The following is a 488,489-nucleotide window of genomic DNA, read 5'->3' as shown; positions in this document are numbered from 1 at the left end:
AAAATGAAAACACATCAAAGACTATAGGATGTAGCTCACTCACTACATGGGAAGTTTATAGAACTGAGTTGTATTAGAAAAGGATAAAGGTTTAAAATTAATGACAAGCTTCCACCTTAAAGTAGAAAAAGTTAGAAAAGCAAGGAGGACATACTAGACAGACATGAAAGAGAAAACACAAAGTTAATGAAACCAAAGCTGGATAAGATTATTGATAAATTGTCTATTAAGAAATTACCAACATCAATACTGAGTGGCAGCATCACTAGAGATTCTGCAGATGTTAAAAACAGATAAGCAGTGGGAACTCTCCTTCACTGCTGCTGGGAATGCAAAAGGGTAGCCACTTGGGAAAACAGTTTGGCAGTTTCTTGCAGAGCTAAACGCATCATACGATCAAAAGCCTGCACACAAGATGTTTACAGCAGTTTCATTTGTAATCGCCAAAATCTGGAAGCAACTATGATGTCCTTCTGTAGGCGAACGGGTAAACCACTCCATCTAGACAATGGAGTATTTAGCGCTAAGAAGAAATAAGCCATCCAATCACAAAAAAACTGGAGAAATCTTTAATGTACGTTACTTAGTGAAAGAAGCCACCTGCAAAGCCTACATACTGTATGATTCCACCTCCAGGACATTGTCGAAAAGGGAGAACCACGGAGACAGTAATACATCGCTCGTTGCCAGGGGCAGGATGCGGGGAGAAAGATACGGGCAGGGCACAGGACTCTTCAGGCAGGGCAGCTACTGCTGTGGAGGAGCCTTTCACGCAGGTGGACACATGTCACACAGCAGTCAGAACCCACAAAGTAAAAGCAAGCGTGAAGTGTCACGTCAGCTATGCACGTGGGTGAGAATGATGTGTCGGGGTGGGTGCATCAGTTGCAGCACAGGCACCCAAAGGAGTTTATCAGGACCACAAGACAAAACGTCAGCACAGAAATGAATTGTGGGAACTCCCTGGGGGTCTGGTGGTTGGGACTCTCGCTGCCAAGGGCCCAAGTTCAACTCCCAGTCAGAGAACTACGTCCACAAGCTGCGCAGCCAAGAAACACAAACATGTGAAAACAGTGCATTGTGCCTTGATACAGCTCCCCAGGTGGCTCAGGTGGTGAAGAATCCGCCCGCAGTGCAGGAGGTGAAGGCAGACCTGGGTTCGATCCCTCTGCTGGGAAGATCCCCTGGAGGAGGAAATGGCAACCCACCCCAGTACTCGTCCCTGGAGAATCCCACGGACAGAGGAGCCTGGCGGACTACAGTCCATGGGGTCGAAGAGAGACTCAACTGAAGCAACTGAGCACATTATAGCAACAGACAGTTCAAAATAAAAATTGGGATTGTAACTAATTTACAATAGCATCAAAAATATGAAAATAAGATTTGTACAGTGAGAAATACAAAACATTGCTAAGAGAAATTAAAGAAAACCTAAATGAATGGACATGAGTTTGAGCGAACTCCAGAGATAGTGAGGCATCTTTATAAAAATGGTGCTAGAGTAGTTTTCTGTCCTACAGATAAAGATGAACCCTGACCCCTATCTTACACACAAAACTTATTTCAACGTGGTCACAGATCTAAATAAAACTATGAAGCTTTTAGAGAAAAATGACAAATACCTCTTCATACAGGAGAGGCAAAGATTTCTTTACTCATTTCAAAGCAGTCATCAAAGATCAATGAATGACTTTATTAAAATTAAAATCTTCTGATGAAGACAGCATTGAGGAAGAAGTCTATACACCACAGACTTGGACCCGGATTGTATGAAGTGCTTAAAACTCAATTAATTTAAGGGATGTCCTTGGTGGGTCAGTGCTTGAGACGCCTCTGCCTGCCAATGCAGGGGACACAGGTTCAAGCCCTGGGCCGGGAGGATCCCACGCACCCCGGAGCAGCTGAGCGTGTGCAGCAGTTATGAGACCGAGCTCCGCAACTGGAGAGGTGACCACGGTGGGAAGCCCGCCCACTGTGAGTGGACAGTGGCAACCAGAGAGCAGCCGACACACAGCCACACAGACCCAGTGCTGCTAAAGATAAAAATTTAAACCGATTTTCAAAATGGACAGAATACTCAGACTCTTAAGGAACGATGCATAAAATGGTTCCGCGTATGAAAAAGGTTAAATGTCACAGACGGTTATCAGGGAAATACAGAATACAGGTTAAAACCAGTCAGATACCATTAAAATGGTTAAAACAAACAAAGACTGATGTGACGGGTTCTGAGGAAACAGAGAAGGTACCGTGGTGCAGCTTTGGGGTTCCGCCCAGCAGACCCCCACATCCGTTCAGAGCAGGCAATGGCCATGACGTACCTAGGTGACAAGGTCAACTCCGGACAAGCCAACAGCTGAGAGGCCTGTGTGTTACCCACACATGGGACAGGAAACAGGAGGAAGCCTCTGGGTAGATCCCTAATCGGGAACAGGGATCGACTGGAAGCATAGTGTGCTCTTGTAGTGGGAGAGCGAGCTGGGGGGCATACGGACTGGAATTTGCAGAACGGAATGTGGGGCAGGAAGGAGCCACCGAGAAAGAGGGTCCAGAAACGTGCAGACGAGTCTCTGAGTCTGGCTCTGTCCATCTGTCCACGGCGAAGTGTGACCCCCCGAGAATGAGCCCAGGAACACATTCCAAGGAGAGACTCACTGTGGGGAGCTGTGACCTCAACAGGCCGAGGCAGGCCCCTCACCCCACACCCAGGGCACCCGTGTGCCCCTCAGGTCAGATTCCTTCTCAGGACGCTTCCAGAACGAGCTTCAAAATGAACCGACGTGCATCAGTAAACTGCCACCAGAATAAACAAAGTTTTTAAAATAGCGCAACATAACCCAACACAGCATTAACGCATGAATTCTGAAACCCAATGAGGATTTCTAGACCTGGAAAGACACAGTCACCAGAGGGGCCCAGAGAAAGCAGCCAGGTTCACGCAGGTCAGAGGCGCTGGCGGCCGGAACCACCCTGCTTGCCGGCCGGGCGGCGACGCCAGGTCTCCCTCCTTGCCTGCTGGGTGGTGAGAGGCGGGGTGGGATCCGAGGAGAAATGGCTGCCCAAGAAGGGCCTCCCAGCCCCGCCGGACGCCGGCTCGTCCAGGCCCGTCCCGACGGACAGCTTCGCAGACGCGGGCGGCTTCCAACGAGCAGCAAACGCCGACCAGTCAGATGACAGATGCCTGGAGACCTGCTGTAACAGCGCGCGGTGCAGAAGCTGTTTTCGGCTGTTCATGAAGCACAAGCTGGTGTATAAATTGAGTGGGATTCTAGGCAGTTTAATTCTTAGCAACTCCTTTGAGTTAAATCTGAAATACACGCAATAGGAGAAATAAAGTCTCTACACACAGCAAGTCTGGAAGAGCTGCTTCCAAAAATAAATCAGAGGACTGAATTTAACAATAAAAACAGACTTTAAACAAGGGAATGAAACACCAGGAAGATTTTTCACTTTGGCCTTGAAAACATCCTAAAAAGAAACCAGTTACCCTTCTTTACCCAACCACAGAAAGAGTCTGTTTGGCCTGAGTTATGAACTTACATCTAAAAAGAGAGAGAAGCAAGTTGACTACATCCACAGGCCACTCACTCAGAAAGGGCAGACCAGCCTGTTGGTTTAGTTCAAACGCTCATCGGTTTCTGAGTTGAGACCGGAACGCTAACAGAGACTCAGGCAGCTTAAATAGATGTAAAATATTTTATTTGTAAATGGTGATCTTCTAAATCTGTGTCCACAAATTCCAAAACCCATAACACTCTGTATACTTCAAAAAATTCAATTTTTGCCAACATTAGATACTATTATACAGAACAGAAAACAAAACAAAAACCCGGAGGACAAATACTGGTGGGATGTCAGGATATTGTACAAGAGAAGAAAAATATTCAAGAAACAAATTTCATACAGCTATTTATCAAGAGAAAAATATATACAATTGATTTATTCTGTAAGATAAAAATACATCATGCCATATACATTACAAGTTCAGAACTGCGTCACTGGATATACCAACAGCTTACAGTCCACTTGAATTGTGCACACAAAAACTTCATTTTACACTCAGCCTGTGAAGTGTCAGTACCAGAATTTTAAGTACAAAATAAAAAGCTAACCTGGTTCAAAATGTTGATTAAGTTTCTACAAGCAAACACAAAACTGTGTGTGTGTGTGTTTTAATTAAAGAAATGTAAACAAACAGTTCATACGAACACATCTTAAAATTACATCTTCCGAAACCCTACTGCCGGGGTCTTGCAGTTGCAAGCAGTCACATCTCTCCTTTTTTTTTTTTTTTTTTTTAAATTTTTGTGTTAAATAAGCTAGAGAGTTAAATTTGAGTTCCTGCTACATGATCCTAGTATGCTTACATGATTTTTGTTTTGTGTGTGGCTTGAAACAAAGTTCTAATCAAAACTACTTTTGCTGAAGAAAAATTCAGCTTCCATTTGGGGTTGTTTTTAAGCAGTTATTCACAGTTATCACAAATTGTAAAAGCACAAAAAACCTGACTGAAGAAGTAGGGATGCAACAATATAATGTGAAAAAATTAGTTTAAGTTACCAAAACAGCTATAAAAGTTGTAGTCATAGCATACACTCCGTTCTATCAGAAGTAAGGTGTATAAAACAAGTACTAATAGATTGTAGTTTCCAAAAAGCCCCAAACACTCTAGGTGGAAATTTTGGTTATTACATAATTATAATGGCATATTTAATAACAAAATTATATTGTAACATCCCTATGAACATTTTATAAGCACCCGAGCTGCTGCAGAGCCTGGTAGCATTTGGTCAATAACTATTTTTATACTGTATTTTTTTCTCAAAATATTTACATGTTTGTACAAAGTAACAGGGTTTGTTAGTTTTGCAGGTAACAGCAGCAGCTTGGCTTTCTTCTAACTTTTATTTAAAAATAGCTTCATTCACTTATTCAATAATAAATACAAAAAGTTTCTCTTATTTTACAGAAATCAAAAACTACATAAACTGACTCATGGAATCAAGTATTTAAATGTATTTAGTGCAAGTTATTGTCCCTTAGCTCTATTCCTAAGGAAGTCATCTCAGTACATTCCTTGTTCAGTGGTGTCTACTTTAGTTTTAAAAAACTCCTAAGTCAGAGGGCCTGCCCCTTCCTCAGATAAGGCCGTGGCCAGCACTTTGGACATCTCCCTCTCGCTGGTGATCTCAGTCTTACATTCATAGGAAGGCCCCGCCCTGGGGCAGGGCAGCCGTCGGCTCTTTGCCCCAGTAAAAGTTTCTCCTTAGTGAGACTAAAGAAACAAGAGGAAACAAAACCCGCCCACAAAGAAAGAAAGAAAGAAAGAAAGGAAACAAAAAAGTGCTGGACCATTCTGCAAATCTTCGACCTCGGCAGCTCGGGTCAGGGGGCCTCGGTCGGCTTCCTCCTGGTGCTCCTAACTTAACTCAAGGACCGAGGAAATCAGGACTCCCAGGAGCTAGGTTTCAAAAAAGTCATAAAACAAACAAAAACCTCTCTTCTGTCTGCGAAATTCCAACGGTGCGTGGACTCGCTGCTCCCAGGGACGAGCCGCCCTCCGAGGCTCGGGGTCGCGTCAGTTCATCCACTTGCGGCAATTCACGGCTCCGCAGTGACAGGGGATCTTGTGCTGGTCGTCCTCAAAGTCAAACTTATAATCATAGCACAGCTGCCCGCAAAGACACACAGTGAGAGGCCGCTCCCGTCCTCAGCGGCCCGGGCCTCCCCTGCTTCCCGCCCGACGGCAGCGCGGTCACCGGGGACTTCCCCCGGCCTGCGTGTCCCCGCGTGAGAAGCCCTGTGGTCAGAGCGGCTGCACGCCTGCGGGACGGCCTCCCCCGGACCCCGAGCCGAGGACGGACAGGCCGCGGCCGGCACCCCACACGAAGCAGCCCTCCCGCCCCTTGGGGCGCCCCGCGGTCCTGGGGGGCTCCCCCTCCTCGTGGCACTCCCATCACCTACAGCTCTTCCCTGAGGACTCAGGGCGGCTCCCTTGCACAATGAAGCAGAGGCTTGGGGGGCGTCAAGGGGGCCCCCGACAACTTCAGCAGGGTGGGGAGCACGGCCAGGAGTGGGGGGCCTCCGCTGTCCCCAGGCCACGCCGCCCGCCTGGGGGCACCAGGCTCGGGGCCTCAAATGGGTCTTTTCACATCCAGTTAGTGAGAGATGCAAGACGAGCCTTGGGTCAGCTCGATTTAAAAAAGCACGTTCTAGTAAGATGACCGCAAAGTACAAGCGTCGTTTCAGGGAAGGGCTGGAGGCTCCAACCGAGTTTAGACCCTCGGGTTCCTCACCCCCGTAAAGAGGGGAGGCCCCCACAGAACCTGCCCTGCCGGGCAGCCGCTTCCCAGGGCCCCCGATTCAGCCCCGACACGTGCTCATCACGTCTGTGACCAAGTCGGGGAACATCAAGGCGATGACGGAGGCTGATGGCAATCCTCACGGGTGACACGCGGGGCGGAGGGAAGGGACGACTAAGGGAGGAGCCAGGCTCCAGAAACCTGCTCGCAGAGAACCTGGGAGCGGGTACTGGTCCGGAGGGCGTACGAGCACCGGGGTCACCCCGGGGCCACAGAGGCGCCAGTGCCGTGACCTGAGCGCCGTCAGCTCCGCGCAAGCGCCATTTATCAAGGGAGGGCCCCGCGCCAGCGCGCGAGGGTGGGGAGCGTGGGCGGGCGCCTCGGGCGGGCAGGGGCGGAGCTTACCTCTTCTCCTTTCTGGATTCTCCGGCTGGAGCTGATGATGATCTTGTGGCCGCGCTCGAAGGTCACCACCTCCGCCACGCAGTTGGGCGCACACGAGTGGTTGATGTACCTGTGGGCAGCAGTCCAGAAATGGCTCACCGTCCAACAGCCGGGCGGGCCCTTCTCACCTGCCCACTCATAGCACGCGCACCCACGGACACAGACAGCGGCGCGGCTGCAGGACCCAGCGCCCCGGCCGGCCAGGGAGCCCGGCCCCGGCAGTGAAGGTCCTAACCCCGGACCGCCAGAGAACTCCCAAACGCACGGGAAGAACGTTAAGTAAAAACTCCTGCCGTGACTGAAGGGCCCCCCACCCTGGCCCCCGCCTCACCTGGCAGGCCCTCCCGTGAGCGTGGCATCGATCACGTGGTCACTGTCCATGCGGAACATGTACACGCCTCGGTTCTGAAAAAGAAACCGACGCCCGTTCGCGTCGCCTGTTAAGCCAGGCTCACTGATCCCGTGACAGCCTCGCAGACGGTAACGCCGACAGAAAACACGGGGAAAACACACGACTATCCAGGTGTGGTTTCTAGGGTCACAGCCAGCCCTGGCCCTAGGCGCCCCAGGCGCAGGAGGGCGCGGGCTCACCTGCGACTCGTAGAGCTTCTCCTTCCTGTTGGCGACCTCGTTCCGAATGATGGTCCCGATGTACTCGATGACCATGGTGTGCTTCTCGATGTCCCGGGCAGCGTACAGGCCCAGCCCCTGCGGAAACGCGCACGCACGCCTCAGAGCCACTGGCTTCCGTGGACAACAGGCCTGCGTGCTCCTTCAGGCAAAGGTCCTGCCCTCAGTCACAGCAGACTCCCCGGAAGACCCCACCTGAACTCACGTGACTTTGTACTGACCTCGCTCTCATCTGGACCCTTAATACTGGACTTGATCTTTAATTTTTCCACCTAAAAGTCATGGTATCACTCCCTTGTTTGTCTTTTTTTACACTAAACCCTGAGGGCATTTTTACAAAGTGTTTCTATCTGGCCATCTTTTCTGGTGGGCTTCCCTGGTGGCTCAGCTGGTAAAGAATCCTCCTGCAATGTGGGAGACCTGGGTTTGATCCCTGGCTTGGGAAGATCCGCTGGAGAAAGGAAAGGCTGCTCACTCCAGTATTCTGGCCTGGGGAATTCCATGGACTGTATATGCATAGTCCATGCGGTCGCAGAGTCGGACACGACTGACTGACTTTCACACATCTTCTCCTGCACGTGATATCACACCCAGATCCCACCAACTAAACAGGCTAATGGCTTCTGCTATTTATTTTATCCCACCATGATTTCTGAAAGGACATGAAAAAATTATGAAGCAGGACCAGGGCTAACTAAGGGCCTATTACAATGTGAGTTTCTGCATTCTCAACTAAACTGACCAGAAGATCCCCACCACCCGACACAGTCCTTGTCAAGTATCATCTGGGAATAGATGGTAGGTGTGGGGGCTGTTGTTGGGAGACTCTGGGGTGAGAGTTAACTTCTGAAAAGACATACTCATGCGGTTTGTGTGTTCAATTCCAGATGTGACTTCGATGTGACAAAGCAGGATATATAAAAAGAATCTGCATGGAGATGAGTACAGCTCAGTGAAAGAGACCAGAAGTCACTGGAAATGAACCGAGAATCCAAACAGCCAGGCACACGCGAACACTTTGTGAAGTAGCTTGGTGGTATTGAAATTCAGTTTAATATGGATGGGTTATATAATATTAAATGGTGTCCCCACAACTGGTTATTCAACAGAAGAAAAAAAAATTGTCTTAAACCACAAAAAATAAAATCACTGAAAGAAAAAGAATCTAAGAAACCACATATGCAATCTACAGTCTTAACCAAGAATAGAAGCTATAGAAAATTGTATCTGTTTGACTGTATAAAAATTAATATGCCTATAGTAAAAAACATTCCACGCTTACTGAGGTATTTTCCTCTAAAACACATCTTTTGCCAAATAGTAGAAGTTTTTATAAATTGAAAAATGGACAAAGGATGTGGATATGCAACGCAGTTCAGCAAGAAACACAAACGGAAAACCCGAAAGGCTGCAGCCAAGGCGACAGCATCAGTCTGTGCTTAACAGGCGGCAAGAGTATAAAAGGTCCTAACACTTCAAGTGGGAAACAAGAAAAAGGCTCACACTCTGCTGGAGAAGAGCACACAGTTACAGCCTGTGTAGAAAACAGGCGATGTCTACGAAAATGAAAAGTACATGTATTTCTATGCAGAAATCTCATTTGGGAGCACACACTCCACAGAAGTTACATGGGTATCTGTACAAGTCCTGACGGCAATGCTGTTTCGGGAAAGAACTGCAAACAAAAGAAACGCTCGGCAGTAGTGCAATGGTTTAACCAATCACAGCTCATCCGTTTCACAGAAAGCGACAGAGCCACTGAAGAATGAATTGGAGCTAGAGGTGCCTGAATACTAGCGAGAAAAGGAAGACACAGGAATGTGTAGGTAACATGACCCTGCCTTCCCACACACACAGACATGTATGTGCTGCCAAAACAGCAGACGGGGAAAAACAGGGTCTTTACAGGCTGTTAGCACGAGGACCCGGGACGTGGACGGAAGGGAGGCGACAGAGGAAGGAAGGAAAAGGCGAGCAGACACCAAGGGCCCTCAAAAGAGATGACGGACTGAACACGGGCGGTTAAAAAGCCTTCACACGACCGGGAATGAAACCAACACCGAGAAGCAGGAAGGCAGGCATGAACAAGCCATTTGGAAACATCTTAAGCGGAGAAGCCACTGAGCAGAGGACACTGGCGTGGCCGGGGGCGGAAGTTGAGCACTGATGGCCCTAGGAGCCGACACACGCTCCTTCAGAGACGCGAGAGAGTACGCGTCTGCAACACGTAAAGCGGCAGAGGAAAAGACAAAGAGAAGAAGGTGCAGATGCCACGCAAAAGCATCTCAGAGTAAGGCGAGGAACCCCGAAACAAGGCCATGCAGAGGGCAGAGCTGAGACGGAGTCTTCTCCGGCGGCACGAGGACCATCACGGGCCCACCTGGGGGGCCAGGCTCGGTAAGGCCAGGGACCACAAACCTGCAACCCGGGCAAACTGCTGGGGGGCTGGGGCCACACCATGAGACCCCGATCTCAGGGACCCAGTATTTGTGTACAGACAAACAGAGGCAGGACTTTGCAGAAGAATCAGCACAGAAACATTTCTTAGACTCATGGCCACACTGCTTTAGGCTGAAAGGATTCACCACTGGGGAAAGCAACGGGCCCACTTTGCTAAAACACTGAAATAGTGAGTCAGGAGAAGATCCTAAAAATTTCCACATGAAGAACATGGATGAACAGCATGTGAAGGCCACCTTCTACCTGAGGGACCAGCGTGGCTTGTGACTGGGACCGCACAGGAGGGGTGGGCAGGCCTGCACGGTGCCCACAGGTGAGGCGGGTGGTCAGAACAGGGCAGCAGAGCCGGGGTGGATCGGAGCAAACCTCAGAGAGGAAAAGGCAACAGGCCCTGACGATGCTGTGGGTGTGTACACTGAGGCCAACGCACAGAACGAGGACTGGTGACCTCACTCAGCAACACAAGGAGCCTGGGGGAGAGCCTGGGTCCCAGGACCCACCTCGGCGAGCGTGACATGGGTCCTGAGACCCGCCTCATTGAGTGTGACCTGGGTCCTTGGACCCGCCTTGGCAAGTGTGACATGGCCTTGGCGAGTGTGACCTGGGTCCCGGGACTCACCTCAGGACCTGCCTCGGCCAGCGTGACCTGGGTCCGGGAATCCACCTCAGCAAGTATGACGTGGATCCTGAGACCTGCCTCAGGAAGTGTGACCTGGGTAAACCTGAATGCCTGTTAGCCTAGAGACTAATTTTTTATCTGTTTACTAATGATTTACCTGTTCCACAACCTACCCATCAGAAAACACAAGATGATTTCATGAAAAGAAGGCTTCCAAAATTGGGCACCTTTTGAAAACATTTTCATTTGTATTTTTCACAAGTGCCTTTAGCCCAAGTGAGCTTGCCACGTCTCCCGTGCATCCCGTCGGGTCTCAGCACAATATGAAGACGTGTTCAGAGGCCAGCTCCCATTTGGGGAAGAACAGCGTCTGCGTCCCGAGACTGCAGATGGAGCGGCCAGCGCCCGGGCCTCAAACGCCACTTCCCTACAGGGCGTCTCTCCCCGCAGGCTGCAGCCTTCTGTCTCACACGCCGGACGCCCACCTTCTCCCGGAGAGAGCCCTGCCTGCCTCTCGCTGTCCCGGACACCCAGCCCCTGCTCACCTGAATCCGGGACCGGGCCAGGTACACGTTGGACTTCCACTCGGTCTTCATCTTCCGGTACTGCGACGACTTGGAGTGGACAAACTGCTTGCTGTAGGGCGCGCTCAGCTCCCCGGTGACGGTGCTCTGGAAGGACTTGGAGGTGCTGGTGCTGTTCAGGGTGTGAGGCCTGCGGACGGCGGACGCCGACAGGGAGAACACAAGGGAGACTGAAGACGCCTCTGAGTGGGCCCGGGCGGGTCAAGCTGGCGCTGACAGGCACACACACGGGAGCCGCCTAGGGGGCCGCGCGGCGAGTCTGCGGTGAGCCGCAGACACAGCCAGGGACAGCGGGGTGTGTAAGCAGCAGACGAATCAAGCACAGAAACCAGGAGGAGGCCTAGAAACCCCGGGCTGTACTATGTGAAGTCAAAACAAAATACCTTAACACAAACCTCTTGACATGGGCACTCATTTTAGGTTCGGACCGGGCACAACCTGTGGGGTTGACGGCCAGCGGAAGCTCCATGAGGGGGTTCCGGCCATACCGGAAGGTGTAGTTTTCACATGCCTCAACCCCAGGGAGCTGGAGAGAAGCAGAGACAGACAGGTAACTCATGTGATCGAGACTGCAGGCAAGACAGACCCGCCAGAGCACGCCCCAAACTCAACTCTGTGACGACAACGTGTCGACGTTTTCAGAACGCCGGCAACACGGGGCTCTCTGCGGACAGAAGCCGCTGCCCTCAGAGCCTGACTGCGTGGCGAGCTCACTGCGGTCGGGTCCTTGGAGTTGGGGTGACCCGAGGGCAGCTCGCAAGATCGCCTGCGTTACAGGCCTTCTCTACAGCCTATCTCCTGTGGACCCTGTCCGTGAGAGGCGTGACAGAGGCACAGCACTCGGGTAGGGTGCGACCGAAGCACATGCTGGCTTCTGGGGGGCCTCTCTCCTCCACAGTAAGCCCATCAGCAACTTTCTTGAAAACAATGCCTTACAAACTGCACAGCTTTCCACACGCACTGCGTGTAAAAGTATCGCATGTGTCTGACATGCAGGCGTCAGGGAACTCAGGGCTCAGGAAATTCAGCCACGTGCTAGTGACCAACCTGGGCCTTGGCAGGAGAGTGGATGTGAATGCTGGGCACCAACCTGCCGCCCCGCAGGAGCGGGGGCCTCACCCCACTGCATGGCTGACACCCGGCCCCGGAGACCCTGAGCCCTGTGACCTGCCTCAGCATGTCAACACGGACACAGGAGACTCACGAAGGCCTGTTTCCTCTCAGGCAGGAGCTCATCACCCGCCAAGCCACTCCCTGGAAGTGTGGGGACAGTGACCACCCTGCCCGGTGTTAGGGGATGTGTGTGGCGGGACAGGAGGGCGGCCCCGCACTCACTGACTCGGCGATCCGTGCCACTGCAGAGACAGTCAGGCCGAACAGGTCCTCCCCTTTCAGATAGGCTGGGAAAAGCTGCAGCATTTCAGATTTTTTCCTTACACAGGCCACGGGCTCCAAAATTTTATCCCAAACACCTACATATGGACAAAAAGACATTTTCTAATACCAAACTTGCTCTTAGGTAAAGAGGAAAAAGGAAGCCATATAAAAACAAAAGCAAAATGAAGACCCACCGCTCACAAAGACTTACCGGATCCAAGTAAAGCCCATGGGCAGGTTATCACCTGCTTATCGGATGGCAGTAGTTTTTTATTAAAGACTTTTTATAAAGTTTTGGGGGAAAGAATATGCTACGGTCAGAGAATTAAACAAAGCTGGAAAGTAAAGTCTAACATAACTGAAATTCATGCTGGCCACGCAGCGTATCAGATTTTCAAAGGATTAATCCACTTAAGTAACACCTGCAGATAGATCCTTTCCTCTCAGTTAAATCAGAATCTGAAATTGATATTTCATTGGAATTATCTTTAGAGCATTTTCTTTTTTTCAAAAAAAAAACCTACTAAACTTAATTAAAAAAAGCAGTTCTGCACCACCTTCTACATCAATAAAAACAACAATCTAGGCATAGCTAACCTAGAGGCCAAAACTAAGCGTCTCATTTCTGGCTCTAAATTTAGTATCTGATGCTCGTAAGATAAGACAATCTGTACAATATGCTTTATTTTTTCCCACCTTCTAGGTGATGTTAAGAGGGTCCCTAAGGTGACAGGCAACCTTTACCTAGAAGCCATCCTATCTGTTTTATAAACTGTTGGAATTTATACGTATGTCCTGACGTAGAGGAGTCTAGCAAGCATCTGGAAACAGTGTGGCAAAGACAAGGGGGGCACACGAGGCAGCCAGGACCCGCGTGTCAGTGGAGAGCCACCCTGCTGCTAGGAGACAACCATGAGGAGACCCGGGGACAGCGAGGCGAACCCTCCACTGGCCTCAGGCTGCAGGGACGCGCCTGACCTTTGGGCGAGGAGTCGCTCAGGACGAGGTCCTCGTGGCCCTGCTCCACGACCCTGATGAGGAACACGGGGCGGCCGTCCTGCTCCTCGATGGAGCAGAGGTAGCGGCAGCGGCGGTTGGCGTAGCGCGTGCTCCAGTACAGCCGGCTGGCCTCGTAGCCCACGGGGAAGAGCGCCGTGGGCGAGTGGAAGGCCGGCATCTGCTGCGGGAGCAGCTGGCCGATGGCGTGGAAGACGAGGCTGCCCACGCGGAAGGTGTGCTCGCGCTCGCCGCGCTGCACGATGCTGGCGATCTGCCGCACCTCGTCGCGCTGCACGTACACCCTCCTGAAGACGGCGAAGTAGCTCAGCTCCTGCTCGTGGAGGCCCTTTGGTTTGTGCATGGGACAAAGCATAGTTTTATCTTTAAAAAACATGCATTGTGCTTTAATGGCGCAAGTGAAGTGATAAATGTTGGTGCAGCGGAACCGGTGACAGCCGCCAGTGGCCCCCGTCTTGTGGCAGAAGACACACTTCATCTGCAGGCCCCTCCGCAGGGCCAGCTCCACGTTGATCAGGGCGCCAGCCTGGGTCTCGTAGACCTCCGTGGACCACAGTGCACAGTTCAGGTGGACCCACAGGTCCAGGTCGAGGTTGAGCAGCCTCGCCGGCCCGTCCGTCAGCCCGTCGCCCTCTTCGTGGCAGAAGCAGCACTTGCGGTAGTCTTTGGGCACAGGGTCGGGTTTCAGGGAGGTGCCCAGCTTCTTCAGAAACTCATCTATCTCCTCCTCGCAGGGGGGCTTGAAGGCCCCCTTGGGGACCACGATGTGGATGCTCCACTTCTTCCACTTCATCCCTCTCCACTTCTTAGGGATCGGCCTACAGTCTTCAAACCCACCGTGGACAGTTCTCAGCCGAGGCTTTAACTTGACTGTGACCTTAAGCTCATCAGGCTTTGCCTCCACTTTGGCTGCTTCAAAAGCAGGAGGGAAAGAGATGGGAGGGGATGCCGGGGGCGAGGCTCTCTCCTGGAGCTGTGGGAGGCAGTGCACGTCTAGCGTGGAGATGTTGTTACTGTACTGATGCGACGCTTTGGAAGGCAGCTCTTTTACAGGTGACTGCGGCAACGAAGGAACGGATTCCTGTGCAATCAAGAAACACACTCAAAAGAGTCATCCCAAAGCTCCAAAAGCAATTCTGCCTAAAACAAGAAACCAGGCAGTAGTTCTACCAGCGTGTGTGGGTCTGTAGGCGAGTGGTGAGGAAGCGTGCACAGCAGATGTCGACGCGGGGCGTCCACCACACCGCGTGCACCTGTCAGGTACTGACCGGGGTGGGGGGAGGGTTTCTCTACAAAGACTTAACTCTGGAGAACGTTCTGCGCTTAAACTTTCATGGATCCTCCTGTTTCAAATCATCATAAAGCCGGAAAACTCAGTGTTGCCACAGGAGTGAATGTAATTTACACAATGAAAAAGTGTTCTTTGTGAAACCAAATGAGAACTTAAATCTTCTATAAGCTTGTCCCACCCTCTGAAATTCCTGTTTGTTAATCCTAGGCTTAATAAATGGGCATATATGTGAAAGATGGGGAAGATATCCCTATCAATAAGTCGTATTAACTTTTTCTCAGAGGCTGCCTGGCTCCCACTGAAGGGGCTGAGCTGAGACAAAAGCCCGGTTAGTTTCTGTTTAGATATAAAGTATCCTAAATGAATCAACAGCAAACCCGCAAGTTCTCCCCATCCAGCCACATTCTGAAAAAAGACAAGCCCCACCAAAAATCCAGCAGCAGGCAGCGCTGTACACTGACATAAGCAACTATCTGGTGAAAAAAACAACTTCTCTCTTCGAGGCTCGTATATTTTGCAGTCTAAATTTATTTGGCACTTAGCTTGAATTTTATTACACCGGGCACTACTGCTTGTTAAAAAGTTAGATTCGGACTGAGACAGTCTGCATCTCACCTTGCTTTCTGAGTTTTTTGCTTGTGCAGTTGATGAATAGAGAATAAAGCAGTTGTTACTACAGAAGACAATGTCCCTCTCCACTCTGCTGGGGCCGTCTCGGGAACCCTGAAAAGCAAAGAGAAGGGTGTGGCAGCTCAACAAGTCAAAACTCAACAGAGAGGGGATCCACACGGAGCAGTGTCTGCTGCTGTTCTTAAATGTAGCAAAAAAGTAACTACAAGCCAATATTTAGCATAGAATAATTTAGCCACAGAGAAAACACATTAACAAACTCTCCATATTTCACTCTATTTAAAAGTAAGTGCCTCTGCTAGGATCCTACAGAACAGGCTGTTGCAGCTGCAAGCACATCAGACATGTGCCAACGCCACTTCCAGAAGGAGGCACCCACGGGCCCATCAACGGGCTCCTCTGGACACGGGAGAGGGGCAGCGCCCAGGACACAGCAGGTCAGGGAGGGAACACCCGAGTACCTTGCTCACGAAGGCCAGATCTCTGACCGACTTCCTCACGCCGCTGCCCAGAATGACCACCTTGCAGTGACAGCACCACTGGGGCCTGAGCGCCGCGCTCTCTGAGATGCCGAGACCGGCATCCTTGTATCCAGAGAGACCTGGGAACAGAGCGCTCGTGTCAGTGACAAGCACCGAGCAGCAGCCGGCTGCACAGCGGCACTGTGCCCATCTGCCGGGCACGGCGCGCAGCACGCTGCTCCCGTTGTTCCCTGGGAGCCATCTCCTAGGCAGTGGTTGCGGGGCATCTGTTCTGTGCAGGACACTGGGGGACAAGGAAAGGAAGCTCTCCTCACATGGCTGGACACGGGGCTGGGAGAAGCGCAGAAGGAACCTGGGACACGTGTGTCATCTCCGGTCTACGTGTGAACCCCGGACACGTGTCATCTCCAGTCTACATGTGAACCCCGGACACATGCGTGTCATCTCCAGTCTACGTGTGAAGTGAGTCGGGAGGGAGAGTGCTTCTGCTTGAAGGTGACGATGACACGAAATGTCTCACGGAAGGTGAAGAGGCTCACGCACCAGAGTCTCATGTGAGTGCAACAGGAAAGTCAGAGAGACAGAGAGATCCCGGGGCCAAGATAAAAACTAGGTCAGGACCCGGATTAGAAGGCCCGAGGTCCCCGCAGAGCACAACACTCGTGTGGCGTGGAGGTTCACGGGGAGAAGCAGGGTGGACCGGAGTGACTGAGTGGCCAGAGCTGAGGACTCAGCCTCTCCCAGTGAGGCCCGAGCGCGGCTAGGCTCAGGCAGCAGGTGAGCATGAACGAGACGCAGGAGCCCGGTGAGTGAAGAGACGAGGGACACAAGGCAAGGCCAGGGAGGGGGGCCTCGCACGGCTGAGGCAAGGGCCACCCCTCTTGGCAGCGGGAATAGTGCCTGCGGCAGAGAAGGGCCTGGAGACGGCGTGGAAGAGAAGGGAAAGGACACAGGTGGGACAGCCTATCTGCCCCCTGGACGCAGGTGAAGTGGGCAGGGGGGTGAACAGGTCTGGGGGTGCACAGTCAGTGCCCCGCTGATGCAGGCTCTAATGCATCCCCAGGCACCGCAGGTCAGGTCACCACAGAAGACAGAACACACGGGGGTTAATCCACCAAGGACCGGGGCCGGCGTGTGACCTGTTAATCGCTGAGACCGAAGTGAGACTGTAGAGGAGGCGCGTGACTTTGGCGTCAAAAGCGTTTCGAGTTAGTGACACGTAAACCAGCTCACCGTTGCCTGCCGGAGGGAGCGGCGTGCTAGGCTGCTTCAGGTGCAAAGAGCTGGCTAGCCTGGGAGGGCGCGCAGATCCTGGTGGAGGCCCACGAAGAAATACACGCTGTCGATACTCCAAACCTGGGTTTACTCTGTGGCTACTGACCAAACCCACGGATGGAACATCTGGAGCATTACTAACCTCGTAGCTGTTAGGAATCCGAACATGGAGGAGGTCGGAAAATGCAGCCACAACACTGCTAATGTTCTAGAACAAAGGCAAACGCTGCGTTACAGCCCAGAGGAACAGAGGACACCGGGGAACACGCACGCCGGGACAAGCGCACGCACTGCAAGCAACCCGGCCATTCTTACTAGACCCGAGAGTCTCAGAGTCCAAACAAGGCTCTCATAAACAGAGGCCCTCGCACAGGGGCTCCGACCAACGCTAAGTGTCCATCAGAGCGCTAGACTGTTTTAGACGTTTAGCACGAGCAATGAGCTAATAATAAGCCTTGCCATGGTTTCTGCAGCTGGTCAGAAGCTTCCTTCAAGTGGACTCTTGCAGCTCTGGCGGAAGTCTGCCCTAATCTACGAGAACAAGCCACTATGTTCTGTGGACAACCGAAACACCCCGTCAGCGACTACGAGCCTGGCTGCCAACAACACGCCTTCAAGAATTAACAGAGTCCTCAGCAATGTACTAATGTCTGATACGGGAACTGGAACACGTTCACAGCTGATGATAAAGTTCCTCACTGCTTAACTGTCTGTGCGAAAACAGTCATCAAAAGGTTGCTCTCTAAAGAGTGCTCCGCGTACACACATACACACTCTAAGGAGTGCTCCACATACACGCATACACTAAGGAGTGCTCCGCGTACACGCATACACTAAGGAGTGCTCCGCGTACACACAGAGACACTCTCTAAGGACTGCTCCGCGTACATACACACACACACTCTAAGGAGTGCTCCACGTACACGCACACATTCTAAGGAGTGCTCTGCGTACACGCATACCCTAAGGACTACTCTGCATACACACACACACATTCTAAGGAGTGCTCCGCATACCCACATACACACTCTCTAAGGAGTGCTCCACGTACACACATATACTCTCTAAGGAGTGCTCTGTATACAGACATACACACTCTAAGGAGTGCTCCGCACACACACACACACACTCTAAGGAGTGCTCCGCGTATACACATACACTCTCTAAGGAGTGCTCTGTCTATACATTCTCTAGTAAAACAACGTGAGCTCTGACTCCACTCCGCCCTTTCTGTCTCGGCTTCGGCTGAGATTGGTTTGTTGCGCTCGGAGCAGCAGGCGTGTGAAGGGAGGCTCGGCTGGCCCTCGCCTGGTGCTCTTCTACAGTGTCAAGCAGCCAGTGCACCCTTACCTCAGCAGCTGTAGGGTGCAGGGTGATCGCCACAGATATCAGACCCGACCTGGGACCATTTGGGGACGAGCCAAAAGGTGACGTGAAAAATAAAGTGCCTGGCTCAGTTTTGATATCATTCCTTCTGGATTCCAAGCCTTAAAAAAACAGCAAGGACAAGCTGTGTGTTACGCCTTTTCTAGATTCAAGCAGTAGCCAACCCTGCCCCATGCCGGGTGCCCCTACCTCTGCCGGCGTTGCTGGGAAGGATGGGGATGATGGGGGACGGCACAGGCTCCGGGGGCTCCTCTTTGACTAGCGACAGGTCTGGGTACCTGCTCACTTCCATCCCGACCACGCTCTCAGGGGAGGACGAGGGGACAAAGCTGTCGGGGCTGTCCCGCTCTGTCCCGTGCTCCTGCATCCTGAGGGGGGGGAAACACGTGTGACATATGGGCACATCCACCGCGGGGGCTTCCCGCAGTGGCCCCGCCTGTCACGCCTGTGACCTCACTGTGAGTGCACAGTGATGGCAACACAAGAAGCCACAGATTCAGTTCAGGCCAAATAGGAAATCCCTTGGAAAAAATAAGAAATGTGTTGAACTATAAAGTAACTGAAATGTACATGTCTTCTGACTAAAGCTTCAGCATCCAAGTTTAAAGACCTGCCAGAGGAGGAAGATGTTCCATCTGTAACTCAGCACAGAAAGAAGGCTCCCAGCCCTGCAGGGTCCCAGACCAGCGAGACCAGTGACATGTGTGCAGGCAGAGGGGCAAGTGCGTCCCCCACGTGGCCAGTCTCGGGGCAGACAGCTCCCCCATGGCTGCAGCTGACTTAGGGGAAGGGTGAGAATCTGAAGGCCTTGGGCTTCAGAGGCCTGTATTTTTCTTAATGAATAAAGTTAAGGTGAAAAAAACAGAAGAGGCTAGACCAGAAGCTAAAGGTTACCAAGGCAACTGGGGCTGGAAGGCAAGTGTGTCCTGGGCTAAACGTGGCAGGGAAGCCCGAGAGCCTGGGGTCTTGCCTGTCCCCGAGCAGACACCTTTGTGCTGAAGGATGTGGGGAGAAGCAGCGTTTCAGACGGGAGAGGGTCCCTCAACAACCCAGGGTGGGCACTAAATACGCATACCTAGGAAGCCGCCCACCACACGGGTCCTGACTCACAACTTGCACAAACCCAGCAGTGAAGTGCAGGAGGAAGAGACCTGGATCCTAACTCTGGACAAGGCCTCCCAGTCGGCCCACAGCTTTCTCATTAATAAAGCAAAGGAACTTCACCTTGGACAATGACCTTTGAAATATTGTTCATGGAATACTGTGCATGGCCCACTGCTTTCTTGTCTATTTGATTATTTGCTGAATTTCCTGTATCAGGAGATTTCTAAAAATGCACAAATTCTATTTAATCGTAAGAATGTTTTATAACGGTTAAATTCTGAGGAAGATTACTCACCAAATTTTACCTTTTAAGTGTTTTTACATGCCTTTCCTATAGACATTATGCTATGCTGCTGCTGCTGCTGCTGCTGCTAAGTTGCTTCAGTTGTGTCCGACTCCGTGCGACCCCATAGACGGCAGCCTACCAGGCTCCCCCGTCCCTGGGATTCTCCAGGCAAGAACACTGGAGTGGGTTGCCATTTCCTTCTCCACATTATGCTATATACAAACACAAATAACGTTTTTTAATAAATGAAGTAACTAAAAAGTATTTGAGAACAAGGAACGCCTACCTTAATTCCTCCTGATTGTTATGAGGCGGAGTTGGGAGCGAGGCGGGGACGTCCACAGTCTTAGGGCCTTGAGCAATCGCTCTGGCCAGCAAGTCGTCTTGTGGTCTGAAGGGCAGCTGAAACCCTTTAGATCCTAGGTTTTTGGTAACTGGAAAAGTAAAAACACAAACCCCCAAGTACGTTCAGCCGAACTGATGGGCGGGAAGAACCCACAACCTGACTGCCATCTCGCCGCGTACAGCAGCACGCATGGGCTTGGCCTCCTACCTTCGTGGCTCACCAACACGCCAGCTTTTCCAGCAAGCTCTTCAGTTGTTGCAAAACCATTTGCCATCTTCTGACAAGCCATAGGAGGTGGTGTAGGAGGAAGAGAGGCAGGGGGTGTTGGAGGATTACTTAAATTATTCTGCTGCAGGAGACCAAAAAATTTTAAAATTATATGCTACAGAGCAAATATGCCACGACCTTGCTAAAACTTAGTTCTGTGAATTTTTAGCACAGGGAAGCAAGGCTACAGAAATGTAATCAGATGCATCTTCATTCCTAAAGTGCACACCAAGAAGAAAAAGAGACGTGCAGGCCAGGAGGCTCTTGAGTGGAGCAGATACCCACAATCCTCTGGACACACTACCCACAGGCTCGCTTTCCCCAGCTTGCGTACTCAGCTTTGAAATTAAGAAGCAAATTGACACTGTGCCTCATTCAGTTCTATATGACTCACTTCAAGTTTCACTGTTAAAGCCAGTGAAGGATAGCTTTAAATTCAACCAATAAATAGTAATTAAGACATGCCCCAGTTCTATCAAAAATTTGAGAATTTAAGATCCCGTTCCAATAACTGCATCTCGTATCTTAGGTATTAGCATCTGGATTGTCCAGAAATCTCAAAAAGAAGCAAAAGGAGTAGCAATAATACTAAACGGATTTAGCCATTAGAAACGTAGTTCTCTCCAAACGGTTCTCCCTGCTTGTCACCACTTTGTCATTGACAAGTCTCTCGGGAACTGTTGGGATCTACCAACACCATCATGCTGACCAAGTGCAAGGCACAGGCTAACGTGTTGCAAAGACCTAGGAGCTCACGAAGACGATGAGGCTGTGTGGAGAACAGCCCACATCAGAAGAGAAGGCGTTTACAAGAGTCAGGAGAGGTTCTAACTGGAGAGGAAAGCGGACCACGATAATACACAGAGCACCACAAGAGAAGGACTTTAACGCTGAAGAAGAGACGCCCCAGGGACACTGATGATGCTCTCAAGTACTTTTGCAAAAAAAAAAAAAAAAAAGATTGCTTTACACAAGTTGGATGTGAAGTCAAGAATATTTAATGAGCCTATCATAAAACTTTGTTTAAAAAAAAAAAAACCATACCAAAGGATAGACATGGTTTAGTTTGGTATTATTTTAATAGCCTAAGGATTAATGCATAGTCGCAATCTGTACCTAAATTATTAGACTTAACATATTTTTCGGGGCTTTTCACTGTATTTTTTAGGGTAAATTCCTAACTACATTTTTTTTTTATTCTATTTACTATGAATTTGGATTCATCTTAAGAATTAACAAAGATTTCTAAGACACTAAGTATTTTCCCCTATCACAGAAACACATAATGGATGTTTTTCCACAGTGCGTATTCTGACCTATACAAAAATTTCAGAAGTTTATACTGGAAAACACTTTACTTGGTAAAGTTTTAACCTCTGAGTTGAACTCAAGTTTAAATGGAACCTGGAAGATTAGATGTAAACTAGATGGAAAAACGAGACCAGCTCTACCAATTAGGCTATGGTATCCAAAAGAGGAGGCAAGGCAACAGCTGGGCAGAGAAACATACCTTGTAGATCAACTGAGAATAGTAATCCGAAACCCCTTCAAGGGCGGCACTGCCAAAAGCTCCTAGAAGCCGATTCCCACTATTAAGCGGGCCACTGCCGTAAGGAAGAAAGTGGGCAAAGTTCACTCCAGTGACCGGTTCCATTAGAGGGAGCAGAGAGAGCTGCTATTGAAAAACACATTTGAGAGTGATGTACACGGCAAACACAGCAAGCGTTTCTCCATTTTCCTAAGACCCACGGCAACTCAGCCAAATAAGGCTTGAGAAAAATAAGACTTACAAATTTCAAGTGTCAAAATGCTGGAATAAGTGAGAGAGACTACAGGATCTTTTTGAGATATACTTTAAAATGAGCCTTATCCTCATCTGTCTTAAAGAGATGCTGCCAGGCATCTAGCAAGAAAACACCTTCCTTCTCGCGGCTGAGCAAGACTCGGGGCGGACCTGAGGCTCGGTGCCCCCAGCGGCCCCCTCAGCAGCTGTCTCCCACCTCCTGCGACAGCCACGAAGGTGTAAGGATGGACTTTACTACGGGAGAGACCAACGCCTGCATTTCTCTGCGTCCAGAGTCACAAGGAATGAGGACAGAATTTTCCTGGGTACTGAGGCTGCTCCCTTAGAGTGTAAGTAAATCTCGACAATCCAGCTATTTTAAAGTAATTTTGGGGTGCCAATAGAGGAGGTGCAATTTGCTTGCAAACAGGAAATCTATTAGGCTCCTTGTTGAGATATCTCTTACCCCTCTACTTTTTGGAAATGATGGCAACCAAGAGAGTTACATAGGGCTGAAAAAGCATCTGACGTCTCACTTCCTTGAAATTTACAGGGGCTCTCCAGGAGACTCACCTGTTTGAGGTGGGTAAAGGTGTCGCTGGTGGAGTACAGAGCTTGTCTCTCCTCGTCCTCCTTCTTCCTCTTCTTTGACCGAGGCGCTGCTTTCTCCCCAGTCCTCTGAGTCCTTTTGCTTCGCTGTTTCTTGGTTTCACTTCCTCCATCTGTTTTTGGCAACTGGTTGTTGCCACATCCAAAACCACCTTGCACTTGAGCCCCCAAAGTTTGCTAGTGTAATTGGAAAGGTTAAGAAAGCAGTGAACCATCCACGTGCTTGATTTTCAATTCCTGCTAACCCAGCTCCATCCTAAGACACACACTCCCCAGGTGGGTACCCCAAGCTAAGGAGGGAAGATGGGGGCCTCAAAAGGCCAGCCTCATGAGAACAGCATTCCCCCCTTTCAGACACGACTCTCAGGTACGGAAACCAGGAACAGCTGCAAAGCTTGGCGACAGAGCAGAGCTCGTCCCCTTTCAGAGACGCGCAACCCCTGGCCTGTCCGCCTGCCCTGGAGCCGCTGACAGTCCAGAGCCCCCTCTTCTCTGGGCTTGGGAAAGGGTGCTCTGGGGCTGGGGGAACAGGCGCCCCACGCGAAGGCTGTGCCGGTCTCTGCACAGTGGTCACGGCGCCTTATCCGGGCTCGCCTTAGGAAGGGGTGAAGTACAGGTGTGTGGAAGCCACTGCCAGGCCCAGAAAAGCATACTGCCTCTCAGTCGCGAGGCCCAGCCAGCCTCAGAGAGTGAAGCAGACAGACAATGTGTTTCGTTCCAGTGAGTCCACAGCCACACATATGACCGATTACCAACCGCTACACACTTCGAGCCACTGAAAGGAGACCTACACAGTAACAAATAAGCCTTTCCTTTACTTTCATCTTCACGGCTAAGAACAAACTAGGCATTAAAGAAGTTTTTAAGGGCAGTGCTATCAATACCTTAAAGATATAGGACTCTTTTTAGGAGTCTTTATTTCTAAACTTGACACTCAATACTTGGCTATAGGCAAGTACAGTTCCTAGACTTACTTTAATGTGCTCTGCACTGAATCTTCGGGGGTTTACAGATTATAGTCTAAATAACATCATGCATAGATGGCAACATTTTTCTGCACAAGGCCAAAAGGTGAGTATCTTATCACTGACTCAACAGGCATGAGTTTGAGCAAACCTGGGGAGACGGTGAAGGACAAGGAAGCCTGATGCGTTGCAGGCTATGGGGTCTCAAAGAGTGGACACAATTGAGTGACTGGACAACAAATACCTTCTGCTTTGCAGGCCATACACCGTCTGTCGCAAACACTCCACTCTCTGCCCCGACACCACAAAATCAACTACGGCAACCCATAAACTGATGAGTTTGGCTCTGGGCTAATGAAACACTTTCAATTCATGGACACCAACCTTGAGGATCATAATTTTCACAGGTTGTGCAACGTCACTTGCATATTTTATTCAACCGTTAAAAACGCAAAAACAAGTCTTAGCTCATACAAACGAGGCTATGGCAGCAGGCACACGGCGCCCGCCCCAGGGCTGACCCGAGGTTCTCCAGGGGAGGTCCCCAGAGAGGCAGACAGTAGCCCCCAGGACGGGTGCCCATTCTCTGGTCCCACCCCAGACCTGCCGGATGTGAACCCGGGCGGGGGGCCGGCCAGTGGTTTGCCAGGCCCTCCAGGTGACTCTGGCACGTTCACGTTCCAAGGGCCCTGGCCTACAGCTATGCCTCTCGTGTCCGCGTGAATGTGAATCACCTGGGATCTTGTTAAAAACACATTCTGATTGGTACGTCGGTGCTGGGCGTACAAGATTCCACTTTCTAAACAGCTCCTAGGTGAGACTGAGCCCCAAGGACAGCATGGGGATGAGTACGGAGCAAGGCCCAAGCAATTCTCTGTTGTTCTCCAGTCATTAAGTCCTGTCTGACTCTTTTGCGACTCTATGGGCCGCAGTCTGCCAGCTCCTTTGTCCATGGGATTTCCCAGATAAGAATACTGGAGTGGGTTGCCATTCCCTTCTCCAGGGGATCTTCCCAACCCAGGGATTGAATTGGGTCTTCTGCATTGCAGGCAGGTTCTTTACCACTGAGCCACCAGGGAAGCCCCAAGCACTTCTTACTGGCTTATAAGAGAATCATCAACCAACTGCTTGTTAGATGTGCAGGGTCAGGCCCTGTAAGTGCCTAAGAGAATTCTCCCGTCCTCACAATGACCCTAGAAACCAGCTATTACTATACTTCAAAGAAGACTTTTAATTACAGAAGAACACAAAAGATGAAAAATTATCCAAAAGTTTGCCTGAGATACAAACAGTTCACATTTTAATGTTTCTGATCTTTCATCTATGCTTACATATATTATGATAAAAACACAATGAACCATACTCAGTATTCTTTTATTCTGGTGGCTGTCTTTTAAACTTGATATGCGGTTTGTCCCCTGTGACATTAAACATTCACACATAGCACAAACTTTAATGGCTGCAAACAATCTGTGTAACATTCAGATACACATATATGGAAACATCAGGTGAGTAACTAGAATACTGGATTTAGGCTGCTTTCTCTCATTCTTATCTATCAGTAAAGACAAAGCCATCCAGCAGCTTGTGTGTGGTCACATCTTTGCGCCTACTAGAATGTCCCACTCCTCCTGCCTGGCCACCAGACGGTCACAGGTGTGCACTGCCTTCCATAATACCTCAGGCACAGGGTGGACCCTAATTCTTTTCATCCTTGTGCAACCCACTGACAGGGAGCATTACTGGTCCTGTTTTACAGGGGAGGAATCCGAGGCACAGAAAGCCTGGCCTGCCCAGGCTGCACCGTGGAGAGAGAGGAAACACAGACTTAACACAAACTGAGCGGGTGATCGCTCCACGTCAGCAAAGGCTTCGCCCCAGCACCACAGGTAACGGCCACTTCTGTGAGGGAAGACAGTCTCGGCACAGAGGGAGACGGGGCTGTCCAACTATGGCCACAACAGTTTCGCCTTGAGCGTGACTAGAAAGTAAATGGATTTCACCGTCTGTAAAACGGGAGTAATAACTGAGCCTGTGTTATCTCAGGGCAAGTGCTCAGTGCAGTGTAACCCCTGGAATGTGGTTAAGAAGGCATCACTCTGGTAACCTAGGACCCTGCTCCCTGCTGCCTCCAAAACGGACAAACACGCGACACAGTCCAGACGTTTATACACATATATACACGAGCTGACCTCGCCCTTGTTCCACTGCAACACCCAGCAGCAGCATTTTTTACGTATAATTGCTAGTGGTGTTAAGACAAACTTCAATTCACCGAGTGCCGACTCTGTGGCGAGCACTGTGTCAGGCACGGAGGACAGAAGGGGGCTCGGGTGCAGTCTACCCCTTTCAGGAGTCACCTGCATTCAGAGGCACTAGAGACGCTGCACGTGAGCACGCGGGCACTCACTCGCTGGCTGGGCTGAGACAGCATCTGGGGAAGATGATTCTAGAACTGAGTTTTGAAAGACAAAGACATTGGCCAGATGCGAATTCTCTAAGACCCTCAGGGGCTGCAAGGCGCCCAGGATTCCCAGGGCCAGAGGAGGCAACAGACTGAGTGGCAACAAAACTGCCTCTGGGCTGATGACAAATACGCCTGAAAACCTCACCACCACCAAAATCCACAAAATTCATGTCTGAGTCTCTGCAATCAGCACTCAGTCTCTACTGAATCAGACAAAGAAGGAAAACAAAGAGAAAGCCGATACTTGCAAAACGAAAGGCTCCATGAACAACTGCACACGTGGACAATTAAATTCACCAGTCCATTCCACTCAGTTAAAAAAAAGAAAATCTAATTTGAGAAGTTCTGTAGGGAATTTATGAATACAACAGCAATGGCACTGCAGCTTTTGAAAGGTAAGACAACTAGATAAACCCCTACCACCGAAAAAACTTGCTGTGGGAAATATCTCAGGGAAATTCACTGGAATGCAGGAGATGGCATCTTACAGAGGAATATTTACAAGGGAATTCTGCACACAAATGAAGAAGCAAATCCAGTGTTCTGTAACTAAAAAACGGAAAAATACTGACACGTGGAAAACCACAAAGGTAAAATGACGTCTACACGTTAAGCCCGTGTGTGTAACGTGACGTGTTAACACTGTGAAACAGAATGGATCCCCGTACGCACTACAGGGGCACGTGAGCTACTTTGTTATCGCGAAGAGGTTAAGGGAAACTGCACGCATTCTGCAGTTAGGACACACAGACACTTACTTCTCTGCTTGAGTGAGACCCACTCAGCATGGTGATGATCAGCTGATGGGACCCGTTAGGTATGAAATGCTCTACCCTACACATCCCTGATTTTTGAAAAACATAATAAATTATTCTTGATAATAATTTATGGGTATAAATCAAAACACGAGGTCCATGTTGTGAATTTTCCTCCATAATAAAAAGGTTATAAAAGGTTGGCACTAATCTGTTGTAACCATAAGGTGAAACAGGAGAGGACAAAGGACACTGTGGTTTTCTTGGGCCATACTTACCACCTCAGCTGGGTTCTGCCTCTCGACCAGTTTGCCGTCCTTCGTAGAATCGTCTTCTGAACAAAAACTACCTTCGGGTTTCTGATTTAAAAGGGAAGATGTCTTTTTATTTTTCAGCAGGTGCTTCAGAAGCTCATTGCCCGAGTCCCCTTTGGTAGCAGGAGCCCCGGTGGCTCGGGGAGGGCTGTGCGCAGGGCAGGTGGTGGCGGCTGTGGCCTGCTCCTCAGCCTGGTCCTCGGGGAGCTGCTCGGCTTTGGGTGCTCCTAGGCCCGGGCCCTGCTCCGGCTCGGGGGTCTCCAGTTTTGCCTCTTGGGCAGCGGCAGGGGTCTCCACGGAGAGCTTCTCTGCCTCTGACTCCGCATAGGTCTGCTGATCTGGGGTTCCCTGTGTGAAGTCCCTGCCAGGTGGCTGGACCTCTGGCTCGGCGCACAGCAGACCTGTTTCCCCGCTGGGCAGGGACGGGCCCGTGGGCTCTGGCGCCTCAGGTCCTGCCAGCTGTGGGGGCTCACTGGGCACGGGCACGGCGGGCATAGAGGTAGTTTCTGGGACGTTTGGGGTCAGCGGGGCAGTGATGTCCGAGTGGGGGGTGGACGGCGCCTTGGCCGACTCCACATCCTCGTCCTTCTTCTTCTTCCGGGTCCTCTTCTTTTTCCCTTTCTCTTCCGGGATTATGTCAGAATACAGCTGGATGAGCGACTGTGCCGAGCCGGGGTAGCTCTGCCCCTGGGTGACGGCCGGGTCCTGGCCGCCAGGGAGACCGCTGCTGGCCGTGGGGAGAGCAGGTGCGAACGGCGGCCTCGCGGGGGACGGCTGGAAGCCAGGCCCAGGAAGACCACCATGGACCTGCTTCACGGGGTGGAAACTTGGGCTTCCTCCTGCAATAGAGGGCGATTCGGGAACAAAGGAGGGTGGTCCTGTCTGCCTCCGTTCGTTGGTCTGCAGGAAACCTGGGGTTGGGGGTGAGCTGAGAGACGCCTGCTGCATACTCTGGGGCTGCACCGCCTGCCCCATCTGGTGCTGCGGAGACGGTGGGAGGGGCCGCGGGGGCGGCACGAAGTCGCGGGGAAGGTCTGCGCCGTAGAACGGGAGCTGGGGCGCGGGTGGCCGGCTGCTCAGCTCGGAGCCCATCAGGCCGCGCTGCTCCAGCTCCAGCCGCTGCTGCAAAGCTCTCTGTCTGTCGACTTCCTGCATGAGTTGGATCCGCTGTCTCTCCTGCTGTTCCCGGAGACGTTCCTTACGTTCTCGTTCTTGAAAACTTTCACTAAATGGGTTATTGTCATCGAATTCCACCCGAGGTGGCGGTCCACTCTGGGGATTTGCATTTGACACGGCCCCTGGGGCTGGTGTGCAAGTTTTTATTGGTAACTGTGCAACTGGAGGCTGAATCCTAGGAGGGTTGAGAGGGAGGTGAGGAGGAGCACTGGGAGGTTGCCACCCAGGTAAGCTGGGCATTCTGGCTGGGCTGCTGTGGCCAGGCATGACTGCAGGGTGCTGCAGCTGCGGGGGCACCATTGGGAAGCTGGGCTGGCTCATGGCAGGCGGGGGGGCACCCGGAACCAGGGGCGGCTGGGGCTGGACACCAGGCAGAACGGCGGGCGGGGGGGCCATTGCACATTGCTGCTGCTGCTGCTGCTGCTGCTGCTTAATCCGGTAATCTTCAATCAACTCGGCATGCTCTTTCTGTTGTTTACGAATCTGGAATCAGAGAAGTCAGTCCTTCTCATTATATATGTACTTACTACAGGCTTCACACAACACTGGCTGATGGTAAGGGTGTAGGTGACACAGAAGGCACTTAGACCTTGTAGAGGCAAAATTATTTCGCTTATTAGGCAACGGCAAACATCACCCCCTCCAAAAACTCTTACACTAAAAACTGCCAATCTTTTCGATAATAAGATGTTTCTAAATATGAAATACCAAAAACAAATTTGAAAAACATTTTTTGATAATAATGTTAAGAAAATCTTACTCTGAAAGTCATAAGCTTTTTAAAGTATTTAAAAAAAGACAATAAGGGATTCCCCAGAAGTCCAGCGGTTAGGACTCCACACGCTTCACTGCTGTGGCCCGAGTTCAAACCGTCACTGGGGAACTGAAGTCCCACAAACTATGTGCCGTGGACAAAAAAAAAACACAAAAAAAAGGTTATACAGGAATCAGCTAATCGTGATGCCTTAGAGGTTAGACTAACTATGAGATTTAACTCAAAATTTAACCATTTAAATGTTAAGATTTCATTTAAGTATACAAAATTGTACAGCATGTTAAAAAAAAAAAAGATGAATTAGTAGCACACGTACCACACCCTCCCATCCATGTTAAAAAGACTAGATTGTTAAAACTCCTTGAAAGTAAATGGGTATCATTTCTGAAATATGGAGACGCTCTGGGGTGGTATTTTGAACACTTCCTACTAGGCTCCTAACACCATGGCTGACTTGTGTCAGAGAGCTAGCTCATCCCAGACCTGTGGTGGCCCCGGGGGGCAGACGCTCGGGACCCCCTTGGTAAAGATGTAAGCCAGGTCCTGAGAACACACCGCCTCACGCAGGGAGCTAGGAGACAGGGCCGGGAGACAGGGCCGCGAGACGTGCGTGTTCTGCACAATGGCTGCATTTCCGCATACTGGACTCCTGCACTGACCCAAATGCTGACAGCTTTTCAACTTATTATCAACAGGTTCCCAGGCCGACCAGCATATTCTCTGCACACATCGTTTGGGCCTGTTTCCCAGTGGCTGGAACTCCTACCTGTTCTCCTCTCTCTGACTGGCTTCCTACTAGAACTGAGAAAGTCACCACTGGACTTTGGTGAAGGAGAATGAACACACAACAAGCACCCAGAACACGATCTGCATACAGAAGGTGCTGAGCCAGGCCTCTCCTAGGACATTTTACAAGTCTCTTAAGAACACGTCGTTAAAGAGATGACACTGGATTGCCACCAAAAGATGATGTGTCCCATTTTCCAAGTATAGCATTAATTTCTAAATAGGATTTGATCCACGTATATGCAAAAAACTAGGCCCTCATTATAAAAAATTTATAGAAATACACCAGAAGGCAGTAACAAAGCTAAAAATAATTTATAAAAGAATCCTTAAAAGCATATTTACTTGCAGTAAAAAATGGCCCCAGAAACTAAACTGAAAGAGAAATGAAACCCCACTCTGGAAGAGTCCTAGTTTTAAACAAGGACTGTAATCGCCAGAGAGGGGGCAGAGGAGATGGCGAGATGGCATCACTGACTCAACGGACGTGAATTTGAGCAAACTCTGGGAGACAGTCAGGGACAGGAGAGCCTGGCATGCTACAGAACATAGCGTTTCAATGAGTTAGTGACAGATCAACAACATAGCTTGCAGATAAAATGCCTCATCAGCTATCGCATCTATCTCCACAATGACTCAGCAGATTCTTTACCTGTTGTTGTTCAGTTGCTAAGTGATGTCCGACTCTTTGGGACCCTATGAACTGTAGCACAGCAGGCTTCCCTGTCCTTCGCTCTCTCCTGGAGCCTGCTCAAACTCATGTTGGTTGAGTCAATGATGCCATCCAACCATCCTGTCAGCCCCTTTCCTCCTGCCCTCCATCTTTCCTGTGTAAAGTGGTGATGATACCCCCTTGTTCAGAAGGTTAGGTAAGACAGGGCATGTGACTAAGTTCCCTATGCAGAAAGCTCTTCTGTGATGTCTACCAAGTCAATCAAACTGCTCTTTTCTACTATTAACTTGGAGAATAAAATTTATGTTGACAATCAAAAACAAGATGGACCTTTCTTATGTGTAATTCTATGCATTTCAAAACAGGTGGAGACCAGTGTGGCTGTCACCACAGCCAAGAGACAGGCCACTGCCCCTCTGTGGTCAAATCCTCCTCCCCCAGCTCTAGGCCCTGGCAAGCTCTAAACTACTGTCCAACTATGTAAGTCTGTCATTTCAACAATTTTCCATAAATGGAATCAATATATAACTTATTGGGATTAGCTTCTCTTACTCAGCACAATGCTCTTGCTGTATCTACCCCAGCTGTGGTGTATTTCAGCAGTTCCATTCTTTTTGATTGCTGAATAAGTATTTCATCATTCAAATGTACCACGCTTTGTCCAAACATTCACCATCAAAGGATGGTGGGGGGGGGAGCGGCGGCGGGCAGTGTGGGGGTGTCCCAGTTTTTGGTGACTGTGTTAGAGATACTATCCGTATGTGTACGCACAGGTTTTGGGTGAACCTAAGTTTTTAATTCAAGTAAATACCAAGAGGTCCCTTAATGCATTTTAAACACTATTACTCTTTTATTTTAAATAAAAAGCTCAAGTTTTATCTCTGTAAGTGTAACTGCTATTTCAGTATGAACATTTTGAGAACCATCAGGTCTATAATGGAAGGTAACAACCACCTGGTCTTGTATTTCAGGAATGAGTTCTTTACAGTCAATGTATATTAAGATCAAAATACTGAGAGGGAACACTAATAAAAACATAGTATAAAAAAACCACCACCAGAATGATTCAAATGCTCCATCTGAAATTCCACTGGAGACTAGGGAACCAAAGACAGGGCAAGGCAAAGGTCAACTCCAAGTACTGACAGAAAACCGAGGCTCTCCCCAAGTGCTATCTCCAGGAAAGCTGAAGAGTGCAAGGTGACCCCTCAGTGCAGGGAGAGCACCTCAATTCCTCCCGCTCTATCAGCTCCAGCAGGGTTTCCTACGTCAGGGCCGGGACGCGGCAGCTTGTCAGAAGCGCCTGCGGCAGTGCGTGCTGTGTGACCATGACTCTGGGGCAAGGACTGGGGCAGTCACGCCCCCACGAAGAGGTCTGAGAGCTGTCATTTCTGACAGCGCACTTCTGCGTGCCACTCACCACCAACCAAATCCATTCATGATTAATCGCGAGCAGGCTCTGTGTTACCTGCTCCAGCTGCTTCTGGACCATGCTCTGCTGCTCGGTGACGTGCTTGAGCTGCTCGGCGTCCTCCTCTGGGAACTCTCGCCCAGCCTTCTTAGCGGTACGCTGCTTAGCTGAAAGGGCCTTCTTGGATTTCCTGTGCGCGCCAATTTGTTCTTCCAGATATTTCTGCTGCATCTGAAGCAGCTGTTGGGTCTCCTGAAGCCATTCTTCGTACTGTTTACGTTGTGAATCATCTGAGGAAAAGATTAAAATTCACCTGTGTTAATTTTCTAAAGAGTCCAACACAAGATACACAAATCCATTTTGTAAGGAAACAGTTTCACCATGACCTTGTCATAGGTATTGTGAAAACATAATACTAAATATTAGACCATAATGCAATGATAGAGTAGAAGATTTTAGAAAAATATTTAAGAAAACTAAAGAATGCATATTCTTAGGACACAGGCTAACCTCATACCTATAAATACTATAAACCCAATCTCTGAGAAGCAGAAGACTTATCTGATAGGATACTTTTTATCTACTAAATTATCAAATTCTCTAACCCGAAAGCCACTATTAACTAAAATAAAACTACATTTGTATTTGATTAACTCAACATTACAGATTTTGAAGACACGAAGTAAGATGCAGCCTACCAAGGTGCAGAGCATGGATCAGGTATCATTTCCCATGCTAACTGTCCAAAGTTTATAAGGTTTCCCCTATTTCTAAATAGTGAAAACATGTCCTGAACTAACAGGGAAAGAACCTAGAATGTTTTAGAAAGGACCAATATGAAGTCTGTTTTATAAAGGAAATCTGTAAGTTAAAAAAACTGATGATTTTTAAGAATTTTGTCATTTATATTCCTATAAATAAGCCATTAACCAAGTAAAATCTTTTCTACTTGTATGACTGTCATTAATATCTCCCCAAACAGTTGTATCTCTTCCTCTTGTAGCAATATTCCTACTTTATTCTTTGAGGGCACTTTACTTCACTGATGCCAAGTTAAGGAAAAAAAAAGTCATCTTATGTTGTGAAATTCAGAATATACCATTTTGACTCACTTTAAGACAAAGAAATGAATAAATACAATTCCAAGAAGGACATTAGCTGAAAAATTACATCAATGATAACAGAATATCGTCATACAATAAGAATCCACCCAAAGTCAATGGGCACAATAAAGCCAGAAAAAGCCAGTTGGTTATAGTAGTTCACTTGTTTTTAAGGCAAATATGTATTCAAATTATAATCATTAATGAAAGGGGAATTTCAAAAGGTTGGACTTTGGGTTTGTTCTTAAACCCAGAAGTTCCATCTGTGTATGAACTTGAATCTCATCTACTAAATTTGCAGGGCATTGTTCTAGAACAGGCTTTTTCACAAGATTTCAGAAGTTCTGCTTCTGGTAGAATGAGACCTACCGCAAGGAAAGCCTTTCTGGTTTCTGGAACCAGGAGAGCAGAGGTGAGCAAAATGAAAAATAACGGTGAAAAAAAAGTTAGCTAGACAGTCTGGAGAGTTCAGAAAGGTTCAGTTTGGGGAGAACTTTAAACGCTATCCTGAAGCACCGTGGGACCCCTGAAGGTAACTAGGAGGTTGTGGTAGCATCCTGCATCCCTGACTTCTTCACACCATGCTGCTAAGCCCGGCTCCTCTTTAAGCACACGCCCTTTGCTGTTCCCATTTAGTGTCCTTGTCACTGACAGACAGTCATTAGAAAAGAAGTGGTTTTACGCCACAGATTGTGAAGTGCCCAGTCTATATACAAAAAGAGCAGCAGCACCGAAGAGAACGGGGAGATGATTTTTCTGTATTAAAATACTCATCTCTAACCATAAGTATTCATGCACAGAAAAAGGAAAAGCAATGAAATACATGCCTTGAGGAAGAGGACCCTAATAGGGCAGCAGTGATGTTTAATAAAAGATTGAGGGCACTCTGACTTCAAATAACACACCTACACTAACTCCAAGATTTTAGAAGAACACAAATATAGTGCAAACCAGCAATCCCCAGAGAACACGTAACTGATTAGATTTATACTTACTGACAAAGCCTGGACCAAAATTTGGAGGATTAGGCCTAGAAATCTGATGTGTTATACTGCCATCCTAAAATAAGTAAAATTTACAAATAGGTTTATTCCACATTTCAGTTAAAGGGGGACAAAAACTTAAAAAAAGGAAAAAGAAGTGGAAGGGAAAAAACTTTAATTTCTTATGACATCTTTGAAGCTTTTGTTTCGATTAAAAGTAGAATGAATTTTGTGGTGACAACCTACTTTTTGAAAATTTTAAACTACCTCTGAACTGTTCTATTTGCTGGGTCTCAGTTGAAAAACAATTATTTTTGAACTAAGAGGTTATTCATCAAAAATATGATAGTAGGGCAAATCAAATAGTACTTAGCTGAAGATTCACATAAAACCCTACTTTGTGATCAAATCTACCTGGTTTCTTCAGCAACTAAGACATAGAAACATGGGTTCCAGATTTACTAAATTCCACTTCACAAAGTTATTTATAAACAAGAACAGGTATCTCTAACAGGCACAAGTAATAAAACAAATATACACTAATTTAAATATTACTCTTATTTTCTAATTGAATGTCTTATTTTTTCCAGGGAGAATGAATAAATAGTTATCATCTTACAATTCCCTGGTAACAATCTGATAAATAAAATTAACTTTGAAAAAGCATTTACTGAGTTCTCACAAATTCTGTTAGACATGAGCTGTAGACAAAGTAAAGACGACAAATAATATCAGCACCCAGAATGCACTAAATGTAAACCATAAAATTCTGCAAAGCAGGTGGTGTAACATCGACAGATCAGAAAATGGAGACTAAAAAGTTTGCCCCAAAATCCCAATAAACTCATAGTGGAAATCGGATTAAACTCAGCTATGAAGCCTATGTTTTTTCAACAATGTCAGATGGCTCTTTTTTATTGAAAATATAATTATCAGCATAATAAATCTAAAGCAGGGCAAAAACAAAGTGCCCAAAAGACATGTAGAAAGTAGGTGGCTTTCTCTTCTTTTTTTTCCTAGGCAGAACTTGGTGAAAAGAAAAACTGAAAACACAATATAACGTGTAGTTCTAACTTGCCTGGACATCACTTGACACTAAATATTTACACTTAAAGCTGATTACTGTGAATGTTAAGTACTTCAAAATTAAATTATTCCAAGGAATAAATTGCACCACGTGATTGTATCTAAATAAAATGACTATAATCATTATTTTCTGGAATTTGTAGCAGTTTTACATTTAAATGTAATGAGTGAATTCTAAAATGCTGGACGTGAAAACGTCTCCGTGGAGTTAAAGGTAAATGAAACCAAACCCTAAGACCCTAAGTACCTGGCTTCCCTCCAAGTGACCTTCTACCCTTAAACAAACAGATCCTTTTCAGAAACTGCCAATGTTTTAACCTTAACTTGTCTCGCCCCTAAAAAAACAGTGAAGTATCTTATTTCTGCCGAGCCGGTAGCACACTGTGGCAGCGTTCTAGGACTCCCACTGTTTCCTGGAAGTGGCCTCACTGTGAAGCCTAGTGAGACACACAGGGAAAGGCACTAGGGTTCGAGAGTGACTGGCGACGGGCGGCAATACCTGAGCAGCTGCCTGTGGCAGGAGGGTCTGGCCGTCCCCACTCTGCGCCCCGGCCACTGACTGGCCCACGAAGGGGAACCTGTAGAAAGAATAACTGAGCATCAAAGAAATATTTGCAACTAACATCATCTTTACGTCCTGAACCGTTTTCTTCCAAGGAAGGAGGACTAATGGCAACGTGTCTCTTGTCAAAAGCACTGACTTGGGCCCTGTATTTTTGTGCCCCAACCTACTACACGACGGAGAAGGCGACGGCACCCACTCCAGTCCTCTTGCCTGGAAAGTCCCATGGACGGAGGAGCCTGGTGGGCTGCAGTCCACAGGGTCGCTAAGAGTCGGACACGACTGAGCGACTTCCCTTTCACTTTTCACTTTCAGGCACTGGAGAAGGAAACGGCAACCCACTCCAGTGTTCTTGCCTGGAGAGTCCCAGGGACGGGGGAGCCTGGTGGGCTGCCACCTGTGGGGTCGCACAGAGTCCGACATGACTGGAGCGACTTAGAAGCAGCAGCAGCTACTACACAACTGTGTGGCGTGCGAATCCTTCCTACTCATTTTACCTGTGATGAAAGGAAGACCCAGAGAGACCAACATCCCCACAGTGACTAGTGTGGCTGCAGCGCCTGAGGCTGCTCCAGACAGCCCGCTCGGTTACGTGCCTCAGTAGACATTAAAACTAGTTCAAATCTTTTCGAAAATAATGAAGGCATAGTTTTCTTAGAATTTACATAATCAAACTGTTTATTCTGATCTTTATTTAAAACAAAAGATGCATCTTAATTAAGAACCTTCATATATCCTTATGTCTAAAGGTTAGAGCAAATCAAAAACTGGTCATTGACTAAGAAAAAGTCTACATGGTTAAAAATATCTGGCAAAATGTTACTCTAGTTAAAAACTTCAGAAACATTACCGCTCTGAATGAAAACACTGCATCTAGAGTTACCAAATGCTTCAACGTATATCTTCCAAATTATTTATCGAACATTATAATTAATGTCTAAGTAGATAACTATGTCTAACATTATAATTAACGTCTACTCACAATTTGGAACATAAGCTTTTTAATTTTTTTACTCAGCTTTTTGATTCATCTGTTGCCCCCAGGCCCCACTATAGCCTGGTGTGGAATGGGCTCTCAATCCACAGAGCACTCACTGTCCATCACCCTCAACTTATGCCACCACATGAAGGAGGGATCATCATCTCTGCCTCCTCAAAGACCTCAGCAGAAGCACTAACAACTTGCCGGCTGACTAACACATCAGTGTGTCTAAGTAGAGACTTATGCTGAAGGAGCAGGGGTTCCAAATCTCAGGTCTGTATTTTAAAGTGCAGAATTAAATTTACAATTTCCTTCTATTTTGACTACAGGCAGCAAACTACAGTATTATCAGCAGTACTGTGATTTTTCAAAAACAGAACTTGTTATTTTCATGGCAAAAGTTGTTGCACAAACCCAATTGGTCATTTAGGTTCATCACATCATTCTTTTGAAGTTATGGTAGTTATTAGACCTATTGCCAAACTTATTCATGTATTAGAGAAGCACATATACTGTAACTTTTACATTTAAATAACTATTTCAAATATAAATGATCTCCTCTTTAATATTTTGGTTTGGCATTAAAATATTCTGAGGAGTTCAAAGGCTTTACTGGAATGTCAAAAAGTCCACGACATAAAAAAGTTAAGAATCCTCATGAAGGAGAAACAGTGTTCACAGACGCTGTGCATGCAAGTCATTACAGTCTCTTCTCTGATCTCAACAATGCTTCTCAACCATTTCTAAAGTATCCAACAAAGCACCTTTGAAGAACTGTGTTTAAATTCACGTAGACTCACATTCAATTCCACGATCACCCACACTCAACAAGCAATTAGGCTAAACTGAGGCTCTATGCCTACTCTATGGACAGAGGTTCTCAAACAGCAATATACAAAAGAACCACCCATGGTGCCCACTAAAACCACAAGCACCGTCTCCAGATACTCTGGTTCAGTGTGTCTGCAGTTGAGTAAAGGAATCTTAGAGGAATTTTTTAAAAAGCTACCACATAATTCTGATGATGGTCCATGATCAGAACTTAAGAAACCCTTAGGGGGTGTAAATAATTTCAGAAATTAAGAGAGTCGAATAACTCATAATCTTCTCTGATGTGTAATTTTCGCATTTTTTCCTATTAATAGTGAAAAGGCTTATGAAGTTTCAAAGTGCTAACTCTCATACGTCCTCTGATGGAACAAAAAACCTTCAGACTAACACACCATCTTCTATTCTCAGCACAGAGCAGTTTAATGTCTGTTTCCCTGCTCACCCTTGCCTACTCTGGATGAAGCATCTCTGTCCCAAGCAGTTTTTGGTCAGCGTTACCTACTCCAAAGTACCTAAACAAGCGTGCACTTAAATACGTTGAATTTCCTGCTTAGTCAAGTCAATCTTGCAAACCATTCTATGATGCTTTATTATGTTTACCCTGAAATGAATGAAAATTCAATCTTTACATTTGTACAGCATTTTGCTTTTGATTATATTCCGCTGACATCACAACCAATTGAAATAATTCCCATTCATCCCTAGAATACAAGCTTTGTGTCACTACATGCTCCTTCCAGCAGCTAGCAGTGACTGCGTGTGCTTCTGATGCACAGTGAGCACGAGAAGCGTCAGCACCTACCTGTTCATGACCATCGGCGGCATGCCCATGTTGTTTTGTGCCATCACTTTATTTATGCCCTTAAGGGCCACCATTTTGGCTTTCATTATAGGGTCTGTAATTGCATCAAAATCTAAAGAACAAACATATTTTAAAGTTACTTATTTCACAGTACTTGGTTCAAGTGACACTAAGAGGTAACGTAACTCACAAACATCACACAACTTAGACTCTTATTCCTTGTTATTTAACAATCACTGTTACAGGTCTCTATTCTAGGTAAAGAATTATGAGAACCTCATCCTGAATTTACTTCCATCTAAGTGATCAACACATTTAATACCTTAGTCCTGTAAGAATCTAAACAAGGTATTTGTCAAACACTGGCATAAGGGAAATGACAGCAGTAACCTCAAGTGATGAATTCCATTCATCTGAACTTTCACAAGGCTCAGCAGAATGTTCCACCATGATGAGAAGCTGCACTTATTACAAATACTAAGGAATTTTTGCTAAATTGGTTATTACTCAAGAGAAAAATGGATCAAGTTCTGATAATAAGGACAGGCTAAGGGAAAAGACCTCTTCGCATATAGAAATGGGCTAAAATGATGGAACTGGCAATGAATGTACGACAGAAGGTCAATTTTATTGTTTAGAAAAAGAAGCATTAAAAGAAAAAAAAAAAAAAGAAAGGATTCCTTGGAATGTGTCCCTGATTGCTAGTTCTTTGTCTTAGAGACACTCAAGCATTCTTAGTGCATTGCTTTTTTTTTTTTGGGGGGGGGGGGAGGCACGTTCCCCCAAATTAGTAAGCTACTGAAATAAGTTAGAGAGCTTTATATGACTAAAAAAACTGCCAAGCATTCATTGTACAAATGAGAAGTTTTCTCCTAGCATAATTTCTTTAAATTCACCTTTCAATGACTCTGAAAATACCTGGCAATAATGAGAATATATAGAAGGAATGAACCAAAAGAGATTTATTTCTATTAAGTCATCCCATAAAAAATAGAATTGAGAATGTCTGAAACTCCAAGAGTTTAATTTCTTGATTTACTGGGGAGGAATCTTAAAACTCTTAGTCAGTTTCATCTCAAAGCTGAAGAAGGAACAGAAATACAACCCTCAGTACTCTAGGCCACATGTAATTTTAATACAGAAAAAAGCTTGTAAGCATACCACATTCCACCCAAAGCCCACGGTAGTAATTTCTGAAACTCGGAGAAACTCCTACCGATATTAGGGAAGAACGGCTCAGACCGCTGACGGATCATGGCTTGCATCTGTCTCTGCTGCTGCTGTTCTTGTCTCTCTTGATCCAAAAGATCCTGCAGAAGTAGAGGCTGCTCCTCCAGAAGGAGGGGCCTCTCTCTGCTCTGCTGGGCTAGCGTCTGAGGAATCATTAGCTGCTGGGCCCCAGACATGCCACTGGTCCCAGGCTGACTTGTCGAGGGCACAGGCTGACCGGCAGGTTTGCCTGTCCCGAAACTGTGGTTTACTGGCGGCTGACCCTGAATGAAGCCTGGATTTACCTGCACACCCTGAGGGAAAGCATGGTTTAGTCGAGGGACTACTGCCACGTTAGAACTCATGGTATTATCCAAAACATGACCAGGCGGTGTCATCAGAGGGGGAGGCAAACTTGACACGTGGCCAGACGGGGAGGCCGGCAGAGTTGGTGCTGGAGATGCCAACGGCCTCACGTCTGCAGAATCAGGTTTTTCATTAGCAAGTAAACTTGAGAGAACTGGAGTTGGCCCAGGTGTGCCGCGCGGGGCGACGGCATCCTCAGCAGGCGGCTGAGTGGCCCCACGAGCCACACGCGGGCTGGGGCCGGTCGTTTCTCGCGTAGCCCTTTTCTCCAGCAGGTCTGCATCACAGGGCTGCGCAGGAGCCTTGTCCCCGTCGCTTCCGTCCAGAGGAGCAAAGGCCGGTGGGCAGGGAGGATCAACGCTATCTTTACCGTCCTCACTTTTCTCACTTTCACATGTGGCTTCCCCTTTAGAATTTGGAGACAGTACCTCCGTTTTGATCTCGCTGCTGACAGTGGATTTTTTCCAAGGAGAAGGCTTATCAGAAGGAGCCACACTTTCGTTGTCTTGCTCCTTTTTTTCAGGTTCAACAGATACACACTGATTATCTAACTTATCATCAATTGGGACATTGAGGTCCAGTTCCTCGTTGAACATGCTCTTCTTGTCTCCCAGGTCAAGTTCCGGGTCTGTATAGGCGATGATATCGAACTCCCCCGACCGTAGGAGGTCGTCCAGGTTGGGGTCGTTCGCTTCCAAATTCCCCAGAGTGTCCAACTCGTCCCCCTTGCCATCTTCTGTATCCAGGTTTAAATTTTCAAGATCTTCGTCATCTAAGTCTTTGACTTCAACCCCTTCGAGGTCTTTAACATCGAGTTCTTTGACAGATGGGTCATCAGAATCAAGTTTTTCTTCGAGACCATCAGAAGACTGGGTGGTCATCTGTAAATTTTCAGATGTCGTTTCAGCTGGCACAGAGGCTGACAAAGGGGCCTCTGAGAACTCAGCACCCAAGGGATGACTCAGAGACCTCATGACCATCGCAGACGAATGGACAGCACGGCTCTGCTCTTGCTGAGATGGCGGCACTTGTTCCAAATTTGGGTGCACAGGCAGCTGATGAGGGAGACCCTGGGAAGGTCGTCTCATGGGGTCTGGGTGTCTGGGGCCTGGGAAGTCCGGCCGGGGAATGAAGCTTCCGTGGCGGGGATGGGAGGGTGCCTCAATGACGTTGCCAGGAACAGCAGGGAAGGGCAGCCGGGGCCTCCCATCTGGGGCCCGGTGCCTCAGCTCAATGAAGGCCTGGCCCAGTATGTTATGCTGCTGAACCGGCAGGCTCTGTGCTGGGAAATGTGCAGGAAGTCCACCGGGATTACTCATTGGTGAGTTATTTAAAGGCCTGGGCATATCTACAGATAGAGACCTTCTGAGCTGTGGAGGAACTCCAGATCCTTGCATTTGCTGAGGAGGTACAAGGAAGCGTTCCTGACCTGACAAGGTGCCATGACCACCTCCTGGAAATCCAAACCTAAAAGAAGAAATATATAACACAGATAGTTAACATAAAGTACTGAATTCAGAGTCAGGTTTATAAAAAGGAAAAGTTTTAGATTAAATACAGATAGGGCTCCCCTGGTGGCTCAGATGGTAAAGAACCTGCCTGCAAAGTGGGAGACCCGGGTTTGATCCCTGGGTTGGAAGATCCTCTGGAGAAGGAAATGGCAACCCATTTCCTTCAGTACTTCTGCCAGGAAAATCCCATGGAGAGAGGAGCCTGGTGGGTTGCAGTCCACGAGGTCACAAAGAGTCAGACACGACTGAGTAAGCACACAAAATGTTGCCAAATGTAATAATGACTTAGTAAAAACAAAATTATCACCATTAGAAAGTATTATAAAGAATCTATATGAACATAAATTTTTGCCACATACTCTACAGTAAATACCATACCTGAGCTCTGATGACATCTGACAGAGATCATAAACGAAGACAAAGGAAAACAAACAAGCAGATGGAATCGGTTGTTTACAAATCAGCATATACTACTGGAGTTGCAAAGAAGGCTATGATGTGGAGGAAGCTGATTTAGGGGGACACTTGAGTAGGAGGTCTAATGAATTTTACCAGAGACTTACAGGTCTCTGCACTTAAGAAAACAAAGGTGATGACTGGACAGATTAACCTATTTGCTCAAAGAATGAGAATCAGGGGTAGTAAGACAAGAATGATAGGCATCATCTGTAAAGACTCAGTAAATGAATGAATTACAGAAAAACTTTTATTTGTATTGTACCTCATTCCTAGAAAGAAAGATAGGCAAGTTACAAACAAATATGGATTTTCCAGGCGGTGCTAGTGGCAAAGAACATGCCTGTCAATGCAGAAGCCTTAACAAGAGACACTGGTTCCAACCCTGAGTTGGGAAGATCCCCTGGAGGAGGGCATGGCAACCCACTCCAGTATTCTTACCTGGAGAATCCTCATGGACAGAGGAGCCTGGTGGGCTACAGTCCATGGGGTCATGGGGACTGAAGCGACTTAACACGTACAAATAAATATAAACAGAGTAACAGGCATAAAGTGAGGAGAAAGAAAAAAGAAAAATAAGGGGAAGACTTTAACATGAAGCATTAGACTAAAAAATATACCTGATAAGATGAAAAGCATATGTTAAAGAAATGCCTCCTTATTACAACTCAGGCCCACATTTGGCTCTGACCGTTCTACTAGTCATTTCAAAAGAGAAAACCACTAATTTTACAACCCTATTTCATCATGAGAAGCTCCTACAGGAAAACATCCTTTCGATTTGGAAATGTTCACAAATATTTACTGTTGCTGCTGCTAAGTCACTTCAGTCGTGTCCGACTCTGTGTGACCCCATAGATGGCAGCCCACCAGGCTCCCCCGTCTCTGGGATTCTCCAGGCAAGAACACTGGAGTGGGTTGCCATTTCCTTCTCCAATGCATGAAAGTGAAAAGTGAAAGTGAAGTTGCTCAGTCGTGTCCCACTCCCAGTGACCCCATGGACTGCAGCCTACCAGGCTCCTCTGTCCGTGGATTTTCCAGGCCAGAGTACTGGAGTGGGGTGCCATTGCAGTGTAAATTAAAATTAAAAATCTAAGAAGAAAATAATTCACATCACATATTTGACTGAATATGGCAGTAACATATTAGAGGTTTGATTAGTATGATAAACAATATCATTGTGGCTGTAACGTAATGCTAGCACAGTCAATATTTAATAACAAAGGGAATGTTTTTAGTCTGTAGAGTACTTAGAGATTTAGAAAAAAATCTATGACCTCTCATTAGTGGAAAATAACATTGATTTTATCTCAAAGGAATCAAGAAGTAAAACTGAGCAACGAGGTCGTAAGAGTCACATCAAAGAATATACGAATGTACGAAACACCAGATCACGCTGCTGTACACCTGAAGCTAACGCAGTGCTGCAAGTTAACCACACTTCAATTAAAAAAGGGTAAAAAGAAGTCGTTTCAGTTGGGCATCTCCTTCTGTTGGCAGTTTACTCTGGCGTGAAATGAAAAGCCTTACCTGAATCCATGCGGCCTCATCCCCATACCGCTGACATCAGGTGGATAGACTCCACGGGCCTCCTTCGGGAAAACGGTGTATCGAGGTCCCAGAGGAGGGACCATGGGAGACCTGATGCTCCCAGGGTAGGGGGGTGGGGGCCGGGCAAACACCTGGCCGACGCTCTCTGGCTGCCAGTGTGGCGGGGGCCCCGAGTGGGTCACTGCTCCTGGGTCCTGGGTCCCCTTCTCCTGCCGACCGGCCATCTTCTTCTGCTGCTGCTGCTGGAGGATGATCTCACGGAGCTTCTGTCGCTGGACGGAAGGAAACACAGGGTGACTGGGACTTCTACTGACCCGTGCCTTTTTCAGCCTCAATGATTCTAATACTCCACTATGGTACTGTTTGAATCTTAATATTTCAAAGTATGATAAAACACGAGTTACACAAATAGTCAATCGGTTGTAAAAAAAATAAACATGATTTGGGTCCTTTTCCTTGCCATATAACCACCACAGAACTGAAGCTTTCATAGTTAAGAATGCCACTACAAACTCATGAAGGCTGAAATTAGATAAAACAGTAAGTCCAATTCACTGGTGTTGATTCTACCAATTTCACTTTTCTTCTCTGCCAGTATGACAAATTATACTGAAAAGATCTGCTTTAACATCTATATATAAGTTACTCGATAAAACAGCTTTCTCAAATAATACATTTAAGACAACTAAGAAGATTCAAGCTGTTTACCTGTCTCAATTTCTCTGTATCAGCCTGGGACATGTTAACAGTGCTCTGCGTGTCGGTGACCCCTGAGGTGGGTACGGGTCCGGGAAGCTGGGAGACGCTGGAGAACTGCTGGCCTTGCGGAGTCATGGGCGCGTTGGAAGGTGCCCCAAAGCTCCCCTCAGACCCAGGCCGTGGCTGATCAGCAACATCACGGGCAACCTGACTTGTTCCAAAAGCGTCAGGCTGTGGTCTCGGAGTCATGGGAGGCTGATCGTAGGGGTCACGGGGAGCAGATGGGGACACGCGGCTAAAAGCATCGGAAAGACCAGGACCAGGTGGCCTGGGAGTCTGGGAACAAGCATCAGGTGGCCTCACCAGAGGGCCAGGTAAGGCTGCTCCTCGATTATGTGCTTGCAGGAAAGGATCCTGGTTTGGCATGAGGGCCGGTCTTGTCAAGGACCTAGTAAAACCCTCTGAAATCCTTGGCCGTGGTGCTGCTGGTGTTTGCGAGTAAGGAACAGACATTCCAGGTCTTGGGGTTCCAGGAGGATGAGCATATGGGTCAGAATGCCTCTGACTGGCTGCAGATGGAGCAAACAAGTCTGCTTGTGCAGACGGCCGTGCGGTTGGCGGCTGCTGACTATACGGATCCATCGTGGTGGGCCGGGGAGTTCCAGGAGGTTGAGAATAAGGGTCTGGGTTGGAGCGAGATGTTCCTGGGGGCTGGGAATAGGAATCTACAACAGGTCGTGGAGTTCCTGGAGGCTGGGAATATGGGTCCTGAGATGTTGGCCTTGATATGAGTCCAGGCTGGGAAAAAGCCCTCGAGGGATGGGAGAAAGACTCATTCATTGCCGGATGTGGGGTGAGGGGAGGCTGGCTATAGGGATCACTGGACTGGTTATGAGAAAAGCTGTCTACAGGTCGTGGTGTCAACGTGGGCCTTTCATAAGGGTCGATGGACAATCGCCTTGGTGCCTGGGACACTGGCCCGTAAGGGTCCTGGGAGGGAGGAGCGGGCTGCATCGGAGCTTTAAAAGGGCCGGGACCACCGTCCAGAGGAGCAGGTGTCAACAAGGGCCGAGCATACGGGTCAGGGATCCGCTGTCTCTGAAATGCATCTGCCCGAGGAGATGGTTTGGGGAAGTGGTCACTGGTGCCAGGGGTGAGAGGGCCTTGTGAGGTCTGCTCAGAAAGGGCAGGAGACCGGGGCAAGCTGAGGGGCTTGGGAAATGGCTCTGTCAGCACAGGCCGAGGGGTGTCTGGAGGCTTTATGTAGGGGTCACTGCTCGCCACAGTGGTGGCGCACGCCTCTCGGACCGGCGATGGCCGGTTGGCTGCGGCCTCGCCCATCTGAGGCGGCCTGGAGCCCGACGGCAGTGGCCCACAGCTCTCCGCCAGTGCAGCGTTTCTTCTGGGAAAGCTGTGGCCCCCGGGAGGTGGTCGTGGGGTACCCACCATTTTCGCGTAAGGGTCCATTGGAGACGGTGGTCGGGAGTTGCATGATCCAGGGGCAAACACCTGTGGGGACGGGGGCTGAGAAGGCTGAGCCTGAGACAGACTCTCCTGCACCGACAGGCGTGAGGGCGCGGGGGGAGGCGGGGGAGCCTGCGGCTTCACAAACACATCATCTGAGGGGGTGGCGGTGGGGGTGCTGGGCAGCGGCTTTGGAAACAGGTCCTTGTGGAATGACTGGGCAGGAGACAGACTTCCATTCCCGGCCTGCGGGGTCAGAGGGCTCTGGATCCCACTACTGGGCGTGTCTGAGCCGGACTGGCCCATCGCAGGCTGAGAGCCCAGCTGCTGCTGCTGCTGCTGCTGCTGCTGCTGCTGCTGCTCGCTCTTCACCTGCTCCAGCTTCTGCGTGGCTTCGATCTTAGCCTGCTGCTTGCTTTTCTGACGCATTTGCTGTTGAAACAAGAAAACAAGCCTATGTTTAAGCAATAATAAAGCTCCCTGTGGGGTGAGGTGGGGGCAACAGAAAATGTGTCTGTTCTCATCAGTTTCCAGATTGTTCCGTATTAAATTATAAATTCCTAAAGAGGTGAGACAGTTATTCACCAGAGCATACATAATGTCCACAGAAGTATATTGTTTGTAATATTTACTATAACTTCCCAAAGTCAACATAAATGTATTTTACTGAAAAAAGGAAAGCCTATTTTTAATCAGATTTTTATATTCTAGAAAGAACTGTATCTGAAATGATGACATAAATAGCTCTTTTCTCAAAAACCAAAAAAACCAATTTAAAAAGTTAATTCTTAAAAATAAACCCAAAAGACACACACCTGTCTGAACTTCCATTCCTGTTCATGTTCCGATTCTCTTTGCTTTAGTGGATCTTTAAAAAGATCCGAATCGATGCGAGAGCTGGGATCAATGCTGTCTTGCTGTTGCTGCCTTTTCATGGAATCATTTGACATCTGTACTTTATTAATGCGTAAAGCAGCTCTGTTATCTCTGGCTTTTTGCTTTGAAAAAAAGGAGAAGATGATTATCTCCCAGTATATGTTAAAATTAGAAAAACTATGACAAACTTTATCATACCAAAGCAAGAAAATGTCAGGTTAAATAGTTGAAATATTATCCTTGAGAACTTACAGCCTTTTACATATCAGAAGCTACCCCAACTCCCCCTTTTATAAAGCATGTTTCCATTCTAATTCTGGTAACAAACTCCTCAAAAATACAAAGATTAACACGCCTCTCCATTTACAGAAAAGAATACCAAATCAATTCTCCAAATCCAGAATCAGGAATTTGAAGCTTAACTTTCAAAAATAAATAAAAAACCCACCACTGAGAAACATTAAAAATACCCTGCCATTACCTCTGCCAGTCAAGGGAAAACAAAACAAAGAATCAACACATCCCCCCAAAACAGCAATGGTTTGCTTTCTCCAAGCAGTCAGCATCACTGGCAATACGTCTGCTGAAGCCCAGAGCACAAAGTAGCTGCGTGTTTTTCACAACAATAATGCAGATTTAAAATGCTTTAAAATGAAAGCAAAGATTTGGATCCAGTTGACAATCTTAACTTGGCGCTTTGGGAGAAAATAATTCACCATCTGAATGATGAATCTTATAAAACACCCTGATAACTCCTGCAAAGTCCATATTTCAAAAACTCCTTCAAAGTGTCCAGATATGTCTCTTTTAAGATACACAAAGATTCTCTACTAAACTTGATATAAAAAGGGCTTACTGTGGAAATAACTAAGGCACATTAATGCAGTTGCAAAATTTAGTACTTTTTTGAAGAGATAAAACAATTTAAAAATGAAATGAATTAACCATGCTCTCAGAATAAGTGACCAATCTTCAACATGCTGGTTCTGTTCACCAGCTTCTGAAAATGTCACCCTCTATATTAAGACATCATGAGTGAGGAAATCACTATAAAACAAAGCTGGTTATTAGTTGTACAAGTATTCAAAAACATAGGTTTCTTCTGCAATGGAAAATTTTTTTTATTAAACTAAGACAATGAGAGTAAGGTTCAGGTATTGTGTTTAAGGATATAACACACAGCAGCTTTGTAAATACCACGTATGGTGCTCTCTCCTGTGAGCTTGCTTTTCTCCACAACTTGGCAATTTGCTTCACTCTAGTCGTCCAGTCTGCAACAAAAGCACACAGCATACACACTTACAGAGCCACAATAACGACGTGTCTTATAAAACAGTTGGTAAACGACAAATGGTTAAATCTGTCTTGTCCATATTTTCTTAAGTGAATACTCCTATATTTAGTTCTCTGTACACTACTGAGTTCCTGGTACACAATAAGCCAAACATAACTCTGAATGCAATGCTGCCTCACTAACAATCTCACCTGCAGAGCCGAAGTTTTTACATCAAAGTTAAGCAGCCAAGATAAAGTTAAGCCAAATGTAATAAATTCCCTCAACTACGTAAGACGCTACCAGAACAAAGCTCAAAGTTTGGAAAACATCTATACGTGAGACCAGTCTATCACGCTGACCCAGAGAAAGTAACCAGTACTAAAAATAAGCATCAGTACTGCTCACACACAGACGGACAAAGCAGTGATTTCAACCTGTGTCGGGACAGGACCGAAACTGAAGTTTGTGTGCGATCAACAGTCAGCAGCACATGTACAAACGGTCCTGTCCATATTTAGAGAGAGAGCTTCAACAAACCCAGTGACAAAGGCAATCACCTGAGAGGCCAACAGGTGTAACATGATATTTCCTGAGTTCTAGAATCGCATGGTACATCTATTAAAGAAAATTATCTTTAAAAAAGAAAACCTATACCATCAATCTAAGGACAATTTACACTGACGTTTTAAGTGACTTAACAGAACTTTCTAAGCAGCAAAAAGAAGTGTGATTAAAAAAAAATAACTTGAAGAATGTGTATGTTGCCTTAACATTAAACCATTGATTTATCAGCATTAAACCACTGATTTCTGTTAGATTCAGTAGCATTTATTTCTATACACGATGAATAAAGTACTACAAGGCGTCCAAACCAAAAAAGCACATAAAAGACAGGGATCGTCCGTAAGAACATTCACTTCTAGGTGCCCTTCCAGTAATTTAAAAGTGCCGTTATGTTGACAGCTGGGAAACTATTTCAAGACAAAGCTTAAACGTCCTTTTCAAATCCTGATTTGTCTTGCAACATTAACTCAAGATAATAAATCAGCATTTGCTTACAAATATTCTGTCAGTGACATTTCGTTAATCCAAATGTTTCATCCTCCAGTTAATAAGAATGTTCAAAAAATGGTAATACCCCACCATCTGCTTTTTTCAAACAGGTTGGACAGTTGGGGGGAAATAATAAGTTAGTTTCCATGTGAATAATACTTAGAACTGGGTCTAATTTAGCCTACCTTAATACTTCTGAATAGGTAGTAAGTTTCTGTTCTAGGAATTTTTTTTTTACAACTATGCATGTAACACAGTACCAACTTCCACGTATTTAAGAAGACTGCTCAGAGCCAGAACCATTTCATTAACTGAAATTAACTCTGAGGAAACAGCAAATGGGTACAGGGCTTAGCACGAAGAAAATGCAAGATGCCTCTAGGTACCTAGGGAATCTTCACGTTGCACAGAGTCACGCTAGGTCAGAACTGATGATGATACTGGGCCCTCTCGTGTAGGGAAGCAAAAACCCAGAGCCTCTCAGCACACGTGTGGGAAAGCCAGTCGAACGGAAAGCAGTGACACACCCATGGCTTACCCGGGTACTCTCCCTTCAGGTTGGGGAAATTGATGTTCGTGTAGAGGACTGGAGCTACTGTTGCCATCCCACCCAGGGCCTCCTCTTTCTCCCACTTGAGAGTGCTCCTCTGGGCGTTTGACATCGTGTCATTCTCTCCCTCCACAGGGGGAGCCGATGATGTCCATGAGTTGGGAGGATCACCAGCCATTGGATTAAACGCTGGATTTTTATCCCTGCCAAATGATAAACAACTTTACTTCATAAACACAGAATAGCTTTCTAAGTACTATGGTCAAGTACACTTTCATTAAACCCATACCTACAATGTTTGATGGGTTTTAGCAAAGATCACCATGATTTTAAGACACTAACACTGGTCACAGTAAGTCAGACTGATAAACATCTATATAACAGAAATGATTCATGTTTCCATATAAAGTCAAGGCTTTTAAATACCTGGCATCAGCATAGGGGGATTGCGCTACAGCAGAGAAAGTTCCCAGTCCACTTCCGGGAGGTAAAGAATTGTGTGGGAGGTGAGGACTGGGTCCAATGAGGCCGTTCATGAGTGGCATCCGTGAAAAGACATCTTCAAAGAAGAAAGCATATTACTCAAAAATAATTTAAAAGTAACAAATATTTCTAAATAAAAATCTGTAATAGTACTCAAAAACAGAATTTTCCCCCAATATTATACTGTAAAATATTGCTTAAAGAGTGACTTTTGGCTATAAAATTCTGAAATATTTCTCTGTATTTCTCTATAATTCTGTTTACTTCATCATGGTATGACGGGAGTAGCATGTGTTTTGGAGTCTGATGCCCTAGGCTTGAATCTTCATTCTGCTACTTGTAAGAAGCAGAATCAATCACCACTTTAATAAAACGAAGGTATTCTGTAATGTATGTAACCGGCATACTGTATGTGCAGTTTTTAACACAGTGCCTCCCATGCAGTAAGTATGCAGCACATATGAGCTCTAAGAAAAAAAATCAATCTCAAGAAATGATAGCTAGGTTTTATCAAATCTTCTTCTTCACTCAAAATTTATGAACAGATATTCATATACAAATAAAAACCCCACCTATTATTCTTAAATTGGCACTTTTTCTCTAAAATAGTTGGGAACACGCAGTATTGCACCTACCATTATAAACTAGATGATCACTGTTAAAAATATGGAATTTGCACTACTTGGAGTTGCAGGCACCAAGTCCGCTTAACTCACATTCCATCACCTTCACGTCTTTCCCTCAGAGACATGAGGTAAACCATAATGAGACCACCCTGTGTTTCCCCAAACTCTGCACAAACACAGAACTCCAACCCTTATTGTGATCGTCTGTTCTCCTAAACTATTTGGTAGTCAGTCAACTGTCCTTAGCCAAGCAATTTTCCAGCCAAAAAAAAAAAAGGGCACACACAAAAAACACCTTTTTTGGGTGTATCTTCAAAAATCCCTTCCATAAGTTTACACTGGTAATCATTTCATGATGTAAGGTAAACTGTTATGCTATATACTTGAAACTATAGAGAGCTGTATGCCAATTATCTCTCAATAAAACTGGAAGAGGGGGAAAAAAAACCCCTCCAACTTAGAGACACACTTTCAAGTAATAAATACATGGCCTCTACTGATAATTTTAACACTCAGAACAACACTGGAGATCCACACCTGTATCACCAGTTAGTTGTGCAAATAAAAATCAGTCATGAGGTTCGCTACTACTTGGCACCCCTGGCACAATGACAGAGCACTCCTAACCTGATCATTTGCCAAATGGTTAGAAAGAAAAATAACCAGAAGTGCCTTGCCCACAACACGCTCTGCACCACAGAATGTCCGGTCAGCTAAACCAGATCCTCCATTACATCTCAAGTTCCTGTCTGAGGACGCTGGGGCTGAATGTCCACAGATTTTCAGGCTCTGTCTCAAGGGCACTGGTCCTGGAAATAACCCGACATCAGGTTAGGGCCCCTCCTGCAGAACGGCAGGGCTGGGCCCACTGGTTCGCGACTCCACAACAGCCAAGTGTCTGAGGACACCTAAATCCACTCCAAGGATTAGATTAAGGAGCAAGATTTCTGCATTCATTCCAAGTAGAATGCTACCTCTATTTTCATCTTAAGAGAAAAGGAGGTTCCACTAAGCAATGTATTTCACTGAAAAGTATCAAGTGTCTTTCATGTAATTAGGCTAAACCAGAGCTCCCTTCCTGGCCCTGAGAATGTGAGCAGTCCTGTGGCACTCTACCAGCACTGACGACTGTGCCCGCAACACAACCGTACTGGAAGGTTATGTAACAACAGCAGCTATTACCTATTTAGCTTGGCCCTGTACTAAAAGGCTTTACACGCGTTAATTAACTCGCTGGTCCTCACACCAACTCCGTGGAATGGGTTATCATGTGTAGCTCCATTTATGCAAAAAAGAAAAAAGACCCAGAGAAATTAAACAGCCTGTTGTTGCTGTACGCATAAATAAATGCAAAGCATTTTTCCTTTATTATGATTTTAATTAGGACGTGGTCTCCACCCGCTACCCCACACCTCTCAAGTTTACCATTACCTGGTCATACTAGTATCTTTTTCAAAGCGTGGATAAGAACTGATTGAAAAATTACTTCATGTAACCTCCACTTAAAGTGATTTCAAGTACTCTCTCAGTCTTCCTGAAATTTCCCTTCTTCGCTTTCTGACCTGTGTAACTGCCAGCACACCACGCTCTGCCCTCTCCGCTCCTACCAGGCTGCTCCGCTAAGGATCACAACAGCCTTGTCTGACCCAATGAAACAGCACACCACCTTTTACTCTACTTGGCCTTACAGACTGTGTCACGAGCATCACCGCTAAGACCCTACCTCGCACTCAGGGTCTCCACCTGTTTTCACTTTCATCCAACCCTCAAAAGAGGGAAAGAAAAGGAGCATGCAATTGTATATAAATATGAACCAGCTGTGAAGCATATGATTTATTACATTCACTTAAAAAGAGTTCAAGATTCTACATTCTACTGAAGTATATCCTTTTAAGAAATCTCACCCTTCTGATCACTACACAGACAAGTCCTAAGCCTTTATCTACAGCTCCGAACAACGCAAATGCCTGTAAGTCAGAACAATGTATATGCTCATTTCTAACAGAGTAAAAACGGCCTAAAACTAAGCTCATTACATCTCCACCTCTCTCCTCTACAACACACACACACTCTGTCTCTCTTCTTCGCTCCATGTTTCAAGTTTATGGCATGACTGATTATCTTCTGGGCCAGCCTGACAGATATACAGTGCAGTCCAGTCTCTTTCCTCTCACCTCACATCGTACACCCAATTGGTAGCACAATCCTACTTATGCTAACATTGCTGTCTATCAAATCCAATTCCTCCTTTCAGTTACTACTGCAGATATATTCACATGGAACCCAATTTTTCATTCAGTCCCAACTGAAATAAACTCATTAATATACAACTCTTCCCATCCCAAATCCACTTCCAATATTAACACCAGAGCTACTTTGCCAAAACATGTGACTCATCAGATCATTTCACTGATGTGAGGTCTCCAAAGGCTGGAGGAAAAAAGGCCAACTGCCAACGCCTAGCTGTCCAGACAAAATCTAGTCCCAATGTCGTACTTTCTAATTTGGCCTCCTTAAACACTGTCCCTTTTACCTCTCCTCCTTTGCTCTGGGAGCAGCAGAGCTGCCATTCCTAAATAGGCACATGTCTCCCTGCATGTGATCTGACGCTATTTTATCCTTATTATTCTTTCAAACACAAATACTGAAATCTCAGAGACTCTTATAGCTCTGCTTGAATTATGCTCACTGTAATGGACATGAGTTTGAGCAAACTCTAGGAGATAGTGAAGGACAAGGAAGTCCGGCATGCTACAAGGAAGGAAGTCTGGATTGCAAGGAAGTCTGGGTTGCAAAGAGACACGAATTGAGTGACTGAACCACATCAACAATAATAGAAATTAGTTGTCTACCTAAAAGTCTACAATACTACAATTATAAACTCTGGTGGCTAGTCAGCCTTAGTCATCTCTGAGTTACACGTAAGCACCTAGCCAAAACCCACCTCCGCTCCAAGTAAACATCAACCTTCCTAATCCTCAGTATCTTATTAAACATGAGACTGCACATTGAAATGATTTAAACAATGATCATAAAACCTTTTTATAAAGGAATACATCTTTAACTGATTTGATTTTTTACATACTTCTAGTTTCAAAAAACTTGGAGACAGTTGCTTTTACTTTTATGTGCTGTGCAGAGAAACATGGAAGGGCTCTTAGTCATGAGGCAAGCGCACGGGGACAATTATGTCAACAAGTGCTTATGGATCTGTTTCATCCAAATGTAAATCACATTTGATCTAGCAAACATCATGGTAAACTGATGTTTAGGACTAAACTGGTAGAAACTAAAACATTTCAATTATGTGCATTATAGAAATGTTCGTGTACACACAAAATTGGTGGCCAAGGTAACACTAAATCATCTGCACTTCTTAGCACTTACACAGTGTATGAGCTCATAGAAGCATCATCATAGATCACTCAGTTCAGAGTCACAAGGCAGCGACAACAGGAGAGAGAGAGGACCCAATACTATCAAGAACACGGTCTGAAGCAGTATCTCCTTACCTATGCCCACAAAATTCTGATCCTAGCCTATCAGATTTCAGCTCTTCAGAAAGAGGGAGAAAGGAAAGCCTGAAATTTGTTCTGCAGCTAGTTACAAACAGGTAGAAGAAAGTGTGTTAAACAAAACAGGCAATTTCCACAGAAGTAGGCATTTCGGCCGACAGTGGTAGAAAGGGCACCGATTTACTCTGCGGAATTTACTGAGGCCATGTTCTGTGGCAGGTATACAGCGAGGGCAGCTGTGACTCTAGCCTTCAAGGAGCTCACCGTCTACAGGGAGACCCGTAATGCCCCAAAGGGGCGTTTATATTTGCACCACATGCTATGAATGGAAAGCCCGGGGGGAGTGTGGGAGTGGAGACTTCCTGGCCACAGAGGGAGTGACTGAGGCTCAGACCACATGGATGAGTCCAAGGCAGCCGGTGAGGGCCGAGCAGTTCTCGGAACATTTCTGCGGGAACGACTGAGGAAAGGTGACGCGGGACCAAGGACTGGGGGCAGGGAAGGAGGCGGGCACCGTTAACAGGGGCACTGCCAGTGAAGTGGGCAAAAGAATTCTGACCACAGAATGTGCCGCCGCGTTCCAGGGAAAGGCAGGGAGGCGGGGGTGTGACTGAGAGGAACTCAGAGGCTGGTCCTACCCCGTCACTGCAAAAGAGGACCCTCTCTTGTCATGTCTGCGTGCGTGGTGGCCGAGGGGCAACGCGAGGGGGCACACGCGGCAGGGCCGTACTTACGACACTTGTCTAGAGGCGACGTACCCTGGCCGTGCACGGGCAGCAGCTGGGGCGCAGGGGGCGGTGGCGGCTGCGGTATGGGGGGCGGCGGCGCAGCCGCAGGACTGAGCACCGCGGTAAACAAGTCCTCCACGTCCTTGCCCCCAAGCTCTAGGAGACACAAGGACAATGGCAGCACGGTTAAGAGACTACGAGAGCCAGAGTGCAGGGAGTGCTATTTCCATCAACAAGAGAATCAGAACACAAATACCTGGAATTTTATACAACTTGCTGAGAATTGCTCCTAGGATAAAAGAGATGGAAATATTAAAAACTGCCTTGTCAATATCTGGATGCAATATAGTATTTGTCACAGAACGATCAGAATAGAAGTTAAGTGGCATGCACACATCTTTGAAGATCCTATTACATTTCTGCGCGTCTTTAGAAAGCTCAGATGGAGAGCAAATGCTTTACCGTCTGTGACCATCTTGTCAAGTTCAGGGCTGAGGATGCCATCGAGCTGCTCTTCACTTAGAGGCCGTGAACTATGACCCACACTTGGTTGAGGCAGAGACGAAGGGTCATCAGCACCCGAACCAACGTCTATTCCAGCTAGAGGATCAAGGTATGTATATTAGAAAGTGGATTCTGAACACTCACACAAAATGCGTTAACACAATTTACCTGCATTAACACACAACAACAGGATTAAAACAAAGCAATGGAAAGCCTGTAATTCTGAATTAATCTAGATTTTTAAACCAATTCAGGGGGTCAATAAGTAAAAATTAGGCACAATGCATTTGTAAACTTAGGTTCTGCTTAAAAAGTTATGGTTTAATCAAGGGAAGTACATTTCCTCAGAAACAAGAGAACACTTCTAGTTCTAAATTGCTAATTTCTACACACAAAAAAGCACCATATTATTAAGTTAGGGGTCTCTAAGAAGAGTCAATATATAATGTTCAATATACTTTTAACTCAAACTTAGAAAACTGTGGTTTCAAATGCAACTGGGTCAACTATCATATGCAGGTTGTAAAACAATCCAGTTTCACGCTAACTAATGGAAAGCTCAAAACTCTTAATGCTTAGTAAAAATCATCCTCTGGTGAACAATTCCAACTACAGATCTTATTTCTGAAATATTCTGTAGTCAAAAACAAGATACAGATTATGTTCTTAACATGCTGTATCTTACAAAAATTGGTTTTTAAGCAAGAGTAACATTTAAAAGTGGTTTATTGTCTATTTTATCACACTTCCTCAATATTACTATCAACAAGTGAAAATTCATCTCTTATTTGAGCTTATCCTAGGAACTATCAATATAATGTTTGCGTAATAGTACAGATTACTTTCTAACAAGAATAAAACCATTCATTAAAAAAAAAGAAAAAGAAAGAACACTACAGAGAAAGTCACCCAGAGCACAGTACAGGTGTACCATGCTTTAGTGCACACACAGAGAGAACAAAGCTGGATTAGTGACAAAGGAGCACTGTAACAAGTACACATGCACCCACAGGCTGTTTCGGCTGAAATCACTACTAAAAAAATAAGACAAACTACTTCTAGTCAGCCACCACCCACCGCTGTTTCTTACCAAATGCACAAGGTGAGCTCTCAACCTGGAAAGTGCATAAATCAAGACCTACAAGACCCAAACCAAATACAATGGATGATTACCACAGGAGCGGGAAGCGGGGGTCGGCTCACACAAAAGAAGAAAAGAGGTACATAAGGCAAAAAGTCTTAGCTCTGATGCAATTTAAAAAGACAACAAATTACGAATGTGCTATTTCCCCTCTTAAAGCAGGAAAGTCAAGGCAGATCAAATAAAATGATGAGTTTGACGATGCCAAAGAAAGAAAAAACTTTTTCCATTTCAATGACTACGCCTGTTTCACACACACACACACACACCTCTCAACTCACATCATAAAATAGACACTGGGCAAATGTACCTGAATGATCAACTGATTTAGCAAGGTCATCTGAAATTATTCCAAGAATGTCATCATCTGTGTTTAAGACTTCAGAAATGTCAGCTAAGGGGTCATCAGCAGCACCTAAGTATAGTAAGTATATTTTCAAAGTGTCACCATTTTCCTAGACATTAAATTCTAAAACTCATTCATTCAACCATTTACCAAATATTGAGAATATAGTAGATACTGAGGTAAGTGCCAGAATCATAAAAAGATTATTATTTCTAAAGTAAGGAATTTTTCATAGAAAAGGCACGCCAACATTTGAATAAGAAAACATTAAAAATTAAGACTTTTGTTTTTGTGACTACTGTATATTAACAATGAAATAAATCTTAAAATAAAAACCCACAGGCAGTAAAAGTGAAATAGAATGCTGTAACAAAGCAAAAAAAAAAAATAAAAAAGAAAGAAAACCATTTAGAAAAAGGCACCTCTAAAAATGACATCTAGAAAACACAATAGAAGGTAAATATTAAAGACAAACCTACTGCTTAAAGTTCCTTGTAAAGTATAAAGCAAATACCATCGAGTAAAATGCCTACTTCCAGCTTTACTCTTAACACTCATTAATTCACTCATTTACTCAAGAAGGAACCTGAGCATCCACAGAATTATGTCTATGCAGCAAGCTAACAGGCACTGGTCCAGCCACTAGGAGAGAGAAGGGACGAACACACAGTGCAGACGCGCCAGAGCTTCCTCTTTCAGAGGCAGCGGAGAGTGAACAAAATGAAACCAGTGTAAGTGCTATAAAAATAAACAATGAGGGGAAAAGGATTAACAACAACATGGCAGGGGCCACCAATCCTCCACGTACTCAAAAGCCCACATCTGACCTACACTCGCCCCTCTAGCCTCATTTCCACATCTGCAGATTCAGCCCGCCAGAGACCCCAGGACTGCTGTACATATGAGAAAAAACCCCGCATCTAAGTGGACCCTCGCAGTTCAAACCCCTGTTGTTCCAGGGGCATCTGTAAAACGGGAATCTGCTGCAAGGTTGCTAGAAGAGGGTGTGACTGATGTCTTTTTTTTTTTTTTTGACTGATGTCTTAAAGGGAACACACTGGCTGCCAGGTGCAGAATGGACCAGGGTGGAGGAGGGTAAGGCGTGTTGGGAGACGAGCTGGACCGGGGAGCAGGAGCGGCCATGGTCCCGGTGAGAGGCGGTGCCCGCCTGCACACAGCGGACGGAGGCTGAGGTAGGCAGCCGCTGGTGTGGGATGGCATCTGAAGGCAGAGACAAACTTGTGGGTGTGTGAGATGTGGAACGTGAGACAATCAAGAGCCAGGGAGAGCGACAGGGTTTCTAGCCTAATCAAGTAGGAGAATATTTAGGCTACCTTTAGTGACTTTATTAGTCACTTAAGGAATATCAGAATTTTTGAATCCGTTTTTGACTGTTTTTACTTAAGAAAAAAAAAGAAAATGACATAAAATACTCCAGACTCTAGACCAAGTATTTCTATAAAACATAGTCTTGTCCCTTTAAACATATCAGACAGAATGCACACGTACATAAAAATACAATTTTTCAAACTGAAATCCAAAGTATATTTTGTATGCCCAAATATTTGTAAAGTTTTTAAGAAATAAAATTATTTCAATACTATATTCTCTAGACAACAGTATCCTTGAAAGAAAAAACAAAAAAATGGGGTAACTGTTTCAGGGTAACATTTATTTGATTTTAAATCAGTGGAGGGTTTCCCCTCGCAGTCCAGCAGTTGAGACCCCACACTTCCACTGCAGGGGTCGTGGGCTCAATCCCCAGTCAGGGAACTAAGATCCCACAAGTCACAAAGCATAAATAAAACACAAACAAAGACACTTAAACCAATGGAATTCTATTAAACAAGTAACAGTCAGTGTTTTTTAAAAGACTGTGTTTTAAAAGTTCTCCTCTACCCGATGATATTTCATATCTTATTAACAAATTATTAAAACTGACATAATGGAAAATATTGAATAACTTTTTTTGAAAAAGAAAGCTATTAGTTTTCAATTCCCCATCATAAAGGCAAAAGAGTGGTTCAACTGTACAGATTTTGACATGTGTGTTATTCTAGTCCTCTATATTTTGGCTTAGTCACTAAACCATTCTCTCTTCATCAATTTTTTGGGGAAAATGACTTCAAATAAAGGAAACCGGAATGAAAAATGGTATATATCAATGTCTTTCCTGTCACAGTATCTCCTGCCCAACCCCAGTTCGCTTTCTTGTAAAAACTCAATGGCAATTTACTTCTATGAAAGCCTTTAAACGGCTAGGCAGATTTTTACAAGGCATCCTTCAAATAGTAAGACATCCTTTGAAACACCTGCAAGTCTTTCACTATACATTATTTTAACAACATACTGACACGGGTGAGAGCAGGAAAATACTCAAAACAATTGAACTAAAGTAACAGTAAAATGACCTGTTAACATTAAACAAAGAGTATGGCCTTTAGTCTCATGCTGAACGTGTGCTTTCAAATAACAGGGGGCAAGACTGCTTCTAATTATTTCAAGAAGTTAAAAGATTAATAGTAACCTGTATTTCAATCCAGGATGATGCCAAGTTAATGAAAATGTAATTCAACATTATCCAAAGTCATCTTTCAGGGGATGCTGCTTTAAGATTATTTTCAAAATTGAGTTTATAAAATTAAATGAGTGACAACTGCAATTCAACGACAAAAAGGGAGCCTGTCAGAAGAATATTTAATTTGTTGCTCATTGTTTAGTCACTGTATCGTGTCTGACCCTTTGCGACCCCATGGACTGCACAATTGAAAGTAAAACAAAAACACAGAAGTGGAAGAAAAACTTTGTGACACCAAGCCAGCTAAACTCTGGAGAGCCCTGCTGATGTTAATATTACTTTATACACATTAAGTTCTTGTATTTTTCTCTGATTCTGAGCAGTCCCTGTATCCCCTGTGTCTAGAGTCTCAATAGAGGACAGGTTTGCAAGGGACATCTGGCAATATCCGGAGACGTTTTTTATTATCACAACATTGTGAGGCTAGAGATGCTGCTGAATATCCCACAATGCTCCAGATGGCCTCCCTCCACCAACAAAGGTCGATGGCCTAAACTGTCAGCAGTGAGAAACTACCTAAGCCAATAGGTTGCTGCTGCTGCTGCTGCCAAGTCGCTTCAGTCATGTCCGACTCTGTGCGACCCCACAGACGGCAGCCCACCAAACTCCTCTGTCCCTGGGATTCTCCAGGCAAGAATACTGGAGTGGGTAGCCATTTCCTTCTCCCAAGGCAATATATTCCACGGTATATTAACACAATGGGTCAGACAGCTTCCAACTACAGTATTTATTCTTTTTTTCTTCTTTGGAATTTCTTGGGGCTATATAATTAATTTTGAAAAACATCTTAAGTTGAAGATTATTGTAACTCACCAATCATGGCCTCATTATACTCCCATATGTCGCCCTCAGTCAACAATAAACCAAGCATTTTCCTTTACAACTTGCAAGAGTTGATTTCATTGTAGTAACAAAGATGAATTTATTTGCTAAATCATACAGACCTGGTCGACTTAAAAAATAGTTGCATTTACTGAATGCAAGTTTTATTTCAATAAAAGTAAGTTTTATAAGCATTTCAAAGGTCTGACTAAAAGGAAGATGAATGTAATGTGATAAAAAACAATCTTGTCGTTTCCACTACATACCGTGAGCTCCAGGTTTTGCTGGCATTGAGGATGAACTCAGTAGCGGGTCTAAGGAAGGATCCAAGAAAGCGGTGTTCGTGTTTGTTTTATAAGATAGCTGGGTTGTGTCTTCTGATAGATTATCCAAACTTAGTTTGTTTTGTCTTGTTGTATCTAGAAGATCTTTTCCAAAGAAAGCTTCCTAGACAAAGAGAAGCACACGTGGAAACGACTGACTCAGATATAAAATTCTAAAATGAGAATACAGATAACTGTCATTTTGATTAGAAGGCAGAAATAACAGAAAAGCTTAGTATTTAACAATTTAAGAATTGAATATAGGAATATGTAAACAATAGAGATAGCCTGTCAATTATTTTATGTAAATCCCCTTTTTAAAAATAAGTTTTGTGTTTTTTAAAATAGAATCAAGTAAAATTAACCAAATAAAACTACCCAATTCTGTCAAATGTTTCTAGCAACCGCAGTAATTTCATAATCCCAAGTTAGACTACAGTGAAACTTAAAAATGGATAAATTTATAATACTATGTATGGCACCTTAATTCATATTATAAGAAAAACTAAAACTTCATGAATATTACTAACATTTGTAGATGATCTATAGAGGCTAGCTCAAGGGTTTGATCTACAACTTTAATATTTGTATACTTCACAGATTTAGCAATCTCCTACTGATGCATATAACCACATTATAAAGACTTCACACACTATAAATCTCAAAGAAGGTTTTTACAGTCATTTTAAACAAACTATGTGTACAAAATTTACCACCATTAAAAGCCTTGGCGTTTTATTCAGTTACTCACGCTGACTTTACTCCATTTCAATATACTTTATTGTAGAGACCACTGTTTCAAGCCTGGCCTCCTTGCAACTCCAGGATCTCTCCCCAACTTCTCCAGCATCAATAAGGAGAACAACAGGAAGCGCTGGGGACCCCCTTCACCTACTTCTATTCCAAAACTCTATTTTCTATAATGTGGTCTGTCTGGAAAGGGGAGGGCAATTTTGCAGTAACTACCCACATTTAATCTTGCCAAAGATACATAAACAAAAGAGGTTCACTGCATCATTTTGTTATATCCCTCCAAAATGAAAACAGCCTCAATGTCTGTCAGAAAGCATATGACTAAATTATAAACATCCATACTGTAAAATACATAAATTTTTAAAAAGGATGTAGGACTATGCTGTCAAAAATAAAGCTCTAAAATACAGTACAGTTTTAAAAGAAAGCAATTTGAATGATATGTCCAGCAAAACATAAAATACAAACCAAGACTATTAAGATTGTGCAAAAATAAATTATTTAAAAAGTTCTCAAAGGAGAAATGCCAAGCAGTTAACTTGTGAAAAGGGACAGGGGAGGATGGTCTGTGAAATCTGAAAACCCACAAAGATAGCACTGGGCAGGAGATGACTGGCTTCTTACACCAGCAACGCTGGTATCACTAAGAAAAATGCTGAATAGTAGAAAGCATCTTGGAACTTTATAGATTATTTACTTAATGCCTTCAGTATGAATCTGAGAGATCTGAGAACACCATTAGCAAAAAATGTTTCTTTGTATGGCTCATGATGAATTTAGTGGTATTTATCAACCATCTGGTATTAACTAAAGACCACAAAACTATTTCTACTGGGTAGATTACACAATTATTTATACCTTATCTTGACACTGCTGTAATTAATAAAGAAAAACTAGAAAAAAACTGTTTATCAATTCCTTGTGGATTTTCATCACTAGTCACTATATTTCCCACTCCAAAAAGCTGTGAAAAAAATTACAATTGCTATCACAAGATGTCCAAGTAACAGTACCATTCATTACAAGTTTCCTTCATATCAAAAATGTGTAAATTACTGATGAACACTAGGGGAATTACACCTGTTCACCAGAAGACAGAATCTAGATTAAGATTACGACTATAGCAGTAATCAGGAAATCCAATCCACTATTTTTAAAGGCTCTTTTGTGAAAGTATGGAATGATCAGTTTTCATACTTCTAGAATGAATGGGTGCAAGCGTGCCAAGTTACGTCAGTCACGTCTGACTCTTTGTAACCCTATGGACTGTAGCCCACCAGGCTCCTCTGTCCATGGGATTCTCCAGGCAAGAATACTGAAGTGGGTTGCCATGCCCTCCTCCGGGGGATCTTCCTGACCCAGGGATCAAACCCAAGTTTCTTTTGTCTCCTGCATTGGTAAGTGGGTTCTTTACCACTATTACCACCTGGGAAGCCCCTAAAAGTGATAAATGTTATTAAAGCTGTAATTCTGGCTGCCAAAAAACCATCTTCATTCAGTGAACATAATCACTATAACCAGTGCTGGCAAAAGGAGTCCACCAGAAGTGGATCTGCAGAGCACAATGGTGTGCCTGGTTTGCAAGAATGAGCCTTTCCCAGCCAAATATGTCTTCTGAAATTTAGAAGTGAAAAACTGGGATTAAAAAAGAACTCTGTGAAAAGTATCGAAGCACAAAAAAGATGAACGTAATTTTTAAGTGCCCCTAAGGAGGTAAAAATAGCATTTGGGATGACAAAAACAATAAAACTATTTTTCAAAACTCAAGACATCACTTCATGTTTCTTTATTAACAAATACATAATATAAAGCAAAATATTACTTGTAAATAGACAGGGAAAATTTCTTCCAGCTTATTTTTCCTTTTTCGGTATCTCTTCTTTATTTTTTCAGTGTTTTCATTAACAGAAATAGATTCATCAACTAAGGTATCTGGTAACTGCTCACTCCAGCCTGAAACAACAATCACACTTATAAATATGTGGTATTTAAAATTTTCAGATAAACCCACCAAAATAACTAATAATAAATGATAACTAACTTACCAACATACACACAGACAAGTTTTGTCTTTATTCTTTCAGTTTTATTGAGATATAACTGACATACAGCTGTCTAAATATATACATAATGACTTGACAAAAATTTTTCACAAAAAGATCTGTTAATTTTAAATATCATAAAAATTCATTTCATGTCTACTTAGTACCAGCATGCTTCCTATTGTGTCTTAATGAGTATTTTCTTACAAAGCAGAAATTTGTTTTTATGTAAATGGTGACATCTTGTTAAACGTAAAAAAAAAAAAAAAAAAAAACATACTCAATGCTAATGAGTATAGAGAAATGGCTACTCACAAACAACTAAAAGGAATTTAGCAGGTCCAACCTCTAGGTAGAGTTTATTGGAACTATCCCGCAAAAGTCTTTTAAAAAATGTGTATCCCTCAATCCAGCAATTCTAGGTTTGGGGATTTATTGCAAACTAGGTATCTGTAGTACATACATACTGTGATAATGTATGACTATCTGTGAATCTGCTCATAAAAACGTTATGAATGCTCAAATTTAAAATAAAAGAAATGCAAAAATCTGAAATGTTGGCCTAATAAACAAGAATACCACTTACAGCAGGTGAGCAAGGAATCAAATGATACTCTCAGATACTTTAAGCAAAAGACACATACATGCCTTCTGAAAATCAATGTGGGCACTTGTGTTGCCAGACTACATAGGTTGAATAAAAAGTACTAAATATAGTGGAGAAACACATTTTAAACAAATTTTTTTTTAATCTACCAGTGATCTAACCAGAAAATATACAGTTCTCTAAGACCAAAAATTAAGGTCAAACAGGAACCACAAAAATAAGCAAAGAATGAAATAAAGCTCTCTGAAATGCTGCTAAAACCTAGTGACCTTGAACTCCAGTCTTCAGAGCGCTATGAGGAATGGGGTACAGAAGACAAAGCCTGCAGCCTCTTCCCAAGGTGGCGAGACCAACCAAGGGTGCCTGCTACAAAGGAGGGACCCAGGGCTCCACGCCCAGGGCTGGGTGAGCACGGAGCACACCCTCCCCTACCCCAGTCCTCCTCTCATCACTCACCACCACCCCCACCCCAACGGCAAAGAAAACTGCCACTGAATAGTATGGTGCTGAAGAGAAAGGCAAAACAAATGAACATCTTCCCTAAGAGTTCATAAACTCAATACAGCCCTGATGTGTAAAAAACCGGCATTTATGTAACACAGGTGGACCAAAAACCTTTAAGCTAAATACTTAGCTTAAAGGAGTCCTGGAGTAGTAGTACCTCATGTTCCTGGCAGCGACAACTGCAAATGTTTTCTGAAGGAACCAACCTTTAATTCAGTTCTCAAAAACTTCAGAGACTGCTCTACAGAATATGAGCTCACAGTTAAAAAAAGTTTGTTGTTGTTTATATATATGTATGTGTATCTCACACAACAAACACCATCAAATGAGGCAGCAGGCAGCAGGGCACAGGAGAGACAGTGTAGAATGTGACGCGCGAAGGTTTGAAAATACTTGACTCTAGATCAAGTGCAACTAGAAGAAGTAAGTTGTACGAAGAAACTACAGTGTTAAAATATCTAAAAAGTAGTCAGGAAAAGGAAAATATGCACAATCGATTAAAAACTCAACGGATGACGAAGAAAAACACTAAATGATGAAACTAAAGTTACTTAGAAGACAATAGAGACAAACATGGAAAATACAAAAAATAGTTTCACAGAATGTATCACACTTAATTGGGGCATTATTATAGTCACATTAAGTAATATCAGAAACTTCTTTAAAACCATTACAGTGCTTCCTCTTAAAAATGTACAGCAATTAAAAAAAAATTAATTCACAGGCCAAAAGCCTACCACAATGTAATGGAAAAAACTTTATTCAAAAAACATAATAAAAACATATCATTTTTCTTTACATTCTATATACAATATTTAAAATACAGAAAACGTACAGATCAAGACCATATGGATCACAAAGTCTTCATTAGAACCAATTCTTAAGCTATGGCTTTAGCAATGACTTAACTTTCTTTGAAACTCTAAGAAAAGATGACACAATACAGCATACAATTTTGTTATAAATTATTGGGGTACCCTGTCACTTTCAGATACATGGTCTACAAAGTTTCCGATTTTACATTTTATACCAAGTACCTAAGGCAGGCAAAGAATGGCCTACTGTGAGATGACCAGAAAGTGCCAGATGTGTTTCTGTGATCAAGTCCCTAAACTGCTTATATTTAACAGAGGGAAAAAATACAACAGAAACACTTGTTAAAAATCTCAAAGCAACATAATCTACTGGGTTTAAATAATTTTCTTATCAAACCTACTACACTGCAGATATGAACTGCACAGGCACCTTACAGATCGCTGAGCAGCAGTAAGGTGGTGGCCGTGGCATTACTTCCAATAGTTGTTTTCAATGGGAACATCAAGACAAGACAGTAAAATCAATCAAAATCAGGACCATACCATCATCTCTGCTGGGTAACTGCTCGGAAATGGAGCCTGAGGAATCCTTTCTGATTACAGATCTTTTGGTTTTTCCTTGCCCAGTTCGACTTCTTTGTCGTACCATAAATCCACCAATACCTATCCAAAACAGAAATTGGGGAATCCTGTAAATAACTAACTTCTCCCTGTATTTCCTCCAGAAGCAGGATGAAAATGTTTAGTCTCACAAGTGAGGAATATCTCAAATTCAAATGGGCTAATTTAAATCAATAATCTCATTTTAATGCAAAATAAAAGAGTTTGGAAATAAGACGTCAAAGTTATTGTTATCTTATTACTAACCAAACAGGAATAAAGAATTCATTGAAATACAGAAGACTGCATGTACTTCTTCTAAACAATGTCACAGTAAACATTATAGTGTATTATGCTTGTTTCCTTAATGTCAGTAACTCACAGACCATTCAAATTATTTGTACGTTAGTTGAGGGAGAGCAGACACAAGATACAAATTAAACTAGGTGATCCCAAAGAAAGCCAGCACGGCTTCTGGGGAAGTGTGTCCAGGTGCCCCTAGTAAAGTCAAGACATGAGACGCATGCAGCTCCAGTGAGGGCACGGAACCTGGAACCGAATGGTGCCATTCTGGTTACTGGCAGACTTTGGGCAAGTTATTTACCTTTCCACTGCCTCAGTTCCCTCACTGGTAAAACGGGGATAATGTACAGCATCTCCTACACGCAGGTTATAAGCACTAAGTAAGCGAACACACATAAAGTGCTGAGACTAGTGCCTAACATACAGCAGCACTGACAGCTTTTATCACTGACAATATACTTTGTGACCTAATGGGCCCCTCACACGGGTCCCTGACATGGATGACTTACTTCCATGTAAGGCAGATAAGGAAAAAAACAAACAAAAAAAACCCCTGAACATTTAACTCTTAAGTTCCTGGAAGGAATTCAGACATGTCTAAAAAAAGTAAGTGCCTTATAAGCCTCATAATGACAAAGAAATGAAATTATTTTCATACAATGATTGAATGAAACTCATCTAGGCATTAATTACAGATGTGGCCCATCTGGAAGGAAAATCTAGTGGAAAACAAACACAAAGTTTTTCCTTACACATCAAAAGGTATTTAGATCATTCTTATCAATACAACAGAAGCAATCAGAAGAATAAAGACTGGACTGATTCAATATACCTCACAGCAGAGTGGGTGGGATCGAGGTTCCAGAGGGAGGGGATAAATGTGTACTTACAGCTGATTCAGACTGTTGTACAGCAGACACTAACATAACCTTGTAAAGCAATTATACTCCAATTTAAAAATACACTTAAAAAATTTTTGCTTAAAAAATCCAAAAATTTTCATAAGCAAACTGCCTAAAAAGAGCCTAGAAATTCTGTATTATGAATATGTCAATACTTTTTTTTCCATTAAGGCAAAAAAAGTTTGACAAATAAGACAGCTTTTCTCTCCCCTCCCCTGAGGCAGAGAGGAAATAAGAGTTCTTAACAGTCACATTATTAACCAAACTATAAATTCTAGGAAACATAAGAACTCTGTCATATCATCTTCATATTGTACACTTTACTGGTTGGTACTCCTGCACAAAAAATGCAGTAAATTTAAAAAACAAAAATATTAGAAAGTGAATGCTAAATCATGAAAGAATTGACAGAGGTACACATCAAGGGAAAACATATGTTTTATTGTGAGTCAGTCACATACCCACACTAAGACATTTATCACCTACAAAGTTTATTTCAACTGTTTAGTTCTGTCAATTATACATACAAGTTTTAGAGTTGTTAAGGAGTTATATTTCATCCTGATCATTTCATTATAATTGAAGCCCTATTATATTTTTCTTAAATTAAGTAAGTTTTGATTGTAACTGAAATGCCCAGCTAAGGCGCTCTACCTGGTCGGTACGGTTTCCGTTTTCTCTTTTTCACGCCCTCCGTTCCTTCGGCCCCCTTAGCTTCATCATCCACAGCTTCTCGTTCAGGACTAGATTCTGATTTTCCATCACAGTCCATGAGTTCTCCTTCTGGAAAAAAGTAAATGTACAGACAGAACTGACAAACTGCCGAATGTATAGCTCCTATGTAAGAGGAAAGACAAAGCAAAGTGGCTGCTGAGCCACTCTAATCGTGCATCCCACCTGACAGGGAGAGTACAGAAAGAGACGGAAAAGGCCCCCGACGGCTGGAGAAGTCTTGCTACTCAGTGCACCCTTCTCAGGAAACGCAACACGAGGCTCAAGGAAGGGAAACAGAGAGGATGCTTGGAAGGACAATTATAAATCAATCTGCACTTAACCTATCACTCCTTGCTATTAATTATGTCTTCAGGTCCAGGACCCGAAGGCTGTCTCTCTAGCCTAGAACTCTCCTGAGTTGCAACTAATCTGTAATTAGATATTACCCAGTTACTGGAAACTCTACATACAAAATTGAACTACTAATTTGAAATGAACTTCCTCCCTTCCTCGGGATTTGCCTGTCATTAAAGAGCAAAGAAATGTACCCTGCAGAAGCCAGACTCCTGGGAGACAGTCTTGACAATGCCTCATTTCTTTTTTCATGCCATCAAGGCTCCTCAGTATCTCTCAAAGGCGTTTTACTTTTCTCGACTGTCATCTCAGTCCAATCTCAACTTACTGCCATTCCCTCCCCTCCTATCCCTCTCCTTGCCTCCAAGCTTACCTTCCTCCCTAATCGGTTCTTTAAACTGCAGCCTAAATGATCTTTCTATAAATACCTATCAATTTTCTGCTTAAGAACCCCTTAATGTCTTCCCAGTAGCCTGAGAATGAGATTCAAACTGTAAGGCCCAGGTGATGTGTCCTGTGAGTGCCACAGCCTCACTGCCCCCCCACCAACTCACACTCAGTTCCCTGTGCTCATCAAGCCCTCCCCTCTGCCTGCCCCTATCCCCCATCTCGGAGAATTTATCTCCTGGAGAATCCCCACAGTTACATGTTCCTGTACATTAACATTATGCGTCATTTGAATTGGTTCTCTTAATGTCCATTTCCTTGCTAGACTATATTCTTCTTAAAAACAGCTATCAAGATTCTTATTAACAGCTGCATCCTTAGCATGGTATGTAACAGGTGTTCAATAATTTTCTCACGGAATGATGTAATCAATGCAATTAATGCATAAGAGAACACTTTTAAAACCATGGTAATCAAAGCTTTTCAAATTATGCTTTATGCTGTGCTGCAGGGGGGAAAAGTTATCAAATACATTTAAGAATAAATTGTTAACACTGTTCTTCAATATTGAAAGTATTATGCATAACATTTCTATAATACCATTAGCACTGTGCTTTTTTTTTTCAGTAGTATTAATATTAGGTCAATGTTCGAGGTCAATTCTATAATTATTCTGATAATTGCTTTCAATAGCTAAAATTAAACCATGAAAATTTATTTACTGAAACTTAGCAAACACCAAAGAAAACAAAACAGTGTAATTACTTACCTTAAAATAAACCCACTGAAATATATATGAGAAGGAATTTAGGGTTAGATGGTAGACTAAAAATCTAACTTCACTCTCCCAAAACCCTACACAGAGCAAAGCAACTTATTTTAAAAAAACAAACTTACAGAGAGAGAGAAAACAGGAAAGAAGAAAAGCCATAACTTTGGAAGGAGAAAGCCGAAAGATGAAAGACAACTGAGTTAATCGCAAATTCTCATTTAAACGTGGAAGGAACTAAAAAAAAAATCCAGCTTATATCACAATCTTCAAAAGAGTGAGGAACTGGCAGAAGCAGGCACCTTTGGAAATGGGTAGCAGGAAGCTAAAACACAGAACTTCATTAACTACAGGAGCCGCAATCCCTATGACCGTCCCAACCCCACACGCTGGGAGGCCGCCAAGCGCACCCACAGGGTTTGGGACTCCTGGGACTCAAACTGCACACTGGGGCGATGTTCTAAAACAGGATTAAGTGACTCCAGGCAGGTTAAATGCTGGCACTCTCATCTGGGGGTCTTTCCCCACTAAACTCCCAGAAGGTCAGAAGCTAAGCCTCTACGCCCCAAGAGGAGACAGGAGGTCCTCCTGGGAAACTGAACCAGCCCCAGGGAAAGGCCTAAAGGCGCTGGCACTGGGGGATTCTCCCAGCAGGAAGCTGAGGGCACACAAGCTCCGTCAACACAACACCCACAGCCTGAGGCTTTCCATCAAGGCCTTAACCCCTCATTGTTTTCAAAAAACTATTTGTTTATCCAATCACCACTTTTAGCCTTCACTTTTAATCACACACGGACAACCAAGACTTACTAATGAAAGACAGAGACCTGAGACCACAAAAAGCAACTGGGAATTGAAAGACTATGTGGGAAAAAGAAAATATATATAAAAAACTTTAACGTAAGATAAAACACAGGAGAAGCAAGAACAGGATGCTATGCAAAGGAGCATTCAAAGGAAGAAAGCTCTTGGAAATTAATGCATGGTATTTAAGAACAAAAGAAAAATGAAAATCAGTAAGGGATAGAAAGCTAAAATAAGAAAATTTACTTTAGACTAAAATGCAAAGACCTGAGCTGGAAAGGAAGAGAGAAAAGACAGGGAGCTTGGGCTGAGTAGGTGAGGCACCAAGGGGAGGAGCATCAGGGGTTTCCAGAGTGTTTCCTAACGCTGAGGGGCGCGGGATGAGGGGCCACTCAGTGCCCAAGCAAAGAAAGGGAAACTTAAGAGAATGAAACAGACGCACCTTCATGAAATTTCAGAACACCGCGGACAAGCAATGTCCTAAGTTCCAAACAGAATCCAGAGACAACACGGACCATACCACGTTCCCTAAACAGTAGAAACTAAAAGATGCTGGATCAATGACTTCAAAATGCTGAAGGAAAACTGAATTCCAACCTGGAAACGGTCAGGAGGGTGGGTACATTTTCAGAAATACATAACCTCTCAAATTTGCCTTCCATGCACTCTCTAGAAACTCTGAAGTTTCTCAAGAAGACATGTCCACCAAACGAGAAAGAGAAATATACGAAACCTCAAGACCCTCAGAGTAGACTGGAAAAAAGAAAGGGAAAAAAAAAACCCAAAGAAACCAAAAAAACCCTAGAGGCCTCTCAAAATGGGAACTGAGTTACTTACAGCCATACAAAGGAATATGAAATGAAAAATGGTATAAAGGCAAAGAAAAGAACATTAAGACCAAAAAAATGCATACCCCGAGAGCTTGGACATGAATTAAAACACGGCCACAAGGACACACAAAATGGCCGTTGCTGGAGAAGTGAACCGGCCAGACACGGAAAAGAGGAACACTCTTATTCTTGTTTTCAAAACGTGAATATACTACTTGTCCAAAAAACAAAATTTAAAGAGTCGAGGGAATGAGCATTAACAAATCGCAAACGTACCCACCCAGCTGCTTTCTCTCGTCTGCTCTGGCCCCTCTGAACCTACCCTGACCCTCCCTGCCAGAGACTGAGTGCTTCCCGACGCCCCCACCATGTTGTGAGGGGGCTCCCCCGGGGCAGCAACCGAGAGGGAAGCATTGTGATCCCACTCTTGAGACACAGACTCTGTAGACTGGGGGCGGGGGGTGGTTTGTATTAACAGGGTACTCCGATTTCAGTAGGTGAATTACAAAGAAGCCCGCTTTTACTGGACAAGGAGTTTGTTTCTGATATGCTAAGGTGATTGTTTATGACTTATTTCCCTCAAGAAACACTCATCAGTAGAGTTAAAAATTAACCGCACAAAGATGGGTATTGCTGCCATATTTCAGAAGCATTACAAGTCCATGTGGACTTTGTTTTACGTGTATGATATGATGCACGGTATTACTTCTAAGGGGATGTCTCTGCTGGCAGCCTCAATTCGGAAACTGTGCAAGTGCAGAAATATCCACCATTTCTCACAGCACTGTTTCCCAGAACAGTAGTCATTGGGAAAGCCGTACAGTCTTTTTATTGATGCTTTGTTTTTAAGAGGCTTTATAATCTCATACTTTGGGAATTAATGTGTACTATCAAGAAACCTCTCAAATTTTGTGAAATGCATCAGATTTAAGTTAGGACTATGAAATCACTTTTCAGGAATTTTCTAACGGCCTCAGAAGTGACAGTTTTTCACCATACTCTGGGTGACGGACATCGGGTCAATTCATCCCAGAAACACAGACTACTTCTTTACAAGCCCCACCCACTTAAAACTTCAAAATGCACTTCTGTTCCACAGTACATGGAAAGGGACATCCTGGGCGCAGGTCTTGAGGGGGGATCTTACACAGAAACATCAGAACGCTTTTCTCCCAACCACACAGACCCAAAACCACACTACTGCGTAAGAAGTATCAGGATAAACTAGGGGCACACACAGACCCACTGTAAGCCACGAGAATCTCTCATCTGACAACTGTAACAGCCTCCTGCCTGAACCACTTGCCACAGCTCTTGTGCTTCAAACTGTTTACACTGCAGCAGAGTGCTCTTTTAAAAATCTAAATAAGCTCATGCCTCCCTTCTCACCAGAAGCCTCCGACAACTCCCCTCCCATTTACAGTGAATCCTCAGGCAACGCTCTGCGGTCCTAGGGGAACTCCCGAGTCGCCCCCCTCTCTTTACACCTCTGCTCTCATCGCTGCCCTGTGCCCTTCTGCTCACCCTGCTGGACACACAGCACACATGCTGGCGCGCCCCACCCAGGGTCTATGCACTGGCATTCACGCCGCCTCTTCTCTCAGGTAAGAGCAGGTCAGGTCATCTGAGCCCTCACCCCACTGTCTGCATTCCCAATTCCTCTCAACAGCACTTGCCAAACACATTTTTATCAACTTATGCTGTCATATATTTTTAATGATCCTTTTTTTCTAATATTAAAATGAAAGTTTCATGAGCAGAGAAGTTTATCTGCTTTGTTCACTGACAGAACTTCCAACATCTGGTGAACAGCAGGCATTCACTAAGTACTGGTAAATGATGAGATGTGATGCAACGAAAGTAATTCTTTATTTTTGAATCACCTGAAAAGAAACAACCACTCTCTACAGATAAACAAGCCAATGGTGAGCTTCTTCAGAGATAAGCAGAAACCTCATATTGAATTTAATGGGCTTCCCTGATGGTTCAGCTGGTAAAGAATCTGCCTGCAACGTGGGAGTCCTGGGTTCGATCCTTGGGTTGGGAAGATCCCCTGGAGAAGGGAAAGGCTACCCACTCCAGTATTCTGACCTGGAGAATTCCACGGACTATACAGTCATCGGGTTGCAAAGAGTCGGACACGAGCAACTTTCACTCAAAGTTACTTTTTCATCACAAGAATTCAGCTAAAAAAAAAATATGTATTTTAACCAAGAAAATGTTTACAAACAGATGTTTTATGATAACCATTGTGAATGTAAGCTTACACTTGAAAAAATGGTGGTTTTTCATTTCTAGAATACATGGATGGGTTCTACTTCAACTTAGCCATGGCATCTAAGCTCACAGCCATCTGAGGAGGCTTTCACTGCCATCTAGCAAATCCTGTATTTTCAGATTTGTGATCTTCAAACATACAATGCTCCTGGAAATTCCTCTAAGTTGATTCTACAAGGATACATGAAAGGAAGAGAACCCAAAAAGGCAAGATGCAAGATGACCACTCTCTTAAGACAGGGTCACACCAAGGGTTATCCTCTAAGTCAGCAGAATTTTGTGCTCTTTAGTGGATAAGTCCTGTCTGACTCTCTGCAAACCCACAAACTGTATCCCACCAGGCTCCTCTGTCCATGCGATCTCCCAGGCAAGAACACTGGAGTGAGTAGCCATTTCCTCCCCCAGGGAATCTTTTGGACGGAGGGATCGAACCTCTATCTCCTGTACTAGCAAACAGATTCTTTACCACCGAGCTACCTGGGAAGCCCCCAGAAGGATCTACCCTTGGGTAAATCACATCCCTTAAAAGCTCTTTTAGTTTTCTGCAAATGTATTCCATGGAAAATATGTTAAGTATTACCTCGACTATCGTCCATTTCGCCGTCCCTGGAATGCTCTGACTGGATGTCTGGAGGGGTCTGAAGGACAGCCACACTATTCTGATTTATGATCTTCAACTTCAACTTTGGTTTTGACCGTTTTCTTCTTGGAACGGTAACCGTGAGGCTCTGTAACTGAGTCATCCCTGATTCCGTCAAACACACACCATCCTGGGTGTAGGTCTTGGGTGGATCTAAAATTACAATATCCCAAGGAAACAAATTGAAATTCTCCTCTTAATTTTGACTGTTAAGTTGATTACTTTCCAATAAGGCCCATGTCAAGGTAACGTGACTTCTATAAACAAATTACCTATGAAACGCACAATTAGAAGTATTCAATTAAAAGTAATAGTTGGCCAAACTTCTTTGAATTATAGACAGACATCTTGTAAATTTTTTTTTAAAAAATGGTCTTCCTGGCATTTCTATCTTCATGTATCAATATAGGAACTTAAAAAGCAAGCACTGAAGCTAAAAAGCAGTGCTTCAGCCACTCAAGTATGAGTTTTTTCCTAGAGTAGCCTTTCAGTGTAAAAGGTGAGGATGAATTTACACAAGAGAAATAAGAATACTCCAGAAGCCCATTTGGAAATCAAAGTATCAGTATAATCACCTACAAGGAGAGGTAGTAAATAACCAGAAATCCTGCAAAATTTGAAGTGTACAAAGTTGCTGCTCATTAGAACAATTTCTGTGCTATCCAAATGTTTTTGTATCAAATGAAATCAAACAGAACTATGCAAAAGAATGACAGTTTAAGAATCCTGTTAATCACTATTCTAGGCTGACCTATTACAGAAGAAGAACAAGTTCTGAAGAGATCTCTGTTTGCTAACTAAGTTTCATTGTTTAACTAACACAATACATCAATGAAATCAAAGCAAGTATGTAGTTAGCAGTTACTTCAAAAGTGGTTATTTTCACTGCCAATTTGCTGAGATTTGTAGGAATACTGTCACACTAAAGCTGGAAAAGACAGGCATTTTGTATATTATTAGAGAAATGATTATCAACATTAGGGACTTTACGCTGAGAGTGATTAAGGCAGGAGTCGTGTAACAAGTCAATTACATAAAAATCAAGTGTTTCTTTGCAGTCAAGGAAAGCATTTCAGATTTTACCTAGTTCTTTCACTTTTGTGACAATTTGTGCTACAAGTGAAGATTCACAGCAGTCTGAGGAAGGCACTGAAATTAAAAAAAAAAACTCATAATTTTTTCAAAAAATTTAAAATGTATTTAAAGATTTACATATGGCTAAAGTTTCTACTGCTGCACCCATTTTAGTGAAATAAATGCTTGAATACTAAGCAGACTTAAAAGCTGTCTTGAAAACAACAAAACAACAAGGAGAAACAGTGGAGGAAATACTACGTAGAAGAAAAACGATAAAGAATTGATGCTAAAAAAAAAAGGATTGATGTACTGGATTTCTACATATGCTTAGTAATTACAAAATTATGAGTCTTGAAAGCTACGCTTACATCTTAGAGCTAAAATATATTCTTAATTTACTTCCTTTATGTAAGTAGATTGTTTTAATATATTAACTTGAGGTAATAAGAGTTAATTTAAAACAAAAAGTAACTTATTTTTCATAAAACGCTTTCCAAATAACAGCTTCACAAAAAGAGAAAAAGGAGCAGCGTTGAGCCCACTCGCTGGTTCAGGACAACAAGCACAGGCGAGCTGTACGGGACAGCGGACTCACCACTCAGATCACCTCTTACCATTTGATGTAGGCATATAGGGTCTGCACAGGCTACAATCGAAACCAATGTCTGCTACATTCTCCACTTCCTCTTCAGTACTGAAGTTCTGACAAACTGCATGCATCCACCTAGAAAGACCACATTCGTAGTTTTGAAAAAAGAATACACTAAGGATGGTTTCTTTTTAAAAACTGCAACATTAGCTAACAGCCTACAATCATGAAGCCCCTAAGTCTCACATGCTCCTTCCATCCAGCCCCCATTTCTCTCCCTCCTAACCACCCCTGCTGGCCCACAAAATCCATCAGAGCTGAAAAGAAAAAAGGAATGGGAACAAGTACCAGGAAATAAGCGGAAGCACTTCATTTGAGGAGGATCGGACAATCACTTTGTAATCTATCACAGACAGCCAGGACATTGGCTCAAAGTGAAAATGTCAGTCAGTCACATCTGACTCTCTCCGACCCCACGGACTGTAGCCTGCCAGGCTCCTCTCTGTCCATGGAATTCTCCGGGCAAGCGTAGTGGAGTGGGTGGCCATGCCCTTCTCCAGGGGATCTTCCCACCCCAAGGACTGAACCTGGGTCTCCTGCATTGCAGGCAGATTCTTTACTGTTTGCGCCACAAAGGAAGCTGGTGAGGGCAGGCAGAAAGGAATGGACAAGACTGTGCGTGGTGGAGCATACACAGGCTCCAGACGACATGTCTCCTGTGAGGTGGATAGAGCTCAAGGAAGTGAATGGTCAGTGGGAAACGAAAGCTGTCATTCTGCCTTACAACAAAGAACTGGTAGGCAGAGTCCTGAGAATCCTACGCCACTGACGAGATGCTATGCTGACCAACGCTATGTGAGCACTGCTAACACAGCACAGTAACAGGCCCCCGAAATCAGCCCTCAGGAAACGCCAAGTGAAACATGCTAAGCCTGGAATTGAGAATATAAAAAAGAAAACAAGTTTCTAGCCAACTAAAAAAATCTGGAAAGGAAAGATCTTAACTTCATAAATTTTAGATAGAAGAAAATTTCTTTTCCAATTTTCTTTTGCTATATTTAAGGGAGAGAAGCTTGCAAAAACAAGAGGGGAGAGAGGAGAGCACAGCACCTGTCACACTGTCTGCACTGCAGAATCAGGTCCTCCTCTCTGTAGTTCCGGCAGCAGACGGGGCAGGAGGACAGGCTCGCACAGGGGGCGCACTGGGTGTAGTTGTTCTGCCACTCGCATCTCGGACCTGCGGACGTGGCTCCACAGTGCCTGCACCACACACACCTGGAAGCCGACACGCACAGGTCTCAGCCCTGCTTACCCGAGTCACGGCGTGGCTGAAACTCACAGAGCTACACACGGACACAATAGGGGAGGTACTCAATGCAAATGGGAAATACTTGCTGATTAGTGATACCTGTCATCATTAACACACACCACACAATTAAGCAGGTGTGGCTAATCTGTGAAAACTACAATGATGTGGCTCAGTTCTGAACCTAAACGTCTGAGGAGGAAACCAAAGTCCCAGGGTACCATTTGCACTTCCAGCCTCCTTTGGGAACGGTTTGCAGGGGAGGGTCGAGGCAGTAGGTGTGGTAACTTATGTCACAGTCGTCGCACAGCAGGAGCCGCCCTGGGTCCGTCGCCTTCCCACAGGCCTCACACACGGTGCACTCAAGGCACCGCCAGCCCTTGCTCAGAACCACTTTAGTGATCTGCAAAAGAAACCACCAAGCTGTGTGATTCATACATTGATCCGCGCCTCACACAAACAGGATCAAGTACACCCTACAAACTGACACGGTGCTCCCGTGCCCAGGAGCAGGAGAGGGGCAAGCGCTAACGCTCACTGTGGCCCAAGCCCGGGTGGCCACATGCCTGTACTTTTAAGAGCCTGCCTAGTGGACACAGTAACTGACATTTTCGCGCCTCAGTTTATGTAACTATCGTGTGCTCTGGATTTTATGGATTTTAAAGAAATCAAGTAAATTATCCCCAAACTGTTTCTTTTATTATTATGTGTTTGGCGGCGACAGGATCTTTATTGCGGCACGTGAGCCTTCAGCTGCGTGTGAAACTGAAGCTTCCTGACCAGGCCGCCCGCACTGGGAGTGAGGAGTTTTAGCCACTGGACCACCAGGGAGCCCCCCCGTGATTTTTAATATAGGACTTGAAAACGTATGGATACGGTTTCAACCTACGACATTTCATGAATTCATGATTCTTAAAGTTGTGTACATCACGTAAGGACTTGTATATTAAAATCAACATTAAAAATGCAAAACTCTTAAGGTGTAACATGAATTCCCAAGGTGCCTTCATGGTTTTGGAGGATTTTAGGCTATGAACCTAGGACTTTTAAAGTTCACATTCACTCCTCTATTCTCCTTTCCTTCAAGGGTCTAACTTAGTAGAAAAGTTTGAGAACCTCAATTCCTCAAAGCAGCCACATTACGTAATATTAAGAATCTGGAACCAACTAAAAACATCTAATAAGATTAGAGACTATGTATAAAAAGGACAACAAAGAATCTGTAATAACAGTACAGCAAGTGATCAAGACAGAGAATAAAAGTTCAGACCATGAGGAAGCTACATGGGAGGAAAAGAAAAGTGAAATAAATGATCAACTATCAAAACAGCACAGATTTTCTAACTTCAGATCCTAAAATAGACTAATAGTTTTCAATTCTACAGGAAAATACTTTTCAATCCTTAACCTAGCTAAACCAGCAATTAAACTGAAAAGCCTTTTTAGACATACAAAGACTCAAACTTCAGCTCCTGAGTACTCTCTCTAATGAACTTAGCGATATGAGGCATGAAGTGAGGGCATATACCAAGAAAAAGGAAGCATGGGATCCTGAAGGCAATGAACCCGACGTCAGCCCAGAGATATTAAGGATGAGAACTGAGCAATAGACCCAGAAAGTTCCAGCTCAGAACAGAGAGTAACAGAGTATAGAAGGGGTGGGCCTTTCCCAGAAAAATAGGTACTCGCTGAAATAATGTGCTATCATATTTCTACAGTAGGTAAAAAAACAAACAACAAAAACTAATGGAAAATCATCAATCATTATTTTCTTCTTGCTATAAAAAACTCCACGAAAAACAAACTAAACTCATACTATACTATTTAGGTCTCCAGTGAACATTTATGGAGTCATAACCAACGTGAAATTAAAAGACATTTGCTACTGGGAAGGAAAGCTATGACAAACCTGGACAGCATATTAAAAAGCAAAGACATCACATTGCTGACAAAGGTGCGTATAATTAAAGGCATGGTTTTTCCAGTAGTCAGGTACGGATGTGAGAGTTGGACAATAAAGAAGGCCGAGCACCAAAGAATTGATGCTTTCAAACTGTGGTGCTGGAGGAAGATTCTTGAGAGTCCCTTCAACAGCAAAAAGATAAAAAACCAGTCAATCCTAAAGAAAATCAACCCTGAATATTCACTGGAAGCACTGAAGCTGAAGCTCCAATATTTCAGCCACCTGGTGCAAAGAGCTGACTCACTGGAAAAGACCCTGATGCTGGGAAAAATTGAAGGCAAAAGGAGAAGGGGACAGCAGAGGATGAGACGGTTAGATAGCATCACTCAAACTCAATGGACATGAGTTTGAGCAAACTCTGGGAGATAATGAAGGACTGGGAAGCCTGGTGAGCTGCAGTTCATGAGGTCACAAAGAGCTGGACACAACATAGTGACTGAACAACAAAGAGTTCTTAACGTTTGAGACGAGCCACCCCAGAGTGAAGGCTCTGTGGACTCAACTTAAAGCTTAAAAAGAAGTTTCAAAAGGTTCAAACAACTGCCTAAACAACAACAAAAACTCAACCCCTTTTTTAAAGGAACCAAATCCAGACTTTCAACAATATGCTAACTCAATGCACCATGTCCTTGTGCAATCGAAAATTACTAGATGTTGAAAAAGGCTGGAAAACATATCCTAATTAGGAGAAAAAAGGGTTAATATAATGTGATGTGTATGACAGAAGCAGCAGACAATTATAAACTTTTCAAGGACTTGTGAGGCTGTGAAGTGGAGGGTGGAAGTTGGAAAGTAGGTTGGTGAACCAAAACACGTGCTCCAAATTTGATGAAAACTATCAACCCACTGATCCAGGTAAAAGAAAATGTCCTTTTGCATATGAATGAGGGTTTGGTGACAGTGGAAAGTGAGCAGGGTGAAATAATGAGTTTTTACTACATATTCTAGTAGTCAACTTTTATGATCAATAGAATGAATCAACTTCATGCCTTACCAAAAAATAGTATAAAGTATCTTTTAATATTAAATGTATACATTTGTTCTTATACTTTTTCAAGGCAATGCAGGACAATTACCACAAATTACCTCAAGGAGTTTCTTAAGGTAACACTTTAAAGGCAATATTTCAAGTATATACTTAAATATTGTCACATATGTATAATAATCCTAACAAACAATAATTGATTAATTATAAGAACTGGAGTTAGCACAATACTACTCAGTTCAAATCGTAACATTTATATTTAAGTGTATTTACCTTAATACTGACACAGTATGGATGGTAACACTGACCACACTGAGAACAGGCAAGTAATCTTCCCTCTGCTCCTTGGCCAAAACTGCCACAAACTACACACATATCCTGAAATCAAGAAACAGTAACATATTTTAAATCCAAGACCAAACCAAGAATATGCTAACATGCTAATTTTACAATCTGTATAAATCACCTTCTTCATTGATATAGCTCTAGAGCTAAATAATCAGTTGGCCAAAAAATTTGTTAGGGTTTTCCCGTAAGACGCTGTGGAAAAACCTAACAAACCTTTTGGCCGATCCAATATCAGATGACACCAATGTCAGTGCGAATGAGATGAATTAGAAATGGATGAGGAGGAATGCAAAAGTGGAGAACAAATAATTTAGTTCAAACCTGATGCAAAGTGAACTTGTCACTACTAGAAAACAGCACAACGGTGTTGTGCATGGAGTTCTCCTCTTCATCCTTATTTGATGAAGCGTCTGCAGCAGACACCTGTAAGAAGCACAACACACACAATGTGAAGTCACACTTCTCACGTGGCTGCAAAGTTTAAGAAGATTCATATTTAAAATACAACTTTTTTGCCAGAGATGACACTAACAATTCTAAATTAGACTATTACTGCCAAGATAATATAAACACATAAAGTATGGCATTTTTTACTCACTTGTTTCTTTATAGAGCTACAAGTCTCACAGATCAGGAAGTAATGAGAAAACAAACCTGTCTTTAGGAAGACTTGATTAACCAAAAATTCTAATCAAGAAACAAAGAGTGAATTATTTATGTGTACACATACACAAACACACACACATATGTATGTATCATTCTATTTCAGTGACTCTTAAAGCCTGAAATAGGTGCACTCCAAACTGAGATGTATAAAGATATAAATACAAAATACACATCAGATTTTAAAGACTTAGTAACAAACAAAAAATGTAGATATAGCTCATAAATAATTTTGTGCATTTTATAAATTACATGTTGATATGATGCTATTTTGGACATAATGAATCAAAAAGTATATATTAAAATTAATTTTTTAATTAATTAATTAATATTTTAATATATACTTTTTGATTCATTATGTCCAAAATAGCATTTCATTGTTCCTTTTTTTTGATGTAGCTACTAGAAAGGTTTTTTTGTTTTAGTAGGTAGAGGGTGGGTTTTGGCCAAGCTGCGTGGCTTGCTAGATCTTATTTCCCCCACAAGGGACTGAACCCAGGCCCTTGGCAGTGAGTCCGGGTGGAATCCTAACCATTGGACCTCCAGGAAATTCCCTACAAAGTTCTAAATTGCATATATAGGTCACACGGGGCTTCCCTGGTGGCTCAGATGGTAAAGAATCTGCCTGCAATGCAAGAGAACCGGGTTCAATTCCTGGGTCAAGAAGATTCCCTGGAAAAGGGAATGGTTACCCATTCCAGTATTCTTGACTGCAGAATCCCATGAACAAAGGAGCCTGGTGGGCTACAGTCCTGGGGGGTACAAAGAGTTGGACATGACTGAGCGACTAATATCTTAATACGTTATGGGTCGCATATTTCTTTTTGGACAGTAACGCTTCAGAATATAATCATTTTGAGTAACTTATCAAAATTTCAGTATTAGCCAAAGGATGATCAACCACAGTCATTAAGTTATGTACTTAGTTAAATTTGACCAAATCAACTAAGTACACACTGACTTGTTAATAATTATTTCCAGCGTGCTTATCATGAAAAAAGCTCTGAACTGGATGTTAAAAACAGAGGATAAGAAAACCAATGCCAAAATTATACACCCTCTTTGCTTTAAAAGCTTACAATCTAATGTGGAAGAATTGAGCTGAAACACAAAGTAAAAATAGAATTATTGTTCTTAACAAATACTGACAAAAGAGTAACTAAATAGAAGGAATATGTTACAGTAATACATTTTTTCAATATACGTGAGTTTAAATGCAGTTTTAATGGACATTTCTACTGTTTCACAATGTCAACAATAAAAACTATTTACAGTCACAAAGGCCTAAAGATAACAAGGGCAAAGTATAAACAACCCAATCAGTCAGCACGAGGGAATGACTAAAACTACAGAATATCCAAACTTATGAAGAATTATGCAGTATTTAAAAAAATATCAAGGTAGAAATCTGTATGGATTTCCATACAGGAAATCATCACACTACACTGTGGAGTTGAAAAATAAGCTGCAGAAAACTATGCGAGCTGCAGCACCATGGCATCAAACACAGCAAAACGACTGTGTGTCTGCCCAAGGACACACATCCTAGGCTGAAGCATAAGGAGTTGCTGGTTCTGCCGGTCAAAGGCAGTTCAACGCTGGCAGTCTCATATGAATCAGCCTAAAACGTAAATTCTCCAAGCAGGTCAAAGTGAGAGAACTAGGACTCAGGAGGTAGCAGCAGTAGAAACACTCTGATCTATCTGCAGTGTTTAAAATTTTTAAATTAAGGGAAGTGTGAAAGTGAAGTCGCTCAGTCGTGTCCGACTCTTCACGACCCCATGGACTGCAGCCTACCAGGCTCCTCCATCCATGGGATTCTCCAGGCAAGAGCACTGGACTGGGGTGCCATGTTTGTAACTCACTTATTAACAAACAAGCTACATGATCATCTCTACAAATGCAAAAAAAAAAAAAAAAAAAAAAAACCAAAAAACTGACAGAATCTATTTTCTGACATCTACTCCTGATTTTAAAAATATCACAGCAAACTATGAATAGAAAACAATCTCCTCAAACTGATTTGGGATGTCTATTAAAACTAAACACCATACTTAATTATGAAAAACTATCTGCTATCTCCTCAGGGTCAAAAACAAGATTACCTAAGCTCATCACTTCTATTCCAACTGTGGTGAAAGATATCGCAAATTCAATAAAAAACAGACACAAAAGGACTCTAGATTAAAAAGACAAAGTTTATCTTTGTCTTTGCAGACAACATGATCATTTATGTAGAAAATCCAATGGATTCTACAAATAAGCAATTAGAATAAGGAGTTTCATATGGTTATAGTATACACAACCTTACTGTGTACACAATCAATACACAAAAACAAGCAGTATTTCTAAATACTAGCAACTGACAAAAACAATCTGAAATTAAGACAAAACTACCATTAACAACAGCATAAAAATATGGTCTGCTAAGTCACTTCAGTCGTGTCCGACTCTGTGCGACCCTATAGACGGCAGCCCACCGGGCTCCCTCGTCCCTGGGATTCTCTAGGCAAGAACACTGGAGTGGGTTGCCATTTCCTTCTCCAATGCATGAAAGTGAAAAGGGAAAGTGAAGTCACTCAGTCATGTCTGACCCTCAGCGACCCCATGGACTGCAGCCTACCAGGCTCCTCCGTCCATCGGATTTTCTAGGCAAGAGTACTGGAGTGGGGTGCCATTGCTTTCTCCGTAGGTAGAGATAAATCCGATTAACAGTGTCTGTTCAACCTGTCTGTTAAACTACACATCACTGAAAGAAACTAAAGAAGTGGAAATACTGGCGTTCGTGGATTCAAAAACTCAATATGGTTAAAATGTCAATTTTTCCCAAGTCAATCTATATTTTGAACACAAACCCAGTCAAAATTTTAGCAGGTTTATTTTATAGGTACTGACAAGCTAACACTAAAATTAATATAGCAGTACAAAGGATTTAGAATAGCCAAAACAACTTTGAAAAGTAGAAAATCCAAAGACAAATAGTGTCCGATTTCAAGAGTAGTTGTAAAGTAGAAGTAATCAAAGCGGTGTAGTACCGGCCTAAACAGAGCAATGGTATAGTGAGATTAGAAAAACAGATCCACAAATAAAATGATTTTTAAGAATGATGAAAGGCAATTCAGAGAAACAGTGCTCAAACAACTGGCTATTCACAGCATGTAAACAAAATGAACTTTCATCCTGATTCATGCTATAGTTAAAAAACTCAAATTGGATCATAGATCTAAGTGCAATACCTTTCTAAAAGAAAGCAGAGCTTCTTTGTGATCCTGGATTACGTAAATATTTCTCAGCACCAGAAAACACAACCCAAAGGGGGAAAATATCAGTAAGTTGGATATTTATTGATATATAAATATATCAATAAAGTCAAAATTAAAATCATCTACTCTTATCAAAATTAAATCAACTCTATCAAAATTAAATCATCTGCTCTTCAAAAGACTCAGTTAAGAACATGCAAAGACAAACATCAAAATGCAAAAAAAAATCTGCAAATCATATATATGATAAAGAGCTTGTGTCCAGAATAAAGAAATCTCAACTCAGTAAATTAAAAAAAAAAAAAAAAACTACTCAATTTATTTTTAATATATTAAAGATGTGAAGAGTGACCTTATGAAAGAAGATATAAATATAGCAAATTAGCACCTAAAAAGCTGATGAACATCAGGAGTCACTGCTGCTGCTGCTGCTAAGTCGCTTCAGTCGTGTCCGACTCTGTGCGACCCCACAGATGGCAGCCCACCAGGCTCCCCCGTCCCTGGGATTCTCCAGGCAAGAACACTGGAGTGGGTTGCCATTTCCTTCTCCAATGCATGAAAGTGGAAGTGAAAGTGAAGTCGCTCAGTCGTGTCCAACTCTTAGCAACCCCATGGACTGCAGGCCACCAGGCTCCTGCGTCCATGGGATTTTCCAGGCAAGAGTACTGGGACTGGGTTGCCATTGCCTTCTCCACAGGAGTCACTAGAGAAGCACAAAGAAGACACTATTAACATGCCTGTTACACTGGCTAAAATTAAGATGACTGGCCACACCAAATGTGTGTGAGTAGGTGGAAGAAATGGAGCCTTGTACAGTCTTACAAATTTAAAATGTCACACCCAACGTGACAACCAGCCTTTCCTTGAAAAGCTAAGCCTATACCTACCATATATCCAGCATTCCATCTCTAAGTAATTATCCATGAGAAAAAGTGCAGATATGAACTGAGATATAAAAGTTTCAGTTCAGTTCAGTCGCTCAGTCGTGTCCAACTCTTTGCGACTCCATGAATCGCAGCACGCCAGGCCTCCCTGTCCATCACCAACTCTCGGAGTTCACTCAGACTCAAGTCCATCGAGTCGGTGATGCCATCCAGCCATCTCATCCTCTGTCGTCCCCTTCTCGTCCTGCCCCCAATCCCTCCCAGCATCAGAGTCTTTTCCAATGAGTCAACTCTTCGCGTGAGGTGGCCAAAGTACTGGAGTTTCAGCTTTAGCATCATTCCTTCCAAAGAAATCCTAGGGCTGATCTCCTTCAGAATGGACTGGTTGGATCTCCTCGCAGTCCAAGGGACTCTCAAGAGTCTTCTCCAACACCACAGTTCAAAAGCATCAATTCTTTGGCGCTCAGCCTTCTTCACAGTCCAACTCTCGCATCCATACATGACCACAGGAAAAACCATAGCCTTGACTAGACGGACCTTTGTTGGCAAAGTAATGTCTCTGCTTTTGAATATGCTATCTAGGTTGGTCATAACTTTCTTCCAAGGAGTAAGCGTCTTTTAATTTCATGGCTGCAGTCACCATCTGCAGTGATTTTGGAGACCAAAAAATAAAGTCTGACACTGTTTCCCCATCTATTTCCCATGAAGTGATGGGACCGGATGCCGTGATCTTCGTTTTCTGAATGTTGAGCTTTAAGCCAACTTTTTCACTCTCCTCTCTCACTTTCATCAAGAGGCTTTTGAGTTCCTCTTCACTTTCTGCCATAAGGGTGGAGTCATCTGCATATCTGAGGTTATTGATATTTCTCCCGGCAATCTTGATTCCAGCTTGTGCTTCTTCCAGCCCAGCATTTCTCATGATGTACTCTGCATAGAAGTTAAATAAGCAGGGTGACAATATACAGCCTTGACGTACTCCTTTTCCTATTTGGAACCAGTCTGTTGTTCCATGTCCAGTTCTAACTGTTGCTTCCTGACCTGCATACAGATTTCTCAAGAGGCAGGTCAGGAGGTCTGGTATTCCCATCTCTTTCAGAATTTTCCACAGTTTATTGTGATCCACACAGTCAAAGGCTTAGGCATAGTCAATAAAGCAGAAATAGATGTTTTACTGGAACTCTCTTGCTTTTTCCATGATCCAGCGGATGTTGGCAATTTGATCTCTGGTTCCTCTGCCTTTTCTAAAACCAGCTTGAACATCTGGAAGTTCACAGTTCACATATTGCTGAAGCCTGGCTTGGAGAATTTTGAGCATTACTTTACTAGCGTGTGAGATGAGTGCAATTGTGCGGTAGTTTGAGCATTCTTTGGCATTCCCTTTCTTTGGGATTGGAATGAAAACTGACCTTTTCCAAAGTTTAGAGCATATTTATTTCTAAGAGACAAAAAAACGGACATGAACTCAATGTTCTTAAGTAGGTAAGCAGACAATACACACTGCGGCACACCACACTATGTAATGCTCTTCAGCAGCAAAACGGAGCGCACTGTTAGCAGACAAGAGCGTGAATGAGTATCTAAGTAAGGACGCTGAGTGAAATATGTCATATCAAAAAGAGAATATTCAGTACGATTTCACTTATGAACTCCAGAAAATGCAAACACGATGGAAATCAGATCAGGCACTACCCAGGGGTGAGGCCAGAAGGAAGACAGGGATCTTCCGGGCAGCACAAAGGAATTCTGGGGTTGAGGATGTTCTTAATTGAAGCGTGGGTTTCACGGGTGCAACCATATGTCAAAACCTACACAACTATACACTTCAAATATCTGTACCTTATATCAATTTTATCTCAGTAAGTCTACCAATTTGGGGAGGGGTGGGGGGGGGGAAGGGAGGGAGGAAGACAGGGAAGGAGGAATTTGCTTTTTTCAAAAAGGACCAGCATCCAGGTTTCTTTACTTCTTTAGTAGGAAAACTGAATGATTCTACCTGTCTCCTGAACTTAAAATGACAATTGGAATCTAAAAAACAGGGTATCAGTAAAATAGTAAAGTCACTGCATGAAATGTTTGCCATTATTTGCCAAACATGGTTTTTTCAACACATTTAAGTAAAGCCTCATAATGTGCCAGTGAGCAAATATTTACCAACCTGAAATTCAAATTAAAAGACAATCAAAACCTTCAACATTTTTAGAGTCCACACTAACCTACAACATTCCTAATGTCTTCTGTAAACAACATTACAACACTGAGAACAACTACAATCAAAAACTTAAAACGCCCGCATAATTAAATTCTTCATATAAACTCAAGAATATGACAGGAATTTTTTGTTTTTAATAGAAGAGCAAATATATTGCATACTGGATTTTGGGAAGGGTTGGCACAGAAAGGTCAAAGAGGATGGGAGGAAAAGAAAAAAGGCATGAGAAGTGTTGATTCTATGTAAGGCAGGAAATAGAAAAGAAACTTCGTCAGAGGTTTAAAAAGAAAGCTGGCTCAGTGGTAGAGTCCTCCTGCCAATGCAGGAGACACGGGTTCGATCCCTCATGCTGTGGAGCAACCCAGCCCGCTTGCCACAACCACTGAGCCTGTGCTCCAGAGTCCATGCTCCGCAGTGAGAGAGGGGACCACAACGAGAGCTCCTGCACCACAGCTAGAGGGCAGCCCCTACTCGCCAGCCTCACCTACAGAAAAGCCCGCGGAGCAACAAAGACCCAGCACAGTCAGAAGTAAGTAATCACGCAAATTGAGATAATTTCAGCCTATTTATGTGACTCTCAGCATCTAAAGTTCCGTTCAGCCGCTCAGTCGTGTCCGACTCTTTGCAACCCCATGGACTGCAGCACACCAGGCTTCCCAGTCCATCACCAACTCCCGGAGCATGCTCAAATCATGCCCATTGAGTGACGTGGTAAGAGTGAGATTATCATCAGCAGCTGACACATTAAGGACTACAGCAAAGGTAAAGGGAGCAGGCCTTACCCCTGGTAACACGACTGCCCCGATTCCACTTTTCAATTTTGATCTGCCTCGGCCGCCTCGTCCAGACAGTCCTGCACCACGAGGTCTCCGCTTTCCTGGAAATCCGGACCCCCGGCCCTACACAACAGATATGGAAAAGTCAGCATTTTACAAAAGCTCAGAAGAATTTTAAATCCAAATGTGAGATAAACCATCATATGAAATGTTACACAAATACACTTGCTTCTTTTATTCTCATCGAATGACAGCTATTAAGTGACCAGGCTTATCATTTGCAACTTCCGCTATGTGTTCTACAACCTAAACATCTGCAAACTTAAAAATCAAACATGGGTCTGCCACTGTGAATGCCCTGCATCAGTAAACACCTGTCACTGTATTTCCATTTGCTAACCTTACATTCAAGGTGGCTAGAACAGACACACCTCTATCCAAGTGCTTTCACGTGTAACTAACTTTATCACATACAGAGCAAGTGTAGGGAAGGACTCTCTCTAGCTGGCTTCTTACAAGTATACTAAAGTTAAGATACGCTGAGTACTTACTACCTACTGCTCGAGCACTTGTTCCTCTCAACAATCTCATATGGTCACTACTATCTTATTATCCCCATGTTAGAGATAACTTAAGAGATAAGTACACTGAGGAATATGGGCTTTCGGGCGATGCTAGTGATAAAAAATCTGCCTGCCAATGCAGGAGACTCAAGAGACCTGGGTTTGATTACTGGGTTGGGAAGATCCCCTGGAGGAGGGCATGACAACCCACTCCAGTATTCTTGCCTGGAAAATCTCATTGACAAAGGAGCCTGGTGGGCTACAGTCCAGCCAAAGAGTCAAACACGACTGAAGCAACTGAGCACACACGCACAGAGGAATAAAATGGTTAAGTAACTTGCCCAAAGTCATACAGCTGGCAAGTCTGGCTCCAGTGTCTACATTTTTAACCAATACTCTGTACTGACACAATGCATGAAAAATAATTTAAGTATACAATAGTAATTTTTTGTCATTAAAATTGTCAATTTCCTTTAATCATTCAAAAGCTGATGTAAAAGGCTTGCTTTAAATCACTGAGATAATAAATACTTAAAATAGAAATAATTTATCTGAATTTTTACCTAATACAAGAAAGAAATCTTTGGAAAAACATGTTGAATCTCCTGATATTTTAACAAATAAGTACTAAGGTTATTTGTTTTTATGATTTTCTTATTCTCAGATTTATTACTACCTGAAAAAAACCTGACATCTACACACCTAATTACATATATTTAAGATTACTAAAATGCTTGGGAAAATCCTGATTTTTTTTTCCCCTCACAAGTGAAATAATATGCCACATCTTCAATGGATCTCACTTTTCATAGTTTGAAATACTGAGCTCATTACCTCCTTGGCAGAACGGTTTCCAAGTACATAAATTATGGCTATACTGTGAGCATAAGGAAGACACACGTGAACAAAGGGGAAGGGGGTCTTCTTCCCTTCAGTTTAGTAAGTTACAGCCAGCTTCTAGTTTTCCATCTGTCTCTCTTTATCCTCTTAAGCTCCTCTCCTTCAAATATCAAGCTTCTCGGAACAAGGGACAGGGTAGGGTTGGACTGGATAGTTTTTGTTTTTTAATCGGTATAAAAGACTTTTTACAAGTCAGTGATTGAATCAAGACTATAGTAATCCCTCAACTCATTTTTCCTCAGCATCCAATGACACAGGTAAGAAAAAGTAAAAAATGAGTGGTATACGTTTCAAAATGGTCAAGCAAGACTTCCAAGCTCTTAAAAAAGATATTTACGTTTTCAATACCTTGCATTGGTATCTGAGTTGAAAACTAGTTCTTCCAAAAGTGATAGAAAATAAGAGAGCAGAATCTAGAACCCCTTTGAAATCCTTATTCTAAATTAAAGACCATTATTCCATAATTAAGTAAAGAAGATGAAATACTGTCTTCTCTAGTCAGTAATGTTTTAACTTTTCAGATGATTAACATTTTTTCAAATTAATTTTTCACCCTTCAAAATGCATCAGATTGCTTAACTTACAGTCAAGGACTAGCAGAATTATCCACCAAAGATATGAAAAAGTTTCTATAATTTTTATTAACAGACAATGAAATCTGCCGCAATTCTGCTATTTCTTCTCCAATTGTATATAAAACATTAATGCAGTTTTACTTTTGTTCTTTTCTGAGCAACAAAATTTTATATCATGAATGAGTCCTTAATTACTTTATAGCCTACGGGACAAGGATTTCCCCCAACAGAAAATATACTGTTAATTACAATATAGAAGGAAACATTAAAAAGGTATTAGAAATTTACACTTAAAATCAGTCAAGTAAAATGGCAATTTAATTTCTTTCTAGTCCAGGTTTTTAAAGGCAAGCATGTTGCTTCTTCATATTAAAAATTTTAGATGTAAAAAGTGGCTCTGGAAACCAGAAAAGAAAAGTTTAATTCTTAACTTCTATTCGGACAAAACCAACCAGAAAGAAATGACATATGAATGTAAATGCAGTTTTATTTACCACTTTGATGCTCCAAATGGCACTGCCAGGAAGCTGCCTGGGTTTAAAAATTTCCCGACCTTCTGAAATGTCTGGGGACCAGGAAGGTGGGCTCACTGTATTATGGGTACTCCAAGCCCCCTAGGATATGGCAGGTGAGAAAATAGATGTATAAAACTCCGCAACGTAAAAGTCAAAGCCAGCAACTAAGGAATTTTAGAACAGCAAAAACAAATGCAGACGTATGGAAACTTAGGACAAATTGCTTCAAGGAAGTAAGGAAAGTAAGCTTATCACTTAACAGTGACTTCATGTTTAAATGTTTGCAGCTACAATTTACATTAAATGTTACATTCCGGTTGAAACATCAGTACAATAAAGCATATTAATTTAAGGTTTATGCGACATCAACATTGACTTCTGAACAGCAATTATAGCATGAAGATATAAATAAATGTCAATCAAACTTTAAATATTAAAACTATAAGAAACCATTTGGGCATTACTCTTTTCTAATGACTATCACTCTACCAGAAAGGGGAAATGAGTAAACTTAAAGAATGTTAGGTATACTTCTTGCTATAAACCACCGAAACAGTAGGCCAAAAGATGCAATCAGAAACATGAGCCATCAACAGACACATTCACTGTAAAATCTGGAAAGTCAGTTTGTAACCGTAAGATGTAAACACCATTATAATCCTGCCATTTAATTACTGTTCCTTCAGTGCCCACTAGTTGTGGACTTTGGTTTTTATTTTTTTTTAGGGGATTATTACACTTAAAGTACATCCAAGGAACTAATTTGAAAAGCAGAAAATTGTTAAAAGCAAATTGTCCTAAATTTGCAAATTAAAATGCCTGAAGTATCTGATTATTTATACGAGAAATAGTACTTATCAAAATAGTTAAAACTAACACATTTTGCTTCCAAATAATCACATTCAGAAATAACCTGAACTAATCTGATGAGGAAGCAGCAAAAAGAAAAACGTTTACTCCACAAAGGTAACATTTTAAAAGAAAAACACAAAACAAATGTCAAATAATAAAGAATCTATTTTGAATTAGATAATTCAACAATGCACACTACGGTCTTACCACATTAAATGATTAAAAGTAAAGACAAAAAACGTGGTACTTACCAGGTTTCTAGACTCCTAACAAACTGACAAGCAGTTGCCTATTAAACCACATTAAAGTACCGTCAGGGGATTTAAATAATCAACCAGAAGTAAGAACTTGACTGCCCTTAGGGGAGGAGACTGGTAATGAAGTAACAGTACTTTGAGAAGGACAACACAGGGAGCCTGGCTTCGCTTTAATTACCTCCCTTCGGCTCAGCTAACAGCTACACTGCCTTCAGGGACAAGTCGCTATCCCGCTAACGGATCATCCTGCATCTCAGGCCACACCTGGCCTCTTTCCTGCTGCATCCAGGGTCTTCTGTAACCTCTGTGCTGCCGAAAGCGATTTCTCCTATAATTTTACTCCAACTCTCAACAAGTAGGTGTAGTTCTACCAGGCCCCTTTGCTCCCCTCACTGACCCACCTCGGCCTCCAAGGCACGTTCCTCCTTCCACTTGACTCAGAAGCCTGGACCACTCTCCTCTCTCTGGTTTCGTTCTCAATGGTATTTATCTATAACGAGGGCTGAAAACACCATCTTGGATGCTGCTGTTCCCCAAATTCTCATTTCTGTTTCTAGCATGTTCTGAAAATTAAAGTGTCAGCCACTTAGTCACGTCTGACTCTTTGAGACCCCATGGACTGTAGCCGGCCAGGCTCCTCTGTCCATGGAATTCTCCAGACAAGAATACTGGAGTGGGTTGCCATTTCCTCCTCCAGGGGATCTTCTGGACCCAGGGATTGTACCCAGGGCTCCTGCACTGCAGGCGGACTCTTGACCATGTGAGCCGCCAGGGCAGTCATGTTCTGAAAGCTCCAAGTTATTACAATTTTCTGCTTCCCTCTCAGCATCTCTGTCTGGTGACCCTAAACCTCTCCAGTTCACCACGTCTAACCTCTCTCCCTTCACAAGTCCCATCTCCCCACCCTTACACATGGATCCCAGTTGAGTCAGAAAATGGGTAGTCATTAGACCTGTTCTCTTCCCTCAGCGCTCTTCTCCGCTGCTTCAGGCCTCCCCCACCACTCCTCTGAGCCGAACCATCGGGACCTTCAGCCATTTGATCTCCAGCCTGTCCTGACCGTCCTGCTTCTCTGCGCCCCCATGGCCAGCACCGCATCCCAGCTCGCCTGGGTCTGCGCGTCCTCCTCAAGCCTTTCTCCACAATCAGATGGACTCCCAAAAGCTGTAAACCCGACCCAGCAAGACACTCCAACCCTTTCCTACACCTTCTGATAACGCCCGGGACACTGAAAATCAAACCTTTCCCACTGCCTCTCTTCATTTCATCTGGGCCGCCGATCTGCCCGAGCTCCCCTGGCTGCATGCATGGGCTCCTCCCGGGCGGGGACCTCCTGCCTCACAGCGACCCCCACCGCCCAATGGCTGGCGTCTTCCGGCTCTTCGGATACGGCCTCACCTCGTCCTCCTCGGAGAGGCCTTTCCCTAGCACTCCAATGAACCATGGTCTCCCTCACCACACCTGAAGCATCCTCATAATGAACACAACACGGGGTCTTGAATTATTTAGAGGTAGAGTTGGAGCGAGACACATCTAGAGTGAGTTCTCTCAATATATCCACTCAATATTCTTCTCTGAGGAGATCTGGCTAGTGTTGCACATTTTAAATTCCTTTTGGTAGATCATTTACTGCTATTACATCAGTTCTTAAAATATACCATAAAAGGTCATATTCTAAAATAATATTTATTCATCATAATTTAAAAGTTAGTTTGATGCTATAGCTGTATCTCATCTCATAAAGCATTCATACCACATCACATGGATGAAGGAAATGAAGGGCTTTACAGATGAAGACTGCTTACATGCCATTTTCAACTGCTATGAAAAACTTATACAAAAAGCATGGGTAATTACATTACAAACTTTAACAAGTATGTTATCAAAAAGCATTGGAAAGTAGAGCCCATACTCATAGATATTTTGACAAAGAAGAAATTACCTAATATATACCTGAGACCTTAAAACTAGAAACTGCCTGAATTATCAACTTCAGTTATAAATTATCCTTCAGATCTCAGTTGTGATCAAAATGCGTTTACACAGACCACTCAGAAAAGGTCAGCTTCCCCATCTACTGCAATGTGGTTTATCCCATTTTTACAACTGATTTTACCTGTATTTATCTATATAACCATAAGCTTGATGGCAGACACACTATTTTTGCTCACTGCTAAGTAGGCATTCTGTTCAGCACCTATTGAACATCTACTTTCTACATAGCCTTTTTGCACACATATATTCAAAACCCATCAGTAAACACCGTACTACAATACGAAACACTAACTCCATCAGTGGTAGCCAAGAATCTTAGATTTCTTCACCTATTAAAACTTACCAACATATCCCACACACTGTGACTCTTAACCTATCTACAAACTGAACTAGAAACAGGAGGGTTGAAAAAAGGTCAGGAGAATTCAAATTACAAAGAGAGCTAAATATGAATACAACGAACTTGATCTCAAATGCCACAGAAAGTTTAAAAATACTACTCTGCACAGACTGAATTAGGTTCCAACAATAATTACTGTTTGATGTTGGTATTCACCTTTCTGCTTTGAGGCCAATCTCTCAGGTAAATTTCTCAACTTAGTGAATTACACAGCTGTTCCTGTTTCAAGGAAGAGGCAAGTGGGAACAAAAAGGACTGGGGGAGGGTAGGCTACTATGAGCAACTTTCTATTAGAAATCAATCCTGCTGCTGGCTGTGAAGTGTGGTCAGCCTCACGGCTGGAGTCCACAGCCCTCGTGGACTCGATCAGCTCCAAGTGTGGTCAGAGAATGTTCGCGGAGATCCACACCTGAGTCAACCTCAAGTGCACCCTCTCCCAACATACGATGCAAACCAAGATTGCTGTTAACAGGTGAGCCTGATTTAGAGAAAGGGAGGGCAACCAGTAAGAGAAACTGAAGACGTAAGTGCTCATAATTTGTCTTTTTGGTACACACATTCACTCATGTACATTACAGCCATTACAGAAACAATTCCTTTTTATCACTTACAGAATTCTTTTAACATAAGTCATAGACAAAACTGAGTTCAACATCAAATAGAAAAAGCTTAGTCCTGAGAGTGATTTGATAAGATATACACTAACCCACTCCAGTGTTCTTGCCTGGAGAATCCCAGGGACGGGGGAGCCTGGTGGGCTGCCAGCTATGGAGTCGCACAGAGTCGGACACGACTGAAGCGACTTAGCAGCATCCTACATAAAGTAGAGAAATAGCTGTTGCCATTTTAGCCTTCAGTAATTTAAGAAAGCAAACTTGGCTGGCGCTAGCTGTCATTTTGGTAATGGCTTAAAAAATGTGCCAGGCACAAGCACACTGACAGGGATGCGTACTTCTAATCTGTACGTCTTGTAGCTTGACACCCCAAAGGGCGAGACACTTTGGGGGATGAAAACTAGTCTCTAAGTGGTTTAGAGCAGTGCTTCTTGGACTTAAGGCTACACGGGGTTCTTCTTAAAATTAACATTTCCACTCAAGCAAAGGTGAGGCCTGAAATTCAGAGTAACAAACTCAGAGGTGATACTGATATTGCTGGTCTGCAGGTCACACTTTAAGCAGCAGGGGTCTGGTCATTTCTCCTAGAAAACATGCCTAAGCCTGAGTAGAGCTGCTCCTCCTGCTGTCTGCTTTCCCACAGCACCTGTGGTCTCCTCTACCGGATCTCACACACACACACAGAATAATTAAATAGCAGTTTAGTTCTAAAATGTGTGCAGCCATTAGGCAGCTTTGAACTTGAAAACCTACTACCCTTTTGCATTTCCTGTGGCCAGTGTTTGACTCGGTCAGGCCTGCAGTTATTTTCGCTGGCACATTTCTTTAGAAATAGTTATGAGTCAATGTGTTGGGTTTCAGGACCACCTCTGCAGAACTACATTTAACACATAAATATCACATCTTTCTCAAGTCTCCATTTTCACATAATACCTGCATTATTCTGCAAATCCAGAAAACAGGGCAGACATGGTTTGCTATGTGTCAGGTGCTTTATATATATTATCATTAAATTCTAATAAGCAACTGATGTAGTTTTATGGATGAAGAAATCAAGAAAGTTCACAACCTAACTTGCTTGGTGTCCATGTACAGGAATCTAAGAATAAGGCTTTGAAGCCAAACAACTGTACTATGGAAATGTTTATGTGAATTTATAATAATCAATCTTTCCTAGTATCAATTAATTATACTACAAATATATATAAATGATACTAAATAGGGTTCTTAAAAGTCATTTTTATACAATGTGTAGTATTTAGAAGATATGTGAAAACAATCACTGCTGGCATCTACTCTACGTATTTTATTCCTCATGAAGAATGAAGAATATCTATCTACTTACTAATGAAACTTTTTAAATAGGTTCTAAGACAAAGTATCAGCATGAAGGTTTACCTCATAATCAAGAACAGACAATTATAACTACTAGGGTAATTTCTTTTAATGAATTACCATTATATATATCAGTGGTATTTTAAATTTTAGTTAAAAGTTGGATATGAAATAATTTATCAAGAATTGAATCTTTATTTGGATGATATGATTTACCGACCTGTCTTTTAATAGCAGAACCACCCCCGCCCCCTGAATGCCAACAGTGCTTCTTACTAAAAGGTCTACGTTTAAAAAGAAACCAGAAATTTAAGAAAGAGAAGAAAGGAAAGAAGGGAGGGAGGGCAGAGGGGAGGGGAGGAGAAAGGAGAGAGAGGGGAGGGATTGCTTACTTGTAATTAATTGTTAACAGAACTACAATCCTCTACAACTCACCACTGGAGGCCTGGTTTGCTCTCAAAGGAATACATTATGAAACTGATATATTAATTTGAAACACTTCATTTAAAATGCTACTGAAATACAGCAGTATATTATAAAATTCTAAGGTTCCTAATAAACTACTTAAATTGATGAACATAAGAAATTCAGTTCACAACATAAAGGCCAAGTGGTTATGATCTAATGAAGTACTATTTTTGAAAACCTCCTCTGCTGAAGAAATTTCACCTTCTCTAGAGACTCTCTCAGTAGATGTCAGTCTTCGAACCCGTGTAAATCCCTAAGCCTCCACTTATATGTCAGCAACAAAAAACATGGTGGAAAGGTAAAATGAAGAAAAAATTCTTATAAAGTTATCGAAGTACATTTAAAAGTACTTAAGTTTTCTTTAAACATTTAATATTTCAATCAAATGCGTCTAAAAACATATTTCACAGGAGATTTAATAGAAACTTTCAGTATTACCATGAAAGCAATTAGTATATGAGCACCTGAAGTAGATCACAGTCATGTGTTTTAAATATTTTCTCATAAAGTAATACAAAAAGAGAACCTTGTTCCACATCAGAACAGTGTATCAACAAGCCTTGAATCATCAAGTGAAGCCCGTTTCCTATACAACTAAAGCACGGCCGACAAGCTGCTTGAGATCAGCAGCAACTCGCGAGGCGGTGATGACAGTGGCAGCTAAATAGAAAGGAGAATACGACCAGAACTGAAACAGAACACAGCAGAACCAGTAACAAACATGGAGACATGGCTCATATAAATTGGGATGAACCAAGAGGAAAAAAATATATGTACCTGCTCTCTCACACACATGCCCATACCATTCTGGAACATAAGTCAACAGAAAAATAATCATAATGTTTTCTCAGTTGGAGCAGAAGACTCTAAGGAGAGTTATCAGTAAAACTTAATAGGAATATTTATGATGTAAAATCCTTGAAGGATGTAAATTTCTGAACCAAAATTAGAGATTCAAATTTTCATTGCGAAAGTCTTTTCAGAGCCAAAACTACACAATTAGTATATGCTATTCAAAAAAGGAAAGGAAAATAAAATAAAAACTAAGGAGGAAGAGAACTAGTTTGAAAAGAAAAACCCCGCTTGGTAGGAGAGAAAGTAAGTACCAAGCAGAATACTCAGAGAAAGGCATGTATAGAGTGCGCATTTACTGTGTGTCTCTGCCATAGAGAAATATGTAAATTCCATGTGGCAACTCCTTTGCCTCTGGTATAAACTGCTGCCTTTTGAAAATAAAATATATATGAATTTTAAATAGAAGAGACTAATTTTTACATTAAAGAAAATTTGATTTAACCTTTCTACTTTTCTTTAGCATTACGAAATTAGATGACCAGATATTATTATTCCTATAAAAAGTTAAATTTTAAATCACTAAAAGTAATCTAAATCATGAGACTTAAAACTCCAAACTACTACTGTGACTAAACACTTTGCACTGTTTAGTATCTTGCTATTTTCTAAAAATACTTCAGAAAGTAGGAAATTTTGTAGAACACGTAATTCTTAGCTACAGCATCTTCACTTTGGCTTGCAGTTTCACTCAAATCCCACTGAAAAATATCTGAAATGTACCCATAAAGGATAGAGCCCACAAAACTTTACAGAATAATCGTGGAACTCTCTTCACTTCCTGAACATCAACAGTATAATCCTAAATTTTTTGTGTATGAAACCATTGAAATTTTTCACAAAAAGTCAACAATAGGAAAACCAAACTGAGAAATCCTCCTGCATGAAAAACTCCCTTAGTAAATTTTGATGTTCAAGCAGTCAAAATATGTATAATGAACAGTACCAATAAACAAATACATCTGAGGGGAAAAATAAATGTTACACCATACCCAAAACTTGACTTTTTTAAAGCTCTATTGTTCCTACAGCATAGAACTAAAAAAATTTTTTAGTGGTTTCTAATAGGTTGCATTTAAATTCCGATAAGATCACTTCAAGCTCAATAAATTAGTCTTCATTAATAGTATTTTTTTTTAAGTGGCCAAAGCACATACGTCAACATTACGTCTCAGTTCCACCTAAAGACAGAAAAAAACTGCCCTCGAAACCAAAGCTACACATACACCATTCTACTTTATAGAACTGCGCCAGCATCTTTCGTGTCAGAATCATTAAAATCACCATACCTGTCTGGACCGAGGTCTCCCAGGAGAAAACTTCCTTTTGGTAATAGCTGGTTTGCCCATGCCAATTTTGGGGGTGACTGAGATGTACGTGGTTGGCAGGATGTTTGCAACAGAGGCGTTGGGAGTGGAAGGGTAACTGTGCAGCATGTCATGGGAAGGCAAGTCGGAAGAAAGTGCTGGAGAGGAAGACACGTGAGCCTTGCTTGTGTCCACTGCTGAGGAAGACGATGACTCAGTCTCAGACGATAGTTTTACAGATCTGCCCTCTTGGCATAAGCCATCTTTCACTTGACTCTCAACTGCAGGAGCCGCTCCCAAGTCCATAAATGCAGAAGGCTCAGGGTTTTCTCTCTGTTCCCTTTCTACAGCCAAGTGTTCTGTAGAACATAAAGAAGTGCTTTCCCCATCTGGGGACACTAAGGTTTCCAATGGGATAATGACAGACTCAATGGTGACTTCGGGAGGCCGAGACTCTTCCGGCGACACCACCACATTCGGCTCCTCCACCGACTTCACTTCCTCCTGCAGCACAACCAGCTGGGGAGGAAGGACGTCAGCGCGCTCAGTCACTTCCATGCTGTTCTCACTTGGACCTTCACAAGTATGCGTCACTTTTGGACACATCTCCACTGCTTCACCGTCAACTTCACGAGAAATCTGATTTTCTGATTCAGGATTCATTTTATCTTGGGATGATTCTACAAAATTTGGAATATCTATTATGTTAATGCACATATGAATTTTAAAATTCCTAACTATGAGTAGGTATAAAACATCAATGCCTTAAATGTCTGTAGCTCTATGGTTTAAAAGTAACAGGCTTGGATGGAAAAAAAGATGGGGTAGGGAGGGCTTCCATATTACTTTTGGTTAAAATCACGCCTTAAATCAGAAGGTATTCATCAAGAAAGGCAATTATTAAGTTTAATAAGTGTCAATACACACCAGGGTTTATGGATTAGAATAAGTCACAGATCAGACCAGAAAACCTACAAAAACACTGCCTTAATAGGATCCCCAGAGTTTAAGGTAATTTCTGGTAGGAATATTAAAACAGAATTAATTTCTAATATAACCATTATACATATATAATGTTTTAGTTTGAGCACTTACAAACAAAAGGATTTAAAATTTTGTAGGTAAAATTACCCTCATTTTATAGCTAGGAAAATGAGGCTCAGTGATATTACACAATATATCCAAGTTTGAAGAGAAAAGATTAGTCTAAAAAAGGATTTTGCAATAAGCAGACACAAGATCTAACAAAGCTTCTGTAGACCAAAATGAGTAATGACCACAGACAGAAAAGACTTATTTTGCTTAGCTATACTCGCTAACACAATCAACATTTTTTTGGGCTGCGGGGGGCAGGTATAATTCTTGTTCTTCCTCATCATCTATATTAACCCAATATACTTAAGAGTAAGGTCAGAGGTTCAACTGACATGAGCCCTAAGTGGCTCTATTAAGAGCGAGCACTGACGATAAACAGCACTTCTTTCAAAAGCCATCAAGGTTAATTTCTAAGGCACGTTAATAAGGCTACTAATTTCCTTATTTACCATTTACCATGTGACTGAAATTTTTAATGTTTGAAATTTTAGTGATGAAACCTCACTTCTCATTCCTGCTTTATTAAAAGGCTATAGCTGAAAAGAAAACAGCAAATAACGGATCTGATCATACTAAAATTTTTAAACACAAAAGTGCTTCAAAAATATTTAAAAAGTGATAAATTTTAAAACAGAAAATACACATAAATTAAGTAAACATTTATAGGTTTAAAACCAAAAGTCCCACCATCTGAATCTTAGTGCTATCTGGAATGCCTAAGTTACGTGCTACCAGGAGACCAAGTACCTCAAGTCTCACCAGTAAAGGGAGACACATGGAACATGAGCATGTTCTTTCTTCTTTGAGCTAGGCAGGAAGGATTAAGAGCGTAAACATGCTCTATTTCTGCTTTAGAAATTCACTACCAACTGTTTACAAGAAAAGGATCACTGAACCACAGATTTAACTACTATAATGTGAATACTCCAATAGTAATCGATTCTCTGGTACTGAACAATTCTCTAATTTGAAAAAATGAACTGAGGAGACAATGACTTAATCTGCAGTGACCATAAATGTGTAACGATATAAATCAGCTCGAACAACGTGAACGTGCTGCTCACCGGACACAAGAAGCCCACGCACGTCACAGCTTCCTGGAGGATCACTCCTCTGCTGCTCTCTGGGCCGGACGTGACCTGCTGTGAACAACACACTTGTGGGATCTCCAGAAAGGAGTCAAAATTTCTGTACTTCTCTAACGCTGCTTTCTCAACAATATTTTCAGTAAGATATTTATCCTACTGACAAATACTAATTTCAAATTTAAGCACAAAACATCTTGTTACTACTATTCATTTCAAGTAGGATATGAAGATGAAACAAGGAATCTGGTTTGCATAAGATTATTATAGTTTTGTCTTATTTTTCTTCACTTTCCATTTTTATGAAGTATAATTTTCAATGAGAATTTTTAAATATAAATTTAACCTCAAAAAAATCTCAAGAACTTTTTATGTATAAACTCAACCTATATAACATACAGTATCACATACAACCCCAAGGACTTTGAGGGGAGACCAAGATGAAATTTAGTAAGTGGTTTTTCCCCAACCTGGTCTCTCATTAATTCCAGATCCTCAGGTACAATAATAGCTATTACCAATACTGCAAAAACCATAAATGAAATATCCTTGAAATAACTAAAATAATCCTCAAGAGGACTGCTTAGACGATCTGAAACAATCTTTCATTATCTCAGCATGCAACATTTCACAATCAGCAACAGCTCTAGTTAGTAATAACTAAAGAAATTGCTTCTTAAAGAGAATCACTTGATCCCTAAACAAGGCATATATTTAAGTCTGCTGCTGCTGCTGCTGCTAAGTCACTTCAGTCGTGTTCGACTCTGTGTGATCCCATAGACGGCAGCCCACCAGGCTCCCCCATCCCTGGGATTCTCCAGGCAAGAACACTGGAGTGGCTTGCCATTTCCTTCTCCAATGCATGAAAGTGAAAAGTGAAAGTGAAGTCGCTCAGTCGTGTCCGACTCTTCACGACCCCATGGACTGCAGCCTCCCACACTCCTCCGTCCATTGGATGTCTAGGTTACAGCTAACTATAACATATACATGCCCTTTCCCTGATTAACTGTAATAAATTATAAAGATTTAATGAAGTTTATTTTACTTAAAAAGGCACCCCTCTAAATAATTTAATACATGAGGATGTCTTGGCAAAATTTTCTTTAGGTTACAAAAATTTCAGTATATGTTCACATATTCACTCTATACACACATTTTCTTCAGCGAACAGACTATATCCATCACCAAAAACATCCTTACCATCTGGAACAATTCCAGGTGCGGGCTCCTGACCAGCAACATCTTTATTAATTGCTTGCTCCAGAAATATCATGTGGTCTTCAGGGCCTTCAACTTCCATTTCATTGTTATAATCTTAACAAAAAATTATTCATCCTTTACCTTAGAATGAGCTTTTCTGTTTTTGCTAAGTCAACAATCATTCCCTTGTTCTAATGGGAGTAAATTATCACTAAAAATACCATAAATTCTTCAGATTTTTCTACTTTGGACCAAACACATAATCTTATTTTTTCTAATATGGAAAATATAATGAATTAAAAAGGTTAACTCGCATTTTACTATTTTAAAAGGACATCACACAACTGTATACTGATGGAAAACTAGAAAGAAAATGTTAGTAACCAAGATATGTCTACCTAAACCCCTTGCAGATAATGAATTAGAACTATAGACGCTGCCACTCATGATGATGAAAATGAAAACCAATCTGATTAGCAGGTCTGTTCCCTTTACAATCTAAGAATCTTGTTATTACATTTATAATCAATGGTATGCTAATAAAACCACATGAAATTTGTTTGGAGTAAAATACAACTAGAGTATGAAGTGCAAATTAGGTCATACAGCAAAACAATAAGGAACTTCCACTTAATGGCCCAAAAAACAGGAGAGTACACTAGTCTTGGAATTAAAATATAAGGTGAATAGTTGTGAAAAAAAAAAAAGCTAGATTAGATGTTAGCCATGAGATTCAGAGATGACCAAGAACACTTGTATGGACACTGGAGTCCCTCACTGTTCCTGAAGCGGCCCACTGGTGGCTGCCTGGCACGTCATCACAAAGAACAATCGTCCCACAGGTACCTGCAGGAAGCTCAGCCATCTCCACCTCTTCACCTGGCTGCAAGGGGCCCATCTCAGCCGCCAAGTGTTTGCAATATGTACAGATGTACTCTTCTCGGAGCTGAAGGTCAGGTTCATGATCTGCTGGTTTGTCACATTCTAAGTGAACCCATCTGTGATGATAAATATATTTAAATAAAATGCTCTAATTTAAAGTTTAATTAATATCTAAGGAAAAGAGATAATGACTGAAAAACTAGATACAGAAAGGGCTAAGGTGACAGAAGAGAGTTAGAGGAGTCAGCAATTGAAGGTTCTAGAAAAGGAGCTGTCATTTTTGGATGTCACCAAAAGTGTTGACTTTAAAAAAAAAAAAACACACATTTTCAAACTATTTTCTCTTTCTTTTTTCCCTCCCAATGCTTGCTTCTGGTCTTATTTTTTTGCCCACTTACATCATCATGTCTTTCAGACTCATAAAAAACATGTTTAATTCCATCTATAACAGCAATCAGTACTAAAAGGATTACTGGAATGACAAAAGCTTGGATTTCAAAATATACGGCAAAGCAGATGACTACGTGAACAGAAGCACACACAAATACTTCAGTACAGTAACTATCTTCTTACCTTTTGCACATATTACAATGAAGCATGTCTTTCTGCAATTCTGGATGGTAGCACTTCCCACAGAAAGGACACAAGTTCTCCTGCTGTTGGTAACAACTGTCACACACCAGGCAATTGTGGTGCCACTGAGAACTAGAGCGTGTGCCACACTCTACACAGATTCTGCAATTCTAAACACCAGGAAAAATGAAAACAGAAACAGTTTGTTCTGCATGTGAACTGCAGTTCTGGTGTACATCTTTTTAAAAAAACCAATGACACATTTGTAGATCATATATTAAACTTTAATTTTTATGACACTAAATTTAGGGTGTATGTTTTTGAAAAAGCTGCTTGTTTTGAATATCTGATATCATTCAATTTACACTAAAACCTCCTGGAAAGTGTAAGTAGGGGATAGAGACATCCAAGAAAACATAAATGGGGGAGGAAGAAAACCAAAAACATGGCAATCCAAACTTCAAAAAAAGAAACACGATCCAGAATCAGGAAGCAGCTTGTGTTGAGTAAGTTTTGCTAAACTCCCTACTGTGAAAGCAAAATGGCCCTGCTAGGGCATTCCGTTTGTTTATGTGTAGCTCAGAAACTAAAACGAAGAATACGTGCTAAGGAAACAACGATGATCCACTCCAAATGATTAGGTGTCTGAAATTATGAAAATAATCACTCAACACGAAAATCCAATATGACTGCTTGTATTTTCAGAACAGAGAGTGGCACCATCCTTAGCAAAGAACTACTGATGGCCGGCCTGGCAGAGGCCTGGGACACCTCCTCTGGGCCCGTGAGCAAGGTGGCCTTAACACCCAGGGCACAAGGCTCATAAACTGTGGGATGCTCATTACTCAACCCCAACTTTGCAATCTAAATCACCACTAAAAAGGAACTTTCTTTTTGAGCTGCCATTTTGATATAAAAGAGATGTTCACTAAAAAAGAGAAATGAGCATGAACCACAGATCTGCTAAAGTCTGTATACAGATTATAAAGTGGATGTGCTCATACATATTGATGCCAAAACCCTAAAATGTTAGAAAACAAACTCCAATAGCAAATTAAGAAAATAATAAAACCATGCCAAATGGAGTTTATTAAAAAAAAAAAAAATGCAAGGATGGTTAAATTTTAGAAAAAAACATGATAATAAAATTTAACATATTATTAGGTCTGAGAAGATAAACTATTTCACTAGATGTTGAAAAGGCCTTTGCAAAAAAATTAAAATCCACCCCTAATTAAAAAAAAAACTTTGCAGACAATAAAAAAGCGTGGGTATTTCCTTAATGTGAGATACACACAAATTTCAACTCAAAAGCCAGCATTTTGTTTCTAACTGGGGAATCCTAGAGACATTCCCACTAAGGGCAGAAAGGAAGCAAGGATGCCTACTATCTCCACTGTTTAACATGGTTCTGAATCAATGTAAACACCGAAACAAATGAAAACAGAGGCAAGAAAAGGAAGAGAAGAACTAACAGTACTTGTAGATGACAGCACACTCGGAAATCCTAGAGAATCTATTTTAAATGTAATAAAAGAATTTAAATAGCAAGATATAAAATTAGCAATAAAATTCAATAGAATTTACATGCACAAACAATAACTAGTTAAAAGACATAATGAATGGGAGAGTCCAATTTATACCATCAACAAAATAGAGAAAATGTTTAAGAAGAAACTTAAGAGAACTCTCAGATGGTTCAAACTGGATTCAGAAAAGGCAGAGGAACCAGCGATTAAATTGCCAACGTCTGTTTGATCACTGAAAAAGCTGGAGAATTCCAGGAAAACATTCACTTTATTGACTACGCTAAAGCCTTTGACTGTGTGGATCACAACAAACTGTGGAAAATTCTTCAAGAGATGAGAATACCAGACCACCTTACCTGCTTCCTGAGAAACCTGCATATGGGTCAAGAAGCAACAGTTAGAACTGGTCATAGAACAACAGACTGGTTCCAAATTGGGAAAGGAGTACGTCGAGGCTGTATATTGTCACCCTGCTTATTTAACTTATATGCAGAGTACATCAGGCTGGATGAAGCACAAGCTGGAATCAAGCCGGGAGAAGTATCAATAACCTCAGATATGCAGATGATACCACCCTCCTGACAGAAAGCTTTCTGTCTTGATGAAGGAGAAAGAGGAGTGAAAAAGCTGGCTTAAAATTCAACATTCAAAAAGGAAGATGGTGGCATCTGGTTGCATTACTTCATGGCAAATAGATGGGGAAACAATGGAAACAGTGAGAGACTTTATTTTCTTGGGCTCCAAGATCACTGCAGATGGTGACTGCAGCCATGAAATTAAAAGACGCTTGCTCCTTGGAAGAAAAGTTATGACCAACCTAGACAGCATATTAAAATGCAGAGACATTACTTTGCCAACAAAGGTCTGTCTAGTCAAGGCTATGGTTTTTCCAGTAGTCATGTATGGATGTGAGAGTAGGACCTAAATCCTAAAGGAAATAAATTCTGAATATTCACTGGAAGGACTGATGCTGAAGCTCCAATACTCTGGCTACCTGATGCGAAGAGAGAACTCACTGGAAAGGACCCTGATGCTGGGAAAGACTGAGGGCAGGAGGAGAAGGGGATGACAGAGGATGAGATGGTTGGCCGGCATCACCGACTCAATGGCCATGAGTTTGAGCAAGTTAGAGGAGATGGTGACGGACAGGGAAGCGTGGCGTGATGCAGTCCATGGGGTCACAAAGAGTAAGAGACGACTGAGCAACTGAACAACAACAAAGAAATGTCTAAAACCTATACAAGGAAAATTAGAAAGCATTCCTAAAAGACTTTAAACCAGGATTGAACAAATATAAAGACATAAGACATACCGTGTTCTTAGGATGTCCTAACATCAAGATGTCACTATCAACATTACATTTAAAGTAACCCTGATAAAAATTTCAGTAAGATTTTTCATGGAGCCTAGAGTTCACATGCTTCCCAGGTGGCTCAGGGGTAAAGAATCTGCCTGCCAAAGCAGGAGATGTGGGTTCCATCCTTGGGTCTGGAAGATCCTCCGGAGGAGGAAATGGCAACCCACTCCCAGTATTCTTGCCCAGAAAAATCCCATGGACAGAGAAGCCTGGCAGGATACTACGAAAACTGGATTAGAGTCATACATAAAAAAATAATGCAGAAACTAGAAAAACATATGAACTCTCATATAACCTCAGTATAGGCAAAGGCTTTCTAATTTTAACTAAAAACTTCAGAAGCAACAGAAGACTGATAAATCTGACTACATAAAAATAAACTTTTACATGGCAAAAAAAAAAAAACAACAAAAAAACACCCCACAGGCAAAGTCAAAAGGCAAATAAACTGGAAGAAAATACTTGCATCATATAACACAGATAAGGGCCTTATATCCTGATCATATAAGGAACTCTTAATTGGGGTGGGGTAGGGGTCAAAATCTTCAAGAGTAACACACAAAACACAAGAAAAGACTACTCATAAAAAGGGGTGAAAATGACCCTTAAGCATAAAAAAACATGGCCAACTTCACTAGAGAGAAATGAAAATTAAACTACATTGAGGGAACATTTTTCACTCATAAGACAGGCAAAAAATCAAAAGCCAAATAGGACACCCTATTGGCAAGAATGTAGAAAAGTTCTCTCATGCGTGAGTGGCGGCAGCAGGAACTGACGCAAGTCCCGTGAAAGGGAATTTGACAATACCAAACAAAATTACATGTGCATTTATCCCCCCACCCCAGCCAACAAACCCACTTCTAGGAATTTATTCTAGAGATTTGCTCCCATATGCACAAAGTTACTGACTACAGAATCATTCTAATGTAAAATACTACGAACGACCTAAATACTGAAGCATAGGTCACAGGTTGGAAAACTGTTTCAAATATAAGGGAAAAAAAAGGAATGAGGAAGATTTCTATAAACTGAAATGAATTCCAGATAATAAGTAAAAAAAGTAACATGCCAAAGAGCACATATAACAATATGCTACCCTCAGTGTAGAAAAGGGAAACATGTTTGCTTATCGTTAAAAAAATACACACAGGAAGGATAAACCAAAAGTTTTTGAAACAATGTTAATATCCTATGTACTTTTAAAAACTAAATAAGCCAAGAATGAGAAATTAAAAACACTTCAGGAATAACAGGCAAAGCACAAGGATTCTCACTATGCGAGATACAAGAATGGATACGTAAGCATGAGGGGAGGCAAAGAACTCGGCGGGAGGGGTCAGAGTTGGGGTACTGGTTTAAATTCATCATTTATAAATAATGTCCATATGTGAGTACACACATACTTACGTGTGTACTTGTACACATGCACATGTGTAAGTGTGTGTGCAGGCATGTAGTTCCTGCCTCACTTGATGAGAGGACAAAGAAGCAAACACCCACAGAGCAGTGAGCAAAGCCAGGAGCCCATGTCCACTAAATGAACACAGCCTATTTACAGAAAGGAGGACTACCGAGTCCAGGGCAGGGAAGGTATAAGATGACTTTGGAATATCTTGCTATGCCCAAATACAATGAAGTGCTCAAATAAATGGGAGGACATCAAACAAAAACACAGGAGCCAGCTTGAAAAGACCACCAAAGGCAAAGATGGAACAATCTGAGCACAAAACAAATCAGGTACAGTAATAAATTATTGACAAGAACAAGAATCCATGAGTCAGTACTGACAAAATATAAATCATTTTAACATGTGAAAGAAGGGCGGATTCTGGATTACAACAGAATGCAGAGGTTGACAGGTAAACGTTTACTTAGAAAAGCATATTTTACAAAAACCAGGTTAAAACACTGCATCAGGCATTGGTTCCTATCATCTTGGAGAAAATTTTGAGGAGCAATAAGATATTTGCAAGGTCAAGTGTCTCCTCACATAACACTTTTTTAGATACAAGAGGGAAAAACAAGTGGAGAAACCTGGGCAGATGCTCACAACTCACATCGCCTGTGAGGGAGAAGGAAGCTCCAGGTGCATCCAGGGGAGGGCCTGCCAAGGGCACAGACTTGCTCAATCTTCTGGCCAAGAATGAGGAACCATATAATCGTGAGGATGTGTCAGACAAAGACAAAAGGAGCAAAGTTCCATTTGTGATTAAAACAAACAAACAAATAATCCAGGTATGTGAGGAAAAACTCTTACTATTCAACACTGTCAATATCAAACAGACAAAGGAGGGTTTAAGAAACTTTGCAGATTAAAGGAGTCTAAAGAAGCACTACAACTAAATGGAACACCTGACCCTAGACTAGATCCTGGAACCTACAGGGAAGAGGCACATGCTGTAAGGACATTAAATTGAGTGACAAGTTGAAATACGAAGGGTAGACTAGATGGATATAAATGTGCAGAGTGATAATAGTGCAATGATTATGTAAGAATATCCTCATTATTAAGAAATACACATTTACATACTTAAGGGTAAAGGGAACATGGTGTAACTCACCCTTCAAATGGTTCAGGGGAAAAAAAAAATAATACACAGGGTGGAGTGGGCAGGGAGGAGGTAGAAAGGAGAAAGGGCATGATGACCTTACTGAAATCCCAACAACTAAAGAATCCAGGTAAACAGCATATGGGCATTATTTTTATTTTTCTTGCTTTTAAAGTTTGAAATTACTCCCAAATAAAGCCTTTTAAAATGCATCATATACCAGCACACTGGCGTTCTCAAGAGAGAAACAGAGAAAAGAAAGCTGTGGGACAATGACTGGTATACAAGATCCTGAAAGGAGCATCTCTACCTCAGTTCAAACAGCCACACTAGACTGACACCTCCAGGAAAGCACACCTAGCTGCCCCTGTACCTCCAGCCTCCACCACAGTGTCTGAATTTGACTCAAACTATAAACTATAAACATATAAAAGACTATAAACATATGAAAGAATTCAACAGTGGAAGAAGAGTATCACTCTTCAAACTGCTCAGAGGGTAAGTACTCGTATGAAAAACTCCAGGATAACTGAGCACTTATGTCAAGCAATATGCTGAGCACGTTACAATCATTTCACTAAATCCAACACCCCTGTGAGGGAAGGACTTTAGCTACAAAATGAAACTTGGCTTACAGAAGTCAAATAAATTGCCAAAGATCTTGTATTTACTAAGTGAAAAACCTGAGATTTGACTCCACTGCCTAATCTTTTTAATCACTTTATAATACCTCCATAGAACAGAAGAAAACACACTGCACTATCTACTCATATTCTCAGCAGTATTATAAATTCTGCCACGTGAAAAATAGCAGCAATTACTGAAAACAAATCAGTAAGAGGGCAGCACAAAAGGAAGCCAGAGAACAACCTCCAGAAATAAACTCCGAATTCTGGACACATTTTCCAAGATAATGAAAACCACAACAAAGAAAATAATGATTTAAAACAGGAAACAAAATTACCTAGATGCTACTAAAGATTATTAAAGAGAAAGTAAAGAAGGTAAATGTGTTTTAAAAAAAGAAAGAAGGTGAATTTAATCAACACTTCTCTAGATCTCTCCATTGGACCTAAAAGGAGAATGACAAGGGTCAACACGGAAAGAAAAAGTTTCCAGAGTAAAAAGAAAAAAGTTGTAATGCAAAACTCTGCCAGACGAAATTCGTGTCATAGGTGGAAGGCAATAGTCTCTTTCAGGTTTGTAAGAGTCCAGAAAATTTAAGATTTTTTAAAAACAGAGGTGCATAACCATGTCTCCAAAAGACTAGTAATGAGATGACATTGTAAACTACAGAGAAGATTTTTTCCCCCTGCCAAGAAAAAGTGACATGGTCTACAGTCTGGGTTAATTTAAGACAGCAGGCAGAGAGAAAACTTCTGATTTCTTCCTTTTCAATGGGAAACATGAGCAGAAAATTTTAAAGTTTCATTTATAACTTAATATTCATAAAATACAATTCTGAATTGCAATCATTGCATGGAATAAAAAGAACTGAAAAACAGAAAGCTAAAAGAACAGACTTGTCTTAAATCAGCCAAGCATTTCAATTACATCCATTAATCTAAGTGCTTGACTATTAAACCCTTCAAAAGGTACAGTTAAAAGACACAGAAGGATCCAATATAACGATGTGAAAAGATCATATTCAGCTTGTAAACTAAAACCCCGCACGGCCATATTGTCAAGCAAAGCAAAATATCTGGTTCCCTCCTCCCAAAAAGGGGGCATACACAGAATACAGAGTAGTTTTACACTGATAAAAAGCAGATCATCATTAGCCTGACATACCTGCTTAATAACCAGCACAAAATAGTTTTTTAAAGGAAAAAAAAAAAAGAGCAAAATGCAAGGAGAAATTGGTAGTGGTCAATCTAAGTACATCTGAATATGCTGTTGAATCAAACGGCCAAAAAACGGGGAAAGAGCTTCATTTAATTAATAAACACAAATACTACAAGTTTAAAACGTCACCATTGGAAGGCATCCAAATATACGTCATAAAGCTACACTAGCGAAACTATCTGATTTAACACAATTAAAGCAGAATCTAATATGTTTAAGTACAACCTAAAAAAATCAATGTGCCTGAAGTTACCAGTACAAAAAATTTGAGTGCAGCCAAAGCTATAATCAAAGTTAAATTTATAGTCTAAAATATCTCTTCCTTAGGAAAGCGAAGGAAGCGATCACGAATTCAACTTCCTATTTCAGAAAAGTAAAAAGAAGAGCGGTGGTGGAGATTAAGGGTAAACATACAAACGCATCCGACGCAGATTTCTTTTTTCAACCCGGAACCGAACCAAACCAAACCATGGGACAACCCGCGGAAGCGCCCCATCCCGCAGCCAGGAAGCCACTGCTCCGAGGTTGCAGGAGCCCGAGCCGCCTCCGCCCCGGGGTCGCCCTCCCAGGTGACCACACCTGAGAGCCGTTACCCGCGGGCTAGGCCCCGCCCTGCTACGCCCCACGCCCTAGGACCAGGTGCGCGCCGGCAGGTCCAGGTGCCGGCCCTCCCACGGGGTGGAGCGGGGCGCGGGGAGCGGCCTCCGGCACCTCCTCCTACCGCCCCACCCAGGCCCCACCCCCAGGAACCTACCAGCAGGATCGCCGCCCTTTCCAAGACTCTCCGAGGAAGGACCACCAACACCTACCGCACCACCGGCCAGCACCGCGTCCCCGCAGGCAGCTTCGGGAAGCAGCCCCAGGCTGGAGCCACCTCGGGGCCTGAAAGCCCCGCGCGGGGACGCCTCCTACAGGCAAACCGCGAGGCCTCGGCTTCCAACGACCTCCTCTATCTCCGCCCCGCCCCCTCAAGGCCCCGCCCGCCCCGCCCCTGAAGGCCACGCCCCTCCAGCCGGAAGGATGCGGACACCAGCAGGAACCCGAGCGCAAAATCAAGGGCAGAGGTGATAGAAGCGCGTTTCTGTGGCCTTAGGACTAGAGTGCGAGGGCGCAGGGAGACCGCAGGTGTATTCTTTGCGGTCTACATGTTTCCTGAGACCCTGACATTTTTCATGGAAATGCTAACTCTAAAAAATACAGGGAATTCCCTGGCGGTCAAGTGGTTGGGGTTCAATCCCTGGTCGGGAACGAAGGTCCCGCAAGATAATCAATTTTCTAAAAAAGTTAATATAAAATGTAACTGCTCTAATATAAAAGTTAATATAAATGTATACATTTAATATAAAATGTAACTGTAAATGTAACTGCTCAGACGTAAAGAATTCGCCTACAGTGCGAGAGATCCGGGTTCGATCCCTGGGTCGGGAAGATCTCCTGGAGAAGGGAATAGCTACCCACTCCAGTATTCTTGCCTGGGGAAACCCATGGACAGAGGAGCCTAGCGGACTGTACAGTGCATGGAGGTCACAAAGGCTCAGACACGACTGAGCGACTAACACTTGCACTTTCAACTGCACTTAGCATTTGTATATTTGTTGTTAATGTTAGTCCCAAGTGCTCTCTAAGACGTGTGAAAGATGCAAGATTTTGCACAGTTAAGAATGAGGCTGTGGACCGCACAGGGAATCTGCTCGGGCAGCAGTGAGCAGCACCCGCGGAGCCAGGGGATTCTTCACCATCGCCTGACAACAGGAACCGCAAACAGCACAGGGTAATTTATAAAGGGAAACGCCTGCGTTTTAGAAACAATTGAATTAATACCCCCGTTTACTACAGATTTCAACTGTGCCATTACAGTTCACTTCTGGACCAAAAAGGTTTCTTAAGTTTTTGAGTATCACTTTATTCATTACATCTGCCGTGCAAGGAATTGCTGGTTGGCACTTTTGAGGTCCAATTACTCTGAACACAGTAAACCCAGTCCTGGCTTTATCAAACTACTTTTATACAAATACTTATTATACAAAAGGCATTCTTTGTATGAACATTATGAAAGACAAAGAATGCCATTCTATTAAACCACATCTTGGCAATGTAGTTTAAAAAGCAAAATTATTTTAGATTAATATTTTCTAGGTTAAGCCAGTGTAATTACCATAGATCAAAGAACTTTATGCCTAGCTTCATGTCTACTCTGAAATTAAGACAATAATAATTAAAAAAAAAAAATTTCAGCCTGAGGGGGTATGTAGAGATGCCCAATGGATCTAGAAAGTCTTTAGTTCTCTAGGATCCAAATCCTAACATAGATGAAAATCAGATTAATATTCCTTAGAACTCCCCTTGTGGTCCAGTGGTTAAGCCTGTGCTCCCAATGTAGGTGGCATGGGTTCAATCCCTGGCGGGAGAACTAAGATCCCACAAGCCCAGCCCACAAGCCGCCCCCCTTCTTGCTCCGGGGAAAAAAAAACAACTACTCTGTTCCTCAAGTTAGTATGATAGCACAGGGAGCATAATATATTGGATAAAGCATTAAAATGTAATACAAGAAACATGGATTTTAGTCTCTCTTCTACCTCTGCAAATTAGTAACTCAGGCAATTCACTTAATTGCTAGTCCCTCACCAGTTCTAAATTTATTAGTTTACCCTACAGATTTCAAAGGAAGCAAATTAACTATTTTTATGACTGACTCATCCTAGAGAACATTCAAAAAGTCAAAGTAAATAATGTTTGTAAACATCTTCCTAACAGAAAATACAGTTTTATTCAGCTAGTTGGGAATTAAAGGTAAACCTGAGTTATTCTCATCTTCTACTTTCACTTTAAGAATGTGAATATTTTGGCTTCCATGAACAAATCTCAATTTGTTGTTATCTGCTGCTGCTGCTGCTGCGTCGCTTCAGTCGTGTCCGACTCTGTGCAACCCCATAGACGGCAGCCCACCAGGCTCCCCCATCCCTGGGATTCTCCAGGCAAGAACACTGGAGTGAGTTGCCATTTCCTTCTCCAATGCATGAAAGTAAAAAGTGAAAGTGAAGTCGCTCAGTCATGTCCGACTCTTCGAGACCCCATGGACTGCAGCCTCCCAGGTTCCTCCATCCATGGGATTTTCCAGGCAAGAGTACTGGTGTTGTTACCTAGTACTATACTAACTGCCCAGTGGGTAGAGCTCTCAGCTAGCCTATAGCATTTAGAGATTCAGACAACAGAGCCTCCATAAGTTCCTCAGGAAGCTTACAGAAACTCAGAATGCAACACCTCAAGGTCATAAAGATGCAAAGGCAACAGAAGAGATGGAGCTGGGGAGAATCACTGACTGAAAGACTACCTAGAAAAAACTTTAAATAGCTGAAAATACACCTTATTAAAAGCATCCAACCAAGCAGAAAGACTGGTATCATAAGTACTGAAAAAGAAGTGGGAAAATGTCTGCAGATCCTAACTCTCAAAACCTGAAAGAAACTTTACATCTAAAAACAACAGAGATCTAAATGAATAAGCACTTATTAAAACTACTATGGGGGAGGAACAATATACATATGCATATACAATGATTCCAAATATTTAATACAAGTTTATACATAAATACACACAAATATATATACATGTGAAATCACAATAAAATCATCTAAAAGTCAATCTAACCAAATATACTCTGCTTTATTTCTGGATTTTAAATTAACAGATTTTAAAAATATACCTATTTTAGTATCTGCATACAGGGATACTACCTACTTCAAAGAGTTTCGAAGATTAAAGGTGAATCATTCAGGAACAATTCCTTAGCCATGAAGTACCATATAGATATTTATGTTAGATGATAGGTTCATAAGCAGCACTTTTGAAAACAGCCTAAAACTGTAAAGAACCCAAATGTTCACCACTAGGTGACTCAATGAACAAATTCTGGTACTTCTGCTGCTGCTGCTGCTAAGTCGCTTCTACTATTCAGCAATTAAAAGGAATCACTGCTGGTATGTGCAACATTGGGGGTGAACTTCAAAATAATTATGTTGGGTTTTAAAAAATGCCCACCCCCCAAAAAAAGAAAATGGTATATATTATATGACACCACTTACATAAAATTCTAGAAAATGCAAACTAATCTATGGTGAGAGAAACCATACTGTCTGGAAAATCAGAGGGAGCAGTGCAGTGAACAGTGAGAACAGAGGAACTCCCAAGGGCACCTGGGAACTTTCAGGGGTTGTAAATTTGTTCGTTATCTTGAAGATGATGATGGTTTCATGAGTGTACATGTGTCTAATTAAATTACAGACTTTATATGTGTGCCGTTTGCTGTTTATCAATTATACATCAATTAAATTTTTTGTAAGTTGAATGAAATATACAGATTTGAATAGGTATCTGATTTGTCTGCTCTATATATTAAAAAAAAAACATACAGATGATATTTTTCTTAAAAAAATAAACAACTTACTTTGCATTTCCAGCCATTGGTTGGTACTGATTTCATAACTGGTTGAAGACAAAAAGTATGATACCCTTTGTCACACGTATCACACACTAGCATCTTGCTATCTTCTCCCGATTGTCTAAAAAATAAGATAGCATTAATGATGCCTTATCTTTAAACTTATGTTTGTGACATAAGTAATCATGAGAAGAATCTGTCCTGGGAACTGCCCAGTCCATAAATGCCCTCAGTGTCAGTTCTGCCTATGCCCAGATAATGACAGTGCAAACCCTCCAGAGGACGAGACAGACGTCTTCCAAAGGTCTCTAAAGGACTATCCTTACTGAACGCTCACCTATGGTGAACCTGCTTTGGTCATTTTAGGATTCCTGCAGAGAAGGAGGGGTTAAAGCAAGAAGAGTGATTTTGATCTTTATTTTTTAAACATCCCATACCCATCTTCTTTTGGGCAAGGAGTGGTAACCAATAGGTGATGCTGCATGGAAAGGAACAAATCCTGGCACGGTGAACTGGAAGAACAGTGTGATATAATACAGAGAGGATCAAATTTGGATCTGACCTACATTTGCGTTCAGACTTCTATTTTTCTAGCTGTGAGACTTCTGACTAACTCAGACTTGAGTCCTCTTGGCTTCAAGTACAAAATGTGAATGAAAATCAAAGATTACCACGAGAATTAAATATAATTCTGGCTGAAGAGCTAAGAACATCCATTAAATAATAAATGCTAAATAAACAGATACAAGAATAATAATATTGTCATAATTATTAGGAATTGTAATTAAAAACCTAAAATCTTCCCCTGAACACTTTTTTACCCTGAAGATTGGGCCCTTGTCCTGTCCATAGTCTGTGCCTTGATTCTTGATTGTTCATCCCTATCAGAAACTAAGAATTTAATTCAAGAGGAGGGGAAAAGAAAAACTAGGGAATGCAAGAAGAGCTGAGAGAGGAACCGCTGAATAAAACCTGGGGATAAACAGAAGTAAAAAGGAAGATCGGTTAGTTGGCCTTCAGTAATTTCTTATTTAATTTAACAAATTCTACATGTACAATTGCACATTGTATCTCTTCAGCTATGTGGAAAGATCCTAGAAGAATAGCACTCTTTTCCTCACCTCTTATTCCTTCTCAAGAAGCTAAGCATAGGCTAGGTATCAACTAAGTGTTTACTGATATTTTCACGCGGTCTTATTTATTCCACATAATTCTAAGATATTGATGCTTATTGTTGTCAAATTAAATTACAAATAAAACAGACTGAACGTGGCAATGGTGAGCATCATTTCTTATAAAAATTCTCCGCTTGTAAACAATTTGAAGACTGCTGTAGATGGAGGTAACATCCCCAAATTATCATGCTAATTAATTAGTAGCATGAAAAAAAAAAAAATCACAGAAAAGACTGGAGCAATGATCAAAGGACGGAATAAAACAAACAAGAAAAGATAACCCCACTGCAAACATTTACATCCATACAACATTTTGTTTCAGGATTACAGTGAAGGTAACTGCCTTTCAGATAGATGGAAATTTCTCTTAAAACAGTAGATTTAGTATCAGTTGTTCCTCCTGGAATAGAAACTGAAACTTATCACCGATTCTTTGGCTCACTCTAATAACTACTTTCCATAGTGAATGGTTTATTTTCCTATTAAATTTCACCCCCAGTGTCCCTCAGGAAGAAGGCGGGGGGGAAGCTGCTTTATTTTTCTAATGCTTACTTTTAATTGTTAAAATCATTCATTTAAAATTGTTGGCAAACTTAAACTGGCTTTTTAGGCAACCAGGAATTTAAACTGTTAAAATTATTTTTTGTTTAGACTTGTTTCAAAGTAATATAAGTTAATAAATATCTAGCAAGTTTTAAAGACATGATGAAGTCAGTGTGAACGAATACAGCTGCAGCATGAACAACCTTTACCATATTTACACAAACCTTTAGGACCTAATAATAGGGTCTGTCTTAAACTCAATACACACCTTTGAGTTGAAATTAAAACTTACTTGCAGTTCTGGCACACTTTGCACTCAGGACATTGCCAACCTGCCCGTTTTAATGGAGTAACCGCTATATCCAGGCACATTCCATGATAGTGCTGACCACAAGTAGTACAAAAGAACTGATCTAAGAGGTCTCCCGGGCTGTCGCACACTGCACAGTTTGCATCTTCCTTTGCTATAATTAACAGTAAAACAACGAAATTGTTGTATAAGAATTTAATATTTCTGACTTTACAGTTTAAAAAAATCACTCGAAGGGAATTTTCATGGTAAATCTTTCAGACACGTGAAATTATCCACATTGAACTGATATCCAATCAGAATAAGGTCTCAATAAAAACATTATACTATCTTTAATCTAATTTTAGTCACATTAAATTTAATCATATAGTTTTGCAATTATTTGTGCCTACATCTACCTGAGACCGTATGCAGTTCTTATTTTATTTTATATCCCTAATACCAATGATAATCCTGGGCACCTAGTTAATGTTCAATATATACTTGCCGAAAAGAATCAAAAAGGAAAATATGAACTGAGAGACGCGTTGCAGTGCAAAAACAAACATTTTTATCTGGATATTATACATAAGGTTTTGAAATTAACTAAAGAGACAAAATTAAGAAATGCTAATATCAAGTAGATTAAGATGCTTCTTAAGCATAAACAGACTAATTTTTATTCAAATCAAATAAGGGTTTTTAAATACTGGAAAATATATGAGGGAGAACATTAAAGATGGAAGCTACATATTCATACACAAATACAATACTTCATATACTAATTCTATATTGATGTATATTAACTACCAGTTGTAAAACAAAACATTAAAAATCCATATAATTATCAACATCATCTATCACTAAATGTGGATTAAAAGGAATGGCACTTTTTAACACTTCTTGTACCATCTAAAATAAATTGCCTTGCCCAGCACAAAATTAAACTCATGCATATTACAATATAATAAGGAAAAGAATGTATTCTAAAATCATACCAATTTGGTGATATATATGAGTATGCCTGTAACTGCATTTAGTATGCTCTCAACTAAACGGTCTGATCAACTGATTGAGGACTGTTTTAAATCATATATAGGATTTTCTTCTCTTTTGCTTTCTGAAGAGCTGGTCAGTCCTCTCTGGCTTCAAGTCCTTCCTATGTGCCTTCCTTTCCCCCAGTCTAGAAACGGTTAATGATCTGTTCCTTTTCCTTATACCTGATGTTAGTTGGCAGCTGGTCTTGTGCGCTGTAGAAGTCTTTGGCCATACAGACCTCTTATTTACAGAGTCCTTATAGAATGGTTAAAAAGACCAAAATCTGCGGTGTGAGGGCAGCGCACAGACAGGCCCTGGGCTGCCTCGAGATGTAAGCTGGGCCTGGTAGCTGCTCACCCGCCACTCATCGGAAGCTCCCGTAACTTCTCGGGCCTTACCTTTCTTGCCGTGTCGCAGCACTGACAGCCAGCATTGCACTCACACTGAAGTGTCCTACCTTGAGTTCTAGGATAGCTGCTTTCTCCTGATAACTCCTGAGGCTTCCCATGCCTCCATCTCAAGCCCTGTGCTCCTTCTGTAGCTCCACAAGGCCTCCAAATGCTGGAGGCTCTCAGGAGTCCATTCTCTTCCTCCTTTCCGAATCCCCCATAGTTTTTTTCTTTGTAATCACATCAACTTCTACACCATAAAAACATCGTAATTCTCAGAACTCTTATCACTAGCCCCAAACTTCTTTCTATCTAACCCTCAAATGTTATTTTCAAATCTTTCCAGACTTCAATAGCCACGTGTTCTAAAAACACCCAATCTCTACACCTCTAGCATAAAACTTATTTTTAAAACCGAAACCTCTCCCTTCTTTCTCGACCTGCTGGGTAAAGCAGCATTAGTGTCACTACTGACCCTAAACTTGTCCCTAACCCAACATACTCAAATGGACACCAGTTCTTATACCCCTCTTCCATCTATCTGTACAGCTCAGTCCATCACACTCTGTCTTGGTATTAATAACTGCAGTTACCTGCTGAATGGAATGTTTGCCTAGGGTTCTGACCTTCTCCCTAATCAGCCACACATCCAGAGCAATTTTCTGCGACTGTTATGCCCTGCCTAAATTTAAACTTTATCGGTGCCTCCTTTCTCACCTTAAAAAAAACCACAAGTTTCTTGAGGTTTTGAGGCAAAAAAAAAAGGAATGGGGGCCTTCTCTCCTTTTCCAACTAAATCTCAGAACACTCACTATTTCCTGGTTAGATCAAGCAGTTTGCTGTGCACAGAACACAACACAACAGACTGCTCAACCCTTGTGAGGTTGTACGCATCCTGTTTCTTCTGCCTGTAACCGTGTTCCTTTGCTGCACTGCAAGCCCGTTCCAAGGAGGCCTTTAAAACTCTTGCTCAGACATAAACCCTGACGATGTAACGTTACCACACCTAAATGCCCATTTGGTTGTTGACTATTTCTTTCCCTGTATGCTTAGAATAAATTATTATATAATCCAGTTAATTATATTTAAAAGAAAGCATTAAAAATGAAATTACACGTATTAATTCATTTTTATAGAAATGACAACAAAATAAATTATTTCTCTTAATACTAAAAGAGAGTGTCATATTTAACTCATTCAAGTACATTTAAAAACTAACCTTTGATTTTTCTTACCCTCAGAATGTACAGAAATTGTGGCAAATACTGGACTCTATCAGATACTCAGTTCATCCTGTGAAACTTCTAGAGTTTGCTACTCTGCAACTTCAACCTGCCTGGGAGCTACCAGTCACATGTAGCTAACTGGGTGATGGAAACGTGATTAGTCCAAACTGACATGTATTTTACATGTGTTTTACATAAAACACACTCTGAATTCCAAAGATTTAACAGGAAAAAATATTACTGTGAATAGCTCAAAATTTTATTGATTACAAGTTGACATATTAACATTTTGGATACACTGGATTAAATATGTATTGTTAAGATTAATTTCAGATAAAAAATAACTATTGGAAAAATTAAAATTACATATATTGCTCACATTATATTTCTATTGCACAGCCCTGTTTTATGTAGCAAAGCTCATTCTGTAACAAGATAATTCTGTGCATCACTGTGGCAGGATTACTTTTTATCCTATGACATTTCCCACCAATTCCTTGATGACAATAGTCATGTTGCTTGATTAGTATGCCTCATATAATAAATGGAGCCAAAAAAAAAATTTCCACGATTATATTCAGCATAAAAGAATCAGCATAAAAGATCTATTAAGCATTATATAAAAATAATAGAAAAAAGTTGGTTCCAACCACTTGTTCAACCTGTGAGAACATACAGAAATCTGTAGAAATATTAAAACGGCCTTTTGAAGGTCATGCATAAGAAAATATTACTGGGTAGTGTGTCACGTCAGACATAAGTATATGTACTTATACATACATGTATGTCTGAAAGTCACAGAAGCATTAAGTTTGAAGCAATAATCAAATGACTAAGTGAACATTTTCTTTAAGCAGCTGGCAAAGCAAAATAGACGGAGTAGACTACAGCTAAAGACAATTTAAGGAAGGGCAGGAGTAAAATCCAGGTCAATCTCTCTTCAAAGATGTTGATGCCCACTGGAAGGGCAAGGAAGGCAAAGAATATCCAAGTACGCACAAAAGTAGAATGGTCAAAAGTAGAAGGAGAAGTGCCAGCACAGGCACGGCATGAAGGAGCTAAATGACGTAGGGGGAGCAAGAGAGGAGGGGGAGCAACAGGACAAGCTTTAGACACGTCACTGAGAAGAAATGGAGGAAAGACAAAAAAAATGGAGCCTAAATTACACAGGGGCTTATCATGGGTCTCTAAACATGGTCAGATTGGAAGGGGAGACCACTGCTTAAGAGAGCCTAGATAGCACACAGGAAGAAAGAGCAACAGAAGTGAAAGTATCATCAGACAGTCGATTTAAAAACGACTAAACCAGCACAGCTTTCTTACTTCCATCGACGTTACAACTTCTATGATCTAGGTTTTCATCACTGGTAGGACACTGCAGGGTGATTTGCCTATCAGTATGGAATCTCCAGAAAGAAAAAGCAAACCATGGATGTTGTCCAGAGAGGGTGGCCCACACAGCAGGCAGGTAGGGAAGAAAGAAAGGTCACTGGGCTGACAGATTTAAGGGAACAGAAAAGCTGCAGGACTTGGTGTCAAGAGAGACACAGCTAATAACATATTAGCTAGGGAGTTAAAATGAAGTAGAAGAAGCTACAGCTGAGTAAACACACTGGGGGAGGCCAAGTGGCTTGAGGTGCATCGTTCCCAGGTTCAGACCCTGCAAAAGACTTCTCACGGCAGACAGGATACATCCAAACGCCTTCCCTTGTTCACAAGGCCTGCGTCCAGCTGCATGTGCTCTGCACCATGCACCTGGCAGACACGGAGCTCCAGCACAGTGACTCCTGCCTCCTCCACTATCAGCCAAGCTCATGCCACATGGCCTGCAGAGTAGCTGTTCGCTCTACCTGGAAAATTCTCTCCTCTGATCTTGCACGGCTGGCTCTCTGCCATTTAGGCTTCCCTGAGGGGCAGAATACTACCTGGGAAGAACATGTGGTGTGTCTCCTAAATGGATATTTAATGTAAAATTTTCAGGCTAGGCTAGTGGACACTGGCGTCAGCGTGAAAGTAAGGTGACAGTCCTGACCAGCATGTCTCCAGGACACAGCATCCAAAATTATTTTCTGATGAAAGGCTCAGTCCTGCTCACAGATGCTCTCTTTGCTGCGATTTTTTGAGGTCCATGTTTTTTTTTAGATTTCTCAACTTTCATAAAAAAGATATCATACTACTAACTCAGTTCACTACCACTGCACACGGCTCTGAGCTTAGCCAGCAGGACCAAGTATCACACTTGGTGCAAACCCATAACTGGAGCCTTAGATAAGAGCTGAAAGAACTACCTTTTAGTACAGTAATTCATATATGTATACATGTATATGGTACAAGGCTATATGATTTTCACTGATTGTCATTTAAGCATTAATAATAACACTGTCATGTAAGATATCCCCACCTCTAAAACACAGAAAGTGCTTCATGTGACGGACAACTAGGACAACTGAAAATACAAATGAAAGATTTTATAAGACTATTACCTCATCTGCATATTTCTGCAAAAGTCTATTGGCAATTCTTTACATCCGTGCATTAAAACAGAGAGTCAAAAAGCTGTGTCTTTAGGCTGCATTGTTTAAGATCCCCAAGGAATAGAATTTGCTCAGCTGGGCTTTGGTTCTACACCACTGACTTATATTGAGGGCTGTTACAAGAAACTGCCCTGTGGGATCTACTTAAGCTACTGTGAGACAAATTTCCACTGCCCTGTAGCATGTACACACGGTCTCAGTGAATTCTTATTACTACAAATCAGGCAACCGCTCACGCGCCCTTCTTCACGCTGACTGCTGGGGCGTTCTGCAGCCCGCGGGCGGGCTCAGGCGTAGGGAAGGCACTTCCTCTGGGAGTCGACCTCACCGTGACCTTCCCATCGGTCCTCTCCCTCTTCTTACCATTGGCCAAATTCTCTTCTTACCTTGAGTCTCTGTAAGTCTACTCTGGGACAGGGGAAGGCACCAACAATTTCAGTGTATCTTTTTAGCTTTATGTTGGCAGCAGGAACTTTGCATGGTAACTGACAGTAAATTATCTCACCTCAGTTCTTACATTTCATTATTTTACAAAACCTTTTATGATCCCTAACATATAAATGTATATAAATCATGTATGTTATGTGAACATAGTCTGCAAGAGAAAGTAGTACTGTCAATAAGTAACAGAATTTCTTGTGTTGGAACCATAGTCATAGAAAAGTTTGCATGTTGTTTAGTGAAGTCTAAATCACGATGATGTACAAAAGGCTAAATAAAAATTCTCAAACACACCCACAATTGTTTTATTCAATTGGAAAAGCATGTTGGTAACACTTTAACACCCAGAATATAATCAACTCTGATGACTGGCATCACAGTCTGTGCACTTAGTGAAGTAATTCACTTCCTGAGATCTTAAAATAAACAACACCCGTAATAGTAGCTGTGCATGAATGTTCTTTTTCTCCCAGATGAAACAGTGTATAATCCAAAACATGTTTAAAACTTTAAATTCCTTATTAGCTTAAATACAATCTGACATTTCAGTCTGCCTTCCCTATAATTTATGTCTTTACGGGATTAAGGGCAATATGATTATACATGTAGACACAAAATAACTAAAGATAAAATTAGGGTACTGAACAAAGAAAAAATAATAATCATGAAGACTGTGTCTGAGATTAGTTTAAGCCTGAGGTAGCTGTATTTATGTTTCACAAAGCTGGAAAAGATAGGGAAAAAGCCTTTATCGACATTCTAAGAAACAGGTAAAACCTAACAGATAACTAAGAGATGACATTAAAAAAAAAAAAAAGACTGAATTACAGAAATTTCACAAGCAGACTGGAAATTCAATTTACTAGGGGGAAGAAAGAACCCAAAACATGCATACTCATTGGAAATCCATATACTAAGAAACAAGTAAGATCTCTATTTAATGAAAGGTATAGGAAAAGAGCTATAATTTTCTGTATAACATAAATTTAAAACACTTAAACCTTTTCACCTAATTATAAAATACTGTTTGGAAAAGAAAGGGAAAAAAAGACAACTGAGGATAATAGATAACCATAACCAAGACAGATGAATCAAGAAGAAGCACTAACAGAATATCAGGACCATACATTTTCCAAGATTCTCCAAAGTGTTTTGGTGATCCTATCAACATATATCCTGAAATAACACCTGAGTGAACCATCTTCCAAATTTCCAACTAGGGAGTTTTTGTTTTTCTTTTTTAGTGTAAAAGACATTGAGTTAAAGACATTTTAATTTTTTAAATGACCTATTAATACTTTATAGTACATATTAAAATACCATATACTCAGCAAATCTATTTGCATACAGTAGTTAGATTCTTAAAATAAGAATAAAAAAAAACAAAACATGCAAACTATCTTTGAATTTTCAAGCAAATAACTTTTTGGATATACCATTGATGATACTGTTGATAACAGATTTCTCCCCCGGCTCCTCGCTCCCCCAAGGATCTCTTCTGAAGACCTCTTTCAGTATTATATGATACTACCTTTTACCACAAGCAGAGTAACACTTAGGGAACTTACAACATCTGTTATTTTAAGTAACTACATCGGTAAGTGTTTTTAGATGTATCTGTAGTAAACTTACATCTCTCAGGAGCTTGGTCAATGTGTTCTGGACAAAGAAGGAAGAAGTGACTGAGATCCTGAAAGGCGCCGGCTCCAGCAGCACAAGGATAATGGTACATCTGGGTGCATTTCTCTTCACAGCATTTGATAGTGGCTCCAAGGTGCTTACAAAATGCACATCGCTGGAGGGAGCAAAGCATAAAGAAACTTCCTTATAACACCTGGAAAAGCAACATTCAAATGTGGGGCAAGGAAGGTTCTAAGAAATCCCTGTACATTACTAGTGAAACACTTTGAAGCCTGCAAAATACTAAATAAAGAATCAGTGAAAACGGTAAAATCTAAGGTCTCCATTCAGTGCTTGGTTTAATATATGTTAATCCTTCCATCAAGTTTAGAAAGTTAGCATTTCACTTTTTTTTCTACTGACTCTGTCAAAAACATACAACTACCATTCTTTAAAAAATTAATAATATGGTTAAAAGGGCAGTTTTCTAGTTGAGGGTTGTTTTCAACAGGTGATTAAACCCCATCAATAAGCAGATAAAACAGAGAAAAACTAGTTACAAAATCTCTTACTGTTTTCACCCTGCCTAAAAATCAATATGGGGTTTCTCAGGTAGCACAGGCAGTGAAGAATCCCTGCCAATGTAGAAGACGTAAGAGTCACAGGCTCGACCCGTGGTTTGGGAAGATCCCCTTGAGAAAGAAATGGCAACCCACTGCAGTATTCTTGCCTGAAGAATTCCATGGACAGAGGAACCTGGCAGGATACAGTCCACAGGGTCGCAAGAGTCGGACACAACTGAGCGTGAGCACAGACAGCAATCAGTATGATGTAAATCAGTGCACAAGAATAAGCTAATGAGTGGCAACTACATTGTTAAAGGCACACAAACAAATCTGCACACTTCATTGCAGAAGTCAGTTTCATGTTTCCTTAAAAAGTTGGAGATGTGAAGAAAAATAAAGTCCTCTGACTTTCTGCTTTCCCCATTGCAATCTGCCTCTACTCTCTTGCAAGTGGTAAAATCAAAGAAATGTCTCAAACAAACAGCAGAGGAACTCTACGGCATGTGAAATGTGTTAAGAAGTCAGTATGATTATCCACTGAGCCAATGTACTTACTCAGCTTTCCTTAAGAATAATCAATGAACATCCTCATCCTCCCAAGCCCACTTTGGGCATCAGGAGTCTGCTGGGTGGCCTGCATCACACAGTATAAAATCTCCCTCTGCATGTAGGAGATGCTTACTTGCCATATGCTTCCGTTTCAGTATTTATGCTATTGCATGATAATTGCTTATTGGTCTTTTTTCACCTTGGTCCAAGATCCTTGAGTAGAGCAAGCAGATTGTACTATCTTTGTATTCTCAGCACCATGAATACTGCCTGATATAGAAAGGCACTAACAAACTGATGTTCATATTTATGTACACTAAATGAACTACATTTTTGGTAATAACAGAGCTGAAATAACTGAAGCCAAATGAAACAATATATGGTAAAACTGAGCCTCATGTAATATGGTAAAATTGCTAACATTACCATGGATATCTTCACATGCTTATATACTGATTCTATATTCTGCTAGTCAATTAGAGAATACAATAGGTTTCAAGTTATAAATAATTTCAATGTCTTGCACGTAAATCTACGTAAGATATCACATGCCATCAAGCTCTTGCTTTAACCATCAACCCACTACACTAAATGAATGTAAGAAAGCTAACTGCCTCTTGGCGTGTCTTCTACACATTTTGGCGGCAGGAACAAGCCAGCTGCAGCTTCTGAGTAACTTATGTGTGCACGCTCAGGGGCTCAGCCGTGTCCTGCTCTCTGAGACCCCATGGACGAGAGCCAACCAGGCTCTTCTTTAAATAGAATTTTCCAGGCGAGAAAACTAGAGTGGGTTGCCGTTTCCTACTCTAGGGGATCTTCTGGCCCAGGAACTGAACCCCATCTCCAGCATTGGCAGGAAGATTCTTTACCACTCAGTCACCTGGGAAGCCCAAAGAACTCAAACACGAGCTGTATTTGTGACATTTAACTTATACTTAATGTCCTGAAGTTCAGAGACTAACCACACATTTCAGCTGTCCTTTTGTACTCAAAGATATTACTGCACTTAAAAAAAACTGAAGGAATTAAGTATAATAATCAGCTTTTTCCAAACTAAATATATCTTTATGTCATACCCTCCAATGGTATCTAAACATGTTAGTTATATTAACAGAACCCAGAATTACAGACACATATGGTATCTGGGTAATCTGAGTATCCTTGAGTCATGCTGCAAACGCCAAGATAATGCTGATGGTGGAAAGTGGATGTATACATTCAGTCAACCACTGAAAATCTTTTATTAACTCATTAACATCACAAAATAAGTCTGCTAAACTGTTAAAATCTAGAATCTCCATTATTTTTATAGTACATGGCGAGTTGTACAGAAGCCTTGTGCTCTAAAAATAATTTTGTCAAATAAAACATAATAACTTGTATTTAACTGCATAAGGAAACAAAATAATTTAAATTGATTCTTTTCCCACTGTCTGTATCATTTTAGAAACGTTAAGGTGTTCTCTTAATCATATTTGCAATGGAAAATATTACATGACATTAGCTAAACTACTATGTGAAGATCTGGAATGTATCCAACATACTAATTTATAAATACATACAAAGATATCAGGGAATAAAGGAAGAGAAATAAAGTACTAGCTGCATTTAACTGAACGCCTCAAACCCATCTGTTGTAACAGCACAGCTAATGAAAGACATTTGGCATTGAAAGAAAATATATACTTTCTATATAGACTGTATCTTTTTGAATCAAATAAATGCATCTGTAAAATTGTAGAAAATGTCAAAGAATCTCCAAAAGGAACTTCTCTAAACATCAGCACCCTCATATACTACATGTCAGAAATCAAACAAATTATAAACTAACAAGTTATAAACAATTACAAAGTGAATTAACATCTAGTGAGAAGAAGGTAAAGTAAATAGCTCTTAAATGGCTTATCAACTAAACAATTTATTTTACTCAATATTTAAAATTCCTGAATAATTTTTTCTACTTTTTTAATCATTAAAAAAAGAGACAAGGAGACAGAGAGATAAAAAAAAAGTGTTATAATATCTTTTGACATTTGTCCAAGAACATATCCAAGAGAAAACTCTCGATGACAGTTCATATTACAAGAGTTCTCCCCTGTAAGAAAGATCTGAGGAACTCCCAAAACTTTAATTTCACTAAATAAAAATAAGGCTCTTCCCAAATAAATTTGCACTATCCAACAAAATACAATCAGCAAAATTTCAGAAATTAAAGATGAATTATGAAGCACTAACAAAAATTTTCAGGTATTTCAAAGCTCGTTCAATTAATTATCATGTGTTTATTCTATATCAACTGCGGTAATTGTCTACATGCTCTAAGAAGTATAAAATCCTACTAGTTTTTCACACATCAAACTGTTTTTCAGTTCAGTTCAGTTACTCAGTCGTGTTCGACTCTTTGCAACCCCACAGAGTGCAGCACACCAGGCCTCCCTGTTCACCACCAATTCCCAGAGCTTGCTCAAACTCATCTACATTGAGTCGATGATGCCATCTGACCATCTCATTCTGTGTCCCCTTCTCCTCCAGCCTTCGATCTTTCCCAGCATCAGGGTTTTTTCCCGTCAGTCAGTTCTTCCCTTCAAGTGGTCTAAGTACTGGAGTTTTAGCTTCAGCATCAGTCCTTCCAATGAATATTTAGGACTTATTTCCTTTAGAAAGAACTGATTGGATCTCCTTGCAGTCCAAGGGACTCTCAAGAGTCTTCTCCAACACCACAGTTCAAAAGCATCAATTCTTCAGCACTCAGCTATCCTTATAGTCCAACTCCACATCCATACATGACCACTGGAAAAACCATAGCTTTGACTAGATGGACCTTTGTTGCCAAAGTAATGTCTCTGCTTTTTTAATATGCTGTCTACGTTGGTCACAGCTTTTCTTCTAAGGAAGAAAACTGCTTACAACCTTTACCAAATTTTCTTCTTATTAGTCAACTAGGATTCTCCCAGAATGCAGTCAGTAATTAAAAATGAAGACAGAAAGTAAGAAAAAAATATAAAACAGACATGTGAAACTGATCAGAATGGTCCAATGTCTGTCTATTACAAAGCACCAGAAGAGAGAATGGAACAATTATGGTCAAAGTACTCTAGAAAATTTATGATAATATCTAACATCAGAGGTAACATTGATTAAACATACTTTCCATTTAATAGATGAGGAAGGTGAAAGACAAGAGCCAATTTTATTCTGTTCCACTGATATCTGTATCACTACAAAAAACACCTGCCTGAACAAAGACCAGCTTCTGATTAAGATGTCTTACACCTAGAAACACTGGCACAATTTTTAAGATAAAAGAGGAAATTTTAGTAGTCCCACCAAGAAGAAAACAAGGCATTTACAAAGGAAAGAGAATCAGGCATTGCTTTTCACTGGCAATATTAAACACATAAAAAAAAGCAGTATCTTTCAAAGTCTACAAAAAAATTATTTGAACCTAAAATTTTAATACCTGCGACATTACTGTAAAATTTAGATAATAAATGTAAATAGGATAAAGTCCATATTAAAAAAATAGCAACTTTTAAAAAGAGTAATTTTATGTATTTATTTTTGGCTGTACTGAGTCTTGGTCACCACTCGGGGTTTTCTCTAGCTGTGGAGAGCATGAGCTTCCACAGAAGAATGCTGCTATTCGTTGAGGGGCAGGGGCTTCTCCTCACAGTGGCTTCTCTGGTGGTGGGGCACGGGCTGTTCAGTCGCTGGGTTCCTGGGCTCTAGGACACAGGCTCAGTAGCTGTGGCGCACCAGCATAGCTGCTCCAAGGCATGTGCGATCTTTCTGGATCAGGGATCAAACCTGTGTCTCCTGAATTGGCAGGTGGATTCTTTACCACTGAGCCACCAGGGAAACCCCCAAAACAGCAACTTTCAAAATGTGCAAAAGATACTTTATATACACGAGTGCACACACTTATTGTAGATATAAATACACATAAAGCTTTTATTTATGTGTAGAAATATATATACACACAATGTGAATGAGGCACAGTAACACAAGATATTCAAAGATAATGAGCTAGGGGCAAACAGCAGACAATTGCTATCAAAACAAAAGCAGGTTTAGCAATTATTGATCATAAAAATAGGGTTCAAATCAAAAAGCAGTGAGCAGGGCAAAGATAAAGTTCACATTAAATGAGTCTAATGTTAGAATGAAAATCTCAACAGAAGAATAGTCATTAAAGTTCACATGCCCAATGAATTTCCTTAATAAAGCTAACTTCAACTTAAAAAAAAAGTTTTAATACTACAATAAAAATTCGTTTACAAAAAACAGTAAAGCTAAATAGAAATATATAAATAGACTGGATTTAACACAGCTCTCAGAAATCAAGATAATTTATTCAGTTCAGTTCAGTCACGCAGTAGTGTCCGACCCTTTGCGACCCCATGAATCACAGCATGCCAGGCCTCCTTGTCCATCATGATCTCCTGGAGTTCACTCAAACTCACGTCCATCGAGTCAGTGATGCCATCCAGCCATCTCATCCTCTGTCGTCCCCTTCTCCTCTTGCCCCCAATCCCTTCCAGCATCAGAGTCTTTTCCAATGAGTCAACTCTTCGCATGAGGTGGCCAAAGTACTGGAGTTTCAGCTTTAGCATCATTTCTTCCAAAGAACACCCAGGGCTGATCTCCTTCAGAATGGACTGGATGGATCTCCTTGCAGTCCAAGGGACTCTCAAGAGTCTTCTCCAACACCACAGTTCAAAAGCATCAATTCTTTGGCCCTCAGCTTTCTACACAGTCCAACTCTTGCATCCATACATGACCACAGGAAAAACCATAGCCTTGACTAGACAACCTTTGTTGGCAAAGTAATGTCTCTGCTTTTGAATATGCTATCTAGGTTGGTCATAACTTTTTTTCCAAGGAGTAAGCATCTTTTTAATTTCATGGCTGCAATCACCATCTGCAGTGATTTTGGAGCCCCCAAAAATAAAGTCTGACACTTGTTTCCACTGTTTCCCCATTTATTTTCCATGAAGTGATGGGACCAGATGCCATGATCTTAGTTTTCTGAACATTGAGCTTTAAGCCAACTTTTTCACTCTCCTCTTTCACTTTCATCAAGAGGCTTTTGAGTTCCTCTTCACTTTCTGCCATAAGGGTGGAGTCATCTGCATATCTGAGGTTATTGATATTTCTCCCGGCAATCTTGATTCCAGCTTTGTGTTTCATCCAGACCAGCATTTCTCATGATGGACTCTGCATATAAGTTAAATAAGCACAGTGACAATATACAGCCTTGATGTACTCCTTTTCCTATTTGTAATCACTCTGTTGTTCCATGTCCAGTTCTAACTGTTGCTTCCTGACCTGCATACAGGTTACTCAAGAGCCAGGTCAGGTGGTCTGGTATTCCCATCTCTTTCAGAATTTTCCACAGTTTATTGTGATCCACACAGTCAAAGGTTTTGGCATAGTCAATCAAGCAGAAATAGATGTTTTACTGGAACTCTCTTGCTTTTTCCATGATCCAGCGGATGTTGGCAATTTGTTCTCTGGTTCCTCTGCCTTTTCTAAAACCAGCTTGAACATCTGGAAGTTCACGGTTCACGTATTGCTGAAGCCTGGCTTGGAGAATTTTGAGCATTACTTTACTAGCGTGTGAGATGAGTGCAATTAACGATGGTCAAATCTAATTCCAATTTACACATAGATAGATCTCCAAATTCCAAAAATAGTAAATATACAATCTATTTAAATGTACACAGAATTCTTTTTAACTCACAATATCAAGGCTTCCCTGGTGACTCAACTGGTAAAGAATCCACCTGCAATGTGGATTTGAACTTGGGTTCGATCCCTGGGTTGGGAACATCATCTAGACAAGGGAAAGGCTACCCACTCCAGTATTCTTGCCTGGACAATCCCATGGACTTTACAGTCCATGGGGTCGCAAAGAGTCAGATACAACTGAGCGACTTTCACCTTCACCTTCATATATGGCTATAACAAAATCCAACCAATTCAAAAAATCAGGTATTTCCTAGGTCTTGTTTTTTAAAGCACTTATGTCCTAAACCTAACACATTAATAATTATAAATTCACAATATAAGGATAAACTCCTGAAATCTATTCATCCACTAGAAAAACTGAAAACTTTCTTCAATAGCAGCAGATGGCCTTTAAATCAAAAGAATATATATATTATTTTTGAAGTGATTAAATAAGAAACATGTCAAAATCCTTGAGATATGGCAAATTTAGCTCAGAAATAAAAAATACAGCTTGAAAAAGGCAAAACTCAGGGGACTTCCCTGGCAATCCGGTGGTTAGGACTCTGCCCTTCCACCACAGAAGCACATGCTCAGGGACATAAGATCCCACATGTCACACAGCGTGGGCAAATAGGGAAACCTCAAGACCAAACAAAAATAAGTAAAGCTAGACACCAGAACTAAGCCAGTAAGAATCAGCACGTAATACATAGGATGAGCCATCTAAGGAAGTCAACCCACCCTAATCCCATGTTCAGGAAGATGATAAATGACATTCACGGGCTTCCCAGGTGGCACTAGTGGTAAAGAACCCACCTCCTAATGCAGGAGACACAAGAGACGCGGGTTCGACCCCTGGGTCAGGAAGATCTCTTGGAGTAGGAAATGGCAACTCACTCCAGTATTCTGGCCTGGAAAACACCATGGACAGAGAAGCCTGGCGGGCTACAGTGCATAGGGTAGCACAGAGCCGGACACGACTGAAGCAACTTAGCATGCACGCACGCAGTCTAGTCACATGATTCTTTAAAAGCACAGATTTTTCTCCAACTGGTAGCAGAAAGGGAAGTCAAAGAAATTCAAAGCAAGTGAAGGATTTCAGCACCACAAGGATGTCTCTGAAGATGAAAGAAGCCACATAGAAAGACCAGAGAGTGCCCCGAGGAGCTGAAAGGAACCCCAGGTGAATGGCCAAGAAAGAAATGGGGACCTTGGTCCTAAGACTGCACAGAACTGAACTCTGACCCCATGAGCTAAGTGAGCTTAAAAGAGGATTCCTCCTAAACCTCTGGACAAACACCCAGCCTGATAGATCTCTTATTTTGAGCCCTGTGGGATCCTACACAAAAAGCACTGCTGAGCCGGCCCAAACTTCTCATCTACAAGTGGGTGCTGTTTTAGACCATTAAACTTACGGTCACTTTTATACAGCAACAGATAACAGTATTCCAAGGCCCTCCATGATTTAGTATCTGCCAAGCAAATATTTAAAAAAATTTTTTGTCATGATACTTAACATTACACAGTGTCTTCCTTACTCAATGCTATGAAGTAAACAGGGTTGTTGTTGTTCAATTGCTAAGTCATGTCTGACTCTTTGTGACCCCATGAACTGCAGCATGCCAGGCTTCCCTGTCCTCCACTATCTCCAGGAGTTTGCTCAGATTCATGACCATTGAGTCGCTGCTGCTATCCAATCATCTCATCCTCTGTTGCCCCCTTCTTCTCCTGTCCTCAATCTTTCCAGCATCAGGGCCTTTTCCAATGGGTTGGCTTTTCGCATCAGGCAGCTAAAATACTGGAGCTTCAGCTTCAGCATCAGTCCTTCCTATGAATAATCAGGGTTGATTTCCTTTAGGACTGACTGGTTTAATCTCCTTGCTGTCCAAGGGACTCTCAAGTCCTTTCCAGCAGCACCATTTGAAAGCATCAATTCTCCGATGCTCAGCCTTCTTTATGGTCCAGCCTCTCACATCCATACATGACTACTGGAAAAAACATAGCTTTGACTACATGGAAAGCAAGGATATCAAACCAGTCAGCCCTAAAGGAAATCAACCCCAAATATTCATTGGAAGGACTGATGCTATGGCGCCAATATTTTGGCCACCTAATGCGAACAGCTGACTCACAGGAAAAGACCCTGATGCTGGAAAAGATAAGAGGGCAGGAGGAGAAGTGGGCAACAGAGGATGAGATGGTTGGATGGCATTACTGACTCAATGGACATGAGTTTGCGCAAACTCCAGGAGACAAATGAACGACAGGGAAGCCTGGCGGCCTGCAGTTTATGGTGTCACAAAGAGTCAGACAAGTCGTGCTGACTGAACAATAACCTTTGTCAGCAAACTGATGTTCTGCTTTTTTAATACACTGTCTAGGTTTGTCATAGCTTTCCTCCCAAGGAGCAAGCGTCTTTTAATTTCATAGCTGCAGTCACCGTCCACAGTAAACAGGGTAAATGTTTTAAACTCCATCTTCAACATATAGAAGCAAACCTCAGAGGCTATCCTAAGGCAAGCATTCCTGAGCCCACAAATGTGCCCTCTCCCTACTGCGTCAAGACTACAGTGAATTTTCAGGTGGACAGAAGCACTCACAAATCAGAAGCCTTAAACCAAGAGTCCTCTAACATCTATAATCTTTAATCTATAGTTCCCTAACAGCTTTAACCAAAAATAAAAACATGAATAAATCTGACTCCATAAAACTTTTAAACTTTTATATGGTAAACACATACACATCTTAGAGAAAATAAAATGACAAAAAAAAAAAACCCTGAATTTTAATTACAAATTTCTAGTACCCTGAATATAAAAGATTATAAAAATGAAAGCAACTTCAAAACAATGACACTTTATACACACCAATAATTTAGAGAAGACAGAAAATTGGCCAATAAAACACATAACATACAGGATGAAGTGAACAACTATGCCAAGCATTTAACAAATATTACCTTATTTAACAACCACCATTTTAGGTAGGTACCATGACTTTTGATTTTTATAAATGAAGAGCAGTAGTCAAATTCCTTGCCCACGCTCACAATGCCATGAAGAGGAACTGAACTTGAGGAATTCACAAATAGTTAGATATGGGTAAGTAACGCAAATTCCACTAACCTAACCCCAGAACATAATAAATATACTTTGTCTCGTTTACATGATGACTCTCACTCATAAGAAAAAAAGAAGAAAAGAAGAAAATTTAAATTAGAATGCCATTAAATGTTAATCCTTGGGGCCTGGAATGTTCACAAAACACAAGTCATAACAATCCCAGACTGGAAAGCCCAACAAATGCCCAATAAGAAAAATGGAGATAAATTTTTTTTTTTTTTCACAACAGAATACTATACAACAATGACAATAAATGAATAATATTACAAACAATAATTCGAGTGAATCTCACAAGTATAATAGCATGTAAAAAAAAGACACCAGGCATGGTGCAGCCCATGGGGTCTCAAAGAGGGACATGACTGAGCAACTGAACAGCAACAACAAGGCTACGTTGCTTCAGTCGTGTCCGACTCTGTGCAGCCCCAGGGACTGAGCCCTCCAGGCTGCTCTGTCGATGGGATTCTTCAGGCAAGAATACTGGAGTGGGCTGACATGCCCTCCTCCAGGGGACCTTTCCGACCCAGGGATCGAATCCTCCTCTCTTACGTCTCCAGCACTGGTAGCAGGGTTCTTTACCACTAGTGCCGCCTGGAAGCGCCATTGTATCAGCACAAAAACAGGCAAGACTCATCTATGCTGTAGGCAGTGATAACAGAGCTCAGCTTGGAGGAGTTGCAAGCAGTGATCCGAAGGCAGCATGGAAACAAATTTCAGTGTTTCCACCTGTCTCACAGACAGAGCAGTGACAGCGCAGACTTCCATCACTCTCCACTGACAAGTAAGAGCCACTGGAGAAAATTACTTTCACAGAAGTGTGATCAGTAAAAACATTAATGCCATCAACTAAAATGCTTATAGCAACTGACTATGTATTAACATAGTACTTACCTAATCATAGCAAATAACTCAAAATGTCTTCTATACTAGTAGTAGGCTCAAAAGATGATGGCAAAAAGCAATGAAGATATTAAATCTCATTTCAGATTACTAGTTTTGAATGTGTAATACGAGTATAGTTATTTCAGAGTTCTTTTAAATTGATACACAAATAAACAACTTACCTTTTTCTTATACCTTTTTTAGGTAGAGGAGCTATTAATCAAAGTTAAAAGTTACAATTATAGGTTGGACAGGGGAATAAAAAAAATTTAAATGTTACAACAAGCTAATGGACTGAATTTAAACATATCAATATGAATTCATGTTTTTAAAAATATGTATCTTTTTGTATGTGTGTGTGGCTTATTTCTGACCAAGAGTCAAGATAATTCAAGACAATCATAGTCTTAGAATTTTGCTGGAACAACTAAATATCCACGTTGGAAACAAAAAACCTTAAACCTTAGCTTATATTCTCACTATCACACATGCAATTTAACTATAAAATGAATAAATAACCTTAAAGTTACTTTAGAATTGGAGAAGAAAATGGCAACCCACTCCAATGTTCTTGCCTGAAAAATCCCACGGACAGAGGAGCCTGGCAGGATACATTCCATGGGTTTGCAAGAGTCAAGACATATCTCAGGGACTAAACAATAACCACCACCTTGGAATATGCAGGAAAACTTGGACTATTTCTAATATAAGGCATAATGAGCATAATCGTAAGACAAAATGACAAATAACAAACCATCAAAATTAGACACTCAGCTCTTTCAAAAAATACTTAAAAAGGAAAACAAGTCACAGATTCAACAAAAATATCTGCAAAATACACTTCTAATGAATGTCTTCTACGGCAACAATATAAAGAACTCTTATAGCTCAAAAGTAAGAAGACAAATCAACTGGAAAATGGGGGAGTCTGGAGCAAAAGATCTGAACAGACACCTGACTGAAGATGTGTTCTATTTCCTTCACTTCAGTTCAGTCGCTCAGTCGTGTTCGACTCTTTGTGACCCCATGAACCACAGCATGCAAGGCCTTCCTGTCCATCGCCAACTCCCGGAGTTTACCCAAACCCACGTCCATCGAGTTGATGATGCCATCCAACCACCTCATCCTCTGTCGTCCCTTTCTCCTCCTGCCCTCAATCTTTCCCAGCATCAGGGTCTTTTCCAATGAGTCGGTTCTTCGCTTCAGGTGGCCAAAGTATTGGAGTTTCAGCCTCAGCATCAGTCCTTCCAATGAACACCCAGGACTGATCTCCTTTAGCATGAACTGGCTGGATTTCCTTGCAGTTCAAAGGACTCTCAAGAGTCTTCTCCAACACCACAGTTCAAAAGCATCAATTCTTCAGCGCTCAGCTTCCTTTATAGTACAACTCTCACATCCATACATGACTACTAGAAAAACCACAGCCTTGACTAGAAGGACCTTTGTTGGCAAAGTAATGTCTCTGCTTTTTAATATGCTGTCTAGGTTGGTCATCACTTTTCTTCCAAGGAGTAAGTGTCTTTTAATTAATCCTGGCTTGGAGAATTTTAAGCATTACTTTACCAGCATGTGAGATGAGTGCAATTGTGTGGTAGTTTGAGCACTCTTTGGCATTGCCTTTCTTTGGGATTGGAATGAAAACTGACCTTTTCCAGTCCTGTGGCCACTGCTGAATTTTCCAAATGTGCTGGCATATTGAGTGCAGCACTTTCACAGCATCATCTTTCAGGATTTGAAATAGCTCAACTGGAATTTCATCACCTCTACTAGCTTTGTTCATAGTGATGCTTCCTAAGGCCCACTTGACTTCACATTCCAGGATGTCTGGCTGTAGGTGAGTAATCACACCATCGTGATTATCTGGGTCGTGAAGATCTTTTTCGTACAGTTCTTCTGTGTATTCTTGCCACCTCTTCTTAATATCCAGAAGTGCAAAATCCTCAAGCCCACAATGAAGTATCACTATACACCAACCAACCAAAATGGCTGAAACTTAGAAATACCAACAATGCCCAGTGGTGGTAATAACGCAGAACATCGTGTTACATGTGTGTTCACAGCCACTGCATAAATATAAGAGCACCAAACAGGAAGAAATCTCTCAGCTAGTGAACGGATGAATCCCCAAACAGCTATGCTAAGTACAAAAGACAGAAAAGATTTCTGGATGATTCCATTTACAAATCAGTCTGGAGAAGGCAGAAAAAGTTAAAAAAAAAAAAAAAAAAAAAAACTTCAGGAAGAGAAACAGATCTAATTATGAGTGCCCAGGAGCTGGGGAAGTGGGAGGGGACTGGCGTGAAAGGGCCATGAGTGAGCTCTGTAGGGTAAAGGAAATAGTCTGTACCTTGACTATGATGGTGGTTACATACACTGTACTTTTTTCTTGAAATATGTTCAACGGTATGATTGGAAGGAGTAAGTTATATTGTATATAAAATATACTTTAATCAAAGAATGACTCACTCAGGGGGAAAAAAAAAAAGCAATTTATTTATTGGGTAAGGGCAAACAGGCCAGTATCAGAATAACTTTCTTGGAAGCAAAATTTGTAAAATCTCAGTAACATATAAAACCTATATACTTGAAGTCACTTGTGAACAACCAAGCCTGTAATGGCAGGACATTAGACTCCTGACAAGAAAGAACATCACAGGCTAAGATCCATATTTAAAGGGGTTTCAGCTAAGGCCATTTCCTAGTGTGCACGGAAGGGGCAGAGTGGTACCAGATCTCAAACTGACAACATCAGTCTTACTGGGGTGAGAAGACAGGAAGAGATCAACAATGACGGAAAGGATGGAACTTGAGAGGAAGGCTTGCAGGGTGGAAGCCACAGCAAAGCAAGCCCCCCAGACTCTCAAAACCACGGAGATCGCGTTCACAGAGAGAGACTGCGCAGTTCAGGGAGAGTCACAGCTGAGCTGTGAGCTGAAGGGACTAAGGGAGACTGCTGATGCGCTGGCTGCTGAGATGATGGAGTTTGGACTTTTAAGGCCAGCAATAATCAAAGTCTCCCAAAAAAGAAAAAAACAAAAATGATATGGACAAAAAAAAAGAGGAAAATGGGACCCGCAAAGAAAAAAAGTATGTATCCAATAGAAAATGACAAGATAAACAGAAGAGTTTAGAGCAGCTACTGGAAATATGTTCAACAACATACAGGAAAAAGCTGGTCATAATCAGCAGGAGAACAACAGAAGATATGAAAGTTACACGGTGAAACCCCACAGAGATTCCTACACATAGGAATTTAGATAAAAATTTCAGTGGGTGTGCTTAACAAAGAGAATGGAAATGACAGAAGAAATAGTCACTGACCTTGAAAACAAAGTGTTCGTCCCTTTGGAGGAAGAAACTGTAAAATTATTGAAAAATTAACACGGCCTCAGTAACCTACGTCAATACTCAACACGATCAAATGTATTGATACACATGTATTGAGAGCTGAAGAGGAGAGAGAAAATGGGACCAAAACAGAATACAAAGAGGCCAAACTTTTCACATAATTGGTGGGGAAAAAAACTTAGAATTTTCAGAAGCTCAACAAACCCCACGCAGTAAGAATACAGAGAAAATCACCCCCAGGCACAGCATGCTGACTGCTGAAACCAGAAAGCCCTGGAAGTACTCCGAGGTGCTCTGAGGCTGGATTTTCCTTGTGTTCTTCAACCAAACCAGCGTATTTTAACACGCTGAACACAGAAGCCCATAGGAGAATTCAGCTCTCTTCTGTTACTGTACACATTGGTGTTTCAAAACGAGAGCATAAAGGTATCCTGAGAGCAAAAAGTTTGGGAACGCTGTATCATAACGGTATATAAACAGCAACGAAACTGCTGGGTCATAAAATAGGGGTCTCTTCAACTTTACCAGATGATTACAATCTCCCAAATGACTGCTCCAATTTTCACTCTCACTAGCAGAGTTTGAGAGTACGGGCCAAACCAGACCAACACTCGCTGCTGCTAAGTCGCTTCAGTCGTGTCCGACTCTGTATGACCCCACAGACGGCAGCCCACCAGGCTCCCCCGTCCCTGGGATTCTCCAGGCAAGAACACAGGAGTGGGTTGCCATTTCCTTCTCCAGTGCCTGAAAGTGAAAAGTCAAAGGGAAGTCGCTCAATCGGGTCCGACTCCTAACGACCCCATGGACTGCAGCCCACCAGGCTCCTCCATCCATGGGATTTCCATGCGAGAGTACTGGAGTGGGATGCCATTGCCTTCTCCAACACTTGCTACATTCAGACTTAATTTCTGCTGATCTAATAGGTATGGAATACTATCTTAGTGCAGCTTCAATTTGCATTTCATGATTGCTAACGGGATTGTGCATCTTTTCAAAAACTTACTGGACATTTGGATTGTTGTTGTTTAGTCGCTAAGTCGTGTCCAACTCTCTTCGACCTCATGGACTATATAGCCCATCAAGCTCCTCTGTCCATGGGATTTCCCAGGCAAGAATACTGGAGTGAGTTGCCATTTCCTTCTCCAGGGGATCTTCCTGACCCAGGGATCGAACCTGCATCTTTTGCACTGGCAGGAACATTCTTTACAACTGAGCCACATGTCCCCTCCCTCTTGAACCTCCCTCCCACTCCCAAGCCCATCCCACACCTTCCATGCCACCCAGTTTTTTTCTTATTCTGAGCAATCAGCAAACCTTTCTCAAAAGGGCCAAACATTAAATATTTTATGCTTTGTAGGACAAAGGCAAAATTAAGAATATTAGACAAGTATTTCTCTACCAAGAGAGAAAATAAATTTCTACAAATTTTAAACAACTAGTAATTATTCAAAATATGATCATAATTGAATATAATTGAGGGGGTAATGTAAGCCTAATAATGAGAAGAATGGATCTGAAGAGAGGATAACACTTCATTTAATATCCCTGGTGGCTCAGAGGTTAAAGCGTCTGCCTCTAATGTGGGAGATCTGGGTTCGATCCCTGGGTTGGGAAGATCCCCTGGAGAAGGAAATGGCAACCCACTCCAGTATTCTTGCCTGGAGAATCCCATGGACGGAGAAGCCTGGTGGGCTACAGTCCACGGGGTCACAAAGAGTCGGACACGACTTCACTTTCACTTTCACTTTCCAAAGCTGTAACTAAATGGATTGTAAATATTCATCTGTTCATTCTGATACACAATGAAATTTATATATCCATCTTGAAAAAATCTTCCACACAGAAGTACGGCCACATACTGATACCAATCCATAAGCATATAATTTCCTTTGGGCATATTCATCTTTGCAAGGTACTTAAAATTTTTTATTAGTCTTGATGTTTGCTTTTAGCATGTAATTATATTTCAATTAAAGCACAGGTTGAGCTTCTCAATTACATAAGTAAATGGATTCTGAAATATGGACATTTCCTTTGTATTTGCCTCAAGACCCAAAAACTGCTATTGGAACTATAGTTTGAGCTTGGAAAATATTTCTGTATCAAACTTTTGTGTGTGAATGGAGATTCTGGTTTTCACTTTAAATTTTGATGGCATGAAAAGTGTATAGAGCAGCTTGACATTACCTGTGATTCACACACTGGCTGTTGTACAAATCAATTGATCACGGTGTAGGTCTCACATGGAAGCAGTGCTCTGCCTTGTAACCTTAGGCTGAGTTCACTATCAAGTATTACCAAGTCTGCAACAGAAGTTAACTTCTACATCCATTAAGTATTTGGAGGGCAATCTTCTTCAGAAAAATTTAATCACAACCCCCAAATTTTAAAAATTGCAATAAAACATTACCACTGCTCAGTCATCAAACTGCTACACTGTAAGGCAATTCAGTCCATTCAGCTTTGATTTCCAACAAAAACTCCTAGCATTGAGATGGTGACATCCCTAAGAGCAAATGAAACTCACTGCTTTCCTATGAGTTGGGATTAGCATGGTATGTGCTCAATCAGGTTAATATTGACATACACTGTATTTTTTTCAGCACAGCTATAGTGTCTCAGCATAATAATAAATACAATGCTTTGCCATCCAATTTGGTATCAACTGAATCCACTCCACTAATGCCTCAAAAGCACTATTACTGAGGTCCATTCTTCTCGTTTCCTCTTCTTTAACATGAAAGGCATGCAGTAGTAAAAGAGAGAAGATCCCAAGAGAACACATGTGGCAATCCAAATCTGATGAGTTACGACTGGGTCTCTGTGATGTGCAGCCTGCCCACAATAATGCAGGGCGTAAGTGGTCGCTCCGGCCAAGGCTTGACCATCACTGTAGAGCAACAGGAGTCACAGATCATGTGCACAATAAACAAGTCTGTGTTCCAATAAACCTTATTTATGGATACTGTAATTTGAATTTCATATCATTTTCATGTGTGATGAAATACACTCTTTTTATTTTTTTTTTTAACATTTTAAAATAAAACCTATCTGGGCTTCTGGACCATGTACACAGATGGTGGGCTGGATCTGACCATGAGGACATATACATAATATGCTGACCTCGAATGTAGACTTCAAGGGTCCCAAGTGAAAGTCTATTATGTTAATGGCCCCTAAACCCTAACTTTTTGTCTTCCCAGCTCTACAGATGGCCAGAAACTCTCTTGACATGATCCTCCCCTCTGGGCTCTCTCTCACTCCCTCCAGTCCTCACCTCACTTCTCTAATGCCTTTAAATCTTTCTTTGAAAACAGATTTTCTAGTTATTCACAGTGGTAGGACTGTTCTACTACAAGTTTCTCTGCTACAGGTAGAGATGAAAGTAAGACATGGCTGACCAGCTACCAAGACTTACTACCAAGCTTCTGTGACCGTAACAGTATGGTGGTAGTGTCACTGGGATAAAGAATATAAACTAAAATACAGAGCTTAGAAACAAGCCATACATTTACTGAACATTTGCTAGCTGACAGAAGTAATCTTTCAAATGAGGGGGAAAACAAAGAGGTTTCAATAAATGAGGTAGTAACAACCGGCTCTCCTTACGTGAGAAAATGAAGTTGGATGCTTATATCGCACAATATATAAAAAAACATCGCTAGGGCAAAACTATAGAAATGAACTTTTGAAATACATTTTTCAGGGATATATTAGAAATTATCCCAATTGTATATTATTATATTAACTCTATATTAATTCTAATTATATATTAGGAACTGTTTTTTATTAGGAAAAAAAACTTCATTATTCAAAATTCAAAACATTCTAAAAGGTACACAAGGAAGTCACTTTGTGTAGAGTCACGTGGGATAAATTCCCTAGAGGCAAAGAATTTTGCCCGTTTCCTGTGTAGCCTTCAAATATTCTATGCACACTGTAATTCATGATATTCTCCACCCACCCCCAGGTTTTACAAAGGGACTCTTTATTTATAACATCCAGGAATACTACCACTTACCTCAGTGTAAAGGTAATTATATCAAACTTAATTAAAACTAAAAAGAATGATTAAAAACAAAATATGATTTTTACTAAGAGAAACACTAAGGCCAAGAACATTTTCACTAAATGGGCCTTCCAAATTTAACTATGCGTAACCGAATAGGAACATCAAACTCTTAACAGCTCTGTAACAGAAATTCCTAGTTTCCTGTTAGCTTCCACCCAACTTAAATTCTAAATAAATGGTAAGAATCAAGTTGGCAGAGCGAATGAAAACAAACCCACTGATTTTTATACTTAGGTGTACCTAAAGCATTCTGTCGTCAAACTTTCCACTGTCCTGCTATAACAGATTCTGCACTTGGTACAGCATTCTGAGGCAAGAAACCATAACTGATCCTGAGTCCTCCTCACAGCCTTGCACTTTAGAATGAAGACAGCATGTTAACTTCTTATTGTGCAAAATGAAAAAACTAGGTGCTGCTAGGTCACTTCAGTCGTGTCCAACTCTGTGTGACCCCATAGACGGCAGCCCACCAGGCTCCCCCGTCCCTGGGATTCTCCAGGCAAGAACACTGGAGTGGGTTGCCATTTCCTTGCAGACAGGTAGAACTGCTTGGTGAGGGTGTCACTTGACATTAGCTAACAATGTCAGACACAGAAGAAGAAGTCAAGATTTCTGATCCTCCCCCATTCAATACAGCAAGTATGGTTTATTTAGAAAAACATGCTATACTTTTAGGAAACTTTATCATACCCAAAAAAAAAAAAAAAAAGAAAACACATGTGAAATCAATGGCCATATCCTGAAATCTATTCAGTCATTCTTAGCACCCTTCCCACAACTGGTAGGTACTCTACATGACAGCCATCTCTTCCTCCTCGGAACACGGCCAAAAGGGTTGATCGTCCTTCTATCCTCTTGCTGAACATTCTCCATCGGCAGCTTGATTTGCTCTCACAGCTAGCTAGGAACACAGTCTAAGATTCCAACCCTGACACAGTTCCAAAGACGTTTCATGGGATTTAAGGCTCATTACAGTCAAACTCCTAATTTTCCCATATACTCATACTTGAAACCATGGAGGTATTTTGCAACTCCTCCACTAATTCAAAACATAACTCATTCCACCTCTACGACAATTCTATCTTCATATTTCACATATAATACCTAAATTCAGAAACTCACACTTACTGGCCTTTAATCACTGCAGCAATCCTAAGTATATCTGTGTTCAAATAAACGTCTTCAAACTTAACTACAGACAGCTGAAACGTTCAGACCTGTTAAAGCGGCTCTTCTTATTACGAAACTTCATTAATTAAATTCCTCACGTGGAATGTGAAGTTAAGAACATTTTCCATTTCTCACTACTCCCCACCATACTTATTACCTAGTCATGCTCATGTGTGACATTCTTTCATAGTCCACATATCCCCAAATTTAAGATGATCCTTTGCCTATGACACTCCACACTCGACTATACTACAAATCTACAATAATCAAAACGGTCCTGGCACAAAAACAGACTGATCAATGGAAGAAAATAGACATAGTTATGGTCTATTAATCTAAGAAGAGGAAGCAAGAATACACAATGAAGAAAAGACAGTCTCTTCAGTAAGTGGTGCTGGGAAAACTGGACATGTAAAAGAAGGCTATTAGAACAACTTCCTCATACCATATGCAAAAATAAACTCAAAGTGAATTAGAGACTTAAATGCAAGATCTGAAGCAATAAAACTTCTAGAAGAGAAGACAAGCAAAACACTCTTTGACATCAATTACAGCAATATTTCTTCTGGATCTGTCTCCTGAGGCAAAAGAAATAAAAGCAAAAAATAAATAAATGGGACCTAATTATAACTTTTACACAGTAAAGGAAACTATCAACAAAATGAAAAGATAACCTACTAAATGGGAGAACATTTGCAAACAGTATGACAGATAAGGGGTCAAAATCCAAAACTTATAAAAAGCTCATACAAAATATCAAAAATAAAGACTTCAATTTAAAAAATGGGCAGAAGACTAGAACAAACACTTTTCCAAAGAAGACATACAGACGGCCAACAGGCACATAAAATGCTGAACATCAAACACCTGTAAAAATAGTTATTATTGAAAAATCTGCCAATAACAAATAGACGACCCTTTGTCGAGATTTCCTGTGTCAATCTATTGACGCTTAACCCATACTCCAAAACCATCTAAAGTATTTCCTACTTTGACAAACACCCATTCCACCTTCTTCCTTCGAAGGCTCTCAGTTTTGTTCAGAGATGGCCTCTTCCAAGCAGCAATGACCTTCAGAGAGGTAGGTACCATCCCCTGCCCCAGAAGAGAATCACAGTCTAACCAAATGGTGGTTGTCCCAACACTTGTATTAGTTACTGGTTTCAAACAATTGATGGGAACTAATTCTAATTCTAGCTAATGAGTTGTTAGGAGAAACCTGCTACAGTAGAGAAAAGCATATGGAAAGGATTTCCCTGAATTAAAAAAGAAAAGCTTTTTTTTTTTTTTTTCATTTTTTATTAAAAAAAAAAAAGTTATAATGAGGATATGACCCTAAGAGCTCCTGCTCACCATGTTTTGATTATGAGAGAAACTGAACCAAGGAAAAGACCAACACATTGTGTGTACACAATGTAAAGACAGTCAGAACCTGGTGTCATGAAGCCAGGGAGCCACTCATCACCCTAACTGCTCATTTCCTACAGCGAAAATCCATCACTCATCAAGGTAAAACTCAACAATGCCTGACATCCAAACGGAGACCACCAGGCACACGAAGAAGCAGGGAAACATGATCTATGCCGATAACAATCTTGAAAACTGACCCCAAACGGACAGAGATGTTAACATTACCAGACAAGGACATTAAAACAGCTCTTATAAGCATATTGAATATGTTCAAAAAGCTAAGTGGAGACATGGAAGGTATAAAAAGGTCCCAGTCAAACGTCATAAAATAAAAATACCTAGGATGAAATTACACTGGATATTATAACAGCATATTAGAAACTGCAGAGGAAAAGATTAGTGAACTCAACAACAGTAACAAGATTAGTGACGCAACAACAGTAACAAGAATGATTCAATCACAGAACAGGCAGAGGAGCTGAATAAACACCTTCCCAGAGAGACACACAGGTGGCCTACAGGCACATGAACAGATGCACAATGTCACTAATCATTTGGCAAATGCAAATCCAAACTGTAGTGAGCTATCACCTCGCTAAAATGGCTGTTATCAAAAAGGCAAGAAAAAACAAGTGTTGTCAACGATGTGACAAAAAGAGAACCCTCCTACACCGCTGGCAGGAATGTAAACTGGTGCAGTCACTATGAAAAACAGTACGGACATTCCGCAAAAAATTAAGACTAAAACAATGTATGATCCAGCTGTTCCACTTAGCAATATAAAAACATGAATTCAAAGAGATATATGCATCCATATGTTTATTGCATTATTTACAGTAGAAAGATACAGAATCAACCTAAGTGCCCGTAAGTGGATGCATGAATAAAGAAGATGTGGTGTATATACCTGCAACAGAACACTACTAAGCCACTTTTTAAAGATTTTTTTAATGTGACTATCTTTATAGTCTTTTACTGAATTTGTTACATTGTTTCTGCTTCATGGTTTGGTTTTTTGCCCCCTAGGCATATGGGGAGTTTAGCTCCCCAACTAGGGATCAAACTCACAATCTCTACATCAGAAAGTGAAGTCTTAACCACTGAACTACCAGGTAAGTCCCTAAGTCACTTAATAAAAAAAAGAAAAGAAAGAAATCGTGTCACTTGTGACAACAAGAAATAACTGCCAAAGACTTTCTAACCATAATGATAACTATAGATTCACAGATCCCCAAAACTGCGACAAACCCTAAGAAACACAAAGAAAATTACACTAAGGAATAACATTATCAAATTGTCCAAAATCAGTGATCAGATCAGATCAGATCAGTCGCTCAGTCCTGTCCAACTCTTTGCGACCCCATGAATCGCAGCCAGGCCTCCCTGTCCATCACCAACTCCCGGAGGTCACCCAAACTCATGTGCATTGAGTCAGTGATGCCATCCAACCATCTCATCCTCTGTTTCCCCTTCTTCTCCTGCCCCCAATCCCTCCCAGCATCAGAGTCTTTTTCCAATGAGTCGACTCTTCGCATGAGGTGGCCAAAGTATTAGAGTTTCAGCTTCAGCATCAGTCCTTCCAATGAACACACAAGACTGATTTCCTTTAGAATGGACTGGTTGGATCACCTTGCAGTCCAAGGGACTCTCAAGAGTCTTCTCCAACACCACAGTTCAAAAGCATCAATTCTTTGGCACTCAGCTTTCTCCACAGTCCAACTCTCACATCCATACATGACCACAGGAAAAACCATGGCCTTGACTAGACGGACCTTTGTTGGCAAAGTAATGTCTCTGCTTTATAATATGCTATCTAGGTTGGTCATAACTTTCCTTCCAAAGAGTAAGCATCTTTTAATTTCATGGCTGCAGTCACCATCTGCAGTGATCTTGGAGCCCAAAAAAATAAAGCATAGAACAAAAACAAGGATGACACCAGCCTATGCCATCCTGTGTCAGAAACAACATAAACAAGAAGAGTGAATCATCACATCTTTAAAGTACTGGGATGAAAAGTCACCTAGATTTCTGAACTTGGCAAACATGCATTTCAAAGGAAAACAGAAGCACTTTGGAAATAAAAATGCTGAAAGAATCTATCACCTTGCAGACCTGCCCTGCAAGAAATGTTAAAGGACTTCAGGCAGAAAGAAAATGATATGTGGGTCGACACCAAGGAATGAAGAGACTAGCATTGGTAAATAACTCAGATGGTAAGTAATCTGCCTGTAATGCAGGAGACATGGGTTTGATCCCTTGGTCGGGCTCTTCAGAAAGCAATGGTAACCCACTCCAGTATTCTTGCCTGGAGAATTCCATGGGCAGAGGAGCCTGGAGGGCTACAGCTCGTGGGGTCACAAAGAGTCAGACTGAGCGACTAACAACACAATACAATACAATATTGGTAAATACATAGGTAAGTATATTTTAAAATCTTTTTATCATTTAATTCTCTTTAAAAGATATGTTTACTCAAAAAAGAGCAGTATCTTAAGGAGTTTATAACATGTGAAAGTCAAATGTATGACAAAAGCACAAAGTACAGCAGAGAGAGTGGAAAGAAGTGAAAGCACAGTTTTATAATACACACAACTACATAATACCTAATTCAGGGTGGGCTGTGTAAGTGAAAGACGCATACTAGAAATCTTAAAGGAATCAATACAACAACAAGGCTTACAGACATACATTGAAGGGAGTGCACATTCAATTCCAGACCACCGAAGTAAAGCAAGTGACACAAACTCTGCTTCCCAGTGCACATAAAAGTTACATTTATACTGTACTCTGTTAAGTGTCCAACGGCATTCTGTCTAAAAAGAAAACAATGTACATATCTTAATTTAAAAGTGCTTTACTGCTAAAAGGTGCTAACCATCATCTCTGCTTTAAGCAAGTCATAATCTTTTTGCTGGTGGAGGGTCTTGTCTTGACGTTCAGTGGCTGGTATCTGATCAGGGTGGTGGTTGCCGAAGGTTGGGATGATTATGGAGATTTTTTAAAGATAATAATGAAGTTTGTAAAGTCAACTGACTCTTGCTTCAACCAACAATTTCTCTGCAGCATGCAACACTGTCTGACAGCATTTTACCCATAGTAGAACTTCTTTCAAAATTGGAGTCAATCCTCTCAAATTCTGCTGCTGCTTTGTCAGCTAAATTCATGGAATAGTCTAAATCTTCTGTTGTCATTCCAACAGTCTTCACAGCATCTTCGCCAGGAGTAGATTCACTCTCAAGAAACCACTCTCTTTGCTCATCCATCAGAAGCAACTTATCTGCTTGAGTCTTATCGCGAGACTGCAGCATCTCAGTCACATCTTCAGGCTCCACTTCCAATTCTGGTTCTCCTGCTGTATCCACCACATCTGCAGTTACTTCCTCTGCTGAGGTCCTATGGCCCTCAAAGTCATCCACGAGGGCTGGAATCAACTTCTTCCCAACTCCTGTTAAGTTGTCATGGCATCTACAATGGTAAGTCCTTTCCAGAAGGTCAAGTGACTCTGCCCAGATCCATCAGAAGACTCACTACCCATGGCAGGTATAGCGTTATGAAACTTATTTTCTCAAATAATAAGCCTTGAAAGAGAGAATTACTCATTGATCCGTGGGCTGCAGAATAGCTGTGTTCACCAGCATGAGAACATTAATCTCCTTATACATCTCCATCAGAGCTCCTGGGTGACCTGTTCATTGAACTGTCAATGAACAGTAGTGTTTTCAAAGAACACTTTCTTTCTCTGAACACTAGATATTAACAGTGGGCTTAAAATATTCAGTAAACCATATTGTAAACTGATGCGCTATCATCCATAAATATTGCTGCATTTATACAGTGTAGGCAGAGTAGATTTAGCATAATTCTAAAGGGATCTAGGATTTTTTTTTAATCGTAAATGAGCACTGGCTTCAAGTGAAAGCCATCTGTTGCACTACCCTAAACAACAGAGTCAGTCTGTCTTTCAAAGGTTTGAAGCCAGGTACTGACTTCTCCTCTCTAGCTATGAAAGTCCTTGATGGTGTCTTCTTCCAATAGAAGGCTGTTTTGTCTACACTGAAAATCTGCGGTTTACTGTAGCCAACTTCATTATAATTATCTCTCCTTAGATCTTTTGGAAGATCTACAGCTTCTGCATCAGCACTGGCCGCTTCATGTTGCACTTTTAAAGTTATCAAGATAGCCCCTTTCCTCAAACCTCAGGAACCAACCTCTGCAGCCTCTAGGTGTCTTTCTACAGCTTTTCCCGGCCTTTGTAGAGCGGAAGAGTTAGGGCCTTGCTCTGGATTAGGCTTTAACTTTAGGGAATTCTGTGGCTGAACTGCCCTTCTATCCAGGACACCAAACTTTCTCCATAACAACAGTAAGGCTGTGTTGCGTTTTTATCATCTGTGCCTTCACCGGAGTAGCACTTTTAATTTCCTGAAAGAACTTTTCCTCTGCATTCATAACGTGGCTAACTGTTTGGCACAAGAGGCCTAGCTTTCAGCCCATCTCAGCCTTCCGTGTCTTCCTCACTAAGCCTAATCTCTTCTAGCCTTTGATTTAAAGTGAGAGATGTTAAGACTCTTCCTTTCGCTTGAGCACTTAAGAGACCACTGTAGGGTTATTAACAGGCCTAATTTCAGTATTGTTGTGTCTGAGGGAATAGGGAAACCTGAAGAGAGGGAGAAAGACAGGCGAATGGCTAGTAGTGGGTCAGGGTAGAGAGAGGAGGGCAGAACTAGATTCCATGTGCCACAACTAAAGATCCCAAATGCTTCAACAAAGACCCAGCACAGCTGAAATACAAAATAAATATTTTTTTTTAATGCATGCAAAAGGAATGAACAGATAAACACAAATGGGGCAGAGAGAAAGACTTTATTAAATATGTATAGCCTCAATATTACAAATAAAAAGCAGAAGATTGTCAGGTTAGATTTTTTTTTGTTGTGCTACTGCAAGAAACATGCTCTAAATATTAAAATACGAATAGGGTAAAATAAAAGGATGGAATTACATATACCGTATTTACATTAGTCAAAAGAAAGCTGGGATGGGTATGTTAACATCAAAGTAGCTTTCAGAGTCAAATACAGGATTTTTCTGTTACAGTCACAGGTATCCTTATCAATAGCTTCCCTTTGATCAAAGTTTACGAAGTTCTTTTAATGTAACCACTAAATCTGTCACAGCCTCCCCAGGATGTGGAATAACTCATTGCTGTAAACTAACAAGCACCTACTATAATTCTACAGACAGAAACATGTTGAAACTGAGACACAATCCAACTTTATTTCAATGCAAAAAAAAAAAAAGGGTGGGGGGGGAGTGATGTTTAACACGCATGCCCAAGACTACCATTCCTAGAAAGGCCTGCCTGCCTAGATGGGAGGCTAGGTTTGGAGAGGGTTCCCACGGCTCCCGAGGTGATAAGGGCAATTTACTGTGCCTGGATTATCTGTGCAAACAACGTGGCCTTCCCTTCTGGTACGTGACAGGCAGGAGGGCCTACACGACCAGCCCCCAGTAAAGACCTTGAGCGTCTCAGGGCAGAAGCACCAGACACGTCACTGAATTTCCCTTGCTGGAGGACAAAGGTGCTGTGTGGGACCCCTCACGGGAGGGAGAGCACCGAGGAAGCCTGCACACAGATTTTTCCAGACCTCGTCAACATCTTTTCCCATTAAGATCTTTCTACCACATCAGGGCAGTAAGCCTCAGCCATAATTACAACTCTATGACAAGGCCCTTGAGTCTGAGTCAGTCTCCAGTGTAGATGTGGTCTTGAGAACCCCTCAACACAAACACAAAATTCAGGTATGCGAATGTTTCCTTCCTCTTAAAAAAGTGTAAGGTAAAATGAAGACTAAATAACTGATACTTTTTTATTTTACACTGCAAAGCACTAGGATTATATAAAAAACAATATTAGATAACATTATTCATAAAACAGGTACCTGGGACCATCTTACATATATAGAGACCATGTTTTCAATGATCTTATATAAACCTACTTTCAACTGGTTAGAGAAGTGTGTGGAGATTTTTATTGTCATTGTCATTAAGGCTTTTTAAACAAAAATTACATTTATATTACATTGTTTTCCTACATTGTAAATCTGTACTCCCACCTTATTACAGAAAAGCTATTTCTGTTCTCTTTTTCAGTCTACAAAAAGAGCCCAAAGTACTTTTTAAAAAACTTAAAACTCTTCTTGTAGAAATTAGTTGGTTTTTACACGGACAAGTGGTACAAAATCAGCAGAACACAATGGAATTGCAATATGTCCTTAGTCGTTCAGTTGTGTCTGACTCTTTGCGACCCCATGGACATAGCCTGCCAGGCTCCTCTGTCGTTGGAGAGTTTCCAGGCAAGAATATGGAGTGGGTTGCCATGCCCTCCTCCAGGGCATCTTCCCAACCCAGGGACTGAACCCAGGTCTCCCACACTGTAGGCAGATTCTTTACCGTCTGAGCCACCAGGGAAGCCCAATGATGAGGGTGAAGAAAACACGAGAAATTATCGATTCTAAGTGGAAAGCTGCTACAAGTAATGTTTTAATGTTTGTCAGTACCCCCAGGAATCCAAAGAGGAAATTAAAAGAGAAGAGTTTAGCATATTCTTCTATCTAGCAAAAGATAAAGGTTCCCGTGGAAACACTGAAGAACAATCTGAGGGAAATTCCAGAAAAACTGAACTGCTTGATACTGAATGCAATTTAACAACTGAGGGAAATAATGTATTAGTTTATAAAATGGGAACAATGTTGCTGACTGCAGGGGGGCTCGTCAGCCTCAGCACTACCGCGGCTGGGTTCCCTCTGTGCAGCGCGCGATGGCTGGCAGTGGCCACTAGGTGCCAGCAGCGCACTCCCCTCCCTGGACCGCTGCGCTCAGCACTGCCCTTCATCGACAGACTCCACTCAGGACCCACTCATCCCAGAGATGGCTCCTTGTGCTCCAGGTACTTTGTGAGGCACCAGAGATAAAATGACAAGCCAACACAGTATCCACGCTCTCGCAACGCCTACAGCCCTAGTGGGGGCACCAAAAGTAATTAAATGCTCTCACGGTAACAACATAAATTGACACATGTTGGTAAGTGACAGAAAGGAGAGATACATATGTTCCAACGACAAATAGGACACGTACTCAAACATTTCTTTCTTAAAAGATGTGAACAACCCAAAAGTTTAGAGCGTACAGACACCCCCATCTGAGCTTTGCATCTTGTTCTTTTCCATCATCATAGATTGAAAGGTCCAATTCTACTTGTTTATTTCAGCATCTGTCGAAGGCTTTTTAAAAAAGGATTCCCACAAAAATAGGGAGGTCTAAACAGAGGCACCTGTTTTCAACGACCATTTTTCAATCCCAGCCAAACTTCTCAAAAATTAGCCAGCAGAGTTTCACTTTCCAGAGTCAAAAAATATTAATTTTTAACAAATGGGTTTAAAACATACATCAACGCTTTAAAATATTTTACTCAGGAAATTCTGTGTCCAGGATTTTTTGGCAACAAATGTGAGAATATTTTGTTGTTTGAGTACAAACTTTCATTGTTTCTGGCAATAAACTAACAATAGACACAGTTCCAAACATCTGTTACCAAAATGCTCACCTGGTAACATGTTACCAAAATACCCCCAGCAAATATTTCTTTGAGAAGTCATTGCATTCTCATTGCTGAAACATCACCTTTATCTTGAAGAGGCAGATTAAATGTTTATTTTCTTTACAGAGGCAGGTACCGTAATTTATTCAGTCACATGCTGTCCTAATAATGGTCAACAAATTTGTAACACCTTTTTTTTTTTTGTAAAATAAAGCCTGTTCTGGGCTCAACAGCACTTTTACATACTTTGCCCCTAAGGAACCTTTTGAGATTTCAAAGTCATTGTCACACCTCCCCACCCTCATCACTTAAGCAGGACTATAAAGATGTCCTCTATTTTAGAAGGGTTCTTCTGACAAGTATAAATGTATAAATGCGAGTAAAATTCACCACAGTGGTGACCTCCTTTAACACTCTGGCACTTATTTTTTTCTCGTAACTATGAATGATTCCATGAATGATCTTTAGTGCTATTCATTTAGGCCACAAACATTTACTGAGGAATGACCAAAACAGAAAAAGACAGTTATCAGAATGGCACTATTATGTAGTGAGGAGAGACAGACAAGACTATTAAGTAAATGCACACTGTGTTAGAGGCCGCTAAGTACAGAGGAGAAAACAGTCCACCAGGGGTGTGACGGGAGGAGGCACCTGAATTTTCAACAGGGAGCCCCGCAAAGACCTCACAGATAAAGAAAACTTGAGTCAACACCTAGAGGGGACGAGGGAGGAAGCCATGCATGTGTCTGAGGAGAGCAGTCAGCAGAAAGGGAACAGGAACTGCAAAGGCCCAGAGCTGGACAGTTCTCAGTAAGACCGCGGAGGTCAGGGCGGCTGAAGGAAGCGAGGGAGGGGAAGGGTTACTGCGAGCAATGTCTCAGAAGTGCCCATGGGGATCGTGAAGATCAGGGAGGCCCAGCTGGTCAGTAGCAACTCGCTTTTTTTTTTATTCTTAATAAAATGGGAAGTAGCTGGAGAGTGTTAAGCAGAGAAGTGATGTAACTTGACCTTCGCTACTTATTTATCTATTTACCAGTGTGGATCACTCTATGGATGAAAACCCAAGACTATCGTTAATTTTTGTTATTGCTCAAGTTGGTCCAGCTCTTAGGAGCTCCTTGAGGTTGGCTCCTATGCTTTCAACAAGTCCCCGTCTCAGTCAGCACTTCCTTGCTTTCTGGCACCTGGTCGTTCCCTGCACCATGAGCCACTTCCAAGAGCCTTGGTCCTTTTTATTGGAGAACGCTGGTTACAAACCAAGATCTGGGCACTTGACAGGCTCATTGCTAGAAGTCATTCCTTCTGTGCTTTCAGAAGGGACAGAGCTAGGAGATACACACATGCATACTAACACCTGCATACACATATACCTAGATTTCAGTATCTGTCCACATAAATACTAAAAACCATGAGTTTATATTGATACCTCTGATAACTCCATTCTAACACCACAACAATCATTTTAGAATAGTACTCGCTAGATTACAGCATGTATGTGCAGTTTTTGTTTGATTTTGTCTTTAGCTTTATGGGTATCTAGTCAATACACTATTTTTCAGGGCTCAGTTTCTTCTCTACCCTTCACTGTGAATTTGGCTATTCCTTTTAAGGTTCCCCTAGAGCCCAGACAGCTGTAATTGCTTATTTACAGGGTAGGTGAAACACTCCTATGGTTCCAAAAGTCAGAGCTGTACAAAAAGATATATATAGCTTCTTCAACCATTCTATTCTGTGCGGTTATTTAGGTTGTTTACAGTACTTTGAAAATTAAACAGTGCTAGCAAGTATTAACCTTTAATGGCACAAGTTTCTGTATTAGTGAAGGCATATTTTCAGGACAGAATCTCAGAAAGGTCCAAAGATAAGTGCATATATAGTTTGTGAGGCACTACCAACCTTCTCGCCAAGATATGCACCCATTTGCATTCCTGTCAACAGGCATATGAGTGCCCATTTCCCTATGGCCTTATCAAAAATAAGCTGCTACAGTTCAACAACCCAACACCACAAAGTGCCTTTTCACTTTTCTTCACTGCCTTTCCTATAACGCTTCTGCTTCTCACTGTCCAAAAATATTCCAAAACTACTTTTAAGAAGCTCAGGGAAGAACCAGCTCCATGACCTATCACAATGATGACCTGGCCATCAAATATGCTCAGACTATGGAAATCATTACCGGGCATTATACTGTTCAAAATGTGGTAATAATGTAAGCCTTTAAACGTAAGGTCACACTTCCAAAACAAACACTCTAACTTGACTAAGTTTAGAGGTGAGAGTTACTCATCCATTTAAATTAGGTCAATTTGATCATCTGAGTAAAGTAAATGTTACAGTAACTGAATAATTACTTAAATCTAAATCCTTGTCTCAACTATGCCTTTGAAAGGTTTATCTGTATTAAATCTGTGTAATTTCTATGGCAAAAAATTCCACTTTTAATATTCCTTTGGAAGGCCTCTTTTCACTTCTCCCAAACATATTTGTCAAAAACCAAGGGGAATTTTTAAGCAGCAAAGCAGTTTTACTTCACAGGGTTTGTTGCTTTATAGATAGAAGGTAAATGCTACATTTATTTTTTGATTGAAAGTCACAGTGAAAGCTCTGAAAGATGGCAGACTGTGTATATGGTATCGCTTTGGGATAGTGCCAGAAAGACAAACCAAACTGCCAACTTGACTGAAAAGAAATTATTTTAATCAATTTTTAAAATAGCAAACAGAACTAGCTCACATTGTGGACTAAAGATGTGTCAAATCCTGTCTCTCCTAATTTAAATCTTCGTCAAAGAGTTTTGTCTTAAAAGTGTAAGATGCCTAAGTACAGTCAGTAATCTCTGTTTCTAAAAATTTTCTTATTTAAATGTAAATTATTTAAAGATTAGTGTTTATTGCACAACTTAACATACTATATAATCTAGTGGTCTGCACAAACTACTCTTGGATATCAATAATTTCCTATTTTAAGGGTTTTTACATTACAGTAATCATTTAATAAATTTTACAAGTGGATCTTTATGTTGACACAGCAAACGTTATAAAGTTGTGGTTTAAATATGTGTTTCTTGTACTTACTTCTGTGCTCCCTGAGACAACAGCTCTGTCCACGTTCACTAATAACGGTTCTTCCATCTGGCACACCCCCAGTGACCACTCCACACAACGGTGGTGAGCCCAACAAGTGCCTAACATGGTTAAAGTGAAAAGAAGCAAATAAGTAAACATTAAACATACTAACGCTGATAAGTAAAGACGTAAAACCCTTCCGTCGATTCTAACGTGTGAATATACAATGCATCCTATATTTGTGCTTCCACTAAAGCAGCCCTTCTCAAAATGCATCATCTGGGAACTTGTGATAAATGCAAATCTTAGATCACAACCAAGACCTACGAATCAAAACCTCCTGCCACGGTGCCCAGAAAGCTATGCTAGCAAACCCTCCAAGTGATTCTAGTGCACACTGTATTAATGACTGTTTCTTCAAGAAATTAGTTTCTAGTAATTCTATTTAAATATTACTATATTTTTATTTGATATATTTACATAACTATAAAGGAAATTTATTTCTTGCTTTATGACAAACTACATATACCCACTCTTCCACTGCATTCCACACCAATCATCGATAACAGCTCAGTCTTTAAATTCTTTATCACTTGAACAATTACATGCAATTCAACTGCAGAATGAAATTTACTCAAAGCCCCAACAGCACTGAGTCATAAATATGGGCTACTACACTGTATTACAGGACATTCACACGGCTAAGATCTATTATCCTTCACCCCTACTTTAGGAAAACCCAGACTGCTATGGTCCCAAGTTTTCACAGATTCCTTTATAATCTCTCTTTCTGCAATTGTCAGATTTCCATGGCAGTGCTGTCTACACAAGTGAAATGCAAATATTTATAAAAGCATCCACAGCCCAGTTATGGCCCTGTGCAGATGCTAAATAAGTTAAACATAATTAGACAATTTTTTTTTACCTAAGCAGGCATACTTAACGAAGATGTTTTTAACAACAGTGATAATTACTTCTAGATGAATGCTATTTACTATTAAGTTGATAATTGGCTCAAGTTAAAAAGCCTTGCAGAATCAAGAGGTAGCTATTATTGAAGACTGGCTCATACCTGTAGGATCAAATAAGGCTTGGACGTCAATGGCATCAGGAAGGCCAACCAGACTGAGCTCGTCCCACAGTTTACCAGGCTGGTCGTCTGAAGCAGTCTGCGTGCTCACACTGACACGAGTCGCGACACTCTGCTGAGGCCGTTCCCTGGAAAAGAGAACACAAAACAGACATGAAAGTGAGAAAAAGGAGAAAACGGTTTCGCTTCGTAACGACTTAAATATAAGGTATTGCCAAATCAATTTTAATTTATTTTGCATAAACTGCTTATAAAATAACTTCTAGGATATATGTCATTGTTCATAGCATTAATATTAATATAAAACTGGGTAGCTATATATCATGTAAGCAACAACTAAAAAAAAGTCTCCAAATCCATAAGGAAATGTTATAAATCTGTAATTTTTTAATTGATACTCTACTATTCTAGTCAGGAACTGTATGTTGTCATATAAAATGAATATTCCCTTTGGCCTTACTTAAATGCTTAAAAAACATAACATGAGCAAATCAGAAATCTCTAACATGCTTTATGGCAAGGGCTACCAACAACAGAGCCGGCAGTTAAGTTTACAGAAAGAAAGGTTATTTCCCAGGGGAAGGAAAACCCACTACGAAGTGTGACGAGGGAGGCAGGGGGAGGGGAACGTGTCAGCAATCTTGACAGCCGATCTATGCCGCGATGCTACATGTACCCTCCGCTAAGACTTCACCTCATAAACCGCAAGTCAAAAGCAAAACCAAAATAGCTACTGGTGACTTGGGAATAAGGGAAATAGTGTAACAACAGCTAAAAGTTCCTGATAAAAGTGAATGCTGAATAAGATACACCACAGATGGGAGGTTTCATACTTTGAAAGCCCTAGAACTTTAGATATTCATTGAGATTGGTAAGTAAACAATGACTGTTAATGTGTCTAACAGTAAACACGGGAAATCAGATGGTTGGCACTAAAACTTCAATTTTCTCCTGATATCAAAGTATTCAGCCTGATGATAATTTTGGATTAAGTCACTATTGAATATAGATTATAACTCACTGCACATCTGTCTGCTGGATATTTATCATGATTCCTATTAAGAGAAAATCAGCACAATGACCAGGGAACTAAACTTTTTTATACCTGGAATCATTGAAAGAGAAAAAGTATTAACATTTTTCAGTAAGTACATTTAAATATCAAACCATGTACAAAATAACCAGTATTTTTTATGTGCAGCATTAGAAATGCACAGACTCACTTTTTTTTTTAAAGTTCACCATGCTATGCTAATTCCAAATCTCATTTTTATGAATGCCCACGGTGAACCAAATGAGAACAAACCTTCCTATAAATATGATCGCGCCCTTCCTGAAAATACACCTTCATTACTAGTCACTGCCAATTTATCAGGAGGAAAAAAAAGAACAACAGTTTGTCTATAACGATGAACGTACTGTTTGAACATATTTTCTTTACACCAGAATTTGATGGGGGCACAGATATAAAAACCAATGGAATGACTAAACATTCTATTACTAAGCAGTTCCTAACCAGTAGGTTAGTCAAATTTGACCTTAAGTATTTACAGTCAGTGTGTATGCAGACAATGTGATGCCAACCCTAAGGGTGACAGGAGCCCAGCTTAGGAAAGAGCAGAAACACACATTACCCACCCCCCCAACAAAGTTTAAGTCTAAAACAAACCAAAAAGAGAGGAAATGATTCCTTGATTATATATTCTTATATTTAGTACACTATGAGGGAAAAACTATTTTAAAATGCTGCTTTTCAAATTAAAAAAATTAACTGGCTGTCTATCTGGATTACAACTCATTAGCAACATAAATATTATAAATATTTAAAATCATTACCAAGCTAAATGATTTCCAAATTTTGCAAACATGTTTTATTCCTAAGGTCCATTAACTGGCCTGTTATCATCACTTAATAACTTGTTAAACACTTAAGTGCATATAAAGACTTTCACTAAACCAAGGTTATTTTTTACATAATTATTTTTAGCTCATAAAAGTTTTCATTAAAAATTAACTAAGCTTATAAAATAAATAAATGAAACCCAATTGTACTTCCCAGAACAGTTCTTTATTAATTGCCATCATTCAAAGCAGAACATCAGTATATCAGATATAACCTGGTCCAGTCTATTAAATTTACTAATGACTGATGGACTTTGGAAGTTTCCTGGACTTCTGATACAGTTTATTAGAATGTGAGCACTCAGTTGATCACAAAAGGTAAAGCAAGCCACAGCCTTTAAAACATCAAAACTCTAAATACAATACTTCTGAACTTCCTTAAGCTGTTCCACCTTAAATTCTTTTAAAAGAGTTTTTCTTGTTATTGTTTCATTTCCTACTTCTGGTCTTCAAGGCTTTGGCAGCAGTCCAGAAGAAGGAGCCAATCAAATAAGTACAACACAACAATGCCTCAGTACTTAACTCTGGCCACCAGCCAGGCAGGCACTTGGGTGATTACATCATCACCCTCAAGGGCCAGAGCTGGTGAGCCTTCCAAGCTAAATTAATTTTTACACTTTCTCATCAACCACAGAAACTTCTACTCCCTCAACTACTAGAGCCAAGTCCACGTATGAAGATGGCCTTCAAAAAAAACTAAAACATATAAAAAAAAATTTAACTCCAAAAATAAACATATTAAGATAGGAGTTTTAGGGAACTAAAACATCCATGAATATAGACATACATGTATGATTATACAAACAGTAAATGTTTTTTAATTACATTTGATTTATAACTATATACATATATGTAAATTCTTTGATTTAAAAAAGATCTTTAACTTTAGAAAGGGTAGCTGTATTATAGTGTAAGTGTTTATAGGATGGTTCACCATTCTCTAAAGCGTAAACACAAATAAATAAATGACACTTAAAGGACAAGACTAGTAAAAACCACTTTGGTTTTGCTATTCTGTTATGTTATATTCTTACAAACTATTTAAAACATTTAGAAAAAGGAAAGAAAGATCTCATTAATTCTTAAAAATTGTCATTCCATTTATATGAATCCCCTCTAGGCTTATATTATGTTCTTTAAAGTTTTCTTCTTTTTTGTTAATATACAACTAAATGTTTTTTTAAATAAAGAAAATTTTGAGAAAATGAATGTTTGCTGGGTTAATGGTGAGTCATAAAGCATTGTATGGACGTTGGAAACACAAGAAATCATTTGGTAACAATCCCATTCATACAGTCTTAAACATTTCAATGAAAATAAACTATATATAGTCTTACTGCATTTGACCCATTTATATTCCAAATCGCTTACTTTCTCTGTCCTCTTTGTTTTCGTGGTGCCGAGTTTTGTGTTTTCTCACAAGTTCCGTTGCTGTTGTCATCAACATCTTTCTTGTTAGAAGGCTGATTTTTCCATGGCAAAATAAACCCAGGCGTTACTCTAAATTGTTTTAAGTCTCCTTGTCCTAAGGAACTTTTTTCACCACAGTAACAAAAAGCGCAGAGCTGTTCACTGGCAAAATGAAAAGGAAGAAAGACAGAGAAGTAGTTTTATTTAATGATTTCAAGTTCCAGACAACTGCAGAAATACTTGTGCTTTAAAATTAAATACTATCTTTAGTGCAAGCTAAGTGTTTAAATCTATAGTAATTATACATTTATAATTCTATTTTTCTACAGCATGATTTTTAGAAATAGTAAATATACCAAAATATTATATTTTGTACTTAGAAAAACAATTTTCCTTTAAATCTGACTCCAAAAAAAAAATCAAAGTATTAAAAAGGAATAAAGTAAAAGCTAAGGTTGGACAAGAGGGTATGGTTTAATGGCCACTCAATTATATCCCAGCTGTGTAAAGCAAGGGGTAACCAAATTTTATTTAACCAGATGGAACACACACACAGAGATACACAAATACAAATGTAAGCGGGCTAAGGAGCAGTTAGTGGTGGAGGGGAGGAAGGGGTGCACAGGGTCTGAGCGCAGTGGGAACTGGATGAACCTGGAGTGGAGAGGCCTTTCATTTGCTACACTGTAACCAAGGCAGGGATGGGACATCACACACTGATCAAAACTCAGGACTATGTAAGGCAAGAATGAACACTACTGCAGCTGTGAACTGTAATACTAAGATCAATACTGGCTTCTCAGTTGTAACAAAGATACCACACTAACGCAACATGCTGACAACAGGGGAAACGGAGGCACAGGAGGGTTGGGAATGGGGACTCTGCCATCCGCTTAATTTTTCTGTAAACCTGAAGTTGTTCTAAACAATAAAATCTATTATTTTTTTTTTTAAAGAGACCACTTTAAAAGCTAAAGGACAAAAAAAAACAATATATATTTATGGAAAATATACTTAGTAAGGGATCTTAGGAACAAAACAGGATGAAAAAGAACCACTCCTCTTGGATGTATTTTCTCTTCACAACATATGCATGGCTGCTGCCCTCAACTCTTTCTTCTCAAGTATTGAAGTTCCCACCATCACCTCTGTGGTCTCTACCCCAGTCTTGCATTAACAGGGGATAGGAATTATCTACAATCTTTTCAGATAATGTTTAACAGAAGTTAAATTCATAGTGGACCTCTCGACAAACTGCCTTTTTAAAAAAAAAACAAGTTACCTATTTTAAGTTTTTCCAATATTATCTATTTCCATTTTGTAATAAATGTGCTGCCTATTGATACATACACACACACACACACACACACACACACACAATTACATGTAGTCTATTTTCAGAAAAATAAAGTCCAATGTGGGAAAAGTGTTCTTCTTGCCTCAAGGATGCTATCCACCAATATCCTTAGCCAGTATTTTATTAATTTTTAAGTTTTCTTATTTATAATTTTCTTTAAGCTATTAAAATTTACGTTTTCTTCAGCATACCCTGTTTCTGGTTTGTTTCGTCCTCTAGAAACATTACCTATGAGGAGCAACAATCAGATGGACATCAACATCAACTGACTAGGAAATGGAGCAATACTTTTAAAGCATTAATACTAACAAAGAATAGTTTAACCTTCAATTTATATCCAAAACTATCGCTCAAATGTGACGGTATATTGAAATTATTCCCAAGTCTCTGTTCAGTTCAGTTCAGTCGCTTAGTCATGTCCAACTCTTTGCAACCCCATGAACCGCAGCACGCCAGGCCTCCCTGTCCATCACCAACTCCTGGAGTTCACCCAAACCCATGTCCATCGAGTTGGTGATGCCATCCAACCATCTCATCTCCGTCTATCTCATCCTCATTCTTCTCCTCCTGCCCTCAATCTTTCCCAGCATCAGGGTCTTTTCAAATGAGTCAGCTTTTCGCATCAGGTGGCCAAAGTAATTGGAGTTTTAGCTTCAACATCAGTCCTTCCAATGAACACCCAGGACTGATCTTCTTTAAAATTGACTGGTTGGATCTCCTTGCAGTCCAAGGGACCCTCTAGAGTCTTCTCCAACACCACAGTTCAAAAGCATCAATTCTTCAGCACTCAGCTTTCTTTATAGTACAACTCTCACATCCATACATGACCACTGGAAAAAGCACAGCCTTGACTAGACAGACCTTTGTTGGCAAAGTAATGTCTCTGCTTTTTAATATGCTGTCTAGGTTGGTAATAACTTTCCTTTCAAGGAGTAAGCGTCTTTTAATTTCATGAGTACAATCACTGACCTCAGAAATTTCACCACACAACAGACCCACAACAAAAATATTTTTAGAGAAATATTCAAATTATTAAAGAAATAGGAAATGTTACAAGAGATGCAGGATATAAAGATGGACAACCCAGAGTAATTTATTGCTAAGTTTAAAGGATGCGCAAGGGAAATTCCTGGCTTCTGCTCTGGAGGTGGAAAGTCACGGAGAGCTCTGGCCCCATGGTCACAACATACAAATTCACTTTTCTTGAACATTTCTGATTACAGGAGTCACAGAGCAGCCAATTCACCTTCAACTGAACGAAAGGTGCTTCCAAGAAGACAGGAGACACAAGCACTTGCTTAACCTGAGGAAGAGGCCCCCGACATCGTATAAGCAGGCTTATGAATTCAGTGACAATTTTATAAACTGCTCCAGGCCAAGAGGAGGCAGTATGAGACTACACAGCATCTGGGACTTGCAGACACATGGGGAATTATAGCCCAATCACCAGCTTCTCTCCGCACCCCTCCCCAGGGGCTCAGGGCCACCACTGGGGCCTGGGGAAGAGCCCTGGGAACACACCAGTCACGGGACAAGCCTGGGGGCAGAAGCGCAGCAACTTGGGGAGGAAGACACAGAGACCCAGCCAGATCTTCCTCCTCCACTTTCCCAGGGAGAACAAAAGCCAAGGACTGGCAGAGAGAGAGAGAAAAAGTTTCCACCTGCAAAGCTCAAGACCAGTTGTAGATGAAGGAATGGGGGGGGGGGGGGGGGCGGTGGCGCGGGCTGTGTGGAGCGGGCCTCCATCATGGAGGAGGGGCAAGGCTCCATCCTAGACCCAGGCCAGGCCAGGTCTCCAATAGGCCCCCCCGGACACAGAGACACAGTGTTCACCTGTGAGCAAAAGTGAATCAGAACAAGAAATGGCCTGCCAATCCAATCCACACCATGAGTTGGAATGCAAAATAGTACAGCTACACTGAAAAATACTTCAGCATTTTTAAAAAATTACTTCTCTCTTAGGTATTCAGCTAAATGTAATAAAAACGCTATGGTTCACACCAAAACCTGCAAGTGAATATTTATCCCAATTTTATTCCTAACTGTCCCAAAGTAGAAGCTACCCAAATATCCCTTAACCGGGAAATGATAAACTGCAGCAGGCACCATAAAACAGAAGCCACCTCAGCAATAAAAAGGAAAACAGCTACTGACATATGCAACCACACAGGTGACTCTCCGAAGCATAATGCCAAGTTAAAAGGCCAGAATCAAAAGGACACATGATTCACAATTCTGTTCACATGATGTTATTGCAAAGGCAAAACTACCGGGTCAGAAAATAGGTAAGTGACTGCCTCGGGCAGAAGATGGGGTCAGGGGTGACCGCAAATGAGCCTGGGAGAATTTTTCAGGATGACGGAACTGTTCTTTACCTTTGTGGTAGTGATTATATGACAGTATGCAACTGTCAAAACCCACTAAACGGATGAATTTTACTGTATATAAACTAAACCTGAGTTTTTAAAAATAAGCAAAAGGTTGGGGGCCCAACCAAGAAAACAGAAATAGGATGTATTTAAATCACTAGAAAATGAAATGCTAGATGATCAACGCAAAGAGATAAAGCATTTATACTGCTAAATCTAAGAAATCAATTAGGACTATAAATCTGAACTTCAAAATGAAATTCATAAAGAAACATGGTCAAAGCTATGGTTTTTCCAGTAGTTAGGTACAGATGTGAGAGCCGGAGCGTAGAGAAGGCTGAGCGCCAAAGAATTGATGCTTCTGAACTGTGGTGTTGGAGAAGACTCTTGAGAGTTCCTTGGACAGCAAGGAGATCCAACCAGTCCATCCTAAAGGAAATCAACCCTGAATATTCACTGGAAGAACTGATGCTGAAGCTGAAGCTCCAATACTTTGCCCACCTGATGCGAAGAGTTGACTCACTGGAATAGACCGTGATGCTGGGAAAGACTGAAGGCAAGAGGAGAAGGGGACAGCAAAGGATGAGATGGTTGGATGGCATCACCGACTCAATGGACTAGAGTTTGAGAAATCTCAGGGAGACGGTGAAGGTGAGGGAAGCCTGGCATGGTGCAATTCATGGGATCGCAAGGAGTCAGACATAATTTAGCGACTGGACAACAACAACAACAACAGGAGTCTTGGGAATTCCCTGGAGTGTAGTGGTTAGGACTCCGCACTTTCACTGCTGGGCTGGGGGTCTGATCCCTGGTCAGGGAACTAAGATCTTGCATGCCTCAGGGTGTGGCCAAGGGGGGGGGGAAAGAAATATGAGCCTTCAGGGATATCATCTTAAAAACAAAATATAATATGCAACCAATAGAAAAAAATTACCAATGCAATAAAAAGCAGAAAAAGAGGAGAAAAGTATTGGTTTCACAGAGCTCACATAAAAGGGGGACAATAATCAAATGAACTGCTGGGAAATAAAAAGTGTAACAAAGGGAAATAAAGCGGAAACACTGGATAAATGCAGTGCAGACTGTTTATTTTTTATCTTTCATTTTGAAAATTTTCAAACCTTCTCCAAGATGTAGAACATGGCAGGGATTTGAAATTTTTAGCATTATTAAAATATTTAATGTAAACAGAAGAGATGGCCATTAGAGACAGTTTGAGGGAAACTTGACTTATGTTTTAGAACGATCATTTCTGCAACTGCACTAAGAACAATCTGGACTGGGGAAAGCAAACAGAAGTGGCGAAACCATCTAAAAGGCAACTGCTCTCTCCTAAGGGTAACAGGGACTGGAACCAAGAATGGCAGGAAGTTAGGACGCTGAGTACTTGTCTGCGACATCTTCTAAAGTCGAGCTACAAAATTTAGGGTGTGAGGTATGAGAAAAGACAGACATCAAGGATTAACTCAAAAGGTTTTGGCCTAAACAACTGGATAAATATTGGTAATATTTATTGAAATGAAGAAATCCTGGGAAGAAGATTTGGGGTAGGCATAGGGTTAAGAATCAAGAGTGGTTCTGGACATGTTACGGGTGCAATATCTAGCATACTTCCAAATAGTGATGTCAGGCAGAGAGATGGACAGCGTTCATCTGAAGTCCAGAGTTCAGAGAAAGGGCGGCCCTGGAAATACAAAGGTGTGTTCATCAGCACACAGACAGGACCTAGCTATCAGACTGAATAGAAGTGAACACGTTGAGGACTTCAACCTGAGGACTCCACCGTTACAAAGTTGGGGGGGTCTCCACAGAAGCCAGCAAAGACAAAATGAGAAGGGAGATGTGCTGAGAACAAAAGACAGAAAATGTTTCAAGGAGATGGGAATAGTCAACCAATAGATGGTTTCAGTTTTATTCATGTGTTCCAAGAAAGATCTAAAAACTAAAAAGACTCCAAAGCTAAAATATACACAGAGGTTATAACATCCTATATTTCTTTTTAAAAAAAAATGAGAGAGGGTAAAGAACAAGAGTATAAGCTTACGTTTACAAGTAAATAAGAAAATCAGTCCTTATGCTTAGAGTTTAGACTTTTTTCCTCATCTAGGAGCTGCACACTGGAAACACCCTGCTCTGGTCTGAGGGGAGCAGAGTCACAGGCCAGACCATGGCTCTGTCCTATAGCCACGCAAGCCCCAGACACACTCCACCCAGGGACACACAGAGCTACCAGCTCTCAAATCCCACCCAGGTCTGCGACCTAAGCTTGCACTCTCTGCAATTCCTCTTGGTCAACTCACTGCCCTTCTTCCTATCACTAATCTCTGACCCAGCTGCATTCCTTCTCGAACCTGATTTTGGCTTCCACACCAACAGAGACCAGGGAGCTTGCGGATTCCTCAGACACAGAACGCTGAAGGGCTGGGACCGGCTGCTTGCTGCTGTCCACTTCTGCTTCAGCATCCTCTTCTGCTGATTGTTCTTTGATTTCTGCTTAACAGTAAAACAAGAGAATATCAAAGTCACTTTGCATTACATCACTCTTTGATGAATTTATCTATAATGCAGATAGCACAAAGGAAAAATAACAACAAATGACAATACATAACGAACACAGGAAAAACTTTTGTATTTGTTGTTCAGCTGCTAAGTTGTGTCCGACTCTTTGCGACCCCATGGACTGCAGCACGTCAGGCTACATATAATCAAAATAATGTAAAACAGCATAGCTTTCCAAATTGCCGCTGACTTAAGTTTCGATCTTAGTAAAATCTGTTAAGAGCTGTTAAGAATTTTCAGGATTACAGCAAGTCCTCCACAAAACAAACATACTTTAAGGTGACTCGTAAAAAAATTTCTTCATAATTTATGAATTGAAATTACCATTAATTTAAAACAATCATGACACAGTCTCTAATTGTCAGCCATTCTAGGAGCAAAATGACTAAAAATGACACACCTTAACTCCACTGCCTTTTTCAGTTATGCTCAAGACTCCCACCCCGAACACTACACATACCTTCTTAGGAGGCAATCTAACTCTGAGAGCATTTTCAAACACCATTACCCCTAATATCGTTCTTCTCTTTAAGTAAAATGATACATCCACACTGTCTCCCACACTGTACTGTTAGATGTCAACAGGCACAATTCCTCCACCAGCGCTCCTAATAAAATCCCATGCTCTTGGCGCCATCTTTCTTTCCTGACGTGAAATTTACCTGTTACAGCTTTCTGCACAACTATCCGCAAACCAAAAAAAAGAAAAACAGCGTACAGCAGTCTCAGCGCCCCGTCCCTCCTCCTCTGGAGGGGCTGCCCTGCACCACCTTCCCCCTCGATGGGCATTCCCACACAGCACCCGTCCCCCTGCCATGCAGAGTTCCCTCCACCTCCGCTGGCGGCAAGAGAGCAACCAACCCAGGATCCGCTCAACATTCTGGAAATGCAGGGGCATCAGGGATCACTACCAGCTTGGAGCCCTCTTCTCAAGCACCAGTTCCACCAACTACTAACCAGGCAGCTTGACGTAGAAGTCGCCTCTCTCAGCCTCCATGTGCTCCCCGAAACGTTAGAAAACCGCCTGTATCTCATGAGGCTGTTAACAAAGATAAAACGGTCTAATACCTGTCGCTTCAGCTGGTTTGAGGCCTCCAAATGTGAGTACAGCTCTCCATATGTCCTTTATATATTCATCTTTGAAGAGCGTAATTATTATCCAGGTTTCAACAATCTCCTGTCTTCCTGAATTTTAAATCAGTATCTCTAGCCCTAACTCCTCTCCTGAGCTCCAGACCTCACTTTTGCTGCATACAAGGCACATCCAGCAGCTTTAACATCCACTTAGATATCAAATTTGATTTCCTGCCTCTCAGATCACCACTTCACTAGGACTTCCCTATCAAAGTCTTCTAGATTCAAAATGAATTCTAGGGAGCTATTCCGACAAACACTTTCCCTGGTGCCTCAGACAGTAAAGCGTCTGTCTGCCTACAATGCAGGCGACCAGAGTTCAATCCCTGGGTTGGCAAGATCCCCTGGAGAAGGCAATGGCAACCCACTCCAAGACTCTTGCCTGGAAAATCCCATGGACAGAGGAGCCTGGTAGGCTACAGTCCACGGGGTCGAGAAGAATCAGACATGACTAAGCGACTTCACTTTCACTTTCATTCTGACAAATAATTTTGAGAACTAGCAATTTGTTTAGTTAGACTGTAAATCCTGTCAAATAATTAATGATGAAATGAGGCATCAGAGATGATTTTGACTTTCCTATTTAAAATAATGGTTCTTTTTCAAGTTGAAACAGAAAAGCTGACCATAAATTAAGTGCTTGTGGATCCTATTAATCATAGTGTCTGTCCTATCTACCCCAGCCACAAAACTGGTACAGAATCAAATATACAAATACAAAATACATTTGTATCAAAGAAGGATTATAAAAAGTTCTGCAGTTTTTAGTATATAAAAATGTTAAATTTCTGTATAACAAAGGACTCCATGAACAAAATTTTAAAATATATCACAGATGGAAAGAAAACACATGTGATTTGCATCCCCCAGAAGATATTCAAGTCCAGAATATGTAAAGAACTCCACAGATGAACAAGGCACATAACCCTGTAGAAAAAAATGGACAATGGACAAAAATCCACGCTCTCTGTTATTCAAGTCTTAGTAGAGCTGACTGTATTTTCAAGCCTTTCTTGCAGCTCAGCATGGCAAGCTCTCACCAATAGAATGTGACCAGAAGGGACCCTGCGATTTCTTCATCACCTTAAAGGGAGGGTGCTCTGGACCAAACTATGTTCCATCTTTCGTATGGACTGGACCATGGAGGTGTCAGCAACCTTTCTGCAATAATGCAGAAAAGAACACCACTCTGAGGAGGGCAGAGAAACTAGACGGAAGGAACCTGGGTCCACAAATAACCACAAGGAACAAAGACATCCCATCAGCCTGGACCTCTCCCTCTCAGAAATACTACGTGAAGGAAAAATGAATATCCAAGCCACTGCTGCATCTGGGCATCTCTGATACAGCAGTTTAACCCATGCTCTAATTAACACAGAATATGGCACCAGGTGTGGAGAAGTGCCGTAACAAAAACGGAAAATGGGTGGGCTGATAAGCAGGCAAGAAAACAGTAATAGTAGTGTTTGGAAATCAACTGACACCTTTGATGCTGTATCAAAACATCGGTAGTGCTGTGACCTGCAGTAACTTGAAAGGCAGACCAGCTGCCTCCAGAGCTCTAGGGAAAGCATCTGGAGAGACACAGAAATTATTCTGTGGTGCCTGCCCTCTAGCGCTTTTGCAACCAAAGACAGAAAGGAACATGGGACTGCTTGAGAGAGTCTCTCTGCCCACAGGGTCAGACACAGCTGAGCACACACACACCCAAAATACTACGCGTGCCAAGTCATTTCAGTCGTGTCTGACTCTTTGCGGACTACAGTCTGCCAGACTCCTCTGTCCGTCGGTTGTCATTACCTCTTCCAAGGGATCTTCCCAAACCAGGGATCAAACCTGAATCTCTTATGTCTCCTGAATTGGCAGGCGGGCTCTTTACCACTCACACCACCTGGGAAGCCCCCAGATACCACAAAATGACAAAATACTATAAAGTGACCATGTATAAAAGCACTTTATAAAGAAGCACTTCATTTCTACTCAGAGATGCCCAGAGCACATGTGTACCATTTCCATTACTAGGTAATAAGAAAGGGTAAGAGTCAGAGAAGAGATGAGAACTATAAACGAGAAATAAGAAGTCCTCAGAAGTTTACAGACAGTGGGTCAGGTGGACGAGCGTCATGGCACCACATCCTCTTGGAGCATGTTTCTGTTAAAAACCAGCTCCAGTCAGCCTCACTCCCAAATCAGGAGCCCTCCATAGGGTATGGCCTGCCTGCTCTCTCTTAATATTTCACTAGCTACCACTAGGGCCTCTAGTTAAAACTTTTCTTCTGGCAAATCGAGGCGCAATCTCAGGTATTTCCTTGTTTCTATCCCCCTGCAACAGAAAATACATAACACCATAAACAATTTGGGGGTTCTGTTTATTGCTTATTGTACCAAACACAGGAGGCAGCACCCCACTACACACACTGCAAAGCAGCTACTGTATCTGCGTTGCAAACCAGAGCCTAGCACAAAACCTAGATGTTCAGTAATTGTTTAATTAACTGATTAATTATATGTTGTATAATATAAAGTAAGCAAATAAACCTTATTATAAGGCAACACATAAATTAGAAAAAGCACAAGAAAACATAAACCAACTTGTAATGGGCTGCATGTGCTCAGTCTCCTCCAACTCTTTGTGACCTGTGGACAGCAGCCCACCAGGCTCCTCTCTGCCCATGGGATTCTCCCGCAAGAATACTGCAGTGGGCTGCCACTGCCCTCCCCAGGGGACCTTCCCGACCCAGGGATGGAGCCCATGTCTCTCATGTCTCCTGCACTGGCAGGTGGATTCTCTACCACTGTGCTACCTGGGAAGCCCTTTAATGGGCTATTATTTGGCAATTACATTAGTCAGCACCAACACCCATTTTCTACTAGTTACCCAAACCATATGCATGCTTCTATGCTTTCAGCAGCTATTAAGTAGAATAAAAATGTTTCTCTCTCCTAACTTCATCTCCAAAGAACTGACAATACTCTTCTTGCTTCCTTTATATATAATACTAAGACTACAGAAGAAAACATATCTAAGAAACTGCGTGATCATGTCCTTTCCTTCTTTTGAACAGTGGTGCTCAAAAGAAGTATGCATTCTGAGTTACATTTTTCAGTTGTGTTTGTAGCTTACTGAATTTAATGTATCCACTACATCCAAAATGTGCTATAAAGCTAAACAATTAGCACAATATCAGAAATAGCAAGTATTTTACTTATCATATCTTTAGTCACTAAACTACTTAAAATGTTGACACTGATTAATAATATACTGCTTTCACAGGGCATATAAAGACTCTAAAATGTAAGCTGACTATAAATATATACACAAAACTGTCAAACAGTGGTTCCCTAGAAGATAACACTTTTTACAGCTAACTTAATTCTCTTTATAACTTATCCACAGTTTCATAAATACAACCATACATTACTATTATACTTTTAATGTGATTTTTTGATGCAAGCACAAAAGAATTAAGAAAAAGACTCTAATACTTAAGGACTGTGCCCCTCACTGCAGCGAGCATCACAAGCGTGAGGATGCCGCTGGCGGTTCACTGCTGCCCCAGGTGTCACGGGGGCAGAACCGTGGGTCCAAACGACGGTCTGCACGTGCAGTGAACTGTACTACAGGACCAGAGAGGGCGGGAACCACCACTTTTAGAGTAAACATTAAACAAGCCTGTGCCTTGTCCCCGAGGGAGATGTGACCTCGTTCTTCAAGGCTGCTCACTGCAAACACAACCCTGGGAAAAGGCACAGACAGGAAGTGGTCCAGGCCTTCCGTTCTTGGGGACCCACGGAGGGGTATCCCCCAACCACAGCTACTATTACGTCTCCACTCTACACGTGAGGAAACAAGGATAAGAGGTGAAGGGGCTCTGCTCAAGGACACAATCAGCAGGGGAGTCTGGATTCAAACACAGGCAGTGTGGCTCCAGAACCTGAACGACTAATCACTACTTCACGGAATGTGAGCTGAAGTGAAGAAACTGAAGAAATCAAAATAACTGCAGAACTGAAAACAAGAGGATCACATGAGGGCCTTCCCTGGTGGTTCAGGGGTAAAGAATCCACCTGCCAATGCAGGGGTCACGGGTTCAATCCCTGGGCCAGAAGATCCCACAAGACGCGGAGCAACTAAGCCTGTCACAATGACGGAGCCTGGGCTCTAGGGCCCGTGCGCCCCAGCTACTGAGGCCCCCACGCTCTGGAGTCTGTGCTCTGCAACCAGAGGAACCACTGCAGCCAGGAGCCCACACGCCACAACGAGAGCAGCCCCGGCGCGCTGCAACCAGGGAAAAGCCCGGCAGCAACCAAGGCCCAGCACAACCATAAATGCACGAAGAATTTCTTTTAATATTCTTTTTAAAAAAAAGAAGATCACATGAAGCAAAAACCACTCTGAAGACAATGTTGGTAATATGCTGGATGGACTGGAGAAAAGACACAGAAGAATCTGAAACAGTGGAAATGCTGCAAGACTAGTCAAGGAAGAACAACACACACAACAAATACGAGTAACTGCTGCTACCTGACAAAGAAAATACACTGAATGAAAAGAATATTCAAAGCTGGCTTAACAATCTACATTCAAAAAACTAAGATCATGGCATCCAGTTCCATCACTTCATGGCAAACAGATGGGCAAAAAATGGAAACAGTGACAGACTATTTTCTTGGGCTCCAAAATCACTGCAGATGGTGACTACAGCCATGTAATTAAAAGACTCCTGCTCCTTGGAGGAAAAGCTATGACAAACCTAGACAGTGTATTAAAAAACAGAGACATCACTTTGGCAACAAATGTCTGTATAGGCAAAGCTATGGTTTTTCCAGTGGTCATGTATGGATGGGAGAGTTGGACCATAAAGAAGGCTGAGCACTGAAGAATTGATGCTTTTGAACTGTGGCGTTGGAGAAGACTCTTGAGAATCCCTTAGACAGCAAGGAAATCAAACCAGTCAATCCTAAAGAATCAATCCTGAATATTCATTGGAAGGACTGATGCTGAAGCTCCAATACTCTGGCTGCTGCTGCTGCTGCTGCTGCTGCTAAGTCACGTCAGTCATGGCCGACTCTGTGCAACCCCACAGATGGCAGCCCACCAGGCTCCCCCGTCCTTGGGATCCTCCAGGCAAGAACACTGGAGTGGGTTGCATTTCCTTCTCCAATGCATGAAAGTGAAAAGTGAAAGTGAAGTCGCTCAGTCGTGTCCGACTCCTAGCGACCCCATGGACTGCAGCGCACCAAGCTCCTCCGTCCATGGGATTTTCCAGGCAAGAGTACTGGAGTGGGGTGCCATTGCCTTCTCCGAATACTCTGGCTACCTGATGCAAAAACTGACTCGTTGGAAAAGACCCTGATGCTGGGAAAGACTGAAGGTAGGTGGAGAAGGTGGTGACAGAAGATGAGACGGTTGGATGGCATCACCAACTTGATGGACGTGAGTTTGAGTAAACTCCAGGAGATAATGAAGGCCAGGGAAGCTTGGTGTGCTACAGTCCATGAGATCACAAAGTGTCAAGATACAATTTAGCAAATGAACAACTTTTAATAACAATATCCTGGCTGAGAGAATCTAATAAACAGGTATCAAGTTTCATACACTATCTAAGGAAACAAAAGAGGTCAGCTATATATTCTATTCAAGTGCCCCCCAGATTTACATAAACTAGCACATGCTAGAATGCAGAGAAAACCCCAGAAAAACATCTACTTCACTAACAGCAGACTAGGTAATTTGAAACAAACTTCCAGTTGAACACAAATAAGAAAACTCAGTGAAATATTTTTTAAAGTGAAAAGAGTCCTAAAAGCATCACAAAGTTAACAAGATAGTAAGGAATTTTGAGACAAAACTGCAAGGACGGGGCAACGAGCAAGGTGAGCCTGGTGTTCGGGGCTGCCTTTCCCAAGGGGGTGTCAGCTGCTCAGGAAGAGGCGACTAAGAGCACTCGCTCTGACTTTCAAGACACATGGGATGGTTCTAGAAGCCTGCAACATCCTGGGAACTCAGGATGGCAGGAACCCCAGAGGGCTGGGCCTTAACAGGAAGAGTGAAACAGAAATCAATTTCTGCAAGGACTGCTGCACAACTCTGAGTCACGTGCCTGGAACAGAAAATAAAGCTGTAAAAGTGAACTGAGGTGGTCCTTAAAAACGAGTGCCCCTAGGTACCAGTAAAAAAGGAAATCAAAGAAAAACTGCCCTTGAGGGGAAAAAACAATCATCAATCTATTTCTACAAATAAACTGTCAAGTATATTATCCTGTACACAATCACAGATAATCAGTTACCTGAGGACACCACAGGATGACATGGGCAAGAATGAGCAGAAACAGCTGAAACAAACCCAAAGACTCCAGATATTAAAATAATCAAACAATTTTAAACTAACTGTATGTATTATGTTCAAAGTAATAGAATTCAAGCATTAAAATTTTCAGGAAGGAACTAAAAACTATTTAAAAAAAATGCCAACTTGAAAAAAAAATAATAAAGAACTTTTAAAACATAACACATGGGGACTTCCCTGGTGGTCCAGTGGTTAAGACTCCGGGCTCTCGATGCAGGGTGCCTGGGTTCAATACCTGGTCAAAGAACTAGATCCCACATGCCCCAACTTAAGCCTGGAGCAGCCAAAACAAACAAACAAACAAACACATGGACTTAATTGATACATTTAATAAGAGGTTAGATAGCTAAAAGGGGTAAGAAAACTGTAAGATCTGTCTAGAATAAAGGACACAGGGACACAAGTATAAAAAATCAAAAACAGAGGGTAAATGACTCCAAACACAGTAAATCAGTCTAATGAACCTTCAAGTAGAAGAAAGAAAGAATGGTACAAAAGCAGTATTTGAATATATAATAGCTGGAAATTTTTCAAAGCTGATGAATATGGCAAGAAACCTCAAATTCCAAAGCATAAAAAGAGTACCAAACCAATACAACAGTTAGAAGTGAAAAGTAATAAAACAAAGATAAAATTCACAGAAACACCTGGAAATGTTTTAAACTCTCTTAAACAGCATAGAAGCGAAAGAGGAGATGCACAGTTCAAGAGGGAGGGGACATATGTACACCTATGCCTGGTTCATGTTGATAACAGAAACTAACACAGCATTGTGAAGCAATTATCCTCCAATTAAAAATGTCAAAAAGTCAAGGACGAGACCAAAATTACAATCAAACACCATTTATAAAATAAGAATTATAATATTCAAACCCAGGGAAAGCACTAGAAATCATGTTAAAAGAAACACCAACCTTCAATACCTTTTCCCCCTTTTGGTTTAGTAATTACTAAAAAAAAAAAAAAGTAATAATAATAATCAAACATCTACATCATAAGTTGGAAACAACATCCGCAAAAGTTTCTTACAGTTAGTGTGTAACAAATAAGTTTAATACCAATCAAACATACAAAAATAAATTATATTTTCATATATCAGTACAATTTGAGGCCAGTTTGTGCTGGGGGTTTTTTTGGAGGGGGGGAATGGGAGGAGGGTGGATCCCAGGTGGTACAGTGGTAAAGAATCCACCTGCTAAGGCAGGAGACACAGGTTCTATCCCTGGGTCAGGAAGATCCACTGGGGGAGGAAATGGCAACCCACTCCAGTATTCTTGCCTGGAAAATCCCATGGACAGAGGAGCCTGGCGGGATACAGTCCATGGGGTCGCAAAGAGTGGGACACAACTTAGCAACCAAGAATGGCTTTTCTGTGTGTGTCATTTATAATAGCTCCCCTTCTGGGGCTTTTAGTGAGTTTTACCTCTAGATCTGCTAAACTCGTTCAAACATAAAGATTAATTAAGTATCATGTCTAGACTTTCAGGTATAACACAATATCCATTAAAAATGTCTCCACAAAGAATTATTGTACAGACAGTTCTGGCTACACAGAAACTCCAGAAAAACAGGCTTAGTGAAGTCTAACGATCAAGGCAGAATTTCTGGAAAGGAAGTTGGAGTGGGTACTCACAAAGAGTTGAGGTGATTCTTAGAAAAAGACTTGGATAATTGAGAGACTGGTCTATACTGAGAGAATGCCAAGATACAAGCACAACCCATTTTAATTATGTTCTTTCATCATGAAAAATGAGGTCCCCTAGGCAAGACTGACATTTACTATGAACTAAAAGTACTGGATAAAACTGTTAATGATATAGTCTTAAAGATATCATTTAATCATGTGTTAATCAAAATATGGAAGGATTCAAGCCAATGCTCACCAACTCTTCAGATTTTTGAGAATAGAATTGATGTTCCAAGGACAATTGGGGAAAAGTTCCCTCCAGTGGACTTTGAAAACTCTGCAGCCTAGAAAAACTAACAATCTAAGTCAAAATTCTAATAAAAAATATAAAGCTGGACAGAGAGAAGAACAGTTGTTACCAGTGGCTGGGGGTGGGGAAAATAGGGAGCTGTTGACCACTGGGTAGGAAGTTGCAGTTATATAGAATGAATACGTATGGAGATCTATGTACCAGCAGTGATGACTAAAGTTACTAGTACTGTAATATTGAATACTGAAAACTTGCTAAGACAGTAGATATCAGATTAAAAAAAAAAAGGGGGAGAAGCTATATTGATTTCAGATACAACAGATTTCACAGCAAGTTAACTTATCAAGAAAAAAAAGGAACATTATGTAACTATATGTATGTATGATACATCAATTCTCCAACAACACATAACAATTCTTAACACACAGGCACGTCACAACAGAGGTCAAAATACATGAGGCACAAACTGACAGAACTAGAAGGGCAGATCTATGAACCCACTATCATGCACAGGGACATTAATAGCCACCTATCAAAAGGGATCCAGCAACAGAGCATCTGTAAGACAGCTGAGCCCCACACACCACCATCAATCAACTGGAGGTAATGGACGACCTCATCCAACAGCAGCAGGATACATGTTCTTCCACAGCTCAGAGGGAAACTCTACCAACAGACCAAAGACATTTGTTTCTGTGCCTTGAAACAAATTTAAAATGATAGAAGTCATAGAATGCCTGCTCTCAGCACCAACAGAAGAAGGGAAATTGGCAGCATTGAATGTATACATAGCAAACAAAGAAGGATCTAAAAACCAATAAACTAAGCTTCCACTTTATGAAACTAGAAAAAGAATAGCAAGTTAAATACAAAACAAAGCAGAAGAAAACAATTAATACAAATTAGAGCAGAAACCAATGAAATTGATAATAGGAAATCAAAGTGGGGGGGGGAATCAGTGAAACCAAATGCTGCTTCTTTGCAAAGCTCAATAAAATTGATAAGTCTAGCTAGCTTAACTAAGAAGAGAAAAGATGAAATTACTAATATCAGAAATTAAAGACGGGCCACCACTAGGTCCCATGGGCATTAAAAGGATACTAAAGGAATACTATGAACAAACCTACGCCCACAAATCTGAAAACCTAAATGAAATGGGCCAGTTCCTTGAAAGACACAATTTGCCAACACTCTGGCGGCTCAGCTGGTAAAGAATCTACCTGCAATGTGGGGAGACCTCAGTTCAATCCCTGGGTTTGGAAGACCCCCTGGAGAAGGGAATGGCTACCCACTCCAGTATTCTGACCTGGAGAATTCCATGGACTGTATAGTCCAGGGAGTCACAAAGAGTCCGACATGACCGAGTGACTTTCAAAGCAAAGCAAAAGCATCACTGAAAGAAACAATCTGAAAGGGCCTACATCCGATAAAGAAACTGAATCAGTAATCAATAAACTTCTAAAATAGAAAGCACCAGGCACAAATGGGTTCACTGGTGAATTCCACAAAACACTTAAGGGAGATATTATAGCAATTCTCTACAATCTCTTCTGAAAGACAGCAGCAGATGGACTATTTCCCAACTCATTCTGTGAGGCCAGCACTACGGTAATACCAAAAACAGACATCAAAAAAAGGAAAAAAAAAAACAACCCCCAAATTGACAGATCAATAGCTCTCATGAACACAGATGCAAAAAGCCCTCAACAAAATTTTAATCAATTAAATCTAAAAATGTATATAAAGAATTATACACCACAACCAAGTGGGATTTATCCCAGGTACACAAGGCTGGTTCAACATGTGAAGATGGATGAATGTAATCCATTCCATCAATAGGCTAAAAAAGAAAAGTCACATGATCATATCAATAGATGCAGAAAAAGCATCTGACAAAAATCACAATAGCCATTCATGACTTTAAATATCAACGAAACAACTTTCAATAAACTATTAGTAAGAATACAGGGGAACTTTCTCAATTTGACAAAGAATTCCTAACAAAAAACCTACATCAACACCATGTTTTGTGGTAAGAGACTAAAGCTTTCCTACTATCATCAGGAACAACTCCTTCTGAACATCATCTTGACGTTCCAGCTACTGCAACAAGACTTGAGAAAGAAATGAAAGACATACTGATTTAGAAGGAAGAAATAAAAAAGTATCTTCTGTTCAAAGACATGATAACTGTCCATGTAGAAAATCTGGAAGAATCAACAAAATCTCCTTGTCTATATAGCAAGGTCTCTGGATACAAGGTTAATATACAAAAGTAAATGACTTTCCTATACACCAACAATGAACAAGTGAAACTGGAAATAAATTTAAAAATTCACATTAGCACTCCCCTCAAAAAATACTTCGGTATAAAGCCAACAAAATATGCACAAGATCTATTTAATACATGTCGAAAACTACAGAACGCTAATGAAGAAAAATCACAGCAGTAAGCAGTTATTCCATGTTAGTGAACTATAAAACTCAGCATTACCAAGATGTCAGTTCTCCCCAATTTGATCTATAAACTCAATGCAATCCTAATCAAAACGCATCAAGTTATTTTGTGGATATCAACAAATTGATCCTAATATGAGTACCCTCCCTGGTAGTCCAATGGTTAAGACCACCACAGAAGGAAATCCAGATGAGCTTGGGTTCAGCAATGACATTTTAGATACAACATCAAAAGCATTATGATTCGAGAAACAAATGACAGATAGACTTGATTAAAATTTAAAATTTCTGCTCTGCAGAAAACACTGCCAGCCAATAGATATATAAAGAAAAGCCACAGACTAGACAAAATATTAGCAAAAGACGTATCTTATGAAGGACTGTTACCCAAAATATATGAAGAACTCTTAATTCTCACCATTCAATCCAGCAATCATCTTCCTTGGTATTTACCCAAAGGAGTCGAAAACTTATGTCTACACAAAAACTCTGTACACAAATGTTTATAGCAGTTTTATTCAAAACTGTGAAAACCTGGAATCAACCAAGATGTACTTCAGAAGGTGAACAGATAAACTGTTGTACATACATACAAGAGAAAATTATTCAGCAATAAAAAGAACTGCGTTTTTAAGCCATGAAAAGAACTTAAATGTATACTACTATGTGAAACGAGCTAACCTGAAAAGGCTACATATTGTATGATTCCAGTTATATGACATTTTGTCTTCCTACGGAGACAGGAAGAAAAACAACGGTTGCCAGGGCGGAAAGGGGAGCAAAGGATGAACAGGCAAAGCACGGAGGACTTTTAGGACAGTGATGGTATCTGTTTGATACCTTACTGACAGACACATGTCAGCATATTATACATTTTCCCAAATCCACAGAGTGTGCAAACCCAAGAGTGAACGCTAACGTGAACCAGGGGCTGAAGGTGAAAGGGGGTGGCATTGCAGCATGGTCAATCGGAACGAATGTGCCAGTGCCGGAGGGGAGGTGAGAAATGGGCAGCTGCGGCGGGTGGGGGGGCAGGAAGCAAACAGGAAAATCCGTGCCTTCCACTACAACTCCATAACTGCTATAGTTATAGAACTACAGTGAACCTGAAACTGCTGTAAGAGTAAAGCCTATTTAAAATTATGCTAGAGACAAACTGAAACTATCAATGGGAACTGCAATTTACAAGCACATATAAACAGCCTCTAAGACTCCTGAGAGTCCCTTGGACTACAAAGAGATCCAACCAGTCCATTCTGAAGGAGATCAGCCCTGGGTGCTCTTTGGAAGGAATGATGCTAAAGTTGAAACTCCAGTACTTTGGCCACCTCATGGGAAGAGTTGACTCATTGGAAAAGGCTCTGATGCTGGGAGGGATTGGGGGCAGGAGGAGAAGGGGACGACAGAGGATGAGGTGGCTGAATGGCATCACCGACTGGATGGACGTGAGTCTGAGTGAACTCCAGGAGTTGGTGACGGACAGGGAGGCCTGGCGTGCTGCGATTCATGGGGTCACAAAGAGTCGGACACGACTGAGCGACTGAACTGAACTGATAGACAACCTCGCATCTCTGTAATGACTAATGGACAACATAACGAACTCTCAGCAGAAATAGGGACGCATCCTGGCAGCCTAGACTTTTCATCTCTTATACTATTCTCCAGCAAAAAGAACCACAAGTCCTGATGGAATAGTCGAATTCATATCCAGAAGCCCAGAGAATATTGAAGATGGGCGTGAAAAATACTCTTCCCAGCAAACAATAATTTTGAAACATTGAGATGACATTAAAAAGGACTCAAATGCCAGACAAAAATGGGTTCCCACTAGCCACACTAAGACAACGTAAGCAGTTAAAAAAAAAACTTTAATTATAATTAGCTAAATCATAATTAACCAATTATAATTAACTAAAACAAGTCTGCAAAGCCTTGATTATATAATGATTCTTTAAAAAAAAAAAAAAGTGGAATTTCTCTCAAGTAACTAGCACTTCATTCAAGTAGATTTTATTTATAAAGAAAAATGCACAGAGAACTGGCAACATCACCAGCTACAAAGAGGGAATGTTCTCACCATAAAAACTGTGAGGATTCTTGCTACCTTCCCAATGACCACTTGAAGACTCATTCCCACCACTTACCCCTCACACACACACATCCTAAAGAATAAACACTGTTAATAAACAATGTTCAGTTCAGTCGCTCAGTCATGTCTGACTCTTCGAGACCCCATGAATCGCAGCACGCCAGGCCTCCCTGTCCATCACCAACTCCCGGAGTTCACTCAGACTCACATCCATCGAGTCAGTGATGCCATCCAGCCATCTCATCCTCTGTCGTCCTCTTCTCCTCCTGCCCCCAATCCCTCCCAGCATCAGAGTCTTTTCCAATGAGTCAACTCTTCGCATGAGGTGGCCAAAGTACTGGAGTTTCAGCTTTAGCATCATTCCTTCCAAAGAAATCCCAGGGCTGATCTCCTTCAGAATGGACTGGTTGGATCTCCTTGACGTCCAAGGGACCCTCAAGAGTCTTCTCCAACACCACAGTTCAAAAGCATCAATTCTTTGGCGCTCAGCCTTCTTCACAGTCCAACTCTCACATCCATACATGACCACAGGAAAAACCATAGCCTTGACTAGACGGACCTTTGTTGGCAAAGTAATGTCTCTGCTTTTGAATATGCTATCTAGGTTGGTCATAACTTTCCTTCCAAGGAGTAAGCATCTTTTAATTTCATGGCTGCAGTCATGAAAAATCATCTGCAGTGATTTTGGAGCCCAAAAAAATAAAGTCTGACACTACAAATAATTTTTTTTTAAATGTATTAAGGTACACAGTTTACAGGTTAAGAGACCTTCCGATAAATCTTGGGCCTGGAAACGGAAATGTGCAGAGATGCTGAAGCCCTGCAGTCAACTGGAATGCGCTTTTAAATTGACTAGAGATTTATGGAACTGTTTCTTCTCTTTGCTTGCAGGTTGGTGATTTTAACAATTGTTCTTTATCCTTTTCTTTAGTATTCTTCTTGCTGTGTGTGTGCACTAAAGGAGATGGACAAAGGTCTCCCCAAGCACAGAGACAGAGCAAAGACTGAGACGTTTGACTTTATTTAACTTTCATACAGAAGGACAGGATAAGATATATATGTATGTGTATATATATCTATATCTATATACATCATCCTGCTCCTGTTAAATCCTTTCAGTAAATTTTATTTGCACTGAAATTACACAGAAGATAGTAAGAGAAGATGTTCTTGCCTGGAGAATCCCAGGGACGGGGGAGCCTGGTGGGCTGCCGTCTATGGGGTCGCGCAGAGTCGGACACGACTGAAGCGACTTAGCAGCAGCAGCAGGTAAGGAAAAAATCAAACGCCAAAATCTTACTTATGTGGTGATGTTCGAAGAACAGCAGTAGCTTAGGAAACACGCGAGAAAAGTACAAGCAGGCACTACTGCTTAGTGATGCCCACTGTGGGGGTGATGTGTCCGCGGCGCTGGGGACAAGCCCATGGAGGAGACAAACCCCTGACCTCAGGAAGCTCACAATCTAGGATACAAGGCACACGGCATGCAAGTATGTAACACAATGCCTTATCTGTAAACACCAGGAGGAAAGGTAAAGCGGGAGAAGAGGACGGAGCCCAACAAGGGCTGCTTTTTGACAGGCTGGGCAGGAAAGGCCTCCCTGACAAGGGAGCATCGAGCAGAGTTGGCTGAAGTCAGGCAGTAAGTCCCCTGAGGGTCTGGGGGAAAGGCGCTCTGAGCTAAGACGACAAAAAGTGCCTGAGAAAGGGCTGGAGCCTGGAGAGCAAGGGGAAGACAGGACAGGTTGCGAGGTCAGGGGAGCGTGAAGATCGCAAGTGGACTTAGGGTTTTAAGTGTCACTGGAGGCCTTGGAGAGCTGACAGAAGGAGTGTAAAAGACTCTTGGGTTTGTCTTTTTTTTTAAATTAATTAATTTATTTGAATGCACAGTCACATTTATTTATTTGTTTGGCTGATCTTAATTGTGGTATGTGGGATCTCGGTCCCTGACAAGGGACTGAACTCGGGCCCCCTGCATTGGAAGCTCAGAGTCTTAGCCACTGGACCACCGGGGAAGTCCTTCCTTGGGGTACTAGAAGCTCACTCTGCCACTACATGGAGAACAAAACTAGAATGGGTGACAGTGAGACCAGCTGGTAGCTTGGCAGCAATTCACACAAACAGTGGTGATCCGAGTCTGGAGTGACCACGGTGAGGAGAGGAGAGCTGTCTGAAATCAGGATGCAGTACTAAGGTACAGCCCGAAGCATTTTCCAACAGGCTCCACGTTTTTAGCCTGAACAGTACATGATGTCATTTACTGAGGCAGGAACACTGGAGGAGGAGAAGGTTTGGGAACAACCAATGGTTCCACAGAAGACATATTAAGCGAGGGATCCACTGGAGACATCTAAGAGATGTTAAGAACTAAGGTGAAGACACTGGTTGCGTTCAAAGTAAGAAAAGAGCTGGCAATATAACTCTTAAGAGTCACCAGCACACAGACAGTAGTTATAGCAACTAAACTGAATGAGACCACCTAATCTGTGAGAAGATGAGCAAAAAAGAAAGGAAGAGACCAGTGAGATAGGAAAGAACAAGAGAATGTGGTATCCTGAAAGTCAAATTAAAAAGAGAGAGACTTTCACTCCTGAAAATGTTAGAGGCATGAAGTGAGACTGAATACTTAAGGTGAACAAAGACTCAATGGTGGTTCTGGCAACATGAGATCAAAATAGTTTTAGTAGAGCGAGAGGAAGAAAGCTTGCCAGTAGCAGGTTCATAAGAAAATGGTCAAAAATAAGCAGCTACCATACAATCCTGAATATTCATTGGAAGGACCGAAGCTGAAACTCCAATACTTTCGCCACCTGATGGGAAGAGCTGATTCACTGGAAAAGATCCTGATGCTGGGAAAGATTGAAGGTGGGAGAAGGGGAGGACAGAGGATGAGATGGATGGATGACATCACCGACTCAATGGATATGAGTTTAAGTAAACTCTGGGAGTTGGTGATGGACAGGGAGGCCTGGTGTGCTGCAGTCCATGGGGTCACAAACAGTCGGAACCAACTAAGCAACCGAACTGAACTGTAAGTACAGACAATTCTTTCAAGAGCTTTTGCTGTGAAGATGAGCACAGAAGCAAAACAGTAACTGAAAACAATATCCGATCACGAGAAGGTACTTTTGTTTAAGAAGGGTGATACTGTACACTGCTATATTTAAAATAGATAACCAACAAGGACCTACTGTACAGCACAGGGAACTCTGCTCAACATTATCTAACAACCTAAATAGGAAAAGAATTTGAAAAAGAATAGATACATGTATGGGTATAACTGAATCACTGTGCTGTACACCTGAAACTAACCTAACATTTCTAATCACCTATACTCCAATGTAAAATAAAAAGTTAAAAAAAAAAAAAAGTGTAGCAAATGCTTAACACTAATGGAAATAATTCTCTGAGCAAGGGAGCTCAAGATGTTGGAAACCAAGGAAGACTGAAGGGGCAAGGGGGACAGAACGAGGGACACAGGCAGAGGAGCTGGCTGTAGAAACCCCAGAGACTCTTCATCCCATTTTAACAGGAGGGCTGGTAAAACAGAGGGGTAGAGATGAGAGCAGGAAAGAAGATCTGATGGTGGATAACTGTGGAATTTCTTTCCTGATTGCTTCTATTTTTTTTTTTCATTGAAATAAGTAAGATCATCAACTGAAAAATGGAAAATGAGGTGTCAAAAGTCTGAAAGAAGAGAAAGTAGGTAAAGGATGATCCCTGATAATGGGTGGGAGAACTCTAGGTATAAGTGGTATGAGTGGCAAGTCAACCATGACCCACTGGAGGCTGAGGTTTTCTCCAGTCACTCTGGCTGCTGCAATGCAGAGTCTCAGTTTCGTTATGAAACCAAAACAGTGGGAAGATGACAACGGAGTTCCAGGTGCATAAGAGAGAGACTACCACAGTGGATGACAGAATCTGAACGAGAAAAAGGCTGACAAACCCCATGGGTAAGATCCTTAAGTTGGACAAGTCACTATGGCTGAAGGGTTATCGTGATGTGGATATCGAGCTGGTAAAAGAAGAGTTAGACTTGAAACTGAGACTTTGGAAGTGAAACAGCCAATTGTCCTAGTAAGTGATACAATACTAAAGGCTAAAGTACGGCCATAAGAAAGAGAGGCTGGGACTTCGCAGGTGGTCCAGTGGTTGAGAAATCTGCCTTACAAGGCAGGGGACCCAGGTTCAATCCCTGGTCACGGTACTAAGATCCCATATGCCGCTGGACAGCTAAGCCTACGTGTCCCAACTACTGAGCCTGCACCCTCTGGAGCCCAAGCTCCACAGGGCGAAGAGAAGCCTCCAAGGGCCACGACAAAGGCCCAGCACAGCCTGATAAATAAATAAAGGAATGAGTGGCTCACGCGGGCTGGAGAGAGGGCTGCTGAGGAAAGGAAGGCGCCACTATTCTGGGTATTAAATAGATTGTGAGAATGGACGATGGGGGAAGGAGAGGAAAACGGACAGGGAGGCACTGAGTCTTCCGAGGATGACACAGACGGGGAGACGGCGCCACTGCGAGCCGGGACTGTGGGCAGTCCGTGCACTGGCTTAGAGGGACGTCTACTTAATGATAAATATCGCTCAAAAGTACAAATCACTTTTGACACGATAGTAACAGCACAAAGTACAGAAAAAAAATTAAAATTAAGGGGAAAAACTATGAAAAACCACCTATGGGGAACTGAAATAAATCCAAGTATAAAATATTAACGTGGCAATGAATGTGCACCAAAGGGGTAAAATGTAAGGAAAAGCATTCTGAACTCCCAGCTTCTCCCTGCTCTGTCTACTTAACTAGACCCTAAGGGAAAAGCAATGAGAACTGCTGGACTTCTGAAGGCTTTTCAAGAATTACAGGCATGTAACAGGAACATATGGGATAACCAAAAGTACTTCATAGAAAATAATATTTTAAAAGACGTAGCAATTTCTAATTTTCTCCTTTAAGCATCAAGGAGATGCCATTCAACTGCAGAGAAGAAGCCTATCCACTGTGTCTACAGTCTATCCAACAACTGCAAACACACTGAGAGGCCACCTCGCTTGGACAAACCTCTGAACACGGTATGAAACCTACTCCCTTTGACAGCTCGTTAAATCACTAACTCAGGGTGAATGCTGGAAACTACCTTGGCAACTTGCTCTACCTTCCTCTTGCAGATGCAAAAACACATGAGCTTCCTTAAGGCACCCAAAGTCAAGGAGACAAGGAAGTATTTGGTCTGGTTTAACCCAGCAGTTCACAGTATTATTAGCTAATGAAATGTACTTTCCCCTCACCTACATACTAACACAATAAACAAACACCAGATGGTTCATAAGGCAGAAATTTACCAGGAGTTATCATGCAAATGGCCTAGAATTATGTTTATTCCAGTTTTAATTTTGCTTTAATAAAATATTTCTATACAGAGTTTAAATGATTTCTACTAAGAGCTTTTTGGGGAAAAAAGAAAGAAAACTCGGTTTTTTTCACTTTGTCATTACTTTTCAAACTACTTCAGCACATGGACACTTTAGAACTCAGTGGACAGCCGAACGCTGCTTGTGCAAAGGACTGAGTAAATTTTAAACTTGCTAGTTAAGCTCTGGCACCTGTTTCCACAGTATTTTCCGTCTCTGCGCTCTCCAGTCCGTCCATGCTGTCCTCATCTTCTGCTGCGGTTTTTCCTCTGCTTCGAGGCCTGCAGACCAAGAATAAACACATAATTAAATGGTACATTTGAAGACTTAGAATTCTACTCAAAATGAAGCACAGTAAAAGGTCCTTAGAATAAAATGATTTAGGCGATCCTCCCTTCATTTCACCGTGTCAGCAGTAAATGCCACACTTCATGGCTGCCTTCCCCACAGACTCAGCTGCTCCTTACACCCAAACATGGGGGTAGGCCCACATTACTACGTCCGTGTCATCGTAACTCACTTCTTCACACACTCCTCAGGCGAGGCTTTTCCCCTCTTCCACCAGACCTTGAGATGACTCCTGTCTACAGCAGTGGTGTTTAACTGCCCAGGTGGCTCTTTTCAAAGTGCACACACCAGGTTATACCTCTAGATCTAAAGAAATCGGGGAGTGACATCTCTGATCTCTATTTCTAAAATTTTACTCCTTAAGGAGAAAGTGAGGCATACCCCTGCAAACCATGCCCCACCCCTCAAAACACCCTCCATTAAACATAATTTAATCACACTAGAAGTGTGATGGATTTTTAACTTATAAACACTTCAGTAAAGTCAAATAAATGTTAAGAATCATGGTAAAGTAATATTTTTTTAAACCAATACAATTTAAAAAAACTAAGGCCTTTAACGTCTTTGATGTCTCATAAATGAGTCAAAAAAAAAATTTAAACAAATAAAGAAAAAAACAAGACACTACACGTAAAAAAACTTAGCAACTGATAAATCAGTATTCAGATAATTTCAGAGCTTTAAATTATTTCATTACTTAAAAAGAAAAGGCACAAATGAACTGTTTATTTGAAAAATATCAAATGAGTCGAAAACAATTAAGAAATAGAGAAAATAATATGAAGAAAATAAAGCAAAAGGCTGTTTTAAACAACAGGAAACCCATTTAAATTTTACTTTTTAAAGGAAATAAATCCCTCAAAACTAATAAAGGAAAAGTATAAATCTTTTAAGTTAAAGTAATCAAAGTTCAAATATTTGATAAACAAACTACTACAAACTGTCTAAAGTCATCCTCACCCTCCCCAAAATTAAAAAAGAATACCTGAACCAAAACCCTAACATATCCAAAAACTGTGGATGAAAAAAAATCTAAATAAAATACCAATAATCAGAATATTAATATTAGAAATCTGCCAATATAACACACCAAGTCAAGCAGTCAAAACACCACCATTCATAAGAAGAGGGAAAAGAGGCAGAATAAAATGACAAAAATTTTGGGAAGGGGGTATTGAGGCTATGGCTGATTTTACTGTTCATGGGAAAAGGGAGAGAATAATTATCTTTAGAATTTATTAAGGCAACTTGTTATGTTGAACTTAAAACAGTTAAAGGGTAAAAAAGGAACAGAGGAACGAAGGTTTGATCAGTCCAACAGCAGGCAGACCAGGAGAAAAAAAACACCTGGTAAATAGAAAGTAAGAAATAAATATGAGTTTACACAGCAAAACTTAATGCTGCCATTATTTAACGATGAAAGTAATTCAGCAGTGTTAACTCAATAGAACTTCAAATTACATAAAACAAACACACAAAGAACAATAGAAAGAAACTGCTAGTTTCACAATCATCATGGGCTATTTTAACATCTCACTCTCAGAAACTGATAGATCAAACACTAAAAGCATTTTAAGCAAGTATTTAGACAATACATTTAACAAGCCACATTAGACAACTCGATCAACCCTACTTGTGTCTGGCTCTGTTAAAACACTGGATAAACAAAACAAAATCCCTGCCTTCTCCAAACTACACTCTAGTAGGAAGATATATTTTTTATTCTTGAAAACAAATAAAACACAAGAAAATACTAGGGGGAAAAAGGCAAAGAATGAAGGACTAGCTATCTGTTTAAATACATTTATAAAATCAGTCACTCAGTCGTGTCCGACTCTTTTACATTTAAAAAATAAACTTGGTGAAATGAAATTCATCTGAGTAAGGAGACACTTGAGTACAGATGTGAAGCAGAACAGGAACCAAATCAGGCAGATATCTGGTAAAAGAGCGCTGCGGTAGAAGAAACAGCAAATGCTAAATTCTTAAGAGAAGAGCTGGCAGGACAGCAAGGACACACTGCCCAAGCAGACTGACTGAGAGGAGCCGTGAGGAGACAGGCGGCCTAAGAATATTTTTTAAAGGCGGGGGTGGCGATTCATTTGTTTAGAAACTCGCAGACCAATATAATGACTGGATACAGGGAGACAGGAAACTCTTGAAATAATCCCAACATGACTACTGTAGTGGGAAAGAGAATAAGAAATTAATTCAAGCGAGATTATGGAAGTAAAATTTCCATTTAATCTTCCCTTCATGTTCTTTATACCTGTGTCCACTCATTGCTGAAAACACGGAAACACACATGGCTTTGCTAGGCTAACCTAATCTTCCAGGCCAATGCCCTGTTCTAAGTTTCTCTCGCCACTATCCTCGCCATCACTAGTCGTAAGTTTGGGGCACAACTGGCTTTACGTCAAACTTGTTTTATCTTGTTAGTATCTCAACGTATTGGTTGTCTGCATCAGGTGGTAGTTATTGTTTAGTGGCTAAGCCATGTCGGACTCTTTGTGACCCCATGGACTGTAGCCCACCAGGCTCCTCTGTCTGTGTGATTTCCCAGACAAGAATACTGGTGTGGGTTGCCATTTCCTATTCCAGGGGATGTTCCTGATCCAGGGATCAAACTCGCATCTCCTGTATTGGCAGGCAGATTCTTTACACCAGTCAGCCTCCAGGGAAGCCCCTGAATGGTGGTATTTACTCCTAAAAAATAAATTTTAATTTTTGCCTTGCTTTTCTTCCTGCTTCTATTTATTTCTTCCATTCTTGATTTTTGGCACCACTGAAAACATGCTTTTCACATTCATCAATCCATCAGAATACTACTGCTTCTGTCAACGGATCAATGGATCAACATTAGAAATTTGATTTTTCTGAATGCGAAACATAAAGCTCATATTGTCAAACCCACAGCAGTTGGCAATTTCCAAACTTAAACAGCAAAATAGATGCATAGATTTTCACAGCTCAATCACATGTTCTCGGCGTTGGTTTTAAATAGTCTAATTACAAATGATAACACTAAGATTATTTATTTTAATCTTTCTTTAGTTTTTCTCTCTTTTTCCTTTGTATCTCATAACGTTTTCATCTTAACTTTTCCTTGTTTCACTTTGCTGCAGAGAAATATGAAGTAAAATAATACAACTAACTCTATTTGAGAAAATTTTCCAAAATTCAATGTTTCTTGTTAATCTTATAAAATTAAAACTAATTAAAAAAAAAAACTAATTTGAATTCCTAAAACAACCTGGGGGCTCAGACAATAAAGCTTCCGTCTGCTGATGCGGGAGCCCCGGGTTCAATCCCCGGGTGGGGGAGATCCCCTCGAGGAGGCAATGGGGACTCCAGTACTCTTGCCTGGAGAATTCCATGGATGGAGGAGCATGGTGGGCTACAGTCCATGGGGTCACAAAGAGTCGGACACGACTGAGCGACTGAGCATTCACTCACTCACTCATAAACAGACGAAGCATAAGAAACAGTATTATCAGACACTGGACAACAGGCAGGGAGAGAGCTGTAATCCCTGAGAAAAAGGAAACCAAAAAGGTGAACCTCACCCTCAAAGAGGCTTTCTGCATGGGGTTAATTTACAAACTGCAGCACACAGAGGGAACTCAGGGCTGGCAACTGTGCTGAAATGAGCACAAAGAAATCAGAAGTTGTGGAGCAGAGTACACAATACGAGGGAGCAGAGAAAAAGCTCCAGAAATCTGCATAAGAGAGCCCTTGGGTTTTAGTCTGAATACCAAACTGTACCGTTGTGGTGTAAAACCTCACAAGGCCGAACAGGAAGTGCTTCCAAGGCAAGAACCAATAGAGGAAAGATGCAACATGGACAAGTCCCAGAGCTCACAACGAGCCAGCAATCAGTCATGCTCCCTCTGGCCAGAGTGCCAAGACCTCAGGGACTACACGTAACGGATTTGGAGCACACCTTTTGAAAGAGGGCTACATGAAGCCTAGAACAAACACTATTCTAAACCAGCCTTAAAAGAGCTGAAGAGTAACAACAGAATCAGAATGACCCACAATTAATTCAACTGGTGGCCAGAAAGGAAAAAAAAGGACATAACCAGAAGAAAAATCAAGGAATAGAAACAGAAAGCAGAGATGACAAACAGATAAGCATGGATAGTAAACCAGCTATTATCACTATGCCTCATGCTTACTGAATTTGGAAAACATGAAAAAAGAAGCAAAATGGAAGCTGATAAAGGCTAACATCAAAAGATGACATCATATGAAAACTTTACTTTGAAAGATTAACATCTGATTAGCAACTGCATAAGAAAGATGACTGACCTTCAAACACAGCAAAACAAAACCCTTCCCCAAATAAAGGACAAAGTGAAAAAAAGATAAACACAGCTACATGCAGTGCCCTCTGGGACAGTAACAACCAGTCTAATATGTGTGAAGCTTGACTAGGAGGAAAGGGAATGGAAAAAATATTTAGAGAAATAATAGCAACAAAATCTTACAAATTAGAAAAAAATAAAAACCCACAGGGATTTCTCTGGCGATCTGGTGGCTAAGACTCTGTGCTCCCAATGCAGGGAGCCCAGGTTTGATCCCTGGTCAAGGGAACTACATCCCACATGCTGCCAAGTAAAAACCTGCTTTACCGTCTGAGCCACCAGGGAAGTCAAGTAAAACCTAGCACAGCCAAATAAATAAATAAAAAGAAATAAACAAAACAAAACACAGACACAAGAAGCACAACAAAATTCCTCTCACACACACACACACACACACCCACCCACCCTTCAGTAAGGCACGTAACAGTCAATCTGCTGCAAACAGCAAGAAAAAGAAATTTGTAACAGCAACTCCCCTCAAAAGACCTCTGTTTATAGAGTAACAAAAATAATGACTGCAACCTTTTCATCTGTGCTTGGAAGAAAATTATAGGGGGGGAAAAACCCATAAATCCTTGAATAAAACATACAACAAAAAGCATCCTTCAAAAATAACAGTAGGACCTCCCTGGTGTATCAGTGCTTAAGAATCCACTTTGCGATGCAGGGTACACAGGCTTGATCCCTGGTCAGGGAACTAGGATCCCATATGCCAGTGGGGCAACGACGTCCATGCTCCACAACCAGAGAAGCTAGGCCAGCGCCACAGAAGAGACGCAACGACGCAACCAAGATCCTGTGTGTCACAACTAAGACCTGACGTAGCCAAATAAAGAAAACCAGCAAAAAATAAAACGAAAAATAAACAGACGCTAAACAAGTTAAAAGAACCTTCATTATATGTTCAGGAAATTCTTCAGACAAAAGGAAAATAATACTCAATAAATATCTAGACCAAAATTCCTGTATGCAAAAGAATAAAGAGTGATGTAAATGGTATGTGAGTACATTTATGAAAGACTTTTATACTTAAACCTCTTTAAAAATTAACTCACTGTTCAAAGCAAAAATAATAACTTATTGTGGGTTTCAAAATATGTAGAAAATTTAAATGTATAGAAAAAATAGTTCAACACATAGGAGGGTGAAAGTATGCTGATGTACGGGTTTTATATTGTATCTGAAGTGGTACTAACTGAGGCACCCTCTGAAGAGTTAACACTGTGCAATGTAAATCCTAAATCCTTTGTAAACACACACGGTCAGTTTATTAGTCCAACGGAAACAAAAACGGAATCCTAAAAATATATTCAATTAACCCAAAAAAGATAGGAAATGAAGAGAAGGAAACAAAGCAGAAAATGGGAGAGAAGGGACAAACACAAAACAAAGTGCGAATAGAGCTAATCCCTCCACATCAGTAATTATTTAAGGGTAAATGGTCTCAACCCAACAATTAAAAGGCAAAACTTGTCAGATTAAATGAAGACAGCAAGAATCTTCATTAAGGAGATACAGTCCTAAAAATGCATGTACTCCACAGCAAAGTTTCAAAACATGAAAGGAGAGATGTTTAAAGCCACAATTACACCTTGTTAGCACAACCCTCTGCTCAGTAACTGACACAGGCAGACACAAAGCTCAGTAAAGAGACTCAATTTAATACTACCAACCACATCCCTGGGCCGGGAAGATCCCCTGGAGAAGGAAATGGCAACCCACTCCAGTACTCTTGCCTGGAAAACGCCACCGACAGAGGAGCCTGGTGCAGGCTACTGTCCATGGGGTCGAAAAGAGTCGGACACGACTGAGCGACTTCACTTCACTTCACCAACCGCATGGACTGAACTGACAGTTAAAGAACACCCTTCCTAAGGACAGCAGACCACCTACTCCTTTCAGGTGACTGACCCCAAGATCAGACGGGTTCCAAATCGGGAAAGGAGTAGTCAAAGCTGTATACTGTCACCCTGCTTACTTAACTAATATGTAGAGTGCATCATGTGAAATGCCAGGCTGGATGAAGCACAAGCTGGAATCAAGACTGACGGGAGAAATAGCAACAACCACTAGTCCAGAAAGAAATGACCAGGAAAATCAGAAAACAGCTTGAGCCAAATGAAAAGGAAAACACAGCATTTCAAAATTTGTAACATTCAGGTAAGCAGTGAATGGGAAATTTACGATTTTAAATAGTAATATCAGGGGCAAGATAGGGGTAGGGAATTAAGAGGTATAAACTATTTTGTATAAAATAAGCTATAAGGATATATAGTACAACACAGGAAATATAATCAATATTTTATAATAATTATTTTATAAAATATTTTAAAGGTTTTATTACTCCATTTATAAACAGTAATATAACCTTTAATAACTGCAAATCACTGACAACCATTATGTCATACACCTGACACTTCTGAAATAGTGTACATAGATTATACCTCAATAAAAAACCAGTAAAAAAAAAAGTTATATAAAAAAACCTCTTAAGAGTAACATAGGTCTCCACTTAAAAGAAATTAAAAAATGAAAATCAAGACTGTAATAAGTAGAAGGGAAGAAATAATAAAGAGCAGAAATTGATGACATAAAACCACAACAGTTTGTTTTAAAACTGAAAACAAAAGATAGTTCTTTGAAAGAACAGATGACTAACCAACAAAAATGTTCAACAAAAATTTAAAACGCCTCACAAATTACCAATAAAAAATTTGAAAGCAGAGGGTCATCACTAGAGAGACTACACACGTTAAAAGGATGATATTCTATTACAAACAATTTTGTCACTAAAACAGCAACTCAGACGAAATGGAGCAAAATCCTTGGAAGGCACAAATTATCAAATATGACTTAAGAACAGAGAATCTGAGTAACCCAATCACATATTTTAAAGACTGAATTTGTAAGTAAAAACCTTCACAAAAAGAAAATCCAATCCCTGATGGCTTTACTGATGAATTCTATCAAACTTTTAAGAAATAATATTAATCCTACACTATCTTTTGTAAAATAACGAATAAGAAAAGAACACTTTCTAACTCATTCTATGAGGCTGGCATGCCACTGACAGTAAAAATCAAAGACATTACAGAAAACTAATATCCATTATAAACATAGGCCTGTCCCATAAGATAAAAAAAGAACACTCTTCCACCCATTTTTTGCAGATATTACAACTGTTATACATACCAAGTCAAAACAAGGGTAATGAAAGAAAATAAAATTACAGCCTATTTTTCACTTTAAAAACTCCAAACAAAAGATATCAAGGGGCTCCACCTCTAAATAAGTTGGAGAAATATATGCCAAACTTTTTTTCCACTGAATGTAAATAATTCATGAAACAACCATTTGAGTTGCCTTAAAAACTTGTAACAGCAGTTTGTTCAGGAACAGACACCAAAATTCATCAAAGTATCACTAAGTTTACTACTATTTTACCTCTCCCGAACCCTGGCCTGAACTAAAAGAAGTCTGAAACCCAGAACTCAGTGCTGAGGTGCAGAAAAAGAGAGAGCTTGCCTGAACTGACCACAACCTGCCTGTGGGTGGGCCTGATCCGAATTAGTTTAAGAACACCTTTGCGAGCTGAGCTAACAGGTCCCACAGGGTGACTCGGTACTGCACACACAGCACAAACAGAAACGGTCCCGCAAGAGATTCTGAAAACTAAACTGACCTTACTGCAGCCCACAAAAGGCTGGTTGTAACCTGCAGCTTGTACCTACCCAGGCTCAGTGCCTGTTAAATCAAAATTACCAACCTTCTCCATAAGATGTTTCTAAAATCCACAGTCTTATAATATCTAAGATGTTCAGGAAACAATTCAAAATTACTTGATACTCAAAGAACTACAATAAAATCAAATCACCCGAAAAAATACAACAAGAGGCTAATGAACACAAGAGGCTAATGGTAAAATGACAGAGGTTGGAATTATGAACACTTTCAGGCAGCTATTATAAAATGTTCGTATGAGCAATTCTGAACACTTAAAGCTTAAAATAGAAAGTATAAGCAAATAATGAAAAGACATAAAGAACAACCAAGAGGAAATTTTAGAAAGAAAAAATTACAAAACCAAAATAAAGGACTCAGTAGAAATAAAAAAAATCATTGATGGCCCTCAGTTCAATTCAGTTCAGTTCAGTCGCTCAGTCATGTCCAACTCTTTGCGACCCCATGAACTGCAGCACGCCAGGCCTCCCTGTCCATCACCAACTCCCGGAGTTCATCCAAACTCACGTGCATCAAGTCGGTGATGCCATCCAGCCATCTCATCCTCTGTCGTCCTCTTCTCCTCCTGCCCCCAATGCCTCCCAGCATCAGGGTCTTTTCCAATAAGTCAACTCTTCGCGTGAGGTGGCCAAAGTATTGGAGTTTCAGCTTTAGCATAAGTCCTTCCAAAGAACACCCAGGACTGATCTCTTTTAGAATGGACTGGTTGATCTCCTTGCAGTCTGAGGGCCTCTCAAGAGTCTTCTCCAACAAGAGCACAAAGGCTCAGAGGTAAAAGCGTCTGCCTGCAATGTGGGAGACCTGAGTTCGATCCCTGGGTTGGGAAGATCCCCTGGAGAAGGAAATGGCAACCCACTCCAGTATTCTTGCCTGGAGAATCCCATGGACCGAGGAGCCTGGCGGGCTTACAGTCCACGGGGTTGCAAAGAGTCGGACACGACTGAGTGACTTAACTTTCACTTTAACTTTCAAAACATATGTGGCCTAGACACTCCAATCAAAATACAGAGGTTATGTGAGAATCAATTTAAAAAAACTTGCCCCAACTACATGCTGTCTACTTGAAGCTGAAATCAAATGACGACACATTTAAGGAAACAGATCATACAACACTAACCGAAATTAAGCTGAAATGGATATGTTAGTACCATACAAAGCAGTATGTCATTTCAAATAAAATGACAAGGATAAAGAAGGGTATCACATGCAATGCTGATTCCCAACAACAAATAATTCCAAATGTGTATGTAAACCTAACAACAGAACTTCAAAATACATGAAGCAAAAACAAAAAAACCCTTACATTATTCTCACTGAATCCTCATAACTACCCTGCTGAAGTAGGCACTGCTGTCCCCGTTTTACAGATAAGCAAATTGAATCTGTCAGTCGTGTCCGACTCTGTGCGACCCCGTGGACCGCAGCCCACCAGGCTCCTCTGTCTATGGGATTCTTCAGGCAAGAATATTGGAGTGGGTTGCCATGTTCTCCTCCAGGGGATCTTCCTGACCCAGGGATTGAATCGGTGTCTCCTGCATCTCCTGCATTGGCAGGCAGATTCTTTACCACTAAGCCACCTACGAAGCCCCAAACTGAAATTAAGAAAGGTTAAATAGGTTACCCAAAGTCACTCAACTGGTCAGAGCTAAACTGTAGTGAGGTCAACATACTGGAAGAAGATCCACACACTCCCCCTGCTGAGGTCTATAAACTACTGGTTTGCCCTAAACTTCCATTAAAACAACAACAACAACAACAAAAAACCTGTTGAGGGTAGGGAAGCTTGCTACCTTGGGCCAGTGCCTGTATCTGCTACCAAATCCCACTGCTCAGCCATCAAAACGGGCAAAGGAAAAACGCTTCGAGGCCACCTCTCCTCAAGCATCTCAGATTTCACTCCACTGGACAGGACACTGACTGACACACTCAAAAAAACAAGAGGCTGAAAGCAGGAATTTAAACAGGAATTTGGGATTGGAATGAAAACTGACCGTTCCCAGTCCTGTGGGCAGTGCTGACTTTTCCGAGTTTTCTGGCATATTGAATGCAGCACTTTAACAGCATCCGCTTTTAGGATGTAACTGTAGATCAGATGTTAATATTAGTTTGCTTTAACTCAGTCAGTGTTTGTTTAGAAATAGTGAGATGTTCCCTCTTTATCTCAGATTTACACCCATGTTCACAGGAGTTTACACCCCCGAGGACCTCACTCCAAGAGGTGCTCAACTGAACAGCATCTGTTGATTCATCTCCCCTACCGGCCTCTCACCACCCAGCTCAGTGAAGGGCACTCAGTCGTGTCCGACTCTTTGCAAGCCCTTGGACTATACAGTCCATGGAATTTTCCAGGCCAGAATACTGGAGTGGGTAGGCTTTCCCTTCTCCAGGAATCTTCCTAACCCAGGAATCGAACCGGGATCTCCTGCACTGCAGGCGGATTCTCTACCAGCTGAACTATGAGGGAAAGCAGCTCAGAGGCAGTGGTAATACAGCGGTTACAAGCAGAGATTGCAGAGCCAGACTGCCTGGATCACAAGGCTAACTACCAGCTGCACAACCATGTGTGAGGGGCTTAAACTTGGTGCCTCACTTTCCTCATCAGTAAATTGGTATAAAAGAACCACCTCACAGGACTACCGTGAGGATTAAATGTAAAGCGCCTCCAATGCCAGTTCCCTGTGACCCTCTCCTATCCCGGGCCTTTATCACCTCCTTTCCCAGCTTGAACCCCATGATCAGGAGGCCTAATGCTCTGATCCTCAATACTTCCTCCCTTTATTTCATTCCCTTAAATTTGCCTGATAAAACCTCAATACTGATGAAAATGAACCTGGCATCTGCTCTGGCCCAGGAGCTCAAGCTGTGGGGAAAAGACACAGCCAAGTCACTGCCTTCAGTCTGCACTTCCAACCTCGCCCCTCCGGAAGCCCCTCACTGCCCAGCAATCACCGCTTGGCTCGGTTCACTCTCCCATTTCCTTAGATACTTATTTCATACTTTTTTGTCTTCAAACAATTGAAGACTCTCCATTCTACACCCTTGACAGAATTGGCTTGCTACTTCACTGGGGACATAGAGCTAGTCTGAGAGTTTCCTATCCTCCTCCGACCAAACCCTCAACTTCCCTGAAAGCTCCCCTGTAGACTCCTCGTTCCCTCCCGCTAAACACGCCATCCAGTCTCCCTGCTGACACCCTCCCTCTGCCTGTGCTCAGGATCACGTTCTCTTTCCTGTTCATGAGCTCTGCACCTGCCCGACTCCCTTCTTCTCCTGAATGACCAACCCTTCCCCAGAAAAAGGAGTCCGAGCAGCATACAAATGGACTGTAGTAACACAGTCTTCTTTAAAAAACAAAGGAAAAAAAAGAAACCCTCCCCAGACACCACATCCTCTCCCAGTCCTGAGAGCAGCACTCCTTGAGTGCTCAGGACCCAGGTCCGCCCTTCGGCTCCATCGGATGGATCGTCCTTCCCCTCACCCCATCGAAGGGCCTGGATCAGAGTCACCGAAGAACAGGCTGACAGACAGCTGGGTTCGCCTGGACTGTGCCTGTCATTCTCGAATAGCTGACTGGGCTCCTGTCACATTCAACAACGTCTTGGTTAGATCCCTGAGTTATCTAACTGCCAAGGACCTACGACATGCCAGTTCTCCACCCGTCAGACACCCGTGAGACCAGGGGCTGTTTTCTCCCCAGCTCCTTGGACACAACACTCTCCTGAGATTCCCCTACCACACCGGGCGTTTCTTCTCACTTCCTCTGCTGGCTCCTCTTGCGCTTTACCGACCCCGCAATGGTCGAGTGTCTGGGGCTCCGTCACTGAATCCTCTGCACAGGCTCGTGGCACAGTCTCTCTATAAACACTGGTAACTTCTGCATCCCTCCATTGCCTACCTCTCTGCTGCTGCTGCTAAGTCGCTTCAGTCGTGTCCAACTCTGTGCGACCCCACAGACGGCAGCCCACCAGGCTCCCCCGTCCCTGGGATTCTCCAAGCAAGAACACTGGAGTGGGCTGCCATTTCCTTCTCCAATGCATGAAAGTGAAAAGTGAAAGTGAAGTCGCTCAGTCGTGCCCGACTCTTAGCGACCCCGTGGACTGCTGCCCACCAGGCTCCTCCATCCATGGGATTTTCCAGGCAAGAGTACTGGAGTGGGGTGCCATTGCCTTCTCAATCACAATTCAGTATCTGCCTACTCAGCAGCATCTCTACGTTAACATGTCAAAAACACACATGTGACTCTGCACCCTACCCTTGGAAAGTTGCTTTTCCAACGCGCCCCGCCTCGTCAGCAATGGCATCCGGGGCTGAGGAACCTAGCCTCACGACTCAGGGCCTTGTCTCATTCCCACGCGTCGTGTCAGCAAATACCGGCAGCGCACCTTCAAGACACACACACGTCCCTCACCTCTCAAAAGTTCACTTTATGCCACTTTTATAAGAGGCCGACATTAGTATCTGTTTTCACCAACCAAAACAAATCCGAAGAGGATTTGCACTTCTCAAAGAAAGGGGGTGAGGAGAGGGTGACTGCTTCTTCACTTTCTGTCATCCCATCTGATGAAAGCTTTCATGAGAAAACTCTGTTTACTGAGGGCAGGAGAGATGGGTATTCCGAACATGCCAACTTCTCAGGAATTATGACCGCTAACAGCGTAGAGTCACCAGTGTTCTTTTTGTTACCATTACAACTGGGAATCACACAACTAACCTTTACTGAGCATTTAGTACGTGAGAGGCACTGCTCTGTCGCCATCTCTAGCTCAATGTCTCTTAAGATAGAACGCAATCACCACCAAGGCTGGAGCTTCAGTTACTGCCGCGCCCCCCACACCTATCAGCACCAGGCGTTTTACAGGCACTCCATGCGTGCTTTGCTGAATGAGGAACAATGGTTCCACAGCTCAGGAGGGAAACAGGAATTTAATAACTAGAACTGAGATAACTACCTAACCATTCTAAAGATACACAAGTTACAGTCCTGCTTCCCACTGAACAGAAAAATAAAATTTCACACAGAGTCAAACTTTAAAAGAAAAGCCATGTAACCTAATGCTGAATGTTATGTCATTAAGGTAAATAAAGAGAAAGAAGTTTTACCACCACAAGGGAATAGACAAAACTATCATCGCTGATAGACAACATCACCAACATCTACTTAGAAAACACAAGTTAAGCAACTAAAAAGCTAACAGTTTTCTGTAAGACTGGTCAGCATAGTAACATAATAAAAAATATCAATGACTTTCCTATACCTCATGCTGAACAAACAGCAGCAATAATCCACTTGAACATAATGAAAGGAGATATAGTAACAATCAAGTTACTAGGAATCACTTTAATGAGAAATACAATAAAACTTTACCTATGGACACAATGGAAGAACCAAGGAAATTGACAGATAAACCCAACAGGAAAAGAGACAACAAACACAAACAAGCAATTCTTAGACAAAACAAACTGACCTATAAAATATGATGAAGTGTTCAACCGCACCAAGCAATCAAGGAAATCAAACACTGAGGTGGAAAATGAAGAATGCTGACAATACCCAGTGACCGTGGGAGTGCAGCGGAGGCAAATGCTCACTCACAACAGCCGGCAGGGATGTACATAGTCCAGCACACCCTGGACGGCCATTCACCAACATCGACCGAAACAGAGAATATGCACACCACCTGGTCCGTCAGCTCCACCTGCAGAACCTACCTCACTGCATAAATTACACAGAGAACAGACATGTCCACTACAGCATAAGGAACTCCAAAGCTGATCAAGGGAATATTTAAATAAAGCAAACTATACCCACTCAATGATTTGCACTTTCTGATCACTACAAAGACTTCCCAGGAGGCTCAGTGGTGAAGAATCCACCTGCCAATCCAGGAGAAACAGCAGATGCAGGTTCAATCCCCGCGTCAGGAAGGTCTCCTGGAGGAGGAAATGGCAACCCATGCTAGTATTCTTGCCTGGAAAATCCCACAGACACAGAAGCCTGGTGGGCTACAGTCTATGGGGTCTCAGAGGACTGGACACGACTGAGCGCCTGAGCACAATCACAAACAACACAACAATAAAACAATGTATCTGGACTTCCTATTTGTACTAAAAGAGAAAGCTCTCTAAGATCTCTGAGACACAGTTCCACAAGGAAAAGATACATTACAGAATACATGAGTCCTTGAATTTTTTAAGTGCATACAAATGTGCATAAGTTTGCTCAAACTCATGTCCATTCAGTCAGTGATGCCATGCAACCATCTCATCCTGTTGTCCCCTTCTCATCTTGCCCTCACTTTTTCCCAGCATCAGGGTCTATTCTAAAGAGTCAGTTCTTCACACCAGGTGCCCAAAGTATCGGTGCTTCAGCTTCAGCATCAGCCCTTCCAATAAATATCCAGGTTTGATTTCCTTTAGGACTGACAGGCTTGATCTCTTTGAAGTCCAAGGGACTCTCAAGCATCTTCTCCAACACCACAGTTCAAAAGCATCAATTCTTCGGTGTTCAGTCTTCTTTATTGTTCAGCTCTCCCATCTGTACATATTGCTGGAAAAACCACAGCTTTGACTAGACAAACCTTTGTCAGCAAAGTGATGTCTCTGCGTTTTAACATGCTATCTAGGCCTGTCATAGCTTTTCCTCCAAGGCAAAACTGTCTTTTAATTTCATGGCCACAGTCACCGTCGTCATTGATTTGGGAGCCCAGGAAAATGAAATCTGACACTGTTTCCACTTTTTTCCCCATCTATTTGCCATGAAATGCAATGACCAGATGCCATGATCTCCATTTTTTGAATGTTGAGCTTTAATTCAATTTTATAGATAATCAAGAAAAAGAAAGAAATCTAAAACAGTATTAAAAGATACTTCTCATCTACTATATTGGAAAAATGTTTTAAATCCAATAATACCAAGAAGTGGCAAGAAACTATAGAAATAGAAACTTTCTATTTCACCCAGTAAAGTGACCTGTGTACATAGCTTAAAAGGCACTGGCATGGTTTTTACTCATGATTAAGAGTAAGAAATGTTATTTTAAATTATGACCAAGCATATACACAAAACACTACAAAGAAGTAAAACTGTCTTTCAAAGAGGACAATTTTTTTAGAAAAACAAAATAGATTTTTACACCACTCAAAGACACCAACCAATTAACTGCTAAAGTCTTAGTAAGAAGGAAAAGTAACCCAGAAGGAAAATCTGAGCTATAGAGGGAAAGGTAAGGAGAGAAAAAGAGGGAACATCTCACTATTTCTAAACAAACACTGACTGAGTTAAAGCAAACTAATATTAACGTCTGATCTACAGTTACATCCTAAAAGTGGATGCTGTTAAAGCGCTGCATGTAATATGCCAGAAAATTTGGAAAAGTCAGCACTGCCCACAGGACTGGGAAAGGTCAGTTTTCATTCCAATTCCAAAGAAGGACAATGCCAAACAATGTTCAAACTATTGTACAATTGAGCTCACTGCAAATGCTAGCAAGGTTATGTTCAAAATCCTTCAAGTTAGGCTTCAACAGTATGTAAACGGAGACCTTCCAGATGTACAAGCTGGATTGAGAAATATATTTTAGAAATGTAAGAAATGTATTTTAAGTTGTGACCAAACACATACACAAAACATTACACAGAAGTAAAACTATCTTTCAAAGATTCATGTTGAGGTTTGACAGAAAACAGCAAAATTCTGTAAAGCAATTATCCTTCAATAAAAAATAAATTTAAAACAAAGGACAATTTTTTAGAAAAACAAACAGATATTTATACCACCTAAAGACACCAACCAATTAATCTCTAAAGTTTCAGGAAGAAGAAAAATTGTCCCAGAAGGAAAATCTGAGATGTAAGAGGGAATGGTAAGGGAGAGAAAAGGCAAAGGAACCAGAGATCAAATTGCCAACATCCACTGGATCATAGAAACAAGCAAGGGAACTCCAAAAAAACCCTCTACTTCTGCTTCATTGACTACGCTAAAGCGGTTGACTGTGTGGATCACGACAAACTAGAAAACTCTTAAAGAGATGGGAATAGCAGACCACCTTACCTGCTTTCTGAGAAACCTGTATGAGAGTCAAGAAGCAATTGTTAACTGGACATGGAACAATGGATTGGTTCAAAACTGGGAAAGGACTGTGTCAAGGCTTCATCTTGAGCATGAAGCCGAAGCTCCAATCCTCTGGCCACCTGATGCGAAGAACTGACTCACTGGAAAACACCCTGATGCTAGGAAAGATCGAAGGCAGGAGGAGAAGGCGACGACAGAGGATGAGATGGTTGGATGGCATCACCAACTCAATGGACGTGAGTTTGAGCAAGCTCCAGGATTGGTGATGGACAGGGAGGCCTGGTGTGCTTCGGTCCATGGGGTAGCAAAGAGTCAGACACAACTGAGAGACTGAACTGATGTCATGGCTGTATATTGTCACCCTGCTTATTTAACTTATATGCAGAGTACATCATTCAAAATGCTGGGCTGGATGAAGTACAAGCTGGAATCAAGATTGCCAGGAGAAATATTAATAACCTCAGATATGCAGTTATCATGACCCCGTGGACTTGTGGCCTGCCAGTCTCCTCTGGCCGTGGGATTTCCCAGGCAAGAATACTGGAGTGGGTTGCCATTTCCTTCTCCAAAGCATATGGAGAGACACACACATGTGGTTTTTTAAAACTTTAAAAGAGAACTGAGAAAATATTAAAAACAAACTTCAGAATGATTACTCTGTAGGAGAACAAGGGGTGTGATCAGGGAGAGGCTTTTAGGGAACTTCAGAGAATACTGGGGAATATTCTTTTCCCCAATCTGTAAGATAGGTATAGAAATATTTGTTATTCTTTAAACTACATTAATTATAAATAAAATTACATGTAGAAGAATATGAAATTTCACAACTTAAAAAGCTAATTTGGAATCTCCCTCCACTCTGAATATTGTAGATTCCTCCAATCCTTAATTACAGACTTCTAAAATATCCTTGACTATAAATCTCTTCTTCCCTCAAGGCCTATTCAACTTAGTACCATTAATTATGTCCTACTTGACATCTCTTTTACACGTGTCATTCTTTATTATTAAACTGCAATTTGTTAATTAACTCGTTGTTTTTTTTCTTTCTTTTGACTTTTTGTTTTGTACCTAGACTGTACACTCTGTAAGGCAGACATGGTTCTTTGGGGCTTCCTGCCCTGTCCAGAACCTACCAGAACCTTTCTTTGTTCAAAGAAGATATCCAGATGTTTATTCATTTCTGTATCCAATTCTAGATTTACATCTGTATATACCCGGGTTACCTAGTCCTCAGTCTCAAGTTCCTTAACCAGTTAATGTGAAACAGTAATTATGAACCACACAAACCAATTAAGAAATTCAAGTTCCAGTATTTTCTTCACTCTGAAGTAAATATTTTCTTTGGTGTGTTAAGTAAGTCAGAAGTCCTGGGGGTTTTTCAGGGATTGCATCTTTAATTTTCTGTGCTCTTTCTCAACTTCGATGAAATAATACAAACTCTATTTCCTTTAAAAACCTACAAGATATCAAAAAAAAAATTAAATGCATAAAAGTTATTCAGTTTTCTCCCGCTTCAAAGAAATCTCCTGGGACTTCTCTGGCAGTCCAGTGGCTGAGACTTAGAAGGCACAGATTCAGTCTCTGGTCAGGTAACCAAGATCTGTATGCCATGCAGAAGACAGGTGGGAAGGAAAGAGAGGAAGAGAAGACAGAAAAAAGAACCTCTCCTGACTTCTTCCGGCCTTCAAGGCCCAGTTTCTGGACAGAACCCACACCGTGCCTACCTCCCATCCGCCCCTCTAACAGGACCCTCACACCACCCACCAAACTGCTCTCCAAGGCCATTTTTTGAGCAGTTTCTAAACTCCAACCGCATGTTCACATTAGTCACATACCAAAGTATTTACTGATCATTTGAAATCTTAAAACCTGTTTCAAAACGGAGGGGCAGGGAGCAGAGGGGAGAGGAACAACAGCCCAGAGGAAACACGACTGACTGACCACAAGGCAATGACAAACAACAGCAAGGCAATGGGAGCATGGGTTTGGCAGGAAAATATGTCTACTTATACATATGTTTAAAATTGTAAAGGTTTTAGAAACACTTGTTTACTACTTGATAATAACTATGACTAAAAGCATATCTAAAGTAGTATCATAAAATCTCAACATTTGCAGGATATGTTCAACTTGCTCCCCAATGAATGAATTCCTCCTACAACATCCCAGACAAGACATCCGGTCTCTACCTCAATCAACACAAAGCCTACGACAATACCGTGCAGACGGAGATGCAAGTCTGAACAGAGACATCCATCAGACTGAAGGGGTGTGCGCACGAGGAAGCAAAGCACCATGAGAGCAACTAGCCCACCTGAGAGACCAGAGGCCGCTTCATGATTAGCGAAGACCTCACGAAGAAGGGCGGGCAAGACTTCAGACAGGCAGTGGAAAGGGGAGAAAGCAGAGAGGGGAGGGGAGGAGTGCAGGCCGCAGGCACAGCTGGAGGGGGCGCAAGAAGAGAGCAAACAAAGGCTGACGGGCAAGATGGACCCAGGACATGGAGAGGGCTTGAGTGCCAAGCTGGGAAATCTGAGCAAACGGCAGCAGAGAGGCTCAGAGAGTTCTACAGCAAGTAAGGGTCAGAACCAACTATACCTAAGGGGGAAAAACCCCTAAGTTTAATAACCCAGATGAGAGGATGAGACCTGGAAGAGCTGCTCGTCGGACCCCCTGCTCTGTGGTAAAGCACCTCGAGTTCTGGAGTTTTAATTCAAAGCCAAAATATGATCATTCATTTCTTCAACAAATATTTGAGAGCCAGCTCTGTGCTGGACACTCACTGCTCAGGGCATGCCAATACTTCTGTCTAGTGATTCTGGTTCTCAACTAGGGGAAGGGACAGCTTTTGCCCCTCCCACGCCCAGGCCTGCTATCCATGTCTGAAGACTTGGAGGGGGTGGGCTCCGGGGTGCTAACACCCTTCAGGGCACACCAGCCCCCAGTGCACACACACCCCTCAGTGCACACACAGCCTCCAGTGCGCACACACCCCTCAGTGCACACACAGCCCCCAGTGCACACACACCCCTCAGTGCACACACACCCCTCAGCGCGCACACAGCCCCCAGCGCGCACACACCCCTCAGTGCACACACAGCCTCCAGTGCGCACACACCCCTGGGTGTACACACAGCCCCCAGTGCACACACACCCCAGTGTGCACATAGGCCCCAGTGTGCACACAGCCCTCAGTACACACACCCCTCAGTGAGCACACATTCCCTAGTGCACACACAACCCCCAGTGCAAACACACCCCTCAGTGCGCACACATCCCTCAATGCACACACATCCCTCAGTGCACACACACCCGTCAGTGCACACACACCCCTCAGTGTGCACACAGCCCTCAGTGCGCACACAGCCCTCAGTGCGCACACACCCCTCAGTGCGCACACAGCCCCCAGTGCACACACAGCCCTCAGTGCACACACAGCCTCCAGTGCGCACACACCCCTCGGTGCACACACAGCCTCCAGTGCGCACACACCCCTCAGTGCACACACACACCTCTCAGCGCGCGCACAATCCCCAGTGCGCACACACCCCTCAGTGCACACACACCCCTCAGTGCACATACACCCCTCAGTGCACACACAGCCCCCAGTGCACACAGCTCTCAGTGCGCACACAGCCCCCACAAGGATCCGGCCAAGCACGAGGAGCCTTGCCCTGGACGAGAGTACACTGCTCCCTCTTCCTATCAATGCTTGTTCCTTTCCTTTTCTGCAGTTACTATTCTACAACAGAGGCCTTAAAATATCTTAAATGCACAACACCATTTTAATAATTTAGCAAGTGAAACTAAACATACCATGAATCTCAATGTTGGGTTAAGCTGCACTTATTCCAGAATACCTTTTAGAAATAAAATAGTCTTCCTGACAACGATTCTCACAATTCAGGCTAAAAGCTCTGCTTAAAGTCTGATTCCCCCTTTCCTTCCATGTCCCTACGTCAGCAAATCACCACATTCTGCCACCTCTTTCCACTCGATGCCTCTCCTTGCAGTGGATCCCCTCCCATGCCCCGTGCCCTCCTCGGTGCCACCTCACGGGACGTCTTCTCTGGAGCTCTTGGCATTCTCGGTGCCTCCCACCATCCCTAGCTATCTGACTTAGTAACACTGCATTTCTCACCTGCTCAAAATGGTTTACAGCATACCAAATAAAAACCCAGTTCCCGAAGCTTGGCATTCAAGGACTGTTTCAGCTGGCCTGGATCCACCTTTCCAATTCGTATCCCCACTGCTCCCCTCAGGAATGGTCTTTTTCAGCAAAATGAGTTACTGAGGCACACAAACCACCTATCCAGATCAGAGAAACCAGAAGCCACGCGGGCCTCATTCAGTTAACAGGTAAGCTTTCAGCTAAGCGCAGCGATAAGAGAGCCATTTACTGGGGATCTTGGTCTACCCACAGCCCCCTTGGCTCATGGTCCTGATTCAAAACACCCCTGTTCAACTTTCCTCCGCTCTGAACTTATCTTACCCTTCAAATTTACCGTACTTTTTACTTGTGACCTTTTCTCTTTTAATATTTCTTTCTTTTTGTGCTGGGTCTCTGTTGCTACGCGAGGGCTCTAACTGCGGGGCGCTTGCTGCAGCAGACGGGGGCTCCTCTGGTCGCGGCGCACGGGCTTCTCGCTGCAGTGGCTTCTCCTGTTGCAGCACATGGGCTCTAGGCCTTAGCTTCCCCGCAGCACGTGGCATCTGCCTGGACCAGGGCTGGAACCAGTGCCCCCTGCACTGCAAGCCAGATTCGTAGCCACTAGACCACTAGGGAGACAAAATTTACCACCTTTGTAAACAATCCTCATAACACCTGATCTCTACCACCTGCCTCATCTCACCCCGGATCCGTGGTTCTCGGGCCATTTTCACTAGTTCTCTTTTACACGCAGCCAAGATTGGGATCGATTCATCTGGCAGCTGAATGGGGGACAGGCGGGGTATTTACTTACATTCCCAAACCAATCTTCAATGCTCTTTTGTTTCTTCCAGTTTTATCCATACATCATCGACATACAGCAATGTGTAAGTTTAAAGTGTACAGCATGATTTTAACTTACATACATCATGAAATGACTGCTTCAAGTTTAGTGAACATTCATCATTTTGTACAGGTAAAAAAAGGCAATTCTTTTTCTTGTGATGAGAACTCAGGATTTACTCTCTTAACAACTTTTATATGTAACAGTGATCATCTTCATCATGTTGAACATTACATTTCTAGTCTTATTATAAATGAGAAATTTGTACCCTTTGACTCCCTTCACCCAATTCCCCACTCCTATTCCCCACCTCCAATAAAAAATCTTCTACAAAAGTGTTTGAAGTATAATTGACCTACAACATTGTTACTTCCTGTTATACAACATGATTCAATGTTTCTGTACATTTCAAAATGATTACCACCAAAAGTCTACTTATGATCTGTCATCAAAGGTATTACATAATTATGGACTGTATTCCCCACACTATATATTTCATACCTGTGACTCATTTAGTTTAAAACTGGGAGTCTGCACCTCTTCATCTCACTCACCTATTTCTCTCCTCCCCTCAGGCAACCACCTGCTTATTCTGCTATGACTCTGTTTCAGTCTTGTTATGTTTGGTCCTTTGTTTTTTTTTAGATTCCACATGTAAGTGAAATCATATGCCATTTGTCTTTCTCTGACTTATTCATCATTAGCATAATACCCTCTGGGTCCATCCACGTGCTGCAAATGTCGAGATCCCATTCTTGTTCGTGGCTGAGTAACGTTCTATTGTGTGTATATGTACCACATCTTCTTCATCCATCACTGATGGGCATTTAGGGAGCTTCCGTATCTTCTGACTTCTGCAAGCAGTGCTGTTATGAACACAGATAGGGGTGCGTGTATCTTTGAAAGTTAGTGTTTCCATTTCCTTCAGACAAATATCCAGGAGTGGGACTCCTGGACTCTATGACAGTTCTACCTTTAATTTTCTGAGGAACCTCCATACTGTCTTCCACAGTGGCCGCACCAAACTGCATGCCCACCCACAGTGTCCGGTGCTCCCACTGCACCACATCCCCACCAACACTTCTTCTTTGTTGTCTGTTTGATAAGAGCCATTCTGGCAGGTGTGAGGAGACACTTCTGGTAGTTCTGATTTGCACTTCCATGACTATTCAGTGATAATGAGCATCTTTTCATCTACTGGCCATCTGTACGTCTTCTTTGGGAAAACGTCTATTCAGTTCCTCTGCCCATTTTTGACCTGGGTTGTTTGACATTGAGTTGTATGAGTTCTTCGTGTATTTTGTACACCGACTGCTTCCGATATGTCTTTTGCAAGCATCTTCTCCCATTCACTAGGTGGTCTTTCTGTTTCTTTGACGGTCTCCTTCACTGTGCAAAAGCTTTTTAGTTTGAGTAGTGTCATTTGCTTAGACTGCTTTTGCTTCCCTTGCCTGGAGAAGATATACACAAAAAATACTGCTAATAGAAATGTCAAAGAACATACTGCCTATGTTTTCTTCTAGAAGTTTTATGTTTTCAGGTCTTCAATCCATTCTGAGTTTTTATATTTATTGTGTGTGTGTGTGCGTGCACTTGAAAATGTTATGAGGAAGTAATCCAGTTTGATTCTTTTGCAAGCAGCTGTCCAGTTTTCCCCAACACCACTTACTGAAGAGGCTGTCTTGTCCTCATTGCATATCCCTGCCTCCTTGGTTGTTGTAGATAACTAACCACAGAAAGTGCGGTTTGCTTCTGGGCTCTATTTTGTTTCACTGATCTGTTTTTGTGCCAGGACCATACTGTTTCTGATTACTGCAGTTCTGTAACATGGTTTGAAATCAAGCAGCATGATACCTCCTGATTTTTTCTAATTTCTCCAGACGGTTCTATTTGGGGTCTTTTGTTTCCATAAAAATGTTAGATTTGTTCTAGTTCTTTGGAAAATGCCATTGGTATTTTGATAGGGATTGCAAAGATTCCCTTGGGTAGTATGGTCACTTTAATTTTAACTCTTTCAATCCATGAAAAACACTGTATATCTTTCCATTAACATTGTCTTCAATTTCTTTCAACAGTGTCTTATTGTTTTCGGAGTACAAATCTTTCACCTCCTTCAGTTCAGTTCAGTTCAGTCTCTCAGTCGTGTCCAACTCTTTGTGACCCCATGAATCCCAGTACGCCAGGCCTCCCTGTCCATCACCAACTCCATCACTCAAACTCACGTCCATCGAGTAGGTGATGCCATTCAGCCATCTCATCCTCTGTCGTCCCCTTCTCCTCCTGCCTGCAATCCCTCCCAGCATCAGAGTCTTTTCCAATGAGTCAACTCTTCGCATGAGGTGGCCAAAGTACTGGAGTTTCAGCTTTAGCATCATTCCTTCCAAAGAACACCCAGGGCTGATCTCCTTTAGAATGGACTGGTTGGATCTCCTTGCAGTCCAAGGGACTCTCAAGAGTCTTCTCCAACACCACAGTTCAAAAGCATCAATTCTTCGGCGCCCAGCCTTCTTCACAGTCCAACTCTCACATCCATACATGACCACAGGAAAAACCATAGCCTTGACTAGACGGACCTTTGTTGGCAAAGTAATGTCTCTGCTTTTGAATATGCTATCTAGGTTGGTCATAACTTTCCAAGGAGCAAGCGTCTTTTAATTTCATGGCTGCAATCATCATCTGCAGTGATTTTGGAGCCCAGAAAAATAAAGTCTGACACTGTTTCCACTGTTTCCCCATCTATTTCCCATGAAGTGATGGGACCAGATGCCATGATCTTCGTTTTCTGAATGTTGAGCTTTAAGCCAACTTTTTCACTCTCCTCTTTCACTTTCATCAAGAGGCTTTTTAGTTCCTCTTCACTTTCTGCCATAAGGGTGCTGTCATCTGCATATCTGAGCTTATTGATATTTCTCCCGGCAACCTCCTTAGTTAAAATTTATTCAAGGTATTTTATTCTCTTTGATTCAACCTTAAATGGAATTGTTTTAATTTTTCTTTCTGGTAGTTTGTTATAAAAGTGTACAGAAGAGCAGATTTCTGCACATTACTTCTGCACCCTGCAACACTACTGCATTTACTGACGAGTTAGCTGTTGGTGGTTTATTTTCTGTTTCCTAAACACGCACATGTATGTGTGCACAGAGATAGTTTGTGTGTAAAATACATGCATGCCTCTAAGTGTTTGTGCAGTTCAAGTAGAAAGGGGGTTTTATTTTCTTTTGCTGATAAATATTTTTAATTTAGGCATGTTAGTTTTCTCCTACACATTTTAAACTCAACTACTTAATAGTTGAATGGCAGCCCTACGAAACCTAAGAAACTTTGCTTTAATGTATGCATCCGAAAAAATTTTCTCCATAGGAGTGCTAAAACACCCCCCACCCCGCCCCCCTCAGTTCAAGGATCAACCTGTATCCTCAGCCACACTGGGCTTCTCCCTTTGAGATGGGATGGCAGCTCCAGGTCAGACTCCCAGCAAAGGCTCTCCAGATACAAGACTAAGGGGATGCAGCAGGGGCCTGGAAACCTCAGGAGGGGAGGGAGCAAACGACACAGGCTGGGGGGGCTGCTGGTGTGCTTAGGCACAGCGCACAGACGAGAAGGGGGTCACAAAGCCAGAAAGGCAGTCCACCGTGGGGAGGGCTCAGGCTGTCCACCCTCGGCCTCTCACTAGAGCGCAGCCCTGAGCAAGCCCCTTCCCTTCCCCAGCACGCCCCTTTCGTGCAGGTGGGGGGGCAGCAGGCTGCAGGGGTCACCGGCACCACAGTCCAGGCCCGATCGTCACCCCCAGTCACTGTCATCGCTCCTCTCCCAACTCGCACGCCCGGCGCTGGGCTGCCTGCACGGCAGCAGTGACTCCTTAAATACTACAACCACTTTCTTTTTTCCCAGACAGCCTCCTTTCTAGCCTTGCCCGGGGCCCAAGCCCTGAGAAGACCAACAGCCAGGACTGGAGGAGGAGGCCTGAGGCAGGGGTGTGTCGGTTTACTGGGGAAGAAGAACAGGGAGCAACACTGAGAGAGAACCCACCGAGTCTGTGTCAGCCGTTCAGAGAAGGGCACGCGCGCCGGTCTGCCGGCGTGACTGGTGCTGCCAGGGTGATCCCGGAAATTGCGTTTCTGTCGCTGCCTGCCTAAGAACCTTTCAGAGGCTCTCCACCACCTTCAGAGTGAAGTCACAACTCTTCCTTAACGGACTGAACATCCCCACCACCTCCACGGCCTCCTCTCCTGACCCTCCTACGTCCAGCAAGTTAGCTCCAACCACACGAGATCCCCACATTTAACAAACATGCCCGCTTCCCAAGCCTTTGCACACACGGCTCCTTTGCCTGGAGAGCAGTCACCTCCTCCAGAAGCAAACTGCTACTCCGCCTTCAAATGCAGCTCAAGAGCAAGCACAGAGCCTTCCCCAACCTGCCGGCTGAGCCCCCCAGCATGTGCCCCATACCACCTCGGTGGCATCGCACTGGCCCACCGCCAGACAGGGACTCGGGTGCAATCCTACCTCTGTCGGTTTTCAGATACTTTCCTGTGGTAACTTAAACGTAAGAAAATAAGAATAAGAAAAGCATATTTAGCACAACTGGGAAATGCTTGTGAACCAACTGAGTGCACCACCAACTGGTAAAGAAAGAGAATCAAACATTTATCCTGCCTTTCCTATATAAACTGTTACACTAGGCAACCAAGTAAGAGATATGGGGGACTTGTCCCTTTATTAAAAAAAAAAAAAAAGGCTAATAAAATGAAGGCATAACAGAATCAGAGCATCGCCACCTGACAACCTAATTCATAAATCCGATTCGGACACTGGTCCTCAATAGCCGCCAGTGTTACAGACAAGCATGTGCCTCCAGGTGAAAAGAACGCACCCCAAGCAGCAGCCACGGGAAATATTTTATTGACCCTGAATCTGATCAAGCCTCTAAGCTCCAGCTACTTACAGCTGACCACAAAGGTCGGAGCTGGGCAGGTCCACGTGCACACGGGTTTTACCAGTGAATAGGTCCTGCCCAAGTACACAATCTATAGCGGGACAAGTCTGTGGACGCAGGACCACAGATATGGAGGGCTCACTTTAAAGTTACGCAGATTTACAACTATGCAGGGGACAGGCGCCCTGACTCCAACACTGCTCGGGGGCTGAACTTGAACTTGCAAATACAGAGACTAGAAAGACATGTTAAACCTACAATCAGCAAAATCCAGACAAGTAGGATACTCCACGGGGCAAGTAAGTTGTTTCTTCAACACATACATTTCAGGGAAAAAAAGCAGGCAGCAACCTACAGAGTAAAAAAGAATCAATCACAATGTGAGGGCCTTATTCAGCTCCTGATTCAAACACACTGGTTTGTTTTTTGTTTTTTTTTTGTTAACTGAAAGTTGCTTAGTCGTGTCTGACTCTTTGCGACCCCATGGACTATACAAACCATGGAATTCTCCAGGCCAGAATACTGGAGTGGGTAGCCTTTCCCTTCTCCAGGGGATCTTCCCAACCCAGGGATCGAACCCAGGTCTCCCACATTGCAGGCAGATTCTTTATCTAACAAATTCAATTTTTTTAAAAAAAGAAAAAGGTGGAAAGAGAAAAGGAGTGACTACTGAATATCAAGACAAGTGGAGGGGAGGAAGAAGATCACGGATGGAAGTGGCAGCAACTTGAAAGAGATTATTTTGGCACAAAGAAGATCTGCGGAAGACGAGACACCAAGAGAAGGAAGATTCAGCCACGTGCGGGGGTTAAACGGAGCTGTGTGTGCACCAGACTTTCAGCAGAGCGTAAAAGCACACGCCCTGGAGTGAGCACTGCTAGAGTTCACATCCCAGCTCCATGCATGCCTCTGCCTGTGCCTTAGCTTCCTTGGCTGTTAAAAAAAAAAAAAAAAAAGGATAATAATAGTCTTTAGAGGACTTTTTAAAGAATGAAGTGAATGAATACGGTTATAATGTAGAGTTCTCCTACAATAGTGCTTCATGGCAGTTCTCAACAAATGCTAACTGTTCCCCTCTGCATCACCACCCTCCCCTAACAGACCCCCAAGAGGTAAAAAGACTTGCGTAACTACTTTTTCACCATCTTCCAGGCTGAGTACTTACCCCAAGGACTGGCTGACTATCACCAAATGCACTTAAACTCACTTCCCTATCCTCCTGGGCAAGCAGCTTCAGCTACACTTTCCCAGCCTCCCTGCCCTATGTCTGAGATCCTGACAATGACATGTGGGCAAATGTGCTAGAGACCCCTTCACTACTCCCAGGCCCAACGTCCAAACCTCCCACACAATCCTGCACGTCTCCCTCCCCCATCTGCCAGGTGGACATCAATGCCCAGGGCAATCTTGGAAATCCTGTGCAGAAGACATCAGAGATGAGATTAACTCAAGTCCCAGGAGAATAAACTACTATTTTCTTAAGCCCCTGAGATTTCAGGGTTTATCTGTTACGGCAACTGACATAACTTCAACTATCATAATACTTTTTACGGACCCATCACAACAATCATCACTCCTCATTTTACAGACGGGAAAACTGAAGCACGGAGAGGATCCTGGTCACACAACTAATTATTAAGTGGCACATCCAGGATTTGAACGAGCACTGGATTAACACAGAGCTCAGGCTCTTAAGCATCTTCTAAGATCATAAGAACAGTAAGCAGAACCAGGATTTCTAACTTACAATGAACACAATTAATACAGAATTTTTTTATGTATTTCTTTAAAAAATAAATCACTTTAATCTCTCAGAAGAATAACTACAGAATAGTGTTACCTTAAAGCAAAAAGACAGAAATCAGCTACCAGAAGTTTAAGGGGTTTTACAACAGACAAGGGACATTAGAAAAAGATATTTTTAAAAGATCACGTACATTAAAAAAACCACATTGCCTTACCCTTGCAAACAGCCATATACAGTACAAATTTACAATTTTAATCCAACCTTTTCTATTAGATTTTACCTGAGCCATCCCTGTTGACTGACAATTATACAACATGATTTAATAAGAGTAATGTTAAAAAAAACAGGATTAAGTAAATGGGAATTATTTCCATTCTTAATCACTGAATTGCACCTATATTAATAGTCAACATGTACCTATAAAACGATGTACAAGATATACTGTTAAGCAAAAGAAGCAAGTTTGCAGCATAATTCGATTTGTTTTCAACAAGTATATACCTGTCTTTTTAAATTTTTTTTCCCTACACACATCCATTTCTTACCCACAAATGAAAAACATCTGGAAAGAAACACAAGGAAGTTTTCAGTGATTATCCCTGGGGAGTAGACCTGAGCTTGTGATTTATACCTCTTCTTAAGAGTTTGAATTTATGATGAGCATGTGAACTTTTAGAATACAAAATACTAAAGACATATCTATGATTTACAGTAAAGTGATCAAACTCCCCAAATCCCACACTATCATTATATATAGAGTGAAGCATTTAGGTTGGAGAGAAAAAAAAATGTTGCCCTTTATAAAGAATATATCATGTGATCAATCTCACTCATATATGTGGATATATGTTTGCTTACACATCTCAGTAAATCTCTTTTAATACATTTAAATACACACACAGATACACAAATAGGCATATATTTTAATCAAGGGATTTTGATAAGTTAACCAAGAACATTCCTTTTTGTGAAATGTAGTTTCAATATGAAGAATACCGCAGACTACATCAGGAGAAACAATACAGGATCGGAATTTTAAAGGTTTCATTTTGGGTTCAAACTTCATAATGTTTTCAGGGACTATATTTTAGTTTTATGCTGTCTTCAAAAGTTTAAGACCCTTCAAAAGAAAAGAGAAATTCAAACATCGTTTCTCAAGGACCTCACTATGTCTCAAACACTATTCTAGATTCATTAACACAAGATTGTATCACATTCATCAGAAACAGCATTTGTCAAGAGCCCAGAGGTAGTTATCATTGCAATTAATGAGTATTAAGATAAGCGTTCCTTAACCGAGAATTTCATACAACTATATGACAGCAAAATAAGAAACAAATTTTTATTACACATGTTAATACAACCGGGGGTTGAAAGACTAGAATAAAGGTAATTCAAAACAATAAGAATTTATAATAAATTCTATTTAGCTTCAAAATGTTTTCTCAACCCATCTGCTTAAATATGAGAAATGTTCTGATATTCTGAAAAGAAAATGTCTAAATATAAAGCTATACTAAGAAAAAAAGATGATTCAGCAAAAAGTATAATTGACAATGTGGTCCTGACCCTGCTTCCGGTTCTAATAAGTGGGCGTTGAGCTGATGCGCAACCTTTAGCTGAGCTTCCCTACGTGAAACCCCTCCACTTGTGCAGCCTTCCTTGAGCTAGAGGAGTTTAGGCTTCCTATGTGGAATCGGAAAAGTCAATTAATTAGTTTGGACCTCGTAAAACTGCCAGTATGTGACCATCTTAATCCTTTTTAAAAAGGATAATTTCATATGGTTCAACCTAAACCCAGCTTCCTTGATGCCAGTAACTATAAGAGGAAAGAAGGAAAGTTTCACACACTTCCTTTCTACTTCCATTCTGCTTCCCCACTGCTCCAAAAACATGGTTAATCAAGGATTAGCAGCTTTAAAACTTTTAAGTTTGAATTACAAGTCCTGCTTTATGACAAATAGGACCATCTGCTTGGTTATTAGAATTGGGTGCAATCACTCAAAACCAAGTTTCACTGGAAAGAATTAACATGCTCTGATGTGAGTTTTAGTCAGAAAGAGGTAAACTCAGGAAATAAAGCTGTGAGACCAAGACTAAGCCAAAATAAAAGAAAATAGGGAGAGCTACCACATGTATTTATTAAATAAGTCTAATAAAGAGGTTCACATTTTTAAATGAGTGATTTCTACTTCTGTTATTAGATTTCAGTTAGAATTTACCCAGACTAGTAAATTTCTTTTCACCATCACCTGAAGAGTTGCATCTTCAGTTGCATCTATCAACCCAGACTAGTCAAGTTGCTTTTACTATTATATTTACTACTATATCTGGGATTAAAAGTTTGTTTTTTTCACAAACCAGTCTGGTCTTTGGAGGGTCAGAGGGGAATCCAACAGTAAGCATTTTACAACCATCTAGTTTAAAACATACAATGGCATTTCTCATCATTTTCTCATCAGAAAATATTCAGTTCAGTTCAGTCACTCAGCTGTGTACAACTATTTGCAATCCCATGAACTGCAGCATTCCAGGCTTCCCTGTCCATCACCAACTCTCAAAGCTTGCTCAAACTCATGTCCATCAAGTCAGTGATACCATCCAACCATCTCATCTTCTGTCATCTCCTTCTCCTCCTGCTTCAATCTTTCCCAGCATCAGGATCTTTTTCAATGAGCCAGTTCTTCCCATCAGGTGGCCAAAGTATTGGAGTTTCAGCTTCAGCATCAGTCCTTCCAATGAATATTGAAGACCAATCTCCTTTAGGATGGACTGGTTGGATCTTGCAGTCCAAGGGACTCTCAAGAGTCTTCTCCAACACCACAGTGCAAAAGCATCAATTCTTCGGCGCTCAGCTTTCAGTCCAACTTTCACATGCATACATTACTAGAAAAACCACAGCTTTGACTAGACGGAGCTTTGTTGACAAAGTAATGACTCTGCTTTTTAATATGCTGTCTAGGTTGGTCATAGGTTTTCTTCCAAGGAGCAAGACTTTTAATTTCATGGCTGCAGTGATCACCTGCAGTGATTTTGGAGCCCCAAAAAATAACGTCTCTCACTGTCTCCATTGTTTCCCCATCTATTTGCCATGAAGTGATGGGACTGGATGCCATAATCTTAGTTTTCTGAATGTTGAGTTTTAAGCCAGCTTTTTCACTTTCCTCTTTCATTTTCATCAAGAGGCCCTTTAGTTCCTCTTCACTTTCTGCCATAAGTGTGGTGTCATCTGCATACCTGAGGATATTGCTATTTCTCCCAGCAATCTTGATTCCAGCTTGTGCTTCATCCATTCCAGCATTTCATATGATGTACTCTGCGTATAAGTTGGAGAAGGCAATGGCACCCCACTCCAGTACTCCTGCCTGGAAAATCCCATGGACGGAGGAGCCTGGTAGGCTGCAGTCCATGGGGTCGCTAAGAGTCGGACACGACTGTGCGACTTCATTTTCACTTTTCACTTCCCATGCATTGGAGAAGGAAATGGCAAGCCACTCCAGTGTTCTTGCCTGGAGAATCACAGGGACAGGTGGGCTGCCGTCTCTGGGGTTGCACAGAGTCAGACACGACTGAAGCGACTTAGCAGCAGCAGCAGCATATAAGTTAAATAAGCAGGGTGACAATATACAGCCTTAGTGTACTCCTTTCCAGATTTGGAACCAGTCTGTTGTTCCATGTCCAGTTCTAACTATTGCTTCTTGATCTGCATACAGATTTCTCATGAGGCAGGTCAGGTGGTCTGGTATTCGCATCTCTTCAAGAATTTTCCACAGTGTGTTGTGACCCACACAAAGGCTTTGGCATAGTCAATAATACAGAAGTAGATGTTTTTCTGGAACTCTCTTGCTTTTTCGATGATCCAACGGATGTTGGCAATTTGATCTCTGGTTCCTCTGCCTTTTCTAAAACCAGCTTGAACATCAGGAAGTTCACGGTTCACGTATTGCTGAAGCCTGGCTTGGAGAATTTTGAGCATTCCTTTGCTAGCGTGTGAGATGAGTGCAATTGTGCGGTAGTTTGCGCATTCTTTGGCATTACCTTTCTTTGGGATTGGAATGAAAACTGATCTTTTCCAGTCCTGTGGCCACTGCTGAGTTTTCCAATTTTGCTGACATATTGAGTGCAGCACTTTCACAGCATCATCTTTTAGGATTTGCGATAGCTCAACTGGAATTCCATCACCTCTACTAGCTTTGTTCATAGTGATGCTTCCTAAGGCCCACTTGAATTTGCACTCCAGGATATCTGGCTCTAGGTGAGTGATCACACCATTGTGGTTATCTGGGTCATGAAGATCTTCTGTGTATTCTTGCCACCTCTTCTTAGTATCTTCTGTTTCTGTTAGATCCATACCATTTTTGTCCTTTATTGTGCCCCTTTTTGCATGAAATGTTCCCTTGGTATCTCTAATTTTCTTGAAGAGATCTTTAGTCTTTCCCATTCTATTGTTTTCCTCTATTTCTTTGCATTGATCACTGAGAAAGGCTTTATCTCTCCTTGCTATTCCTTGGAACTCTGCATTCAAATGGGTATATCTTTCCTTTTCTTCTCTGCCTTTAGCTTCTCTTCTTTTCTCAGCTATCTGTAAGGCCTCCTCAGACAACCATTTTGCTTTTTTGCATTTCTTTTTCTTTTCAGAAAATATTACCGTCAATGACCTCTCCTTGATAATAAAGGCACTGTTACACATAAAAAGGGTTTCCCTGGTGGCTCAGACAGTAAAGAATCTGCCCACAGTGCGGCAGACCCAGGTTCAATCCCTGAATTGGGAAGATCCCCTGGAGAAGGGAATGGCAACCCACTCCAGTATTCTTGCCTAAAATAATCCCATAGACAGAGTAGTCTGACAGGCTACAGTCCATGTGGTCGCAAATAGTCAGACAAGACAGAGCAACTAACATTTTCATTTTCACTACACTTAAAAATAACAAATTTGGGGAAGTTTGCATTTATCATTCAGATTTAGATTTACAGGATTTTATCTGAATTGGTTTACAATACTAAAAACATATAATCAGAGAGACTTAAGCCCTAAATAGGTTAAAACAATTCTAATGTCCTGCCTCAATAATTCCATTAGGAAAACCCTCTACACAACTTTAGTTGATGCATGAAATTTCACATTAGAAATTCATTTCTAAAACTACTGTATTTGGTTGAATGGTGTCTCCCCAGAATTCACGTCTGCCTGGAACCAAGGAATATGACCGTATTTGCAGATGTCATCAAGTTAAGACCAGGTCACACTGGAGTAAGATGCACCCTAAGCCTAGCAAGGCCAGTGTACGTGCAGGAGGGAAGTTCGGACACAGAGAGAGAGATAACAGGAGAAGACCTTGTGAAATCAAGGAGCCCCAGGGACTGCCAGCCGCTCCCAGAAACCAGAGGGAGGCCCGGCACCAGCACGAAGCAATCAGTTCCTGTCACTTTAAGCCACCCAGTCTCCTGCTGTGCTGCAAGGGTCTTAGGAAACTTCTAGAGCCACCTTCTCCCCCAGGAACATGCTCACTCATGTGCTAGATGGATTCCTCTCCCCAGCACCAGAAACGTATCTCAGTGCTGTGTGACAGACTCACTAATTCAACTTCGCCCACTTAAGTATCACTGGAAAGAAAAAAAAAGAAAAAAACAACTCGTTCCCAATACCAGAATACATCTTTTTCCTGAGACAAATGAGGATATTCCAACTCACAGTCAAGACATTATAAGATAACCACTTAGTAGAGGAGGAATAAATAAAGATAAAACATTCACAGTAGCACCATTTTAAGAACCAAATGAGCACAGTGCTGAGGTACCCACCCTTCCCTGAGCTGTGGGTGCCAAGTCAACCCTTCACTCCAAAACACCCTCCTGTTGTGCATCCGTAACCTCTGCCCACCTCCACCACTCCTGCCACTGTCTCCCCCACCATAAGTCTTATCTACTCCTAAATGTCCGTAATTCCTGAGCCCCGCTTCCCCCTCTTGGATACCATATACTTCACCTTCTTTGGAAAGCCCCATCAGTTACTTCATGCCTATTGTGTCTCGTCTCCAATTCCCCACAGACCCTCCTGCGATCTGGTTAACAAGCCCACTGCTGACTGGCTTCAGACGGACTGTCCAATCTGAATCTATCAGACACTCTCACAGTCGTCTTTGCCTTCCCCGCCCAGTGACTCCCCGAACCCCTGGCACTGGACAGCACACACCGTCCCCCCGAGGGCTCACTCGCCTGGCTTCTCTGGCCATGTCACGGCACTTCCTCCTGACCACCGGTGAAAATGCTAACGCGCCCTGGGATACAGTCCCAGCCACTGCTCTTCACTAGACAGGTTCTTCTGCCTCAGCTCACACCTTCACAGGGAGTCTCCGCTCCAGTCCACACCCCACTACCCATGCATCCAAATTCCCAGGGAGCATCTTCGCCTGAATGGGATAAAAGTACTTCCAATTCCACAGATCCAAAACTCAGTCATCATCTGGCTTCTTACCCAAGTTTGTTCCGTCCATCTAGAAACTTCAATCATTTCAGTATTCTTCCTTTCCTAAGGAAGTCCTATTAATCCCACCTGTGAAACCTCTTTCCAACCTGCCGGCTGCCTCTGTCATCCCCTGAACTGTCTTTTTTCAGGCAGTCATTGCCCTCTTCCCTGGGGGCTCAGCTGGTAAAGAATCCGCCTGCAATGTGGGAGACCCGCGTTCGATGCCTCGGTTGGGAAGATCCCCTGGAGAAGGGAATGGCTACCCACTCCAGTATTCTGGCCTGGAGAATCCCATGGACAGTCCACAGGATCGCAGAGTCGGCCATGACTGAGTGCCTTTCACTTCCACTTCCATTCCCCTCTCACCTGCCATCCCCCTCCGTTTATCCTTCATCCCAAGGCCAGATTTTCACTTTGAAAATGCAAATACAATGCCACTTTCCTCCTTTCATCCTTCAAGGGTTGCAAACAGCAAGCCTTACAGATACAGTTCTTGAAAAAAAAAAAAGAGAGCATAAAAGACCCTTCAGGATGCAACTGAAGCCACCAGTTCAGCCTCACCCACTGTTACTCCTCTCCAGGCTGTATTTTCACTGTATTTGACCTCTGACCATCCTCTTCAAAACTCTCTGCCTTTCCATGTGCTAGCCCCTCTGCCTGAAATACTCTTTGGACAGACCGTACAAGCTTCAATTACCTCCTCCAGAAAGCACTGTATAAGCCTCCGGAGACAACAAGCTCCTCCTCTCCTGTCCCGTAGTCAGGACTCAGAAGTCTGCAAACAGCTCCACGTGTCTCTCCACCCTGGCCCCTTCACCCAACTTCAGGGCTTCTGGGCGGGGATCTCATCTCATGATTGTGCATACTCCCCACGACTAAGAGAGGGCCCAGCGTAGTAATAGTGCTCAATAAAAACTGAATGGACAAATCGATTTCATAGATTCACACACACAGTTTTAGCACATCAAGGACTTAAGACAAATATGAAACTGGTCAATTTTACACTGAAGAGGCTGTAATACATTGGTATTTACATACACAAACTCACATATACAACACACATACACACAACAATATGCCATCAGGTCTGATTCCACATAAATTCACTTCCCCAACCTAGCACAACCCTACAGCAATTTTTCGTTCCTATGTATACTGCCCACATTGAGCTCACAGAAACTAATTACTCCTAGTCACTTAAATTCATATGCCCACAGATATGAAAAGGAACTTTTTCTGGAAATATAGAAATAAAAGCTATTAGTGGTTTTAAGGATAGGGCAGGTATGAGCTGAACTCTGTCCCCCTCAAGTCACACGTTGAGGCCCCACCTCCAGACGGCACAGCGTGACTGTATTGGGAGATACGGCCTTTAACAAGGTGACCGGGTTACAATCAGGTGTCAGGGCGGGCCCTCATCCAGCATGGTGGATGTCATTTCGGGAGAAGGAGCCAAGACACAGACCACACACGGGACGACCCGGTGAGGACGCAGTGAGAAGGCGGCCAGCCACAAGCCAAGGAGAGAGGCCGCAGGAGAAACTAAACCTGCAGATACCTTCATGTTGGGTGCTAAAAATAAGTTTCTGCTGTTTAAGCCACCAGTCTGTGGTGTTTTTGTTGTGACACCCAAGCTAATAGAGGGGACTTCTGGTTTATAGATTTAAATTTCCAACCATGTACATGGAACTTCTTTAAGCCAACAAGGATTGTGTGAACAGTGGGATTGTGGGCGTTTTTATTTTCTTTTTCACATTGGTCTGTATTTATCCCCCCTCTCCTAAAAAAGCTTCCCTGGTGGCTCAGACGGTAAAGTGTCTGCCTGCAATGCAGGAGACCTGGATTTGATCCCTGGGTCAGGAAGATCCCTTGGAGAATGAAATGGCAACCCACTCCAGGAATATCGTCTGAAGAATCATCCCATGGAAGGAGGAGCCTGGTAGGCTACAGTCCATGGGATCGCAGAGTTGGACACAACTGAGCAACTTCACTTTCCCAAAAAAAGCAATTACTAAATTAAATGACATAATCGAATATCCTGAACATCAGAATTTACCATACACTGACCACAAAAGCTACAGTTTATTTTACTGTTTATCATCTGAAACATAACAATATACAATGTTAAAATAAAGTTTGTTTGTTTGTTTTAATTTTTACCAGCTCAAAAAGGAACTGGTAGAGGTAGAAACTGGAGGAGCCCACTGTCGTTAAACACTGATGGAGACTAGAGAAACAACAGTTACAGCAGGGCACAGAACCTTCTTGCAGAGGCGTTAAATGTCATCACACAAGCTAGGTACCGTACAACAGACTCCATGAGTTAGGCATCTTAATACGTTATCATTTAATTTTCATAACTACCCAGGGCAGCTGAGATCAAGTCCCCCGTTTTTCAGATAAGGAGACTCAGGCTCAGAGAGCATAATTGGCCAAGATCACACAGTCAGGAAGTGGAAGTCTGGACTCCACTCCACATGCCTGGAAACGGCATGGTGCTTGATACTAAGAGCTCCCGAATACTTAACGGATATTTATTAAACATCTGCTGTATGCATTTTGCTAGATGGAGCTCTGACCCAAAAAACAGGCACTATTCCAAGGACTCAGAACTTCCTCTTTGATACAGTGCTGCATGTCTATTTTTTCCTATCTCATCAACTAGATTTTAGAGCTCCTCCAAATAGCTATAGTAGAAAAGGAAAAACAAAGAGCTTTGAGTCAAAGTCCTGGAAGAATTCTGACTTTTTTCTACTTCCATAAATTAACAAGTTGGATTCCTCATCAGTAAAAGGGTTGTGGATTAAGTAACATATAGAAATTGCTTGGAAGAGTGCCTGGCACACAGTGGATACTAAATAAATGTTAAGGAAACATGAATATTCATTTACAACCTTCACAGAGTTAAGCAGACCCAGAACTCAAATTTTTTATTTCATCAATACTCTGATTTCTCCAATGGCCTCTTTGGGATGCAAAGACTGCACTCATCACTCACTCTATCCCACTCATCTACACTACCTATTACTTAGCATTCAAAGCAGAAAAACAAACATTCTGAATATTCTTTATACGACAGCCTTTTACAGTAGTGGCCTCCAAAGCAGAGAGTGCACACGATACAGCCTTCCTAATTGTGGGCCTGAAAATTCTAGAACTTGAGATTAACAAGGAATGTGAAGTTCAGATCTCCTAAAAATTAGCAACCCGTGTTAAGATCACATGGAAAAAACCAAAGACACACTTTTTGACAAAATCAATAAAGACTGCGATAGTTATATACTGTTTATTTTGAAAAGAAAAAATAGAAAGGATATAGATGCTGAGACCACGGAATCAAATTCTTACTGATGGAGGCAGGATTCAAATGTGAGTTTGGACACAACTGCTTTAGAGCCACAGTGTATGATCAGTAGTGGTTAAACTGAATGTGGGAACTATGATACACAGTACACTGTATTTTTATTAACACAGAAAACTTCACAAATAGGCCAAGCAATTTCCCAGGTCTGTGCCCCCAATCCTTACGTTGTTCCTTCTGCCCAGGCATCCACCAGCACAAAACTCCCCCTACCCTTCTCAGCAAACAGCCATTCATCTAACCATGGAGTCTTTACAGATGTGCATGGTGACAGGTGGTTAGTGATCACCTTACAAATCTAAAGCTACAAGGCTGTAAGTCAAAGTATAACACAGGGCTAATACAAGGAGAAGATTACATTGCCTTATCTTGCTTTAAGATATAACTTCATTAAGAATGAAACAATCTTAATTATGACTATATGCACTTCCTAGAAAAACATTCCTTTAGGCAAATTTTGATCAGAATACACTGTACTTAACACACACTAAATTGATTTGCCTTGTAAATCTAAACTTAAACCTTCCTCCCCCAAAAAAATATTCTGCATAAAAAGGACATAAGTAAATGTGTATTTATTTTGAGCCCTAAAATCCTAACTTCCCAACTACTGCAATGGTGTGTTAACTCTATTTGAATTACGGGACATAAAATAATACCTTTTGCCAACAAAGGTCCAGACAGTCAAAGCTATGGTGTTTCCAGTAGTCAGGTACAGACGTGGGAGTTGGGACCATAAAGAAGGCCAAAGAATTGATGCTTTAGAACTGCGGTGCTGGAGAAGACTCTTGAGAGTCCCTTGGACTGCAAGGAGATCAAGCTAGTCAATCTTAAGGGAAATTTCCTAAAGAAAGCCAACCCTGAATATTCAGTGGAAGGACTGATGCTGAAGCGCCAATATTCTGGTCAGCAAAAGAGCCAACTCACTGGAAAAAGCCCTGATGCAGGGAAAGATTGAGGGCAGGAGAAGGGGGCCACAGAAGATGAAATGTTTGGATGGCATCACTGACTCAATGGACATGACTTTGAGCAAGCTCCAGGAGATGGTGAAGGACAGAGAAACCTGGAGTGCCACAGTCCACGGGGCTGCAAAGAGTTGAACACCCCTGAGGAACTGAACAGCACCACCACCACAAAGTAAACCAGTGACTCCTTCAGGAATCTCTTGTTTCTAATTCTAAGTACAGAACTTGGAACTTGGAAATTATTCTAATACCCTACCAAAAGTACGTTACAGTGAACGCTCTGGGAAAGGAAAACTAAATATGTTTCCACTTGCCCGCACTGAATTCTCTCTCTTGGCTCTGCTGTGATAAGTTATCATACAAAAACTGCAAATGCACCTCATCTATCTGTACCCCCCACCCTGTGTATCAACACAACTGCGCCTTGGACAGTCTCAGAGTACCAGATGAACTGTGGAAATGATCCAAACTCATACTCACAATTTCTTTTTCTAACAATGAAGTGTGTAGTTAAGAGGGGAAAAATAGAGCTTTTTATAATATACCTTCCACGATAGCTCACGCTACTTCACAGTGATCCTGCTTTCCCACTTACAACTCAGTTGGTCACTAGTAATCTACCCTTAGTCAAAGGCAAAAATGGAGGGCTATGGAGCTGTTCATGATTTGCCCTTAAGTCTCTTAAATGCAAGGTTCTCAGAAGTCCACATTCATGGCCTCATTGAAAGCTCAGAGTCTCAATAACTTGTCATATCAGAACGCAAACTGTACAACCTCAGGAAGCAGCAACTGCATGGTTTCTTACGGGAACGCCACCCCAGCCCCACACTGAAGGAGGCGTGCTATGAAGCAGTCTGGGCCACACCACTAGCAAGCAGTGAGTGAAGCTGAAGCTCAGAAACCCTGCTGTGTCTGAAGAGAAAGAACACACTGCCTCTCGAGCTGAAACTGAAGGATGAACAAGCAGTCGCACAATAAAACAAAAATCTCTTAGATAATCAGCCGGTTATCAGCCTTGATGATAAGAAGTGAGGGAGGGAAGGATAAGTCAGTAGACAGGGACCACTGGGGAGAGAAGCAGGAAGAAACTGCGAGAAGAAAATCTTACTGGAGGATGTGCCTTGGCTGAAGCTGCACCGCTCCGGGGCCAGGAGGCAGGGAGAACAGACAGATCTAAGGGGCACGGAGGAATCAGGGTGGTTCTGATTTTCCACTCCATGCCGCGGCTGCCTTTACAAGACCACAATGATAGTTCTATAAAAAAGGACTAGCCAGTGTTCAGGTTAAAATGACACTTGCACCTAGAGTAGGAAAAACAATAAATTATGCATCAGCCCCTGCATTCACCCGCCCCCACCTGTAACTTTCAAAGGATTCATTTATTTCAAAATCAGAAAACTGATCTCAGGGTTAAAAGTCTCATCAAAATATGTGGCTTGATAAAAAGGAACGAACTTGAGTAAGTTCTAGTGAGGTGTATGAACCTAGAGGCTGTTATACAAGGTCTATTATACAGAGTGAAGTCAGAAAGAGAGAAACAAATATTGTATATTAATGTGCAACATGGAACTGATAACAGTACTGATGAACCAATTTGCAGGTCAGGAAGAGAGACACAGACACACAAAACAGACCTGAGGACACAGTCGGGGAAGGAGAGAGGGGGATGAACTGAGAGAATAGCACTGAAACATGTACATTTCCATGCGTAAAACAGAGAGCTGGCGGGAGGCTGCTGGGTAACACAGGGGGCTCAGCCTGGCACTCTGTGACGGCCGAGAGGGGTGTGATGGGGTGGGGGGTGGGGGGAGGTTTAAGAGGGCGGGGACATGTGTATACCTGTGGCTGATTTATGCTGACGTATGGCAGAAACCAACACAACAATTGTAAAGCAATTATCCTCCAGCTAAAAACAGAACAGCTAACTCATTTAAAGGAGGTAACTGATGAAATCTATTGCAAACAATTGAAAATATAAATGAATGAAATAAAAAATATGGCTTAAAAATATTTACAATCTATTCATGGGGTCACAAAGAGTCAGACACAACTGAGCGACTAAACTGAACTGATTATTACAAGAACTTATTGTCTTAACATGCAAAGACTATTTACAAGTCATTTTCCAAGAAAATATTTTAAACGATGGCCAATCCAACAGAAAAGTGGACAGTGACATACCTAAGTCACTACCGTTATCCAGCCAACAGCCACCCCCTCCTTCTCCACCAACTTGTTCTTCCTGTCAGAAGCCGCCTCCTATCATAAAGCCTCAAAGGAGCAGATGCTGGCTATCCTGGCCTCACCTACACCTACACCAAGAGTACATGAACAATCACAGCCTACAGGATCCGAGGGGAAGTCCCCTGAGGGTGTCCAGGACAGGTTTTTGTCCCAAATAAAATAGACAAACATGAACAGATAGACCCCATCTTGGTGGCTGTGGTCAGTGGACTACGGGAAACGGGAACATACCTCTCTCCTGCTCGCACCTCACACTGACTCCTCAACAAACCCTTTCAGCTCAACCCTCGATACAGGTGCAGAATCACTTCTCTTGACTTCTTTTTCCAAAATACCTCTCACCTGGCTGCCTGCAGTATTCTCACAACCACCACGCCTGCTTCAGCCTTCATGACCTCCACCCCAGTCTTAACACAGCAGCCAGCAGGACCCTTTCCGAGTGCTCGTCAGAGGTCAGGCCTCTGCTCAGAAACCCCGAGTGTGCCTCATCCCAGCCAGAATAAAGGCCCGCAGCTCTCACCACGGTTTACTGGCCACGGCTCAGCTCCCTCGGGCTCCCCTTCCGGGCCTCTGAAGGCGCCAGCACACCAGTTTCCCGCCTCCCTGTACCTCGGCCCGGGCACCCTTACTACCTCTGAGACTCCAGTCAAATGTCACCGCCATGAGGCCTTCCCTCATCGCTTCATTACAACAACCCCACTCGGCCTTGCCCACCCCCGTCGCTGCTTTATTCTTCTCCGTAACACTCAACATCTTGTGACATACTTTAGAGCTTACCTCCCTGCCTCCCCACCTCCAAAATGAAAGCTTTCCTTTCTTTTTAATAATCTTTTGGCTATGCCACACAGCATGTGAGATCTTAATACTGTGACCAGGGACAGAACCTAGGTCCCCTGCGTTGGAAGCTTGGAGTCTTAACCACTGGTCCACCAGGGAAGTCCTCCCCCGTCTCCTTTTTGTTTAAATGTAAGCTTTCTGAGGGCAGTAACTGTGGTCAGTTTTGATCACTGCGATCATTTTCCATATACACAAATTACTGCCTGGTGAACTCTAAGTGTTCAATAATTATTTAAGTGAATTAATCCAGCAACTATCAACAACAGGCTGAAGGTTTTAAAAAACAGGAGAGGGGACTTCCCGAGTGGTTCAGCAGTTAGGACTCTGCACTTTCACTGCCTGGGGTTTAATCCTTGGTCAGGGAACTAAGACCCCACAAACTACGCGGTGCAGAAGAGGGCAGGCAGGAGAGGGGACAGCCTCTGGGTCCTTCACAGTCTCACTGAGCTACTGAATAACACCTGGACTCATGGAACATCTGGTTACATGAGGTGAAACCTGACTCATTTCAGCCATTTTAAAGTTTTGTTATTTGAAGCCAAAAGGCACCTAATACACGGCATAGGTAGCTAACTGGCCAAAAAGAAATGCTAATAACAAATATGGGCTTCCCTAGCGGCCCAGACAGTAAAGAATCTGCCTGCAATGCAGGAGACCTGGATTCAATCTCTGGGTAAGGAAGATTCCCCGGGAGCAGGAAATGGCTATCCACTCTAGTATTCCTTCCTGGAGAATCCCATGGACAGTGGAGCCTGGCGGGCTACAGTTCAAGGGGTCGCAGAGAGTCAGACAGGATTGAGCAACTAACACAGTGGCAAATATACTCAATCCTTAAACGTGCAAATTTGAATAACCATGAAATAATGCCACCCAGCAAAACATAAAAGTGTAATACATGGATATCCCAAGCCAACAAGACTCAGTAAACACAAGTGGTATTTAGTATTTTTTAATTTTACACATAAACATGTAATTCTTAAGACTGTGATATCGCACTGCCCATATTTTCCCCCCTGTTCTGAATGTGAGACAGGACTGTTCACGCCTGACCCGTGACGCAAGAACAGTTAACTCCAATGAAGTACTTTCTCTACCCCGTCTGAGCCACCAGGGAAGAAACAGTGATCTCTCTACCCCACCCGCGTGCTATCCACTTTTATATGCATTATTTATTACCCACTATAACCCTACAAAATATGTACTACTGCTCTCCCATTTTAAAGTTGATGAAACTGAAACAGAAAGAAGATCAATGATCAGCCTCAAATCAAGCAGCTACTAAGCTATAAGGCTAGAATCTGAACTCGGGCAGTCTGGCCCCCAGCAAGCAGAGCTTCTCCCAAGCCGGGCGTTCCGCTGCACATTCACTCTGCCCCTGCCTCTCGTCTGCCATTCACTTTGCATTTGGGCTCTGACGCCTACAGCCTGAAAAAGGAATTCAAGTGGCAGTGCACCCTTACCAGAAAGAAACACTTGGACAGAAGATGATAAAAATGAAAAGACAATCAAAGATTGGTAGAAGTCCTTTGTCTCAATTTTCTCCACTGAAAAAAATGGAGATATAATAAAATTTACCTTTAGATTACCGGGGATGATTCAATAGATTAATATAGCACATGCGACATACTTAGGGTAGGATACATTAAACAATCAACAGTTTTTATTTTCATCATTATCATAATTATGATGAAGGTCTTCATACATGTCACCAAGGTTAGAAGAACTGACCAACAACTGTATGACCAGTTGGAAGAAACAAAGGCCAGAGACGCGTTATGACCTCAGGGATACCAGAAAGAAAAAGTTGTGTGCCAATGATTTTCATTCTAGGAACACACTGCTTAAGTGACTTAGTGAAGGAAAATTCTATTAGAACTACCATCCCCATTTCCACAACTGCATGCTGTGTGCCCCCATCTGACCCCACCCTCACCCCCACCATGAGTTGCTGGCGAGGATGCAGCTGAAAAGACACTCTGGTGTGGGAGTCGAAATCAATACCTCATTCTTGGAGGGCAATTGGGTCAGCAGCTACCAAAATCTGAAACACAAGCATTCTTCAATAAGAGAACTCTACATCTAGAAATTTACCTTCTAAAATATGCCAACAAGTACTGATAAAACTATACAAAATACAAGGACGTTTGCTACAAAGATAACAATAAAACTGGCAATCAACTAAATGGCAATCAATGAGGGAATGGTTAAGTAAATCAGAGTGCTCCAATCCAGTTTTTTAAAAAAAGTTTCTCCACTAGGCTTTCTAAGCTAAATGACACTACTGTCCACCTCAGCTGCTGAAGACAAAAATCTAGACCACAGTTTTGCTACTTCTTCCCATATCCCTCTCATCAAATCCTTTAACAGACCTTATCATTGTAGCTTTCAAAACACATAAGCACATATGAAACCTAATCACCTTTCTCCTCTGTCAAAAGCCTACTCTAAGCCATACCTGCCGCGATTACTTCAATAGCTTTGTTGATTTCAGTTCAGTTCAGTTTGTTGATTTAAAGCCCTCCAATGCTTCCACACAAGAGAAGACTCTACACATGGACATCACCAGATAGTCAACACCAAAATCAAATTGATTATATTCTTTGCAGCCAAAGATGGAGAAGCTCTATACAGTCAACAAAAACAAGACCAGGAGCTGACTGTGGCGCAGATCATGAACTCCTTATTACCAAAGTCAGACTTATATTGAAGAAAGTAGAGAAAACCACTAGACCATTCAGCTATGACCTAAATCCCGACAACCTCACCACACGCATTACTGTCTCTCAGAACCATCAGGACACACTCTCGACACCATTACCACAATTTTATGTTCTTCGTGGTACTTCTCACTGCCTGAAATTAATTATAAGGAAAGGAAGTATTCGCCCAATGAGAGAGAGGGGCTTGGTCTCCCTTGCCTGCCACTGAATCCTAAGAATCGAGAACACTCCCTGGCATAAGCAAGCATTCCTTTCATATTGGCTGGATGAATATCGTGCAGTTTTTTAAAAGAATGATATTGATGTACAGATGCTAAAATGGAAAAATGTCCAAGATAAACTGTTAAGTGACAGAAGAAAATCACAGAGCATACACACAAAATGATCCCATCTGTGTGAAAGTGAGTGTAAGCACATTATGTAAAAATAGAAAACATGTACGCAGAGCAATAGTCAGAAAGGATACAAGACTGAGTTCACAATAATTCTCTCTGAAATATAGGGTTGAAGACAGGGGAAGAAAGTCTTATACTGTTTAATTAAGTACACTCTCCTAAGCTATCTGAATATTTTCAACAGCACGGATCATGCATGAATGCATGCTAAGTTGCTTCAGTCGTGTCCAAACCTTTGTGACTCTATGGGCTGCAGCCCACCAGGTTCCTCTGTCCATGGGATTCTCGGCAAAAATACTGGAGTGGGTTGCCATGCCCTCCTCCAGGGAATCTTCCCGACCCAGGGATCGAACCCACGTCTCCTGCATCTCTTTCACTGACAGGCAGATTCTATACCACGAGCGCCACCTGGGAAGCCCATATATACACACACGTGTGCATATGTGTGTGCTGAGGCACTCGCTCGTGCCCGACTTTCTGCGACCCCATGGACTGTAGTCCGCCAGGTTCCTCTGTCCATGGGATTCTCCAGTCAAGAATACTGGAGTGGTCTGCCATGCCCTCCTTTAAGGGAGCTTTCCCACCCAGGGATCAAACCCATGTCTCTTGTGTCTCCTGTATAGGCAGGTGGGTTCTTTACCACTAGCGCCACCTGAGAAGCATATTCATAACTCCTTTGTGTTATGCATATTCATAACTCCTATTCATCCACCTGCTATAAGAGGCCCAATACACAAAGTGGGTAATCTCTTTTCTCAACACCCAGAACACTTATACCCAATTATTCTACAACCTAACTAATTCTGAAACGCGGGATAAACACACATCTGAATGTTTATTAGCTTTTGGTTTAGTCCAGCTTAAAAGCTGAAGAATCATCTCTGGTTCAAACAGCAGATCAAACATACACATGCTGTCTTCCTTCAACATGAGCCATGCTGTGTGGGGCCACTCAAGACAGACCGCTTATGGTGGAGAGGTCTGACAAAACATGGTCCACTGGAGAAGGGAATGGCAAACCACTTTGGTATTCTTGCCTAGAGAACCCCATGAACAGTATGAAAAGGCAAAAAGATAGGACACTGAAAGATGAACTCCCCAGGTTGGTAGGTGCCCAATATGCTGCTGGAGATCAGTGGAGAAATAACTTCAGAAAGAATGAAGAGAAGGAGCCAAAGTAAAAACAACATCCAGCTGTGGATATGACTGGTGATAGAAGCAAGGTCTGATGCTGTAAAGAGCAATACTGCATAGGAACCTGGAATATTAGGTCCGTGAATCAAGGCAAATTGGAAGTGACCAAACAGGAGACGGCAAGAGTGAACGTCGACATATTAGGAATCAGCGAACTAAAATGGACTGGAATGGGTGAATTTAACTCAGATGACCATTATATCTACTACTGTGGGCAAGAATCCCTTAGAAGAAATGGAGTAGCCCTCATAGTCAACAAAAGAGTCTGAAATGCAGTACTTGATAGAACCTCAAAAACAACAGAAAGATCTCTGTTTGTTTCCAAGGCAAACCACTCAATATCACAGTAATCCAAGTCTATGCCCCAACCAGTAACGCTGAAGAAGCTGAAGTTGAATGGCTCTATGAAGACCTACGTGACCTTCTAGAACTAACACCCAAAAAAGACGTCCTTTTCATTATAGGGGACTGGAATGCAAAAGAAGGGAGTCAAGAAATACCTGGAATAACAGGCAAACTTGAGATTGGAATACGGAATGAAGCAGGGCAAAAGCTAGTAAGAGTTTTGCCAAGAGAACGCACTGGTCATAGCAAACATTCTCTTTCAGCAACACAAGAGAACACTCTACATATGGACATCACCAGATGGTCAATACCAAAATCAGATTGATTATATTCTTTGAAGAGAAGATGGAGAAGCTCTATACAGTCAGCAAAACAAGACCAGGAGCGGACTGTGGCTCAGATCATGAACTGCTGCTGCTGCTGCTAAGTTGCTTCAGTGGTGTCCAACCCTGTGCAACCCCAGAGACAGCAGCCCACCAGGCTCCACCATCCATGGGACTTTTCAGGCAAGAGTACTATAGTGGGTTGCCATTGCCTTCTCCAAGATCATTAATTCCTTATTGCCAAATTCAGACTTAAACTGAAGAAAGTAGGGGAAATTACTACACCATTCAGGTATGACCTAAATCAAATCCTTTATGATTATACAGTGAAAGTGAGAAATAGATTTCAGGGACTAGATCTGATAGACAGAGTGCCTGAAGAACTATGGACAGAGGTTCATGATATTGTATAGGAGGCAGTGATTAAGACCATCCCCATGAAAAAGAAATGCAAAAAGGCAAAATGGTTGTCTGAGGAGGCCTTACAAATAGCTGAAAAGGAAGAGAAACAAAAGGCAAAGGAGAAAAGGAAAGATATACCCACTTGAATGCAGAGTTCCAAAGAATAGCAAGGAGAGATAAGAAAGCCTTCCTCAGTGATCACTGCAAAGAAATAGAGAAAAACAACAGAATGGGAAAGACCAAAGATCTCTTCAAGACAATAAAGATACCAAGGAAACATTTCATGCAAAGATGAGCTTAGTAAAGGACAGAAATGGTATGGACCTAACAGAAGCAGAAGATTTTAAGAAGAGGTGGCAAGAATACACAGAAGAACTATACAAAAAAGATCTTCATGACCCAGATAACCACAATGGTGTGATCACTCACCTAGAGCCAGACATCCTGAAACACAAATTCAAGCGGGCCTTAGGAAGCATCATTATGAACAAGCTAGTGGAGGTGATGGAATTCCAGTTTAGCTATTTCAAATCCTGAAAGATGATGCTGTGAAAGTGCTGCACTCAAAACGCCAGCAAATTTGGAAAACTCAGCAGTGGCCACAGGACTGGAAAAGGTCAGTTTTCATTCCAATCCCAAAGAGAAGCAATGCCAAAAAATGTGCAAACTACTATACAATTGCACTTATCTCACACGCTAGCAAAGGAATGCTCAAAATTCTCCAAGCCAGGCTTCAGCAATACGTGAACCGTGAACTTCCAGATGTTCAAGCTGGTTTTAGAAAAGGCAGAGGAACCAGAGATCAAATTGCCAACATCCGTTGGATCATCAAAAAAGCAGGAAAGTTCCAGAAAAACATCTACTTCTGCTTTATTGACTATGCCAAAGGCTCTGACTGTGTGGATCACAACAAACTGTGGAAAATTCTTCAAGAGATGGGAACACCAGACCACTCGACCTGCCTCCTGAGAAATTTGTGTGCAGGCCAAAAAGCAATAGTTAGAACCAGACCTGAAACAACAGACTGGTTCCAAATCTGGAAAGGAGTACGTCAAGGCTGCATATTGTCACCCTGCTTATTTAACTTATATGCAGAATACATCATGTGAAATGCCAGGCTGGATGAAGCACAACCTGGAATCAAGACTGCTGGGAGAAATATCAATAACCTCAGATACTCAGATGACACCACCCTTATGGTAGAAAATAAAGAGCTAAAGAGTCTCTTGATGAAAGTGAAACCGAAGAGTGAAAAAGTTGGCTTAAAACTTAACATTCGGAAAACTAACATCATGGCAAATAATGGGGAAACAATGGAAACAGTGACAGATTATATTTTCGGGGGCTCCAAAATCACTGCAGATGGTGACTGCAGCTATGAAATGAAAAGACGCTTGCTCCTTGGAAGAAAAGTTATGACCAACCTAGAGAGCATATTACAAAGCAGAGACATTACTTGCTCACAAAGGTCCATCTAGTGAAAGCAATGATTTTTCCAGTAGTCATATATGGACGGGAGTTGGACTATAAAGAAAGCTGAGCACTGAAGAACTGATGCTTTTGAACTGTGGTGCTGGAGAAGACTCTTGAGAGTCTTCTCAAGACTTGCAAGTCCCTTGGACTGCAAGGAGATCCAACCAGTCCATCCTAAAGGAAATCAGTCCTGAATATTCATTGGAAGGACTGATGCTGAAGCTGAAACTCCAATATTTTGGCCACCTGATGCAAAGAACTGACTCATTTGATTAAGACCCTGATGCTGGAAAAGATTGAAGGCAGGAGAAGAAGGGGACAACAAAGAATGAGATGGTTGGATGGCATCACTGACTCAATGGACATGTGTTCTGAGTAAACTCTGGGAGTTGGTGATGGACAGGGAGGGCTGGTGTGCTGCAGTCCATGGGGTCACAAAGAGTCGGACCCAGCTGAGCAACTGAACTGAACTGAACTTCCTTTAATCAAAAATCACTGAAATGGTTTTAAAAATTTTTTAAGAAAAAGAATCATCATTTAACAAATAAAATTAAATGGAGAGATTTTTTTCTAAAGGAAAGAAATCATGGGCTGGGAAAGGAAACTGGTGAGACACTTTAGGGTAAAACAATGGACTCCTAAACGTTAGAATACAAAGGATATAAGCTTCAAGCTAACCATTAATTCCCACCAAGAACTCACTGTAAGCCTTTCTATGCTATGCTATGCTATGCTAAGTCGCTTCAGTCATGTCCGACTCTGTGCGACCCCATAGACGGCAGCCCACCAGGCTCGCCTGTCCCTGGGATTCTCCAGGCAAGAACACTGGAATAGGTTGCCATTTCCTTCTCCAGTGCATGAAAGTGAAAAGTCAAAGTGAAGTCGCTCAGTCGTGTCCGACTCTTAGCGACCCCACGGACTGCAGCCTTCCAGGCTCCTCCGTCCATGGAATTCTCCAGGCAAGAGTACTGGAGTGGGGTGCCATTGCCTTCTCCATTGTAAGCCTTTCTACTAGTTCTTAAATAATAACTGATAAGAATGAGCAGATGTCTGATTAAAAAGCCTACAACATAAATGAGACCAAGGTAAACAACAACAATTTCCCTAAAGCAAACAGATTAAGAGGGAGGATCAGCTTTAGTGAAAACTATTAATGTTTTCAAAGACATTAACAAAGATTATGAATCCATAAAAATGGTAGAAGAATGCTAGGCATGGGATAGGGGAATCTTGAAAAAAATATGAATGCCACACATTGTTTAATAAACACTGACTACAAGTTTCAAAAAATAAAATATGACTGCCAAAATAAAACTAAAAGAGCCTGAGAATAAAATAGAGAAAATGCCCAGAAGACTAAAACAAAAAGACAAAAGAATGGGGGCGGGAGGGACCATGAATCCCCAAAGCCCAGTAACCAACTAAATGAAATTATAAAGAGAATTAAAGCAGTAATAAGAGAATTTTCAAGAACTAAAAAACATGAGTCTTCAGTTTAATAGTAATGGAAAAGAACCACCTCTAAACATCTTTTGAGAAGTTTCTATTTAAAAAGCACTAAAAGAAAGCTCTAAAGAGCTTGCATGGAGAAAGAAAAACACATCATGCACAAAGGAACCAGAATCACATTGTATCAGACTTCTCCTCGACAACAACAGTGGATGCTAAAAGACACTGCAGCAACGTCTTCAAAGCTCTGAGAGAAAATAACTTTCAACTAAGTTTGGCTTGAGCAAAAATAACAACAGTCAACTGTAAGCGTTAATGGAGACTTTTCTAGATATGCCAGGAGTCAAAAATGTATTGTCCACACATTCTTTCTAGAGACTTCTGTGGGGGTGTACTGCATTGAGACAGGGAAGAAACTCAAACAATAAAGACCCAATAAGAGCAGAGTCAAACTGCAAAAGCAGTGAAACAAGCCCCCGCCCCTACCCCCGCCACCCGCACTAAAACCAACAAGTTAACAAGTCTAAATAACACCTGGTCCAGACTAAAGGACTAGAAGAAGCCTTCCCTCAGGAGTGAAGGTACTCAAAGTAAGAACAAACTCTGTGGAAAGAGGGTAACATGGAAGAATAGTAACAAATAATACAAGAAAAATGGCAATTACAGACAAACCAAGAGCCAGTATAGGAAATGTAACTGTGTTCTCCTTGTCTCTGCTATGAACAATATTTATACCACCACAATAATGTAGAAACTATTCATCAATTCCCTACTATTAAAACCAAGTCAGAGGCAAAGTATAAGGAAGAACAGAACAGAATACAAACGATCTCAACCTTGAGAATCCAAAGCAGAAATGACAGACATGATGGCATAAAGAAGAAAAGAAATGTGAAAAGAGATAGCAGTAACAGCTTCAGAAGCAACAGCCTGCTGGGAAATCAAGATAAACAATCCATATAAACATGAAGAAAAAAACTATTATATTACATATATTGCAAAGAGAACAGGGGAATTAAAAGTGATACACCTACTAGGTAACTAAACAAACAAACAAAAAGAACCAAATCCTCATTTATCAGAGCCGAAATCAATCCAAAATTGATAAATCATAAAATAAGATTATTATTTAGTCATAACAAAACCACACAAGGAAATAACTTCCAGTTCCTTTGGAGAATCGCACTACGGAGTTAGGAAGGGCTGCTGACTTCATTTAGATACCCGACTTCTGTCAGTGATGCACTTGTGTTACTTTCTAAAATTTTTCAATGGACTTAAGGGAAAAAAAAACACTGAATACTAATCTCTTCTTGAAAACACAATTCATAACACATCCTGCCTACATTTTTCCTTGTAATGTAACAAAACTTCCAAATATTTCTAAGTGCCATGTTAAGTATTTTTTTAAAACTTTACCACTATATTTAGAGGTATTTGTAGACAATCTAACAATTCAAGTTACAGGATGTATACATGTTATTATCATCAAAATTACTGGACTATCACTCCATATCGAAGTAAAATATAACTACAGGTTTAATTCTGCTGCACGTCAACCAAGCCGAAACATCCACATTTTCCCACAGTTTCTCAATTTTAATAATTATTTTACCATATATATGGAAGTGTATCTTTAACACTTCTTTTTCTAGATTGCTTTAGGTTCTACTGGTGTTAGCAGTATATACAACAGCATTTCAAATTCATCACGCCTAAATTTACTTCAGTTTTTATTCCATCTTTTCCTTTATCCTTTTCGGTAATAGTTTATTTCATTATTTATTTTTAATCTTTCAGGAAAGGGGAACATGCAAAAAGGAGCAAGTTATCATTTATTTCTATTCAAAACAGACAACTTAGTTAAAAAAAAAGGATGTTTATACAAAACTATAAAGTAACAGGTTGACAGCAGGAGCAAATACAGAGATAAGAACAAATTCAATTCCAACCCATGATGAAAGATTGGAGGTATCAAAAATGGCTACAGGAAAATGTTAAATAAGCCATTAATCTTCCCAGATCAAAAAAAGGGGGGGCTTTTGTTTTCTGGGGTTCTTGTTTTTTCTCTTTAACTGCTGTTAAAGAAGGAGAGGGCTTCTCTTTTGTAAGGAATGGCTGCATTACTTCAGTCTATGTAGTTCACCATTTGTTTAACAATACTCAAGAAACAGCTTTTTAAAAAATAAGTAAAACATCTAAAAACAGACTGAGATTAGCTTCTTCATAATACAAATTACACTGTGAAGGAGCTTCCACATGATGACGAGATTTTTCTGTAACAGCACAGTGTCATCAATATCAATTAAACAGCATAAATGAGAGCACTTGTTTGTAGGCAGAACAGTTCACATTCCACTTCAGCACCAAGAGCCAACTGCCTGTGATGAAACGAGATGAGCAGCTCATACATCATGTTTCAGCTAAGTCACAGGCACTCTCCCACTATCCATGAAATACAGCAGACAGCTAAGAAAGGTTAAAAATAATTTACCAAACTCCTCTCAAATCAAAACATAGGAAGCTACTGCATACTTTGACACTTGAGAGAAATTACATCTTTGTTGTCAATAAAATGAAGCAAAGAAAAAAATGATGCGGTGTTCTTTAGGCATCGGGTAGTTGAGAAGGGACTCTGCTGTATCAATCTTGTATTTATTTCATGTTTTGCATATAGGTCTAGACCTGTGCATAAAGAAATTACACAACTAGAATGTTCATGATTTTGTGATAAATGTAACATTTAACACTGGAAGCAGCAACTGTTTATTCTGAGACACACACTACCAAACAGTTAAAATTCAAACTAATTTTATTAAAATACACTGTTTCCAAACCAATGGGCCTTAGAGAAAATAAGACATGTATTTTTAGTATCATTTAACTTTACTTTTAGAAAAGTGACCAGGCAGGATTTTATGCCCTGGATTAAAAAAAAAAAAAAAATCTACTTATAAACTAAGCAGTGCAATAGCTTTAATATATAATAAAAAATTATTCCAGAAGAGAGAGTTTATCATACTTAACACATACAATATGTTGTAAAAAAAAAAAAAAGATGTAACTAATATCAGCTGAGGTTAAATATATTAAATATTATATATAAGTATTATTAAGTATTAAATATTTCAGAAAAAGTAGTCTAAATATGAGTCAACTGTAACATAATACAATTAACCCTATACTATCATAGCTTTAGTTAACAAAAAAGGAACATGTCATTTAAAATATTTAAATCTACAAACTGTTTTCTTCTCTCGGCTTGAAACAAGTTCTCTAAAACACAACAGCTACAAAACAGTTTGGGGTTTTTTCCCTCTCTTCTTCTTCTAATATAATTAAATTAGATTAGATAACCAGAAGAAATGTTCAGATGTTGGTGAAGGGACTAAAGATTTTACTTTTTTTTCTTTTTTAATTAAAACTGGTCACTAAATACACATAAAGAAATGTACTGAAGGTTCTCAAACCTGCTATGGAATACTTGAGTCCAAGTGTTTTTTCAGAGTTTTTAAATTATATAAACATTTCAAAATGTGTCAAATTCATATTTCCTAGTTTACAGAAGTATATGTAGTCTTACATACATACACAACTTACACAGAATTGGAATCTAAATGCTGATTTATTCTGTAATAGCTAGCTAAACTACTGAAAAAATTAAGTGAAAATTTTGGACAACCAAAGAAGGCTGTTAAAGATACTACTTTATTCCCATCACTCTCGGACCAAGCAAATTCCAAACCCAGAATATGAAACTTGTGAGATCTGTTCTTTCCTTATTAACCCAGATTTGATGCCACGATAAAACCACACATCTCAATAACTGTGCCATCACAGTTAATGCTTTAACACAGTTAAACCCATCATAGAGAACTGCAATGCTTCTGTTAGTTTTCCCTTTGTTTATTTTTTACAGGAACAATCCAAGCCAAGTCACCTTCCGGAACCAGACGCAAAAATACGACCTTCTGAAAAGAAACAGAACTTTTTTGCCCTTGGGGCATTCGAGGTTCTGAGTCTCTTTACTGTCATTTAAATTTCTGTACTCAAAACGTCATAGAAAACGGTTATCACCGCTCGAATCAGCCATATTACCCTCCCAGATCCAACACTGCTTGATGAGAACACTTTGCGCTCCACCATCCACCCTTTGGCAGCTCTATTCAGTACGGGAGGCTCCGTGGCTCCCGATCGAGCCCTGCCAACCCTACCCCGGGCAGCACCCGTCCACACACACACAGTAAATGAGCATTAACGTTCTTTCTTGCAACTTCTCCTACCGCTCTGAGGCTCTCCCGACACACACACACACACACACACACACACACCCCACAACACACACACACACACACACCCCACAACACACACACACACCCCACAACACACACACACACCCAACACACACACACACACCCAACACACACACACACACCCCCCACAACACACACACACACACCCAACACACACACACACACACACACACACACACACACTCGAGGATCCTACAAGAAAGGGGAGGGGTGGGGGTAGGTGGAGGAAAAGGCTCGACTAGAGAAAGTAGATCCGCGCGTAGCAGGCGCCTCAAAAAGGTGGGATGGATTTCTTGAAAGCCTAGATCGGGAACCTTGCTGGAGACAGCCAACAGAGAAAGTCCCTAACGTTAACTCTTTGCTAACCGTTCACAGGAACTTCCCCCTCTACCGCTTCATTGCCAACAAACCAACAAGTCCATTTTATTGTTTTATACTATTTAATCAAATTTTGTTCAAAGTTCAGCATATGAAACAAAGGGTAACAGACATATTTTGCATTTTAACAACGTTAAAACCTTATGTTAACCCTACAGGTACATCTCCAAATTCTTTCTATTCTATCTGGTCAACGCTGAAATATTAGCAACCTAAAACAGTTTTAGAAGTCTACCAAAAATGTGCATCATTTTTGGACTTCACTTGGGCATCACTCACCCAAACCAGAGCCATTTTTTCCCCCATTTAACAAAGAAGTTTTCATGAAACAAGTCTACTTAAAATGCTCCAACCATACTTTGACAATTTCTTCTTACAGTCCTTTTATTTATAGGTGTTCATTATGTTTTTAATATAAGATTTTTTAAAAAACCTTTTTCAAGCCTCAAAACAAGCATCTGTAATTTCAAACAATTACCCTCCTCCTCAAAAACAAACAATTTTACTTTTCCTCCTCAAACTTTCTAATCTTCTAGGAAACTGGCCAAATATTTTCTACTCCTGGCACTGAACAAATAAAAAGAAACATTATGTAACCTCAGCCTACGGCTGTTGTTTTAATAAACCAGCTTAAATTATGACTTAACGGAGGTCTTGGTTACTAAAGAATGCCTATTTTTAAATAAACAAATATTTTAAAGACTGTCAATATGTGGGTGGAGAGCAGGAAATAGGAATCAAGTTCTTAACTTTGTTTCCATAAAGGCCAGTCCAGGTCAAGAAAATTTTTTTTCCCCTGATCTGGTATCTTGTGAAATCTTACCAACTCAGAACACTGATTACAGATAGACCATCATCTTCCATGCAATATTCTCCAAATCTACAAAATTATAGTAAAATGCAGAATGATAAAATTAAAGGAGTTACCCAACCAAGAAAGCAGCCCTTCTATAAAAATACTGATCACATGACTGATGCTTGTGTATACACAGACTAGGTTTTTTGGTCAGAAGGAAACAACCAAAACAATAGAAGTCTATCCTTTCATTATCACCAAATTAAATAACATCATTCCAAAAGATTATCCGTAATGAACCTTGGATTTACTTGAAATGGTTTCTATTTTTATTCCACTGCTATGAAGGTTCAAATATGGATAAAATTCTACACATTTCATCTCAAGACTTTTATCCTAATTAAATTTACAAACATCTTTTAGAAAATGGGTATGAAGCACAAAGACTGGTCAGTGGTGAAAACTACTCAATAAGATTTAATAAAAATAATGTATTTGGGGAAATACTCTTTGTGACCCCATGGACTGTAGCCTACCTCGCTCCTCCTGTTCATGAGATTTTCCAGGCAAGAGTACTGGAGTGGGTTGCCATTCCCTTCTCCAGAGGATCTTCCTGACCCAGGGATCGAACCCAGGTCTCCCACATTGTAGGCAGACACTTTACCATCTGAGCCACCTGGGAAGTCCCAAATAATTCCTATTATCTATCAATTAACAGATTTCTTTCACTTAATCATTTTTAGTTTCATGGCCTTCCACCAAGGCACAAACTCTTAAGATGCCGCACAGAATCTTGTTGGTAGCAGTAGATTAACCAAGCACCACTACCTTTAATTAACTTACGGCTTCCCCTCACCCACTTTGTATTTCCCCTGGCTTCCCCACTACTTCCCCTAAAATCATAAATACCTACAAAACAAGCTATACGCACAGTGCATGTGGCTGCTCTATAGCAACTGCCAATACAAATATTGAGGGGAAAAAAGCAGTAAGACTCACAGAAAATAGGACTGTGTTGCAGTAAAGAGAACCACTCTGCATTTATGTAATATATTTAATCATTTTTCATTAAGACTGCAAAATAAGTTAACTTCTTCATAAAAGAGGAACTCATTACTAATCCTAGGTTATTAAAAAAAAAAAAAAAAGGAACACCACCATAATTAAAACTTAAAGTTCCTCCTCTCAAGTACTGTGCCCTACTAATGAGGTAGAGAATAAGACTGAACAGGAAGGACAATAAATCAAATGTTTAACTTTCCAAAAAGTCAAAAATCCTAAGGTGTTGTTATCCTAACCCACAAAATTTTTTAATTCACTCCTTCTACAATGACTTGAATAAAACCATAATGCATTAAAAGACATAAAACTAACTACACAAAAGATGATTTTCTATATAGTCAAAGGAGCCAAAACACTTAATGGAAATGTCTCAAAATATGTAATATAAAGAATTGAAATTAATAACATTAAAAACAGGAACTTCGTGCTTGTCCAGTGGTTAAGACTCTGTGCTCCCAAAGCATCTTGGAGTGTTTAGTCAAGTGGGTCTTAGGAAGCATCACTAAGAACAAAGCTAGTGGAGACGACAGAATTCCAACTGAACTACTGCAAATCCTAAAAGATGATGCTATGGAAGTGCTGCACTCAACAGGCCAGCAAATTTGGAAAACTCAGCAGTGACCTCAGGACTAGAAAAGGTCAGTTTTCATTCCAATTCCAAAGAGGGCAAGGCCACAGAATGAACAAACTACTGCACGATTGCATTCATTTCACACGCAAAGTTCTTCAAGCCCGGCTTCAATAGTACGTGAGCTGAGAATGTCCAGATGTTCAAGCTGGATTTAGAAAAGGCACAGGAGCCAGAGATCAAATTGCCAACATCCACTGTATCATAAAAAAAGCAAAAGAATTCTAGAAAAACACCTATTTCTACTTCATTGCTACGCTAAAGCCTTTGACTGTGTGGATCACAACAAACTGTGGAAAATTCTTTAAGAGATGGGAATACCAGACCACCTGATCTACCTCCTGAGAAATCTGTATGACGGTCAAAGAAGAAACAGTTAGAACTGGACATGGAACAACGGACTTGTTCCAAGTTGGAAAAGGAATACATCACGGCTGCATATTGTCACCCTGCTTATTTAACTTATATGCAGAGTACATCATGAGAAATGCTGGGCTGGACAAAGCACAAGCTGGAATCAAGATTGCAGGGAACAATATCAATAACCTCAGATATGCAGATGACACCACTCTTATGGCAGAAAGTGAAGAGGAACTAAAGAGCCTTTTAATGAAGGCAAAAGAGAAGAGTGAAAAAACTGGCTCAAAACTCAACATTCAAAAAACAAAGATCATGGCATCCGGTCCCATCACTTCATGGCAAGTAGATGGGGAAACAATGGAAACAGTGACAGACTTTATTTTCTTGGACTCCAAAATCACTGCAGATGGTGCCTGCAGCCATGAAATTAAAAGACATTGCTCCTTGAAAGAAAAGTTATGACGAACCTAGACAATGTATAAAAAGCAGAGACATTACTTTGCCAACAAAGGTCCATCTAGTCAAAGCTATGGTTTTTCCAGTAGTCACGTATGGATGTGAGAGTTGGACCATAAAGAAGGCTGAGCATCAAAGAACTGATGCTTTTGAACTGTGGTGTTGGAGAAGACTCTTAAGAGCCCCTTGGGCTGCAAGGAGATCCAACCAGTCCATCCTAAAGGAGATAAGTCCTGAATATTCATTGGAACGATTGATGCTGAAGCTGAAGCTCCAAAACTTTGGCCACCTGCTGAGAAGAACTGACCCATCAGAAAAGACCCTGATGCTGGGAAAGACTGAGGGCAAGAGAAGGGGGTGGCAGAGGGTAAGATGGTTGGATGGCATCACCAACTGAATGGACATGCGTTTGAGCAAGCTCCGGTAGATGGTGAAGGACAGGGAAGCCTGGCGTGTTGCAGTCCGCAGGGTCACAAAGAGTCAGACACGACTGAGAGACTGAACAACAGGTTCAACCCTGGTCAGAGAACTAGATTCCACATGCGGCAAACTAAGACCTTGCACGTGGCCAAAAAAAAAAAAAACAGTTGTAGAGGAAAATTAACTTTACAAAAATAAATAAAATAACATGTAAAACATTAAGAACACCCTCAACCAATAAACTATGGACAAAACATGATTGCACAATACACAAGAAATACAAGTAATAAAATTCAGAAATGCCCAGTAGTCCTACTAATCAAGTAAGCAAAAAACAGTACTTAATGTTTCTCAATTATTAAACGAAGAAATAAAAAGGTCTGTATAAAGGGTTCAGTATACCACACATGACAAAGATCAATGATACCTGTCCTAACACACATTGCTATCAACACTATAATTTAATTCATCCCTTTTGAGAAGCGTTTTAAAATAAGGAAGAGTTCACATTTAAGTAGAAACTTATTGAGTTAAAAGGCACTGTTCTAAATAGGCTTTCTGAACATGTACCATCATTACTGCTCGCAAAAATCCTATGACAGGGATTTGATCATCATGACCCTATTCACAGATGCATAAACAAACAGATTAAACAGCTTGTTGTTCAGTCACTAAGTTGTGTCTGACTCTTTGCAACCCCATGGACCGCAGCACACCAGGATCCCCTGTCTTCCACCATCTCCCAAAGTTTGCTCAAATTCATGTCCATTGAATCAGTGATGCCATCCAGCCATCTCATCCTCTGCCACCCCTTCTCCTCCTGCCCTCAATCTTTCCCAGCATCAGGGTCTTTTCCAATGAGTTGGCTCTTCACATCAGGTGGCCAGAGTACTGCAGCTTCAGTTTCAGCATCAGTCCTTCCAATGAATATTCAGGGTTAATTTCCTGGTTTTCCAGTTGATTGACTGGTTTTACTAAGTCCAGTATCTAGAAAGTGACAGAGCCAGAACTTGAGATCCAGCAGTTAAACATTAGAGCCCCCTCACCTTTAAATAGGTATGCTATGCTAAGTCGCTTCAGTCATGTCTGACTCCGTGCGACCCCATAGACAGCAGCCCACCAGGCTCCCCCATCCCTGGGATTCTCCAGGCAAGAACACTGGAGTGGGTTGCCATTTCCTTCTCCAATGCATGAAGGTGAAAAGTGAAAGTGAAGTCGCTCTGTCGTGCTGGACTCTTAGTGACCCCATAGACTGCAGCCCACCAGGCTCCTCTGTCCATGGAATTTTTCAGGCAAGAATACAGAAATGGGTTGCTAATTCCTACTCAAGGGGATCTTCCCAATCCAGGGATGAAACCCACATCTCCTGCATTGGAAGCAGATTCTTTACCATCTGAGCCACCAGGGAAGTCTACTCAATGGAAAATTAAGCACCTTTCAAAAAAAGGTTATAAAGATTGACAACATGAAAATTTTCTTTTACATGTTAAGGAGGAAAGTAAGCTACAAAATCCTATGTATACAGTGATTAATACAATGAAAACAAAATATGCATTTGAAAAAACTTGGAAAGAAAACATCAAAATTAGTGTCTATGTTAGAGTGGTACGAAAAGGAGTGAACTTTTCTTTTTCTCCATGTACTCCATACTTTCTCCCTATTCCACACTTAAAATTTAAATGACAAAATTTAAGAAATAACAGAGTTCTACAATTAGAAATTCATAATTTATATAATGACAGCAGAAGAAATTCAAGCTCAAACTAAAAAAGACAATGTTTCTACATGTTTTGGTAAGTAAGAAGATAACCTAGTTAAGACTTCAAAAAATTTTAGAAAAGAATTACATATATCATAATATAATCCCCATCATGCTAATTTTAAACTAAACAAATTCTATTTTAAGCAAAGCTCAAGTTAATTCCAACCTATCACACTATTACCACAATGCCCTTTATTCCAAAGAAAAGGCCTACTTTGACAGCCGCCTCTTAATAATACAGGTAGGTAAAAGTTACCACAGGGGTTTCCTTGACGGTCCAGTGATTACGAATCCACCCCACCACACAGGGGACACCCTGCAATGCACCCTAGAGTCTGTGCTCTGCAACAAGAGAAGCCACCTCAATGGGAAGACCTCCCATCCCAACCAGAGAGCAGCTCCCACTCACTGCGGCTGAAAAAGCTTGCACACAGCAATGAAGACCCAGCGCAGCCAATAAAAAATATTTTTTTAAATTAGTATGAACTCTGTATTAGGATTCAAAAATATCAGCATTAAGAACTATAATGAGATCTCATAAACACACATCCAACATGAAATTTTGGCAATAAAGACAGCCTAAAAACCCTTCTTTAAAACTTGAAATGGGGCTTTCCTGGCGGCTCAGTGGTCAAGAACCTGCCTGCCGATGCAGGAGGCCGGGTTCCATCCCTGGTCTGGGAAGATCACACATGCCTCAGAGCAGCTAAGCGCGGGAGCAGCAGCTACTGAGTCCACAGCTGTGACGACTGAAGCCTGAGTACCACTGAGCACTTAGACCCTGCACTGCACAGCTAGAGAAGACACTGCAATAAGCGCCTGTGCCCCTCAACCAGACAGCAGCCCTGCTCGCCACGACCAGAGACAAGCCCATCCGCAACAGAGACGCGGCACAGCCAGAAGGAAGCAGATTAAAAAGCAAACAAACAGACCGGGACATGACTGTTAAGTTCTTTATCCAGCATCAGTTTCCAATGGCAGCACTGTGTCAAGCATGGTATCAAGACTCTCAGGACACTTGTCACCAACACTGCACCACTGCAGAGCTTCCACAGCCCAGCCGCTTCTAGAGGGATTTCTCCCTGCCTCAAGAAGGATAAAATAAAAGATACAGTGGTTCAAAAAGAAGGGTTAACTGGAAGAGTAAAGAGCCACTCAGAGGCCAGTAAATGGGCTGTTTGATAAAGACAAAGAGAAATGAAGCCATTAACAGAAAGAGAATAATCTCTGATAAAAATCTGTTACTGAGGGATAAAGAGCTATAGCTTGGTTTACTGGTTTATTACCAACCTTCATCACTCTTTAAAAAACAACAAAAACATAAACATAAGACTACCCAAAACTCTGCACTGTTTACTGGGGATATAACTTTGAAAAACCAGAGGCTCCACCTTCAGCCAGCTCACAGCGGGATCCGTCACCTCCCTCCGCTGTGTCCTGGCTAACCTGCAGAACTCCGGAACCCCACAGCAGTTCTCCACCCCAGTATTAACGTAAGGCTTGTCATGAGCGCTTTCTTATTAGTTACATCTGAAGTACTGAAGCTTGTGGAAATCCACTTAAAATAAGTTGGGGCAGTTTAAGGCTATGCCTGTAATAACCTCACTTCCACTCACGTGTATTTCAACATGCTTCCCGGGGTACGATCAGGGTATACGCTCTGGAATGCACATTACCCACAGTCCCCTGAAATCTGAATACTTGTAAGAGAACCTTCCCTTGAATGTCAACATCAAGTGACTTCCCCTAAGAAAAAAGCACTAATGCTGTGTTTACTTCCTGAACTATTCCCTTCCAAAAATCATCTGTGAGGAAGAACCTCCATCTCAGACTCCCTGGTGGCTCACTGGCAAAGAATCTGCCTGCCAATGCAGGAGACTCAAGTTCGATCCCTGATCCAGGAGGATCCCACATGCCGCAGAACAACTCAGCCCCTGTGCTACAACTACTGAGCCCGTGCTCTGCAGAGGAGAGGCTCTTACTCTGGAGGCTATGAGCCCCAAAAAGGTTTCAAATAAGCTTCAGGGGGTCCTGAACTCTCCTCCTTAAATTCTATAAAACGTATATACCTACATTCATGAATGCATCCTTCTGTGGAAAGTAAAGATATACCCAAAGGAATCTGTAACCCAAAGTAAGATTGTTGTTGTTTGGTTGCTAAATTGTGTCCAACTCTTTGCCACCCCATGGACTGCAGCCCGCTAGGCTCCTCTATCCATTGGATTTCCCAGACAAGAACACTGGAATAGGCTGCCATTTCCTTCTCCAGCAGATTTTCCCAACCCAAGGACTGAACCCACATCTCCTGTGTCTCCTGCAATGGTAGGCAGGTTCTTTACCACTGATCTACCTGGGAAGTCCCCAAAACAAATTAAGAACCACCCAAGATTTAATTGCACCCACACTCTGATGAACTCAGATCAGTTAAGCTGTTTTCCTTTCTTAATCCTTGTTTAATCTCTACCTATTTAATGCTAATAAAATTTACCAACATTAAAAGTGATTGGTATATCAAACACCACACACATTAGTTTATTATTTAAATCCTTACAACCCAGTGAAGTTGGCATTATCCCCTTTAGCAGATGAAACAACTAAAGCACCAAGAAGTCATCTACCGAAAGTTACGCTGTAGCTCTGTTCAAAAACCGTACACCTCCTCAAAATGAAATATGGCTGTTTGCTTGTGTGCACACTTCCTACTTCTAGCTACTGGGTCTTTCTGTTTAAGCCCCACCTTAGTCAGCAAGAAAAATGATTTTGTTGTCAAAAGACATATCTCTGCTAGGCTGCCAGTTACACAGACAGATCACCCAAGTCAAGAAAGACCTTAAGTACCACAAGTGTTGGAAGAGGAACTTGAAAGACATTTTGGCCAGGATAAAAACTTGGTCTGGGATTTTTAAGGTAAGCATCTGATCAGTTAAAAGATACCTGTTAGAATGTAGAACATTCTGAAGAACCTACCAAAACACACTGAAACTAATTAAACGCAGCAAGACAACAAAATACACGACATACACACAGACGTAAATGATGCTTCAGGAGTTGAGCCCAATCTCTCCTACCGCAAAGCTCACCACTGCAGAGTCCTCCCTAAATAAAGTCAGCCTAGCTTTTAAAAAATGTATTCCTAGCAATAATCTGTAAATAAAATTCAAAAAATTCCTTTTATAACAGCCTTGAATTAAATACTTAGGAATAAATTTAAACAAACAAAAAAAGCACAAGATCTGCACACTGAAAATTATAGAATACCGCTGAAAGAAATTGCTGTTGTTTAGTCACCAAGTCATGTCCAATTCTTTTTGACCCCATGGACTGTAGCCCACCAGGCTCCTCTGTCCAAGGGATTTCCCAGGCAATAATCCTGGAGTGGGTTGCCATTTCCTTCTCCAGGGGATCTTCCCAACCCAGGGATCAAACCCAGGTCTTCCGCATTGCAGACCACAGAGTCACCTGGGAAGGCCTGAAAGAAATTAAAGATGACCAAAATGAAGGGACACGTGATTTCATGTACTGGGGAAGGAATAAATTCTCTCTAAACTAATCTACAGATTGATTATAATCCTTGTCAAAATCCCAACAGACTTTTTTTGGTCAAAATTGGCAAACTGACCCTAAAATTTACATGGAAATGCAGAGGACCTATAACAGGCAAAATAATTTTGGGAAAAGAAGAACACTGGGAGGAATTATAGTACCTGATTTTAAAACTTACAATAAATCTAGAGTAATGAAGATAGTATACCATTGGCATACGGCTATGGCTAAGTCACTTCAGTCGTGTCCAACTCTGCGACCCCATAGACGGCAGCCCACCAGGCTCCCCCATCCCTGGGATTCTCCAGGCAAGAACACTGGAGTGGGTTGCCATTTCCTTCTCCAATGAATGAAAGTGAAAAGTGAAAGTGAAGTCGCTCAGTCATGTCGGACTCTTATCGACCCCATGGACTGCAGCCTACCAGGCTCCTCCGCCCATGGGATATTCCAGGCAAGAGTACTGGAGTGGCATAACGATTAGCAAAAAGATCAAGGGAACAGAATAGAATCCAGGCTTCCCTGATGGTTCATGGTAAAGAATCTGCCTGCAGTACAGCAGAAATAAACCCATACATTTATAATCAAGTGATTTTCAACAAAGGTGCCATGACAACTCAATAAAGAAAGGATATTCTTTTCAACAAACTGTCTCAAAATAATTGTACTTTCACATGCAAAATAACTAACTTAGACCTTACCTCATACCATATATAACCACTGAAGCCTGCGTGCTCTGGAACCCAAGAGCCGCACTACGGGGCCTGAGTCACAAGTAGAGTCCGTGGCCTCAACACAAGGTACCACTTGCTGCAACAAAGACCCTGTATGCCACCAGTAAGACCCGACACAGCCAAATAAACAAACTTTTTAAAAATGAAAAGAACAAAAAAAAAAAAAATGAAAAGAACAATGCAGATGTCAAAGTTTTCTGATGGCACTTTAACTTTTAATACACACGTTGAAGATACTAGAATAGATGATTTTGAGGCTCTTTCTAGTTCTGAGGCTGGATAATCTGAAAATGGAAGCTAGGCAAGTACTATTTCTCAATGGAAAATAGTATGGAAGGTCAATTATACCTCAAAAACAAATAGACAAACTCAAAGAAAAAGAGATTACATTTGTGGTTATCAGTGGTGGGGGCTGGGGGAGGGGAACTGGAGGAAGGTAGTCCAAAGGTACTACCCTCCACTCAAAATACTTAAGTACTAAGGATGTAATGGGGCTTCCCTCGTGGCTCAGCGGTAAAGAATCCACCTGTCAATGCAGGAGATGCAGGTTTGATCCCTGAATCTGGAAGCTCCCCTGGAGGAGGAAACGACAATCCACTGCGGTATTGTTGCCAGGGAAAACCAAGGGACAGGGGGGTCAGGGGGGCTACAGTCTATGGGGCCACAAAGAGCTGCTGCACAGCGAACGGAAGTGAAAACATGATTAATACCACACTCCTGTATGTTGGATACAGAAGTACTGAAAAAAAATCCTACATGTTCTCATCGATGACGACGAAAAAATCTTCTGCCTTTTTTATCTGCATAAGATGAATGTTCACTCAACTTATTGCAGCAATCATTTCATGATGTACGTTAAGTCAAATTACTCTGCTATGCACACCTTAAAATTATACAAGGCTGTATGTCAATGATACCTTAGCCAAACTCGAAGAGAAAAAAAAACAGTATGGTAAATCACTTTGGGTTCTCATTTGGGTCCTTGTATAACAGCACAAATGGGGAATCTATACTTCTTCCATACCATCTTTCCCAACTGTGTTACTGGCAAGGCTAGTTTTCTAACAAAGACACAAGGCTTTTCTCCCGTAGCCACTGTCAATGGCACCCTGTTGCCTATGGTAAAAAGTCAAACTTCCCAATTTAGTTTCCCTTCCTCATTTACTCACAAAATGGGCTGCAGTTTCCTTTTCTTTCTTTGGTAAGCATTTTTTTCCAGCTTTCTTGGAGCTATAATTGACAAATAAAATTATAAGATATCATTGATGATTTGATATACATATCCACTGTGAAAGGATTCCTCCCATCCATTAGTTAACACATCCATTACCTCACATTATATATATGTTTGCGACAGACATTATTTCCCTTCTACTCTCTTGGCAAATTTCAATTATATAACACAGTGTTATCAATTATAGAAATCATGTTGTACACCTTAGAAACTTAGACTTTATTCACCTTATAGGTGAAAGTTGAACTGGAGTTTCTTAAACAGCAAAAACCAGAGGCAGACAAACCTGGATTTAAATCCTGACTCAGTGACTTATCAACTGTGTGATCTTCCTGCAATTTAGCTCATTCATTTGTAAAACTGGAACGAATGATTCCACTGATGTAACTTTTAAGTTCCAAAGGAGATAACTTCTCTGGTGACACCAGGAGCGCCTAACCCGGAGCAACCACTGAGTAACCGCTCCTCACCTGCCTGTTCTCTTCACTCAAGTTTGTTTCTGTTCTTCAAGAATCAACTCAGGATCCTCCGGTAATCCCTGCCATCCTGGCACTCTCGGCGCCAATTTCGAGACCCTCAGAAGGAGGACTCTCGCGGCTACTGATTCCTCCGTGGTGGAGCAGTCCTGTGCCGGGGGACGTGTCGGAGCCCTCGGCTCGGCGCCCCTCTTCTATCGGGCCTCTAGAGGCCGCAGTGGGCGAGAATGGGGGTGACGAGGTTAGAGGCCGGCTCTGGTCGGTGCCGACTCCTGAGGGCCAGTGTCTCGCGGTGACCCCTAAAAATGGTGCGCTATTCACTTGACCCAGAAAACCCCACAAAATCATGCAAATCAAGAGGTTCAAATCTTCGTGTTCATTTTAAGAACACTCGTGAAACTGCCCAGGCCATAAAGGGTATGCATATCCGAAAAGCCACCAAGTATCTGAAGGATGTCACTTTAAAGAAGCAATGTGTGCCATTCCGTCGTTACAACGGTGGAGTTGGTAGGTGTGCACAGGCTAAACAGTGGGGCTGGACGCAGGGTCGGTGGCCCAAAAAGAGTGCTGAATTTTTACTACACATGCTCAAAAATGCAGAGAGTAATGCTGAACTTAAGGGCTTAGATGTAGATTCTCTGGTCATTGAGCACATCCAAGTGAACAAAGCCCCCAAGATGCGGCGCAGGACTTACAGAGCTCATGGTCGGATCAACCCCTACATGAGCTCTCCATGCCACATTGAGATGATCCTTACTGAAAAAGAACAGATTGTTCCTAAACCAGAAGAGGAGGTTGCACAGAAGAAAAAGATATCCCAGAAGAAACTGAAGAAACAAAAACTTATGGCCCGGGAATAAATGCCGCAAAAAATAAATGCAAATAAAAGCAAAAAAAAAAAAAAAAAGAATCAACTCAGAAGATGTCTTTTTTCAGGCCCCTGCCTTAAAGTTCTTCCTTCTCGAAGCTTCGCAGCACTACACGCAATGTTCCACTGCAGCATCTGTCATCCTGCATTCCAGCTGGCAGAACGAAATGAGGGCAGGGACCCATCGTGTGTTGGTCCCTCCAGCGCACAGCAGGTGCTCAGTAACATCTTCCTTGGGTGAATAACAGAAACCACACAGACAAGGGAACCCTGGCTGAAAATAACATGCATGCTTTAAAAACTTACTTTGAGAGGAAAAGATTCTAATTCACCTATAACCTCACTAACGTTATACAGCGGTTTTACTACTTGATTCCTTCTCTTCTGTCATGTAGGCTTCCCTGGTGGCCCAAACGGCAAAGAATCCGTCTGCAATGCAGGAGACCTAGGTTCGATCCCTGGGTTGGGAAGATCTCCTGGAGAAGGGAATGGCAACCCACTCCAGTATTCTTGTCTGGGGAAATCTCATGGACAGAGGAGCCTGGCAGGCTTCGGTCCATGGGGTCACCAAGAGTCAGACACGACAGAGCAAGTAACACACCGTCATGCGGGTGGGAGAAAGGCAGAAAGCATGAAGTACAGTAAAGGAAAAAAGAATCAAGAGCCCAAGCCCCATGCTTCCTATTTTATTTCTATCTCTACAGAATGTTTTTTATATTTATAGTACTATTAAACACACCCCTCAATATGCTGTAATACAACAGTCCACTAGACGGTCAGATTCAATGATAGGTAACATAACATACTCCAAGGTCAAATCTGAATTTTGGGGGGAGTCCCTGGCAGTCCAGTAGGTAGGACTCCAAGCTTCCACTGCAAGATTCGACCCCTTTGGGGAACTAAGATCCTGCATGCCTCTCAGTGCAGTTAAAAAGAAAAGGAATTTCAGACTAAGTTAAATGTTACTGTGTGTGGTATTTACCAGGGCTCTTCACCAAGTATTTCCAGTTCCCTCTCCAGAAATATGACGGGATTTCATTTCCTTACCCCCTTGAAGTTAGATGCTACCATGTGACTTTCTGGGTCCAACACGTGCCCCTTCTGGAGAGTCTCTGAGTGTCAGCACACCCTGCTGCGTTCTTCTTCTGTCGTGGCAATTACGAAAGGCAGAGATCCTGTCTACCCACACCTGGCTGGAGATGCTGTAGAGGAAAGCTCCCAAGCCAGCCCATGATCAATGTGTGGCCTTGGCAAGAAATAAACCTCTGCTGCCTGAATACACTAAGAACTGGGGTTGTTCGTTACCCCAGCACACTCCAAATATTCTGCATTCGCATACAGAGAAAGTTAGTATTTCTCTCTATTCCAATCTATACTGTGACAACTGTATTTTTAAACACCATTTAAATTCCCCAATAATAAAAATCCATCTCTACCTCAAAACACCCTAGTGAAATGAGGAGCAGAAGGTAGACAGCAACCTCACTTAACTATCTCAGTTATAACCAACTCAAGATGGTTGTACAGCAGAAACCAATAAAAATTTCAAAGCAATTACCCTCCAATTAAAAATAAATTTTAATAAGTTTTTTAAAGTATCTCAGTAAAAGCTGGAAAACAATAATTTTTATCATTTGTATCTCAAGTATTTTTTTATTCTTCAGTCTCTGACTCCACAAAGTCATCTGCTTCCATCTTATACTGCTATGTAACAAACCACCATAAAGTCTAACAAATTAAAACAACAACCATTTTATTTATTTGTAATTTTGCAGTCTGGGCGGGGCTTAGCTGACTGGTTCCTCTGCTCATCTCAGGAGAGTCAGTTTTGAAGCTGGATTCAACAAGCAAGATGATGAGGGGCTGAACTCAGCTAGGAGACCGAGTTACAACTCTTCAAGTACGTAAGTCTTAACAGGAGAAAAACTCGGCCGTAACTAAGCAAATGCTTCGACCCTAGTAGAACAATTCACTGATGAGAGTTCTAAGGTAAAAAAAATATGGTTATTCTTTCATATGTTTCATATTGCTATTTCACATGCAACCGGGTACTTACTCCAAACACGTGTGCATGTCATTAGGATCCCCAAAGATGAGGAAATCAAACAAGATTTTTTTGCTAGGCTCCACTAGAACACTTAAGAACCAAACCACACAAACTTCACCAGTGACAATCAACTATATTGTTACTAATGTAAACAGGTTACATACACTGAGGTGTAAAGATTAAAAGTGATTCAGTCTAAAAAGACATAAGAAATCATTTTAAAACCACCTAGTAATTCATCTCATTTAGGGAGACATACTAATAAAACCATGGTCAGCAGAGATGTAAAATAAAAAGACCACTATGACAACATTCACAAGTTAGCGTAATAAAAAAGTTTTTCTAATGATTTTGTAATAACATTACTATGTATATATTTTTATATACACATAGCTTCTAGGAAGTTGTTCTGGTTGTTTTTCATGTGTTATTCATAATAAAAAACATTCTATAGAGATTTCTACCGATTAAGTTTCTGTACTTTCTCTTTATCAGGGAGAGCTGTGTAGGAGGGCACTCTTTATCGCCCGCCTCCCCCGACATAACCACTACCTTATTTTTGACGCCGTGGTGGTTTTGGAGTGAGTCTGGTACCTCATCACATGTCAGCCCATAATAATCAATGATGTCACAGTAACACCTGATGATCACTGATGACAGCAGCCGTTAACACTAATAGCAAATTCTTATAATACCACCTCAGGCTAGCATTTCCTGTGTGCCAGACACGGTCTGAATTCTACACATATATAAACTCACAATAATCCTAAACTAGATGTGGTAGGAAGATCACTTTGCAAATGAGGCAACAAAGGCACAGAAAAGTTACTTCCTAACGACAAATAGTTAACAAGTAGCAGAACCTGGATTTGAATTCAGGTGATCTTAGTTCTAGAATCAGTAATATCCCAAGAACGTACTTTTCTCATTTCTAAAAAGAGACTATGATTTTAAATTTATTGGCTTTTTAAATATTGCACAGATGTACATATGCAAGTATATGTATTAATATTCACTACATAGCCTTCCAAATCATTTTCTGTACAGGAAATACACACACAGTTGGTGTTTGTATTCTTTGTACAAAACAGAGTTTGTAATAAACTTACTGCTTTGCAACTCTTGAGAAAAGTTTTCCTCAAGTCAACAAATGTATCCCAGATATACTCCCATCTTGGTACCCACTCTCTGTCCTGACAAAAACTATACGATATATGATCCCGCAATCCCACTCTGGGACATATATCTGGAGGAAACTAACTTGGAAAGACACATGCACCCCAGTGTTCACAGCAGCACTGTTTACACTAAGCAAAGCATGGAAGCAACCTAAATATGCAATAAATGAGTGGATAACAAAGATGTGGCATATACACAGTGGACCACTACTCAGCCATAAAAAGCAACAAAATAAAGCCATCTGCAGTAACATGGACGGACATACAGATGATCATACCAAGTCAAGTAAGCCAGAGATATCGTGATAACACTTAAATGTGGAATCTAAAAAAAGTAATATAAATGAACTTTTTTAAAAAACAGAAATAGACTCACAGACATAGAAAACAAATTTATGGTTACCAAAGGGAACGGGGGGGTGACAAATGAGAGGTTTGGGATACAATATACATACTACTATGTACAAAATAAAAAACAATTACTGTTATGTAACATATACATAACAATGTATAAGTAAACAGCAAGGATCTAGAACTATACTCAGTATTTTAACAGCCTATAACAAAAGAATCTAAAAAAGCATACACACAGACACAACTAAAGCACTCTGCTGTACACCTGAAACTGCACCACGGTAAATTAACCATACTTCAATTTAAAAGAAAAACGGTTTAAAATCAGAACTGCGTGGCAGTCCACGGATGGGTGCTTTGTTCTTGCCGACTCTCGTCTACTAGCCTTCTACCTTCCTCTGCTGTCATGAGCATGTCTGCATGTGTATACTGGCCCATTTCTACTGTGAATATATTCTCATCTCATTCCTCACCTTTATAGGCTTTCTTGACCTTTTCCCCCCATCTCCTAAGGGTAAGGAAGCATTCTAAGCCTTTTACTATTTTCCACGCATTCTCCATAGTCTCAGTGACCTCAAGTAAATCACACTAGGGATTGATTCCCAGGTGGCTCAGTGGTAAAGAATCGCCTGCCAATGCAGGAGACGAGGGTCGATCCCTGGGTCGGGAAGATCCCCTGAAGGAGAAAATAGCTACCCACTCCAGTAGTCTTGCCTGGAAAACCCCATGGACAGAGGAGTTTGGCAGGCTACAGTCCATGGGTCACAAAGAGTCGGACACAAGTGAATACACACACATCCTAATCTAAACCTACTCCCAAATCCTCCGACACTCTAGACATTTCTGTCTTGTAGACATCTATGCCAGACATCATCAAGCATCAGAGTGGCTACATTCAACTGCAAGATGGGCGCAGAATACAGAATAATAGCCATTCTTGTCCTCAGGCAGACTGTAGACATCTACTTTTAAAACTTTCAATTTAAAAATAAAATAGTCCAGGCATATCGCAGAGGTGAAAAACTTGTCCACTGGTGGTCTACAGATTAAACCTAGCCCACAAGGTATAGCTACAAATAGCATTTTAGATCTTAATTGAAAATACTTAGAAGTCAAGAGATTTCGCATGAAGATCCAAGTTTTCAGCCTTTGTTGAAAAACCAGAGTATCTAGCAACATCTCACAGTCTCAGGTGGCAGCCATCAGCCAGAACTGTCTCTCAGCGTCTCCTAAGCAAGGTACAAAGACCCCTAGGACTCTTCAGACTGTTTTTACTCACCATTTTCTCCCCAACTTAAGGCCTCAAAAATGTCAGCTGTCATTCTGGAGCTTACAAACTGCATGCAACTCATTTAAATTACCTACTTGGTCCCTGTAAAGTTTATAATGCCTGGACTATAAAGCCCAAACTCGTTAGCCCTGCATTCAAGGACCATCACAGGTTGGCCCCAAACCCCACATTAAGCCTCTGTTCCAGTCACACCCCACCAAGAAAGCACCTTTTACACTTCCCTCAATAATTTTATTCACTCTGCTGCCCCGGAACACCCTCTCAACTTTCTTCTCACTCAATTTAGCTAAATGTTATTGACTCTTCAAGGTATAATTCATGCTCTGCTTCCTCCACATTTCTGGGGACCCTTTGGGCCACAGTAAACCTTCTTCCAGATTTGACTGTCCCTCCCAGCATACATTTGGCACTTACATGCTCTCTGAATAAGGTGTCACATGAAAGATTTTAAAAGTTACAGAAAAGCATTTCTCAGACTTAAACAGTTGCCACATTTGTGCATCATAGTTACTGCTATTACTAAATTAATAGCAGAAGCAAAGTCAAACAATTTTCCTGTCTTTTACATGATGCTTTTTCTAGAGAAAGTGCAAAAAGAGCTGTGTCATTCCTCCTTCTCTTAACCTGTGTTCTTAAGTCCTCTAAATTCTGCAAATGGGGAGACTGACACTGCCAATTACAAATTCAAGATTAATCTTTCTACTGAATATTCACACTAGCCACAAGTATACATTTATATGCAGGCCATCACCAAAGAGAAGAAAAAAAAAAAATTATCCCTATTTCACTCCACAACTTTTGAACTTACACTGCCAAGAAGTTCTGAAAATAAACACTGCAGCACAAACATGATACAGAAAATGTTAAAATAAAGGAGGAAGGGATTAATCTGCTTGTTGAAATTTAAAGACGGGCCAAAACTATTTTTTTTTTTTATAAAAGAGAGGGAGGGAGGATGGGAGGGACACACACAGAGTTTAGAAAGTTTATTCTGTATCAGCTAAAAATTGTGTTCAGTCCAAATGTCTCACAGATGAACTATGTCGAATGCTGTCAAGGGTTTCATGTACCCCCTCACCAGGTGAGAGCATCTGAAGTTCTCTATAACTAAAAACTGACTGTTTCCATTTTGGAAGGTCAGTGACGTTTCATTGAAGCCCCTCAGTCATAACCACAAATGCCTCAAGAATACAAGGTTGGACAATCACTCTCTGCCCAGAGGGAATCTGACTCTGGGCTGGGGAATAAATAATATGCAGTTTCACAAAAAGGTGAAGGAGAAGGAGAGGTTAGAGGAGTGTGTCTTGTCACCCTGCAAAGTGACCACAGATCTGGCATGGCAGAATTAACTGACAATAAGAAAATGTACTAAACCCCTATCTGTAAAATGAGAAAGCAAATTGTTTTAATACTTTTAAATTTACCTGGAAATCCATGTTGACCAAGTTTACATATTAATAATCATATTGTATCAAATATAATTTGTATTTTAGACTAAAAATGCATTCTGAAAGACGAGAGATTCCATGAAGACGACCAACAGCAGGGCGAGAGCAAGCTAATGAGCCCACCTCAGAGATGAGAGAGGCTGTCATTCCAGGATCAGCTCTTCAGGTAAATTAAAGCATCTCAGTGCCCATTAAGTGCTAGAGACCAGTAACTACTGAAAATTCCCACATATCTAAGTTCGTGAAAAGTAAGAAAAAGAGTAACTATCATAAAAGTTACAAATTTGCATCATCTCAAAAAGCACAGACAACAGTGGTACCCCTTAACTATAAACTGCTGTTTTATGAAACTGCATATGTTATAACGCAACGCAGTTTTCTGTTTGTTTTCGTTCTGCTGATTTCAAGTTCACAGCCACAGAAATGAGAACTCTGAGGGGCAGGGAAATGTGCTTACAAACACAGGGCAGCAACAGTCCCCGGCAGCGCCGCCATGTTTGCTGGTCCCTTGGAAGACATCGCTGGTTCTGCCTCCCTTTTTTCTACAATAATGCTCAAGGTGACTTTCTAATAACACTAACTGACCTCTGAAAAGAAACCTGGTTCAGGGTAAAAGAAGTTTATTCAGAAAAGGTCAAGGATAGAGCCTCAGAAATCCTATCCCCGCCACATGCTGCTTCTGTGCCATCCCCATACCCACCCCCACGCTGAACATCAACTTTACTGACTTGGTAAGAAACAGGGTGGAATGCTTCCTTGGCTTTCCAACAGAGTAATGCGAATATATATTCTCAGGAAGAAAAGAACCAACCGAAGCTTCAGGAAGAGTTTCCTTAACCTTAACAAAAATAACTCCATGCACTGGTAGTGCCTGCCCAACAGCAGGAGCTTCCGCACCAATGGGAAGACCTGCACCTCTGATAAGGACCAAGTGACAGACAGTCCTTACTGCGCAAAAGAACTTTTAGACATGTGCAAACCTGACCGTTCTACTTAGTATTTCCCTATTTTCATACCCACTTTTCAAACTCTGCCTCTAAGATTAATAGCTTCAGTTCAAATTTCTTGATTTTAGGTTGTAAACATATATGTATTTTTAATTTATTTAGCTGCATTGGGATTTAGTTGCAACGTGCAAACTCTTAGTTCTGGCATGTGGGATCTAGTTCCTTGGCCTGGGATCGAACCTGGGCCCCTGCCCTGGAAGCTTGGAGTCTTACCCACTGGACCACTAGGGTAGTCCTGTATACATAATTTTAAAATAACAATAGTTACTGTAAAATCAGTAACCGCATACGCTTTTCAAATGTGATTAAAACATAAAAATGATCTAACACTATGAAACAAGAAATACTTACCTAATTATTAAATATTTAAAAATTTAAACTCAAAACAATGTGTATTTATTAGTCCATAGCTAGCTTTTTCTTTTAAACCAAAACAAATACACCAACCTACTTTTAAAAAATACTGCCATAAGGCATCTTCTCTAGGGTAAAACAACCCACTTACTGATCATCTAAATATCACTGACAATTTAAACACGTTTATCTCCACTGCATTCCACAAACACACTAATTTTCATTTCTGAGGTAATTATTTGCAATTCCACATAATTTTAACATTTACAAACCTAATTTACATTTGTTACACATCGGTTTCACTTTCAGGGTCTGCACTACCCAGCTAACTACATGGTCTTTTCTGCATGTATCTTAGTACAGTATGGATTTACACAATTGAAAACCCCTCTCCTTGCCTCCCATTTCAGATACTAGCTTCTATTTACATATTTCCAAAACAACTGGAAAGTCTATTTCCTTCTTCAAAAGACACACCTAATTTTAAAGAATTCACTAAAAAGTTTGAAGCCATCCAAGTTACCACTAGACTTAATTACCTGTAAGGACTACAGTTCCAGCTTCCAAATCTAAAAAAGAAAACTCTCAAAATTTAGAATTGTTCTAAACATCTTCCAAAGTGTTGAGATTTTTATATTGATGTATTACTGTCATTCTATAGAAAAGTTTTAATCTCTCAGAGGGCTACCTTCTCCTTCATAATATAAGCGATAAAAATTAAAATAATAAAAGTGGCAATACCCTAAACCAACCTTTCTCCCGGTGCACTCAGGAGCTGCACTAATACAAATGAGCTCATTGCAATTTCAGGGGAAGTGTACACGTACACATACACACACACACTTGCATGCGTAGGTGAGAACAATACTGAGAGGTCTACTCTTTCTAGGGTAAAAATTTAAAAACAAGCCTAGAACATATAATAATCCAAAATTAATGTTCACAAAGAATGAAATAGTGAAAATGGGAAGTAATGAAGTTAAATCCCTACTGTGGCTTCCTATGTGTTGCTTTAAAGGATACCAAAAAAGTGGCAAAGAAGTTTAAAATTACTTAAACCTGCACCTTCCTTCTCCAGATTTGTTAATACAGGAATAACAATGGCATTTTGTATCAGACACTACAATGCGAGTGATACAGTAACCCCCAACTTTGTATCACAAAGGAGCAAATGCAATACTGTATACATCCTGTACTTGTTTCCCTCGCGATTTGTCACAGCTAGGTAAGAGCTGGCCATAAAATATGGAGGCAAATCGAAGGCCCTGAATCGCTTTCACAGTACAAGGACAGCGAAGCAAGAAGGAGCACATACCCAGTCCAGGGCTTCATGGGGCTCCCACAACCCTGTTCTCTGCCTGGGCTCACACTCCTATTTTTACTATGTATCACCAAACGTTAACAATGCTATTGCTAAATGAATGCACCCCATCCGAAGAAAAAAAAAAGCCAAACTAGAACAAAAACCCAGAGAATCCGTAAGTGAGCTGCTCTCCGCTGCGTCCGCTGCACCCTCGCACTAGCAGGAGACGACCATATAATGAAATGAGTAAGCACCCAATCCATTCCACAACTCCGAGGGCGGCCACGGACCTGCTCGGCACCCTCGAGAGCCATAAGCGCTCGGCGACTCCCCGGTACGAAATGGCTTTCTGGATTCCACCGGCAAAGTTGTCCGAGAACCATGCTGCAAAAAGGCATTTCTAACAACTGAAAACCGGCGCTGCCCAGCCCTGGGGTGCCGGCTCCGAAGCACCCAAGAGCCGCTCCGGCCCCGCTCACGGCTCGGAGGCGGCTCCTCGAGGCGAGTTCGGTCGCGGTTTCCATCCGTCCGGAGCTGCACCAACGTGCTCCCCACGCTCGGCCGGCGGTTGGGAGCGACATTTCCAAAAACTTGGCGCTCGCGGTCCCCGCGCGGCCACCACACGGAGTTTGAGCGGCTCGGGCCGGGCGGTGCGGGCCGGGCGGGGGAGGGGAGCGGCCGTGAGACTTCCCGACGCGCCGGTGAAGCCCCGGAGCCCGAGGCTGGCGGGGGTGGGGAGGCGAGGAAAGTTAAAGCTGCGGCCGGCTGACAAAAGCAGCCCGGCTCCGGCCGCTGCTCGCCGCCCGCCGGCAGGCCCGGGGGACCACCTGGCCCCGGCGTTTTGACAGCTCGGCGAGCGCCCGGGGGGTGCCGAACGCGAAGCCGGCCCCGCGACTCTCCAGCTGCGCCTCGGGCTGGGATAGCCAACGAGCCGGCGAGGCCCAGCGGCGGCTACGAGAAATTTCTCCAAACACAGAAGCCCCAGAAACCGCGGCGCCGGGGCCCAAACTAAAAAAAAAGTAAAGTGTGGCGGCGGCGCGGGCCGTCGGGGGCCCGGCCGCGGAGGGCGGTGCGGGGCGCCCGCGGGAGGCCGGGCGCCGGCGCGCGGGGCGCGGGGCGGGCGCGCGGGGCGGGCGGGCGCCCCCGGGGCCCGGAGCCGCGCGGCCGGCGGGGCCCCACCCCCACCCCCACCCCGCGGGGGCGGCCGGGGGCGCGCGGGGGCGGCGGGGCCCGGGGCGCGCCGGTGACAGCTCCGGGCCGGCCGCCGCCGCCGCCGCCGCCGCTGGCTCCCGGCCTGGCTCCCTCACACTCAACTTACTTCTTTCTGGCTCTCTGGAAAGGGGAAGCGCCATCTTTGCGAGGCCGGCCCCGAGGTCTTTTGTCTGCGGCTGCGGGGCTCGGGGCCGGGGCTCCGGGCTCCTCGGGGGGTGGTGGCGGCGGCTGCGGCTGCTCCGCGCTCTTGTCCTCCTCCGACGACATCCTAGTCACCAGGAAAGACACATGGATCCCGGTCCTCCTCCTGGGGGGCTCCTCCCGCCGCCGCCGCCGCCGCCGCCGCTGCTGCTCGGGTTCCTCCTCCCCGGCTCAGCCTCTCGCATTTCCCGCAGCCCCGGGAGCAGCAGCAGCAGCAGCAGCAGGTACCGGGAGAGGCGGCAACATGGAGCGAGCAGGACACGCACTCACACACATACGCGCGGGCGCGCGCACCTCGGCGCGCAGGGGCCGGGCGGGGGGCGGCGGGCGGGGCGGCGGGAGGGAGGGAGGGAGGGGCCGGGCCGGGCCGGGCCGGGCCGGGGAGCGCGGGCGGGGCCGGCGGGCGGGCGCCGGGCGTTGCGGGAGCGGGCGCGGGCGGCGCCGGGCGGGGCGGGGCTCCTGAGGGGTAGGGGCGGGGGCGGGGGGCGGCCGGCCCCGGGGGTCTCCGCCCGCGCCCCTCCCCCAGGCCGCCCGCGGCGGGGAGGAGAAAGGGGCCGCGGTTCTGGGAGCTGCGGCCCCGCGGGCGGGGGTCGCGCCCCCCGCCGGCTGCCCCTCCCCTGCGCGAGCCGCGTCGGGCGGGGCGGCGGCGGCGGCGAAGTTTTGACAGCTGCTCCAGTTGTTGTTGTGGGTTCCGGGCTGCGCGAGAGCGCCGGCCCCTCAGCGCCCGCGCCCGCCCTCCGGGGCTGGGAAGGAGGAAGTTTTGCGGGTGTGCGTGTACCACACACATACACGCACACACAGACACACACACACACTCGACCGGGGCCGTCGCGCGAGGGCCGCCGCCGGGTCTGCCCCGAGCGCCCCCGCACCTCAGCCCTCTCAAACTCGCCGCCGGTCTCGCCCACACACGGCCGCCGCGACGCCCCCGCCCCCTCCCCTTCCCCCACCCCGCCGCCCCCCGCGCGCCGCCGCCGCCGCTGCCACTCACGGGGGGGCTCGCTCCGCGCATGCGCCGCCCGCGGACGCGCCGCCGCCGCTGACCTCACCGCCCCTCCCCCGCCCCCGCTCCCTCCTCCTCTGACGCGGCGGCCCCGGCTGCGCCGCGGCTCCGGCTCCGGCCCCGGCCCCGGGAGAACGCCAAACTGCGGAGGAGGGAGTCCGGGATCGGGGTCCCGGGGAGCGCGCGGAGGCAGGGCGAGGACGGGGGCAGGGCCGCGTCCCCGCTCCGGAGGCGCTCGGCGCCCCCACCCCCCCACACAGCCGCGGACGGGAGGGCGGGTGGGTGCGAGATGGTCGCGCCCCGGCGCGCGGCCGGCCCGGGCTCCCCCTTCGGCGCCCCCGCCCCACCCCACCCCGCCCCACCCTCGGCGGGGCGCTAGGGGACCGGCCCGGAGGGACTGCGCCGGGCGCACGTTCAGCGTTCTTTCGTTTTTTTAATGCGCGTCTGTGGAGAGAAAGAAATGGAGTGCAACTTCGTTCTAATCCTATTCCAGGGGTACTTTCGTTATTGCCACGTCGTTTTCAAAATGATCCTGAAAGGGTTTATAGAGCTGTCAGACAAAAAGATGGCATTCTGAGGAATAAAAAGGCTGAAAGACATAATAAACCAGTAAAAAAAAAAAACAAAAACACACACACACACACCTACAACTCGATTTGAACGTTGGGTGAGATGCGATGCGGGGACAAAAATCGAAGGAGTTGTAAGCTGTCTCTTAAAATACGTGAAAAGGATGAAAGAAAAACGGGGCTGAGGGTCAGAAACCTGAAATGGACACTTACTCAGAAAGGAGAGTTACAGATGTGGGTGGGATCCTGGGCTGCTTATTCCAACAGGGATCAACCCTGGGACAATGTGTTCTTGTGAGCCTGCCTTCCCGTTCACTAGCGGAGTGGAAAGATCGTAGATTTGAATGGGGACAAAATACTAAGAACTAGCAACCAACCGTTTGCGAAAGCACAGGGACAAACTCTCATTTTCCAGGCACACGCTCTAGGCCGGACACCCAAGGCATTCTCAGGATTTTCATCAGTTTTCACAACACAGTTCTAGTGTAAGGTAAGAATAATACGCCGTTTTTCCTGCTTTGTCGTTTGCCTTCACTTCCTCCCCAGTAGCCAGAATATAAACTTTCAATTGTGTTTTCTTATTTAGGCAAATACAGTTTGATTTCCAGAGCCTGTTCTGACTAAAGCATAGTTTTTTGAAATGAGGATTACAGTAAGAATTTGAATTCCTTCAGGGTTTGGTTCGTGCTGGCTTTTCCACGTTTAATAAATTTACAATTTGAGACTGAGGAGATGCTGGCTTGGTAAATACAAACTTTAAGTGTCTGACTTTGTCTATTGAAATACAACATATACATAACTAATGATAAATGTAAGAAGTTATATATTTAATGCTTATTATTACTCACGCTTTTTCATTTTCTGTACATTGCAAACATACTTTCAAAAATTGGATTATCGATCCAAATGTTTATCTTCGTTAAGTACTGCATTGAGAAGAGTCATTTCCAACTGTGTGTTTCATATGCACAAAATTCTACATCAGGGCAACTTACTTCAGTATACTTGTCAGCTCTTTGGAGAAATTAAGGGTCAGAAATGTGCAAACTGCAAGTCACTCCTGCTGGAGACAGTTTTAAAAGGAAACACCTAGGGACTGGGAAGAGAAAAGTGGGCAGGATAAATGGAAGGGTAGAAATAGAGGCTGTGCTTCTAGAAAGACAGATGATGAAGGTAAACCCGATGTTAAATTTCCATTCTTTTGGCTGCTGTGAGCAGACAGGTGGCTGGGAGCTGTTTTAACAGGACTGATGGGAGGCTCATCAGCTTGAACTTATTGAGGGCAGAGCAGGCAAAACATAACCCGGGATGCAGAGGAAGTATTCAAGGAATACTTATTCGACATAAATAAAGGTCTTTCAAAGTTGTTTCTGTCTCTGTCATCCAAATTACACAGCTTTGAGACCACAATGGCAAAAATCCAGGAGGCAGGTAGCTAAGGTGGGTTCCTCAAAATTATAAAATCAGAAAGTCAGCAAGCACCTGGGAGGACCAAATGCAAAAAAAAGAATGTCTCTTTGTAATAAGTACACATGTTAAGTAGGCAGCTTGAAAACACGGTAGGCGTGCAACCATGTTAACAGCAATGAGCTCTACATAAGTACACGTTAAATAGGCACGTTGAAAACACGGTAGGCATGCAACCGTGTTAACAGCAAGGAGCTCTACGTAAGTACACGTTAAGTAGGCACCTTGAAAACAGGGTAGGTATGCAACCGTGTTAACAGCAAGGAACTCTACAGGGTTGGACTTGCACTTGTATTTCTTTGTATCAGTCTTCCAGAGCAGATGTAGTCTAATCACAAATATATAGTAGGTGTTCAAAATGTGGATGGGGAGTGAGGGTTGTTATCTTCAAAAAAGAAAAAGCAACATCTCATGAAACTCCTATAAGCAAAGGAGATTCTCAAAGAGTCTAACATACAAATGACCAAATAAAAATTCATGGTACAGTAGTAGACTTTCTTACTAATTGTAGGCCTATAAAATGTCATTGATATGTCTTTCTTTACAGAGCAGTCTTTATCTCTTTGTTTCAGTGAACATAAAAGTATTTATGAGGCTTTCCCATAAGTTCACTACTAAATGGTATCCCTCTCTTTTTGTATTCCCATAGTCTTAAATTCCTCAAGGTTTTAGGAACCAAACTTTTATGATTGTGTAAAAAGACCACTAAAATGTAAATTCTAGATCTTATAAAATTTCTGTTCATATTTTTACTATTAAAGTTGCACTTTTAAAAGTTGCAGTAATTGCTGTCTTTTTTGGTCCTTTATTTTTCAGTGGGGGGGAAAAATGTTTTTAAAAGAATTTCAGCCACTATGAGTTCATATTTAGTCCATAGTGCATTTTTAAATTTAAAAATTCATATTGTATTACATAAGTTATTTCAATAATGTACCTGTGTACATGTAACTGTGTGGTGGAAAAATTAAGGGAAGAAACTGAGAAGGAAATAAACAGAATAATCACCTTCAGAAATAACTTGTGTATCAGAGTTTGAGATGGTCTAGAGCTCATTTTGAAGGAAATGGCAACCCACTCCAGTGTTCTTGCCTGGAGAATCCCAGGGACGGGGGAGCCTGGTGGGCTGCCATCCATGGGGTCGCACAGAGTCGGACACGACTGAAGCGACTTAGCAGCAGCAGCAGCAGCAGAGCTCATTTTACAGAGATATGCATCTTGCCCTCTAGGGTTCTATACTTTAAACCTGGCACTACTGAACAAGACAACCACAAAAAGGGTGGCAGGCAACTGAAAAATAAACATGGGAAAACACATAAATAGATTAAATATTTACTGTGTACAAGACCATAGTTTTAAAAGAAACGCATCTGGGGATGTGGGGGAAGGGCAGGGATGGGAGAAGGCAGCAGACAGGCCCGTCCAGTGTACACACACACACACCTTCTTAGGTTCCTTGATGCAGACTACTGTTATTAGCTTGCTATGGCTACTGCAAAAAGCGGCCACAAATAGGCAGCTTAAAACAACAGAAATGTTTTCTCTCACAGTCCCAGTAGCTAGAAGTCCAAAACCAAGGTGTCGGCAGGGCTGGTTCTTCCTGGTGGGCTCTGGGAAGCATCAGTTCCACGTCCCTCTCAGTGTCGGGGGGACGTGGATGTGACGAGCAGTCCTTGGCTTCCCTCAGCTTGCGGATGCACTTCTCCTACCTGCCTCCATCATCACGTGGCATCTTCCCTGAGTGTCTGTGTCCTCCCGAGTGGTGCTCCCCTGTGTGTGTGTATTCTCTTCTTGTAAGGGATATTAGATTAATGGTCTACCCTCCACCAGTATGACCTCATCTCTATTAATAATTACATCCACAACAATCCTACTTCCAAATGAGGTCACATGCTGAGGTTTTGGGAGAGAATGTGAATGCTGGAGGGCAGGGGTGGGGTGGGAATATTCAACGCAGTATAACCACCAAACAGCCTATATTGATGCCTACCCATCTTAGCAGATCACGGTGTATATTGTTAGAAATTTGTATATGAGTCAACTGCATGCAAGCTCTTCTTGATGCACACAAAAGTTGTTTACATTATTTTACATGGAATCAACTTATCCAAATAAATAAAATCAAAGTGAATTTAACAACGATGGTGTCCACATAGTAACAGAGTTGAGATTCAGTAGTTCCGTGGTTGGTTTGATCTGTGTAGAAGTACATCAAAAAATTTCAGTTCAGAGCTTCCTTGGTGGCTCAGTGGTTAAGAATCCACCTGCCAACACAGGAGACACAGGTTCGATCCCTGGTCTGAAAAGATCACACATGCGGTAGAACAGCTAAGCCCATGCACCACAGCTACTGAGCTCTCGTGCTACAACTACTTAAGTCCACGTGCCCTAGAGCCTGTGCTCCGCAATGAGAGGCCACACCAAGGAGAAGCCCAGGCACTGCAAGAAAGAGTAGCCCTCGATCGCCCCAACTAGAGAAAAGCCCGTGAAGCAACAAAGACCCAGCACAACCAAAAATAAATATGGACATGGAACTTACAGCCCCGCATCAGCCTTCAAGTTGAATTCTAAATTCCTCAGCATGGCTCACTAGGCCCTCGAGAGTCCCTGCCACCCTCCAGCCAAAGTGCTGTTCTTCCTTTCATGCGCCACACCATGAACTCCAGTCTTCAGGACTATTTTTGGTGGGCTCCAAACCTCACCAGGCTGTCCCAGCCCCTCCCACCCCGCCAGCCCTTGGCCAATTCCCACTTCTTTTTTCCCCCCTTCAGCTTTCTGTTGTTGTTGTTTTAGTCTGACTCTTTTGCAACTCTTTTGCGGGACTGTAGCTTGCCCGCCAGGCTCCTCTGTCCCTGGGATTTCCTAGACAAGAATACTGGAGCGGGTTGCCATTTCCTCCTCCAGGGGATCTTCCTGACCCAGGGATCAAACCCACGTCTCCTGCATCAGCAGGCAGATTCTTTATCGCTGAGCCACCTGAACAGCCCTTCAGCTCTCTTTAGACTTCACCTCACCCTGACCACCATTCTCCCCATAATGAAGGTTGCAGTTCCCCTCGATGCTTCTACAATACCTGTGCTCTCCTCATCACAGCTCTCCTAGCTGGTAATGAATGGCCCCCTTAGCTGTCTGCTTCCCAGCCTAAGTCCACAGGAGACGACCCCTCATGTCTGCCTTATTCACCATCTACCCCTATGACTCAGCAGAGGCCCAAGAGAGTTGCTGAATAAGTAAAATAAATGGGAAAATGTTACTTTTAAGAAATACAGCTAAGATGATCCCTTCAGTTCAGTTCAGTTCAGTCGTTCAGTCGTGTCCAACTCTTTGCGACCCCATGAATCGCAGCACGCCAGGCTCCCTGTCCGTCACCACCTCCCAGAATTCACTCAAGCTCACGTCCATCGAGTCAGTGATGCCATCCAGCCATCTCATCCTCTGTCATCCCCTTTTCCTCCTGCCCCCAATCCCTCCCAGCATCAGTCTTTTCCAATGAGTCAACTCTCTTCATGAGGTGGCCAAAGTACTGGAGTTTCAGCTTTAGCATCATTCCTTCCAAAGAACACCCAGGACTGATCTCCTTCAGAATGGACTGGTTGGATCTCCTTGCAGTCCAAGGGACTCTCAAGAGTCTTCTCCAACACCACAGTTCAAAAGCATAAATTCTTCAGCGCTCAGCTTTCTTCACAGTCCAACTCTCACATCCATATGTGACCACTGGAAAAACCATAGCCTTGACTAGACGGACCTTTGTCGGCAAAGTAATGTCTCTGCTTTTTAGTTTGCTATCTAGGTTGGTCATAACTTTCCTTCCAAGGAGTAAGCATCTTTTAATTTCATGGCTGAAATCACCATCTACCGTGATTTTGGAGCCCCAAAAAATAAAGTCTGACACTGTTTCCACTGTTTCCCCATCTATTTCCCATGAAGTGATGAGACCGGATGCCATGATCTTCGTTTTCCGAATGTTGAGCTTTAAGCCAACTTTTTCACTCTCCTCTTTCACTTTCATCAAGAGGCTTTTTAGTTCCTCTTCACTTTCTGCCATAAGGGTGGTGTCATCTGCATATTTGAGGTTATTGATATTTCTCCAGGATGATCCCTTACAGGAGTATTTAACTTTAAAAAAGAAACTATTTATATCAAGGTATACAAGTATACACCGATACTTTGCTACATTTTGTTGGTCTTTACATTTTACTTCGCTATAAGGAAACAAGCAAGTCATCTTTGCCCCCTATAACCAGCATTCGATACGTAACACTCTTCTCAGCGCTACTGGCTTTCAGAAACGGGGCGTGGAGGATCACACCTTTTCTAATGGAGTCTCTTAAATCTAAAAAGGTAAAATAGTTGCCCACGGTCTTCTGAGAACATAGTATGTCCTAAGAAAGACTTCTCATCCAAGATAATATCAAGGGGAAAATTATTACAGTAAAGCATATACAATATGTATCATGTAACCCACTTATGTTGGAGAAGGCAATGGCACCCCACTCCAGTACTCTTGCCTGGAAAATCCCAAGGACGGAGGAGCCTGGTAGGCTGCCGTCTATGGGGTCGCACAGAGTTGGACACGACTGAGCGACTGAACTGAACTGAACCCACTTATGTAAAACTGTGTAAATCCACAACAATCAGTATATACATATGCGCATAATGTAATAATGTTCATCAAAATATAAACAAATACTGTCTCTGGGCTGGGATTCCAAATAAGGTTTACTTTCTTTGTTGTTTTTCCTTATAGTTGTGTGATGAATGGCTATTATTTTTACAAAAGGAATCAAGTTGCTTTTCAAAGAAAAATTTTTCTCCAAATTTATCTTTTTTAGCTTTAATTGTATTTAACGTTCATGTGACATCCTTTTCCTTTTCTTTATTACTATCCATTTGTCTGTGGAAATATTAAAACAACACTCACCAAACTATCACCAATCCTGCCTGGTAATAATCAGTTTCAGAGTTCTAGTTTTTAGAAGTTTTCCTTTTTCATTCGCCATTAATTGAAGTAAAAACAGTTTTTCCAAATGAAAAATGGCTTTTCTCTCTTTCCCTAATTTTTTTTTAATTATTTTATATCAGAGTATAGCTGATATTGCTATAGTTTCAGGCGGACAGCCAAGGGACTCAGCCAGACGTACCCATTCTCCTCCAAACTCCCCTCCCATCCAGGCTGCCACGTAACACTGAGCAGAGTTCCCTGTGCTGTACAGTAGGACCTTGCAGGTGATCCATTTTACAAGCAGTGTGTATACCAAACTCCTTAACGATCCCTCCCCTTCATCCTTCCCAGCTGGTAACCATGAATTCCTTCTTTACGTCTGTGACTCTGTTTCTGTTTTGTGAATAAGTTCATTTCTGTCATTTCTTTTTAGGTTCCCGGATGTCACAGGTCTTTCCCTAATCTTAACAGCTAGGTTCATCACCGCCAGCTAGCGCCCCAACACCTAAGGAAGCTGTACCCATGTGGCACCAGTCTCTTTGCCGCACCGGTCTCACATGCCTGCCATCTTTGTGTCCCCAGTACACTGAACTATGAGCTGGATGCTCGTAAATACTTGTTACACAGACTAAAAAAGAAGCAATCATTACTCCAGGAGGTGCCACTTGCAGAAAGGAAGGAGCAGGAGAAGGAAGAGAGGGAGGCCGGAAGAAGGGAGCTCAGATTCTAAGGGCAGAGGGGGAGGGTGGCAGGCCCAGTCTCGCTCGCTCTGCTTTCCCGCCTTCCCGTTCACTCTCACTCCTCTGCGACCATGTCTATTAGTCTGCAGGCTGTTGGCCTCTTGCCCTCCCTTGTCTTGACCTGCCTTTGCCAGGTCAGTCACTGTCACTGGGAAGACTTGTCCTATGCTGGGCAGGTTCTCACTCCTGCAGCTTGAAAGACAAACAGGCCAGCAGACACCTTAAGGAACCTGATGAGGATAAGGTAGCCGAAGAGGCCTGGGCACACAGGTAACTGAGGTGGTTAGGGTTACAGAGTACTGCACAAAAAGTAAACAAAACTATTTCCTTCTCAAAACAAACAAACAAACAAACAAACCCCCAACCAACCAAACAGGAGCCACAGCATCACCCAGAATCTGAAGAGAGTGGGTGTTTTCCTTTGGTTTTCTCTTCTCTGTCCTCATCTGTTGTCTTGAAAGTTTAAAAGAAACTCCGGGGCCGCGAGCACCGGTGTCCTTTCTCTGCTGGACAACAGGCCTGACGGCCGCCTGCCCCAGAGCCTCCCAACTCATGGTCCGTCCTTCTGTGACCTCATTCCCTGCCTGGTTCCGTGTGCCACTCTGTGACTTAATCGAGGTAAGATCTGTTTCAGCACACAAGCTCCAGAGGCCCCGCAGGCTCGTTCCTTTGCAGATAACTCGGGGGCGTGGGGGTGGTTTTAGGGCTGAGGTCTCAGCAGATCACCCTTGTGCCTACTTTTCCAGAGACTGCTTTTCCCTCTGACCCCTGGAGAGCCTTCAAAGATCGCCTCTCTGGGCGCCTCGCGGCTGTTCTAGCGCGTGTGTGCGGCCCGCTGGGCCCCCGCGCGCGCCATGGACCGCAGAGCTCCTCCAACTGCGCCGGAGCTGCCCGAGCGGCTGCCGGCTGAGGAGAAGCACCTGCTGAGCAGCCTGGCCGCGGCAGACACCTTGGCCCGAGTCCTGCGGCCCTGCTACGGGCCCCAGGGGCGGCAGAAGCTCCTGGTCACCGCCAAAGGAGACACTGTGCTCACGGGGCACGCCGCGGCCATCCTGCGGGCGCTGGAGCTGGAGCACCCGGCCGCCCGGCTGCTACGGGAGGCGGCGCAGGGCCAGGCGGAGCAGAGCGGCGACGGCGCGGCCTTCGTGGTCCTCCTGGCCCAGGCGCTGCTGGCACAGGCTGAGCGCCTGCTTCGGGCCGGCCTGCCGCGCGCCCAGCTCCGCGAGGCCTACGCGGCGGTGGCCGCAGAGACGCTGGCCCTGCTGCCGTCGCTGGCTGTCCGCGCGCTGGGGCCCCTGGAGAACCCGGTCTGGGCGCTGCGCTCGGTCATGAACACGCACGCGCTCTGGCGCACCGACCACCTGGCCGGGCTGGTGGCGCGTGCGTGCTGGGCCACGCGGGAGCTGGACGGCGGCTTCCGGCCGGAGCGCGTGGGCGTGTGCGCGCTGCCCGGCGCGCGGCAGGAGGACTCGTGCCTGCTGCCCGGCCTGGCCCTGCCGGGCAAGCCCTGCGGCCAGGTGACCATGGTGCTCAGTGGTGCCCGCGTGGCTCTCTTGGCCTGCGACTTCGGGCCCGCCCGCCCCCTTGCTCCGGCCACTGCCCGGCTCTCCAGTCCCGATGACCTGATCCGGTTCCGGAAAGGCAGCGAGAGTCTGATAGAAAAGCAGGTGGCCCAGCTGGCCGCTGCGGCTAACGTGGTCGTGGTCTCAGGGGACATCGACGAGAAGACCCTCACGCACGCGGACAAGTACGGCCTCATGGTGATCCAGGTCGCGTCCCGGCGGGAGATGGTTTATCTGAGTGAGGTGCTGCGCACCCCTCTGACGCCTTACCTCGTTCCTCCGCTGGAGCCAGGGAAGTGTCAGAGGGTGTACGGGCAGGAGCTGGGAGAAGCTTTGGCCGTGGTGTTTGAGTGGGAGAGTACAGGCACCCCTGCCCTCACCTTGGTCCTCAGGGGGGCCACCGCCCATGGGCTGCGGGGGGCCGAGCAGGCCGCCTACAGCGGCATTGACGCCTACTTCCAGCTGTGCCAGGACCCCAGACTGCTCCCCGGAGCTGGGGCCACAGAGATGGCCCTGGCGAAGATGCTCTCAGAGACAGGGACCAAACTGGAAGGGCCCAACGGCCCCACCTTCCTGGCGTTCGCCCAGGCCCTGCAGTCTCTTCCGGAAACCTTGGCAGAGAACGCGGGCTTAGCTGTCCCTCACGTGATGGCAGAAATGAACGGAGCTCACCAGGCTGGAAACTTCCTCATAGGAGTGGGGGTCGAGGGGATAATAAATGTGGCCCAGGAAGAAGTGTGGGACACCCTGATAGCCAAAGCCCAAGGACTTCGAGCCGTGGCTGACGTGGTTCAACAGCTCCTTACTGTTGATGACGTTGTCTTGGCCAAGAAAAGTCCCGCATGTCCGCAGGACCCGAATCCTGAACCCAAGAAGGGGAGTGCCCGTCCCCTGTGAGAAAAACGGAGCCCTTGGAACAAATAAGTGGTAACATCCTTAATAAAGTGGGGTCGCTAAGAAGGGCGTTGCCACCCCAAAAAATGATTGCTTGCCTTGTGTTGCCTCCAAGCTTGGTGCTATTTGAGTCCATTTCTTTAGATAAAAACAACATATAAAGAACCACAAGCAGAGTCCTTCTTCTTGATTTACTTCCTTTCAGATTCTTGGCTTTTTTCGTTTCCTGTTTCTCTCCATCAGGTTCTGTTCCTTCCCTCCAAGAAAAGCAAGATTCAATTCCATTAAAGATTTTTAAATTGAGTAACTGGGTTTGGGGAATGTGAAAAAAAAAAAAAAAAAGCAGGTATCTCTTCTCAACTATTTTGAGTATTCCTGCATGAATTCTAATATATGTGAATTTCTATCCAGATGTCACTTTAACAATCTGAGAACATCAGTTTCAGCTTAAAGGAGTGACCACTCATTTCTGTTGTGATTATTTGGGAAAAGGGAGAATATTAAGGCAAAAAAAATCAATGTAAAAGAAAAAAAATGAGGTGGGAGGCAACTATTTTTAAAAAGCATCCTTGGCATGTATAACAAAAGGTAAGAACACACTCTTTAGAACCACACACAGCTCTGGAGTAGGAGAGGAGCAGTGGGGAGCACCCTGCACCAGGGTGTCCTGGCCAGGCTGTGATTATGACAAGGTGCTGTGCTGTGCTGTGCTTCGTCGCTCAGTCACGTCCAACTCTTTGCATCCCCATGGACGCTAACCCTCCAGGCTCCTCTGTCCATGGGATTCTCCAGGCAAGATTACTGGAATGGGTTGTCATGCCCTCCTTCAGGGGATCTTCCCAACCCAGGGATTGAACCCAGGTCTCCCGCATTTCGAGGCGGATTCTTTACTGTCTGAGCCTCCAGGGAAGCCCATGACCAGGTATCCCTGGGCAATAAAGGGGGGTTTGAGTAGAGCCAGAGCATGTTACCCAAAGCCTTTCCCACTTAGCCATCTGAGTTTCTTTGCCTCTGGGAAAAGAGCAGCATGTCGGGGCAGAAGTGAGGCGATGGGAGGCTGCAGTCTATTGGAATCAAAACAAAAAGGCTTAAGCATTTGGAGAGAAAACCAAACTCAAGAAACAACTGTCTCACAGCAGGCAAAGATTCTTTGAAACCCGGAAGCGAAATCCTGAGACTGTTAGTGAACAAAGGATGGTGGATGAAAATGTACTAGAACTAGACTCACTGTTACAAACTTCAGATCTATACAACATCCTCCATGGGTGGGTCTGTCCTTGTTTGTCTTCATTATTAAATCTTAGCAAATATAAGTAAATGCTGTCATATTTCTTCCCTGCCCTCAGGTTCCATATTGTTCTCATAGAGTCTCAAATTCCATAATCATAGTGATGATGATAGTTAACTTTGTAAAGCAGTTCAAAAGCACTTTGTACTCATTTTATTTAATCATCAAAACAAACTTAGGAGAAAGAAGCTTGTTATCGCTCCGTTGCTGGAGACACAATTGAGCTCCAGAAAAATTAAGTGATTGGGTGAAGTTACACGGTAAATAGAAGTGGAAAGCCCATTCTCTTCTTCATTATGTTATTGCCCCATCAAATTCCTCTGTTGTGCTGTTTTCATAGACACAACCCCTATGATTATGAAGAAAGTATGCCTCAAAATGGCCTTTGGAAAATGTACAATTAGTGTTTTCTAAATTAGGCAGAAAGCCATATTCATTTTGCAAAATAAAATAAAGATGGCTCTTGCTCACAGAGAACGTTTTAGTTATAGATCCAAGACATACGTAAGTCAAATAATGTAACTTAGTATCTTTTAAATGCCCTAACTTTGATACACAAGTGATTTTTTTGATAATTTACTTGGGGAGAAATCATACTGTAACATTACCATCTCCTTTCCCCTAGACAGACAGACATACACACACAGACATACACACAATTATATATATATATATAAACAGACTCACAGACACAGAGACCAGACTTGTGGTTGCCAAGTGGGGTGGTGTGGTGGGTGGGAGAAGGATACATTGGGAGTTTGGGATTAGCAGATGCAAACTATTATATACAGAATGGATAAACAACAAGGCCCTACTGTATAGCACAGGAAACCATATTCAATATCCTGTGATAAACCATTCTGGAAAATAATATATATATGTATGTATAACAATCACTTTGCTGTACAGCAGAAATTAACACAATATTGTAAATCAACTACAATTTAAAAAAAATTGAAGACTGATCAAGAATAACCATGAAGGGACTAAATTTATCTGGAATTAACTAAATGAAATATTCTACCAACGGAGAAAGGGAGCAGGAAAAAGAAATTTTAAGATAATTTAATTATAGAAACTTTTTCAACACATTGAGTTCGGGGCTTGGAAATTCAAACTTTCTCCACATGGAAAGACCAAATGCGGCCTTCGGACACTAGCACTGACAGAGTTCACCTTTGGTTACTATGAAGCTAAGTAAGAGAGACTACAGTGGCCATCTGTCTGTATCAAAGGACAGATTTGAGATGCTGTTCTTATTCATCACACAGGTTAAAAACAAAATCATGGCTATCCCCATAAGTTTTCTTCTCACTGAACGAATGCATCAGAAAGGAGCGGTGGATTCTGGCTAGTGCCTCTCTGAACTTCACTGAATGCACAACAGAAAACGTTTTCATATCCAGACATTACACATTTTAAAAAACATCTTCACCCCTGTAGTTACCCCAGTATTGTCTCCTGTGCCCACTGACTCCAGAAACTAGCACTGCAGAGACCCCCACTGTGCTGCATGCCTGAGCTTGCTCTCCAGGGAAGCACCCCAAGCTCTGGCCCAGCATCCCCGCCCCTAACCCCCAGCAGCGAGATCTGCAAGCCAGTCCCCATCTTGCCTGTGTAGATGCCAAATACTACACGCTTCACATTTCATTCCTACATTCATTTTGATTGAAAACCTCCTTCTCCCTCAATTTTATTAATGCAGTTTGTTTACAGAAGGTGAAATAATCCATTGCAATATTGTCTCATATGAAAAACAGTTTACAAAAAGACCTGAATGTTTTTCCTACATTAGATTTTAACCTGAGAAAAATCTGCACATCCTATAATTTCTGAAACTTAAATAGAAAACATTTCGAAGTATACCCAGATGTTACTGAAATTTAGCCTTGCTTGAGATATAAGCAATGTATTAGTTTTAGCCATATGACAGAATGATTTGACATAGGCATGTATCGTGAAACAATCACCAACAATTAGCTAACACGTATCGCCACACATGGCTACAAGTTTTTGGGTTTTTAATGTGTTTATTTGGCTGCATCGGGTCTTAGTCGAGGCCCATGGGGACTTGCTGCACAGGTTTAGTCGCCCTGCAGTATGTGGGACCTTAATTCCCTGACCAGGGATTGAACCCAAGGCCCTTGCATTGTAAGGCACCCTCTTTTCTGTTGTTACATAAATTAACCCATTTATTACAGGCCAGAAGCATTATCAGATGGTGGCGCTCCCACCGGCCCTTCAGCCCCTCCAGTCTCTGACAGCGGCTCTCCAGTGACAGCAGAGGTGGAGCTGCAGGCCCAGGCGCCACCAGCTACTGTCCTCACGCAGGAACCACAGAGCCAAACGCCCCGGCACGTCTCCTCATTTTGGTTTTGCCACAGAAGGAGCAGGTGTAGTCCACGTGCTGGCTGATTTCAATTTTCCGCGCCATTTTCCTGAGGGAGGCACTGGGACGGGTCCGTATTTGCCCACGATTCTAACCTCCTCGGTGCGTTTCACCATGTCGCGGCAAACCAGGTCCCGGCAGAGAGCTGCGAGGCGCATTCTTAACCATTGGACCCCCAGGGAGGTCCCTGTCTCTCTGATAATAGACAGGTGGGAGGTGATAGCCCATTCTTATTTTCTCTTTACAATTTTTATTGGAGTATAGTTGATTTACAATGTTGTGTTAGCTTTAGGTGTACAGCAAAGTGTGTCAGTTATGTATATCCATGTATCCGTTTTAAGATTATTTTCCCATATAGGCCATTATAGAGTGTTGAGTAAGGTTCCCTATGCTATACAGTAGGTTCTTATCCGTTATCTGTTGTATATATGGTGGTGAGTGAGCAGTGAGTTATCTATTTTATATATAGTAGTGAGTGTATGTCAATCCCAGTCTCCCAATTCATCCCTCCCCTCCCCATTCTGATTCTGATTTACATTTCTCTGATGATTAGAGTTGTTGAACACCTTTTCATGTACTCAAATGTTGGCATTTGTATGTCTTCTTAGAAAAAAATGTTCAGATCTTCTGTCCATTTTACAATTACATTGTTTTTTGCTATTGAGTTGTGTGAGCTTTTCTTGAAATTTAAAGTCTGTATTCAGATGTTCAGCATCACACCACAGAGGTCCATCCATAGAGACTGAGGTGTTAATGTCACAGTTTGAAATGATGCTTTCCTATTTCTGTGCAAATGTTTATTTTGCCCTATACGATGGTAGGCACTAAGTAGTAGAGAATGAGAATACCATCAGTGATTTGCAATATAGAAATAGTAATATAATATTTATTCAGAGAAAATATTTTCATTTTACTCCATTTTTCTATTATGTTACAAATTCATTAGATATAATTGCTTTTCTCCTCCCACCAACATTTTATTTTCTGTGTTGTCTTTTCACTTGGTTTATTTCAAACCCTGAAGCAACCAGTTCTTCATTTCTTTTGCCCATGGTTTCTACTTCTCCATCAGTTTGATGGGCTCTCATTACAACAAGTAATTAATATTCTTTGCCTGGAGTTTTTTTTTTTTTTTTCCCCCTGGCAGTTTTAGAAACATGATACCCTACTTTCTCCCCAAGATCTGGATTTCCTTTTCATAAATTACATTTCTCCTCCTTTGGAAGTTCCCTGGTGGGTCAGTGGTTAGGACTCTGTACTTTCACTGTTAAAGGCCTGGGTACTATCCCTGGTCTGGAAACTAAGATCCCACAAGCCAAGTGGCCAAAAAAAAAAAATTTTTTTTTTTTTTTCCTTAAACTTCTGTCTTTCACTCTCTTCTGATCTCTTCCGCATTTTACTTTCATAAAGTTTTTCTTCTACTGAACTCTCTTATTTTGAACTTAACTAAATAATGGGTTTCTAGAAGTGCTGACAGCCCAAAATTTTCTTCATTCTTCATAGTAAACTGTGGAGAGTTCTAGAAGTAAATGTGGCTCTTTATATTTCAAGTAAGAGTGGGGGACATTTGGGTTCAGTATCGCAACTTGAACATTTATTCAGTACCAACTCAGTGTTAAGAACTACCCAGATACCAGGAATTAACTTGGCCAACAGGCTAGGAATCTCAATCAGGCAAACTTTTCCTTTAGAGATACTAGAAAGTAGACAGAAGATAACTAGAAAAGACATGAGTCACATGCATCTCTTGCTACAGCCACTGACTCATGACACTGGGTAGATGATCAGCCTATGGAGTGAGTGAATGAAGGAAGCTGTTTTTAAACCTCCTGGATGGTGTGGGACTGTGTAAACACCGAACTCCCATCTCCTGCTACAGGCAGAGGAACTGAACGCCTCCTCACCTTCCTTGGAATCCACCAGCACACTCCTCAAAGGGAACCTGGCTCCTCAGAGAGACTGGCACTCGGTCCAGTCTCAAAGCCATCTCAAAGCCGCCCTGCAAGCAGAGACTGCTGATCTACTTGACCAGCTCTGCCTCCCCTTCCCAGGGGCCAGATCTCTGCCCCCTCCAACTCTCTCCCCTTCCTTCCCATGTGAATATTTCCTCCTATCAGTCTCTTGCATGACAGTCCTGTCTTGGCATCAATTTAGCAGAGGACCTGATCTACAGAAATGTAAGATTACCTTGAAATCTAGATTTGTCCTCCTGAGTGAATGACCTTCCTCTTCTCAAAAGTCACTCCAGGAGAGATAACTTCAGTTTATAACCAACTACCTCACCAGCCCTCCCCACCCTAACAGCCACTCCCTACACCACTCCCTAAGGGAACAGCAGTCCACACCTCACACCTCCCCTACTTCACCTAAGCAGACACACCCCTTCCTCATTTGTAAGTATTAATATTCATCTCTTTGAGGCAAGTAAGTATATCTTTTGAATATTGAATATACTCTCCTTTTCTCTTCTTCAGTTCTCCTCTTACTAACGTGTTATTACTACATTAATAATAAGATGTCTTGCATAAGAACAGCATTCTTGTTTCTTTCCTGAGCCCTTTACTGGAGAAGGAAATGGCAACCCACTCCAGTCTTCTTGCCTGGATAACTCCATGGACAGAGGAGCCTGGTGGGGTACAGTCCATGGGGTCACAAAGAGTTGGACACGACTTGAGCACCCAACACTGAGGCCTTTATAGAAACATTATCTCATCTGATCCACATAGACACTGTGACATTAGCCAGAACCAATATGATCAGACCCACTTCACAGACAGAAACTGAGACCCAAACTAATCTTCAGGGTGGGGGCGGTGGGGGTCAGTTTCCAAGTCTTTCCAGTGAAGTCTTGAGCCCTGTGACATCTAAGTCCTCTTCCACTTGTAAAATGGTACGATTTCCATCATTTGTCTTTAGTCACAAAGCTAGTGGTTAGTGGTGGATTAGTGATCTGAGATGAAGGTGAATTTTCCCCCACACAGCCTGGTCTTTGCCGACAACAGCAGTGGCTAACCTTTACTAGCTGGCCCTGAGCTAATTACTTACAGGAGCACTGCAGAATACCTATCAACACCCCTGTTCAGCACCCCAGTATCTAAAAGTATGTAGATTTCAGTTCTACACTCACTGATCAGGAAGTGACCCCACCCTTGCTTTAAGGATATGCTCTGGTTGGCTGGTTAGTTTAACCTGAGCAAGGCTTTCCATTCTCCTGGTCAGTCACTGGTCTAAGGCCTGGGCCAGGCAGTCCAAGCAGAGTGAACTGGAGGATTCTGGCCTGGAATGCAGGAGGGGAAGTGCACTGTCTCCTAGAGAACCTAAATTAGGAACCAGCAGCCTCTGTGTGCCCTGAGGGGAAGCCGCAGGACTGTCCTTTGGGCTGACAGTTTCCAGGAGATGTCTGTATCTCTAAAACTATAAGCAAACAACAGAGGCAAAGAACGATGAAGTCACTGAGAACCAGGGAGTTACTAAACTTGGCCAGACTCACACTGCCTGTTTGGGGCAGTTAGGACTAGATTTCATCTTTCCAGCAACCTACCCAGGGTTCTCTGGGCCTAAGCAGGTAGAGGATGCAACCCTGTGCAGGGGTCCAGAGGGCTCACTGCTGAACGGAACCCCAGCAGTATGTCTGAGGGAGATAAAGGAAGGGGAAACTAGAAGGGGCGTCTTCCTATTTTGCTTTCCTGCCTAAGGCTGAACCCAGGACAGGGCCCCAGCTGTCCAGCAGAGCCTCATGGTAACACTGACTCCTTCCCTTCCCCCACTTGAGCCCTCAGCCAAGCAAAGCGCCTCTGAGACTGCCCTGGAGGAGGAAGGTACTGCCAGCCAAGTATCTGCCCACCTGGGGTAAGGGTGAGAGCGAGGCAGTGAGCACACGCTGTGACAGCTGGATAAGAGGGGGGCAAGTGGGTGGCCTCGGGGCCACAGGCCTTGTCTCTCACTCTCCTGGTCAAAGAACAGCCAGAAATAAAGCACACAAAGAAACACAGAATAGTTACCAACAGAAGAGCTATTTTCCAGTTCACTTACTTACATGTGTGTCTATACAACGCTGGTAGAACCAGATGAGAAGGACAGTTTGGTTAGTTCACTTGACCATAGCTAATGTTCCATTTGTATTTATTCATCAAGGATTTACAGAGTGCCTACTTTGTGCCCTGGAGATACAGCTCTGGAAAAACACCAAAATCGCACCTGTGTCCAGGGGGCTAGACAGGTAAGTAAACAAGATGATTTCAGACCGTGCTTATACTCTGAAGGAAATAACTGGGTGATATGGCAGTAACTGATCACGCTAGATACAGGGTCAGAAGTGCCTCCTGGGGTGACATGAGGAAACAGCAGCAAGTGCAAAGGCCCTGTGGCAGGAAGCCCTAGGTGGTCATTGTTCTTGGGGTGCAGTAACCAGAGGCAGGAGAGGCAGCCAGAATCGTCTAAGGCAGAACCTTGGAGGCCACTGTAGGAGCTTTGTAAAGACCCTCTGTGACACGTGCAACGGGCGTTAGACGCACCAGTCTAGATGGAATCTCTCCATGCACCGCTGGAGTCTGACCTGGGTTTAAGTTTTATATCAACCGCCCTCTTTCATAAGCTTGGGAAAGCTACTGGAGTGTCCTTATTTGAATAATCAAGGGTTCTCCTGCAGGAAAGCAAAAGACTTGTGTGGGGATTTGCTCCAACCCTCAGCTCTTTCAGACAATTCATCCTTACAGACAAAAGCAGACACTTAGGAAAACTGGCACAAATTAAACACACACACACCCCTTAAACTGTCAGATGACCGTATTGCATAAACAACCGATATTAACAGTAGATTCCTCAAGGAAAAATAACTGGTTATGTTGCTGCTAATCAAGTTTGTCATTCTGGTCTCACATGGTCCTTTAAGAACTCAATCTCGATCTCAGGGCTGGGTGGATTTGGGCGTTTCAGTTCATTTTCCGTTTCAAAGACGCAAAGCAATAACCATCTCAACGCTGATATTTCTCTGTTTATCCCTGCCTCTCCCCTGTATGTTGAGTTCAGGGGAAGGCAGGGTGGGAGGGCGGTGAAACCGGGGAGGGGACGAGGGAATGGAGGCGTGGGGCGGAGAAAGGGGGCGCGGTGAAGACCTGACGGACTGGACCCCGGGAGGAAACCTGGAGTGGGCAAGAGATTTCAGGAAAGAAAGGAAAAATGCGAAGTGACGCAAAGGAGGAAAGGGGCAGGAGGCGAGCGCGCGGGCAGCGCTGGACGCGGAGCCCCAGGGTAGGCGGGGCAGGAGGGTGGGGTGCTCCCGGCTCGGGCTCCCGGACGACGGAAGCGAGGCGGGGAGAAAGACAGAGTGGAGACGTTAGATATTGGGAGAGAAGAGGCGAGGGATAGGAGCGGAAAGGGGGTGGGAGGGACGCTGGCGACTGAAGACGCCCGCAGGAGCCGTGAGCTGAAGGGCCTTCCCCGGCTCGGCTCCCCGAAAGTGGGGGGGAGGGGGTGTGAGGCCGCCGCAGAGGGGGCGGGGCGGCGGGCCTGAGGCCAATGGAAGGGCGAACCGGAGCGGAACGGGGCGGGGCCGCCTGCGTGGAGCCAATGGGAGGGCGATTCGGCGTGGGGGCGGGCACCGGTACCGCTTGAGGACCAATGGGAAGGGAGTAGGGGCGGGGGCGGGGCCCTGGGCGAATGGGAATCCGAGCCCGGAACGAAGGCGGGGCGCTCGAGAGGTTGAGGGGCCGAGAGGACCAATGGGCGGCTGAGCCGCGGCGCGCCGGCGGCCGCCCGGCCAAGCGCCAGCGGTGGGGGGAGGAGGGGAGGGGAGGAGAGGGAGAGGGACCCGGAAGGCGGTGGGGGCTGGGAGCCGGGCTGACAACCTGTCAAATCCACTCGGGGACGAACTAGGTCACGCGCCTCCCCGAGCCAGGGCATCCTCACCCCGCCCCCCCGCCGCCCCGCGAGGCCCGGCGGGTGGCCCCGCGGGGCCCGGCCTGGCTGCTTCCTCTTCCGGCCGGCGGTGGGGGCGGGGCGGCCGGCCGGGACACCTGCCTCCCCGGCTCCACGGCCTCCCGCCGCTCCCAGGCGCCTGTCCGCATGGTCGCTCCCTGAGGATCCGGGCCCACCGCCGTGGCTCCTCAGTTGGAAACGTGTGTCTCCCGAGCGGGCGCGCCGAGTTGAGAACCGTGCCCCCGTCACGCCTCAGCCCCGCCGCCCTCACGGCCCCCGACCGAGGGGCCCGCCGACGCGTCCTGGCGGGGCCCGCGTTTGCGGAAGCCTGTCGGCCGCGCACTACTTGGCGCGGAAGGACCCGCGGGCGGCGGAGGGATCCCGCGCGCACCGCTTCCAGAGACGCCGCCGCCGCCGCCGCCGCCGCCGGGTCCGGCGGGCGGCTGCGGGGACCCCGCCCGGTCCCGACGGGGCGCGCGCGGAGCGGGCCCGGCGCGGCCGCCCTGAGCCTCGCGGCCTTTCGTCCCCGCTCACCGGTGTTCACCGGTGTCCATTGGGAGGGAAACCGGGTTCCCCTCGCTGTGCTGCGGGCAACACGAGCCGCGGGCTGACTGGGCGGCAGGCCGAGGACGGCGCTTTGTGTCCCGGCGGGCATAACAGGGAAGCGCTCACTGTCCCCTGTCCCGGCCCTGCTGGTCGGTCGGTCGTCCAGACGCTGCTCCCCGCGTCACCTGGACACGTAGTGCTTAGACTGTTGCCAGGCGAATGCAATGAAATAAAAGCCTCACGTAGAAGTCAGCACTGGTCCCGGTCGGGGATCATACACTGGCTCCAACATCATCACGTAGGATTTATGCCCCTGTGTGTCTCCTGCTTAGACCATAAGTCCACTTCTCTTCAATACGGATCCAGAAGAGAGCTATATACGTCTTTTTTAAGGTCTTCAAAATGGATGTTGATGCACAGTCTTAATTAAACAATACTTAGGCTCATATGTTGAGTCCCTTCATGATGTTCCTCGATGCCAGTTTTGCTGAGGAGTTTTGTACTGAATGGACAGAATGTCTTTGTTTAATTTTTACTACTTACTTGGCCATTCAAATTAGGTTAGTTTCTCCCCTAAACAAGGTGATGCATTCTTTGAACTGACGGTGACCAACTCCTCTACTCCTTTCCCAAACTATATGTGAGCTAAGGGTGAAATGTAGATTAAAAACGTTAAAATTTGAGCAGTAAATTAAAATTTTTGACACAGCAGTTATTTGAAGTGTTTCTTTGCAATATTACTGTGAAGTGGAACAAAGGGAAAAACATTTCCTTTCCATTCATATTTCTTTGAACAAATATTTGTTGAATATATACAGGCGTCGTGTGCTAACATTTGCATGTGTTTACAGGTAAAGCATCGTGCTCAAACATTCTTTTTATTACTTTACGAAGTGCATATTTCATCTATAAAATAATTTTTTTTCCTTTTAAAGTTCAGCCGTGAATTAAACACATATTAGGTAACACACTGGGAAAATAAAACAATATACTATGTCATCCATGTACAGAATTACACATGTACATTTTTACATGTATTATGGTCACCAAGAAAGAAAACTATGGACAAAGTAAAAAAAAAAAACCCTTAAAACTAAAATGTCCTTTTAGTTCAACATACATGAGCTTGATCATTAATTAGGCTGAAGAAATATGGTATTTATTATTCTATAAGATAATAAAGGGTTGGTCAAGACGTCCAACCTTTACAAAATTAAAATCTGGGAATTCCCTGGTCCAGGGACTTGGAGCTTTCACTGCAGGGCTTCAGGTTCCATCCCTGGTGGGGGAACTAGGATCCTGCAAGCTATGCATTACAGCTAAAATAATTACTGAGTGACTGAATGAAAAATAAGATAAAGTAAAAATCTAACAATAAAAAGACCTCTTAGATTTCATTATTGTCTGAGGCAACTTAGCACGTCACATTTTTACAGTTAATACTCTAAGAAGGGGCTTTCCACGTAGCGCAGTGGTAAAAAATCACCTGCCAAAGCAGGAGACGCAGGCAGCTAGGGTTCTAACCCTGGGTAGGGAAGCTCCCCTAGAGTAGGCAACCCACTCTAATATTTTTGCCAGGAAAAATTCCATGCACAGAGGAGCTTGGCAGGCTGTATAGTCCAATTGGGTCACAAAAAGTTGGACACAACTGAGTGACCACTCACTAAGAAGACAATAAAACAATGTGTTTTTCTTCAACAAATGAACCACAAGACAGTCTACTGAAAATTGCCACTGAAAATATGAGAATGAAATTTACATCCTTATACAAAACTGAGGCTTCCCTGGTGGCTCAACGGTAAAGAATCTGCCTGTAATGCAGGAGCCACAGGAGCCTCGGGTTTGATCCCTGGATCAGGAAGATCCCATGGAGGAGGAAATGGCAACCCACTCCAGTATTCTTGCCTGGGAAATCCCATGGACAGAGGAGCCTGGTGGGCAACAGTCCATGGAGTGGCAAAGAGTTAGACACGCCTGAGCGCCTTAGCACAGCACAGCACACACAGAACTTGCATGTTGCATTTAGCCACTGGAACTAAGTATCACGTTAATTAGTAAAATTAGAGATTTCTCAGTTTAAACAAGTACAGTATTAAAACAGTCATCTTGCTGCTTTGGGGTATACTTTCACTCCTATCATGGGCTTCCCTGACAGCTCAGTTGGTAAAGAATCTGCCTGCAATTTAGGAGACTCAGGTTTGAATACTGGGTTGGGAAGATCCACTGGAGGAGAGATAGGCTACTCGCTCCAATATTCTTGGGCTTCCCTTGTGGCTTGGCTGGTAAAGAATCCGCCTGCAATGTGAGAGACCTGGATTTGATTTCTGGGAAGCTCCCGGAGAAGGGAAAGGCTACCCACTCCATGGCCTGGAGAAGTCCATGGTCTGTATAGTCCACAGGGTCACAAAGAATCCGACAGGACTGAGTGACTTTCACTTTCTTTCACTCCTTTAACAAGGAGTTAAAAACAGCATTTCTTAAAATGAGTGTTTTAATAAGATGTGCCACATTTTTTAAAGTTCTAATTTCATAAGCAAGCTAACTCCTTCCATTTCTCTCCTCAAATATGAAAATTAGAAACATTCTGCCTTAATTATTTCTTCTGTTGTACCCCTTGCTAGCAAATCCTTTTGGAATAGATTGGGAAAATTAATTACCTTTATAAATGGAGTTACTGTTTTGCCTAAACACTGCATGTGTAATTCCCTCCTGTATGAAGGATTTTTATAATTCCCTACCCAAATGTCTTAGAACAGCTTTATTTGTCAGTTGGTAGTGCATTTCATGGGTTTCCCAGGTGGCTCAGTGGGTAAAGAATCCACCTGCAAATGCAGGAGATGGTGGTTTGATTCCTGGGTCAGGAAAATCCCCTGGAGGAGGGCATGGCACCCCACTCCAGTATTCTTGCCTGGAGAATTCCATGGCCAGAGGAGTCTGGTGGGCTACAGTCCAGGAGGTCACAAAGAGTTGGGCGTGATTGAGTGAATGAGCACTGAGTGCATTTCTGGGACCAGAAGGAAAGAGTAGGCAACCTCTTCTATTGGGGAGGAAGGTGCGTGGCTTTCCCACAGGGTAAAGACATCCTCTAGTCAGGTACAGATGTGAGGGCTGGACCAAAAAGAAGGCTGACTGAACAATTGATGCTTTTGAATTGCGGTGTTGGAGAAGACTCTTGAGAGTCCCTTGGACTACAAGGAGATCAAATTAGTCAATCCTAAAAGAAATCAACCCTGAATATGCATTGGAAGGACTGCTGCTGAAGCTGAAGCTCCAGTACTTTGGCCACCTTATGTGAAGACCTGACTCATTGGAAAAGACCCCGATGCTGGGAAAGGTTGAGGGCAGGAGAAGGGGACAGCAGAGGATGAGATGGTTGGATGGGCATCACCAATTAAATGGACATGCGTTTGAGCAAACTCCAGGAGATGGTGAAGGACAGGGGAGCCTGGTGTGCTGTGGTCCATGGGGTCAAAAAGAGTGGGACACGATTGAGCAACTGAAGAACAACAACGAAGACATCCTCAGGTCAGCTCAGCCTAGGCTTTGTGGTTGGGAATTCATCTCGGACCAGAAGAGTTAAAAGAGTCTATGAATCGGGAGCCAACACGCCTTGAGTTAAAGGTTGCAAACCTGTGGTCTGCAGAGGTGTTTTGCTTGCCTCTCAGGATATTTAGAGATTTTAAAATTAGTGTCCCAAGGTTTTTTTTTAAATGGGAGGCTTCAGATGAATATACAGAATTGTTTCTCTTGACAACTAGACTAATACGGCTTGTTTCTTGCCTGGTGACATGCGCTTTGGCTGACTAGCTGCTTCCCACTTCCGTCGGGGTAGCGTGCTATGGGCTTCCGGGGTGGTGCTGGTGGTAAAGAACCCACCTGCCAGTGCAGGAGGCGTATGAGACGCGCATTCAATCCCCGGGTTGCAAATATCCCATGGAGGAGGGCATGAAAACTCACTCCAGTATTCTTGCCTGGAGAATCCCATGGACAGAGGAGCCTGGCGGACTACGGTCCATGGGGTCGCAGAGTCGAAGGCGACTGAAGCAACTTAGCACACATACACGACATGCTATGCCCTTGGCTTCGTGCCATCAGTTTAGCTACCTGACCACTGGAGGAACGAGTGTTTGGAATACCTGCTCTAGGTATATAAAATTGTGAAAGTCTTCATCATAGGGAGAAGGTAAACTTTGGAAGAAGAGATGATCCTAGGTTTTTGCTCTGAGTAAACATAATGAGCTCAGAAATGAAAATTTGGTGGAATTATATATGGCAACTGGTTTCATCTCATGATGCCCTTTATCAGGCCCCTGGCACAGGGAGACGTTAGGTTATGTCAAGTTAAATTTTTAATTAAAAATGGAAATAATTGTGTGTGTGTGTATGCTGTACTTTCTGCTTGCAAAGTCACTGACTTGGTTCAAACGAATTTCACTGAATGTCTTGCCTGGTAGAATCCAGGAACAGTAGTCATTTATGAAAGTTTGTGCAAGAAGGGATCCCCCAAAGGCTACAGAATAATGATAATGACAACAATGCCTTGACATTACTGAGCAGTGACCATGTGCTGGGCATTGTTCTAAGTGTTTTATCTGAATTATCTATTTTTGGCCATGCCACGTGGCTTGTAGGATCTTAGTTCCCTGATCAGAGATTAAACCGGGCCCTCAGCAGTGGAAGCTCGGGGTCCTAACCACTGGACCACAGAGAATTCCTCGTCATTATACTTTAGTTTCCTATTTGCTGCCTCATCTTCCTTGTCCTCTTGAAGCTGCCTTGAACCCTCTAAGACCCAGACATGCGGTGAGTACTCTGGTTTCCTGTAGCTTCAGTTCAGTTCAGTCGCTCAGTCGTGTCCGACTCTGCGACCCCATGGACTGCAGCACGCCAAGCCTCCCTGTCCATCACCAGCTCCCAGAGCTTACTCAAACTCATGTCCCTCGAGTCGGTGATGCCATCCAGCCATCTCATCCTCTGTCTTCCCCTTCTCCTCCCGCCTTCAATCTCTCCCAGCATCAGGGTTTTTTCCCAATGAGTCAGTTCTTCGCATCAGGTGGTCAAAGTATTGGAGTTTCTTGCCCTCTCTTGGTGCTTTTCTTGTCATGGTCTGTGTGTCTTCCTGTCGACATCAGACCTCTCACCTCAGCAAGAGATATTCCTTTTCTAGGGCAGAGAAGAGGGAGAATCAGCCAAGACTGGGGCAACAGATGTAAAAGGAAGAGACAGAGAAATAAGATGGGTAGCACTAAGGACATATAAAGCCACTGCCTGCCCTTTCCAACCATAACAACACCATCATCGAAAGCAACAAGTCCAGTAATAACGGATGCACACCAGAAGAGGCCCCAAGTTTGTGTCCAGACGGATTACGTGTTTGACGATTGCTGGGAGTGTGAAGGAGACCACGTGAGCAGAGTTACATTCGGGTAGAGTCCAGATACACCACTGGGGGAAAGAGCCCATAGAATGCACACTTTCATATAATAGAACGTTTGTGAACATGTTAATAAGAGGGCTCAATGCCGTATCAGATGAAGAAACAGCTGAAAATAAAATTATCTACAAAAACATATTGAGGGAAAGTCCCTGGTGGTCCAGTGGTTAGGTCTCCGTGCTTTCACTGCCAAGGGCCTGGGTTCAATCCCTGGTTGGGGAACTAAGTTCCTGCAAGTCTCAAGGTGAGGCCAGGAAAAAACCAAACACCCACACACATTTTTAGGAGTCAAAATACTATTTCAGATTGTTAATTGATTAAGGTGTTCTATCAGGTTTTGCTGGTGGCTCAGCGGTAAAGGATCCACCTGCCAATGCAGGAGACATGGGTTCAACGCCTGATCCAGGAAGATTCCACCTGCCGAAGGACAACTAAGGCCGCTACAACTGAGCCTGTGCTCTGTTGAGCCCACGTGCTGTAACTTCTGAAGTCCCCCAGCCTCAGAGCCCATGCTCCAAGACAAGGGAAGCCACTGCAATGACAGGCCCATGCACTGCAGCTAGAGAGCAGCCCCTGCTCACTGCAACTAGAGAAAGCCTGAGTGGCAATGAAGACCCACACCACCAAATATGAATTAATAAAATTGTGTATACATATATAGAGATATGATTCTATCTACATATTTAAAAGGCTAGAAGATGGTGAAGGAAATGGCAACTAACTCCAGTATTCTTGCCTGGAAAAGTCCATGGACAGAGGAGCCTGGTGGGCTGCAGTCCGTGGGGTTACATGACTGAGCACACATGCATGAGGGTGGAGGGAGATGGGTTGGTAGCAATAAACTGGTAGAACTAAAATAAATAAATAAAAAGCTAGAAGAAAACTTGTCAAAATAGTAGTGGTCTGTGTGTGTTAGTGGCCCAGTCGTGTCCAACTCTGCGATCCCATGGACTGTAGCCTGCCAGGCACCTCTGTCCATGGGATTTTCCAGGCAAGGATACCGGAGTGGGTTGCCATTTCCTTCTCCAAGTAGTGGTCTGGATTTCCAAAAAATTTTCTAGTGATCATAAAGTACTTATATAAACAAAAGAAGATAAAATAACAACTAGGGGGAAAAGTTAAAAATCAAGCCGAGAAAAATGGACCTACTGAGTTTTAATTCCATAAAAGAAATGAAACATGTTATCCTGCTTTGACAGAGGTTACCATCTCCAGATTTCAGAAGTGTTCTCCAGGCATCTCAGGGGACCGGGCCAGAAAGGATGGATGGCCGAGCAGAATCTCCTCCCAGGTCTGGAGCAGAAACCTACAGTACACGTCCACTGATGTCTCACCTGTGACGCCAGCTCTGAGCAGAGAAGGACGGCATATGATGTGTCCCCCTACTGTAGCTCCTGGAGCCTATTAGCGCCCAGGTCCTTAAAGAAGGATTCGTATGTGATCCAGAGCATCTGAGAAGTTATTTCAGCTTGCTATGGTTACCATAATGAGGTACCACAAGTTGAGTGGCATAAACAGCAGATGTTTATTTTCTCAGAATTCTGTAGGCTAGAAGACTGGGATCAAGGCACTGCAGGCTTTGCTTCATCTGTGGTCTCTCTCATGGACTTGCGAGTGACAACCTTTTTGATGTGTCCACATATGCCTGTTCCTCTGTATCTGTCTGAATCTCTTCTTATAAGGACACTACTCAGATTGGATTCAGTTCAGTTCAGTCAGTCCTGTCCCACTCTGAGTGACCCCATGGACTGCAGCATGCCAGGCTTCCCTGTCCATCACCAACTCCCAGAGCTTACTCAAACTCATGTCCATCCAGTAGGTGATGCCATCCAACCATCTCCTCCTCTGTCAACCCCTTCTCCTCCACTTTCAATCTTTCCAAGCATCAGGGGCTTTTCCACTGAGTCAATTCTTCACATACAGTGGCCAAGGTATTGGAGTTTCAGCTTCAGCATCAGTCCTTCCAATGAATATTCAGGACTGATCTCCTTTAGGATTGACTGGTTGGATCTTCTTGCAGTCCAAGGGACTCTCAAGAATCTTCTCCAACACCACAGTTCAAAAGCATCAATTCTTCAGCATTCAGCTTTCTTTATAGTCCAACTCTCACATCCATACATGACTATTGGAAACACAAAAGCTTTGACTAGATGGACCTTTGTTGGCAAAGTAATGGCTCTGTTTTTTAATATGCTGTCTAGGTTGGTCATAGCTTTCCTTCCAAGGAGCAAGCGTCTTTTAATTTCATGGCTGCAGTCACCATCTGCAGTGATTTTGGAGCCCCAAAAAATAAAGTCAGCCACTGTTTCCCCATCTATTTGCCATGAAGTGATGGGATGCCACGATCTTAGTTTTCTGAATGTTGAGTTTTAAGCCAACTTTTCACTCTCGTATTTCACTTTCATCAAGACATTCTTTAGTTCTTCTTCACTTTCTGCCATAAGGGTGGTGTCATCTGCACATCTGAGGTTATTGACATTTCTCCTGGCAATCTTGATTCCAGCTTGTGCTTCATCCAGCCCAGCGTTTCTCATGATGTACTCTGCATAGAAGTTAAATAAGCAGGGTGACAATATACAGCCTTGACGGACTCCTTTCCCGATTTGGAACCAGTCTGTTGCTCCCTGACAGTTCTAACTGTTGCTTCTTGACCTGCACACAGATTTCTCAGGAGGCAGGTTGGATGGTCTGGTATTCCTATATCTTTAAGAATTTTCCACAGTTTGCTGTGATCCACACAGTCAAAGGCTTTGGCATAGTCAATAATACAGAAGTAGATGTTTTTCTGGAACTCTCTTGCTTTTTCGGTGATCCAATGGATGTTGGCAATTTGATCTCTGGTTCCTCTGCCTTTTCTAAATCCAGATTGAACATATGCAAGTTCATGGTTCACGTACTGTTGAAGTTTGACTTGGAGGATTTTGAGCATACTTTTGCTAGCGTGTGAGATGAGTGCAATTGTGCAGTAGTTTGAGCATTCTTTGGCATTGCCGTTCTCTGGGATTGGAATGAAAACATCTTTTCCAGTCCTGTGGCCATTGCTGAGTTTTCCGAATTTGCTGGCATACTGAGTGCAGCACTTTCACAGCATCATCTTTTAGGATTTGAAATAGCTCAACTGGAATTCTATCATCTCCACTAGCTTTGTTCATAGTGATGCTTCCTAAGGCCCACTTGACTTCATATTCCAGGATGTCTGGCTCTAGGTGAGTGATCACACCATCACGGTTATCTGGATCATGAAGACCTTTTTTGTACAGTTCTTCAGTGTATTCTTGCCACCTCTTCTTAGTATCTTCGGTTTCTGTTAGATCCATACCATTTTTGTCCTTTATTGTGCCCCCTTTTTGCATGAAATGTTCCCTTGGTATCTCTAATTTTTTTGAAGAGATCTCTAGTCTTTCCCATTCTATTGTTTTCCTCTATTTCTTTGCATTGATCAGTGAGGAAGGCTTTCTTATCTCTCCTTGCTATTCTTTGGAACTCTGCATTCAAGTGGGTATATCTTTTCTTTTCTCCTTTGCTTTCACTTCTCTTCTTTTCTCAGCTATTTGTAAGGCCTCCTCAGACAACCATTTTCCCTTTTTGCATGTCTTTGCCTTGGGGATGGTCTTGATCCCTGCCTCCTGTACAATGTCATGAACCTCCATTCATAGTTCTTCAGGCACTCTATCAGATCTAATCCCTTGAATCTATTTGTCACTTCCACTGTATAATCATAAGGGTTTTGAGTTAAGTCATAACTGAATGGTCTAGTGGTTTTCCCTGCTTTCTTCAATGTAAGTCCTAATTTGGCAATAAGGAATTCATGATCTGAGCCATGGTCCGCTCCTGGTCTTGTTTTTGCTGACTGTATAGAGCTTCTCCATTTTTGGCTGCAAAGAATATAATCAGTCTGGTTTCGGTATTGACCATCTGGTGATGTTCATGTGTAGAATCTTCTCTTGTGTTTTTGGAAGACAGTGTTTGCTATGACCAGTGCATTTTCTTAGAAAAACTTGGTTCTTGTTCTGATGGGGAGGGCCATATTCAGTAAATCTTTAATCCAGTTTTCTGTTGAAGGGCAGGGCTGTGTTCCCTCCCTGTTGTTTGACCTGAGGCCAAACTGTAGTGGAGGTAATTCTGAGCCACCAGGGAAGCCTCAGAGGTAGTGAAGATAATGGCAACCTCCTTCAGAAGGTCCCATGATGCACTGCCGCCCTCAGTGCCCCTGACCCTGCAGCAACCCACACCTCCAGCGGAGACTCCTGGACACTCACGCGCAAGTCTGGGTCAGTCTCTTGTGGGGTCACTGCTCCTTTCTCCTGGGTCCTGGTGCACAAGGTTCTCTTTGTGCCATCCAAGAGTCTGTTTCCCCAGTCCTGTGTAAGTTCTGGCAGCTCTATGGTGGGGTTAATGGTGACCTCCTACAAGAGGGCTTATGCCACACCCAGGTCTGCTGCACCCAGAGCCCTGCCCGTGCGGCAGGCCACTGCTGACCCATGTGAGATACAAACCCAACCCAGGTTGGATTAGGATCCATCTTAATGGGGCTTCCCTGGTGGCTCAGATGGTAAAGAATCTGCTTGCAATGCAGGAGACTCAGATTCCATCCCTGGGTTTGGAAGATACCTGGAGAAGGGAATACCCACTCCAGTATTCTTGCCTGGAGAATCTCATGAACAGTGGAGGCTGACAGGCTACAGTCCATGGAGTCGCAGAGTTGGACACGACTGAGTGACTGACACTAATGACTTCATTATCCCCTCAAAGACCTGTCTCCAAAACCAGTCACTTTCTGGGGCCCTGGAGGTTAGGGCTTGAACATGACTTTTGGGGTGATACAGTGCAGACTGTAGCAGAAGGTCAGGGTGGTTGGAGAAGTTGGCAATATTCACTGAGACACTTGGGCGGTTATCCTTGAATCGGAAGCATGGAAGTGAGGCTGTCTGGGTCCTAGACAGAAAAGTGGCGTGACTAGAGAGGAGCGCGGCCAAAAAGCGGAAGGAAGGAAATGCCTGCTCGGAGTACTTAGCTGTGTTTTCAGAAACTTTTGGCCAGTTGGCTCCATTTAAATTCTGTAGCATGGAAGAAAACCATCTTAAGGCCTAACCTCTAGATAGGGCTTGCCAACCTAGGGATTATTAGAACTGAGGAAGGTAAGACAACAGCAGATCTGTTGCATACCTGAAATGATCTTCTCCATACCTCCTTTAATGTAATGTATAGGAACTGCATCCTGCCTACTTGGGGATCTCCTAGAAAGTACATGTATACCACCCACCAGAAACTGTGCTCGAAGAACTCAGAGCAATGTGACAATGCCCTGTAGCACTCTGGGTCCTGGCACATTTCTTATGTTGTCTGTAATGAAAGATGAAGTGGAGTCTCAAGGAGGTGAAAGCAAAGACAAGGACAAGTAGAGCAACGATACACAGCAAGACAAACTCCAGCCTGACCTGGCCTTTCCTGCAGTCAAAGAATTTTGAATTTGAGCCCAAGAATTCTCCATTTTGTTCTGTAGTGGGCTCTGGTCCCTTTTGGAAAAGATAAGGGTACATATAATGAATAAATAATATCACCATATTTGGCCTCAGTAGAAAAAAAACCTGCATGTGCAAGCAACAATCTCTTCCTTGTTTCAATATTAAATTGCTTAGTTGGATTAAAGCAAAGCTTTAAAAATTAAAAAAAAGAAAAAAAACTGCCTGGCACCCATATCAGTTAGTATAAACTCAGAGGAAATCAGTCAGCTTAAGCAAATGGCATTGCGTCAACTCTGACTCTCTTGTCTACTGCGCTTCTTATTATGTAGGCCTCATAGGATTGATATGTTGCTGCAGCCCTGAGGCGCAGAAAGCTTAACTGATGCTTAAATGACTAAACTGCGCTCAGTGCCCAGTCGCTCGGTCGTGCCTGACTCTGCGACCCCGTGGACTGTAGCACCTCAGGCTCCTCTGTCCATGGGATTTCGCGGGCAAGAATACTGGAGTGGGTCTCCATTGCCTTCTCCTGGCAATCTTCCCGACTCGGGGATTGAACCTGGGTTTCTTGCATTGCAAGCAGATTCTCTACCACTGACCCAGCTGGCAAGCCCATGCATGGACTGACCTATATCTACTCTAATTCATAAGCTGAAGCCCTAGCCTCCAGTGTGATGCATCTTGAGACAGGGCCTTCAGGAGGTAACTAAGGAAAATGAGGTCATAGGGTAGAACCCTGATCCGACAGGATTAGTGTCCTTCTGAGAAGAGACACCTGAGAGCTCCCTCTCTTCCTGCCATGTGAGGACACAGCAAGGAGGCAGCCTTTGGAAAGCCAGGAGCTGGAAAGCCAGGAGCCAGAAAGCCAGAAACCAAGTCAGTGGGCACCTTGATTCTGGATTTCCCAGACTGTGCAGCTGTGAGAAAATGAATGTTGTTTAGGCCAGTCTACAGTATGGCAGTCAAGGCTGATAGAAATGGCTTAACACTCGCCCATCTCCCTCTGCAGCTTCTAAGTCTGCACCGTAATTATCTCTTCATCACCTTCTTTTCTGAAGAAATTACACCCAGTCCTCTCTGGGGAAAATAAGTCGCCTCTTATTCTTTGTCAGAGTACTTTTAACAAAGCGTTTAAACCAGGCTGTGTTTATAGTGTTTATTCCTTGACTTGTTGATGTTCACTGGCATCAGCATGGGGGACTCATGACACAGGGCACCCTGCCCCCCACCCCCAGCAAAGCAGAAGGCTGATCCCCTCGGGCAGCAAGGGAAAGGCTCTGTTTACTGCAGCTGTGCCCGTTTTGGTGAGTAAAAGGGTCAGAGGACTTTTTGAGTGTTCCAGTCACAATGCAGGACATTTACTGAGCGAGGTTAATAGCAAATATATCAAATATTTCAAAACTTAGGTTAGACAATTAATATAAGGATTCAGTAAACCAGAGCTCTCTTGAATTGGTTCTCTATTTCATTCAAAATAGGCTCTGACTGGGTAGGAAAGAGAATCTGCTCAAAGTTGGCTTATCAGTTAATTAATAGATGATGATGTTGAATAAGCAAGTATATGACAAGTGTTCATTGCTGAGATGCCAGGAATCTGTCCTCCAGTTCCGACTTGGCTATAACTAGCTGTGTGACCTTGGGCTAATCGCTCAGCACTTCCCACACCTGGGTTTCCTCTTTAAAAGGGTAAGGTTCCACCAGGACCTGCCCTACCAACTTCTCCGGGCTGAGGTAAGGGTGGGGATGCTAAAACAAGATCATAGTGTTTTTAAATCTTATAACAAATTTAATCCAGATGAATTAATTCTGTGTCAGTATGAGCCACCATGGAAATCTCAGCCCTGTTACCTGCGTCCCAGAGAACTGGGGCACACGTATGCCTTTGGACGACACATGGATGAAATCCTGACATCCTTTGGGGTGCTTTTCATGGCTGCACCCAGGTCAGCCCTTGGGAAAACCGATTTATTTAAGTGTGGGGGGCTTTTTTTTGCTTGTTTGTCTCTTTTTATCCATGACTGTCTTCACTCACAATTATTGCATAGACAGAGGTGGCTCTTACGACCCCGAGGTACCAAAAGTTGTTCCTTTGCCTCCTTGGAGGGTGAAGAGATGGCAAGTAGACCTCCTTCTCCATGGCTGACGATTCTACACCCCTCCAGAACCTGCCCCCCTCAGGAACTCCCCCACCAGAAAATCAATAAAGGTATTTGCTCCTGAAGAAATCCTTGTGTAAAAGTTTTGACAGCGTGGGCCTGAGGCCAACACCTCTGGCCACGCCCTCCAACACAGTAACAGGAGAATTACCAGAAGAGGAGGGGAGAGGCGCCTGGCAACCCAGATTGGTGCCGTGACTATACAGCTAACCAAAGACCTACAGGCCAGCGTTTTCCCAAACAGAAGTGAATCCTGGTCTCCGTGACCAAGCTCTGGGACTTGCTGGATTTCTACTTGCTGGCTCTCTGAGAGGTTAATTAGTTTCAGCTGAATTCCAGCCTACCCTGGCCAGTGTACCTGGCACTCTCTACAGTCAACTCCATACCTATAGTGAAGAGTTGTCTTCTTCCTCTTTTTTTTTTCCAAAGGATGGTGTAATGTTGGGGAAAGCCAACCCAGGATAGAGGCCAAAGTGGGTCAGGTTGGGAATTTAATTATCTAAGTGTGTTAACTCAGCACTTTCTACTTTCCCTAACATACAAATCCTCAAAAGGAGAAAGGAGAAAAAGAAAAAATGGAGGGAGAGAGTTCGTTCAAGTGTTAAACATTAAAACGGTCTGCTTTCTTGAGTCCCACTATACCAATATTCCTCAGGTTCTAGCACTAGCCCATCTTTGTCTCTCTCTGTCTCCCAGGACAATTTTGTAATTTACTTACTGTTTGCCAAATGCCCAACCTACTTTCAAACAATATCCAGGGCAGCTGTTTTCAATTAGCACCTCTACCCAGTGAATTCTTGAATCTACTGTCTAATTGAAACTTCTCAACCACTCCCAGTCTGCAGTCGCAACATTGCCTGGGCTCTCCTACCTCTAAATGCCACCACTCCTTTGACTCACTGAACCCAGAAGGGCTTTCTGTTTTCTCCCAAACCAATACATCCTGTGTCCGCAACTTCTGTTCGTGACCGGACTGACATTTCTGGTTACCTAGGTTCTCAGTAGGTGGCATACCAGATGGCATGGGGGCAGACCTTATTGAAAAAATGTATGAGGGACTTCCCTGGCAGTCCAGGGGTTAAGAATCTGCCTTCCAGTGTTGGAGACGTGGGTTTAATCCCTGGTCAGGGAACTAAGATCCCACATGTGGGTGCATGCATGTGTGCTCAGTCATGAACAGGCTTTTTACGCCCCCATGCATTGTAGCCTGCCAGGTTTCTCTGTCTTTGGGATTTCCCAGACAAGTATCTGGGAAATCCTCCTCCAGGGGATCTTCCCAACCCAGGGATCGAACCTGTGTCTCCTGCATTGGCAGGTGGATTCTTTAACCCTGAGCCACCTGGAAAGCCAGCCTCCAGGCAACTAAGCCCTGGAGCCGGATCACTGCAGCTAGAGAAAACCCAAGAGCCACAAGGAAAGATTCTATGTGCCATAACTAAGACCCTACGACAGTCAGAAACATAAACCAATCGTTTTAAGAAAATGCACAAGCCTCACCCAGGATCGGTTATATCGGAATCTCTAGAGGTGAGATCCAGCCATCGGCATTTTTCAAAGTTCCCCAGGTGGGACTTCCCTGGCAACTAAGTCCGGGAGCCATGACTACTGAACCTGTGTACCTAGAGCAACAAAAGAAGCCACCGCAGTGAGAAGCCCCAAAGCAGGGGGCCCAGGTTCGGTCTCTGACCAGGGAACTAGACCCTGCATGCCGCAACTGAGAGTTCGCATGCTGCAACTAAAAGATCCTGAGTGCCAGAACTAAGACCTGGCCCAGCCAAAGAAAGAAATCAAATAAACAGTTTTAAAAACATATGGAATTGAACAAACACTTTGTTGAGAGGCAGCGCTGTCCACAGTATGGATCTGGAAGTCAGAGGGACATGTCTCCCTCACTTTCGGACTCTGTGACTGTGGGGAAGTTGCTTAAACTTATTTACATTTATTTTTCTGATTAGAAAAATGGGGTAAATATATCTCTATATTCTTATGGACTGAATGTTCGTGTCCCCACCCCCCAGATTCATGTGTTGAAATCCTTACCTTAATGTGCTAGTGTTAGGAAGTGGGGCCCTTGGGAGGTGATTAGATCCTGAGGGTGGAACCCTGATGAATGGGATTACAAAAGGGACTTCCAGGGAGCTCTCTCACTCTCTCTCTGCCCTGTGAGGATACCACTACCTTTCATAACCTGGGAGAGGCCCTCCTAAGGACTGGACCATGCTGGCACCTGATCTCAGACTTCCAGCTTCCAGAACCAGCTAAGCTAATTAGTCTATGGTACTAATCAGTCTGGCATAGCATATTAAAAAGTAGAAACATCACTTGGCTGACAAGGTCCGTCTAGTCAAACCCATGGTTTTTCCAGTGGTCATGTCCAGATGTGAAAGTTGGACTATAAAGAAGCCAAAAAATTGATGCTTTGAAATTGTGGTGCTGGAGAAGACTCTTGAGAGCAAGCAAGGAGATTGAATCAATCAATCCTAAAGGAAATCGACCCTGAATATTCATTGGAAGGAGTGACGCTGATGCTGAAGCTGAATCTCCAATACTTTGGACACTTGATGTGAAGAGCAGACTCATTGGAAAAGACCTTGATTCTGGGAAAGATTGAAGGCAGGAGGAGAAGGGGGGGACAGAGGATAAGATGGTTAGATAGCATCACCAACTCAGTGGGCATGAATTTGAGCAAATTCTGGGTGACAGTGAAGGACAGAGGAGTCTGGCACGCTACAGTCCATGGGGTCACAAAGAGTCAGACACGACTTAGCTACTGAACATCAACAACAACTATGGTACTTTGTTAGAGCAGCCTGAACTGACCAAGACTTATATTACTTTCTCTCTTGTGAAAATTGAATAATATGCCCCATGTAAGATTCCTGGCACCACTAAATGTCAGCTATTGTTTTTATTGAGTTCAAAATTAATCTCATAAAATCTCATAAAACTCTCTAAGATTTCTCCATCGGCTCTAGCCTTTGTGCAATTCAGCCTTTATGCAGTGAAATAATACATATATATATTTTTGGCCATGTGGCTTGTGGGATCCTAGTTCCCCAACCAGGGATTGAATCCAAGCCCTCCGCGGTGAAATTTTCAAGTCCTAACCACTGGACTGCCAAGGAAGTCCCTATTAAGCAAATTGTTTTTAAATAAGCTGAGTTTCAGTTAATTTTTAAATTCAATTGGTCAAGTATTTGTGCCTTGGTGAAGTAGTTTCCTTATCTGCTGAAGAAATTGCCTTTTTGATCTTTATCCTGTCTAGTCTTATAATTTTATTACTTTTATTATTTGAGTCATGTATTTTTAAAATGTGAATCAGTTTATGTTTGAATTTTGTCTTATCTACCAATTTACATATTGGAGAAAAAATTTTGTACACATTTATTCATACTTTTAATTCTCAGTGAAATGATTAGATATAGTTTCTCCATTAAATACCAACAACTATATTTTAAATGATAAATTTAGCCCTTTATTTAATTTTATTATTTATTCATATTTTATCCTGTGCTGGAAATGGGGAAGAATTGACAAGTAGAGAATTTTTCAACCTCCAACTGAGGTATCATGAAAATGACTGAATTGTAAGCAGTTATTAATACAAAGCTCTCAAAGTGAATCTTTTCGTTTCCCACCATTGCCCCATTTTTATTTAGATGTACCCTCTGGAGCACAGCCGTTCTCAGTGTGTGGTCAGAGGATCCCTGGGGTCCTGGAGACCCTTTCAGGGGGTCTGTGAGGTCCTCTCTTTTCTAACTATGTTCTGTGTGAGGCCAGATTTTCTTCCTACAATTCAACCCCAAACATCATACTGCAGTAGATTGAATGCAGATATCAGGACCCAGCTGTCTTCTATTAAACCAGATACCAAAAAGATTTAGAAAACTGTAAAACAATGCCATCCTAACTCAAGGTTTTCTTGTTTCAGTAAATGTTATTTTTCATAAAATGTGTTATTTAAATTAACATGCCAGGGGTTTATTATTGTTCCTTTAAAATGAATTAATAAGCTAAGGAATTAAATATTTCTTGATTTTAATTTCCAATATTGGTAAATATAACTTACATAAACAAATCTCCTTGGGGACTCAGTAATTTTTAACCGGGCAAATTGTCCTGAAACCAAAAACTGGAAAACTTTCTGCTGAGAACTTTCTGCTCTGGCAGAAACATATATCATGTTGCAAATGGTTTTCATATTGGATGGAAAGAAGTCAAAATTTTAAATGAAGAGTTCTCCAGCTTTAAGCATGGTGTACAGTGGGGTATGTAGTATGTAGCTGGTCTAGGCCGATGGGTCTCCGACCTGCATGGGCATCACAGTTCCCTGGAGGGCGTGTTCTACTAGATTTCACAGTTCATTGGGTTTTGGTGCTTCTGAATCTGCGTTGTCACCCATTCCGGGGTGCCGCTGCTGCCGGTCTAGAGGCCACATTTCGAGAACCACCAGTCTAGGTTACTGCTTCTAGGACTTTTTTCTGAACTATTTTTCCAACTCCATTAAGTAAACTAATTTTTGTCTGAAACATTAGAAACAAAATATTGGCAGAAATTAGTAGGGGACTTAGCAAATGAACCACAACAAAGCCATTCATAGATCTTTGACAACAGGGGTTATACGTGGGTGATAAAGAGAAAGGGAGTTTGTGTCCATTGAAACAGCTGAAAGTGGTCCAGGTCCAGGGTGGTGACAGCAAAAGCAGATAAATCATCCTCACATCCAACACAAATTTCTTTTTGGGAGATGAGTGTTTTAGTAACGGGCTTCCCAGGTGGCTCAGTGGTAAGGAACCCAATTGCAACGCAGGAGATGCAGGTTTGATCCCTGGGTCAGGAAGATCGCCTGGAGAAAGGCATGGCAACCCACTCCAGTATTCTTGCCTGGGAAATCCCATGGACAGAGGCGTCTGGCGGGCTAGAGTTCATGGGGTTGCAAAAAGTAAGGACACGACTGAGCGACTGAGCATGCATGTAGATTTTGATAACATTCTTTTAATTTCAGTTTTAAAATAATGTTGCTTAGTTTTAAAAATACATAAATATATTGAACTGTGTTGAATAGTGGCTCCTTACCCCCCAATTTCATGTCCTTCCCAGAACCTCAGAAGGTGACCTTATTTGCAAACAGGGTCAAGGCAGATGTAGTTAGTCAAATTCAGATGAGGTCATTCTGGAACAGGGTGAGCCCTAATCCGATATGACTGGCATCCTCACAAGAGGAGAAGAGAGGCAGAGACAGACACACACACAGAGACAGGAAAAGGCCGCCGTGAGAAGACAGACCAGGGGCTGGAATTCCTCGCCTGCAGACAAGGAACAGCCAGGGCTGCTAGCAACCACCGGGAGTCAGGAGGAGGGTGGGAAACCGGCTGTCCCTTGGGACCCCAGACGGGACAAACCCTGCAGGCTTCCTATGGAGCTTCAGCGGCCCTGTTTGTGATCATTTGTTAAGATGGCCTTCAGAAGCTAATACAGATCCCTGGTCCTCGAAGTAAGATTCTGTAAGCCTTGGCTTGGCCAAAACAAAAGACAATGAAAGAAGATCCACGCATTGGACCCCTCTGTGCTGCATCTCATCCTCCTGACCCGTCTGCTTCCTGCTCCTGATCCTACAACCAGGCCTGCGAGGCCCCGATCACCTTTGTACCCTCCCAGTACCTCCCAGCCTCCATCCTAGGGGCTCCTGGTCCAAGCTGCCCAGTGGCCCGGCTCAGCACCAGATGCACATGCGTAGCCCTGAAGGAGGGAGGCTGGACTCAGTCAATAAATCCTTCCCCCTTTCTGCCATGGACACGTTGTCCTGAGATGTGGACTATGTAGCTTTCCAGAGAATGTTCTGTGGGACTGAACAATCTATCGTGCTTACTGGTCAGCGTCACAGCACATGTGGACCCTGGCTCTCTCCCTGCCTGGCTTTCTCTGGGGCCCCTCCCTTGCACCTTCCTGGGGTTACATTGCCTATTAAAGCAGGAGCACTAAGACTGTGGTTTGGGCTGTACTTTCTGGGGAACCAAGGATGAGAGGGTCCTTAACTGGCCCCACTGACATTTCAGAAACATATTCATAAAAATGAAAGTAGTAACACAAACATGGTAAGAATATTAAAGTATTTCAAAGTGGTAACCACAGTTTCTTATTATCTTTTCTGAAAAAAAAAAAGTTCATATATGCTTCTATATACTTACGTAAATTGGCTCATGCTACACTTTTTTTTTTTTTTCATTTATAATATATCATGGAAGGAATTCCCCTGGTGCTCTAATGGCTAAGACTCCAAGCTCCCAATGCAGAGGACCTGGGCTTGATTCCCAGTTGGGGAACCAGATCCCACATGCCACAGTTAAAGATCCTGTATGTGGCAGCTGATACTGGTGCAACCAAAAACAAAATGTATATAGAAAATCTTGGAGAACTTTCCATTTCAGCACCCCCAGAGCTACCTGTTTTTTAATTCCAGCAAAGTGTTCCAATGTAGGCAATACGATATTTTATTTAACTTAGTCCCCTGATTGAAGCACATTTAAGCAGTTTCCAGCATTTTGCCATTTTAAACAATACTGAAGAGATCATCCTTGTAAACAGATCTTGGTGGACCTTGCAAGTATTTAACAGTGCAAACTCTGGGCAGTAGAATTTGTGGGCTGAGCCCAAGCAGAAGCTGGAGGGCAAGGGAGCCTGTGTTGTTCCAGTCCAGATGGATCCTCCTCCTGGGATCCTGCAGAAGACAAGGCCTGAACACAGACGTGGAGAGGCAGACAGAAAACTTCGAGTGGCCTTTAGGAACAAGCTTGGCTGCAAGCGACAGAAAACCAGACCGGCATATCTGAAGCAGAGAGGTCTGTTTCTCTCCTGCAGTGACAGGTTCAGGGGAGAGCTGCAGGATCTGGTGCGGCCCCTCCAGGATGTCACCCAGCTCCAAACTGCTCTGACCGCCTCCTCTGCCGTCCTCAGCGTCGGGCTTTGGTCTCAGGATTTTCATCTGGCTACTGGACCTGGTGTTAAAGCTGCAGGTGCAAGCTAGCATTTCTCTTGTTTCAAGTCAGATAGATATTTGTTGAGTCCATCTTTGTGCAACTGAGTCCAGAAATGTCCATTACCCACCCCCCAGGAATTTGGAAAGACCCATAACCCTACATCCTCTCTAGGACAGATGCCTCATTGAAAAACGTGTCTGGGAGTCGCGTTCTGTTACTCCTTACTGACATTAAAATCAATCAGCTGTGTTTAGTAGGTGTAGGGTTCCGAAGCTCAGAATCTTCTTGCAAAGTCATGGGTGGAAGGCTTGTGGCTCCAGCTCCTGGAGCGATGGCTTCATTTCCCAGATGACTGGCTGTGATCCTGTTGCTTTCCTGGAGATGCTGAACTTCCTGAGCGCTCTGGTCATTGGTTCTTTCAAATAAACCATAGCCACTTCAACTGCACAAACTTCAGTCCAGTATTCTCTGTGCAAGAGGCATCTAACTGGGTGTTGGCCTCTGTGGCTGACTGGGATGCCAGGTGGGAGCGGTGGGCAGTGGAAGATCCAGGTGCAGTGGAGGATCCAGCTGCCTCGCCCCCTCCCCAGGGCTCCGATGTGGCCGTAATCTAGATGAGGGCCGGAAGTCACCCTGGGAGCGAAGGTCAGGCCTTCTTCCGCACGCGGCTGATTGGGGAAAACAGGGAGGTGCCCGCAGCGCGTTCCCGTGAGTCCCTTCTGAATGACTGTCTCAGTCTTTTCCTTCCTGGGACGAACATTCGCAGACGACAAGACCAGCCTCGCTGCAAGAGAATCTAAGGACAGGAGCATTCCTGCCCTCCTAGCACTACAGGAGGGGAAGGCAACAGGGCGGGGCTACGAATGCCACGAGGGAACCAATCCACAGGGTCTGCTACAGTTAAAAAGCAACGTCAATGACCGGGACTTCCTGTCCCTAATGGGTAAATGCTAGGAGCATCCTCTTACTATTCCTTCTGGGGGGAAAAAAAACCCCACAAAAGTTTAAGGCATATTAACACTTATTATATTCTAATAAATAATTCGTATAATACATATTATTATAATAAATTTCTATTTAAAAATTTATACAAACAGATCATGCTCTTTTGCATTTTGTGCTATTCATTTAATAATATATCTTTAAGTGCTTCCTATTTGCATATACAGGTGTGCTTTGTGGTATAGATGGATCACACATAAGTTGTCTAGCCAGCGCTGTGTTGCCAGATACCTTGCTGGTGGTCCAGGCTTTTATTGTGAAAATGAACATCCTGGTACAATTCTGATAACCGTGCCCAGCTGATCTTCCATAATATTGCATGAGGCTGCAGTTCCACCAACTGTGGACGAGAGCTCACCACTCTGCTGCCAGTGCCAGGTACTGTCAAGATCTTATATTTTTGTCAGGTTGGTAAGTGAGTATAAATATGTGTTATTTGTACCTCTTCAATAATAAGGGACTTCCTTGGTGGCTAAGTGGTAAAGAATCTGCCTGCAATGCAGGAGACATGGGTTCGATCCCTGGATTAGGAAGATGCCTTGGAGAGGAAAACCCACCCTGGTATTCTTGCCTGGAAAAATCCCAGGGACAGAGGAGCCTGAAGGGCTACAGTCCTTGGGGTCGTAAAAAAAGTCCAGCCTGACTGAGCAACAGAGCGTGCAATAATGGTTGAGGTTAAGCATTTTCTAGTGTGAGTGAAAAAAAAAAAATGTTGCCTGCTACGCCAGTAAATAAGGATGTTGCGGCCATCACATTCCAGCTGCCCTGATGGTGAGCTGAGCCCCAAGGGAACTCAGGATGGAGACACAATGCCCGCCCTCTTGTCTCCGTGATGATGGCTGATCAAGCCACCAGCCACTGCAGCCACCCCCGAGGGTGCACCTTGAGGAGACGTCAGATGAGAAAGAACAAAGAACCCTGGCCCCAGAGAGCTAAGGTGCAGATCAAAGGGATGAGTTCAGTGAGCCCAGACTTTTGCAACTTCCCATGCATAGAAAAGTGCTTAAATTCCTTAACTTGAGATGCTTGCTTTTCTTGAATTCACAGTAATCTTCTGAAGTTCCGACTGCCTCGTGTTTGTTGCAAAAGCTCCTCCCCATTCTGGCTCCTGCCTTGCCTCTGTGGAGCAGGACTTCAGAGCTACCTGAGAGGCTGCATCCTGGGCTATCGTCCTCAGGTTTGTCCACAAAAAAAACATGGTTCTCGACTTTCACATTGTGTGTTTTTTCCCCAGTCTACACTAGACATTGTGCTCATGTATTTCCCCCTGCTGCTGCTGCTGCTGCTAAGTTGCTTCAGTCATGTCAAACTCTGTGCGACCCCATAGATGGCAGCCAACCAGGCTCCTCCATCCCTGGGATGCTCCAGGCAGGAGTACTGGAGTGGGTTGCCATTTCCTTCTCCATTGCATGCATGCATGCTAAGTTGCTTCAGTCGTGTCAAACTCTGTGCGACCCTATGGACAGCAGCCCACCAGGCTCCTCTGTCCATGGGATTCTCCAGGCAAGAATACTGGAGTGGGTTGCCATTTCCTTCTCCATGTGTTTCCCCCACTAAATACCAATGCTCGAATGAAGCTCCGTGACAATGGGGATTTCTGCATTCTTTCAGTCATTGCTTTATTCTCAGAGCCTAGAAACGTGCTTAGCATATACTAGGCAGTCTGTCAATACTTATTAGGTAAATGAACGGGAACTTTCCATACATATATCCCTTGTGTATTTTCTTTTGCAATTTTCCCTTGTTCCTGTTCATATACCTGCCTTGCTCAGTCGCTCAGTGGTGTCCCACTCTTTGTGACCCTTTGGACTGTAGCCCGCCAGGCTCCTTTACCCATGGGATTTTTCAGGCAGGAATACTGGAGTGGATTGCCATTTCCTCCTCCAGAGGTTCTTCCCACACAAGGATTGAACCCGAGTCTCCTGTGTCTACTGGCACCCAACTCCATTCATGTTTAAATGGCCAGAAATTTTCTACTTGCATCTCAAACTTCTGAGCTCCTAAATAGTTAATTATCTATTTGACGGACAACTGCAAACCATAGGTGAGAGATGACTCGACTCAAAAAAGCTTAAACAACAATAGGATGTAGAGTCTCATAAAGAGAAGTTGTGAGCTGGGCTGACTCCAGGGTGGTCCATGCAGTGACTCCAGTGTCACCAAGAACCTGGGAGCGGCTCAGCGTTCTTTCCTGCTGTCCTCAGGGTACTGCCTGGCTCCCTCCAGGCATCAGACCCTTACACAGGAAGATCCAGAGGGAGAAAAGAGATGATTGTTTCATTGTGTCCCATTTAAGAGACAAGAAACTTTCCCCAGAAGCACCTTCAGCATGTTTCTCTCTCAGCATTGAGCCACATGCCTTAATCCCATCACCAAACGTAATTACTGTGATTCCCCCAGCTTATTTAGGATTCTCATTTTAAGAGGTAAATCGGGCCAGAATTTAGTGAAGACAAAACCAGAAGGGAAGAATGGGGTCTTTCTATTTATTTATTTTGGGCCTTGCTGAGTCTTCATCGCTTTGCATGGGCTTTTTCTAGTTGCAGCAAGTGGGGGGCTTCTCTTATTTTTATTTTTTAAATATTTATTTTTATTTGGCTGTGCTGGGTCTTAGTTGCAGTATGTGGGATCTAGTTCCCTGACCACGGGGTGAACCTGGGCCCCCTGCATTGGGAGCGCAGAGTCTAAGCCACTGGCCCACCAGAGAATTCCTGGTGTTTCTCTTACTGCGGAGCACAGGCTCTAGGCAGGCACGGGCTTCAGGAGTTGGAGCACTTGGGTTCAATAGTTGTGGCGCATGGGCTTAATTGCTCCGGGGCATGTGGGATCTTCCCAGACCAGGGATCCAACCCAGTGCCCTGCATTGGCAGGCATATTGTTATCCACTGAGCCACCAGGGAAGTCCAAGGTCTTTTTTAAAAAATTAATTAATTTTGGCTGCACTGGGTCTTCCTTGCTGCACACAGGCTTCCTCCAGCTGTATCAAGCAGTGGTCACTCTTGCTTGCGGTGCATGGGCTCTCACCGTGGTGGCTTCTTCTGTTGCAGAGCTCGGGCTGCAGAGTGCGGGCCTCAGCAGCTGCAGCTCGCAGGCCCTTGCGCGCAGGTCAGTGGTCGTGGCGCGGGGCGTAGTTGCTCCAAGGCGTGTGGGTTTTCCTGGACCGGGCATCAAACCCACGTCCCCTGCACTGGCAGGCGGGTTCCTATCCACTGTACCACCAGAGAAGTCCAAAAATGAGGCCTTGAAGCCAGCAATGGTATAGTAAGGAGAAAGAAGAATGAAGGCTGGGTAGGAAATCTGTAGTGTCTTTTTCACCTCCAACCCAATGACCACATTACGGGGATTTTTTTAAATTATTTATTTTTAACTGAAGGATAATTGCTTTACTATATTGTTTCGGCTTCTACCAAACTGAAATGGATCAGCCATAGGTTTACACACCCATGTCCCTTCCCACTTGAACATCCCTCCCACCTCCCTTCCCATCCCACCCATTTTAGGGATTTTTAATGTCTCCTGAAGTGTGTGCTTCCATCTTCAGAACCACCTGTTCTGGTTACCTTTTGAGCACAGCAAACCACCTCAAAACTGGAGAGCTTCAGAGAGCAATTTATCATCATTATGTGTCCCTCAGATTGAAGTGACTTAGCAGCAGCAGCAGCAGCAGATTCCTATGCTGAAGTCCTCAGCCTCAGTACCTCAGAATGTGACCTGATTTGGAAATCAGGCCTTATAGACGTAATCGAGCTACACCAAGGTCATTAAAGCGGGCCCCCATCCAATACGACCGGTGTCCTGTTAAAAAGGGGTCACTGGGACACAGAGCTATGCAGAAGGACGGAAGAGCCAGAGTGAGAAGACGGTCACCTGTAGGCCAAGGAGAGACGGCTGGAGCAGATCCTCCCTCACAGCCTCAGGAGGGTTTGTGCTGCTGACGTCTTGGTTCAGACCCCTCGTTCCCAGAACTACTGCAAGACAAGACGTTTCTGTTGTATAAGCACCCAGTTTGCTAGCAGGAGCATCCCTCGTAAGCCAGCACAGCTGGCATCTCGCATGGCTGGTGGGCGGACTGGGCTCAGCAGGGTGGCTCTGCTCAGGATTGCTCAGGTAGCAGCTTGGGCTACAGTTGTCTGGGGCTGGTCTAAACCAGGGCTCTCACAGGAGGCTTGGCTGGGGCTGTCAGTGGAGTCTCCCGTGTGCTTCTCCATGGGACCTGGGCTTCTCACTCTACTATGACTGAATGCCAAAAGCAATATCCTAAAAGGCAGGAGGTGGCAGTTGCCAGGCCAGCTAAAGTTTTTGCCCATAACTGGCACAGTGTCCCTCCCCCCCCCCCCATATTGCAATAGCTGAAGCAATCCCACTGCCCACCCAGGCTCGAGGGGGTAGAGAAGAAACAGATGTGAACAGTGCAGAAGAACACAGAACGGGAGATGCCACTGAGCTTCCACGCATGCCTTTTAAGTTGCTTCAGTTCTGCCCGACTTTTTGCGACCCCGTCTATGTAGCCCGACTGTAGCCTGCCAGGCTCCTCTGTACATGGGATTCCCCAGGAAGAATGCTGGACTGGGTTGCCATGCCCTCCTCCAGGGGCAACTGAGCTTATCTACAGAAAATATCACCTGCCACCTGTTCAAGTCACAGCTGCAGCCTCAATCTTTGACTATTTGAGGCTCCACTTATTCTTCCAATCTTCTCTGCACTACAGTCAGAATTATATATATATATATATATATATATGGCATCTTCCCTGGTGGCTCAGAGGTTAAAGTGTCTGCCTCCAATGCGGGAGACCTGGGTTCGATCCCTGGGTCGGGAAGATCCCCTGGAGAAGGAAATGGTAACCCACTCCAGTATTCTTGCCTGGAGAATCCCACGGAGGAGAAGCCTGGTAGGCTACAGTCCATGGGGTCACAAAGAGTCGGACACGACTGAGTGAATTCACTTACTCACTTACATATATATATATTTTGGCTGCACCTTGCAGCATGCAGGGTCTTAGTTCTCTGATCAGGGGTTGAACCTTGGCCCTCAGTAATGAAAGTGCAGAGATCTAACCACTGGACCACCAGGGAATTCCAAATTAAAAAAAAAAACAAACCCTGATATTGTGGATCCTCACCCACAATCTGGGAGTCTTTCAGGCATGCTTCTATATTTTTGGCTTTCTTTCCAAGTGTTTTTCAATCCTCTTTTTGAACATGACAGGAAGGGAGCTGGGTGATGAAGACTAATGGGAACTCCAGCATGTTTCCCAAACCCTTTGCCTCACACCCCTGCTCAAAGCTACTACCGTTCCATCATTAATTAAAGGCTGTGGAGCAAAGGCTCACGGGCCATTGTTTGTTGCTGCTGCTGTGGTTTAACATTTATCTGAGTGTTTATAATGGGGTTGACACTTTCCAGGACCCTCACTGACAGATCTTGGCTTTGTTCTTACAGCAGTGTTTACAGCGGCAGGGGTAAGCCCAAAGTGTCAGCCAATCCTAAATTATTTACTGTTGGCTTTGAAAGTGTTCTTCATAAATGCATCAGAATTGGAGTTGGTGTAAAGTTTGGGGACATCATGATATTTCAAACAGAATAGTGAACTCATTCCGTGGAGGGCTGATGCAGGAGGGCTCCGGAAACTGCTGAATTTCCCCCGTTTATCCCTTTGCTCTAGGCACCCCTCTGCTCCCGCTCTGGGGAACGTTGTCACTTATCATGCCCACGCAGGGTACCACTGTGTTTCTTCAGGTTTTCGTGGGACTGAAAAAAGTAATTTTCTCCTCATCTTCCTCTGTGCTATTGCTATCATATAAGAATATGAGCTCAACAGAGATGATAACACTTTAGCATTTTTAAGAAAGGATTACCATGTGGAGCTTTCCTGACTTTTATTGGATATATATTCTTTGCTATAATATCTATTTGGCTTTCAGAAAATTGATGGGTAATACTGTTAAACTGGCATAGTAAAAAAGGTTTCCCCAAGTTCTGAATTATAAACCAGCCTTGGTAACTGGAATGAGAGAAGAAAGAGGAGATTGGAGACTTTCTGTCTTTACTTTGTACCTTGACAACTGCCTCAGTTTTTATGCAGTAAGCATGCCTTACTTTTGTAATCAAGACTTTTCGATTAAAAAAGAAAAATTCCAAAATTGTTGAGTAGTATTCTAGAAAAAAGATCATCTTAACTTCAAAGTGTTACCTATAATACTATTCTGTATGGTTGAGACTGTTTTGAAATAAAGACTATTTGCAGTTGATATTTTATAATCAAGAGTCAAATCTTAAAGCAGGTGTAGATCCTAAATAAAGCAGAACTTTTTTTTTTTTTTAATTTGGCTGCGTGGCATACCTTGCAGGATCTTAGTTCCTGGACCAGGAATTGAACCTGAGCCTTTGGCAATGAAAGTTCAGGGTCCCAACCACTGGAACGCCAGGGAGTTTCCCAGAATCTCTTTCTTTTCGCATAGGATAATACTTTCTAGATACTATTGCTATGGATTAGAAGACAAGATTTTAAGCTATTAACTGGGATCTCCTCCACACTTTATTGTACCCCTTGTCTTTCTCTCAATTAGGGGAATATCTATCAATAAGTTTGCAGTAGTCTAAAGGAGAAAGTCCTGAGGATTATCTCAAAAGCTCCAGAAAAAGTATGTGAAAAAATTTAACATCCATTTGTGATTTTAAAAATAATTAAAATATTAAGAATAGGAAGAAACTTCCTTAACCTGGTACCAAAAATCTGTAGCAGATATCCTAGGTGATAGATAATTTTTACTTTTTTTTTTTTGCTGCTGCACTGCGCAGTTTATAGGATCTTAGTTCCCTGACCAGGGGTTGAACCTGGGCCCCCAGCAGTGAAAGCACAGAGTCCTAACCACTGGACTGCCAGGGAATTCTCTAGGCGTATTCCTTTAGGGGAACATGACAAGGATCCAAGCTGTCCATCGTCTCCAGCACTGGACATAGTATTGGAGACCCTGGCCAACACAACAGAAGTGGAACTGGATGAAAGAGTTATCAGAAGAGAAAGAGGAGTGTCAGGATTGTCACTGTTTGAGATGATGCAGTCACCTATTAAAAAGCCAGCAAAAACAACAAGCTATTGGAACTAATGAGAAATTCAGCAATGATGCCAGGTTCAAGAATGACTTATGAAAAAAATCAGTGTCTCTAGCAATCTAGGTCCATCCAGAGCCAGAAACCACACAATAACTTCAGCGGGGAAAGTTTCATGTAAAGGATAAGTCAAGATAGGCGAGTAAATTGTCAAGATGGGAGGAAAGTTCTAGAAGAAGTCTGAAAGCAGCAGTCCCCAACCTTTTGTGGCATCAAGGACTGATTTCGTGGAAGACAATTTTCCCAGGCACCAGGGGTGGTTCAGGATAATTCAAGCATCTTTCATTTATTTTGCACTTCAATGCTGCCGCTGATCTGACAGGAGGTACCAGTCCGCAGCCCGGAGGTGGGGGACCCTGCCCCTAAAGGACCAACTTGGAAGAGGGCCTCGGAATTCGTTGAAGAAGGTGTGGTTGTAACCCACTTGACCGCGAGAAGTTCTGGGAGCGTCTGGGCCAGGTCTAGTCACAGCCTCCAGGCAAGGAGAAGAGACCTTGGTGGGCATGGCAGCCACTGGTAGAGGGTGAGTGCACAGGTGGGCACAGAAGGGGCGCACTGGGTGATCTGGGGGTGCTGCTGCAAGCACGAAGCCCAGAGTGCCTGCTGTCGTGTCAGGAGGGCTCTGGGAAGCAATCTCCAGGATGCAGGCAAGTGGGGCTGGTGTTCGGGTGTCCAGAGAGCCTGCTGTGAGCACTGCTGTACCCAGGGGCTGGGGAATTCGGGGGTCTCTCTCTGGACCCTGAGGATGTAGAGAGCTGGGAGTCCAGAGAAGCCAAGACAGAATTTTGACAGAGTGCTGGGGGCAGGTGTGTGTGTGTGTGGCAGGGGGAGCCAGCCCCCAGAGCCAGACTTGCAGGGATCTGCAGAGTCCCTCCCTGACCAGAGCTCATGGGTGAGACAACTGCCCGAGGCTGAGGGGAGGACTCCCTGAAAGGAGCAGGCAGAGGAATCCTGGCCCAGTAATAGGCGGTGTTCCCCCCAGTGGTGGAAAAAAACCTCATGCCCGCGGGGCATCAGATAGAGAAGCCAGAGACTGCCTCAGAAGCAGAGAAAAATCTGCCCGAGGCTACGGGCTGCTCTGGTCCTATCTGATAAAGCCCCGGGGAGGATCAAACCATTCCCCAGTAACTGACCTGTGTCCCAGAAGATAAGCATATTACAAAAAAAAAAAAAAAAGAATATCCAGCACCAAGAAGGTAAACTCCAAAACGTTTAGCCTGTAATAAAGAATTACCAGGCATACAAAGAACAGGATAAAATGGCCAGGAGTGAGGGAAAATCACCGCCCGTGACAACACGGATGCCAGTAGACAAGCAGGTTACAACAGCTACTGCAACAGAATCTATATGCACCAGAAGGCTGAGGACAGCAAAAGCATTGTTAGGAGAGACAGAAAAGAAGTTTAAAAAGACTCAAAGGTGGAGAGATAGAAACTACAACATCTCTGATGAAAAGCACACTGGAAAGAATAAACAGCGTAGACACTACCGGAGAAAAGATGAGTGAACTTGAAGACAATAGAAACAATCCAAGTAAGACCCAAAGAGTAAGGAGTCTTTAAGAAATGAACAGAACATCAATAACCTGGACAACTTCAAGTGGCCTAACATACCTGGAAGTGTAATTCCCAAATAGAGGGAAGAGAGGAAGGGACAACAAGAAAATTTGAAGAAATAATGGCTCCCAATTTTCTGAATTTGATGAAAACTCTAATCCCACAGCTCCGAGAAGCACGATGAACCCCAAGCCAAAGAAACAAAAAACATTCTCATGAATCTGGGCGCTGCTGAAGAACAGAGCGTATGTGCACGCTCAGTCGTGTCCGACTCTAGCCCACCAGGCTCCTCTGTCCACGGGACTCTCCAGGCAAGAGTACTGCAGTGGGTTGCCATGCCCTCCTCCCGGGGATCTTCCTCACCCAGGGATTAAGCCTGCGTATCCTGTGTCTCCGGCACTGGCAGGGGGATTCCTTACCACCGAGCCAGCTGGGAAGCCTGAAGCACTGGGGCCCCTGATAATAAAGATGCATACAACTAGTGTAAAGACGGAGTTCCCTGGTGGCCCAGTGATTGGGACTCTGGGCTCCCAATGTGGGGGCCCAGGTGTGATCCCTGGTCAGGGAACTAGATCCCACATGCCACAACAAAGACCCAGAACAGTGCCACTATCCAGCCCCCTCAAAAAAAAAAAAAAAACTAGCATAAAAGAGAAATTTGAAAAACTGTGAGAGGTGATGACATGGTATGTTGAAAGGTACAGACGTAAGAATGACAGCTGACGTCTTGTCAGAATTTCATGGTATGTTTAAGGTCAGCAGAAATACATACAGTGATGATAACAAAGGTCAGTGCTCTACAGCTCTCTTTGTATATAGCACTGCGGTGGCATTTTACAGATATAATCTAAATGAGTTCTTCCCAATATCTGCATTCCTATCCTTTTTCTTTTTTTCAAAACAACTTTTTGTTGAAGTATAGTTGATTTACAAAATTGTGTTAGTTTCAGTTGTACAGCAGTGTTCAGTTACACATACTTACATATATCTATTCTTTTTCAGATTCTTTCCACTATAGGTTATTACAAGACGTTGATTATACTTCTGTGTGCTAGACAGTAGGGCCTTGTTGTTTATCTATTTTATATAGAGTAGTGTGTAGGAAAAACATAAAAGAAACTAAAAAAGACTCAAATCCAAACTCCTAATTCATCCTTCCTACCCCATCCCACCCCTCTCTTTTTTGGCAACAGTATCCCTGACTTTTTGCTGGACACAGGGTTGTGAAACTAACATTGCTTAGCTCCTCTTTTTAAAAAAAAAAAAAAAAAAAAGCCACACCATGTGGCTTGCTGGGTCTTAGTTCCCTGACCAGGGATTAAACCCATACCCTGAGCAGTGAAAGAACGGAGTCCTAACACCAGGGAATTCCCAGCTCAGCTCCTCTTACAGCTAGTGTATGCAGCTTCTAGAAACTTCCTTGCTTCTAACCAGCTGGCAGAGGAGAAGGCAGGAGCTGAAGCAGCCAGCGTGGGCACATGAGGCCAACTTGGTGATGCTCAGCAGAGAAACTGGTAGAAGTCTGTGTCCCAAACGCCACACCTGCCTTAGCCGCCTACCTGGCCTTCTACCTGAGAGAGAAATAAACCTCTATCTACTGTTGGGGGTGCTTACTCCCTTGCAGCTGACCCTCACCCTCCCTGCTACAAGCAGGTGTCTTTATCTCTACTTTCCTGACACATTCATCAAGTTCCTAATCCGTGGAAAAGCTCAGCCTGTCTCTAAAACCCTTGATATTTTTCAGTAAATTACCCTGCTCACCATGAATGTTTAGAAAAACGGCAGCTGTACTATTACAGGATTGGCAAAGGAGACTAAATCAAAATAAAATCGTCACTAGGAACTTGAACTGAAACTCTCGGATAAATAAATACTGAGGAACATCTAAAGACTTAAAGCTTTTAAAGGGAATGTTTACACTGGAAGAATGACATAAACCCAATTTTTAAAAAATCAGAAGACAGAGAAACACACCCTAAGGGACCAACGTTGTAATTTCCAGGAGTGTTCTTGTCCTCTGTGGCCTGGCGGTTCACATACACGCCGAGTCTGTGGCAGGTTAGGGGGAAACACCACCCGCGGTTCACAACTCCGGCGTTACGATGAAGTCAGGAATCCCACCCTAACGGCGCATTTGCCCTTACCATTTGTAAGGAGAGCTGAGGCTGGGTGACGGCCAAGGCCAAGGGGCAGCGCGCAGCTGGCCTCCTCCTGGGCAGCGGCTCTGACGCGTTTAGTGTCCACAGTGTCTCACCTGGAGCCCAGCTTCCTTTTAAAGGGCTCCCGGGTGGTGGGTCTCTCCAGATCCAGGTAGACAGACGACCCCTTCCCCACTTCCCCTGTAGACATCAATAGGGCTTTAGTGCTCGCCTGCTTTGACAGACATGGTGGTTTGACCTGTCAGAATCAATGAGAAAACTCATCTCCGTGATGGATGTCATCTTTTGTCACTGGGGGGGCATCCGTATCAGTGGGAGGGGGCTGTATGAGGCCCCAGGGGGACCCTGAATAGACATGGCCCCTAACCTTTTGGGGCTTCCCTCGTAGCTCAGTCGGTAAAAGCATCTACCTGCAATGCGGGAGGTCTGGGTTCAATCCCTGGGCCCAGAAAATGCCCTGGAGGAGGACATGGCAACCCACTCCAGTCTTCTTGCCTGGAGAACCCCATGGACAGCGGAGCCTCGCAGTCTACAGTTCATGGGATCGCAAGAGTTGGACACGACTTAGCGCTCTTTCTTCCTTTCTTTCTAACCTTTCTATGCCAGGACAGGAAAAAGGCCTGCAAGACACGTGACTCCACGCAGAACACACGGAGTTGAATAATTATTATGACAGCTAACTCTCATCGTGCCATACTGTGTGCCAGGGCTGGTTCTCAGCAGGACTGGCTGCATGATTCTCGGGGTCCAGCACAGAGTGAAAGTATGGAGCCCCTTGCTCAACCAGCAGGGAAAGCGCCGTGAAAGGCACTGACACACTGAGCGTGGTTGCTTTCTTGTGTGCTCAGCCTGTCCTGCTGATTTCCGTTTTCTATCTAAGATCGTTCTCCTGAGGCGGGGTAGACCCTCCAGTGCCCAGGAGCCCTGTCCTGACTGTTAGTGTCCACGTCCACTTCTCCCAGCAGCTGAATCCCCTCCCACCAGCTGCCAAACCAAAGCACCGCCCTGGCTGGGGACAGGGCAGGTATACCCAATCCCTGGCAGACAGGTGGCCCCCCAGGGCTTCGCAGCCTTGGCGCCTGGACACGCTGGGCACCTGGGTCAGGAGTGGGCCCTGGTCCCAGACATGGTGGGGCACACACCCTGGCTGCTGGGGGGCACTGGGGCAGGGGCTTGGGAGCCTTCCCTAGGAAGACAGGCCGGCTGCAACCACCACGGAGGGCAGCCCTGGCCTTGTTCCTGTCCCGTGAGACTTCACTGACAAAACAGAAATTCCAGCCCTGTGGGAACTCCCTGGCGGTCCGGTGGTGAGGACTTTGAGCTTTCAATGCCAACAGTCTAGGTTCAATCCCTCGTCAGGGAACTAAGTACAAGTCGTGCAGCCTGGCCAACAGAAACTTTTTTTTTAATTAAAAAAGAAATTCTGAAGATGAAATTACTAAGAATTTCAAAAAGATGACCCAGAGCATTCACCCTGAGTGTGCAGGCCGTTTACAGCCAGGGGCCTCGTATCACTGCCCTTGTGCGCCTCTGCAGCCAGCCTTTTGTGGGATTGGTTCTCTAATCTTCACAGTGAGGCTGTGAAATCAGGTGTTATTATCGTCCCCATTTTACAGATAAGGAAATTGAGGCAGACGGGGAGTAAGAAGCCTGCCCCAGGGGGCGGAGTGGGGTCCAACCCAGGCCAGAAGCTGAGCCTATATCCCTACCATCCTCCATTCAGCTGCTCTTAAAAGTGTGTGCTGACCCTCTTGAGTCTCCCTCCCCGTGCACCCCTACCCCGCCCCATCCAATCCCACCCCTTTAGGTTATTACAGAGCCCTAGTTTGGATTCCCTGAGCTTCAAGAGGGAGGGAACACATGTATACCTATGGTTCATTCATGTTGATGTATGACAGAAATCAAACCAATATTGTAAAGCAATCATCAATCAATTAAAAATAAATAAACATTAAAAAAAAAAAAAAAAAGCATGTGCACAAGAGATAGAAGTTCAGAAAGCAAAAGTCACTCAGTCGTGTCTATTTGCGACCCCATGGACTATACAGTCCATGGAATTTTCCAGGCCAGAAGACTGGAGTGGGTAGCCTTTCCCTTTTCCAGGGGATCTTCCCAACCCGGGGATCAAACCCAGGGCTCCCACATTGCAGGAGGATTCTTTACCAGCTGAGCCACCAGGAAAGCCCAGAAATTCGGAACAGGCAGCCAAAACATTTATGCCTCATTCTCGTCCAGCTGGCACTCTGTCCCCACTGCAGTTTCTTTGTTTCTTGTTCTCCCTGCCTAAAACAACTAGAAAAAATGTCTCCAGGTCCTTCCCTGGTGGTGCAGTGGTTGAGAATTCACCTTCCAATGCAGCAGTGGAGGTTCTGATCCCTAGTCGGGGAACGGCGATCCCACGTGCCGCAGAGCTACTGAGCAGGCAGGCTTCAACTGCTGACCCCACGCCACGACTGGAGAGTCCGTGCACGACAACGGAAGATCCCACATGACACAGCTCAGACCTGATACACTCAAGGTAATAAATTAAAAAAATTTTTTTCAATGAAGCAGAAACAGAAACATCAAAACCATGTGAGGTATCAGTTTAGGAGGCCCAGGGCTTCTGTCCCGGCCTGTGGGGTTAACTGAAACCGGACAGGCTGGTTTGGAGCCTGCCCCCGCTTCTGCCTTCCTAATTAGCTTGGAAGCACACCGCGTTCCTTCTGCGGGTTCGTAGCCTGGCATGAGGTGAAGATCCTGGTCACCTGTGCGAAAGGAGAGCTCTGTGGGCAGGTGCGAGAGTCAGCCAAGAATCTTCCAGAGCTTTACAGCACCTCCCTCCAGAGCCCACCCCTCCTCACTTGCTTCTAGCTGATTTCACCCAAAGCAGGTTGGCTCTTTGAAAATACAGCCTCAAAAGGATTGCCGACTCCCCCAGGGCCCATATGCGTTTCCAGGGTCACTGCAGTTATCAGTGAGAAGCGAGTTCAGAGAGTCGTCTCAGTGACGTAGACATAACCTGTGATCTGCTGATAATTTTAAATAAATAGCTCTCTGGAATGCTTTCTTTTCTTTTCTTTTTTGCCACCCCATGAGACTTGTGGCATCTTAGTTCGCTGACCAGGGCAGTGAAAGTCCTGATGACTGGATTGTGAGGGAACTCCCTGGAATGCATTTTTTTTTCTTTCTGATTTGTAGTCTTTGATTTTGTTTTTGTTTTTTTAAGGCTTCCTTTGCTCTTTTTATTTTAAAAGTTTTGTTTGTTTATTTTGGCTGTGTTGGGCCTCTATATCTGCGCAGGCTTTTCTGTGACTGCCGTGGCGAGTGAGGCTGCTCTCCCGTTGTGGTGCGTGGCCTCCTCGTTGCGGTGGCTTCTCCTGTTGCAGATCACGGGCTCTAGGGGCTCGGGCTTCAGGAGTTGTGGCTTCTGGGCTTTAGAGCACAGGCTCAGTAGCTGTGGTGCATGGGCTTAGTTGCTCTGCAGCCTATGGGATCTTCCCAGACCAGGGGTTAAATCCATATCCCCTGCATTGGCACTTGGGATTTTTATCCACTGAGCAACCAAGGGAGCCCTCTTTGATGATTTCTGAGGTGTAAACCCCACACGCCATGGCTGATTTCTGGCTACTAGGATGATACCCTCTGCTTGCAGAACACTTAACCCTGTACCGGTTTGCTCGTGCAGGCTGCTGGGGTGAGCAGTACACCCCCAGCACGACCCCAGGCACAGCGTTTGCCTCAGGTGAGTATCCTTATCGTAATAAGGGGGACAAGGAAAAGGAGCCATGGTTTAGTAACACTGAGTTTACACTTAACTAAGACTCCAACTCTGATTCAGGGAAAGATTGAGGGCAGGAGGAGAAGGGGGTGACAGAGGATGAGATGGTTGGATGGTGTCACTGAGTTTGAGCAAACTCAGGGAGATGGGCTTCCCTTGTAGCTCAGCTGGTAAAGAATCTGCCTGCAATGCAGAGTCCCCGGTTTGATTCCTGGGTTGAGAAGACCCCCTGGAGAAGGGATAGGCTACCCACTCCAGTATTCTTGGGCTTCCCTGTGGCTCAGCTGGTAAAGAATCCGCCTGCAATGCAGGACACCTGGATTGGAAAGATCTCCTGGAGAAGGGAAAGGCTACCCACTTCAGTATTCTGGTCTGGAGAATCCCAGGGACTATACAGTCCATGGGGTTGCAAAGAGTCGGACACGACTGAGTGACTTTCAAAAAACTAAGATCATGGCATCCGGTCCCATCACTTCATGGCAAATAGATGGAGAAACAGTGGAAACAGTGGCAGACTTTATTTCTTTGGGCTCCAAAAAATCACTGCAGATGGTGACTGCAGCCCTGAAATTAAAAGACATTTACTCCTTAGAACGAAAGCTATGACCAACCTAGACAGCATATTAAAAAGCAGAGACATTGCTTTGTCAACAAAGGTCCGTCTAGTCAAGGCTATGGTTTTTCCAGTAGTCATGTGAGGGTTGGACTATAAAGAAAGCTGAGTACTGAAGAATTGATGCTTTTGAACTGTGATGTTGGAGAAGACTCTTGAGAGTCCCTTGGACTGCAAGGAGATCCAACCAGTCCATCCTAAAGGAGATCAATCCTGGGTGTTCATTGGAAGGACTGATGTTGAAGCTGAAGCTCCAGTACTTTGGCCACCTGATGCGAAGAGCTGACTCATTTGAAAAGACCCTGATGCTGGGAAAGATTGAGGGCAGGAGGAGAAGGGGACAAGAGGATGAGATGGTTGGATGGCATCACCGACTCAATGGACATGAGTTTGGGTAAACTCTGGGAGTTGGTGATGGACAGGGAGGCCTGGTGTGCTACAGTTCATGGGGTCGCAAAGAGTTGGACCACTGAGAGACTGAACAACAAGATTTTGACTCAGAGGAGTTTGCTGCAGGTGCCCAGCAAAGACCCAGAGTTCAGACAGGAGAGACACTGAAGGCGTCCAGCTGTGATCGCACTGGATGAGCTTGGCTTGGAGGTGCCTGAGGTTGGCCACTGCGAGGGCCACAGTCTTAAGGAAGGGAAGACCCTGAGAACAGGAGGCAGTGGTGACTGGATGCCTAACTGTGTGATTTGAAAGGGGTGGAGCAGGTCCTGGGGCATGGATGTCACCTGGGGACCTCTAGGCATGAGCAGAGGCAGTCACTGTGGGGAGGATGGTAAGGAGAACCAAGTGACAGATGATTTAACCGTAGAAAAAGTGTAACAGTGAAGGAAGGCAGTAGTCCCTCCTTTGCATTAAAATCCCGTTTGACTGTTAACTGGATTTCTCTCGAGTCTCCCTCCCATTGCCCCTCCCCGACACCATCACCAGTCATCCTTCCAGGATTTATTGTGCATCCTCAGAGTGCTGCCTTTGGTTCACGCCCTGGCCTTACTCTTGGAAGGAGTTCCCATTAGGGCGATGTCTCTACCAAACATCTCTGTATAGAGTTTGGGAGTGGAAGGGCCCTGTTTGACTGGCTCTCTTCTATATGCCTTTGGATAGACTTTTTTTGTTTTTTGTTTTTGGATAGACTTTTAATGGGCGTGTATCTTCCTGTGGGGAGTAACATGTGTGGCTGATTTCATCCCTTTTTCTAATCTGGCCAGTGTGGAGGACAGGGCAAGGTTCTCATCACACTTCTAGTAACATTAGCAATGAAGAGAGAGGAAAAGTATGAAACTATTTATTCAAAAGGAAAATGTGCATAAATAAGGACTCCCAGGTGGCACGACTGGTAAAGAACCCACCTGCCAAGGTAGGAAACCTATGAGACAGTTGGTTCGATCCCTGGGTTGGGAAGATTCCTCTGGAGGAGGGTATGGCAACCCACTCCAGTATTCTTGCCTGGAGAATCCCCATGGACAGAGGAGCCTGGTGGGCTACAGTCCATGGGGTCCCACAGAGTTGGGAAGCGACTTAGCACACACGCACGTGCATGAATAAAAATTTCATTAAATAACATTCGCTTATGGGAAATGTGTACAACATTCTTGTTGCTACTTAAAAATAGAATGATGAACGATGATTTGGTGGGAGTAGTTGTTTGGGGGGGGAAATCAATTTAATATCACTTTGCTTTCAATTTCTGCTGCCAAGAAAGCTCATGCTGCATCTTCTGATTCAAACGTAAGTGTCTCCAGAAACCTTTGGATCCCGCATTACACAGCCCCATCTGGTTTACCCTCTCTGGATTAGCATTTCCGCTTAATTCACTTATGAATTTCCTGACATTCAATTGATTTCCCCCAACTTGTTATCTAAGATCACAACTGGCATCTTTTAGATTTGGATTCAACTTAGAAAATAATTTTTAGCTATAAAAAAGCCTTTTTAGTAGTAAGGAGCCTGCAGATAAGTACGATGTAAATCATAGTGGTGCACATGTACATAGCCATGTACAAGGATGTTCACTGCAGCATTTGCTTACAATAACAACAATTGGAAACAGATGTCTATGAATCAAAGGGTTTAGTTAGAGCAGTAGTATCTATCAGCCCATCAGGTCCTGATATGAAAGGCTGTTTATGATATATTAAGTGGAAAAAGCAAGTTGAAAGATCAGTATGCAGATAATTTTGTGTGTAGGAAAAAAGCTAAACTCTACATGTGGGGACACAGAAAGTGGATGGCAAGTCACCCTCGGTAAGGATGCTACTAACTCTGGGGTGGGGATAGGGCAAAGGGGAGGAACAGAAGGGACAGCCTTTTTTTTTTTTTCTGTAGGCTTGTGTTGGTTTGAATCGCCTACAATAATAACGGGTGGACCACGGCTGACTCATGTTGATGCTTGGCAGAAACCAACACAATTCTGTAAAGCAGTTATCCTTCAATTAAAAAGTAAATAAGTTATAAAAAAAGAATGGGTGAATTTATGTTATCTTGAATTAAAAATTTCAAACCAAAGCAAAAATTCTTGTTACCAAGTACATATAATAATTAAAAAAAAAATACAGAGGGTCATCGGGAATTTGGAAGATTTTCTTCTTGTCCCTACTTTGCATAACTTCATATCTATACTTAGGCAAAATAAAAAGGAAAGATATTTAAAATATATATGAGGGGATGTTATCAAAGTTGAAGGTAACCAGTGTATAACTGTGTGTCTAATAAACATATAGATTACAGTTTTAGGTGGAATTCAGGACAGAGGCAAATATTTGTGTGTGTAAAATTTTGTTTTCTTTTTGGGGAGGACATTGTCCTAATGATGATGATAAATTGTCATTACTGTGTGGCAAGTAATGTCTTAAATAATTTTTCTTTTACTACCTAATTTAATCTTAGCAACCACCCACTCAGAAAGATTCTGTAGTTGCTCCAATTTTACAGATGAGAAAATGAAGGGAGAGAGAGTGAAGGAACTTGACCAAGCTCACACAGCTTGTAAGGGGTAAAGTTGAGATTCACACCCAGGCAGGAGGGATCCAGAGTCTAAACAGCCTAATCGTTCCCTTAAAATTTCAAAGTCAAATAAATACCTGCTGGAAGCAACCTAAATATCCATCAACAGCTGAATGTAAAGAAGATGTAGGAGACATATACAATGAAGTATAACTCGGCTATTAAAAAGAATGAGACAACGCCATCTGCAGCAACATGGGTGGGCCTAGAGATTCTCATACTAAGTGAAATAAGCCAGACACAGACAAGTAGTGCATAACACTGCTTACAAGTGGAATAAAAAAAAAGGATACAAATAAATTTATATACAAAATAGAAATAAATCCACCACAGAGCTAGAAAACAAACTTATGGTTCAGTTCAGTTCAGTTCAGTAGCTCAGTTGTGTCCAAATCTTTGCGACCCATTGAATCGCAGCATGCCAGGCCTCCCTGTCCATCACCAACTCCCGGAGTTCACTCAGACTCACGTCCATCGAGTCGGTGATGCCATCCAGCCATCTCATCCTCTGTTGTCCCCTCCTCCTCCTGCCCCCAATCCCTCCCAGCATCAGGGCCTTTTCCAATGAGTTACATGCTGCTACTGCTAAGTCACTTCAGTCGTGTCCGACTCTGTGTGACCCCATAGATGGCAACCCACCAGGCTCCCCTGTCCCTGGGATTCTCCAGGCAAGAACACTGGAGTGGGTTGCCATTTCCTTCTCCAATGGATGAAAGTCAAAAGTGAAAAGTGAAAGTGAAGTTGCTCAGTCATGTCCGACCCTCAGCGACCCCATGAACTGCAGCCTTCCAGGCTCCTCCGTCCATGGGATTTTCCAGGTAGGAGTACTGGAGTGGGGTGCCATTACCTTCTCTGACCCTTCACATGAGGTGGCCAAAATATTGGAGTTTCAGCTTCAGCATCAGTCCTTCCAATGAACACCCAGGACTGATCTTTAGGATGGACTGGTTACCAAAGCGGAAATTGAAGGACGGGTAAATTAGGAGTTTGGGATTAATAGACATAAATTACTATATATAAAATAGGTAAGTAACAAGAACCTACTGTATATCCCAGGGAACTGTACTCAATATTTTGTAATAATCTATATTGCCACCCTGCTTATTTAACTTATATGCAGAGTACATCGTGAGAAACGCTGGGCTAGAAGAAGCACAAGCTGGAATCAAGATTGCTGGGAGAAATATCGATAACCTCAGATATGCAGATGACACCACCCTTATGGCAGAAAGTGAAGAAGAACTAAAAAGCCTCTTGATGAAAGTGAAAGAGGAGAGTGAAAAGGTTGGCTTAAAGCTCAACATTCAGAAAACTAAGATCATAACCCTGTATGCGAGACAGCAAAAGAGACACAGATGTGTAGAACAGTTTTTTGGACTCTGTGGGAGAGGGAGAGGGGGGATGATTTGGGAGAACGGCATTGAAACATGTATATTATCATATGTGAAATGGATCGCCAGTCCAGGTTCGATGCACGAGACAGGTTGCTTGGGGCTGGTGCATTGGGACGACCCAGAAGGATGGGATGGGGAGGGAGGTGGGAGTGGGGTTCAGGATGCGGAACACACCCGTGGTGGATTCATGTCAATGTATGGCAAGACCACTATAATATTGTAAAGTAATTAGCCTCCAATTAAAATAAATAAATGTTAAAAAAAAAAAAAAGAAAAGAAAAGGATAACCAACAAGGACCTACTGTATAGCACATGGAACTCTGCTCAATGTCTCATGGCAGTCTGGATGGGAGGGGGGTTTGGGGGGAGAATGAATATATGTATATGTATGGCTGAGTCCCTTTGCTGTTCACCTGAAACTATCACAATATTGTCTGTTAATATGCTATACCCCAATACAAAATAAAAGTTTTTTTTTTTTTTTTTTTTTAAAAAGAAAACTAAGATCATGGCATCCAGTCCCATCATTTCATGGCAAATAGATGGGGAAACAGTGGAAACACTGTCAGACTTTATTTTCTTGGGCTCCAAAATCATTGCAGATGGTGATTGCAGCTATGAAATTAAAAGACGCTTGCTCCTTGGAAAGAAAGTTATGACCAACCTAGACAGCATATTAAAAAGCAGAGACATTACTTTGTCAACAAAGGTCCATCTAGTCAAGGCTATGGTTTTTCCAGTGGTCATGTATGGATGTGAGAGTTGGACTATAAAGAAAGCTGAGCACGGAAGAATTGATGCTTTTGAACTGTGGTGTTGGAAAAGGCTCTTAAGAGTCCCTTGGACTGCAAGGAGATCCAACCAGTCCATCCTAAAGGAGATCAGTCCTGGGTGTTCATTGGAAGGACTGATATTGAAGCTGAAGTTCCAATACTTTGGCCACCTAATGTGAAGAGCTGACTCATTTGAAAAGACCATGATGCTAGGAAAGATTGAGGGCAGGAGGAGAAGGGGACAACAGGGGATGAAGTGGTTGGATGGCATCACCGACTCAATAGACATGAGTTTGAGTAAATTCTTGGGAGTTGGTGATGGACAGGGAGGCCTGGCGTGCTGCGGTTCATGGGGCCGCAAAGAGTTGGATACGACTGAGCGACTGACCTGAACTGCACTGATAATGGAAAAGAATCTGAAAAAAAATAGTTACAAATGTATCTATAACTGAATCACTTTGCTGTCCACCTGAAACTAACACAACCTTGTAAATCAAATATACTTTAGTGAAAAAAAATACCTTCATCTAGAGGGTGGAGAGGCATAGTGCTCCAGCAGAGCCGGCCCAGCACCATCTTTTCCTAGGAGGGCCCGGACACTCCAGGCTGCCCTATGCAATGCTTCCCCATATCCGCAGCCAAGTTTTTTGGTGGAGGCTTATTTCCTGGTGTTTTTTCGTTATCGCCCAAAAGGAGGCGAGGAGGTTAGTGTGCCTTGAGAAGAAGTTACAGAAGGAGTGGACACCAGAGAGACTGAGGCACTCTGGGTTGTGGTCATTGAGGACAAGGGATAAGAACAGGGCAGCCATGGCAAGGGACTGTGCTGATGGAGGAGGGGACACGTATTCCACTTTGCAATGCTTTTATCTGTTTGACCTGCTTTTGCCTGTACTATTCCTCGTGTGAGATCCAGGAGGGAGAGACTGCGGCTGTTTGCATTTCCTTTGCCTAACACCATGTCTGGTTCAAAGTGGCTCCTTAGATGTTTCCGGAGGGTGGGGGTGAGGGGATCAGAGGAGACCTTAGGTGGGGCGCGCTGGGGAGGTGGTGACCACAAGGACTGAGGGTGGAGGCAGGGGTCAACATGGCAGGGCTTGGCCCCCTTTATCTGGTCGTGCTTACCGAGACCCTTAATGACTTTTGCTTATGTGGATTTTAGTGATCACAAGTTAGAAATTAAGCTCCACCTCCCCCCCCCCCAAACTAGATCGTTATAAAGCATCTGCTTGTAATGCAGGAGAACTGGTTCAATCCCTGGGTCGGGAAGATCCCCTGGAGAAGGAAATGTCAACCCACTCCAGTACTCTTGCCTGGGGAGTCCCATGGACAGAGGAACCTGGTGGGCTATAGTCCACAGGTTGCTAAGAGTCGGACACGACTGAGTGACTTCACTTTCACTTTCACTTTCTTTCTAACTGATTTCAAATGAAAAACAATAAATCCATTACAGAGTTAAGTTAAATTTTTTTTTTTAAAAAGGTCCTCTCTTCTTTCTTTTGTTCCGGATCTTAGTTGTCCTACATGGGATCTAGTTCCCTGACCCGAGACTGAACTCGTACCTTCTGCATTGGGTCTTGGCCACTGGACCACCAGGAAGTTCCTAGTAAGTTAATTTTTATGAAAAGTAATGGCCGTGTTTTCCCAAACAAAGAAAATTTAGTGACAAGTGACCTTATTTCATATTTTCATAAATCTCTTCAATGCCTGGGTTATTAGGAAACAGTAGAATCCTTGTCCGCTTCTCATTTGATCTGCTGCAATACCTTCTGCCACGCTACCTCTGGAAGGCTCTGCTGCACACTTGGGAGGGAGTGAGGATGGAAAAGACAAACACCGTCTTAGTGTGAGAGTGACGTACTGGCCTGGGGATGCCCTACAGAGCTCTCTGGACCACCCCTTCCCTCAGGGACCCAAGCCAAGCACACTGGATTCAGGAGATACTTCCGAGGCAAGACTGACAAAAGGGAAGTGAAGTCGCTCAGTCGTGTCCGACTCTGCAGGCCCGTGGACTGTAGTCTGCCAGGCTTCTCTGTCCATGGGATTTTCCAGGCAAGAGTACTGGAGTGGGGTGCCGTTGCCCTCCCCTAGTTTTATTATCATTGTTGCTCATAGTTACTGCATACTGTTACTCCTCATAGCAGCTCTCTGGAGTAGGGACAGTTAGTGTCCCCACTTCACACGGGAGAAACTGTGATGGCTTGGTCATGTTAACCTGATGTTAACATCTCTGACTCTTTGCAACCCCATGAACTGTATAGCACACCAGGCTTCCCTGTCCTCTACCATCTCCCAGAGCTTGCTCAAACTCATGTCCTTTGAGTCATTGATGCCATCCAACCAATTGGCCATCCTGTATCAATTCTCTCTCTCTCTTTCTCTCTCTCTCTCTCTATATATATATACATACATCCATGTATCCTTGTTTTCACAGTGGAACTGGACATTTTCATTTTTCATAAAGTGATCAAAGCAGCTAATGGTGAATTTTACAGTTCTTGGATGGCGAGGCTAAGCCTGACTCCAAACAATGAGCTGCAGACAGGCAAGCATCCTCTATAATCCATTTTTTTTTTTTTTAGCTCTGACTGTGATGTAAATGTACTTTTGAGCCATTTCATTTTTAAAAGCCCATTTGGGAACCTTAAAAATTAATTAAATCTTTCGTCTTCAAAGTTTAATTCTTCCACTTCTGGCATATTATCTACAGCTCTGAGAAAAATTGCCATTCACTTGGGTAATTTGCACCTAAAATAAAGGTGCAGGAAAGTTGAAATTAGAAGCAGCTAGAATAGTAGTTTCCTTGGTGCCTCTGAATTGGGTTTTGGACCAAAATGCACAGAACCTTCCTCTGTTTTCCAGGCTTCCTTTCTCAAGCAATGGCTCATGGCTTGCTTATTTTCACCATGTAACCGTCCAGGTTTTTCCATTTCCGAGTCTCCTTTCCTATCTGCCGCCTGCCAGTTCTGCCTGTGCGCCTTTCTTCCCGTGACGTCGATCACTCTAGGCACCAACCTGGCCTCCGCTGCCCTGAGTCCTGTGCAACCGGGTGGCCCTTTGCCCAGAGGATGACCCATATGCCGTTCCTGTCCTGCAGCCCACCAGGCGCAGAGCTTGTGTCAGGAGCAGTCCGAGCATTTCCACGCACCATCTTGGCTGGAGCACTCACACCCCTTTAAGGCTGAGGTCACCCACTTTACAGAGGAGATGGTGAATTTGGGAGTGCTAAGGACCCACAGCCAGCATAGCTGGAAAGCATAGAGGCATTACAGGAAACCCAGATCTGTTGACTCTTAAGTTGTTGTAAATCTTGAACTCTCTTTTACCTGTGTCTTTTAAAATACTGTTTCCTCTGCCTGCTTTTCTTAAGCTTCAAGTGTCTTCTCCAGGAAAACTTTCCTGACTCTCAGGCTCAAGGGTCTCTCTGCTTGCGCCACCCCATGCTCACCCTCGTGCTCTGTTTAACACCTGGGTTCTCCCCAGTGGATGGTGGGGTAAAGCTTTACCTTGGGGTATAGCTTTGCTTTTCGCCTCTCAGTCGCCACCATCTATCCCTTCAGTTCAGTTCAGTCGCTCAGTTGTGTCCGACTCTTTGTGATCCCATGAATCGCAGCACGCCAGGCCTCCCTGTCCATCACCAACTCCCGGAGTTCACTCAAACTCATGTCCATCGAGTTGGTGATGCAATCCAGCCATCTCATCCTCTGTCATCCCCTTCTCCTCCTGCCCCCAATCCCTCCCAGCATCAGGGCCTTTTCCAATGAGTCAACCCTTCACATGAGGTGGCCAAAATATTGGAGTTTCAGCTTCAGCATCAGTCCTTCCAATGAACACCCAGGACTGATCTCCTTTAGGATGGACTGGTTGGATCTCCTTGCAGTCCAAGGGACTCTCAAGAGTCTTCTCCAACACCACAGTTCAAAAGCATCAATTCTTTGGTGCTCAGCTTTCTTCACAGTCCAACTCTCACATCCATACACGACCACTGGAAAAACCATAGCCTTGACTAGACAGACCTTTGTTGGCAAAGTTAATGTCTCTGCTATTTGAATATGCTATCTAGGTGGGTCATAACTTTCCTTCCAAGGAGTAAGCGTCTTTTAATTTCATGGCTGCAGTCATCATCTGCAGTGATTTTTGAGCCCCCAAAAATAAAGTCTGACTCTGTTTCCACTATTTCCCCATCTATTTCCCATGAAGTGATGGGACCGGATGCCATGATCTTCGTTTTCTGAATGTTGAGTTTTAAGCCAACTTTTTCACTCTCCTCTTTCACTTTCATCAAGAGGCTTTTTAGTTCCTCTTCACTTTCTGCCATAAGGGTGGTGTCATCGCATATCTGAGGTTATTGATATTTCTCCCGGCAATCTTGATTCCAGCTTGTGTTTCTTCCAGTCCAGCGTTTCTCATGATGTACTCTGCATATAACTTAAATAAGCAGGGTGACAATACACAGCCTTGACGTACTCCTTTTCCTATTTGGAACCAGTCTGTTGTTCCATGTCCAGTTCTAACTGTTGCTTCCTGACCTGCATACAGGTTTCTCAAGAGGCAGGTCAGGTGGTCTGGTATTCCCATCTCTTTCAGAATTTTCCACAGTTCATTGTAATCCACACAGTCAAAGGCTTTGGCATAGTCAATAAAGCAGAAATAGATGTATTTCTGGAACTCTCTTGTCTTTTCGATGATCCAGCAAATGTTGGCAATTTGATCTCTGGTTCGTCTGCCTTTTCTAAAACCAGCTTGAACATCTTAGACCCTGGCAAACCGTAGGTGTTCCCTATGAATAATCAATGCCTTCTTTATTTTTGCTAAATTAACTAATAAATGAACGGAGTTCATCTGTAAGTATCTGTTGTTCAGAACCTGGACTAAAAGTGGAAATTATGTGTTGTTGAAACAGCGCACTTTCAAAGTACATGGTTTTTATTTGTTGTTGTTCAATTGCGAGGTCGCGTCCAACTCTGCGACCCCAAGGACTGAAGCACACCAGGCTTACCTGTCCTTCACTATCTCCTGGAGTTTGCTCAAATTCATGTCCATTGAGTCAGTGATGCCATTCATCCATCTCATCCTCTGTCGCCCCCTTTTCCTCCTGCCCTCGATCTTTTCCAGCATCAGGGTACATTGTGGGTTAACACAATTAGTGGGTTGACGGTCATGTTTCCCAGTTTTACTACATTTTTCCTTTGGGAAAACACAGTCCAAATTTAAGGAATGGTCTTAGACCTGAGTTTTAGACCATCACTCTGATAACCTATGGACTGCCCTTGAGGCTGCCTACTTATTTAGAATTTACTTCAAGGATGACTGGCTGTCAGCCTGTACATGTTTTGTTATTCATTCACTCATCCTATTCATTCATCATATATACTTACTGTTAAGGGCTTACTGTCTACCAGTTGCTATTCTAGGCACCAGGGTGGACAACAGAGTCCTTGAAACCAGAGGTTCAGTAGACTGGAGATGAGAGGTATGACAAGGACCTGAAGCTCGGAGGAGTGGACGCTTAATTCTGCTGGAAGAGGCCAAAGGAGGCTCCCCAGAGGAAATGGCTCTTGCTCTGTCCTGGTGAGGACCTGCCTTCTCAAGCTGCAGTAGTAGCCACCCTGAGTGTCATTCCACTCTGAATGTAGATGCTTAAGGATGGATAGTCAACTGGTCCTAAGGGCAGGTACACACCTGTCTGCAATGTCTTCACTTAAGAAAGAAGATAGGGCTTCCCTGGGGGCTCAGCGGTGAAGAAACCACTGCCAGTCAGGAGACACAGGTTTGATCCCTGATACAGGAAGATCCCACATGCCACCGAGCCCGTGTGCCACAGCTATTGAGTTTGTGCTCTAGAGCCCAGGAGCCACAACTACTGAGCCCACATGCCTAGAGCCCGTGCTGCACAAGCAGAGAAGCCGCTTGCACTGAGTGAGAAGCCCACGCGCTGAAACCAGGGAGTAGCCCCGGCTCACCGCAACTAGAGAAAGCCTGCACGGCAACGAAGGCCCGGCCCAGCCAAAAATTAAAAAGAAAAGAAAAAAGATGAAGTCCACTTGGTGTCTGTGTTGTGAACATCTCATGTCTCAATTGTGTATGATTATGATGGTGCTGGCCTCTGTTCTGCCCCACAGTTAAAACATGAAGTAAGTAAGTGTTTCTGGCTGCCAGTTCCCTTGAGGGTTCCCTTGGCTCAGCTGGGACAAAATAGTTCGATGGATAAACTCACGTTGCATTTGGCAGACCCTGATTCCTACTCTGAAACCTCGTCTAAAGGGGAAGTTTTCACTGGGTTCCAGAATGCTGATCACTGGGGGTAGGGATGCACATTTCTGCACCATCAGCACCTGCATGACACAAGGAAGTGCTCAGCAAGTTGGTTATGTGTTGGCTTTGATGACTCTTGCCTGCCACTCACAGGAATACGCACCGACTCTGGGGGATTTCATCTGGGGAGCTGTTCACTGTAAGGAAGGACTCTATGAGGGCTGTCAGGTTAAGAAATGTATTGGATAATCTACTGGGCCCTGAGTGATTGTGAGAATGTGTATATAGAAAGGTGATAATCCCTAACTGTCTTGCATGTTTGGGCGGAAGCACACAACATGGGCCCTGGAAATCTGGCTTTGCATCTTTCATGGGTAGAATCGTCTATTGCTGCAGACCAAACTCTCCCAGAACTCACAGTGGTGAGAACTAATGACAAAGACTCCCTCCTTGACTGACTTCAGTCAGGCGTGTCTGGGACTTTTTGACCAGATCTCAGGCATGACCTATGAGAACAGCAAAACCTTGGCACAGTTTGGCACAAAGCCAGCTCCTCACACTGACAGTGGAATAAACACAAGCCTGTTTATAACGACTGTGCCCTTGGCCTGAGCCCCAGCCCTCCCGAGTTTCTGCCTGGGAAAGCTCAGGTTGCCGAAAGTATTTTCTGTGTAAGGTTTGCCTTCACCCAACACCTTGCCTAACATTTCTCAGAAAACAGCCCCTTTCCCTTTTTGTAAGTTTCTACTTCTCTGACTCTGCCTAAGCCCTCAATAATTCCTCCTCTCTCCTGCTTCCCTGAAAACCCTGTCTCTCTGCACAGAGTGGAGCTGAGTTGCTTATCTTGCTCCCCTGCTGCAGCAGTCTGCATGAAATCTCACTTGTCACCTTTAATGAATGTCCAACTATATTTCTGTTTGATACTACAATGCTGCTAAGTCACTTCAGTCGTGTCTGACTCTGTGCGACCCCAGAGACAGCAGCCCACCAGGCTCCCCCGTCCCTGGGATTCTCCAGGTAAGAACACTGGAGTGGGTTGCCATTTCCTTCTCCAATGTGTGAAAGTGAAAAGTGAAAGTGAAGTTGCTCAGTCGTGTCCGACTTCTAGCAACCCCATGGACTGCAGCCTACCAGGCTCCTCCGTCCATGGGATTTTCCAGGCAAGAGTACTGGAGTGGGGTGCCATTGCCTTCTCCGTGATACTACAATAAACACTTATTAACTTAAGCCAGGAGTTTCAGTAGGTCAGGAGTTCAGCAGAGTCCAGCTGGGTGGCTCTGGATCGAGACCTCAGGATATATAACTTGGGGCTGCACTCATCTGAAGGTTTGACTGGGGCTGGAGGGTCTTCCCAGGCAGCTCCCCTGCCTAGCTGAGAGGTTGGTGCTGGCTGTTGGAGGAAAGTCTCAGGTTCCACCTCTTGCCACAATGCTGCTTGAGCATGACAGCTGGCTTTCCCACTCCCAATCTAGAGAGGAGAGAGATCTGCATGTCTTTTATGATCTAGCCTTGGAAGTCACACATGGTCACTTCTGCAGTGTTTTATCAATTTCACAGGGAGCCTTATTCACTCTGAGAGGAGACTCCAAGACTGTGGACCCTGGGTGGCAGGAATCACTCAGGACAACTTTGGAGGTTGGCTGTCGTGACTGCAGATAATCCATGTCATGACCTTGGGCAGAACAACAAGGGAAGGGCAAGGTTTGAATCTATGATGTCCCTTCCAGCCCTGACTGTGTCTTCTAGTAAACAAGAGAGTAACTCTGTGAAGGAAAGAGTTAATGTGCTTACAGAAGCATTTTTCACAGAGAGTAACTCATCTGCCAGGGCCTGGCCCAGTTCCTAGAATCGGGTGGCTTGTTTTGTGGGGGAGGGGTTTATAGCAGCTGTCTGGGTTTCCCATCATTTCTCCTCTCACTTCCGAGGTCAGGGTGGTGGGAGGGGACAGGAACAGGTGGCTCCTGACTGGGCTGGCTGGGACCAGCCCTGATACAAAGACACTAAGGATCTGGAAATGAAAACGCGAGCGGGGGAAATTGGCAGGCTGCCCTTGGAAGGCGCTGGTCCTAATTTTGCTCCTTTTAGGAGTTTTGCACCTGATTAATGATTCTGTTCAAGATGGATTAAGCTGCTGGAACCTTTCTCCATTTACCAGTGCCAGCTCTTTCCTTCTCTTAACACTTCTTTTTTCGGGGCTTGTCCCAGTCTCCCCCTCCCCCAACTTGGGGGCAAATCATTGGTCCAGGATGAACTGGGTTTTTCCCTGGAAAAAGCAGGGTAGGCTGGCTGTCACCCCATGTACCTGCCTCCCCCCTTCCCCCACTCCCCCACCCCCCCACCCCTGAGGTGAGGGGCTGAGGAGCCTTTCACAAGTGAGGGGAGCTCAGGTTCGAAGCCTACCTGGACCCTGGACTCCCAGATTCTCTTGATTCCTCAGTAAATTTTGTTCTGAACAATTACTGTCACTTTCAGAGGACAGTCCTGGCTCTACGTTATCTCCCCGAGAAATGAGCAGGAGGCAGACAGGGAGCCGCCCCGAAACCGGGAAGCTGAGAAGGAGGTGCTGCTATTCACAAAGTAAAAAGCAGTCCCTACAGCCGACACCCCCACCCCTCACCTCCCACTGTCCTTTCTTCCGTGGTCTTCCTCCGTTCCTTATGCATTCATTCAAAGGATGTTTAAGCCCCGCGGTCATGGCTTCACAATGGACTATGGCGGCAACGGAGGCCAAGTTCCTTTCCTTTTCCCCTCCTTCCTTCAAGAACACCCTTCTCACACTCGTGGACAAGTCATTGGGAAAACTGCTCTTCCTGTAGACAGCTGTCAAGCTGATGGGACCCTGGCTAACCCGGGGTGGTGAGGGAGCAGAGACAGGGGCTCTGTGCCTCAGCCCTCTCTCTGCTCGGCAGCTCTCTCCTCTGTCTGGCCCCTGACCCTCCTGACAGCTCCCCCCCAGCACCCCCACCCCCCACCCCAAGCCGTCCTTTATTCAGCTGGGATCCCAGGATCTCCCTCCAGAGAACACGCATCATCGCGGGCTCAGCTGATCGGGGTGCCAAGCCCCCCGCGGCCCGCGGAGCCCAGCACAATGGCCCTCTGTGCGTGTTGCGCGCTCTCCTTCCTGGCCCCGGCTGCCCCGTGCTCTGTTTCCCTTTTGTCTTTCTTCAGCATTTCTTTTCCAGCTGACTTAGCTATTACAGTGCCTGGATCGGGGGCAGGAAAGACTTGGAGGCTGGCTGGGCACTGGAGTCTGAAGGCCGACGTCACTGGGGGTCTTCGGTCACACTCCTCCCGAGCGGAACCCTGGCCGACATCTTTGTTAGGGCTCTGGCCCCTACCGGCCCAGGACACTTCTCAAAAGAGTACTGAGCACAGAGTCAGGCGGGAGTGAGGCAGACGGCTCAGCCTAGGCATGAAATCCCGTAGATGAGAAGGACACGCTTAGGAAAGAATACTGGGGCTTCCCTGGTGGTCCAGTGGTTCGGAATTCGCCTTGCAATGCGGGGGACGCGGGAGCGATGCCTGATCTGGGAAGATCTCCACATGCCGTGGACAAACTAAAGCCACCCGTCACAACTATTGAAGCCCAAGCGCCTTCAGCCTGTGCCCCGCGGCAAGAGAAGCCCCGCCCCGAGACACCCGCGCACCGCAACCACAGAGGAGCTCTCGCTCATCGCGACTAGAGACAGCCCACACATAGCAAGGGAGACCTGCCACGGCCAAAAAATACGAGTAATAATAAAAAGGAAAACTGCTCCTGTTAAAGGCAAAGGACTGCTGTTGGAGCAGATGGGAGAAGAGCGGCCGGTCAGGCCTGGGGGACGCTGTCCGTGGATGGAGGGAGGTGTCCTCTCTGCCTGAACCAGGAGCAACCCGCCGGGAACTCACGACCGTGGGGCCCCTTCCCGTCCAGAGTGTTCATGTCCTCCTTCAGTCACCTTTTCAAGGGGTTTAAGCCTCCAAGGGCTATATCACATGGCACTGACAACAAACATCTGTTTTACATTAAAAATAATTTTTTAAAAAAAATTAGACCTTTAAAATTTGTAATCAGACAACTGGAGTTTCGTTTCTGAGGACCTAGGTCTCACGGGGGAACATATGAAAGTTCATAAGGAAGAGGAGATTCCCCGGCCACCTTGGGTTTTCCCCTCACTTAGGCAAAAGCTCAGACAAGTGGGTATTTGCTGAATATGCTGGGTGAGGACTAGGAGTAGAGGGCCAGCTTACATGGCAGCTGACGAAACGCAAAGGGGTGGAGGATAGCTGGGGGCAGTTTCCAGGCTGCCACTGTTAATGAAGGCCCATCCGGAGTGTTGGACGTGGCGGAATAACATGCCTGGAAAGCAGCCCCCCATCCAGGTTTCAGGGCAGCCTCTACTGTGGGGCCTGGGCTGCCAGGCCCTGGTAGGCGCCTGAACCACACCGCATATTAAATTATTCAAATACCCCTGCAGCGGTCGTTAAAATAGCTGCTGCTGCGACCCACACCTTCTCAAAAATCCATCTGGTCCGGCCCCCTCCAGGCCCCTCCGGGAGATTCTTCACGTCTGGCAGCTAAAGGGTGAAGTCCGGCGGAGCTGGTGCCCAGGAGCCCGAGTCTGCGTTACAGCTAGTATCCACTGTCAGGCTCTGTGAGCGTTTCCCCGGCTGTACCCATGACTAGGATACGTGTTGGCAGAGACACTTGGAAGGAGCTTTGCTGTGGCAATGCTTGAAGGTCTGATTCACTGAGTCTGAGAGTGAGTTCTGGTATATGGGGGGTGGAGAGGGGGGAGCGGTGCATGGCATTAAACCCGTTCCTAGACATCGAAATCTGATTTATTAACATTGGCAATGGTTACAGGTCTTCTCGCCAACAAAGTTTCTGAAATTGAAATCGCATGAAACTTTTCTGGTTCTTGCTAGGGCCACATGCGCCCTTTCCCTTTCTAAAGCAGCAAATTCACTTAAAAATAATTAAGAAAAGATTGATGGGATTTTGGAATTGTAATGAAAAATATGATCTCATTAGTAAGTCATGAGTCAGGGCCAGGCACTCTGTCAGATGTGTGCACTTCTGCATAATTAGAAGAAGCTGATGCAAGGGGGAGCTAATAATGGCCCGAATTAAAAAATTAAAATGGTTTCCCTTTATACTTTTAGTCTGTGCTGAAATTCTGCCTTTTGCAAAGATTCAGAAAGAGATCTCTCTCAAAAGAACTCTATCAAATGTAACTGAGTTGGTGAAAGAGAAAATGGTGGTAAAGTAATTGAAAAGACTGAACACAAGGGATCTTTCCACAGAATCTGTTATTAAGGCTCATTTAGGTTACCAGTCCAGTAGGAGACTTTTTTTTTTTTTAATTTTGAAAGCACATTTTGAAAAAAGTCACCAGATTAATAATGTAAAGTCCATATAATCTCTGATTTGAACCATAGAATAAACAAAACAACTGCCCACCAAGTTCTGAAAAAGAGACAATGAGTTTAAAGACAAACAGGATGGCCATCTCCCCTCTGCCACTTCCAGCTGGGTGGTCCTGGACCAACTGAAAAAGTCTAAGCCTTGATTTACCCATTTGTAAAACGGGACTAAGAAAACCAACCTCTTAGTTTACTGCCAGAATGAAATGAAGTGACGTGTCCAGGGCAGGCATTCATTAAGAATTATTTATCATTTCATTTTTCTCCTTAGGAACCCCACTCTGTTGACATTTGAAAGTAGACAGTTTCCGCTTGCTGGTTGCCAAGGGGCAAACGTTTGTTGAGTGTCTGTGATGTGCCGATGTAGTGCAGCAGCACGGCAATGACGGGGACAGTCCTGAAGGAGCTTACCCTCTTGTTGTGGGTGGGGGGAGGGAGTGGACGCCACTTACACGAAAAGCAGAATGCGTTAGATGCTGAATTCCAAGTTGCCAAAAGAAACGGATTGCACGAGGGTGTCCGAGGAACTAACGGCCCGTGGTATTTACTGCTGTGGGCTCCCCTGTGGCTCAGCTGGTAAGGAATCTGCCTGCAATGCAGGAGACCTGGGTTCAATTCCTGGGTCGGGAAGATCCCCTGGAGAAGGGATAGGCTACCTACTCCAGTATTACTGCTTGGAGAATCCCATGCACAGAGGAGTCTGGCAGGCTACTGTCCATAGGGTCACAAACAGTTGGACACAACTGAGTGACTAAGCATGGCACATGCACTGCTGCGTCCACAGTCAGAAACAGTTGGACATGACTAAGCGACTAAGCACAGTACACAAACTGCTGTGTCCACAGTCAGAAATGACTGAGTGACTAAGCACGGCACACAAACTGCTGTGTCCACAGTCAGAAACAGACACGACTGAGTGACTGAGCACAACACACAAACTGCTGTGTCCACAGTCAGAAACAGTCAGACATGACTGAGCGACTAAGCACTGTACACAAACTGCTGTGTCCACAGTCAGAAACAGTCAGACATGACTGAGCGACTAAGCACTGTACACAAACTGCTGTGTCCACAGTCAGAAACAGTCAGACATGACTGATCGACTAAGCACTGTACACAAACTGCTGTGTCCACAGTCAGAAACAGTCAGCCACAGTCAGAAACAGTCAGCCACAGTCAGAAACAGTCAGACATGACTGAGCAACTAAGCACAGCACACAAACTGCTGTGTCCACAGTCAGAAACAGTCAGACATGACTGAGTGACTAAGCACAGCACACACACTGCTTCGTCCACAGTCAGAAACAGTCAGACACGACTGAGCGACTAAGCACAGCACACAAACTGCTGTGTCCACAGTGAGAAACAGTTGGACGTGACTGAGTGACTAAGCACGGCACACGCACTGCTCTGTCCACAGTGAGAATGGTGAAATCCTGCTCCTCCGAGCGCCCCACTCTCCTTTCCTCCCCACCCGCCTTGGCTGCCTCCCTGGGAACCCAGAGACCCCGCACTCCAGCATGGCAGGGACTCAGAGGCCTTCCTCTACCCAGGCCAGAGTCTGTCCTGATTGGGACGGTGTGTGGCAGTGGTTACACCTTTTCAACACCACCCCTGGCTGTGTGTGATGGATAAGGGGGGAACTTGCTGGTGTCTGAAGAGACCCTGACGAGAACAGGGGGTGGCGGTGGTTTTGACAAGAAGAAATCAGAGCCAGGGGTGAGGAACGGTATGAACGAAATCAGGGAGGAAACGAACACAGCGAACTAGGGAACGGCAAGTAGGAACTGGTGACATCACAGGAAACAGGAATTCAAACATTAACAGAGCATGGTAGAGGGTCTCGATCCTTAAGTGAGGAGGTTTAACTTTAGTTGGGGAGCACTGAGAGCTTTGAGAAGGGAGATGACAGATGAACTGTCAGATAGTGAATAATAACCTGGAGGCAGAAAAAACAGCCGGGAGACTTGTTGTCCAGGATAGGAATCATGGCGGCACTAGTCGGGTTGTTGTTAATGGAAATAGAAATGAGAAGGATGCAAGAGACACCCTGGAACTGGTCATCACAGAACCTAGTGACCACTGAGCGCACAGGCCTCACAAGCTCCATGGAGAACCTGAGCCAATGTCGTTTTGCCAGACACTATCCCAGAGAGTTTGAACCTGTAAGAACCAGGTTAGGCCAGATGACTCCACAGACCTCACATCCCGCTCATCCTCCCACTGGTGGAAGCCCCCTCCCCAGACACACTCGTCATGACCCCTCTCCCCTGTAGCTCCACAGAGCCTCTAGCTGACACTCACTCAACGTTTCCCGGGAGCCAGACTTGGCAAGAAGGGGCTTTGTACCCATCATCTGATGCAAAACCCCTTCACCTCCTTGTTTAATGACAGGCTCCCTCTAGAGCCGTGGAGGGTGGCGGTGGTTTGTCCATGCAAAGCCCACGTAACGGGGACTTGAGAGTGGGGTTCTGCTGGTTCTTGTTACCCACCGGCTTTTCCAAATTACTGTAAGATCTCCTAGTATAATACTCCTCAAGCTTGTTGAAGGTGTGCCACTTGGGTGTGTTACCTCTCCCCCTCTGTACCATCTACTCAAGTCCTGGCCACCCTTCTGTGTTCACTGAAGGCTTTGGCATGGGCTTACACTCCCATCCTGTCATCTGGAGGGACCTCGGGGCCCATGTGAATAACCTGTATAGAACTCCAGCCCAAGGGACCTCGGGGCCCATGTGAATAACCTGTATTCAACTCCAGCCCAAGGGACCTTAGGGTCCTTGTGAATAGCTCACATACAACTCCAGCCCAAGGCCACATTACCCTGAACTCCCATAGCCGTCACCTCCTTTCTCTCTCAGCCACCTGTTCCGGTGGTCCCCCTAAACTCTGCCATCCCTGGGACTAGAGATGCTTATCAGAAACACCACATTCAGGAGTTCCCCAGCAGTCCTGTGGTTGGGACTCTGAGCATTCACCACCAAGGGCCTGGGATTCAGTCCCTGTTAGGGAAGCTAGAATCCCGCAAGCTGTGTGGCACTGACAAAAAAAAAAAAGAAAAAGAAAGTAAGAAAAAAGAAAGAGGTCCCCTGGTGGCTCAGTGGTGAAGAATCCACCTGCCAGTGCGGGAGACATGGGTTCATCCCTGGTGCAGCAAGATCCCACATGGCGAAGAGGCAAGAAAGCCATGAGCTGCAGCTACTGAGCCTGTGCTCCAGAGTCTGGGGGTAGGATGTGGGGGTGGGGAGTGTGTGTGTGGTGGGGGGTGCATGGGGTGCATATGTGGGGGTGTGTGTGGTGTGGGGGTGTGTGTGTGGGGGTGTGTGTGTGTGGGGGGGGTGGGCTGCAACAAGGGAAGCCATTGCAATGAGAAGCCGGCACACTGCAAGGAAGTATATGTAGCCCCACTCGTAGCAACAAAGACCCAGCACAGCCAAAAATAAATAAGTAAACTAATTAATTAAGAAATAAAAAGAAAAAAGAAGGATTACCCTCAAACTGTAACTTCTTGTCTTTCCAGCTCCCTCAGACCATCTCCCACTCCAGGACACTGTTGAATACAAGTTCCAAGAGCGGGCATCTTTCTTCACCTCTGATTTCAAAGGGAAAGCTAAACATTTTCTACAAGTATCTTTGCACGGGTTAACTTTATCAAACACTTTAATGCTTTGATTAAAACAATTTTCCTCCTTTATTTTGTTAGCATGCTAAAATTACACTGTATTCTAGCAAACCAATTTTATATTCATGGTAAACACTCAAATTGGTCACAATGTATTAACATTTTATGCATTATATTTTTGGAATCACTTTGGCAATATTTAATTTGGCATTTAAAAAATATGTTTTGTTTTTTTTTCAATTGGCTTCCCCGGTGGCTCAGATGGTAAAGAATCTGCCTGCAAAGCAGGAGACCCGGGTTCAGTCCCTGGGTCAGGGAAGATCACCTAGAGAAGTAAATGACTACCCACTCTAGTATTCTTGCCTGGAGAATTCCATGGACAAGGAGCCAGGTGGGCTATAGTCCATGGGGTTGATAAGAGTTGGACACGACTGAGCGACTAACACTTTTCACTTATTTCTTTGTCTTTGGGGCCCTGGCACACAGGATCTTTCATTGTGGTATGTGGGTTTCTCTCTAGCTGTGGCTCTCAGGCTCCAGAGTTTGGGGGCTCTGTGGCTTAGTTGCTCCTTGGCAGGTGGGATCTTAGTTCTACCATCAGGGATGGAACCTGTGTCCCCTGCACTGGTAGGCAGATCCTTAACTGCCAGACCTCCAGGGAAGTCCCTGCAATTTTTAAACTATATTGTTTCATGTAAAATCCTTTACAGGTTTTCGTACGAAGTTATGATAGCCTCATATGTGAAGCTGAGGAATGTCCTTTCTTTTTTCAGTTACCTGGGAGCGTTTGTATGAAAACTGATTTTATTTCCTTCTTACATGTTGATAGAACTCACGGGGCAGGTCAGTTCAGCTTGGGATTTTCTTTGGGGGAAGGTTTTTTGCTTTAAATACTTAATTGTTTGGCTGTGCCAGGTCTTAGCTGTGGCACACGGGTTCTTTGATCTTTAGCTGAGGCATGATAGATCTTTTACTTGAGCCATGTGGGATCTAGGTTCCTGACCTGGGAGTGAACCCGGGCCCCCTGCTTTGGGAGCATGGAGTCTCAACCATAGGAGAACCAGGGAAGTTCCAGGAGAAGGTTTTAAATTACACATTCATCTTCATTTACAGTTATAGGACTTATTCAGGTTTTCTATTTCTTTTCGTGTCAGTTTTTCCACAAAAAATTTCAAATCTTTTACATAAAGATATATTATACTCATTATCTTTCTAATGTCTACAAGATCTGTATTGATGTCTCGTTTTTCATTACAAATACATTTTTTGGTTCCCCTTCCCTGTTTTGGGGGCAGTCTCATTAGAGATTTATCAATTTAACAAACTTTTTTAAAGGACCAATCTTGCACTTTACTGATTTATTTCTTTTACATCTGTTTTCTATTTCGTTAAATGTATGTTCTTTATTTTCCTCCTTCCCTCAATTGGTGTTTTCTGCTATTCCTGCTCCAACTTTCGAAATAGGTGCTTTACTCATTAACTTTCAGTCTTTCTTCCTCGTTAATATAGCATTTAAGGCTATAGACCTTTTTCAAATATTCGCTCAGTCAAGTCTGACTCTTTGTGGCCCCATAGACTGTAGCCTGTCAGGCTCTTCTGCCCATGGAACTTTCCAGGTGAGAATACTGGAGTGGTTGCCACTGTCTATCCCAGGGGGGTCTTCCCAGCCAGGGATTAGACTCACCTCTCTTGTGTCTCCTGCATGGCTGGCAGACTCCCTACCACTGTGCCACCTGGGGAGCCCTGCATCCTGCTAGACTCATATGTGATATTGTCATTATCATTGCAGTTGTTAAGTATTTTATAATTTACACTGCTTTCTTTTTATTAACCCATTAATTACTTAGATTTTTTTTAACTTTCCATACAATATGTGTGCTGTGTGTGTGTGTGTGTTAAGTCGCTTCGGTCATGTCTGAATCTTTTCGACCCTATGGACCATAGCCCACCAGGCTCCTCTGTCCATGGGATTCTTCAGGCAAGAATACTGGAGTGGGTTGCCATTCCCTCCTCAAGGGGATCTTCCCAACCTAGGGATCGAACCTGCACTCCATAGAGATTTAAACTTTTATTAATGATTTCTAACATAATTGTGGTGTGCTCAGAGAAAGTATTCTGTTTATTTCAATCATTTGACAATTGTTGAGACTTCCTTCATTAGGCAGGATATGACCAATTGTATCATGGCATCCGGTCCCATCACTTCATGGGAAATAGATGGGGAAACAGTGGAAACCGTGTCAGACTTTATTTTCCTGGGCTCCAAAATCACTGCAGATGATGACTGCAGCCATGAAATTAATAGACGCTTACTCCTTGGAAGGAAAGTTATGACCAACCTAGATAGCATATTCACAAGCAGAGACATTACTTTGCCAACAAAGGCCCGTCTAGTCAAGGCTATGGTTTTTCCTGTGGTCATGTATGGATGTGAGAGTTGGACTGTGAAAAAGGCTGAGTGCTGAAGAATTGATGCTTTTGAGCTGTGGTGTTGGAGAAGACCCTTGAGAGTCCCTTGGACTACAAGGAGATCCAACCAGTCCATTCTGAAGGAGATCAGCCCTGGGATTTCTTTGGAAGGAATGATGCTAAAGCTGAAACTCCAGTACTTTGGCCACCTCATGCGAAGAGTTGACTCATTGGAAAAGACTCTGATGCTGGGAGGTATTGGGGGCAGGAGGAGAAGGGGACGACAGAGGATGAGATGGCTGGATGGCATCACTGACTTGATGGACATGAGTTTGAGCAAACTCTGGGAGTTGGTGAAGGACAGGGAGGCCTGGCGTGCTGCAATTCATGGGGTCGCAAAGAGCCCGACACAACTGAGCGACTGAACTGAACTGAAACATTCTCTGTGTGCTTCAAACTAGTATATATTCTTCAGTTTTTGAGTGGAGAGTTCTGTTTATGTCCTTTAGTCAGTTTCTTAATCTTGTTGTTCAAATTATATATATTCTCACTGATTTTTAAAGTTCTATTAATTACTGAAGAGGGGTGAGTTGGACTCTCCCAGGATAATCATAGATTTGACTATTTCTCCTTGTATTTCTGTTGAATTATTTAATTACAGAATATGAGTCAATTTTATTACTTTTCTATTTATGGTTCTTAGAACGTGTGCCTCTCCTCTTTGAAATCTGCTGCCATCTGCAACATTAGGACTGGAGAAGGAAATGGTAACCCACCCCAGTATTCTTGCCTAGGAAATTCTATGGGTGGAGGAGCCTGGCGGGCTATAGTTCTTGGGGACAAAAAGAGTCAGACACAACGGAGCAACTGAGCTTGCATGAACGCAACATTAGGACACATTTCTTCCAATCCTCTGTCCATCCTCTCCAGCTCCTCCCACCAGGCTCCTTGTCTGACCAACTCAGTTTAGTGTTCATCCTTCAGAATCAGCTGAGTGTTGCAGGTTTGGATTAGATTACCTGAGCCCTGTTTGTGAACTTGAATTAAGACACTTATCACATTACATTATAATTTCCTATTATCTTTTTCCCCACCTTGGTCTGAATCCTCCAACGTTAAAAGGAATTCGAACCTCAGTGTCTCGTGATGACAATGTAGGTCTGTGTTGCTATTGGATTAACTATGCCTTGTACATGGAAGTTGCTTAGCTGATATTTATGGCATATGATGAGTGAACAAATAAACAACTGTTCTTAAAGTCATAGCTTTTCGATTTAAAGCTTAATCTACACAGCCTCGAGCCCACTTCTGGTTCTTGTTCCTTTGGCCTCCGTGCATTCCCCGGGCCTGCTCTGTTTTCGGCTGTAGCCGTCTCACCCCCTAGGTCCTGCTTGCTGCCCTTTCTAAATGATCTCACCAGACACCTCACCCTTGACTGTGAAACACTGACGGTCTGTCCCTGTTTTTCAACCCACATACTTTCTCTGTCTAGGTGCCATTGTGTTGTTGGCTTTGATTACAGGCCTGTGGCTGGCAAAGGCTTTGCATTGATTCTGACATGGCAAGAGGACTCGAGGAAGCATCTGGTCTGGCCTGGGGTGTGCTTCAGAATCGCGCTTCTTTGGAGTTACCATTTCTCTTTTGTTTCCCACTCTATCCGGCTTCCCTAGTGGCTCAACTGGTAAAGAATCTGCCTGCAATGTGAGACACCTGGGTTTGAATCCTGGAGAAGGGAAAGGCTACCCATTCCAGAATTCTGGCCTGGAGAATTCCGCTGTACAGTCCATGGGGTCACAAAGAGTCTGACACGACTGAGTGACTTTCCTTTTCACTAGCTGGCTTTGTTTTCTGTTCGGGATCTGTTCTCTTGTTTGTGTGTTCTGCTCACATGTGGTAACGCACCCTTCTGTATCTGCCATCTTGCTTCTGTGACCTCGTGGACTCTGAGCCACCACTGCCTCAGCCAGAACCGCAGCCCCGGCGCGCCTCTGACTGCAGCCTCCTGGACGTGAGCTGGTTCGACCCCCTCCCACTGTCTCCTTCTGGGAGGCACACTGGGCTTCCTGCTGCTCGCCTTGGTCCTTTGCCCAAGTCTGTGATCCGAAACCGCGCCTGCTTGCTGACCAAGGACAGCAATCAATCCATTCACCAGTACCATTTCCAACTTGTTAAAAGTCAGTGCAGTAAATCCCATATTTAATTGCTGAACAGGTAAGTTACAGAGTCATTTATGTAAAACCCTAGAAATCAAAAGGTAATCTACCATTCAGGGGTTGTGTTTTTCCTTTCTTTTTCCCTGTTTTTTCCCTTGGAACTTATATTTAATTTCCATAAATTTTGGGCTTGCCTTATTCCTACAATCATGAATACAGCCAGCAATAAGAGAGCACAGAAAGTTAGAGCTGAAAAAGCATCCATGACAGAACAGTACAACTTTCCCATTTTGCAGATTAAAAAACTGAGACCTAGAGCTGGAATAGGCTTGCTTAACGACCATTCACCTCACTCCTTTGTTTTTCTCTTTTGGCCAAGCCATGTGGTATGCAGGGTCTTAGTTCCCTGACCAGATATTGAACCTGTGCCCACACTGCATTGGCAGCAGGGAGTCTTAACCACTAGACCACCAGGGAAGCCCCTACGTCACTCCTTCTCAAGGAATGATTGGATTTATGGGCAACACAACAAAAGATACTAGGGTTTGTTTGGGTTTTTTTAGTATAAATGCTGCTGCTCAGTCACTTCAGTCATGTCCGAATCTGTGCGACCCCATAGATGGCAGCCCACCAAGCTCCCCCGTCCCTGGGATTCTCTAGGCAAGAACACTGGAGTGGGTTGCCATTTCCTTCTCCAATGCCTGAAAGTGAAAAGTGAAAGTAAAGCTGCTCAGTCGTGTCGACTCTCAGCCACCCCATGGACTGCAGCCCACCAGGCTCCTCCGTCCATGGGATTTTCCAGGCAAGAGTACTGGAGTGGGGTGCCATTGCCTTCTCCATTTAGTATAAATACATATGATTTAAATATTATTAAGTACCGCCCAGTCAAGCAAAACATGCAGACTACTTAGATAAGTAAATGGAACTTTTAAAAAGCTTATTTAACTTGTTGCTTTTACTTATTTATTCAAAGTAAAATGCACTGGATTCAGACTATTGCATGCTTATTTGCTAATAATCTGGGTCTTCCCTGGTGGCTCAGTGATAAAGCATCTGCCTGCAATTCAGGAGACAGAAGAGATGTGGGTCTGATCCCTGAGATGGGAAGATCCCCTGGAGAAGGAAATGGCAACCCACTTGGGTATTCTTGCCTGGAGCGTGCATGGACAGAGGAGCCTGGAGGGCTACAGTTCATTGGGTCTAAAGAGTCGGATGTGACTTAGCAACTAAAACCACCACATTGCTAATAATAACAGCTTACATTAGTAAGTGTTTTCTTTGGCTAGACTCTACTCTGAGTACTTTGTATCTCTTAATAACTCTATGGAGCAGATACTTTTTGCTCCTATATTGCAGATGAAGAAACTGAGGCGAGGTGACATTAAGTGATTTTCCTCAGGTCAGACAGTTAGTTAGGGTCACACAGAGGGACTCTGACACCAGAGCTTGGGTCTTCACCATGGCTGCACAGCCTGTTCTGACAGTTTTTCTTCTTTCTCTTCCTATGTGTAGTGCCTTTCCTCCTCCTTAATTGTGAAGAGTTTCTCATTCACCTAGACACACTCCACAGTCACTAGTCTCCGGGAGAGCTCAGGAGATGGGAGCTTTTTCATTCTCATGGCACTTCCTTTGTTCCATCTCTTTGCAGCGCTCACCTTGTTACAGGGCAGTGACTTGTTCACGGTCTGTCCCGCCGCTTGTGGTGACATCTGTGAGGGCAGGGTACAGGTCACGTTCATCGTGGTATTCCCAGAAGGTGGCCCAGTGCCTGGCACGCAGTGGACTTAATAACTGCGCTCTAGTCCTGTCTGGTAGCAGTTTAGTTGCTAAGTTGTGTCTGACTCCTGCGACCCCACTGACTTCAGCCCTCCAGGCTCCTGTGTCCACCTGGGGAAATCCTGTGGGATTTCCCAGGCTCGGATCCTGGAGTGGGTTGCCATTTCCTTCTCCAGGGGATCTTCCCAACGTGTCTCTAATGTCTCCTGCACCGGCAGGTGGATTCTTTACCACTAGTGTTGCTCCTAGTCCTGTTTAATTAATAGTAATTGAAAGAATCTGAAAGATAAGCAGTCTCTCTAGGCATAAACTCAATGTCGTACATCTACTGATTTTTTTTTTTTCTTCAATAATGGATCGTGGATTAGTTTAACTGATCCTTGATTGGCTTGAAAAATTAGAAAATAATCATAAGCAGTCTGAGCAGACCCTTAGCAAAACCAGTAAGGTTGAGCAAGGTTGGTAATGTCGATTTTTGTTTTTGAAATACGTCTTGAAAGCTTCCCATCCGTGCCCTCAGTGGCCTTCTCACCAATCCAGGCACGCCACATACTCTTTACAGTTTTAGCTGCTTCTCAAATGGTCTTGTCCTCAGCTTTTCCACGAGGCTGGGAAATACTGACAAATGGGTTCAACTCTACGGTTGAGAGGACATCGAAGCCTCTGATCTACAGATGGAGTTGGGAGTTTTGAATGCTTCTTTTCTCAATTTGGCAAAATAAGGGGATGGAGAGAGATAATGGACAGGGTTAAAATAGCTACTATTTGTTGAGCCAGAAACTGTGTTGATCATTTTACATGCATTGCTGTATTTGGAGTTGTCACATTTCTAGGAGGTGGACATCATAGCATTTCCATTTCTCACAACTCAGGAAGTAAACGCTGATGTGATGTGCTCATAGCTTCATATCTAACAAGAGCAAAACTTGAATACATAATCCAGTGTCTGGCTTAAAAGCTGTGCTCTTGCCCACCCTCAACGTCCAACTTTCTTTCACACATCATGAAATTTTGTGGACTGGAAGGTATGGCCAAAACTTGAATGCAAATTATTAAAATATTATCGTGGAATTTAGTTACTGGGGAAAATAAGAGAGGGAATCTTCTTGGACATAAGGGCTAATTTATTATAACTCCTAAAGTTATATCACCTGATCTCTCATTTATCTGGATTTGGCAATTGTCTAAGTAAGAACATTGGAACGGATGGGTTAGAGAGGGCCCCTCAGGCTCTCTGAAGACCAATTCAATACTCCAGTGGCCAAACCAATTATCCCTCTTCAGTTTTTACCAGCAAAAGGCCAGAAGTTTGTGGAGGATCATTCATCCTTCTTCTAGCAAAACAAACCTCCCACTGTTCCCTGGAGAATAAGCCAATTTCAGAAGGGAATAGATGTGATTTCTTCTGAGCTTTCAAAGAACTTAATGGGGAGCCAGAAGAAAAAAAAAATTGTGTGTCGGGGAAGCTCTCATAAAATGTAAGAAATAGTGAAGGGAAAAACCCCGGCATAACCTGGTTGTTAAAGCAATTCTACCAAGATTAAAAACCCTTCAGACATTCGAACATTTCTGTGCTTGGAGCTAATACTATTATACATGTGTTTATAATATGCTTGTTGGTATTCTAATTATGGGTTAATGACAGTGCCTACATACAGTATTTGCTTGGCTGAAGGAGCTGCTTTATGATATAGTATAGTATTAGCGTATAGCTGAAAACAAGCCATGCTGGCTGGATAAGCACGCCAGGGCTAGGTATTATTTGGGAAGAATAGTGATAAAGCACCCTCATGACTAATTCTGAGCACAACCTTGGGCCAACCACTCGATTCTCTAGGGCTCTCAGTTCCTTTAAGTATAGAATAAGGGCCGGAAGAGATGACTTCTGAGGCTTCCTTAGAAGATATTCCCTTCTAGCTGGGAGAGTCTCTGGTACTAAGGGTGATATTTACTTGTTAGTTTATTTATTTCCTGCAGGAGACTTCAGAGGCACAGATTCGATCCCTGGGCTGGGAAGATCCCCTGGAGGAGGACATGGCAACTCACTCCAATATTTTTGCCTGGAGAATCCCATGGACAGAGGAGCCTGGCGGGCCACAGTCTATAGGGTCACACAGAGTCAGACACGACTGAAGAGATTTAGCACAGCACAGCACACAGCAAGCAGTAATTAGTTGAATTATTAATTTCTTAGGAGCACCTACTAGCCACCAGGCCCTCTGTTTCATGCTAGAAACAGAGGAGTAAGGATGAAAAGCTGGTCTAATCCGTCATGGAGTTTCCATGCTAGTGGAGGAGCCTGTGCTAACCAGGGCTGACTTGGGGCACACATCCGCCTAGAGTGTGATTTGAAGGGGTGGTAACAGGCCACCTTGGAAGACAAGAAATAACAAACCTAGACAGCATATTAAAAAGCAGAGACATCACTTTGCTGGCAAAGGTCCATCTAGTCAAAGCTATGGTTTTTCCGGAGTCATGTATGGATGTGAAAGCTGGACAATAAGAAAGGCTGAGCACTGAAGAATTGATGCCCTCGAACTGTGGTGTTGGAGAAGACTCTTGAGAGTTCCTTGGACTGCAAGGAGATCCAACCAGTCCATCCTAAAGGAGATCAGTCCTGAATATTCATTGGAAGGACTGATGCTGAAACTGAAACTCCAATACTTTGGCCACCTGATGCGAAGAGCTGACTCATTTGAAGAGACCCTGATGCTGGGAAAGATGGAGGGCTGGAGGAGAAGGGGATGACAGAGGATGAGATGGCTGGATGGCATCACCGACTCAATGAACATGAGTTTCAGCAAACTCTAGGAGATGGTGAAGGACAGGGAAGCCTGTCATGCTGCTGTCCATGGGGTGGCAGAGTTGGACACGACTGAGCGACTGAACAACAAAAGGCCACCTAGCCAAGAAAATATCTCCCGCCTTTTTAAAAGAACAAACATTCTCGTCTTATTTCATGCTTTGGTTTAGAGCAGCCTCTCCCGGTGTGTATTCTGTGGAAGGTTCATTTATTCATCTGAAAGATGTTTATTGAGTGCTTGGAAGTGGGCTGGGCATTGACTTCACAAAAGGGCCCACCACTAAGTGAGTTTGAGAAATACTGGATTAAACAGAGCTGAGGCTTCTGACGCTCACTGGAATGGAATGGAACTCCTGCCCTGTGGCCGGGGAAGAGCTCACGGGACCAGAGTCGCGCGGCTCACACTTTGGGAAGACTGAGGGCCCCTCTTGAAACACAAGCCTGGGGTGCGGATGGGGTGATGGGAAAAGCTGTTCTTGCATGTGCTGTTTGGCATCTGGACTAGAACTAGAATGTTACAATTCCATCAAAATACTGTTCCCAGAAACTTGAGTTGAGGTAATTTTGTTCCTGAGAGGGCATCCACTTCAGTATAGAATTAGAATATTAGATTAACTGAAGTTAATTTTTCAGGCCTTGGAAAAATGGGGTGGACCCAAACACCCCAACAGCAGCGTCTTCTGGTTTCTTAGAAAATGAGGCTGCTATTTCAGTGTGAGTGAGGCCTCTCTTCCCAGGCTGCTGAAACAGAATGGGCCAAAATATACTAATTGGATGAGACGGAAATTACAGGAATTTGGAAATGGAGCTGATGAAGATGAAACCAGTGCTCATCAACGGCTAATTATTCTCCACGGGCGAGATGGCCACGCGGGGCAGTGAGTGACAGGAAGCCGGGCCAGCGGGGAGGAGCTGGAGAACCCAGGCCTGGTCTAGAGGCCCTGGGCGGAGGGTGGACTTTTCCCAGACACTGTTTTCTGGGAGTGTTTCTGATTAGTCAAGAAATGTTTGGGGGTTGGCTTTATTCCCCTTGTTTACCAGAGGAAGGGAGGCCCTGGGGGGCCACAGTGATGACTGTGGTTAAGAGGATGACAATTTAGGTTTGTAGGGTGCTCCCCAAGGACTCAAGCTCTGGAGGAGTGTTGTTTGCTTCCTCGATTCCAAACTATGTTTTAATGTTCCACCACCAGATAAAAGGAAGGAAAGGGGAGCTTAGAGAAGGGCCTTGATAATGAGAAGGAAGGAGGGGTCTCTCGGTGGTGGGGGGTGGGGGTGGGAAATGGTTCTCTCTATTTCCTCCCCTACAGGCCTCTCTCCAGTGCTGGACCCCATTGCCTCCTCTGTGGGTTCCAATCCAATCACCCCATTCCTCATATAGCAGGGACAGCTCTGTCAAAACTTCCCAAGATGTGATCTAAGGTAACCCCTGTTTTGATTTGGCATACATTTTCAGGAATAGAATAAGAAATAACAGGCTCATAGCTGTCACCAAAATTTGGACTTGCTCAAACTCCTGTCCATCAAGTTGGTGATGCCATCCAACCATCTCATCCTCTGTCGTCCCCTTCTCCTCCCGCCTGCAATCTTTCCCAGCATCAGGGTCTTTTCCAGTGAGTCAGTTCTTCACATCAGGTGGCCAAAGTATTGGAGGTTCAGCTTCAGCATCAGTCCTTCCAGTGACTATTCAGGACTGATTTCCTTTAGGATGGACTGGTTTGATTTCCTTGCTGTCCAAGGGACTCTTAAGAGTCTTCTCCAGCACCACAGTTCGAAAGCATCAATTCTTCAGCGCTCAGCTTTATGGTTCAACCCTCACATCCATACATGACTACTGGAAAAACCACAGCTTTGACTAGTGGGACCTTTGTCGGCAAAATAATGTGGGACACTGTGGCCATGTACAAGTGGCTAAAAGCAAAACCAGGCTCCCCTCTTCTGTCCTGGGGACCCCACTGCCGCAGCAGGGCCTGGGGGCTCTGGGAGTCTGGCGGGAGGAGGATGCTTCCAGGTTGCCTGTTGTTGTTGTTCAGTCGCTCAGTCGTGTCCGACTCTTTGTGACCCCATGGACTGCAGCACGCCAGGCTTCCCTGTCCATCACCAACTCCCAGAGCTTGCTCACACTCCTGTCCGTCGAGTCGGTGATGCCAGGGTGCTTGGGTGGGTTAAAAAGTCCCTTTTAGATTAGGCCTAAGCCGATTTCCTGGCAATCTTTACCCTTTGGAACAAGAAAAACGACTCCATTCCTCTTCCTTCTACACTGTTGCCTTTCCAGCAGTTGAAGACAGTCACTAAGTCCCATAAATACTTTCTTCTCAGGTGAAATTCAACAGAAGAAAATTCGCAGTGTGCTGAGTTCATTTAGGTTAGGGGCACCCACCCCCTCGCCCCGCTGACCCCAGCAAGGTGCCCCTTCCAGCCCCTAAGACTTGAGTTCACTGTCCTGACCAAGGCCTTCAGGAGATAATATTACACTGATCATAGTAACAGCTGGAGGAAATAGTGTCATTCTAAAAACCTTCTTCCTTATTCTTGTCAAAACTCTCCTTACGATTTTATCATGAAACATTCTTAAAAAAAAAAAAGGAAGACAAGGCAAAAATAATTGCAAAGTATGCGGTAAAGGTATGTTATTCTCAATAATGTGCTCTCTGAAAAAAATATATATTTTTAAAATTTTTGGCTGTGCTGGGTCTTCACTGCTGTTGCAGGAGCAAGGGCTATTCTAGTGGCGGTGCACAGGCTTCTCTCGTGCAGCACGGGCTTTAGTGTGAGAACTTAGTACCTGGTGGGGCACGGGCTTAGCTGTCTCAAGGCATGTGGGATCTTCTCGAACCAGGGATTGAAACTGGATATCCTGCATCGGCAGGCAGATTCTTTACCACTGAGCCTCCAGGGAAGTCCAATAATGTGCTCTTACATGTCTATTTTTCAGTGGTAAAAGAATAACTAACACTTACGAAATGCTTGCCATGAGCTGGGGTGCTTCGCATGTATTAATAGAAAATCATGGGATTGTTACAGTGACTCTGTGAGTTACATGTTATCCCCATTTTACAGACATGGAAACTGAGGTGCAGTTACCTGTTTGAGATTGAATAGCTGATGAGTGAGACAGAAGCAGAACCCAGGAACAGTTAGGAAAAAAAATAAAAATGTCCAGGACTTCCCTGGAGTCCAGTAGCTAAGACTCTGTCCTCCCAATGCAAGAGGGACTGGGTTTGATCTCTGGTTAGGGAACAAGCACTTCCTAGGTAGGACAGTGGTAAAGAATCTGCCTGCGAATGCAGGAGATGCTGGTTTGACCCCTGGGTCGGGCAGATCCCCTGGAGGAGAAAATGGCAACACACTGCAGTACTCTTGCCTGGAGAATCCCACGGGCAGAGGAGCCTGGCGGGCCACAGTCCACGGGGTCACAACGAGTCGGACACAACTGAGCACACAGGAAACCATCACGCCCTCCAGGGAGCTAGATCCCTCACATGGCAACTGAAGATCCCGAGTGCTGCCACGAAGACCCGGAGCAGCCAGATACATACATATTTTTTTAAAAAATCGCAAGTGTTCAACACTGAGAGATTGACTAAATGAGGCAGGACTTTTCCATGGAGTGGGATAACAGGTAAGCAATAGAAAAACATGCAAAAGAAATGTTAATATGGCAGTATATACATATGCTATAAGTGAAAAAATTCCAAGGTTTTGTTATCAGAACAAACCACTGTTTCTTCCTTTTTGGTAAATAAAACAATATACACAGTGAGAAATGAGCGTGAAGAGCTGTGCCAAGTTGTGAATAATGGTGTTCTCTGAAGGAACAGAGTAGTGTGACTTTAATGCTCTGTTTTGAGTCTACTGCAGTTATATTTTTTTCCTAAATTCTACACATAAGAATGTAGTGATAGAAAAAATAAAAGGTACCTTTAGTTAAAAATAGGAAGGCGAGCATGAGCAGAGAATTCCAAAGTGAAGTCCCTCCCGGGACTCTGCGGGCCCCCAGGGCAACTTGCTGTCACTGTCCACGGTGTGGGGGGGGGGGTGTCTTTGAGACAAGGTGATTATAGAATCGCCTCACCATTAAAGCAAAACTCCCATCAGAATGCAGTGATTTTCTTGTAATGGGGACAGTTGCTGGTGAGGGAATCGTAAGTAGAAATTGTTCCTCATTTTCCTGAAATGAGTCCATGAGCGTTCACACCCAAGCGTGGACTCCCACTAGGGTACGCTTCTGTCTCAACCAACGTTTCCGAAGAGGTGTAGACACCTACAGTGAGGTTGACCTCTGTCATTTCTAGCAGACACCCCTTAGAGGGGACCGGTGGTCTCCAGACAAATTCCACTTTCTGAGGAGACATTTTCTTCCCCTGGACAGGGAGACCTGGTGTGCTGCGGTTCATGGGGTCGCAAAGGGTCCGACACAGCTGAGCGACTGAACTGACTGAACTGTTAAGTCTTTCCGGGACTAAAGGTGGCTCAGGGGTGAAACTCGCTCCAGGAGCCTGTCTGAAGGGTGAGGAGGTCAGGGGCTCCTGGTGACCCCTGTCAGGGTCAGCGTGTGCTTGGTGAGCTGCCCGTGCCCGCCGACTCGGAGGCCTGAGGGCGGCTTCCCGGACAGCTTGAGGCAGCAGGTACGCCCGGGTCTGCGCTGAGAGCCGCTGGGAGAAGGGCGCCCTCCCTGCGGCCAGGGAAGAAACAGCAGTTTGGGGGAGAACCCGCGGGGCTGCCCACACAACTGGGCTCCTCCCCAGGCTCTGAACCCTCGAGGAGAAGAGGCCGCATAGCAGAAAGCTTCTCTCTGCCGGGGCCTCCTCCCCCTTCCTCTCTGGGTCCTTGGAGGACGGGAGATGCCATTAAAATGTGTGTGTAGCCCAAATATGGTAATTTAATAGCATTCTTCAAATAGATATGATCTTTCTAGATGCCTCTGAGGACTATCAATACTATTGATTATCCCTGGGCCGGAAAGTCAGATCTATAGATGACATAGTCTACTTGGCAGATGGTCTGAAGGTTCTTTTTCTTGGACTTGCAATTAGCATGAGCAGAGAGAGACTGGAGTTTGGACTTCTCCAGCAGGCTGTAACTCTCTTCACGGACCCGTCATCTTCCCACTCTCCCCACCTGTGCGGCCCTGTCCTGTTTCCCTTACGTCTTCCTCTTTTCCACTGTGGGTCTGACTCGTCACCTGCATGGTCCCAGTTTGGCCCAACCCCAACACCCAATGTCATTAGGACCTGCTACCTTCTCTGCATTCACACTGGGTCAAGCTTGCTTTTTGTGTTCCGTTCACACGTAAGATATACATTTAGAGACCACCTTAGAAAACAAAGAAGCTGCTTCTGGTTCCCCTGTGGACCAGAAGTAACCCATCCTGCAGCAGGAACTTTCCAGATTACAAGCAGGAGATGGGGAGAGCAGCTTGCAGACAGGTAAGTAATTGGGAAGACAGGGTAGTAACGGTGAACAGCAGCAAGAGAGAAATACAATCTGACAGTTTTATTTAAAATGGACCGAATCACTGTGTTCGTAACTGTTACACATACCCGCCACGGTATGGCAGGACGCTCTGTGGTTACAATGTTATCAGACAGAGCTCAAGACAAGAAGAGGCCTGGCGGGCATGGAGGTGACGTGGGGAGGAGGTGAGGTGCCTGACAGAGTTCAGGGGAAGAGAGCTGCCGAGGGCGGCAGAAAACAAACAATCAATCAGTCTGGAACGACAAGGCCAGGTTTACCTGGAGAAGCTCAATGCAGAGAGGGGAGAAAGCACGTGGTGGAGAGCAGGGAGACGGACCACAGTGGGCAGAGATCGGATCCCTCCAAAGGCAGCCTTGCCCTGGCTGTTCCTCCTCCGGAGGCTCCTCCCCCTGAACGAGGCCTGGCAGCCACCTCCTCCATGAAGTCCTCCGTGACCGCTTGGTCTGAAGCAGCCCAGTCACTCCACCCATCACCCTGGTTGGTTTCTCTCCCAATCACTTATCACTCCGTGTTCTTTTCTTGCTTCTCTCTTAGTTTGTTCTCTGTTTCCCTCAACAAGTATGTGAGCTCTTCTTGGACAGCAGAGTCTGGAACTGCCTGGCACACAGTAGGTGCTCAATAAATGCTGCCGAGTGAGTAAGGAAGCCCTGCCTGTGTCCTTCCTGTCGCAGGGTCCACAGGCCCTGCAGCACCTCTTAAGTTCCTGGCAGGTACATGCCACCACGAGGTCCTCCCACCAAACACACACACTTTTAAGCGGTCGCTTCATGAGAAAACCCTCCTCAGGTGATTCAGGGGGAGTGTCCTCCACCTTCTACTGGAATCCTGCCTGATTGGTCCCAGGAAGGGGGCTCTTGTGTTTCCAGGCTAATTCAGGGAGAGCTGGGCTGGATCTGGGAAGGATTCACCCCCATCAATGGACCTTGTGCCTCAGCCTGTTCTATAGAGACACTGAGTGGTCTGAACAGAGAGAAGCATAGGAGAAAATGACTCCTCACAGCGGTGGCCAGGACACACCAGGCAGAGGCAATTTGTACTATAATCTTGTATGAATATAATCTTGTATAATCTTGTTTGAATTTTGTTTCAGCAAAACAACATCAACTATGATATTCAATTAAAGTTGCTCACCTGACTTTATTTGCTTTGTACTTGTATTTGTAGATTACTTTCCTTTTCTTTTTTTCAGTGTAGCACAAGATTTATAATCATGAGTTTATACCTAGGCTAATATTTACTATTTTAAAATAATACTGTAATAAAGTAATATCTGGTTATGTGTGAGAATTTTTTTCCTTTAAGATGGACCCGTACCTTTCTCAGTGTGAAAAACATTGACCCAGTCCAACACTTCATCCGCTGCAGAAATCCTTCTGGTGCACGAGAGTCTCAATATTCATTTGCTGAAACAGTTTGACATGAAACTGAAATTTAATGATTTTAATCATTGGTCCTAGTTTTACCCTCTACAATGACACTCGTAAAAAGTCTCAACCCTCTTCCATGCAATAGTTTTCCATTCCCTGATAGCCCATAATACCTTCCCGTCTCTCCATCCCTGCCCTTAGAAAGCTTCTCTCTCCTTCAAGGCCCAACACAAACAGCCCCTCCTCTATGAAGTACTTCTTGAGGTCCTCTCGGAAGCAAAGGTGAATTTCCCCCTCGTTTGAACTTCCGAAGCATATCATGACCTGCTCCGGATTCTGGTCACTGGAGTGCATCTTTCTTCCTCCTATTCGTTTTGCTTTTTGAAAGAAGGATGTGTATGAAATTCACTTGTATTCTCCCCAGCCCTAAAACACATGCATGTGTGCTAAGTCACTCAGTCGTGTACGACTCTTTGCACCACAGTATCTTATATATTATAGATGTCTAATAGATATTTAGTGAATGAATCAATGAAAGAATGAATGAATCAATGAAACATTCATTGAGAATGACTTATGTACATTTTGTATCATGTAAATACACACACACACACACACACACACACTCAAGGTATACAATAACACTGAGAAATAGAGTTCTGCATGACGGGATGATACATATTTGCCTGATGTTTTGAGTATACACTCCCTCTAAACCAGGAGCCTGGTTCCGGCTGTTCTCCAGCGGCCCCATTAAATATCATCTCTCAGCCTGCACACTTAAGCGCCCCCTGTGCCGAGGCCTCCGGCTTGCGAGCACCTTCCGTTTGTACAGCACAGCAGCATCTTGGGCCCCTGGCCCTTGGACAACCTCTGCTAATGGAGCCTGAATAAGGAGCCTCCCTTCACTGAGTGTCAGTCATCCAGGTGGCCACTGTTCTCGTCCTTACCAGGGACGCTGGAGGAAAACTGTTCAAACCCAGAGTGTGCTCTTCAGGAATTTTCACCATGTGTGGAGAAATAAAGTGTATCCGTGCCAAATCCACGGATAAAGAAAATCCATGGATGCCAATGCCATGGAGAAGGAAATGGCAACCCACTCCAGTATCCTTGCCTGGGAAATGCTATGGACAGAGGAGCCTGGCGGGCTACAGTCCATGGGGTCGCAGAGAATCGGACACGACTGAGCGACTAACATGCCAAATCGAACTGAAAATATGTTGCTATAAGAAAGCGCACCGACTCTTAGAAGTCATGTGAAAACATTTAAAAAGTATACCCATGTACAACCCTGTGTGTGCAAGATCGTCATATTATTTGAAATTAAGATTATAGAGCTGTAGCTAATTATCACAAAATTTAGAAAGAAAGGAAGGAAGGAAATGGTAACTGTGCGGGGATGGAAATGTTAATTAGCTTGATTGTGGTGACTTTTCACATGTATATATCAAATCATCACATTGTACATCTTGCTGCTGCTGCTAAGTCGCTTCAGTCATGTCCAACTCTGTGCGACCCCATAGACGGCAGCCCACCAGGCTCCCCCGTCCCTGGGATTCTGCAGCCAAGAACACTGGAATGGGTTGCCATTTCCTTCTCCAATGCATGAAAGTCAAAAGTGAAAGGGAAGTCGCTCAATCGTGTCCAACTCCTAGCCCACCAGGCTCCTCCATTCATGGGATTTTCCAGGCAAGAGTACTGGAGTGGGGTGCCATTGCCTTCTCCGTGTACATCTTAAATTTATACAATTGAAAAGTGTCAATTATACCTCAGTAAAGCTGGGGGGAAATATACCGACAAGTATAAAGGGAACGTCTACTGAGGAAATGGAATATGTAAAACTCAGAACTTCAGGAGGATAGATAATGAATAAGTGATTATTCATTTAACAAAAGAGTATTTTAATACCTAGCTTTCTGAGTATATTTGAATTATCACAGATTTTTAAAGTTGGAAGGACCTTAAAGGTCGTTTACTCTAACGCTTGCATCTTACAAATGAAGAAAGAGGGGCCACCTGATTTTACACTCTTATTCCAGGACTCTTGAGCCCAGCGGGAGAAAAAGAAGCAAAAAGAGCAAAGAACATGGACTCATTGCCCAGCTGAGCGTCAACTCCAGTACAGGCCCCTGTTCACTCTCTGTGCCCACTGCCCTCCTGGCCCCTTTCAAAAGTTGTCCAAAGCCTTCTCCCACTCCTTTCCTTTTCTGCCTTATGAAAGATAATGATAATGATAAAAAGAGGGATGTGACAGTGCTGTGCGGTCTGAAAGGCCTCAAGGAGGAGGCTGTGGTTGACCTACGTGTTCTTGTCTTCTCCGTTTTTCTCTTCCATTAGTGAAAGTTATGGAATTAGTCCACGGGAATCAGCTTTACTCTCTCAAATGCACTACAACTGCTCTTGTTCATAGTTGCCAGTCCTTATCGGACTAGTTTCCCCTGCATCCCTGACACTGATCGCCGCCTCCCTCACCTGCCTCCTTCCTCGACTTCTGCAGTATCACTTTCCGGTCCCTACACCTTCTCTTTATGCCTTTATGCCTTCTCTTCTTTTACTCACACACTGAATGTTGGTGTGACCCGAGATTCTCTCCTGGGCTCCCCTGGAGGCTCAGTGGTTAAGAATCTGTCTGCCAGGGCAGGAGACATGAGTTCCATCCCTGATCTGGGAAGACCCAGCACAGCCAAAAATCAATCAATATTTTTTTAAAAAAGGTTCTCGCCTACATCCTCTACTACACATTCTCCCTCCTTGATGTACTCCATATTGAGGACTTCGACTAGTATCTAGGTACAGATTCCCAGATTCCAATCTTGGGCTCAGACCCTTACTTCCAGCTGCCAATTAGACACTTACAGATGGCTAAGCTATGCTGCTGCTGCTGCTGCTGCTAAGTCGCTTCAGTCGTGTCCAACTCTGTGCGACCCCATAGACAGCAGCCCACCAGGCTCCCCTGTCCCTGGGATTCTGCAGCCAAGAACACTGGAGTGGGTTGCCATTTCCTTCTCCAATGCATGAAAGTCAAAAGTGAAAAGTGAAAAGTGAAAGTGAAGTCGCTCAGTCGTGTCCGACCCTCAGTGACCCCATGGACTGCAGCCTTCCAGGCTCCTCCATCCATGGGATCCTCCAGGCAAGAGTACTGGAGTGGGGTGCCATAGACACCTCAAATTCAAACCTAATATGGCAAACACTGAACTCACATCACATCATTGCTTTTTCCTTCTATAAAATCTTTCTCAGAGGATGCCGTCGCTGTTTACTTTTTGGGCCAAGTCTGAAGCCTGATGTTTATCACAAAACACCCCCCTCACCCTCGTCTCCCAGCCAGGCTCCTGGCTCTGTCATTTCTATCCATGTTGAGTCTGTTCCTTCTGGTCCTGCCGGCGCAGGCTGTTGACATAACTTCCGGCTTGAGGACTTCATGCTTATCTCAAGTCCTCCATCGTCGCCAACTGAATAACTTTTCTAAAACACATATCTGATCATTCCCTCTTCAAGCTGAAAAGTCAATGATGAAGAAAACCCAAACCCTATGACAGACTCTGTTTCAAGAAGGTGGCTTGTCACACACTGAAATCTTTCTGCTTCACATCCATAGAAATGATGGAAAAAGACGTAAAAAATCAGTAAGTATACGGTCACTGTTGGAGAGAAAGTGAATATTTGCGACCAAAAACTATGATGATCCCTAAAATAAGGAAAGGAGACAGGAGGCCGTAGTATTTCACTGAGGCAATGGCCAGGAATCCCTAAGACTACAGAGGGAAGCTGCTGAATTAAAGCAAGAAGTGCCTACCGATCCAGGACAAACTGGGGGTAAGGGAAGCTTAGGCTGCTCGAGACAACACCTCCTCCGATGTTGCTGGGCTTCCCTGGTGGCTCAGATGGTAAAGAATCCACCTGCAATGTAGGAGACCCAGGTTTGATCCCTGGGTCAGGAAGATACCCTGGAAAAGCAAATGGCTACCCACTCCAGTATTCTTGCCTGGAAAATTCCATGGACAGAGGAGCCTGGAGGGCTACAGTCCATGAGGTCACAAAGAGTCGGACACGACTGAGTGACTAAATACTCTGAAAACACTAGCGCCAGTCACTGAACTTTTGAGGAACATCAACACATAAAGAGAAAAAATTACACAACAGATACAAGACCTTTCAACCCCAGGAAACAGTTAACACCAAAGAAAGAGGACTTGAGTACAAGTATATTTAACATCATCAGTCTGTGAAAAGTTGGAATCACATCCAATAAACAAAAATAAGTTATAAAAAATATTATTAAAAAGAGGACCAATTAAATATCTTTGAAATTAGAAAAAATAAAAATTTAAAAGTCAGTAGGTAGGATAAATAAAAGATTAGATAAGGGCCGAAAAGTAAACATGGAAGATTTTATTCAAGTATTCTCTCAGATCACAGAAAAAATAAGAGCAGACATTATATGCAAGGTAAGAATCAGGGAGGAAGGACACACAAGTTCTAGTGTTCCTTAAATAGGAATCCCAGAAGGAGAGAATGGAGAGGTGAGAATTAAAGCAGTAAAGGCCACAGGCTGCACTCACCCTCTGCAACGGCCCACATTCTGTCTGTGGAGTGTGCTTCCCTCTGTGTCTGAATAAATCCACTTCTTACCTATCACTTTGTCTCTCACTGAATTCTTTCTGCAATTAGACATCAGAGCCCAAGCTTCATTAGGCCCTGAAACCAGGTACCTTGGGCTTTGGCTGGGTTTCAGTCCCAGGGAGGCCTGGCGTGCTGCAGTCCACAGGGTCGCAAAGAGTCCGACGCAACTGAGCGACTGAACTGAACTGAACTGAACTGAGTCCCAACCACATGGGTTTGAGTCCCAAACTGGGTTTTGGGTGGGTTCAAGTCCCACCACGTGGGTTCAAGTCCCAGTCCGTGGTAAACGGTTTCAGCTGGCGACCACAAAGAGCTGGTGATAAGGTAAGAAAAGGTTCGGAGTCAGGTCTTGGTCCTGAAGAGGTCCCTGGGACCCTGTGGGCCAGGTTTACTGAGGAGAACTCTCTGCTGTTGTCTGCTTATTTGTGACTGGCAGGTCAATCCTGTACGCTTATGCGTGTCCAACAGCAGGTCCAGGACAAAATTATACCTTTTTCTTTGGCTCTGAGGTTTCCCTCCTACATTTTTTTTGTTCTTGTTCATTTCCGCTCTGTTTCTTCTGTTAACCTCAGAAGATTGCTTTTATTCCCCTCCCTCTAACTCTTATAAGTGTTGACCCTTTATTCCCAACTTATAGCTAAACCACCTCCAGCTAGTCGTCAACACCACTGGGGATGTCTTCATGCTGTTTCTTGTGACAACTTTTGGGCACTAGTTGGGAGGCTCCCTTGGAAGGGATAGCATCTAAAATCTAGTTATGTATGGATGTGAGAGTTGGACCATAAAGAAAGCTGAGCGCTGAAGAATTGATGCTTTTGAACTGTGGTGTTGGAGAAGACTCTTGAGAGTCCCTTGGACTGCAAGGAGATCCAACCAGTCAATCCTAAAGGAAATCAGTCCTGAATATTCACTGGAAGGACTGATGCTGAATGAAGCAAAGTTACATGGCTCAAAATAGCCTGGAGTTAAAACTCCCTTCCAGGTGTCCCCACCATTCTATGCAAAACAAAGAATTCTCTCACCCAAAGAAAAAATGGACATTAAGTTGATTACGCCCAGCTCCCAGTAGGTCCAGCCTCTGGCCGATCTCCAAAATTCCTTGCCCCAGCCATTTAAGAGATAACTACTCAGAACAACCTTGGAGAAGAACAGGTCCCTTAAGACAGTAGCTTTCCCCATACACGCCTATATATACTTACTCTTCTTGGGTAAGTGCAGCAGCTCACTGGTCTGACTGCTGCCCCTTCTCGCCTCATTAAAGGTGATCTGTTCCTGTAAAGTGCCGGTCTCGTTCTTTCTCTGAACTTCGCTTTCTCTAACTTCCTTACCCTACTCTGAAGCTCAAACTGCAATACTTTGCCCACCTGATATGAAGAACTGACTCACTGAAAAAACCCCGATACTGGGAAGATTGAAGGCAGGATGAGATGGCTGGATTACATCACTGACTCAATGGACATGAGTTTGAGCAAGTTCTGAGTTAGTGATGGACAGGGAGGCCTGGCGTGCTGCAGTCCACGGGGTAGCAAAGAGTCAGACATGACTGAGCGACTGAACTGAACTGAAGACGAGACTGGATTTGGTTTCTCCCTCCAAAGTATTCTTGAAATGCTGTTTTTAACAAACAGATTGAGATGAGTTTCCTTGACTGTAAGTGGATTATATTTGCTTTTGAAATCTTTAGGGAAAAAAAATCTTTAGGTTAGGGAATAAGTATTGTCTCCCAGTGACTTATGATATTATATGACTAAAAACTAACTTTGGCATGTTTTAGAGGGCTCCTGAGGTATCTTAAAAAGAAATGTTTAACTGGGTTATTTGGTATGTTATATTAAATGTGATCATTTGTAATTCTGGTTATTGTAACCAAACTTTATTGTATACTGTAATCAAATGTTTGACCATTCCTTTTGAGTCTTTTGTCATTTATAGACATTTCTGTACACTGGTGCTGGTACAAAAATGCTTCGTCATCAAGAAGATACAGAGGAAGACGAAGGAAACAGTTACAAAGTTCTACATCAAGATGATGGCTATGTAGGGATTTCAGCCAGTGTGGACTGAAACAAGGAGCCACCCTGCCCCTGGGGCCCCTAGATCAAGTTTCCAGAGATTTTTACTCCCTGATAGGCAGGGTCAATGCCCCTATTCAGCCTTGAAGCAATTACAGAAGATGGACCTTCACCCTTCTGCTTCCCATAAGAATATGGGAGTAAAATCTCTGAGGGGGGAATGTAACAGGTGGGAAAGGGTCAGGGCGCAACTTCTGAAAGAAGGATGTAGCTCAAGGACATAACATAAACTGATTAGGATCAAATGGGCCCAAGCTGGCAGACAAGACTAGACCTTGATCCTCAATCAGCAAGTGAAATGACACACCCAGAGGTGCCCCGACAGGTCCAAGGCACTGTTAAAACACCAAGGAGTGGGCGGTGGCCCAGATCCCGGAAATCTCCGCCCCTTCCCCACAATAGTTGGAATAACCCTCCCACTCATTAGCATATGAAATTACCCAGCCTATAAAAGCTAACCACGCCACATTTCGGGGCTGCACTCGCCCTCTGCGACGGCCCGCACTCTTGTCTGTGGAGTGTGCTTCTCTCTGTATCTGAATAAATCTGCTTCTTAACCAAAAAAGAAAAAAGAAAGAAAGAAAAAGACCACAGAATGTCCCAGAACACATGTTCATATTGAAGAAACTCTTTGAGTCTTGAGAAGAATAAAAACACAAAAGTCTCCACATCTGGACATGTAGTAGTTAGGAATAAAGAGGAAATCCCAAAGCTATCAGAGGAAGACAGATTACCTACAAAGGAATAAGGACTAGATGCCTTGTCAGCCACCTGGCCTGTCAGGGGATAATGAAGAGTACAGCTAAGTGCTGAGGAAGCACCTTTGATCTGAGATTCGTTTTCTCAGCCTCCTGTTCAACATTAGAAGAAAAATAAGGACATCTTTGGATTTGTCAAAACGAAGACGTTTTATGACCTACAAGCCCTCTCTGAGAGAATGAATGGACGACATCTTCAAAAAGAAGAAAGAGTAATCTTGGAAGAGAATGGGTTGCAAGAAACCAACATGTACCAAGAAATTAGCAAAAGGGCTTTTGTGCAATAAGCCTTGATTGGAGAATTGTTTTGAGGTTTCAGAATTGGTTTGGAGAGGAAGAGTCACTTAGCCAAGGCTTCTAGCCACTTGTTCCCCAGTGTCTAGCAGTGGGCCGGACACACAACGGATGCTTCATAATTGATGGCTACAAAAGCGCACGCGTGGATTGCTGAGTGGTTCCCTCAGTATGCGGCCTTTCCAGAATGTTAGTGTTTTCACAGAGTGAGAGCTACCACCTCCATGACCCTGCTGAGGTCATGACGGCTGTGGGTTGGGGTGTGCGCAGCCAGGGAGGGTCTCACTGCCTGACTGCTCCACAGTCAAGTCTGAATTGTGCTCCTTCCCAAGGCTCCTGGGAAAATGCCTCTGTTTGGCCTCTTAGGCCTGAGGTCAAGAACTTCTGAGCAAACCCTCTCTCTGCTGCTAAGAGACAGCAGGAGGGGACAGTCACATGTGTGGAGAGCCCAGGCTTCCTGCTGGCTGGGTGCCACGTGGGACCTGCTAGCTCCGTGTTCTGGGTCAAGTCTAGATGCTTTACAAAACAAGCAGATCTCTCCTTGTGCAGGCCTCACTTCCTGCTTCATGAGAAAGCCATGGAGGGACTTCCCTGGTTGTCCAGTGGTTAGAACTCAGCACTTTCACTGCTGTGGGCTTGGGATTGGATCCCGCGCGATACGGCCAAAAAAGAGAAAAAGCAACATGATGAATGAAAAATCTGCTGCAGTACCTCCTTGCTTCATCTGGCTCTGACGCCCAACCTGAGCTGTCACAAGAAATAGTCACCGGGAGCCGAGGCAGGCTGTACCTCAACCCCATGGATTTCAGGAGGGGAGAAGCCTCCATGGCCAGCCCTGATGAAGCAGCCGTCCACACACCATCTCCTGATGCTGAGAGGACGGATGCCAAGGGGAGGGCAAACTCCCCCCATTATTTCATGGGAACAAGAGATCACTGTAGTCTTTCAGAAGGAGTGGAGGGAAATCTTGAATAGCCCAGCTAATTTCTAAGACGATTACCAGGCTTCCACAAAAGTTCCAAATCAGATGAACCTGTTTGCAGAGCAGCAGTGCGGACGCAGACCTAGAGGTCAGACTTGTGGACACAGTGCGGGAGGGTGGGTAGGGGGCTGAGAGGGCAGCACGGAGACAGACGCGCTGCTACGTGTAAATTAGAGAGCCAGCGGGCCCACGCTGTGCGGCACAGGGAGCTCAACCCAGAGTTCTGTGACAACCTAGAGGGGTGGGGGGATGGGGAGGGAGCGGGAGGGAGGCTCGGGAGGGAGGGGACATACATGTACCTGTGGCTGATTCACGTTGGATGGCAGAAACTAGCACAATACTGTAAAGCAGTTATCTTCCAAAGAACAATTTTAAAAAATATCAAAGCAAGACAGACAGGAGCCCTGCCTGGCTGGAATGCCAGCCGCTAGCCTGAAGGGGCCGTGTCCCTTGGCCTTCCAGGGGAATCTCCCTTCACTCATCTGTCTGGTGGGACCGTTGTGACTGCATCTTGAAGGTTCTTTCCAGTTCTAAAGTTGTGTGAGTCACCATATTTTGGCGGCAATATTTTCCTAGTTTCCCACTGCGGCACCTGCTGGTTTATTCATCTTTAACTACACGTGACACCTGAATACACTCTTGCAAGGAAGGACTTCACACAGTCCCGTTGCTACTTTCAAGCCTGATTCCTGCTTCAATCGGACCACCTTCTCCCTCTCTGTTCCTCACAGCCACCAGCCAGCAGGTATTCTCCTCCAGCCTGTCCTGTGCCCAACAGTGTCAGCCCAGCAACGAAGCAAGAGAGTCCCTGCCTGCCAGGAGCTTACATTCTTTGGGGTGGGGGGAGACAGACAGTAAGTGTGCAAGCAAATACATAAATAGAATAATTTTTAGCATTAATGACTATGAGGGGGAGATTTGATGCTGAGAAGGAAGCAGCCACGTTGTAGATCCAGTGGGGAGAACGTTCTCAGCAGGAGGGACAGTCACCAGTGTTCTGGGATGAGAAGAGTGCAGTGCGTCTGTGGGGTGAGGCCCCTGTGGCTAGAGCCGGATGAGGGGACAGGTGGTGGACACACCTGGAGAGGTGGGCGAGTGACCAGAGCTCATGGGCCTCAGAATGACATAAAGGAAGGCTTTGCGTTTTATTCCAGGGACAGCAGAAGCCCCTGGATGGTTTTGAGGAGGGAAGTGATGAGACCAGACACTCACTGCCTGATGTGCAAGATGTGGACAGCAGAGGGTGGACCATGGCAGGAACCTGGAGTTCACAGCTGTCTGAGCTCTGGTGAGCCTGGAGAAGGTGGGGAGGACCTGATGGGCCCAGACAGAACAAAGTGAAAGTGAAAGTCGCTCAGTCGTGTCTGACTCTTTGTGACCCCCTGGACTATATAGTCCCTGGAATTCTCCAGGCCAGAATCCTGGAGTGGGTAGCCTTTCCCTTCTCCAGGGGATCTCCCCAACCCAGGGATGGAACCCACATCTCCCACATTGCAGGCAGATTCTTTACCAGCGGAGCCAACAGGGAAGCCCAAGAAGACTGGAGTGGGTAGCCTATCCCTTCTCCAGCAGATCTTCCCGACCCAGGAATTGAACCGGGGTCTCCTGCATTGCAGGTGGATTCTTTACCGACTGAGCTATGAGGGAAGCCCAAAGAGGCTGTAAAAAGGCTCTGCAGCAGATCCTCAGTTGACACCAGCACCTTTCCTCTTGTCCCGGCTGAGCTTGGGCTTTGCCCGGCACATCCTTCCCTAAGCCCCCTGTCCCACCTCAGCCCTCTGCCCTGCAGCAACTTTGCAGCTTCTACAGAGAAAAACAGGTGGACCCACCCCGCGTGGTCTCAGTCTACTTCCTGCCCCGCAAGTATCCATGTCTGACTTTGTACTTTCAGGCTCAGGACAGGCGGTCTGGGCTGGCTCACCCCTTCCCCTCCCTCAGGGCCCCCCATCCCCACCCTCACCCCCCAAATGTTGCTCCCTCCTCCAGCTGCTCAGCCCTTCGGGGTCACATCCCCCTGCAGGGTCCTGCTCAGTGTCTCCACGGCTCTCACCTTCCCCTCCACTCGCCCTGGGCTGGCTTTTCCAGAAGCCTTTCTTGCCAGTGATCGCTAGAGACTGTCCCACAGCCAGGCCCTCAGGACTGTTTTCTGTTCTCTCGTCACCTCTCTGACCAGCTGGAGGCTCTCCCCTTTTGAAAAGGGGTCTCTCTGACTGCCAGGCCCCTCTGCCCCTCGGGGTCCCTGGAGCCCTTCAGCCCGTCTGCTTCACAGCGGGTTCCCTCTCGGACCCCCTCCCTTCGCTGCCACCGCAGTTGCTAGGGTTCTGGGCTCAGATCTCTGATGTTCCCTTGAACATTCTCCACAACCAAGGCTGATGATTCAGAACTCTCCATCTCAGGGACTTTTCCCTGGTTCCGAGGGTTAAGACTTCATGGTCTCGATACAGGGGTTCTATGTTTGATCCCTGGTCACCACACGGCACGGCCAAAAAAGAAAGAGAAAAACTTTTCATCTCAGAGCTCCCTCCCTCCCTCTCCATCCTTTAGACATCAGCTGTACGGAAACTTCCTGACCTGGGGCACTCCAAGACACCCCAGGGAAAGTCGCTTAGTCGTGCCCGACTCTTTGTGACCCCCTGGACTATATAGTCCATGGAGTTCTCCAGTCCAGAATACTGGAGTGGGTAGCTTTTCCCTTCTCCAGCAGATCTTCCCAACCCAGGAATTGAACCAGGGTCTCCTGCATTGCATGCGGATTCTTTACCAACTGAGCTATCAGGGAAGTCCTGACATGGTCCCAAACAGAATTAATTTTCTTTGAAAATCCACTCCTCAAGTGAGGTTCGTAGCAGCCGCGCTGGTCTCCTCCATTAAACCCAATCCAATCCAGAGTGCCACTGAGTCCCGCTGGGCCCCACCTCCCGACCGAGCAGCCCTCCTCCTCTCCTCTGTGACCATCGTCTGGTTCGAGCCCTCTTCTTGTTTGCCTCACCTACTGTGGTAGCTGCCTCCTGATTCCGGTCTACAGCTGTCAGTGCCCCCAGTTCCACCTCTATAAGCCACCAGAGTGACCTTTTCCACAATAAGACGCCACGCTAGTTTCCTTTTTAAATCCCCCCTTGTCTCTACACTTCTAACAATTTTTAAGTCTCTTGGCTGGAATAGTAGCTCTTTCATGTGGCTATTCTTACCTCTTACCCTTATCTCACGCCATCCATTAGGAATTCTTTGAAAATATCATGTTTCCTCTCAGGACTGGCTATATAATCTTCGAGGCCCAGTGCAAAATGAAAACACTGGGCTTTTTGTCAAAAAATCAGGAAGTCCAGACTTCCCTGGTGGTTAAATGGTTAAGACTCATCCCTTCCACTGCAGGGGGCTCGGGTTCAATCCCTGGTCAGGGAACTAAGATCTCGCATATGGTATAGCACAAACAAAACAAAACCGAGAAGTTCAAGGCAGTGACAACCAAACATTAAACTGAGAGCAAGACCCTTCTGAGCGTGGGTGTCTGGGGCCTGCACTTTACTTCCTCTTCACATTTGTGCTTTCTGTGAACTGTTTGCTCTGCTTGAAATGGCTTTTCTGAAGTTGCCTACCTGGGGAACTTCTAGTTACACTTCTAGATCAGCATGGTGGTTCTTAACGTTTTGAGATGGTCATTAACCCATTTAAGAGTAATTTGCAAATTATGGGTCCTCCGCCCCTCCAAAACTGGATACGCAGACAACATGAAGTTTAGAATACAATTTCAGATGCTCTGGACAAACTCCAAGGTCTATAACCTGAACTCCATAGAGGCCCAGGAACCAGAGATGATTAAAACCTCATTTGAGAATCATTTCAAATGCTACCTTCTCTACTAAGCCCTTCTGGTTCCTCTGAGCCCTCCTCCCTCTATGGGGCCTCCATCCATTCCGCTATCATTAAAATTCTTGTCAGTTGCTCAGTCATGTCCGATTCTTTGTGACCCCATGGATTGCAGTACACCAGGCTTCCCTGTACTTCACCATTGTTTGAGCAAACTCCAGGAGAGAGTGAAGGACAGGGAAGTCTAGCATGCTGAAGTCCATGGGGTCACAAAGAATAGGACACGACTGAGTGACTGAAGAGCAACATGTCCACTGAGTCGATGGTGCCATCCAGCCATCTCATCCTCTGTCTCCCTCTTCTTCTGCCTTCAATCTTTCCCGGCATCATGGTCTTTTCCAAGAAGTTGGCTCTCCTCATCAGATGGCCAAATTAATGGAGTTTCAGCTGCAGCATCAGTCCTTCCAATGAATATTCAGGATTGATTTCCTTTAGGACCGACTGGTTGGATCGCCTTGCAGTCCAAGGGACTCTCAAGAGTCTTCTCCAACACCACAGTTTGAAAGCATCAATTCTTTGGTGCTCAGTCCAACTCTCACTTGCATACATGACTACTGGAAAAACCATAGCCTTGATTAGATGGACCTTTGTTGGCAGAGTAATGTCTCTGCTTTTTAATATGCTGTCCAGGTTGGTCATAGCTTTTCTTCCAAGGAGCAATTGACTTTTAATTTCATGGCTGCAGTCACCATCCACATTGATTTTGGAGCCCAAGAAAATCTGTCACTGCTTCTACTTTCCCCCCTTCTATTTGTCATCAAGTGATGGGATGGGATGCCATGATCTTCATTTTTTGAATGTTGAGTTTTAAGCCAGTTTTTCACTTTCCTGTTTGATTCTCATCAAGAGAGGGTCATTTACTTCTTTGCTTTCTGCCATTAAGAGTGGTATCATCTGTGTATCTAAGGTTATTGATATTTCTCCTGGCAATCTTGACTGAAGCTTGTGATTCATCCAGCCCAGCATTTAGCATGATGTACTCTGCATATAAGTTAAATAAGCAGGGTGACAGTATAGGCTTGTTGTACTCCTTTGTTAAAAGAACCGTGGTAAATGACAGATGGTAGTTGCCTGCCATATCTTGACATGTTTCGGAACTCACTGTAACTTGGCCAATTAGGTATTTCATTCAGTTCAGTGCAGTTCAGTCGCTCAGTCATGTCTGACTCTTTGCGACCCCATGAATCGCAGCACGCCAGGCCTCCCTGTCCATCACCAACACCCAGAGCTCACTCAAGCTCTTGTCCATCTAGTCGGTGATGCCATCCAGCCATCTCACCCTCTGTCATCCCCTTCTCCTCCTGCCCCCAATCCCTCCCAGCATCAGAGTCTTTTCCAATGAGTCAACTCTTCGCATGAGGTGGCCAAAATATTGGAGTTTTAGCTTCAGGATCAGTCCTTCCAATGAACACCCAGGACTGATCTCCTTTAGGATGGACTGGTTGGATCTCCTTGCAGTCCAAGGGACTCTGAAGAGTCTTCTCCAACACCACAGTTCAAAAGCATCAATTCTTTGGCACTCAGCTTTCTTCACAGTCCAACTCTCACATCCATACATGACCACAGGAAAAACCATAGCCTTGACTAGACGGACCTTTGTTGGCAAAGTAATGTCTCTGCTTGTGAATATGCTATCTAGGTTGGTCATAACTTTCCTTCCAAGGAGTAAGCATCTTTTAATTTCATGGCTGCAATCACCATCTACCGTGATTTTGGAGCCCCCCAAAATAAAGTCTGACACTGTTTCCACTGTTTCCCCATCTATTTCCCATGAAGTGATGAGACCGGATGCCATGATCTTAGTTTTCTGAATGTTGAGCTTTAAGCCAACTTTTTCACTCTCCTCTTTCACTTTCATCAAGAGGCTTTTTAGTTCTTCTTCACTTTCTGCCATAAGGGTGGTGTCATCCATTTCACAAATGAGGAGACTGAGGCTCAAAGAGTTTACTGGGGGGCTTCCCTTGTGGCTCAGCTGGTAAAGAATCCACCTGCGGTGCGGGAGACCTGGGTTCAATCCCTGGGTTGTGAAGATCCCCTGGAGAAGGGAATGGCTACCCACTCCAGTATTCTGGCCTAGAGAATTCCATGGACTGTTATAGTCCATGGGGTTGCAAAGAGTCAGACACGACTGAGCGACTTTCACTTTCACTTAAACAAAAAAGGCAGAGAACAGAGGCTTCCGGTCTGTATCTACAGCCACTGGCCCTGTGCCCTCGTGGCTTACTCGCCTACTGTAGTTATTTGTCTCTGTCTTTACAGACTGAGCCCTGGGAAGAAGCAAAGATTGCACTTGCATTCCTGCATTCTCTGGGCCTTTCCAGCAGTCAGTTTGTACTAAATACGTGATTGTTGACTGAATGAGTGCTTGATTCCATCCCACAGATTCCTATTGTTATCACAGCACAGATAATGCCTGGCATCCACTAACCATTATTTGAGAAAGCCAGCATGTTACTCCACAAAAGAGGCCACATCCTGTCCAGGGGATTCTCTGCGGGGAGCCGGCGTGGGGTGACTGCCCAGAGTCCACATTAAGACAAACTGTGTGAACCAAGCTCTGGGGTCATCAGGCCCAGGTACTCCTCTTGCCCAAACAGTGAGTTTTCTACATGTCCAGGAGTCCGACAGCTCTTCCACTGGCTCTGCAGGCATTTCTGGTAAGACATTACGGGTTTTCTAACAAGCTTAAAAAAAAAACAGAACGAAACAAATAAATGCAAACTTGAATCACTTTGAGTGAATACTTACCCAGGAAACATTGCTTTAGGTTGCTAAAGGTCTGGATTTTTAGGTTTCAATGAGTTAATAATATGTGGATTCTCAGTTGATTCCCCTGCTTTTCTCTGACTGCCTGGTGCTTGGAAAACCGACCAGTGGCTGGAAATAGACAGGGCTATCTTCTTCAGCTTTGGGAAGAGTTTTTGCTGATGGGAGGCTGACCTGCAGCTGCTGTGGTTGACTCTGGTACACCATCCACTGTGCTGAGATTCAGGAAGAGAATGGATGTGCCACCCGCAAAGCTTACATCCTTCTTGCCCAGCTCTGCAGCCCAGCCCTGAAGCCCTGCTTCAGTCTTGCTAGTGAGCACCACTGCACAGGCAGGGTTCTCCCGGGAGCTCCCGGGAGTCTGGGCTCCAGGCCTGACCCCTGCTCCCGGGGTGCTCTCTACCTGCCACAGTCTTTCCAGGACAAACTTGCAGAGTCGGGGAGGACTGGGCTACTGGTAGTAGAAGGGTCCATGTTAAATTTGAGGGAGCTGTGGTTAGCAGTAACTAGGCCAGACCGATATGAATCGGTGCTTCCTTCTGAGAAGGAACAGATATGAAAAAAACAGATTGTCGGGCAGGAATATTTTTGTTGTTATTGTTGTCAATATTAACAGAATTTTCTAAGCTTTTACATAATATCATAAATAACTCTACAGCAATAAGAAAAAGTTCCAGTTTATTTAAGGGTATACCATGTTCCAAGTATGAGGCTCTGGTTTTTAGAGCACATTCTCATATTCTCATAATAAGCCTGTGAGAGAGGTTTTATTACCCAGTTTTATACATGGAAACTGAAGCATTAGGTTAAGCAATTTATTCAAGGTCACGTGATTCACAAGGGAAACAGCTTGGATCTGAAGGAGGCTGTATTTAATTCAAAAGCCTGTCCTCATAATCATGATGATATGCGGGGTCTATTTTTTTTTTTTTGGTGGCAATGTGCAGCATGTGGGATCTTAGTTCCCTGACCAGGGACTGAACTCATGCTCTCAGCAGTGAAGTCCTAACCACTTGACGGTCAGGGGATTCCCCCGTGTTATCTCTTAACAGCAGAAAACCACCCCTCACTTGTAGCTGTGTCTCCAGACCATGTCCCTTCTAGTTTCTCTCCCTCCCCACCTAATTCATCCTGCAGACTGAGGCAGATTAAATTTTCCTAAAATATTGCTTTAATCCCTTCACTGCCTACTCAAAACACTGGCAGTTGCCTATAGGAGCAGAGTAATTTTCAAACTCACTCTGATAACTTGAGATTTTCTGTCAACTGTCCTTATTTTAGGCAGAATACCTCCCTATGGCTTCTACAGCCTGCACTGCAGGACACGAGACCTCTGGAGCAAAGCTGAGAAGAGGGCTGTAAACTTTGAATGAACCTCTACAAAAACCTAGTAAATATTTCTTACTTTCAATAAAATGAAACATTAAAGGAAGCATTTTCAAACAAGAGATTATCAGTGACATTTTCCACATCTTAAATTACTAATGGTGGTTAATGTACAATTAAGTTCTCTTTACCATCTGTTGCTTGCTAAAAACTTTAGTATCTCTTTCCAAGGAAATTTTAATGAAGGGCTTGTTAAAAAAAAAAAGCCATTTTTTTCCTCCCCCAAATATAACAGACTGGTTCCAAATTGGGAAAGCAGTATGTTAAGGCTGTATACTGTCACCCTGCTTATTTAACTTACATGCAGAGTACATCATGCAAAATCCTGGGCTGGATGAAGCACAAGCTGGAATCAAGATTTCCAGGAGAAATATCCATAGCCTCAGGTATGTAGATGACACCACCCTTCTGGCAGCAAGTGAAGAAGAACTAAAGAGCCTCTTGGTGAAAGTGAAAGAGGAGAGTGAAAAAGCTGGCTTAAAACTCAGCATTCAAAAAATGAAGATCATGGCATCCGGTCCCATCACTTCATGGCAAATAGATGGGGAACCAATGGAAACAGTGACAGACTTTATTTTCTTGGGCTCCAAAATCACTGCAGATGGTGATTGCAGCTATGAACTTAAAGACAATTGCTCCTTGGAAGAAAAGCTATGACCAACCTAGACAGCATATTAAAAAGCAAACACATTACTTTGCCAACAAAGGTCTGTCTAGTCAAAGCTATGGTTTTCCCAGTAGTCATGTATGGATGTGAGAGTTAGACCATAACGAAAGCTGAGGACCAAAGAATTGATGCTTTTTAACTGTGGTGTTGGAAAAGACTTTTGAGAGTCCCTTGGACTGCAAGGAGATCCAACCAGTCCATCCTAAAGGAGATCAGTCTTGAATATTCATTGGAAGGACTGATGGTGAAGCTGAAACTCCAATACTTTGGCCACCTGATGTAAAGAACTGACTCCTTGGAAAAGACCCCGATACTGGGAAAGATTGAAGGCAGGAGGAGAAGGCTGGATGGACATCAGTTTTAGTAAGCTCTGGGAGCTGGTGATGGACAGGGAAGCCTGATGTGCGCTACAGTCCATGGGGTCTCAAAGAGTCGGACACAACTGAGCAACTGAACTGACTGACTGACTCCAGACATGCTTCCAAGACTCCTTGGAGTAAGAAATGGCAACCCACTCCAGTGTTCTTGCCTGGAGAATCCCACAGACAGAGGAGCCTGGCAGGCTACAATCCATGGAGTTGCAAAGAGTTTGACATGGCTGAGCACACACTCACCTCAGACACAGTTGTTTTCAGAGCCACTCAGTCCTGGCTTCGTCTCTTCCCTGCACATGAGGAGTGTGGAGGAAGATTTGCACAGCTCACTAGGAGTCTTATCTTTCTTTTATTAATTTATTTTTAAATTGAAGAATAATTGCTTTACAGAATGTTGTTCGTTTCTGCCATACATCAACACTGTTTTTCTTTTTTTTTTTTTTTTTTTAGCTCAGAGCAGCTTTCAGGATACTAAAAAGCTTGTTTTTGGCTATGAAGTTTTTGCTGATCTGGAGTCTAGGCTTCTTTCTCACACCAACTAGCTTTGTGACCTGGGCAAGTAAACCTCTGGGCCTCATTTCTCTCAGCTATAAACACAGAAACCTCAAAAAAAGGGTCAGCCTATCAGAGGATCTAAAATTCAATGGTTCCATGATCCACCAGAGGCCAAACAGAAAAACAATGCAGACACCTTAGCACCACCTTTATCCCAAGGATGTTCTTCAGTTTAGTCGCTCAGTCGTGTCCGACTCTTTGTGACCCCATGGACTGCAGCACGCCAGGCTTCCCTGTCCATCGCCAACTCCCAGAGTTTGCTCAAACTCATGTCCACTGAGTTGGTGATGCCATCCAACCATCTCATCCTCTGTCATCCCCTTCTCCTCCTGCCTTCAATCTTTCCCAGCATCAGGGTCTTTTCCAAGGAGTCAGTTCTTTGCATCAGGTGGCCAAAGTATTGGAGTTTCAGCTTCAGCATCAGTCCTTCCAATGAATATTCAGGACTGTTTCCTTTAGGGTGGACTGGTTGGATCTCCTTGCAGTTCAAGAGACTCTCAAGAGTCTTCTCCAACCCTGAAGTTCAAAAGCATCAATTCTTTGGTGCTCAGCTTTATGGTCCAACTCTCACATCCATACATGACTACTGGAAAAATCATAGCTTTGACTACAGGGACTTCTGTCAGCAAAGTAATATCTCTGCTTTTTAATATGCTGTCTAGGTTGGTCATAGCTTTTCTTCCAAGGAGCAATTGTCTTTTAAGTTCATGGCTGTGATCACCATCTGCAGTGATTTTGGAGCCCAAGAAAATAAAGTCTGTCACTGTTTCCATTGGTTCCCCATCTATTTGCCATGAAGTGATGGGACCGGATGCCATGATCTTCATTTTTTGAATGCTGAGTTTTAAGCCAGCTTTTTCACTCTCCTCTTTCACTTTCACCAAGAGGCTCTTTAGTTCTTCTTCACTTGCTGCCAGAAGGGTGGTGTCATCTACATACCTGAGGCTATGGATATTTCTCCTGGAAATCTTGATTCCAGCTTGTGTTTCATCCAGCCCAGGATTTTGCATGATGTACTCAGCATGTAGGTTAAATAAGCAGGGTGACAGTATACAGCCTTAACATACTGCTTTCCCAATTTGGAACCAGTCTGTTATATTTGGGGGAGGAAAAAAAAATGTTGTTTTTTTTTTTTTACAAGCCCTTCATTAAAATATACAGCCTTGACGTTCTACTTTCCCAGTTTGGAACCAATGTGTTGTTCCATGTCCAGTTCTAATTGTTGATTCTTGATTTGCATACAGATGTCTCAGGAGGCAGGTCAGGTGGTCTGGTATTCCCATCTCTTCAAGAATTTTCCAGTTTGTTTTGATCCACACAGTCAAGGTTTTGGCATAGTCAATAAAGCAGAAGTAGATGTTTTTCTGGAATTCTGTTGCTTTTTCTATGATCCAGTGGATGTTGGCAATTTGATCTCTGGTTCCTCTGCCTGTTCTGAATCCATCCTGAACATCTGGAAGTTTTTGGCTCACATACTGTTGGAGCCTCACTTGGAGAATTTTGAGCATTACTTTGCTAGCACGTGAGATGAGTGCAATTGTGAGGTAGTTTGAACATTCTTTGGCATTGCCTTTCTTGGGGATTGGAATGAAACCTGACCTTTTCCAGTCCTGTGGCCACTGCTGAGTTTTCCAAATTTGTTGGCATTTTGGGTGCAGCACTTTCACAGTATTATCTTTTAGGATTTGAAATAGCTCAACTGGAATTCTATCACCTCCACTAGCTTTGTTCATTGTGATGCTTCCTAAGGCCCACTTGACTTCACACTCCAGGATATCTGGCTCTATGTGAGTGGTCACACCACCATGGTTATCTGGGTTGTGAAGATCTTTTTTGTTTAGTTCTTCTGTGTATTCTTGCCACTTCTTCTTAATATCTTCTGCTTCTGTTAGGTCCATACTGTTTCTGTCCTTTATTGTGCTCATCTTTGCGTGACGTGTTCCCTTGGTATCTCCAAGTCTGTTGAAGAGACCTCCAGTCTTTTCCACTCTCCTGTTTCCCTCTATTTGTTTGCACTGATCACTGAGGAAGGCTTTCTCGTCTTTCCTTGCTGCTCTTTGGAACTCTGCATTTAGATGGGAATATCTTTCCTTTTCTCCTTTACCTTTAGCTCCTCTTCTTTTCTCAGCTATTTGTAGCTGAGACAACTATTCAACTCCTCAGACAACTATTTTGCCATTTTGCATTTCTTTTTCTTGGGGATGGTTTTGATCACTGCCTCCTGTACAATGTCACAAACTTCCGTCCATAGCTCTTCAGGCGCTCTGTGTATCAAATCTAATCCCTTGAAACTGTTTGTCACTTCCACTATACAATTGTAAGGGATTTGATTTAGGTCATACCTGAACGGTCTAGTGGTTTTCCCTACACTCTTCAATTTAAGTCTGAATTTTGCAATAAGGAATTCATGATCTGAGCCACAGTCAGTTCCCAGTCCTGTTTTTTGCTGACTGTCTAGAGCTTCTCCATCTTCAGCTGCAAAGGATATAATCAATCTGATTTCAGTATTGACCATCTTAGGATGTCCATTTGTAGTCTTCTCTTGAGTGGGAAGGTTCTGGGAGGGTCTAGGATATCCCAGAACCTTCCCAGTCAAGTTTGCCCTGCAGGGTTTAAATCCCGCTGCCCTAGGCAAGCTTATCTCAGACAGACAATAGTGAAAGTGAAGTCGCTCAGTCGTGTCCGACTCTGCGACCCCATGGACTATAGTCTGTAAATTGTAACCAGGCTCCTCCATCCATGGGGTTTTCCAGGCAAGAACACTGGAGTGGGTTGCCATTTCGTTCTCCAGGAGATCTTCCCAACCCAGGGGTTGAACCTGGGTCTCCTGCATTGTTGGCAGATGCTTTTCCGTCTGAGCCACCCAGACAGACAATGGGGAGTGTTAATTTCTGCCCCGCCTACTTGCCTGTCCATGAGAAACCCCTTTCTGCAACCACAGAGAACCCCATAAATGTTTAATTTCAGTTACAATAACGTGAAACAGACTCTAAGCTTCTCTCTGCACCACACCCACTCTGGCAAAAAAGAAGGGGAAAAAAAGTGTTTATGTTCAGCTGCAATTTACTCAGCAGAGTGATTAATCAGTTAATTATTCCATCCATGGAGCTATCCAAAAGCAGAGGAGTGGGAAGGCCTGCAGTGAGCCAAGTGGGGAGAGTGGACAGAGACGCAGGACACGTGGACCAGTGTCCACCCTGGCCCAGGGACCTGCCTCTCCCCTCAAACACCCCAAAATACAGAGTCCTTAAACTTTTGTCCCCACTCCGTGACAACAAAGTCCCATGTCCACCTTCAGACCCACATTCTTTCTCTCCATCATCAGTCACATACGGGGTGGTCTTATGTGAGTTTTCTACACTGTCAACAGAGTGATCATTTTAAACCAAAAATCATCTGCCTAAAGCTCTGGTGGCTCAGTGGTAAAGAATCCGCCTGCCAATGCAGGAGACGTGGGTTTAATTTCTGGTCTGGGAAGATCCCCTGGAGAAGGAAACAGCAATCTACTCTCGTATTCTTGCCTGGAGAATCCCATGGAGCCTCGCAGGCTGCAGTCCGTGGGGACACATAGAGTGGGACATGACTTAGTAACTGAGCCAGAAAAACAATGCTTTTCCTTGCCTAAAATTCTTAAGGCTTCCTGTGCTCATCAAGGAGAAGGACTTCTGGGATATGCCTGGGGGCCCTGTTGTTATGAATCCACCTTGCAGTGCATGGGACTCAGGTTCCATCCCTGGTTGGGGGACTAAGATCCACATGCCATGGGGCACCTACTGAGTCTTTACACCACAGTTAGAGAGGAGCCTGCGTGCTGCACTGAGGACCTCACACGCTGCAAATAAGACCAGATGTGGCCAAACGTAAGTAAATATTTTTAAAAAAGGAAAAACAGCTTCTTCAATCTAACTGTCCATTGCCAAATGAATGGATAAAGAAGAATGAATGGTATATAAATATAGTGGGGTATTAGTGAAAGTGTTAGTCACTCAGTCGTGCCCAAGACTCTTTGCGGCACTATGGACCTGCCAGGCTCCTCTGTTCATAAAATTCTCTAGACAAGAATATTGGAGTGGCTTGCCATTTCCTTCTCCAGGTAATCTTCCCAACCCAGGGACTGAACCCTGGTCTCCCACAATCTGTGGCAGATTCTTTCCCATCTGAGCCACCGGGGAAGCCCAGTGGGATATTACTCAGCCATAGTAAGGAATGAAGTTCTTGCCATCTGTAACATATTGCTATCTGTAGCAATATAGATGGACCTGGAGGTTATCCTACCAAGTGAAGTCAGACAGACAGAGCAAGACAAATACCATATGACAGATCATTTGCTGGAGAAGGTGATGGCACCCACTCCAGTACTCTTGCCTGGAAAATCCCATGGACGGAGGAGCCTGGTGGGCTGCAGTCCATGGGGTCTCGAAGAGTTGGACACGACTGAGCGACTTCACTTTCACTTTTCACTTTCATGCATTGGAGGAGAAAATGGCAACCCACTCCAGTGTTCTTGCCTGGAGAATCCCAGGGACGGGGGAGCCTCGTGGGCTGCCATCTATGGGGTCACACAGAGTCGGACACAACTGAAGTGACTTAGCAGCAGATCATTTACATTTGAAATCTAAAAAAAGTGATATAAGTGAACTTATTTACAAAACAGAAATTGACTCACAAAGAAAACAAACTTATGGTTACCAAAGAGGAAAGGGGAGGAGTGAATCAGGAGTTTGGGATTAACATCCATACACTACTGTCTAGAGACACACCGTCGGATGCAGATAACAAACCAGGACCTACTGTATAACACAGGGAGCTAGACTCCATATCTTGCAATAATCTAGAAGGGAAAAGAAATCCAAATCACCTGCTATACGAGGTGAAACTACACACTGCTATGTGTCAATGAAACACACACACACACACGTACAATTTTTAAAAAGAAGAGCTTCTTAACAGAGCGCAGAAGGTCCTCCGAGAGCGGCTCTTCATCAGCTTTGTTTCTGCTGCTCCCACCTCAAACGTCCCCTGGTAACAAAGCATCAGCCGTTCTCCAGTACCTAAGTGCTGTCTCTGCTCTCCATCACTTGGCTTAGTCCATACCTTAGCCACCTCTCCTGAACACAAACTGAACGAACCACCAGCACCCCAAACAGCAAGAAGGCCCGGCTAGAGCATTCCCCTCCTCTGAGATCCTGGACCTCCGGAAAGCTTCCCTGACATCATGCCAGGTTCTGCCCACTTATTCATCCTATTCATCCCACTGCATCATGACGCTTTGCTTCTTTTTGTGTCTTCTCTGGTCGCGGCAAGCCTGGGGAGCTGTCCTTGTGTATATTTGTAACTTGGTGCCCAGTGTACGGTAAGCATTTAAGCAAGTCCTCCTTACATGCTGGTGAATTAATATGGGAGGTGGGAGTACATGTCTGGTTATCATGGCTTTCAATTTGGAGAGAAGACGGAGCCTATATCTCTGTATCAAGACAAGCAGAGGGGCTTCGCTGGTGGCTTTGGGGTAAAAAATCCACCTACCAAAGCAGGAGACTCGGGTTCGATCCCTGATCCAGGAAGATCCCACATGTCACGGAGCAACTGAGCCCAAGCGTCACAAACTACTGAGCCTGTGCTCTGAAGCCTGGGAGCTACACGGGAGTCCACGTGCTGCACCTACTGAAGCCTGCACACCCTAGGGCCCACGCTCTGCAAAAAGAGAAGCCACAGCAATGAGAAGCCCGAGCACCACAACCAGAGAGTGGCCCCCACTCCCAAAACGAGAGAAGAGCCTGTGTAGCAGCAGAGACCCAGCACAGCCAAAAATAAATAAATGAAAGGTTAAAAAAAAAGAAGCAGAGAAACTGAGACTTCAAAGAGCAGCAAGAGGGTCCCAAAGTCAAACCAGCACAGCGCCTTCCTCGCATCTCGCTGGCTTTCCTGTGTCACGCTGATGCCCGTTTGCCTCCGAAGAGCTTGCAACTCTAAAAATAGGTCCTATGTAATGTTATTGTTTGTCCACGCCAGGTCGCTCTCCTTGACTTTTCCGGAATCAGTGTTAGAAAAATCATCCCAATCCTTCTCGGTTCTTATTCCTCATCTGTAAAGAGAGCTGGAGACGTCCTTCATCAACGCCCCCTCTGCTGATTGCTAGGACTGGAGAGAAGAGTATTCAGAGCAGTTAGCATGCTGTTGGGAGAAGGCAATGGCAATCCAGTCCAGTACTCTTGCCTGGAAAATCCCATGGATGGAGGGGCCTGGTGGGCTGCAGTCCATGGTGTCGCTAGGAGTCGGACACGACTCAGCGACTTCCCTTTCACTTTTCACTTTCAGGCACTGGAGAAGGACATGGCAACCCACTCCAGTGTTCTTGCCTGGAGAATCCCAGGGGCAGGGGAGCCTGGTGGGCTGCCGTCTATGGGGTTGCCCAGAGTCGGACACGACTGAAGCGACTTAGCAGCAGCAGCAGCAGCAGCGTGGTGCTGGGCCATGCTGTCAGTAAGTGATGGGTAGGTGGTAGCGTTCATTGCAGTTGCTGCTGCTAAGGTTCATCACTGCCCTGGCCATTTTGCTGTGACTTCCTTAGAGCAGTGCTCTGCTGGACCTGGGCGTATACCATTGTGTTCCTCTCTGGGATACGAAGTCCATTTGCCTGATTCCCAGAGTTCTCTGTTCCTGGGTGGAGATCCTTGTGCTGCTGGCAAGAAGCTTCTCGACTTTAAGGGACTAGGCTGCAGCTAGTCATTAATAAGAGGGAAGCACTTTCTGCTGTCCAAGCACACTCTTTGCAGGGATCTCATTTCCACTCTCCTAAGTAACAATACCTTTTCATTTTCACTGCTTTTGGATATTGAAAGATATCTTTGCTGACTTTTTTATAACCTCAGACTTAGTCATGTGGATATATGTTTTGTGTGTTTTTTCTGTTCATGAATGTTGTAGACAGATGTTGCAGACAAAAGACAAGGAAAGGGACACGGCACTGGGCTTTGAGGATGGGGCTGTCATCTCACATCCTCTTAAAATTATGGGATGTAGACTGTGTGGCTCTCACATGTTTCCCAACCATTTCATAATGAGAAAACATAGTTAAATGTATGTGGAAGGAAACAAAATTTAAATAGAACAATTAAGTCTGACAGGTACATGTGGAAAGGAAGTAGGGTTAATCCAGCTTTTTTATCTTGGTGACAAATATTCTGGGTTGATTTTATGTCAAAGAGGCTCAAATTTCAAAAACAAAAACAAAACAGTTGAGCTCACTCTTTTGCTTTTCCAGCTGGTACTCTAGGCCACACCCCACCTTCCAAAGCACAGGAAGTACAGAAAGTCTCCCAGCTTGGGTTCTCCATCTTACCCTAATCCCCCACCCAGGCCTGTCTCCGTGGTGGCTGCCTGGAGACCTCCCTGAAAATGGCTGAAAAACAGTCTTCCTCCATCAGGGAAGATTGTTCTCTTCAGATGAGGGCGCGTGAGAGGTCCTGCCCAGGAGCTAGAGTAGCTCAATACATCCAGCAAACCAAGGTGGAAGGTGAGTCTGTGCTGGGTCGCTGCTACCTAGAGGCTGAAGTAGGCACCGTCCCAGGGGATGACCCAAGAATATTCCACGCTTTGTCGGGGGACAGCAGCGTGGATCCAGTCTCAAAGATAAGGAAATGTGTGTCGCATTGGGATTTGGGGATGGGACTATCTTCTTACATCATCTTAACATTCCAAAGCAAGCTTCTCAAACCATGGTGGCAACCTAAATTGCACAAAAAAGCAACGAAGCCTTCTAATGGTAGGTCTCAGTTAATAATAGCTTTACCGAGGTGTAATTGACGTACAATAAACTACACACACTTGAAGTTACGATCTGATAAATTTTGACATATACTGTGAACTGCCAACACAAGATAGTGAGCACATCCTCACCCCAAAGTCTCCTCACGCCCTCTTCTGACCCATCTCTCTGCCTCTCCCCACGCCTCGATCCATACCAAGCTCCTAGTCATGTCCCAAGGTAACAGCTGATCCGTGCCTACAGAGTAGCTTGCATTCTCTAGAGATCTACATAAATGTAATCATGCAGTATGGAGTCTCTCATACCTGGCTTCTTTCTTTTTTTCTTTTTTTTTGGCCTTGCCAGATGGCTTGTGGGATCTTTGTTCATTGAACCAATGCCCCTTATAGTGAAAGCGCAGAGTCCTCACCACAGGACTGCCAGGGGATTTCCAGTTTCTTATTGTTGAGTTTTGAGAGTTAAAAAAAAAAGAAAAGAAAAAAAGAATATATATTCTTCCTTTTCTTTTTTTTATTCTTAAAAAGTTCTGGATAGAAGTCCTTTTTCAGATATATACATTTTTTCATTTGTAGGTTATATTTTTGGTTTTCTAAGAAATCTTTGATACAATCAAGGTCAATAGATTTTCTTCTGGAAGTTTCAGGCTTACATTCAGAGCTAGCTTTGTGTACGGTGTAGGCTCTAAAGCACTGTTTGCATTTGGACACCAAATTGTTCTAGCAGCATTTGTGGGAAAGATTACCTTCACCCAAGTTGCCTTTGTAGGTGTGTTGGAAATCAACTGATGTCTGTATAAGCATATGGGTTTATTTCTGGACTTCTGTTCTATTCATCTGTTTGTCTACTTTTACACCAATATCACATTGTCTTGATTACCGTAGTTTTATAATACATCTTAAATCAGGTAATGCAGTTCCTCAAACTTCCTCTTCGAATTTGTTTCAGCTAGTCTAGGTCGTTTGCATTTCCATGTGGATTTTAAAATCAGCTTGTCAATATCTAAAAAAAAAGCCTCCTGGGATTCTAATTGGAATTGTTGACTCTAACAAGATTGAGTCTTCCAAATAAATATATTTCTCCCTTTATTTAGGTCTCCTCTGATTTCTTTCAGCCATGTTTTATTAGTTTTCAGTGTACAGATCTCACACATCTTTCATCAGATGGATCCCTGTTTCATTTGTTTTGATGTCATCATAAATGTAATTTTTCAAATTTCAAATTCCAATTGTTTATTGTTTGCATATAGAAATATATTGATTTTTGCAAATTAATATTGCATCTTAAAAATATTGCTAAATTCTTACTAGTTCTGTTAGCGTTTTTGTAGATTCCATCAAATTTTCTACATAGATTATGATGTCATCTATGAATAGAGATAGCTTTTTTTCCCCATTTTTTTTGTTGGCCATGTCGAGTGGTTTATGGAATCTCAGTTCCCTGACCAGGGATTGAATCCAGGCCATGGCAGTGAAAGCTTGGAGTCCTAACCACTAGGTCACCAGGGAACTCCCAAGACAGCTTTATTTTCTCTTTCCTTTACTGCTTCCTTTCTTTCTTTTATTTTTTAGGCCTTACTGCCCTGACTGCAACGTCTAGTACACTGCTAAAAAAGAGATAAGAGTGGACACGCTTGCTTTTTCCCTAATCACAGAGGAAAGCACTCAGCCTCTCATCATTAGAAAGAAAGTGAAGTCGCTCAGTCGTGTCCAACTCTTTTGTGACTCCGTGGACTGTAGCCTGCCAGGCTCCTCCGTCCATGGGATTATCCAGGCAAGAATCCTGGAGTGGGTTGCATTTTCTTCTCCAGGGGATCCTCCCACCCAGAGATCGAACCCAGGTCTCCCACATTGTAGACAGACTCCCTACCATCTGAGCCACCAGGGAAGTCAAGTATGATGTTAACTGTATGTTTTTCATAGATGCCCTTTTACAGGTTGAACAAGTACCCTTCTTGGGAATGGATGATGAATATTGTCAAATGCTTTTTCTGCATCTCAGTACTGAGATGCTATTTCTTTTTTTGACTTTGTTTATTTGGTGAGTTACATTACTGCTTCTTTTTTAAACATTTCCTTACTTGACTCTGTTGGTCTTAGTGGCGGCATGTGGGTCTTTAGTTGTAGAATGCAGGATCTTTCAGTTGCAGTATGTGAACTTCTCAGCTGCACCCTGTGGGATCTAGTTCCCTGACCAGGGGTTGAACCTGGGCCCCCTGCTTTTGGAGTCTAAGCCACTGGATCACCAGGGAAGTCCCAGCATTAACTGATTCTCCAATGTTAAACCAACCTTGTGTTCATGGGAGAAACCGCCCTAGTCCTGATGTATTTTCCTTATTATATATTGGTATATTTAATCAGGTAAGAATATTTACATGTATGTTCATGAAGAATATTGGGTGACAGCTTTTCTTCTGTAATGTCTTGGTCTGGTTTTGGTAATAGAGTAATGCTGGCCTCATAGAATGAGTTGGGAAGTATTCCTTCGTTTTTGATCCTCTGGAAAATTTTGTATAGAATTACTATTATTTACTTATTCAATATTTGGTAGTACTCAAGATGAATTCTTACAAATGTAGGAAAAAATGTTGAAAGACTGAAATGTGCTCAAACGATTACTGGGTGTATCCTGTGTAGCTCATGCTTCTAGGCTATCTTTCTTTGTCGTTGAGCTGTTTTACAGCTTTGTAAACTGCAGAAAACTGATAATAATGCAAATAATTCTTCTTAACTTGAAACTCAAGTTAATCATTGCCCTGCATACAGATCTATTCTGCATATTCTATAAAATCATTTTTATATCATCTCCTGTTCTCTGAGTTATCCTTTGAGTCAGTTGTAACATTTTACTGGTTCCCCATTAGTTAAATAAAAGTTTTGACATATGTTCATTTTAGACTCACCCAGGAATAATAATTTATACCTTTAAAATAATAATCTTTCAAATTATCTTTTAATACAGGAGTGATGAGAATTCATGGTATAGGCTTTGTTTAATCAAAGCATCATATAAGGTGGGTTAGTTGCTAATGATATAGGAAGTTGCTGCTGCTAAGTCGCTTCAGTCGTGTCTGACTCTGTGTAACCCCATAGACGGCAGCCCACCAGGCTCCCCCGTCCCTGGGATTCTCCAGGCGAGAACACTGGAGTGGGCTGCCATTTCCTTCTCCAATGCGTGAAAGTGAAAAGTGAAAGGGAAGTCGCTCAGTCGTGTCCGACTCTTAGCGACCCCATGGACTGCAGCCTACCAGGCTCCTCCGTCCATGGGATTTTCCAGGCAAGAGTACTGGAGTGGGTTGCCATTGCCTTCTCTGATATAGGAAGTTACTTACTATAAATTGTGAAGATGATGATATCAAGAGAAATATTATTTTAAGATGAAAGAGAGGATGGACATTTGTTTCCTCATCTCTAAAATGAGGTATAGCGTTAGTTGCTCAGTCATGTCCGACTCTTCGTGATCCTGTGGACTGGAACCCATCAGGCTCCTCTGTCCATGGGGTTTTCCAGGCAAGAATATTGGAGTGGGTTTCCATTTCCTTCTCCAAAAATGAGGTGTTGGGATAGGTAATTTCTAAGGTCTTTTCTCATTTTAACTATCCAACTCTGAATTGGTGATTTCATGATGAACTTATTTCAATTTCTAGAGTTCATTACTTGTTAAAATGGGATAGTGACATTTTCTGTACCCATCTCAAATAATCAAATAAGATAACAGATCTGAAGTGTTGAAAGTGCAATACAAATCTAGGGGGTTACCATTTGTGCCTCATGAAAAGCAAAGATAAACGTTCCCAAGCCTCACTCCCTCATTTTGGTCAACAGTTTAAAATTTTAAATCTTGTAATCTTCTAGGAAACCTGATTGAACTGATTTGAATTTAACTTTTTTTTTTCATTGAAGAGTCATCATCTTAAAATTAATTCCATCCTCAGTTCAGTTCAGTTCAGTCGCTCAGTCATGTCGGACTCCTTATGACCCCATGAATCGCAGCACGCCAGGCCTCCCTGTCCTTCACTATCTCCCGGAGTTCACTCAAACTCATGTCCATCGAGTCCGTGATGCCATCCAGCCATCTCATCCTCTGTCATCCCCTTCTCCTCCTGCCCCCAATCCCTCCCAGCATCAGAGTCTTTTCCAATGAGTCAACTCTTTGCATGAGGTGGCCAAAGTACTGGAGTTTCAGCTTCAGCATCATTCCTTCCAAAGAACACCCAGGGCTGATCTCCTTTAGGATGGACTGGTTGGATCTCCTTGCAGTCCAAGGGACTCTGAAGAGTCTTCTCCAACACCACAGTTTAAAAGCATCAATTCTTTGGCACTCAGCCTTCTTCACAGTCCAACTCTCGCATCCATACATGACTACCGGAAAAACCATAGCCTTGACTAGATGGACCTTTGTTGGCAAAGTAATGCCTCTGCTTTTCAATATGCTATCTAGGTTGGTCATAACTTTTCTTCCAAGGAGTAAGCGTCTTTTAATTTCATGGCTGCAGTCACCATCTGCAGTGATTTTGGAGGTTTTAAATAATTATAGTAATATTGAATTCTAACACCAGAGGCTCTGAAGTGGTCTGAAAAGTCTGACTTAGCTCTGAAACGCAGGGGTTCCTGAGATGGCGGCCACTTTCATTTCGATGCTGCAATTACCTGGAATGTTATAGAATCCTTCAGTATGTGGCAAGTCTCACCTCTCTTCACACTCAGTGCTGCCCATGAGCCAGGGAGGATGATCTGCCCATACCCTCAGCCACTGCCTTGTTCTGGTTCACCGTCCAAACACGTCCTGGAGGAGCATCAGCATGCCCAGCTTGGGTGAGGCAGAAGGCACACACAGCATCTGTGCAGGGCAAGGCAGGCAGACCGGGCACCTTTCTCTAGTGGAAAAAGACCAAATTTATAGTCTAGTCTGTGGTTTTGTTTTTGGCTGTGCCATGAAGCACGTGGGCTCTTATTTTCCTGACCAGGGATGGAACTCTCGCCCCCTGTGGAAGACTGGAATCTTAACCACTGGACCACCAGGAAAGTCCCGTCTTTTTTATTTTTTAATTTTTCTATTTTATATTGGAATATAATTAATTTATAATGTTGTACGTATAATTAATTTATACTATTGCATTCATTTCAAGTATACTGCAAAGTGATTCAGTGATACGTATACACGTGCTCATCGCTCCGTGGTGTCTGACTTTTTGCGACCCCCAGGGACTGTGGCCCGCCAGACTCCTCTGTTCATGCAATTTTTCAGGCCAGAGTGGATGTCATTTCCTACTCCAGGGAATCTTCTCAACCCAGGGATCAAAGCTGAGTCTCTTGGGTCTCCTGCATTGGCAGGCGGATTCTTAACCACCACGCCGCCTGGGAAGCATACATATACATGTATCTATTCTTTTTCGGATTCTTTTCCCATATAGATTAGTCTGTGCTCTTAATAGCTGAAATCACATATGTATTCTCTTGTTTCCTAAGATTTAAAATGAAATTAGATTGGGTGATATTGGACTTTCTTGATGACTCAGATGATAAAGAATCCTGCCTGCAGGAGACTCGGATTTGATCCCTGGGGTGGGGAGATCCCTTGGAGAAGGAAATGGCAACCTGTTCTAGTATTCTTGCCTGGGAAAATCCCATGGACAGAGGAGCTTGGCAGGCTACAGTCCATGGGGTCGCAGAGTCAGACACAACTGAGTGACTAACACTTTTACTTTTCAAGTTCTCTTCCAAGTGAAAGCTTAAAGAAAAATTTACTACGTGGGAAAAAGCTAGAAAGTATGTATTTTCACGTGTCTATTTATTCACATATCCACCCATTCACTGCTTAGGTGTTTTCGGTGTGCAGGGCACTATGCAAGCTATACAACATGAGACACACACACACACACAGACACACCCCCACACACACGTCTAAGGCTTTCAGGAGGTTATGGAAATTCTTCTCCCACCAGGGTGTGTGGGGGGGCAGGGGGAGTGCCTCAAAGATCTTTACTAGCCAGTGCTAGAGGAACTGCTAACCCATCAGTTAATTAATTAATGAGCAATCGGCAAATGGCCTCCAGTGGGGGAAGCGTGACTTGGCTTCCAAATGCTAACTATTAGCCCCCTTAAGGAGCTGAGACAGGGAGGGCCGATCACTCCAGGCTCCCAGACGAGCTGGCACACACACACCGCAAGGAGGCTGATTCTCATCTGCACCAGCATGCTTGCCAGGTTTTAATCCGGTGAAATTAATGAGGACTTTCAGAAGTGCAAGTTGGAATGATAAAATATTAACATTCATGTCATTGGTGATCTGTAGGTGTACTGAAATAGCCTGGGGTAGTTGTGGGGTCCTTGGCATGACTGGTACCTGGAGGCGGAGCTCTCTGATACCTTCCAGGTAAAGGCCGCTAGTAGACGCTCAGCGGCTCCACTTATTCCCCGAACTGGCCTTTGCCCTTTAACTTCCCCTTGCCTCTTCGCATTCTTGCATTCGTCTCCCTCACCCCTGTCATGCTTCTCAGAAGAAGTAATGCTGTCTTGACACATCGGTCCCACACCTACAGCTGGAACCCTAACTGCGACATCTCCAGGAAAGCGTCTCATTCAATGCTCCAGTTGGTTCCTCCATCACCAACAAGACCCAGGACGCTCCATTAACTGGGGGAAAAATTGTATTTCCTCTCAGCATGCATGTCCCATCACTAAATTCTCTGTGAAGATGATGCTCGCAAAGAACTGGTTCATTTCCTTCCAGCTTTGTACACTGCATTTCCTAAACTAAGAAGTTGCCACTTCAGGCTCTTGCTGCAACTTTGGTCCTTCTGTCAAAACAAAGTACAAGGAGACCAGACCCCCACAGCTGTAACCTCACCCCTTTCCCTGGTCCTCGTAGTTCAGGGCAGCATCCCTGGTGGTTTGGGGGAGGGTACTAGAACAACTGGCTAGCACGAGAACCAAACCAACTGAAGAGCACGTAACTGGGGACCGGAGTGTTAATGTGGCCTCCTCCCCAGGCGCCCCCTCAGTCACCCCTGTTTGGCTGTCTATTTCCCTCTACATCTTCGACTACACTTGGGTACCTTTGGTTCCTCCCTAGATAACGATTCAGAGTTTGCTCCTTATCTCTCATGGCCCAGTTGCCCGCAAACACCTCAGAGGGATTTACCTCTCTTCCCAGGAGCAAGTATGCTTGTCCCTGAGCAGTTTCTAGATTTGCCTGTGGAGACTTCAGGGAAGATAAACATGGGTGTTTTGATACAAACGTGAGGTCCTGGGAGCTGTGATCTTAACAGTGACTGTGAACATTTCCTCTGGGTTTGGAAGGAGTGATGAAGGCTGGGGCTCTCACCAAGCTTGTGGGGCTGGCTCAGAGACCCAGCATGGGACCCTAAGAGTAGATCTGCTTTTGAAGACATCTTTCAGGGTGTTTCTTGGTCTTTAGAGTGCATCTGAATGTTCACATACATTATTGCTTGAGTGTAGTCTAAAATGGAAAAAAAGCTTGGAAATAACCTAAATGTCCCCAATAAAAAATAAGCTAAATTTATTATGGCCAACTTAGAGAAGACTCTAGGTGTTAGGCAGATGGCAGAAACTTGTGAGTGCGTGCATGCTAAGTCATTTCAGTTGGGTCCTACTCTTGTAACCCTATGACGGTAGCCTGCCAAGCTCCTCAGGCCGTGGGATTCTCCAGGCAAGAATACTGGAACGGGTTGCCATGCCCTCCTCCAGGGGATCTTCTCGACCCAGGGATGGAACCCTCGTCTCTTATGTCTCCTGCGTTGGCAGGTGGGTCCTTTACCACTAGTGCCGCCTGGCGCTAGTGGGAGAAAACTTGGGGAACCACCAAAAACAAAATAGCTAAAACACATCGTTTTAATGGCTGCATAATATCTCATTATATGAATATATTTTAGCTTATTTATCAGATTTTTATTTTTAAATAATAAGGTTGTTTTCAATTATATTTGCTATTATTAGTAATAACTTCAGCATTTTTATATATTATTTTCCACAGTTGAAAAAATATTTTGGATATAGTCTGAGAAGGGGAATTCCCAGATCAAAGGATAGGGATTTTTAAGGATCTAGAAATGGATTTCCAAAGTGCTATTCACATTTGCACTGACTTTCACTTCTACTATAGTGCTTGAAAATTTAATTCCACTCTCCCCAAAATTATCATCTTGAATTGACTAAAAATGATGTTCCATATTATTATTTTTTAAATTAAATTTAATTTAGTTTTAAATTTTCTTTTCTTTTTTTTTTTGCAGTGCCAGAAGGCATGCAGGAATTTAGTTCCCTGACCAGGGATTGAACCCTACTCCCTGCAATGGTAGCACAGAGTCTTAACCAGTGGATGGCCAGGAAGTCCCTGTTTCACAGCATTTAAATTTGTATTTCTGGCTTATCAGTTAGTCTCATTATTTTTAATGACATTTTACGTACTTTCTGAGAATTGTCTGTTTACATACTGGGTTCATTTTTCTGAGTGTTTTTCCTATTAATTTATAAAAGCTTTTAAAAAATTATTTATTTCTATTTTTGGCTGCACTGGGTCTTCATTGCTACGCTGAGCCTTCCTGTAGCCTTGGCAAGCAGGGGCTACTTTCTAGCTGTGGTGTGTGGATTTCTCATTGTGATGGCTTCTCTCGTTGCAGGGCAGGGCGGCGAGGGCATGCGGGCTGCGGTACTGGGGCACACGGGCTCGGTAGTTGCAGCTCGTGGGCTCTAGAGCACAGGCTCAGTAGTTGTAGCACACAGGCTAAGTTGCCCCTAGGCAGATGGGATCTTCCGGACCAGGGATCGAACCAGGGTTCCCTGCATTGCAAGGTGGTTTCTTAACCACTGGGCCAACAGGGGAGCCCTATAAAAACTTTTCGCCGAGGCAATTTGTGCTACTGCACGCTGCCTAACCTGCCCACTGGTTTTTAGAAACCATTTGGTTCACTCGTAGCAAGTGACTACCGCCTTATCCCCACCAGCATGGTTGTAGTCCCAGCGTAAAGACCCGACAGCTTATGCTTGCACGAAGACCCTAAGCAAAGATCGCGAGCGACCAGAATGTGTTTCTCAAACAGTGGGAATAATAAATTACAATTCGTTTAAAATGTGCTCTGCTTGCATAGCTTGATATGTTAAACCTGAAAGAATCAATATCATAAATTTATTTTTTAAGCAGTGATGTAACAAATTTATTTTATTTGGACTCTGGGATTATGAGTAATCTACTGTCTCTGAAAAAGGATACAGTCCCAATGCCACTCACTATAATTTTGTCAGATTCGACATCAGCAGGATATTTGGGGATGTTTATGTGTGATGAACCACCAAAAAGCAGGGCAAGAAAGAGCCTGGGCTGCCTATGTTCTCCATGAAGAGCAGGATATCTGAGACTCGGGAGCCACTTCAAGGCCTGGGACAGCACACGTGAATTACAGTGAAGGTGCTGGCCTCCGTGAAGATGCTGAGTTCTGCATGTGCACATATATATATATATATAGGCCCTGTGGCATGCAGGAACTTACCCCACCAGGGAATGAACCGGTGCCCCCTCCATTCGAAGCAAGGAGTCTTAACCATTGGACTACCAGGGAAGTCAAGAGGTGCTTTCTGAACCAAAAAAAAAAAAAAAGTGACGTCTTTAGGCAATGATGCAAAGACTCTGAAACTGATCTTTAAAAAAGGCCAGAGAGTAAACCACCCAGGGAGCCTGGAGTAATGACACCTCCTTTTCCTGCTCAGCTCCTGAGTTCCAAGCGTTGGCTGAAGCAGGTTTTCTGGCTTTTGCTGGGTGAGCTCATTTTTGCTAGTTGTAAACCTAACAGAAGATGCATAATACTTCCTGCTTCCTTTTTTTCCCTTTTTTGTTACACTCGATGAGCCAATATTTATAATTATTAACAAATAACTAAAGCCCATAGTTTAGTTTTAACTGAAGTCTGTAGTTCACATTAGCTCCTCTGTGATGTGTATTCTATGCCTGTGCCAAGTGTAGAATGCCATGTATCCACTGTTATAGTATCATACAGAACGGTTTCACTGCCCTAAAAATCCCCTTTGTTCTGGGCACTTAGCATTCCCTCTCTCTTCCCGAACCCCTAGCAACCACTGATCTTTTTATGGTCACGAGTTTTGCCTTTTCCAGAATCTCACATAGTTGAAATTACACATGGGGAAGCTGTTTAAGATAGGTTTTTCCTACTTGGTAATATGTGGGCTTCCCAGGTGGCGCTGCTGGTAAAGAATCTGCCTGCCAATGCGGGAGACACGAGATGTGGGTTGGATCCCTGGGTCGGGAAGACCTGCTGGAGAAGGAAATGGCAACCTGCTCCAGTATTCTTGCCTAGCAGACTATTCTCGCCTGCCAGGCTACAGTCCATGGAGCCACAAAGAGTCAGACACTACTGAATGCACACACAGGCTTCCACCATGTCTTTTTTGTGGTTCACTACTTATTTACTTTTATCACTGAGTAATACTCCTTTGTATGGATGTACCATAGTTTATTCACCCACTGAAGGATATTTTGGTTGCCTCCAAGAATAAAGCTGCTATTCACATTCATATGCAGGTTTTTGTGTGGATTTAACTTTTCATCTCACTTGTGTGCACCCCAAGGAGTGTGACTGCTGGATCATAAGCGAAGAGTGTGTTTAGCTTTGTAAGAACAACCTGCCCGCCTTCCAAAGTGGCTGTGCCATTGTGCGTTCCCACAGTTCCCGCAGCTCCACTATCTGGCCAGCATTTTGTGCTCTCAGTATCTTGCTTTCCGGTTTTTCTTTCCATCATCCTGTTTGGGCACATGATTACCAAAATAAAAATTTTCATGATTATAAAATCATGGAGCCAGCTTTTTCCTTGTCAATTTTTTTTCCTGAGTAAATATCATCATTTTACTCAGATCAAAAACCCCGGCATCAGGAATTTCCTGGCATGCCAGTGGTTAGGACTCTGAGCTTTCACTGCTGAGGGCGTGGGTTCAGTCTGTTTGGGGAACTAAGATCCTGCAAGCCTCATGGTTACAGACAAAAGAACCAAAACCAAAAACAACAAAAAAACAAACCCCAAAAAACTATGGCATCATTTCTGACTGAAGTTCGTTTTTCTCTCACATTCTACATAAAATCCTCGGCACAATATTACAAGGGCTTCCCTGGTGGCTCAGACAGTAAAGAATCCACCTGCAATGCAGGAGACCTAGGATTGAACCCCTGGGTCAGGAAGATCCCCTGGAGAAGGGAATGGTTACTCACTCCAGTATTCTTGCCTGGAGAATCCCACGGACAGAGGAGCCTGGCGGGCTGCAGTCTGTGGGGCTGAGTGCACGATGTCTCTTTTTCTGCCCTGCCACCAGCTGTCCGAGTCACTACCGCTCATCTTTCCTGTTGAGCTTGCTTCCTAGCCGCTCCCATGCCAGTCCTGCTCCTGGGCATCTACGCTCTGCCACGTCGACTGACCTTCTAAAACGTGAGCCAGACAACGTGACTGCCCAGGCCCACACTCTCTAGTGCCTTCTGCTTATGGTTAACGTACAATCCTCAAATCCTTACCATGGCCCCCCAGACTTTCCATCAACCTCCCACCGCCCTCACTTTTGCTGATGAAGGCCTGCTACTCCTGGAGCATGTGAGCCCATCAAACCCCACCCCACCGCCCCCCGGTAGGCCTCTGCACTATCTGCTTCCTCTGCCCGGAAGGTTTTCTTCCCACGTATTTGCAAGATTCTCCACCACTGCATCTAGGGTTCTGCTGAAATATCACCTCCTCAGAGATGTCTTCAGTTCAGTTCAGTTGCTCAGTCCTGTCCTCTGCCACCCCATGGACCGCAGCACGCCAGGCTTCCCTGTCCATCACCAACTCCCAGAGCTTACTCAAATTCATGTCCATCGAGTTAGTGATGCCATCCAACCATTTCATCCTCTGTCATCCCCTTCTCCTCCTGCCTTCAATCTTTCCCAGCATCAGGGTCTTTTCAGATGAGTCAGTTCTTCGCATCAGGTGGCCAAAGTATTGGAGTGTCAGCTTCAGCATCAGTCCTTCCAGTGAACACCCAGGACTGACCTCCTTTAAGATGGACTGGTTGGATCTCCTTGCAGTCCAAGGACTCTCAAGAGTCTTCACCAGCACCACACTTCAAAAGCATCAATTCTTCACTAACCACATTATCTAAAACAGGAGTTCCCTGGTGGTCCAGTGACTAAGACTTCGTGCTCCCCATACAACAGGGGGCCTGAGTTCGATCCCTACTCAGGGAAACAGATTCCACACGCCACAGTGAAGATCCCATGTGCTGCAACTAAGACCTGGTGCGGCCAAATAAATAGAATAAAATAAAACAGCAATTTCAGGGAATTCCCTGGTGGTTCAGTGGCTGGGACTCGGTGTTTTAACACCTGAGGCTCCAGGTTCTGTTTAGATCCTGGTAGGGAAACTAAGATCCCGTAAGTTGTGTGGCTTGGCTAAAAAAATAGAGAACTAACTAAATTTTATTTTATTTTACAAAACAACTTTATTATCACCTGTCACCTCTCTCTTCTTTACTACAGCATTTGTTACCCTTGGACATCATATCATACACCTACTTGTTTATATATTTGCTATTATCTGTTTACTGCCAATCCGCCCCCTCTTCATCTGTTTACTCCTGTACCTACACGAGGTAGAACATCATCTGGCCATCTCATGTGCTCCATAAACTCAGGGCTAGTTGAATGAATTTCAGAAACTACTTATGATTTCCACTTTTAAGTTTGAGTGGATAGAAGCTGTGTCAGTCATGGAGTGAACTACGTGACAAGACAGATGATAAGAGAATTCCACTTCAAAGAACAACATCCAAATGTGGAAAGTCACGGGCAACGTGTGTGAAGAGGCATTAAGCAAGGCAGCAGCATTCACGTAAGTAGGCAGCCAGAGAATCAAAAGGAGAAAGTCCACTGGAGAACCTTAAAGTTAGGAACTTTGTTTTAGATGACGTCAGCAAAGTGAAGTGGATTTAGAAGATTTAAGATAGTTTCATTGATGATGTTGCCATTGTCATCATTTTGCTTAAGAGAATCTGTTAAGTACTTATTTGTATACAGTGTTTTTCCATTTCACTATAAACACAAGCTAAAGCAATATAGCCAATAGAAAAACAAAATGAATTAGAATTACTAAATTGAGGGGGCAAAGGAATATAGAAAATTAGATTAATGCAGCAAAAGCCAGAAGGGAGAAAAGCAAAACTATAAAAAGCAAGATAAACGTGAAACATGAAGATATTAAAAACCAGACTAGCCATATCAAGGATCATTAAAAATTTTAATAGATTAAATTCTATTAAAATTCCCTAAAAATACCAAGAATCTCAGATTGCATTTAAAAAAGCTATAAGCTTTTTACAAGACATACACTGAAATAGAAAACATGAAGATATTAAAAATCAGACCAAGTATATCAAGGATCATTAAAAATTTAAATAGACTAAGTAAAAAATTAAATAGACTAAATTCTATTAAAATACAAAAAAATCTTATATTGCATTTTAAAAAGTTATATGCATTTCATAAGAAGTACATCCAAAACAAAATTCCACAAGAAGGTTGAAAAGCCAGGGATGGATAAAGACAAGGAAAAACAAAGAAAGCAGGACGTACAAGCATTAATGGGACTAAAAACAAACACTTACACTAACAAAAGATATTCCACTACGAAGATATAACAATGATTCTTCATGAATTGAGCAACATAGCTTTAAAAATCATAAAGCAAAAATGATTTAGTATTCCTAGCAAAGAATACTAAAATTTGACAAGGCAATGACAAGTACAGACATCAAATCTTTAAAAAATTTAATAAGCTTGAAAACATAGATACGATTTTTTCAAAAATTTTAGGAAAACATGACCTACTAAGTATAGAAAAAATTGAAAGTGTGGTCACAGATTTATCTCCACAAAATTCTCCAGCCAGTTTCATGTTATAATAGGTAAATTATCCATTAAATCTTCCAAAGTTATAGACACTATAATTTTTTTTGGTATTCAACTATTTCAGATAATAGAAAAAAGAAAGAATTTCAATTCATTCTACAAGCCTAGTGAAACCTGGATCAAAAAATCGGCCAAAGATACAAAAAGGAGAGCTACAAACATAGAGGAGACTTGCCAGGTAGCTCAGTGGTAAAGAATCCACCGCCAACGCAGGAGATCCAGGTTTGATCACTGGGTTGGGAAGAGTCCCTTGGAAAAGGTAATGGCAACCCATTCCAGTATTCTTGCCTAGGAAATCCCATGGACGGAGGAGCCTGGTGGGCTACAGTCTACGGGGTCACAAAGAGTTGGACACAACTGATGAGGAATGCCAAGTAAAATATTAGTAAATCAAATCTACCAGTCAATTAAAATATTAGTAAATACCATATGACTTCATTTATATGAGGAATCTAAAATATATAAATAAATAAAACAAATTAACAAAGCAGAACAGAAACAGATTCACAGATATTGAGAATAAACTGGATACCAGAGAGGAGTGAAGTGGAAGGATAGGCAGAATAGGGGATCCAATACACAGAATAGGAAATATTGTCAATATTGTGACAAATTTAAATGGTGACAGATGGTAACTAGCTTATTGTGGTGATCACCTTGTAATGTATATAAATGTTGAATTGCTACGTTGTACACCTGAAATTAATATAACACTGTATGTCAATTATACTTCAATGGAAAACAAAAATAAAAAGATTAATATGTAGGGTGACATAAAATTGTGAAATCTACTACTGATTCACTGCATTAATAAAGAAAAGCAGAAAAACAAAAGTATTTCAATAGATTCAACAATCGTTTCCGAAAAACACATAGTGAACCGTGAACTTCCAGATGTTCAAGCTGGATTTAGAAAAGGCAGAGGAACCAGAGATCAAATTGTCAACATCCACTAGGTCATAAAAAATCAAGAGAGCTCCAAAAAACATCTGCTTCATTGACTTTGCTAAAACTTTTAACTGTATGGATCAGAACAAACTATGGAAAATTCTTAAAGAGATAGGAATACCAGACCACCTGACCTGCCTCCTGAGAAACCTACATGTACGTCAAGAAGTAACAGTTTGAACTGGACATGGAACAACGGACTGCTTCCAAATTGGGAAAGGAGTACAACAAGGCTGTATAGTGTCACTCTGTTTATTTAACTTATATGCAGAGTTCAGTTCAGTTCAGTTCAGTTCAGTCACTCAGTCGTGTCCGACTCTTTGCGACCCCATGAACTGCAGCACGCCAGGCCTCCCTGGCCATCACCATCTCCCGGAGTTCGCTCAAACTCACGTCCATCGAGTTGGTGATGCCATCCAGCCATCTCATCCTCTGTTGTCCCCTTCTCCTCCTTCCCCCAATCCCTCCCAGCATCAGAGTCTTTTCCAATGAGTCAACTCTTCACATGAGGTGGCCAGAGTACTGGAGTTTCAGCTTTAGCATCATTCCTTCCAAAGAACACCCAGGGCTGATCTCCTTTAGGATAGACTGGTTGGATCTCCTTGCAGTCCAAGGGACTCTGAAGAGTCTTCTCCAACACCACAGTTCAAAAGCATCAATTCTTTGGCACTCAGCTTTCTTCACAGTCCAACTCTCACATCCATACATGACCACTGGAAAAACCATAGCCTTGGCTAGATGGACCTTTGTTGGCAAAGTAATGTCTCTGCTTTTTAATATGCTATCTAAGTTGGTCATAACTTTTCTTCCAAGGAGTAAGCGTCATGCTAGGCTGGATGAAGGACAAGCTGGAATCAAGATTGCTGGAAGAAATATCAATAACCTCAGATATGCAGATGACACCACCCTTACGGCAGAAAGTGAAGAACTAAAGAGCCTCTTGATGAAAATGAAAAAGGACAGTGAAAAAGCTGGCTTAAAACTCAACATTCAAAAAATGAAAATCATAGCATCCGATCCCTTTCCTTGAGGGCAAATAGATGGGGAAAAAGTGGAGACAGTAGCAGATTTCATTTTCTTGGGCTCCTAAATCACTACAGACAGTGACTGCAGCCATGAAATTAAAAGACAGTTTTTTTGCTCTTTGGAAGAGAAGCTATGACAAACCTAGACAGCATGTTAAAAAGCAGAGACAGTACTTTGCCGACAAAGGTCTGTCTAGTCAAAGCTATGGTTTTTCCAGTAGTCATGTATGGATGGGAGAGTTGGACCACAAAGAATACTAAGCACTGAAAAACTGATGCTTTTGAACTGTGGTGTGGAGAAGACTCTTGAGAGTCACTTGGACAGCAAGATCCAACCAGTCCATCCTAAAGGAAATCAGTCCTGAATATTCATTGGAAGGACTGGTGCTGAATCTGAAGCTCCAATACGTCAGCTAGCTGATGCTAAGAGCCAACTCAGTGGAAGATTCTGATGCTGGAAAGATTGAGGGCAAGAGTTTAAGGGGGCAACAGAGGATGAGACGGTTGGATGGCATCACTGAGCAAACTCAGGGAGATAATGAAGGACTGGGAAACCTGGCGTGCTGCAGTTTATGGGGTCGCAAAGAGTCAGGCACAACTTAGCGACTGAACAGCAACAAACCCAGGAATAGATAATTGATTAAAAAAAAAGTCAACACAAATGCCATACGTAAAGCTGAAAAAACCCTGCTAGGAACAAGGCAGGAGTGCTTGTCATGACTACGGCCATTATTTCATTGCAGGACCAACTCCAACTGTAAAACAAAAAGAGGCAACAACAGCTACAGGAGGAAGTGACTTCTGTATCTTTATTGACATATGACATGATTGGCCATTTACAAAATCTGTGGAAATCCACTGAAAAACTAAGATTTTCAGGTAAAAAGATCACAGTAGGATAGCTAGTTATAAGTAAAAAAACATTAATAGTCATGAAAATAATAAAAATAAATTAGAAAATCTAATGGAAAAGAAGAATTGTATTCAATTGCAAAAACAAAAACCCACAAAAAATATAAAATAAAGTATCTCTGAATAAGCGTAATGATAAGTATGTTACTTCTGTTACCTGTAACATGTGTGCTCAGTCATGTCCCACTCTTTGCAACTCCGTGGACTGGAGCCCACCAGGCCCCTCTGTCCATGGGGATTCTCCAGGCAAGAATACTGAAGTGGGTTGTCATGCCCTCCTCCAGGGAAGATGACTGGAGTGGGTTGCCATTTCCCACTCAAGGGGATCTTCCTGACCCAGGGTTTGAACCTGAGCCTTCTGCGTCGGCAGGTGGGTTCTTTACCACTAGTACTACCTTGGAGGCATTACCTGTAAGGGAACTCTCTAAAACTTACTCAAGAACATGAAGAATACCTTTAAAAATGGTGATTTATTTTGTTTTCTAAACAAGAAGACTCATTATTAGGAAAATATTAATTACTTCCAAATTGTCCCATAAATTCAATGCCATTTTAAATAAAGTTCTAATTAATTTTTAATTGTGTCTTTATAAGTTGATTCTAAAGATTAATTGGAACAGCAGAGAGTGGAAGAACAGAAAAATACATTAAAAAAAAACAGGAATGATGGCAGGGGAAACTTATCCTCCTAAATATCAAATTTAGTATAAAACTATGACAATGAAAACTGGCATAGGAAGAAATAAAGAATCACACAGAAGAAATTAGAAACAAGTCAGTTCACAGTAGGAACTTAGCATTTGATAAAGATTAAATTTGAATAATAAAAACAAAATTTCAAATTAGTGGGGAAAAGAAGGTGGACTCAAGCACTTTTTTCCCTCCTCTTTTTTAAAAAATTGAGGTATAACTGACATATAACATTATATCAGTTTCATGAAGTAAAGACTTAAACACTAAAAATAAAAATAAAACTGCAAGAACTTTCCTGGTGGTCCAATGGTTAGGACTCCGTGCTTTCACTGCATGGGGTATGGGTTGGGTCCCTGGTCAGGGAAATAATATCCAGCAGGCTGCGAGGAGTGGCCAAAAAAAATTTTTTTTTCTTTTTGTTTGGGGGTATAGGGAAGGCCCGGCTCCTGCAGGACACCACTCAGAAACCATAAAGAAAAGATTTTTAGATGTTGCTACAGAAAAAAGATTAAGCTCTGTTCAATGGGAGATACCATAAATAACGTTAAAAATGACAACCTGGGGGAGGACTTCCAGTTCAAGATGGTGGAGTAGAAGGACGTGCACTCATCTCCTCCTCTGCGAGTACAAAATCACAACTAGCTGTTGAACAGCCATGGACAGGAGGACGCTGGAACCTACCAAAAAAGATGCCCGGTGTCCAAAGACAAAGAACAGCCCACAGCAAGACGGCAGGAGGGGCATAATCACGATAAAATCAAATCCCGTACCCACCAGTGGGTGACCCACCAACTAGAGAGCAATAATACCACAGAAGTTCTCCCACTGTTGTGAAGGTTTGGAACCCAATGTCAGGCTTTTCCAGCCTGCAGACCCAACAAAGGGACTGGGAATCCCCAGGGAATCTGATCCTGAAGCCCAGGAGGATTTTACTACAAGACTTCCACAGGACTGGGGGAAACAGAGACTCCAGGCTTGGAAAGTGAAAGTGTAGTCGCTCAGTCATGTCCGACTCTTGGCGACTCCATGGACTGAGGGCACAAACAAAACCTTGCCTGCACCAAGATTCAGAGGAAGGAAGCAGTGACTCCACAGGAAGCGAACCAAACCTACCTGCTGGTGTTGGATGGTCCTGTGGAGGCTCGGGTCAGCAGGGGCTCACCACAGGGACGGGGGCACTGGCAGCAGCTGTCTGGGAAGGTCCCCTCTGGCACACTCTTGGAGGTCACCATTAACCCGACCAGAGAGCCCGTAGGCCCCAGGGCTGGGCCACCTCAGGCCAAAAAGCTACCAGGGAGGGAGCACAACCCCATCCATCAGCAGATCGTTGGATTAAAGCTTTACTGAGCAAGGCCCTGCCCAGGGCAAGACCCATTTTTTCCCACCACCAGTCCCTCCCATCAGGAAGCTTACACAAGCCTGTTAGCCTCCTCCATCAGAGAGTAGACAGAAGAAGCAAGAAGAACCACAATCCCACAGCGACTAAAACAAAACCATGTCACAAAAAGTTAATCAGCATGAAAAAGCAGAAAGTTACGTATCAGATGAAGGGACAAGATAAAACCCCAGAAAAACAACTAAATTAAGTGGAGGTAGGCAACCTTCCAAACAAGAATTCAGAAAAAATGATAGTGAATATGATTCAGGATCTCGGGAAACGAATGGAGGCAAAGATTGAGAAGATGCAAGAAATGTTTACCAAAGACCTATAAGAACTGGGACTTCCCTGGTGGCTCAGACGGTAAAGCGTCTACCTACAATATGTGAGACCCAGGTTCAATCCCTGGGTCAGAAAAATCTCCTAGAGGAGGAAATAGCAACCCACTCCAGTATTCTTGCCTGGAAAATCCCATGGACAGAGGAGCGTGGTAGGCTACAGTCCAAGGGGTCACAAAGAGTCGGACACAACTGAACGACTTCACTTTCACTTTATAAGAACTAAAGAACAAACAGAGATGAATAATATACACTAGAAGGAATTAGTAGCAGGATAACTGAGGTGGAAGCACAGATAAATTACCTGGAGGACAGAATGGTAGAAATCACCGATGCAGAACAGAATTTAGAAAAAAAGAATGAAAAGAAGACAGCCTAAGAGACCTCTGGGACAACATTAAATGCACCAACATTTGCATCATTGGGGTCCCAGGAGAAGAGAGAAAGAAAGGACCTGAGAAAATATTTGAAGAGATAATAGCTGAAAACTTCCCTAACATGGGAAAGGAAATAAACAGCGAAGTCCAGGCAGCACAGAGAGTCCCAGCCAGGATAAACCCAAAGAGGAACACACCCAGACACATAGTAATCAAACTGACAAAAATTAAAGATAGGGATAAAATATTAAAAGCAACAAGGGAAATATGACAAATAACGTATCAGGGAACTCCCATCAGGTTATCAGCTGATTTCTCAACAGAAACTCTACAAGCCAGAAGGGAATGGTATGACATATTTAAAGTGATGAAAGGGAAGAAACTTACAACCAAGAATACTCTACCCAGCAAGACTCTCCTTCAGATTTGATGGAGATATCAGAAGCTTTCCAGACAAGCAAAAGTTAAAAGAATTCAGCACCACCAAACCAGCTTTACAACATGCTAAAGGAAATTCTCTAGGCAGAAAACCAGAGAAAGAAAAGCCCTACCTATAGAAAATAAACCCAGAACAATTAAGAAAATGCTAATAGGATCATACATATTGATAACTACCTTAAATGTAAATGGATTAAATGCACCAATCAAAAGACACAGACTGGCTGAGCAGATGAAACTTGTGCATGCATGCACTTCCACTTACCACATCAGTCTGCTTGACCCCCTAAATTACACGTAATTATTTTATATTGTTGGGTTAATCATATTCCAATCATGGCTTGCAGTTGTAATTATTTATTTTTCATCTGGTTATTGATTGTGAAGACTGGTAAACATCTTTTTACTATTGTGATTATGTACCTATTACTCCCTTAATACCACTGTATGCTCAGATGGTAAAGAATCCACCTGCAATGCGGGAGACCTGGGTTCGATCTCTGAATTGGGAAGATCCCCTGGAGAAGGGAAAGGCTACCCACTCCAGTATTCTGGACTGGAGAATTCCATGGACAGAGGAGCCTGGCAGGCTATACAATCCATGGGGTCACAAAGAGTCGGACACGACTGCTGCTGCTGCTGTTGCTGCTAAGTTGCTTCAGTCGTGTCCGACTCTGTGCGACCCCATAGACAGCAGCCCACCTGGCTCCCCCATCCCTGGGATTCTCCAGGCAAGAACACTGGAGTGGGTTGCCACTTCCTTCTCCAATGTATGAAAGTGAAAGGTGAAAGTGAAGTCGCTCAGTTGTGTCTGACTCTTAGCGACCCCGTGGACTGCAGCCTCCCAGGCTCCTCCACCCATAGGATTTTCCAGGCAAAAGGACACGACTGAGCAACTTGTTAAAAAAATAAATCATGATTGGTCAACAGAAAAATGATAGAATTCTATATCATCAAAACTACCATTTAATAGAAAAACCTATAATCACTTTTTTAAAATTCAGATGCATATCAGAATTATCTTGGAAGTTTTTGAAAAATACAAATACCCAGGTATTCCTCTTTTTTTTTTTTTTTTGCCAGAGCTCCAGATATATTTCTAATGAGCAGCCATGTTTAAAAACAACTGGACAACATAATGAACTTTTACTTTTATCTAGTTTGTTTCACTTTTTCCATTTCATATTCAGTGCTCCCATTTCATTTAGTTTATGTTTTCCAATTTCTCCATCTTTTTTTTATGTTCTTTCTCAAGCCTTTATCAAGCATAGTAGGAAAGCTTTTGTATACATATATATAAATAATATGTATAATGTGTATGTTTTAGAAAACATGAATTTTTGCCTAACTAAAAAAATAATGACATTTTGATTCCACTTGTTTGATTTAGTATGAATAGATTGCTAGGTTTCTAACTTAAAAAATAGATACGCAACAAGTAACAAAAATTTACTGTTATCACAGGGAACTACAGTAAATGTCTTATAATAACCTATGATGGCAAAGAGATAAGCATTACTAAATTTAAGAAAATAGAATTCTTTTTTGTATGTGTAATTCAGTTACACGGACATGACTGACTGACTGAACTGAACTGATGATGGGAAATAATTTCAAAAATAAAATGTGTATAACTGAATTACACATACAAAAAAGAATTCTATTTTTTTAAATTTAGTAATGCTTATCTCTTTGCCAGTTTTTCTAAATGTCTTATGGACATCTAATAATGTAGGAGATACAAAATTTTAAATGTATTTGTGTAGGATATGATTAATATTAACTAAATATAAATCTATTATATTTAAATTATCAATGACATCCAAGATGCTCTTATTCTTTTTTCTGCACTTGATAAAATATTCTCAGAGAAATGTTAATATGTCTTACTATGAGTATATATTCTTTTCTTTTCCCTCATATTTATTCTGATTTTTGCTTTATGTATCTTTGTTTCTTTGTTATTAACAAGTGTAATGGTTTATGATGTCTATCTTCTTCAAGAATTGTACCTTTTATCATTAAAAATATTCATGTTTCATTTAAAGTAAATTAAATAATTAAAAAATTAAAACAAAAAGGTACATTGTATAGCTCAGGAAATTATAACCATTATTTTATAAAGAAAAAAAAAAGTAGTTTTCTTGTTCTAGAACTTCACATAAATAGAAAAATGCAGTATAAAAAAATGACCACCTAGGAAAAATATACAATGATTAAAAGATAATAATAGCCAAGATATAGTAACAAGGGTTACTATATGCCAGGAATTATGCCAAGTATTTTATATGAATTATCTAACTACAATTATTATTGATGGGTATGGTTACGATTTTGATCACTCCATTTTATAGGAGGGGAAACTGAGGCTTAGAAAGGTCACATGTCACATATATACTGAGAGGACTGATGTCTGTAATAGGTTGGGCTGTTCAGGACCCCATTCTTTTGTCCCATCACTCCTCAGACATTTGAATCGTTAGTTAATTAGAGTCTTGGCAGGCTACAGACTATGGAGCTGCAGAGTCAGGCACCACTAAGTGACTGAGCGCACGCACAGCACAAGCCTTGGAGCTACAGAAGAATGTTTTCCTGTTGGCATCGATGTTTCTGGGTACATATGGAAAACCTAACTCCAGAAGGATTAAACCAAGGTAACAGAGGTAAGCAGACCTGAAAGGTAAATGCAGAAGAGTCCTGCCTAATTGTCTGGGTCCTTGCATTCCCCTGCGCCAGAGTTTAGAGCTACTCTTGGACTCCCAATTAGGAGAGTCCAGGAGTTCACTCTTTTCTTAAGCTAATTTGATGGGTTGTCTGCCCTTGGCATACAATAACCACAGCACATAAAGACTCCACCTACTAATTAAGGAGGAAAAAGACAAATCAATAGTATAATGGGTGAAGCATGTGATTAGAAGCTCAATGAAGAAACAGCAGTGGAGGTTAATTCTGGAACTCCTATCTGGGGGGCCCATGCCTCTTTGCGGTGGAAGACTGGGTGCTATTTTATCTGCTCCTCTCGAGGTCTCGCCACTGCTAGATGCACACAGGACATCTATAGGTGGTGTCCAGCGGCTCTCCGGATATATAGCTGGTTTATCTTGGGATCATCTTATTTGGCTCCATCAAATAATCTTCCTTAAATATGGAGTTAGGAAATATGAGAAATCGTTAATGATACATTGTTCCTGGAATATCAAGGAACAGAGCAAAGATCCCCCCGCCCCACTGGTTTCTGGCAGCCCCGTGGAGGTGCGGGCGGGAGTGTGCTTCAGGAGGGCTGGAGGTCATTAACCAGCCCCTTTCCATAGAGCCTGCCTGCCCTCCCACGTGGCCTGCCGTGGAGCCTGTAATGAAGCCGACAGCTCCTCGAGGCACGGTCTCTCCCCCTTAATGCATGGCTTCTTTGGAGCAGAATCAATTACAGAGTTTTATTTTATTCCATCTCTATAAAATGGTTGTGGAATGATGCTTCTTTTGTGTTGGGGGAAAAAAAAAAAACACCAACCCAGTCCCTGGATGGGAGATTGATTGATGTAAAGCAGAGAATTTGCAGCACAGATTGGGATCTGTGACAATTAACTGCAAAAGTTTATTGAAAACCTACTCTGTGCTCAGCATTATGGAGGACTCCCAAGTGAGTAGAAATCATTATTGCTTTCAGAGAGCATTCATTCTAGCTAGCTTGGGAGGGAAGCTAGGGGACAGAGGAGCGAGTGGCTGTCCCTGACTCACTGATAGAGAAGGCAAGGATGACCGAGGAGGCAAGTGAGGAGGGAACTGACCATGTGTCCTGGAACTGGAGATGCCAAAACCAGACACTTGTTGCTTTGGGACAGGAAGGAGGAAGTTTAAGATGAGTACAGTTGGGTATCGCTCCGTAGGAGACTAATACCAACCTGAATTCAATACAGCTTCATTTTGTCTCTTTAAACATAGTGCGTTGGACTAGAAGCAATGACAATCCATTAGACAGAATACCCATCATTCCCAGTTTACTAAAAGCAACCAGGGCTCCTTGGAAAACTATTAGTCCAGGCAAAGGGCAGAAAAGTTTCCAAGGCTAACAGAGACAAATAAAAAGGGTACAGAATAAGTTTGAAAAGCACCACTGAATAAATCTGAGATGATTAAGCATTTAAAAAACTAGGACTACTTTGGATTAAAACATATCAAACATATAAAAATCCAAAACTTTGTTCATAGTTACATTATGAGGTGGCTTAGGGAATCAATCTGATACAAGAGAAAGGAACCGAGTTATTTATCCTGCCTTAAAAAACACAAGGGGGAAATTCTTCTCTGTAAGAATCATGGCTAATATTAATACATGGCAAAGGAATGAAAAGATTAGAATGCCACCACTTAGTAACCCCAAATGAAAGAATCATTCTAGGCAAGGATTATTAATGTCTGCTGAAACTATCAGGTAAAGTTAATGGGAGAACTTTGTGATGGACGCATCAGATTGACGACATTTGGACTCAGTGGTCAATCCTAACATCACTGAGATTGGACAGTTAGACATTTGTGCCTCCTGAGGAAGAAGTGATAGAACTTCATAGCACCACCTATGAAGTATTCTTGGGGAAAAAAAACCCAAACCTAATTCTCATGAAGCTTCTAGATTTTACTGTGGATTTACAGAAAACATGGGGAAGACATGAAAGTACACCTTGAGGATATAACCTACCATATTTAAAATGTGAATTGTACAGAACAAATGGTCACCTCAATCACAACTATATACATCTGACTTTGACTAGATCCTTGAAGCAGACACATTCAATGGAATTATTATTAGCTGTTCTGTTGAGTGTAGTAAATTTTGTGGCTATATTCCATATATATTAGAATCATACACTAAAGCACTTAGAAGTGAAAAGAAGTCTGAGAGCTGCTTTAAAATATTCCAGTAAGCTGAGGAGCCCTGGGAGCACTGATGAACCGGGGCAGGGGGCCCAGGGTAGGGGGCAGTGATGTCCTGGACGGAGTGACGGTCCTCCCAAGTAGAAAGATCAAGTGGATTCTGGTGATCTGCCGAGGTCTGTGGGCCTCTCGAGCAAGTCTGTTCTGTTCTGGAAACCAAAAGGGCCCTTCTTCATCTCTGGAGACATGTCACTGCGCCACCCTGGTTTTCAGACTGTGCTATCTCTACTGCTCAGAGGTTGGAAATCCATTATGAAGTCACTTTTCAGAATTTGGTCATCTGCATTTGTGTGAGGTGGTTGTGGGGATTTCTGCGGGTGGGTGGGGAGAAAAATTGTCATCCCTCTAAAATACCTATCATGAAAAAAACAGGACAGAATGTAAAGAAAAGAGAGGTGGCAGCTTTTATGAAAAAAGGAACAGAAGAACTGTGAACAAAGCTCACTTATTTCAAATAAACATGTATTAAGAAGTAAAAAAAAAAAGCAACTACAATACAAACAAAAACGGAGATGGGAAATAAATGAAAAAGAATGGCAGCATGTAGAGTAGTATTTGATGGATGTATGGGCTTATTCCACTTCTGTGAATTTTTGATGATTTTCATGATAGAGCTTTTAAAAAATCCTGTTTCAGTCCCTCTATGAATTTCCGCTGTAGAGCAGGGTTATACAGTTCACCCCTTATCCTAAAGTATCTTTGGAGATAAAGTAATCCAAGCTTCTCAGTGCAGTTTTCCAAAATAAAGATAACCCACCGATCCCCACACGTGCCGCAGTTTTGCCGGGCCGAGCCTCCGTGTGGAGCTCGGGACACAGAGGGTTAACAGCCGGTGCCCTGCAGCTGCGCGTGGGGCGTCCCCGCAGCTGCCAGCAATTAGGCTAGCTGGCAGTCCCCTCCCAGACACTCCTGCTGCCTGATTAGGACTAATTGCTAGCCAGCATCTAGGTCCCGATCGATGAAATGGAAATCCATTAGGAAAAGGCGGTGCAGGAAGACACTGCCTTCTGGAGAGCGCGCGTACGCGGAGCTGTAGGCGTGTTTACTAGAGTTCACCGAGCGCGCCAAGGGAACCCCCACCCTGCCCGTGTTCCTGGGAAACTACACTATTAAAACACTCTCGTGGTTCCCTTTTGACCCCCGAAGAGAGCCTTCTTTCCCCCTTGATTTTGGTCTATCACTGAAAGAAACTTGTGTCCGCCAAGAATAGCCTCACACGGGAGGTTTCTTGGAGATGCCGCATGCAGCCCGAGCGCGCAGCGGGCAGGAGTCCCCGGGAAGGGTTCCGCCCGGTGCGGGGTTTCAGCTGACCTCTGAAATTTACTCAAAATAGCTGTTCTGCATCAAGTAGATTCAGTTCTCAGACGCACTGGTAGCTACTGAAAAAACTCACTTTAGATCCTTGCCAGTTTGAAATTGTGTGACTGGGCACCAGAGGATGGCGGTTTTCATGGGAAGAATTTCAACTGACTACACGGCTGGGCTCCGAGAGTGCAAAGATTGTTAAGATCTGGTCCTGACACCCAAGGAAGCCTGTGATCTATGCGAATTCAAAAACAGACATCACAGAAAGGCTACTTAAACTGCTTATGAGAACGAAATAAGGAGGATTTTTAACCCAGCACTGTATTTTTTCACTTACTTGAAATTTTTGTTAAAATGAACCATACATATGCACAAGGAGTTTTGAGTTTTTACTTATTTGCAAGGATATTATAAATTCAAGGATATTATAATGAAGTCTGGATAGTATTATCTGAGAAAATACATTCCTGAGCTTACTTTAGGTACGTTTCACAAGCAGGACAAAAAGTCCTTGCTTATCTGGTATTCAGGAACTAAAAGTCCCTCCATGTATTGGACATGAAGACTAAATTCAAGCTGTGACTGTTTCTCCAGAAATAAAATGCCTCTTTTAAAAAGCTTATGAAAATCAGACAAGAGAATAACTACACTGTTATTTTCCAACTTGGTCCAGAGGCAAATTCTTGATCTTCTTGGATTGAATGCAAAAGTCTGAAAAGCATTAAAGAAAAACTCGTTTTTTTAAAAAAGATTACTATATGTTAACTTATTTACCTCAGATATAATCTAGAACAACCTTTTAAAGCACTTCAGAGTATTCATTTGCTTTAAAATCAGATTCATTACAAGTGATCCATTTATTCAAGTCAGCAGCGACTCGTTTAAGTTGCTGTGCATATTTAATAATTAACTGCATTTCTGTTAAAACAATAATTCAGATGTTCCCAAAGCAGTACTGTATAGCTGTTTAATTTAGACTTGAGATGACTTCAAATGCCGTAACCATTTTATAAAGAAATCTTTAAACTTCCTAGAGGGCTTTGCACCACCCCCCGCCCCCAAGGACAAGTGCCACAGAAAGGGACAGAAAGATCCCAGGGGCAATGATCTGGGTTACACTGTTCAGTTATGTCTCTAAGGTAATCAACACTTTTTGTTTAGAAGACTTTCTGATAGGAGGGGATTCTTACCATTACTTTGTGTTGTTGAATCCGGACAAAATCACGCAGGACACTGAAAGTGACAGATAAGTCTCAGTGACTGGGTTCAGGGAGTCATCAAAAGAATAGAGCTTGTCAGTGACTGGCAAATTTACCTTTTTTAAGTACTATATTTTTTTTTTCAGAGAGTGTTTTCATAACAACTATATAGTAAGGAGACAAACTGCAAAGGAAATCAAATCTCATTTTTTAATACTTAGAACTCATACTCATTTGATCCCAAAGACCAGTATCACTGATTATATGGGCCCATAAACCTGGGAGAAGGGAAGGGCTGTGACCAAGACTACACAATTTACTAACAGTAGAGCTGGTCCCAGAATCAGATTCTCTGTTTCTAATCCATTGATCATCCTTTGCTATTCTTTTGACTTTGCTATTTTTTTCCCTAAATTTGTCTATTTCCTTTTTGTTTCCCATTCCCTATTTATCCTTTATCTCAGTTGGATGCTTTTAATTTCTCCCCTCTACTTTTTCTTCTCTTTTCTTTTCAGTTATGTAAATTTCCTGTAATCCAGAAATTGCTGCGAGTGTGCAGGCTCAGTGGATCAGTTGTGCCCAGCTCTTTGTGACCCCATGGACTGTAACCCACCAAACTCCTCTGTCCATGGAATTTTCCAGACAAGAATACTGGAGAGGGTTGCCATTTCCTACTCCAGGGAGCTTCCCAACCCAGGGTCTCTTGTGTCTCCTGCATTGGCGAGTGAGTTCTTTACCACTGTGACACTCGGGAAGCCCAAGAAATTGCTGAGCTACCTGGAAGTCTGAGTATGAGAAGGTGCTGACAAAGCAATCGGCAGACGTATCTGGTGTTACAGCCTTTGCTACCTCAAAACTTCGGGACAGTTTTCCCGTTTAGTAAGTAGAATCCCATTTTAGTAATTAGAATATCATTCAAACTTGATACATTTGATTATGCCTAAGTTTTGTGCAGTTAACAAGGAAGAACTCTGAAATAAAAATCTAGATCCTAAGAGGTCTTGATCTTAAACGTTCATATTCTATTTTTACCTAACTTTTAAAGGAAGTTCTCCTACTGTAGGATTTGAGGAACTTGGGCAATCTCAGTGTGAAGTGGAGAATTCTGAATTCCAGCTGGTAGTTCAATTGCTCCCGTCTTAGGAGTACTTCTGGGCTTCCCTGGGGGCTCAGATAGTAAAGAGTCTGGTTGCAATGTGGGAGACCCAGGTTTGATCCCAGGGTGGGGAAGATCCCCTGGAGAAGGAAATGGCAACCCACTCCAGTATTCTTGCCTGGAGAATTCCATGGACAAGGGAGAATGGTGGGCTATAGTCCATGGGTCAAAGAGTCGAACACGACTGGGTGACTAACACTTTCTACACCTTCTTTCTTAGGAGTACTTCACCTTCCTTGGTAGAGCAGGACTTGCTATTTGTTATTCTGCTTTGGTTCCATTGTCCTTATTTGAACTCTTGTCATTCTAAGAATCCCAAAATCTTCCTTACAGCCCTGGTTTGATTTCCCAGTGAATAGGTCTCTAAACTTCAAAATATCCAAGCCAGTGTATGAAGTTAAGAGACAGCAGTAGACTCAGGAGTTAATGAGAAAAAAAGTATTAGAAAAATCACACTAAAGTCACAAAGCAGAGACCCTGGGACCAAGCCCTGGGTGCTTTCAGATAAAGACAGAGTATCTGACTCCATCCTTGGAAAGGCAACTTCAACATCAAAAAACTGGAATCCTGGCAAAACACTCATCTTTCATGTTTGAGTATAAAGTGGAACACTTTAATAATTAGGTAATACCTTTCTACTGTTTAAACATTCTCACATGGTATACTTCTACTTTCTTTTTCAATAGCTTTATAGAAATATCATTCAATCATATAAAGTATAGAATTCAATGGACTTTAGTGTATTCACCAAGTTGTGCAACCATCACCACAAATCAATTTTACATTTTCACCAACCCAAAAAGAAAGTTCACACCCATTGGAAGTAACTTCCCATTTCCCACCCGCACTCCACCCGCAGGTCAATCACTAATATATATATTTTTTGGCTGTGCCACAAGCTTTCGGGATCTTCATTCCTGGGCCAGGCATCAAAAACAGACCTTCAGCAGTGAAAGTGCCAAGTCCTCCTATCTTATAGATTTGCACATTCTGGATATTTTATGCAAAGGAAATTATGTGACATGTAGCCTTTAGCAACAGGCTCCTTTCACTTAGCACTATGTTTTCAAGGTCCATCCAGTTTATAGTGTGTATCAGTACTATCCAATAAAAGTTCATTCCTTCGCATTGTCAAGGAATAGTAAATCACATGGATATACCACAGCTTATTTATCCATTCATCAAGTTGATGGGTTGTTTCCATTTTTTGGCTATTATGAATAATGCTCCTAAAAACATTTGTGTGGGCTTCCCCAGTGACTCAGTGGTAAAGAATCCGCCTGCAGTGCAGGAGACGAGGCAGACTCGGGTTCGATTCCTGGGTCAGGAAGATCCCCTGGAGAAGGAAATGGCAGCTCGCTCCAGTATTCTTACCTGGAGAATCCCATGGACTGCAGCTTGGTGGGCTGCAGTCCATGGGGTTGCAAAGAGTTGGACACGACTGAAGCTACTAAGCACAGCACACAAACATTTGCGTACACTTCTTTTTGTTTTTTCCAAAAAGTTATGTATTTTTTCTGTTTGGCTATGCTGGGTCTTTGTTACTGCCAGGGCGCTTCTCTAGTTGCAGAGAGTGGGGGCTGCTCTCAAGTTATGGGGCACAGGCTTCTCACTGCAGTGGTCCTCCTGTTGCAGAGCATGGGCTCTAGGGTGCGTGGGCTTCAGCAGTTGCGGGTCACGGGTTCTAGGCTGTAGGCTTGGTAGTTGTGGTGAATGGGCTTAGTTGCTCTGCAGCATGTGGGATCTCCCCAGATCAGGGATCGAATCTGTGTCTCCTGCATTGGCAGGTGGATTCTTTACCACTGAGCCACTAGGGGAGCCCTGTGTACAAGTTTTTATGTGGACATATGTTTTTGTTTCTTATATTCTGAGGATTAGAATTAGAATAATCTTAGAATTGCTGTGTCCAGAGGATTGAACGAAGAGGACTATTTTGAAGATTTCATGTGTTTAAACATATGAATTGGTGAAAAATAACATGGTTATCCAACAGATGGACACAGCGAAACTTTTGTAGGTGATGAATATGTTTAATACCTATATTGTGGTGTTAATAATATGGGTTTATACAAATGTCCAACCAAACTGTATCCATTAATTGGCTCAGAAGTAAAGAATCTGCAGGAGCTGATGGAGGAGGTGTAGGAGCTGTAGGAGACACAGGTTCCATCCCTGGGTTGGGGAGATCTCCTGAAGGAGGGCATGGCAACCCACTCCAGTGTTCTTGCCTGGATAATCCCATGGACCCAGGAGCGTGACTGGCTACAGTCCATAGAGTTGAAGAGTTGGACAGGACTAAAGTGACTGAGTACACACGCACACACAATGATGTACAATAATACCTCAATAAAGATGGGAAAAAAAAAAAAAGAGTTGCTGGGTCCTGACTGCAGCCATGAAATTAAAAGACATTTACTCCTTGGCAGGAAAGTTATGGCCAACCCAGACAGCATACTAAAAAGCAGAGCCATTACTTTGCCAACAAAGGTCCATCTAGTCAAAGTTATGGTTTTTCCAGTAGTCATGTATGGATGTGAGAGTTGGACTATAAAAAAAGCTGAGCACAGAAGAATTGATGCTTTTGAACTGTGGTGTTGGAGAACACTCTTGAGAATCCCTTGGACTGCAAGGAGATCCAACCAGTCCATCCTAAAGGAGATCAGTCCTAAATGTTCATTGGAAGGACTGATGTTGAAGCTGAAACTCCAATACTTTGGCCACCTGATGCGAAGAGCTGACTCATTTGAAAAGACCCCTGATGCTGGGAAAGATTGAGGGCAGGAGGAGAAGGGGATGACAGAGGATGCAATGGTTGGATGGCATCACCGACTCAATGGACGTGGGTTTGGGTGGACTCCAGCAGTTGGTGATGGACAGGGAGGCCTGGCGTGCTACAGTCCATGGGGTCGCAGAGAGCTGGACATGACTGAACAACTGAACTGAACTGATAGAAACTCCCCGCTTAACCTTTTGAGGAACTCCAGAGTGTTCTCCACAGCAGACACAGCTCTTTACACCACCACCTACGATGGACAGTTTCCATTTTCTCCACATCCTCTACAACACCTGGATCATCTACTTTTCGACAGGATGAGAAGTGCCATCTCACAATGGTTTTTACTTGCATTTCCTTGATAGATATTGACATTGAGCAGGTCTTCGTGAGATTATTAGCCAGTTTTTTTGAGAAACGTCCACTCAGATCCTTTGCCTATTTTTATCATTTAAATTTTTTAATTTGAAAGCAGCCTCTGTTTATTAACTGACCAGATTACAAAAATAATCACAGTAGATACCTTAGTTCATCCTTCTAATAAGCCTGTTGATCTGGTCTTCCCGATTGCCAGCATCTCTACCTTCTACAAAATGGGTGGTCTCTTCCTTCATTCCACCTCGTGCAGAAGACAACTTGAAGTGCCACAGGAAGTTGCATGCGTCTTTGAAACATTTTCCAATGGCACAGACCTCATGAATCTGATTCTCCATGCAGATGATGCCATCTTTGCCAAGAGATCGAGCAATCACTGTGTTATCTGTCAGGTCAATTCACTTCTTGTTGGTTTTGCCATAAGCACACTTGTAGATCAATTCATTTACTGACCGCAGGTCTGGGGACTCTCATGCAGTGTATGGTTCCACAGTTCTCAGCGTGGTAACTGAAGCGTTGCTGAGCTTCACACAGGTGCCACTGAAGATCTGACAGAGGCAAACAAGCTGCAATAACTTTCCAACCTTTTAGCAAATGCCACCGATACTTCTGATCCTTATGACAAGCGCCAGTTTGGATTCAGAGGGTACATAGATGTTGCTGGCTTTTCTTGCCATCCTAGCCATTCGAAACTTTTGCAGGTAATGGATATGATTACCTATATTCCTGTGATACCATCTGCCTGTATTCCTGTCATAATGCTTAGCTTTTTCATAGAACTTTTTCATAGATGAGCTTTCTCTTTGCTTTTCAAAGCATCTTTAGGGCAGACTTCTTTCTCAAGCTCTTGATCTTAAGCTCTGCAAAAATCTTTTATTTGATCTAAGGGTTTCTGGCATAGCAAAAACCTTCTTTTTCTTATCTTCTGAACCCTCCATGGTTCCAACCAGGAAAGAGCTGCTGCTCCCCCTCTTTTTTTTGGCTGCACCACAATGCACGTAGGGGATCTTAGTTTCCAGCGTGTGTGCAAAATCACGTCAGTCGTGTCTGACTCTTTGCGACCCTAGGGACTGCAGCCCAGCAGGCTCCTCTGTCCATGGGATTTTTCAGGCAGGAATACTGGAGTGGGTTGCCATGCCCTCATCTAGGGCATCTTCCCAAACCAGGGATCGAATTCACATCTCTTAAGTCATCTGCATTTGCAGGTGGGTTCTTTACCACTAGGGCCACCTGGGCCAGGGATCTAATCCGCATTCCCTGGGTGGCGGAAGCGCAGAGTCTTAACCACTGGACCACCGAGGAAGTCCCAAAAGAAGTCATTTTGACCTAAGTATGCCTGCAATTGATAACACATTTAAAAAAATTATTTATTTTTGGCTTAGGCAGCAGCTGGGCTCTCTGCTGCGGCACGTGGGTTCCTCTCTGGTTGTGGCGCGTGGGCTCAGTGGCTGCAGTGATGGGCCCAGCGGCTGTGTGTGGGCTCAGTAGTCGTGGTGTGTGTGCTTAGTTGCCCCGTAGCATGTGGGATCTTAGGTCCCTGACCAGGGTTCAAACCCATGTCCCCTCCACTGGAAGATGGATTCTTAACCACTGGACCTCCAGGGAAGTCCCGGTAACATTTTTAATAGCAAATAAATTATCTAATTATTCTTGTGTTAAACAGTTCTTCAAATATTCAAGACCAGGCATCAAATCTCCCTTTGTTTCTTTTTAAAATTGATTAACCAGTTTCTTTAAATGAGGAAAGGTCTGAATCTCTAAACATCATAACCACTTCAAAAAAATGTCTCTCTAAATTAAATGCAAAAACCTAAATGTGATCCAAATAATTCAGTGTATGAGATTATTATTTTCAGTACAGAGGGATAGGAATTAAACAGATGGATAAACAGAGAAGTAAACATGGACACATAATTAGATTAATACCTTTCAAAAATATATTTACTCAAACTTCAGGGGGCAAAAGAGGAGAGGCAGTGAACATAACATTTAAAGATGGAATCTGGAGAACTCAGCTCTTCAACAAACTCATTTAAGTCTTTCAAAAACCTCTAGGTAAATGAAATGTGCCTCTCCCTTACTTGAGAAACAGGTGGGACGTGAGTGTGAGAGAGGCCAGGAGAACAGTGCTCACTTTGCACTGACAGCAGCAGAAATGCAAACGGAACTTCTTTGGGTGTGTGGTCCTGGAGACCGTTTCAGTTACAGAATTCAGACCAGCATGTGAGGAGTGCTAACACAGGCACCGGATTGGGGAAAAAGTCTAGCCCAGGGCTTTTGTAGTCCATGAGAAGTAGACTGCCAACTTTTCTGGTAGGCCTTAGATTTAAATAAATGAGCTTCCCTGGTGGCTCAGATGCTAGAGAATCTGCAGGCAATGCAGGAGACTGGCTTTGATCACTGATTATGAAAATCCCCTGGAGAAGGAAATGGCAACCCACTCCAGTATTCTCGCCTGGAGAATTCCATGGACAGAGAGGCTGGCGGGCGACAGTCCATGGGATCGAAAAGAGTCAGATATGACGGAGTGACTAACACTCACTTTTTTTTTCATATTTAACTCAATTTACTAGTTGCTGTTCTTGGATAAATTATATAATTTCTGAATCTAGACTGCCAGAGGGTATTGTTTTCAGAAGGTTGCTTGGTGGGTTGAGTTCACTTCAGTTTAGTTGCTCAGTCATGTCTGACTCTTTGTGACCTCACAGACTGCAGCATGCCAGGCTTCCCTGTCCATCACTAACTCCCGGAGTTGACTCAAACTCATGTCCATCAAGTTGGTGATGCCATCCAACCATCTCATCCTCTGTCAGCCACTTCTCCTCCCACCTTCAATCCCTCCCAGCATCAGGGTCTTTTCCATTGAGTCAGTCTTCGCATCAGGTGGCCAAAGTATTCAGCATCAGCATCAGCCTGTCCTTCCAATGAACACTCAGGACTGATCTCCTTTAGGATGGACTGGTTGGATCTCCTTGCAGTCCAAGGGACTCTCAAGAGTCTTGTCCAATACCACAGTTCAAAAGCATCAATTCTTTGGTGCTCAGCGTTCCTAATAGTCCAACTCTCACATCCATACATGACTACTGGAAAAACCATATCTTTGACTAGGTGGACCTTTGTTGGCAAAGTAATGTCTCTGCTTTTAATATGCTGTCTAGGTTGATCATAACTTTTCTTCCAAAGAGAAAGCGTCTTTTAATTTCATGGCTGCAGTCACCATATGCAATGATTTTGGAACCCCAAATAATAAAGTCTGACACCATTTCCATTGTTTCCCCATCTATTTGCCGTGAAGTGATGGGACCAGATGCCATGATCTTAGTTTTCTGAATGCTGAATTTTAAGCCAACTTTTCACTCTCCTCTTTCATTTGCATCAAGAGGCTCTTTAGTTCTTCTTCACTTTCTGCCATAAGGGTGGTGTCATCTGCATATCTGAGGTTACCGATATTTCTCCCGGCAATCTTGATTCCAGGTTGTGCTTCTTCCAGCCCAGTGTTTCTCATGATGTCCTCTGCATATAAGTTAAATAAGCAGGGTGAAAATATACAGCCTTGACGTACTCCTTTCCCTATATGGAACCAGTCCATTGTTCCATGTCCAGTTCTAACTGTTGCTTCCTGACCTGCATACAGGTTTCTCAAGAGTCAGGTCAGGTGGTCTGGTATTCCCATCTCTTTCAGAATTTTCCACAGTTTATTGTGATCCACACAGTCAAAGGCTTTGGCATAGTCAATAAAGCAGAAATAGATGTTTTTCTTTAGGGCTGTTTTTTCATTCTGTTGGCTTCTCTTCACTATTTCACACTAAAACATGTTTGAGGGGACTCCCTAGTGGTCCAATGGTAAATAAGATTCCCGCTTCCAAATGTAAGGAGCACAGTTTCAATCACTGGCTGGGAAACTAAGATGCCACATGCTGCACAGTGGGGCCAAGAAATTTAAAAGATAAAAGAACTTTAAAAAATATTTGAGATTTATATTTGAAGCCAGAATTTTAAAGGGCATCATGGATGTTTTCCATTTTGTATGTTACTATAGTATGGCTGGAGTTCTTGTCCAAATGAAAACCAGCAGATAACAACCCTCTGGTTACTATTCTCCAAGGATTCCCATTTTCCATATGAACAAAACCATACTGGTGACAGAATTTTGTCTTGAAGTTTCATCACAGTAACTGCTATTAAATTTTACTAAGGGTTAGAGACAAATCCTTGCCCACGATGTAAAACATGCAACATTTTGTCTCGATAATCTCAGATGCGGTGGATTCTTGCCTGGGAGCATCTGATACTTCACTTCGTCATCTTGTTCCATTTTCCTGTCACAAACAGCTTATTATCAAAAAGGAAAGGAGTGAGTCCTATTTTGCGTTGGTGAAATGACAGGGATCCCTGGGAGGGAGGAGGCACAGTGGCCCCACGGGCTAGAACACCAAAAGAAGAAAAGGATAAAGAGCTTCAGGAAGAGGGTAGATTCTAGCGTAGCAATGAGGGGTCTGAAAGCCCCAGATTCTCTAAGGCAATGATGATCACCGTGCAGCCCCAGGAGCACCACTAGGGAGCTTATTAAAAGGACCCACAAAATCAAAATCCGCATTAACAAAATCCTCTGGTAATCTGTGTATACAGTAAAGTTTGAGGATCACTGGTTGAAAAATACCAAGAGTTTTATCCTTTTATGCCACAATGCTCTTGCCTTACTTCAGGGCTCTTAGAGTCACCCTAAAACGCACCTGGACTCAGGAAGTACTTGGAAGGGGGTTCATGTCACAGAAGACAAAGTGGTCCCTTGTGCTGTCCCCGTGTTAGCTCACAGCTCACCCTAATGACTCAAGGTCAAAGAATTTTTAATTGAATCCCATGAGCAAAGCGCTGAGTTCGCCAAAAAGTAAGATGTTGAGGAAAAATCCAAACAAACCTTTTGGCCAAGATATGTGTTATGAAGGATGTGCACTCTTTAAAATCCTTAATTTTTATTACTGGGAGACAGGCTATCCTTAAAATAGGAAATAGTCTACATATTCTGTTAGATTCAACTCTAGTTCTCTGCCGTATTAGACTTCTTTAAGATTCTAACTGGCTCCATGAAAAGCAAGGCATGCTGCTTTAATAAATGCTTCCCTTAAACAAATGTAAAAATGCATGTTATTATATGGAATTAGATTTGTTCTCCCTGTGCGCATCCTGCTCTTCATTAGACGAGTCAAATTTAAATACTGCATCGAAAAGTCTAGAGTAGTTTCCTAAGCTCTCTGCTCAGTAAGCACAACTCCAACTCTAAGCACTGTTGTTGTTCGGTCGCCCAGTCGTGTCTGACTCTTGCGACCCCATGGGGGCAGCACACCAGGCCTCTCTGTCCCTCACCGTCTCCCGAAGTTTGCCCAAGTTCATGTCCATTGCATCGGTGATGCCATCCAGCCATCTCAATGTCTGATGCCCTCTTCTCCTTCTGCCCTCAGTCTTTCCCAGCATCAGGGACTCTTTCAATGAGTTGGCTGTTTAAGCATAGTGCAGTATAAAGAAAACAGCAATAATGGCTGTGGAGAGTTTAAAAATGCCATACAGGAGACTGCATGCATTACTTCAGGATCTTCCAGAGGAATAACTGTATCATTTGCCCATGAACTTGGTTATCTCAGGGAAAAAAAGTCAGGCTATAGCACTTTTCTGCCTACACTGGCCAAGAGTAATCTGCTCTCCTGTGAACCCACCAACAGATACTGATTACTGAGCTGCTACTATATAACCAGGAGGTGCTAGTGGTAAAGAACTCGCAAGCCAATGCAGGAGACATTAAGAGACACAAGTCTGATCCCTGGGTGGGGAAGATCCCTTGGAGGAAAGCTGGACAACCCATCCCAGTATTCTCGCCTGGAGAATCCCAGGGACAGAGGCGAATTGTGGGCTACAGTCCATAGAGTCTCAAAGAGTTAGACATGATTAAAGCAACTTAGCGTGCACACACTATATAACCAACACTGTGAAAGATATAAAAGTGTGGGAAACAAAACTTGTTCCCCAGGAATTTATGGCCTAGACTGAGAGGAAAAACTAGATGCATATAAAAATAATGGTCAAGAGAGTATATAAGTCTCAAATGAGGACTACAAACAAGTGTGCAGAAGTTAACTTTGGTCTTGGGTGATCAGGGAAGCTTACAGAGCACACAGGATTTGACATGGCACTGAAGCTCAATCGAAGTTGAACAAAATGATAGAATTGATAGTTGGTTGGAATAAAATATTCTCCATCAGCCATAGTTCTCATAGTGATTTTCCCAAAAGAAACATTTCCTTGGGACTCTCATATCTGATTCTAAGGACCAAATGTGTTAGTCTCACTATGTTATTAACAATTCAACTAAAAAAGCCCAACAACAAAATGATCATTTTTGGATGTTTGGATGATAATTTAGCTAATGGAGCTTTCTTTCTTTATCTGGCAAAATGTTCCCGTGTTATCTTCATTTCACCATCCTGATGGATATTTTCCCTCCTGCTGCGGCCAAGCAGGACTCCAGTTGAAAATAACATGAAACCATGCAGCAACATCCCCACTTTTGCTGCAAGTTCACTGCATCCTCCAGGGCCATGCTCTTTACACACGGGGCTTAACAAATGTTGTTGGCAGATGGAGTCACAGAAAGAATGATTCTGTGCGGCTTTCTAGCCCATCTTTTCTAGGTTACAAGCAGAAAAAGTATTTAACAGTGAAAGAAGAAGGAGGGGGGGGGGAAACAGGCTGGGATCTGATTACCAGCTGACTTGCTTTTGTTTTTGTTAATAATAGTGTATTTTATTATTTACCGAGCAATCTAAACTACTTGGCAGCTACAGTAAAAATGAGGGGTCCTAAAATAATGCTGGAGAATAATTTTCAAAAGGCTAAAAAGATGATCTCATACCTGTATAAAATAAACATGTGGTGAATGATTTTATTCAACTCAGTTAATAAGGGAAATAGTAAAAGACTGGGGTTGAATTAGAATTGGAGGAGCTTAAGTATTTATAAATTTAAAAAGGAATGTTAGTATTGCTTAAGATACTAAGTTAGATGCAAAATTACTTAATGTCCTACAGGGCCACGGGCCACAGCCTAGAGGGTTATCCTTCCCACTGAACAGAAATCATCTGCATCTCTAACCAGACAGGAATACACATGTTAACCTCTGCTGCTATGGAGTTGTCAAATGACACTGTCAACAGACAGTTAAAGGAGCAATCTGGGCAGTGCACTGGAAGAACACCCAGAAACCTCCTCTCATGTCTCTAGCCTGAGTTTTGAATAATTGTCCTGACACTCGGAAGAGGCTCTCAAAAGGGAATGACAAATGCCCGACATCATACTAGAATAGCATGCAGATCTCACTAATGCATATGACATTGTACCAGTTAGAAAAGAACACTCTTAGGGCTGGTGTTCATTCTGTACAGTTTGAGGTAACATGACTTGATTTATGTAATGACAAGACTCAGAGATGTACGGCTCACAAAAATATGTTCCAGTGAATATTAATGAGCACAGAGGTCATCTACATGGCAGCCTCGGTGATCTGGAACCCAGTTGGGAACCAACCTACACATAAATTTAAAGGGCACTGAAGTCCAGTTTTAGAGTTAATTCTCACAGCCTTTCTCATCTGGAGAGTACTGGATACAGTGATTTATTAGCAGAGAGGTGCTTTTAGAGAGGAATACATAATCCATAAGCACCCAGGGCCACTTAGTTACAGGCGGCAGCTCTCTAAATCTCTGAAGGTATCAATGTCTAATAGTAAAGTTCTACACATCATCTTTATAGAAGCATCAGTTATCAAAAACCCTAAACTGTTTTAATAAACTCTCCTAAAGAAAGTGTCAGTTAGTCAGTTCAGTTGCTCAGTCATGTCTGACTCTTTGCGACCCCATGAACTGCAGCACGCCAGCCCTCCCTGTCCATCACTGACTCCCAGAGTTCACTCAAACTCATGTCCATTGAGTCGATGATGCCATCCAACCATCTCATCCTCTGTCGTCCCCTTCTCCTCCTGCCCCCAATCCCTCCCATCATCAGGGTCTTCTCCAACACCACAGTTCAAAAGCATCAATTCTTCAGCGCTCAGCTTTCTTCACAGTCCAACTCTCACATCCATACATGACCACAGGAAAAACCATAGCCTTGACTAGACGGACCTTTGTTGGCAAAGTAATATCTCTACTTTTCAATATGCTATCTAGGTTGGTCATAACTTTCCTTCCAAGGAGTAAGCGTCTTTTAATTTCATGGCTGCAGTCACCATCTGCAGTGATTTTGGAGCCCCAAAAAATAAAGTCTGACACTGTTTCCACTGTTTCCCCATCTATTTGCCATGAAGTGATGGGACTAGATGCTGTGATCTTAGTTTTCTGAATGTTGAGCTTTAAGCCAACTTTTTCACTCTCCTCTTTCACTTTCATCAAGAGGCTTTTTAGTTCCTCTTCACTTTCTGCCATAAGGGTGGTGTCATCTGCATATCTGAGGTTATCGATATTTCTCCTGGCAATCTTGATTCCAGCTTGTGCTTCTTCCAGCCCAGCGTTTCTCACAATGTACTCTGCATAGAAGTTAAATAAGCAGGGTGACAATATACAGCCTTGACATACTCCTTTTCCTATTTGGAACCAGTCTGTTGTTCCATGCCCAGTTCTAACTGTTGCTTCCTGACCAGCATACAGGTTACTCAAGAGCCAGGTCAGGTGGTCTGGTATTCCCATCTCCTTCAGAATTTTCCAGTTTATTGTGATCCACACAGTCAAAGGCTTTGGCATAGTCAATAAAGCAAAAATAGATGTTTGTACAAATGTATAATTCAAAACAAATTCTGTGAAGAACAGTTTCAAGTGTAAACGTGTTGTTATTGAAAGAGCTAACTAATCAATTCAACTCCCACTACTGAATATATGGGCTTCCCTTGTAGCTCAGTTGGTAAAGAATCTGCCTACAATGCAGGAGACCCGGGTTTGATTCCTGGGTTGGGAATATCTCCTGGAGAAGGAAATGGCAACCCACCCTAGTATTCTTGCCTGGAGAATCCCATGGACTGTAACCTGCAAGGCTCCTCTGTCTGTGGGGTCACAAGAGTCAGACATGACTTAGCAACTAAATTACCACCACCACCACTGACTATATATTATGGGCAGGATACCTTACTGGGCCCTGAATTGTGCTAATAGGAATAAAACATTGTTCCTGCTTTCAAAAAGCTATGATTAGGGAGATATACAAACACATTTAATACAAGAAAGGCTGAATAAAGCATTAGTGCCCATGTAGAAACATGTAGGCGAGAAAGAGTCACTCAGGACTAAATTAGATGAAGTCACGGAAGACTTCATGGAGAAAGGAACATTTAGGTTGTGCCTTGAAGGATTTACTATCCATTTGACTGAAAAATTCTCTAAAAGGAATGACTGTGAATAAATGAAGGGTTGCTATTTTTTTTTCCTCAAAATAACTCCAATTATGTAGAAAAATACATGTGATATTATAAACAAAGATGAGTGACAAGTTGAGATAAAAACATGACAAAAGACAGACCTGTATCGTGGACGATTCACAAAAGAAATGGTACTGGCCAATGAACATCCAAAACTGTATTTGACCTTGCTAATAACCAGAGAAATGCACAGGAACATGAGATACCCTTTTGCAGAGAGCAGCATACAAAGATTAAAGCAGGAGACAATACTTGCAGTTGGCAAGTGTGCAAAGAAACCAGTGTCCTCATATACAGTTATTAAGAATTTAAACTGGTACAACCTTCCCTTTAGAATTTATTTCCACTGCAAAGGAGTTATCCTATGAAAATAATTACACAGTAGTACAAAGATTATATCTGCATGAATGTCACCAAAACACAAAACAATGTTTAAAAGGAGAAAGCAAAGAAATATCCAACAGTTGAGTACTGGTTGATAAATTATGGAACCATGAAATATCATGTGGCCTTAAAAATATAATCATAAAATTTAATGATGTGGAAAAAAATTACAAAATATTAAGTGAGAGGAAAAAAGTATGTTATAAAAGTCTATCAGTCAATATGGTCCTAGTTTTGATTTTAAAAATGAAACAAAAAAAGGATCGTTGTCTTCCTGTTCATCTCCAGGTTATACCTTTAGGTCTCATCTCTTAGATTTAACAATGATCTAATTCTAAGAAGATAGATTTTTCTTTCCTTATGAGAAGCTCTGGAACAAACTAGTAAAATACTGCTTAAAAAAAAAAAAACTATTATAATGCTTAAGAAAATCTTATAGAGTATATACACCAATAAAGCTTGCCACAGCATCCTAACAGAGTCAGCCTGGTCTCACAGGGTGTCTTCAGTATGTTGATATAAAGAACTGAGTCTAGGAGTAGTCCATTCATGGAGAGGAAGGGAAAATAACTTACAGAGCAGCTCACTTCCTTTCCTGAACTCCTGATCATTAGTCCTGAGTACACATTAAGGCACCTCAAGTGCCAGGTGGTGTTAGGTGGCCTCTTCAGGCAGTTACTGGGGAAGCACAGTTCCCAGTTACTGGCAGGCATAGCAGATGCTCTTCATTGTCAGGATGGTGGGTGGTGCTCCCTGATTTCCAGGGCTGTGGTGGCAGCATCTCTTACTGGGTCCACGACCACAGAGAACTATAAGCCACTGCTGGTGTTGCTCCATGTGTGTGTGTATGTGTGTGTGTATGTGTGTGCAGGGGACAGGTAGCAGGTATGAGGTGAAACAGGCATGGCCATGCAGAGTTTGGTTCGTACAGAACAGAGTATGATACAGTCAACCGCTTGCACCACCTGGATCTACTCATATCCTCTTATTGTATCCAGATTGCGTCAGATGCCCTCACTTCCTCTCCAGAAGAAAGCAAAGAATCATCTTAACGCTAGTAGTCACTCATTCCCTTGACGCACACCAAGATCCACTCCCTACTGCTGTAGCTCGCTCCAGGTGTGTAACTAGTGATGGTGTCATTTCCTGCCCTATTCCAGACCGCCCTCCCTTTCACATGGCTCTTCTCTTGGGTGTGCAGTTTGTGGGATCTTAGATCCCCAACTAGGGACTGAACCCTGGGCCACAGCAACAGTGAGAGTGCTGAGTCCTAACTGCTGGACTGCCAGGGAATTCACTACTCTTTTTGTTTCACACACAAGAGATTAAATGATTTGCACAGAGTTAAGATTTAGTTGGCTGTAGTGCGTTAGAGAACCAGAGACTCCTGACACCTGAGAGACTTTCAACCAAAGATTCTGCTGTCCATAAATTTTATATATTCATTTCAACTTTAACCACACAATCCATGTATAATCTGAGTGAATATTTACTTAGTGCAGTCAAGATTCCTTTGTAATAAAAAAGTACCCTATATCTCTGGCATGAGTTAGATTTTTATTATCTATAATAAACTTAAATAGATGAATCTGTATTTGGTAATATTGTGTTTTGTTTTAAGTAAGATTAAGTGTATCCACCTATAAATGATTGGTATACTAATATGGATTTATTGAGGTGGGAGAGGCATCTGAGGTCATCGAGTTTGAAATATACAGAATAAATCAAGGCACCGTGAAGTAAATTGCCCCCAAATAGCCTTCAGAAAATTCTGAACCGTATTTGAAATGTCAAAGACATGAGTTATGTGGCTATCCATAAATATTTCTTAATCTTTTAAAAGGGATCCTTTAAGAAACTTCAAAATAAATGAATGAAATCCAATAATTTAAAACTCAAGTGCTGTTATTTCTATGAGATCTTGGATTATATGTTCATTTGTTCACTGAAAGAAAAATCACATTTTCATTTCTTATATTTTATTTATATTAGAGAGGGTACTTCAATATTAATTCAAATATCTATCTATTAAATGCAAAAATGTTAATGTAATATTAAAAATGAAATTTAAATGAAAGCAAGGGGTTATCACATTAAGGTTCCCATGGCAATTCTCACTACACTTTTCAGCTTCTGAATTGTAATACAGTCATTTATTACAGGCTCATATAAAATAAAATTTTGCAAATATTTAAAGATGTATAGGCTAATTCATGTCAATTTAAGACTTCATATGTGATGTAATATATCAGGCTAAGAATACTCTAAATATTACCCCATATTCTTAATTTAGACATACTACATAAAACAGATGCAAACTTCCTAAATATTGAATGATTTGTTATTGAATAATTTGTGTTTTGAATAGCATTCACATGAATTATAGCATTTTGCAGTTCCCATCAGGGTTGAAATCTGAACTTTATGTTATGAAAATATAAATACAGACAGGGTCAAGTGCCCCTCTCTTTAGCTTAGCAAGAGTTTGAAATTACACATTACACATTTTGCCAGAGTAGGCCAAGTGTAAATTCATTAGTTCACACAAGTTAAAAGTACAGGAATTGAATGACGCAGATCAAACAATACTGTCGGAGCCTTCCTGGCTCTGCTGTTTCTGCAGCCTTCAGCAGTAAGTAGTGGACGAAGAACTCCAAAAAGTAAACATCTGCTAACCAAGCAGTGTCTCTTTATTTATCTAAGGGAAAAATGTGTATTACCTCAAAGCTACATGTCTGCATCTTTTCCTACATCCTTAAACAACCTGAACATCCCTCGATGGGGTAGGTTAAGCAAGCAATGGTATCAGAGCTTTGACAATGACTAATCAGTACTGCTGCGGCACGGTGTCCACAGCACACTGCCAAGTAAGCAGAGCAAGAACACGACCAGAGCGAAGCAAAACAAAGCCAAACAGTGCCTCACAGTGCGCACACACATGCGGAGAGAAGCCCAGAATACGCTCCAAATACTAATAGTGGCCATCTCTGGATGGTGGGGTTATGACTGCTCTGTTTCTTGATAGTATTTTCTGAGTTTTTTTAAATGAATATAATTAGAAAATAAAGTGTACAGTGTAAATAAAGTAAGTACTCTCTGTTGTCAGTGTGAAGATACTGGTATTCTCCACTGAGAGCAGGAGTATAAACTGGAAAAAACCTCCTCGAGACATTTGATAACATAACATTGCAGTAAATATATTTCTAAATTCTATTTTTAAATATTCAGGAAATTGGAAGCACTCACATATTCAAGCATGATTAAATAATTGTGCATCTATAAGAGGGAATACTAAATACCATGTCATAGAATATTTCTGTGTGAAAATACTGTCGATAACATCAGGATGCCATTAGCTGCAAGCAATAAGAAACCCAGGCTCAAAAATCTCTGGGTAACCTCAGCAGTTGAACATACCCATTTACCTCCAATTCCTCCTGGAGCCAAAATACAGTGACAGGAAAGTGGGGGAGTAGAAATCCATAAAGACAAGGAGAGGGGAGGAGACAACAGCAACACAGTTTCTGAGGCTAGAAAGCTGGGTGGGTGGGGGCACCCTGTGGACCAGTAAAACAGGTGACAGAGAAAGCTAGGCAGGCAGTCCAGACACAGGCCGATTCAGCCGTCAGAACTCAAAGTGCTCAGGAAATGAACACACCTGGAAAGTGGAAAACGTACTTGGGAAATGAGAAGAACCCAGGTCTCCCTCAGAAATCAAAACCTATTGCAGATTTTAGAGGCCAGCATCTCCCCACATCCAACCATCAGACTTTTACAGGCTGTTGAGGCCTGAGCACCCTATTCCTATGCATTTGGGTGTATATGTTCTAACTACTGTAACCTATGAACACAAGTTATGAGATGCATTAAAAATGAACCTTAGTGGGCACTTCCCTGGTGCTCCAGCAGTTCAGACTCCACACTTCCACTGTGGGGGCAGGGGGGTGGTGGCCGGGTATGATCCCTGGTCGGCGAGCTAAGATCCCACATGCCTGAGATGCCGCCAAAAAAAAAAATATGGAACATCCCTAAATCTCATTTTGCCGTCCCCTTCTTTTTCTGACGTTAGCACACGTTTAGTTTTGTCTTTGAACCTTTTTTCCCCCGCTCCTGCCACATCACGCAACATGTGGGATCTTATTTCCCCTACCAGGGATGGAACCCACGCTCCACAGAGTGGATGTGCGACGCCCAACCACTGGACTGCCAGGGAAGTCCCTCTTTGAACCTTATTTTAAAAGAATCTCCAAATATAAACGCACCAGTGTTCATGGCAGCATTATTCATGAAAAGTGAAAAGTATTAGTCTCATTTGACTCTTTGCAACCCCATGGACTGTAGCTTTCCAGGCTCTTCTGTCCGTGGGATTTTTTGGCAAAAAAACTGGGCTGGGTAACCACTCCCTTCTCCAGGAGCTCTTCCCAACCCAGGGATTGAACCCTGGTCTCCTGCATTGCAGGCATATTCTTTACCATCTGACCTAAGTGTTATTCATAGCAGCCCCAAATTGAAAGCAACCTAAATGTCAATCAACTGAAGGAATTTTTTAAATGGTATATACTTCTATAATAGAATATCATATGGCAATAAAAAGTAATGAAGGACTGACACTGCAACATTGAAAACGTTATCCTAAGTGACAGGAGCCTCAGAGAAGGCCACCGATTGTGTGATTCCATTTACAGGAAATGTCCAGAATAGGCAAACCTAGAGCCAGAAAGTAGACTAGTGGTTGCCAGGGGCTGGGGAGAGTGACTGACAGTGGATATGGAGTTTCTTGTAAGGGTGATGAAAATTTTCTAAAATTAAATAGCTGCAGAATTCTAAATATTAAACTAAAACCCACCAGAGTATACTCTAAATGAGTAAATTTTATGGTATGTGAATTATACCTCAATAAAGCTATCAAAAAAGGTATTTTGCTGAATGTATTCTTCTGCAGTCTTTTAAGAAAATTCAACACGATGCTTCTAAGATTTATCTGATGTTTATGTATCATGCAGTAGTGCATTCATTTTTAATGCTGTTGAGTGCTCCATAGTATCGATGCTACCATTTGCTTACCCATTCTGTAGTGAGTGAAAGTTTTACTTGACTCTAGCTCTTGCTGGTACAATGCCAATAGATGTATACATCTCTCCTGCTGTACGTGAGCAAGGATACATACCAGACTACAGAGATTTGTGTTTAACTTTATAAAACAATGCTACATTACTTTCCTAAGTGCTGTTCCATGTGGGTTTGCATTCCCACCAGTACTGAATTGGACTTCTTTTTATTGCCTGCCTTCTTCAGGGCTGTCATCCAGGTGTGTATGAAATGACACTTTACTGAGATCTTAACCTGCTTTTCCAATTACCAATGAGATTGAACTTCATTTCATATTTTTTCTGACTATTCCTGTTTCTCCTTTTGTGAAGTAAAGTGAAGTCGCTCAGTCGTATCTAACTGTGACCTCATGGACTGTAGCCCACCAGGCTCCTCTGTCCATAGGATTTTCCAGACAAGAATACTGGAGAGGGTTGCCATTTCCTTCTCCAGGGGATCTTCCTGACCCAGGGATCCAACCCAGGTATTCCACATTGCAGGCAGACACTTTACCATCTAAGCCACTACGGAATCCCTTCTGTGAAATGCCTCCAAATGTTTTGCCTATTTTTCTATGCATTGATTTTTTCCTGATTGATTTGTGTGTACACCATATGTATGCTACTGCTGCTGCTGCTAAGTCACTTCAGTCGTGTCTGACTCTGTGCGACCCCATAGGCGGCAGCCCACCAGGCTCCCCCGTCCCTGGGATTCTCCAGGCAAGAACACTGGAGTGGGTTGCCATTTCCTTCTCCAATGCATGAAAGTGAAAAGGGAAAGTGAAGTCGCTCAGTCGCGTCTGACTCTTCACTATCCCATGGACTGCAGCCCACCAGGTTCCTCCATCCATGGGATTTTCCAGGCAAGAGTACTGGAGTGGGATGCCATTGCCTCCTTTGACAACATATGTATAAATGACTTATAATGAATTAGAAAAGCTAATGAACAGGAAAAATTATAATATGTATATTCATATATATATATATGCCATATATGTATATAATTTGGTTTGGGTATTAAACATGCTCTTTACATGGGTTTTACAAATACACTTTCAGTTTGTAGCTTTTCACTTTATCTTTCAGTGAATAAATGTTCAATTTTTTTAAAGTTTTTTATTGGAGTATAGTTGCTTTACAATGTTGTGTTAATTTCTGTCAAAGTTTTAATGTCAAAATTTTCTTTGTTATGGTTGATTGCTTTTTATGTCTACTTCAATAAGTATTTCCCTTCTCCAAGATCACAAGTATATTCTCATAGTCTTCCCTAGTTTTTAATGTTTTGTTTTTACATTAAGGTCTTTAACCGCTGGAATGGGTTTCTAAATATTTTATACACACACACACACACACACACACACACGATTCAGTTTCACTTTTTTCCATGTGTCAGCTATCCTTACTGCCATGTGAAGAGTCCATCCTTCCCACAGTGATTTGCTACTTCTGACCTGTATTAAGCTCCATACATGGGTGGGTTTGTTGAGAACACCGGCGCGCTGATCAATTTCCTTTAATTGGCATCTGCCACAAGGGGTGGGGTTAGTTGACAGCCTCCACCTAAAGCATCTTCTGGATCAGCCGCGATTGAAGCAAGGTAGCGCCCCTCCTGTGCAGCTAACCAGGGCCTGAGCAGGGCAGGGGACTAAGGCTGGCCCAATTGAGGACCTCTCTGCCATCTCTGCACCAGAGCTCGCTGTGGTCAGGCCAAGATTTTCTCGGGGTTGTGTGGCCAGAACCAAGCTCTCCCTGTCAGCCCTTCCTTCCCCCATGGGCATCAGACCGGCGGCACACTCTGAAGGCTACCCCCCGCCCCACACCCTAGCCGCCTCCTCCTGCTCCTTCTCTTTATCCTTCACATCTTTTACTTCTAACCACATTTGGTATCTGTCTCCTGAAAGACCTGAACTGATACAAGGCTCTTGGCTATTCTTGGTTCCTTGCTCTACTAAATTTAAGAAATTAAGAATCATTTAAGTTCCAAAATGAAAAGGAAAAGTCAGGATTTTGACAGGAATTGCACGCGATTAATGTCTCAGTTGCAGAGCTGATGTCTATAACACCGAGTCTCTCACCTTACGAGCATGCCACCTCCCTCCACTCGTTTCAGTTTTCTTTAGCTTCTTTCAACATGCTGCTGCTAAGTCGCTTCAGTCGTGTCCGACTCTGTGCAACCCCATAGACGGCCTCCTACCAGGCTCCTCTGTCCCTGGGATTCTCCAGGCAACAACACTGGAGTGGGTTGCCATTTCCTTCTCCAGTGCATAAAAGTGAGCTTTGTGATTCTCTCCCAAAGGGGTTTGCGTATTTTTGTGAGATTTTTAAGGTATACTTTTAGTTACAGTTGATATTGTACACTTTCAAAATTCCATTTTTCTAATCCCGTTGCTGGTATTCAGAAAATATTTAAATGTTGATCTTATAACTAGCAATTTTGTTAAACTCAGTTCTAACATCTCTTTATAGATGGCTTTTGGATTTCCATGTACACAACTGTACAATCTTACAATAATGACAATTTTATTTCTCCCTTAAGCCTTTTATTCATTTTCCTTGCCTTATTGTGCTGACCCTTTTCGTACAATATTTGAAGGGACAGTACCCATTTTTGACTTGTTCTTGATTTTAAAGAGACCACTTCTACTATTTCACTATGTAGGAATCTTTACAGTGGGATTTTTGTAGCTACTTCTTATTCAAGGAAATTATCTTCTGGAGTTAATATTGTGAAAAGATGTTCAATTTTATTAAAAGCTTCTCTGTATCTACTTATGCACTCACATTTTTAAAACTTTAATCTGTTTGTGAGAAAATTACAGTGATTTATCAGGGAATAACTGAATTCTATCAAACACTTTTTCTGCATTGTTATTGTAACTTTCCCCCCTTTAATCTAGTTTACATAGCAAACTTTACTGACATTCAAATGCTAGACCCGCCTTGTGACCCCGGAATAAACCAACTTGGCTGCGATACTATTTACCTTTCATTGAATTGTTTGTTGATTGTCTTTAGTGCCAAACAGTGGTTGGCCAAAGAGTTCTCTCAGTTTTTAAGTAAAAATAAGAGGCATAGTTTTCATTTTCACCAAGAACTGTATTGAACAACATGCTCTCACCACTTTGTGCCACTATCTTCTGCCATTTTTCAGGCAGCTTCATAATTCCATCTTCCCCAAGCTTTTTATCTTTTTGAATTGCGCCAGGTGCCTTTTACAGTCTTCCAGGGAACTGAAATTTTTTTCCATTAAGAGAATTTTGCAAAGACCAAAATAAATGAATGAAGGAAGGAAGGAAGCAATCAGCCAAGCTTTCTAGTCAAGCTGTAACAGTTTCAGCCTGGTCATCAAAGAAACATGCGGTCTTGCACTATCCTGATGGAAGATTATGTGTTTTCTATTGACTAATTTCAGACGTTTTACACGGACTGCTGCTTTCGGTTGGTCTAACTGGGAGGCATGCTTATTGGAATTAGTCATTAGGTTTTCCAGAAGGAGCTCATGATAGAGGACTCCCTTCCACTCCCACAACATCACCTTCTCTGGATCTAGACTGGGCTTTGGTGTGGTTGGTGGTGGGTCATTTTGCCTGCTCCATTATCTTTTCCATTCACATTCTCACACAGTATCCATTTTTTTTTTATCGCTTGTCACAATTTGTTTTAAAAACGGAACATTTTCATTACATTTAAGTAGAGCATCCCATGTGGAAAAACAAGTCAGAAAGGTTTTATTCCCTTAACTTGTGTGGAACCAAAACATCAAAGCAATTACCAACCAGGCTGGTGCAAACGATTTTCAATGCTTTTTTGGATATTTTGAATATGTGGGCTCTCTCTTGAGTAGTATAATGTTGATGGTTCTCAATTAAAGTCTCGATTTGACCACTATCAACTTCAAACTGGTCAACCAACTGTGGAGCATCATCCAGCAAATTTCCAGCAGGAAACTGCAAACCGCACATTTAATGTCACACCACCTCCATACACGGCAAAATTTTTTTTTTCATTTCAGCTGTGCTTTTACCTCTCTTGAAATAATAAGCCATAATATGCCAAAAATATTGCTTTGTTTCTTCCATCTTCAATCTTAAAATGGCTACACAAATTTTGTTGTTTTTTTTTTAATACATGGTCATATGACAGCTGTCACAATACAATCTAACAAAGTTGTTTTGCATGAAATTAAAGAAAACTAAGCACTAGACTGTGAAGTCAGGTGGGCCTTAGAAAGCATCACTACCAACAAAGCTAGTGGAGGTGATAGAATTCCAGTTGAGCTATTTCAAATTCTTAAAGATGATGCTATGAAAGTGCTACACTCAATATGCCAGCAAATTTGGAAAACTCAGCAGTGGCCACAGGACTGGAAAAGGTCAGTTATCATTCCAATTCCAAAGAAAGGTAATTCCAAAGAATGCTCAAACTACGGCACAATTGCACTCATCTCATCTGCTAGTAAAGTAATGCTCAAAATTCTCCAAGCCGGGCTTCAGTAATATGTGAACCGTGAACTTCCAGATGTTCAAGCTGGTTTTAGAAAAGGCAGAGGAACCAGAGATCAAATTGCCCATATCCGCTGGATCATCAAAAAAGCGAGAGAATTCCAGAAAAACATCTATTTCTGCTTTATTGACTATGCCAAAGCCTTTGACTGTTTGGATCACATTAAACTGTGGAAAATTCTGAAACAGATGGGAATACCAGACCACCTGACCTGCCCCTTGAGAAACCTGTATACAGGTCAGGAAGCAACAGTTAGAACTGGACATGGAACAATAGACTGGTTCCAAATAGGAAAAGGAGTCCGTCAAGGCTGTATATTTTCACCCTGCTTATTTAACTTATATGCAGAGTACATCATGAGAAATGCTGGGCTGGATGAAGCATAAGCTGGAATCAAGATTGCCAGGAGAAATATAAATAACTTCAGATATGCAGATGACACCAGCCTTATGGCAGAAAGTGAAGAAGAACTAAAGAACCTCTTGATGAAAGTGAAAGAGGAGAGTGAAAAAGTTGGCTTAAAGCTCAACATTCAGAAAACTAAGATCACAGCATCTGGTCCCATCACTTCATGACAAATAGATGGGGAAACAGTGGAAATAGTGACTGACTTTACTGTTCTGGGCTACAAAATCACTGCGGATGTTGATTGCAGCCATGAAATTAAAAGACGCTTGCCTCTTGAAAGCAAAGTTATGAGCAACCTGCTGCTGCTGCTAAGTCACATCAGTCGTGTCCGACTCTGTGTGACCCCACAGACGGCAGTCCACCAGGCTCCCCCGTCCCTGGGATTCTCCAGGCAAGAACACTGGAGTGGGTTGCCATCTCCTTCTCCAATGCATGAAAGTGAAAGTGAAGTCGCTCAGTCGTGTCCGACTCTTAGCAGCCCCATGGACTGCAGCCCACCAGGCTCCTCCGTCCATGGGATTTTCCAGGCAAGAGTACTGGAGTGGGGTGCCATTGCCTTCTCTGATTTGTATGTTAGTATTGTTTAATTGTGAATAGAACTTATGTGAATTGCTATTTAGAAATTAAATGTTTTTCTAAATTTGGAAGCTTTCTAGTTATCCTTTTTGTTGTTGACTTCTGACAACTGCATTATAATGAAGAAAAATTAGCTCCATATTGATTCTTTGAAATCTGATGTCTTCTCATAGCACATGATCAGTTTTCATAAATGTTCCTTTTGTATTCAAGATATGCATTCTCATTTTGTCTGTAGAGTTCTATGTATGTCCATGAGATCAAGTCTGAACTTGTGCTTAGATTCTCTATCTTTAACTAACGTTTTTAACTGATTGGTCTCCCACGTACATTAAAATATCTACTATGATGGTGATTGTTGATTTCTCCTTGTAGTTCTTGAAATTTCTGCTTTATGTTTTTGAAGTTATCTTACAAAGGACATATAAACTTAACCTTCTATCATTAGCAAGTGATCTTCATTAAAAAAAGAAAATATTACCATAGTTATAAAGTCTGCTTTCACAGCTCCTATCTTTCTAGTCTTTTTCATCTTTAGGCTCTCAACATTTCTGTATTTTTGTTTTAGATGTTTTTTTTTTTTTTTTTAATTGGAGTAAAACCACTTTACACTGTTGTGTTAGTTTCTGCTCTACAACAAAGTGAATCAACTATTTGCTGTGTGCTGTGCTTAGTCGCTTAGCCATGTCTGACTCTTTGCGACCCCATGGACTGTAGCCTGCCAGGCTCCTCTGCCCATGGAATTCTCCAGGCCAGAATACTGGAGTGGGTTGCCATGCCCTCCTCCAGGGGATCTTCCCAACCCAGGGATCAAACCCAGGTCTCCCAAACTGCAGGCAGATTCTTTACCAGCTGAGCCACCAGGGAAGCCCAGAATCAGCTATATGTACACATATATCCCCTCCCTCTTGAGCCTCCCACCCACCTCCCTAGTAGCATTTCTTTAAGAAGGACAGGGCAGATTATTAAAAATCTAATCTAACGACCTAAGATTTCTCACAGAAGAGTGCAGCACATCTATAACCGGATTTTCCTCGACCCCAGTATTTTGGGCTCATTTGTCCTATCCGCTTTTTCTCCTGTGTTTGTTAATATTTTGTTTTCCCCTTTGTTTCAACATATACTACTGGAGCACATATTAATTTTAGAGGCAGTTCTTCAAATTGTCAAGTTAAAACTTAAGTCTAAAGTTGGCCCATCTTTACTTTCCTTCAGAGTAATACAAGCTATTTAGACTGATGTAATTTCAGTTACCTACCTTACACATACTAGGCTTATAGGCAATGGGATAACTAGAATGTTTATATTGTTTTCTCCTCCCATAAATTAGACATTGTTTTACACTATCAATATTTCTTTAGATTTGCTCAAGGACTTACTATTTTCTCTACTCACTATTACTTCTTACATTTCAGACTTTGGGATAACATTCTTCCTCCATGAAGTCCACCTTTTAGAAGTTCCTTTAATGAGGCAATTTTTATGGTAAATTCTTAGTTTCTGTACATCTGAAAATGTCTGTTTCATCCTCATTCTTAGGTAATCCATATAGAAGAGTAGTCTGCATCAAAGTTTTCTGGAATGACATTAATGATCCAGCATTTGAGAGTTGAAAGCTGAAAGGAAGTGGTAAGGTAAGCAGTACATGGATTTTTGTATAGCATTTATCAGAAGAATGTCTGAAATATCTTTCAAACACATTTTTTGAAAACTAGATTCTCACAGTGATCTTCATATGGACTATTTTATGACCCCCCTTCTCTTTTAAACAAGGAAATGGAATAAATACCCTAAGTTCTGTACTCCCTCACCCCCGTTACTCTCCTGCTTCTACCCAGCATCGCGTTATCTGCCATCTGGGACTCGGGATGTGCTGCTTCCTTTGCTTTAATTTTTTTTTTTTAAACAAGTATTCATTTTTCTAGTGCTCAAGAAATCCCACCGGTATAATTTTTAGTTTAAAAGAATTTTTTATTAACCAGGATTCTTAATTCCTTCCAACATGTCAGATAACAAATCTTTTTAAGATAACTAAGTCTTTGGTCTGACACATTAATATATAATTGATAATTTAAGTTAATAATAAAAGTTCATTATTTTTTAATCATGTTCCTGAAGAATAAGTTATAAATCTGTGAATAACAGTCCATGCAATTAGCACTTCATTTATACAGAGGAGAAATGGAAGCTCCTATCACAATCAAGGCCAGAGTCCTGCTAAGAGTTGCTAAGTTTTTCATAAATGTGTGTAACACACATCCAGAGCTTGATAACGAAGGTAACAGAATTTTCACATCTCAACAGCTAAAAGGAGAAGTCCTCTCAAGTAGAGCAAGAGACTGTCACTCTTATTGATCACACACTCTTATGGGGAGGAAAAATAAGCATATTCCCCCAACATACAAATATTTATAGATTAAGAAGAACTAAAAAGCCTCTTGATCAAAGTCAAAGAGGAGAGTGAAAAAGTTGGCTTAAAGCTCAATATTCGGAAACTAAGATCATGGCATCTGGTCCCATCACTTCAAGGGAAATAGATGGGGAAACAGTGTCAGACTTAATTTTTTTGGGCTCCAAAATCACTGCAGATGGTGACTGCAGCCATGAAATTAAAAGACGCTTACTCCTTGGAAGGAAAGTTATGACCAACCTAGACAGCATATTATAAAGCAGAGACATTACTTTGCCAACAAAGGTCCGTCTAGTCAAGGCTATGATTTTTCCAGTGGTCATGTATGGATGTGAGAGTTGGACTGTGAAAAAGGTGAGTGCCGAAGAATTGATGCTTTTGAACTGTGGTGTTGGAGAAGACTCTTGAAAGTCCCTTGGACTGCAAGGAGATCCAACCAGTCCATTCTAAAGGAGATCAGTCCTTTAAAGGAGATCAGTCATTGGAAGGACTGATGCTAAAGCTGAAACTCCAGTACTTTGGCCATCTCATGCGAAGAGTTGACTCATTGGAAAAGACTCTGATGCTGGGAGGGATTGGGGGGGCAGGAGGAAAAGGGGACGACAAAGGATGAGATGGCTGGACGGCATCACTGACTCGATGGACATGAGTTTGAGTAAACTCTGGGAGTTGGTGATGGACAGGGAGGCCTGGCGTGCTGCGATTCATGGGGTCACAAAGAGTCAGACACGACTGAGCAACTGAACTAACTGAATTGAACTTTATGTGTAACATGTACTACATGTAATAAAATACACAAGAATATAAAATGAAAAAGGAACTGTGGATAAAATATGGTAATAAAGTATATTAATAGCAAAATAACATTTATTGAGGGCACACAAGTGGGTGTGAATGACAGTAATATGATCCAATGTAATTTAACTTGATTAACAATTAGAATGCCATCATTTTAAATTCCATAATATGGCTGAAGAGCAAATACCGCACCTAGAAGGGCTGTTAGCCTGACGACTTTTTATTGCCTGCCGACAGTTTGGTTCCCCTCCAACTCACAACAAAAGCAGTCCCTAGACAAGGATTTTGTTTTTTAGGGAGAGAATCCCATGAGGCCGCATGAGAGTGGGGGGTGGAAGGCGAGAAACACTGAGATAATGAGGAGATGGCTCCTACAGGGGCCACCTGAGAAACACCTTGGTTCTTACCAAGGGGTGAGGAGAGGCGTTACCAACCTACCAAGCCCTGGCCCTCACTGGTAAGGACTGCCCCGCCTAGCCCACACGCCGCCCAGCAGGCTCTGTGTCCAGATGACACTTGCAGAAGTCGCTGGGTTTGGGGAACTGTAGGTTCCCCAAAGCTGGAGGAGCTGCAGGTACAAACAGCATATGCTACATCTGCTATGCCTGCATTATGAAAATGATCTTTTAAGCCCTTACAGAGCAGCTTTGTTAGGTAAGTGAACATACAGTTAATTTTAACTAAACAGGTTACATTTAAATGATCACACCCTTGAGAACACCCAAGTCCATTGTTCTTTCCACTTTTCCTACAGGATACCTCAAAAATACAAGTGACATAAGGCAATCTGATATATGGGTTGAATGAGTGATAGGGTCAATATCAAATATTGATATGACTCAATCCTTTCTTAGATTAGAATCTATGAATCAAGGTTCTAAATTTTTCTTGCTCCTTCACCACAGGCTACCTTGTGTGCCCCTGGAGATGCATGCACCCCTTTCTGGCCATTACTAGACCAAGGAATATAAAGCCTTGTCCAGCTCTCAGCTGGCAACATTTCAGTTCATTTCAGGGTATGTCTGACCTATTCTAAATGGGTAAGAAAACACAAGTAACGTGCAATTATACTATAGTTTTAGCATTTGCCTCTTACTTAACAAAGGTAGGAGGAGAAAGGGGTGACAGGACCAGATGGCTGGATGCCATCATGGATTCGATGGACACAAGTTTGAGCAAACTCCGGGAGATGGTGGACAGGGAGGCCTGGCGTGCTGCGGTCCATGGGGTCACAAACAGTTGAACATGACTGAGCGACTGAACAACAAACAACAAGTTACTTAACAAGAAAGATGAAAATTTCAACCTTCACAGAATTCTCTGAATGGGTATCTCATTTCCCCGTGATTTAACAATTAGACAGAAACCCAACCACAATGCAGCTGTGTCCTGGGATTCGGTATAACAGATCAGAATGCTCTGACTTCCCGTAGTCTTGGATGTGAACGGCAGATTGGGTAGGCTCCTTGCTTTCATCCTCTTTACAGAAATAACAGCTCCAGAGAAACATTTTCCAAGTTCACAGCTTCTTAAAGGAGTTACATATGAAAAATCAGAAAGGCGTTTCAACTTTCCTAAACAAGTATTTAACTGAGTTCCAGAAATGTGACACAAAGTTAGAAAACTCCATTTTATTTGGACTGAAATGTGTATCTTATTTATTTAGTTTTAAAACAACTTAATATAGTTTAACTATTATTGTTATCACTCTGAATAATCTTCAACAACCCAGGAACAGAACAGTCTAAGGTTCCAGTTTAAGAACTCCATTCTGTGTAGAAACGTGGTTATGTTAGATTCCCTTAGAGTTTAAAATTTTAGAATCAAATCATTTTAGCCTATTAAACACTTTTTAAAACTTGCATAACATCTGACAAAAGACTGTTTTATGATACACGTCAACAAAACTCAACACCACTTTCTCCAATAGTAAAAAAGTGTTTTTTTACATTGTTACTTTTTAAATGACGTGAAAATAAAGAAAACTGGTTGCCGGCTTTGGAGTCATTTTGCTTGGAGAAGAGTATTCTGTGCTTCACCACCCGCTGCCACGCCTTACAGAGATAGGGCCTATAGTCCACATCCACGTCACTCAGGCGATTACGGGCGCAGGAAGGCCCTTCCTCCGGGTTTGAGGCTTTCTGCATTATACTTTGTGTTGTTGCAAAGAGAACCAACCGATACTCGTTTACAAGCTTCTCCAAGAGCTGAGAACACTTCCTCAGAGTAGACTCCTGCAGGTTAACACTTTCTCCTCCATTGACGCGGTCTATCCAATAAAAAGCTGACAGGCTATCCAAAATCAACAGGCAGACAGAGGGATGCCTACAGAGCATCGTTTCCAGCGAGCACAGGGTGAGGAGTAACTGGGTGCTGCTACTGCAGTACACCAAAAACAACCGCCCAAGGCAGTGTTTGACCATCTCCTCAGAGCTCTGCGGCAGTCTATGCTCAAGGACTGTAACAAGCCGGAGCATATCAAAGTGGTAATCTGTATCAATAAACACAACTTCTACTTCCAGTCCACCTTCCGATTTTGGAAGTATACATCGTGCTGTCAAATGATAAAGCATTTCTGTTTTTCCTGTTCCTTCTGGACCATGAAATTCAAGAACATCACCTGTGTAAAATTTTAAAATGTCAGTCAACATGTAGCAGCACAATAATGACAGGATACAAAATGAAGTCTGCAAAAAATGTTTTTTATAAAGACATTTATGGAAAGTTTTCTCTTTTGAAAGAAAATCTAAACCCATTTGCCAAAAGGAATTTGTATATGCAAATACAAATAAAGACATTAAACATAAATCATTACATTTCACCTCTGAAAAAGGTGTTCGCTGTTAATCAGCACCAAGAAAATCTGACAAACAAAATGAGATGGTTGAAATGGGCCTATGGGCATCTCCTGGAGATGGGTCCTCATACATTCACAAGTGCTCTTACAGCACTGCGAATAAAGTGCCTTAGACCAAGCATTTTTTAAAAAGATACTGACTACTGGTACACAACATTTCTAGTCGTTAATTACCCAATATCTGGTTTCTCCTTTTTCTTTAAGTGTAAAACCCCACTTTGGGGGGAAAAGCAATGTGCACAGCTTAAAAGCGATTTTCCCAGTCTTCCTTGCAAAGAGAGGCCACCAGGTACCACAGTGTAGCCACAGGTGGACGTCTGCTGGGGTTTTCCAGTTGTGCTGTCCTGACATGGGCGCCACTTCTGCTCTGTTGCTCCCTTCTCGGAAGTGACAGCTATCTAGAAACAGCGAGGACGACAGGTATACATCGCAGAGGGAAGGCCCTAAGGAGGACAGAGCAGGAAGACTGGAGGTGCCCAGGACGTGGATGACAATACAGAACCCTGCACAGCAGCCATGCGCAGCCTGCCTCCACACCAACATGAAGAACGAAGTCATGAGGCTGGGCTTCTGTTATGTGCAGCTGAAACACTCCCTAACAAGGGCTTCCCAGAGTGGCTGGCATTCTGGGTGGAAGGGCTCTTGACTGTGCATTTTCACGCACACAGGCAGTAGGGCCCCCAGCCCTCAGGCCCTGAGTGCCAACTGCATCCGCAGGGGAAACACTCTGCACGTTTCCACACTGCCTTGAGTTGCTCTGTGCTGTATGAATACCGCTCGACACCATTTCGTTCAAATGACACCTGCATTGTGAGTTATTTTCCGAGCATTATAAGTCAGGGTCAGCTACTCTGAAGACGCAAATCTCTTTCTTGGCAGGTTCGAGTCACTCTCGTTTACTGAGGACAGCACAAATAAAACACCTGGGGAAACTGTCCTGCCGCCAGACTTTCAAAATCCACTCACAACAGGGGCTTTTCAATTCTTGTCTATTTGCCATTCGCTTTATGTCTGAATAGTATAAGTGGAAACACCACGTTAAAAAGGCAGTTTCTTAGGCTCTGAACCAACTACAAGGTCTGTCTGAGAGTCCAGTTACTTTATTTCCTGTTATTACTAACAAACCATTGTATGTTGGAACACTCACAAATAATCTGTAAGAAATCTAGCAATCTGCCACCATACCATATTTAAGTAGTACAAAACTTCAGCCAATTTTCACTATAATCTTATATACAATTTGCAATTCAAATTTTTAATTAAAAAGATTCTCCCCACCCCCATTCCCAAGATTTCAGCCTCAGAGAGTAAAATTATCTTCACATTAACAATTGTTCACGGATGCTCTTATAGTGACTAAAATTATGTTCAGTTATGTTCAACCCAGAAGTTCAGGTTACTCCCTCCTACCATATAGCTAAGGAAGAACTAAGTGGAAATCCTCCCCATGCCCCCAGATAAAACTCTTTTATCGCCCTATATTACAGAAAGAGAATAAACTACATCACTAGATGAAGGAACATTAACATTGAGCCAATATTAACGATAGGGAAGGAAAGCTGAAAACACAGATGAGCAAGGTTAATGGGAAAGTGGCTGTGAGGACGCAGTGGGCCACGAAGAGACGCAGTGGGGAGATAAACAAGCAGACCACACACATGCGCCTCTTTTTCCTAGGAACTTGGCCCACAAGGCTGAGGAGCAGCCATCAACACTTCCACAGGGCCTTCCAACTGAAAAAGGGAATCCTAATAATAACACTCAGAGGTAGGAAAAGCAAACTTTATCATCAATCATCATTACATTTACATGGTATGTCATCTCTGACGATTTACTTGGTAGATTTCCTGTTCACTACTTTAAGGTGAGGACTTGAATACTCTATCCCTAGTGCGAAGTACAGAATCTTTTGAATGCATTTCATCAGATTCTTTTCTTCTTAAGAATGTCTTGAAAGAAATCTAAAAAATGAAAATGTAAGTTCTCATTCCATGCACAAAGTCAGTTTTGGAACACAGCATTTTGAAAGGGAGCAGGTGTGGCAGGGAGGCGCAGGTGGGGTGCGGCTTTGGTTAGCAGAGTGGGCAGGTGTGAAGGCCACTGACCGAGGCGTGGAATGAGGGGCCAACACCAGAGATAAGCCAGGACAGGAACCAATGGTCCAGGGCTAGTTCACCCCCGCCAGCTGCCCCTGGGCCCAAGTGTGCTGATGCTTCATTTCTATCACGTCTTCGGCCTCCTTCACTTACTCAGAAGGTAAGGGGAAACCTAGCGTAGTGACTTAAAAGTTCTCAAAGACAGGCTTGGAAGTGCCGTGTAAAGAAAGAAAAAACCAAAACTGAGTAGAGATTTTTAATCCACATATCACATAAATATTCTAACAAGAATTTAGCTTTCAAAATGGTATGTTAAGATGTATCTCTAGGTGTCAAAAATAAAAATATCCTACGGCCACTAGGATTCAAGATTCATGACAGTAATAAGAGGTTGAAGAGAGCAATTTAGGAATAAGCTACACAGAAACGGAGAACAGAAAACTCTTCAGGGGAGTGGGAGTGAACCTAAAACTAAGACAGAGGCCGAAACTCAAGTCTCAGGACACATCCACAGCTAGAGAAGCCAGCATGAAGGCAGTTAAGACACAAATTTAATAGAAACAGTACTAAATAATAGTAAATGCAGCAGAAAAGTTCTAAAAATTAAAAAATGGCAGGGGAGAGGTAAGGAACAGATCACTGAACTGTCGTGGAAATGTACAGTCTGCAAAAGCACCTTTAACATAAACATTATTTTATGAACCAAACTTTAAAAACAGAGATACTCAGTCTGAAACAGCACCACAGGGAGCAGTCACTGTCTTTAGGTAAGAGCAGGATGGAAATCAGACTGGAGGAAGGGAGGCATACATGAGGAACCAGAAAAATAACAATGGTTTAGGCTCGTTTAGTGGAGAAGGAAATGGCAACCCACTCCAGTGTTCTTGGCTGGAGAATCCCAGGAACGGCGGAGCCTGGTGGGCTGCCGTCTATGGGGTCGCACAGAGTCGGACACGACTGAAGCGACTTAGCAGCAGCAGCAGGCTCGTTTAAAGAGTAAAAATTCAACAGCAATTTCATGTGGCTGGAGAGTCAAATGAAGATAAGGTAAGAGAAATGTAACATATTCTGAAGCAACAGAGGAGGGACTCCGCAGGGAGCTAGAAACCCATGATATTGGTGAGACGGTAACTGTGAGACCTCTCCGGGTGTTTTCTGGAGTTCTCAGAACAGAGGGAAAATGAAAACTTTGCTAAGTATTTTCTTGGATAGAGAGGGGTGGTGCTCATAAACATTTTTTCAGTGTAATTCAAAAGAGTAAAGCTTTGAGAGCACTCTCCTACAAGATCTAACAAGGCTTTCTAAACCCATGCATTAATTGAGGAACAGCCAGTGTGGTGTGAATATGGATTCTTCAGAGCCCTGGTTCAGCATGAATGAAACTGAGGCAAAGTTTAAGGCTGTCTAATTGCCAATAAAGGTCCGTCTAGTCGAGGCTATGGTTTTTCCAGTGGTCATGTATGGATGTGACAGTTGGACTGTGAAGAAGGCTGAGTGCTGAAGAATCGATGCTTTTGAACTGTGGTGCTGGAGAAGACTCTTGAGAGTCCCTTGGACTGCAAGGAGATCCAGCCAGTCCATTCTGAAGGAGATCAGCCCTGGGATTTCTTTGGAAGGAATGATGCTAAAGCTGAAACTCCAGTATTTTGGCCACCTCATGCGAAGAGTTGACTCATTGGAAAAGACTCTGATGCTGGGAGGGATTGGGGGCAGGAGGAGAAGGGGTCAACAGAGGATGAGATGGCTGGATGGCATCACTGACTCGATGGATGTGAGTCTGGGTGAACTCCGGGAGTTGGTGATGGACAGGGAGGCCTGGCGTGCTGCGATTCACGGGGTCGCAAAGAGTCGGACACGACTGAGCGACTGAACTGAACTGAAGAGACTATCAGGTAGGTAGAAGCACTCTTCCCCTTTTACAGATTAGTAGCAAAGTGGGGGGGGGGGGGAAGGGCATTTCTAACAACTGGGTGAGTAAAATCTGCCAACTTGGAAATTAAAGATGAATATGATCATTAACTTCTTGAACTAGATTCTCTACAAATATGTTTGTTTAATGATGAACTAAATTTCATTGATTTTTATAAACATTTACTACCTAATCATAAGATCAAAAATAATATTCAAACATAATGTTCTATAGAGAGACATGGTCCTTTTAACTGCATCTGAAACACTATCTCATAAGTTTCTGTGAGCTGTTAAGAGAAATCTTGCCCCAGTCGTCAAAGTATTGAGTATGACAACTGGTAGTTAAAGGAAAAACCCAAACCAAAAAAAAAAAAATTACCTCTACAGTTTGACAGTTGACAAGTTAAACTAAATCAGAAAATCTGGATGGTTTGGCCTTGATAGTTACTATCACAAATAGAATGCTGTAAGGGGTTTGGGTAACAGATTGTCAGAGTGAGTTTAAGAATCTAAAGAGCCTTCAAAATAAGGAAAAGAGAGAAAAGCCAAAAAATACATCTTCTAGGTACCAACTTACTTCTTTGGTGGCTCAGTCAGTAAAGAATCTACCTGTAATGCAGGAGACCTGGGTTTGATTTCTGGGTTGGGAAGATCCCCTGGAGGAGGGCATGGCAACCCACTTCAGTATTCTTGCCTGGAGAATCCCATGGGCAGAGGAGCCTGACGGGCTACAGTCCACGGGGTCTCAAAGGGTCAGACACGACTGAGCAATCATGTAAGAAATATGCTGAATTTGCAGAGCAATCACTATAGTGCTGAAGAGATAATGAGTTTGCATATGGTACTGAATAACTCCTATCCAAAAAAAGCATTAAAAACGTTTCACAACAGTACTGGAGATGCTTGTAACCCCTCAATCTCTTACTGCTTCAAAATGAACTTCCCTATAATACTCTGTTAAAGTGCTGTTGTTGATAAATAACCCTTATAATCCTAGTTTTATGTCTGCTGTTGCTCTAAAGAATATTCACCTAACCAGATATTTTTTTCCATCTAACTAGTTTTATAGCTCTAAGATCTATCATAATTTTAAGTAAACTTTTTTGTTAGTGACTGAACATAATGGTTTTTTTTAAAGTTTCTATAAACATAACATTCAAATGTTTAAGCTATGCTTCAAATCCATGTTTTAATGTCAGTTCCATAAGGTTCAATGTAATAATATCCTTTCTGATAGAATAAAAAGATAGTTGAATCTTTTGTCTAATATGTTTGACCAAAATTTGTCATTTATTATTGACAGTTTAGAATTTTTTTGACTAACACATATGCTCTATAGGAAATACTAAAAGGAGTCCTTCAGGATGCATGAAAGGATAGCAGTAGACAGTAACTTAATTCCAAATGAGCAAATAAAGAACACAGGTAAATATAACTATATAGGTAAATATAAGAGTTATGTGTGTTTTATATTTGTAATTATTTTTTCATGTGATTTAAGAAACAACTGCATTAAGTAATTTTAATTATTTTAACTAAGCAAAAATTTAAGTGTGAAGGGCATATACTGTATAATACATAATTTATAACAGCAAGAGGAAGGGGACAGGAATGGAGCTATATGATAGCAAAGATTTTTTACAAAAAATATAGAAATTAAGACGGTATATAGCCCAAACTAGACTGTTATAAATTAAGACATTGATTGTAATCCTGAGGGTGATCATGAGGTAACTAACTCAAAAAAAGGTAAAAATAATGACAAGGAATTAAAATGATACACTAGAAAATATCTATTTAACACAAAGTGAAAGTGTTAGTTGCTCAGTTCAGTTCAGTCGCTCAGTCGTGTCCGACTCTTTGCGACCCCGTGAATCGCAGCACGCCAGGCCTCCCTGTCCATCACCAACTCCCGCAGTTCACTCAGACTCACATCCATCGAGTCAGTGATGCCATCCAGCCATCTCATCCTCTGTTGACCCCTTCTCCTCCTGCCCCCAATCCCTCCCAGCATCAGAGTCTTTTCCAATGTGTCAACTCTTCGCATGAAGTGGCCAAAGTACTGGAGTTTCAGCTTAAGCATCATTCCCTCCAAAGAAATCCCAGGGCTGATCTCCTTCAGAATGGACTGGTTGGATCTCCTTGCAGTCCAAGGGACTCTCAAGAGTCTTCTCCAACACCACAGTTCAAAAGCATCAATTCTTCGGCACTCAGCTTTCTTCACAGTCCAACTCTCACATCCATACATGACCACAGGAAAAACCATAGCCTTGACTAGACGGACCTTTGTTGGCAAAGTAATGTCTCTGCTTTTGAATATGCTATCTAGGTTGGTCATAACTTTTCTTCCAAGGAGTAAGCGTCTTTTAATTTCATGGCTGCAGTCACCATCTGCAGTGATTTTGGAGCCCAAAAAAATAAAGTCTGACACTGTTTCCCCATCTATTTCCCATGAAGTGATGGGACCGGATGCCATGATCTTCGTTTTCTGAATGCTGAGCTTTAAGCCAACTTTTTCACTCTCCACTTTCACTTTCATCAAGAGGCTTTTTAGTTCCTCTTCACTTCCTGCTCAGTCAGGTCCAACTATTTTTTCTTTACTTTTTGTGTCCAACTCTTTGAGAACCCCATGGATGGCAGCCCACCAGGCTCCTCTGTCCATGGAATTCTCCAGGCAAGAATACTGGAGTGGGTTGCCAGGCCCTTCAAGTGATCTTCCTGCCTTGGGGATCGAACCCAGGTCTCCTGAACTTCAGGCAGATTCTTTACCATGTGAGCCACCACTGAAGCCCATTTAACACAAAAGAAGACGGTAAAGGATGAATAGAGGAACAAAAGAGATGTAAGACACATATAAAACAGATAGCAGAATGGCAGCCATAAACCCCATCTCAACTAATAATAACAAATGGATTAAACAGTCCAAACAAAAGGCAGAGACTGACAAAAGGGAATAAAAAAACATGATCCAACTACAGGTTGTCTACAGCGGGCATACTTTATATCCCAAGTCACAAGGTTGATAGTAAAACGACAGAAGAAGAAATACTATGCAAACGTAACCAAGAGAGACCACAAGTGGCTAGCCTGTCATCAGACAAAATATATGTTAAGACAAAAAACTGTTATTAGAGACAAAGGACCTCTTTTTCACTGTGGTAAAAGACATAACATAAAATTTACCATCTTCATCATGCAGTTCAGTAGTGTTAAGTACATTCACACACCTGTGAAGCAGATCTCCAGAACTTTATCACCTCACAAAACTGAAAATCTGTACCCATTAAACGACAATTCTCTCTTTCCTCCCCAGCCCCTGGAAACCACCATTCCACTTTCTGTTTCTATGATCTGACTATTTTAGATACCCCATATAATACAGGGGATTCAGGAAATATTTTTCTTTTTCTGACTGGCTTATTTCACTAAGCATGTCCTCAAGATTCATCCATGTTGTAGCATGTTTCAGAATTTCTTTCCTTTTGAAGGTTGAATAATATTCCATTCTATGTACAGACCACCTTTTTTTGTATCCATTCATCTGTTGATGAGCACTTGGGTTGCTTTCATCTTTGAGCAATTACTGTGAATAGTGCTGCTATGAACACAGGTATGCAAATAAATACCTATTCAATACCCTGCTTTTGATTCTTTTCGACTGTATACCCAGAAGTACAATGGTAGTTCTATATTTTACTTTTTGAGGAACCTTCAATCTGTTTTCCATAATGGCTGCACCATTATTATCCCATTTTTATGATCCCAACATTTTATGATCCCAATCAATAGTGCACAATGGTACTAATCTGCTCCCCGCCTCACCAACACTTGTGAGTTTGTTATGACAGTAGCCATCTTAAAGGGTGTGAGATGACAAAGAGAAACATTTTATAATGATTAATAAGTCAACTCATTGATAAGCTATAATAATGATAATAAACATACATGTGCCCAACACTACATGAAACCCACAAAAACTGACAGACAGGGAGAAGCAGACAATTCACCAATAGTTGGAGACTAAAAGACTAAAATATCCAACTTTCAACAACAGACAGAACAACAAGACAGAAGATCAGCAAGGAAAAAAATACCTGAACAACACTAAAAGCCAACTAGAACTAAGAGACATCAATAAAACACCTGGCCCAGCTACAGCAGAATGCACAGTCTTCTCAAGCACACGTAGGACATTCTCCAGGATGGACCATATGTTTGGCCAGAAAACACATCTCAATAAATTTAAACAGACTGAAATCACAGAAGTATGTTCTCTGATCAGAAAATAATGAAAACAGAAACCAGTTACAATAATACCAAAAGCCCTAAATCTTTTTGACCTTGGATTAGGCAATGGCTTCTTAGCTTTGATACTAAAGACAAGAGCAAGAAAAACTGGATAAATTGATGGACTTCATCAAAATTAGTAACTTTGTGCCTCGATGGAGAAAACAAACTATAAAACAGGAGAAAATATCTGCAGATCACATATTTAATAAAGGCTTGTAGCTAAAATATATAAAGGACTCTTACACCTCAATAATAAAAAGACAGCCCAATTTTATAAATAGGCAAAAGATCTGATATTTCCCCAAATTACACACACAAACTGCCAAAAAGCACATGCAAAGATGCTTAACACCATTAGCCATTAGGGAAATGTAAATCAAAACCACAATGAGGTATCACTTCATTCTCACTGGGAAGGCTATAATCAAAAAGACAGACAATAGCTGTGTGCAGGACCTGGGTAGACTGGAACCAGGACACACTTCACTGACGCTGACAGGTGAAACGTGGGTTTCCCAACAGGCACTTTAAACAACAGCCTGGAAATTTTGCCAAAGGTTAAACACAGAGCTACCATACAACCCAGCAGCTCCTCTCATAGGTACTACCCAAGAAAACGGAAAATATTTCTCCAGAGAAAAACTTGTACCCAGGACGATCATGGCAGCATTATTCTTAATAACCAAAAAGTAGAAACAACCCAAATGGCCATCAACTGATGAATGGATTCAACAGAACATTAGTCAATAAAAAGGAACAGACTACTTGATGCATGCTACAGTATAATAAATCTTGAAAATATGAAGCAAAGTAGACATCAGTGACAAAAGACCATATACTGGATGGTTCCAACGACATGAAATGTCCAGAAAAGGCACATCACTGAGGCAGAAAGTAGATTAATAGGTGCCTAGAGCTAAGGGATACGAGAGGAATTGAGGAGTGACTACCAGCAGGCATGGGTTTCTTTTGGGGGTGAAGAAAATGTTCTAGAATTGACTGTGCCAATAGACGCATAAGTGCAAACTGTACACTTGAGTGAATTTTATCTCTTTAAAGCTATTACAGTGGAAAAGAAACACACACACACACACATCTAAGCACACCACCTTCTTTTTTAAGTTTTCCCTAGTGGAGAAGTGTTAGCAGAATAAGCGGCTATCATTTTCCCTACTGTAAAAATATTCACAGAACTACCAAGTACCTAAGAACTTTCCTGTGATCCTCAAACTTGTACGGACACAAAAAATAAGTAACAAACTCCCACAGTTACTGTGCTGGGATAAGAGAGGTTTTTACACTGAAGACTTACTGAAGGTAAGCCAGGCTCTATTTCAGCTGGCAGACAACGAAGGTTAAAAAGTGTGCCGCCATCATCTCTGTCCCGGTTTTTAATTTCACGTTTAATCTATGTACGCTCTTGCTAGAAGTATGAGTATGTACATGAATGTGTGTGTGTGGGTGTGTTAGTTGCTCAGTCGTATCCAACTCTTTGCAACCCCGTGGTCTGTAGCTCACCAGGCTCCTCTGTCTATGGAATTCTCCCAGACAAGAATACTGCAGTGGATTGCCTTTCCCTTCTCCAGGGGATCTTACCAACCCAGGGGTCGAACCTGGGTCTCCCACATTGCAGGCAGATTCTTTACCATCTGAGCCACCAGGGAAACCCATATATGGATATATGCAGGGGAAAAACTTGTCTTATAAAACTTCATTTATGACACTGTATTTTGGCTTGAGACTGTGTTTTTACCATGCACAGGTGACTCTTCATCAGCAAACAGATGTGGTTCTATCTCTTTCAAGGAACTTCTACCTTCCAGTCGGGCAAGGAGCTTGCAAAAGGCAGGAAAAAAAGAGAGAGAAGGAAAATTTATTATCTAAAAATTTAAAATCCAACATACACACACACACAACACATCAAAATTTATACAATTTACCAAAAGTCTGTAAGAAACTTTTCACCAGCATTTTGAGGATTTGGAGGAAATTATGAAATAGAAAATATAATTTAGAAGAAAAGTTGTGTTCATTTACCCAGAATATACTTTATTTTTTATGTACCAAGTACTCTTGGTATAAAATGAGTCTGCCTTCAAAGAAGCCGATAGCATAGTTTGGGACACAGAATCAAACTAATTGCAAAGTATTTACCTTCCTTACTTGCTATAATTATCTTTCTCACTATGCCTACCACACTTGTCACACAGGTATCAGCTTTCGTCTGTCCATTATAGTGCCAGCTCCTTATCTGGTGGAGGGGATGGGAAGGGAAGGGACAATGGAGAAAAACTCTCCCTGAGAAGCTCCAAATACTTGAATCTGTGAATAGGGCACATAGGCAGGCATACCTGGCAGATGCAACATCAGCCAAGATGAAAAGGTTATAAACAGCTGTGTGTAGGTAAACTGTAAGGAGATCTGAAATGCCAGAGCTTTCGGCACAAAACAGGCAGGACATAACGAAGTCCTAAAGAACAGAAGTCAGATCACAAAAGATCTTGGATGTCACCTTTATGAGTTTGCTCTCTGGTCTGTAGATTAGAGCAAGGGGTTTTCAGAAGCAATGAATAGACTTCCCTGGTTGTCCAGTGGTTAAGAATCCGCCTCCCAATGTAGGAGACATGGGTTCAATCCCAGGTCCGGGAAGATCCCACATGCCATGGAGCAACTAAGCACAGTTACTGAGCCTGCTTGCCTTAAAGCCTGTGCTCCGTAACGAGAAAAGCCTAAGCATTGCAGTGAAGAGCAGCCCCACTCATCACAACCGGAGAAAGTCCGTGCACTGCAACAAAGACCCAGCACAGCCAAAAGTAAATCATAAGTTTAAAAAAAAAAAAAGCAGCAATTTACAACAGTTAAGAGTAGACAGCTGGGACTTCAGAACCTGACCCACTAGATCTCTGGGCTTGAGGTTTCTCATAGGTAAAGGGAAGAAAAAACCAGTATTTCCTTCACAAGACTGCTAAGGATTCAAAGTGTTCCAAGAGAAATTGATGCCTAGAGTGGTGGGGTGAGGGACTGGAGGCAGCTCAACCTCAGTTATTGGTGGGCTGACTATGTCCACATGACAAAGCCCCATAAAGACTCTGGACACCAAAGCTCAGGTGAGCTTCCTCGGCCAGCACACTGTCCTCGCTGCCGCTGGGGAAAGCTAGCACACTGCCCACACCCCACCAGGACAGGACAACCGGAAGCTCCTGTTGGGAATGCTGGATTTCGTCCCACTGTACCTCTTCCCTGGGCTGATTTCAATGTTTCCTTCTGCTGCAGCAAAATATAAGTGTGACTAAGCTTTCAGTGTATTCTGTAAGTCCTTCCAGCAAAATCACTAAACCTGAAGGTAGCCTTGGGAACCGCCAAACATGCAATTAATGTCTGAATGAGTGAGGGGGTGAGGACCTGGAACTCTGCAGACGGAGTCTTGGGGACTTCCCCCAACTTCACACACAAAGAAAGCACTTCTGCTGCAAACTCAAACGCAGTGGGTTTTCTCTAGGAAAAGCACTTGTGTGATTATATGAGATGGATACTTTTTCACAAAACACTTTTATTTGAAGAATGACTGACAAATTATGATTACACAAACATGGGTAGATGTCAGACATCTTATTGAAAATGAAGGAAGTGAGCCTATCACTTTAAGGAAAAGTAACTGTCAGTATTTGTTGCCAATGATAAAATATGAATTTTGGAAAACTTTTATCTACTACTGTGAGCTTGACAGCATCCCAATACTTAAGGTAGTGGTAAAATCACTGGTGATTTTAACAAATGTGATTTTGGGGGGCTAATTATTTAACAAATGTGTAAATACTTGGAAGATCTACATAACTCAGTGAACCACCATTTCCAAATGACCAATCACTGGGTAAAATTCACTCCCAGACAGTTTAAAGTTATAAGTCAATGGACTGTAACATATGAAAAGTTTACTGAAATAATTTCATATTCTACAATGCAGTAACTTCACTACTTGTCAAGTTTTGGTATACTGTCAAGGAAGAATATCCACAATTGTCCAAAAATACTTCTTCCTTTTCCAGCTCTGTAAGAGCTGAGATGATCTTCACAAACTTTAACCAGAACAACACATAGTAATAGATTAGATACAGAAGGAGAGATGAGAACCCAGTTAACTTCACTCCTCACTACATTTTTTGTTTAGGAAAACATAGCTATTTTTCATAATAATACTTACACAAATAGGCAATATTAACAACATATAAAAGTCATCTGATGGGATGAAGTATCTTCCAAACCCAAGTAGAAAATACCCTAAAAATTTGGCATAAACCTGACCATTACATAAATTTAAGTGAATGATGTCCAGATTTGAGGAGTTGAAAGAAGCAAGGTGTAATCAAACTAGAGCTTCAGAAGTGCAAAAAGTAAGTTAAGCCAAGGTACAAGGAATCCAACTAAATTCTGCTTGACGGGACAGTTTAATTCCTTTAGGGAAGATGACCACGTCAGGCAAACAGAGTTTGGTGATGGCAGCTATTAAGATAATTAAACTATTTCTCTTGATTCTCTAAGCACCCTTTCTGAGCCCAAATTTCCTAATTGGGAAAGAATACACAGAGGACACAATCTTCATCTATTTGGCACATGCACTCAAATTGTAAATGAACAGTTTTTGCATTTGGTTTGTAAATCAGTTATCTGCCAGGTTTTATCATCGTAACAATACCTATCTAAAAACAACTACTATTTGTACTTGCTGTGGTATCAGTGGTACATAACTTCTATACATTATCTCTTTTAATTGTTACATTAACTCTATTTGTTATCATTCTGCTTCTCAGATAAGAAAATGAGTTAGGATTTCACTGAGACCTCTGCCTCCCAAAGCCTGGAGCTCTCCCCTGCGCTACAAAGCCTCGAAGTCTGCATCACTGGACACAGGGACAATGGGTTTGGACTTCCTCAGCGGAAGGTCAAACCAACCTAAGGTCCTGTCTAAACACTTACTTGGGCTCTCTCACCATCTCTCATAACACACCCTAACATCACAAGGATCCCCAAATATTTTCTTTCAACAGCAGAAAGAAAGGGGGTAATACTTAATTATACAAATATTCATTAGTAAATATTCCAGTTGAATATTTCCAGTAAATAGTCCAGTGAATAACTTGCTGGGCATACACAGATACAACAGACACAGTTTCTATCCTCAAAAAATTGAATGGGGCAGAGTCAAAAGGTTAAAGAATTCAACGTATTGTAGGTGCTGTAACAGAAATGACATGGGGCTCTGTGAAGGCACTGAAAAGGGAGAGTGGATTCTAATCTGTGTGAGAGGCTACTTTAATTTTGAAAGAGACGTTCATTAATCAAGAAATGTCCTTTCCCTATACTCTCAAATGCTCTAAGGCCCAGACTATTGAATGAATGAAAACTCTATACATTCTTGAGGGCCACCTCCTTCCAGAAAGCTATTCCTATACTTCAGAACACATTACCAGTCTCCCTCATCTGGACGTAAGAGCTTAAAGGAGAGGGCTCTATCTTGGCTCACCACCAATTCCAAAATGCTTTACATCTGGCACAACCTTAGTAGCTGCTTGTTAAGATGAAGGTAAACAGGGCACAGGTAGGTAGAACTGGGCAAAGGCTGGAGTAAAAGGATCCTTAAACTATACAAATTTTTCTATGTTTGGACAACCTATGCAAAGTTCTACAAAAGCCCATGAGTATTCTTCAGTTCAGTTCAGTTCAGTCGCTCAGTCGTGTCCGACTCTTTGCGACCCCATGAATCGCAGCATGCCAGGCCTCCCTGTCCATCACCAGCTCCCGGAGTTCACCCAGACTCACAGTTATCGCTAAAGTTATTAATAGTCATTAACAAGAGTCTGTTTTATTGAACATATACCTTCAAGGTATATGTTTATTATATATGCTTATTAAGTAGAATATGTATCATAAAGATGCTTTAAAGCATCATTTTATTTTTATGGAGAAGCTTACACTAGAGCAGGAAGGGGAGCTTAAAGATCAAATTACCAGAAATGAATGATATTAAGGCAAACATGCATATGTAATTGTCATTTGGGTAAAGGCTCATTTCCCCTGACCTTTTGTGATGAAATCTGTTTGCAGATGGACCCAGCAGCAAGGTTTCAAACCAGTTAAGTGTGAAAGTCCATCTACACTCTAAACCAAATATTCACCCCCCTGCCCTATAACAGGCTTGGACTTTCATCTACAAACTGAATACAATTCTTAGTTTTCCTACATATACAATATATAGAGGAAATTCACTCCAGGCAAATATGTGTAACTATAACACAGAGAGGGTTTCCCAGGTGGCTCAGCAATAAAGAATCCATCAGTCAATGCAGGGCATGCAGGTTCGATCCCTGGGTCAGGAAGATCCCCTGAAGAAGAAATGGCAACCCACTCCAGTATTCTTGCCTGGGAAATCCCATGGATTGGTGGGCTATAGTCCACGTGACTGCAAAGAGTCAGACAGACACGACTTAGTGACTCAACAACACATAAAGAGATGAGCTGGAACGTGTAGGAAGGCAAGGAAACAGCATCTATGTTAACATGTATGTGATCAATGCAAAATTTGGCCCTTATCATGGAGTCCCTTAAATCAGAGGACTAATTCTTTTCATTTATGAAATCAGGCTCTTCTGCTACTTAGAAAATTCAACTGCCCTTCAGGGCAGAGTACTAGGCCTGGTTCTTCAATAAAGCTTTTGTCTAAATTACATGGAAAAGACAGCTGTTACTCAGACACTAAATAGTACAATTCCATTGTTTCTAGTATATTCCCTGAGAGCTGCTGCCTTTCACTAATATGTTTTAAAAAGCAATCATCCTATAAGAAAAATTTATTAAAAGTCAGGGGAAAATTACTATACATACCTAAGCAGCATTAATTTCTAGCAAAATAAAGACTAAATTTTAATTTATGACATTTCACAAATTAGTAATTTCATTAAATACACAGTTAAGATTTCACTAGGAAGTCATTATCAGACTGTGCTTCAAAATTTCACTTAGAAAAATCAACTATACACAAGACCTCAGAAAGAGACAACAAAGCATAGACTCAAAACTGCAGAAGCTTAACACTGGAGGAACTCCCTCCCCTGGCCTCCTGCCCCGTTGTGAGACTCCGCTGGAGAAACATGTGAGGTGCATTCTCCTATCCTCTTGTTCTCTCTTCCGCAGGGAAGGAGGGATTTTCCTAATGGATTATTTTAGACACGCACTGATCAGCCTGTGCCGGGGTCCTGACAGCTTGTCTGCACGAAGTGCACCTTCTGCCTTTCTAGTCTAAGACGGGTGCTTAGAAATGAGCATTTGGCAACATAAAGTTTGACGGTAACCTTGAGAAAAGCACTTAGTGGAAGATGGAGACAGAAGCCAGATGTTGTTTAGTAGCTAAGTCGTGTCCAGCTTTTGTGACCCCATGGACTGCAGCCCACCAGGCACCTCTGTCCATGGGATTTCCCAGGCAAGAATACTGGAATGGGTTGCCATTTCCTACTCCAGGGATCTTTCTAACCCAGGGACCGAACCTGCATCGCACAGGTATTCTTTACTGAGTTACTAGGGAACACCTACTGAGCGCCTTCAGTGAGCTAAATACTGTTCAAAACGCTGAGACTTGAAGAAATAAATTCAGCAGAGAACATCTGCAATCATGATTCTTAAATGGCGGGGGTGGGAGGTGGGAAGACAACACATGTACAATGTAAGATGTCAGATGTAAGTGTTCAGAGGGAGAAAAAGGTTAAATGGAATAAAATTACTAGTAGGAAGGGCACCTCCCTGGTGGCTCAGTGGTTAGGAATCTGCTTGCCAATGCAGGGGACATGGGTTCAACCCTCGGCCTAAGAAGATCCCACATGCTGTGGGACAACTGAGCCTGTGCTCTAGGGCCGGTGAGCCGCAACCACTGAGGCCTGCACACTCTAGGGCCCACGTTCGGCAACAGGAGAAACCACCGCAGTGACTGACAGACAGCAGCCCCCACTCGCCCCAACCAGAGAAAGCCTGCACAATACCACGAAGTCCCATTGTAGCCATAAACAAAAATAAATCTTAAAAAACAACAGTAGGAAGGACCTCCTCGTACAAGTTGGCTTGTGAACACAAACGACCCAAGTGTGGAAGTGAGCCGTGTCACTTTCTGAGGGAGAAGTATCTAGGCCGACTCAACAGGAACTGCAAAGGCTCTGAGGCTGAGGCAGATCTGGTACATTCAAGGAAGAGCAAGAACAGCGTGCCTGAAGAAGAGTCAGGGAGAGTGGGAGAGAAGATCACAAAGGCAGGAGAGGAGAGCTGAGGTTATGGGTGGGGCGGAAGGACAAATCACACAGTTTGCAAATCATGTAAGAAACAGGATTCCAGGTTCTATTATGAATGATACAGGAACCTCTGGAAAGCTCTGGGCAGTAGAGTCTGCTTATGTTTTGAGTAGAGCATCGTGGACACTACGTGGAATATACATTAGAGGAAGTGTGAACAGGGTGAAGCAGAGACCAGTTAGGAGGTTAGTGCAGTCAAGCAGGTGATGGTTACTAGGAAGAGGAATGGCTGCAGGAAAGGTAGTGAAATGTAGTCAAATCCATGATAACACATTGAAGGTACAGAAGACAGAATGCACGAACGAATGTGGGCTGATATGAGAGGAAAAAGTGGATTCAAGAATGACTTCAAGGTTTTTGGCTTGAGCAAAAGGTAGAAAAAAATTAGTTCACCATTTAACAAGATAGGGAAGGCAGAGGAGGGGGCAGGCTGGGGCTGGGTGTACATGTGTGGTGGTACACCAAGGGTTCAATTTGGGGCAAGGCTTCTCCTATTTTCTTTGGATCCAGGAGTCAATCATGATGAACATGTTAAGTGTGGGAGGCCTATTAGACATCCATGTAGGTATCAAGAAGGTACTAGAACACGTGTGGCTGGAATTCAGGCATAAAGTTGGGTTTGATAACAGGTATTTTGTTGAGACAAAGTGAATTAGCTAGGAAAGCACAGGTGGGATTGGGAGTCCACTTGAAGTTGATGGTTATAAATTTAAAAATGAAATCAGTCAGCCTGGTCGTGATTTTCCCTAGCAATATCCAGCTGAGTGGGTAGACAGTAAACAGTAGGAAGTAGGAAGTAGACAGCTGGGTTTAACCACGGTCAGGAAAGCAGTTCAGTTGTGTCTGACTCTTTGTGACCCCATGGACTGCAGCATGCCAGGCTTCCCTGTCCTTCACCAACTCCTGCAGCTTGCTCAAACTCATGTCCATTGAGTCAGTGATACCATCCAGCCATCTCATCCTCTGTCGTCCCCTTCTCCTCCTGCCCCCAATCCCTCCAAGCATCAGGGTCTTTTCCAATGAGTCAACTCTTCGCATGAGTGGCCAAAGTGTTGGAGTTTCAGCTTCAGCATCAGTCCTTCCAATGAACACCCAGGACTGATCTCCTTTAGGATGGACTGGTTGGATCTCCTTGCAGTCCAGGGGACTCTCAAGAGTCCTTCTTCAACTCTTCAAGCCACAGTTCAAGAGCATCAATTCTTTGGTGCTCAGCTTTCTTTATAGTCCAACTTTCACATCCATACATGACTGTCAGAAAAACCATAGCCTTGACTAGACGGACCTTTGTTAGCAAAGTAATGTCTCTGCATTTGTAGGTTAGGATGTAAAAAGACAAGAAGTTGAAAGTACTTACAATGGAGTAATGGTAATAATGGAGCACTTATTCGGTTCTGGATAAGAAGGGACGAAAAGAGAGAAGGGGATAGATGTTGTTCTATCACTGCAAGACCAAATATTATTATTTAAGAAACACTACTTGTCTTATGTAATATTTGCCTCTTGTGGCTCCACATGGGTCCACAACCCAGGCTTCAAGGCCCACCGAAGTGGCCCTCCTATGCATTACAGCATGGGGGGCGTGGAGGGGTGTTGTTTGGCACACCGGTCCTCTTGTGCCTCTTTGACTGCCAGCAACAGCCAGCTATGGGCCCGACGCTCCAGTGCCATCTATTTTCAGGGCCAGTTGATTTGGCAGGTGAGTTGAACCTTTTGTAAGAAAAGAAAACCAGGGGATTTCCAGGTGGACCAATGGTTACAATTCGGTACTGTCACTGCCAAGGGCACAGGTCAATCTCTGGTTACAGAACTAAGATCCCGTGTGCAGCACAGTACAGCCAAAAAATAAAGAAAACCAGGTACTACTATTAATAAATATTTATCAAGTGTTCACTGTGCAGGGAATACTGTGCTTAGTGGAAGGATATGCAGAAGTATAAGGACTCACCTTCTAGAAGTACAGCTGAAAGGGAACTGAGAAATCATCATCTATCCCCTCACTTTACAGCTAGAAGACAAGGCTTAATACATGTGCTCAGCAGTGTCCCACTCTTTGCGGCCCATGGACTGCAGCCCGCCAGGCTCCTCTGTCCATGGAATTTTCCAGGCAAGAATACTGGAGTGAGTTGCCATTTCCTCCTCCAGGGGATCTTCCTGGCCTGGGGATCGAACCCCCATTCTTAGGTCTCCTGAGATGGAAGGCAGATTCTTTATCACTGGCACCACCTGGGCAGCCCCAAGGTTTAACAACTTATACAAAATCTCTCAGCTTGCTGCCAGCAGAGCCAAGACTAGAATCATGATCCAGCATTCTCCATCTCAGCCTCCAAAACAATGACATTGGGAAACTTCTGGCAGGGAATTCCCTAGTGGTCTAGTGGTTCGTGTTCTTCACTTTCACTGTGGTGGCCTGGGTTCGATACCTGGTTGGAAAACCGTCCCACATGCTGAGCAGAGCAGCCAAAATACCAAAAAAAAAAAAAAAGAGAATTTCTGGGAAACCTAACAAAAATCCACCTTGTATGCATGCTAATTGCTTCAGTCTTGTTCAACTTTTTGCGACCCTATGGACTGTAGCCCTACAGACTCCTCTGTCCATGGGATTCTCCATGCAAGGACACTGGAGTGGGTTGCCATTTCCTCCTCCAGGGGATCTTCCCCACCCAGGGAGCAACCCTCATTGGCAGGTAGGTTCTTTACCACTAGCACCACCCTTGGGACATGATAATTGGGGTGGAGAGGTTTCCAACTTTTCACTTTGTACTACTGGAATGTTCTGCCATAAGCATGTAATACTTTAATAATAAATACAATATAAACTATCATAATAAAATTAAAGAGAAGAAAGAGTATGTTGTGCATGTCAACCAAAACTGGACAGCAAATTTTTTTATCCCCTGGTTACTTTTACACTTAACGAATACTGGCATTTTTGAGAAAACTCAAAGTACGTCACTACTTAACAACTACGTGCAAATGCAGCCACTTGGTGGGTGATACCAAAATATCGCCAAAATCTTTTCTAATGTTCAGAGGATATAAAAGTAAAAATACCACTGCTACTGTTTAAAAGTAAGGTAAAGAACAGATTATCTACTGTAAATTGCATTCCAAGGTGTGTCTTCTTTAAATCAAGGGCTCACTACGTAAGTTTTCCACTTGCTCTCTCGCCTACCAGAGATTGCATCCCTGGAATCTGCTTAAAAAAAAAAATCCTCTTTGCAACTTCTGTGTTTTTTTTAAGACCCTGTATGAAATGTCTTTTGCCTCCTAGTCACAAGACATGGGGGAAAGTTAGCTATTTTATAATGTGGCTATTCTTGTGAATTAAAAAGTAGCTTATTTCAGTTTCTTGGGATAGTCTGTGACCTCAGATATCTTCCTCAACACAAGGACTCCAAGAAGTAGTTTGTGTACTAGACTAATGTACTAAGAAAAGAAACAAAATCCAAATAAATTCAGCAATGGCCACAGGGTGCCCAGCACTTAAAAAAGAGGCTTGTTTAGTTGGTTTTGTTGACAAAAAGGAAAAAGAATAAGGAAGCATCCTCCCCACCCCCGCCCACTCTGTACTCCAAAGTAATTCTAGCAAGGCAATCTTGCTGAGGATCGCCAGAAGGCTGGGGCAGGCAAACGATATGATGAATTTTTTGTTCAGTGATTTGACTGTACTGGGTTCTCAGTTTTTAGATGCTAGCCTTGTTCTGACTGCCAAAGTCATCTGAGTTTAACCTAGGATTCAAATTATCATTTCAATCAGTGAGCTTGTAACTGTGGCAGTTCTTATGGGGAGCGGAGCCTCCACTCTAAAGGAGCAAGGGTTGGCAAACAACGGCCAGCAGACCAAACCTTGATGTTTAAAAAACAAAAGGTTGGGACTTCCTTGGTTGCTTAGTGATAAAAAAAAAAAATCTGCCTGTCAATGCAGGAGACTTGGGTTCCAGCCCTGGTCCAGCAAGACCCCACAGGCCGTGGAGCAACCAAGCCTGTGCGCCACAACTACCACGCCTGTGCTCTAGAGCCTGCGGACAACTACACGGCCCACTTGCCACAGCTGTCTAAGCCTGCTGTGCGGTACAGGCCGCGCTCCAACACGAGAAGCCGCAGCACCACAACCAGAGAGCAGCCCCCACTTGCCACAACTACGGAAAGCTGGTACAGCAATGAAGACCTGGCACCAAAAATAAGATTCCCCAAAAGAACAAAAGGTTTATTGGAACAGAGCCACGCTCATTTGTTTACACGTCTCTGGCTGCCTTCACATTAAACAGCAGAGTTGAGTAGTCCTGACAGACGGAATGGCCCGCAAAACCTAAATACAGACTATCTGGACCTCCGCAGAAAGCTTGCTCATCAGTTTAGGGCAGTGCTACCCGTCCTCCCTCCTCCGTATAAAAGATCCTCCGTAACCTGCACTGCCTACTTCTCAGGGCTGACTTCCCAACAATGTGTCCGCACTAGCTTTGTTTGGCTTTAACTACAAAGAGCTACTTGCACTTCCCCTAAATCAGGGAGCATAAACGTGAGAGTCGCTCGGTTGTGTCTGACTCTTTGCGACCCCATGGGCTATACAGTACATGGAATTCTCTAGAGCACAATACTGGAGTGGGTAGCCTTTCCCTTCTCCAGGGGATCTTCCCAACCCAGGGATCGAACCCAGATCTCCCGCATTGCGGGCAGATTCTTTACCCGCTGAGCCACCAGGGAAGCCCAAGAAGACTGGAGTGGGTAGCCTATCCTTTCTCCAGGGGATCTTCCCGACCCAGGAATCGAACCTGGGGTCTCCTGCAATGCAGGCGGGTTCTTTACCAACTGAGGTATCAGGGATGCCCAAAGGCAGAACCCACATACTTCCAACTCCCTGCCCCATGTCACCCCTTCCTTGCCAAGTCACCTTCAAAAGGTCCCTGAAACTTCCGCTGTCGCCTCCCCCTCCCAGTTAAGTCTTCCAGGTTGCCCAAGGTCCTGTAATTGGCGGTCAGCCTCAGTTCTCAGTTCTGCAATAGCGGAAGCTGTTTCCTGCTTCTAACTCTAGTTCTTTCACCCGCGGCTAACACATACGAAGTGCTTGATCCTTGCTGGTTCAATTCCTGAATAAATCCTTGCAGGCCTCACACTCACTGCTTGTGTGGCCCTGGATACTTGGGCTGGATATATATTGTAATAGCGAGGGCAGGACGCCATAAGCAAAGACGTACAGAACAGAAGGCGAAGGTGGCGCCACCTACTCAAACACCCCTGTTCTAGAAAAATCTATGAACGCTCAGCCGGGCGACACCCTGCTTTTCTTAGCCTCTCCTGCAAACCGTGTTTGACTGCCGTGCACGGGTTTGGCCCATAACGTTAGAGACTAGACAGCTCCCATTTTACACGCAGTCGTGTACGCAGTGAGCCCTCTGAGGGCCCCAAGTCTCCGGGGGGCGCAAATTTGGGGGACGGGGCACCAGGGTCGCAGGGGTCCGGGCCCCGCGCGCCTCCTCCTCCTGAGGCCCCGGGCCTCCCGCGCCCGCTGGCCTCCCGCGCCGACCCGCGGCCCTGTTCTCGTCTCCCTGGCTTTCACCCCGGCGCCTCTCACCTCCGTCCCAGATTCAGCCCTATGGAAGTCACTACACATCTCCCCGGAGGCTCGGCGCACCAGCCACTCAATCTTCCCGCCTACAGCGCCATTTACCGCCCGGCGTCTTCCCCTCAGCCAGTCAAAGACGCTGACCCTTTGACCCCGGCGTGACATGCGCACTGCACCCAGCCTACGGTGGGGAGCCGGCAGGCATGCGCAGTAGGGCGTTCTAGCATGCCGGTTCACTGACGTCAGACCCCCGTCTCCTAGGAGACTAGGAGACAGCTTGCTGCTGCTGCTGCTGCTGCTAAGTCACTTCAGTCGTGTCCGACTCTGTGCGACCCCATAGACGGCAGCCCACCAGGCTCCCCCGTCCCTGGGATTCTCCAGGCAAGAACACTGGCGTGGGTTGCCATTTCCTTCTCCAATGCATGAAATTGAAAAGTGAAAGTGAAGTCGCTCAGTCGTGTCTGACCCTCAGCGACCCCATGGACTGCAGCCCACCAGGCTCCTCCGTCCATGGGATTTTCCAGGCAGGAGTACTGGAGTGGGGTGCCATTAGAGGGTTATTTTCCTCTCTCGTAAACTTCAATATGCTTTTGTTAAGTAAAACTAGCAGCGTGTGCGTGTGGTTCATGGTTGATTCTGAAAAAAAGTACATTAAATTTAAACGAATTTTTAAAAATGTACCAAGCCGACAGATTTATTGAGTTCATTTTGGAGGCAGAAGAATTCTATTAATAAGTTGCTATCAAGTGTCTATCCGTTAAGATGAATATTAGATGAGATGATAGAAAAATGGATGGATATTGAGTATTTGCTATTCTCCAGACCTTGTGCGGAGTCCTGGGAACAGAACAAAGAATAAGATACATGTCTGAATGGAGTTATTCTTGGACTTGCCTCGTGGCTCAGCTGGTGAAGAATCCGCCTGCAATTCGAGAGGTCTGAATTGGATCCCTGGGTTGGGAAGATACCCTGGAGAAGGGAACGGCTACCCACTGCAGTAATTCTGACCTGGAGAATTCCATGGACTGTACAGACCATGGAGTCGCTAAGAGTCCCGACACGACTGAGGGACTTTCACTTTCACTGAATGAAGTTTACAGCATAGGAAAGTCATTTATTCCAATGTGTCCTTTAAAAAGTCACTTTCCAACAGCTGTATCTGTTGTTTGGTTGGGCAAAACTTTGAGGTTGGCACTCTCCATTCTCTTAATCTTATCCTTACACTTGCAGCTGTGTAATTAAGAAATGATTTTATAATAGTAATGATAGTTAACATTTACAGTGCCAGGCAGTCCTAAGGGCTTTAATATATAATAACTGATTTAATCCTCACAGTCCTGATGTGGGTATTGTAATAATCTGCATTGTACTGGTGAGGAGACTGAGGCATTTATTTTGGCCCATTTTACTGTGTTGTAATCATCCCTGGTGGCTCAGAGGTTAAAGCGTCTGCTTGTGATGTGGGAGACCCAGGTTCAATCCCTGGGTCGGAAAGATACCCTGGAGGAGGAAATGGCAACCCACTCCAGTATTCTTGCCTGGAGAATCCCATGGATGGAGGAGCCTGGTAGGCTACAGTCCACAGGGTCGCAAACAGTCAGACACGACTGAGCGACTTCACTTCACTTCACTTCACTTCAATCATCATAGTGGTTGGGACATTAATAAGAAATAGGAAGCAAAGACCATGAATACAGTCAGTTCTTCAAAGAAACTTGGCTCTGAAGGAAGGAAATAACATGCTACATAGAAGAAACATATATATAGGATATAGGAAGAGTCTTTTAAGAAGGTAAAGCCTGGTTCATGTTTAAATGCTGATAGTTAAGAGCTGGTAGACATGTAATGGTTAGAGACACTGTATCTGAGGAAGGATAGTTGATGGAGTTGGACCGGAAGAAGAAGGAGGGTCTGGATATAAGAATCAGCTTTAGATGGGGGAGGGCATCTTCCACTGTGAGCAGGGAGTGGAATCAATAATAGGGGCAGACTATTCACAATAGCCAAGACATGGCAACACCTAAATGTCCACAGACAGGTAAAGAAGAGTTGGTATTCATCCCCACACACAATGGACTATTACTAAGCAATAGAGAAGAGTGAAATAATGCTATTTGCAGAAACAGGAATGAACCTAGAAATTATCCTACTAAGTGAAGTAGGTCAGACAGAAAAAGACCAATGATAACACTTATATGTGAAGTCTAAAATATGACACAAATGAATCTATCTATGAAACAGAAAACTAAGATCATGGCATCTGGTCCCATCACTTTATGGGAAATAGATGGGGAAACAGTGTCAGCTTTACTTTTTTGGGCTCCAAAATCACTGCAGATGGTGATTTCAGCCATGAAATTAAAAGACGCTTACTCCTTGGAAGGAAAGTTATGACCAACCTAGATGCCATATTAAAAAGCAGAGACATTACTTTGCCAACAAAGGTTCGTCTAGTCAAGGCTATGGTTTTTCCTGTGGTCATGTATGGATGTGAGAGTTGGACTGTGAAGAAAGCTGAGCACCGAAGAATTGATGCTTTTGAACTGTGGTGTTGGAGAAGACTCTCAAGAGTCCCTTGGACTGCAAGGAGATCCAACCAGTCCATCCTAAAGGAGATCAGTCCTGGGTGTTCATTGGAAGGACTGATGCTAAAGCTGAAGCTGAAACTCCAGTACTTTGGCTACCTCATGCGAAGAGTTGACTAATTGGAAAAGACCCTGATGCTGGGAGGGATTGGGGACAGGAGGAGAAGGGGAGGACAGAGGATGAGATGGTTGGATGGCATCACCGAGTCAATGGACATGAGTTTGGGTAAACTCCGGGAGTTGGTGATGGGCAGGGAGGCCTGGCGTGCTGTGATTCATGGGGTCGCAAAGAGACGGACATGACTGAGCAACTGAACTGAACTGAACTGATGAAACAGAAACAGATTTACAGACATAGAGAACAGACTTGTAGTTGCCAAGGGGCAATGGGGTGGGGGAGGGATGAATTGGGAGTCTGGGGTTAGCAGATGCAAACTATTATATATAGCATGGGCTTCCCTCATAGCTCAGCTGGTAAAGAATCCGCCTGCAATGCAGGAGACCCCAATTTGATTCCTGCGTCAGGAAGATCCCCTGGCTCCTCCAGTATTCGTGGGATTCCCTGGTGGCTCAGATGGTAAAGAATCCGCCTGCAATGTGGCAGACCTGGGTTCAGTCCTTGGGTTTGGAAGATCCCCTGGAGAAAGGCATGGCAACCCACTCCAGTAGTCTTACCTGAAGAATTCCCATAGAGGAGCTTGGTGGGCCACAGTCCATAGGGTTGCAAAGAGTCGGACACGACTAAGCACAAGCCCAGCACATATACAGGACGAATACACGAGAGTGAAAAAGTTGGCTTAAAGATCAACATTCATATATCTACCTAAAGAAACTAAAGACCTATATATAGAAAACTATAAAACACTGGTGAAAGAAATCAAAGAGGACACCAATAGATGGAGAAATATACCATGTTCATGGATTGGAAGAATCAATATAGTGAAAATGAGTATACTACCCAAAGCAATTTATAGATTCAATGCAATCCCTATCAAGCTACCAACAGTATTCTTCACAGAACTAGAACAAATAATTTCACAATTTGTATGGAAATACAAAAAACCTCGAATAGCCAAAGCGATCTTGAGAAAGAAGAATGGAACTGGAGGTATCAACCTACCTGACTTCAGGCTCTACTACAAAGCCACAGTTATCAAGACAGTATGGTACTGGCACAAAGACAGAAATATAGTCAATGGAACAAAATAGAAAGCCCAGAGATAAATCCACGCACATATGGACACCTGATCTTTGACAAAGGAGGCAAGAATATACAATGGATTAAAGACAATCTCTTTAACAAGTGGTGCTGGGAAATCTGGTCAACCACTTGTAAAAGAATGAAACTAGAACACTTTCTAACACCATACACAAAAATAAACTCAAAATGGATTAAAGGTCTAAACGTAAGACCAGAAACTATAAAACTCCTAGAGGAGAACATAGGCAAAACACTCTCCGACATACATCACAGCAGGATCCTCTATGACCCACCTCCCAGAATATTGGAAATAAAAGCAAAAATAAACAAATGGGACCTAATTAACCTTAAAAGCTTCTGCACATCAAAGGAAACTTTTAGCAAAGTGAAAAGACAGCCTTCAGAATGGGAGAAAATAATAGCAAATGAAGCAACTGACAAACAACTAATCTCAAAAATATACAAGCAACTCCTACAGCTCAACTCCAGAAAAATAAATGACCCAATCAAAAAATGGGCCAAAGAACTAAATAGACATTTCTCCAAAGAAGACATACAGAGGGCTAACAAACACATGAAAAGATGCTCAACATCACTCATTATCAGAGAAATGCAAATCAAAACCACCATGAGGTACCATTTCACACCAGTCAAAATGGCTGCGATCCAAAAGTCTACAAATAATAAATGCTGGAGAGGATGTGGAGAAAAGGGAACCCTCTTACACTGTTGGTGGGAATGCAAACTAGTACAGCCACTATGGAGAACAGTGTGGAGATTCCTTAAAAAACTGGAAATAGAACTGCCTTATGATCCAGCAATCTCACTGCTGGGCATACACACTGAGGAAACCAGAAGGGAAAGAGACACATGTACCCCAATGTTCATCGAAGCACTGTTTATAGTAGCCAGGACATGGAAGCAACCTAGATGTCCATCAGCAGATGAGTGGATAAGAAAGCAATGGTACATATACACAATGGAGTATTACTCAGCCATTAAAAAGAAAACATTTGAATCAGTTCTAATGAGGTGGATGAAACTGGAGCCTATTATACAGATTGAAGTAAGCCAGAAGGAAAAACACCAATACAGTATAATAACGCATATATATGGAATTTAGAAAGATGATAACAATAACCCTGTGTACGAGACAGCAAAAGAGACACTGATGTATAGAACAGTCTTATGGACCCTATGGGAGAGGGAGAGGGTGGGAAGATTTGGGAGAATGGCATTGAAACATGTAAAATATCATGTATGAAATGAGATGCCAGTCCAGGTTCGATGCACGATACTGGATGCTTAGGGCTAGTGCACTGGGACGACCCAGAGGGATGGTATGGGGAGGGAGGAGGGAGGAGGGTTCAGGATGGGTAACACATGTATACCTGTGGCGGATTCATTTTGATATTTGGCAAAACTAATACAATTATGTAAAGTTTAAAAATAAAAAAAATAAAAATAAAAGTTGGAATTAGAGTGAAAATGTGGACCTTGCTCTCAGGGCTCCCACAGACTGGAAGGATAGAAAGACCCTCAAATTGACAATTCTAGTGCAGTGAGGCAGGAACACAGATGAACGTTATGTCTGTGGTTTTGAACTTGCAGCCAAACACAGGCATCTAATCTGGACTGACTGCTGATGGGGGTTCTGATGAGGGCAGGGGAGAGCACTCTTCAAGCACTCCATCTCTCCTTGTTCTCTTAAATCATATTTGTAGTAGATTTCATACTTTCAATGATAAGCATTGAATTGAATTTGACTTATTTAAAAAGCAGCCCGTTTTTCTCACTGAACTCAGCCATAGGATAAGTTTGTACATAGAGGGTGTATAATTAAACATATATGAGTCCAATAAATTTGTCCTGAATATATCTTAATGAAGTAAAAGAAATTAAAAAAAAAAAAAGATCAACATTCAGAAAACTAAGATCATGGCATCTGGTCCCATCACTTCATGGGAAATAGATGGGGAAACAGTGGAAATAGAGTCAGACTTTATTTTGGGGGGCTCCAAAATCACTGCAGATGGTGACTGCAGCCATGAAATTAAAAGATGCTTACTTCTTAGAAGAAAAGCTATAACAAACCTAGACAGTGTATTAAAAAGCAGAGACATTAGTTTGCCCACAAAGGTCCATCTAATCAAAGCTGTGGTTTTTCCAGTAGTCATGTATGGATGTGAGAGTTGGACTATAAAGAAAGCTGAGCACTGAAGAAGTGATGCTTTTGAACTGTAGTGTTGGAGAAGACTCTTGAGAGTCCCTTGGAAGATCAAACCTGTCAATCCTAAGTTGGCCACCTGATGTGAGAGTCCCAGGAAGATCAAACCTGTCAATCCTAAGTTGGCCACCTGATGTGAAGAGCCTACTCATTGGAAAAGACCCTGATACTGGGAAAGATTGAAGGCAGGAGAAGGGGACAGCAGAGGATGAGATAGTTGGATGGCATCACTGACTCAGTGGACATGAGTTTGAGCAAGCTCCAGGAGATAGTGAAGGATAGGGAGGCCTGGCGTGCTGCAGTCCCTGGGGTCACAAAGAGTCCGACATGACTTATTGACTAAAAAACAACAGTAGTAGATTTACAGTGTTGTGTTACAATATCTGCTGTACAGAAAAGTCACTCAGTTATACATGTATACATACATTCTTTTTTATATTCTTTTCCCTTATGGTTTATCACAAGATATTGAATATAGTTCCCTGTGTTACACAAAAGGACACTGTTGCTTATCCATCCTGTATATGTCATCTGCATATCTGAGGCTATTGATATTTCTCCCAGCAATCTTGATTCTAGCTTGTGCTTCATCCAGCCCGGCATTTCTCCTGATGTACTCTGCATATAAAGTACTCATATAAAGTTAAATAAGCAGGGTGACAATATACATCCTTGACGTACTCCTTTCCCAGTTTGGAACTAGTCTGTTGTTCCATGTCCTGCTCTAACTGTTGCTTCTTGACATGCAATGATGCTTCATTTAAAACATGGATGTAGGTGCCAGATATAGTTTGGGATGTGGAGCTCAAAGAGGTTCAGGAAGTTCTAGTCTGAGCACTTATGTTTTTTTCTCTGAAGTAAATAGCTAGCTAGTAGAAATACAAGATTGGGGTTTAAATTCCTCTTGAGAAGATTAAAAGGAGCACCCAACTCTAAACAAATGTTCCCCACCCTCCCCAGAAAACCACTCTTGATCTACTTGTATATATAATGCAGTAGGTGAGAGACCTAATACTGTGGTAGAGTACGGCAGTAATTGTTCTAACTAGGGAAATTTTCCTGTAATTATCTATAATCAGGTTCAATATTCAACACATGTTAGTACTATGGCACCCCACTCCAGTACTCTAGCCTGGAAAATCCCATGGACGGAGGAGCCTGGTAGGCTGCAGTCCACGGGGTCGCTGAGAGTCGGGCACGACTGAGCTACTTCACTTTCACTTTTCACTTTCATGCATTGGAGAAGGAAATGGCAACCCACTCCAGTGTTCTTGCCTGGAGAATCCCAGGGATGGCAGAGCCTAGTGGGCTGCCGCCTATGGGGTCGCACAGAGTCGGACACGACTGAAGTGACTTAGCAGCAGCAGCAGTACTATTCTTTCATTGCACAGAGCTCTTCCCTGAGTTACAATGTTCCTGAATTTCAAGATGAATTTTCTGAACTCACCATGGATTCTGATGTCAGATACACGTAGAAGTTTTAACCTGATTCTGTCACTTATTACCCTGATATAAGTTACTTATCTCTCTGGATCTTAGTTAGCATAGAGCTGACTCATTTGAAAAGACCCTGATGCTGGGAAAGATTGAAGGCAGGAGGAGAAGGGAACGACAGAGGATGAGATGGCTGGATGGCATCACTGACTCAATGGACATGAGTTTGGGTAAACTCTGAGAGCTGGTGATGGACAGGGAGGCCTGGCGTGCTGTGGTCCATGGGGTCGAAAAGAGTCGGACACGCCTGAGTGGCTGAACTGAACTGAACTGATGATGACTAAGTGAAACCATGTACTTAAAATGGTTAGCACGGTACTTTGCCCAAAATATAAATTCCTTTCCTACCTCCCTGCCTTTCTTAGATTGTCACTTAATGTAGCACCAAAGATACAATAATACTTGGTAGAGATCTTCCATTCCCCATGATTGCAGCGATTAAGGCCAGATTAAGAGATGAGCCTGTCTGGGAGTTGAATAAAAAGTGTTGCAACTTCTCTAGGTACGAAAATGCTGCAGACATGTGATATGGGAAAAAAATGTATTTTTATCACAGCTGTTTTCAAGGTGAATACTGTATGAGGTTAGGAGGCAAAGCCTCTTGGAAAGAGGGTGAAAAAGGTGCCAGAAAACATGCGCCTTCGTAACATGAGGTTGCCATGTGTGGGCTTAAAGGACTGTGATTGAAGGCGAGGTGAACAAGCTGGTGTGTTCCCACCATCTCCATTTGCCTCCACCAACATCTCTCTCCTCTGCCTCCTCTCCATCCACTACCACACGTGGAGTCTCCAGAAAATAAGACAAATACTGTCAAGGTGCCAAATTGTATTATTTGCTCCCTTACCAAGTCCATAAATCTTAATCTGATTCAGATAATATTGATGATGGCAATGATTTGAACTACAACCCATTTTTTACTGAGGTCCTGGATTTCCTAAGCCATTTGTAGAGTAACCAGAGAAAAGTCATGCATACTGCCCATTATAAAAGATTTGGGTTCCCTAAGCCAAAGATTCTTCTCCTGTATGCAGCCCACTCCATGTGCTGATCATGTCTCACCCTTTCCCCACTGCCCTATGGCTACTGGGGCTCTGGCAAGCAGTGAGAGGAAATGCTGATTTGCTGGTTACTCCTATTACTATGAGCAACAAAATCTTTTGTGTCTAACTTTGACTTTTGTGTGGTCTGTCAGCATCCATGAAATTGTCATAGGCTGCTTTGTCAGCTTGCAGGAAGAATTAAAGCCCAGGATCTTTTTAGGTCTTGACAACCCACACTAAACAATCTGTAACAGGATAAATTAAAGGTTTTGATTGAACAAAGCAGAAGCTTGGAGAAGCAGAAATATAATCGTAATTGAGAAAGGTGGGGCAACTGTATTTTAAAATGGTGGGAAAGTGTAGCCAATCTAGGTGTATATGTCTTTCATTCCGATCTAAAGATGTTTCATGACTTATTGAACTTTCTCAATAAACTTTTAAATCTAACTTGTAAGACTGAGAGGTCATAAATTTAGAACTACCAATATTAATGCCCACTTTAGTTTCTAAGGGCCTCCCAGGTTTCAATAGTGGTAAAGAATCTGCTTGCCAATGCAGGAGATGTAGGAGATAAGGGTTGATCCCTGGATTTGGGAAAATCTCCTGGAGGAGGGCACGGCAAACCTCTTCAGTATTCTTACCTGGAGAATCCCAAGGACAGAGGAGCCTGGCGGGCTACAGTCCATAGGGTTGCACAGAGTCGGACACAACTGAAGCGACTTAGTACATGATAGGTTCTAAAAGGCAAGAATCTGGAACCAGTAGCATCGGCTATTAAGATGACAAACTGTTTTCTGGAATTAAGAAGCTTCATGCAAAGATGTATATCTTTCTGGATGGACAACAATGTCTCACTATATAGCACAGGGAACTATATTCTTGGGATAAACTGTAATGGAAAAGAATGTTAAAAAGAATATATATATATATATCATTTTGCTGTTCAGCAGAAATTAACACAACATTGTAAGTCAGCTATACTTTGATTAAAAAGATATGTATTTTTTCACATACCTGTTCTTTAAAAAAAAACTAAAGAATATCATGTACTTATGAAACATTTCTTGTAGGTAATACTGAAGCTTCTCATTGTATAAATCAGAATGGTTTTGGTTGCAGTTATAGAACACCCAGGTCTTACTGATTTACTTAATGGGATTTATTGGGTCATGCAGATGGAGACCCAGCGGTAGACAGTCTTCATGGTTAGTTTATTGAGAGGCTCAGCTAGGCAAACACATCCTTACTTTCTTTTTTCTCTTGTCAGATTCATATTTTCTACCGTGGTCCTCACCGTGTTATACATCCACACCGGAAATATCAACACAATCATGGAATAAGATTGGGCTGGTTAGGGGACTTCCTTGGCAGTTCAGGGGTTAAAGGTCTGCACTTCCAGTGCAGGAAGAGCGGGTTTGATTCTCTAGTCGGGGAACTAAGATCCTGGAGGCCACAGAGCATGGAGAAAATAAATAAGGAAATTTCAAAAGAAAAGATTGGGCTGGTTAGCTAAGGCCTGAGTCACATGACCCACCTAGACCTTCTAGATCTAGGGGTAGAGGCATATTCTTCCAAAGTAGAAAGGCTCTGGGGAACGAAGTGGATAACAGTAAACAGCAGCACAATCAGAGTCCTTAGGAGAAGTGGGAGTGGCTGGTGGGGTGGCAGCGTGTATCTCATTAAACCTTGTTCATGAGGATGTGTGTTTACAAAGCCACAAATCTGGGTCACCCCACCTCCATCCCTCACACTTCTCTACAAAGCAGAGCTTCCCTCACACACAAGGAAATCAATATTTGAAAAAGAAAGCTTTCCAATTGAATAGCTGCTCTGTGCTAAACGCTTTCCTTGGTACTCACACCGTCCCCAATGAAAATGACGTGTCAGCTGAACTCGTTTAATCCATTAAGGGCGCACCTGTTTGTATGCAGCGTCTTGCACAACATGGTTTTGAAATTACTTCAATCTTCCTACACTAGAGACGTCACTACTCTTTTGAAAAAAAGTTTAAGGCACTCTCATAAGTTTCTGGTAGAAATGCAAACACGTCCATTCTTTTGGGGAGGTGGAATTTGGCAATACCTAACAAAATTATCAGTGCAGATGCTGATTGCTTACTCCTTGGAAGGAAAGTTATGACCAACCCAGAAAGCATATTAAAAAGTAGAGACATTACTTTGTCAACAAAGGTCTGTCTAGTCAAGGCTATGGTTTTTCCAGTAGTCATGTATGGATGTGAGAGTTGGACTGTGAAGAAAGCTGAGCGCTGAAGAATTGATGCTTTTGAACTGCGGTGTTGGAGAAGACTCTTGAGAGTCCCTTGGACTGCAAGGAGATCCAACTAGTCCATCCTAAAGGAGATCAGTCCTGGGTGTTCATTGGTAGAACTGATTTTGAAGCTGAAACTCCAATACTTTGGCCACCTGATGTGAAGAGCTGACTCATTTGAAAAGACCCTGATGATGGGAAAGATTGAGGGCAGGAGGAGGAGGGGGACGACAGACAATGAGATGGTTGGATGGCATCACTGACTCTATGGACATAGGTTTGGGTAGACTCCAGGAGTTGGAAATGGACAGGGAGGCCTGGTATGCTGAAGTTCATGGGATCGAGAAGAGACAGACACGACTGAGCAACTGAACTGAACTGAACTAAACTATATATTTATTAACTTTTTCACACAACAATCTTACTTCTAGGAATTTATCCTAAAGTCCTACCTTCAGTTCGAGTCCTAGGTAGATACCCTTGAGATCCATTTAAATAGTTCTCTCTTTTTTTGGCTGCTTGGTGTGGCTTGGGAGTTTAGTCCCCTGACCAAGAACTGGACCTGGGCCACTGCAGTGCAAGTGCAAAGCCCTAACCACAAGATCTCCAGGGAATTCCCTAAGTGAAAGTGAAAGTCACTCAGTTGTGTCCGACTTGAATTCGCCAGGCCAGAATACTGAAGTGGGTAGACTTTCCCTTTTCCAGGGGATCTTCCCAACCCAGGGATTGAACCTAGGTCTCCCAAATTGCAAGCAGATTGTTTACCAACTGAGCTATCAGGGAAGCCCTGGGAATTCCCTAAGTAGATTTTTAAATATGGATATTTTAAATCCATAATCAACTCTGTTCTGCCTGTACAATCCCAGATAACACCTCCAGCTTCCGTGAGATGGTAGTGTCCATTTCTTTCTCTGGAAAGTGAGGGGTTTGGACTCAATGATTTGTTATTCTTTAGTTGCTAAGTCATGTCTGACTCTTTGTGACCCCATGGACGGTAACCCACCAGGCTCCTCTGTCCATGGGATTCTCCAGGCAAGAATATTGGAGTGGGCTGCCATTTCCTCCTCCAGGGGAATCTTTCCAACTCAGGGATCGAATCTGTGTCTCCTGTATTTGGCAGGCGGGTTCTTTACTACTGAGCCACCAGGGAAGCCCCCTGGACTTGAGGAGAGCCCCCGTTTATTGAAAGCCAAATGTGTCCCAGACAATCCGCTTATTGTTCTATGTGTGTCATTTCCAGCCCTGCCTTGCAAGGTTTTAATGTACTGTGATTTTATAGGTGAGGATTTTGAAGCTCAGAGAGGTTTAGCAAGCACACAGTCCTCCAGCCAGTAAGAACCCAGGCCTACCTGCCTGTGAAGCCTGTGGTCTTCCTAACACATTAAATTCCTTCCAGAAGATGCAGAGGATCTAAGTCCTTTTACACCTCTAGATTCTGTGATTCTTTATGAAGGAGCAAGAAGAGGATGGGAACTGACAGATCTGCTAAGGTGCTAACAATTAAACAGCAACTGATGACATTCCCTTACCCTATCGTCATTTTCAGCTCCACCTGTTTTTTATGCACCTCAGCGTTAGTTGGGAGAAGGCAATGGCAACCCACTCCAGTACTCTTGCCTGGAAAATCCCATGGATGGAGGGTGGGCTGCAGTCCATGGGGTCGCAACTGAGCGACTTCCCTTTCACTTTTCAGTTTCACGCATTGGAGAAGGAAATGGCAACCCACTCCAGTGTTCTTGCCTGGAGAATCCCAGGGACGGGGGAGCCTGGTGGGCTGCCGTCTATGGGGTCGCACAGAGTTGGACACGACTGAAGTGACTTAGCAGCAGCAGCAGCAGGTTAGTTGGGGCTTCCCTGGTAGCTCAAGTGGTAAAGAACCTGCCTTCGATGCAGGAGACCCTAGTTTGATCCCTGGGTCAGGAAGATCCCCTGAAGAAGGGATTGGCTACCCACTCCAGTATTCTTGCCGGAGAATCCCCATGGACAGAGGAGCCCAGTGGGCTACAGTCCATGGGGACACAACTGAGTGACTAACACTATGGGACTTCCCTGGTGGCTCAGTAAAGAATCCGCCTGTAAGGCAGGAGTGCAAAAGACATGGGTTTGATTAATTGTACTTGGGGTTAATTAATTGTACTTCCTGGTTTGTGAGCAGGTATCTTTGTGCTCCTGCAAAGTCCTGCTCTCGTTTCATTTATTTGTTTGTTATTCCTCTTTAGCCCCATTTCTTACTCCCTCACTCATTCCTACATGGACAATTTCTTTTTAAGAATTTTTTTTAATGTGGACCAGTTTTTTTTTTTTTTTTAATTTATTTTGTGTTTTTGGTAGCCCTGGGTCTTCGCTGCTGTGCTCCGGCTTTTCTCTAGTTTTCAGTGGGCTTGTCATTGCAGTGGCTTCTGTTGAGGCTTCCGGGCTCCAGAGCACAGGTGCAGTAGTTGTGGTGCATGGGCTTTGTTGCTCTGCGGCGTGTGGAATCCTCCCAGACCAGGGATCAAATCCTCACCCCTGCTGCTGCTGCTGCTAAGTCACTTCAGTCGTGTCCGACTCTGTGCGACCCCATAGACGGCAGCCCACCAGGCTCCCGCATCCCTGGGATTCTCCAGGCAAGAACACTGGAGTGGGTTGCCATTTCCTTCTCCAATGCATGAAAGTGAAAAGTGAAAGTGAAGTCGCTCAGTCGTGTCTGACTCTTAGCGACCCCATGGACTGCAGCCCACCAGGCTCCTCCATCCATGGGATTTTCCAGGCAAGAGTACTGGAGTGGGGTGCCATTGCCTTCTCCACTCACCCCTGCATTGGAAGGCAAAATTCCAACCTCTGGATTGACAGGAAAGTTTCATGCATGGACACCTATTCTCGTGTGTTTTCTATGTGTCCTTGAGTTTGTAGGTTCCTTGCAAAATAAGTAGCTATGCTTTGAATGTGTAGGTACTTGTTTTCTGTGTGTGTTTGTGATATTTATTTGGCTGCACTGGGTCTTCGTTGTGGTGCACAGGAGCTTTAGACGCGGCACGTGGGATCTAGTTCCCTGACCAAGGATCCAACCCAGGGCTCCTGCACTGGGAGTACAGAGTCTTAGCCACTGGACCACCAGAGAAATCCCTAAATGTATGCTTCTGCTAAGTCACTGCAGTCTTGTCCGACTCTGCACGACCCCATAGACGGCAACCCAGCAGGCTCCCCTGTCCCTGGGATTCTCCAGGCAAGAACACTGGAGTGGGTTGCCATTTCCTTCTCCAATGCATGAAAGTGAAAAGTGAAAGTGAAGTCGCTCAGTCGTGTCCGACTCTTAGCGACCCCATGCGCTGTCCATGGGATTTTCCTGGCAAGAGTACTGGAGTGGGTTGCCATTTCCCTGAATGTACAGGTGTTTGCAGTTTACATGACTAATTGTGTGCTGACTGGTATCTCTGACTCTCATACCTGTTTCTTGTTCTTTCTCTGCTCTGGTTTGTATCACCACGCACTGTAGGGTGGAGTGGAGTGAAGTGAAATGGGGGGCATGGGGGTGGACTCATCTGGGCAAGCTGCATTGCTGGGTTCCCTAGTCAGCTTCTGCCTGAAGTGAGCCAGTGGGAGACACGGTGGGAGACGAGGATGGAGGAAGGGGGAGTCCAGTGTTTGCTCCTCAGTCTCTCTCTCTTAGGATATCCTGCAGCAGCTGTGTTTCCCCATGGCTCCAATTCCCCCTGGACAACCCTGCCTTATGGCAGAAAGTGAAGAACTAAAGAGCCTCTTGATGAAAGTGAAAGATGAAAGTGAAAAAGTTGGCTTAAAGCTCAACATTCAGAAAACTAAGATCATGGCATCCAATCCCATCAGTTCATGGCAAATAGATGGGGAAACAATGGAAATAGTGAGAGACTTTATTTTGGGGGGCTCCAAAATCACTTCAGATGGTGACTGTAGCCATGGAATTAAAAGACACTTGCTCCTTGGAAGAAAAGCTATGACCAACCTAGACAGCCTAGATATCAAAAAGCTATTAAAAAGCTATGAGAAACCTAGACAACCTAGATATTAAAAAGCAAAGACATTGCCAACTAAGGTCCATCTAGTCAAAGCTGTGGTTTTTCCAGGAGTCATGTATAGATGTGAGAGTTGAACTATAAAGAAAGTTGAGCGGCAAAGAATTGATGCTTTTGAACTGTGGTATTGGAGAAGACTCTTGAGAGTCCCTTGGACACCAAGGAGATCAAACCAGTCAGTCCTAAAGGAAATCAGTTCTGACTATTCATTGGAAGGACTGATGCTGAAGCTGAAACTCCAATACTTTGGCCACCTGATGGGAAGAACTGACTCATGGAAAAGATCCTGATGCTGGGAAAGATTGAAGGCAGGAGGAGAAGGGGATGACAGAGGATGAGATGGTTGGATGGCATCACTGACTCAGTGGACATGAGTTTGAATAAGTTCTGGGAGTTGGTGATGGACAGGGAAGCCTGGCATGCTGCAGTCCATGGGGTCGCAGAGAGTCGGACACGACTGAGTGACTGAACTGAAAACGAAACCCTGCCACAAATCCAGCTTCTCCCAGTGACCTCAGTCCCTGGACTCAGGTCGCACCTGAGTCCCTTGTCCCTCCAGCCTGGGGTGGTGGTGATTACTTCCTGCTGCTGTGAACACCTAGGCTGCCTCACCTGTCTCACGTCAGTGTCTCAAATTTTCTTCACCTGTGTAACCAATTCCCCATATTAAATTTCCTCTCTGTTTTAAAATGCTTACAATGTTTTATGCATTCCTGCTAATCCCCAGCTAATACACTTGGTTTCCCCCTTTTTATGTGTGTGACACTGTATTTTAAGGTCTGTCTCTGTTCTTATTTGTATATGTAGCTCTCTGACTGCTCATTACTGAGCTACACTGTATCCACCACACTTTACTCATCCGTGTCCTGGATAACATGTGTTTCCAAGTCCTACTCCCACACACAGCATTTTGATGAACATTCTCATGCGCTTGTTCCCTTGTGAATCTTGTCTGAGAATTATTCTGCAATATATACACTGGAATGGGATGGCTGGGTCATAAAGTAAACATATGTTTAACTTGACTAAGTTCCCCCAATTGGTCAACAAAAGATATTCTTTCCTCATATCCCCAGCTCTTGGCATCATCCAACTTTCCCATTTTTGCTTTATTTAATTTCATAGTAATAGTAGTACTAGGTAACGGCACTAACTATTGTTGAGTGCTTTACTATACACCAGCCACTTTACATCATTTCATCCTTTGGTCTTTATCTCGCTTCTGTGGGTAGGCATCAGATGAATGAACAAAGGATCAGAGAGGTTAAGCAACTTGCCCGAGGTCATACAGCCGAGAAGTTGCAGAGCTGGATTACAAATCTAGGTAGATCAGGTCCAGAGCTTGTGACTCTGACTGTAATAACATACTTCTCTTAGATAGATGGTGATGTCCTCTTTTATAGACAAAGAGACTGGAGGGGGGAAACAAATTACAGGATGAAGTTCACATAGCTGGGAAGAGTTAGAGATTATTTTGACCTTGGGATTTACCCAAAACCAGTGCTCTTGACTTCACACAATACTGCCTAATAGATTCTATGTCCAGAAGAATGAAAGTGAAAGTGTCAGTTGATCCAGTCATGTGAAATTCTTTGTGACCCCATGGACTGTAGCCCACCAGGCTCCTCTGTCCATGGAATTCTCCAGACAAGAATACTGCAGTGGGTTGCCATTTCTTTCTCCAGGGGATCTTTTGAACCCAGGATCAAACCTAGGTCTCTTGCATTGCAGGCAGATTCTTTACCATCTGAGCCACCAGGGAAGCCCCACATTGCTTCAATTATAGAATGGCTTCTCAATATCCACAATGCTTCAGAAACCTGTCTTCAGTAAACATCAGCTGTGTATTCCTGTCTCCAAAGGGAATCTTCCTGGGGCCTTGTTTTACTCCTGTTTTGTAGGTCAATTTCCTTTGTTAACCTTTGCTTAATTTCCATCCGGGTCCTTTAAGGGAAAGTATCTTAGTCCAACCAAACTATCATAAGAAAATACTGTTAACTATGCGGCTTATACACACACACACACATTTCTCATAGTTCCAGGGGCTGGAAGCCTGAGATCAGGGTGCCAGTCTGGTGGAGCGGTGGTGAGAGTCTTCTTCCTGGTTGCAGAGTGCAGACTTCTTGCTGTGTTCTCAGGAGGGAGTTGGACCATAAAGAAGGTTGTGTGTGTGTCAGTCGCTAAGTTGTGTCTGACTCCTTGTGACCCCATGCACTGTAGCCTGCCAGGCTCCTCTGTCCATGGGATTCTCCAGGCAAGAATACTGGGGTGGGTTGCCATACCCTCCTCCAGGGGATCTTCCTGACCCAGGGATCCAACCTAGGTCTCCCACTTTGCCGGCAGGTTATTTACTGTCTGAGACACAGAAGAGAGAACCAAGTCATTGAGTTTGTGACCGTGTGTGGGGCTACTGAACTCTCTAGGTCTTGCTTTCAACTGATAGGGTTATTGAGACACCTTACAGAAAGAAAATTGCCCTAAACTTAATGTTACTATTTAGGAGGGAAAGCTGTTGAGGTTAGCATCCCCATGAGAAGAGGAGTTTTGAGGAAGTTGGGTGTTTAAAGCCTGAGATTCTAGAATTTTCCAGTTGACAATCTTCATTTCACAATGAAAAGGCCATTTCAAACTAAAGTCACAATGAGATGCTTCTTCACACCCACCAGAACGGCTAGAATTTTTTTTTTTTTGGTGAGGGTCTGGAGAAGTTAGAATCTTGGTGTGTTGTTAGCGAGAATGTGGAGTGGATAAGCCCCATTGCAAAACCGTCTGGCAGTTTCTCAAAATCTCAAACATTAAGTTACCATCTGCCCCAGCACTGCCACTCCCAGGTCCATACCGAAGAGAAATGAAAACCCATGCTCACGCAAACACCTGTACATTCATGTTCATAGCAGCATTTTTCAAAATAGCCATAAAGTGGAAATTACACAAATATCCACCAGCTGATGAATGAATACATAAAATGTGGGATAGGCATACAAAAGAATATTATTTGGCAATAAAAAGAAACAATATACTGATTCATGTTACACCTGTGTGAGCCTTGAAAACATGTTCAGTGAAAGAAGTCAGTCCCAAAGGATCACCTACAGCATGATCCCATTTATGTGAAATGTCCAGGATAGTTGCCTATAGAGACAGGAAGTAGGTTAGCGATTGCCAAGGATGAAGAGAGCTGAGTGATGATGGCTAATGGGTACCACATTCCCTTTTGGGGTAATGGAGATATTCTAAGGTTGATTATGTGATGGATGCACAATTCTTAAATATGCTAAAAGCCATTTAGCTATACACTATATATGACATAGGAGTTATATTTCAAGAAAGCCATTTAAAAAAATGCTGTGAGATCGTGACTTTAGAGAAACAGGAGTTATGAATGAACTAAGAGGATAGTGGAGAAGACTCTTGAGAGTCCCTTGGACTGCAAGGAGATCCACCCAGTTCATTCTGAAGGAGATCAGCCCTGGGATTTCTTTGGAAGGAATGATGCTAAAGCTGAAACTCCAATACTTTGGCCACCTCATGCAAAGAGTTGACTCATTGGAAAAGACCCTGATGCTGGGAGGGATTGGGGGCAGGAGGAGAAGGGGACGACAGAGGATGAGATGGCTGGATGGCATCACCGACTCGATGGACGTGAGTCTGAGTGAACTCTGGGAGTTGGTGATGGACAGGGAGGCCTGGTGTGCTGCAATTCATGGGGTCGAAAAGAGTCGGACACAACTGAGTGACTGAAGTGAAGTGAAGAGGATGCTATCTTCTCTCTTCTTTTTTGAATCTGTTGGGCTGCACCGCTCTTAGCTGTGGCCTGCAGGATCTAGTTCTCTGACTAGGGGTCAAACCTGGGCCCCCCTGCACTCTAAAGTGCAGAGTCTTAACCACTGGACCACTAGGGAACGCCCTTATTAACCTCTTTTTTTTTAAGTAACATTTTAATTACTTTGACACAGAATTCTGTACACTTCAACTGATACCAGAAGAAATTTTTATTTCTCAGGGACAGATTTTTACTCATGTGTGTGTCTTTTCTGGGTTGTATGGGATGGGGCTTCCAATCCCCTTTTACAATTTCCTTTTCATTTATATTTATAGGTATATACAAATGAGTTGTTATAATAAAAACCTATAATATATGAAGATGGAAATAGTGGATAGAGTTTTCCCATCTTTGTGAGCTAAAAAATTATTCGAAGCTAAGATAACTAGACTGAATTTGAATAATCATTTGAGTATAATAGCTCTCAGAATTTGGGGGCTGAGGAACTCTTTACCTTCTTAAAAATTAAGGATCCCAAAGAGTTCTTGATTATGTGAATTATATATGTTGATATTTACTGTATTACAAATTAAATTGAAGAAAGTTTTGAATGTGTATTTATTCAACCTGTTACATGTCAACATGTTTTATTAAAAAAAACCTATTTTCTAAAATAAAAAATTAGAGAGGAGAATAGCATTGGTCCACATTTTTGCAAATCTCTATAACGGTTGGCTTAATCAAATGAGAGGTAGAATCTCATACTTGCTTCTTTTTAAAAACATTGATTTATCTGGTGGTGTTGGGTCTTATTTTCCCATGCGGGATCTTTCATCGTGGCATGCAGACTCTCTAGCTGCTGTGCTCGGGCTCAGTTTCTACACAGCACATAGGATCTTAGTTTCCTAACCAGGGATCAAACCCACGTCCCCTGCATTGAAAGACAGATTCTCAACCACTGGACCACCAGGGCGTCCCGCATGCCTGCTTCTGGATCCAATCTGTTGTGATGTGAGTACAGTACCAGTACTGACACCGCGGAAAAAGGAAAATGTCGTTTTAGCCCTTTTACAAACTAGTTTTGATCTCATGAACCTCTGAAAGATTTTGGGGCTCCCCAGGGCACTTAGATCATACTGTGAGAACCGGGGTTTTAGTCCTCACTAAATTCCTGATAGCAGTTCCTCTGACTAGGTTTCATATTTCATTTTAATAGGTTCATTACTTAATAATTACCTTTCAAAATATGTGCACAGATGCCCAGGTATATGTACAAAGATTAGGTAATAAAGCTTGTGCTTCAAAACTAAACATTTACTTTCGCTCTATGAAAACATGGAAACCATTTTAATTGTGGAGGAGGGATGGCTGGCAGGAAAAGAAAACCACTCTCAGTGACCTGATGGTTTGCAGTCAACAGCTCCAAACGCAAAGCTTGTTGCATTTCTACTCCACTTTGGGTATGCTTTCTGGGAAAAGCCCAGAATGAGGCTAGAACCAGTGGTTTTGTGTAACCAGTCCTTGGGTAACAGGTTGAAAATACAGCAGGGAAGAAGCAGATTTCAGTCCAGGCTAGTTCAGATGTTAGTAATATAGGAGCAGGCACAGCAGCAACATTCATTCCAGTATTTCAGGGGACAAGATGGCAGGGTCTGAATGAATCCATATTGCCATAGCATGTGATATGCCGCGTCTAGACCCTGGGTACTAAACAAAGTGAACTAATACATGGATAAGAAATGGGTCTTATGACGTCACTGAGAATGAAGCGTATAAAATTCACGACACAAATGAGGAAATCAGGGAGTACGCTGTGTTCTAAAAATCACATATATTAAAAGAGAGGTGTGACTCTGTACTCTTTGCTCAAAACTTACACACTTGTTGAGGAAATAAACATTCTAGTAGAGAAATGGTGGAAAGCATTTGGGAAACCAGAATTGAGGAAGAGGGTGCAGGAGGCTTGTTGTCGGGAGACCACCAGACCACATAGAGAAAATGAGTCATGTTTTCCAAAATGGATGTAAAACCAGTGTGAGAAACAGAATTGAATTGTCTCTTCACTGATGAAAATCTCACTCTGTTTGAAGCTGAATATCAGATATGTCCTTAACTGTCTTGGTTGGAAATTAAACGGTTCAGATTTAAATGTTAAATGAGAGGAACTGCCTTATAGATCTTCGTTCTGACCGTGCGGGAAGGCAGTAGTGGAAAATGACCACATTATCTCAGAGGGAATATTGGGCCCAGCCAGAGATGTCCTAAACCTAAGAAGAGTACAATTTTCAAGGAGACAAAAAGCTATAACCCTGTGGGTAGACAATTTAAAAGAAAATAAGACCAAAGGAAGATGTCTCCAAAAATGAGTCCTTTATAATGAAATTATATCACAGAATCATCATAGACATAAAACATTTTGATTAAACCAAGCATTTAGTGATTTGTGAATGAAATAGAGAAATGAAAGTTGAGTGATGAAACAGGTTCTCTCCTGTGAAATCTTTATTTCTGGAAGGTTGAGAGGAGTGTGAACAATACCCCTAGACTTATTAATTCCCCTGTAAGAATCTGTCCTTGAAAATACCAGCTAAAGGACTAGTGGTCCAGTGGCTAAGACTGTGCGTTCTCATTGCTGGGGACTGGGGTTTGACCCCTGGTCAGGGAGCTAGATCTCATATTCTTTTTTTTTTTTTTTAATTTTTATTTTTATTTTTTTTCATATTCTGCAACTATTAATAGATAGTAGTTGCTGCCAAATAAATAGATTTTTTTAAACAACAACTCTTTTGAGTTTTCCTTTTTTATATATTATTTATTTATTTTTCATTGTGTTAGGTCTTTATTGCTGAGCTTTTCTTTACTTGCAGCAATCCGGGGCTACTCTTTGTTGGGGTGCATGATTTCTCACTGCCGTGGCCTCTCGTTTCGGAGCCCAGGCTCCAGGGGCACAGGCCTCAGCAGTTGTGGCCCGTGGGCTTAGTTGCTCCAAAACACATGGAATCTTCCTGGACCAGGGACTGAACCCATGTCCCCTGCATTGGCAGGCGTATTCCTATCCACTGTACCATGAAGGAAGTCCTAAAAACCTTTTAAAAATAAAAAACCCAGCTAAGGTGCATAAATATTTGCAAAAATAAATCCTAGAGCTTTGCTTGTGATAGGGGAAAGTAAAATAATACAAATGTCTGAAAACAGGTGGTTAGTTTAATAAATTATGGCTATTTCGCTCACAGTGGTGGCCCTATGTATCGTTATGAAAAAGATATGAACACCATATTGTCCAGGAGAAAAACAAGAGGCCAAGCATGATGTGGTCAGAGGGGCTGAACTCTGCAAGGGCAGCAGCTGTAACTGCAAAGGGAAAGCCTAGCAGGGGGAGGTGGAGCCTGGGGCAGACCCCAGACCTGCTAAAGTAGAGAGAAACAGAGGAAGGGGGATCCTGGGTGGTATTATTTGAACCATAGCAATCAGCTCACCTGAATCTAGACCTCAACGTTCTGTGATATAAACCAAACCAATTTAAGTTTGCTTTTCTTTTACTTGTAGATGGTTGGACGGCATCATTGACTCTATGGACATGAATTTGAGCAAATTCCAGGAGATAGTGAAGGATGGGGAAGCCTGGCTTGCTACAGTCCACGGGTCCGTAAAAAGTCAGACACGACTGAGTGACTGAACACCCCCCCTCAAAAAAAAAATTAACACACATACACATGCACACACTCCATTGACCATGCCCCTTTTATTTGAGGGCTTCCCTTGTGGCTCCGCTGGTAAAGAATTTCCCTACAGTGCAGGAGACCTGGGTTCAATCCCTGGGTTGGGAAGATCCCCTGGAGATGGGAAAGGCTACCCACTCCAGTATTCTGGCCTGGAGAATTCCATGGACTGCATAGTCCACGGGGTCACAAAGAGCTGGACATGACTGAGTGACAATGTAAACTTTTATTTGAAATGTTTTAGTATGACTGAAAGGAAGAGAAAGGATATGAGTCCTCAAGGGGCTTCAGGTCTTTGATTTTCATGTTCAGCTATGTGAAGTTAGGCCTTAGGAACAGTGATTTTTTTTTTTTTAAGTTTTTGGCCACACCACGGGGCATGTGGGATCTTAGTTTCCAGACCAGGGATTGAACCTGTACCCCCAGCAGCAGGAGCATGGAATCCTAACCACTGGACCACCAGGGAAGGCCTGAAACAGTGATCTCTTTGAAAGCCATAGCCAGGGACACAGTTGGAAATCAGCACCCTCCTGTTTTAATCACACATGATGCACTACTCTTCATTTATTGCGTCCATGAAAACCTAGATTAAAGTTTAAAAATGCGTGTGTGACTTCCTGTTACGGGTCCTATTTCTCAAGTTCTTGTAAGTCGCCACTCTATCCTGACAACAAGAAAAAAGCTGAGTAAATTGAAAATTGGTAACTTCTCCCAGACCTGTGAAAGAGCTAGAAGATCAGGGGGAGGGATTTCCCTGGTGATCCAGTGCAGGGGCAGGCTGTGATTCAAACGCAGGGGGGCCTGCGACCCATTCCTGCTCAGGGAACTGGATCCCACATGCCACAGCTGAGTTCACAGGCCACGACTAAGACCTGGTGCGGCCAAATAAGTAAATGTTAAAATATATATAACACGATGTCCTCAAAGACTAAAAAATAATAATAATAATTGGTGAAAGATGGGGCCAGATACACAGGGACTCTGTACTGTCTTCCCAATTTTTCTGTGAATGTGAAGTTTCTTAAAAAAAATAATCTATTAAAAAATGAATATATATAAAAATGAGAAGATCATGGATCAAAAGATGCCATTAACATGGCAATTAGGCATTTTTACTACCTTTTGAATTAAAACAAAAAGAATCACAATGTTTAGTAGTTGTATTAAAAAATCCCCAATAACTCTCATGTTAAAAGACTAAAACATTTGATATAAATTATAAGTTCTTCATAATGTAAAAATTTATTTTTAACTATTGGGGGCAAAGGAATTGCCTTGTGTAGATAAAGAATAAGTGGATTGGGAAGCTCACTTTTACCAACTTAACACTCAAAAGTATTTTGTTCCTGCTAATCTCCCAAAAGCTCCTGTTAAGCTGAAATATAGAACATTTTTTTCAGTTTTGATCTTAGCATTTGTAAGGGATAAATAATTGATCAGCACAGGAATTCTGGGAATATATTCAGCTTATGCTCAGCACTAAACTGTTTTCAAATGTCCTTAGGCATCAACCCAAAATGTACATCAAAATGATGTCAATTGGAATTGGGAAGCGAAGTGACATTGTGGATTAGAATTATGAAACGTGAAATGCAACAAGAGGAACAGCAGTTGTCAGTTTCACTGCTAGTTAAACAGTCAGTGTACCTAGCTTTTTTTTTTTTCTCCTTAGCTGTCTCTCTGGTTAAGACTAAAGCCTCTTTGAGAATAGAATCTTCTCTTCTAATTTCAAAATAATCTGGCTGAGAACAGAAACTTAAAAATGAATTGAAGA

The 488,489-nt window shown here is 43.2% G+C and overlaps 3 protein-coding genes, 4 long non-coding RNA genes and 2 pseudogenes across 59 annotated transcripts; 3 read left to right on the top strand and 6 right to left on the bottom strand.

Moving 5' to 3' along the window:
- Positions 1-3,682: 3,682 nt before the first annotated feature.
- KMT2C (lysine methyltransferase 2C) lies at positions 3,683-264,894 on the bottom strand. 50 transcript variants are annotated; one of them, XM_086394748.1, is made up of 62 exons: positions 264,822-264,894; positions 263,736-263,897; positions 186,220-186,308; positions 166,445-166,586; positions 160,329-160,529; positions 157,038-157,183; positions 155,975-156,084; positions 124,461-124,623; positions 117,204-117,375; positions 115,200-115,314; positions 103,473-103,642; positions 102,864-103,015; positions 102,018-102,131; positions 100,797-100,874; positions 98,620-99,317; positions 90,537-90,656; positions 88,011-88,127; positions 80,531-80,632; positions 80,135-80,239; positions 77,135-77,316; positions 76,718-76,882; positions 75,633-75,742; positions 75,025-75,090; positions 73,882-74,094; positions 67,821-67,949; positions 65,905-66,024; positions 63,216-63,346; positions 60,584-60,764; positions 56,882-56,986; positions 56,521-56,568; positions 55,389-55,526; positions 55,183-55,215; positions 54,933-55,082; positions 50,001-50,133; positions 49,563-49,777; positions 47,893-47,966; positions 46,635-46,817; positions 44,365-46,251; positions 43,636-43,928; positions 39,780-41,605; positions 38,564-38,675; positions 35,886-35,964; positions 34,313-34,376; positions 32,272-32,504; positions 27,358-29,052; positions 22,857-23,069; positions 22,011-22,175; positions 20,441-20,582; positions 20,174-20,321; positions 18,687-18,865; positions 18,462-18,598; positions 17,070-17,319; positions 15,816-15,955; positions 15,340-15,447; positions 13,395-14,514; positions 12,375-12,511; positions 11,423-11,565; positions 11,001-11,169; positions 7,338-7,454; positions 7,078-7,151; positions 6,708-6,816; positions 3,683-5,671 (listed from the first exon to the last, which is right to left on the bottom strand). In XM_086394748.1, the coding sequence occupies exons 2-62, from the start codon at positions 263,894-263,896 to the stop codon at positions 5,579-5,581; spliced, it is 14,964 nt and encodes a 4,987-aa protein (XP_086250874.1). In that variant the 5' UTR covers position 263,897; positions 264,822-264,894; the 3' UTR covers positions 3,683-5,578. The 50 variants fall into 50 exon arrangements, 49 of the variants coding, with proteins under 49 accessions (XP_086250874.1, XP_086250875.1, XP_086250880.1 ...); XM_086394749.1 differs by having other exon boundaries at positions 166,445-166,583; positions 264,822-264,893; XM_086394754.1 differs by having other exon boundaries at positions 100,797-100,871; positions 166,445-166,583; positions 264,822-264,893.
- On the top strand, positions 91,760-92,953 carry LOC147373416 (uncharacterized). The gene is made up of 2 exons (XR_015161895.1): positions 91,760-92,021; positions 92,636-92,953. It is a non-coding gene; the product is annotated as an uncharacterized LOC147373416 (long non-coding RNA).
- Positions 92,135-92,752, bottom strand: LOC147373417 (uncharacterized). Its single transcript, XR_015161896.1, has 2 exons — positions 92,619-92,752; positions 92,135-92,229 (listed from the first exon to the last, which is right to left on the bottom strand). It is a non-coding gene; the product is annotated as an uncharacterized LOC147373417 (long non-coding RNA).
- Positions 264,895-273,165: 8,271 nt separating the features above from the next.
- CCT8L2 (chaperonin containing TCP1 subunit 8 like 2) lies at positions 273,166-275,094 on the top strand. The gene has a single exon (XM_086394813.1). It carries the CDS (start codon positions 273,403-273,405, stop codon positions 275,005-275,007), a length of 1,605 nt encoding a protein of 534 aa, XP_086250939.1. The 5' UTR covers positions 273,166-273,402; the 3' UTR covers positions 275,008-275,094.
- Positions 275,095-278,296: 3,202 nt separating this feature from the next.
- LOC147373413 (large ribosomal subunit protein eL43 pseudogene) lies at positions 278,297-278,954 on the bottom strand (annotated as a pseudogene).
- Positions 278,955-319,313: 40,359 nt separating this feature from the next.
- Positions 319,314-326,252, top strand: LOC147373412 (uncharacterized). Its single transcript, XR_015161885.1, has 2 exons — positions 319,314-319,520; positions 325,505-326,252. It is a non-coding gene; the product is annotated as an uncharacterized LOC147373412 (long non-coding RNA).
- An 82,340-nt stretch (positions 326,253-408,592) lies between these two features.
- LOC147373410 (uncharacterized) lies at positions 408,593-437,708 on the bottom strand. 3 transcript variants are annotated; one of them, XR_015161884.1, is made up of 4 exons: positions 437,541-437,708; positions 411,408-411,450; positions 410,306-410,452; positions 408,593-409,223 (listed from the first exon to the last, which is right to left on the bottom strand). It is a non-coding gene; the product is annotated as an uncharacterized LOC147373410 (long non-coding RNA). The 3 variants fall into 3 exon arrangements; XR_015161883.1 differs by lacking the exon at positions 410,306-410,452 and having other exon boundaries at positions 408,593-409,266; XR_015161882.1 differs by lacking the exon at positions 410,306-410,452.
- Positions 415,802-416,658, bottom strand: LOC147373411 (large ribosomal subunit protein uL30-like; annotated as a pseudogene). Its single transcript, XR_015161881.1, has 2 exons — positions 416,456-416,658; positions 415,802-416,424 (listed from the first exon to the last, which is right to left on the bottom strand). The product of XR_015161881.1 is annotated as a large ribosomal subunit protein uL30-like (transcript).
- Positions 437,709-439,391: 1,683 nt separating the features above from the next.
- On the bottom strand, positions 439,392-464,620 carry XRCC2 (X-ray repair cross complementing 2). The gene is made up of 3 exons (XM_086394747.1): positions 464,397-464,620; positions 452,248-452,329; positions 439,392-441,960 (listed from the first exon to the last, which is right to left on the bottom strand). Exons 1-3 carry the CDS (start codon positions 464,550-464,552, stop codon positions 441,239-441,241), a joined length of 960 nt encoding a protein of 319 aa, XP_086250873.1. The 5' UTR covers positions 464,553-464,620; the 3' UTR covers positions 439,392-441,238.
- Between the last annotated feature and the right edge of the window lie 23,869 nt (positions 464,621-488,489).

This window comes from Bos grunniens, chromosome 4 (genome assembly GCF_055505025.1).
Source record: "Bos grunniens cultivar Pamir isolate PY7600 chromosome 4, Bosgru_T2T1.0, whole genome shotgun sequence".
NCBI lineage: Eukaryota > Metazoa > Chordata > Mammalia > Artiodactyla > Bovidae > Bos > Bos grunniens.
This window is presented reverse-complemented; position numbering and strand designations above follow the sequence as displayed.

What these genes read in the sequence shown, in the direction of transcription:
- KMT2C (XM_086394748.1), bottom strand. Translation starts at nt 263,896, where the DNA reads ATGTCGTCGGAGGAGGACAAGAGCGCGGAGCAGCCGCAGCCGCCGCCA. An exon ending in CCAATGGCTGGAAATGCAAA is followed by an intron (nt 103,643 to 115,199) that starts GTAAGTTGTTTA and finishes CCTGGTGTTTAG; the next exon opens with AATTGCAGAATCTGTGTAGA. An exon ending in CGTGTTGGTGAGCCACGAAG is followed by an intron (nt 20,322 to 20,440) that starts GTAGGAGGCCAA and finishes TTACTTTTCCAG; the next exon opens with TTACCAAAAACCTAGGATCT.
- CCT8L2 (XM_086394813.1), top strand. Translation starts at nt 273,403, where the DNA reads ATGGACCGCAGAGCTCCTCCAACTGCGCCGGAGCTGCCCGAGCGGCTG.
- XRCC2 (XM_086394747.1), bottom strand. Translation starts at nt 464,552, where the DNA reads ATGTCACGCCGGGGTCAAAGGGTCAGCGTCTTTGACTGGCTGAGGGGA. An exon ending in GGGCTGAATCTGGGACGGAG is followed by an intron (nt 452,330 to 464,396) that starts GTGAGAGGCGCC and finishes GCCTTTTGCAAG; the next exon opens with CTCCTTGCCCGACTGGAAGG. An exon ending in TGAAGAGTCACCTGTGCATG is followed by an intron (nt 441,961 to 452,247) that starts GTAAAAACACAG and finishes AATTTTACACAG; the next exon opens with GTGATGTTCTTGAATTTCAT.